The sequence below is a fragment of the Podarcis melisellensis genome, assembly GCF_964234715.1.
Source record: "Podarcis melisellensis genome assembly, chromosome: 3".
Classification (NCBI taxonomy): domain Eukaryota; kingdom Metazoa; phylum Chordata; class Lepidosauria; order Squamata; family Lacertidae; genus Podarcis; species Podarcis melisellensis.
In genome coordinates this window covers 35964616-36515264 of record NC_138530.1, presented here as the reverse complement: position 1 = coordinate 36515264, position 550649 = coordinate 35964616, and the positions used below count along the sequence as shown (strand labels likewise).

Below are 550649 nucleotides of genomic sequence, written 5' to 3'. Positions count from 1 at the left end.
AGGGTTTAATTATGAAGCTATTGGTTCTGTGATTTTACTGTAATTGGATTAAATTTGTAAATTACTCCAATATGTCAAAAAGGCACCTGGATTTTGGACCGTAAAAAACTCATAACCACTACAACTTTTGAGGTAGTTGACAGAATTTTGCATATCCCTTAATCAAATAATCCTACAAAAGTTTTGGGTCTCAGGAAGCGTATGATTACTAATGCAAGTAATGTCATTTATGCCATGCAAATGAAGACACTAGTTTCAAATTCTGGAAATAGGCACTGCTAATTAGAGTGGTGTTTGGTAGACCCATTCCACTTCCTATCTGAGTTTAGTAAGATAATGTGTGGTTGTTTATCTTTTCCTTGTAGTTGAATTTTGCAAATATTAAGCTTTATTACAGAGTTTAGCAGGGGAAAGGAATAGCAGTGTTTTGTCTGCATAAAGACTACTGTATATTGGCATCACATTTTAAAAAATCATTTAATTCTTATAACAAGCGGCCAATTTCAGCTGCTATATCTTTCTCAAACACAGAAGTGAAACATCTGCTGAGACTGACAACACTTTACTTGTCTTCCTTTTTATCTAAGAATGAATTTGCCTGAAGCATTGAACACTGAGTATTAGGCTCTGTTGAGTATTATTGCATCACTGGGTATTAAATCTTAGTACTCTCTTAGATTGCATTACTTATAAAAGTGGAATATGCACAGCAAGGAGGAAGAGGTTAAAGAAACATTTTTCTCCCTCTCATAACACTAGAACTCATGAACATCCCATGAAGCTGAATGTTGGGAGATTCAGGACAGATAAAAGAAAGCGCTTCTTCACAGAGTGCATAGTTACCGTATTTTTCGCTCTATAAGACGCACCAGACCATAAGATGCACCTAGTTTTTGGAGGAGGAAAATGAGAAAAAATATATTCTGAATCTCAGAAGCCAGAACAGCAAGAGGGATCACTGCGCAGCGAAAGCAGCAATCCCTCTTGTTGTTCTGGCTTCTGGGATAGCTGCGCAGCCTGCATCCGCTCTATAAGACGCACACGCATTTCCCCTTACTTTTTAGGAGTGGAAAAAGTGAGTCTTATAGAGCAAAAAAATGGTAATGATGGAACTTGGTTCCTACGGGAGATAGTGGTGGCCACCAACTTGAATGTCTTGTTTGGGGACTCCTAATGCTGGTCAGCAGGCATGTATCTCCTGGGCAGATTACAATAACAGTACTTTTTAATTGTTGGAGATTAAGTGGCTTTCATTCAGACAGGCTCTGCAATGTCTTTTGAAAATGCTGCAATAGCTTTTGTCGCTAGAACAATTTTCACAAAAGGTATTAGCAATGTACATTGGAACACTCTGCTTTCCAGGTTACAATCATTGGCAAAGTGTGTAGGTATTCTATTATTCTATAGGGATTTCTGGTTATTATCTGTGTGTCTGCACTACAACCTGTTATGGTGAGATGACCAATACTATAGTTTGTCAGTCTTTACATAGATTGCTTTCTGCCCAAAGCTTACCGAGAACTCAATATATTACAAAGTACGCTATTATCACAGTTCAAGGCTTTCAAGTACATTCTAAAGCAAGTGGCATTTCCTGGTTTTGCCAAGAACATTGTCCTAAAATAGAACAGAAAACCAATGGAAAACAACAAGCATCTTCAGCATGAACCAATAAACCCAGTGACCGGCAGTTTTTTTAGAAATATCTCTACTTTTTATTATATCCATGGAAGAGAAAGTTTAATCATATTTTGTTCAAAGCTGCAAATATATTTTTGTATGAATAAAACTGTGTAAACCTTAACTCAGCGGAGCCATTCATACTGTTTTATTGTATGTGATAATAAACTTTTGTGGAATTCAGCTCTTTGAGTGAAATTCAGTGGTCTATAATAGGAATTTGCCAAGACGTTGGATGCAGGTCCCATCTTAGAACTCTGCATTGGAAGTGAAATTGGAATTTGATATTACAAAAATCTGCTGTTTACATACGGATAGTGCTTATATTTCTTTACACTAGATCAGGGGTGAGGAACCCTTTCCAGCCCAATGGCTAGATTTTGAGGGCCACATCATGCCAGTGCTGAGCGGAGCCAGTGGGGAAAAGTGAGGGGAACAACAAATGTCAATGTACTGGAGGCTTGCTTGCTCAACTCTCACACATTTCTCTCTGTCCTCTATCTAGACAAGCAAGAGGCATTATAAAATACAAGGACACATTACAGTTAGGCAAAAACATTTGGGTGGAGCAGGGTTGCAGCCTGGTAAGGGGTTTGGAGGGCCAGACAGAGAGACGTGGAGGACCAAATTTGACCCCTAGACCTGCCTGAGGTTCCCTACCCCTGGGCTAGACCCATCCAACATCAGTGGTGTTTAATAATAATAATAATAATAATTTTTATTTATACCCCGCCCTCCCTGGCCAAAACCGGGCTCAGAGCGGCTAACATCAGATATATAACATATTACCATAAAATCAAGCAATCAATTAAAATACATCTTAAAATCAAATCAGAATCAAAGTGACTACACAATGGAAAGGGGCAGGGCCATTGCTCTTGAAGAGTTTGGATTTGGATTTGATATCCCGCTTTATCACTACCCTAAGGAGTCTCAAAGTGGCTAACAACCTCCTTTCCCTTCCTCCCCCACAACAAACACTCTGTGAGGTGAGTGAGGCTGAGAGACTTCAAAGTGTAACTAGTCCAAAGTCACCCAGCAGCTGCATGTGGAGGAGCGGAGAACCCAGTTCACCAGATTACGAGTCCACTGCTCTTAACCACTACACCACACTGGCTCTTGAAGGAGTGATGTGCTACTAAGATGTAGTCAGACACTGGTGCTTTTGTAGGGCTGCCATACATCCGGATTTCCCCAGACAATACCGGGATCTTAAAGGCCAAATTAACGTCCAGGAATTAATGTCCACTTTGTCCTGGATCTTAGGCAAGTCAATCAAAAAATCACATGTTGTGTGTGTGTGTGTGTGTGTGTGTGTGTGTGTGTGTGTGTTTGTAGGGAAAAAAAGCTCAACAAGTAGTGGAAGGAAATTATAGTTTAAATGGCACTCAGTATTTGAACATTTAAAAATGACATCTAGCCAACCCTGCACCCCAATATTAGTTATAACTTCATATTCAATGCACAAAAACATTGTCTGGAAAGGTCCTTTGACAGTTTCAGCATAGCTTGTTGCTAGTTCTTGGGAAGTTGTTATATTCCTCCCTGTCAATGAATAATGCATAGGGTAGACTTTGTTCCTTGTTTTTCTTTATTAAAGCATTGATTTCATAACAGTATGACATTCCAAGCAGCTCAGGTCTTGGGTACTGTTTAGCTTACAAAATAGGAAGAGTAACTCAATGTTCTGCCCATCCTTATTACATCAGCCGTAGGCCTTTAGTAATTCCCATCTCCCTAAAACACATGTCTTGGTACATTCAAAAGGTATTTATTTTTTCACCTACTGAAAAAGGAGAACGCCGTGGGTGTAACTCTCTGGAATACAGCATAAGGGCAAGGCTTGTGGTGTTGTGTTTCTACAGTAAGCAATGTGAGCCATTCTATGTACCTGTCTGCTGATATGGAAAGTTTTGGGATTAGCTGTGTAAATTGTCTTTGTGGGTTTTTCTGGAGTCCGAGTTTTTAAAATCCTTTGCAAGATCTTACATGTGAGGTTGTTAAAAATCTTACATGTGTTGTTGTGGAATTGCCTGTCAAGGATGGTCCACCTCATTCCAAATATCCAGTCTTTCCAGCACATTTTAAGACCTTCCTGGTTTTGAAAAAGCTTTTCAAATTTCTATCCTATGCACATTTATGTGGGAATAAGCCCCACTGTACACAATGGACTTCTGAGTAAACATAGGATTTGACAATTCCAGCTTTCTCCCTTCCTCATTTTTCCACTTTTAAATGTAAAGGTAAAGGTAAAGGACCCCTGACAGTTAAGTCCAGTCGCGAATGACTCTGGGGTTGCGGCGCTCATCTCGCTTTACTGGCCGAGGGAGCCGACGTTTGTCCGCATACAGTTTTTCCGGGTCATGTGGCCAGCATGACTAAGCTGCTTCTGGCGAAACCAGATCAGCGCACAGAAATGCCATTTACCTTCCTGCCGGAGTGGTACCTATTTATCTACTTGCACTTTGATGTGCTTTCGAACTGCTAGGTTGGCAGGAGCTGGGACTGAACAACGGGAACTCACCCTATCATGGGGATTCGAACCGCCGACTTTCTGATTGGCAAGCCCTAGGCTCCATGATTAGTTCACCACATTTCTGAAGTAATTTGCAGATTTTCTTTTTTAAAAATCCTCATGAAAATTCTTCAGCATATTTGTTCAAATTTCTCCTGATGAACACATTTTGCAAGCAATTTCTCTCAACATAATGCATTTTTGGATGTTATTTCTGTGGGAGGTTTTACAGTCAGACCTTACAATGCATGTCTATGCTAGTTAGTAAATGAGGCCTCAGAGCTGTAAATTGTTAGAGAAGGCTTAGCTAGGTCACACACCCTCAACTTTGGGGAGGATAAAGTAAGGCTAGTTTCCTCTCTCTCTCTCTCTCTCTCTCTCTCTCTCTCTCTCTCTCTCTCTCTCTCTCTCTCTCTCTCTCTCTCTTTTCATAAAAAATATAAAAAACACAAAACACATAATAAAATCAAGAGCCAGAACAAAACAAATAACGCCCCCCCGTAGCTGACCAGACACATGAGGCTGCAGCTCCCAAGCTCCAGACTCCATGTTTGAAACTAACTCTTGTATTTTTGTACTCAATAGTTTTTTACCTGTATTGACTTTGCTGTACCATTAAATGATGCATGAGTGAGAACTCTGATTATGGTAAGTAAAGCATTTAAACTTACTTAAATTTGTGGTCTATTCACTGTGAGAGGGATAAAGGAGGGAGAGCAGGGAGAGCACATTGTGAGTGCTTAATACTAGGATATTTAAAGGTCTAACAACCTATATTTCCTGCACTTTGAAGATGCCACATATATTTCAGCTTTAAACTTGCTGGGGACTCTTTTGGCTAGAGTGTGAGTTAAGCCCTTCATTTTTTGAATTCAGGCAGTTTACCAATTTTTCCTTGTGTCGTTTCCCACACATGTGGGACTTCTGGATTAATTGGTATCTCCCAGTTATTTCCCAACAATTTTCACTAACATATTCATTTTTATGCACACTTCCCCCTAATATTTTGTGAACATTCTTTGGTTAGAGAAATCTGGGTAAATGCAAACTTCAAAGGATGACTGTGTTTCAGTTTTCATATAGTTTTGGAAAGGGCTAATTTGATAAATTTGGCTTTAAATGTGAACTGGATCAAATTTCTCCCCCGTTCCTAATTATGACTATTTTATTTAGAAAGAAATTTAGGGCCTTCTGACCTGCTGTGCTCAAGCTATGCTATTATGCAGCTAGGTGTGATTGTGTATGTGGTTTTCTTGTTATTGCTGATTTTTTGCTTTGTTCCTTGATTTGATATTTTTTACAAGTATTTGAGACTTTTATTCTTCTTGGAGTGCTTTGGTAGAAAAGATGGGGTTCAAATAAACAAATAATAAGGGACGCCACTCATGGTACTTGAGAATAGGTTTCCAATGAGAAAAAAAAGAATGTCCAAAGAATCCCAAGAGAGGAAGTTACCTCTGCAATTACAACAAAGGCATTACTGATATTGCATTAATAATAATAACAAAAATGATCTTATGAGGATACTGAAATCACTGGTTAAGGAAACATTATACTAAGCATTCGATAAAGAAAGGTGTTCCTTTATTGGCTGATTCTACCTACTGTAGCCTGGGTCAAGTGTTGGCTTGACAGTGTGTCATCTTGACATAGCCAGGCATTGATTTTGACGTTCAGTGGCTAATCATCAGCTAGACTGCAGCTAGCACTTTAGTTAATATTTTTCTTTTGCATACAGCTCTATGGAACAAACCGAAGCAAGCCAATGAAGGAGCATGGGAGGGGACAGGGGGTTGGTCATTTACAGGAGGGTACAATAGGCAAAGAGTAGTGTCCTTGTAAAATTGATATATAACAGACAGCCCAAATTTTTGTAAGAGTTCCAAGGTTTCCTGGGGGATTCCTTTAGATAAGAATTTGAAGGGCGCTGGTCGTTTCTGAAGGTACATTCCCCTCTCAAGGTCCAGCGTACACAAGGAAACAAAACTCTTCAGACAAAAAGTACCAAACAAAATCAGCTGTTCCCCCCATGTGTTCAGCAGGACAGCTTGTTCACAATTTCACATGAAGGATAGAGAGAGTGAGATTATAGTCCTAGTGCTTTGAAGCATCCAAACTCAGGTTGCCCATGAAAGTTTTACAATGTACCGTATTTTTCGCTCTATGAGACGCACCAGACCACAAGACGCACCTAGTTTTTGGAGGAGGAAAACAAGAAAGAGAATATTCTGAATCCCAGAAGCCAGAACAGCAAGAGGAATCGCTGCGCAGTGAATGCAGCAATCCCTCTTGCTGTTCTGACTTCTGGGATAGCTGCGCAGCCTGCATTCGCTCCATAAGACGCACACACATTTCCCCTTACTTTTTAGGAGGGAAAAGGTGAGTCTTATAGAGCAAAAAAAAAACCAGTAGTTTTGAAAATGTCACTTGGACTTCAGATTACATTGAGAGAGAGAGTACTTGTACCTCAGCAAAGTATTGGTGCAAATACACTGATACTTCAGCACTGAAGCAAAAATAATAGATGAAATAGAGCTAAATCATGACTAAACAGGGCTATGAAAACACCACTGACCACGTAAACAGTTTTGCAGGTTGTATTAATGGACATCAGCTGCAGAATGAGGAAGTGCATTCTCAGAAATCGTATAGTCTACTATATTGTATCCAACAAGGAATGGACTGCCCTTAGAGAGTTTGACTGACCTTTGAAAGTGGTAGATGATTTAGGAAAATGTCAGGAAGCAATTGAATGCTGGCAAGGTGAGACCTGATGGATCTTCAAGAAGGACACAAGTGCAATCCTTTACATGTTTACTGAGAAGTAAGCCACATTGAGGTCAATGGGGTTTTCTTCCAGGTAAGTGAGTATAGGATTGCAGCCTAAAGAAGTGGTTTGATGAATAGCTGCCATCTTAAACTTGCAGTTAGTTGAATCAGGCCCTATATTTCTATAGAATATCATTTATTCTTAACTACTTTTCAGTTTCTATTCTACTTCTTATTAATTCTCTAGTGTGTTCACCTAACTTGTCTTTTTTTTAAAAAAAATCTTTGTCTAACTTTTGATTACTTTAAGTGCCATTTGTCCTCCACTTTTTATGTAGCAATAGAGATGTTTGCTGTCCACTCTGCTTACCCTTTCTCCCTTGAACTTGTTGTTTGCCCTCCATTGCCATTTCTTGTTCTTCAGAACCCCCAAAGTACACAAGTATAGCCTATGGGTTTTGAGGGAAACATACAGCTCTTTTTCACCGAAACCCAATATTTTCCTGCAAAGTATTGAATCTTCCCCATTTCCAACCAACCTCACTAACCACCCATTTTACAAACATAGGGAGTGTAGCATTTTTTAAAATGTTGCGCAGGTATGAGAAAAGATGTAATGGGGCATGGCAAACTGTAAATGATCAGGGCTCATTCCAGCAACTGGTAAATTTTTTGTTCTCAAGAGGCTAACCATGCCGGATCCAAACCCAGAGCCACCCACCCATATATATATATATATATATATATATATATATATATATATATATATATATATATATATATGCTTTCGTAGATTTTCACGGGTACAGGAATGCAGGTTTTGGTGTCCTCGGGTGTCTTCCCGTGTAAAAGTTGGGGTGTCTAGGCGACGTTTCGACGAGGTCTCACTCGTCATCTTCAGGCTGGTGCTTTCGGCTTCTTGTTACTGGAACAGAGCAGGATCTCAGTGTTTGAGTTCCTATAAATACTGTTGAGGGGGTGTGGTGTATAGCCTCCAATGTTCTGGGCAGAGAGGAAGTTCCCAGGCTAGTGTGCCTTTTCTTCTTTTGTTCCTTAATTACTTGAGGGATATCTTGAGTGATTTCTTGAGTGATATCCTGAGTACCACTTAGGTGGGTCATTAGGTGTGGATTAGTTGCTAAAGTCTTTGTGTCTTGACCTCTTGAACTTTGTGAAGAGTTTTTCTGAGAAGATGGCTGTACTGCACTTAGTTGTGCTCTGGCTTGGCTTCGTGTATAGGGGCGAGCTGTGGTTTTGTGGCCTGTGTCAGCCAGATCTGTGTAGGGATTGCAGGGGGGTGCAGCATCCGGAGGTGCCACCATGGTTTGGCTACTGGATGGTGTCTGTAATTTATCTGTGGAGAGGGTCTGGGTTTGGGTCTGGTGTGGTTGATTGGTGATGGCGTTCTGTGTGCCTCTGGATCTGGTGTCAGTTTTTGTGGGGAGGGCTAATTTCCAGATGTCTGGCAAGCGGGATGTGTCGTCACGCTTGTTCATGTTGTGAGGGTGTTTCTCTATCTCGATGGCTTCCATGATTATTCTCTTGTGGTGATGTTCCATGTTAAAGAGCAATTTGGAATCTGCAAAATTAATTTCGTGTCCTGTTTCTTTCATGTGTTGGAAAAGAGAGGAAGTTTTTTCTTCTTTTTTGACGGCATTCTTGTGTTCTGCGATACGTGCATTTATTCGTCTGTTTGTTTGTCCAATGTACGTGGCTGGGCAGAATCCATCTCTTCACACGTTCCAAACTCCTTCCAGTTCATAGAAACAATAAAGAAGCAAAACCTACATCCTAATGACCTACTTGTGAGCTTCGATGTTGTATCTCTCTTCACACAAGTGCCCATTAATGAAGCCTTGACAGCCATTCAAAACAAATACAATCCCCCCGAATACATCTTGGACCTGACCAACCACTGCCTAACCAACACGTACTTCATCCATAATGGACAAAGATACAAACAGATAGAAGGAGCACCTATGGGATCACCCCTCTCACCGGTCATCGCAAACCTGTACATGGAACACTTTGAAACCAATGCTTTAGACAAGTCAGAACACAAACCCAAACTTTGGCTCAGATATGTTGACGACACCTTTGTAATTTGGCCACACGGGAAGGAAAAACTGGATAGCTTCCTCACACATCTCAACAGCCTACACCCCAAAATACAATTCACTATGGAAATAGAAGCCAACAACCAACTTCCCTTCCTTGACGTCCTAATCTACAAAAAACCTGATGGCTCCCTAGGACACACTATCTACCGGAAAAAAACACACACCAACCGCTACTTACATGCACAATCACACCACCACCCTGCACAAATAAACTCCGTAGCCAAGACTCTCATCTCCAGAACCAAACGCCTGGCTGACAAAGACCACTTGACAACTGAGTTACAGAATCTCTCAAATGTGTTAATTGCCAATGGATACCAGCAAAACAGGGTTACGAAGCTAATCCAAAAAGAAACACCCCCCAAAAACCAAGACACAGAAGAAAACAATGGCATGGCCCTCCTTCCTTATATCAAGGGCACTACAGATAAAATTAGCAAAATCCTCCATAAACACAATATCAAAACAGCCTTTTGCACCAACCAAAAAATAGCCAATATCCTCAGAAACCCCAAGGATAAAATCCAGTTGGAAAACCAAGGGGTCTATGAAATACCCTGCAAAGTCTGCCCAGCCACGTACATTGGACAAACAAACAGACGAATAAATGCACGTATCGCAGAACACAAGAATGCCGTCAAAAAAGAAGAAAAAACTTCCTCTCTTTTCCAACACATGAAAGAAACAGGACACGAAATTAATTTTGCAGATTCCAAATTGCTCTTTAACATGGAACATCACCACAAGAGAATAATCATGGAAGCCATCGAGATAGAGAAACACCCTCACAACATGAACAAGCGTGACGACACATCCCGCTTGCCAGACATCTGGAAATTAGCCCTCCCCACAAAAACTGACACCAGATCCAGAGGCACACAGAACGCCATCACCAATCAACCACACCAGACCCAAACCCAGACCCTCTCCACAGATAAATTACAGACACCATCCAGTAGCCAAACCATGGTGGCACCTCCGGATGCTGCACCCCCCTGCAATCCCTACACAGATCTGGCTGACACAGGCCACAAAACCACAGCTCGCCCCTATACACGAAGCCAAGCCAGAGCACAACTAAGTGCAGTACAGCCATCTTCTCAGAAAAACTCTTCACAAAGTTCAAGAGGTCAAGACACAAAGACTTTAGCAACTAATCCACACCTAATGACCCACCTAAGTGGTACTCAGGATATCACTCAAGAAATCACTCAAGATATCCCTCAAGTAATTAAGGAACAAAAGAAGAAAAGGCACACTAGCCTGGGAACTTCCTCTCTGCCCAGAACATTGGAGGCTATACACCACACCCCCTCAACAGTATTTATAGGAACTCAAACACTGAGATCCTGCTCTGTTCCAGTAACAAGAAGCCGAAAGCACCAGCCTGAAGATGACGAGTGAGACCTCGTCGAAACGTCGCCTAGACACCCCAACTTTTACACGGGAAGACACCCGAGGACACCAAAACCTGCATTCCTGTACCCGTGAAAATCTACGAAAGCAAATATCTCACCTCTACGGGGAGGAAACCTTCCAGCTGACAAGAACCTACGAGAAACTAGAAGTCCGAAGAGCCACCATCTTATGTGATCTCTTGTTCCTACGCAACTGCCGAGACAACAACTTAATTCCCACATGCTTCCAACTTAAATTCCATTCTAAAACCCCAGCTACCGAAAGGATCCTGAAACGAACTGAACTATCCCTAATCAGAAACGAACTACACAAGAAAAGATACCTACTAAACCAAACCAACAAAGATCTGCTCACTCTTCACCTCAAACTCTGTAACAAAATCCACCCTGCACTCTGGGACAAATGCAAACAACTAGCCGTCTGGAGAGCTGAAACGGAGACCTCACATAAGACAGACACACACACCAACAAACTCCACAAACTAGAGAAACGCCAGAAGCCCAGCCACCCTCCACAACAACCCATGAAACAAACAGTACATAACATATCAGACAGGATCCTCACCACAACTGAAACCAAAGTACTCTCCAAAGGTTTCAACTTTGCAGTCGCCCCGAGACGCATCCCCACGGAAAACATCATATGCGGAGTCGAAGCTAGCCTAACCAAAATCAACCCAGATGAAGCCAATAAAATCAGACTTGAAGTCACCAACATCCTCTGCTCCAGCAAACCACCCAGAAGCAATTTACACAAAGAAGAACAGAAAGCACTCACCAACCTGAGGAAAGACAACAACATAATCATTCTCCCAGCAGACAAAGGTAATGCCACTGTGGTGATGAACACATCGGACTACCAAGCAAAACTATCAAATCTACTCCAAGATCCTACCTACCAACCTATAAAAACAGATCCCACCACCTATCTGGAAAAAACCACCAAATCCAAAATAAAAGCCTCTCCTATCAGTGAAGAAATCCAGCTAAGAATCATCCCCAGAGAAAAATCATCCAGATGCCCCAAACTCTACGGCCTCCCCAAGATACACAAAGAAGGAACACCACTCAGACCAATAGTCAGCTCCATAGGCTCACCTCTACAAAATCTCGCTAAATTTCTCGCCAAGCAACTTCAGCCCTATGCAGAATCCATCTCTTCACACGTTCCAAACTCCTTCCAGTTCATAGAAACAATAAAGAAGCAAAACCTACATCCTAATGACCTACTTGTGAGCTTCGATGTTGTATCTCTCTTCACACAAGTGCCCATTAATGAAGCCTTGACAGCCATTCAAAACAAATACAATCCCCCCGAATACATCTTGGACCTGACCAACCACTGCCTAACCAACACGTACTTCATCCACAATGGACAAAGATACAAACAGATAGAAGGAGCACCTATGGGATCACCCCTCTCACCGGTCATCGCAAACCTGTACATGGAACACTTTGAAACCAATGCTTTAGACAAGTCAGAACACAAACACAAACTTTGGCTCAGATATGTTGACGACACCTTTGTAATTTGGCCACACGGGAAGGAAAAACTGGATAGCTTCCTCACACATCTCAACAGCCTACACCCCAAAATACAATTCACTATGGAAATAGAAGCCAACAACCAACTTCCCTTCCTTGACGTCCTAATCTACAAAAAACCTGATGGCTCCCTAGGACACACTATCTACCGGAAAAAAACACACACCAACCGCTACTTACATGCACAATCACACCACCACCCTGCACAAATAAACTCCGTAGCCAAGACTCTCATCTCCAGAACCAAACGCCTGGCTGACAAAGACCACTTGACAACTGAGTTACAGAATCTCTCAAATGTGTTAATTGCCAATGGATACCAGCAAAACAGGGTTACGAAGCTAATCCAAAAAGAAACACCCCCCAAAAACCAAGACACAGAAGAAAACAATGGCATGGCCCTCCTTCCTTATATCAAGGGCACTACAGATAAAATTAGCAAAATCCTCCATAAACACAATATCAAAACAGCCTTTTGCACCAACCAAAAAATAGCCAATATCCTCAGAAACCCCAAGGATAAAATCCAGTTGGAAAACCAAGGGGTCTATGAAATACCCTGCAAAGTCTGCCCAGCCACGTACATTGGACAAACAAACAGACGAATAAATGCACGTATCGCAGAACACAAGAATGCCGTCAAAAAAGAAGAAAAAACTTCCTCTCTTTTCCAACACATGAAAGAAACAGGACACGAAATTAATTTTGCAGATTCCAAATTGCTCTTTAACATGGAACATCACCACAAGAGAATAATCATGGAAGCCATCGAGATAGAGAAACACCCTCACAACATGAACAAGCGTGACGACACATCCCGCTTGCCAGACATCTGGAAATTAGCCCTCCCCACAAAAACTGACACCAGATCCAGAGGCACACAGAACGCCATCACCAATCAACCACACCAGACCCAAACCCAGACCCTCTCCACAGATAAATTACAGACACCATCCAGTAGCCAAACCATGGTGGCACCTCCGGATGCTGCACCCCCCTGCAATCCCTACACAGATCTGGCTGACACAGGCCACAAAACCACAGCTCGCCCCTATACACGAAGCCAAGCCAGAGCACAACTAAGTGCAGTACAGCCATCTTCTCAGAAAAACTCTTCACAAAGTTCAAGAGGTCAAGACACAAAGACTTTAGCAACTAATCCACACCTAATGACCCACCTAAGTGGTACTCAGGATATCACTCAAGAAATCACTCAAGATATCCCTCAAGTAATTAAGGAACAAAAGAAGAAAAGGCACACTAGCCTGGGAACTTCCTCTCTGCCCAGAACATTGGAGGCTATACACCACACCCCCTCAACAGTATTTATAGGAACTCAAACACTGAGATCCTGCTCTGTTCCAGTAACAAGAAGCCGAAAGCACCAGCCTGAAGATGACGAGTGAGACCTCGTCGAAACGTCGCCTAGACACCCCAACTTTTACATGGGAAGACACCCGAGGACACCAAAACCTGCATTCCTGTACCCGTGAAAATCTACGAAAGCAAATATCTCACCTCTACGGGGAGGAAACCTTCCAGCTGACAAGAACCTACGAGAAACTAGAAGTCCGAAGAGCCACCATCTTATGTGATCTCTTGTTCCTACGCAACTGCCGAGACAACAACTTAATTCCCACATGCTTCCAACTTAAATTCCATTCTAAAACCCCAGCTACCGAAAGGATCCTGAAACGAACTGAACTATCCCTAATCAGAAACGAACTACACAAGAAAAGATACCTACTAAACCAAACCAACAAAGATCTGCTCACTCTTCACCTCAAACTCTGTAACAAAATCCACCCTGCACTCTGGGACAAATGCAAACAACTAGCCGTCTGGAGAGCTGAAACGGAGACCTCACATAAGACAGACACACACACCAACAAACTCCACAAACTAGAGAAACGCCAGAAGCCCAGCCACCCTCCACAACAACCCATGAAACAAACAGTACATAACATATCAGACAGGATCCTCACCACAACTGAAACCAAAGTACTCTCCAAAGGTTTCAACTTTGCAGTCGCCCCGAGACGCATCCCCACGGAAAACATCATATGCGGAGTCGAAGCTAGCCTAACCAAAATCAACCCAGATGAAGCCAATAAAATCAGACTTGAAGTCACCAACATCCTCTGCTCCAGCAAACCACCCAGAAGCAATTTACACAAAGAAGAACAGAAAGCACTCACCAACCTGAGGAAAGACAACAACATAATCATTCTCCCAGCAGACAAAGGTAATGCCACTGTGGTGATGAACACATCGGACTACCAAGCAAAACTATCAAATCTACTCCAAGATCCTACCTACCAACCTATAAAAACAGATCCCACCACCTATCTGGAAAAAACCACCAAATCCAAAATAAAAGCCTCTCCTATCAGTGAAGAAATCCAGCTAAGAATCATCCCCAGAGAAAAATCATCCAGATGCCCCAAACTCTACGGCCTCCCCAAGATACACAAAGAAGGAACACCACTCAGACCAATAGTCAGCTCCATAGGCTCACCTCTACAAAATCTCGCTAAATTTCTCGCCAAGCAACTTCAGCCCTATGCAGAATCCATCTCTTCACACGTTCCAAACTCCTTCCAGTTCATAGAAACAATAAAGAAGCAAAACCTACATCCTAATGACCTACTTGTGAGCTTCGATGTTGTATCTCTCTTCACACAAGTGCCCATTAATGAAGCCTTGACAGCCATTCAAAACAAATACAATCCCCCCGAATACATCTTGGACCTGACCAACCACTGCCTAACCAACACGTACTTCATCCACAATGGACAAAGATACAAACAGATAGAAGGAGCACCTATGGGATCACCCCTCTCACCGGTCATCGCAAACCTGTACATGGAACACTTTGAAACCAATGCTTTAGACAAGTCAGAACACAAACACAAACTTTGGCTCAGATATGTTGACGACACCTTTGTAATTTGGCCACACGGGAAGGAAAAACTGGATAGCTTCCTCACACATCTCAACAGCCTACACCCCAAAATACAATTCACTATGGAAATAGAAGCCAACAACCAACTTCCCTTCCTTGACGTCCTAATCTACAAAAAACCTGATGGCTCCCTAGGACACACTATCTACCGGAAAAAAACACACACCAACCGCTACTTACATGCACAATCACACCACCACCCTGCACAAATAAACTCCGTAGCCAAGACTCTCATCTCCAGAACCAAACGCCTGGCTGACAAAGACCACTTGACAACTGAGTTACAGAATCTCTCAAATGTGTTAATTGCCAATGGATACCAGCAAAACAGGGTTACGAAGCTAATCCAAAAAGAAACACCCCCCAAAAACCAAGACACAGAAGAAAACAATGGCATGGCCCTCCTTCCTTATATCAAGGGCACTACAGATAAAATTAGCAAAATCCTCCATAAACACAATATCAAAACAGCCTTTTGCACCAACCAAAAAATAGCCAATATCCTCAGAAACCCCAAGGATAAAATCCAGTTGGAAAACCAAGGGGTCTATGAAATACCCTGCAAAGTCTGCCCAGCCACGTACATTGGACAAACAAACAGACGAATAAATGCACGTATCGCAGAACACAAGAATGCCGTCAAAAAAGAAGAAAAAACTTCCTCTCTTTTCCAACACATGAAAGAAACAGGACACGAAATTAATTTTGCAGATTCCAAATTGCTCTTTAACATGGAACATCACCACAAGAGAATAATCATGGAAGCCATCGAGATAGAGAAACACCCTCACAACATGAACAAGCGTGACGACACATCCCGCTTGCCAGACATCTGGAAATTAGCCCTCCCCACAAAAACTGACACCAGATCCAGAGGCACACAGAACGCCATCACCAATCAACCACACCAGACCCAAACCCAGACCCTCTCCACAGATAAATTACAGACACCATCCAGTAGCCAAACCATGGTGGCACCTCCGGATGCTGCACCCCCCTGCAATCCCTACACAGATCTGGCTGACACAGGCCACAAAACCACAGCTCGCCCCTATACACGAAGCCAAGCCAGAGCACAACTAAGTGCAGTACAGCCATCTTCTCAGAAAAACTCTTCACAAAGTTCAAGAGGTCAAGACACAAAGACTTTAGCAACTAATCCACACCTAATGACCCACCTAAGTGGTACTCAGGATATCACTCAAGAAATCACTCAAGATATCCCTCAAGTAATTAAGGAACAAAAGAAGAAAAGGCACACTAGCCTGGGAACTTCCTCTCTGCCCAGAACATTGGAGGCTATACACCACACCCCCTCAACAGTATTTATAGGAACTCAAACACTGAGATCCTGCTCTGTTCCAGTAACAAGAAGCCGAAAGCACCAGCCTGAAGATGACGAGTGAGACCTCGTCGAAACGTCGCCTAGACACCCCAACTTTTACACGGGAAGACACCCGAGGACACCAAAACCTGCATTCCTGTACCCGTGAAAATCTACGAAAGCAAATATATATATATATATATATATATATATATATATATATATATATATATATATATATATATATATATATATATATATATATGGATCCCACCCTTGGATCCTTACAGCTTCCTGCATTTCTAATACCACCAAATATAATTACCACGTATGAGCATGTGAATATGGGTTGAGCAAACATATAGCAGGTGCATTGGGTGAAGAGGAACTTCTGCAAAATGATGGGTAAGGTGTGTTAGTGGAAGAAAACAATAGCGGCTGGGGGAAAACCCCTGCAAAAGCAATTCGGATTAGGGGAAGCATTAGTGGTAGAGCCAAGTTGTAGCTGCCTAGACTTGCTCAAAGGGAGATGGCTTCTATTCCACGTCCTTAGCTGTAATTGCCAAATTATTGTATAATGAATAATAAGGAATAATAACAGTAGTGGAACAGAGTCTTACATAATCAAGGAAACGAAAGACTTTGGTTTCCTCTTTGCAGTTCATGAGAGAAACTGATTTGGTGCACTGCATATTTTAAAGTATTTACTTGGGTGGGGGTGGAGTTCTGCTCATTGTCTCTTGTGTGGCATGTAAAATGCCATTGCAGCAGTGGCATGTGGGGTAATGTTCAGGTTTTCTGTTTTATTTTTTTTTAAAAGTTATTTATTCAGGTTTTCTGTTTTAAAAAGCCAAAGTGGTTTTATAAAAAGGTCAAACAGTATAATACAAAAAACACAAAATTCAATATAAGCAATACATTAAAATTACTGAAATAGCAGCACTTAAACATTTAAGAGTGGCATTCAGTAAAAATTTATAAAAACAACAGATCTCTGAATGCTTTTTGGGGGAGGAGAGAGGGACCTAAAAACAGAAGAGAGTGCAGAAGAACAGAAAAAGCTTGCAGAATAGGACCAAAACCCTATTTAATTTAACATCCTGTTTCCCAAAGTGCCCAACCTGGTACCTGTATGAAACTGGAAAGAAGGAAAGAAGGCCAGTAGCCATCTTCTGTGGGTTCAATGCAATTGCCAAAGCCATTTCCCCCAGTTGCCTGCTCTGTTTCTGCCCCCTTTTATTGTTTTATTGTTAAATTGCCAAGCCCATAAAGCTGAATTCGGACAAATTAAATGCATGCAAGTTGTGAGCTACCATATAGGATAGTCAAGGGGAATGACAGTGTGGGATCAACACCCAAAGCTCTGACAATTAGAGCACCTGCCCCTATCTTTGTTGTAGCTGTGGTTAGGATCGACCATGTGTATCGCCTGAAGTGCATTAAGTCAACAATTTGCACGTGGGCTGCATAATCAAAGCATCAAAGCCTTTGGAAAGAACTCTTCTTCAAGTTTTTTCTCATCAGCAACTGTGAGTCACGGCACTGGCATGGATTTTGCCTTTTTCAAAACTGTCACACAGCTGGCATTTTCACTGGGTTATCCACTACAACCCCAATATTTCTATACCACCCTTCATCCAAGGATTACAGGGTGGTTCACAATATAAAAACACATAAATACATAACTTAAAAACAAACAAAACAATAACACCCCACTCTCTCTCCTGGTCAATCTCTGCTAGCTCAGCCCCCATCAGTATGTATGTAAAGTTAGGGGGAGTTAGGCTCAAAGTCATCACTTTACATTTACAAGTCCTGTTCATGCATTTGTTTACACACACACAGCAAATCATCTTGTCCCCTGGAAAATCAGGGTTCTAAAATGCACAAGAAGCCTGCCCACCACCCTACAAAATTTGGCATCATCCACAAACTGCCTTCTTTTTCCTCTCCTCATTCCCTCCTCTAGCTCAACCTTGGTCCCATCCAGATGTTTGGGACTACAAAAAAACATAAGAAGGGGCTGCTGAATCAGGCCAACGGTTCACCTAGTTCAGCATCTTGCTATCACAGTGGCCAACCAGCTGCCTGTAGGAAACCAGCAAGTAAGAGTCGAGCATGAGAGCACTCTCCTCTCCTGTGGTTTCCAACAGCTGTTCTTCAGAAGCACTGTGGTCCAAAAAACCTGGAGGACACAAAGTTGGTGAAGGCTACTCTTGGTCACTTATGCTAGCTTTTGACAGGAAGACAATCCCATTGTTTTTTCCAGCATCTCCCAAAGAGCCCTGCCTCCATGTACAAGGGTCTGATTACCACATGCTGAGGGCAGTATTCATCTTGCTCCACTTGTGAAATTCCCTGGGGCATTTTGCTGGCCAGCACTGAAGAAACTGTAGGAGGCTAGATTGTTTGTCTGATCCACCTTGGGCTGTTCTTATGTTCTTAGGTGACACTCCCATATCTGCCCAATAATGGATACCATTTTAGATACGATAGCATAAACCTCTGCTTGTTCCACCATAGCTGAAAAAGATTTGTATCAAAATGCAATGCTTCCCACCCCCCCCAAAAAAGGTGGGGGAACTCACCATGAAGTTTGTTTGTTGTTTGCTTGCTTGCTTATTCATTGTGGGCCCAGTTGCAGTGCCACACACCCCTCCCCGGGCAGTGGCTAAATGTAAGATTAGATCTGGATTAGAAATGGCCACAACTGGATTAGATGACCTGGATTAGAAATGGCCACGACTTTATTGATTACAGATATAGGTGGATTTTTGGTTCAGGCATTGGGTGTACAGTGGTACCTTGGGTTAAGAACTTAATTCATTCTGGTGGCCCGTTCTTAACCTGAAACTGTTCTTAACCTGAAGCACCACTTTAGCTAATGGGGCCTCCTGCTGCTGCCGCGCTGCCGGAGCACGATTTCTGTTCTCATCCTGAAGCAAAGTTCTTAACCCGAGGTACTATTTCTGGGTTAGCGGAGTTTGTAACCTGAAGCGTATGTAACCTGAAGCGTCTGTACCCCGAGGTACCACTGTATATCTGTTCCAGCCCCCATCCCTGCCCCAAAAACAGTTACTTAATTTTAAAAAGGTAAGGGAACTCAGTTCCCCCAAGTTCCTTCTCCCCCTGAGTAAATGTATAGTAGTCTGCCCTCCCAATCTGGTTTAAAATGTTAATGTGCAAGGGAGATTGCAGAGAGTTTCAGTGTCTGTTGTTGGAAGAGCGATGAAGCATGACTCATCTAAAACAAAGGTTGATCATTATCTCCTGTGTACTTTGGAACAAAAGACATGCCCAGAAAATGAGGGGCTCCCAGGCAACCCTACCCAGCATTGGCATGTGACAGCTCCATTGTAGAAATGTGTTGCATGTAAAAAGGAAAGGAAGGATGGTGCATCTTGTTGATACTGCTGGAGGAATTTAAATTGCCTGGCTATTATTAACTGCCCAGTAATTGCCAACCATTAAGAGCCTGATCTTAAACACATTTCCTGGAAGCAAGTCCAAGTTTCAAGGAATTTTTTTGAGATGCCACGTATTTTTCATTTTTTAAAAAAGCAGCAACATTTCTCTTTTCTCGTGGAGCATCTAAGATGCTTTCTATGCATTATGCCAGGTGTATCTGAACTGATTTGTCCCACAGTGCTGATGTCATTTTGTTTTTGTTTTGTTTTTTGGTGGCCCGTACGGGGAGTGCTGATGTAATGTTAAGAAAAGCTTGGTATCGTGTGTACGGGAAATGACACAGAAGTTTGTCACCCAATTGTCGTTCCTCCAATCTTGACTGGGGAAAGATTTCATCCATTCATTCATTTGACAAGATTTATACACGGCTTAATCAAAACACTATAAGTGATTTATATAAAATGAAATTTTTTTTATTAAAAATAGTTCTAAGAACAGATTTTTTAAAAACATTGGATGTAATAAAGCTACCAAAATATAGATAAAATAAACATTTTTAAAAAATATTCATAGTAAAATTATATGTCTGGGTAGGCTTGTCAAGACAGACATCAGAAATGAAACAATGAAATAGGCAGGGATTTACAGAAAATAGGTGCCACTACTGTACACTGAAATATCAAATTCTTACAAATACAGAACCAAAATTACATGGCACTGAGATCCCATTCTTTACAACTTATTATTAAACACCAGTTTTATTTTGTGCATAAGCAAGCAACAATTTTTCCAGGTTCGATTTTTTATTTTCCAACACTTCAGAGGGAACAAAAATGATTGATATTCATTTTGAAAACATGGGGAGCTCTTGATTTCAATGGTACCACCTTTCACGTAGAACCTTGATAGTCCTTAACATGGAAAAACAGCTTGCTGCAGTTCTCTTCAACAGTCATCTCCTGTGTTAGTTTCCTGTGTTCACTCCTTTTCACTTCCTCCACAATCTGGATTGACTGGTTAAAGAACGCATCCTCAATGCCTTTCACCTGAATATAGTATTGACAGAGTGAGTCAGCCATTTATTAATAAGGGAAATTTAGGGTGCCCAGTTGGTTTCACTGTATTGCTTAACTAAACAGTACATAAGAGAACTGGATTCTGCCAGGGGCATGGGAATTTTGAAACCAGGTATACAACAGTATTGGAGAGGGGATGTGGTTCTGGATTCGTCACCCCCCAGAACAGGAGCAGCAGTGTCTTTGGCTAGAGCCCCAAGGTAATTAATGGACCCTCCTTGGCATACGTAGGCTCCAGCTCCTAGTGGCTGAGGCAGTTTCCCCCCCCTCCCCAATGTATTTTCTGATAGGGCTGCTCAGGGGGCATTCAGCTCTTCCCCCTGGCTCTTCATGACATTGCGTGTGTGACATCTAGATGTTGCCCCCTCAATCAGCTAGAGAAGATGGTGCCTCTGCTTCCAGATCTGGTAAGTGAATGAAATCTGGTAAGTGAATGATGAGGCTTTCAAGTTTGGACAGATTGTTGTTGTTGTTTAGTCGTTTAGTCGTGTCCGACTCTTCATGACCCCATGGACCACAGCACGCCATGCACTCCTGTCTTCCACTGCCTCCCGCAGTTTGGTCAAACTCATGTTAGCAGCTTCAAGAACACTGTCCAGCCATCTCGTTCTCTGTCATCCCCTTCTCCTTGTGCCCTCCATCTCTCCCAACATCAGGGTCTTTTCCAGGGAGTCTTCTCTTCTCATGAGGTGGCCCAAGTATTGGAGCCTCAGCTTCAGGATCTGTCCTTCCAGTGAGCACTCAGGGCTGATTTCCTTAAGAATAGATAGGTTTGATCTTCTTGCAGTCCATGGGACTCTCAAGAGTCTCCTCCAGCACCATAATTCAAAAGCATCAATTCTTCAGCGATCAGCCTTCTTTATGGTCCAGCTTTCACTTCCATACATCACTACTGGGAAAACAATAGTTTTTACTATATGGACCTTTGTTGGAAAGGTGATGTCTCTACTTTTTAGCACAGAGGAAATCAGAGACTGAGGGCTTACCCACTGTTATGAGGAAAAAAACCTGCTCCTTTTCCCTTATGGGGTACCCAAGAGCCCATATAGAGTCCTTTTGTAGGTTCTCTATCAGTAGGAGAAATAACAGAGGCCAACCAGAGAATACTGAGAAGCAAAACAGCTATTAAGCCTGATCTTTATTAAACTGTTGCAACAGAGTCCTCACTCACCACAAGCAGGAAAGAGGAGGAACCCAGAACAAAGGTGTGCCTGACATTTTATAGACTTTTGAAACCACCCTCAAACTCCAGACCACCCCCAGAAACATCATACATACATCACAGAAGGGGTGTAGCCCAGGACCACCTCCCCCAATACATCATACATACATCAGGGGGGGGGCTGTCTAAAACAGAATCCGGAGTGTGTTATCTCCTGTCTGGCAGGTTACCTGATTTCATTATCTGGGTTTTGGCCACTCTTTTGTTATTATAACTACTTAATTCCTGAATCCAGGTCACAGGTTCACCCTATTCACACCTTAAATGTGCCCTTAAGGCAGGATTTGTGAGCACAGAGACAATGGGGAGGTTTTTCCCCATTTCCTTCAACCCTGCAGAGAAATATTTGAGGTAATTTTGGGAAAGAGAAAATGGTTTCAGGACTTTTCTGTGGGTTTCAGACATGTGGTTTACACATTTGTATGTGTTTACTTGGTACATTGGGGGACACAGGTGGCGCTGTGGGTTAAAGCTTCAGCGCCTAGGACTTGCTGATTGAAAGGTCGGCGGTTCGAATCCCTGCTGCGGGGTGCGCTCCCGCTGCTCGGTCCCAGCGCCTGCCAACCTAGCAGTTCGAAAGCACCTCCAGGTGCAAGTAGATAAATAGGGACCGCTTACCAGCGGGAAGGTAAACGGCGTTTCCGTGTGCAGCTCTGGCTCGCCAGAGCAGCGATGTCACACTGGCCATGTGACCCGGAAGTGTCTCCGGACAGCGCTGGCCCCTGGCCTCTTAAGTGAGATGGGCGCACAACCCCAGAGTCTGTCAAGACTGGCCCGTACGGGCAGGGGTACCTTTACCTTTACCTTACTTGGTACATTTAGGGCAAACTGATTATGTGTAGCTGTCACACAGCTGTGCTGATTTTGATCATGCTGCCATTGCACCCAATTTTAATGGGGCGGGGGGGGGGGAACAGCCTTCGGCCCTCAAGAATCAAGTCTACCTCTCTTAGATGAGCATACTTATTCCAACTGATTTCAGTGAGAAGGGTTTGTGATAGAAACATGCTTATTTCCTTCATTGAAACCAATGTTTGGTTTTTATTTGTATGTTTGGGGCTTTGATGTGTAGTTAAGCCAGATTAAGGCCATATTTAAATATGGCTTCATACATGTATGGCAGGCATAGGCAAACTCGGCCCTTCAGAAGTTTTGGGACTACAACTCCCATCATCCCTGACCACTGTTCCTGTTAGCTAGGGATGATGGGAGTTGTAGTCCCAAAACATTAGGAGGGCTGAGTTGGCCTATGCCTGACGTATGATTTCAGACAGGACTAGAAGATGTTTCTCACACACACACACACACACACACACACACACACACACCATACTGGTTGAAACTGGCATCATCATTTGCATACAGAATGTACTGTTACAGATTTGTATTGCAACCCAGCCAAATGGTCAGGGTGGTATGACAACAACAACAACAACAACAACAACAACACATGTCCTGAGGGATAGCTCTGTTGGTAGAGCATGAGACTCTTCCTCTCAGGGCCACGGGTTTGAGCTCCGCATTGGGCCATTGGGCAAAATATTCCTGCGCTACACGCAGTTGGACTAGATGATCCTCATGATCCCTTCCAACTCTATGATTTTATGTGTCTAAATCTTCTGAGTGCTAAGAACTCCAAGGGTGTTTTCTTGCCATGTCTCCCTTGGAATCAGGTTAATTTCAGACTTGCAGGCATTTTGTGACATATGCTATATTTATGGGCGTACACAGGTTGAGCATGGGCAAAGGGACAATTTAACTTACACAGATGCCCCAACTTCATGACCCCGTCAGGTTTCTAAGGAAATATGAAGACGGAACAGTGCAGCTCAGCACTCTGTCCTCTCAGCCAATACCTAGAAAGGATGAGTCATCGTTCTGCCTTTCTTGTAAGTTCACAAAAGTTTCCTCTCACCTGAAAACTATCAGTTAACTGAGGATGAGATCCTGCAAAGAACTTGCCAGACCAGTCCCTTGCTAATCCTGGAATTTTCACAGTCGTCATCACTGGGTTAGAAGATACCCTGTGAGGTCATTCAGAACCATTCCCAAACCCATAAGAGTATGAACAGTAAGCCCACCATTTACGTGGGGGTTAAGTTCTGGGGATTGTGCCTAAAAGCCCTCTTAATGAATTGACAGCTTTGCAACAATAACCACTTGCCACAAAAAAGCAGGAAATCACAGGTTTGTTTATTTATTATTACACCTTTTCAGAGTGTTTGTTGTGGGGGAGGAAGGGAAAGGAGAATTTTAGCCGCTTTGAGACTCCTTAGGGTAGTGATAAAGCGGGATATCAAATCCAAACTACTACTACTACTACTACTACTACTACTACTACTCTTCTTCTTCTTCTTCTTCTTCTTCTTCTTCTTCTTCTTCTTCTTCTTCTTCTTCTTCTTTCATCACAACAAGCTTATGAGGTAGTCGTGAAGCTGGGGCTCCAATACTTGGGCCACCTCATGAGAAGAGAAGACTCCCTGGAAAAGACCCTGATGTTGGGAAAGATGGAGAAGGGGACGACAGAGGATGAGATGGTTAGACAGTGTTCTCGAAGCTACAAACATGAGTCTGACCAAACTGCGGGAGGCAGTGGAAGACAGGAGTGCCTGGCGTGCTCTGGTCCATGGGGTCACGAAGAGTCAGACACGACTAAACGACTAAACAACAACAAGGCTGAGAGGTGGTGATGGGGTTACCCACCCCACTAATCTGTAACATTCAGCTTCTAAGGTCAAACTAGACATATGATATAAGGGAGTTCCTGCAAGCCCATATCTTTCCAGGCAGGGCAAATAGCTTTGAGAAGGATTTTCAATGGAAATATGGCTTGGGGGAAAATATCCCTTCCCATGACTCACAGTTCTGATCTGGATTAAATCCTTCCTGCAGCTTTATCCCCTACCCAAAGAAGAAAGCATTGGCATTCCATTTGTGGCATTCTCAAGTCATAGCTAGTTTGTAGCTTGACAGGTTTATAGGGTTTTGACAGGATTTCACAAAGAGGAAAAATGCAAAGTCATAAGTTTATGGTTCAATTCTGTGCGGCAAAGACTAAAATGCTATGTAGGGGCATACTTTGAAACTGGATAAGCCTAACCTCTCACCTGAAATCTCTTTGCAAATATGAGCCTTTGATCATGCTTATCTAGTAACAGCATCTCCTGCTTTAGGGAAGGAACACAAAAGAAATGGCATTTAAGAAAAAGGTCAAACAAATTTGCAAAGAGGCTATAATTGCTAAATCTTCGCATGTGATGCAATATTTTATGCTTTGAACAAGAGTTCACACAGTTGTTGTTGTTTTTTAAAATCTTCAGTTTAACAGCTTCACTTCTTTTTTATCTGCCAGGATCACATGTCTTAGGAAAGGGGCTCTAATTCACGAAAGCTTTTACTGCAGCAAATGTGTGAGGAAGAAATGTGTTATGCTCCGAGTAGACTCACTGAAATCAGTGGTTAAATCCAATGGATCTACTCAGCGGATAATATAATTGGATATCTCACCATCTACGGTGCCACGGGACTGTTTTTTGCAACAGCAGACCAATGTTGTTATCCCCTGGAAGTAATTCTTCAATTATTCTACTGGTGATTTTAAAGAAAAGTTTCACCAGATGTATATGCATTTCACAATACAGTGGTACCTAGGGTTAAAGACGCTTCAGTTTACAGATGCTTCAGGTTACAGACTCCGCTAACCCAGAAATAGTACCTCGGGTTAAGAACTTTGCTTCAGGATGAGAACAGAAATCGTGTGGTAGCGGTACGGCAGCAGCGGGAGGCCCCATTAGCTAAAGTGGTGCCTCAGGTTAAGAACAGTTTCAGGTTAAGAGCAGACCTCCAGAATGAATTAAGTTCTTAACCCGAAGTACCACTGTACAACTCCATGGCATGAAGGGAAGGATTGCAGGTTAGGTACTTCCTCTCATAGTCTCTTTTGGAAATGCCCACATCGTCTAGAGAAATAAAGGTTTGAGAATGTGTTTATTTTGCTAGAGTAACATAAATGCAGATCTGGCATCAAACATGAAGTCAAGATGGATAATAGGCAAAATGGCAATACAGTACTCAACTGATATGTGAGAAGGTAAACAAAACAAAGGTATCTATAGTTACCTTAGTTCTGCAAGTCAGCAAAACCTTTTGCAGCTGCCTTGATACGTTGCAGTACTATTGTGTCCTTAAGCCTATCTGTCCTCAGATACCTGTTCAGGGTGTAACAGAGGTGCACTCGCATTTCTTGAGATTACGTGAAGAGGATAAAAAATAGCCTAAAGTGGCTTCAAGTAGAAGCTGGTTGATGATTCTTCCAGGTAATCTCACCATGGAGTAATTTTTCACAACTTAGCCTAAGAAGGTGATGGCAAAGCAGCTCTCGTGGGACAGTTCCCCCTTCCCATGGAACTGGTACATAATAAACTACATTCCTGAGTCTCAATATCAAAAGGGAACACAGCGGCTGATCTCTAAGCTGAAGTCCATGACTCATGCAATGCCTGGAATCTATCCAGGTGTGATTAACATGGATGGCAAACAGAACTCCAATTAGCCTTAAGTAGTTGTAATGGCTCAGAAGAGAATGTCCATGCAAATCACTTACTTTGTTGATTGCTAGGACTATCTACTGATTTCTTTATCTTTAAGAAAAAAAGAAAAAAAACTCTTGACAAAATAAACAATTCCCAGACAGTTCTGGCTTTAGATTCTAGGAGGGTAAGGGCTGGTTCAGGCAGGTTATGGCAATTTGTCTGTTGACATTCTTCTTGAGGCATTCAAAATGCCCATTAAAACAGGTTCTGTCTATCTTGCTTCAGTGGCTGCCTGCCAAGAGTGTGATCTCAGAGTCTGATGTAGAGGTTTGCATGTGCAGGACTTTAAATAGCAGAAATTCCGTCCTCCTAAAGAGATCTTAAGGAGAAAAATGGCTTATTACAACAACATCACAACAGAAGAGTGAGCTTGAGGAAGGGAAAGCCACTAGCACTCGCAGGGGAATTTGCTGCAAAGGGCACAGATGAGATCATCTCCTTGAGTGACAAATATTTATCAGAAAAGTATCACCATTGGTTTTAATGGGACATGTGTCTCAAATAGGCATGCTTCAGGGAAACATCTGGAGATAAACCGTGCAAAAAAAAAAAAAGCTATTGTGGGGAATTTAAATCAGGGTGAACAATCCTTTTTCTGTTAAGGACCATATTTCTCCCATGGCGATCTGTCAGAGACCACACAGTAATGATGGTGGAGCTTGAGTTAAAAGTGGGCAGTAGTTGGAGCCAAAAGCGGACGGGATCTGAGCCAAAAGGAAGTGAGTGGAGTTACCTCCTTCTCTCTCTCTCTTGCTGACACTGCTTTGTCATTGCCACCCCCTTTCCTCCTTGCCAAAATTTCCCTCCTAAAATTAGGCCAAGGTTGGCATGAACTTGGGGCTGAGAGTGTAGGCTGCCCACCTGTAATTTAGATGGCAGGCCATGTAGAATGAGACTGCTTCTTCTCTTTTCTAATGTTTGCTTGTTCTGAAAAGCAGCATTTGTCTTTGAAACAATTTCCTCACAAAGTGGTTCAGTGTTTGGGTTGAATTATTTACATGTGCTTTATCTTTTATTTTATTCTGTGAACAGCCCTGGGATCCCTTGATGAAAGGTGGTATAAAATTTTTAATAATAATAATAATAATAAATAATAATAATAATAATAATAATGCATCAAATAACAACCAAAAAAATACAAGGATAAAGCTATAAGACAATCTCAAAAACTGCTTGCTCCCCTGCCATTTTGCCATAGCAGTAAGGAATCCTATTTAAAGTTTACCATTGTTTATTAGTAGTAGACTAACAGGCGTTCAGCATGCCATCAGAATTCATAACATTCATACTTCAAAGACAGCAGGACTTTGACCAAGGACCAGTCCCTTCTTCATTAACTAATATCACTTCCACCAACTCTGTGCAATTTCTAATTTGAAGAAGGAGAAGGAGAAGGAGAAAAATGAAGAGCCACTAAGGAAAAAATGCAATGTGGTTGCCTTCTTCACTCCGTTCCCTGTGTGAAATGCGCTACCCATGGTGTACACAGCCTGTTTCCCCGTGACTGTTATGTGCGTAAGAGTGAGATCAGTGTAGGCCGATGAGTTGCTAATTATACGTTTCATCAAAATACGGGAACCAATTTTCCATCTGAGGGGTGATTGTTTTTGCTTGCCTGTTCTTAATTTGGCATATCTTACTTCAAGCATGGGTTTGTCCTTATTTTGCTAAATAAATAAAAATGTACTTGGAAGCAAGCCCATCTTTATGTCAAATTGACCTGTGATCCAAGAGACAGATCTTTTCCCAGCAGCAATGAATCTATTTAGAGGTAATATGAAATACCGACCCGCTTTGAAACAGATTTGCTTTCCTATACACACAGAAATGCAGAGAAAACACCAGGTCAGAGTATTTGCCTATCTAGTCCAAAGTAATATTCTGTGATCTAGTCCAAAGTAATATTCTCTGATAGGGCAGTGGCTCTTCAAGGCCTCAGAGGCAGAGGTCTTAGCCACCACCTGTTATGTACCTGATCCCAGGGACCTTCTGCATGCAGAGCACAGTCATAGCACTGAGCTATTAGAACAGGGCAGCCCTACTTTTCATACCAAGTGGGCTGCAAGAGTACTTCAACGTGGAACCCGCAGGCCACACACTGCCTTGTGGCAAAGAAGGCATCAGGTTTGTGAAGGAGGTATGAGGCTCTGGCAAGGTCCCAGAGATTTCCCCACCTCCTTCCCAAAGCTGAGAGAGTGCAAACTAGGCTTTGAGAAGGAGTAGCGAAGACTCCAGGACCCTGTCAAAGCCCAGCACTTTGCTTACCTGGCTTTGGGAAGGCAGTGATAGGGGCCGAGGGGGCATCAAATGTTGCAGAGGGCCACCCAAAAAGGCCTTGAGGGCCGCTTGCATATTGGACTGCTCCGTATTAGAGGGCTGTAATGCAAGAAGATTGCAAAATGTTTATTGACTATATGGGGGGGGGGATTGTGTACACTTGAAAACGTTGGCAGCATTAAGAGAATTTCAACAGTGTAAATAAGTTTTGATGGATGTAATAATGGAATACTGAATGGTTTAGTTTATGTAAAATATGCAGGGATTTATGCTATGCAAAATGAACCACGAAAAGAGAAGAAGGGAAGTCATTGATATTTTAAGGCTGTTTAAATGAGTATTCTAAATTGTAAAACAGAAAATTTAATAAAAATTATAGAAAGAAAGGAAGGAAGGAAGGAAGGAAGGAAGGAAGGAAGGAAGGAAGGAAGGAAGGAAGGAAATTCGTAAATAATAATTGTTAAACACTATTTAAACTCTGCAATGGGCAAAATGAAGTTTGTAAATACTGAGGCGTTCTGGAAATTTGTAGCAATGGAAGTGTAAAATTCTTTTCGCATGCAGCTGGGCTAAAACAAATAAGGAAAACTGTACTGTATCTGCTTTGATCCTGCTTGTGGACCTGACTCAGACTTCGCTCACTTAATTACTTGTGATCCTTTTTGCTCACTCCCACATACAATTTCCTTGTAACAGTAGCGCTGCTGTGAAAGATGATGTCTAAATTTCATTGTAACAGATGAAAAACCAGTAATTGTATGGATAAAACGGACCTAAATTAGAAGCAAAATTACTCTATGTATTCATAAATGATATACTTATTTCCATTCTTCCAACAAGGTTTTAGAGCTGCATAAATTAAGTCTACCATCTTTCTGGAACACAAAGACAATATTGTTGCACACCACCCCAATCTCCAAGCAGTGTGAAATCCTGGGAGTTCCAGGAGCTTACCCAAGATTCGGTTTCCTCAGAATGAGGAACAGCAGAGACTGTGGTGTCTTTAGGATATATGGCTTATTTACACATATATACAACCTGAGTCTACAGTGAAGGGGCTCACAGCATCAACACCCCAAGAAGATTTTGCTTCAACCATAGCTGAAGCCTTGAGTCCCTGCAGAAATCAGGCATGGCTCTGTCTCTCAGCTACCCAGCCTAATTCTAGCCTCCAACTCTCTCTCACACCTCAACTTTGGCTTTTGTCTTTCTAACTAACAGCTAGCTGAGGGAGGGAGCACCATCCATTTATTTTCTGGCACAGAGCCACTTCCTTTGTTACCTTAATGACCCATACTTGGGACCATTACCAAGAAGCTACTTCAACAATTGAATGATCAATTAGATTTTAACCCTTGCTGGACCCAAGAATTAGAAGGGACTCAGGCATACAGGCTAATCCCATCCCCAAATCACAACACTTTTATTGCTTTGAGGTCTTATGCAGAGGTGCAATTTAACTGTAGTTCTATTAAATCGTCTCCCTTGGGTATCTTTTTATGCTATTCTTTTCTAAACCAGCAAATGTATAGGTTAGCAGCCATCTGTCCTGGGAGACAATGGAGGACTGGGCCTTCAGGGAGTGTGCCTGTGAATTTGCTGGTTTAGAAAAGAAGAATAACATAAAAAGATACTCATAAATTCATAAATGCACTAGTAACGCCATCTGCAAAGTGGCACCTCCCATTCCATTTCTTCAAAGACTCTTTCCTTGTCAATGAATGACGTTGCAGTTAATGGGGAATTTTGTGAAATGCGGGGTGTGTGGTGAGTCGAGAGAATAAGCTGTTGTCCCACACAAGGGACATACAAGAATTTTGCGTAAATGTGGTTTTTCTAAGCAAACAAGTCACAATAAAGGACACAAAGTCACATGCAGTGCTAAATATGCATGAACTTCATCTTTGAGAGAAGTCAGGGTATTGTAAAAAAAAAAAATCAGTTGAAACCATACTCTCATTACCAAAAATAGACTCTGTCTAGCAGTGCCTTTAGGGTACAGCTATCTCATCACACTGACAAAAATAGTCATCACATGGATTCGCATGTAATGTTGGATGGAAAGTCCAGTCCTGTCTGCCCCCCGCTAATAGAACAATTGTATGCATTTTATTCAGATGAACCCTACTACTGGTATATACAGTGGAGACTACTCTTAGGTAAATGTTCATAGGACTGCAGCTTAAGACTGGAACTTGAGGAATCGTCTTCACACAATGCATGGCACAACCCTTAGCACTCCAGTGTCCTGATAGTTACAACAGGCTTCCTTTCAAATTCAGTATGAGTTGTAGATATTCTCTGGGGATGGTTCAGTAGTTTTGTGTATAATTTATACCCCACTTGCATGTACTTCAGGTGGCTTACAAGTTCCGTTTAAGAAGCAGTAATCAATAACGCAACATCAATAAAGAAAATGAAAGTATCAGTAGCTGTGGTGTGAGCCAGATGACGTAATCAAAAGCCTGTGCGCAGTTTTCAAGTATTTTAGCTATAGCAGTAAATGAGAAGAAGCCATTCCCAAGAGAGAGCTATCTGTTAACTGTATCTTAATGTACAGGAACATGACTCTTATTTTCAGATAACTGTTGCTGAGTGGTTTGACTTCATATTACCACCATGGCCATTAAAAAGTGAAATAGTTTTGTTGGCCTTCTTGAACCAGGTTTGAAGATGGAACACATTCTTGCACAGAACTTGGCTTTGAAAGTACACCTAATTATGTGGTCGGCTGACAAATTCACTCCTAGATCCAGACCTAAAACATTTAATTCAATAAGGGGGGGAAATGTTGTGCATGTGTAACACTTTGAGTTCCTAATCCCTTGATGTACCAGGTTGACCCTGGGAAAGTCTCTGTTGAACTAAAACTCAGATACCTATTTATTTTACAATGTGTACAAGTTAATAATCCTTTATTGTGTTTTTTGAAAAATGACATTCATTTTCTTGAATGCACCTCTATTCTGATTGGATGCTGATGAAAATAAAGAACTAGAGAGAGAATAATCAAGAAACAAATATTAAACCATTTTTCAGTGGATGTAGAAATGTGTTTCACTACTTCTAAGCAAGGATGCCAAGCACATATTATTTTTAAGTGGTACAGCTCATAAAACTACCTTTTGGCAGGTAACTGGTACCAGGGTCTAAAAAATCAGTAAATATCATAGACAGCCTGAAAGTTTTATTTATATATCTATATGTTTCTATTGTCCCCACCTCTGGACCCACCAGCCTGGACATGACCTGCCAGGTTTACTGATGTCAGCAACATTTCCAGTTATTTGGTGTGGTATGCAAATTAGTCCAGCTTGTAATATTTGGCTGTGAGATCAGTCACCCATTGTAATGTGGACTGGGGTCACACTGAGTAGGGCACAGTGGTGTATCTATATGCATCCACTAGCACTACATAGGTTTGGGATCAAGACACTGGAGCTCTCAGGCTCCAAACATGACAAATACACAATGCATGACACATGATGTCATTCAGCTGTACATCTCCCAGAAGCATGGAATGGTCAATACTCCATCACGACTCATAACTTCTAGTCCCACCCCAAAGGTACCCTGGTGAAGATAAACAGGTGATCTGGAAGTAGTGTCACCCTCTCCAACATCTTGCTTCTTAACCAGTTCAGTCACTGCCTTCAAATTTCACCTGCAGATGCAGATTCAATTACCCCATCTCCAAATGAATCCAATTAACTTCAGCTGCCCTGAGATCACCCCTGTGAACACTGCACAATTATAGACTCACAAAACCCCCTCTCTAGAGGGAGGCAACAACCAGCAGTGAGGCTGTAATTACTATGCACAGACCCAGACTCAGGCTGGCTAGCCGAGTATATGCTCAATAAAAGAATCTCTGTCAGAAGAAAGGAATGGAGACAGAGTGACTCCAAGGTCTTTACTTTGTAGAGACAGTTCCTTCTTTCAGACTTGTACTGAGTTCTGCAGCCCTCCTCCCCTGTAGACAGTTCTGTCAATGAACTGCAAGGTACTATAGAAACAAAAAGGCACTGATGAGAACAAACCCAACACACACTGTTTCAGTTCACTGAAACCTATGGAGCGCCATTGCACTTGATTACATGGCAAGCAGAGATTTTGGCAGTCCGTCACCATATGGATAACTTCTCTGCGTCCTTATATCTAATTGTAAGTGTAGCTTCACCTTAGCAGTCAGCAAAAGTGTCCAGCTGCTTTTAACTGTCTGCGAATATAATGAAATAATGGCTGGATTATGGGAGGGTGTGGGAGACAGAGGGTCCTTAATGAGATCCACCAGCCATACCTCTGACTTCCCCTAATTTTAGTTCTACTATGCCTTCGAAAAGCAAACAAATAACTAAGGATGCCTGGCACCCTCTGGACTCCCATAATTATAATACTGATAATGGCTGCCTCTGTTTATTGATGAGTTACTGTATACATTGAACTTATAATAAAAAAATATGGTACAGCACATCAAAGGTGCTCTATGTGTGCTGAATAAAGAGGACCAGTGAAAAACCGAAGGTATTCTAAATGTGCTCAGAGACTATAACTTGCAGCAAGAAACGCAGAGCCTCATAAAATCTGGATATATGTCTGTCTTAAAGGGACCTTCCTCACACTTTGGGAGTCATAGTTAAGTCACCTGTCTGTTAACAGCTAATGCAGATCAATTTTATTGGACCAACCAAAGAGAAATGTATGTTGTTGTCATTTCTGCCGTATTAATGGTGTTTTAAAGACAGATCTTGTCTTCATCATTCTTCCAACAAGAAACCAAACAATAATATTGATTTGCCTAAGAGTATCTGACAAAATCATGCTGGACAGGGATTTTGCTGCAAATTAGTCCAGTACTTTGATTATACTGTTGTCTGATTCAGACGAATCCCAGCCCCAGTGCAAGGACCTTGAGTTTGTTTTTCCCATCACATAGAAATAATGTTTGAGGCTGTTCACCCAGATGAATGAAAACAATAGAAATGTTTATAAAATGAACTTTTTTTAAAAAAAGAAAAGAAAAGAAAAGAAAAATTGAAATATTTTATCTCTATTTCACACACCATTTCAATTACAGCAGCTTTCTGGTTTGCCTCACCTCTGGGTCTGGGTGCTTAATGCTTAAAGCCATCATTTTTTTCATGATGTGTTGAGGGAAGGAGACCCTCTTGCTGTGTTAGAATTCCATTCCTAAAGGAACCCCATCCCTACAACAATTTAAAACACTGTTTAATATGCCACCATTATTGTTCTTTGGAAGCAGTGCACTTCCTCTGTCCAGTGCTGAAGCAAACATCTAGTCATCTTTTTTAGTAGGGAAAGGGAGAAGCAGTATCACAACCTTTCTTTTGCCAGCTGTTACTTGCAGACAGGAGACTGTGTTATCACCATTGAAAATGGATTTGTGTGAATATGATGGAAAGTCTTCTAAAGGGTGGATGGTCACGTTGTGGCTCATTGCATTGAAAGACCCAGAGGTTAGTATGGCAGACGCCACTGAAGTGAGTCAAAAAGAGTGTTCTTTACCTGAGGGACCACAGTTTACCTGACGCTGTTCTCTGATTAAGCCTGTATGGCTCAATCAGAATGACATCTCTTTTTTTTGTATGACTCACACTACTTATTGGAGGAAGAAGCTACATCTTAAGTTCACATGATTCTCATATGCTATGAATGTACGAGTAGATAATTAACCGTTGCTGGCTAATAAATGCTGGCAGAAGCAAAGATTCTGTTCAAAGGCTTTACAGACAGGAGTTCCATAGTTTGTGGCAGAGAAACTGACTCATAAACTTTAACTAGTAGGGGTGAATGTCAGATGATCTCCATCCCGCATATGTTTTGGAACATTTTTGTCATTAGAGTTGCAAGGAGCCAGACTTCAAGATGAGTTCCAGTGCAGGTTTGGAAGTTGGAACCACTGAACATTTGATAAACAAGGTTTTTGAAGTTTGCCTTAAGTGGCCCTGCATACAATAGCGAATTCTTTCATCCTAGTAGCTGGATGCCGCTATGTGGCGCCTGCCAAATATTTTATGCAATTGGTTGTCACCAGTTTGCAAAAGGAGACAATCTAGCGAAAGCACTTGACTATACAGGTTTATTTAGAAGTGTGTGAAACCAAGAGATCTGGGTTAGCTTTCTAGTAAAACAATATCTCAGAATGGCTTGCAGGAGGAAAAAACAGCTACCTAAAGAACAAACAATAATTAAAAGTGTTTTAAACAGAAGAGATCGATAAAACATTTAAAAATGAAATCAGAGCAGCAGAAAAGAGGGTTCACAGCATTAACAGCTATTGTAAGACACTAAAAGTCTTGGAAAACTGGAAGATCTTAACCTGCATTCTGAATGATGAAAGAATTTAGACCATTCTCAGCTACTGAGGGAGAAGAGTATTATACGAAAGGGTTGCCATAACTGAGAAGGCCTTCTCCATAGTCACCACATACTGGAAGTTCTTGGAGGAGGGTCTCCAAGGCAGCTCTTAAATTTCAGTCAGGTTCATACTTGAGAAGATGATCCTTTAAGAACCCAGAACCAAGCTATTAAGATTTCATGTGTCGTGACATGCTCACCATTCCTCTTACATTGTGGGCAAATTGGGGACCTCTTTTGGGGATCCCTTGTGTAGTTCCTCACCTGCGTAATAGCTTATCACTACGCATGCATTTTAAAGTAGCAGTATAATTGGGTATGATCCAGCCAAAGTGGTCTAAAATCCTGTTGATTCCAGTTGAAGAGTTAAGCATGAGGTTGAAATCGCTGTGAAAAGCACTTAGTGAATCATTCCTATTATCTAGGTTTTTCTTCCCACCCTAAGAATTCTGAACAAGTTCTATAACACTGATTAAAAGAAGTACAGTCATTATTAACGCAGTTTACAAAGAAAAGAAAATCACGAAGGACTTATAAATAGCTTGTATGGTGATGTCAAAGAGAGCAATGAAGAATTCACTTCAAAAAAGATGGCGTGAAAGAACTCCATTCATTTACTATTGCTTCTCTAAGAAAAGGCAGTATATTGAAGCAGACAGATTCCCCCTCCCAAGAAACAGAGATCACTTAGAATGTCTAACTTAGTTCTTCTTTAGTTTCTACGATCACTTCATTGATTACTTGATCAGAAACTGAATGGAAGACAACATCTGTTCCAGCTGCATCTCAGCTTTCCCTGAATCATAGTAGCACTTTTTCTTAAATAATACCAATCCTTATTTATTATTGTAGCCAGTGCTTTGAGAGGCTTGTGGGTGAGAGGTAATTATAGGACAAATTGTTTTTTCACCTGTAACACAGATTTCTCATTCTGCTACATGTTCATTTCCCTTATCCAACTGCCCCTTGCTTGAAGTACAGTCATCAAACCCTAACAACCAGTTTAACAGGAATTGTTTACCACGAATCAGTCCATGCTGGATTCAGGGGGAGGCTATTGTACGTCTAGCAGCTGTAGAAGCTAGTGACCTTAAACCACCTGCTGAGAAAACAATCAACATATTTTGTGTTTAGAGCCCCGTTGCATATTTACTAGAGTAGCATGTATCTACCAGTTATTATGATGTTAGTAATTCAGTTCAGACATGAATCATGGATCGTCTCGTAACTCGGACAAACAGAAAATATCAGGAATGTTTCACCTGCAACTGAATGAGTTGTCTTGCAGCTTACAAAGTCCATGCAGGTGCTGGCACAAACTGCATCAGCCTCCACATGGAGAAGAAGGAAGGGAAGAGATCCAGTCGGCTATTTTTAAAAGCCCATTGGAGAAGAAAGCAAGCCACTAAGTCACTAAGCACAGGGTGTGTGCGCGCATTAATAAATATACTTACTATGAATCACCATAGTATCTAGGATTTTTTACTGGCTCTTGTTGAGCTCCTTAAGGCATGGTGGGGGAGGCACATGAGGCAACCACCTTGTTGAAGCTGAGCAGGTCTGGGCAGGCAATGGATACGTGAGCACCTGGGAACCACCTTCAGTTCCATGATGGGTGGGATATAAATGTGAAACAGAAATAAAATACCCCCCCCCCCATTTAAAAGGCTAGATTGATATTTGGTAGGCATACTACAAAAGAGATGGTGTCAAGGACCAGTTGGATGCGGAGGAATGGTGGGAGGAGCCAGCTGGGAAACCCCTAAAGGAAGAAGGCTCAGAGCCAGGGGATTGGTGGTGGGACAATGATGAGTGGTCAAACGGAGAGGCCTGGGAGAAGGAGGTGTCAGAAGCTGAAGAGCTAACAGGGTTTAATGACCAGCAAGAGTCTGTGGCAGAAAGAAGTCCAGATTCAGAAGCCAAGGCAGGAGAGGAAGGAGACCAAGAGGCAGAGAGGAGTCTGACTGCAAAGAGGCATGAGTGTCTCTCCCTCCAGCTGTGACAAGCTCACTTCCCTGCAGTTTCCCAGAACCAGAGGAGGCATGAAACAGGAGGAGCAGGTACACAGGTGCAGTCTCAGACTGTTTGGGGAAAGCCCTGGGGAGGAGGGGACTTAGTTGTGGGAAGGTGGGGACCTTCAGTCTGCAACTGCTTCATGGGGTAATTCCTATCGAAGAAGAGTTGCTGTGCTCTTTACAGATGCTGTTTTTTCCTAATAAAGAGTTAACTCCACTTACCTTGTGCAATATACAGCTGCCCTGCTCCTGACAAATGGGTGTGTGTGTGAGGAAAATAAGCAAAGGTTAATACTATGGCCGCAGTATGTAGTATCTGTGTCTTTAAGGCAGGGATGACTAAACTGGTGTCTCCAGGTGTTGCTGGACTCCAGCTCCAGCCAACAAGGCCAATGGTGAGAAAAAGACTGTAAAATGCTTTGTGTGCATTGGCAGAAAGGTGACATATAAATATAGCAAACAAATTAATATTCACAAAACAATTTAAAGTACAAGCTGTTCACCCATAAAGTGTTTTTTATTTGACTACCATGGTCAATTAAGATAGCATCTCTTTGCCTATAGGTAGAAGTAAATGCTACAAGCTGACTATCGCTCAGGTTCATACAGAAGTGAACTTCAATAGGTGCATTAAATGAAAAAGGTCAGCAGAAATCATCCATCCCCATTTTGGAATTTCAATGATTTGATTACCAAGGATGAATCTGTTAATGGCTCCAAGTTATGCTGGCTATATACAACCTTCTGCTGGGAAGCAATGCAGGGAGATGTCTGTTGCCTTTGGACTTCTTAGGAACAGCTGATTAGTTAATATGGAAACAAGAAGCTGAATTAGATGGACCACTGGCCCATTCTAGTAGTGTTCTTCTTACAGTGGCTTGTTCTTCTTTTGTTTTCTCATTAAAGAAAATAGCAATGCTGGAGGTAGAAATAGATTTCAGCTACTTAAGATGGCATTGGGAAAAGCAAGAGAATATTGCAGAAGAGAACGTATAATACTGTCTAGCCTGAATTATATTTATATGTAGGTCTTTGATTACAGATCACTGAATAAAAGCCCTATCTCAATAACTGATTGCTCATGCATTTATCCCATTTCTGTTCTATACATATGCTGCAGCTTCCTTGAGTCTCATTCCTTTGTTATGGATTGAAGTAATGTAGCAATATATTCCTATATACAACATTGTGGCTCTAAGAGAGATGTCAAGACTGCCAAAACCACTTCAGAGACTGAAGATGCTGTGCCAAAAGAGTAGTGTCTGGCAACAACAGTTCAGCCTTGAGTTCTTCACTGATCCGCTTTACCTAACGTATTTTCCACCCAAAACCCAAATCATATTGTTCTCTTTTCAGAGCCAAGAAATTTTTCCATAAGTTCAAAGTCACCCTTTCGGATGCACTGCAATTACTCACATATTGAGCAACTTTTTAAATGAAGGCCAGCAGAAAATACTTCTGTGTTGCAACCAAATTAAAATCGACACATCCAGATCATTATTCATAATAGTTTCAGCATCCACATCCTTTGTGCCTTACTAGTCTTGTTTTAAGACTGCGCTGTAAAGAGTTTGCTTGAACTCTGTGTTGAGAACTGGTGACTTTTCACCCAAATCGAATTTTGCTAAGGAAGGGTGACAGAATTTACAACCCAGTCCTAACAAAATCTCATCAGCATCAGCCGAATTTACTACCAAATAAATATGCTTAGGTTTTAGTCATGCAGCACAATGCTTTATATGCCTACTCAGAAGTAATTCCCTTTGAGTTGAATGTGACTGTCTCCTAGGCTTAGGCTGCAGTCCTAACCCCACTTACCCAGGAGTAAGTCCACTGAATTCAATAGTTGGACTAGATGACCCCCAGGGTCCCTTCCAACTCTACACTTCTTCTTCTTCTTCTTCTTCTTCTTCTTCTTCTTCTTCTTCTTCTTCTTCTTCTTCTTCTTCTTCTTCTTCTTCTTCTTCTTCGAATCATAGAGTTGGAAGAGACCACAAGGGCCATCGAGTCCAACCGCCTGCCAAGCAGGAAACATCATCAGAGCACTCCTGACATATGGTTGTCAAGCCTCTGCTTAAAGACCTCCAAAGAAGGAGACTCCACCACACTCCTTGGCAGCAAATTCCACTGTCGAACAGCTCTTACTGTCAGGAAGTTCTTCCTAATGTTTAGGTGGAATCTTCTTTCTTGTAGTTTGGATCCATTGCTCCGTGTCTGCTTCTCTGGAGCAGCAGAAAACAACCTTTCTCCCTCCTCTATGTGACATCCTTTTATATATTTGAACATGGCTATCATATCACTCCTTAACCTCCTCTTCTCCAGGCTAAACATGCCCAGCTCCCTTAGCCATTCTTCCTCCTCCTCCTCCTCCTCCTCTTCTTCTTCTTCTTCATTCAAAAACAACATGTATGTGTCACATTTCTGGGTAGAGAGGTATATCTTCCACATATCACAAAACTAAGAAGGTGATTGAGCTGAATGTGTCAGTGGAAGCCAATGTCATCAATTTCATCAATGTCATCAATGTCATCAACCAGTTCTTTAAGCAAGTCTGCTGTCAGGGACTGGGCAGAGGAGGAATGGTGGAGACTGTCTCCCCAGCTTGACCTTTCCAGGGAGGAGGAAGAAGAAGACAGTTTAGATTTAGAACAGGGGTTTGAGGGAGGTCACAGCTCAGAGGCAGATGAGGGGGAAAGTTGGGAAATAATGGGAGAGGAGGAGAAGGAAGCACCAGGGGTGCAACAGCTGACAGACACAGTGTCTTTAGAAAGCATTCCAGGCGCTCCATCTCCAGAACCCAGTGAGCCTTGAAAGTAGGAGAACAAAGAGCTCTTAGACTGAGGGCATACAGCAGCACCTGTAGGAGAGACTATGAGAATGGCGGATGAGCAAGTGGGAGAGATGGGGGTGTGTGGAGATTCACTCAAGACAAGACCATTATCCAAGAGGCTGGGTTCTATGGCCTCTCTCTGTAAATACTGAATAAAAAGTGGAGGGTAAGAAACATTCCCTTGTCTTTGTACGTTCCTGGGCAACCAGCTGGGAGTCGCTGGCAGCAGCCTGACACCTGTGTAATCGTATCAGAGGGAACTGTTATATTTAGGTTACAAGTGCTATTGCCAGAAAAACTATGGCATTATTTCTAGAGATGGGCAAGTTCTCCAAAATTTTATCTCCACCTGCAGCAGAATGTGGTGGAAACATGGTGGCAAAGTCTCAAGATGGGAGAATGAACTGTACCATTTCCTGCTCCAAATGGCAGAATCACATTTTCATGGAATTCCCTATGTTGGGCAGGGGGCAGGATTCACCCCTCCACACATAGAAAATTTGCATGCAAGAAGCAGACTGAGCTTGCATATTGTTCCAGACCATTTCAAAACTTCTTTTTAATGCAAAGCTCCTCACCTGCTCACTAAAGAAGTTATGGTCCATCTTGCAATTTCAATCTGCTTCATGGGTAGAACAGGTCTGGATTCATTGCTGATTAGTTACAGGGGGACATCACAATAAGGAAGAAAACCAGATCACCTCAGTTCCAAATAGTAACAACAAGGAATGAGGAATGCTGTTTATTTGGTAGAACTGAAAAGAATGAAGATGACTTTATCCCGTTCCTGGAAGTAAGCCCAGTGTTAGATAACAAGGAAACTATGCTAATAATTTTCTACCTAAACAGGCAAGCATTTTCAGGACTAACATTCTGACTGGCGCCTTTTATATAGCCAAAGCTGTGCAGGTATCTTACCAGAGGCAGAAAGTTCACCATCCTTAAAACTTTTGGTGATTTTTAAAATTGTTCTGGGCAAGCAAGACGCTTACAGCATGAGCTTGTGCAGGTATATAGATGGTTTATGGATTATGGACTGTATTCAGCTTTATGGGTTCCACATTGTGCAGGCCTGCCTTCTAAGAGTTCAGAATCAGATTGTGCGGGTCTTTCAGAATTGTATCTTACAACAACAACAACTTTATTATTTATACCCCACCCATCTGGCTGGGTTTCCTCAGCCACTCTGGGCAGCTCACAGCATATATCAAAACATACTAAACCATCCAACATAAAAAACCTCCCAATACAGGATTGTCTTCAGATGTCTACTACGTAAAAGTCAGATAGTAGTTTATTTCCTTGACATCTGAAGGGTGGCTGTTCCACAGGCAAGGCACCACTTCTAAGAAGGCCCTCTGGTTCCCTGTAACCACACTTTTGCAGTGAGGGAACCGTCAGAAGGCCCTCGGCGTTGGACCTCAGTGTCCGGGCTGAACGATGAGGGAGGAGACACTCCTTCAGGTATACTGGGCCGAGGCCATTTAGGGCTTTAAAGGTCAGCACCAACACTTTGAATTGTGCTCAGAAATGCACTAGGATCCTAGAGTTGGAAGGGACCCAGAGGGTCATTTAGTCCAATCCGTTGTGATGCAGGAATCTCAACTAAAACATCCATGGCAGATGGCCATCCAACCTCTGCTTAAAAATCTCAAAGGAAGTTGAGTCCACCACCTTCTGAAGGAGTCTGTTCTACTGTCAAACAGCTCTTACCATCAGAAAGTTCTTTCTGATGTTTAGATGGAATCTCCTTCCATTGGTCCTAGTCTAAGAAGAAATGAGATTCATTTGACATGACTTTTTTGGGGGAGGGGGGAGAAATTCATGTTGGGTCTTACTAATCACAACATCCTTTTCTAAGTGCTCACAGACCAACAGTTTAATTTTTCTGTTCCCTGTATCAGTGTCAAGCTTCCTGGTTAGTAGTTATGTGGGTCTTCTCCCCCCGTCCCACTTTTGAAGATGGGGACAATATTTGCCCACCTCCAGTCTGCAGGGACCTCACCTGTTCTCCAAGAATTCTCAAAGGTTATAGACAGAGTCTCTGAGATTACATCCAGAAGCTTCTTTAGTACACTTGGGTGCAGCTCAGCAGGCTCTGGAGAGCTGAATTCATTTAAAGTAGCCAGGTGTTCCCTCACCACCTCCTTTCCTATCTTGGGCTACAGCTCCCTCCTTGCATCATTTATTTGGTTAGCCTCGTGAATTGTTATTAATTACATTATTACCTCACTCTTCCTCCAAAGGTGTTCAAGGTAGTGCACAGTCTCTTTCCTCATTGCATCCCCATTCCTCCTTTTGCTCATCCAAAAGAGTGCTTCATGCAGTGTGGTGTAGTGGTTAAGAGCGGTAGTCTCCTAATCTGGGGAACTGGGTTCGCGTCTCCGCTCCTCCACATGCAGCTGCTGGGTGACCTTGGGCCAGTCACACTTCTCTGAAGTCTCTCAGCCCCACTCACCTCACAGAGTGTTTGTTGTGGGGGAGGAAGGGAAAGGAGAATGTGAGCTGCTTTGAGACTCCTGAAGGGGAGTGAAAGGCGGGATATCAAATCCAAATCCAAACATAGAGCTCTCACATGCAATATCTAGAGCTGCCGACCTGGTGTATCAGAAATGCGCATGCACTGCCCAATACATTAGTGTTGTCAAAACCGGCAATGGCAGACAGCATGCACATATGCCTGCTGCTGATTTTAATACAGTGGCTATTGTGTTTTCATGCATACATGGGGCTCCCCCCATTGTAGATGGCACTCCACAATAAAAAAATATCCCGCACTGTGAGCAATAGGGAAGCCCTACTTGCACATGCAACATTGCCTCACATCCATGCAGTGAAAATAAATCACAGTCATAACAGAGTCAGAGTTTGCATTTCACAACTGACTTCACCTCAAATGCTACACGTGTCTTGCTGCAAGTCCCTGAGTGATTGATGTGCAAGGATGAATCAGTCCTTATCTGCATGGAATGAGCTCCAAGGCAATGTGCAATGTGGCGCTTTGTAGTAGGTCTAATGTTGGTTATACCTAAGGGCTTGACAAAAGCACTCCAGGGAATGGCAGCACTTCTGGCAATCTTTATTCCTGCAATCTACGTATGAGAGATATGGTGGGTTGCACAACTCATGTACCCGGCTTCTTGCTGATGTGCCCAAAGGAAAACTATGTTCCTCAGGATGCATCCCATGCTCCTATTTCCACACTGTCGTGTTAAACCAGAAAGTTTGGAGGAGCCCTTTAGGTATAGCTCGGTCTCTGTGCCAAGTCAAATATTATGCATATTTATGATTAATATTGAATGAAAAAAATGTATCTACATTGCAAACATGTAACAAGAATATAAATAGCTCTTTTATACACTAGGCATTCTTAGCAGCCAATAAAATGTAGCTATGAAAATACCCTCCAATTTTACATGCCTACACGTTTTTTTGTTATTTTCTTTCCCTGCTCTTGCAAATTGATCTGTTTGTGCCGGTGGAAGTGAGATAAATGGCACCTTTACATGAAAGTCATCCATGCACCCACGCCGAGTATCATAATGCACACTTGAAAACACAGGAAGTGTCTCTGGAAAGGACAGATAACCCCTTTCTTTAGCACTCTCCTATACCAGCCATGGGGAACCTTTGGCCCTCCAGATGTTGATAAACTGCAACTCCCATCATCTCTGACCATTGTTGATACTTGCTGGGGCTGATGAGAGTTGTAGTTCCAGGATCAAATCAGTAGCCAGGATGACTTCTCTAATTTCAGGAATGTCTCGTTAAAATAGGGGCAGTTGGGTAAATGACTTTTAGAAGGCTGCCTAGAAGGGAATGCAGCCCTGGGTCAAAAATGTTCTTCACCCCTGACATAGATGATTCCAGTTTGCAGGCAGCTTGAAGCGGACTCAAAATTGCCCATCAAAAGATAACATAATAGGTGCCTTGTCAGACATACCTGTAGGGGATACAGAATCTTTTCTCCCATAATGACACCTGCATAGTCATACTTTCTCTCCCAAGGTAAAAGCATAGGCCAGCTTTTCAACGTAGACCAGTCAACTCTCCCCTCAGGTCAGGCGATTTTAAGTCTTGGCAGGTCACCCTGCCCTCTGTGTAATTCAGTGGAAAGGGGAAGAGGAAGAAGAGATGTGTTAATTGAATGGGAGGCCAGGCAAAGGATCATGTAGTATGTGCTAAATACTGTTAATTAGCTCAAGTAGTGCCTCATTATAAGGAGACTGGCAAACCCATTAGCACTGTTGAGGGATTACATTCCACTTCATTATTTTTCAGTATAATTTCACATTTCTTTGTAGTGGGTTCCACAGCAAAAGGGTTCGGTGGAGAGAGAGGGGCATTATCTCAAGCACATAAACCCAATAGTCTGTGCTTTGCAAGCAGACACTGAGATGGCCTGTCAATTGTGGCCGCCTCACCCACTATTTATGAGCCCCTGGGGAAGTTCCAGATTTCCATCATTTATGATCTGTCCCCACTTCTCTGTGAAAATATCTTCAAATTGTATTGATCTAGAAATCACATACAGTAATATCTTGGATCCCGAAGGCCTTGGTACTCAGACGTTTTGGCTCCCGAACGCCACAAACCCAGAAGTGATTTTGGAACCCGAATGTCCCACAGGGCTTCTACAGCTTCTGATTGGCTGGAGCCATAACAGGGTGAAGGCATCTTCTTCTATTTGTCCCCATGTCAGTTTCAGTTTATTGGTTAATTTTTCTAGTAAGGCTGTTCCCCATACTATTTGGTACCATTGGTCCATGCTTACTCCTGACAGGTCTCTCCAGTGTCTGGTTATGATGTTTCTGGCTGCTGAGAGTAGGTGGTAGTTAGGGTATGTTGCATGCACACAGTAGGGCAACCATGATGGATCAAAATGGATGACACTATGCCACGTCTATGTCTCTGCTGCAGAGGCTGCTTACATCTTTGTTAATTTGCTTTGCTACTTGAGGACCTTAACCTTGTGGTAAGAGTCATAAGAAAAACAGCTGCAACACAAAAACAAAAGTGAACCCATAACAGCTTTTGGCAAACCAGCACTGGACTGTGTCAAAGTTCCCTGTGTAGGGAGCTGCTGACACAGCAGAGGTTCTAGTTGCTCATTTGCAGTGGGGGACAGTAGGCATGGCGCACGGCCCCTTCACAAGTCACTCAACTCACACAGGGTTTATTTGCATGGCCATTATGTCTGAACTGCTTGTCCCCTTCCAGTAGTGCAGGCATGTCCAAAGTCCATTTCAGGGGCCTAATCTGGCCCATTGGTCGGTTCAATCCAGCTCCTGTGTCAATTTATTTCCTGGGCAACAACTTTGGTTGGCCCTCATGGCCCTTCACTTCATCAGCTCTGGCCCTCTTTGAAAAAAGTTTGGACACCACTGCATGGGTCCCACAGGGTGTTGAGTGAGTGCTGCCAGATACAAAGGGAAATGGGGTGTTTAAAGAGAATGGATTATAAAGAAAGCACTGAGTTTAAATTGTGAGGGAAGTGTGCATTCTCTGGAGACATAATGGTGTGATCCATTTAAATGTAATAAAGCAAAAAAGGACAAACCTGTAGACCCCTCTTTGAATTAGTTCTGTGCCCAGGTGGGGCTCCAGTGCTCTGTGGTTCTCTGTTAGCTTGAGATGCTGGCAAAGTTCACCTAGGCCAGGCTTAGAGAAGAATTTTGGTGAGCTTCCTAAGCCCTCACATTCTTCTCCAGCTCAGATAAAAATAGTTAAAGAATTCCTGGCATCCTTCCCACGATCTCAGGTGGCCCTCCCCTCCCCCTTTCCTCCCAGACCCTCTGCACCAGCCGTTTCCACAAACACCCTCCCTTCTTCCCTGGCAAGCAGAGGTGGGACTAACAGTCACATGCAGGGAGCAGGAGTGTTCCTGCCTTGCTTTCCCCTTCATCTGAGTAGCAGCACATGGGGGTACAAGGCCCAGAGGCAATGCACTTCTCCCCAAATCTACTCTGGATTTACTTGGTGTAGAAAGAACATTGGAATTTTGTCTGCATGCTGAGCACACAGAGTCCTTTTCACTGCGTTCACAAGCCAGATGACTATTGTTTTAAAACATTACTCAGTCACATTTATTTATGAGCTCTGTAAGCAGAACAAGGCATTTTCCTTTGCTCCTTCAATATCGAGAGATGTCCTTGGTCTTGACACCTCCTTTTAAAGTCTTTTTTCCATCGGATATAAAACTGCATATAAAAAAAGAGGGGGGAGTATGAAAAGAAGATGTAACTTTCCACAATGATATATCTCAGAGTGGGGAACTGGATCTGGCCAATGGATGCAGATCTTTATGTCCTGGACACACTGCAGGTCAGATTGGACAGGTAGGTGGGGCTGCCCATCACCGGACTTAACAATGATGTCAGGAGACACATTCCTTTGAAACCTCAACATTCAGCTAACCTGTACTACAGATTAAGGAGGCCTCTTTCTTCATCTGACACATATGGGGAAGAAATAAAGTGATGATAAAAGTGATGATTAGAAACACCAAGAGAAGCTAAAGAAAAATGTTGAATGGACCTTGGTAAAGATGAGGTTTCCAAAGGTGAGGCTTTTGATCAGAGGAGCAGGACAGTCTCTGTCTAGCTTTCTAGCTTACAGTTCGAAGTGCCTTGCTTTGACCCTGTCCAGTTGGCTTGCTCTCAGAGCGACTCAGAAACCACTGTGATGTCAAAGATGGGAAGCCTGCTTTGATGGTGGAGAATTGCCATTATTGTGCACCCCGCATGTAATGGTTGTGCATTTTGGTGTTGAATTTGTTGATAATGGAATTCAGTAACTGGGAACGAAAACCCTTCTGGATGCTTTTCAAAGGCAGAGGTTACTTCTGATGTGGCTTTGCTCCACACCAGCCCCTGTTGTGTCATTATTCTGGGAATATGCTGCCAAGAGTAAAGCTATCCATGGTGGGAGAACCTCAGCGATGCAATTCAGGGGGGAAAGGTATACTGTTGTATATTTATAGATCTTTCTCGCCAACCAAGGAGTTTCAAAACAGGGACTCTGTTGGTAAAAGGTAAGGTTTGTTACAATCAAATAATACAATTATTGCATAATACAAATGGGCACTGAAACTACTGAGTTATGAGAATCGGTACTGAAAAGATGTAACACGAAAGATACAGTCTGAACTCTTCCAGACAACTTGATTATTCACTTTATTTTTCACAGATTCCACCTACCCAGTGCAGTCCCCCACTATGTCCCATGAAAAGCAGCTCCTGAGGTTTGGGGGACCTCCCTCAGAATGATTTGGAACAAATAGTGCAGAGGGTTGAAGTAGGTAGAGGGCTAAGGTGAAGAACTGGATCACCCATCTTGAGCAAGCATAAGCATTTGCTGCAAGTAGAAAGCCACTGAATGCAATCCTTCATCTCCACTTTGAATCCTGATGCAAATGTGCACAATATTTGATATACGTGTTTGCATGTAGTGCTATGCTGAGGGCATGTTCACCATAGCTTAGAAACCCTTCCTGTCAGATGTCAGTAAGTACGGCAACATTCTGGATCACAAGCATTGATGGAAGGTCAGTTTGTGAGGTAAAATACATTTGCAATCCTTGGGTCACTGTTTCGCGAATAGCATAGCTCTCAAGAGTGCCAAAAAAAAAAAAAAAAGGCAATTTCTGCATCAGGATGGAACAGGTTACATTTGTGCAGTTTCACTATCCTTGTTAGTTTTCTTTAGTTCTAAATAGAAACAAAACCCGTAGATGATGGCAGTTGTTGTTCAACCTTCAACCCCCTTGGGAAAGCACCATTTTGGCTACACTTGCACTAGGGAGTATCTTTTGTTAGACTCAGGATACCTGAGAAAGCACATTTAGGATTGCACTGGACTTATATAGTGTTACAATGTGCTCTATGTGGTAAATAGGAAATTTGGTTTTCCCAGCCCAGAATCAGCATCCTGGGGCAGTTGCCAAGACCCCAGCAGGGCCCATCAATGTCCCCAACAGTGGCAGTTGTAGGTGACTATTTTAATTTCCCTCAGTGCCCTGGACTCACACCACGTCAGGTGCTCAGGTAAGCTCATGTCAGGTAGGCCCATGTAGGAGCAGGCCCCACAGAGGCCACTGTGCTGAGAGACCTCTCAAACATGGAGCTGGCTTGGGATTTCCCGTCTAAAATTCCCTAGGCCTTAAAAAAACAAACATAGAGCTATCGCTCTCAGTCTGGCAAAGAGTGTTTGTCCATGAAGTGGTTAGTAGAGGATGACGGAAGATCAGCTGCCCATGAATCAGGCCAGACCCCCTCATTATCAAGGACCAAATAGGAAGAGGAATGACATCGCACCCATTTGTGGGTGAAACTAAATCCAGAGGCTCATTTGTAGTCCTGACAATGAAGAGCAACACGGAGATTTTGTGGAGTGTTGCGACGATTATCAACTGACGCAGCAGATTCTTGTTGGGAGAGAAGGACTTTAACTGTATTTTAAGGAAAAGATGAAAACACTTTCAAAACTCATTCCAACGTAAAGTCCGGAAGGCACAACTTTTGACCCTATGGTGGTTTTATAGAGGACAGACTGACATTTGTGTCAGTGTTTACATTAGGCAGGAGAACCAGCCCAAGACTGCCTGACCCCTTAAAAGGGTCACAAGACAGTTATTGAATAAGGAAGTAGATGGTTGTTTTTTAAAACCCTTTATATACAGATATCACATTCTAGAAGCAATGGGAGTGCTTTATTGAGGTTACAATCCTAAGGGGAGGAAGCGTTTAAAGATGGGCTGAAGCATGTCTAAATTTGCCCCTCACTTGGAGGTATGGAGGACTGTGAGGTCTTAATATCCTTTGGATCCCAGCCATGTCCCAGAACATTCATTTTCTGGCCTTGTTGATGTCAGAGCACTGGGATCAAGTTAGGCCATGGTAGAGTGTTAAAGCTGCTTTCCTTCCCTGCCACTGTCCTCATCTGAATTGCTTCCTCTCTCCACCTTCCCTGCTATGGCTGAAAAAAATTAGTGAAGAATGGGCAATAATACGATTAATGTCACATCTAGTTTATCCCTTGGTGAACTCCCTTGCTTGCAATATATCCTGGTGGAATCCACATGCATAGGATGCATATTTATAGCCTTTCTTTCATTTTAGATAAACTCTTCTTATACAGCCTCTCAGCATTCTGCAACTTTCTCAATAACCTTTCCACTTTTGTGGAGCTGTCTAATCCTTAGGTGGGCATTCAAGAGTAAGGAAAAATGCACACTGCATCCTTCTGTGTTACCTTACATGTGATCCCCATGTCAAACCATATTACAGAATGCCATATTAAGTATATTTTGTGTGTTCACAGACACTGACGGCTGTGAGTACGGAATGAGAATCAACTAAATATGCTCCATGGAATTTAGGAAAATTTATATGTTTTCATATGGAGAAATAACATGTGATTGCTTTGAGAACAGCAACAACCAAGAGCCTCATGGTGCCCCCTTAATAATGAATTTATTGTGCTGGAAACTTTGGTGGGCAGAGGTCCACTTCATCAGATGCTTGTGATCTGCAGTTTTAGATACACACATGGGGTGGACGCTACACCAGCCTTTGCCATCCTCCAGATGCCCTCCAGATGTTCTTGACTGCAACTCTAATTGGTTTCAGCCAGCGTGGCTGCAGGGTCTCCTTGCCTCTTTCCTTAAATCCCCTTCCCCATTTTTCAGGGGTATTGTTGGTGGGTAGCTCAGAGCCCCTGATTCTTCCATCATTTGCACTGGCCTTGGATATTCTGTCCCCCCCACCCCCCCTTTGAAAAAACAAACTAGTTTTTTATGCTTACAAGGCTTCTGGGTATGTTACAAAGTGCAGTGCCCAGTCAGTCACCACTTTCATTTGTTAAGCAGCTGGAGGAGGAGGAGAGGACCGAGGGTTAGATAGCTCTGTGAGTGGAGGCCATCCTTTTCCCATTCTCTGGACCCCTTGGGAAACTCAACAAACCTGCTGTACCTGGAACTGGGTGTGGAAAGTGCAGCTGATTGATAGGAAAGGTAAAGGTAAATGGCCCCTGGACGGTTAAGTCCAGTCAAAGGCGGCTCTGTGTTTGCGGCACTCATCTCGCTTTCAGTGTGAGGTAGTTGGCATTTGTCCATGCACAGCTTTCCAGGTCATGTGGCCAGCATGACTAAACCACTTCTGGTGCAATGGAACACCGTGATGGAAATCAGAGCGCACACAAACACCGTTTACCTTCCTGCTGCAGAGATACCTATTTATCTACTTGCACTGGCGTGCTTTCAAACTGCTAGGTTGGCAGGAGCTAGGACAGAGCAACAGGAGCTCCCCCCTTCTCAGGGATTCAAACTGCTGACCTTCAGATCGGCAAGGCCAAGAGGCTCCATGGTTTAGACCACAGCACCACCTGCACAGCTGTGGGCAGTCTCTTCTCATTGTAACACTATTGTGAGTGATCTGAGAGTTTGTTTGGACCCTGGGTGAGAACCCGAAAGCTGAGAGGGAGGGTGTGTTAGAAGGGAAATGAATTGATTTTTATTTATATATGTTGGTAACTTTGTATTAGGGATGCGGGTGGCACTGTGGGTTAAACCACAGAGCCTAGGACTTGCCAATCAGAATGTTGGCGGTTCGAATCCCCGTGATGGGGTGAGCTCCCGTTGCTCAGTCCCTGCTCCTGCCAACCTAGCAGTTCAAAAGCATGTCAAAGTGCAAGTAGATAAATAGGTACGACTCCTGCGGGAAGGTAAACGGCGTTTCCGTGCGCTGCTCTGGTTCGCCAGAAGTGGCTTAGTCATGCTGGCCACATGACCCGGAAGCTGTACGCCAGCTCCCTTGGCCAATAAAGCGAGATGAGTGCCGCAACCCCAGAGTCGGTCATGACTGGACCTAATGGTCAGGGGTCCCTTTACCTTTACTTAACTTTGTATTAATGTAACCAAGTTACATTACGAACAGTTTCAAGTGGCCAGCTAAACCAGGTGTGGGTAGCCGATGGGTCTCAAACCCTTGGTGAGTTAGAAACTGGAGGTATGTATTGCAATGACAGGCTCCGGCAGATCAAGTGGACGAGACCGATAGTGGGCCCCACAGAAGGCAGTTTCTGCATCCAGGAGAAGAAAATTGTGATCCTAAACCTCTGCTGCCTTGCGGGATATCTTCTGGAGAAGAAAATGCTAAGTTTTCAGTCCCTAAGATGGTTGCATGGTGCCTTGTACACCTCCTTCCAGCATCTCCTGCAGCCAAGTTGGTGCCAGAAGTATAGCTCTGCTTTATTTTGGACCACATTAGTGAGGCCGAGAGAGGGGACTTGTCATTTGGAAAGCCCAGGCTTACACCCTAGGGAGGTTACTTCAGTGCTGCTAATACAGCCATTTGACACCCCCCCCCGGCATACCCTATTGTCTCGTGAGTCAGATGGATGCCAGCAGCAACAATAAAAATAATGTTACATTTTTATATGTATCATCACCACCATCATCATCATAAACTTTATTGTGCTAGCCAAAGGCCATGGCATCATTCACAAAGGGAACAAAAAGAAAAAGCAACAATAACCATAAAAACCATAAAAACCTCAAGCACTGCAGATACAATAAACCACAATCACATCTCCTAAGAATTATTTGTTGCGTACAATAGGATAGTGATGGGTTCTCAGGTAGAATGTGCCAGCTTCAATGTCCGAATCAACTTTCCAATTGACCACTATTTTACTTACGTATTTTTCGCTCTATAGGACGCACCAGACCACAAGACGTACCTAGTTTTCAGAGGAGGAAAACAAGGGGAAAAAAATCTGAATCTCAGTGGTGGTTAAGATTTGAACTGATCTAACAAGCCCTATAGAACAGATAAAGGCGAAATACTCAGATGCCCAAAGCCTACTATGTGGGAACTTTAATGCCTGCATTGGCGATGGCCCAGAGGGAAGCCTAACATCACGTGGAATAGATCTGGATGACATTTTCCCCTTTACTCGTACTTCCATGGATAAGAAAGTTAACCCTCAAGGACTGAAACTCCTAGAATGGGTTTTTCTGCACAGTTTCTTGATATTAAATGGATGCCCAGCTGACACCTCCAAGGGCCAACTCACTTTCTTACATAGAGGGAGGAAGTGTCATTTGTTGTTGTTTAGTTATTTAGCCGTGTCCGACTTCATTACCCCATAGACCAGAGCACGCCAGGCACTCCTGTATTCCACTGCCTCCCGCAGTTTAGTCAAACTCATGCTGGTAGCTTCGAGAACACTGTCCAACCATCTCATACTTTGTCATCCCCTTCTCCTTGTGCCCTCCATCTTTCCCAACATCAGGGTCAGTTTCACCACCACTCTTCAGCCTGGTGAAAGTAGTAGACGTACTGGTAAGAACTGAAAGTGATCACTTCCTGCTTTTAGTTCCATTAGCTCCTTTCCTAGAATGTCAGCCTCCTGCAGAGTCAACGTGTACAGTTGGTGAATCTTTGGGCACATCAAGAGTGAAATGGTCTCTGATGGTGAATGACGAAATACATAAGATCCTGGCAAGTGACTTAATGAAGAACCTACAACATCACCTCACAAACATCTCAGCAAGCCCAGTTTCGGATTTTCTACAAATCAGCCCTTATCTAGCCAAGCCCAATACCACAAATAGCATTTTTATATGTAATTTTATATGTAATTGTGTATTTTTGTGATATTTTGTCTAAGTTGCCTGTTGTTGCTTCAGTTTCTTTTGTACACCACTTAGAGATATTTTAAATAATCAAATAATTAAATTAAGAGCTGAAAATTTCCATGTATCTACAAATACATAAATGAGAATTGGCTGGTTTTATGCAAAGTTGCATCACAGGCCTGTGCTTTGGATCTTTAAAGTACCTAGCAACATCTCTGCCATTCATGCTTTCTGCCTTCCCCATCCACAATCACTGATTTATCCATTATTATTTGATCAGACTATGTGCCGTACCAGTGATCATAGTATGCATTTATGAATGTGTATGTGTTCACCCATCCATGTGCATGAGAAGTTGCTGCAGATGCCATCCTTTAAAAAAAAAAGGAGTGAAGGATAAGCTAAGATTTATAGAGGCAATGAAGCAATACATACCTCCATTGACTTTCCACTTTCACAATCTAGTGACCTGTATTCTAGTTTTCTAGATAAGATGACTCCAGCTTTAACAGTCATTGCCAACCGATTTTGGCATAACCAGCTACAGATCAAGCATGACTGCCTAACTGGATGGACTTGTCCCACTTGTCTCATGCAACAGAATGCTGCGTCAGCAAAAGCTTTTCCATATATAAAAAAATCCAGTCTTCATACTGACACTCAACATGCTGTTTTTAGTCTAGAATAATTCTAGATCATTGGTTCCCAAACTACACCCCTCCCTGCGCCAGACCACTTGAAAATCGTTGAGATTCTTGGGAGACCACTTAAGGATTTTTCTGCTCGTTGGAGCAATTGTAACACATTGTGCTAGATGCTGATGATTTAAACTGTATTTTTACAGAAACATTGCAGACCACCTGAATGAAGTTTGCAGACCACCAGTGGCCCAAGGACTGCAGTTTGGGAGCCCTGGTTCTAGATCTTGCTGTCCACAAGAGTGAGTGTGGTTACTTGATACACATTTGAAAACCTTCCCCTTGATTAGGTTATCCATGTCTTTTCCTTCTTGCACATGTCCCAGGTGACTGAAGAAGGAAGTGGTGATTGTGATCTCGGTGTTATGTCCACCTACACTCTCCATTTCTGGGGTTGCCTACTTCTGTTTTCAAATGTGGACTACACAGCAAAAACAAGAGCTCAGTTTCCACTGATTCTAGAATAAAACATTGTATGTACACAGCCCTCACATGGGAAAACTGATCTCCTAAGTCATAGGTATTGCAACATCTCCTCTAGGGCAGATCATTTTTTTAAAAAATTGTAGAGTGCTCAGAAATCCTCAGAAATGCAACAGGCTGTACCTTAGCAAGAGCTGCACAATGTAGCTGGGCTTTTAAAAAGTTGTTTAGCTTCTACATCATCAATTAAATGGATAGAATCTTTTGAAATGAGTTCCACCCTCTCCTTAAATATTTGCTGTGTGCTAGAAGCAATGCCAACAGCTGATTGTGTTTTACGAGCGCTTCCCATCCTCTAAATGGTGTGGTGCTGATTGATGAATGGCTGTTTTGATTCCCATCTTTGCTTGGAACTTTGCGCAGAGAGTTTCACAGTGGAAGGATCTTAGGGTTAGTGAGCCACGCCATCAAAGGAGGACGTCAGAAGGAATCTTTTGAGGTTAGGCTTCTTTTATGTGGATTTGGTGGTTTTAGGCACTTGCTACATTTTAGAGTTAAAAGCTCATTTAATGATGCAATGAAATGTGAGAGTTGCAAGATAAGAGGAGACAGGCAGAGATCCAACACATGGATGTAAATGGGGTGATATCATATTCCACATATTAAAAATCATTACCTCCTTGTTAGCCCAAGCAACAGTCCAGATTTCTGTACATTTGGAAACACTCAGGCATAGCGGGAGAAATTCAAGTCACTGGAGCTACCGCAGGGATAAATTTAGCTTGTTGCTGAAAAGCCACTGTATGCCTCATGGAAAACACAATTTCACAATAACAATACTTGGCACTTATATAAGAAGTTAGATTTCAAAACATTGACTAAAACTCTCACAACAGTGGCAGCTAGTGAGATTCAAGGGTTGGGCACCCACAGCCCTCCTTTCCTGTTCTGTCCTTCCTCGATACCAGAGCCAGTGTCCACACGTGGGAACCTTGTGGTTCTGTCAGGATCTCAGTGCCTGGCAGTGCCCACCACCAAGGCCTTCCTTTCCCCCACACCACTTTACATTTTTTCCAGGCCCAGTACTCTGATCATCGTGGGAAAGCTGGGTTGAGCCACTACTTTAATTATCCGCAATGCCCTTGACATATTGTCATTCCAGGGCAATATGGGAAATCAAAATGGTGGCTAGGCCTGGCCATCTGCACTGCTTGGACTGTTGCTGTCTGCCATAGCCGGGTTAGCCCACTAGAGAAGAAGCCCAGCAGAGGTACCTCTCAAACCAACAGCCAGCACTCGGTTAAAGGTAAAGGTAAAGGGACTCCTGACCATTAGGTCCAGTCGTGACCGACTCTGGGGTTGCAGAGCTCATCTCACTTTATTGGCCGAGGGAGCCGGCGTACAGCTTCTGGGTCATGTGACCAGCATGACTAAGCTGCTTCTAACGAACCAGAGCAGCACACGGAAATGCCGTTTACCTTCCCTCCAGAGTGGTACCTATTTATCTACTTGCACTTTAACGTGCTTTCGAACAGCTAGGTTGGCAGGAGCAGGGACTGAACAACAGGAGCTCACCCCGTCACGGGGATTCAAACCGCCGACCTTCTGATTGGCAAGTCCTAGGCTCTGTGGTTTAGCCCACAGTGCCACCCACGTCCCAACACTCGGTTAGGTGCTTTATTAATCTGGGTCACTCACAAGAACTAATTGGAGATCCGCCTTAACATTAAGATCTATAAAGCACAATAAAGTACCTGTTAGTGATGGATGCAAAAAGTTAAACTGTAGAAATTCAGTTTTATATATTGTAATTCAGAATTTGACACCTGCTTCACCCAGACTCCCAACCTGCCTTCCCCATTCCTTTCTAAAAGGTAGAAGTACATCTTGCTAGCATTGTTTATCCCAAACTCAGTTCTGCCTGCCTTTCTATGGGACCAAACTGTCAGTCACTTGTTGCAATTGGTAGACCTTTGTTTCACCCCTGTTTTATAGGCTAAGTAGGTCCTGCCATTACATCAGCTGTCACGAGCAATTTCCTATCGATGTACCGCCCAGGCTTATGTTAAAATGTCTTCTATTGGAAGCCAGGAGAAGTTAAGGTCTTTTGATTCCATGTGTTTTGATAGGGGCAGATTTTAAATAACCATCTTTCACCCCAGGGCTGGCTCACCCATGAGACCGGGTGAGGAGCTTGCCTCAGGCGGCAGGGTTCCCAGTGGCAGCAGATCCCGATGTTGATCTTTCTTCCCATCACCTTGTTCCTGGATGTCAGTCTGCAATTACCCCTTCTTCCCTGGCAGTGAGAGGAGCACCTGATTTGGGGCTTTGTCTCTGGTGGCAAAATGTTTTGGGCTGACACTGCCTCACTCCCAGTGGCGTAGCGTGGGTTGTCAGCACCCGGGGCAAGGCAAGTAATTTGCGCCCCCTAACCCGTGGATTTGCGCCCCCTAACCCTACCCCCCAGATGTTGCGGCCGGTGCGGCCGGCTCCCCTGCACCCCCACGCTACGCCACTGCTCACCCCAAGTTAATACTTCGGCCTTTCCAACAAAGGTACTAAGAAAGAGAATCAGAACATTCAAAGGAAATGGTATCGGTAAGGACTGGGAACTGGCAGCGTTGTAACACGATAACCCAGTGAAATCTCTCCCACACAAGAATGCTCCTGCTCATTAATCCTGTGGGTGTGGTTCTGTTAATACTTTAGTATTTTAGAGTAGATCTAGTCCCAGTAATAAACCTGGACCAACTTAAACACCCCTCATTTAGCTTATCTAATGAACTTTTGGGAACGAAAAAACAGGGGCAAAGAATCCCAGAAACATCGCAGTACCTTTGAGCCTCTCTCCTGTACATGTATATTCAGAAGGAAGCTCCACAAAGTTCAGTATATACCTTACAATAGTTATGAGGATGCTTTCAGTATGGGTCACGCAGACACCCTTTTCTCTATCTCTTTTTCTCTATTTGAGCAAAAGGGGATTTGAGACTTTAACACGGATATCTATTTACGGTAAATGTTTATAAGCACTTGCCCATTTTTCTGGACAATTTTCCAATTCAGAAAACACATATCACTACTCAAATGTGAAGTAGATTTGCAGCCCTTCTTTGGGATTTCAATTTAATCTCTTTAACAAAACCACCTGCCTCGAATACATGTTTCCCTTAAATGTGTTGCTTACTCAAAGTATGTATGAGCACACTTTGAGGTAGATAACGGTATATATTATTGCTTCAGGTACCTCTCATTTTAAAGCAATGCATATTCCTATGGAAACATCTCAAGCAAACAAACCATCCCTGATCTTCGCTTCTGTCCTCTTCACCACTGCTGACTTTCATCTAAACAAACATACGCCTACCTAACTGATCCACACACCCAAGCCCAAATATGTCACAGCATGTGAAATATGATGATGAAATGATGATGCATTCTGACACCTGGCACAGGCGCCAACACACACGGCGGCATCACTAGCACCCTCTGCTGCTGAAACCAGGAAGCTGCTACTCCAAGAACTGTCTGGTTCATCCAGACCAGTGGCTCATGCAGTGTACCAGATGCACATTAACAATCACAATTTGACTGAGCTGCTGTGCTACAAACAATTCACAGCACGTTAAACTGTGTCAAGCAACCTCAGTAATATGAACGCTGCCAACGAGCAAGGACATCTGTTTCTGAGAGATCTTAAGTTCGTTTGAGTTAGTTAGCCATACAGGAACATGGTGATTCATGCACTGGTAACCTCACAGCTCAATTATTGCAATGCACGCTATACGAGGCTTTTCTTTGGCTTGGCTTGGAAGCTTCAGCTGGTGAAAATTGCTGTGGCTAGACTGTTGATGCGGACAGACTGCCACCAACACATAACTCTGGCACTCAAATGCTTGCAGTGGTTGCCCATATGCTACCAGGCCAGTCTTAAGCTTGTTGTTTTAATTTACCAGGGGTGGATCTAAACACAGAGGGGAAACCACTATAAATAAGTCAGAAATTGGATCATTTTAACAAGAAAAAATCTCTATAGAAATTGTGTTTTAAAAATTTCCTGCTCTCTGGCGCCATCTGGTGTTGCATGTTTAGAGTGCATTCAAATCAGTGTTTCTTTACTAATGCAGCTGACTCCCCAGTCCTTAACAGTTTGGGTCCAGGATACCTCAGGGATTGCCTGATCCCTTACATCCCTGCTAATCCCAGAGGTCTCTTTGTGGTCCCCCATGGTTTGTATTCATTTTTTTAATGTCACCTGCTTTCTTTCTTGCTTTCCTGATTAATAAACTACTTAACTTGGGTCTTCTTCCCATCCACTCATTGGCTTGGCTCCATGCATGGGAATTATTTATGATTTATTAATTGTATTAATAAGGCATGATAGAAATATGTTAAATTAATAAATAAGCATTTTCTTTAAAGAAGAAAAGCCAAACACTTCTCCAAGGATTTCAATATATCTCCATACCATTGCAGACATACTGCAATGTCATGATGAAGCTGCTTGGATATACCTTTACTTTGATAAATAAACCATTTAAAACATAATAGTTTATATCTGCAATTTCAATTAAGTACTACCTCTTGTGCCTGGCATACTCTGGTCCATGGGGTCACGAAGAGTCGGACACGAATAAATGACTAAACAACAACAACTAACTCTTGGGCTGCATGTTTGTTTGATCTTCATTTTTTTATGGTGCTTAATATGTAGCATTCTGTATTTTTGACAAATTTATTGAACAGATGCTTTTAAAAGACAATAGGAAATAAAACACAACTTCTTGCTTCTAACTTTTAAAGGTCTGCGTAATTCCACCTTCCCTCGTACTAAATGTAAATGTTGAGAGAGAGAGAGAGAGAGAGAGAGAGAGAGAGAGAGAGAGAGAGAGAATCTTCAGCTGAGAATAGAAAACTGAGATAGGTAGGTGTTAATTATTTTGGTAAGTGCCTAATTATAATTTTGGCCTCCATAGAGTTTGATCATTAGCTTGTGAAACCAGTCAGCTCTCCAGCTGACCCCTTGCATAGGAAATGGTAAGAAAACGTAAAACAAGTCTTTTGCTGCAAGTAAGCTGCAGGGGGTGTGCATGTGTGCCACACATAATGAGCATACTTTTATAATCTGTGCATTACTCTTCGTAGCTCAGCATACATAATGTTGAGCTTGGAGCAACAGTAACCAGAGTTTAAATCCCAAGTTCAAAATGGTTTGGGAGCAGCACCATGCAAGCTGACACACAACTGCGGAGTTCATGAGATGCTATCATTTGTGTGATGCCAAGACTCTGAGACAGCTTCCACCGTGTGGAAGACATTCTGAATTTCTGAACCAGACCCGCTTGCCCCACAGCTTGGCCCCTGTGCTCTCTCAATCTGATCCAGTGTTATAGTCTGCGTTCCGGCTCTGTGTTTTCAGAGCTCTGTGTAATAAAATGGTCGTCTGGATATGCCCTAGAGATTTACATTTACTCCAAGTGCCCAAGTTTGCTAGGCCCTAATTTGGGGGAAAAATCACTCTCCTTATTATGACTCTAATTTTGCCTTTTAGTGATGTCTTGTTATTGTCATTGTGAATTGCCTGATGCGTCATTCTTTGGGCCTCAGCTTCCTTCCCAGGCAGGGACGGAGGAAGGGGGTGCGGAGGGTGTGGACTGCCCCAGGTGTCACCATGGAGGGGGGTGACAAAATGCCAGGTGGCACTCACTGGGCACGTGCAGGCTCCGCGCTGCCCAAACGGGCTGCCCGCTGCCTCCCCCTCAGCTGTAGGGCGGCTGAGTGGGAGGAGGCAGGCAGACTCCAGAGGCCCCGCCCTCTCCCCGCCCCTATGGGCAACTCGCTCCGCCCCTGGGAGCGCCGCCGGAGAGGCTTCCTCTTCCTCTGCTGCTGTTCTCAGGGTCTCTTGAAGTGGAGAGAAGATTCACCATCTCTAGCACTCATCCATGCATGTGTAAGAACATCAAGGTGCCATGCACACAGCATGCTACTCCATGCCTAGCAGCTGCTGCAGTCTATAACTGTTGGTAGTCTAAGGGAGGGTTCAGACACTGCTCCATGCATGAAAGGGACTGTGGGGCCATGCAGGCTAGTCACATTCCCACCATGCACAACCCACCACACCATCCGGGCATTGGACTGGCATTCTACAGATGCACACCAGTATGCACTCAAAGCCCCTTTGCATGCCAGCCAAACTCATGGGCTCATGAACTCAAGTGTGGCCACGGCTTACACTGGAGGTGGAGCCAGCCTGCTCAACCCCTCACACATTCTTTCAATGTGTGTGGGGGTATTCTGCAGTATACTGAAAGGAAAGATAAGCAATGCATGGCCTTAGGAGTAAGGGTGGCCCTTGAAGTGTCAGCATTGCCCTTGAGCCAGTGCCACGAACTGGACTCATCCACTTCAGCCCCGACTGGGCTAGGCGAGCTGGGTAGCACTTCCAGAGATCACCTTCTGGACAGGAACAGGTCAAAGTGCTGTGGATTCACAGCTTAGAGTTGTGAGCACCGGATTCACTCCAACAAGAAGACAGTCGTTGCACAGCAGAGTATAGCAGAGTATAGCAGAGCATAAATGACTCGGAGAGTGGCTCTGTAGAATAACTACTTTTATTCTATCTACAACTATCATACAGAGCTAAATGAGGTCTAAGCATAAAGAATGCTACACTACACTGAGTGTCTGCAGCTGCTCTTAGCAGCAACCTTATCTATACACACGATCTCTAACACTCAGTCTCACTCTCTCCGACACACTGACTGACTGACTGATGTGGTGCTGGAGCAGAATAAGTAGAGAGCAGAACACTGCTCCTCCTCTCTGGAGAATCAGCAGACTTATCAGGAGATTCTTGGATATGCGAGGGGTGAAATCTCCTCATGAAGTAATACTTTGTATTGTGAGTACAAAAAGCATCGCCTTATATTTGTTTACAGAACTTTGGAGAGTATGGATTTCATTGCTCTGTTTGGCATTATTTAGCCCTTTCTCCCCCCCCCCCCCGCAGCATGTCTGGATGCACTTTGTTTTGCTGTCAGATAAACCTGCTGTTTATGGTCCCGTCAGCATTTTCATTGCAAGCTCCCAAGGCTAATAATAAATTGAGCTACAGTATTAGTTCATGGCGGGAAGCAGTAATCATGGCAGGTTGCAGAACTCCTGACTGTGAATTATATAACTGGGAGCTGTAGAGATAAACAGTGGGAACAACATGCAAATCCCTTTGCGTTAAATTGGCCTGATATGCAAATACAAAGTATACATTGGCTAGAATGGCTTTTGGTTTCAAAATGCCCCCACCCAGGCTATTCCCCATTAAAAATGTTCACATGTGGCATTTAAGCTAAATCATAACCACTTCTTCAGCCAAACTAGAGTTGACTGAAGGTGTGTGGCTCACAGTTAACAGAATGTTGGAAATTATGGTGAATCTCATAAAGATTTTGGTGCCCCACTTCATAGCTGCCTAACATTTTCTGGTGTAATAAAAGTACTTTAGTTTATGAAAAGTGAAAAGAGAGAGAGAATGTCAGTGGAGGGCAAGCATTTGAAAACCTGCAAAATAATTCACACAACTGAAAAGAGGTGTTGGAAGTGGGGTAGGAACTGGCAATCCCTTTAATCAAAGAGGTGAAAATGGTTAGGTCAAGAATCTCACCGCCATGAAATGCCACTCTCAGATTCTGCCACACAGGAAAGACAGGCATTTCATAGCTGCCTGTGAGTGAACCAGCCAGACCTTGATATCTACAGGCTTTCCTCCTTTTCTGTGTGATGTCATAAGACCACAAGGAGAGCCCTGCTGGATCAGTCCAAATGCCCTTTTCATCCAACATCCTGTTCTCACAATGAACAACCAGATTTCTAGGGGAAACCAAGAAGACCCTGAGTGCAACAGCGCTCTTCACGCTTGGGATTCTTAGCAACTGGTAATCTGAGGCATACTGCCTTTGACAGTGGAGGTAGAAGATAGCCTTGTCGTCCATAAGCTTGTCTTTCAAAACCATCCATGAACTGGGTGAACTAAGTATGAACTGGGAGAAAACGTGTTTTCTTCTGTCTGCCCTGTGTTTTACTATTTTAAAATTGTAAAGCACAACAGTGGTACATAAGTGCATATCTATCTATCTATCATCTATCTATCATCTATCTATCATCTATCTATCATCTATCTATCATCTATCTATCTATATCTATCTAATCTATCATCTATCATCATCTATCTATCTATCATCTATCTATCATCTATCTATCATCTTCCAACCTTCAGTTTTATTTGATGGCTGTGATTTCTAGCATTTAGAAAGTCCCTGTCCTGGGAAAGCAGTGAGCCAGCTGTGAAATTAGGATGGAAAAGGACCATAGGAAAATAGCAGTGTGGTGCCAATACCTCTTCACCACAAACAGACACACCAATAGTTGGCTGTGGCCATGTGTACTCAGCCTTGCTTCAAGAGGTTTTGTATTTTTTTCTATTTTTGGAGGGCTGTTCTCTTAGCAGCTCCACAATAATTTTTAGGACTGAATGCTTGAAGCAGAGCCCACTGCTTAAGCCACCTTAGCTGACAGACATTCATGCCTTGGAAAAATGTCAGGTGAGCTTAAATTGCCCTTTCTTTGGAGGCAGGCTGGGGGAACTAAGCTATTAATAATGTGTGGTACTAGCATTTGTAAATTATCTGGTTTTCTGTTGTAATGTTACCCCAAGAAGGAATCTTCCTCTTGGCACCGAACAGAGTAAATTGCCACAGTAGTACAAGTAAATATTTGTTGTGAAGAAGTTTGCAGTTTTGTCAGCCACCTCCCTATTAATACATTAATCTTCTATGGCACTGGGCAGGTTTTGCATCATGGGAATTGGGGGTGATTAAATATTGGTCAACCAGGAAAGCCATGCCATTGAGCGGTGTGAGGGGTGAGGGGGGGCACTAAGCCCTGTGGCTTGAGAGGAATGAGGAAGCCTCAAGTATTTTCCTTCAACATTTTGGATGTTGTTCAAGTTCCTGGTTCATGTTATGAATATGGGCTAATTGCTAACCCAGAAAGAGGTTCCTTCAGAGGAGATTAACTAATTCCATTTGCTTGAGTGAAAGGCCTTTCTTCCCAGCGTAGAATTGTAGAAAAATAGGCTCAGGCAACTAGATAAGAGCAACATGAATTACTTGTGATTTCTCAGTGGTATCACAATTGCTGTCCATTTATTGAAATTCACAACTGCCCCATGAGCAAAACACAAGTCCACTTCTCACATTGCTTCAATGTGAAATAAGCGGATGCACCTCTCAAGCTCTGTGTAAAAATAATTATAGAACTCTCATTCACAGTCATACATGTGTCTTGGGTAGAAAACACACTTCCATACTTTTCAGGTATTCATGCTGCATGTAAAAACATTACAGAAGCGAGGACGAGTGGGCTAAGCTCTGTCCTCCCTGCTGCTAGCCTGGTAGCCTTCCGTAAATTGGAGGGGAAACTTCAGAAGTGAGGCATCTCCATGAGTACAGGAATCTTCTTACTTCAGAGTTTGCTATGAGGGTAGCTACGATAGGTGGGCCTTAGCTTGCTCCTCTCTGCTCATGTATTACTATTACATGTCCTCCAACATGTTCAGGCCCAAAACTGGGCTGCACATCTTCTGGGCTGTGCTCCTGAGAGAGTAACAGGACCTGCGTGAGATCATGCCCCTCCAAAAACACCTTTGGGGAGGGGTTGAGATTGTAGCACCCCAAATGGCTGCTGTGCTCTCACATGAAGAAACAGGATGTCCTGGTTTTCCTGGGACAGTTGAGGGGTTTGTTATTTTTATTAATTTCATTCCATATCACTTAATATTTTTAAGGAAAAGAAATCTCAAAGCAGTTTGCAGCACATTCAAACATCAAATAAAACAATCCAGAATAAGTCATTGCTGAATAAAGTCAAGTATAAAATATACATTCAAACTTAATTAATAGGAAACCATTAAGCCAATAAAGGCTGAATGAATTAATGAAAATGAATAAAAGGAAATTAAAATATTATCTTAAACATTTCAAAAGAAAACATTACTAAAGGAAGTCAAAGATACCGTAAAATGCACATTTAAAACAGCATAACTGACAAAAGATAAAAATATTATTGTAAGCATAGAATATATCTGCTGCCTTTGCAGTCTAATCCTGCCAATGGTGGTTTGTGGCAGGTGAGGGCTGTGGAAGCTCAGTCTCAATGACCTGGGTCTGCACCAAGAGACAGCTACGATGGTCTCCAGCCTCAGCTTTTGTAGCTAGAGTCAATCAGCATCCCACCCTCCAACCCTAGGTGGAAAAAAAGGCCTGCAAGGCAGGGAGCCCATCTTCCAGGACTCACAGCCAAGATGCTGTTAGACACAAGGAGAATGCCTGAAGAGGGTTATAATCAGTACTTCTGACTTCCCTTTTTCTACATGATTGTTCTCAGTGCTTTTCCGGTACTGCGTACCCTTGTGTACCCCCTGAAAAAAAGCACTGATTGTTCTTGTCTCCAAGAACTCTCCTCAATTCCTGGAATCAGACTTCTCTCCCAAGAATCTCCATAAATCTTTAGACTTTAGATTAATGGAGGTGAAGGCTATCGTTGGCGACTAGCCATAATGGCTATGCTCTGCCTCAACAAACAGAGGCAATAATGCTTCTGAATACCAGTTGACCTGATCCAGAATGGCTTTTCTCATGTTCTTGCATCCAAGTGCATCTCAATTTCAAACCGGTTGTCTCCTTGAATTCTATCAGAAATGGAATTAGCCAAGAGAAGCAACGACAAAACTATAAAGTTATGTGAGATCAGATGGACATTGTGCTGTGCTGTCAATGATTAAAACTATTAACCTCAAAGAGAATTTTTATGAGGTCATGTGGAAAGCATGTGCAGGAAGTTGGAGAGCCATCCTGTAGCAAGTCTCGTATTGACTGATAACATTTCAGAGAAGTACTTTCCCCTTGAACTCACATGGCATGGCTCCTTTGCTTGTGAGGTCCTGTAAACAGGGTACAAGTTGCTTAGGATCTCCTTGGGAAAAACAGGTCCAAAGGAGAGCAAGTCCTCTTAGTTCTTGCAGAGGGGTAGTTTAAATAAGTAAACAAGGAGAGAGAGAGAGAGAGAGAGAGAGAGAGAGAGAGAGAGAGAGAGAGAGGTCTCTCTGCTTTATTTCACCTGTCACTTAAGGGCTGCTTTGTATGCTACATTTCCCTTGCAATGCAGTATTAAATGTTTCCCCACTTCCATGAGGGATTGGATGGTCCAGCACTGAGTTTCCCTTGGAGCAATGAGCCCTGGAGGCTTATAGTGTTCCCGTAGTATTTCCTTTATTTACATATTGGAAGGAATGAGGCACCCCTTCAGCAGGCAGAAAATCCCATTGGAGTTCCCATGATTGATTGACTGGATTTAATCCATTTCTATCCTACCTTTCTCCCAAGCTGGGATTCAAGGCAGCTTGCAACATTTCAAAACATCAGTTATAAAATATGAAATAATAAAGCAAACTAGTTATAAACAATAATTAAAATACACCACAACATATCTAAAAACAGCAATTAAAAATAAAGATGAAGTACCTCCAGCTAACACATCATTCTGAAAACCACATTTTGTCTCGTTCTTAGTGTATCCCAAAATGTCCTTCCACTGTTGTTGCACACCAACTCCCAGCAGCCTCAGCCATCATGGGCAATGGTCAGGAATGATGGGAGTTGTAGTCCAGCAAAAACTGGAGGGCCACACTCATATTATGGAATAGTAACTGCTTCTTTCCCTGGCTGGCCCTAGATGTTTGCCTGGCAAGAGACTATTATCAGGCTGCTTCTGTGTGAGCTTCTAATGTCTGGTCTGAGAGGAGGCCTAGAGTCTGCAGCTACAAGAATCTGCTGGTTTCTGCTATCTCTCCCAGTGCAACATGGGCAGTGGAGGTGCTGAGGCACCTGGATGGATGCCTTATGTGGGCCTACCGAGTTCCATAGCATCATCCTGCCATTCAACCATTTTTGTGCCTTGATCTGAGGCTTCCCTGGGTGGGTAAGGCGTAGGCACTGCTGGTGTGCAAATCAGTGTTGTAACTGGTGGGAGCGTTGACATGGAAGCTAGGGGAGTGACTGCCAGGGTTGTTTTGCTATCTCCTGTTTCTGCTGGTAATTGTCTTGCTCGAGGCAAAACAACTTTGCTGCTAGGAGGGGCCAGGATCATTGTGATGTGATGCCAGGGGCTAACACCAGCATTGCTTTGACTTGGGTGTGGGATTGCAGTGATTGACCTCTTATCTGCCGCTTCTTGGAACTGATCTGGAATGAGATGTACCCAAACGGTACTGCTGGGCTTAACTTATTTTTCAGATGTTTCTAATACTTAGGTAATATAGCCATTATGATTAGTAGCTCCTGATAACATTACCCTCCCTGAATTAATCTACTCCCCTTTGATATCTGCCTGCATTGGCAGCCACCGCTACATCTTGAAGGAGCCAATTCTGTAGCTTAGCTATGCCCTGTGCAAGGAAGTACCGTATTTTTCGCTCTATAAGACGCACCAGACCATAAGAAGCACCTAGTTTTTGGAGGAGGAAAACAAGAAAAAAAATATTTTGAATCCCAGAAGCCAGAACAGCAAGAGGGATCTCTGTGCAGTGAAAGCAATGGACCCCTCTTGCTGTTCTGGCTTCTGGGATAGCTGCACAGCCTACATTTGCTCCATAAGATGCACACACATTTCCCCTTACTTTTTAGGAGGGAAAAAGTGTGTCTTATAGAGTGAAAAATACAGTACTTCTTGCCTGACTCTTCCACTGTTCAGCTTCATTGGGACGACCCCTGGTTCTAGGATTATGAGAAGGGGAGAAAAATGCCTCCCTATCCAATTTCTCTGCACCTTGAATAATTTTATACACAAATAGTAATTCCAGCTTTTCATAGCCTCTGATCTGCTGCAATTATTCTTTCAGCCCAAACATACACAGGAAACCCTGCCACAACAAAGAGAAAAGCCACAAGAGGTAGATCATATTAGGAAATGTTTATTTATTTCCTCCCGTTCCTCCAAATCTCTTATAAAATGAAAGGAGGAAATGCAGTTAAATCCTATGAAAACATTCCCTGTCTATGAAGAACGTTATTTTCTGTCCATTTTTTTCTTAGAGTTCTAGCATCCCTGAAGTCAGTCCCAACAAAGACTGAGCTGAGTCAGATCCATGTTGTCGTGCAGAACCCAGTCTCGGAGCACTGAGAGACTTCAGGGACCCCTGCTGCTCTCCATTCCAAGTGTGGTGAAATATGCTCGGAGTCCTGTAGTGATTTCATGCTCTTTATTGCAGCTTGTAAAACAGTGATTGAATTGCCCCCAAACCTCAGGCTTTTATATATATTATTTACACAATGAGTCCCATCTAATTGGCTGATTCTGCTTCCCTCCTGGAGCCTGATTGGTCTTGTCCTGCAGGCCAATGAGTTGTTGCATTCTACAATCCTACCAGCCTAATAGACTGATTAACTTCTTCCTGGAGCCTGATTGGTCTTCTCCTGCAAGCCAATCAGTTGTTGCATTCTAGGATCCTACTTGCCTAGGATCCAAGGTTAGTACATAGCAGGTGGTCTCACCAGAAATTTGTATAACAGCATTATGATTCTGGCAGTTTTATTTTCAACCCCTTTCCTAATGATCCGTAGCATGGAATTCAGCTTTTTCACAGGTGCTCGGCTCTAGAATCTCCTGACTTTGCCTTTGTTATAGTTGTGGCCACTACTTGTTTCTGGAGGTACACAGGGGTATGCATACCCCTAAACATTTTGTGAATCTAAGTTTGGCCTCATTGAGGGACAGTATTTCAATATGAGTAGGAAAATGAGAGTACCACTAAGCATTTTTAAAAAAGCAAAAAAGCACTGGTTGTGTCAATTTTGTTTTCTCCTGCCCCCAGTGTGATTTGTGAAGAAGGCAGGTGCCACTTCCAGCAGTGGCCACAACTTGCTAGGGGCTGATGAAAGCTGTGGTCCAAAACATACGGAGAGGGCCAGAATACTGATCCAGACAAACAGCCCCAGTTAACTCATTTATACTGGAGGGGGAAATGGTTACAGTAATGTTTGATAACATCTCCCGCTTGGCGCTACTTCATTTTACAGCTATTTATAGTCAACATGGGTTTGAACCCTCCCCTGGTGATACCATCTCAAGAATGCAAGAAGCACTTTACCTTTAAGTATCCTCCTGAGGACAGAACTCCACGTTGCAAGGCAACAGAGATAACAGTTATCAGATGAATTTGATGTTGTCTCCAGATGCTGGAAGCATCGGATTGGTTTGAAAGATCTGGAAGATTTCCACATCAGTGGAAAACAAATGGAAAGAAGTTCCCAACTAGCCAGATTAAATGGAGTTAAAGAACATCTTTAAAAGGTTTTAAAATGTTAGAGCTATGCAGCCAGACTTGATGTTTCTATTTTGGGGAGAGGGAGGGGAAATGTTTTCCAAAACGGAATATTTGCAGAGTTCAAGAATTGGCTTTGAATGAAACCTGGGGGTGAAGTAATGGGTAATGCCAATGGTCATCTCATGGGGGGGGGACCTAGCATCTGAGGGTTTCATTCTCATGTTGAGCTTTGAAAATATCACTCAGGAGTAAAGAAATCACATTACAATCACAGGAATGGTGTGAAAAAAAGCTTTCCTTGCTCTATTTTGTTACTCAATTGAACCAAGATTTAAGTAAATGTTAAATAACAACATAATAAAATAAAAGAGGGTTGGATTCCAACACTGCTGGATTTTCCATGCAGGAAAACTATGAATGGTGATATTCCATTACCCTCATTTCTATTAAATGTTATGGTACTGAGCAAAAATGTAGCTATTTTTCTTCAAGAGTGTTGCATATGCTGTATGGCATTTGCCCTGTGTATCACAGCCTATCTAGATAGAGTTTAACTCCAAACCTTTATGTGATACTCCAAAACCAGCCAACAAGGAATGGGAGCCTTTGAGTTGCCCACTTCAACGAAATACCACCCAACTGGCAGAAACTAATGGAGGCTGCCACATTGGCAGTGATGAGCAGAGGATAACACCTGATTTAATTGACTGTGTGGGTTTTATTCTTTATTTATTACTAGATTTATATACCACCCTTCATCAAAAGATCTTAGGGCAGTTCACAAGATTATCATGCTAATAATACTCAGCAGCACTTTATAGTACTTAAAGAGAGGGTTTTAAAAATCAGTTTTGTGCAAGCATTGATTCAGGATTTCCTGCAGTATGTGATATAGGGAGGCATTATTAGCTAGTTTAAATGAGAGGGAAATGAACCACAGTTTAGTTTATTGTGTGTTTACATATTACTTCACACACCCAAAAGAAGTCCTGGAGCAATTTACAGGACAATAAAATACAGGATACGATATGTAAAAGGAAATTCATGGAGACAGTGCAAATACATAAATGTTGTTGTTGTTGTTTAGTCGTTTAGTCGTGTCTGACTCTTCGTGACCCCATGGACCAGAGCACGCCAGGCACTCCTGTCTTCCACTGCCTCCTGCAGTTTGGTCAGACTCATGTTTGTGGCTTCGAGAACACTGTCCAACCATCTCGTCCTCTGTCGTCCCCTTCTCCTTGTGCCCTCCATCTTTCCCAACATCAGGGTCTTTTCCAGGGAGTCTTCTCTTCTCATGAGGTGGCCAAAGTATTGGAGCCTCAGCTTCAGGGATCTGTCCTTCCAGTGAGCACTCAGGGCTGATTTCCTTAAGAATGGATGCGTTTGATCTTCTTGCAGTCCATGGGACTCTTAAGAGTCTCCTCCAGCACCATAATTCAAAAGCATCAATTTTTTGCCACTCTTTTGTTGACTATGAGGGCCACTCCATTTCTTTTACGGGATTCTTGCCCACAGTAGTAGATATGATGGTCATCCAAACTGAATCCGCCCATTCCCGTCCATTTTAGTTCACTGATGCCCAGGATGTCAATATTTATTCTTGCCATCTCATTTTTGACCACATCCAACTTACCAAGGTTCATGGTTCTTACATTCCAGGTTCCTATGCAATATTTTTCTTTACAGCATTGGACTTTCCTTTCGCTTCCAGGCATATCCGCAACTGAGAGTCCTTTCGGCTTTGGCCCAGCCGCTTCATCAGCTCTGAATCTACTTGTACTTGTCCTCTGCTCTTCTTCAGTAGCATGTTGGACGCCTTCCGACCTGAGGGGCTCATCTTCCAGCATCATGACTTTTATATGCATGTTGTCTTTGACCATGGAGTTTTCTTGGCAGGGATACTGGAGTGGCTTGCCAGCTCCTGCTCCAGGTCAAAACTCTCCACTATGACCTGTCCATCTTGGGTGGCCATGCACGGCATAGTTCATAACTTCTCTGAGTTATTCAAGCCCCTTCGCCACGGCAAGGCAGTGACCCATGAAGGGGACATAAATATTAAAATTGTTAAAAGTAAAGAGGGGGAGGGAAGTGTCACCACAGGCCTGAAAATTAGCGCCCTCCAAATGTGCAGGAGAATAAAAATATATTTGTCAATATAATAGCAAAGTTAGCAACAGGTAAGATTCCTTGGGGAGAGCGTTGCACCATCAAGCAGCTACCGCAGCAAAATTATAAAGCTACACTCAGGAATTGACTGACCAGGAACAAGACCTCAAGGTCGTAGCTCAGGGAGGGTGTCAACCCAGTGTGGTAGCTGTGGATGGAAAAATAAAACTTCTGACATATTGTCAGAAATCTAAGGTGCTGCCACATTTGGAATACTGTGCACAATTCTGACTACCTCCCCTTCCAAAATGATTTTGTAGGGTTGGAAAAGGTTCAGAGAAGAACGATCAAGAGAGTGGGGAAATTCCACTATGACACAAGGTTGCAGCATTCAGGACTTCTTCCAATAGGTGCTTCTTGCAGCAGGAAGTACAGGCTCGGAGGCCGGGGGGTGGGAGCCAATGATTCACTGTGTCTTTCAACAGTTGTGTGGCTAGCACAAATTAAACAGTGCAAGCCTTTTCTAGTATGGAAATGCACGCACCTGTTGAAACGATGTCTGCCAGACATCTTTTTAGCTGTGTGTGGCCCTGATGTATTTTTGAGCACCACAGCTTGTTACATGCTGTTAAAAAACGGCCACGGATGTTTGTTTTTTTAAATTCAAACCAAACTAGTCCCCTTTGGGGCACAATGAACTTGAACTGCAGCTAGTTCCTTTTTAAAATGAACTTTCCTAGCACTGGCTAGAGACCATGGGCTGCCAAGGCTTTTGTGGGCATATTTTGCCAAGTGTCATGGACACTGGCCCCTTCCCCTTTACCTACAGAAAGGAGCTATGCTGTGGTAGGGGGGAAATGTATGGATAAGTACGGTAAATGACAGGAGTAGTAAGGGGACCTTTATTTATTTAGTACATTTTATACTCCCCCCTTTTCATGCGACATGGAAACCAAGATTGTGTACATGTGGTTCCTAAGCATTCTACCATCATAGCACTAATCAGACCCAGATTTGCTTAATTTCAGAAAGGCAGTATCATGTATCCTCAGACCATGCCCTTGTTCTTCTCTGTGCACAGTATTATCATTGTATTTATGTGCCCTTTTAGTTGGCACTGCATTGTAGTGTGTGAACATTTATGATAAGCTGGTTTGAGTGCTGTTTCCAGAAAAGCAGCATATACATTTGCCAAGTATAAAGGTTCCCCCCACTTACGTGGGGGTTACATTCTGGGGTGCCACGTGCGTAAGTGAAAATCAGTTAAGTTGGAAGCACCCTCTAAAAAGCCTCTAAACATCTGTTTTTCTCCTGCTCTCCAGTTCTCTCCACACAACTCTCTCTTCCACCAGAGCTGAAGCACTGGGGTCGGCTGGAGGCCACGCAGGAAAGTTGCTGTTGCTGCACTACGCCATAGAGCAGCTGCTAGGCGGGGAGGCTGAGCAGTATAAACAAAACTCTGCTGTACCTCAGGTCTCTTCAGGACTTCCTCCACCCTCGCTGACATCCTCTTCAGGTTCCGGGGAGGGTCTCCTCATGAGCCACGAGGACTCTCCAGCTCTCTCCCACCATTTTCTGGTTTGAATCTCTTTTCCAGCACCAAGCCTATATATGCGGTCACATGCAAGTCGGTTGTGCATAAGCGGGATGACACCTGTATAAGAACAGCCTGCTGGATCAGGTCAATGGCCCATCTAGTCCAGTACTCGGTTCCCACAGTGGCAGACCAGATGCCTTTGTGAAACCTAGAAGTAAATGAATGAATGGAAGCCTTGAAAGACAAACATTTCCCCAGCCATGAAGCCTGGAAAGAAAGAGGAGATTCTTGGGAACACAGGTTCTGTATCAGATTCTGGATTTTGCACCCATGAAATTACTTTGGACAAATAGCTCTGTCTGAGGCTGTTTTGGAAATATGCTCTGGCATGAGAAGCATTAGGTGTCTTCCTTTGAAATCCTGGCTGATATTTTGCTGCTTTCCTTGGAAGTTTTCTTTTTGAACTCGAAACAATTATGTTTCTTACATTGGAATGAGTCTACCACCCATGACCAGTCTTGGGTCCTGAACAGTACACTTGCTGCTGCTTTATATATTTTCTTTCCTGGTTTCTAAACTTTTGAAAGCTGGCTGGTGTTTTCATGTCCTAATCTAAGGCTTATTGGTTTAAACTCACGTTTGGACAGCACTCTGTTTGTTCATTGGGGATCCTCTGAAGTTGTTAAAATATTCCAAATGGGACAAAGCAGTGGAAACATAAATTCAGTCACAAAAAATATACAGTGAGATGAACAGAAATGCTTTTTTTAATGTTTTAAAATAACAGTGATATTTAATGTTGAGCCCAGGGTTGTAACAGTATCTGAATTCCCTTTAATTAATGAAGCAAGGGGCAGTTCTGGAACATTTTGCAGATCCAAAAAAAGGGTTCCTGTGCTATTAATAGCTGTATAAGAAGCATCATGTTGTGACCAAATGTCTCAGTCTAATGAGCTCAAAAAATAGGAGTATCCTAAGGCCTGGTGTTTACAGAATGCAGGAGAAACTGGGGCTGTGGGAGAGAAATACACAAGTACTGTACCTAGCTCCTCCCCCCCTTTTTACTCCCACACTAAGTGTGCTCTGGGGAAGCAGGTGGCACTGTGGGTTAAACCACAGAGCCTAGGACTTGCTGATCAGAAGGTTGGTGGTTCGAATCCCCGCGACGGGGTGAGCTCCCGTTGCTTGGTCCCTGCTCCTGCCAACTAGCAGTTTGAAAGCACGTCAAAGTGCAAGTAGATAAATAGGTACCGCTCCAGCGGGAAGGTAAATGGCGTTTCCGTGCACTGCTCTGGTTCGCCAGAAGCGGCTAATGGTCAGGGGTCCCTTTACCTTTACCTTAAGTGTGCTCTGGGCTAAGAACAAACCTTGGCTACAGCCTACGGGTCATGTTTAGTGAGGGGTCAGATTAAACAAGAGCCTGGGTTCGGATGACATGTTAAGACAAACCTTCGCATAGCTCAGTGTTGTAAATGAACAAAAAGAATCAGAGAGGACCAAAGAGACTACAAGCTCCTCTCTCATGTGATCCTCCAAAGCTATAGTTTCTGTCTTACCATGTTGTGTGAACCAGGCCTACATCTTGAATGACATCATTTAGTCTGAAGGTGCAGGTGTATTGCTGAAACTATGCAGAGCTTGCCCTGTAGGCTAAAAGGAAGATTGTCTGGGAAATTATACACAAGCCATGCCGAGCCCTTCAGAGAAGGATAGCTGGGGTGTATGTAAATAATAGAGGCCTGTGGGGGGAAGAGGGGTGGGGCGAGCTGGAAAATAATCTTTATTGATTAGGATTCCACCACAATCACACACACACAAATAGTAAACTACATTAATTATAACTATGATTATAATTATAATCTTCATCAACTCACTCTTCATCCTAAACTCATACATTAGCACTAAGCCATAGTTTGGATCAACATGATGTACAAACCAGGCCAATATCTTGCCTACCACCATTGCACCCAAGCATAATGTTGATGCATGATAACTTTGTTCACTTTCAAGTGCTTGGGCAATCTAAAAAGCTGTTTAGAAACTGGGAAACAAGTGCTGGAATTTCCTTAAACTTTCTGGTCACTTGTTTTGAATGCTAATGTATGTTTTCACAGGGTGTGAACTATTTATTTGGTTGCGGAACTTTCAATAAGTATTGTATTTTTAAAAAAATTAATTACATGGTTGTTTAAGCAAAACCACATGCATGGCCTCAGAAGAAACCTTTTAAAGACCTTAAAGTATCTCCTGTAATTTTCCAATGGAGATTGTGGAAGAATCCCAGTCATCTGCAACAAGCAGCTGAGTGGGCATGTTTTTCTTTAGTCACCCTTGAACGAATAACCTTCCCGGTTTTGGCAGACAACTGTTCTGTGGGTGATTTTTCCACCCTTTATGATACAAATCTCCTTCTGCTAGGACTACCTCACCCCACTCCAAAGCCCTGGGAAACAGCAGAAACTTGCCGGAAGCAACAGAGAATCTGACGTGCTGACGGGATCTTTGCAGACAGATTAGGTGAGATGATCAAATTACAATGGGACAATGCCTAATGGTACAAAAGCTAGAGTTTGGGGGAAAGAAGCAAATGCTGTTTAGTTGCATCAAAATCACCAGCAGCCAAATATGGTGCAAGTGTGCAGATGGATGGGATGAGGGTGCCAGTGGAAGAGGTACATAAATTAAATGCAAGCGGGGGGGGGGGGGGGAGGGGAAGCATTCCAGAAAATGTTGTGATGGACACAAGCATGAATCACTTTAACATTGATTAGCCCAGAGAAGGGAAGCCTGTGGTTCTCCAGATAGGGATAGGAAGGAAGCCCCTTTGGTCTCTGCCAAAATGACCATGGTATATTCTAACACAGTTTTTTCTTTCATCCATCTTCTGGGTTTGCTTTCCATATGCTTTTCAATTTCTTGCCTCCTTGGAGTGCTCACTCATAGGTGTTTATTCCCAATGAAGGAAACTGGAATTAGCTGCTGCCTCCATGACAGGATTGCTATTGCTTCTATGCTGCTTTTATGTTGTATTGCAATTAAGTGTTTAAAATTTGCTGTTAGCTGCCCTGAGCCCAGGTTTCTGAACCGGGAAGGGCGGGGTATAAATAAAAAGTATTATTATTATTATTATTATTATTATTATTATTATTATTATTACTAGCGCCCTCTGCCATCTTTTTCTTCTTCCCCCTCCTCCCTGCCTTTATGGATATTGCGTCTGACTCTGGTGGTTTTAGTAAGGTAAGGGTGGCCCCCACCCAACTGAGCCCCAACAAAATGGCTATTGGCACGCAATATCTAAAAATGGCAAGCCTGATGCCACCACTTATGAGATGCTGGGTAGAAACAAACGGCTATCACATCCCCACTGGCAGACATGATAGTGAAATGATAGTACCAGACCAAATGAACCTTTGTCTGATTCAGCAGGCAAGTTCTTAAACCCTGTCGCCCGATATATTAAAAAGATACTTGCATATAGTGGGGGGGGGGGAAATGGTGAGCTCTCAATGACAAAAGTGGTGCCTGCTGTGCTTAAAGAAGTGACACTGTGACTGCTCCATCGTCCTGGGCTCTGGTGGTAGCGGCTGTGCTGCAGCAGGAGCTCCTAGAGGAAACAGACTATCTATCTGGGACTGAAGCAGTCCTGGTCACCCAGAGGGGGTGGGCCATTAACAGGAGAGGGACAGGGGAAGTGCAACCCTGTTATCTTGCTCACTCTCTCAGCAACTTTTGATACCGTTGACCTGGACCATCTTGGTGAGTTGAGAGTGGGGCACTTGGTGCTCCACTTCTATCTACGGCAGTGGTTCCCCAGATGTTGTTGGACTACAACTCCCATCATCCCTGAGCTCTGGCCTTGCTAGCTAGGGGGTGATGGGAGGTGTAGTCCAACAACATCTGGGGACCCACAGGTTGAGAAAGGCTGATCTATGGGTTGGTTCCAGAGAGTGGCACTGGTTGACTTTATCCTAGCCCCCTGGCAGTTACCTGTGATAAGTATATGCAACAGAACCTGCCATGCTTTGGAGTACAAATGCTCTTTATTAAAGGCAAGGACTGTGGCAGCATCTGCTCAGCCTTCTATTGGGCAAATAACCCTACAAAGTCAATAGGTTGCAATACCACATCAGCATTTTGAGCAGTGGTTAATAGGTGAGACAGTCACTTCACATTTTTCCTACACAGAAATAACCTTGATATAGGGGGGAAACCTCCCACACATTGCCATAATTGCACAGTGATGTTCATGGTTTTCCAACTCCCACGCTTGCAGTGATGTAAAAGCCCTTCAGCTAAGATGGCACAGGCCCTATTATTCCTCTGACACAGAGATTCATCTCCACGTAGAAAGGAAATCATATGTAAGGCAGTCCTTGAACAACTCAACGAGCAGACTTTGATTTCCACTCTGGTCCGAGTTGGATGATCTCACATAGCCACACTTCTGCCAGTGCCACAAAATGGTGCTCTGGTGATGGGCTGCCCAGCTGGATGTTTCCCTCCAGCAAAAGCCAAAATACTTTGGTGGAATAAAGCATATATGCCATTCAATTTGGCTCCGCAGGCTTAGTGTCCTTTGTGCTGCAGTTCTGCCCATCTTTAGATTCCAAAGTGACATTTGGGTTGCCACTTATTAACTCTTGCTCTGCGTCTCTGCTCCTTCTCTTGCAGCACCGGCAGAGGCCACTGGAGTTCTCTAGCAAGCTGATGCACAGATTGATGATCAGGGCTAGCCAAGCCATCCCAAAGAGAATCCACAGAGAGACCACATTCTTATACCAGGATGGGTAGGTACGCTCAGGGTTCATGCCTATGGAAAAACAACACTCAAGCTGTTTAGAGGTATGAAATGTCACTCCCTTGAGAGAGAAACATGAGTATTTTACAATGAACCAAATCAACCAGGATTGAGCCTAGAACACTCTGGTGATTGAGAAAAACGAAATCCTGCAGTGTCTGGAGCATCTAAGAGTAGATGGGACACCATCCAGGTCAGAGACCAACGCAAAGGACACACTGAACTATGATTTCATTACCCAGGAATGTATAGCATAAATGAACCAGGGAAATGTAGCTTAAGAAACATGATTCCTAATGGTTGAGTCAGTTGCCCATAACCACCAGCATAAAAAAGAAGAATACTCATTATGTGGAGGTAGAATTTGCATTTTGCACCTTGTTTTGATTCAAAGTCCACATTCCATTGGCAGGGCTCTTGATGGAGATGCATCCAAGACCTGCAACCTTAGGGCCTATTTTCATGCAAGTAGTAAGGAAAAAACAAAAGGCCCAGGCCATACCATAATGGAGATGGAGTTGCATCTTGGACTACTCAAAACTTATTTACAAAGGGAGATGAAATTAATTTACTCATTATATAATTTAATATGGCCTTTAAAAAGTATATACTGTATACACTGCTCTTTTCCACCTTCTTCTTCAAACAAATGCCCTCAAATCACTGCCTCACTGGGATTAATGCCATATTCTGTGCCATGCACCATCCGTTGATGGCTCTTTTCATCTGAGAGCTGCTTGTGGTTCATTAGGAAAGGGCTGCTTTCCTCTCTCTAGGGGGGTGTGTGTGTGTGTGTGTGTGTGTGCACATGCGTACTTACATGGGATTGTGTGAGAAACACCTCACACACGGATTGTTCTAAACCTGAGTGATTAATTCGGTGCTTGTTTTCCCAAAGAGTTAAGTGCTTCCCTCACTGAAAAGGGCACCACAGCAATGTGCCATGAGGTTGTTTGTGGAAGTGAAGCCAAAAATTGTTCTCTCACAAACTGTGTTTGTGTAATCAAGCACATAAGTGCTCCAGAGCAAAGGGCCCTTCACATTCAAGTAGGGCCGCTTCTTTCAGCTTATGCTGCAGAAGCAAATGTTGACACTTCAGCTTTCAGCTGAAGAAACAGGGTATTATTCCTTGTTGTTATTAGACTCAAACTTGAGAAGGCCACTTTTTTTGCCCATAACAGGAACTCACACATGGGAGCTTACTGAAAGGAAGAGAGAAAACCAAACTAAATAAACCTACTGGTTTATCTAAGTCTAAAAACATTCTGTATATAATAGGTCTGAACTACTTACCAATTACATAATCTCCAAAGCCTATTGTGCTAAGAGTAATGAAAGAATAATAGAACCCTTCTTCATAGGTCCAGCCTTCTATGGCAGTAAACAACAGAGGAGGTAGCAGAAGGAACAGCAGAAGGCCAGCAACCAGTGCACAGGTCCGCGTCAAGACAGCTGCCCCTTTCTAACAAGAAACAAAAATAATGCTTGAAGCAGACTGGTAGATGGGCATAGGCTCTTGTATCTCTTCCTGATCTCTTTAAGCCACAGTTCCACATTGCAGTGTGTCTGAAACAGGGAACTGGTTTGATGGCAGTGCAGCAACCATGCTTTGATTATGGTTTACCATCCTGGTTAGTGAACTGACATTAAATCACAGTTCCCCTTTTCAGTTGTAATGACCAGGATTAAAGTACCAAAGCCATGCAACGAGAGGAAGGAAAGGTCGAAACGTGATGACCAAACGTTCCTTCCTGGTTGAATTACACTACCGTTTATTAAGCCAGGGACATTACAACAAACCTGGCTCTAAGTATGCAGACAGAAGTATGGTCTCAAGAGTCAAGCCCTGAGAACAGTTAAGTCAGCCAGCGTGGTGCCCTCCAGATGGTCTACAGCTTCCATCCGTCGTAGTCAGCGTGGTTTAAAATATCTGGCAGTCACCAGGTTGACAAAAGGCTGACTCAAGGCATCACCAGCCTCAAGGCAAAGGCTGAATTAAGGCATTTTTGGTGCCTGCTAAAAACATTCTTGTTTAAGCAAGCCTACCCAGATGCCTAGAAATGCTGATGTGAATTTAAATCTGTTTTCGTTTGATTTGTTTGATTTTAATGTTTAATGATTAAACAATCAACCAGTGTACAATTTTTATGAAATAAATAATAAAGTCAGGGGTAGACAACATGAGGCTCTCCAGATACTGTTGGACTTTAACCCCCTAGCAAGCCTTGCCAATGGTGAGGAAAGACGAGAACTTGAGTCCAACGACATTTGGAGGGAACCACATTGGCTACATCAGTTAAGTGTTAGGTATGATCAAGAAGGTGTCTCTAATTCTGTGTGGCTGTGGATTGCACCGCAATCCTCAATGGCAGTGGCTTGTAATTGGGATGGTCTGCACATCATCTGATATTTTTCTCAATACCATAGAGGACCTCAATTCACATCCTTTATAAAACACACACACATTTCTAACCCTCATTAATGTGAAAACTTAAAATCATGGTGGCATGGTTCTTAAAATCATGGGAGCCTACGGAGGGCTCTGGATGGTTCTTCTAATGTCTAGGAGTTTGGAACTTTAAGTACATCTTTCCATCAGTCCCAGTAAATCTCAAGTTACTTGCTCTGTAAACACCTTGCTGCAGCAGACCTGACCTTTGTTTGTTGTGTACTGTGGCTTGGACTACCTAGGTTGGTTGGTTTGTGGAAGAAGACTGGTAGATGGATTGTCTGGCCTTGTGGCCACTTTTTGATCCCTTACAGTTCTGTGGGTTTGGCCCTGACTGGTCACGCTGTGACTCAGAGACCTCAAGTTACAGATGAGAAAACGAGTATTATTATTCCCACTAGTTTATGGCTTAGCTGAAACTTGAACTTGGATCTTCCAGGGAAATTCAATGCTACTCAAGGCAGATTTGAAAGATGCATGACTAATTGTCTCAATCTGCCACAAAAGTGGGTTGAAGGAAGGTTCTCACAGATTAAAAGGAGACAGCACTATCAATTCTAGGAAATACGTTTTTTATGCTCTCCAGCTTTCATTTACATTTGCTTCATAACATTTTATTTTATGTTTGTTTTTTTTATCTGGAGATGTGGGAATGGTAGACTGCTAATTTCCTTTCCTTTCTCCCCTCTTCATGTTAAATGGGCCTTTCTAGGATCTAGTATAAATATATAATTATATGGCCATATAATTATAATAACTATAACACAAGCATGGCTCTCAAAGATAAAATGGCAAAGTAAAAGTAAAATGCAATGTCATAAATTAACAATATTATAAAACTACAACTCGCAGTCTAAACATTTCCAGAAGAGAGAATAAAATCAGATGACTAAAAACATGTACATAGCAGATAAACAGTGGTTTAAAACAGCAATATCACATATGGGGTGGGGTAATGAGGGGTTAAGGCCAGAGGGAGCCCTCATTTGGCATGCCAATGACCAGGTGCCAGGCAAGGCTCTCTGGGGAAAATATTCCACAACTGGGACACCATCGCACATAAAAAGCTCTGATGGCCACCCAACTGACATCACCTGTGTTGGAGCACCTGAAACAGGGTCTCTGAAGGGAAGGCAAATGTTCAGATACCCTGGTACCCAACCACTTTGAATATTTTAAGACCAGTAATTTGAACAGGGCCTGGAAATAGACTAGCAGTTTATACAGGTCTGGTGTTTGAGCAAATTGCCCAGTCCCAGTTAATACTTATGTAGCCCTATTTTTTACCAACTGCAGTTTCCAGGCCATTTACAAAGGTTTCCCCACATACAACACATTGCAATAATCTGAATGGGAAGTTACCAGAGAGTGGGTCACTGTGGCTGGTCTATCTCCAGATATAGCCACAGCTGCTGCATCAGCTGAAGTTGATTAAAATGTTTGGAAACTTCTACTATTGCAAGTGGAAAAGTAAATGTCCCCAGCGAAAGCGTGCACATTTTTTTTCACTGGAATGACAATGTTTGCAATAAACACTTTTTTTTTTACATTGGTGGGTGTGAAATGTTTGGATCTTGACATGCGATGCAAGCAGTCATCAGAACAGAGTCAGATCTTCAACCTGTGCTGGGCCTGGGATTTGTCTGAAACAGCTGATGTGTTGCTGTATCCAGGAATTGCAAAGCATCTGAAAAAACTGCAGAGTTTTTCAGGAATACTATGCACAGCAGTTGATCCTAGCCTAGTTCAGGGACTGGGACAGGACTATGTACATGCGTCATGCTTTCTGGATACTTGGAGCCAGAGACGCTGGTAGATAACTTGAGGAATGCAAGTCCTGGCCAGACATAACGTGAAGGGGGAAAATGATGAGGAAGAGGCAGCAGGTAATAACCCAACCTTTGCATGAAGGAAGGCAATTTCTCTTTGATAACAACTTACCTAAGACAGGCATTAAAGCTGGGCACTCACATTACATTTTTGTGAGCTCTCTCTTTTGCCCCTGCTGACATATTTTACCGAAAAGTTCTGGTTTTTTTGAGTGGAAGTTATGACTCACACAAACTTTCTGTTGCTTTTCAGCACTGTCGTTACAGGATCAGGCCAAAATGTTCTCAAGTAGTCTGCGTGTGGAAGAGATTCTTTCCCCAGCTCCAAGTTCCCCAGCTGGTTGCATTTTTATATCTATGTATATATTTATATATTTTTAAAAATAAAAATTGCGCATTTCTGAATTCCACATCAGCAATATAACAAGTTGATGACAGATACCTGAGCCAAAGAGAAGAACATCTCCTTCTAGCTGAGTTGGTAAAGTATAGTAGGGTAGTGTTGAAAAGCAGTACAGGGGAGATTTATTGGAAAGCTTTTCTAGTGGGGAAGAGACACAACTACTACTTCCACGGATGCTAGGGGGAGGCAAGTTGTGAATGGTGTTGCCAGATGCAGAAGAGAATAGGGCTCCTGAACCTCTAATAGTTGTGTAAAAGAAGGGATCTCAGTAGGTATAACTTACTATTCAAGCTCCAATCTACAGAAACTACCCCTTCCAACATAACTATTAAAGGTCCAATGGTCCTGTCTTCTTTTGTATCTGGCTACCCTAATTATAGGGACGCGGGTGGCACTGTGGGTTAAACCACAGAGCCTAGGGCTTGCTGACCAGAAGGTTGGCAGTTCGAATCCCCACGATGGGGTGAGCTCCCGTTGCTCGGTCCCTGCTCCTGCCAATCTAGCAGTTCGAAAGCACGTCAAAGTGCAAGTAGATAAATAGGTACCACTCCGGCGGGAAGGTAAATGGCATTTCTGTGCACTGCTCTGGTTTGCCAGAAGCAGCTTAGTCATGCTGGCCACATGACCTGGAAGCTGTATGCCAGCTCCCTCGGCAATAAAGTGAGATGAGCACCGCAACCCCAGAGTTGGCCATGACTGGACCTAATGGTCAGGGGTCCCTTTACCTTTACCCTAATTATGAGATACAATACAGTGCTGGAGGGTTGCTATGGGAAATGACTGAGCAGACAGCCAGCCATGGGAAATGACTGACCATACAGCATTGATAAGTGGAGGTGAAATAACATTTCCCTCAGAACTTAGGTTTGGGCAGCATCTGCCATGTTTTCCTTTCTTTCTCCTCTCAAAGTGTTGCACTTGTGGGGCTTCTACTCCCTATTTTGCAAAAATTAAGTAGTTTAAGTTTGTGACAAGGCTTGGAATTGGTTTGGGTGCAGACAGAGACAAATTAAGGTAAAAGGCATGAAGCAGGAGACTTGCCCTTCACCAAATACTGCCTTTGTTTCCTAATTGTTTTCTCCAATCACACCTACTTGAAATCTTGTTAGATCCCTCAATACACAATACTGTCTTGTGTAACAGAAACCACACTAGTACAATGAACATAGTACAGAGTTCATGCAGGCCTAGTTGTGAAGTTCTCAGTTTTTAAGGATTATTTCTAAACAACCAAAACGCTCCACAATCCTGATCAGAGTGTCAAAACTTTTGCATTGTTTTGAAAGCATAACTAGATTTTGAGCCCAGAGCTGCCTTAGCAGAAAGTGCTGATGTGTCCTTCAAGTACTTACACAAAGTATCAGTACACAGAGAGTTAAGAAGAAAGTATATTAGTACTGATAGTACCAGTAATAATGACTATAATTTACAGGGCTGGTCCTACCATTAGGCAGGTGAAGCAACTGCCTCGGGCAGCATATGCTGGGAGATGTTAGTGTCCCTCAGCTCTTCATCCTGAGCTCCCTGATCGTATGCTTGTTGGAGAAGAGAGCTCTTGTGTCATGCACTTTGCCCTCTGCCTTTATAATTACCCTACTGATCTCCCTCAGGGGCAACCTTGTTGCTATTATTGATGTAGGAATTGCAATAAGAAATGATGCGGCAACAAACAAGTCTGTACTTTGGTCTCATAACTATTCCGTGTGCTGCCATTTTCAGCCACAAATCAAAAATGTTCCCAGGACTGCAGTCCTACATATACTTACCAGGGAGTAAGCCCCATTGAATTCAATAGGACTTACTTCTGAGTAAACATGCCTAGCATTGTTAGTTTTGCCCTCAGCTGGTCACTTAAACACAGAGAGAAGCAAGTGTTATGCATAGCCTCTGGAGACCATGTTGCAGGGTGTGGGGAACCTTTGGCCCTCCAGTGGTTCCTGAACTACATCATTGCCCATGTTTGCTGGGACTGATGGGAGTTGTAGTTCAACACCATCTGGAGGGCTGAAGGTTCCCCCCACCTACTGTATTGCAATGAGAAGAATCTGTACATCAGAATCACAAGCCATTCTGTGGGTTAAGACACCATTATCGGGCCAGCTGATTGGCCTGCTACAGATTTAAGTCAAAGACATGCCACTTTTATCTGCACCTAAACAACTCACCCATGCTGACAAAAATGAGCAGTAAAGCACCCTTGCTGTTTACCTGCCAGTGAAACTTCTCACCCAAGTGGAAGGCACACAGGTGAACACCAGAGAGCATCAGCTGTCCTATCCTGTTGAGGAGGACAAGGTTCAAAGGAATCCCAAAAAGAGCAAAGAAGATGCAGAAGACTTGTGCAGCCTCCGTGCTGGGACTCAGGTTACCATAGCCTGGAAGGAGAAAGTTGATAGTTAGTTTAAAAGAATGTGGCTGTAAAAACATAAATCTGTTTCAGTGTTATCTGACCAAAAGACGAGGGTCAGAGGTTAAGGATATGTGGCACGAGGCTCACAGCTTGTATGCAGTCCTGGAGGTACTTGTGTGGCCTTATCAGAAAGTCCCAGCTTCCATTAAGTGAAGCAAGGTTCTCACCCATCACCTCAGAGGTAAGCTAATACAGTGGTACGCTTCAGGTTACAGACTCCACTAACCCAGAAATAGTACCTCGGGTTAAGAACTTTGCTTCAGGATGAGAACAGAAATCGTGCTCTGGCGGCACGGCAGTCCCATTAGCTAAAGTGGTGCTTCAGGTTAAGAACAGTTTCAGGTTAAGTACGGACCTCCGAAACGAATTAAGTACTTAACCTGAGGTACCACTGTATATGTGAAGCCAACCTGTACAAAAAGCTAAAAGATCAAAAGGTTATTAGATGCCTGAAGTAACAGATATTGACGTGGATATTCTAATTCTTTTATTGCATGGATGTGGTGAGACAGAAGTCTCACATTTAGGGTAAACAATTTTGTATTTGTGTGTTCAGTACTGTGTATCTACCAGCCAAGGATATATCAGCTGTATTCAGGTAGATAAAATAACAATTTTACTAGGTTGCCATCATAACCAGTGCATGTTTAGAAGTAAAGGATCACTGGAATATTACTAGGACTCACTCCAGAGCAATTAGATTTAGGAATGTGGTCAAAATACTTACTCCCCCCCCCCTAAACATTTGTATGCTTACATCCAAGCTTCAGCAGTACATAACAAAAATACAAATGGGGAGTGGGGATGACTAAAAATCAACACCATAAAACCAAACAAAAATCAATGCCAATAAAAACAGCAGTTAAAAGCAGCAGCGATGAAACAAAACTCATGAGGTCAGTAAAACTCAAGTTTAATGTACATCATCTATAGCTCATGGCATCATGCCACACCTCCCAGCAGCTGCCAGGCAGGAATAGCCCAAGTCATTCTTCGACCTGATCATCAGATCCTTTCCTATATTTTCAAGAGCATTACTAACAATAGTAAAAAGTGTCGTATGATATGATTTCTAGCGACACTTTTTATTATTATTTCTAGTAGTATTTTTGTAAATAAACATGCAATATAAAACTACTTCCCATTCTTCTAACTCTAGTTCCATCTATGAAATAAATGCTGGACTCCCTCCATTCTCATCCCCCCAACTAACAAGGCATCTGTTGAGACACACTTTTTTGTTCACAAGCAAACCAACATTACAAACATCATCAGCGTTACAAGGGATAAGGCTGTATGGAGGCAGGTGCCAACAGCAAGCACTCTAGATTACAGAAGGGTCCTAAAATTAGGAAACGTTCCCACTTGAAGGCTTCAACAGACTCTACACTCCCCTGAAAGCCCACTTTAATTCTATAGATGTAACTCTCTGAAATCTATGTGATGTTTGCTTCTGGTTGGGGAGGTTAATTGGACTGAATAGCAAAACAAAACAACCAGAATACCATGCGCTTCCTGGTGGGAACAGCTTGCTCTTTCCTCCCCATGCCCCCCCCCCATGTACTCTTTAAATAGTGGGGAGAAAGCAGCAGGCTGCCTGCAAGGAAAAAGGAATAGCCAGGTACCATAAGCATTCAATATAAACCACAATGATTACTGAGAATAAAAGTCACCTGGCTTCATAGCACACTTACTTCTATTGGCTGTGAACGCTATTATGGCAGACACATTTATGGCGCTAAAGCAAAATTGAAGCATAAATAAGTGTTTAAACTGCATTCTGTGGGGCCTGGTTCTTGCAAGGAGCAGTTCTTGGAAGTTTGTTAGAGTTGTCCTCTATAACAACCATGTATTTCGCATCCTACAATAGATTGCACTGTTAACATGTTCCCCCGCTCCCATGTTGGATTTTACTAGTTGTTTGCTTTTATTTGCCCACCTTTTAAAAATCTGGATAGCAGTGAGATGGAAAAAGCAAATGGTTCAATTTCCCTGTGTCTCCACAATTTTAGAATGTCTGTGTGGGGCACATGATCAAACACTTCCCCATATAAAAAACTCACTGTCCATTCAAAACAACCACATTTTGATGCGCAGGAAAGTATTTCAAAGTAGGCGTGCGTTTAAAGATGCAACCTTGCATTCTGGGAAGAAGAAAAAAAAAGCCCAATAGATTTTAAAAAAACAAAACCCCACACAGTACTGTTCCAATTCCATTTTAGTATCCTGAAAGAATGTTAAAATGGGTTCCATGGAGCTTTCTAGAAGAGGGGAATTCTGAAGAACTGTGTGACTACACCGCAAGTATGGTTTTCTTTGATCAGCTGCGTTTATATTGGCGTACACATTTGTTAGCATAAGGAGTGATGATGGTAAGTACTGTACTAAAGACACAACAACCCACAATACACAAACAGAAGTAGTTCTAAAACAAGATTATGTGGGAAAACAGGAAAGTTCATATATATATATATATAGAGAGAGAGAGAGAGAGAGAGAAAGCTTTAAAAGCAACCTCAGGGTGCACAGAGATGACACACAGGAATGTCCATAAAATGCCACAGAACAGTTCAATTTAACCAAATGGCACTTCAACCTTATTGATCATTCAATCAAATCAGAGGTTACAGTGATAGTAAAGGGCAGATTTATTGATTTGTCTCCCATCCCTCCCACCATGGTTTCTGGCGAAACTCTGTCTTGGATCAGCAAAACACGAAAAAGGTTTGTTTAGGGCTGCTTGTTGGTTTACAGTACTACACGCAGGTCTGGCTGTTTGGATATCTGAATCTGTGGTGTGTATAGAGAGGTTTGTGTACTAATTCCTCATGTATGGATAAGTGAATTTCTGTATATCAAGCAGTTCAATAGTGGACCTACATGTATTTGGTTAAACTGTCCACTAGGCCCTCCCATCTAAATCATGCAGCAGAACTGTGGCGATGCCACAATATGTTCATAATGCCAGGGCACCAAGGTTTAAGTGCTGAACTCAATTTTACACATCAAACTGAATAGAGGGAATCAAAAGTTGGGGTTTTTTCAAGTAAGCCATTGTTTACTAATAACAGTGCAATAACTGGAAACATTTTAACTTCATTTCAAATTAACAATCAATGATTTTACATTTTCTAAAGCCTGTGGTTATGTTAGCTGTCTCAGTTAAAGATACTGACTTACATAAATATGATATAATGAATATACATATGCACGTGTGCGCGCACATGCATGTACTTGTCTTATAAATGTTAACTGGACTACTTGGTTCTGAAGGAAAATAATGTGATGTTATTTATCCACAGAACTGGAATCCACAATGGAACATGGTGGCCTGTAGGTAAATATATAATCAAGCTCCAGCCAGTTGGTTTCCCCCCTACTCTCCACTGAAAATGAACAAATACTTAATATGAGCCTAGGTGGGCACTTCCTTGTCCAGTGGAAGGTCAATGATCATGAAAATGGTGGTTGAGGGGTGGGGAGGCTGTTCCTAAAGTGCCTGTCAGGTTGTACTGAATTCTAGGGTTCTTCAACTTGCCCTCATCTATTTCTCACCATAGCTCTTTGACTTGAAGAAAGCAAAGTAGCTCCCACCCTGTCCCACACCCCCAAGTCTCTCCTGTCTCATCTGGATCCCCCAGTGAGCACCTGTTTCCAGTTGGGGGTGCTGCTTTTGTTAGCACATCTAACCCACTGGGTGGCCTATGGCAAGAAAAGCAGGATAAGAAAAAGTACTCAGAAGTGTTGAACGGCTGGGGTCTGGTGACCCTGTACTGAGACAGAGAACTAGGAATTTATAGAAATGGGGTTGAATATTTGTTGATATGATAATGTGATGGAGAACAACTTTATCTGAAGTTTTGAAAAGCCTGTTCCCAGGTGTAAGTAAATAAGGAAGTTATTGCATTTCACTTTTTGTACACTTTGTCCTAACATTCTGTACTTTTGCATTGTGTGCAACTTTGATAAGATCACCATAAGATGTACTTTTTGATAAAAGGGTATATATATATATATATTCATTTGCGACTGTCTCTCAGGCTCACATAATACTGACACTGTAACACTAGCCTTCCTTTCAGGGCTGCTTACCAAACTAAAGCACATAAGCTGCTTTGAACCACGTGGGCAAAAGCACCATATACTACCATCATACCAGTTATAGGCTCATGAAACATAGGAGCTGAGATTTAAGAAGGGCACGTACAGTGGTACCTTGGGTTACATACGCTTCAGGTTACATGTGCTTCAGGTTACATGTGCTTCAGGTTGCAGACTCTGCTAACCCAGAAATAGTGCTTCAGGTTAAGAACTTTGCTTCAGGGTGAGAACAGAAATTGTGCTCCGGCGGTGCTGCAGCAGCAGGAGGCCCCATTAGCTAAAGTGGTGCTTCAGGTTAAGAACAATTTCAGGTTAAGTTACGACCTCCGGAACGAATTAAGTACTTAACCCGAGGTACCGCTGTATAAGAAATGGAAGAAAGGTGAAATCACGAAGGAGCCAACAGTTGCAGGGAGAAGGTCAGACAGGGCAAAACTCAGAACGAGCTCAGGCTTGTAAGAGTGGTGAAAAATAATTTTAAAAAGGTTTCTTTGGCTATGTTTGAAACAAGGGGAAGGACAAGGAAGTAGTAAGCTCTCTGCGTGGAGAAGATGGAGAAATGATATTGGGTAACTGCTGGCTTGCCAGTAGTATGTGTGAAAAGGACCTGGGGGTCTTAGTAGACCACAAGTTGAACATGAGTCAGCAGTGTGTGGAAGGAGCAAAAAGAGAAAGGGAAAAAATGTAGTGCTATTGTAGGCTGCATCAACAGATGTAGAGTATCCAGATCAAGGGCAGTAATAGTACCACCTCTGGAATACTGTGGAATGGACGCCCTCACAAGGTTGTGGACTCTCTTTCCTTGGAGGTTTTTAAGCATCTGTTATGGATGCTTTAGTTGATCTAGATTGATAGCAGCAGATGAGGATAAACATGAATGATTATGGATTGAGAAAATCGATGTTTTCCTGCTGCAAATGGGGTAGTGTGTGTGTGTGCATCCCTAGTCCAAATTTAGATGAGCCGGTTTTGCTCATCTCTGTATCATTCTGGCAGATGCAGGTTCTAAGTCTCACTTACTACAGAAGGTGCTGCTAAGCAAAGGAGCAGCAGGTCAGGACCTTGTGAACAAGTCCAGTGTCCCCCACACTGCCCTTGACTGCAGTCCTTTTACCCTCTAATTTGTTAGCTCAAGATTTAATATATTGCTTTGCCTTGTGCTGTTTGTTAAGGAAGCCATTCAATAATTCATCCCCATCTGATTTGCTGGATGTAATAATGTGCTACGTGAATTGCCAAGAAATCACATCCAGGGAGCATCTCAATCTTCTAAACCCGGTAGGTGTATTAATATTAAAAATCAGTTACACTGCATAGAAAACAATAACTTGATATTTTGTTGAAATATATTGGAAAACTCTCGACCAAAATTGACTGCAACATTGATTTAGATGCGTAATCCATGGGTATTAGACTAATGCTTATCACCCTTATACCACTGTTTTCAAAAAGTTATGCTCACAGTGAGCAGGTCCTGGAAGACTGACTGCTTATTGTCAAATCCTTCCCACCAAGCTTGTACTGCCATCTAGTGGTTTGTTATAGTAACAAAGTGTGTCCAACAGATGAAGGGAGGGTTGATCAAATGCTGTGCTGTGGTCAAACCTTTTTAAAAATGCCATCCTTCCTTTTAAGTTTTTCTTCACTATAAATTAAATACATATATTCCTAAATACAGGAATATGTCCTGCAGGACATTTAGAAACTTTCTCAAAAGGGGCAAAGAGCAGGACATTTTTCTTCCCTCTTCTCCAATCCCCTACATTTTTCAACTCAGCCCAACTAAAGTCCAACTCACCCAACTTCCAAGATGAGAAACCACTGATGCAAAGCAGATGTGCAGCTGCTGTTGCCTGCACAGGGCTGTTTTCCATAGAATGAGCATGTACCTCCCAATCTGACTGGGGATGCCCATATGGATGCCACACAAAGCTTTGCATTGTGCACACAATTTCACATCGGATTTACACCCAGAAAGTAGCAAGTACTTAACTGAATGAAGGCATTCTGGCCCCATGAGGCTAGCCCTGGAGACAGCTGATACACAGCTCCTTTAAAATCAGGAGCTCAAGCAGGAGACCAGGAATGGTTTGGGAGGGAGACTTAAAGACACAGATCTCTGAAGGGGATTGGAGACCCACTGTGGTCTAGATCTCCCTTTCGCTCCTTCTCCAGCAGAATAAAGTAATCTGCCTTAAAGATCATGCATATATTATGGTACCCAGTCTGACCCCAGTCTGATCAATGAAATCCAATCACCACTCTGTTAGAAGGGGTGCAAGATGTTATACACTTACAGTGGGAGTGCTGGAGGGTACAAAGTTTTTTGTTTGATCTTTACAGCTCTCACAGTGGTAGCAATTCAGCTGAACATGCATAGCTGTCAACTTTCAGATTTGAAAATAAGGGATCAGCAGCCTCACCTGTCCCAGGGACAGTCTACGGGATATCTAACAATCCGGAATAGAAGCAGGAAGCAGTGGGAAACGGCATGGGAATAAGGGAATTTCCCGCAAAAAAAGGGAAGGTTGACAGCTATGTGAACATGGGGCCAGCTTTGTTCAGGGAGGCAATAAAGGATTGGCGCGTACCTTGTTCTCACAGAGAAATTGACACAACAATCTCAAATGGTGAATGGGAAACTTAGGAAGGATACCTTCATGGAAGAATGGCTTGAATTCCGTTTCCTTGTTAATTTCAGCAAGGAGAATAACTGATCTCCAATCTCTTAATGATTGCTATGGATTTTCTCTCCTAACTGCAGTATATCGTGCTAGGGGAATAGCGACTTTCTTCCCCTTCTGGCTGACTTTATAACTCAGTGATGAAAGGTTTACTTATACTCTTTTGTGTTGCTGTTGTTTGGATTGTTATACTCCTATATTAAAAAGCTTCCTGTCTGCTTTGAAATCAACACTAGTGAGAAGTAAGAAGTAAAAAATTTGCAGCATGCTAGACATAGCATGATGTAGTACTGCCATCTTGTGACTTGTAAGAAGGCAGAGGCAAGAGGACTGCTCCTTGTACAATTTCATGTGCAGAGCTGTATGCAGGTGGGTGTACTTTCCAGTGTGAGGACTGCTGCACAGTTTATATGCACATGTTGTAGAATGTAAAAATATTTTTTTTTAATTTTTAAAATTTTTTTGCACAAAAACAAAAGAAGCAGCTCAGGTTCACACTAGATTTGATGGCAGAACTGCTCCCATGTATAAACTAGGGGAGTGGGATCTCCTGTTTGCAACAATGTTTGCAACAAAAGGGCCATTCAAGTGGGGTGCTAAACTCTCTGCCCTGTATTATAGCTTCTCTCCAGGGTCATTTTCTGCCCAGCTTGGTTCCAGAGCAATGTTAAAAACTCCCCAGGCACCAGGCACATTATTCAACTGGTGTGGGTCCAATTGTAACCACATAATCTCTGGATGATGCCAGGTTGGCGACTGGCATCTCCATCTGGCTGCCCACCTTTCAGCTTTTTAGGCAAATAAGCAGAAGAGTTTACTTACTGCATTTATATCCCACCTTTTTCTCCAAGGAGTACGTGGTTCACCCATGTCCTCGGTTAATCTCTACGTCAACCCTGTGAGGTAGGTTAAGAGGTTGTGACCCAAGATCACCCAGTGAGCTTCATGACTGAGTGCGGAATTGAACCCTGACCTCCCAGGTCCTAGTCCAACACTCTAACCACTATACCCCACTGGCTTCCTAGAGTTCTTCTGATATGGGGCAGCTATATAAATTAAGAAGGTAAATAAGTATGGGGAAAGCAAAATGTCACTTAGAGAAGGATCTGAAATAGCTTCCTTGAAGCCTGAATTTGTTTTATTCTGGATTGTCTTATTTGATGTTTGAAAGTGTTGTAAACCCCTTTGAGATGTTGTCTTTAAAATACAAAGCATCAAAATAAAAATAAAAAATCCAAAATTGGTGGGGGAATGGTGCCTAGACATTCCATTGTGGCAACCACAATCTAAGTTCAAGGTGTCATTTGGTGATTAGCTTATATATCTGAGTTTCTGACACTGTTCCAGGAGGAAAGGCTACATGAAGCCAAGCACTAAGTGCAGGGAAGATTCAGTTTCTCTCACTCTATGAGCTCTTTTGCGCCATAAATAAATAAATAAATAAATATGCATTTGCAATTCCACTTTATATGTAACTGGGGGACCCACAAATGGAGCTGCTACTGCTGTCGTGCGTAGTTTGAGTCTCAGATACACAGAGCATTCATGGCCACATGCCCAGATTAAAAAAATGTGATCAGAGGCACCACATGAAGAAACAGAAGCAATCATGAGAGCATTGAAGAGTTTTCTATAGGCTGTTTCAGCATTTTTGACGTCAGCCCATTTACATCAGTGAGTCTAGGAGAAACAATGTCGGGTTTGTGGGGCATGTGCGTAAATGTATATCAAAAAAACACACTCCCAAACATCAAAGAGAACCAAGAAGGATGACACAAACATGGGAATATATTGTCACCCTCAGGCAATCCCTAAAATAAATGACTGACCCTTTTCAGCCCACATTAAGGCTATTCATGCAGTTTGTCAAAAGGGAAAGAATGCCAGAGAAGACAAGTTGAGAAGCACTTTACTTATAAATAGTTACAGCTGGTTTCTTTATGAAATTTACATGGCACTCTATGGCTCCTAAAGCAGCCCCCAGATAACAACTTGCAAAGACCATCAATAGAACAAAACCAATAAAATCATAATCTGTTAAACCAGAAGAACAAAGTAGTTTCTTGAAACCTCAGGACAACTTGGAAAACAAAGTAAAATCCACAAAAGATTTATATCAATCTCTTAAAAACCAATGGACTGGAAGTGTGAAGTCTCTTTGGAGAGAGACTCACCTAACACAGGAACCACGACTGAAAAGGCCCTGCCCCTTCCCTGAAGGTAGATGAGCCAGAAGAACAACTGGAAGCCATTGGTAAACCAGTGATAGAGAATATCAGATCTGAACTGATGTCAGTAAGCAGTTAAAAGATTAGTTTATGTTAGCTTAAGCCAGTGGTACTCAAAGGGTGTGGAGTGCCACACTGGTGTGGCAGGAGAGGATGGCCAGTGTTGCGAGAAGATTCAAGGACAATCAAAGAAACATTCAAATGTTTCAGTGTAATATAAAAAGGTAAAGGGACCCCTGACCGTTAGGTCTAGTCACAGACGACTCTGGGGCTGGGGCGCTCGTCTCGCTTTATTGGCCGAGGGAGCTGGCGTACAGCTTCTGGGTCATGTGGCCAGCATGACTAAGCCACTTCTGGCGAACCAGAGCAGTGCACGGAAACGCCATTTACCTTCCCGCTGGAGTGGTACCTATTTATCTACTTGAACTTTGACATGCTTTCGAACTGCTAGGTTGGCAGGAGCAGGGACCGAGCAACGGGAGCTCACCCTGTCATGGGGATTCGAACCACCGACCTTCTGATCGGCAAGCCTTAGCCTCTGTGATTTAACCTGCAGCGCCACCAGTGTCCCTCAGTGTAATATAGTATAGTATAATATTTCTTTTCTTAATCTGCAGAATACAGATTGATATCTTTTCAAAATGAGAGCAAGAACATCAAGAAATACTGAGACCAATCCTGGTTGTGATCCAAAATCACCATTCAGACAGAGCGCTTGAGAAGGCTCATTTGACTCCTGTAGCAACCCCAAGGAAACCTCCAAACAAGAAAGTCTGTCGACCATATGTGGATAGCTATCCAAGCCTCAGATTCACATGGACTGGAGATGAAAACTGGAGTTTGTTTGTCTCAAATTAGACCTAATATAAATGAGATTACCTGGGGAAAGCATTCTCATACCTGTCATTGAGTTTGTACACATACTTAAAGTACATTTGTAAGTGGTGTGTTTATATTTTGGGAATGATTTGTGCTCTTATGTGGCTGCATTGTTTTATACTTTCTGGATGTCCCATAATCATATTATAAATACTTGTGTTCTTTAAGCCATAAGTTTCCTCTGTTTTGCTATCTGCTTCTCCAAGGTGTACAACCAAGAATAGCTAAGTTTCTTTTTGTCTTCCAGTGTATTTCTTATCAATAAAATTTTTGGTGTGGTGGGAGCAAAATTTTATTACAGTCATACCTTGGGTTACAGATGCTTCAGGCTGAGTTACGGACCCGCCAAAACCCGGAAGTGCCGGAACAGGTTACTTCCAGGTTTGGGGTCGCGCATGCGCAGAAGCGCCAGATCACAACCCACGCGTGTGCAGACGTGCCACTGCGGGTTGCGAATGCTGCGGGTTGTGAACGTGCATCCCGCATGGATCACATTCATAACCTGAGCGTCCACTGTATTTATGTGTGGCCTAGAGAAAGAAGTTTGAGAACCACTGGTTTAAGCCATAAGTTTCCTTTGTCTTTGCTATCTGCTCCTCCAAGGTGTACAAATTTAGATTATCACAGCAAACACAGGGGAAGTATCAGGGAAACTTTATCACTCTTCCTTTTGCCCCTTCTACTCGGATCACAGTGGGATGATGAAACATTTGGGGATATAGTATAGATTAATAAAGGTAATTTGCTAGGAAGCACAGGGCATTCCATTCTTGGCTGATGAGAGAGAAGGTCAGCCTTCCTGAAATTTATTTTCTCCCCTCATACTTCACACCATTCCCTAGAAGCTTGTACCACAGTTTAAAAAAACGAAACAACAGGGATAATTGTGTGTTTCCATTCCATAACCCAGGGTTTACTGTCTCTGTGTGGAATTCAGATGCCTCACAGGAACATAAGACAAAGCAATACAGGAATCTGCCCATTTGTAGGCTAACCTTGCTTCCTGAAGGTGGCGCCTCTGGCAAGGAAGAAGGGGGAAAGGCTGTTTCTATAACTGGTTTTACGCAATTTTCTCAGAACATTTCCTACCGATGGTTGTTACTGCAGAAACAGAGAAGAAGAAGGAGCCAACAAAGTCCCATCTGCCCAGGCTCGTGTTTCCCTTAAGGTAAAGCCCACTCTTGTAGGCCTGGATGATGCCCTGCAAAGAGATAAGAAGGAATAAGAATGAGAGTTTCCGGCAACAAGGCAGCTAAGTCAGCCTAGAGACTGTCAGACCAAGGCAAGATTGGAACTTGCTTTTCTGGCATGGTACATATTTAAAACATTTAAGGCAGGCATAGGCAAACTCCGGCTCACCAGATGTTTGGGACTACAACTCCCACCATCCCTAGCTAACAGGACCAGTGGTCAGGGATGATGGGAGTTGTAGTCCCAAACATGTGGAGGGCCAGAGTTTGCCCATACCTGCTCTAAGGGGCTATCCATGGGGCTTTTTATGTACAGCAATTTTAAGGATAGGTTGTGTTTTCACCCTGATCTTTAAAATGCATTGGAACTGCTGCTGTTTTAGTGTTTTTAACTGCACTGAAGTCTGCCCTAGGATCATATGATAAAGGTCAGGTAAAAATACTCTTAATAAATAATGGGATGGGGCAGTTTTCAGCTTGAACATGCAGACCACAGTATATACTGAACATGGAAGTTACTTAGTAGTAGTCATATGGCATAATTACTCCACAGTAGTTACAACTGCCAGAGGTGTAGGGAGCACAGAAGCAGTGAGGAGATGCACTGTAAATGTGGCTAGTTACTGAAGAGTAAAGCCCCATCATGGTTGTTTACCACTGGGTGATATTGAGCTAAACTGTGCATACACAGTTAATGTGCATATGGGTCACACAGATCCTATCTATCTATCTATCTATCTATCTATATATATATATATATATATTCCCACATTTTTCCACATGCAAATAATGTCAGTTGAACTCTATCTCATTGCTTCCCATCCACGCTAGTGGGCAATGCTTGGATGTATGTGCACTGTGTATTGCCCCACTCCCCACAATTAGTACTTCCCACCTTCCCTGAAACCTGATGTGCATTGTGGGCATGTCTGGAAGCATTTGTTTAACTGTGCCAGCAGCCAATTTCTTACTTTGCTTTAATATCCAATATAACAGACATACACATAACAGCTAATTTAATAGGTTAATTTAAAGTGTGTTACAGTGTGTGTGACATACTCTGCCTTGCTAGTAGCCCACCCTTCCTGAATTCTGGAAACCACGGACATGCACACAGGTATTTGTTTCTCATGCACATGGCCATTATGATTACTATTTGTATACAAGTTTTTCCATATACAATATTTGCACAGAACAATCGGTTTTGTTTTTTTTATAAGTGTGTGTTAAATAAAAATATTATTTATTTGTGTATCTGAAGCCATTACAAAACTGAAATACCACAAAGGAACCCCACCAGCCCACTGAGGAGCACCTGCCAATGGAAGGTGGGGATGGAGTGACAGATGGCATCCAGCAAAATGTCACCATACATGTTTTAAAAAGTACCCAAGTAATGTGCATCCACTAATGCAATATCCACAAATCGGGAAAACCAAATCGGGCAGGGAAGTGCAGGCTACCACTTGAATAATGACAACGTTGTGCTGACAGTGTAAAAACCAAACGTGCACACATCCATTTTAAACTGGTGTGTGTGCGCACGCACGCACAAAGCCCTAATTGCTACCTTTTAGCTCATAGGGTAAGGTTACCAGACATCCCCGTTTCCTGGGGACAGTCCCCAGATTTACAAATCAGTCCCCTGACAAAATCCATCTATTTAGTAGGAAGTTGAAAAGTGCCCCCAGATTAATTTTAAAAAATCTGGTAGCCTCATCATAGGGTAGCTGTGACTACAGAGGGCAGGGGAGAATCACATAAACCACTCCATGGAAAGAAGATGGGATATAAATTTGAACAGATAGCTGCCTCTTTCACAGTGATCCTTTGACTAGGCAGAGAGAAGCCTTTGTTTATACTGTTTATACTTTCCCTATTCATGCATGAGGTGATACTTTGTTCCACCTGCTAAAGCTTAATTAAGATGTTGGGACATAACAGAGAAGGGAAATTAAGTTATTAGTTATATTTGCACTATTGATTTTTGATCCATGCTTGCTCTTGGTCCACCCTGCTTTATTAATATACAAGGAAATATATATTTTATAATAAAATGCTGAAATGAAGAGAACAGTCCCTGTTCTTAGTTGCCCTGGCAATACTTTATAGGGCCAGCCTGCTTGTGATAATGGCTTTAATTAGTTCTGTGGATTTGGAAGCTGGCAATATGCTGCCACCTTCCCAGGGAAAAGCTATAGCTCTGGTTGGATTCTTGGCCTCTGACAGGACGACGTATATCTCTCTGGCCTGCGACAACAGTCTGAGCTGTTAGGGGCATATGAGGCAAATGGACTGGGCAAAGACTTGGAATCCGATAGCTCTTGCAGAAATCCACCTCAGAGCTTGAATGGTAACTTTGTAGGGAGGATAAACTGGAGGGAAGGGTACTGCCATGACATGCCTGTGGGTTCCCCTCCTTCCTCCCAGCACCTCCCCTCTCCATGCCTCAGTTTCCCCCCTTCTCTGTTTTGCCAGAAATCTAAACACAGTTCAAAGAGTTAATTCCAACACATAAGCAGTCCTTTTATGGTTGGACTTTTCTGATATACCAAACAGAGGACTTGAAGAATTCTAGGTCCATTTTGGCATCTTAATTGCACCATGGATTTTATGGTGAGTTATGTCCTGTGATGACATTGCAGAGGAAACTGGTAACATGGATTGGTTACAACATTGCTGCCAGCCTTCTTGGTTCTGCAGGTCTAAAAATTGTTTTGTTATAAATGTTTATCAAACAACAGCAGGAACTTTTGCCAGTATGGAATCATGGATTTAAGAATGCGTGTTTTTAAAGAAGGGAGACCTACTTCAATTTTAAGGAATGCAATAGGTGCCCTATGTGACTCCCAAATAGTTGATGTAGGAACACATACACTAGAGATACACCAAATTGCTTCACCACATGACAAGCAAGATATGTTCTTAGCAACAATTTTTTATCCTCCCTTCTAACAAACAATGACCCTTAGTATAATAAAGCATCTTTATAGACCCCAATGAATGAGTAGATAAAATTTAAATTGCCTCAAAATGGGCCCATTATTACAAAAAATGAAGCCTTAAGCATTAAATAAACGACACTGATAGATGATAATGACCATCCAGGATCTGTTTCTTATGTCTTCTGGCAAGCATCATCACTTTATCTTACTGTAACTAATAGATCTAATGTTAGAATAGATTCAAAATCTGGACAGTAATCTTGGGATAATGAATCAGGAATGTCATAGCCTCCATTAAGCAGCACTTCTCATTTATTTAAAAGATACTGAGCATATTTTTTGTGGGAATATCAAGATGACTTAGCCCTTGTTCACACATCACATTAAGCCATAGTTGCAAGACCCTGTGGTTTAATATTGATGCGCAGTGTACCTGTGTGCACTGCTGAAACCATGGGTGTTGCAGTCTTCCTTTGCAGCTGGAAAGCAAACCATGGCCTGCCTTTGCATTACCTCCAATCCTGGGCTCATGGTTGGTTTCCTTCAAACAAACAAGTGCTAAGTCCAAAGCAAACTTTGGTTACTGAGAGGAACCAACCACAAATCCAGGTTCAGGTGCAACACTAAGTGAGACCACGGCTTGTTTCCCGGCGATGGGGGTGGAGTGAAGCACCCATGATTTCAGCAGTATGAACAAACATACTTTGTGTTCTCATTAAACCAAAGATAAAATAAACTATGGCTCAATGCGACATGTGAGCCAGGCATTATTGGGTGATAGTTTTCAGGGTCTTCTAAAAAGCCTTGGAGAGGATTACTTTATAAGCCATATCTGAAATCAAAGTTTCTTTGCTGGAGTACCTGCATCTGAGTGCCAGATTATCATGGTGTAGTGGTGATTAAGATTGTTTTGAAGTTAGATGGACCTTGCCCTTTCCAAATGAAAGTTATTATTTCTCCACATTATTAACACAGATAAGTAACAACAATATATTGGGGTGAATATTAATCTTAATGCGTCTTTTCAGGTACATAGGTGAAACATCATAAACCCTAACTGGCTCCTTATCTGAGAGTCTTTACTACAAGAAAGGTTCTCTCCCACACTGATAATGTGGAAGAAAATCAAACCAGTGAGACCATATACGCAAACAAGACACGTGTGGAAGCATCATTGGGCTCCCAATGATCCTTACGAAGGATTACCAAAACCTGCTCCTGCTCCCAAGGAGGCTATGAAACTTGGTATATAGATTGTGGTCCAAGAAGAGAGAGCTTAACCATGATCCTGCCTTTCTATGACATGCTAAGTCAAACCTTGGCTTAGCCACTGTTGCACCGTGCTATGCTAAAAGATCTGGAGGGAGGAAAGCAGGTGCTATAGCTTGGCTTACTGTGATGTGCAAACCAAGTCAGTGAATCATGCCCATCTCATGCACCTCCTGCAGTATAATTGGGGGCTAGTCATGTCTCAGTCTCCCTATTGTGGAAAAGGGAACACTAAAGAACAGTGGGATGAGATGAAACCAACCAAGCTCAAAATCAACTACTTCTCTCCCTCACCCAGAAATGTTCTCCCAAAGACTAAGCCACAAAATTCAAACCAGACTGTGTCAGAAGCAAGTGTAGAAGCCCAGAGGGTACACCAAATTGCCTACATATCAGTTGACTCAAAAGAGTGAGTCCAGCTTGTAATTGCTATGATCAAAAGAATCAGTAGCAAATCACAAGTGGAAAACAGTCTTCTTTGCTTTTTTTCAATTGATCTGCTTTCTCTAACCCTTATCCTTCCTCATCGATTAACTCTGCTGTTTGTTATTTTCACCTACCAAATCGTATCTAAAAACCCTTTTATACTGCAAGTGCCCTGCCTTTCTGTTTATCTTGTAAAGCCAGTTGAACACATTAGGTGGTGTATCAATAATAATAATAAAATAACGTTAAGCTTAGGAGAAGTGATGTGAAACACAACACATGACTTAACATCTCTATATGCTACTTCATTTTGGCCATGCTCTCCCATGAGTTCTTCAGGGACAGTCACATCCAAATATGGGAACAATGTCAACAGAAAATAGCACTGAGATATTTTTTTTTAAAAAAAACCCACGGTCATTTGTCTTGCTCATAGCAATAGCTATTTATATTTACATAGCAGTACTTCAAGTATATTTCTCAGGACATCTTATAATAGGGAAAGGAAGCCTGTGGCCCTCCAAAAGTCATTGGACTGCATCAGACCTAGCCAGCATGATTATTAGTCAGGGATGGTGGGAGTTCTAGTCCAGAAACATCAGTTGTTTTCCCTGCCATGTCTTATAACAACCCCATAGGGCAGCATTCTCATCTCCATATTGCAGAGGGTGAGCTGACCGGGGCCAGCTCAGAGGGTGAAGCAGCCTTGCTCAAGCAGCAGAATGTGAAGTACCAACAAAACAGCCTTCTTCAACTTGTTGCTTTCCATAACAATAAAAGGAGGCAAATGGTTAATTATTTTGTTTGTGGCTGGATTTGTAGTACCATGAGAAGATGGCACTATTTGGATTGACTGCATTAACGACACGGTGCTTCTGTCTGATAATGTGAAAATGAAGAAGCTCATGACTGAGGGAACATCTGAACTGAGGACTTCCTGCTCAGACTCTCAGATGTCCCAGCTCACATGCATTCAGCATCTCATGCCCCATGTGACATTCTTCCCTTTCAGCAGGATGGGAGAACCATTCCTCTCACCATCTCTTGACCTTTGGCCATGCCAGCTAGGGCTGATGGAACTTTCTTGCACAGTATCCCTATCTAGGGATGAGGAATGGAGACCCTTTGGTCCTCCAGATGCTTTTGGATTCCCAACTCCCATCAGCCCCAGCTGCAGTGCCAACGAACAAGGTGGATGCGAGTTGTAGCCCAACATCTGGAGGACCCCAGATTCCCCATGGCTGCCCGACTGTTTCAGGCAGGGCTTTTTTTTCAGGGAGAGCTCAGCTCCAGCACCTCTCCAGTGGGCGCCATTGCCATTCTAACATGGCAAGCTCCTGGACCTCTTTTTCTAAAAAATAGCACTGGTTTTAGGTATAATGTGGTCTTCCTCAAAGGCTTGCGTTTTTGGACAGGCGGCTTCCCTGGTTTCTACAGAAAACTCCTTATCGCAGAACCCTTTCTGCGGGGGCTCTCTTTGCCTTCCCATCCATCTGACGGTGGGACAACCATCTTCGTGGATGTGCAATGCTTCGCTGTGCCCTAGTATTTCCAGAAGGGCTGGCCTGTCCATGGACTTCTACTTTTCCTTTTTGCAAAAGTTCTCCCGGACAGACTTCCTCCCCACCCGCCAGGCACCTTCCTTGCCACATTCCCACGATTGTACAGTCCTCCATCAGCCAGTTCTCTCCCCGCTCCCAACCTTCTTTCGGGCCTTGGAGCACGTGGAGACGAGCGTGCCTCTGCCCGCGTGCAAAGCGCCCTCCCCTCAACCGTAAGAGCCCCACATTAAGTATCTACAAACAACAACGGCCTGAGGGGAGAGAGGAGCATGCGAGGACAAGTTTCGCACACAGCCGGCGCCTCCCTTCCCTCGTGGGATTGGGCCGAGCCCGGCCGTCGCCCTCCTGTCGTCCCCCTCACTGCCCCGGGGCTCAGGGGCGACGCTCTCCTGGGAGGCGGCGGGCCGGGCTCGCTCCCCACCCCGGTACCTTGGCGAGGTCCTCGAGGTCCTCCCTCTCGAGGCACGTGTAGTTCTCCAGCAGGTCCCACTTCTCACTCAGCAGCCGCCCCGCCATGTCTCTCTCGCGGGGCGACTCGAGCGCCCAGAACGCGGCGCTGCCCAGCAGCAGGTAGCTCAGGTAGGCGAGCAGCAAGAGCGGCGTGGCGGGAAGCCGGCGGCCCGAGGACGAGGCGGCTCCCGGCGTCGCCCGGCCGCACCTCCCGCCGCAGCCGCACATCGCCAGCTTCGTGCCTTCACCGGCCTGCGCGTGAGTTCAGTGGGCGGCAGCGGCGCTGGGCTACACTCGGCCACGCAGGGGAAGCGGCTCCGAGCTACCCTGGCGGCTTCCCCTAAGACGCCGGCGGCTCTCTGATGCTCTGGGAGGAGCCAAGGAAGCGCCTCGCGCTTTTCAAACCGGGCGAGTAGCTCCGCTTCCGTCAGTCGCAGCGCGCTCACTCGCGGAGTTCGGCTTCGTTTGGCCCGCTTGGGGCCCTCAAGGTTGGGGCCTGAGGAGGCGTTGAGTGCCCAAAACCCTCCAGAAGAGCCGCAGCATCGCCGCCCTCGTTTTAGGCCCTGCACCCCGCCAGCCCCTGGAAGTAAACGTTGAGAGGGGGAATGCTGGCCACAGAGTAGCTACTCAAAGGGTAACCCACATTTGGTGCATCTCAACAGGGGCCGAGAGACCTGCGGCAGCATTAGGTCGCCAGAGATGGACGGAGCAGTTCTAACCAGGTAGATGCACATAAACTGCATCCTAACTGCTTCTGGCCAGGAGGTCAGTGGTCAAAATCGGGGGAGGTCAGTGAAAATTTGGATTTTCTGGTCTTCCACGGACTCCTGTGGATTTAGTTACATCTGCATTTTGGGTGGTGCAAGTGGGTGGGGCCAGCTAATCAAGGGAGTTTGGGTGCAGCCCCCGCCACGCCCACCCCCTTTGGCATAATTTATGACAGCAAGGCTTTCCCTCACCCATAAATAGATCTGCCAGAAGTCAGCTCAGCCAGGGGGAGGCACACAGCATACTTACCTCTCCCAGTCAATGTATCTAGTGAACAGGAGTGCGCCGTTAAAATTTGTGCTCTACACACTATGGTGTTGGATCATGCTGCTACAGACTATGACTCCAGCTATAGGGATTAAAAGTGCTATTTCAGTTCAGGGATGATCCGGTTAATAATAAGTGTCTAGGATCATTCTGGACTAGACAAATGAGGGATGTTTTTAAGTGTAAAGGAAATAAACATTTTGGGGGGTAATGCAGGGCTACAAAATGACACTGAAGCATATCCATTTTCCTTAACATTCTCTTGCAAAATGGGCCATGCAGTATTTATTTTATTTCTTCACTTTCTATCCCACTCTTCATCAGCATACGATCCATGGGCAGGTTACATCATAAAACATATACAACAAATCCAAATACAACATAATACATTACATTGTGAAAGTAAAACACAACTGGAATTCTTACAAACCTAGAGACCTGCCACTACTTCACCAAGTTTACAACTGACCTCATAACATCAAGCCCTATCCCAAGGCCTGGGCAAAATGGCAAGTTGTTAGCTAGTACCAGAAGCCACACTGTGTCAATGTGAGCTGTACTTTGGAGTGGAGGGTCCCTGCTTTTCCTTATTTTGATTCCTTCTCTTTAAACTGGACTCGGACAGGACAGCACTACAAATAGGGGACTCTCCTCTATAAAGTAGGGCAGAAGGCTGCCTTAGGAAACAGGAAAATACCCATCATGCCTAGGGAATTTCAAAGGAGTCCAGCACAAGCATGTCAACTAACTTCCCTACTTTCAGTAGAAGACATTCATTTCCTTCCTGCCCTGTTTAAAATGAACGTAGAAGTGCTCTGCTGGATCAAACACCTATCGGGTCCAGCATCCAGTTCTCACAGTGGCCAACCAGATTCCTGGTAATCAGAGGCTTGCTGCCTTCCAGTAGTGTCAATAGAGCATAGCCATTGTGGCTAGTTTGCCACCGATAGCCTTATTCTCCATGAATTGATTGAATTCTATTTTAAAGCCAACTTGGTGGACACGAACTACATCTTGAAGGAATGAGTTCCATAGTTTAACTGTGTGCTGTGTGAACAAGTACTTTCTCTTTCTCTGTCTTAAATTTTCCAGCATTCAGCTTCATTTGCCTTGTAACCTTACCCGCCTTTTCTCCAAACTAAAAAGTCCCAGATGGTGACTCCATGTAGGGGAGTTGCTCCAACTCCTTGATTACTTTGCTTGCCCTTTTCTGAACTTTAGGAAGAGAAGCTTTGGATTACTGGCTGTGAAGAAAGATCCCTTCAAGAATATTACCATTCCCCGCAGCACCTTTTTTGATGAACGAATACAGGGGTAGCCAACCTATTATCCTCAGCATGTTTTGGACTTCAACTCCCATCAGCCCCAGCCAGCATGGCTAGTGCTGGGGGATCAGGGGAATTGTAGTTCTCAACATCTGGAGGGCACCGTATTGGTTAACCCTGAACTAATGTGACTCTGATAGGATCTTCTTTAATGCATCCTGCTTCACAAAGTGGGGGTACATGCCTGAAATTTTCCACCCACAACAGAAACTGAAGCCATGTAGAGAAGCAGGAGCTGCAGTTGTAATACAGAATAATGTGCTTTAGTGGCCAGCAACCAGACTGATAGTGCAAAGGAATTATCACTGATTGCTGGAACACTAGACCAACCCTGTTGCCTCTGAACAGCCCAGAAACAATGAAGTAGGACGTCCATGGGCCTTTCCAGTTCTGCTTTGCACCCTGTCCTGGATGATGGGAGAAACAGATGTGGTATATAAGCAAGACCACCTGGGTGAAAGGGGCAGCACAGCCCCCCAGTTCCTAACTACTGACATAGGCACATAAAAACATGATTGACGGATACAAGTGTCAGGACCCACAGAGTCTACAACCAGTAATGTTGGGATCTCTATGCAGCTTCCCCATGTGGTAAGCTGGTAAAACATCTTTAGAACAATAGGTTGGAACATCTTCCTGGCAGTGAAGATTCTCATTCAGCTGGGTTAGCTATTGTGTACTCCTAGTCAGGAAGGGCTATAAGAGAGTTACTGTCTAGAAAGAGGCCTTCCTTAGACAACAAGGTTTTCCTGGCTCTCGTATTCTTTGCTTTTTTCAATTGATCTGCTTTCTGTAACCCTTATCTTTTTTCATTGATTAACTCTGCACATTTACTGTACTGTTTTTGACTGCTGTTCATATTTCTAATTCTACTTGGAAATTCATTAGTTTATTGTATCTCTTTAAATAATTCCAAAAAAATCCCCACTCTTCCCATATCTTTCTCTCATCTTGGACTCTTATCTTCGCTGTCATAGTTGCAAGTTCCGCATATCCAATATATTGCCATTCTTCTTTTGTTGGAGTTTTTTGTCCTTCCATTTTTTAGCATATAATATCCTAACCACTGTAGTTGCATAGAGGAAGAGCCTAAATTTCCTTTTAGGGATATCTCCATTAGTTATGCTTAGTAGAAAAAAAGCCTCTTTTTTCTTTTTCTTTTTAGCATCTTTTTGAATTCTGTGTAGATCATTTCCCAATACCATCTAGCCGGTTTACAGGACCGCCACATATGCATGAAGGTCCCCTCTACCTCCTGGCATTTCCAACATAATTTGGATCCCTTTACTAGGAGTTAAATACCACCTATAAATCTTTTTCACCACCTTTAGGGCATAGCATGCCAAGAAGTTCAGTGTTGATTTCCATAGCCTCTCCTACACTTCCATTTCTATATTATGGCCAATGTCTATCACCCAATGTGTCATAGTCACCTTTATAATCTCATCCTTTGTCTCTCATTCTAGCAGTATTTTATAAATTTTTGAAATAAATTTTTCGTTGCTTCCAATTATCACTTATAGATCAGTAGCAGGTTAGAGAACAAGAAGCAGAGAGTGGGAAGGTGAGTTCTTTCATTAAACTTGTTTGTAAATGGTCTGGAGTGAGCAGTGAGGGAGCCAAGTTTGCAGATGACACCAAATTATTATGGATGACCTTTCTAAAGTCTTAACCCATGTATGGCATCATGTATTATCTATTATCAATTGCCATTTATCATTGTTGTTGTTGAATTTATGCCCCTTCTTTTCTTCTGACAGAGTCCAGGGCAGCAAACACATCCACAGTATCTACCTTATTTGATGTGGAAACCATGTATAGTTTATTGCTTCTCTTTTGTAAAATCCAAAAATAATAAAAAGTGTATTGGCTAGCCCCCACTCTCAAACAAGAGAGTTCAGATTTTGTGGTAAAGGTGAATCCATTTGCCAGTTTCAAGAAAGATTATGAATGGATTTTTCAAGGGGCTTGCCATGTCAAAGAGATAAAGAATTACCTGACGTTCAGAAGACATCTTAAGGCAGCCCTGTTTAGGGATGTTTTTAATATGTAATGCTGTATTGTTTTTAATACTGATTGGGAGCCGCCCAGAGTGGCTGGGGAAACTCAGCCAGATGGGCGGGGTATAAATAATAAATTATTATTATTATTATTATTCTCCACAAAGAAGTGATATATAACAAATGACCAGTTGGAGAGTAATATTCTACACACTGTTGAACCCTGCAACATGTAATATTCTGTGTGCTTAGAACATTATGATCCAGGAGATGGAAAAAAAAGTGTGTGGATTGCTATATTTTGTGTCAGACAAATGAAGCTGGTATGATACTGAATGGCTGATGTTGAGGCACAGAATTGGAGGTTATGTGAGCCTTATATCCTTAAACATCTTATCTTGAAATAGACAACTTTGAGGACAATTGTTATCTCCAAGAATAAAATCTGACACATGCAGTTCAATTTTACTGTTTGCTGATTATGGCTTAGCCTCTAGCGGTGTCCACACTTTTTTCAAAGAGGGCCAGATTTGATGAAGTGAAGGGCTGACCAAAGTTGTTATTGTTAACCTTTTTTTAGGATTGCAGTTGTTGAGCTTTTTAATGATTTTCTCCAAAGTTGATTAGGCCCCCAAAATGGACTTTGGACATGCCTGGAGGCTCAGTTTTGTGCAATTTTAATGGGGATACTTTTACTATCAGCATTTTTTATGGAAAAGGTCCTGAGGAAAGTGCAGGCATTCAGTTACAAACGGAACCTTTCCCCATCACCTTTCTATCAAAGCTTTATAAGGAAGGGAAGGCTGACTGACAGTCTAAGGAGTGATTGCCAGAGCTACATTTAAAAAAGGAATAGGGATCACCTAACAACTCTCAACAGTTGGTACCTGTTCTTGTTGAGAGGTGCTTGAAAACAGATGAAGGAATTCTACCCTGTTAGTTTTACTATATCTCTTAACTACATTTGGTGCATGAGGAAACAGTGGTTTAGGCTGATATTTGCAGAGCTCCTGACAGTCAGCTCAATCTGTCCAGAACATCCAGTGGGGTTGGTAATACACAGAAGATCATCTTCATTCAATAGCTTTCTTTGTCAGGGTTTTGTCTTGCTGATCAATGTGGACATGCATGCAGCCACTTGGCAGAAGTATGCAGAATGTAGCACACAGGTTATTCCCTCTTCCATCAGCAGAAGCAGGGACAGGAGGAAGCATGTCTTTCACATTTTATTTGCCCTCATGGTTCACTGCTGAATGTAGAAATCTATTTCCCACTCATTTGTTTTAGCCATTGGCATTTCTGTGTGCTAAGCAAAAGTTTAACCTTTCACACATTACTGCTATCCAGTAGTCATCTAGCTCAATCCACACTTACCAGAAGATCAGGGGGAAGGAAATCTATTGAATGCTGGCTGGCCTAGCATGACTTGACATCTAGAATCTTGATCTCTCTTCCCACTAGAGGAGAAGACGTCCATTGTAGGCTTAAGGAGTCCTAAATTGGTAGTATAGATTTCTGGGGATCATAGGACCTAAACCTACAAATACCCTCAAATTTGTAGCGATGGCAGTGGATAAAGTAAGTTGGTTTACCTTTCTCTTTCTCTGGTAATGGAAGAGAGGGAGGGAACAAATTCTGTTGGCAGTCTGGAAACCTGAGACCAGAACCTGTCCCAAACTTCCTTAACATGTGGAACTGGGAACATCTAAATCTTGTTCTATCCACAAAGATCAGAACCACTTGAGAGATTTCAGATTACAGTTTGCTTAAGGAAAACACAGAAGCAGATAGCAGTGACTCTCCCTTGTTTCTCTTGATATCCGTTTTGGAGGAAAAATGAATCTCTACAAAGGGTGTGTTGCAACCTTGGTAGTGGCAGCAGGTTTGCTCCTGCTGGAAACAGTGGTATCCATCAGCCCAAATGCTGAATTGAATTAAACAAGATGATGTGGTCTAATGGTAGACTGTATATTTGCGGAAGGAATAGATGGCGGCGCGCATAGACGCTGCGGCTCAGTGCTCTCCCTTTGTTTTTCAGCGTTTTTGTTTTGTTTTTATTATTTTACTTGTTCTGAGTATGTCTGGCCGGGCAAGAAAGATTTACAGCAGGCAGGAACTTCTGAAGGTCGGGTTACAGTGTGAACAAGCTGTAAGAGCTGATTATTTTCGCCCAGATAACGTTCCTGTGGGAGTAGCCAGGCCACCGGGCTCTCCATGGATTACTATGCCTCCAGGGAGGAGGCGAAGGCGGCGTAGAGACAGGAGGCAAAGGCGGGGTTGTCGGGCCGGCGTCCTGGTAAGATTGCAGAGGAGTCCATCTAAACCACCACTCCTTAGCATATTTCTTGCTAATGTGAGATCTCTTGCCAACAAGATGGATGAATTGAGGCTGCAGGCAGCAAAGAACAGCCTTGTAAAAGATTGCTGCGTTTTATTTGTCATTGAGACATGGCTTCAACCGTCCATACCAGACACAGCTATTCAGTTGGAAGGCTGTGCGGTACATCGTCATGACCGAGGCATGGACTTCGGAAAAACCAAAGGAGGGGGGCTGTGTGTATATGTGAACAAATGCTGGTCCAATAATTCTAAGACTGTGGGCAGTCACTGTTCACCGGATTTGGAATATGTGGCTGTTAAATGTAGACCAGCCTATCTCCCTAGGGAGTTCACAGCTGTTATGCTAACTGGTGTGTACGTGCCACCAGATGCCAATGCCAACTTGGCTTTGGGATGCCTGCAGAGCCTTATCAGCAGCCAGCAAGACAAGTATCCTGAAGCTGTGCACACCATTGCGGGAGACTTCAACCATGTTGAACTTAAAACAGTGCTCCCAACGCTCTATCAGCATGTGAAATGTCCCACAAGAGGGGACAAGACACTGGATAAAGTTTATTCGAATGTAAATCACGGCTATAGGGCTTTACAGCTGCCACATTTGGGCCAGTCCGACCATATGTCTCTGTTCCTGGTACCAGCATATATCCCACTCAGGAAACGGGCTCCCACAATATCAAGGACTGTTAAAATCTGGCCTGAAGGTGCTATTCACCAGCTGCAGGACTGTTTTGAGAGAACCAATTGGGATATTTTCGATCGTTCAGACCTGGAGGAGCACACGGCGGCAGTTCTGTGCTATATCAATCACTGCACAGACACTGTCACAGTAAATAAATCCATCCGGTTTTACCCCAATCAGAAACCCTGGATGAATAGAGAGGTCCAGTGCCTGTTGCGGGAAAGGAACAGGGCTTTCAGGTTGGGCGAGGTGCAGCTTTACAGTGTGGCAAGAGCAAACTTGAAGAGGGGTATTCGACGGGCAAAACTGGATTATAGGCAGAGGATTGAGGATAATTTAAGGAGCAACAACACAAGACAGATGTGGCAGGGGATTCAGCATATTACCAACTACAAACCTAACCTTGGTGCTGTCGACGGTGACCCTTTGCTGGCGGAGGAGCTTACCCTCTTCTTTGCTCGCTTCGAGAAGGAGCCACCTGAGACGCCGGTATTACAGCTACCAGCCCATAGGGGCCCCTCATTCACTGTAGAGGAGCATGAGGTGAGACAGGTATTGAGGATGGTGAATCCGAGGAAGGCTGCTGGACCTGATGGCATCACTGGAAAGGTGTTGAAGGGCTGTGCGGATCAGCTGGCGAGGGTCTTTACTAAGATCTTCAACAAGTCCTTACACCAGTCTATTGTCCCACCCTGCCTGAAGTCGTCAACTATTGTTCCTCTGCCAAAAAAATCCACAATCAGTAGCTTGAATGACTACAGACCAGTTGCACTGACTCCAATCATCATGAAGTGTTTTGAGAAACTGGTGCGCCGTCACATTATTTCCTGTCTTCCATCAACTTTTGACAACTACCAGTTTGCATACAGGGCAAATAGATCCACAGAAGACGCTATCACCACCACTCTCCATGCTGCTCTGTCCCATCTGGAGCTGCCGGGGAGTTATGTGAGGCTGCTGTTTGTGGATTTTAGCTCTGCTTTTAACACTATCCTCCCCCATAGACTGGTGTCCAAGCTAGAGGCGATTGGACTCTCCAACTCCACCTGTCTCTGGGTTTTGGATTTTTTGTCAGAACGTTCTCAGAGGGTTAGAGTAGGGTCACATATGTCCACAGCCCTTAGCCTTAACACCGGCTCACCACAGGGTTGTGTGTTGAGTCCCCTGCTCTATACTCTCTATACGTATGACTGTACAGCCATCTATTCCAGCAACAAAATCATCAAGTTTGCTGATGACACTACGGTGGTGGGGCTCATTTCAGGAGGGGATGAGTCCGCCTATCGGGACGAGGTGGAGCGGCTCTGTGTTTGGTGTGGAGAGAACAATCTGGCTCTTAATACGGCTAAGACCAAGGAATTGGTGGTGGATTACAGGAAAAAAAAGGCGGACATTCAGCCCTTGTATATCAACGGGGAACGGGTGGAGAGGGTGGCGGAATTCAGGTTTTTGGGAGTGACTATCGATCAGGGCATGACTTGGAGCGCAAATACCACTGCTCTGGTGAAGAAGGCCCAGCAGAGAATTTATTTCCTCAGACTTTTAAAGAAGAACAATCTGAGTGAGAGACTGCTGGTGTCCTTCTACCGAGGCTCCATAGAGAGCATTCTCACATACTGTATTTGTGCTTGGTTCTCCAGTTGTACAGCTAGGGAGAGGAAGGTGCTCCAGAAGGTCATAACCACAGCCCAAAGGATTATTGGTCATCCTCTCCCATCTTTGGAAGAACTGTACGGTTCCCGTTGTCTTAGGAAAGCAAACAACATCCTGCAGGATTCATCTCACCCGGGATACAGTCTGTTTGCACTACTGCCTTCTGGCAGGAGATATAGAAACATCAAGTCAAGGACAAATAGACTGAAAAATAGTTTCTATCCAAGAGCTGTGGCCTTTTTGAATGCTGTAACTCGATAGTGTGACCTGGGAGTTTGATGGGTGTGGGTGTGGGTGTGGCTGGAATGTGGTTTGTTTGGTTGTTGTTGTTGTTTTGCTTTTGTTGTTTTTAAGGGATGGCATCCAATTTCGTTGCACTTGTGCAATGTTGCACTTGTGTAATGACAATAAAGAATCTATCTATCTATCTATGTGTGGAAAACATGTGGCATTGACACTTTCAGTTCGTTTTCCTCCAAAGGCTTCATTTGGCTGTTTGTGGTACATATTGTCAAAGGGTGTCTTCTGTTTCAGAAAAATCTCCTTTCCCTTATGAAGTGACCCACTCATTATGTACAGTATTTGATGAAAGATGTCTTGCCCACAAACATCTCTTTGTAGGCATAAGGGAAAGGACAAGAGACTTGTTGGTTTTTTGTGTTGCTTATCCATTAGTCACTCTCAGCTAGGGATATGGACCCTGGGTTGATCAGGGTTATCCTCTAATTTGGTGACAGCTGTCTCTGCAGTGCCTGGGCCAGACTTCTGCCAATTAAGCTGTAGGAATTTCTCCATCAGGTCAGCTCCCAGATTAAAGATCAGAGCGAGCCAGACTAAGCCAAAAATAATCCAGATTGCTGCCAGGCTTCTGTACACTGATATATAATGCTTATTAGGATCTGTGCCTAGAAAGAAAGAAAAAACCAAGAAAACCCACAAGTAAGATTTGGTTTCTCTACGATTGGGAGGAATATATGCCAACACAATGAACACAATGCACACATAGACAACTCATATACACGTGTACAAAACCATGCAAGATTATTAACTGGCATTTCACCTGTGTGCATTTGCCCACAGATTAGAAGTGATGTGATATTTTCCTGGATACTCATTATGAGTTGCATGCCTAGGATTGGTTTGGTTTTTCTGCCTTTACAGTGTGGTCTGTCGGATTATGCCCATTCTTACTTTCCCTAGGTTTACAACTTTCCCAGGCTGTTACTCACCATCCCCAATGATGCCAACAGCTCTACTGTTAGCATGAACGAGATCTACATGAAACTATCCTTACCAGCCCTGTTTAGGGAAGCTTTTAATGTTTAATGTATCACAGTATTTTAATATTCTTTTGGAAGCCGCCCAGAGTGGCTGGGGCGGGGTATAAATAATATATTATTATTATTATTATTATTATTATTATTATTATTATTATTATTACTACTACTACTACTACTACTAGCATAGCCACCAGGTCATTGTCCCTGAACTTTGCTACTCTGATGACAGCAACATAGGAAAAATTTATAGCTAGCTAGCTATGTTAGTTGCTTGCAGCTAAAACAATTAGTCTTGCTGTGGCACTTTAAAGACTAACGCATTTAATAACGGCATAAGCTTTCATTGGCTCAAGCCCAGTTCATCAGCTGCATGAAAGTAAAATCATAGTTGGCAGCTATATAAAGGAGGACATTATACAATCGGAGTTCAGTGGCAATGGGATGCAAAAAGTTACAGCCAGAGATAAGTAGAGCTTGCCTGTAAATTAAGTAGGCAAACTTTTACCCTTAGTGATAAGTGCTGAAATCATTGCATTAACACCAATAGTGGTGCAAGTCAGAGAACATTCTGAACATTTCCAGAACACCCTGTAAATGACCTTAAGGTTGTCATTCTGGAACCAAGGAACTTCAACGGAAGAGTACAGCATGAAACAACCAAATTACAATTCATCAATAATTCCAGTGCTTTGTGGGTTAAAGTGTGATGAAGGATTTTTAAAGTCATGGTGCATATACTAATTAGTTTCTAATGTCAGAATGTCTGTGTTCATCTAGTCCATGGGTAGGCAAACTAAGGCCCGGGGGCTTGATCCGACCCAATCGCCTTCTAAATCCTGCCCACAAATGGTCTGGGAATCTGCGTGTTTTTACATGAGTAGAATGTGTCCTTTTAGTTAAAATGCATCTCTGGGTTATTTGTGGGGCATAGGAATTTAAAGACTATCTAAAGAAATATTCAAAAATTAGTGAATGTTAGATTGATGCTGGATGAGAAAATTAGGGGTTAAATAGCGATAATGGTTATGATAAAAGAAAATGAAGGTTAACAAAATTAAGTTGAAAGTAAGGGAAGGATTTGCTGATCAATTAATTAGACATGAGAATACAGAAAGGGGAGGCATGAGGAAGTCGGGAAAGTAAGTTATAAGAAATTAAGATTTGAAATTATACGTGTTGTATGTTTTATGTTTTATGTTTTGTTTGTTATGTTAAAAATTTGTGAAAACCTCAATAAAAATTTATTTTAAAAAAATTTGTGGGGCATAGGAATTCTTTCTCTTCCCCCTGCAAAAAAAATATATTCTGGCCCCCCCACAAGCTCTAAGGGACAGTGGACTGGCCCCCTGCTGAAAAAGTTTGCTGACCCCTGATCTAGTCCAACATTATCTGCTCCAATTGGCAATACAGTAGTTCTACAGAGTGTAAGGCAGAAAGGTGCTTTTCTTATCGTCTGCTACTTAATTCTTCTAACAGGAGTTTCTGGGATGGGGCATGGGGGAGGATTGAAACTGGGACCTTCTGCAAGCAAAGCCTATGTGCTACCACTGAGCTGTGTCCTCTCCCCTGACAGGCCAAGAGAAAACAATTTGGGATACACGTGACCTCAATGTAGTCCTGTAAGTTGATTTAGGAAAAGCACATGACTCTGCAAGAAAGTTTCACATGTTGCTGGCTCTGCATGAATGCAAACCAGCATGCAGGAAGTGGTACTTGGGGGGAAAAGAGGAACCAAAGAGTTAGGGTGAAATAAGCTTCCCTATGCATGGAGGGGGTTTTTTTGTGTGTGTCTATAAATAAAATAGAACACACTGCAGTTTCTTGCTGCACAAATCAATGACAATCTCAAGGAATCCTTTTCTTCCAAACCAAATACAATGAGGAACAAGGAACAAACATTTATGTCTGTTTCCAAAAAGAAGACCACGTAATGTTGTCAGCTCCTATAGCAGTCTATGAACACAGGTTTAAAAGTAAAACAAAACAAAACACCACCATAGGCATTTCCCATGTTATGAATAGTGTGTTAAGTCATCTTGACTGTGCCATTTTGCAGCACATGGTTTTTCGCAACATGTTTTTGTGTAGATTGGCACCAAACACACAATATTTTTCGGACCTGGAAGGAACAGCATTTCTTTTTTGGCATGATTTGTGAAGCCTGGCTGAGCACATTTCAGGCTCTATGTGTATATACAACCCCCCCAAAACCCCCCATCTATATATGCTTTGTGTAAATGTAGGGTTGTCACCATCGTGCTCAGCTTATAAGTTTCCCAGAAGTATCTGGCTGGTGAATGTTGAAGATGGAATGCTGGACCAGGTGGACCTGATTGGGCTGATCCAGCAAGACACTTCTAATTCCAGTTACTCCTTTCAGGATTGGAGGACATTAACATTGCATTGAGTGGGAGAAATAACAATAACAGAAGGGGAAAGAGAGCACTCTTCTGTCAGTCCTGTGCTGCTTAGTGTGGAACTGTTCCTATCACTATAAATGAGGAGACTCACTCATGGCCACAGTAAACAAGCAGGGCTGGCTCAAGACATTTTGCTGTCTGAGGCAAACAACAAGATAGGGCCCTTCCCCAGAGCACTTGTGTAGGGGATGCAGTCACATCCCTGGTCACTCCCCCTACCTCAGCATCTGCCACGTGAGGCAATTGCCTCACTCTGTCTCATTGTAGGGCCGGCCCTGATCACAAGCAAATGGCCATTGCTATTAGTTCACTTTGTCATTGGTGTGATGCTTACGTTGGTTGGACTGCATGTGATTTAAGCAAGAGCATGTTTTAAACAAATGTCTTTTCCTCCTTGAAAGTATAACTCCTTAGTTCTTAGTAGAGCTGGTTAAGCACTGTTTAGTGAATGAATGAATGAATGAATGAATGAATGAATGCATGAATGAATCAATTTTGGCACTTATTTGCAGCCTCAGCAAAGAAGTCATGAATAATCTAGATGTTACATGCACTGATTGCACTGTGATCACATTCCTGGATTTCATTAGAGTTCCTCCTAATCAAAGTTAATTGGGAGAGGAGGATGATCTCAGGGGCAGAATATGTCACCACCACCACCCTTTCTATTACCTACTACATAGTCTCCAAATCCAATGGTGCTGAGGGTGATGAAGGTGAAGTAGAAGCCTTCTCCATAACTCCAGCCTTCCACGTAACTGAAGATCATGGGTGGGAAAACCAGAAAAAGCAAAGTCCCAACCATCAGGAAGAATCCCATTGTCAGAGTCTGAACCACCTAAGAAACATGAGAAGGGAAATGACAGTTTAGAAGAACTATGCTTCTGCCTGGCATGACTTGGTCTGGTTGGTCTGAGTGCTTTCAGATAAGCTACCTAAAGGCTGTTTCATACAGTTTCATACCTGTTTCATACCGTTTTATAGCCCCCCAGTGGAGCTTCTAAAAACCTCTTCCATGGAGCAAAGATCCATGTAAATCAGAAGTGGGGAACCTTTTCTGGCTGGTAGGCCAGATCCTTATCCCATCTGTCAATCATCTGTTGTCACTATGATGTCAGGTGACCGTGTACAGTGGTACCTCGGGTTACAGACACTTCAGGTTACAGATGCTTCAGGTTACAGACTCCGCTAACCCAGAAATAATACCTCGGGTTAAGTACTTTGCTTCAGGATGAGAACAGAAATTGTGCTCCGGTGGTGTGGCAGCAGCAGGAGGCCCCATTAGCTAAAGTGGTACCTCAGGTTAAGAACAGTTTCAGGTTAAGAACGGACCTCCAGAACGAATTAAGTTCTTAACCCGAGGTACCACTGTACTTTGAAGCCTCTGTTTTCAGGACTTCAAAGTACAGTGCAGGTTGATTGAAAGGCCTTTTGCAAGCAGCCCCATACTGCTCTTTAAACTCCCTAAAACTGGAGGTTCAAATTGTAGCACAGGGCCACTTCCCAGTGGGCTTTCAAACAACCTAACACTGCTCTTTGAACCTCCATATTTCAGAAGTTCAAAGAGCAGTGTGAGGCTGTTTGAAAACCCTTTTGAGAGCAGCATAGGACTGTTTACAAAAGGGCTTTCAAACAGCCCCATACTGTTCACCGAGCCTCCATTTTTTTGGAAGTTCAAGGAACAACACTGAAGGGAAAGGTGGTTTTCAGTCAATTGAAGCCATTTTCCTCTCCTGGAATGCACTCCGTCTGGAGAACACCCTCCTCCAGCAGAGGAACAACTGGGAACTCACTTTAAGCTCCCAATTGTTCCTTTGAAACCCTGCCCTTACCTGCCCCACACCTGACATCATATATGTATGTCAGGTGCTGGGTGGGTGGTGTAGTTTGCCCAGAACCACTTCTCAGACCAAATGGGAAAACCTGGCAGGCCAAGTTTAGACCATGGGTCAGTGGCTCCCCTCCCCAGATGTAAATGATGGCGGTCCTTAGCCTCTTAACCACGTATTCCGGAGACTGACTTTTACACAGCAAAAAGACAAAAAGTAGGAAAAGACAGAAATTGTGTCCCTTTCCATGTCTAGACAGGAGTATCCCCCCTCCAAGCTCACAGGGGCTAGAAAAGTTTAATCAACTAGCATTAATTAATGCCTCATCCACAACTTACTCCTAGCATTCTATAAATCTTTATCAAACCATGACTTGGTCTGTTTTCTTCTTCCTGCTGTGCAGGCAGAAGTCCTTTAGCTAATGAGACGACTTTAATGGATGCAACCTATGATCAACCTTGTTCACATATTAAAACAACAGGGAATGGGCTTGTTAAAAAGAATAACAGATAGCAACTTGTTAAAAAAGAAAAAGAAGGCAAGGGGCTGGTAAGGTGAGGAGTGGGAGTCAAGAACAGATGAAGACAGATTCTTGGCAATAGACAATTGGTGGTGCAGAACAGGGATCTAAGACTGACCCCAGAAAACATTTTATGGAGTTAGGAAACAGTTAATTAGAAATGCAATGGACAGGACTGCTGATACAACTAGCCACAAGAACTTTCATATGCAATTTTTTTCTGCAAAAGAGGTAAAGTTTGTGGGCTAGGAGGCAACTAGAGCAGTTTAAAAATCTGCAGTTCCCCTGAATTATGTCAGGTAGGATTTTTGTTCCTTCTAAATAGGAAAGTAGTGGAAGAAAATCTGCTTTGAGAAAATGCCAAAAAATGTCCTTCCCTCTAAGATTGCATAGTCATATATAGAAAGCATACTAAACTGGGAAATAATATGAATAATCTGTCTGATATTTGTGTTTTGTGAAATTGCAGTCTTTCATCCTGCTTCCAGGATTTCAAAACTTGCTATGTCGTGAGAGATTAACAGTGTGATCCTATACATTTTTACTTGTGACTAAGTCCCTTTGAGTCCAGTGTGACAAACTGCCATGTAAGTGATTCTGGCCTAAGTACCAATGGCAGAGATTTGGGTTGGGTGTCTGCTATTTCTGGGAACAATGATTTATAAATGGCTTTTTTCCTGCATGTCTTTTTCCTTTGTCATGGAGTCATGGAACATGCTCATTTTTAAAACACATACCACATGAAATCTGTTTTTCTCAGGAGGGAAAAGGTTCCTTTGTGTGGTATGGGCCACACAGTTTAGAACGAGCACAAACAATTGTCTCCTGGAATATCCCTGTGAACAGTTGTAATTCAGAGGAGGCATCTACAAAGTTTGCCTGGCCCTAGAGGTTTAGCTGAATTTTCTGGTTGCTACAGCGCCTGATCCCAGTCTCTGACTCAAGGGTTGAGGTAAATTCTCATTTCTGGTTAGGTCCAAGGAACAAGCAAGAAGTCTTGTTTGCTTCTGGGTGTCTATGAAGTCCAGTGCAAGGTCAGGGACAACCCCTGCCCTTATTCCAGATCCAAGACTTGGGAGAAGAGAGGGTGAGCGTACACTGCACTGGAGATGATTTCTCCAAAGCCTAGAGTACGGTCATGAGGACCTGCCTGGTTCCCACTTTGTGTTGGATCAGACGTTCACTAGATCAGATATGGTTGCCCCTGCTGACAGCTACTCAAAATTTCCTCAGACCCTCTTAATTCACCCTGGAAATTGTTGTATAAGGAGAGAGGATATGTAGCAGTCAAATGAGTAGGTATGGATTGAGCAGAATGCGTCTGACAAACATTTCAGTGTCTTTCAGGTGCTGGACATGTATTCAGAGCAAGGTATTGTCCAGCATCCCAGAGCAAAAAAGATAATGGAAAGAGGATGGAGAAGGCCCCCTTGGTATGCACCCTGGAACCTTCTAGAACAAGGGTGGGGAATCTCAGGCCCCATAGGATGCTTTCCAGGCTATGCCACCTCCCCAGACCACACCCCTCACTGGCCCTGCCTCAGGTCCTCTTGAGTGCTTTTGCCTGGCTGTGATGTGTCCTTGAATTGTGACCATGCCTTTTGGTTGGTTGGTTGGATGGATGGAGGAACGTGTTGCTGTCTGCCTGGATAAATCTTGGGTTTCTGGTGCTTCCAGTGTGGCCTACTTTACCCAGGCAGGGGTCACCTTCATTTTTATGCAATTGATTTTTTTGGTTTGTTCCAAGAATTAACTGTGCAACTTAAGTTCTACTGACAGGAAACATTGATGGCTATCTCCATGGGGCAATATTGTCTTGAGGCACCAGTGTTCTCAGTAAAACAAAGGTTTCTCTTCAGCTTACCTTATACTTCCATAAGCAATTACACCTTCCTGCAATTTGTCTTCTCCACGAAAGACTGAGTGTCTCACTCAACTTGAACAGACCACTCATCCTGATGACCTTTCAATAGTTTACATTTACTGGGTGGTGAAGTTTGTTTGTTCCTTTTAAAATAAATTTCTACAAATTTTGAGGGGTAGGGTGGTTTCCACTTGTTAAAGATTTTTTTTTAATTAAAAAAATACTTTGTCATGTCTGTCATCTTCATTTGTCACTGTGTTCTGGCAAGCCTGTTTTTATACTACTTTCATTTTGCACATCACCACCATCCAACTCTGTTCCCATCTCCTTCCACGAAACCTTGCCTGCTTCCTCCAACATTTTCTCTTGGGGCCACAGACCATCTGGAATCATTTCTTATTATTCATATGAGGGATCCTTTACATTTATAGGACTGCCTGAACTGCATTTGCTGAAATGCCGTCTGACACATTCTTTCTATGGTGGTTTGCAGAAATGGGTTCTGGTAAATGAGAAAATGACACAGAACAGAGAACTGACTTGATAGCAGCCATGGGTGTTTGCAATCAAGCAAGTTGTATCTGTTCAATTTGAAGCTTTCTTCTTTTTTTGGAAATTCAAGTACATCCCTGTCCTGAAGTCCTGAGTCAGCCAATTACTGTCACAGAAGAGGAAGCAACATCTGTATGAGTTATAATGAGTCTAAGGCACCTCTGCCTGTCCTAAAATGATACATGAAAGTCACCTTTGAAAAGCAAGGAAAGGGTATCAATGTTGAACAAGCATCTGTACCTGAGCTCGGCCTGGCTTGTGGACCCATCTCTCCAAGTTGATCAGGTGAATGGTGAGCCCTTTCCCCAGCTGATTGAGAAATGCCAGATTAAGGGGCACTCCAAACAAGGCATAGAACACACAGAAGACCTGCCCTGGGACTGTGCTGGGGGCCAAATTCCCATAACCTGAAAGAAAAGCAAAAAGAATTGAAAATAGTCACACTCACTTAACAGGGCTCAACATTTGCTTTGACCACATCGGACGTGGAATAGTCATCTATATTGGGTGACTAATCCCAAGTTCCAGATGAAGTTACAGACTCCTTGGCCCCCATTTATTTGAAGCACATTTGTCACTATCTTGTTGGGAAAAAGTGGGCAGCCTATAGCTCAGAAGCACACTCTGTTGAATTCTATGGGACTTATTCCTTGGTGGGCAAGGGTAGAAATGCTACAGAGCATTGGCTGGTTCATGCTGTATATTTACAAAGCAGACACTTTCAGACTTCCATGAGTATGCAATAGTGGCAGCTAGTCCATTAGAGCCCCACCAATCTCACCCAAACCCCACCTGCCTGCCTTTTTACTGGGGATGATCCTTCTCACCAGTTCCTCTTCCTTAGTTTCAGTGTTGCCTTCAACAGGGAAGAGATTGGAGACAAAACTAGAATGAGTTGGCTATGTCTGTCATCTGTTTTGGCTCCACTTACTGTTGGGTCTCCATGGCTACTGCCCTACCAGTTCTGATTGGCACTAGTTACTACTGGAATGCATGTCATAGACTTCAACACATACAAAACTGACTACACACACACACACACACACACACACATACACACACACACACACACACACCATCCTACAGGACCAGAACATTAGTCATGGAAAACGTACGCATAAAAATAGGCGTTGGTTGAATATATGGCTTTTTAAATACATATTTCAATGTTCAAGACCCTTCTGACGCAGGTTTGCCAGGTTCGCTTTGTACCATCAGTCACAGATGATTCAGTACTTCACTGAAAATCTTGCAGAACTCCAACAAGGAAAGATTTATCATGGGGAACCTCCCGCAAAACACCCAGCTCACCTTACCTACGGTGGTGACCACCGTTCCAGCAAAGAAGAAGCTGTTGCTGAAGTCCCAGTTGCTGGGGTTGGTGGAGTTCCCTTCAGGGTTGACACCTTTCTCCCAGGCTTCCATAATGACCTGAAGTGGGATCATTTACAGGGGGAGGAATAGAAGAATGTTGTCACATCATGAACTGGGAGAGTCTCACCAGCCAGAGAGTAAAGCACATTTATGCGGCCACAGGTTCAGTCTGTCAACAGCTGCTTTTGTAGCAGGGCTGAAAAGGACAACGGTCAATGAGCCAAAGTAAGCAGCACTTCTTGATACACCAACATACTCACATAGCTTCATAAGATGGCTCTGTATATGCAAAAAAATCATAAAATGGTTTCCTGGCAAGGATTTCTTGGTTAACGCTGGAACTGTTTGGACTGTAGATATGCTTTTGCATTGCTCCTGCACTCTGTGATCAACACTGTGATCTGAGCGGGCTAATGGAAGGGGGATCTGCTCTGGGCCAAAGTGTATTAGGGAAAAGAAGGGGAGACACACCTGTTAAATACATAGTGCTAGCTGTGTTCTAACTACCTGGTTGCTGATGTCCCAGGCATTGTCCTTGACATGATTGCTCCCTGCTGTGCCTGTAGAGAGGAGCAACCTGTGACCTTCCAGCTGCTGCATTACAACTCCCATCCAACTTGAGCATTGGCCATGTTGGCTGAGGCTGGTGAGAGATAAAGTCTCATAGCAACTGGAGAACCACAGTTGGGGACAAGGAAATGCGTCAATTTTGGGTTCCCTCAATTTCTTACCCCACCCCAATTTAATCATGGCTGGGCTGTGGCCCTCCAGATGTTGTTGGACTCCCACCATCCCTCACCATGGGCCATGCTGGCAGAGGCTGATGGGAGTTGGAATCCAGCTACATCTGGAGGATCACAGGTTCCCTAGTCCTGTGTTGAAGGTCTTGCGCTACCATGGGCATAGCCAGGATTTATGTTGGTGGGGGCAGAAACACAAGTATTTTTTATTGAATTACTTGATTTGGGGGAAGCAGCTGCCCCCCTGCTCCCCTTTGGCTATGCCCATGTATGCTACTGTTTGTGATTAAACACTCCAATGCTGTGTCTGGGGTGAGCCAAATCTGCCATTGGCTGTGGCCCAAGAAAATGCCTAACCTTATGAAACCGCTTCATGTGCCACAGAAATCAGAAAAGAGTCAGCAGAGAAACCCAACAGATAGATACAGATGCTGAGAAGTTCATCCTTGTAGGCTCAAGGGTGCTGAGTGATGGTTTAGCATGAAGCCTCACATCAAAAGAGTGTGCTAAGATTACAATAGTATGAAGCCAAGGGTGGTGATAAGGATTCCTATTTACTGAATAAGGTCGTGGATGATTTATTTTGACGAGAGATACTGTATTTAAAAGCTGTTGTGTTGTAGCTGAAATGTTGGTGCCCTCTAGTGGTTTTGTTTGTATAGCAACCACTGCTGTAATCCTTGTGGCATACCTACATCAAAAAAGTTTCCTTTTAATGAAGGCACTTATGCACATGCCCTGGCTTTTCTGAACTTCTGCTTATATAACAGAGGAGAAAATGCTCAGCTCCTCGCTCCCCAAATGACCTGCATTGTTTGGCTTTGGACAGCAATGCGCAGGGGTCTTCTGTTTAAAACGTCATGCCAGAGAAAATGTTAAAATAAATAAGCAATTTGTGTATGTTATGAAGCACCCCTAAGCATATCCAGCTTTGCTGTGATAGCCTGCACCTCAGATGGAAGTGTTAATTATGGCATTACAGAAAGCCAGGCTCACATGTCCAAGCAGCTGAGTTGCAAAGAGCATCTGGTAAATATTTATTACTCCAAGGTTCCAGGGTGGGTGACAACATTAAATACATTTCATAGAATCATAGAACTGTCCAACCCCTTGCAATGCTGTAATAACAGCTAAAGAATCTCTGACAGATGACCAGCCAACCTCTGTTTAACAAAACCCAATCAATGGGAATCCATCACCCTCTGAAGTAGCCTAAGCTCTTGCTGTCAGAAATGTGTAAATTTAAAAGTAAAAGGACCTCAGACTCTTCCTGGAAGTACGGTTGATAACCAAGATAGTGTCCCCTACATGTCATTCCCTCTAGCCACCACCTGCTCTCCCACACAATTACTAATCAATAAGTTTTGATAGCCTGAGGATCTTGCCAGCAGAGCCCAGAACATATGTTACTCCTTTTCCTCATTTCATATAGACAGCAGAATAATATTTTTCCAGAAGGCTTTTTGCAATTCTTTAGACAAACTCTTCCCAGCTGGCACCATTCAAAAGCTTCTTAAACCTATTCACTGTCAGGAAGGCGGGATTTACAGTCTTTGTTTCTATGTTAATTTCTGGAGCCCAGCTGAAGCGAGGGAATGCTGTTCATAATAGTGGCTAGGAATCTCTGGCTGATCAAGAGGATTCGTTTGTGTACAAGAACATTTCTTGTGGACCCCTTCCCAACTCATTTTCTATCTTAGGCTTTCTTTCACTCCTGCACTGAAGAGACCTCCATCAACCCCTATGGACCCCCGACTCACAGAATAAGAATACGGCATTCAGCTCTCTCTTCTCAAGCCCATCAGCTGGCCAAAGCCCCCTCTCCTTCTACCTTCAGCTTTGAAGCCCCCTTTCTTGGGGAGAACTGCTCTCTTTTTTCTCCTTGCTGTGCTATTTCTTCCTTCTTAGTTATGTCACCCCAGAATCTCAGATTCCCCTATTTCCACTACTCTCAGCTATTGCCCCAAAGTCTCTCACTTTTCTTCTGGTTTTTTTTACCTAGAAATTTCCCCAAAGCCCCAATTCCCAGTCCTCCCTTATTATCCAGAAAACCTCCACTTCTCGTTGTACAATCAAGGAGCTCGGCTCAGCATCCTCTGGCATAACTTTCATCCCTTTAGCTCAGCCCCCCCTCCCCAATTTATCTAGTCCTACCAAACTCTGGAGTGCATCCAGGTTTCAGTGACACAAGAGCCCTAAAACTCAGTGTCAGGATTTCATGTGAGAATTGCAGGCATGCATGCAAACTGTTACTCTTCATAACCATTATTATGCCCAATGCAAAACCACTGGTTTCAAATGGGAGCACAGCTAAATGATAGAAAACTCATTTAAACATTTCAAGTAGTGAAATAAAAGCTTGTTTTCTCAGAAACAGGATCTCAAAATTCATGGCAGAATTGAGATTTTTAAATTAAACAAAGGATTAAATTTCCCATTATTCCTTAGCAACTGTATCTACATTTACTATTTCATACACAGCCCTTTAAATCTAGAGAACTATTCTGCCTGGTTTTGAGAACTCATTCAATATCTATCAGGAATGAACTGGAAAGCCGGGTGTCAGTGGATGTGCACTGCATGGTTTCCTCAACTCCATATATTTAACATCCTTAGTTTTATCTTAACAAAGGAAATGCATTTCTCATTAAATCTTCTTCCATGAACAGAAATGGGCAAATGATTTGGGGATATAGTTGCTCAAGTGTTTGTGGCAAAAAGCAACAATATAAGCAATAGTAATAGCAACAGCAACAAATAATTCAGATGATGAATGCAGAACCTATTTGGGTACACATTTATGTGCATTTGGGTCTGTTTACAAGTTCCATGTCCACAGAAAGTTTCAGAGGGAGGGACATCACACTTGTGGCCACACAGCCACACTCCACAGAGCAATCCACTCTGGGTGGGGCAGGGGGAGTGGGAAAGAGGAGAGAATAACATTTCCCTATTCAAAAAATACTGGAAAGTTAAGAAACAACTATATTCACCCACTGAAGGTGCAGCCTTGAAGGGAAGACATGCAGGAAACCAGAATGACATGTGCATTTAAAAACTCATTAAAACAGATTGTGGAAGGAAGCCTTTGGTCATATTAAAACACACATATACTCCACTGTAAAACCTTATTCATGGGATGAAAAGGGGAAACTGGAACAGTAGTATAATTTCAAACTCAATATTAGCTGCTTTGCTAAATTTTGAAAAGGGGTTAGGGATCAGAGAGAAAATTCAAGAAAATCAAAATGGCTGCTGCATACATGGGTGTTTCCACAGCACTGATTTCGCCTAGTCATATTATCTCTTCTGGGCATTCTCTGCTGGCTGTTGTTGCTCATTTTCAATTCCTACAGGCACAGATCCTCTTTGGAACCATAGTATCAGAAGTTGCGGAAGACCCAAATCCCAACCTCAAATCCTATGCCAGGATTTCCTGCACACCAGCCACCCACCCCGCCATTAAAGTTACATGATGCAAAGATGACCATAAAGTTGGGTTCTTTGGGATTGCTCTCCTTACCTGCACAAATTGCTCCAGGGCTTGTCGATCCAAGCAGGTGTAGTTCTGCAGGAACTTGAGTTTCTCCATTTGGAACTGGTCCCGAGTCTTGGCTTCTGCCTGCTTTTCCAGCAGCTGAAACACCAAGGCCCCCAGGAGGAGGTAGAAGAGGTACCCCAGCACCAGGGGCAGAGTCCAGCTGAGCTGCCGGTTGCACACTGTGAGGTAGGGCATGACTGTTGTTGGGAAGGCAGAGGCGACCTAGTTGAGTGGAGCACTCACTGGGTTAATGTTCCTGTTCCAAGAGGCACGGAAGAATCGCACGGCTGTATTCTCGGCTCACGCTGCTGAGATTCTGTTTAAACAGCTTTATGAGCATCAGGTCTGGATAACATGAGACTAATGCAAACAGATTTCACACACCCCTTTATCTTTCCTTCAGCTGGGAGCAGCACACTTACGGCTAAAGACCTACTGTAGCCATCTGTCCTATGAAGACGTTCACATAGTTTTAGGGAATAGTGAGTGTAAGTTGGCTCTGCTCTCGAAGTTGATATCTTAATTTCCTGGATGGGCCAATAGTGATAAAAAGTTAGTGATCAACTGTGGCTCATGTTGGTGGAACGGCCAGTGGGAAAGTGCAGGAGCTGTGATGCTCACAGCACTTTGCTGTAACCGCTAGACAACAGTACAAGGATATGTTACTTGAGGGAAAATGTCCTGAAGCAAAGGGAATACCTAACACCCCCAAAAGGCTGCTAACTGTGGCTTGTAATATAGGGAGAATGCCCAATTTGTCTGCCTTATTAATTGCAAACTAGACTCTCATCCTTGGCATAACAAGTTCGCCACCTAGCTTTTCAGCTGTATTCTGTGTTGCTGATGTTTGTACATGACTGAATCGCTCATCGTTGCTGCTTGCCATCTCTAGGTTGCCCTTTCAGTCTAAGGTGTGTGTGGGAAGCTGGCTAAAGGTTACTTTTTGTAGCTCAGATGGTCCCACAGATTTGCCTGGAAGGAAGCAATGGTTTTGTGAACAGAAAGCGGCAGAGAACCTCCAAGGTTAGTCAGAAATTGTCTTGGGTGCACATGGAAGATCCTCGACCAAAAAACCACTCCCTGGTTCCCTTTTTAATAAGCAATTCCCTATTTTGCTTTAAGGCGCATGGTTTTTGTTAACCAGAAGAGCACCACTTGCAAAGAAAGCATCACACTGATGATCTTGAGCTAGGGCTCCTATTTATTTGCTCACTTTGATATCTTGCTTTCCATTTGTCATTGAATCCAAGGTGATGCACATACAATCCCCAGGCGGTCACCCATCCAGCCATTGACAACATCCAGACTTCCTTGGCTTCAGATAAGTGGTGGGCTCACATGCCTTTGGACCACACTCTGCTGTGCTAGTGCACATCTTTTACATTCAGGTCTCATTCTCTCTGTTTTACCTCCAGCTGAAAGATCTCAGGTAGGTGAATGAAAAACCTCTACACTACCCAATGCCTGGGGAGAGGTAGTACGAAATTTAATAAATAAAAAAGTATTTTAGTTATTGATTTTACATTTTATTTAGTTTTAATTTGTCAATTGCCTAAAGGACATGGGTAACTGTGTGGTATATAATTGCCAAAAATAAATATGTAACCAAATGGAGGGTGGTGATTCAGAAGAATGGGTGGCAACAGCAATATCTTGTTTAGGAGAAAACCCGGTTTCTGGGATTTTGCTGGACTTTTGAAACAACTGGCTTTGGAAACTTCCCCTGAATTTAGCGCCGTGTTTGGATGCTGCAGTACTGGAGATTTTTATAGCTAAAACCAAAGACAGCTTGTTGATATGGAAACAAATCAATTTGTTAGGTGAAATGTAATGATTTCTAATGACTTTTGACATGATTATTGCCTCTAATGGCAGGAATCATGTTGAAAGCATGTTAAAATAGCAGGCACCACAGATCAATTAATGGAAAATAAAATGTACCGCACAGTGGTTGTTCTTTTAAACAAAGCTCCTGGATAAGATACATCCTGAGATGGGTTAATAATCAGGTTTCAGTAGAAAGAAGTATTTATTTTTGAAGAATCAATTGCCCATGCAAGACAGATGAGCATCCCAGCTGAATAGCCTGAAAGGAAAATGAAGTGGCTAACTCAAATTACATTTATTTAACAAAGACATTTTATTTTCTGAGATCTACAGATCAGTGACATTGACAGTGCATTCAAAAGCCTAATCTAATACAAGCCAGACACCATCATACCCTCCCAGAATGGAAAATGCTATAGGGCACAATCCTCCAGAATGTTTGCTTGTTTCTTTAAAAGACCAAACACTTTTATATTTATGTGTCCTTATTTACATAATTTAGGTCCCCCCCCCTCATGTGAACAAGAGTATGCAATGTGTTATATTTTCAGCCTTCACAGTAATGGTTAATTTTTAGTTTTGCTTTAGTCTGATAAACAACTGGGCTTCTTTGAAGGGAGTGTTATTTAAATGCTTGCTAAATATTGAGAATCATTCCTGGCTGCTGTGTGTATGCCCCCAGTGCCTAAATGAATCCTCAGTGATGTGCTCCTGGCTTCAATGGCATGCAAAACCTGGCCCTGGTGTGGTGGTGGATCCTTCTCAGTGACCAGAGGGACCTCAGGAGACCCATTCCTGGCCCTGCTGGCCAGATGCCAGTGGGTCATATTAAGCTTCATACACCATGAGAATCTGGGCTGCCTTCTCGGGAGTCCTGGCCACAGCCACCTCAGGGTGGTGGGGGTACCAGAAGAGAGTCACCAAATATCTCTAGCGCTTGTCTTCACTTGGCCAGTGGAAGAAAGCTCCGGAAGACTTGCCCACTGCATTGGCTTGAAACTTTATAACTTAATAAATCAGCTTCAGTGGTCTAGCAGTATGTAATTGTGCTCATTTACTACCCTTCTTTGGCTTCCCTTCGTGTGATAAAGAATCATAAGGCTGGAGGGGTGATTATTACTCCTGGTAATCTTTGCTCATCAGAGTCTTCTTCTCACCCAGGGATTCTCTGCAAACAAAGCAGGTGGAGTCAGAGTAATTTGCCCTGCCTGGAACCGATAAATAGTATTTACTATATTGGCAAGTTTACACAGCCATTGGTTTACTATCACCCTGGTTAGTATTCAGTGTGCATGAGATACTATTTACCAAAGAAAGCCTTTCCACTGGTGATTAAGTAGGCTGAAAGACAAATACAAACCTATATTCACAACTGTAGCTTCTGCTCTGCAAAGTCGTTTTCCCAAGGAGTGTGGAAATAATGTGTTTCTGTGTAGCACATTAGAACTACAATCCTATGCATATTTACCTGCAAGTAACCCTATTAAACACCTGCTGCACAACTGTGCTTACAATTCATGTTTATGGTCTCAGTCAGATTCCTTGTGCAAATTGGTCAGTGTTTATAACTCAGAACCACTTGTTCTTCAAGAGCTGGAAGGGAACGTAAACAACACCAGGGTGATGTGCTCCACAAACTGCACCCGTTTTGCATATTCCATTAAAACCCACCTAATTTAAGTTACCAAACTTGTGAGTGACAATCAAGAAGCTATAAGCAGGTTGCACTCCTGTCAAACTCTAGCTGACTTTTCTTCATTCCATGTCTGTGCCTATGTTTTTGGCCTGGAGATGAATTGCTGGTCTATTGCCTGCACATGACTGGCAGTGTAACTCATGTGCCTTCTGTGGGGATTGTAGCTGTGTGCTGTGGTCCCCAGACTTCACTTGAGGAGAGGCCCAAAGTGGTTTTCTGCTTTCCCCAAAAGCTATTCCTGGAGGCTGTGCTATGTATGGATTTTGGTTGCACTTAAGCAGGATTCTTGTTTTGAGGAGGAAAGGCGAAACCATTCAGCATCATGGAGATTTTGGTTATTTACTTCATTCTTATCAGAAGGGCACAGATCCTCATCCTAATTGCATTCTAAAGGTACCCAATCTGGCTGGACATGTCCGCAGTGCACTGCAGCTGCAAAAAAGGTGAATGTGATTTTAGGCTGCATTAAAATAACCATAGATACCAAGGATAATTTCTAGTTCTGAGCACCACAGACAAATGAGAGCAGGTTCAGAAGAGGGCAATGTGGATAGCTGCCAGTATGAAAGGCAGGTGCTATAAGGAAAAGTTCAAGGAACTAGATATATTTAGCCACTGAGGATGCTCTAGCTCTGGATTTCTTGCAATGAGAAGATGGGATGAAATGGCTCACATGGCTTCCTTTGACACAACCGTCATATGTTTGTTTCAAGGATTTCTCCTCTGGGAAACTGGTTCACTACACATTGTGTTATACTAGAGACAGGAAGGAAAGAAGGAAGGAAAGAAAGCAGCTTCATGAAGGAGAATTCAGAGCAGAGAAGCCATGATAAGAGAGGAACTGCTCAACCTTTTCGGTGCTCAAAGCATCTTCTCTTGATCCCACCATCTCAAGGGGCCAAGGAACTGGGAACTGGTAATTTGGAGTGGCAAAGATACAGACATGAAAAAGGTTAAATACCCCCCTTCCAGCACATACTGCTTCTGAGTGCCAATAGCCCATAGGTCATAAATGTTTTCTTAAAACATAAATAAATCTCAGGGCTCAGGGCCATTTGCAGAAAATGTGTAGTCAGCTTGAAAAATAAAGCATTCAATTGCATATGGCTGTTGTTCTCTCTCCCCATCTCTCTATTTCTCTGAGTGTGTCTTTATTTTGCTTTACTGAGCCCCCACAAATAAAATGCATGCAAATGTTAAATACATGCAAACACACTTCAAATGCCCACCATGACAAATTCTGTAAATCTCTGAGGTAAAGCTCCTTGTCTAGAAGTTTTAGAATGTGGATTTTACTGACATAAAGAGGGGAAATTCAGGATAAACACTACAATTTTCCTTTACACATTGATTAATTCTCAGCTTGTGTCAAGTGATTTTTTTTTGGTGGTCTTTCTGTATTTAGTAACATATTATTTTCTGATATATGGCAGTCATCGTTCAGCAAAGCCCTGAACAGAAACTGATTTTTGAGCACAAACGTTTCCAACAATAGTTGATGATAATACATTATCCAAAAATAGAGGGGAAGAGGGTCCACAAACATACAGTTTCTCAGCATCTCAAGGGCAATAATGGAAATCCGATATGCAAAAAATCAACAACAGATTTGGAAAAATAACCCAGCAGTTTAAAAACACAGAGCTCTCAACTTGACATACTAGGACTCCATGGACTACAGTTTAACTAACAACCTCATTCTTTTGCAAATACAGCTATGAAAATTTCCTTTTATAATAAAGATCGGATTTAGCAATCTAATTCATAATATCCAAATATATGAAAGTTGGCTTTTCACAACTTTTTAAAAAAAGTTTGTTGACATTAAATTAACAACTCTAAATGAAATTATAAGGGATAAAAATAATTGCTGTGTTTTGCACACTGCTACTGAGCCAAAGCAAACCAAATCCAAGAAAAACACCCAAACCCTAACATGATGTGTAAATCCAACCTGCGGAGAACTGGGCAACTCTTTCATAAGATTCCCAGGGATAATAAATAAATAAATATCCCAGGCAAAGAGTTCTTCTGCTTGTGCTAGGCATGGGAAAGTGTTCTTAGAATTTCTAAATAATCGAAACATTTACAAGCTACATAAAATGGCCATCCGATTCCTCATAGCATAAGCTAGGATATCCTCTCCGGTTGCTTACGTTTTGTCATGTTATTCCTTGGACAAAACCAATGTTTTTTGCCTCCTGTAAATTCAGCTGCAGCTCAAAGGTCCATTCATTTGGTGCTGCAGTAGCTCTGCACTGCTAGTTTTTATTTTGAAATGGCAGCTTGTTGTATGACAAAATTCATTTGTTTCCCAATCCTGAAAGGGAAAAGATAAAGGTGCCAGGCACAAATCATTAGGTTTAAACTTGTAATTATTAATCTAGGAATGTTAGGAAAAGCAAAGACCGGCCTTCTTCTTTACAGTTCTCAACCTCAAGAAATGTGATACCATGAATTGTTTCTGGGCTTTTTCAATGTATCAGCACAAGATCCATCTCCTGGGGCATGACCACCCTAGTGACCTCCAGCTGAAGGTGGGGAAACAGCACCAAAGGTCCTACAGCTCCAAATCAACTAAAACTGATCCCAAGGAGTTACATTGGAAGTTGTAGCTGACACCTCACAGGTGACTACAGTGAATGTGGCTGTGGCATCAAGACTGCTACAGAGGTGAGCAACTTTATCCTTGAAATACCTTTTAAACAATTCAGAATGGGCTTCCAAATGATCTAAAATGCCATTCCCTGGAGTAGATCTCAACAGACTTCAGACTGTTGAAAAAGGACAACTGTTTGAGGGTGTGATAGAGGCAGAGAAGTGGGCCCTCTTCACCACCCTCACCACCACACTGAAGCAAGCTTATGTTGTTTTACTCATGCTCAGTCAGCTTCACAGCACATTTTTCACTCTAGGCACCATATGGCCTTTCTCATCGCCCTAAGTTCACTGATTTACCAAAGTCTAGTACAGGCTCCACAATGCCAGAGAGGGCATTGGGCAACTAGCTTCCTAGAGCAGGAAGAAAAGAACCACCATTGCTCTGGTTTTCATTCAGTGTAAAGACAGCCATTGACTGAGAAAGATAGTCACTAGGAAAAGGAGCTGTAAATATGGGTGCTCAGATAGCATTCCCCCTAAACCACTATTGATTCAAAAATAAAATTCCAAAATCTTTCTAAAATGGTTGGTTATTTTCAGTACTTTCATAAACACCTGCTGTGATCCTGATCCTGAATTGCAGCCAGAAAAAATTGCTGCATAAAAAGGAGTATATATTATATATATTATATATTATTGGAAGCTGTGGCTTTGACTCTATCCCAGCAGATATGGGAGTACTGTACACCAGAAACTCTTTGAAAGGTACATTAACTGCAGTTGAAAGTTTCCTGACTGTAAAATATGGACCAGAGGGTTCCTGCATTCATGATGGGACCTGGAAATCAGTTATACATGGCTTTGCAGATCAATACAATCTGAAAAAAGTTCGAAGGTGAATAGGAGGTTCTAGCTAGATTGCAAGAGATCAGTGGTACAACCTTAGAAATGCTGGCCCCAACACTCAGCCTAAGCTAGAGTCTATCAGCCACAAGTCCTTTTAGCTAGAGCTGCTTCAAACTGGAACCCCCAGAGAGATAGCACCTCAAGCCAGATTGCAGGGAAAGGGAGGCCTTACCTGCCCCTCTGCTTGCAGTGAAAGCAGCACATAAGGCATGAGTGTGAGGCTCCAGACCTGAGGGTTACCCCTTTAAGGCACCGCACTCTTTAGCAAAGGGTGGAGCCTGAGAGAGATAGTCCAGTCCAAAAGGCATAAAGGGCCTCTATCTTCCTTGGAGCTAATAGCCTGCTTGAGCTATCCAAGGTCCTGAACTCCAGCCTAACAAAGAATCCATAGTTTCTGGTCTCTGATAACAAGACAGAACAGCACCCAGACACCACCCAGAATTTTCCTGTTGTAATATTAGTTAATCCCAAAATTCGTTAATTTAAGGAAGTTCACAGAAGGGAAGTTTCATGTGCCCACAGTCCACCTTTTCCCCATGAATAGATCTCCTGAACAATGTAGGATTTTATCCTGATTTTAACCTGATTCTAATTTTTAAGCTGTATTTTAATCAATTGTTTGATTGTGTTGATTGTGTTTTAATGTATTTGATATTTGATGCTAGCCACCCTGAGCCCAGTCTTGGCTGGGGAGGGCAGGGTATTAATAAAAAATTGCTTACTTACTTACTTACTTACTTATTAGGATGGGTAATAGATCCCACCATAACTTATTCAGATAACTCATCCTACATAATTACTAAAACTGATTTAGATATAGCCCCACTAGGTTTTTGTAAGGGCATGAGTACCCTTTGTTGTCTTATCTGCACTTTTTCTAGTTAGTTGGCCATGCTTTCTTGGTGTACTGAAATTGGGTGACAAACTCACCAGCTTTATTTCATCATGGTTTGTTGGGGAATACCTTACAATTCAGCATCATGATATATTTAGAAAGAGCCTGACAACAAGTTGAGACACATGACATCTCAAAGCCTAAGTGTCTAAATGTTTGCTCTGGATGGAAGGTGTTTACACCCAACAATTATTGCTGATAACCACAGAGATAGACTAAAGCTCTGTTATGGGATAATGCTAACACCATCTGGCAGGTGCTGATAGCTTGCTGAATAATGCTGTCGTCAGCAATTGCATGGTGATGGAAAGCTATTGCTTCACTAATCACAGCTGCTTTCATGTGTTCTGTATAATTTGCTCCCATCTCTACAGAACCGCTGCTACAAAGAATCTATCTCTTTTCTTTATAACGATTAATAGCTTCCTTGTTACCTTTGGGTGCCACTGTTGTCTATTTAATACTGAATGTCTTCTACCACTTGCCATTTTTAATTACCTTCCTAAGCAAGTGAAATGTAATACATTCATCATCTAAGGGCTGGTTTGCACACAGCCTGGGTATGTAGTGCATGTAAATGGAAAAGTTTGTGGATTGAGCCCAGGTTCAGATGTCCATCCTATTCTGCACAAAGAACCTTTAAAATGAAGAAGAGCAGGTAAGGCTCATTTACAAGATAAAAAGGACTACTTGTGTAGGCATTTACATTAGCAAAGCGAGGGATGATTGGCTTTTACCTTGTATGCTACCTAAAATTAATTTCCAGTTTTGCCAGTATATAAAAACCACAGTGTGTTCCTTTACTTCTGTTCTGTGGTTAACAAGAAGACTGGAAACACTTAAGGCTGGAAATAGATCCAAGTAACTGTTTGATTTTATATTCTCAAAAACAGGATATCAGTCATTGTGCATATTCCTTTGTGCCTGCGTAGCTCCTAGGAGAAGCTAATCCACCTACCTCTGCCATCTCTACACTCCATGCAAAGACTATGACTAAATAGCAGACCTGATTGCTTTATCAGCAAGCCAGATTACCCCTCACACCCTCTGCTTAACATCCAGCCTGACAAAGAGTTCTGAAGAACTCTAAAGCTTGCTCACTGTTTTGTGACATTTTGGTTGGTCTTAATAAAGATATTTTTCTTATTGGCCAACATGACTGCCTTTACCGTTTGTGTGCCTGCCATCCAGCCTCAAGCTCAGTGGCGTCCTGATCACTAGTATTAAGATGAGAACCAGGAATTTGAAACCAGCTCTCTGCTACTGGCCACGTACAATCTGTTTCAGTGTCCTAGCAATTGCTGGACTCCAGGGGTAATGACAATATACTTTTGATTACCAGTTACTAGAGAACAGCAGAAGGGGCAATCATTTTCAAGTCCCACTTGTGGGGTTCCCAAAGGAAACTGATTGGTTACTATAGAGAAAGGACACTGGCTTGGCCTGGCCATTGCTCTGGTTTAGGTTCTGGACTACTGAAGTGCAATTACTCAATTGGTAACCTTGTTTCCATGCTCAGTAAGCAGCAATAAAAGGGGCAGAACTAACAAGTAGGAAGCTTTTTATTAATTTTGCAAGGAATTTTTGATAAATGGCACTTTCTTCTGCATCAGGATTATGCAGCCCAAGGATCTTGGCAATGGGCATTTCTGGATAACACAGTGCCTCTTTAAGTCTCCCATTTAATACTGCTTCTTGGTGACTGCACAAAATCAATGTCTCAGCAGCACCATAGTAGTATGGAGACAGTCACAGAAAAAACATATGAGAGCAACCCTGTACCACAGGAAAGTTATTCAAACTTGCAATAATAGAAGCTCAGCTAGAATGTACATTGCAGTTAATGAAAAGTACCACCAAGACCAAGTGGATGCCAACATGCTTAATGAGCAGTGTCAAGGATGGCAGGGAGAAGAGAGAATAAGAGAAAAAGAACCACCAGGGCTCTTCTAATTTTCTCAAGAGCAATATAGGAAATTGTATCAAAACTGAAACGTACTAAGAAGAAATACTATGAAGCAGGTTTGTTATTACACACATAATATTACACACATATTATTAACATATTACACATATTACGCAGCCCTGTTTAGGGAAGTTTTTAATGACTGATGCTTTAATGTAATTTTAATATTTTGTTGGAAGCCTCCCAGAGTGGCATGAGAAACCCAGCCAGATGGGCGGGGAATAAATAATAAATTATTATTATTATTATTATTATTATTATTATTATTATTATTATTATTATTCCTTTAATTAATGATAAGTCTTTCAAACCTTTCAAGAGCATCCCAAATGGTGAGCATAACAGTGCATTTAAAAACAATGAGTAGGACTATGGTGAATACAGACATAACATGAATTAATGTGAAAATGTTCTATACTGGGACACATTTATGAAACATATGCTTTTGACTCTTTGCTATAAACCTGGATGAGATTGCATCATATCCCTAGATAATCAATGCTATAATATAGATCACAATGTGGTCCAGTAGTGCACTTAGCAAGGCTTACCTTTCTTTTGTATGAGATTCTGCCTGGCCCTAATGAAAGCTAGAATGTCAGCATCTGTTTGGTGGTCTCCTGTGAAGGAGCTAGATGAACTTTGTACCGGTGAAATCCTGCAATAACAAAGTTTATGTAAGCTTTCATCTGAGTTTTCTACTGCTTAGATTTTGTATTCCTTCTTGTATATTATTATTATTATTATTATTATTATTATTATTATTATTATTATTATTTTCTTCTTGCTCTTCACCCTAAGGTCCCAGGGTGGGTTAAAGCCTTAAAAACAATTTAAATAACTTGTGCTTTCTGTCTTCAGGATATAGGCCTAATCCACAAAGTGCTGCACAACCTCTGTTCATTTCTTTCAGCTAGGTTTATTCAGGACTCTTGGATGGAACAGGGGCTGGTGGATTATGTTCTGTTTAGGTAGCAATCAGCATAATTTGAGAGAGCATTGGATTTGCAAATTGCACACATCTATCTGTTTTACAATCAAGACGTACTCACATTACATTCTTAAAAATAAGGAGAAAATCAATTTCCCAGCTACTTGAATCTGAGTGTTGGGAAAACACCATTCTTTATTTAAAACATTTATATGCTGCCCTTCAGCAAAGCTTCCAGGGCATTCTATGGCTGCATGAACACAGAGGTTATCCAAACTGCTTGGAGCAAAGCAGCAACCGCTGCACATTACCTGCGCAAAAACCACCTGAATCAAACCCAACAGGATTCTTGAATGACTTTGGGTAACATCTATCTCTTTAGGGCTGTTGCAAGAATGAGATAAAAATGGCCAGGCTCAGTGCATGTTATATTCTCAAGCCACATACCATATTTTTCACTCTATAAGACGCACCAGACCACAAGACGCACCTAGCTTTTGGAGGAGGAGAACAAGAAAAAAAATATTCTGAATCTCAGAAGCCAGAACAGCAAGAGGGATCGCTGTGCAGCAATCCCTCTTGCTGTTCTGGCTTCTGTGATAGCTGCGCAGCCTGCATTCACTCCATAAGACGCACACACATTTCCCCTTACTTTTTAGGAGGGAAAAAATGCGGTAAGCTGCTTATGGGCAAGATTACCTTTTACTGCAATCTTGCTTATGGGCAAGATTACCTTTTACTGCAGTCTCACATACCAGCCACTTTAAGGGCCAAACCATTGATCACTTTAAAAACACTTCCCTTTTCAAGTAAAAAGAGCCGTGTGGGAGCCCCAATCCTGATCAGGAGTGTGGCAAGTGGGGAGGAAGGGTTTCATGTTCTGTATAGTTGGGTTTCCCCGAGTGAGCATGGAGGAGCCTAGTCATGTGTCCCTGAATGCACATAGGTTCCCCTTTCAGTTTTTCCACTCAGTGTGTGAAAGAGCAAAGGCAGCAGTGGATGTTACAGATGGGAACACTGGTGGCAGGACTAGAATGCACAGCAATACTCCATGTGTTCCTATTAAAATAATAATAATTCTGGAGGGCTTCAGTGTCTTTCCTGGGTTCTCAGCACCACATTTCCTTACTGCATACCTTGCTTTTGAGGGCGAGTTACTCAGTCTGCTCTCATTGCTCTTCACAGAATGCTCTTCATTGAAGCTGGCTCTGCTGTTATTTGGAACCCTGGGGGAAGAATTCATTTCAGACTGCCACAAATGATGCTGCATTTGACAAAGGATATGTTTAATTCATAGAAATCTATAGAAAGGAGTGAAATATTTGTCTAATTCGGTCATTCCCTAGAAAGAAAATGGTCAGCAATGGTTCTTTTAGGATTAAGCAAATGGGACTTCGAAGTCCATTCAGATGATAATCATTCCAGATAGCAGTACCCAGTTTCAATTTCATCCTCAGTATGGGCTACATTTTACTTTTCTATGCCGTTCCCATTTTCCATAGCTATCCCTTGTTTTCTTACCTACTCTACTCTTTTCGCTAGCTTACTGATTCTCTTCCCTTCCCTTCATTCTTTATTTCTCCACTTACCAAAATATGGTCATGGCACTACTCAAGAGGGCAGAACTTGCAGACCAGTGGATGAGAAGAATGTGATACGGCACTCCATAGCAAAGCAAAATGTTTGCATCACACTTAACTTCTTAACATTTGGACTGGCATATAATTTGCTGTGCCACTATTTCAAGCATTGACTTGAAATCTGAACATATCATTATGAGCCAAGATTTAACCACTAGATGGCAAGCTTGGGGTATTTTTTGCTTTTAAGAGTTTTGTGTTAACTTGGCTTCCAAACAGATACTTCTGGCAAAAAGAAAAAGAAAGAAATTTATGAAGAGGGAATGCAAAGCACTGCTTCTTAACAGTGTCACAAGACCCAAGAAAGCATATCTCCTTGGCTGGAAGACAAGGTCCCAGACTTTTGACTCCACCAAGGCAAAGGACTCCCTGCCCACCCATTTGAGAAAGCAGGAATAAACCAAATTCCCTTAATCCTGGAAATCCTGAAATTGCAGCACTGAAGAGCAAGTACAATCTCAGCCATGGCTCTGATTTTGTGAGTTCTTTTATTGTACCAAGAGATCCTTAGTCTTAAGCACTTCAGATATAGATTTGCCCCATTTATTTAAAAAACAACAACAAACAGCTGGGAATTGGAATGAGTTTTACTGAAAGCCATGCTTGCAAGAATAAGGTAGATCTCTTTGAAGAGAGGCAAATGCTCCTGCCAAAGTATAGCAAGAAGATACACGGTGAAGGTAATCATCCAAGTTAACCCTGTACATTGCCCTCTTGGTATCTATTTGTGAACTGAACGAAACAATGACCCATCTTTGTGTTTTCCATTACCTTTACCCTTCCTTGCAACTGAACCAGCCCTGATGATCAGATTAGCAGGCAAAGCCCCATCCACTATGTTCACCGGTTTGTTTGAATTGTTTTGCAGAATCCCTAATTTCTCTCTGTATTTTCTTAGACATTTTAAAAGGGAAAGCCTTTTCCTTTTCTTTTGGTGCAGTGGGGGGGGATGGCGGAACACAGCATCTGCTCCAGCTGTAGTTTCCCCCGACACTTTCTTACACCAAACTTTGAAAAGTAGTTTGGGGGCACCGGGGGGGGGGCACTCATTCAGCAAAGTATTCATTTCTCTGAATGTCTCATTGCTCAGTCGTAGGTTTGCGGAGTAAAATGCAGAGCTCAGAAAATCAGAAACAAAAAGAATCTGTCATCTTTCCTCTCTGTAGAATTCTTAATCATGATCATTACAACTAATTTAATTTGCTCTAATTGGATGAGAGTAACTGTTTCCAGCAAGGCAATTAGAAAGAGTATTCAGTCGTAGCATTTTTGGGAAAGGTCTTCAAGCTCATAGACTTCCTAACAATGCAGTGAGTGTTGGCGATGTTCACCAGCCTTACTTCACAGATGTCAGCTATCTTACTATAAAGTCTAACATTGTGTGCACTGAGCTTGCAATTATTTGAAATGTGATACATTCTTTTTCAATATTTCTCACCTTGTTTTAAATCTCATTGTTATGCACTGGGAGTCCTTTAACATATTCCTGTTTTTATAATATATTTAAGATGCTCACATTTTCTGTTTGCTTTTGAAGTCTGGTTTATTATGTACATTCAAATAATGGGAGTCAAGCTGGGAGGATTCATCTCTCAGTAACTTTCTGAAAGTATCTGCTATTTATTTTGCCTTGGGAGACAGTGGAGTGTGCCTCGGGGGGGGGGGAGGGTGAAGTCAATCCGCTGGAGAATCACAGTGCCTACTGTGGCTACAGAGAAAAGTAAATTGTAACAGCTTCCTCCCACATTGTTTTTGCTATGTTAGCAGTACCAAGGTGACCTCCCCAGGGCACAGGCCTGGGCAGTGTGTGTGTATGGAGGTCCTGGGCTGCCCAGACAAGATCCCCCTCTCAGCTTTGCTAATGTGGTTCAAGGGAAAGCAAAGCCATACAGCTTGCTTCAGGAGCTGCCAGAAGGAGGTGTACAAGGCACTATCTTCACGTCCTAGGACCCTCGTACCTATGTGACCGCCTCTCCTGGTATGCCCCATGGAGGACCTTAAGGTCCATAAATAGCAACACCCTAGAGGTCCCGGGCCCTAAGGAGGTTAGATTAGCCTCCAGTAGAGCCAGGGCCTTTTCAACACTGGCTCTGTCCTGGTGGAACGCTCTGTCTCATGAGACCAGGACCCTGCAGGATCTGATTTCTTTCTGCATGGCCTGTAAGACAGAGTTGTTCCATCTGGCCTTTGGCTTAGAATCAATTTGATTCCCTCCCCCTCTTTCTTTTCCCTTTCTCCTCCTGTAAAGAGGCTGCATCTTAATGTTTTAATGTTGTACTTTAATCTTGATTTTTAAGTTGTATTTTAATCAACTTATTTTTATTATTGGTTGTTAGCCACCCTGAGCCCGGTCTTGGCTGGGGAGGGTGGGGTAGAAACAAAATCATTATATTATTATTATCATTATCATTATCATTATCATCTTAGGGACTCGGCTCTGGATTTGTATAGAGTTTACACATTAGCCTTTTCTTCTTCTTGAGATGCCCCACAAGGCAGTGGGTATGGATTTTTCCTTGGGGTTTACTACCAAAGCCTTTATCACAAATGAGTATAACTGCAAATCATTGGAGGTATAGGATCAGAGTTCTCCTTCTCCTAGATGGACTACCTTCCTCGGTGGACAAGCCCCACCTGCCCCTTATTTCCTCCTACAGCATGTGCAGTAACCTCCTTCTTGACCACTGGACCTACCGTATTGGCCCGAATATAAGCCGCACCTGAATATAAGCCACACCTTTAAAATTGGAGGGGGGGAATAAAAAAGAGAAAAAAATACCCAAATATAAGCCACCCCCTTCCTCGCTGTTCCTGGCTGCATACTGGGGGGGGGGCACATTGTGTTGCCGGCAGCCTTTCCCCTTTCTCGCTCTCCCCCTTCCCGGCCTTGGGGGAGAGGACAGGGAACTACGTGCTCCTGACTGCAAACCATAAGGTTGCGAATATAAGCAGCACTTTAACTTTTCACAGTCAGAATTTGGGGGGAAAGTGCAGCTTATATTCAGGCCAATACGGTACTATTGGTCTCATCCACTCAACCCACCGAAGCCTGGCTTTGCATGCAGGGGGAGTCCTTAACTTACCCAAAGGATTGAGATCCACTGGCTACCCTCACCATTACTTTTCCTCTCACTCTCGACAGGTCCAGTTAATCAATTCACCAAGGGCTACATGGTATTTGACAGTGCAGGCACCAAACACAGCAGAGTCGTGTGCAGAACAATACTTCCAAGTTACAGTAAAATAAAAGTTGCACAAGCAGGTTGCTGGTAACTTTGTTGCACAATAGATTGTACAACTTGTTGCACAATGCATGCCTGTCTATACAACAGTTGTGTTGGATACCTCAGCTGCACAATATCAAAATCCCCCCATCTGCTACAGCAAGAGCCCTTACTCCAGTGGACAGAGAATGTTGGAGATAGACATATCAAATTAGTATGGCATGAGCTTTTGTGAGCTACAGTCCAGGAAAGCTTATGCCATAATAAATTTGTTAATCTTTAAAGTGCCACCAGAATCTTTGTAGTTATACTTTTCTGGTAACTATGTTAGTGATACATTCATACGATTCTGATATCAGGTCTCCTGAATTTTAGCGTTTACAGCCACTTATCCATCTGTTATCTAAATTTCCTCTTACAAATGACTTTCTAGCTACACCTGAACCCACATTCATTGTTATGTAGTATATAATTCATGTCAACTTTCACTACTCCTATTAGCTTGACTGATGGAAGATGACGGTTAGATCCCTTTCTGTGAGTAAATTACCAGTTGGCTTCTGGATGGATTTAACAAAGAGCTTTTTTGTGCTCCAAGGCCACAGAGTTGAGAGAAAATATAAAGTCAAAAGGTCTCATCCTATGCAATTGCGGGAATGAATCAGTTAGGTTACTGTGTCATTCAGGTTCAGTGGAATCCTTGGGAAGCAAGCATTTTGTTATTTTATATTCTTAAATGTAGGAAACTAAAAACTTTGCCTCCGAAATGTTAATGCCTCAAACAGGCTTCAAGGGGACAAGAATAAATTTTCAGCACAGTGGGATATAAAAATTTGCTGTTCCCTCTCACAGTGTCAAGAGCTCCATTACAAATTCTTCATGCATCACACTGAGAACATAGCTGCATAAAATGGGTTTAGCAGGCTTAACACACAATAACACTAAAGTGCCTTGAATAAGGTCCATGGAGAACTTAAAAGGGTCATTACGAGTGTAATGGCATGGATGATATTAGATATCTGCAAATAAAAATGGAGCTACACAGTCTCTTCCACATAGAATATCACATTTTATTCATGCTCTTGGCTTTTTATCGTCTACATGCCTTATAATCATAACCTCCAGGCTACCTGATAATCTGGCTGCCAAGAAAAAGAACCAAATCCAACAATAGTACACCCTAGTCACCTATCTATCCATTTGTCAGTTTTCAAAGACAAATGAAATTAGCAATCAGAGAATATAGCTAGCACTTAGACCTAACAGACATTTGGTGCATTTGTCATATCAGAAATAGTCATGTGAAACAGCCCCAAACTGAAATGAACTCCATGAGATATGCTAGTCTACATTTATAGCACTCATCCATGTTTGCTTTTGGTTCTTCTTAACAACTTAACCTAGGAAGAGGAAGAATTTCCATATTTACTTCAGAAGAGACAGCTTTGTACCAGGTGCTCCAGTGGAGATGGGAAGGGAGTGTTGGAAGCATCTGTGCGAGACCAGGTAGTTTCTAGTGAACATCTAGCCATAGGGAGAGATTCTTTTGGTGTTGTGGGTAAGCACCTGAGTGAAAGTCAGGGGTAGAAGTGGTTGAATGACCCATTTCAATTTGGGTTCAGACCTGGATATGGGACAGAAGCAACCTTGTTCACCCTGGATGACTTGTGTTGGATTTAGAAGCATTATTGCCCAGAGTATTTACTGTACTTTTCCGTCTATAAGACGGAACCCATGGATAAGATGCATCCTAATTTTGAGGACTCAATATTAAGAAAATGGGGGGAGAGAGAGATTGTCCAGAATGGGAGGAACGCTGAAAAAAACCTCACCCAAATTCCAAATGCTTGTGATCAAACGCAACGCAGAAGCCTCCTATCATATTTCTGATTGACACCAGCCGCCGCCAATCACACGACCAATTGCCGCACCAGAGCCCAATCACCAGCAGCCATTGCTGCAACGGCAACTAATCGCCAGCGGACATTCTCGCAGCAGTAGCCAATCGCAAGCAGACATTGCTGCAGCAACACCCAATCACAAGCGGACATTGCTGCAGCAGCCTATCACCCGCAATAACATCACTGACAATCTACTACTCAAGACAGAAATCATTTCCACTGTCCTCCCTCTGCACTACCCATCTATAAGACGACCCCCATTTTTAAGCATTGTTTTAAGGTAAAAAATCATCGTCTTATACATGGAAAAGTACGGTACATGGCTCCTGCTACAAGTAGTACTCCTTGCACTTCTTCCATCTGTTTTCCATCTCTACAATCTCATTGTTTGAACCCACAACATAGATTCACGGCATAGAATGGGACTCAACTCATTATTATATATTGGTGTGGCTATACAGTATCTCCAAAGTGCAGCTCCATTTCTCATAGACGTTCATATGTGTATAAATTCGACATGAGCTATTTAAAGTCCTAAGTGACCCTAAAATATCAGGGGACCATAAAAAAGACAATTATATGTTGTATATTTTCAAACAGATAACCATCTTACCTGGTACCGTATGAATGTGATTGGGCTTCAAGAAGCGAGGGAGGAATCTTTACTACACTGGTTGAATTTTGCAGAAGTGGCTTTTCGTCCTGGGACAAAAGAAACATTATACAGGTAGGATGCAAAAGTCAAATGTGGAAAACAGTGGGTTCCCCTCCTCCATTAAAATTAAACGCTGAATGCTTTTAAAAAACCCTACTCTACAATTCTAATCTTCCACACCAGTTGTCTACTTCTGTAGCATTGTTCCTTCCTTCTATCCACTCATCCATCCTAGCACTGAAGTCAGAAATTCCTGGTACCTTACAATAAAGTGTCAAAGGTCAGGTTTCAGGCTTTCAAAATGGATCAGTAGGCACTGGCTGATCTGAGTGACTTAAGGGACTTAGAATTTTACACAGGTTAAAATCTATGCAATTAAAGTCTCGTATTATATTAATCAGCGGCTGAATTTTGGGCTCTTCCTGCAAACATAACATGCATATATGTATAAGACTGGAGAAATACTGCCTTAAATACAGTCCCATTTAGATAATTTCAACCATGTTTTCCTCTAACAAGACAAAATTTAAATATTGAGGATACCTGCAAGTTTCTCGCCTCCTCAGACCACCAAATTTCAAAGTCTTTTTGCAACTTCACTTTGGCTTTTTCCATAAGTAGCTGCAAGTGCTCAATCTCTATCTTCATTCCTTTCAAGTGTGTAAACATTGTTTTGTAACTGCAGAAAATAAGTAAAATTCACTATAGAATAAAAATGCAGAAGCTTCTGGAAAGAAACACTCTTAATTATTGTGCAGGGCTGCACCAAATTCACTCCTCTCATTCCTCACCCCATCCCACAGATTGCAAGCTGGAGAGACCAACCTGTTGTTTGCCAGATGGTGGTGTGTGTGAGACCAAGTTCACCAATTTATAAGCAAAATTGATAATTGTTATTTTATTTACAGTTTTGAAAAATTGAAATATAACAATACAATAAAGGAACTTGTATTCCAAAACATTTGGTTCAGAATAGATGCAATCTTCCTGCATGCATCCAACCCTTTCCCATAAAACTGTGCCCCATTCAAATATTTTTCTGTCCTCTCAGAGCTCCTCCAGATGTCCAGACCACACTCAATGAATTTAAGACATAGATAAAAAGAGTGGAGTGAAAAACAGAAGGGAGGCATGGAAAAGGGGCCAAAAACTGCCCCAGATAATCAAATGTTCCACACATCCTCTCAATCCCCACAAAGGTCTTCTCTTTTCATATAAGCCACATTGTCATGGGCCACCAAGCGCCTTGCCAACAAAATAGGGGTGTGGTGATAAATGGAATTCCTTCGCTAAATGTTACTGGACCAGACTGGGGGAAGGAGGATTTTGTTAAGGCTCAGAGGACTGATTGATTAGTTAAGCAGCTGTATTTTATTTATTTATCTATTATATATTAAATTTGTATACCACTCTTCACATGGTGTTCACAAGGCTGCATCCATTCCCCACAGTTGAACAATACATAGTTAGTACCACTGTTGAACAATGGTTTATGTAGCTCGTGTGGGTGGGATGTTTTAATGTAGGGTATTTTTTTTTTAAAAAAAAAGAATTAGAATTGTGTTTCAGATATTTTTAATGTCTTTGAAAACACACATATGTAAGTAAAGGTTTTAAAAATGTGATAATCTAAAACAACCTTTTCTTCTCCCGTTCAATTTGTGTCCGAAGTGTCTCTTCTATTGGGTCAGGCTCATTCATTTGTCGAGGACTGACAACAGCTGCAAGATATAATGAGTGTTAACAGTTGTAAAATGTAGAGCTAAGAAAATGTTTATACGCTGGAATGATAATCACTTTATATGTCTGACAGAAAGAAGTATCATACACAACCTTTTTTACCCAGAGAGCCCGGTTTCTGTCAAAGGAATAGATTCCAATCTTGCTACAGCAGTTTATCTTTCATGAATTTAAACTGTTTTCTCCCCTCTGGATTTACCTCAGCGCAAGATTAGCATCTCACTTTTAGGTAAAAATATGCCTGATGGGGCCAAAACTACATGTTAAATTAAATTCACAATCACACTGAATGTATTGTTTCTTAAAAGAAAAATAGCAGTAGGCGGAGGGTCAGGATCGTGGCTACAGCATGAGGAGAGCTGCAGTCCTAACAGAAAAGGGTAGCCTCTCCTCCTTCCACACTATGATCCAAACCTTAATTCCACCCCTTCCATGCTTACAAACCAGAGACGTTGCACGTGATCATACATTTAATAGTTTGGTTCTTGGTATTGTAGGTCTTAGTGCAAGCTTTGAAGACACAGGACTCTGAGGGGCACCTATGACCTCCAGGATATTCTCAGAGCTGTCATTTCCCAGCCCTGCCTTCATTGTTTGAGGATTAGCTGGAATTAAAAACACCATCTTGGCAATGCTGCTTGTCCCAGAGAAGAGAAAGATGGGGGAAATCGCCAGGAACTGATATCTAGCAGTACCTTCCTACCTTCCCCCAACCAATCTGCTAGATAGTTGGGATCACTATATCTTCCAATGGGTTCCCCGATAGTTCCTCAGCTGAGACCGTTTCTAGGCTCTTGTATTTGCCCCATCTAGTCTGTCTTGTACTCTTCTTGCTTCCCAATTGTATGCTCGTCTGGAGTATCTTCAGACAGATGAACTCTGCCATTTGTTGATATTTGAAGGGCTGGCATAGCTTTGTGTTCTATTCACTGCTGTTGCACACAATCTCTGGAATTTCCCCTCTAAAGAGGATTTACTGAGCTCCCTGTTGCAGGTCTCTAGAAGGCAGATAAAGATCCTCCTTGGTTATATCTGCAGTTGGGTTGTGATGTGATTTGCGGTGCTTTGATACTGCTATTTTTAACTGTATGCTGTTGATATTATTGTACATTGTTTTGAGTGTTTTCACTTTACCCAATAAGAGAAACTCTTACATTTTAAAAATTTATTAAATTAATAGATATATTGTGTCTGAGAAGCGTGAGCCCTGCAACAAGGCTTTTATCACAAAAAATAAAAATAAAAGGGGGGTACTTAAAGCAACTAATCTCAACCATGTAATAAAATGATCAAAGAATCATAGAATTATAGAGTTGGAAAGGGACCCCAAGGGTCATCTAATCCAACCTCTTGCAGTGCAGGAATCTCAGATAAAGCATCCATGACAGATGGCCATCCAATCGCTGCTCAAAAAACCTCCAATGAAGGAGATTAAAAAATATATATATTCAAAAGTTACAATACAGTTACAATACATTTTCAATCAATATATTCCCTTCACAAACACCTCTGTGATATTGGTGGTATTAAGATTTCCAAGATAACATGTTTGGTATATTAAGCTAAAGGGAAAAGAAGAAAAATGATTTAGTTTGGCTTCCATCTCAATTACAGTGGTACCTTGGTTCTCAAACTTAATCTGTTCTGGAAGTCCGTTCCAAAACCAAAGCGTTCCAAAACCAAAGTGCACTTTCCCATAGAAAGTAATATAAATGGATTAATTCATTCCAGACTTTTAAAAACAACCCCTAAAACAGCAATTTAACACAAATTTTACCATCTAACAAGACCATTGATCCATAAAATGAAAGCAATAAACAATGTACTGCAGTCACACAATGAGTCAGTCAGTAGCTGAACTCGGTTCCACACAGTCACAAAAACAAAACAAAAAGAGCCGCAAAAACGCAAAATAAACAGCAAAAACCGACAGACCTCAGCGTAACACGCAAAACAGAAGTATGACACTCAAATCAGAAGTGTAACACTCAAAACGGAGCACATTTGGCTTCCGAAAGTTCACAAACAGGAACACTTACTTCCAGGTTTGCTCTGTTTGGATTCCAAGTTGTTTGAGTACCAAGGCGTTTGAGAACCAAGGTACCACTGTACTGGTTTAACAAGGAAGTAAATTATAAGTAAACCTGCTACTAGGCTAAAGGGGTGTACCTAGCTTCAGGGAAGGAAATTCTGGCTGGAACACCAAGGCAATAATGACCACTCTTGGCTTGTCAGTGTTGCAGCTAAAACCATTTATCTTTACTTACAAAAGTCAGCAGCTGAATCAAAAAAGAAATCAAATAATTTATAATAATTTCACTGAAAGGACTTTAGACCAAATGTTTAATACAGGCTAAAAGCCAAGAAGATGTCATGATCTACAGGGCTTCAAATCCACGTTTGCCAAATTATCAGTCGGACAGGACTAAAAACATCTAGAATGCCTTTTGGTACTATGAGGAACTTACATGAAAGAAGCAAACAGTGATACTATCAATAAGTAGGGGGGCGGAAGGGGGAAAAAATGTAAAGGACCCCTGACAGTTAAGTCCAGTCGCAGACGACCAGAGCAGCACATGGAAATGCCATTTACCTTCCTGTCGGAGTGGTACCTATTTATCTACTTGCACTTTTTTGGCGTGCTTTCGAACTGCTAAGTTGGCAGGAGCTGGTACTGAGTAATGGGAGCTCACCCCATCACGGGGATTCGAACTGCTGACTTTCTGATCGGCAAGCCCAAGAGGCTCAGTGGTTTAGACCACAGCGCCTCCCACGACCCCACTCAATAAGTAGTACATTTATATAAATCTGTACCTATTGAGTTTGGCCTGATAAATTCACAGCCAGAGGTGCAATATGCTTATAGGTAGGTAAAGGTAAATGTAAAGGTCTCATTCCCGTTTGTGATAATACTACAGAATTCTCAGCTTGTATGTTTTGTCTGCTGCTCTTTATTTTTTGTGTTGACTTTATTATTTTAATGTATTATTTAGTTTAACTTACTTTTACAAATTTGTCATTGTTTGCTTCCATGATTATTATTTTTTAAAGAAAAGTATATAACATTCTGACTGCATGACACAAACATCTTGTGTCTCTGTGTATGTCTCTGAAATGGTGATGGTTAGATAGCATCCACTTAAAATATAATGGAATGAAGATAACAACAGTGCTCTATACAGTTGGGAAGCACACCATAGTTAGTTGTTTAGGGCATCTTTTTAACCTTGCAACATCTCTCTGTGAGGTACATTAGCTGAAAGTTGAGGATGTGCTTAAGGCCACCCACTGAGCTTGATAGCTAAGAGATTGGAACCTGGGTTTTTTCACATCCAAAAGAGACACTCAAATCACTGCATAACAAAGAAACAATATAGTAGATAAGTCAAGCAGAACCAAGGGGGTCATATGTAGAGAACTACATACTTCCCCAGCTGATTTGATTGATGCCTATAATCTCCAGATTTTTTAAATCCCTTTGATCGATCCCCAAGAGTTGGTTAATGAGCCACAGGTGGACATTCTGAGTCAGTTTCTCTTAAAATGGGTGGTTTTGCAGCATCTTGAAATAATCTGTTACGTGGCATGATAGTAGCATTTCAGGCCAGCTGTTTACCTGGTGAGCAGGTGATACATCAAAAGAAACAGCTGCTTTAAAAGCATATTAACTATGAAAGAGGTTATAAACAAAAATTAGCAGAGATAAAATTTGCACCAGAGCTGGTTATAAGGGGAAATTTTATATCTTTTATATCTGATGAATTTATTTCTTTTTTTAGAGTTTGTATGGGTGGTTCTAGAGTTGATTGAAGTAGTTTTTTTTAGAGCTGGTGCTTCTATACTTTATTCTGTTTTTACAATGTACACCTCTTCAATGGCTTTATGTTGTGAAGCAGTCTAGACATTTTTTAAAACAGTATATCTGAGAAATGGTAGATATACATGCTATATCTACAGATCCTACACTTATGATCCTTCAAACTACTTATACATTTTCAAAATATATCACATATTTTAAAGCAGAATTTTTATTTTATAATATAGAAAATATTTATACAAATGCATTCGAAAAAGTGAAAGAATAAAAATCAAATTAAAAGAATCCGAGCAAAGAAGATAAGATGGAGTAAATGAATTCACAATGTGGAAAAATGTACATTCTTGAGTATGACATCACATATTAGAGATAAGTCATAGTCAGTGCTATTATTCTAGAAAAGGAGGTGCCAGAACTCACCATAAGCACCTCTCTTGTTCTCTTATAATGGCAATGGCGCTCACCTGAGAGGTGCTGGAACTGAGTTCTGGCAAGCTCTAGCTGGAAAAAAGGCCTGTTCAGTTATGAACATAGTTCTTCTATAAATTGGCAAACATTTCTCTTAGGTCGACTAGGTCTGTACTTGTCTGAATGTGGGTGGCCTCTTATCAGATAAGCACCATCTCCAGGTGAACACCTGGCAACTCTAGAAAGCACATTTGAAACCCACCCACCCCAGTGCATCGGTTATTGCTAGTGAGTTGCACACATTTGTAGAGTTCATGCAACTGACACTATATATTTCAGACAATTCAAATTGGAAAGGTTCAAGAGCCAAATACCCAATCTGGAGCAATAACCATGCATGTGGAGACAGAACATATCCAGGCACTGCCTGCCAAAAGTGAATTTGTAGTTGTCAGCTGCATTATATTAAATGGAGTCCCCCTTCAACCACACATAGGCAGCAAAGATGAAAGTGGTTCAATGGAACAGGAGGAATTAACAGACGGGCTGCTCTGGTACAAGTACTTGGATGTTCGGGTTGCTTAGTGCTGCTAGAATCCTAACATCCTTGATGAAAGGCAAAGGTTTTGAATTAAGCGATGCATTCTTTGCGACATTATTAGAACGAAGTTCAGTGACTTGCAGATGGTTTCCAGATACAAGAAGAATGGGAAAAGTGAGACAAATTTAGTAACAATATTAGCTGCAATAGAAGCTCTGCTGGAAGAGATCTGAACAAAGCACAGAGATGACAATTTTATAGTGCTGTTCCAAAAGGCATTAAAAACCGAAGACCTAGCCAAAGTGAATATGTGGAAACTTGTTGTTCCTAAACTCAAAATCGCATTGGGTTAACAAGACAATGCAAAACTAGGAACATGCTTGGCAAGTCAGCCTTCACTTTTGCTTCTCACAAGCTAATGCCAAACATGCACTTTGACAGGCTCAATCCTGAAAAATCCCACTTACTTACAGAAGTGCTGATAGTTGTTTCCCTAGATCTTTAATGCAGTACTTTCTGAAGGAGTTTCACTTCCACTGAAAGCAAAGCCCCCAACAATATAGGGTGTTTTTTTTGGGATCATAATAGCTGTCCCTGTTTCCAAGACACTTTTTAACTAGGTGAATTATTTCAAACAGCTGAGCTAGAAACCATCCAGCATGCTGGGTTCATGTAGGCAGCCATGGCTCAGTGCAATATCATAAACACAAAGGAATCTGAGTTCTTCTAGAGTTCAAAAGAGTGTAGTGTTCATGCTTCCACAGTGACACAGAAACTTCCCAGAAAGTGTGCTGCAGTTTGAATGTCTCCGCGAACAAGCAGGTGAACCTTCCCCAAGAGAAAGACGAGAGCTAATGGACTATGCAGAATATGATTTTGATAAGTAGCCAGAATGTTTCAAATCTGTACTTTGGAAGCCACGACGTTACTGTCCATTTTGTCCCAAGAAAGATGAGCAGTCACAAAATCACATCTGAACTTACACTGACCCACTTTGGAAAACCATCAAGGTTTCATAAACCCTTGTTTATGAAGCCTGGAGAAAGTGTCGTTGCTTTGGTGCAAAATCCTGGCATGCATCACACCAGAGTTCTTCACTGCATTTGAATCTGGGAACATTGGCTTAATGCCAGTTAACAAAGTAGGAAAATAAGCTAGGATGTAATCCTGCTTGCATCAGGGAGGAAATCAGAACAGTTTTCAAGCAAGGTGTCAGCAGAGTAAGCTAAATAACCCATTGTTCAGACAATGGACTGACTATAGGCTGCCTTGAAAGTATTTATATCCAGCAAGATTCCGAAAAGGCTATTGCTTGTCTTGGGGATACAGGCATAGCAAGTAGCATTGTCGCTATCTCTGCGTCTCTTTCTGGACTAAATCTGTTGCAGGAGTGAAGTAGCAGAACCTAAAACAGCTTGTCAATGATGAGAAAACAAACCACAAGGTTTGTTACTGGTTTCTCTGCAGGAGATAAACCATAAGTCTAGGTTCAGATGGAGTGCTAAGCCAAAACATGACTTAGCCTCCGGTAGTGAGAAGAATCAGGGGATGTGTGCACCAGCTATAATCTTTGTTCTGAGAACTTGCACATTTACTCATTTCTGCTACACCATGGCTTAGCTCAGAGTTGTGTTCAAACTGGGCCATTGTGATGCTGATAATTGCGAAGATTTTCATTGTTTCAAAATTTGATAGTAGCATTTATTGCTAGTTGCCCTGGAAGTCCCACAGGCGATGGAAGGTGTGCAATGCACATTCCTTTGTTAATTAATAAATAAAGCAAAAATGAATGACGCCACACTGTTTTCTGATTAACCTTTAACCAGTTTTGGAGATTTAATAAAAAGCTATATTTTGACATTCAAATTATTAATTTTGGATTTGGGCTTCTTCTTAAATAAATATTAGATTACATATATTTTAGGATGTTATAAATTTTAGTCTGTTGTTAAAAACGAGTGGCTATTCACTTTACAAGACAATGATCCAGAATAGCATTTTCAGCAGGAGAAAACCTGTATAAGGAAGGTAAGAAGTTGCCAGTTAAATGCTCCATTAAATGAAATTTCCCTGAACTTAAAAAACCAATGACTCAGCATAAAATCTCAACAATGCTTGAGTAAATATGAGATTAATTAGTATTGCTGATACATCATGAAGATTTGCATCCATGTTCTTATGCCTAAAAGGTAGGAAAATAAACCTTGCCCTCAAAATCTTTTTCTTTCCTTGTTCTGCTAAACTTCAAAATAAACATGAGACATAAAACTGCTTATAAAATGCTGAATTAATACCAGCTTTTATTTCAAAATGAAAAACAACAACCCAGAAAATAGAGCTCTAAAAAAAGATGTTGACATATTTATTCTAGAATTGCTTGGCATTATATACAACAGGCCCAATACAACAACTGCAGTCCAGAAAAGCTATAATGTCAACCTATGTAGACTGAATGCATATATACTGTACATGTTCATCACCTGGTAAAAATAACATTCTGTGTTGTCCTCAATTTGTGATCATAATAATCAAGTATGTTGATTTCATTTCTCTTGACTATCTCAAACACAATATTTTTTCAGTGCGCACACTTTGCCTATTCATCAGATACAAATCATGAAATATGAATCCATGAAATATGAATCCATGAAATCATGAATAGGTGGATTAGCCCTTGGGAACATACAGTTTATGGACTTAATATACAAGCATTAACAGCATGCATCCCAAGTCCAAGAGAAGAAAGATAATTTCTGTAATCAATGTATCCTAAGCTGTTTGAACAATTTACGAGAATGAAGTAAAAAAAAAAGCTAGTTTAAAGTGAACTCAAATGTCTCCAAATCTAAATGAATAGCAAGATGACACTATTTCTACCCCACTTGCAGGCTTAAGGAGAAAATCTTGACAAACCTGCCTGCAAGTTTATTAAATTGCAGTGCTGTCATCCTATTTTTAAAACTCTTACTAAAACTCAAAATATTTCATCCATGAATTTTTAGCATAACATCCCTTGAAAGGGGAATAATAAATTAAATGGGCATTCTTGAAAAAAATCTTAAAATCCCCAATCACAGAGAGTTGGATTTCGTTAATGCTTTATTATAAAAACCTGAAATATTAAGTAACAATAATATAATAAATGTTATTATTTCTTACTCTTCTATGCAGTGCTTTTCTAAGCATGTGTACTCAGAAATAAGTCATGGGATTAGACTTAATTCTGGGTAAACCTCTGGGCAAATATAGAAATACAGACTTATTTTTCATATTATATTGTCTCATTTTATTCTCATAATTCGTCATTTTTTTGGTAACTGAATTGTTTTTGTTTCTATTGTTTCTCTCTCTCTCACACACACACACACAAGACGTCTGTTTTTCTGTTAGCCATCCATTTTCTTGGTGCTCAGGCATTTAAATTGCCATATAATGGTTATCAAAATCACTCTTCCCTAGAGTCCTTCTGACAGCTTTTCATCTTTTCTTCAGAACGATTAATTTCTTATTAAAAATATTATTTAAACTCCCCTTCTTTCAAAAGTAACACCATGGATGCAACAAAAACATGCTTTCCCCCAAACCATCTCCTGTTTATGTGGAGACACTTTTAGGGCTATATTTGGGAAATCACAGTTTGGGAAGTGCCTCACTTTCTCTAGATTAGGGCTATTATGGATAGACCTAAGACCTCGAAGTCCAGAGTTGTAAGAGTCCTGAGCTGTTGCTTTTCTATTCTGGTTTTCATTTACGCCTGAATAAAAAAACCACAACATAGTTATTAGATTTTATCATAACTGTTTCTCAAGTGCTACAGCAGCAACATTCTTAGTACTTGGCCAGTCACCAAGTGTAAAGGATATTTACTTAGAGAATACTATGCCGATAAAGTGAAGTTTAGCTTCACTGAATTTTAACTTCAAAGATACTATAAAACTGACCTGCACAACATAAATTCTTCAGGTTGACTGTGGCCTCATTCCAGTCTCTTGCGATCCCATGAGAGAATTCCAAATACCTATTGTTCATGGCCTTTCCCCACATAATTACGTAAAGGCATGGCCAAGCCCATCAAAAATGGGGTATGAATGAGAGAATGCTCACATCACTATGTCTGAACTGGTCCTTCCGTCTTATGGAGGGAGCAGCATCAGTTTCTCCAGGTTACTTGCATCATTTATATTGCTTTTCATGTTAATGGGGATGGGATGCAGAAACAGATCATAAAGACCTTAGAAGAAGGAAAAGGGGTCACAGAGAGATGTAGTGGGGAAATAGAAAAAGAGGTAACATAGACGCAAAGAGAGACCTATGGGAGTGAAGAGGGGGAAGGAGTAATAACAGGGGGTCAACAGTGATCTATGGATGTTGTAGCAGAAAGAGAGCTGGTAACAGACCTAGCTCTCGCAAACAGCAGAAAACATGACAAACTACTGGGCAGTGCTACTTCAGACTGCAGGTGAGGGCTTGCATGGCTGAATGATTTTCCATGTTTTTAAAAAATCTCTGAATATAGAAAACTATATGTCAGAGGAAAGGGCCGTTGCCTATCCTTCTCCTTGACATGCGGATTTCTACATCTGTGACATTTCCTGTTCAATGAAACGTTTACCTTAAATGAAGCATTACCATTCAGACAAGGGTTTCCTGCTTTATATGCTGTTCACGAAAACCAGGTCTGAGAGAGGGCAGTGCAGAGGGAGAGAGAAACAGACAGACAGACAGACAGACAGATACACAGTGCATAGAGAAGTTGTCTTACAAGGCACAGAGAAAAGGGGAAGACCTATTAAAGAAAGGGGTCCAGATCAAAGACAATGAAGAGAGAGAGAGTGTGTGTGTTCCCTACTGGGTGTAGAGAGGAAAATACTTAACATGGAATGCAGAGAGACCTGTGGGTGAGGAAAGAAAAGGAGGGAGGAATCATTTGGGGGATAAGTGTGAAGATGTGTGGAGTGGGAGGTGAAGTGAAGACAAGGGAATGCAGAGGGGTCAATCAGAAATTGAAACTGGAAAAGGGGAGGTATGGGTGCATAGAGTAAAAGGTGATAACAGAAACAGGTCAAAGGAGATGCCTACAGCTAAGGAAACAGAAAAAGAGGGGGTATCAGTAAGAATACTGACTTATAGAAGTGAGGAGAAGAGCACAGAAGAGTAGACCACTATGTGTGGTGAAGAAGAGTTTGGATTTGATATCCCACTTTATCACTTTATTGGCTAACAATCTCCTTTCCCTTCCCCACAACAAACACTGTGAGGTGAGTGAGGCTGAGACTTCAGAGAACTGTGACTATTCCAAGGTCACCCAGCAGCTGCATATTCCACTCCATTCAGTTTCATTCATATTTATATTAGAACTAGTCCATTGTATATATATGAAACTGATTGGTCTATTAAAATATACATGGTTTCTTTAACCTTCAAAATGTATACAACCTAAAGATCAGCACTCCTTGAAATTATAGCTGTACTCATTCATTGAAAGACACTGTAGTATCACCAGCGAGTATAGCTAAGATTCTCAGTGTCTCCCAAGCTGAAAAATATCATACTCCTTAACATAATGTAAAATGTCATAACTACATTTGTTGGTATAAAATTTGTTCTAATAGTTGTTGATTAAAGCAATTAAAACACATAAAGTGAGAAAACAGAGTTTAGTAACCTGCTCTCAAATTTATTCATGTAAACAAAAATTATTTGATAGCATGCTTGCTATGACAAATTCTCAGTTATTTCCATGCCGCTTCTCTTGGACACATCAACTTATGGCATGATCATGAAGAAGTATTTTAGACTCAGGGTTGATACACTAGCAATAGTTTTAATGAACAAAATTTACTTTCTATGCCTATTTATTTTCCCTTATGTTGCTGTTTTTGCAGAATCCCTGCCAATAAATTCATTTGCCATGGCATTAAAGAAATGTGAACCCCAAAAGATTTAAATCTCTCAAAAGAAATTTAAATGGTCCCCTAGGCAAATATTCATGGAATGTTTTTGAGGTACTCATCCAGAGCTGGTACCAAAATCTTGTTCCAGGACTAATGGAAAATCTATGCTCTTAACAAACATCATCTGATCAAACACTTTTTAGTCTCAGAATTCCAAAAATAACCCTCAGGGCTAAGTGATGCCAATGCTGTTGTTCTGAACTCATGGAAACATTGGGGAAATGATTTTCTCTGTAACGATGGGCAGATAAAATGGCCTAAAATGCCACTAGATGTCACTCTAGGAAGCGAATCAAAAGCATTATACTAGATATACAGATGTGGGTTGTTTCAAATTTGAAACACAAATATTCAAAAAAGCCGAATATACCATAGCACTGAAACTAAATTAAATGTGTGAAATACTAAGAAAATGCAACTCTTGTTCAATTTTCATTCAAACCACAACTAGAACTGGTTTTGTTCCTTGACTGAAAACCTATTACGGTATATTCTGTTCTTTAGATGTCTTCATATATCCAACAAAAATCTGAAATCTTTGACCGCATTATCAGAACTGAAAGAGACTGACACTTTCATAAAGGTGTGTGAAATACAGTAATTTGCTATTGGATACCTCATCCTTTGCCTTGATGTCACTTAAGACAATGCAGAGTGTTTTCTTCTCTCACACCACAACTGATTCCTGCAAATTACCAAAGGGTGGAAGTGTAACCCGTAATTTGTGCAAATATGGAACACATTCACCAGAGATGCACCACAAAACAAAAAATGAGTATCCAACAAAATGTGACACCAATCTGGAACACACAAGGAGGCACAGCTGGGTTGTCACCTCAAATTCCAGAAGGAGGAGATCAGAGTACCACATGTTGCCAATGACGAACAGAAAGAGTCTGAAGTCCCATCGTTTCTTGTAGAAATTCAGTACATCCAGTAAATCATTGGTACTAAAGGAGCGTGCAGGTACTAAAGGATCTTGTGGGTGTAATCCAAAACGGAAGAAAAAGAAGACCCAGGTAACTACTGACCCATCAGCTTGACATCAATTCCAGGAAAGGTCCTAGAACAGATAATTAAAAGGCCAGTCTGTGGGCACTTAGAAAAGAATGCTGTGATTACTAAGACCCAGCAAATAAGTATTAAGCACAGGAGCCCCTCAGGGATGTGTGCTAAGTCCCTTTCTCTATTCCCTATACACATTTGATTGCACCCCACTGTATAAGTCCAACACAATCATCAAATTTGCGGATGATACAACAGTGGTGGGGCTCATTAGTGAGAACGATGAGACTGCTTATAGGAAAGAAGTACAGGGGTTAATTCAATGGTGTAAAGAAAACAATCTTATGCTTAACACCAAAAAAACCCAAAGAACTCATAATTGACTTTAGGAGAAAGAAAAGTGTATTTTTACCATTGCACATAAATGGCGAGGAGGTGGAGAGGGTTGGTAGTTTTAAATACCTGGGCATTTATATCTCTGAGGACCTCTCATGGACTGCAAATATTAATATGGTTGTGAGGAAGGTGCAGGGGAGGTTGTATTTTCTGAGAATGCTCAGGGGACTGAATCTATCTCAGCACCTACTTCTGTCCTATTATCACAGTACCATCGAGAGTGTCTTAACCTATAGTATATTATCGTGGTATGGGAGCAGCTCTGAAATGGATAAAAAAGCTTTACAGAGAATAATTAAAATTGCCCAGAATGTTATTGGGCTCCAACTACCAACCCTGGATGAGATCTTCACGTCTCGCAGCTTCAAGAAGTCACACAATATCCTGAGAGATCCCACCCATCCTGCTCACAACTTCTTTGAACTGTTGCCTTCGGGCAGAAGATATAGGACAATGAAAACACGAACCACACGCCTTCTGAATAGTTTCTATCCAAGAGCTCTGATTGCACTAAATAATGATCTCAGGGCCAGTTGCAAGAAATAGCAAGCAGGGAGTAGGAAGGAATGAGATAGGTTTTAGGTTATGTTATGCCTTTAATAGGTTATGTTATATTCTGGATTATGTTATGTTTTATAGATTATGTCTGAATAGGATGAGAGTGTTGGAGATACGTGCAAATGTGTATGTGAACCCGGTCTTTGGGTGTTTGATTTTCGTTGTTGTGTATACTGTGTATATACGGACAATGACAATAAATTTATCTTATCTTATCTTATCTATCTTATCTTATCTTATCTTATCTTATCTTATCTTATCTTATCTTATAAGTCATGCCAGACCAATTACATTTCTTCGTTAGATAGAGTTACAAGCTTGGTGGATCAGGGGAATGCTGTGGACATAGTGTATCTTGATTTCAATAAGGATTTTGACAAAGTCCCCCCATTATATTCCTGTGGAGAAGCTGGTAAAATGTGGCCTGGATGAGATAATTGTTGGGTAGGTATGTAGCTGGTTAACTGACCAAACCCCAAGTGGCCACTAATGGTTCCTTGTCATCTTGGTGAAAATGGGACAAATGTGGTACTGCAGAGTTCTATCTTGGGCCTGTTGTTCTTCAACAACTTTGCAAACAACTTAGACAAAAGAACTGAGGGGATGCTCCACAAATTTGCAGATGACACCAACCTGGGAGGGGTAGCTAATGCTGCAAGAGAATCAGGATTCAAGAGGACTGTGACATATTGCAGAACTGGGCCTGAAGTAACAACATTAATTTCAATAGGGACAAATGTCAGGTTCTGCACTTAGGTGGGAATTACTAGCTGCACAAATATAAGATGGGGGACACCCGGCTTGCCAGTAGAACATGTGGAAATGATCTCTGGGTCTTCGTAGACCACAAGCTTAACATGAGTCAACAGTGAGTTGCAGCAGAAAAACACACCACTAATGCTATTTGAAGCTGCAGCAACAGGCATACAATGGGAATTAATAGTACCACTCTATTCTGCCATAGTCAAACCACATATGGAGTATTGTGTCCAGGGGTGTACCTAGACATAGGTTAAAAATGCTATAAATAAGTCAGAAATTAAATAGTTCCATCTTCAAATATCTCAAGGGCTGTCACATGGAAGATGGAGCAAGCTTGTTTGCACCTGCTCCATACACAAACCAATGGATTCAAGTTACAATAAAGGAAATTTCTGATGGTAAGAGATGTTCTACAGCGGAATAGACTGCCTTGGAAGGGCAAGGAAAGACAATTAAGGAAATCTGTCTTAAAACTTTTTGTAAGGCTGAGTATGAAGGTTTCCTGAAATTAGAAATCCACATCCAAAGCATGTCCATCAGGGAAAAGAGATCATCATTACTCAAAATGGAAGTAAAGTATCTCCATAGAGAGGAAAGTTTTAAGTAAGAGAGGCAGCTGGAAAATGTTAACACCAAGATTTCAAATGGAAATTAGGTTTCCTTTTGTATTTGGATTTTTCCACATAGTCTTAAGTAGGTTTACTACCAAGCAGTTTTCATTCACGGATGTCTTGATGCCTTTATGGTGATCAAGGAAGCCCCTAGGAGAACCCACAGCTGTTTCTGTCAGACTGAACACACATATACAAGAGAGGCATGTAATGATCGCCAGTTTACACAGCAAACATCAGGCTATGGTATTACAATGAATGAAGAAAGAAAACATATAGAAGATATTCACTGTGGTTATCAAAACAATCTTGCATATGTTATAAATGTGATATATGAACATTTAAGGCCTGCCTTATGTATGAAGGACAATTATTAGAAACTGCAGTGCTCAAAATTTCAGCTGCCACCCAGCAGCTCTGTGCTGTCATCTTTATTTAAATCAAGTAACCCATTATTTGTTGAAGCATTCCCCACATCAGTTTCTGTGAAGAGTGAAGAGTAATTAAACATTTGCAAAGGCTCCACATGTTTCTGGAGATGTTTGGAAACATACAGAGTGCACATGTTTTTATATCTGCTCTCAAAGGCTGTGGTGTTACAGTTCAACCCAGGACAACATCTAAGCAAAACAAACCCAGGCATAAATCAATATGGCTCCATTGAAGCCAGGGGACGAGATCCTCAGCTTGTGGAGAAGTGTAGCCCCAGTGAGGTCAAAAGGCCTAATTCTTCAGCTGCTGTCACTAACCACAGTGATAAATTTGTTTGTGAGGAGAGAAGAGGCCATGAAAACATTGCCGCGTGACCATTGAACAACATGAGGAAAATGCCTTCAGTGTAGCATGAAATGCACAGGGGGCAAGAAGCCCCTAGCCAAGAACAGGAGGATTGCAGGCAACAAGTGACGGCACATTTGTGTGGGGGAGCAACCTTGTATGGAAAGAGCTAAGAATGGCTGCAACAAAACTCACCTTGAGCTGCTTTCTGCATGTGCCGCTGGGTTATCTCCTCTTTCAAATGATCTGTGTAAATGACAAAGTACATTTGCTCAATAAAGTAAATAAAATAACTTGACAATTTTCATGCTTTTTACGCTCCTGCAGAGCCAGTGCAGGCATATATTCCATTGTCATTAGCGATCTCCTGAACAGTCTTTCTTTATCTTGTCGATGCCAGTACCATTTAGAATTTATTTATTGCGTATCTCAAAGCACTGGCTTGGTCATTGGCTCTGAAAATTCAGTCCCAGGATGGCGGCACAGCCACTTTCATGGAACTGCAGTGTCCTGCAACTTTGTAAAGCCAAGCAGTGTGGAAGACAAATGGACTAACAGGAACTCATTCATAAAATTAGCAATGGAAAACTGTGATTAGTCATTCACTCAGTCTCATAACCAGCACTTAAGCAAGTTACGCTGAAATACTTGAATGTTCCAAGGGCAATTGTAAATGCCAGATGCAGTATATTTTCTAAAAGTTTCAGTGCTCGATATAGGAATGTACCAACTCCTTCTCAAGCAGAAAGAGTAGATGGAGCCTTCATCTTAGTGAATATCCTGTCACAAGCTGTGCCACCTTGATCAGGAGTCCATTTCCTGGAGACTTCACATTAAAGTCAGGGCTGGGTTACAGACATGGCTCTTGGACTGGCCTCATAAAAAGATGTTGTTTGTATGAATTGGTACTGTTCATATTGCCCAGCTGCCATGAGGTCCCAGGCAGCCTGCAATGCATCAATGTATGTTTTTCGCCTCTGTTTCAACTGATCCTAACCCCTGAGTATAAAGACCTCCTAGAACTGTAGGTTAATTTCCAGTCTGGGCGGGAACAGTTACCATCCAGGTATAGGGTGGTATATAAATTCAGTAATTAATAATAATAATCTTATTCCCTAATGGCCACTGAACAAGTTCAGCCCGTTTTCCTCATGCTCTCTCCCTGAACAAAACATGTAATATGAAACTGAGGTCTGTCATAAAGGGGCAAGGTCATTGAGTTGTCAAAGATATACAGTCAAACCCTTGTCAAACTGCAAGAAAAATGGAACTCATTTAGAGGGGAGCAAATCTAAATATTCAGTCAGTCTACAAGTCTTAAAAACCTTAGAATATATATCTCTTTCAAAGAACTCAGGGGTATGTTTTGGGGTGTCTTCACTCTAGTACTTTACATCAAATTGTTGCTGGATGAAATAGTCATAGCTTGATAGGAGTCAAAACCACATCTTAAGAATTCTATTTTAAATCATTTGTTGTTAGTGCTGGAAGACCCACACTAGTTTCAATTTTCCTGGGGGAAATCCATGATAAATGTGAGAGCACAAAAAATTCCAGGATAGGTTTTAACTACGACTGCCCTCCTGAAAAGAAATAGTTGGCTAGAATTTATTTTTATTCTATGTGTTACATGAGAATGAACATATTTTATAACAATGTACACAAGGGAATAATTTCATGAGAATCTATACATAAGCAAGGGTGGAGAAGACAGGAGGCCCAAATGAGGAGTGGTCTGAAAGACATGGGAACAAGGGATAGCCACAATATTTTCACAGCAGGATGTGAGAGGATGATTGAAACTGTATCAATGGGAAATAAATGTATTGGTAAGATATAAGTGAGCAAATAATGCCATTAGGGAGAAGGCAGCAGTTCTGATGATGAAGAGGTAGTTCTGAAGCATGAGAGTCATTCTGGACTCACAGTGGTCCATGCAGGTGCAGGCGCCGAGGGCAGCTGTCTACCAGCTCCATCTGGTACGCCGGCTGAGACCCTACCTGTCTGCACACTGTCTTGCCAGGGTGGTACATGTTCTGGTTACCTCCCACTTAGTCACTTGGGAAGACAGGTGAACTAATATCAGTGTACTGGATGAAGCAAAGATCAGCAGTGTTGAAGCAATGATTCTTCAACATCAACTTTGTTGGACTGGTCATGTTGTGCGGATGCCTGATTATCACCTTCCAAAGCAACTAAAAGGTAAAGGTAAAGGTACCCCTGCCCGTACGGGCCAGTCTTGACAGACTCTGGGGTTGTGCGCCCATCTCACTTAAGAGGCCAGGGGCCAGCGCTGTCCGGAGACACTTCCGGGTCACATGGCCAGTGTGACATCGCTGCTCTGGCGAGCCAGAGCTGCACACGGAAACGCCGTTTACCTTCCCGCTGGTAGCGGTCCCTATTTATCTACTTGCACCCGGAGGTGCTTTCGAACTGCTAGGTTGGCAGGCGCTGGGACCGAGCAGCGGGAGCGCACCCCGCAGCAGGGATTCGAACCGCCGACCTTTCGATCGGCAAGTCCTAGGCGCTGAGGCTTTAACCCACAGCGCCACCTGTGTCCAAAGCAACTACCCTATTCCAAATGTAAAAATGGAAAGCGTGATGCTGGTGGTCAACAAAAGAGGTTTAAAGACTGTCTCAAGGCAAATCTAAAAAAAATGTAGTATAAACACTGACAACTGGGAAACACTGGCCTGCGAGTGCTCCAGCTGGAGAACAGCCTTTACCAAAGGTGTCACGGACTTTGAAGACACTCAAACTCAGAACGCAAGGGAGGAACGTGCTAAGAGGAAGGCACGCTTGGCAAATCCACACCATGATCAATTCCCGCCTGGAACCAATGTCCCCACTGTGGAAGGACATGTGGGTCCAGAATTGGCCTCCATAGTCACTTACGGACTCATTGTTAAAACCTGTTTATGGAAGACAATCTTACTCGGTTACGAGTGATCGCCAAAGAGAAGAGAGAAGACTTAGACTACTGCATTGCACTATATGTGGGGCTACCTTTGAAGGTGACTTGGAAACTACAACTAATCCAGAATGTAGCAGCTAGACTGGTGATTGGGAGTGGCTGCCGAGACCATATAGAACCAGTCCTGAAAGACCTACATTGGCTTCCAATACATTTCCGCGCACAATTCAATGTGTTGGTGCTGACCTTTAAAGCCCTAAACTGCTTTGGCCCTGTATACCTGAAGGAGTGTCTTCACCCCCATTGTTCAGCCTGGACAGTGAGATCCAGCTCAGAAAAGTCTTCTAAAAGTCTTCAGGGCTGGCTCAGCAAATTACCAAAAATGCTGAAGCAGAGTACATAAGTTAGAATTATATTTAACTTTTGATTTTCTTTCGCCAAGTTGCTTGTTTGATGCTTTTGTGTCTCTGTGATTTACCAGGAAAAACATGTTTGGTTAAGTGCTCCAGACTGGTGAAACACCACATGCCCAGACACTTGTGTAACATCAATAGTCTGTAGAACAGTGGGAACTTGAGAAATTGGAAAGACTTCGTTTCAAGAGGATGTGGGCCACAGACCTGTCATTATAGTACACCCTCCTATGTTGTCTCTTTAAGCAGATCCCCCTAGTTTGGATGAAGAAATGTTTGTAGGGGGCTGGTGGTACCTACTTATAAAAGAGGATATTCAAATCTTGCTGGATGAGTAGTTTAAACAAAGCAGTCAGGAGGAAAAGGAAAGCATTGTACCTGAAGATAATAGCAGCTTTGATGGTTGGGCTGCAAGACATATATATATATATATATATGCAGGTTTTGGTGTCCTCGGGTGTCTTCCCGTGTAAAAGTTGGGGTGTCTAGGCGACGTTTCGACGAGGTCTCACTCGTCATCTTCAGGCTGGTGCTTTCGGCTTCTTGTTACTGGAACAGAGCAGGATCTCAGTGTTTGAGTTCCTATAAATACTGTTGAGGGGGTGTGGTGTATAGCCTCCAATGTTCTGGGCAGAGAGGAAGTTCCCAGGCTAGTGTGCCTTTTCTTCTTTTGTTCCTTAATTACTTGAGGGATATCTTGAGTGATTTCTTGAGTGATATCCTGAGTACCACTTAGGTGGGTCATTAGGTGTGGATTAGTTGCTAAAGTCTTTGTGTCTTGACCTCTTGAACTTTGTGAAGAGTTTTTCTGAGAAGATGGCTGTACTGCACTTAGTTGTGCTCTGGCTTGGCTTCGTGTATAGGGGCGAGCTGTGGTTTTGTGGCCTGTGTCAGCCAGATCTGTGTAGGGATTGCAGGGGGGTGCAGCATCCGGAGGTGCCACCATGGTTTGGCTACCAAACCATGGTTTGGCCACCAATCAACCACACCAGACCCAAACCCAGACCCTCTCCACAGATAAATTACAGACACCATCCAGTAGCCAAACCATGGTGGCACCTCCGGATGCTGCACCCCCCTGCAATCCCTACACAGATCTGGCTGACACAGGCCACAAAACCACAGCTCGCCCCTATACACGAAGCCAAGCCAGAGCACAACTAAGTGCAGTACAGCCATCTTCTCAGAAAAACTCTTCAGAAAGTTCAAGAGGTCAAGACACAAAGACTTTAGCAACTAATCCACACCTAATGACCCACCTAAGTGGTACTCAGGATATCACTCAAGAAATCACTCAAGATATCCCTCAAGTAATTAAGGAACAAAAGAAGAAAAGGCACACTAGCCTGGGAACTTCCTCTCTGCCCAGAACATTGGAGGCTATACACCACACCCCCTCAACAGTATTTATAGGAACTCAAACACTGAGATCCTGCTCTGTTCCAGTAACAAGAAGCCGAAAGCACCAGCCTGAAGATGACGAGTGAGACCTCGTCGAAACGTCGCCTAGACACCCCAACTTTTACACGGGAAGACACCCGAGGACACCAAAACCTGCATTCCTGTACCCGTGAAAATCTACGAAAGCATATATATATATATATATATATATATATATATATATATATATGAATGTCTCTTTCTCTGATATTCTTAATATTATGGTATTGCACAAACAGAAACAGATGTTTGACAGAAAGATGTTTGAAAACCCCAAATTCTGACTCATATGCTTTGCTATTTACAGTGCCTGCTCAATTAAGAAGAAGAGTCAGTTAAATTAAAGCTCAATCCGCATTTAGAACTTTGAAATGTTTAGAAAACAAGTGACTCGAGAACATTTTCCAAAAGAATAAACAGAGTTCTTTAAAAAACAACAACACCCCTGCTTATGTCTGCTTTCCAATGATTTGACATTTTGTTAACTAGTATGTTGCATGTAATAGCAACCTTATTTTATCCTGAACCATGCTCCCCCCAAAATATTCCTCATACTGTGATAACAGCATTATGAGCTAGCCACATCTATATACACTTATAATAAACATGTCATTTAAAATCAACCATAATTATTTGGTAACCTTGGAGGCTTTTTGGATAACAGTACATAATAGATTATGACTGAACTGTCTCTACAAGGACAGGCTATTTAAATTTGTTATTTATTAAAGGTTCAGCAAAACATTGCTTTGCTGACAATGAGAGCAAAGTAGGAAGTCATATGTCTTTTTTGATTGATGAGTTTAGTGTTATAATTACTTTGCAATTTGACTGTGCTGGAAACAGATCAGAGATTAAAAATTCTGGACAACATTTAAATGCCTATGAATAATAACAAGGCAGAATTGACTTAATGATTGCTTTGGGACAAACACCTCTCCTGTTCTTGGTTTGGCACTTAGCATCCAATGGGACAAAAATGGAAGGGCTCCCAGCAACCATTTGATGTGGCCCATCACACCCTCACTCTGGTCCTGTTTTTATCCCCTTCTGTCAAGCAAATTGACAAGTCTGTGTATATGCTATAATCAGTCTTGATTTTGTATGCAGAAATCAGCATCTGGAGAATATCAGCTTTTATTTTAACAAAGGGAGTATCTAGCACTTAGGGCTGCAAGAAATGATGGATTGTGTTATGTGGGCTGTGATGAAAAGTTTAACCTGCTTTCCTTATAGATTATGAAAAATGTAAGAATTTAATAAGAATGGGTGAAGTTTGTTAATGTTGAAATGGTCAACACTTTCAACTGGTTAACTGTCACAAAATTAGTTCAAGACTAATGGATTGAGAGTTTGACAGGGTAGCAGTGTGATAAGGCAAGGGGGATGTTTGGTATCTGTTTTATTCCATCGCTGTCCTTACACTGCTCTCTCTACTGTTGCTAAAGTCACTTTAATTCTCCCCCATAGACCATGAAGGAACTGCACCCAGAAGCAGTTGCAACCTGATGCAGTGAAGAAAATTCAAAGGTTTCTCAAAGCACAGCTAACTGTGAAATGAAGTTGGGCTGCCAGGGTGGGGAATTAGCCTGGAAAACAATGTGGCATTAACAGAAAGGGCCTGAAATCAATACAGATAAATGGAAACATAAGTATGCAGTAAATGTGTTTCTAAATGATTATTGCCAAAGGGGTGAATGCTAGCTGTGCCAAGTGGACTCTCAGCTGAGAGAACAGGGAAAGTCCTAGCCAATGGAAAACATTGTTGTTGCTTATTCCTCAAGCAGAATACTCTGTCTGTGATCAGTTGGCATTTGGTAAATTGCTGCATATGCCTTCTATAGCTTCCCAGCACATGCGACTGTCACCCATTATGAGTTACCTACCTGCACATGCTGTTTAGGTACATTTCTACATAGAAACATTCTCATTGTAGACATTTTGCAATATATAAGATGTCCCTAACATGCATAAATGGGACGCGGGTGGCGCTGTGGGTTAAACCACAGAGTCTAGGACTTGCCAATCAGAAGGTCAGCGGTTCAAATCCCCGCGATGGCTCCCTTGGCCAGTAAAGCGAGATGAGGGGTCCCTTTACCCTTTACCCCTAACATGCATAAAGCTTCTCAGTCCTTACGTATTTCTCTACTCCATTTGGCAGAGTTGTGTTGTAGGTTTATTTACAGAATGTTCATTCACTCTTCTTTTCTGCTTTATGTGATAGAAAGGAGCAAGTTTGTTCCCCCACTCTCTCCATCAGAGTCTCTGTTGGCTGCCCTAGTGCAAACAATTTTTCTTTATTCCTCTAACATGTTTTACAGTTGTGCTCTTGTGAAGCTCTATTAATTTCAATTATGCTTCTGCAGGTGATACTCCTGGTGGACTGTACTCAATATTTTCCCTTATAACAAGTGCTGACAGAAGCTGTCCATAGATCAGGTAGATTAATGATCTCTTTAAATATGATGTTGAGCCATTAGGTCAGACTAAAGGTTGCACCTCTGGTCAACTGTGCACATCAAGAATGTAACGAACACTTCTGCCCAACCACAGAGGCTAACCATCATATTTCCCAAGGGCCCAACACTGTTCCTCTATTACAAAGCTGCTAGGCATGCAACACAAATCCATGCAATTTTTTCTAGAGACTGAACAGCAAAATGTGCATCAAGACTATTTTTTAGATTGGTATATTTTGTAAAAGGCAGACAGCTATTTAATCAAGTTATACTATGACTGCAGGGCAATTATTTAGTCTGTATAGGCTGATGAATTTACATTTGCAAACATGATCACACATAGACTTACAGAACTGTAGAGTTGGGAAGGACCTCAAGAGTTGGTCATCTAGTTCAATCCCCTGAAATGCAGGAATCACAGCTAAAGAAGCCCTGACTGATGACGACTCAAGTTTATTTTTAAGAAAACCTGCAATGAGCACCTACTACTAGGTGAGGCAGGTACCTGAAATCTGGATCAGTGCATGAAGCTCTCATAATCCCAATCCCCTCAGAAATCAACTGGGAGACTATAGGAGACATGGTTTCTAACAGCACTGTCGTGCCTACTCACTTCTGAGTAAGTACTAATGAGCTGAATGTGGCTTAAGGTAAAGGGTAAAGGGACCCCTGACCATCAGGTCCAGTTGTGACCGACTCTGGGGTTGCGGTGCTCATCTCACTTTCTTGGCTGCGGGAGACGGCGTACAGCTTCCGGGTCATGTGGCCAGCATGACTAAGCCACTTCTGGCGAACCAGAGCAGCGCACAGAAACGCCATTTACCTTTCCGCAGGAGCGGTACCTATTTACCTACTTGCACTTTGACGTGCTTTCGAACTGCTAGGTTGGCAGGAGCTGGGACCGAGCAACAGGAGCTCACCCCATCATGGGGATTTGAACCGCTGACCTTCTGATCGGCAAATCCTAGGCTCTGTGGTTTAACCCACAGAGCCACCCGCGTCCCTGAATGTGGCTTATTCCTGGGCAAATTGATACAGAACTGCAGCCTAATATTACATTAGGCTTATAGTCAGATAATTCCAGCTCTTTTGCCTATGTGCGATGGGTATGGATCTCAAAGTGGACTGCAGGACATGCACCCAAATGCCACCCCCCATTCAATTCAATTCAAGTCAATACAATTTCTTTTCAATTTCAGTTTCAATTTCAATTCAAGTCAATACAATTTCTTTTCACCCACCCCCATTCAATTCAAGTCAATACAATTTCTTTTTCTATCGTCAAGTCAATACAAGTTCTTTTCTACTTCCTCAATTTTACCACAAATTTTCATTCTACTTCAGGAATTTTGAAAAATCAGGAATGTTTCCTTCCTGCTCCATGTAGTAGATGGTTGTCATATTTTGTCTGGATTACACTAAGGTTTCTCCATATTCTTTCTTCCTTCATGATTCTATTTGTACTCTACTCTTCCACAAAGAGAATCATGCTCAAAGTGGCTTACAACAAAGAAAACAGGAATATATCTCAAAATCAACCATCACAAGAACAATTTCATAACATTAAAGGTAAAGGTAAAGGTACCCCTGCCCGTACGGGCCAGTCGTGTCCGACTCTAGGGTTGCGTGCTCATCTCGCTCTAGAGGCCGTGAGCCGGCGCCGTCCGAAGACACTTCCGGGTCATGTGGCCAGCGTGATGAAGCTGCAGCTGGCGAGCCAGCACCAGCGCAGCACACGGAAGCGCCATTTACCTTCCCGCTATGAAGCGGTACCTATTTATCTACTTGCACTTAAGAGTACTTTCGAACTGCTAGGTGGGCAGGAGCTGGGACCGAACGACGGGAGCTCACCCCGCCGCGGGGATTCGAACCGCTGACCATACGATCAGCAAGTCCTAGGCACTGAGGTTTTACCCACAGCGCCACATTATAAAACAACATAATAGAACATATAACAAATATACAAAAAGCACATTTCAGTACTACAAATATTACAAGATTACATTAACATTACCCACCGAATTCTGCACCAGATAAGATTCTGAACCATCTTCAGAGGCAGCCCTACATATAACATGTTGAAGTAATCTAACCTACATGTTACCAGAACATAGACAACAGAGGTTAGCCTATCCCTGTCCAGAGAGGGGTGCAGCTGGGGCATCAGCCAAAGCTGATGGAAGGCACTCCGTGCCACTGAGGCCACTTGAGCCTCAAGCAACAGCAATGGATCCAGGAGTACCCCAAGCTACGTACCCTCTCCTTTAGAGGGAGTGTAATCCCATCAAGAGCAGGCAATCTCCCACTCATCTGGTCTAGGGAACCACCCACTAATAGTGCCTCAGTCTTATCTTGATTGAACTTCAGTTTGTTGGCTCTCATCGAGTCCATTACCGAGGCAAGGCAACAAACTCAAAGGCTTATTAGTAACAAAATAAGTAAATGATTCCAGCTCTGTTGTATGTACAGACTTTTTCCTACAAACAAGAGATGGGCTTTGGTGTGTTGTACTGCCAGTTCCATAACTTTCTGAAACACAAATATTTACTCAAGGAACAATGAAATACCATACATTCTTACAGAAATGTACCTTTTGATCCCAATAATGTGAACTGTAGACACATTATTTTGATCCCAATGATGTGAACTGTTTTGAGTGAACCCTGCCCAAAACTGACCTTAGCACTGTGCTAACATTTCTCTCCACAACTAATTATATTTTATGAAGCCTCACCAAACAAGCTGCTAAAAATATTCCCACAGTTGATACCAAATCATTTTTTCCAAAGGAGTCATTCTTCATTTGGAGATAACAGTACCAATAAAATGCTGAATGCTGAATCTCCACATGTTCTGGCAAAAAAAGTAGTTTTGGGGAATTGAGGAATTCACTCAGCATGCAGCTAGCTGTCATTAGGACTGTGATAAATCTGGTGGTTTTGGCCTCAGTTCCTGGATAAAAATACCATCCCAAGGTATGGAAAAGAGATGAAACTAACAAAATTAGTGTGCAGACTTCTGATGGAAGACACAAGATATGGAATTATTGTGAAGATAAAAATAAGGAGGGGGGATGAAGGAGAGCCTGGCCTGTTTCAGTATGAACTTTAGAAGGAAGATTAGCATGGACACTGATTTAAATTCATGGATCTCTTATGGACTTGCATGTCCCTGATTAAGGGCTCAGGGGTGGGGAGTGAGCTAACGGAGCCCTGTTAGCTCACTCCCCACCCCCAAGCTCTTCAACAGGGTGGCAGTGAGTGGGAGAGACTGGGGAGTACCCAAACGAGTGCTGGGCAGAGGCAAATAGACTGTGCACGCTGCTCACCAGCTCTGCTCCTTCTCCCCCCACCCCTACTGTCTCTCTGTTGCATGGTTTAAGGGGGGGGGGGTTGAGCCAATAAAGGGATATGGACTGTGTGCACATAAACATGCTTGCACACTCCCCAGCTCCTCTACCTCTCCCATCCACTGCAGCTCTCTTGCCAGGCATGGCAAGGGTTCAAGGCATGGCAGGGAAGGGAAGGGAAGGGAAGGGAAGGGGGCACCAGAGGTCTAATTGGTTCCGGGTAGGTCTAACTGATGTTCCCAAGTTGTCCATCTTTGGGCTCTCTGCATAGCCCAACCCTGTGGATGTTTACTTGAAGTAAATCCTATTAAACCAATGGACCCTGTTGGGTGGCCCCATATCAGTTTCTATGGATAGGAACATTACCGGGAATAACATTTTCTCTGCCATGCTTTTTGGGACTGCAGTGGGGACCACCACAGTGACAAAGCTTCCCCACTTGCCAGAAGAGATCAGCAGAGGGCAGTGGATGGGGATGACCGCCCAGTCCTAAAATCTTTGAGCAGCTCAGGGGGAGGGGGAGGATTGCAGCCTTCATGTGCATAGGATACAGCCTAAGACAATCAATCCACTCTCTTAGCCTCAGCCATGTCACCCAGCAATATGGGATGCACAATGTTACTCCTTAACCTTTTAAGATTGTTGCAAAGATTAAGCATGCAGTAACATATTGTGAAGTGCTTTGGAAACTCTAACATTCTATATCGATGTGTTTGTGGAATGCTCTCTCCAGGGTGGTTTGTCTGACATCTACTTTGAGGTCATTTCAGTGCCATGTGCAGATCTTTTTTATTTCCCCAGACTTTTAAATATTACATTTCATTCCTCCTGTATGTTTATTGTACGCCTAATTGTAAGCCACCCTGTACATACATATCTACATATACGTATCTTTTACTTTTAAAAAGCTTTTAAAATACAAAACCTCTGGCTTTGCATCACAACAGACATGAAGCAATGTCTCTGGTTTCCATTATCTCCTATGTTCAGGGAAAAAGGAGCTGTATTCAGCTAATGTTTACCCAGAGCCTATGTCTACTGAACTTACTGAACCTAAGTTAATCCTGATGTACTGCAAAATCCATTAAGACCAAAGGACAGTGGTGTCTTTGCACCCACAAAGGCATGGCCACCATGCTTAGAATGTCAATGGAAAGATAGTAAACCTTTTCCTTTCCAGAACCTTGCTCATCTGTGCACTGGTGAGGCCAGGTTGCACAAAAGACAGAAGGTTTCTTCTTCAGCCTATATAGCACCATTTCTTCTTCTTCAAACCCTGGCCTTGTCTTGGGAGGCAAGGCAGCACCACTATAGACTTCTCTTAGCAGTCAGCTAAACGAAAAGAGGAGCATGGCACACCAAATTGCAGAGTGACTTGCTGGGCCAAAAGAAGTTGGCAGCTATGCCAGCTCACTGTTAAAATGGACAAAGCATGGAGTAAAGGAAGAATGTAATGATAGAGTGGCTGATTCAAAATGTAAGGCTCAAGAGGGAGGCTGTCCACTTGTGCAGAGCACCAAATACTTCTATAATGAACAAAGGAAGATTTCTGTGTGTGCTGGGGGTAGGAATGCTGCACTACAGAGCCGTACGAAGGCCTGGAGGGTGGTGCTCTTTCTCACCCCACTTGGGAAGCAACTACCATGGCAGGGCCACACTGCACTCTGCTAATACTACAACACGTATTTATGGATACAATGCATTCAATCCTAATTCAGGGACCGATACACTTTCTACTTTCTTTTTAAAAAAATAATAGTCCATAGGCAACACACACACACACACACACACACACACACACACACGGTCATGTCTAAAGGTTTTTTACTTTTACTTCCCTGTGATAAGCCCAAGTTAGATGATGGCTCCTAAGCAGCTGTTATCTGCATTCCCTACCAGTTTTTCTAGCCAAGCTTCAGCACTGAGCTTTAGTTGGAGAAACATCACCAACTGAACTCCTTAAAGAACACAACTTGCCCAGCCCAGCAGAATCTATTATTGACTTTGGCATAGTGTATTTTGGTCCCTCCAGCACTGTGTGGAAAGGAATAGTATGGGCCAAATTACTAGCAACTTTTAGGTCCAACATTGATGCAGACAACAGATCCTTCAGTTTCTTTTCAGCTTTATATTTCTATGGTTCTGCATGGGCCCTAATAAATTAGAAGCATGTCAATATTTTTTTTCAAGTGAGAGAGACAGCATCTGGACATTGTCCCTTAGTTGTTTATCACATCTGTTTGTCCTTGAATTAAATATAGAATTGGCCCATTACCATAGTTTAAAAACAAAAAACAAAAACCACAATGCCATATGGCTAAGGGTTCACTGTCCTTTAAGTCAATTACATATTCATGCTGATGCTGCAGGCTAGTCTTAATGGCTCCAGATGAATCAAGATACAATTGATTTCTGTTTGCATTTTTATTATTTGATTATTTCTAAAGAATGGTAGAAAAAGAAAGGTGTTTACTCTACAACTCTGAGCACAAAAAATGCATTATATGCTGCAGAGTAGAGAGAAACTGTACTTCAATCCAGCACACCAGCTTAAAGTCTACTCTCCACACAGTTGCGTAAGCATGCACCTAAAAATGTAATGTATGTTGGCAGAGCCAATGTGCTTTTAATCACATTGTGTGTCTATACATACACTTAGCAGAGAGCTAGGATTAGTTGTATCTATTCTGTGTATGTGATGAACCTGGGTTTGCTTCTATCTGCAAGGACAGAAACCAGAATGAAGGTCTCTTGTCTCCTCTCATACTCAACAGTATCTCTGATGGATAATTTTATGGACCACAATGAAACACCTAAAGTGATTATGATGTTACATTTTTGTCTATCTGAACTTTCCCTCTTTTTCTGTATACTTAAATCTTTGTCAAGTATAATGGTTACTTATATTAAGTGGTATTTTTTGGATGAAAGTTGCTATTTCAAATATTGGGCCATATCCACTCTACTTTGGGTGTTCTAATGAGAAGTGTTCAACATGAGGAATCCCTTCCCCGCAAAACAAAACACCACAAAGCAGTCTTTGAATTATTTTAAGATGTTCTCTGAAATATATGAAATGGCAACTGCTTCTCATCGTGTACATTCATGCGTCTTGTCCCTTTCCATCAGGACCAATGGACGTTTATTTGTGATGTAGGGGTGATCCCCCCCCCCCAGGAGTAAATGATTAAACCTCCCCTCCTCACATGCTGTAGTCTGAACCTGGATCAGATGCCCTTTCACTTGGTTTAAACTCTTTTTAAAATGGTTATTCTATACCAAAGAAATACCACTCCTAAGATTTAATCACTCCAATGAACTCTAAAAATGAGGCCCTTCTAAAGTAGTTACATTCCATGGGAAGTCCTAGAATAAGTATTGGTGATGTTTCAAAGCCAGCTGACTATGTATGTGGATTTAAAGCCATTTCATAACTTCTGGTAGAGAAGGAAAATACGATTTAAAAAACCAGCTCAGCTCAATCTTAGCTACAGTTCAGTAATGACGGCCTTGTAATACAGGAATTTATTATGCTGTAGACTGTTTTCCTACCATCATATCCAGAAACAGCTGCGCCGACAGTGCTAATTCCACATGATTTAAGGTTTAATCAACTTGGAAAACACCAGCCATTGTATTTTATTGCAGCAATTTTGTGAATTCTGCCATGACTGTTCTTATGCAGGTCACACATACAAAATATATTCCGGATATGTTGCTGTGTTTTTTAAGGATTTGGACCTATTCACAGTGGCATTTCCATTAAAGCCCAGGGTCTGATTCCTCATGCTGCTTCATGAGAGTGGAAAGAAGAGTGCTATAATAATAAGATTTACATCTGCACTTTCATGGGCACTATGAAATATGCTGACCTTACAAAGAACATACTTTTGCAAAAGAAGCAAATGCTAATATGAAATTATCCCCGATGATTTCAGAGTGCTAATATATCAGGGTGGAGATACTGCCCATTCTTGTGGAAGGTTAGATCACTACATAACATGTACACTGGAGTTTCTTGATAAGAGTAACTGATCATCTTGATCCATTGCCTGTCCAGCACCTCTAAAAAAATATGTACTTCAGAACACAGAAACAGAAATACACATCTCTGTGTCCATGAAGGACTTCCTCATGTTGAGGACTGTCCAAGTGGAGTGTATAAAAAGAGTAGGCCTCTGGCCTCTAAAATGAAAATGAAGTGATACCAGATGCTGAAGGACTCTTTGCGTTCAGAAAATAGATTACAGGCAAAATGTTTCTATTCTTTTTCTTCCCATTTTCTCATTTATTTTACTGCTAACCTATGGCTAAGCTGCCAGTTACATGAGACTAGGAACATAATTCATAGAATTGAATAACCTTACTGTTCTATAAGTATTAATATATTAATTACATCCAGCCTTAGGGTTCCAAGTTTTGAAACATGATTACTTGCCAGTTATTTTGAAAGGAAGACTGAATTCCAAGTAAAATTTGCAACACGATGAGAGATATACAAAACTTGATTAAAAATTAGGAAAAGCATAATAATTAAATACAAGTTATTAAGGATGGAATCCAGTACTGTACGAACATACAGTTACATGGGAATTATCTGTGTGATGCTCAAGCAATTTTTCCCATCCAGTTCCAGCTGGCTGCCCCCAAATCCCACAGAGCAAGGGGAACTATGATCTGAGTGTAACTCTGAAACTGTGCACCTAGTTATTTCTGCTGATTTTCACTGTGGTCAACAGACTTAAGGGCATAATCCTGAAGCAGGAGTGGTCATGGTATATAGGCTGCAAATGATCTGTGAGAAAGTGGGTGTACAATCTCATTTAGCCAAGAAAATGGTCTGAAGGCACAAGGCACCATTCTACTGCTGTTGCAGTTTATCCATTTATATCCTGCTGCCCAGGAGTGGTTTAGAAAAGTCTTAAAACAAGAATAAAAAATGGAATATGCAGCAAAACCTCAAGTGCTACTCTTCATGGTGTCAGCCAACCCTTCCCTTCCCCAGGATAATTAATTCTATTTATTCTCCTATTTTGATTCTCCGTTATTCCTCCCACCCCACAAACAGAACAGATTTTCTCGGTAGGTACCCATATAAATAGAGGTGGTATGATGATGATGATGATGATGATGATGATGAGTAGTAGCAGAATTACGTAGCCCCTGTGCAAGGGAACTGCCCGCACAACCCTAAAATTGGTGCTGGTTGAAGTCACTCACTACTACTAAGTCTCTTCTTCTGCATTCCTCCTTGGTTTTTATTCATTTCAAGATCTCCCTGAGCCTTTTAACTAGGGGAGCAATAGCATTTTTCCAGTATTGAATTACTCTTGCAGCCTAGTATCACCATCTACAGTAATTCTGTGGAGGAGTCCACGCCTTTCAGGATTTCTAGCTTGCTGGACTCAATGCCTTTTCTGATGTACAGAATGATGCTACTTCCAGTAAATCCTTTCCTGTCCTTTCTATAGAGTTTATATAGAGAGATATAGCCCTGTGGACCTGTCCTATGGGAGGGCACATGCCTGCTTTAAGCTCATGCACAAATAATCTAAACTATATAATCCTTCTGACATAGCAATTCTTGCAATACTGCTATCACCTTTCTTGGGGTACTCAGTTCTGAATAATGAGCTCTTGCTTGAAAAGGTGTGTCATTCATTTTGCCAAAATATGAGAGAGATAGTACAAAAGACCTTTTCCAACTTGTCAACAAGTTGCTTTCAAATGTTACTTTGCTGGCTTCAGCCAGATAAAGTCAAATGGTCTTCATTTGCTTTTAACAATATAACTGCATACGTAATAGGCATAGTATAGCTGACCTAGTAGCACGAAGTGTAACCCTTCAATTGCCTTTGAGGATTCCATGGCTGCATCCAGCAGGGATAAAACAGGCCATGTTTCATTATGCTGGACAAGGCTCCTGTTTATTTCTATATGATCAGAATTTGAGATGGATTAACAATTTGGGAATGTTCATTTCCATAAATATTCCCTTCCCCAAATGCCCCTGTACAATTTCCCAACATTTACACCCTTTCTTCTGTGCTCCCTAATCCATTCCATCTTTCTATCCATCCTCTTATTTACCAGGACAGCTGCGTTTTATTTTCATGATCCTGACTTTCTTATTTTCCTTCATTTCAAACAATGCTTCCACTTGAGTTCACTACAGTTATTCCACAGAGACAATATTACTAACCACAGATTTTAATAAAAATTACTTCTGATGTCTCACATGCCAGATGGATAAAAAGGACTAGAGGCCTGCAAACCCATACAGGATATTAATAGCAGGTGAAGACACCTGTGATTAATACTTTGTGATTTCTTTCTTGTGACCCAAACACTCTCTCCCCAGTGCATATGTAGGAGAACAAAAACAAAGTTAGAAGTGGATCACGGAAGACTGAAGAAAACGAGTTTTCTCATAGCAGCACAACCAAAATGGAGAATACAGGTGGTGAAGGAGGATACATAGTTGAAAGATCCTGAAATATCATATGAACTGGCAAGTGGTGAGGAACCAGCGTTGAGACAAAGAGGAAGGGAAGAGCCAGGGAGGGCTAGGAGAAAACACACTCTGAAACTTTGGAGAACTGCTAATGGTCAGTATATAGAATACTGAGCTAGATGGACCAATATTTTGACTCAACAGAAGGCAGCTCCTGAATTTCTAAGAAGAACTACCCTCCTCCTTTAATTCCTTTATTGGTTTCTTAATATTTATGGCAAGACAAGCAATCTGTTTATTGCAACATCTATATACAAAATGCATTGAGATTATCTTGACTAGGTTTAAAGTAACCCTGCTGAACATTTCTAGACAGTGAAGTACCCACATTCTTTTTCTCTGTTGCTATTAATACAGTGTGACATGACAGTGGGGAATGATGTGTACAATTGTTTTACAATACCTCGTAGTAGTGGTAGATTTTTGATCCTGCATGAATCACCACAGCAATGAAAGAATGTGTCATTCTCATTGACTAGCCAAGATGCATTATTTCTGGAAGGTCTATTTGAACTGAAAGGCTGCTACTCCCACAAAAGTTTGTCTTTCCTCTCTCACTCAGCTTCAATTATAGCATTAAGTGATCTTTGAGCAGAATAAAAGAAACAGCTGCTTTCCTTTGGGCTTTCAAATACCATTTGTGCTCATTTTTTCCTCTTGGAAAGGTTATACCAATTAGTGGAGTAAACATCACATTTAAAGCAATGTGCTGGAAATCTTTACTAAAATCTTACATTCATCAAGTGTGTCTGCCTACTGTTCTATGCTTTGTGTGATCAGCTCATTTGATCACTAACTCAGCAATAACAGAAGAGCTTAGCTGACTTATTTTTAAAGCTCTTTTTCGGAACTTTTGGCCAAGTTCTGTCCTCGTCTTGATTTCATTGAGATCTCAACAACACTGGCCTCCGTTCTAAGTACTATGACATGCTTTTAAAGTAATCAGTTCTTTGCTAACCTCTGGTGGAGGATTCTGCTTCAGAAAAATTTTCAAGGGGAGGGAATGCACTATTGTGAGCCAACCACCTAGAAAGGCTTTTTAAGTTCTCATCCTTACTTTATGGAATATGGGTAGGATAATCAACTCTATGTTGTCAAAATATCTTAAAGAACGTCCATACAGGTGAGGGTAAAATTGTTTGGGTTATCCAAGCCTTCTAGGATTCTGAATTGTGTGGCTGGAAGAATACAGAAAACTATGAAAAACTGGTACAATGCTCTCCTGCTTAGAGATGTAAAAGTGTATCTATGCGCATATCAAGCCCCCCTCCCCCGCCCTGTCCCCAAGATTCTGCTCCTTTTTAGTCACAACAATCTACACTAGCAGGAGCTTCTGAACAATCTTTGGGGGAAGTCCAAACAGAATATTTTAAGAAGTTACTGCAGTAACACAAAGCCAAAGCCTTTGCAAACCTCCTCCTACTTCCCTTTTAAGTATCTATTCTTGCTACAATCTTAAAGAGAATAGGAGACTCACAAAGGTTTTTGCAAGCCTCCTCCCTTACCTTTAAGACTGCAACTCACATGTTTTTCCTGTCAGCAGCAAGTGGGGGACGCGTCTTCCCCACCCTCACCTCTGCTGCCACCTGCCTGCTCAAGTGTGCAAGCTGCTTGTGAGAAGTGCTTTAAGGCAGCTCCCAAGGTCCCATTTTAGCTGAACATGACGCCATGAGCTTTCCTTAAGCCCTTCTCAAAGCAGTTTTTGAAGCACCCTCTTTCATTTAAAGGAGAAGGGTGGCAGATGCCTCAAACAGCGCTTCTGAGAAATGCTTTAAAGCACACCCCACAGTCCCATTTTGACTGACACAGGATGGGGCGCTGTCTTAAAATGTTTCTCAAAAATGCTGCTTCTCGCCCACTCCACTGCAGCCTTTCACCTGCTTGCAGGAGGAGCACATGAGCTGTGCTTCTGAGAAGGTTTTTAACTCCATTCATGAGCTGATGAATGAAGATTAAATGCTGCTGACTTGGCTGCGAAATCCTGTTCCCTGCTGGCAATAGGGTACACAACCAATGCAGGGTTAAACCCTGTCCTCCTGCACATCAGCAGTGATGCCTGTCACCAGTGACATCAACTGATGGCTGGGTGGGCATGGTTGAGGAGGAATGGCCTTGTGGGCCAAATTGGACCCCTTGGCATGCCAAGCCTGCAGGCCAGAGGTTTCCCAATCCTCCTATAGTCTCTTCTTTTAGATTCAAAATAGGAGCATTGTTATTAGTACATTTACATGATATTCTCCAATCTGAGGATAAATATTAAAGGAATCTTTTGAAGCAGTAATTAGTTTTCAGGACTGCAACAGATCTTCACTTTCAGTGCCTGTGAATCTGTTTGTCAAGTTAGGAAAACAATAATATGTCCCAGTATGTTTCCGAGCACAATTCAAAGTGTTGGTGCTGACCTTTAAAGCCCTAAACGGCCTCGGTCCAGTATACCTGAAGGAGCGTCTCCACCCCCATCATTCTGCCCGGACGCTGAGGTCCAGCTTCGAGGGCCTTCTGGCGGTTCCCTCATTGCGAGAAGCGAAGCTACAGGGAACCAGGCAGAGGGCCTTCTCGGTAGTGGCGCCCACCCTGTGGAACGCCCTTCCAGCAGATGTCAAAGCGATAAACAACTACCTGACATTCAGAAGACATCTTAAGGCAGCCCTGTTCAGGGAAGTTTTTAACATGTGATATTTTACTGTATTTTTGGTTTTTATGGAAGCCGCCCAGAGTGGCTGGGGAGGCCCAGCCAGATGGGCGGGGTATAAATAATAATTATTATTATTATTATTATTATTATTATTATTATTATTATTATTATTACTATTATTATTAATGACAACAGAGAACTCGTTTCTAATATCTTAGTTTCATTCCAAATGCCACTATATCAGCTGGGACACTGATTAAGTAGCTGCAATGTTTTGTATACCTCTGTTGCAAAATAGTAGTATTTGTTTTCTTTAAAAAAGGGAAAATGATGAGGTATGCATGACAGAAGTTCAAGCTACAGCCAACTGCTGTCTGTCACTATCACAGCAAATCATCAAGACTGGTAAAATGGATTCTACATTGCATCAAGTGGCTTACCAAAAGGTCCTCCTATGACCTTTGTGGTAGAGAATTTTTTATTATTAAGTGTTGGCTGGAAAAATAGAAACTGATACTTATGTGATCTGGCCTTAATTGTGCACACTGGGGCAGCCAGGAAAGCTTTAAGGAAACCAAAACAACAATAAAAGTAAATTAAATATATAGCTGTAGGCCACAGATGGCTACAATTCCTTCAGTCTGGTTTTCCAGTATAATTCTGGCAGATTAGGAACCATGCATGGCGTAATGAATGATACTCTGCATATGCATTCTACATACAAGTCACATTTAGTTAAGTAATGGTCCTATTGTCCACACAATCTACCTTCAGAATCGGTGGGTGGGGAGGGGTGGACTCTTTTGCTAATAGAGATTTATACATTGGTTGTATAGTGCTAGGTTTAATAGAACAAACTTGAGACAACAAGTTAGGTCTTGGGGACATTAGTGAGGTGGCGGGAGGGGGGGACACAGACAACAATGGCTGCATTCCTGTGGCTACTTACAATTGCATTTACTATGTACTAAAGATAAGATCCACCCAAAGATAAGCGTGTAAGTTCTGTTTACGTTAATGGGAAAATTGAGAATGTGCTTAACACTCTCCATCAAAACCAACAGGGGTTTAAATGAGCTTATCATTGAGTGAATTGTACCAACGGGGTTTTCTTGCCTCTGCAGCTGGTTCAGAATTGCTTTAGTACTGTGTAAGAGCTTTGCGATTCTAGCGTGCATTTCACTTTCACTTTCTTGCATTGGATTTTGGGAAGCTATTGAAGGTCCTCATCCTGCTCATCTACAAGCAAACATAGGGGATTCTAGAGTGTGCTGCTGCAGTCCACACAATGCAAAGTGTGAAGCTAGTGCAAGAAATCACATATCCCACTGCCTGTGATTACTTATAACCCTCTTGTGGCACATTAAATTAAAAAAAAAGAACATATTATTATTATTATTATTATTATTATTATTATTATTATTATTATTATTATTATTAATTAAATTTATATACTGTCCTTCATCCATAGATCCCAGGGCAGATCACAATATGTTGCTACCCATGTAAATATACCCTGTTGTGGGAGAAGCAAATCAATTCCATTGATAGTTAATACAGCACAACATGAAAAATGCAACAAGGAAAGAGAACCCAGGAAGTAGGAGACACAGAAAGAAATGCCGGCATAACATATAAGCAGGAAGTCCCGTATCAAATTCCTGCAGTGTGTAGCATATACATTACTCAAGGATTGGCCCTGAGAAATTCCACTATATAAATTGACCACTTTCTGAGAACACACACTGAGCAAAATTCTTATTGCTAGAGGAAATTAGTTTGTTATTAGTAATGCAGGTTGAAGACAGATGTAACATCCAAAATATGATAGAAATGTACACACATTTGCTACATTCTGAGGCATATCTCTTCAGGGCAGGGGATGTGTGTTTAAACCACTTCCACCATACTCGTCTGTTTTTACCTCCAAGTTAAATGAGTAATCATTATGCAAATGATACAATCTTTCATCCTCAAAGACCAAGAATTCTGCAACTAGAACACACATTATGGTGTCTAGACAATTTCCGTGATTATTACCGAGATACTGAAAAATGACTGCATATTTTGGAAATTTGGGAGAATCCTAACCATTTCCCTACCTTAATCATTCTGGACTAAGAATAATTTGTGATTTCATTATTACTATTAAGGTTTGTATCTTGTCCTTCCACCAAGGAGTTAAGAACAGCATCTTATCTGCACAAAAATCAGATGAAGTAGATCAGGCTAAGCAAGCTGTGAGTCTCACAAATAAGCATGGCACACAGCTGGACTAGACAATCCCTAGTGTCCCTTCCAACTCTACAATTCTATGATTCTATAGATGAATCTGGACTGCCAGCATTGCAACCCAGTATGCTAAGCACTGAACTGGACATGGTTCAGTGTCAAAGATGTGTGTGTCTCCCTTCTCCCCAATGTCCTACCCCCAGAAAAAAAACCCTAGGGAGCCACCAAGATTTTTCAGAAGATAGGTAAGGAAAAGAACAAGATTTGTGATGTCTGCCACAATGTATGCTTGTCACCAGGCCCAATGTTTGAGATAGCAGTGGCTATTGGGCATCTTGATTTTAGCATTCCTGGTTAAAGGTGAGCTTTGGCTGAGAATGTTTATACCTTTGATGGGTCATAGTTATATAGGATCTATTTTGCAACTTGTAAAGGTATTATTTTACCAGTACTCTTGTCATCTTACTCAGGACCTTACTGTATCTTCAATACACTGCTTCACAAAGCCCTTGCTGGCTTCCTTTGCAAAACAAAAAACAAAAACCCTTTGACAGTAGAGACTTAAGAGGTGAGTATATGGAAAGATCAGCAGAAGTCATAGCTGGTGGTAACATCCAGCACAGGATAAGCAGCTGACTTTCTCTGATAACAGCTGATCTTAAAAAACATTTAAAATGGCTTAGCTGATATGTTTGATATGCTGACATTGTAACAGAATATGGAAGATTCATGGATTACTTACTGATTTTGTTTCTTATTTCATTTACTTTTTCTCCCAAAGATTTTGCTTCAGCAAACCTAGTAAACAAAACAGTGTAGTTTAGTTAGATTACTGTAAAACAGAATTGGTGGCATATAGTCAACAGATCAACCACCAAACAGAATTGGTGGCATATGGTCAACAGATCAACACTTTTTTCTACTTGTGGAATATGAGCTCTTTCCTTTTCCTTTTAATCTGAGTTCATTCTTGAACAATATTCCAATTGAGATAGTTGCAAGTTGCTCTTTATATTTGCAATTTGCATTTTTAAAAAATTCCATGACCAAATAATGCAAAACAAAATGTTACAATCAACATGCATTGTTCATAGACAGTAATGATGAAGAGGTAAGACTTGTGAAATGTCCTTCATTTACTTGTTCTATTATCTTGGTGTTTTTTTTAAAGCGGGAATCAATGCTCCTCTGTTTGTTTTCCCTCAAAATGCCCATCCAATTTCAGGATCATGGTAGTGAAACATACTTTTCACTTTTTATGTTTTGTATCCTTTTCACTGCACATTCTGAAATAACACTTTTTTGATACATGTTTCAGGATTCCCACATCCCTTTACTGGTTGTTGTTGTTGTTTTTAAAGCCCAAGTCCTTATTTGTAACTTGCATTTCTCCGCTTTTAGAATTGTCCTAGCAAATTTCACAATACCTGTGTAATTATTTTAATGTAAAAAACAACACTTACAAAAAATTGGGGTGGGAAGTGCAACAACAAACCAATATTAACAATCAACCAAACTAGCTTGGGCAATTTTTGGACATGGTAATTTTATTTAGAAACAAAGAACAAATAAATAGACATTTCTTTCATAGCATGTTTCTAACCTAAACACTGCTTTTTTCCAGAATCACCTTTAAAAAGCATCTAACGCACATCTCCTCATTAGGCTTCAGCAAAAAGAAAGTTTGCATGCATACTATTTCGGCTTACTTCAACACATGACTGATTCAAGTGATGGAAAACTGAGGGGAAAACATGCAGGCAGGCTGCAGGAAATGGCACCAGTGACTTGGTAGGCTGCAATATTTTCCTCTATGCTTGTACTCACCTAATTAACCCTCATACTGGTCAGAAGTGCTGAAAAGGCAAACCATGAAAAAAAGATCCAATGACGTGTTTTGCATGGTTATGAGTGTTAACCCCAGTGGTCTGGCAAAACGTGTGCTGGAATTGTGTTCTAACGGCAAAACTACTGTTCTTTATGTGCTGAACTAACAGGCACTAATACTTCCATAGTTTATTAAATGTTCCTTCTTCCATTCTGGTAGATGACTATATTACAACTCTGCAGGTAGGAATTAAATTTGTGTGATGGCTTTTATTAGCAAGACTTCATATCCTAGCTGCTTCCTGGACAACAAGGATCATACTTTGATAATGTCGCAGATTTAAATTTACCATATATTCTACACAGAGCTACCACTGAAGATAGTTTCCAAGCTGTAGCTGGGGCAGAATAGAGTGACATTTTTTCTGCTACAGGCAGCGTATTACACCGGCGCTTGCTTGCTTGGGTGGAACAGCTTCTAGACCCAATTAAACTTACAAAACTCCGAAGAGCTTGGGCCTGCACATTTCAGGAAACACCTTTTCCCTACACAGTATACATTAGTTCAGGTTTTGCCAATATGGCACTTTCCAGATGTTTTGGTTTACAACTCCTATCACTCTCAGTGTGCTGGATGGGGTTGATGGCAGCTGCAATCCAAAACATCTGGAGGCTGCTAGATTGGTGGAGACTGTTCTAACTACTCAACATCTGTCAGAGCAGGGTCTCCTTGTCTGTGGCACTAAACTCCCCACTGCTAAAGTTCAGCATTATGTAGCTTCAGGAGTCACATGGAAGGCCCACTGGGATGCCTGGGAAGTATTCATTTGCACTTTGCTGGCAATGAATGCTCCTGGCCTGTGCTGTCACTAGTAGCCCTTCCTGCCACTGTTTTTCTTGAAAGTGCAATTCTGCTTTAGAAGGAATATTGGTAGCAGGGAGGGCTAACGAGGATACCATGGATCTGGTCTTTCAAAGTTTTCCTACAGAACTGCCACAAAGAGGCCCAGATTTATGACAGAGTTATCCAAGAAAGTTCAGGAAAATCAAACAAATTATGAGATGAAATGAGGGAGGGAGGGAAGAGCACAACCTTCACTAGTTATTAATATTGTCTTCATGAAATATTTGATCCTTTTGCAGTTCTCAAGACATTTCTTCTGGGAGGCAATTGCCACAGAATTCAATGTGCAGATATTATCCCACCAAGATATGAAGTTGATTGACCATTCCCTTCCTGGCTGATGCTGACATATTCCACTGAAAAGGAACGGTTGTTTTCAGACTGCTGCTTAGACTCTCAGAGTTTCCCACCCTTGCCCAAGAAAGGCTCCCAGCATCAGCTGCTGCTCCCCTAACCACTTAACTGTGGCACTAGGTGTTCTAGAGGAGACGCCAGGGACTCCTCCTGGCCATGTTCATGTGCGTTGTTGCAGAAGACAGAACTCGTTCACTGACATTTGTGTTCAACATATGGCATCTTTCACATGTGACAATGTTTGGGCATTAGCCAGAGGAATGCTGTTATTGATGGGTGATACAGAGTTGCAGAGGTAGTTAGCTTTTGGCCATCTAGATGTTGCTGGACTACAACTACCAATGTCCATAACTATAGGCCTGTTGGCTGGAGCTGATGGGAGTTGGAGGTCAACAGCATCTGGAGGGGAACAGGTTAGCCACCCCTGTGCTAGGTTCTCAGATGAAATGGTCTTGCCTTTCCCCCCCACTGGTATTACTGTGTTTCTGATGTTACTGATTGGAACACATAGGGCCTAATTAGTTACACTTGGAACACATAGGGCCTAATTAGTTACACTAAGCTTAAGCTCCAGTGTAGTGGTGACTATGTTAGTTGCACTATAAGACTGTACTTAAGGGTTCAGGCTTGCAGTAAAGACAAGTTGCATTCTTCCCTGAAGTTAGTGTAAGTTACTAGTTTCCCAACCTTCAAATTTTAGCCTACTTCTCCAAAAGTTAAATTTCAAAGGCATCCTGAAATCTCCTCAGAATGCAATAGATAACAAAGTGCCAGTGACTTACCAAAGACTGGCAACGAAAATGTTGATTAATGGTCAGGGTTGATGCTGTGCAGTCTAAAGCAACATTTCCCAAACTGTGGGTTGTGATCTGCAAGTGGATTGTAAAGCCTGTCCAAGTGGGTTGTGGGCTTTGTAAGTAAACTCAAAATAATTATTGCAAATGTGGTGACAGTTTGCCAGGTCCTCATAACAAGGAGTTACAGCTTGCCTCTGATGTGGAAACATTGGAGGCAGCACCTGAACATCAGAGGAAAGCTGCGAAAGTCACTTAAAACAAATCCCTGTACCTTGTGGTGAACCATCACCAGATCTGCTGCCAGGTTTAGTTAAGTGAAGTTTGCTTAGTCAAAATAAGATATGATATCTTTACCCTGTGTATGATCTGAGATTATGTCTGACAACCATCAAACCCCACATTGACCTACTGCAAGCTCCACCACCCAGATGATTCTTGCCAAAACAATCTTTATCATGAATAAAACTATTAAAATATTCATGGCTTGTTTCATATTGCTTGTGTAACCATGTGCTTTTAGAATAATTTTTTATAGTTTATGAAGCAATATCCTGAAATCAGATGGCTCATAAACAAAACTTTGAATAACTTTGTAAGTACTATAAATATTTCAACAAATTCCACATAAATAGGGTCATTAAGTAAATTTTAGCTTGGATGCCTCAAGGAATGGTTACAAAATAGGCAAATTTGGAGTTAAAATGCACAAAACTGATGGCTGCTGAAGACCAGAGGTCCTATATTCATGTGACAATAAAACGATGGGTCACCATACCAAGTAAATTTGAACTAGTGGGTTGCATCCTCAAGAAGTGGGGAAACTATTGATGTAAAACATATGGGAAGCATCAGGTTGCAGAAAGGTGCACTACTGGGTTGACAGATCTGATTCTCTCTGAGACCGTGCAGGTAAGGAACCGACAATGTGAGCCTCCCAATTTCTAATTCTTCAGTTTGCAGAGGTATTTAAGTCAAGTCTCTAACATTTAGCCTACTTTAACTTTTATTTTAATGTTATCTACACTTAGCTTATACAGATAAACAATCACATAAAAAGGAGGGATTAAAATATGTATTTAAAGATAATTCCCTTGAAATAAATCAAAGATACCTGTGGGATGACTCATTCTGTTCGGGGTTTTGTGGCCAGGACAGTCATGAAATTTTGAATGGTTACTCAGATGTGTATAATCATCATTGTACAGATTGAAGACATAACTATAGCATTTAACTGTTAGCAGAGCCTTGGGTTTAAGTGATTATCTGGGCAAGAGTTGGTCTAGCAGAAGCTATTGGCAAAACCCGCAAGTTCCATTTTTGTCTAACAAAACGAGCAGTGGAACAAAGCTAAGAAATAGCACTTTTCCACATGAGAGGCACAGCTGGGCAACTGTCTCCTCTCAATTAGTCACTTTTTCTTTCAAATTGTAAGCAGCTAGTATCTTAGGACTCCATACCCTTATTTGAGGGATCATTTCTATAGTGAGTAACCAGAGAGGTGTACTCGAAAGTGATTGCTTTAAGAGCCGAACCTAACATGGATAACTGGGCGATGCTGTAGTGGTTTCTCAACACACTGCTTCTGATGTAAACAGGAAAGAAGTTATGGAAATGATTTGTCCTGGGTTTTGTTTTAAGCACTTGCTGTAATATAAGGGATAGCTTGCAAGCTGTGAAAAAGAGACATTTCCTCAACCTGGATTTACAGAGGGGTTGCCTTGATGAGTTACATGACCTAATAAGTTATTTACCAGCCTGTCACAGTTTCCTTGTCTTCCTAGAGGAAAGGACCTAACCCTTTCCAGCAGTCTACCTCTTATTCTTGCCTCTCCAGTCTCCCATGCTCTTTTGAGCAGGGACTTCCTGATGGACATCATCTGGCATCAGTGGAGACAGGGGCAGCTGGAGGTGCAGTCTGCAGGTGTGCTGCTGCTGAATGATACTCCAGATGTTGTTAGATTATGACTGCCATCACCCCAACCATTAGCTATGCTGGTTGGGGCTGATGAGAGTTGGAGAACCACAGGTTGGTCAACCACATTCTACGGGTGCATACACAGGTTAGATCTAGTTGGCCTTTCAGCAGCAGCATATTTGGACAACATAGCTCCAACTATCCCCATCTCTACTGCCACCATACAATATCTAATTGAAAAGGTTGTGGAGACCCTCTTCCTGGTCATCTAGCATTCAGCAGCCGTGGCCCATTATTATTATTATTATTATTATTATTATTATTATTATTATTATTATTATTATTTACATTTGTTAATCACTTTTTAAAAGTCTCAAAGCAATTTAACATGATAAAATATGACAGTTAAAAATTAAACCAATGTATAATACAAAAGACATTGCATTCTGTATTACACAAAATGCCCATCCAATAACATAATAACGAGGACGAGTACTAATCATTACTATCCTCTGCAGCCACCACTGACCCATATATCTATATATATTTTCCTATTTTTTAAAAAAAATGTGCATCTGTTGAAATGGGCTCTAGAGTACCAAATCTTAGGCCATAATAAATCTGTTATCCATGACACACTTGGTTGTGGCTAACATACCCACCTCTCTGGAGTTAGTTAAGCAGTTTGGAAATACAAAATATAACAGACAAAATTTCAAGTTACGGATGTTGTTTTGGTATGCACTTTCCTACTTCATCAGATTCAAGAAGGAACGATGGGTTCCTTTAGCCACCTTCTGCAGAGAATATACATTCTACTTGTGGTGCACTGTGGCCTGGATCATGCACACTGATTGGGGGAGGTGTTGGCAGATAGACAAAATGTTGATGGCAGAGGGTTGGCTTGAATGTCTTTCTGATCTTTTCCAATGCTGTGATTTTACAATTAAGGTTACTGACAAGTTGGAAGCAATTGGGAAGCAAACTAGAAGGAAGATAAGGTGCCTGAAGAGGTAATGCTAGTGTGGTCAGGATTGGTGGGCAATGCCACTCCACCACAGAGGAGCAGAAGAAAATCTATAAAAAGCAGCCATGCAGATATCTCCAAGTGCCACATAACATAAATTGCTCCAGTGGTCTATGGAGGTATCCACCCAAATTTTTTAAAAGGAAACGGGGGAAGAAGCCAAAGAAAGAAAATACAGTGGAACAAAAATAATTGTGAACCCAAAGTCAAGCAGGGAATGAGAAACATGACAATCCTACTGCATATAGTAATACTGGCATAAAAGAGGTTTACATTTAGAAGAAAGTTATGTTAGCTTTGAAATGTGTTGTATATATAATCCTTACTTAGAAATTTGAACAGTGGCTGGGTCAGTGAGTTTCTGTACAAGTGGCGGTTCGGCAGCTATGTTCCAAATTACAGAGTAGATCTGAGAGGAGTTTGTTTTGAACAAGTGTGATGTATTTGGAGTTCCAAACCTCTTTTACTAATGCGTTCTGCAAGCAGCACAAGACTTCCTTGCTCTGTTTGTATGGCATCTACGGCAATTTTAATGAGCATTGCAATGAACTATGCCAATATTAGAAGTGCAGTGTTATTCTACGCTTGTTTCCTCAGAAAAAGTCCCACTCTGTTCAATAGGGTTTGCTTAAATGTTAGGATTACAAACTAAATATGATTTGATTCTAGGGTTGGGCTTGAATCCTTCTACTTATTTTGACATGAAATTCATCTCAAATACAGGGGTACCTCAGGTTAAGTACTTAATTCATTCTGGAGGTCCGTTCTTAACCTGAAACTGTTCTTAACCTCAAGCACCACTTTAGCTAAAGGGGCCTCCGGCTGCTGCCGCACCACCAGAGCATGGTTTCTGTTCTCATCCTGAAGCAAAGTTCTTAACCCAAGGTACTATTTCTGGGTTAGCGGAGTCTGTAACCTGAAGCATCTGTAACCTGAAGTGTATGCAACCACTGTAGAATTACCATCTGTAATACCTTAAAAAAACACCTCAGAAATAAGAGAAGAAATGATAGTCTTTTAGAAAAACCATAGGAATTATATGGCTATATTTCATGCATGATTATTTACATGATTATTAACAGGGCCACACAATGCATTGTGATAGATATATAAGGCTTGTCCGTACCAGTGTTCAATGCGTGCAGGTGACATTTCTCCCCCTGCCCCTAAGTGCCATGATGAGGTGTCTCAGATAGGTGTTGGTGGAGCTGTTCACAACACACACACACACACACACAATTTCTCAAAAATGAAAGCTCCGTAAAAGTTATGGAGAGTGAGGAAGCACTAATTGAGAGGGGAGAGAAACAACACATAGTCCCAATGCATTCCAGCAACCACTGCCCACTAGTGTGACTGGGGAAACATCTACACAGATTTGGAAGCATAGAAAACTGAAGGCCCTCATGGACCAAAGTATACACACATACACATGGACATAGTGACTCACATGCATATTAATGCCTTCGTTTTGACACAACACTGTCAAACCGGTAGTTGCATAAATTCAACTAACATGCAGTATCCGCCATGTTACTCGTTCCATGTCTCTGATACACAAAATATGAGTATGCATGGCTGACGAAGCCTGGCAGGGTGAAACAAGGTATTATTCCGGGAATCCTTGTCACGTTTTAAGTTCTTTCGTCTGACACCGGCATACAGCAGCTGAATACAACAACCACACTTTGCAAAGGCAAATGTGGAGCATTACAAAGAAAAGATCATCTTTTGCAAGTACTGCTCCTTAAAGTTGTTACGTTTGACACTTGTATTTGCTAAGACATACATGGACCACAGAAAGCTTCTATTTGGACATTACGTTTTAAAAAACGGATTCATTTGTACATACGTGGAACACAAAAGCTTCTATTTGGATATTACATATATAAGAATTGATCTATTTGTATTTCCTGTTCTAAATGTTGGTCTCTAATTGCTTCTACTCAATTAGATAATGTGAAAAGAGTTATGTTTATATGATGTATAAAGAATTTATATAGTTAAACACAGCCAGTTAAGTTGTGGGTATATTTGTTCATTTTGACATAGCCATAGCCTCTGCAAAATCACAGATTTTGAAAAAGTACAATGGCCATGATCTCAGGATTTGCAGATAATGGTGCATAACAGAAGATTGCCTCATGTCTCAGCCCTGATAGGTAGAGACACGTGACTTGTTTGCTCTCTGTTATATCCATAGTAAGCAACAATATACCTCCTTATCATTCTGAGAGAAAACTTTCAAAGCACAGTTTCTAAAAGTATATGGGCATCTATCACTCTAGTTGAAGAAAATGATTGATCAGATATGTGATGGTTCTGAACACAATGTCCATGGTGGAGTGAAAGATAGTTATCAGAATAAAGAATATAATAAAAGAAGGCACAACCAAAGGAATAAAAATCAAAAGCAGATGTCTGGGAAGGATAAAGGAGTATAAAGTGTGAGAGGACTATGAAAAGAGATGCAAGACATCTGTCTAAGTACCTATGTTTATCTCCAGAATTCCCAGGCTTCTTCTTGTGTTCAGTGAGTCCTGGAGATGCGCCACATATAAGTGCCAAATGTAGAAATGGAAAATTATGAATCACTGGACAGGCAACCTTGTTTGGAGTTGTGATGGAATTTCCTGGATAGTCACCATGCTCCTGTGGTCTGAATGTTAATTAACTCTCCTATTCTAATACTCAGGCCTTTTTGTCAGCCAGAACCCACCAGAACTCAGTTCCAACACCTCTCAAGTGGGCGCCCTTTTCATTGTAAGAGAACAAAGGTGAGTTCCAGCACCTCTTTTTCTATAAAAATAGCACTGCTAATATATTTTATCAAAAACCCTCAAAATGTTTGACCTAATGTACTAGATGACAAAGTATTGTTACTTCTACAGAAAAAGGAAATTTGGAAACGGATGAAGAAAGAGGTCAAAATGATTCCATGAATATAATATCACAAAGGACTCCTAGGGCCTAGATGAGGAAACTGTTGTTCTTTGAGTGGCGTCTTACGTATCCATTATTTATTAATTAATTTTTTTATATTGCTTTTTGGTCCTTCAATACAGTATATAGAAGAAGAAGAAGAGTTTGGATTTGATATCCTGCCTTTCACTCCCTTTAAGGAGTCTCAAAGCGGCTAACATTCTCCTTTCCCTTCCTCCCCACAACAAACACTCTGTGAGGTGAGTGGGGCTGAGAGACTTCAGAGAAGTGTGACTAGCCCAAGGTCACCCAGCAGCTGCATGTGGAGGATCGGAGACGCGAACCCGGGTCCCCAGATTACGAGACTACCGCTCTTAACCACTACACCACACTGGCTCCCTGTGTTCTACTTACACACATAGAACTGTACCAGTAAAAATCACAATTTGGAAACTGCACATATGGTGTTTGGTAAACATACTTATTATAACCCTCCTTTTTATATGTATTATGCTTTTTTTAACCTTGTCAGGAGCACCTACTGACCAATAAATTCTCCAGAAACAGGCATTTCTGTTGCTCTGAACTTGTATTTGCCATTTGATACATGATATAAGAGCTAATCACACTGCCTCACAAAAACAATGAAGACAAAACTTAAAGCCAATTTTTTGCAGCTGCTTCTAAGACTATAAACATATTTCTTACACAGAACCTTAAAAATATTTTGTATAGGCTCTATTGCACTTTTAAAAGTGCTATGTGAATAATAAATAATTCTATGTATGCATGTGTATGTATTCAGTCATTTAGCCTGCCCAGTTCTGAAGGGTCAAGGAATGAGAAATATTTAAAAATACACAATGGAATAAAACATTAACTTCAAAATTAATTTAAAAAAAGAGCTTGATAATAATACCAGTTACTGTAAGTCGGTCATATAAAGTCCTTCATCACTTTTGAAAGATGTCCAGGCTCAGGAGTAGGAATTTCATTGATAGAAAAATCCCTGCTTCTTGGTACACAGAGATGACAATGCAGTGACCGAGAAGAATGCAATGTGGACATATAGATGCCAATGTGGTCTGTGTCAGTACCCATTCATATCAATATGCTGTATAGTTGACATGCAGGTATGTGTATCTGTCCTCTATTGGAGTGCTTTGGATTATAAAGGTAAAGGTAAAGGGACCCCTGACCGTTAGGTCCAGTCGCGGACGACTCTGCTGTTGTGGCGCTCATCTCATTTTATTGACCGAGGGAGCCGGTGTACAGGTCATGTGGCCAGCATGACTAAGCCACTTCTGGTGAACCAGAGCAGCGCACAGAAACGCTGTTTACCTTCCTGCCAGAGTGATACCTATTTATCTACTTGCATTTTGATGTGCTTTCAAACTGCTAGGTTGGCAGGAGCTGGGACCAGGGAACGGGAGCTCACACCGTCGCGGGAATTTGAACCATCGACCTTCTGATCGGCAAGCCCTAGGCTCTGTGGTTTAACCCACAGCGTCACCCGTATCTCTTTTGCTTTGGATTATAGTAATGGGTATTTTTTTGAATATCTGCTTATCATAAGTGGTTATAACATTCCTGGTCCTCTTGACACAGATACAAAAACATGGATACGAACGACGATCCTGCCCTGCTACTCTCCCACTTCATCCACATTCTTATGAAAGACTTTGAACAGAGGAGTTGCCACCTTCCTGACCTGCCATTCCGATCCCCCAAATGTTTCTACTTCTTGCCTTGCGCAATGGCACACAACACAATCAGGTCATTTGTTTGCTTAAACCTGAACATCAACTTGTAACTGATTTCTGTATCCCAACCATGTATTTCTGCCCAAATAATGTGTTCTCAGTTTTATAGCTCGGTATACAGTGGTACCTCAGGTTAAGAACTTAATTCGTTCTGGAGGTCTGTTCTTAACCTGAAACTGTTCTTAACCTGAGGTACCACTTTAGCTAAGGGGCCTCCTGCTTCTGCCGCACAGACGGAGCACGATTTCTGTTCTCATCCTGAAGCAAAGTTCTTAACCCGAGGTAATATTTCAGGGTTAGCGGAGTCTGTAACCTGAAGCTTCTGTAACCTGACGCGTATGTAACCCGAGGTACCACTGTAAATCTTACCTTTGCTTAAGGAGCTGCTTATTATCTTCAATGGTTATGCTATCAGCATAATCTCTCTTGAAAATTTCAAAGGCTTCCTTACGTCCCAGTGACATTTCTCCTCTCACTCCTGTTCAGAAAATAAATCAAGAGTGGGATCATTTGCAGAAGTAATGGGATTTAATTTTTTCCTATCTTCTAGAGACATTCCACAAAGACAAGATCAACAAGTCCTCTTATGCACAGTGAAAAGTGCTTAAAGTAAGGCTACACAGAGGAACACAGGATCATAGCAAGCTGCCATATACTGAGCCAGACCATTGGTACATCTTAATCAGCAGTCTCTACTCAGGCTGGAAGCAGCTTTGCAAGATTTCAGACAGAGGCTGTCCCAGCCCCGCCTGGAGATTTAATCTGGGATGTTCCACATGGAAGGCAGATGAACTACCACTGAGCAACTACCCTTCTAAGAAACTCAAAACCCAGCTAATTTACTAACGCAAATGACCAGTAAATACATCTGCTGAACTATTCTGGATCCTGCTGGTCTTTTTTTCAAAACAACATGGCAACCACTCTTATAAAAATTAATCCTATTCCATATTCTGTGGAAACCAAAAATGCCTGTTATAGACCAAGTGGTATAGTTAAAATGACAGATTCAGTTTTGTTTCATGTCACTTGAACATCCGTAAGTCTGAATTCCTTGCATGTTTATTTTTCTGAAGAAGCTATTAATATCTCCTTAATTAAAACCAGAGTGTCAAAAATCAAAGCAGTGGAAATATTTACAAAACCATTGGAATTTTCATGGAAGAAAAGTGCATATTTTCTCCGTATCTTCGCCATTTGTGGTTTTTACATGCCATACCACGCAATATATTAATCAAATTAATATATACAGGAAGTTACCTCAGGCCAAAAAGATTACTTATTCATTATTTTCAGTTCACAGAATCCATGTGCTTTACTACTCCCCTAATGAAACACTCTCAGGTGTGCTAAGTATACCTTATTGGCATCCCACACATCACAAACCAGGCCCCCAGAATGTTTTACAATGCACAGAGGTTTCATTGCAGGTATTCCTCAGCACACAAACCAATGTCAAAAGGGTTATCTGAAAAAGGAAGCTTGAAAACCACTGTTGTCAACTTTTCCTCTAAACCGAAAACCAGTAATGTGACCATTTAAAGTAAAACTGAACTAATTTTTACAGAATACCATGATACTGAAACCAGCCAGCTTTATATGTATGTATACAAGCACCAATTCCCATGAACAGCTCCACTGATTGTAGTAAGATTAACTACAGACTAAAGTTAATTTCTCCCCACACCTTTTATATATATATATAATTCATTTGCACCCCAGGGAAATGGGAGAATGCAAGAAACAAACTTTCACTGAAAACATATTTTATAATATTACGCTTCATTTTACGTGAACAGCACAAGCATATATGAAACCAATAACATGAACTAGAGGGACCCACACGGGATGACTGAAAGGCATAAAGCATGCAGTAGCACTCCACCCATTTTAAAAAAGCAAAAAACCTATAACGATTTCACATCTGTATAGGCCAAATGAGCTGGAGGGAAAGGGCAGAGATATTGTGTTTGATGCTAACTTAAAAATGGAATGTTCTCGTTCCATGTAGCAGCCCAAAATAAAAACATAGTTTTATGTGTGGACTTGCTGAGCTTTCTCTTCCCATCATGAAAAGCCTTAACCCAGTGGTGGCCAAATTTGGCCCTCCAGCTGTTTTGGGACTACAATCCCCATCATCCCAGACCACTGGTCTTGTTAGCTTAACCTGAAACCTCAACTGGCCAGCGGATTCCCCCCCACCCCTTGCTTAACTTCAGCAGACTTCAATTTGGTGTATCCAAGTCAGTCACAATTTGACTTTAGTCCCTCTAGCTGCAACCTCAGTGTGATCATCTTTGCCCTCAGAAAGGTGCTGCTATCATCATCATCATCTTATACCCCACCCATCTGACTGGGCTGCCCCAGCCATTCTGGGTGGCTTCCAACAGAATATAAAAACACAGCAAAACATAAGACATTAAAAATTCCCAAAATAATAATAATTATTTCTACAAAGTGCTGCATATTCAGGAGCACACATTAGGGCAAGTCTGCGGTTAGAGAAGCTGAAGCTACCTGGTTGTACATTTCTCAAAAAACTCAAGGCGTTTCCATAACACACAATTGTTGGACATCTGTTAAAGTGTCTGGAAATTTCACTAATGAACTCCCTGGTCTGGAATAGGGTAACTGTGCCCCTGAAGGGCCAGGTCCGCAGTCTGGGAGTCATTTTGGACTCACAGCTGTCCATGGAGTCAGGTTAATTCTGTCTACCAGCTCCATCTGGTACAACGGCTGAGACCCTACCTGCCCACAGACTGTCTCAACAGAGTGGTACATGATCTGGTTATCTCCCACTTGGATTACTGCAATGCGCTCTACGTGGGGCTACCTTTGAAGGTGACTCAGAAACTACAACTAATCCAAAACGCAGCAGCCAGACTGGCGACTGGGAGTGGCTGCCGAGACCGTATAACCTAAAAGGCCTCGGCCCAGTATACCTGAAGGAGCATGTCCACCTCCACCATTCAGCCCAGACACTGAGGTCCACTTGTGAGGGTCTTCTGGCAGTTCCCTCACTGCGAAAAGTAAAGTTACAGGGAACCAGGCAGAGGGCCTTCTCGGCAGTGGCACCCTCCCTGTGGAACGTCCTCCCATCAGATGTCATGGATATAAAGAATTACACAACTTTTAGAAAACATCTGAAGGCAGTCCTGTTCAGGGAAGATTTTAACGTCTGACATTTTATTATTATTATTTTATATTTTGCTGAAAGCCACCCAGAGTAGCTGAGAAAACCCAGCCAGATGGACAGGGTATAAACAAGAAAATTACTACTTCTATTACTACTATTACTAAAGTTACATTTCATTTTAATTTCTATATACAACATTTATGTTCCTTTTCCATCAAAAAGCCTACTTCAAAAAAGGTTTATTTCTTTGCCCCAGGACACATGGTAACAGATTCAATTCAATTCAGATTCAAAAGAAAAACCATGAAAGAGGGCTGGTGAGAGTTTACTTTCCCATTCCTCCTGCCCTTAGAAAAGCCATTTTCAGTGGTTGGGGACCCCTACTGATTGGGGTGAGAACTGAGAGGGAAGATCTGTATCCAAATCAGGCAGAGATAGCTTGTGTAAGTAGGAGTTACATTTGCAGAAGCACCTCTGATTTGGGTGGGATCCTCCCTTCTGCTCAACCCTCTTGCACCACATTCCATCTCTTTCACCAAGCCCGCCCCTGCAACCCCAAGGGCAGGATTATCCTAGCCAGATTCATGAGTGTGAAAAAACCACACAGTATGATTTGAAGTGTCACAACTGTGGCAGTCAGCGACTGCAAATTCTGGTCTAACAGTTCTTAAAAATAATTGTCAAAGAACTATTTAAAGGACAGTGCCTAGTTAGGAGCACAACACATGCTAATCAATATAACCAAACCTGCAATCCAAATTACATTTATGAGGGCATCAAATCCTAACAAATCTGGTGGGACTTACTTCGGTATAAACATCCTCAGGATTTGTTTGTTTATTTGCAAGGTGTACACACACCTTCAATACCAATCAGCACCAGGGTTTTGCTGCCAAGTATTTTCTTCAAAGGTTGGATCCATTTTGAAGAATGGCTCTTGATTTGCTACTTTCTCTTCCAGTAGCAATCATTACTCAAAGACAATTTAATACTCAAAGACAATTTTAGAAGACAGCATGGTACTAAAGTTTAGCACCACACCAGTAGAAGCTGGGTAGCAACCCCCAACCCAAGTCATCCGCTAATTTTAAACAAGAACGTTAAGGAAAAGCACAGTTTATACAGTTATCTATAGCACATCAGATTAATTTGCTTGGACGGGGGGGATTCTTTTTGAGTTAGTCATTTTTTAAATGCATCTGAAAACAGTTGCATTCTGAAAACGGCATGCTAGGAGAACGATGGGGAGATGGGAGATGGACATCAAATCTCAGAGAGACGAATCAGGAGTATAGGAAATAAGTGTCTAGACAGACTGTGAGTGCAAGACAGTTTGTAGAAGAATTCTATATACACTGGATAGTGATGGAGAGACTGGGAGAAACACAGAGCAGAGTCAGCACAACACAAGGAAATGCCAAGAAATGTGGGAAACTTGATGAGCTGGTAGAAAGAGATGATTCCCTTGCTGATGAACTTTGTTTTAGTTAATAATGAAGATTTATACAACTTTCAGATGGATTCCTCCCACACATTATGTTGTGCCTTCTTTTCTGCTACCCGCAGCCTGGAAAATCCTCCCATCTCAATTAGTAGCCTCTTTCTCTTTTCTTCCTAAATATCAGCAAAAGTGAGCAAACCCTTGCATTCCAGGGCAAATATTTATTCATCAGCCTACAAGTTCTGTCACCTGTCCCTTGAAAAGAGTGACCTACACTTACTGCTGGAAGTCTGTATACAGGAATGTGCACCAGAACTACACCTGGTGGTGGTACTAATAGAAATAAGGAAGAAAAACGGAGGTTTTCCTATTAAGTTGCCAGATGATGTTAAATTGCATCCCAGCTGCCAACCATTACACTGTAGCGACCATAAATACTGTTAATAATTTTCAAGGCCCTAAAGGGAGCTAAAATACAGTGTTTCCAGTTACAGCAGAGTTGCATGGGGTGTTGAAACGTTCTTTCCACTGTCTTTTATGTTTATGAAATCAACTACCTTGCTATCAAACATGAATCACATTAGGGGAGAATTGGGTGTAGGAATCATTGTAGAAGGTAGCTGTTATTTCACCAACCTATTTGTAGAGGGGAACAACCCTGCCTGGGAGATTTGTGGCCTGATCAATCTTAAGTGTGACTTCTGAAATCAAATGGATGGAAATATTAATACCACCATGATTCAGGAAGAAAGGCTTTGTCCTGTAAAATAAAGAATTGTTTTACAAGGTTTAAGTGATGGCAGAAAGACAGCAGAATTGTCTCTTGATGGGACAGCTGAAGATCTCCTATATTACCGGAGTTTCACAACCATACCACTTCTTCTAAGAACAAATGCTGTATGGAAATCCAGTAGCAAGGTAGCCTAGTTCTCTATGAGGCCCAACATGGCTAATGATAAAACCTGGAAGTTAGAGGAAGTGGCATAGCTCAGAGATAGTGTATCTGCTTTGAATGCCGAAAAGTACCAGGTTCAATTCCCAGGGTCACTAAGTAAGGACGTGGAAGAGTCTTTGTCTGAAACCCTGGAAAGCAGCTACCAGTCAGTGTAGACAATACTGAGCTAAATGAATTTGTTGGTCTGACTTTGTATACAGCAGCTTTCTTTGTCCCAAAGTCAGCAAACTAGAAGGGCTTTTGCCTAGGGTCCTGCCTTGCCATTGATGTGAAACTCTGCTTTTGTTTTCTACTTAATAGTCATCTGATCATCTGCTAATTTAGCAGTCAAAATGTTTGTAAATTTGATCTCATAAGTTAGCTCTTGATTTAGTTATTGGAAAATCTATACACAGCGTAATAATCTGCTAGAGTGGACAAGAAGAGAAAGAAGAAGAAGAAGAGTTTGGATTTGATATCCCGCCTTTCACTCCCTTTAAGGAGTCTCAAAGTGGCTAACATTCTCCTTTCCCTTCCTCCCCACAACAAACACTCTGTAAGGTGAGTGGGGCTGAGAGACTTCAGAGAAGTGTGACTAGCCCAAGGTCACCCAGCAGCTGCATGTGGAGGAGCGGAGACGCAAACCTGGTTCCCCAGATTACGAGACTACCGCTCTTAACCACTACACCACACTGAAAGTGAGAGAGTTAGCAGGGGGCTAGGTATATCTGGTGGCTAGAGGAAATTCGAAGAAATCCATCAATGTTGTCTCCACAAGATTTAACAGCAATGTTCAGCGTCCTAGGGGTATTATTAACAGCAAGGTAACTGCTTCAATGTAAATGCCTTGTATGCAAATAGCCATTATCTACAATGGGAAGCATATATGGTGCTAGGTCTTCTGTTAGCTATGCACACAGAAATCCAGTCAATAGGATTGCTCTGGAGTAGGAAGACTCTGGATTGCTGTTGAAGTCCATCAATAACTGTTATTAAATTACTGCAGCAACAACACTGTGCACACTTAAGATGGAAGTAGTCCCATTGAACTCAGTGGGACTCAAGTAAATATGCATAGGACTGTACTGCTCACTTCCATAAACTTTTCCACTTTCAATCAAATAAAAACAAAACAAAAAACCATAGGCAGACACTTTTCAAGCCAAGCCGAAGACGATTTATTTGAAGTTGCTTTGTAGTAAAACAAAAAGTACTAGAAATGTTTGCATGTAGCCATAATTCACTGGTTCTCCGCAAGGATTTTGCTGATATTATCATCCCCATCTGCTCAGAATAGAAAATAGTAAATTTTCAGAGCTGAAGAACAATGAACCAAGAAAAATCAAGACGTTAAAAGGGGGAGAACCCAGCAGTAATACTCCCCTGCTGTAAGCTTCATCGAGCTTCTTTGCAAAGAGCATGTGTAATACATCTGGATACCTTCACTGGGCTCTACTTCAAAAATGGAAAATGCATAAAACAAGGCAGTTCATTGTACCCCTGCAGTTATACTGAAGAACATGGAGCCTTTGAGAAAAACACAAACCCTCAAAGGAAAAGGTGGGTGCCCAGATTAAATGAGCTGAATGAATCTTTGGCACTATAATGTCACTTTTAACACCATTAGATTTAAACTGTTCACATGTGATTATAATTTTAGAGGGAGGCAGTAAGGAACTTTTAAAACAAGCTAACCACATTTTATGAGGCTAACTTCCAAAACACTTCACAATGAAACTAAATGCAAAGGGCAAGGCACAAGGCCTAAGCGCTACTTAAATCCCATGTTAAGTCCTTAGCATAGGCTTTGGTGGTATTTTAAACAGAGAACAGGCTTTGCACTAGCCTTCTTATTGTGCCCATTTCACCCAATAAGAGCTAAGCTTAATTATATACACATGTAGGAATCATTTCACAAACATCCACAGAATGATTTCATGCAATTAATGCGCTCTCTCTCTCTCACACACACACAAGCATTATGACGTAAGAGTTTTATTATTTTAACATAATCACAAGCACAACTAATCACTGAGATGCATTGGGTCACATGAAGAGATGAATTAGGCAGCTTTTATGCAATCACCGTTCTAATGTAGTTCATAACCACAGAATGACCCTTTAACATCACTATTGTTACGAAAGCACCCCCAGAATTTTTAGTCAAACCAGCTGAATGTAACATCCAGCCTTTCTGGATTAAACCAAGTTCCATCAGTTTAGCATTCTGTTTCCATCATGGTCAGACTCTTTGTCAAGACTACAAGGGTGACATCAGGTAATAGCCATCCCCCATTGCTTTCATGCTTCGTAACTAATAGCAATTATCTAATCTGGGAATAGCCAACAACATGCCTTCTACATATTCTTGGATTAGAACTTCCATCAACCCTGATCACTGGCTAGGGATCAGAGGTAGAACACAAACCCTGTCCCCCAGTGTCTTCACAATCATCTCATGCTCCTTAGTTTCCATGCTTGTGGATAAGGTCTTCAGCAGGATTCTGCTTGCATTTGCTTGAATAAAATCAGACTCCTCTGTGTTATTAGCGCCTCTGCTTCCTCAGAGTCTTTGATCAGATAAAGGTTCAAGTGAATATAAGTAGAAACCCCCTGCATACTTTCCCCATGCAACAGATAGATGGTCAGGGACTGTGGAGAGGGGCACAAGGCGTTGGGGGTGGGGCTTGTGTGTATAGCCCTGTCCCATTAACACATAAAGCAAAGCATACTCAAGCCTCCTATTACTGTGCTCAGGCCTTTTAAGTCATAACATACTGAGTCTGAACTTGTTTTAACCGCAGCTCTTGATTGCTGGTTTTTATTGTGATATTGTCGTATTCTGATTTATTGTACCAACTTCATTTGCTTTTTTGTATTTTGTTTGTAATTTGCCCTGGAAACCACTTGAGCTGAAGGGCAGTATAGAAATTTTCCAATTAAATTAAATTAAAGGAATGCTAAAACACGTGCCAAAGAAAACACACCCTAGTCCAAAATACAATAAACTGGAATTAAATCCCACTCAGCGAAATGGAATTTACTTCTAGGTAAGTGTGGTTAGAACTACAATTCTTTGGAGATACCTGAACTAAGCATCATCACGATGTAGGAAGGACTTGGCTAGTTCACATTTATAAATTTATTTAATTGCATTTTTATCCTGCTTTTCAGAAAATTCTTGTCTCTCAGTTTGGCTCACATTGGTGATAAAGTTATACATGGCATGGAGAAAGTAAACTGAGAAAAGTTTGTCTCCCTCTCTCGTAACACTAGAACTCATGGACATCCAATGAACTGAATGTTGGAAGATTCAGGACAGATAAAGAAAGTACTTGTTATGTACTTAAACTATGGAACCCACAGGAGGCAGTGATGGCCACCCACTTGGATTGCTTTAAAAGAGGATTACACAAATTCATCATCTGTCAATGGCTATTAGCCACAATGGCTATGCTCTTTGCTCCAAAGTTGGAGGCAGCCCTTCTGAATATCAACTGCTGGAAACCACAGGAGGGCTGAGTGATCTTGCGCTCAAATCCTGCTTGCTGGTTTCCCACAGGCATCTGGTTGGCCACTGTGAGAACAGGATGCTGGACTAGATGGGCCCTTGGTCTGAGCCAGCCGACTGGCCTTACGAAAGGGAGAGCGGGGCTTCATCATCCAGTTTACAAATTAAAAACGCAAGACACACAAGGATGTTATTCCTGGGGGGATGCTATGTAGCTACTCAATGGTCCAAGTTCTCCAGGCTAATGGCAAAATCCAGATATGGATCCCTCCTGCTCTCCAGTCCCAGCCCACTGCACACTTTCCTAGGAGGAAACCCCAGTAAACATACAGGGACTTAATTCTGCGTAAACATGCACAAAAATGAACTGCCGGACCACTTGACAGTTTCCAGCTGTGACTTCATTAAATGCATACACATACTAACAGAAAGCCCTTAAATTAGTAGGTACAGGGAGAAAAATGGAGCTGGACAGAAGCATGGCAGGTTTGGCAGAGGCAAATGGGAGTGGATACCAAGTAAAATCTGTAGTCAAAGCCACAAGAACTTTTGAGCCCCACCCATTGGTGCCACCACATCTAAATAAATAAGAAGTATTCTTTTTCCCTGTGTCAGAAATCACGCTTTTTCTAGAACTCACAAACTGGATATATCTATTACTGCTCAGTTTACAATAAAGATTGCTCATTAAAAGTAAGTTTTCTCTTTCCTCTCTTGAAACTTATTTTAAGTTATGCTACTTTGCTCTAGAACATACATTTCAGAAGAAAAGTTATTTTACTTGGTACAAGCAAAAAGACTGAATCAATTTTTTAATAGTTTAAGCATTCTGAAGCAGCCATCTGCTTCCTCAGATGCACCCCTGAAGGAATTTAACTGTGCTGGCAGAGGAGCAATTCCTATTGCCTCACCTTTGTTCCCCCAGTAAATTATAGTTCAGCACTACGACCTTCTCTTTTCTATATCTTTTTGGGTCCATGGCTCCCTTAACCAACTACCTTCTTTCTGTGGTACCCCTGTGGGGCTCAGGAGCCCAGTTATGTCACCCCTTGCCTGCCGAGCTGCCAGCCTCTCATCCTTTTTCCAACACCCTCCCTTGTAGAGTGTTCCCTCAACCTCCTCTCTCCTCCCCTCTCCTTGGGAGTCTTCTGGGCAGTCGCTGCTGCCACCCCTCATCATTGGAGACTGTCATCTGGAAGCGAGTCTTTGGCTATTGGCTGTCCAGCTGGCATAGGCTTCCCGACCATTACCTCTTTCAGTGCCTCTGGCGGGATGACTTTATTAATCCATGGGTAGGGAAAATCCATGCCAAACTTCTGAGCATCAGAATTTCCCCAGCAGATTCCTTAAAGATGAACCTACGCTCAGCCAAAAGCCTTATCGAGCAAAGATTAGCAGACATTGAATATCAACACAACCTCTCCAGGGGTGGGGGTGTCTGCTCCCCCAGGTATCACGGAATAACCCCACCACTTGGCCTTCCATCATACATGTCATCTCTTTCATCTGTACCACACCGACTTGCATTTATTCGTGCAAGGTTCAATGTTTTTCCATCGAACCTGCTGAGCCACAGATTTTCCAAGGGTTTGGTGTCTCCGCTATGTGAGTGTGACGGGAAAACAGTTGAATCTCTTCCACATATAATGTTCAACTGTCCCCTACATAGCATAGCCAGGACTAAATTCCTGGGTCCTGCTTTACTGCGCTTGGTTGGCAGGCCTGTTGAGTCACATGCCGCACTGCTTTTGCAGGACACAGATCCTTCTGTAACTCTGCAGGTGGCGAGATTCCTGAATGCGGTTATCTCACACACAAAAACCACCAAAAAACAACAACAACAAAAACTAATCGGACAGTTATGATGAGAGTGCATGACGGATCTCGTCTCCAGTTTTCCTTTTCTGTGAACCGTCCTTTGGATCTTTCTGGGCCCCAAGCTGTTATTTGTCACTGCTCAATGACCCACCCTTGCATCGTGGTGTTTACCTTCTGTTGTTAGATATATTGGTCTTTATGCTTCTGTGCTTTTATGTTCGTACATACTTTATGGGCTAATAGCCGTATAAATAAAGAATTGAACCACCCCTCATCTCTCCCCCCCCCTGCCCCAAAGAGAGGTGCCTCCTCCCACTGCCCCACAGGGGCCTGGGAAGCACCCCCTGGCCAGCCCCAGAGGCACCATCCACCTGGGGAGTTTGTAGCAAGGCCTGCTGCAACAAATAGCTGTGCAAGCCTTTGGAAGGCAGAGGCGTGGTAAGGCATCAGAGGGAGGGAAGATAGGAAAGAGGGACAGAAGCCAGTGTTGCCCGCAGTACCCCTGGCTATCATTCAAGGCACCCAGGGTGCTATGGCATACTGGTTGAAAACCAATGAAGTAGGCTAATGCTTTTACAAACCAATGACATTTCCAAGTCTTTAAAGTATTGTAACTGAGAAAGTATTGCTCTGAGAAATGTTGTGGTTGCAGCTGAGCAGACAGCAAATGTATCAATGCCCCTGCATACCAGAAACCTGTAGAACTGGAATCAGTGCAGAAGTACAGTGGTGCCTCGCTAGAAGAAAAGAATCCGTTCCGTGATTCTCTTCGTCTAGCGTTTTTTTCGTCTTACGAAGCAAGCCCACTGACAGCTTAGCGGATTAGCGCTACAGCGGTCTAGCGGCTTTCAGCGATCAGCTGTTAAGCGGCTTATCAGCGGAACAGCTGATAAGCAGCTTAGCGGCTTAGGAAGAGGGCGGAAAAAGCGGAAAAAACCCGCGGGGGGACGCAATATTTTTTCGTTTTGCGAAGCAACCCCATAGGGAAATTTGTTTTGCGAAGCGCCTCCAAAACGGAAAACCCTTTCGTCTTGCGGGGCACCACTGTAATTCAAAATATTGTTATGTAATTAACACAGAATACTTTGCACAAGTCCCCCAGTGTATTTTTGTCTTCTGTCTCTCTCTATGCAGTATTCCCTTTATTGAGTCTTCCTGGTCTGATCTAACCTAAAAGCTCTTCACGGGCAACAGGTGACATTCTGTCGGAATGTATGAGAAATACGATTAACATAATTAATCCTAAGATTATTACTAATGGCAATACTACACAATAATAATAACCTGCAGGGGTGGGGGACCTATTAAGATGGTCTGATCCTGGAGACTCATGAGAACCAATGGATTCCTGAATACTCTGGGAGATTTTCCAGTAGCCAATGCTGGCAATTCTTCTGAGTTCCTAGTCCCACTATGGAATGGTGAGGTGCAGTGGGCCATTAAGAAATTGTACCCAAGTGTCCTTTCTAGCACCGTGGAGCTCAATTAGCCCCATGATTTACTGGGGAGCACCACATAAGTAAATAGATCTGGAGACAGCTGGAGGACAAGTGGTGCAAGGGCAACCAAACAGAGATAAGGGCATGACATGAAAAAGAACTTTGACTGCCATGTTTAATGCTGAACATCGTGGCATACAGCAGAAAGGAACAAAGAAGACAGACACAAAATAGTTCTTCTAAGGTGTCCATTCCTCAAACAATGATCTGGAAGTCTGCATTTCATACACTTGAAACCTACTCTTACTAACCACCAGCTAACAGGAACAATTCTCTATTTTTGCCAATAGCACATTAGAGTGTCTACCCCCACTGCCTCTAGCTTTGAGTCTAGCAAGTCTTGCTTCATCTATAAATATACTTCTCCGCTGAGATAAGATTAATGTAAGACACCTTTTCCACATCATCACTGTTTATTCTGAACTATATGAGTTCTCATCTTCCAGCCATTTTTTAAAATCCACCTGGACCAGTTCTGTTAATATGATGGATTCATATTTTGTGTGGAATGATCAATCATAGGCCTTCTGTCTTTACTTCTCAGGGCTATGTGTAATAAATTTGAATATATTTATCTTAATACAGTGGTGTTTTATGCTCTATTACAGCCCTTCCTGGCAATCTCAGCAGCCTAAAGGACTGGAAATTTAGAATTAGTGCCAGTGCAAGGAAATGTATAAGTGGGATGCTAGAGACGATAAAGCCATGACAGCTGTTGGTGGAACACCCTGCCAGTGGGGCTGTTTCACTGGTAAAGATACACTAGTGGGATGGTTAAATGGGATGAAGTAGAAAGCAAGACATAGGCAAGGCAGGGGAAAGAGCACACTCATACCATATTTTATACTCCTTCGGACTAAGGTGACACTCCAGACTTGCTGTAATACCCCACCCACCCACCCATAAAATTCCATCCTGCCCACATCACCATGATAAAAGAGCACATGATGTGGTGTAATTCAGCACCCAATCACAGCACACCAGACCAGTATATAGTGCCCCACAAGGAAATTGTCCAGGCTATTATTGGATGAAGAGCTTGAACTCAAGAGTATGGATTCTGCCATAATCTTTATGTTGCTTTCTGTTTATGCCACTGTGCAGTGCTTGGAGTCACAAGACTCTGTTTTGCATTTCAGAGATTCCCGACTGTTGGAAGTCTCATGGAAGACAGGAGACGGATGTGATGTTACTGGTTTCCTGGTCCTTTGTTTTCCAGTTGCTCTGTTTTCCCAGAGAGAACATGTATATTTCTTTTCTGTCTGCGTAGTTAGAAATGAAACCTAGCAATGTAGCTCAAACATCTTGTCTCTTCTGCTGCTTTGATACTTTGCTGAATGGGGAACGTGCCTGGAGCCTTATCAAAGGCTCAGGTCGTTAATCATCGTTGGAGGAGATTCTGAAGGCTCGACCAGAGGAGTAGCTCAGTCGTAGCGGAGATTCCAACACTTTAATGCTCAGACTGGTAGGCAAGGTAAGATTCAAAGCCACAAGACGTTTGGCCATGCCTGCCCTACTGGTACTGCCATGGTTTATATTGGTCTTCCTGAAGGAACACCTTGCATTTAATCTCTATCTCAGTGATTAAGATATAAAGAAATATAAAGAACTATTCCAAAAGGCTGTTTCATGGAAACAGGAGAAAGAAGGGCAGGAAATATTTTGCATAAGGGGTCAAAGCAGTCTTCAGGAAGCTACAACTCAAAATGAACCTCAAGGCTTAGAAGCCATCTGAAATGTTCTTTTGGGGATCATGTTGTCTACGGGCTATAATGCATGAAGCAGTGGTGTAACTCTTTAGCTGCTTTTTCTTCCAGTCTCAAATGCTTTCAATTCATTTCTTTAAAAGTTTCCTTTGACTAGCTTTAATTTGTTTTGATGAGGAGTCATCTTTTCCCTTGGAGGAACGAAATATGAAGTCTTTGGTGAACTGTCCAAGGTAAATGGATTCCAAATGCTATAGACAATTTTTTTATGTCCTAGATTCACACTGTTGCAAACAACCCATCCTTAAACAGCTATGAAATGCTCTCACCCATGTATAATTATCATGATTCATTGTGCCTACAGAATCTGGCATAGGACTGATGAGCTTGAAGCAAAAGGTTAGCTTTCATCTGGTTACAACATTATATGAGCATCCCTTTATAAGATAGCAACATTTGCAGAGAAATAAGAAAACACGCCTTCTAAAAGAAGTTTTTTTTAAGAGTCCATAGTAATATACAATATATATTCAGTGCAAATGCAATGAACTTGAGTTCACACATTCCTTTCACATTATCACAGGTTTCCAAACATTCTCCCAACACTGATGCTTGTGTTGGAGAGAATATGTAAGTTAAGAAAGGCTGGGAAAGTATCTCTGTTTCTATTATACTATATGCACCATGACTTCTGTTAGAAAATAATGCACTTCATGGCTACAAAAGCTAGCTGAAAATGTCTTCGTAATGATTCACAAAACCATATTTGGTATTGCAGAAACACTATGAGTTGACTTTTTATGCTCTTCTTGTGCAGGGAAAACAGTCGTGCGGTTGCTTCACCGTAGAATGAGTTTACAATCCAGCAAGTCCTAAAAAGGCTTCAAAAACTTGGCTTAACCACAATGTCATATCTGGCAATTTCTGTATCTTTGAATACTCCAAACCACTTCACTTTAGCAAAACTGTAGGGCACAGTCAATTCGTGGTAGCTTTGTCATGTTACAAATGGCCATGAGAACTGGCAAGTACAACATATCCAGAAAATTACCGATGTGCTATAATGGTGCAAACTGGCATTTTCATCATACAAGCTTGGAGAAAAGATGTTAAAATCAAGAGAGTATTTTGAAAAATGGACTGTGTTCATAATATATTAATGCAACTAGGAAATATTCTCCCACATGCATTATTAGGAACTCTGTAAAATTTATTTCTGGATGTATCTAACATTAGACACCTCGGAAAAACTTTTTGGTTTATAGCATTCATATAATATATTTTTTTTCCATTTGCAATTTATTTCATTCACTTTGAATGCCAATATGTTTTCATTTCAGATACATGTCAACACACACATACACAGTTTTCTGTTATTATTATTTTCATGTTTGCATTTGTTTCTTAAATAATAAAAATATTAATAAAGAAAGGGGGTATATTTTCCTGTAAATTTATGTCCAAAGCTGAGGTAGTGTGTCACTACATTAAAATGAACTCCTGCAATAAGACTCTGATGTTTTGTGGAGTGTTTGAAAATGACAGTATCCAATACTAACAACATCAATTTCCTCTAAAAATTCATTGGTGGATAGACATTTTATGAGGCTTTCTTTAAGGAGTGAATTTCACTCTGTAAATCACACAACATAGGAAAAAGCTCACCACACGAGCAGGAAGATTTCTTACTAATCTTTACCACAGGAAAAATATGCACTTAACATTATTTACACAGACAGGTGGGTCGAAATATAAAAGAAATGTTTTCTGAAATTCTATTAATCTTCCACAAACATTCATGGTATTTCATTAACCATGCCTGATTATTCGCCTTAGGTACAAATGCCTATTACAGAAAACACAAGACTATATGGGAATGACGCAACTAAAGCGGATTGTAGCAATTAATCTAGATTTAAAAGCAACATTTCAAATCCTCTAAGGCTTAAAATGGGAGCTTTAATCTAATTTAGAAATCTTAATGTTCCCAAGAAGCAATGACACTTAATGAGTTTGGAAATGCGATCTTGATTAAATTTCAATGACACTTCACTAATTTTCTTCATTACATTTATTTCAAGAAAAGAAAAGAAATTTTAAGTGTGCTGATGGAGAACAGCAAATAAAGATGGACTGTTATTTATATAAATGCTGTTTCAGTTTACCTTTTATAATTTGTTGTGCAATTCCAAACTGTTTCTTCAGAATTTACATCAGAAACTGACAGCTTAACACTATGATCCTTAGATCACTGTGCTAAAATGTAAGTGTTGAGGGTAGTATGTCTCAATAATTTAGTGATGTGGTTCTCAAAACAAAAATATGTACAAAAAGTGTATATAAGGGGAAAGTGCATTGTTTTAGGGAAATGGCACTATAAAATGCAAAGAAGTACATTATATGAGGGGGAAGTGATTCCAAAAACATTAGACATAACTGTGAAAAAAAATTATATATTAGATGACATAGTAAGTCATGAGAATTTTTTTTATAAAAAAACCCCGCAAACTGATGTGGAAATTGGGAGAACTAAATTTAAGATTCAAAACATGAGAAACTGAGAGAAAGTAAAATTGAGAGAAAGCTAGCTTGCAACCTCTTTTTATAGCACTTGCGTCTCTAGAAGAAAAAGAAAACCCTGAGAGCCATAGAACTCTCTAAGTGGTGTAGGTTGTGACACGGGAATGAAGGGCCTGCACAGGGAGGACTAAGGTAAAGGTAAAGGGACCCCTGAGCGTTAGGTCCAGTCGTGGCCAATTCTGGGGTTGCGGTGCTCATCTCGCTTTATTGGCCGAGGGAGCCAGCGTACAGCTTCCGGGTCATTTGGCCAGCATGACTAAGCCGCTTCTGGTGAACCAGAGCAGCGCACGGAAATGCCGTTTACCTTCCCGCCAGAGTGGTACCTATTTATCTACTTGCACTTTGATGTGCTTTCGAACTGCTAGGTTGGCAGGAGCAGGGACCAAGCAATGGGAGCTCACCCCGTCGCGGGGATTCGAACTGCTAACCTTCTGATCGCCAAGTCCTATGCTCTATGGTTTAACCCACAGCGCCACCCGCGTCCCTACAGGGAGGACTACAACAGTGTAAATTCAAGTTTTTCCTTGCACAAACAAAAGTGTCTTCTACTCAAGCTATTGCCCATGTCCATTGTTAATGTATGCAGATAAGGTTTCCAAACAAAAGCTATTAAGGTATTACAGCTCTTAAAATGAATTGCAGATTTTCTGTGGACTTAGAATATTAAGTGGCTTGTATCTACAGTCCCTAAAGTTACAATTTTTCAAGACTGAATAACATTCTCCCCCCACACACATATACTAATTTTCAGACAATTAGACCCATGTTGCATATTACTGTTTCCAAGGGATCGTTCTCATAATCATTCTTAAAAAAATATTTATGGGGCATTAGGGCAAAAAAATTATGGGGCATTAGGACTGTGCACCTTTCACTGTACACCCTAACATGTGGTCATTAAGATCCATCTACATATATCTGATATCTACCATATTTTTCTGTCTATAAGATGCCCCCATGTATAAGGCAGCCCCTATTTTGGGGGACTCAGATTTAAGAAAATGGTGGGGGAGACACTATCTGTGCATAAGACGCCCCCTTATTTTTGACATTATTTTTTAGGAAAAGGACCTAGTCTTATACACAGAAAAAGACGGTATGTTCCTCTTCACCTATTTGAGGTGAAGAACGACAGAAAACACACACATATGTAAATATGGACGTACATATTTATGCCATGAGTCATATGTGCAGTTTGCCTGATGTTACAGTCTTGGCAAACACAAATCTCTAGCTCACTAATGTCTGAACTATCCCTAAGATAAAGATTTACATTAATGCTGGAAAAAAGCATGTGTGAATGACTGCTTTGGTGCCTAAGTTACCCTGCATCTGCAAGGAAGAAGTACTAAATAAAGCTGCTCCCGAGGCTCTTTTGGCAACCTGCTTGGACAAGCATCCACTTTGAAGACACCTTTATACATCTCTTCCTACAAGAAAAAAGCATACAAACTGCCATATTTTTTTGCTAGAAGTCCTAAAGCCTTGCTAATAAAATGTGGCAATTATATTCAAGCACCTGCATAGTTGTCTGATACTTTTAAGTCACCAATTTCTACTAAGATAAAAAGTTATGATACATTATGGAAACTACTAGTCATACTATCCTATTTCAACATGCAGCCTGCTGCGATAGATCCTACAGCTGTAAACAATTCTGCACCAGAATCTAGTTAATTAAATAAACCTGCTTAAACAGAATGGGATGTCTGCATAGAAAACCCCAACCCCGACATCCCTTTTCAGTATTTCCACATTCAAAGAAACATTTATATTCCCAACAGAAACCTTGGACATTCCACTTCTGGTTTTAAAATCTAGTCTGTAATGACAGTTAAGTTTTGCTTCCAGCTTCTTTTCCATCATACCACTTTTATTGTTTTATTGTTGTTTCCTAGTAGCAAGGAATTGTGGGGCTTTTAATATCCCACTTCAAAACTCTGCTTTAAAATTCTGTTCATGAGGGCAATCTTAGTTAGGGAGGGTAATATTCACCAAGGAGAGGGGAGGAGAGACCATGATGGTGCAGGAAAACCATGATCAGAAGTTTGGGAATATTCTATCTGCAGTCAGCCTTAATGAGGGAAGCCTCTGCAAAACAGGAGATATGCACACACAACTCTATAAACTCATTCCCAATAATTTTTAGTCTAAAGAACATCTATTAAAAACAAAGGAATGCTAAAATCTTCACACAAAAAAGAATTCCAAATGAAACATAAGAATTAACTAAACAACTTGCCTCAAAAAGATAAAGTCCTTCAATATAGCCTTAAAGTTCATTTCATGAAACAGCTCTAGAGTTTTATGTTCAATCTTTGTTCATATCTGAGAATTCTAGACAGTAATGACATGTTTATTAAAACCTCAATTATTTTCTTCTGCAAAAGAAACAGCGTATCATAATGATTAGGTCCAGTCGCAGACGACTCGGGTTGCGGCGCTCATCTCGCTTTATTGGCTGAGGCAGCCGGCATACAGCTTCCGGGTCATGCGGCCAGAATGACTAAGCCACTTCTGGCAAACCAGAGCAGCGCACAGAAATTATAATTACCGGTAGTAGGTTGTTTTTAAATAGCCTTTGGATGATTTTTTTTAATTAACTGGGGGTTTGCCACTGATTTCAACAGGTTCCTTTTACTATGCAGCAGAACTTTTAAATCAGCCAATACCAAAAAACGCTCTTAAATCAGTACAAACATCTAATAAAGATCTAGGACAAGCCCTCCCCCTCTCAGGATTGAGGAGATCATTTCAGGACATGATGCTCACTGTAAAAGCAACACAGCACAGAGAAGAGGAACTACTTAGTAATCAATGAAATCAGTAGTAATCTTTTTCTTTAGGCATGCCTATACTATTAAGGTCCATAGGTTTTGTACTAGTTGTCTACCTCAACGTTGGGTCCCCAGATGTTGAAGGACTCCCACTCCCATCATCCCTAACCATCGGATAAGCTGGATAGGGATGATGCAGGTTGTAGACCAATGTCTTGGGGCCCAAGGTTTAAGAATTCTGCTTTATGGAACCCATTTGTGAAGTTTCTAATAAATCATAAGTCTTTGTTCAGCTATGGAGTTCACTGGGTGTTGAACAAGTCATTCTTTCTCTCACACACAGTGTAACATTTCTCAAAATGAATCCACACCTTGTCAAAAACATATGGGTGAACGGTAAGAAAAATGTAGACAACAAGCAACCATCAGCCATGTCTTACATAAGGAAACTTCTACAATGGAAACGTGGGAGACTCTGACAGATTAAGTAAATCAACCTTTAACCACCTTGCATCTTTCAGATCTTTTGGACTACAACTGCAATCAGCCCCATCATTTGGAATCAAGGCTGGTTCCAGGTTTCTGTGGATTCAGGGCAATAGACTCCAGGTAGGGCCCCCTATTCACATTCACAACAACAACAACAAAATTTTATTATTTATACCCCACCCATCTGGCTGGGTTTCCCCAGCCACTCCGGACGGCTCCCAGAGGAATAGTAAAAACAGTAACACACACACACACACACTGAACTTGCTAGTTCAATTTGAGGCTTGCTCATGCTTTCCCCAGAGCTGCGACTGTTGGGCAGCAATCCTTTTCCTCCTTGTTGCTATGTCTAGGCGGGCTCTGAAGCAATAGCCTAACATTGGGCATTGGCTTCCAACAAGAAAGCCAAGAAGCAGCAGTCTTTCTCTAGCTCAGCTAAGTCCTAGTCAGAGATCAGTTTGGGGAATGTGGTCTCCAGCAGGACCAGCAGATGCTGATTGTGTTTATTTGACATCATTGGAATTAATCTATAAAAATGGTATAATAATGGATTGTTTTGAGAACTGTTGAAATGAACACCAGCTGCATATCTTTAACAACTTTTTTATTTTCACACTATTGGCATCTGTGTCTTTATTTGTGATATTGTGCCAATTAAAAATGTGTGATTTCTGATAAAAAGGAATCCACTCAAGTTAGATCATTAACCACACTGCCTTTCTTCATCCTTTACATTTCTGCCAGCTAAATTCTTGCTGTGTGGAGTTTTAAGTTGTGGCTTTTCTTCTACTATTGAGCTAATATCAAAATTTACCATGAGTTCAACTGCAGCAAATGCCACTAACATATTCTGCAAGAAGGAAGGATCAAATCTAGCTCATAAAGCATCATCCAGGTATCTGTTGCTGCTAAAAGGACATCTTGAGATTGAGAGAGAGAAAATCTCAAGCCACAAAACAAGAGAGCACATTTGTTCCCTAGTTCAGATGATCTGTTCATAAAAAATAGTGACCATTACACACACACACACAACCATTAACAGAGAAGTGAAATTAAGAGAGTAAAACTATTTTTTTTAATAAAAAAACAAGGCAGATAATAACATTCAGTGGCCAAAGTCAACAGATGATGAAGTTAGGTGGTCTAGTGTTTTATGGATGTTGGAAAGGTTGCTATTGGCTGCTTTGTCCGACCTCCTCTGTGTATTTATTTCTGATCAAGATGTGTAGTCAGATCTTACTGAATGTGTTCTAAGATTTGAAGGTCATGTTTTTCCAGCCTTCTTGTTGGATTCCAGAATAACACATTCAACTCATCTGGATAAGGCTGTCTCCAGTGTTTTTAATTCTTTGTTCCAGGAGGTTTTTGCCATCAAATGGAGTCTGTGAGTTAATTCTACTTTTCCTGCTTCAGCCAGACTCTCTTTTTATAAGTCAATTGGAAATAGATAAGAAAGATAATGAAGAGAATTAACTAAGTGGAAAAGAGAACACTACAAATTAAATCTGCAACAGATCTTTCTTTTATTTGCCCAAGAAAGAATTGATTAGAACACAAAGGACTTCTCTTCATTCCAGTCAGACCAGTCAGCTTTCACTTGCTTGACAGGTATACATTATAAAGGCATTTAAAATTTTATATTTCTACAAGTTTATATTTCTTACGATCTGTGAGTTTCATATATGTTGCCAGAAGCTTGCCAGACAGACTAGACAGAAGATGGCAAGCATATGCTTTTATCTCTAAATAAAAATAAGATATTGAAGTTGTCCACTTTTTACAAAATTAAGTAATCCATCTTCCTATGCAGTTCAGCAGTCTCTGGGTTCTGCGTGTCCATCTACTGTTGATGTTGGGTTTGCAAGACAAGACTGGACTGCTGATTCCTTTCCAAGTTCAATTCAAGGTGCTGATCATCAGCCCTAAATAGCTACTTGAAAACCCATCTCCTCCTCTGAGAATCTGTCTGTCCTTTAAGCTCAAGTGATGTCATCCTCTTGCACATGCAACTGACTTCTGAGGTACAGTTGGTGGCAATACACAATAGAGCTTTCTCTATGGCAGCGATAGAGAGCCTTTTTGCACTCTGGAGGCTGCATTGCATTGTGGGAAACCTTCTGGAGACTGCAAGCCAGAGGCAAAAGTGGACAGTGCAATGGATGTGACTCTTACCTTTGTACAGCAGGCTACATTCCAGCCATACAGGCATCAACACACACATCACCAGTCTCTATCCAGACAAGCAAGGAGACATGATCACAATTCAAGGACACATTGCAGTAGCAAAAGGACCCAGGGAGGTTTTGGGCCTGGGGAGAGGCGAGGAGGCAAAAAATTGGGAGAGTATTGAGGACTAGACAGGCTTGAAGGGGCCCATTTGGCCCATGGGTCTGAGCTGCCCCAAACCTGCTCTGTGGCTCTTGTATGGGGAACACCCTGCTCTTGGAAGTTAAATCTAACTTGAAGACTTTCTTTTTTTTAAAAAAAAAGCCTTTGATTCAGTTGCTGTTTAATCTTATTGTTACCACAAAAATATGTCCCATTTTTAAATGTTTGTTTTAGTCTTGAATTGTGTTGAAGCTATTTTAACTAATATTGTCCATTTTATTTTTATACTTTGTTTTTTTATACATTTTCATACTTTGTTTACCTCCTTTGATTATCTCCTTTGACTGTATAAAGAACAGTTATTAAACCTACTCTTTCCTAGGCCATTCCATCCAAATGATCCTGAACAACTCTTACAGAATTCTTACATGGCTCTAAGTTGCAGGTTCTTCACAATGGTTTATATCACTAATCTGAAAGCCGTAATTATGAAAAAAGCACCTTCTGGCAATTAAATTTCACACTACCTAAAACAAATGAAAATATTGCATGCCACAAAATGAAAAGAAATGACATAGCAGTTTAATAACATATAGGAAATCTCTTCTTGATTATAAACTGGAATCATAAAGTAAGTGAAATGTGGAAAATATTTATATGGGGAAAAACACCCTTGCTTTAATATCATACGTCTACTTGTGAGTTCTATACCACTGGCTCAGACTCAAGCTACTCATTTTATCAAACCCAAGACATCTACTGATAATGGAACATGAGAGGATTCCAAGGCAGACCAGCCCTGAGAAGCAAGATTTAACATAGCACAATAGAGTCGTTAGAACAGATATTTTTTTTCTTTCTTCAGATATTCAATTTTCAAATGTTAACAGAGCACTCCTGTACTTGTTTAGTCAAATGTAATTCCTACTACATGTAATGAGGTTCACTTCTTAGTGTTTAGGAATTTTGTAGCTTTAGTCTCATGACCCTAACTCAAGTAGTATCAAAATGAACTTAAATTTGGTTCTTGCATTTTAAACTCAGTCTCGTTGTTGTTGTTGTTGTTGTCAATAATAATAATAATAATAATAATAATAATAATAATAATTTATTTATACCCTGCCCATCTGGCTGGGTTTTCACAGCCACTTTGGGGGGGCTTCCAACAAAATATTAAAAATACAATAAAACATCAGACATTAAAAGCTTCCCTAAACAGGGCTGCCTTCAGATGTCTTCTAAAAGCCAGGTAGTTGTTTGTTTCCTCAACATCTGATGGGAGGGTGTTCCACAGGGTGGATGCCACCACCAAGAAGGCCCTCTGTCTGGTTCCCTGTAACCTCACTTCTTGGAAGGAGGGAACCACCAAAGGCCCTCGAAGCTGGACCTCAGTGTCCGGGCTGAACAATGGGGGTGGAGACACTCCTTCAAGTATACTGGGCCGTGGTCATTTATGGCTTTAAAGCTCAGCACCAACACTTTGAATTGTGCTTGTTTGAATTGTGTTGTTTGCAGAGAGGAGATTGCAGTAGCTTTTCTTTTCCCTGGCCATTTTGCTGCTGTGCTGAGCTAAGCTATGGTTTGGTTTCGCATGCTATCTGTGTCTGAGATAATCATTTAGCTCTCCCAGACAAACCATGAGCTCTAACCCATAGAACAAACTCAAATCCAGATGACACCCATGACTTAGTTTAGTGCAGTGCAACAGCAAATTGGCCAGGGAGGAGCAGCCACAATCTCCTCTCTCGGAACCCACATGCTTGCTCATTTGCATTAAGCCATGCTTTAATCTTTCATCAGAACTGGATCTTCCCAGTTTCCTGCAATGACAAGAGGTTGAATTAAGTGACCTTTGGGACACCTTCCATTATACTAAATGAAAAAAGTTCCTCATTGCTCAATCCTCCCTGAAATATTCTGGGACCCATCTGTGTGGGTTGCAACCCACACTTTCAGAAGGTTTAGCTTTATGTAGCACACTGACTTTATTCACGTATCTAAAGCATTGTTACCCCACTCTTTAGCTGTCTTGCATCTCCTACTGGTAAGGCTGTGGGTGTTCTCTCGCCCTCCCGTTGCCACTCAGTATTAGTAGGCTCTTCCGTTCTGTTGCTCTACCTCTCAAACTGTCATTGCATATTAAATGTTAATCCTTTTTGAGATTACTTATTAACCACTTTTCCTAATGTTAGTAAAAATAAATAAATCAAGATCAAGTTTCATCATTTAAATTGTCTCCGTTTCTATTTTTCTTCTTCACAGTACATTTTTTTTGTCATTCTGCTTAGAACTGACTACAACTTCTGAAATTGTAATGTCAAAGGTACGACTCTTCCATTTGTCTTAGGAGCCCTATGGACCCAACTCTCTTTATTCTTGATCAGCTGTTTATTCCTCATCTAATACTTGATAGTGGTTTTATAAAACCCGAAGAGTTATTGATGGTGGGAAGCTGTTTGAATGAAAACCTCTATCTCAGATGCCTTTCAGCACTCATGGTTTGCTTTTGTTTGTTTTTTTGGAATCTCAAATGGTTAAAAGGATGGAGTGAGTCATGCGGGGACTTCTAGAGCACTGAATAGTTCCAGGTGACTATTTAGAACACATGTTCAAACAACATAAACACACTGAGACCACTGCTATTTTAAAAAGAACAATATGGTCTTCTTTTTCAGTACTGACATTTAGTATTCAAGCTTTCCTTCACTTCAATATAACAAAGGAAGGATTTAGTTCCTGCCCTCCTCCCCAAAATTTAACTGGCCTATCAGACTGCTTAAATGCTTGTATTGTAAGAAAGGTCTGTAGTAAACCATTCATATCATCAGATTTCATTTCACTTAACACAAAATTTGTTCAATGAAATCATGACATTTAACTAAGAGAAAGGATGTTTTATACCTTTTTTAATTAAATAGTAGTATTTCTACCTTGATGATGTTCACATTTCTTCTACAGGGAATTAAATCTCTTATCTACCCCTGACATCATGTAGGATTTCAGGTGTTAGGTGAGTGGGCACAGCTTCCCCAAAATGGCCTTGCAGGCCAAATGAGGAGGCTACATTTGGCCAGCAGATTGGCAGTTCCCCACTCTTACCATAGATAATGTAAGCCATACAGTGAACAGCCTCCCTAAGTATAATTTGCTTTATTAAAGCTCACAGTAAGACTGACTGATTTCAGAATTTCTAAACCAACTACATCCAGAAAACGGCAGAGTGGTGCACATAAATAGCATATAAAACATAATGCAGATAATCAAGCAGCACTAAAACATAATAAACAAGAAATAAAAACTACAGAGATAAAAAAGACAAAGTTTTCAACAAATGACAAAAAACATAACACTGGGGTTTGCTTCACTTCTAGGTGAAGGGAATTCCACAGAATGGATGCCACAATGTTAAAAGCATATGGTCAAATCTCTGCTTGATTCACCACAGGCACTTGTGGCATCATCAATGGATCTACATCCAGAGATCCAAGTCAACAGGTTGGAATGTATAAGGAGAGCTGGCTTTCCAGGTACCCCAGTCTTTATACACCAGGAGTGAAACCTTGAATCTAATTCAGCAACTAATTTGCAGTCTGTGGGACAGAGGTGTCACATGTTGTCAATTGCTTGCCCCAGAGAGCAAACTGTGCAGTAGTGTTTTACACTAGCTGCGTGTTTCTGTCAAAATTCAAAGGCAGCCCCAATTAAATAACAGTACAGCAATCAAGTCTAGAGGTTACCAATGCATGAACTACTGTTCCAAAGCTATCCCTGTTGGGGAATGGTTGTAGCTGGCTTACCGGCCAGAGCTGGTAAAAAGTACTCCTAGAAGCTGAGGACACTTAAGCTTCCAGTGACAATGCTGGATCAATGAGTACCCACAAGCTACATACCTGTTCCTTCAGAGGGACTGCAACCCCATCCAGAACAGGCAACTGACCAATTTCCCAGACTCAGAAACAGCTCAAACACAGGGCATCTGCCTGTTTCAGTTTATTGGCTCTCCAGACTATTAATTAATCCAGGCACTGTTCCAGGACTTGATAGCCATTTCTTAATCACATTTTCCACCGAGTAAAAGCTACTTATGACACCTAATTGGCTGGACAAACAAACCTTTCTGCATATATGAAGTAGAAGCAAAAGAGTAGAGACATGATGCAGAAATACTATAGTCAGCCTTTATTATATTCTACATGTAAGTACAGCACCTCAAGGGATGGCACATAGTAATTAAACACTGGAGAATAGTCTGAAGCCACTAACCTGTGTTCCTGTGAAGTAAACTGCATCTACTTTCCAAAGTGACAGAAAACATCTCACTTTCTGAGGTTGCGATCTCCTTGGGAGAAGCACTGAGTTGGAGAAGAGCATCTTGCGCTTTCTTTTTTTCCTTCTTTAACATATTTACTAAAATATCTAAAGTTCATTTTAAGGAAAATTTCTGAAGCAAATTTGAGACAACCATAAACACTCTTCTTAGAATAAGAGGTCTGTTGATTCTATATTAAAAGCAAAAAGCATTATTTATTTTATCTTTTACTTTTATTTATTTCAACATATACCCTGCTCACCTTTCAAAGAGCACACAGAGCTTTACATATGGTTCCCGGATGGAATCCCACCCAGGCAGCTTACAGAGCTACACCAGAATCATACCTAAGTCCCCAACAGGCTAGCCATGTCCAGGGTATATATGCTAAACATATTCCAAGTTGTATAGCATGCACAAAATATACCATCATACAGAAGTTCAAATATTCAAGAGAAGTGTTAAGCCACTAACAAAGTGACTCATATATACCAAAAAGCACAGAAACTGCAAGCCAAAGCACCAGGCATAATCTCTGCATCAAATAGCCAGCAAATAAATTCTATAGACTCACACAAATTGCATTCGGATGTTATGTGAAAGCACAGTTTAGTGTGGCATGAATTAGCCTAGGCAAGCCTTGAGTCTGTGTACTTCTCTCTCCCTTCTCCCCCTCCTATAGAGAAGTTTTCACTTCTACATAACTGCAGTCTGAAGTGACAAACTGGTTAACATTAACTATGGTTGGTTTGACACAAACCACAGTTGAACAGTGTTGGAACCAGCTGCCCAGAACCCTGCAAACCCTCCAAACACAGATAGATAAAGGCCTTAACACACTTGCAAATCCTCACAAATCCCACGCTTATGCACAAAACACTTCTCCACCTTACTTGGCAGCCACAACTTCCTTCTCAGGCTTCTGACAGTCGTTGTTGTTGAAGGAAGTGGCTTAGACTGACCATGCATTGCAACATGACTTGTCCTTACTTAAATTGTTTGCTTAATAGGGGAACTTAACTTATTTACCATGGCTGATCTGAACTTTCAACCAACAGAATGTTTTATGTGGGGGGGGGGGGTTGGGGGGAGGTGGAGCCCCACTGCATCATTTCCAGGACATTCTTCTGGCTGTGTTAAGAAGTGTATGGCAGGAACACTTCCTAGCCTCTCAGAGGCTTTACCTTTAAAGTACTTTAAAAATAAGAAACTTGTTAAAAAGCCCCCAGACTACCTTAAATCAATTTAAATTGACTAAGCCCCCCTCCAAAAGTCAAATAAGTTTCACTCACTACCACCAGTCCCAATCTTCATTGGAAAGTAAGGTGCAACTAGGATACCTTTTACCTTTCCATTGTTTTCTTCTTCAGCCAATTTTCTCTGCACTTCAGCCTAATAGACTCATGGAGCAGCTTACATAGTATCACTAACAAACAAGACAGTCCATGTCTACACACTTACAATCTAAAAGATTGTACAGAAAAGGAAAAGTGGGATGGGGAAGTAAGGGGACCATGAAAACTGAAATGCCAGTTCAAGTTATGAAGCTTGTAAAATGATGAGCTTGAATAGAAACAACGAAGGGAGAGGAGCAGTCATAGAGTCATAGAGCTAGAAAGGACCACAAGCATTATCTAGTCCAACCTATCTTTTGCCCAACATGGGACTCAAACCAACAACCCTTAGATTCAGAGACTCATGTTCTACGAAATCCATGAAGCTGGTCTCTCAGCAGAGCTGAGAGAATAGCCCTATGGTACCATCATTGCTTCTGCTATTGGCCGGCAGCCAGGTGGAAAGCTGATTTAAAAGAAAAAATCTCCATAAAGACAAAATAGATTTTAGCCAGAACAGGAAGAGTGTTAAAAGAGGTCAAGAAAAAACTTGGTGATATAAAATGTGGTTCATGTTATATAAATGGACTTTTAAATCAGACCTGATTTTAACCCGAAATAAAGGTTTTTTTGCCCCAATTCAAAAATAAAATGCTGTTATCTGCCTGCAGTTCTTTCAAATAACAAAAAACTAGAATACAGTAATTATATTTTCTATACCTTACTAAAACTACAGCTATGTATATATTTTCTATGAATTTATAGAATGCACAGAACTATTTCAAAAGCTAAATTTTATATATATTGAATCTTAGGTTTAATAAAAATTTACATTTACTCTAAATCCACAGTTCAGCAACATTTCATTTGACTAAAAATAACAATTACAGGAAATTCAACTTTTTGAATGGCAATAAATAGTGCTTTATATAGCATTGCTATTTTCCATTATTATTATTTTTAAGAAAGTGCTTCACATAAGGTTCCCAGAAACCTGGATCTAGGTCAGGACTAAGCAACACACTAAATATTTTACATCCAGGAGATTAAACTATCCTGCTTCAGAGCAGGAAATAAGAGTAAACCTTGGAGTATGGTAAAAAAGGTGTAGCAAACATTTGTTGCAGAATTTAGTGGAAGAACTCACTTAGACAATGAAAATACAAACATTATGTCTAACCCAGCTAAAATACCAATGTGTCTCCTTTCAGAAAGAGGCTCCCCTGACTGTGTGTGTGGGAGTTTATGGGACAGGATCAAATACCTGTCAGTCTCTCCCAGCTTCTGCCCCATTCTGGTGAGGACTTGCATACTCTTGTGGTTCTGGGAGTCCCCTGCCACCGTGAGAGTAAAGGTGGAGTGGAAATAGTGGCTAGATTGCCACTCAGCCAACTGAAGGCAGCAGCAGGAGGAGGAGGAGGTGGTGAGTGGGGAATGGTACAGGCTAACATCTGGCCCTCTGCCCCCTTGTAGAAGCAGCTGTCTCTAAGAGGCTGTTGCTCTGAGAGGCATTCAACATCAGGACTAGGCCCCACTGAGGATGTAGACCATCTGCCTGAGTGGCTGCAGATGCTCAGGAGACTCCCCAAACCAGCCTGCTTTGAATTGGTGCTGGGGAGGGAAGCTATAAACCATCCTGCTGGGGTCAGTGAGTGGCACTGCCCACATGTATTACCCCCAACAGGTGGTACCAAATGGATTCTCCTCTTTGAGCCATATTATACGGCAGCAGCGGAGGAAGCTGCTCGGGCACCTGGGGTGGCGCGCCCAGGGGTGGGGCAAGCTGCCCATAGGGGCGGGGCGCATCGCAGGGCCTCCAGAGTCCCACTCAGCCGCCCCACAGCTGGGGGTAGGCAGAGGGTGGACCGTTTGGGCAGCATGGAGCCTGCGGGAGAGATACGTGGCTTGGGTCTGCTGCAGGCCCCGCAGTGAGTGTCGCCCAGCATTTTGTCACCCCCCCCCCTCAGTGGTGATACCTGGGACAACCTGCACCCACCGCACCCCCCTTCCTCTGCCCCTGTTATATGGGTGCAATGAGGGCTCACTGCCTTTAAATACCGCAGTTTCATTGGGCATGGTTTTACATGTGGCCCTATTTGTCTCTTTTTCTAGGCCTAAGGCAGGGTTCTTCAACCTTGGGCCCCCAGATGATGTTGAACTGCAATTCTCACCATTCCTGACCATTAGCTAAGCTGGTGGGGGTTGTAGTCAGATGACCTTTTCTGGGGTCAGAAATCATTCGTATTTGCCTCTGAAGGTGTAAAATGGATCAGTGGGGTAGGAGAGAGGAGGGGACATTGCCCTCTGAGATTGTTGTGTAGTTATGCAATCATACAACTTTAACTGGAAGGCAAATTATTGATTCATGAAAAATAAGGTCCATGCATATTTAGGTGGGAAATAACTTAGTTAACTCATCATATCTGGAGCTGGTTATTACAGTAGCTAGAATATACAGAACGTTATGTTTGTTCTCAAGCACATGTATAGGATGGTCTGAGATGATCCCTAGAAGGGTATGACAAAGGACTATAGAAATCATCCGCAAACAAGGTGCCTGCAAGAAAAATGAACAAGGACAATAGCAATAATATAAGGTGGATAGGTGGACTGTCACTGAGATAGCCAAGCATAGTTATGGAGAATGCTCACCTCTTACAGGGATTGGGATTTATCTCTGTTCCCAAGCATATTACCTATACCTGCAAAACACACCTCTGGTCAGAGGAAGAGTCAGGCAGAGCTGCCTCATCTCTGTGGCAGGTGGAATGGTGGTGATGGTGGGGAGATGAAGTTCTATCTTGAATTAAGGGAGGTGATCGTCCAGTGCTGCTTGACATGGAAACATTGGGCAACTTCAGGGGAACCTGTATCAGCCTTTTTCCCTAGCTAGGATGCTTAGGTATGAGTAGTTCACTATGGAAAGCCAGGTCAATACATCAGCTTAGATAGAACACACACACACACACACACACATTTTAGTCACATTAAATTTTTGAATTGACATGTAAAATTAGTGGCCATTTTACTTGAAGACTGGTGACTATCTCCTTTTCGTTGACAAGGATACTGATTTCATTGTCTCGTTGCTGCAGAAGATCCTTCAACTTCTTCAACTCTTCATATCCAACTGAATTATTAGTGTCTGATGCAAGTAGATGGTTGTTAGGTAACTTTGCATTATTAACCAATCTCTATTAAATGGAACAAAAGCAATTGTCAGTTCTTTAGTTTTGACATTCTGTTGACCTATCTCCATCAGAAGCAAATTGCACCAACTTATTTAGCCTAGGTAAAAGACAAATCCTACTGCTGCTGACCACTGCAACTGCCCTCTTGCCTGTCTTCTCATTCCACTTCAATCAATTTTGAATGCAACTGTTACTTTCATCACTTTTATCTGATGTCACCCTTCTCCAGCCTTCTGCTATCTCTGTTGCTTTCCTCTAAAAAATGCCATTTCTCATCCTTACATTTAAACCTCTTTCTAGTAGCATCTCTTTTCTCATCTCAGTTTATTTCCTGCATTGCATTTATACACAATTTCTTTTGCCACTGACCCCATTTCTCTACATACATCTTAATGTCTTGTCCTAAATCAGCAATCTGGTGTATTTACATTTTGTAAAAATTAGCAATAAAGTGATGCTCAGCAGTTCTTAGGGAATATTAATTAAGCAACTGTGAATATTTCAGTAATGAAAGTTTGGCTAACCCATAGGTAAATATAGATAAATATGGATATATAGTTCCCAGCTGAATAAAATATGGCTTGCTTGTCTGTTTATGTAAGATATATAGGTGGGCTTCACACAGTGTATAAAAATATTAAAACAATAATTATCCACTTTTTTGCAGTAAATGAAGATGAACTACTGTTTATGTAAAAATTGCAGTTTCTGCTTCTTATCACTGCCCTAAGTGCAAGTTGATTCACCAGAAGCTCTTGTAGTGGTAGCTGGAGCCACTTCTCCCCAACCACTGGCTTTGACACTTGAATAATAGTTTTTTTTAAAAAACCACATTTTAAACCATGGTTTCAGATCCTCATTAGCAAACAGACATTGAACCACAGTACTCCCACCTTGGAAACTCTGGTTTGAAGAATGCATGACCAAAACTGATGCTTGAGAAAAAGGAGTGCATGAGCATAGTTCTCATTCCAAGCTTACTAATTAATCTAGGAACATTACATTCAAACCAGACAACTCAGATTCTCTCGATTACAATATGCATACCAAAAGCAATTTATTTTCTCCTGTGAGAAATGAACAATGTATTTAGTGCTTCAGTTGTATCGTTTTATGGAGTTCTGATTTGGGGCTTTTATTTCCTTCTCCCTTTCTCCCTGGAATGTCTAGTAAATGAAAACACATGGAGTGTTATTATTGTGTTGAAGGCTTCCTCACCCCTGAAAATGGCAGCCAATGAAGCATACCTTTAAATGGTTGAAAGAGTGTTTGATCTTCCGCATATCAGCTCCCAACTCCAATGTGCTCTCAGGATCCATATCTTCCAAAAAACTTTTAATCTGTTCGTCTACCCTAAATTCAGGAGGAAATACGACCTTTCAAAAAATATACTTAATCTTCAGAAGATAAAAGCAAATAGGCATACCAGACTGAGAGCAAGCTTGTTTCCAATATACCACAAGTGGTGTTTCCCAATATACAGTATCACAAACGGATATATTGTTTTAAAATAATGTTTAAAATAATGTTTTTGATTTTATTTTTTTAAAAAGGTTTTGGCTACAGTAAGTTTTTTGTTTTGTTTTAAATGTCACCTCAACTAGTCCACTAATTTTTTTTTGGAAGCAGACCTATTAAAATTCATGGACCTAACGTAGTCACTTTCATTAATTTCAAAGGGTTGACATCAAGTAAAAGATGGATGAGTATCACCCAATCACCAAAAACTGAACTACAACCCTCTGGAAGAATAGTGGGGGAAATATCTTCATAACCTTATCGTTTCAAATTTTGACTTGCTTCTGGAAGCCAAGGATTAGCAAGTTAACACAGTCACTATATTTAGGTGAAAATCCTGTATGCCACCACTGAGCCCATTATTTTCAGAACAATTATTTCTTGAAAAATGAAGTGATTGCATTTAGCAACTATATATAGTTAGCAATATTGAAATTAATGCTTTAACACTTAAAAGAAAAAAAGAATCATTGTTGCACTCTGGCAACCCAATTATGCCCAGAGAGGCCCCAGAGAAAAGGAAGCCCTCCACCCAGCCAGCTCTAGTGACCCTCAAGAATGGTATTTGTACATGACTTAATTGCACCAGAGCAGGAATGGGGATCTGTATTTGAATGTTTGTTCCATTGAAAGCAATGTGACTGTTGTCTCTCTCACTACACAGAATCATTTGCAGCTGGATGCAAATGTGAATGTGAAACTTCACTTCCATTCTGTTTCAACTTATCATGCACAAACAGAATCCGAGAGCAAATCTTTCCCTTCCATACCGAGACACTGATATTCACAGTACCACATGTCCTTCCCTATGCAGGGGTCTTTCATCCCATCAAAGAGAATAGGTCCTGGTATATGAAGGGCACAGTCCAGTAGAAGTATCCAATCAAATGTGAATTTTGCAGCTTTTTTCTTATGCACCAACATGTTGTTGTTGCTGCTGTTTTTTTTAAAAAGAATGTCATTGACTTTAAAGGTGGAATCAACACACATATTAAAAAACACTGTTAATATGTTTTTTAAAAAAATGTTTTGAAAAATATATTGAATTTGCCATAGCTATCACTATCTAGTTTCACATTTGTATACTGCACTTTACAATACACTTAAAATGACTTATTTGCAGCTGTATAGCTGAGTCCAAAGTTTATGTGTTCAGAACTGATGGAAATGTTTACCAACATGACAGGAAATTAAACTTTCCCTAGTGTGGGAAAGTCCATGCCAGGCAAGGGCCAAATTTGGCTTTTGCACATGACTTAGAAAACATTGAGAATACTGTAGTAATTTAACATTGAAACAGAATCATTTCCTCAGTTGTACACACTAAAGTACACCATTGGACTGTGATTAAAAAAACACTAACAGCCATAAATTAGCAATTGCTTACAAATAATGTCAACTCCAGAATATTATTAGGATTAAGAATAGCATACATGAACAGCAAAGCATGACTAGGTAGTCTAGTATTCTGAATTCCATTTTAACCCTCTTAAGCATTTGCAATGAATACCCCTGTCAAGAGATATTTAAAAATATGTAGAAATTTTCCCTCTAACCTGTAGCACTTCATATACTATACTTCTGGGATAAATACTTCTGCACCAAAGCAGTCAAATAGCTTTTATTAGTGAAAAATCAAGCAGCAGGACATTGGACTCTGCAACTCTGAGTGGTAGAAAATGAAGTGCTAAATTTGCAGACATTAACAATCTAATGACCCAACATGGATAAAATTCTAATTTTACAACATTAAAGCTTGAGATAATGAGGTGTTAGAAAGCAAAACGATACTGAATGTTTAATTTTTTTAATTTAAAATTGTGTGCTAGAACTGTATTCAACAATCCTTTTTAACATTCCTTATTTTTATAGTGCATTGAAAACAAATAACAATTTTTTAAAACTATCAACTTAAGTGACGTCCAACGTTAAATTAGTAATTGCTTTCTAAAAGTGCAGGAAGATTATGTTCCGAATAATATGTAGGATCACATGGCTATGAGACACAAGAGAAGAGACCAGTGCACAGAGGAATTTTGGAAGCCCTCTCTTTGACCTTATTTGTAAACTATGGTTCATTTATAGCTGCTTTTGTCTTTTACAACAGACCCTGGAATATTATATCACGTGCAGAAGTGAAGATCACTTAAAGAACAATTAATCCCCTAGGATCAGCCATGGTCTTCAAACAAAAATTCCTAAAACTGGAGTTAAATGGCAAGGGAGTGTAAAAGTACTGTATGTGATAATTCAAGTATATGTATGCAATGAGCCTTCACAACAGGAATAATTTAGTGATAGCACAACCGGCTTATCATTGCAGAATAAAGGGTAAAGGGACCCCTGACCATTAGGTCCAGTCGCGGACGACTCTGGGGTTGCGGCGCTCATCTCACTTTATTGGCCAAGGGAGCCAGCGTACAGCTTCTGGGTCATGTGGCCAGCATGACTAAGCAGCTTCTGGCGAACCAGAGCAGCACACGGAAATGCCATTTACCTTCCCGCCGGAGCGGTACCTATTTATCTACTTGCACTTTGATGTGCTTTGAGGAGCAGGGACCAAGCAAAGGGAGCTAACCCCGTCACGGGATTCGAACCGCTGACCTTCTGATCGACAAGCCCTAGGCTCTGTGGTTTAACCTGTATAAGCGACTTCTACAGTTGAGAAGTGAAATGTATGCAGAATGAACACAGTGAGCCTTCACAGCAGCACTGATTTGATTAATGCCTTAGCATTCTACAAGCAAAACAACAATCAATGCAGCAAGGAGGACTAATGGGGAATATTGTTATAAGAGGGGACTGACAGATGTGTCCAAAATACAAAACTCTATTGATGGACCCTATTTATGAAAAAGATGCTGTATTAATTTAAGCAAGTTATATTTCTAGGTAACCACTTCAATAAAGTGCATCACTGAGTCTCTGGCGTTTAAAAGTTGTACAGATGCTAATCATTATGTGGTATAAACATTTTTAAAAACAGAGGCCAATGGATGCTTTTTAGCCACATGAGATAATTGTATAATGCCCCAGGTCCTGATTTCCTCCCTCACTGAGTCCCAAATTTTCAAATAACAAAAGCTGCATATCCTTTTTCTTAATACATGTTCAAATTACTTCCAAGCAAATGCCTGCATATAAACCACTGTGTACTGAAGTGGGGGGAAATGATTGTTATTATTACTCCCATTAGCCCCAGCCAGCATGGCAAATGGAAGTCAACATTCAAGTATTCTACAGCAAGACTGTTGGTACAGATAGCTGCTGGAACATAACTCTGATGCTTAAAAGCTTCCATTGGCTACCCTTATACTACTAAGCCAAGTTTAAGGTTCTTGTATTAACAATGCCCTAAACAGCTTGAATCCAGGATATTTTAAGTACCACCTGATAGTGGGAATCCGTTGTTTGTGGTCTCCCACAGTTCAGATGCATGGCTTTTATCCTCCACCAGTGAGCACCCAATTCTGTGGAATTACATGCTGGCTGAGATCAGATACTGGTGCCTTAGTAAATATATTTTTTTCTAATTTCAGAAGGCATTTGGAGTGTTTCTAATCTTACAGTTAAAAGCTAAAGGTACCCCTGACAGTTAGGTCCAGTCGTGAACGACTCTGGGTTGAACGCTCATCTTGCTCTACAGGCCAAGGGAGCCGACATTTGTCCGTAGACAGCTTCCAGGTCACGTGGCCAGCATGACTAAGCTGCTTCTGGTGAACCAGAGCAGCGCACGGAAATGCCGTTTACCTTCCCACTGGAGCGGTACCTATTTATCAACTTGCTCTTTTTGGCATGCTTTTGAACTGCTAGGTGGGCAGCAGCTGGGACTGAAGAATGGGAGCTCACCCCGTCGCGGGGATTTGAACCGCCAACCTTCTGATCGGCAAGCCCTAGGCTCTATGGTTTAGACCACAGTGCCACCATAATAATAAAGCCCTAGGCTCTATGGTTTAGACCACAGTGCCCCATAATACAGTTAATTGTAACTAATTTTATGATGTATGCTGCATTTCTATTGCACCCTGCTTAGAAATCATGGTATTAAGCAGTATATACATTATTTAAATGAATGACTGAATGAACAAACAAACAAAATGTACTGTAACATTTAGTGCAATAATAAATTGTTAAAGACTGGAATGTATACAGGTGTCAATCTTAGTGATGAGGCTGAACATCCTATTTTCAGTCAACGACCAACAGATGCTGTTCATCTTTTCTTTAACATGTCCACGAAAAATGATTTCATACAGTGTACAAAGGATACAATTTCCATTCGAAGAAAACCTTCTGTGGAAGCACACAATGAAGCTAGTTTCAAAAGTTGGGATATATATATGCTTTCGTAGATTTTCACGGGTACAGGAATGCAGGTTTTGGTGTCCTCGGGTGTCTTCCCGTGTAAAAGTTGGGGTGTCTAGGCGACGTTTCGACGAGGTCTCACTCGTCATCTTCAGGCTGGTGCTTTCGGCTTCTTGTTACTGGAACAGAGCACGTACTTCATCCACAATGGACAAAGATACAAACAGATAGAAGGAGCACCTATGGGATCACCCCTCTCACCGGTCATCGCAAACCTGTACATGGAACACTTTGAAACCAATGCTTTAGACAAGTCAGAACACAAACCCAAACTTTGGCTCAGATATGTTGACGACACCTTTGTAATTTGGCCACACGGGAAGGAAAAACTGGATAGCTTCCTCACACATCTCAACAGCCTACACCCCAAAATACAATTCACTATGGAAATAGAAGCCAACAACCAACTTCCCTTCCTTGACGTCCTAATCTACAAAAAACCTGATGGCTCCCTAGGACACACTATCTACCGGAAAAAAACACACACCAACCGCTACTTACATGCACAATCACACCACCACCCTGCACAAATAAACTCCGTAGCCAAGACTCTCATCTCCAGAACCAAACGCCTGGCTGACAAAGACCACTTGACAACTGAGTTACAGAATCTCTCAAATGTGTTAATTGCCAATGGATACCAGCAAAACAGGGTTACGAAGCTAATCCAAAAAGAAACACCCCCAAAAAACCAAGACACAGAAGAAAACAATGGCATGGCCCTCCTTCCTTATATCAAGGGCACTACAGATAAAATTAGCAAAATCCTCCATAAACACAATATCAAAACAGCCTTTTGCACCAACCAAAAAATAGCCAATATCCTCAGAAACCCCAAGGATAAAATCCAGTTGGAAAACCAAGGGGTCTATGAAATACCCTGCAAAGTCTGCCCAGCCACGTACATTGGACAAACAAACAGACGAATAAATGCACGTATCGCAGAACACAAGAATGCCGTCAAAAAAGAAGAAAAAACTTCCTCTCTTTTCCAACACATGAAAGAAACAGGACACGAAATTAATTTTGCAGATTCCAAATTGCTCTTTAACATGGAACATCACCACAAGAGAATAATCATGGAAGCCATCGAGATAGAGAAACACCCTCACAACATGAACAAGCGTGACGACACATCCCGCTTGCCAGACCTCTGGAAATTAGCCCTCCCCACAAAAACTGACACCAGATCCAGAGGCACACAGAACGCCATCACCAATCAACCACACCAGACCCAAACCCAGACCCTCTCCACAAATAAATTACAGACACCATCCAGTAGCCAAACCATGGTGGCACCTCCGGATGCTGCACCCCCCTGCAATCCCTACACAGATCTGGCTGACACAGGCCACAAAACCACAGCTCGCCCCTATACACGAAGCCAAGCCAGAGCACAACTAAGTGCAGTACAGCCATCTTCTCAGAAAAACTCTTCACAAAGTTCAAGAGGTCAAGACACAAAGACTTTAGCAACTAATCCACACCTAATGACCCACCTAAGTGGTACTCAGGATATCACTCAAGAAATCACTCAAGATATCCCTCAAGTAATTAAGGAACAAAAGAAGAAAAGGCACACTAGCCTGGGAACTTCCTCTCTGCCCAGAACATTGGAGGCTATACACCACACCCCCTCAACAGTATTTATAGGAACTCAAACACTGAGATCCTGCTCTGTTCCAGTAACAAGAAGCCGAAAGCACCAGCCTGAAGATGACGAGTGAGACCTCGTCGAAACGTCGCCTAGACACCCCAACTTTTACACGGGAAGACACCCGAGGACACCAAAACCTGCATATATATATATAGGTATATATGAATGAAAAATGGTTCCACTATTTCATTACACATAGTATTTTTCAGTTCATTTGAGTTGTGCTAATATATATTAGTGGCAAGATTTGATACCAAATACTCTCTTGTCATGAATCAGAAAATTAATTTATTCTGTTATCTTGTAACTGAAAATGTAGTTTATTTCAATGTTTATTTATAGTATATATTTACTTAGCTATAAAAATATTTATATTACACTATTCTATCATATCTCAATAAAGCAGTAAAAGCAGGTCAGAATATACCTATACAGTGAGCAACTACCAAAGAACAGAACCAGATAAAACTATCTGTGTTTTAATTGGTCATTATTCTGCAAGACCTCTGCTGAGCGTTCTACAAAAGAGATAGACCTTTGTAATGTGGCAGAAGCCAAGCAGATCTTTCTCGGAAAGGTGTGTTCAACAAGTGTGGTGCCATAACTGATGAGACCATGAGTGCTGAAGTATTCTTTTCCTGCAATTAGTTGGAGGTGGAATTAAAACTAAGGTTCCATTAAAATATAGCGCTATATTAAGTAACACTCCCTTTCCCCTTCCTATCCTTTTAGAATTTCTATTTTCAGTGAAAGTTCCATTCAGCAAAGATCTCTGGCACTTCAAATAAATGTTACTGTATGCAAGTTCAGTTGTTTTATTGCTTCCTACTGATTCCAGCTGTGGAATTAGTGAATAATTTCTCCTTAAATAGACACTCTTGGAATTGCCGCATGTCAGCTATTTTCCCTATGTGGCGGGTGGAAGAATCATTCATTCATCTTTTAATTATTACGATCTAGAGTAGCAAACAGTATTATAAATCAGGCTATCTTAAAAATAAAAGGAACAAAACAAGAGGAAAGCAGTAAGTAAACACTTCCTCCCTATTACAGGAAAGAAAAAAACACCATGGCACAGGGTGCTTTCCAGAAAGGCCTATTCAGTCACATCCCAGCTGCTATCAACATGAAGCAATAAAACTGGCTGAACCTGCAAAGAGGAAGTGTTCCATTTAAAGGTATGGGAGAGGTGCAGAAAAGCTTGGGATTGACAGTTTAGAAAGAACTGCATAGAATTATAGAAGTATAGAGTTGGAAGGGATCATGAGGATCATCTAGTCCAAACCCCTGCAAAGCAGGAATCTGGATGACTTCTATAAAATGAGTACCCAAAAGATGTCCATTCCATAGAAAAAGCAAGGTGTGGGAAATGTAGAGAAGGGCCTATAATTTGTATTCCTACTGTGGTCCTGGGATGGGTGGAGAGGCTTAACCCATAGGACAGCGATCAAAGAATTCATATAGGTATAAACAGATTGTGAGAGTCATTGAAATATCCTAATTGGAGACTATTTAGGACCTTATTGGTCAAAAAGCACCCCATGAATTGGGATAGAAATGAACTGGTAAGAAGTGAATCATAGAACTATAGAGCTGGATTACCCTGAAGGTCATCTAGTCTAACTCCCTGCAATAATCTAGCTTAGTGGTTAGAGTGCTGGACCAGATCCAGGTTCAAATCCCCATTCAGGCATAAATCTCACTGGGTGACTTGCTGCCAGTCATTCTCTCTCAGTCTCATCTCTCTCAGGGTAAAATCTAGAAGGGGAAAAATCCTATATGCTGTCTTGAGCTCCTTGCAGGAAAAAAGGGTAAGATGTAAATTTGATACATAAAAGAAAGATAATGTTTAAATCAGCCTGTTATGTACCCTCCTAATCATATTTTCAGATACCATATTACCTACCAGGTTTACAGTCCAATGCTTGAAGCAGATGCATTGCTGTATGAATTTGTAGGACTATTTCTATTCTGTTTGACAATATAAAGGTAGTAAGGTAAAGATATTAATAAACTAAAGTGCTAAGCCAGCACTTGTAATCTGTGCCTTAAAGAGTTCCAACTGGCATGGATTCTGGAAGCGTGGGTGCTATGGAACACAGCAGTTTTGATTTGAAATCCTGACTTTCTGGGCAAAGTTAAGTTGCTAGTGAGCTCATCTGGCGGAAGAACTTATACCAACATTGTCCAAACAAAAAAAGGCCTCTCCCTTTACTTCTGGCATGCTCCTCATAAAATATAAAAAGGAGAAAGATTCCATTTAAATCCAGCGTTAAAAACCCTATAATACAGAAGCCTCTAAGTATACAGTACTATCTCCTTTAGAGAGGATGCATGTTGCTATTTAATCTACATTTTTTTTAAATGTGCGCAGATGCTGGCAACTATTACTAAACAAGAAACACCAGTTTAAATGAACATTTATAGATCAGTTTCATATTAAGAAAGCCTGACAACAGCATCCAAAGGCAGTAATTCAAAATCTGAAAGTTGTTGTTTAAACTCAATACAATAGATTTTCAAAATAAACAGCAGTATTTTTGAAGTACACAAACTATATACCCAAGGTTGTAAGTATCTATATTTTCTTTAAACTTACTTTAAAGTAAATCCCATTGAAAACTGGGACTTATTTACTAGGAAATATGCACAAGACTTAGCTGCAAAACTTAATACACTTAGCAGTCTATCCCACTATTTCAGCGTGGTGCACATAATAATCAAAGCAGAAACTAAGGTTAGATTTTTTCCAAAGAAGTTGCTACTTTATTTACAAGACTGCTTATTTATGTTTTGTGCGGGAATCAATTCACTAAAAACAATCTGAACATTTGGTATTCATTTCATTGCAAATGTCATGAAAAAAATAATAAAACAGCTGGGCTTACTTGAACGGACATTGCCAGGGATAGGCAGGGTCTGAAGGGTGGGCAGAGGAGGTGGGGGTATGGGAGGATAATCTGGGGAAGGGGTCATTGATTTGTGGGGATCTGTACCACCCATGATGCAGGAAGAAGAGGAAGAGGCTGGGCAGTCAGACAGGAGAAGAGGAGGTAGGGGAAGAGTTGCAGGAAGGCGCAAAGGTGGAAAAGACAGTCCCAGATACAGTCACTACCGTCCCCTCCTCCAGGGACAAGGAAGGACTTAAAGCAACAGGAGCAGCTGGAGATGCTGCGCAGGACAAGTCGCTGGTTGCTTGCACACACTATATCAGAAGAAGGGGTTAAAATGCACTGAAGGAAGCATGATGTGCTGTTGCTCCAAATGTCTACCCAAGAAGGCTCACTGGTGCCATCATTATATAACTTTAGGTACCAAGCAAAAGCTTTCCTCTATAACCAGACTAAGCATTCAGCCTGCTAGGCAGAATGAACCCCACTCTCTTCCTCCTGCGTATTGTTCTGTGTGTTCTTCCAACTCCCCAGTCATTTGCAGGGGGGCATGGGGGGGAGTCCCACTGCAGAAGTGGAAGTCCTTGCATAGGGCTTTCGCTGATAGGACTCATTAGATTAAGGTTACCAGATTTTTTTCAATGAATCCAGGGACACTTTTCAACTTCAATGGATTTTGTATGGGGACTGGTTTGTAAATCCGGGGACTGTCCCCGGGAAACTGGGACGTCTGGTAACCTTACATTAGATGAACCCTGCCCTTTATATCTCATTCTTTCTCAGGATGATATACACTGTGCTTATTCTATTCTATCTAGTCTTGTGCTGAGGGTTAGGCTTTGCAGTAGTGGCTGGCTTCATGTATGACCATCTAACAACTTCCACTGTTGACAAGGAAATGAACAGAGACCTCTTCAGTCTGGCTATTCATCTGGGCCGCTTACTATTCAAAACAAATTGTTCCCCTGGAAGCAATTATTGCTAGGCTCATTATTGTTTTAAATATATGCCTCTGATGTTTTGTGTGCACATCTGAAGCGTGAATCCAGCAATGTTTGCACACACAAGTACACTGGCTAATGTGGAAAACTGACTAAGTGCACATTCATGGATTTGTTTCTCTGTAAGATGTGATGTGATCCCTAGGTATCCTTAATAAATAGGAACCATGCAAATTGCTATTACCCTGTATACAATGTATCAGTTCTACATTATGCAATAAACATTTTCTTTTCTTGTAAAATTATATAGTCATCTGAATTAATTCAACATTAAAAAGATGAAAATCTGTTGTATGTCATTTTGCTGTCACCAATTATAAGTAAGCAATTGAACAAAGCGAAACTATAGCTCTGTGGCTTTTCTGTGGGTTCCAGGTAAGTGCTTCTGATTCAGCTTCTCCTATCTGCTTGATTTGTTCCTATTTTTCTTGGCTGTCTTCCACAGAGACTACCTGACCTCAACTCCTGCCTCATTGTTGCTGGTTTTCCAGATCAGCTTGTGCTTCCTTATTCAGCACTAAATTTCCAGCAACAGACTCAACTTGGCTCCTTGACCAGTAGACTGTTTGTACATGTCAGCCCCTAACAAGTTCCTGTTCTCCTGGATCATGTTTTGAGTATATTTAGATCTAAATTTAATTTAGCTCCTCAGTCTGAGACAAAAATGTGATGCGGTTGCAATTTAGCAAATGACGTTTGCATGAATAACACCAGTGTATGCAGTACCAAGGAAATAATTCTGCTGCTCTATTTACCACAGGTTAACATACCATATCTAGCTCAGATCACCACATAATAAACAGGATAACAGTAAGTTAGAATAATTCAGAGGAGACCAAGAATATAAAACTGCATAGGAACTATGAACAATTGAGAAAGATAAGGGGCTTTCTCATACATCAGATTTAGATTGCCTTTGAACCTCTCTCACTCAGTTTATGATAACATCTGTTGTTTCTACATCAGAGGAGAACCACTGCCAGTCAATGCCCAAAAAGTGAATCATTTGAACCCATGGTTCAAGGTATCTTCCTATGTTCCTAGGAGGAATGAAAGAGGCATTCGTAATGCAAATAAGCATTCTTGCCAACGTAGGCTTTATAGTCACATCACAAACTCAACTGAAACAACAGTTCCTTTATGACTCCTATATGATAATGCCCTAAGGGTACAAATACAGAGCTACAAATACCTAAAAGGATGACGAAAAGGTATGAAGCATTAAGAAATTTTTCCTAACTGCTGGTCAGTGGAAGAGATAAAAGACAGTGTAGTGTTCATCGGCCCTGTGCAGATATAATGCTCTGAATTCCTATGTTGTGGGATCACACACAGACAATAGGTTTTATCCTGACATTTCTTCAGTGGGATCTGGAATCTGATATAAGTATATCAAGTATATCAAGGCCAACCATGTTTCCCTCAGTCCCAACTGGGTAATGTATAACATGGTTTCTTTGAATCCACTTGTGTGGTGGCTGGTATCTGAAGTGCTGGAACACATACTGAATGATCCAGATGTCTTGCCTATGTCACAAGCGCATGAAACAAATTTGCCCGAAACTTTTATACTTCTATTTTTATATATAGATGCAAATTTAGTCTGCCTTTCAGAGGGGAGAAAACAAATTATGGCTCTTGCTTGTACGGCATGCTAACAGGATTTTCTGGACCCAGTGCACTGTAAGTGGATTGAGTCCTCCACTCCACCCCCCAGTCAGTTGACAAGAACTGCATCATATGTATGGATTGCAACTAAAGCAACTCCTGTACAACATGACACTCCTCCTTTCCCCCCACCTCTCTCACCACCACCCCTTCACCACCCTATCCAGCTGTTCTAGCTTAGGCAGTGGTTCCGGCCAACGACAAGGTTCTAGTGGTGTATGTGTGCTAAGCACAGAGTCCAGAGACACCATATGACCTTATGCTAGTATCAATTAAGAATCCAGGAAGCAAAGTCAGATCAAGAAAAGTCAAGTGCCATCAAGGCATGGTCAGACAAGGAAGAGAGTAGGTTCCAATAAGTGAGATCAAGCAAAGCAGAGGTTAAGATCTAAAGGAAAACAAGCAAGGTGGGTAGCACTCTGGATAGCTCCAAACAGTGCTTAGGCTGGAAGTCATACAAAGTAGACTTGAATACTGCTCCAACAACCAGCAAACCCACACTGAGTCTCAAATAGGACTACAGCTTCCTCTGAAGAGCTAATCCCACCCATGATTAGTGAAGTACCTTATTCTTAAATGGCCCAGCCTGTTGTAGAAGCTACTGACTCCAACAGTTTGGTGGAGGCTGGGCTTCCACCAAGATTTCTGAGCTGGAGTCCTCAGAGTCTGAAGAAGGCAATATGAGAGACATTGGTATCAAGGGGCCTTTTGGTGCTAAGACCTCTGAGGAAGCAATGATATCAAAGGCTGGTTCAGAGGGCAAATCTTCCTCCCAGTCCAAGTGGTCCTCTGAATCTCCAGCAACTTCCCTCAACGATAGGGACTCAGAGCCCTGGGTTATGATACCAGCAATTATCTGGGCAAATTAAGATGGGGGGTATCTGTTGTGGGTCTCATCGACACTATGCTTTGCAATGTGTTCAGCCACCCTTTAAGCACAGAGTTGTTTTAAAAAGAGGGGAGAGACAGGAGATCCAGGAACTGGTTTGCCACCCCCTAACAGCAGCCCTGCTGATTCCCCTGTAAGGACTAAGCCAGCTGTTTGCTTAAGAAAACCTTTGCAGCCTGCTATCGTGGATCTACAGTTTTAGGTTTACTAATTCACGTGTTTCACAAACACAGCCAAGCACATTCTGCTTATATAAAGTAGAACCACAATACTAAACATCTGGGCATAGCATAATTTATACATTCAAGCTGACTTTGGGCCACAAGAAATTAGCTCTGTAGCACTTCTCAACACAAAGAGCATTTCTTGAATGCTTGTTAAGATTTGAGCATTACAATACTAAATTACTCCTAAACCCCAACAGGAATCTCACACCACCATCCACGGAAGAACTAAACTGCAGGAATTCACAGTTACCATTATTCACCCCTTTCCTTCCTCCTTGCAGAGAAAGGAGTACAGCTGTGTACCTTGCAAGATCATCCTTATCTCATCCCCTTTGCTTTGCTTGCTCCTCTTCCCACCAGTCCAAGAGATGTGCATGCTAGGCATCCACTAGCTCTCCTTCCCCTGGCAACTAGATATCAAACCTGCAACCACCCAGAATTCCAGATGTGTGTCATGGAGGCTCTCAGGTGAGTTTACTTTAGGGTACCCCCTAACGATTCGCCATAAGCAGTACAACATCCCTAATCTTCACATTCCCATAACTGCTTTCCATGACAAGCAATCTAATCTGACACTTTCTGTTGATTATAACCCTAATTTGAAATATATTACTTGGAAATTAGGTCTATGGAAATCTGTGGGATATATTAGCATTTAAAATCAATGTACTAAGAATTGAACTGATTCTTATTATGCCACTTACTAAAACATTTCAAAGTAAGAGGAGAAAAAAGAAGCAAGACCAAAATATTACTGTTGTAGCTCTTCCTCTGTCAGTTCTTCTTGCCTTTCTTCCCCAGTCACCATGGCCAGTTCATTTCTTAGGTCCTGAACTTCCTTCTTTAGTCGTGCTATCATCTGCAACAATGAAACAGGTGCCTCTTATTGGCTGAATTTAAAGTTATGATTAAGAACTTTGTTGGGAATCCTCTCTCATCTTGTACACTTTTTCATGCTTTTATTTTGTCAAACATGAAGTAGATGACAGACTGAAGCTTTCAAAACTGAACTGATTTCTTAAATTAATTTGAATTCCTGAAAAATGCTAGGTATAAATAACAACCAAAATTCCTTACCAGCCTGGGGTCAATTTCTTCATTTAGAATGGCTTCATTCTTAATAAGGGCAACTCGCTGAGCAAATCTACAAGTTGATATTGATTCCTAAATGTAAAAAAAAATATCTTCTTAACATGCAATTATGGACAAGTAAGTGTGCTATATAATTAATAAACTAAATCAGCAATCTTTAAAACCAGGCTTCCTCAAACTCGGCCCTCCGGATGTTTTTGGCCTTCAACTCCCTTGATCCCTAGCTAGCAGGACCAGTGGTCAGGGGTGATGGGAAATGTAGTCTCAAAACATCTGGAGAGTCAAGGTTGAGGAAACCTGTTTAAAACAGACAACAGTCTTCAAATTCAATGTTCACAGAATAGCAGCAAAATAAACACTTGAAGTTCTCCAGTCTATGAAATCCAAACTGAAGATGGAACTAGATAGTGTCAAACAGATTTGGAACAATGCAGCAAATGAAACCAATACAAGTGTTTAAGTTGCAAATGATTTAATAAAATAATAAGAAAATTATTATTAACAATATAGGGCCTGATCTGCCCCTCCTCTGTGCATGTGAGTAGGTGAACCCAGCCCTCCTACAAGCATATCTCTGCAGTAAGAGCAGTGCACGGGAGGTGTTGAAGGACACTTCATTATCCAAACAGACAGTTCAATAAACATTAATAGTCAAAAATGAAAATTGTCATTTTAATTACATTTGGGCACATTTCCTGAACTAAGGCTGCAGTTCTAGGTATACCTACTCCAGTTTTCACTGGAGTAAGAAATACCATGAGTCCAAGTTTGGATGATAAAATAAGGAAAACACAGCTTAGCTCACAGCACAGCAGCATCAGATGAGAAGTAAAGCAGCTGCAATGTCCTCTCTGAGAGCCTGAAGGTTGCCCTAAGCCAGGGGTCGGCAAGGATTACCTCACCTGGGCCAGTTCACTCCAGCAGAGATCCCTCTGTGGGCCAGATTGCGCGCGTGCCGCGATTTCCGGTATCTGTGTTTGCACAGACGCGATTTCCGGTGCTGCAGAAGTGAGTCGCTGCGACGCACTACGCCAGTTTAGCCCAGCGTGTGGGGACTCGCCAAACGGGTGGCTCAATTCAGGGGTGGCTCGGGGGCCGGTTAAATGTGACCCCCACGGGCTGCTTGTGGCCCATGGACCTTAGATTGCCTACCCCTGCCCTAAGCCATTGTATGGCTTAGTGTTGCGTGAGAAGCAGCTTAATATAGGGTTCAAAATATAGGGTTTACCAACTACTCTGGCAGTGCCGCATCACTTCGCAAACTAGGGTTTAGGGTAGAATTAAATCCGTCAGCTTATAAAACATATTTGAATGAAACTAAATGGATAAATTTTAAATACTAACTCTTGGACAGCAAATTATAATAAAAACTGAGAGGACATACATCTATGTTCCTTTTGTCTATTGAGAGTGTGGCAATCATTGTGGTCATACAGTTCCCTCCTAGGCTGTCTCTTAGCACCGAGGTCATCATAGAATTCCTGTAGGGAATATGAGACCTATTCTTCTCCGACAGAGCAATGATTACCTGCAATAAGAACAGAAATGGAAACTCTTAGAGCTCTGGTTTTGCTCTTGACTATTTGGACAAGTCACTCTAATACTGGAAACGCATACTTTAAAACTGAGAATTTTACCGACTATAACAGTGGCATACATTAGCAAATGTCAGACACTTTGGCTCATCAAAACTCACTCCGGTAGTGGATCAGCATAGACAATATTGCAGTGGTACCAACTGTGACACTATTAATTTATTAGTTTTTTTACCCTTCATTTTGGCACCAAAGGAGCAGCCCAGGCTGCTAAACAATAGCATTAGTATACCAGCCAAAGAAAAACCTTGAACTTTCCTGCACTGACTCTCTGTAAAGTCACAGAAATGGCACAGGATAGACCAGGAGTTGCCAGTGTGGTGCCTTCCATATGTTGCTGGCTTTCTATTCCAATAATTCCTGGCCATTGGTCACACTTGCTGGGGCTAATGGAAGATGAAGTCCAACAATATCTGGCTATCCCTTGGCTAGATCATGGAACTGCTAGAGCTTTGAAGCACTGCCCATTTCTTCCTTGCTTCGGCCAACACTTTTTGTTTCAATTGCCTCAGTGAATGAGCGGGATGAGTTCCCTCTGAATGGTGCATGAACCGATTTCTACTTTTTCCCCTTTGTAGCCTCTGTGTAGTCCTACAGAAAGGACATGGTGCTGTTACCCAACAGTAGAATCTCCAGGACTGGGAAATACTTTGCACTACTGCTTTGCTCATATCAGATCTTTCCCCCATAACATGCACTGTATAATGTTTGACAAAGGTTAGTAGAGAGGACTACATAGAAGCTGGTGGGCATCTGGCATTAAGACCCTTTCATCTAATGCTACTGAAGATGCCTGAGCACATGAAATTGTAGAAAACACTTGCATTAGCAAATGACGTTGTCACCTCATTGCTGGGTAACAGAAACAGACTGTAGTTATGATCCACCAAGAAACTGTCCAAGAAGAAGCAGGGAGTCCTTGTTTTCCACTGCAAAGCAGTATTTAATTAAGAGGTGTATTGTAAACAAAAATTAAGAGCGCTTTTAATATTCAATAAGCACAAAATATGCTGTTTCAAGTTTATACTTAATGATTTCAAAGTTCAGTTTTAAACAGGTTATAGCATTTATCTTCAAATCACTGTTAAGTGCCAAATCTTAACTCATCAATCAAAGGAGGTACTTAAAATGCGCTATAAACTGCAACCATCAACATCAGTTTTTTATCTGATTTGATCTTCAGTTTCTTTGCCTTCACCTCGGTCCATCACACACTCCAGACACTACACTTATGTTGCAGCTGTCTAAAAATGAGATATGCTGGTAGAATCATTAGGGTTGGGGATGTTTATTCAACATGTGGTTAGTCCAAAAGCAACAATTTGGCTACAGAAGGCAAAGTAAACTTTTTGCAAAGATTTCTCAGTTATAGTAAATCTAAATGTTCTACTTTAAATTCCCATATGCTGGGGGGGGGGGGGAAGGTGTTAGGCACATAGTTAAACAAAGCACATTGTCCATTTCTTTCAGTTCAGACATCTTTTCTCCTTGAATGTCTGACATATACTCAGTTTCTGTGGCTTACAAATATGTTAAAGAAACTTTCAGGGAGAGAACACTGTGTTTATGAGCACTCCAAAATCAACAAAAGCATTCCATTGTTATTAGTATTCGCAAGGCTATGAAACAATACTCCATAGTGAAATCTGTAAAAAAACAAAAAACTGTAGTTTGGCAGGTGTGATGCTTTTCTCTTTTAGCAGAACACTAAGGCTAATGGATAATGTTTTTCAAACTATTTTAATACAGTAGCAATAAAGTCACAGTAGTAATAATTTATCCACAGGTTATTAATACAACACTCATGTGCTTCTAGGTAGAGATCCTAGAGTTGAAGACCAAAGAAAAAGTGTAAAGAGTATCATAATGGGGAAAGATTAGTACAGTGGTACCTTGGTTTGCAAATGTAATCCGTTCTGGAAGTCTGTTCTTAAACCAAGGCGTTCTTAAACCAAGGTGTGCTTTCCCATAGCAGTGGGGGATTCAATTTACAAATAGAACACACTCAACATGTTCTGCTTCCAAGGCAAAATTCACAAACCAAAACACCTACTTCCAGGTTTGCAGTGTTCTTAATCCAAGTTATTCATAAACTAAGCTGTTCTTAAACCAAGGTACCACTGTACTAAACACGTGAAATGCTAAGGCAGAAAAGTGTATATATTGGCTGTATAATTCAATAGCTGAGATAAAATCCACGATGGCTTTGTTAGGCTTTCCATGAAATACACCTACCTTTCTTTGGTCACGGAACACAAAACATTACTACATACTGCATTTCAACAGCTGCCATTGAAATTGTGTTTAAGAAGGAAGTTCTATTAAAAGGTACAGTGCAGTAAAATGGTATAAGGAAAATTATGTTCTCCATGCTATTACCTCAAATAAATTACGCTGGGAGACATTATACTCCTTCTCTGAATCAAATGATTAGCCATAATGCCAAGTGAAATGGAACATGAACATTCTAAAAGCAAACTACTACAACAAACTAATAGCAAAATGAAGAACTGACGTCAACCATACCTGTTCCAAGTAATGTAATGACAGATTGATATATTTGGCTTCTGTCAGCAACTGGCCTCCAACTCCAGTCTTTGCAACACGCTCTGAACCAGCCAGATCCACTAAATGTAGTTTGGAGCGTCGAATGGTTGCAGAACCTGGCTCTTTGCTTGAGATGTGAATGGTGAAAATACAATGTGAACGAGTGGAGGCTTGATTCATCGGAGTCTGTGAGACAAAGAATTTAATAAAACTCAGCTGCAGCCAACTGAAATGCTTACAAAGTAAGGGGAAGAGATATCTCCTGATCATATATAAAATATAAATGTGACTAAGTTAAAAATGCAGGTCAAGAAGACACATTCAAACACATTATGAACATAGAAATCGGTTGGATCAGACCCAGGTTCCATCAAATCTAGCTTTCCCACAGTGACTAGCTAGAGGTTCCCAAGAGACAAGATGGGCATGAATGCAATAACTCCCCCCAATGCTCTTGTCCCCAGCACCTAGAATTCAGTCCATACTGTCTTTGTATATGGTGGTGAGGAGTCTGTTTATCTATCATGTTTAATACCTCTCTCTTGATAAAACCTGTCTTCCATGAATTTGCCTAATTCCCTTCTAAAACTGTATATGCTAGCAGCCATAGATCCAGTCTAAGTCCCACTCCCTTCTGTTAATGCTTAGTTTAGCCCACAAAAAATGTCTCTGCAGCACTTCTCAGAACTCCCTTCTGTTCTGCCCCCACTCCATAATGCTCCTTTTTCAGGACTTAGTAGAGCAGTTTAAAATGCCCAGGGTTAGCTCAGCCAGCTGGGTCACACTGAGACAGAATGGGGGGAGATATGACAGCATAGCCCGACTGAACCAGGAACCAAAGGCGGAGGAAGGGGTGAGTGATGAGGGCGGTCCACCCCAGGTATCACCACTGAGGGGGTGACAAAATGCCTGGCGACACTCATCGCAAGACCTGCAGCATGCCTGAGCCATGTGTCTCTCCTGGGAGTGACACAGTGGTTAGGCGCCTGCAAGCTCCATGCTGCCCAAAATGGTCCGCCCACCACCTCCCCCTCAGCTGTAGGGCGGCTGAGTGGGAGGAGGCAGGCAGACTCCTCGGAGGCACCACGGAGCGTCCTGCCCCAGCTCGCCCCGCCCTGCTCCACCACTGCCAGGAACCTCTTGACTCAGGCAGAGATCCACTGGATCCTTACCCCACTCATCCCAGCAGATCTTGCTACAGGGGAAATTTGCCTGTCTTCAGCCTTGTACAGCTTTGACACAATCTCATTGTGGGTGCATGATATGTGCAAATAAATGCAATCATGCAGATATTATTTATTTATTTATTTATTAAATTTCTATGCTGCCCTTCTTCCGAAGATCACAAGGTGGTTTACAGCATTAAAAAATGAAGACTGAAAATACATACCAAGAACAACAAAAAAACCAATAACCCTCTCCCACAAACACATTTAAAAGGCCACAGATAATTTAATCAGCCAAAGCCTGGTTATAAACAGACATATAAATGTCTATAAACAAACATTTTTGCCTGGCGCCTGGTAAGTTATGGTGTTATAGATCTCTCAAACTAATACTGGCCAGTGGTAAATGAGTATTGCACACATTTCATGAGTGAAGTATTCTGACTTAGAGAATTTTTATTCCTAGTAGAAGTACTTATGTCAGAAAGACTAGAATTCTAGAACTCAGCTTCCTAAAATGCCTAGGCCACAAGTAGTTTTTCCTATCACCACACCCTTTCTACTATATGCCATAGAAATCACTGTGAGAAAGCGAGTTGGTTTTAAAAAAATTAACAATCCTTAAATTATATTAACAAGATTTAACTTGATGCTTTGCCTTATCATTTACTGTCTATTCCATGTGGCAGTTCCAGTAGACAGATTTCCTCAAAAGAGAAAATTTCAAAATCGTATGTAAGCCAATAACATCATAAACTATTAATCAGATGCAATGATGGAACATTAACGTAACTGTAATGTAGTTCTACACCTTCGGCTTTTTTTACTAAAGCACACACATAGATGACTTGGAACAAAGTAACAGAAAGAGAAAATCATTTATCAAAATTGCCACTAAAGCAAGATTACTGTCCCATTTGTGCATATGCACTATTCAGACAACTTGAAATTAAAAAGAAAGACAATATTTAATAAGGAGTTAAGAGTCCACTACAAAGATTTTGCTGGTGATTTCAGAACTCTTTTGGTCTTGTTAAAAACATCCCAGACATATGTGTCTGAAGTCATGAAGATGAAAGGGGATTACAGAATGGGTCAATTTCAGAACAGATGGTTTCTATTGCAAATCTATATCTAGAAAAAATATATGGATTCCAGTGACTTGCAAATAACTTTTTCTATAACGGGATTCCATGACATCATAAGCTACAATGCTTCAATAGTTCTTGGCATCATGAGAGGAGCACAAAGGGCACATTTTATTCAATTCAAACAGTTCCTGTGACAAACCCAGAGTTTATGGTGGCTGCTTTAAGTTTCTGCTTGGCTACAATTGTACTGTACTCCCTTCCCCCAAGTTGAGAGAGCAGCAGCAACAACTGCATAGCTCTCAGCTATTACATGGCAAAATAGGCTCATCTCTATCACATGCCATCTCAAAATACCCAATGCGGTTCATGCTAGGTCAACCCTTGTTGTTCACTAGTGGTATTTTAATGTCTGGATATAATATGGTGCATCGGTTTGAACAATATTCAATACGTCAGATTTTGGTTAGAAAACTGCTGAACAGCTATTTCACATTTTTATTCCCTTATATTTCTAGTATTGTGGTATTGTGAAATTGTGCAGCTTTGCCAAAATTAAAACAAAGAGAGATACCAAATTCAAACATTTATGACGGCAGCTAATAAATTTCAGTAATGACACATTTACCACTGTGGTCACATGAAAGATTACCATCCACAGCTTTGTGAATCACCAGCAACGTAAAATCTTGAGGAATTGGATGGCTTACTGCTCATGTTATTAAATCCATTTGGAGAAACATGGGTCACGTGAACTGAAGAGGCAAATTATTTGCAACATAGAAGATTTCTGCTAATGCAATGGAACTTTCCCTTCCTCTCCTCCTTTCCTGCAGCTCCCCAAAATCTGATTTGGAGTGTTCACCAGAAAAGATTTCGGGGTGAGAACAGTAAGACAAAGTCCTACTTTGCATGGAAGTCTGCTTGTACACTGAAATAATCAGATATCACTCACCATCAAATTTAATACACAAAGTTCAAATTACCCCTGCACATCTTAGAAAATACTTACATGGGCATTTTTAATTTTTATTTTTTTTAGATGAATGGGTGCACTGATTCCAACCTTTCCTTATCAACAAACCACAGCATGTTCCAAACTCAATCTAAGCTAGCTCCATATTCATGGGATTACACAAACGTTATGGTTTCCTGTGGTCTAGCCCCAGCAGTGCCCATTAGTATGACACCTTCTTTATATATGAACAAAGTAGGATATACTGTACATGTAAAAATCATTCAAAAAAATTCAAGCCGATTCTGTCTTTTTCTGGCAGCAACAATAAACTGTCAGCATTTTACTAGTGAAAATAGCAATTAATGAGATTTTTGAGAAAGAAAAGTCTCTTGACAATTTGGAATGGATGCAGAAAATGGATTATAAACCATCCCCACCCCCCAAAAAAGTTCCAGTTTGTCTCTAAGGAAGTCTCTTCTTTATTTTCAACTCAAAATGCTTCAAAACACTAGAATGGTCCTTTAAAATGTGCAAGATTTAGAAGAATAAACTAACAGATAATGATAATAATAGGAACTAAAAGAGAGGTAACTCCAATATGAAGGTCAGGAATAAGTGTCCATGGTCATCTTCAGATATTTAAAATCCTTACTTTTGATTGAAACATATGTGAACACTGCCAAAACTCTTTGCTCTAGGCCCTCCCAAACACAACTGATAGACAAAATACTGCACGTGTACTGCATCCCAAATTGATGCAATAGTAGAACAGAGCAATAAATCGTACAGCAATAAAATCCTGTACTGAAACATTTCCATTCTCATTAAAATAGGCTACGTTTGTATTAAGGAAAACTGAATACCAAGCTGGAGACTAAATTGCATGCCTTCTTTGATCTAGCTTCCTAACAAAACAAGATTTGAGATTTCTGAAGCATCTGCATGCTATGAGTCATTATTTCAACTTTTTCTGTTGAATGATAAATAAAATCCTGCAAAGAACTACTCACACCGTAAAGCCTTTTTCAACTTGAAAGGCCTACGTTATTTTGAAAGTTCTGTAAATAGAAACTGCACTCTTTAGTTTAGATCCATTTCATTTGTGTTGGCTGAATGGCATAAAGAAAGTGAAATCCACTTGGAAATCCACCATTGGCCATTTCCCGGTCTCAAGGGATTGCCAAGTCTGAAGCAATAGCAGGAAGACATGCTACAGTCCTTCAGGGCAGCCTCAATTCTGTGAGCCAGAAGACTTAGCACAACTCCTTTCCTGATTAGAAGTTGCAGCTTCATTATGTCTTGATATTGTGGTAGCTTTGTTGAAATAGAATCACAGATTTGGAAGGTACACCAGAGGTCATCTATAATCAACCTTCTGACAATGCAGGAAATCCACTGCTGTAGCATCCCTGATAGGTGACCATCCAGCCTCTGTTTAAAAAAAAACAACCCAATGCAACCTCTGTTGTGTTTAAAAAGAAAAAGAAAACCAATGCAAGGGAGCCCATCACCTACCAAGGCAATCCATGCCATTGTCATTCCATTTTCCCAATGTGAAACTGTTAGTTTGCATTCTACGATCCGGAGCAAGAGAAAACTAATTTATTCTGCCATTTATGTAGCAGGCAGCCTTTCAAATATTTGACTATGGCTACTATCTCTTCTCCAAGCTAAACACACCCAACTCCTTCAACTGTTCTTCATAGGGCATGATCTTCAGACCCCTCACCATCTTTGTCACCCTTCTTGCGACATGTTCCAGTTTGTTAGTCTCTTTCTTTAACTGCAGTGCCCAGACCTTGATACAGTACTCCAGGAGAGGTCTAACCAAACCAGAACAGACTGGTGCCATTTTTTATTATGATCTGGATATTATTTCTTGTGATTCTGTTGAACTGCATTCACGTTTCACTTGTGGTCGTCCTGTACTGTTGTCAAGTTTTGTGCCACCCATTCTATGTTTGTGCATCTTATTTTGCCTAGCTAGGTGCAAAACTTTACATTAAACTCTGGTTAGAGTGTGCTGATGATAATACCAAGGTCGTAAGTTTGATCCCCGTATGGAAAGCTGCATATTCCTGCATTGCAGGGGTTTGGACTAGATGATCCTCAGGGTCCATTCCAACTCTATAATTCTATTATTCTAATATCATTTTGCAAATCACTACAAATTAATTTGGGCCCGCCTGACCCATTCTAGTGATTTTTAGCTGCCTCGATTCAATCTGTGTTTGGCACAAATAGTTACCAGTCAGCCTAATTCAGTTCATGATTTGGACAAATGTGTTGCACAATACATGCATTTCCATGAAAAAAGATTTAGTAAAGGGTAATTTTACACATATACTCAAAACCCTAAAATTATGAACAAATCAGGTTCTTTTACCTAGAATTACAAGCTCAGAAGAATTAACTAATGTGCAATTCTTATTTAATAACTTTACGAAACCTCTAAAGCTGGCTGAAGTTTTGAGATTGCTTCTAGTGTTCCGATTTTAAAAGCATGTAACTTTCTTAATAACTTTTCCTGCAAATGTTGGCTTTGCTGTAAGGACATGAAAACGAGCCGTAAGAACTTGACTATGTACTTCAGGCCTAGAGACTATGTTTTGCAGATGTTTTCTGGTTGCCATAGCAGCTTCTGAATTTGTCTCTTTCAATATGAAGTTGGTAACCTCGTTTTAAAAAATGACAAGAGTCAATCTTGTAGTATGCTGCTTCATCAGAAAAAATACTGACCAGTTAAAAATAAAAAAACTATTTTTATTTCTCTTTTGGATGATAACATAACCAGATATCCAGTGTTAGTATTAACATATACATAATCTTAAAAAGCCAGACCATGACATTTTACACAAGCCAAAATGAGTGCTTCAAATGTGCCAAAAATTCTTGCTTTCCAGGTGCCAGAAAACAAAAGTCTTTTTGCCTTGTGTTTGAAAATTTCCCACTGATTTTTTTTTTTTTTTGCTGCTCTGAAGTTGTCTTATAGATTTAAGCAAAAGAGCTCTTTTCACTAGTGAACTGAAAGGTTTCATACCCTTGTTAATAATGCCCATTGTTGCCTTTAGAAGCCTTTTTTTGAGTCTTTGTGGATATATACATCATGCCATGAAGATCTATCATAGTCATACTCATATACCATATGTGTGAACTTGATGTGGACGTGTTATCTCATTCCTTTTCCCTCACTTCCTGGCTTCACTCACAGCTCTTCGCATAACACAATGTAGTCTACTATCACCATATGGTAATGACTGTATCGAAATGGATTGAATGAAGAAGTCTAGCGTCTGCTCAGATCTCCTCAAGCCTCAAAATCATGCTTGCCCAATTCACATTGGTCTATGATCCAAGCATGCACTCAGTTTTCCATACAACAGAGTTTGCATGGATCTCATGCAATATACCATCAATTCAGATTTATTATCATGTTGAGCTGGCTTCATGCACCAGGCCCATTGGCAGACCAACTCTGTGTTACAAAGATGTCTGGATCAACCCCACTGTGTGGGAATCCTTTGCAGATGACCACAGTGCCTAGAGACAGACAGACATGTCATGCATCCATAGCAGTGACCAGAAGAGGAATGAACACTAGGAGGATCACAGAGAGAAGAAATGCCATCTGCAGCAGCATAACCAGACACTGACATCTGCCCCAGCTGCAACAAAACATGTCTCTCCCATATCAGTCTCTACAGCCACAGCAGGCACAGCAACTTTCCAACAGTTTGGCTTCACCCCCAAAGGAACACGCCTCCATTGCTGACCACATAACACTAGTAATAACACAATTACACTGTCTGCCAATACATTCCGAGGCCCAATATAAGCTGCAGGTTTTAACATATAAACCCTTATGCGGCTTAGAGCCACCAAAAAATGACTGACTGCCTTTCCCAACAAGAATACATCCAGACTATGTTCATCCAGACCTTACAAATGTCTTCTGGGGCCCTTCCCCATGAAGCACTGCCCCTGAGAGATGCTCAAGAGAAAGTGCCTTTTTGGTTGTGGCTGTCTGCCTATGGAATGTTTTCCCAAGTGAGGCTCACCTGGTGCAGCATCTTATTGGCACCAGATGAAGATTTCCCTCTTCACCTGGGCATTTGATGGAATTTGAAAAGTTTCTAAAGTTGATTGTAAATTACTTGAAGTCTTGTGTTAAATGAATTACAAAAGAGAAGAAATAAATATATTAAGTCTTTTGAGTTCAACAAGAGGATAATCAAACTGTTTACAGCCAAAGATTCTCACCTCTGCAATCATCCTGTTAGTGTCTCCTAAGAAAAGAAGGTTCAGTGCTTCCTCCTCATTGGTTGCTTGCTGCAAAGAGAGATGTTTCAGATGAATGTTCTGATCAGGATCTTCCATTATTGTCACCTTTCTAGAAGAAGAAGAAGAGGAGGAGGAGGAGGAGTTTGGATTTGATATCCCGCTTTATCATTACTCTAAGGAGCCTCAAAGCGGCTAACAATCTCCTTTCCCTTCCTCCCCCACAACAAGCACTCTGTGAGGTGAGTGAGGCAGAGAGACTCCACTGCTCTTAAACACTACACCACACTGGCTCTACAATACAAAAAAATGAAAATAAAAACAAGATTTAAGTAAAGCTTAATGCCAGCATTTTGAGCACAAAATATATTGCAGCCATTTTAAAGAATCCATAATGTATTTTGTGAATAAGTAAATGCACAGATATCCTGGATTTCCGCCCCCGAACATAGAATCATAGAATCTTAGAGCTGGAAGGGACACAAGGGTCATTGAGTCCTGCAATGCAGGACTCTCAGTTAAAGCAACCCTCAGGTTGTGTCTCTCAGCGAAAAGAAATTTCCCAGGTGTTCATATCAGAACTACCAAAAAAACCTGTGCAAACTGCAGTTAATATTTGCACCTTGAGACAGGCCCATGAAACATTTCATAGGCAATGTGGCGATGGTTTCCCCCATCCTCAGAATACATCCTTTCATTTCCCCCTTTATCTTTGATTTTATTTCCTTTCTTCCACTTAAAGACTGGCCCTAATTCAAGAATGACAGTCTACAGCATAAAACATGAACTAATAAGGATCATGACAAAATTATAATATACAAGCGAAAAAATTATTGGGACAGTTCTAATAATGCAGTAGGCAATATCCTATTAGTAACTGGCCTTGCTACATCACTGCCCCCCTGCAAAAAAATAAAAAATGCTGATCAAAGAGCCATGCCTTCAGCTAACACCTAAAGCTAAACATTGTGGTCTGCACCTCAAAAGTGAGTTTGTACCTCAGTCAGAAGAGAGGGCAGTCCAATAATGGGATGCCACCACTGAGAAGGCTCTATCCCATTTTACTTGACCAGGGGGAAAAGAAGGGCCTCCACCCCACAGATGTTCCTTTCAGCATTTGGGCCCCAAGATGCTTAGGGTTTTATGTCAACTTAACAAAGAGAAAATTTGATGGTTGTGGAACTTGTAGACCTCATCTAGACCTGAGATTGTGCATGACTGTGTGTGTGCCTTACCAAAACAAGTCCTCATATGTTAGGTTTTCTTACTAGCTTGGCTGATGCAACCAAAGAATTTGTACAGTACAACTTGGCTAATTCTGTTTTATGCATATTCCACCCAGCTTTAAAGAAGTCTACAAATTCCATCTACTTAGCCAAATGAAAACATTCTTTGTTTATAGAAAAAACAAAAATCCTGCTTCTGCCTCCTCTCCATCATTATGGATAAGTTAGCAGTACTTTTCCATATCAAGGTCCAAGTTAGGACTAATTATTATGGATTTTAGACATTTCTACCTGTACTGGAGGACTGGAGACAACTTTATATAGATATAAAGCTAGTAGCAGCAGCTTGAATTATGAGAAACAATATACTGAACAGTATTAATAGTTTCCTCTATCACTTTTTTTTTTGAGAGGGTCAGTTTGACACTGGAAACCATCGACATAACACTATCTAATCAAACTCATATATTTTTCTGCCACTATGGAAAAAGTTGTACCTATTGGTAAAAAAAAAAAAAAAGCCAGAAAGACAGGGTGCAAAAATCCAAGTGTCCAGTAGGAATGTTTGTCAGGTCTAATTTTCTTAACTGCCAATGGTGACCAGAAATCTCTATTTTTGCAGCCCTTTTCAAATCACAGATATTCTTTGTTTTAGATGTATCTGTGAAAAAATGACATCTCTGTAAATCCAGAACTCTTTTCAGAATCCACAGCAACCCCCATTAAATACACATTTTAACTCAATTGTTCCCACTAAATGAATGTGATCCAACATAATGCTAAACTGACACATTTACTTTCTAAAAGGTATGGGGAAGGAAATACATTAAGAATAACCACACCTAAATCTGAAAGCACTTGTGGGTTTTTAAAAATAAAAATGTAATTGTGCATCTAATGAAGGCTGGATTTTTTGGGGGGGGGGATGAAAAGATTTGTGATTTTTAAAAATGTTTCACTCACGGCAAATCTTCTAGTTTGGAGGCTTCATGTCGCGGGTCCAGCAGATCATAACCACACTCATTATAAATTTCTAAATAGGAAATATGTGTTGTGTATACTTTGCTGCTATCCTGAATTGGAAGAAAAATAAAAAGATGGGATCAATAGTTATCTAAAAACCTAGGATACACTGACAGTACATATTTTGTGTTTTTTACCTTCTTACACTATGTCCTTCTTTGAAAGGTTTACACACATTATTAGAAGGTGGTTTTTTCCCCATTTTTAATTATAATGTTCCATTATAAGCATTTTGGCATACTGAGAAAGACAGTAGTAAAATTAAGAATAAAACATGGTAAGACTATAATAAAACAGCAACACCAGTACAACTGGTTACTTATTAACCTTCCTCAATATATTTATTTAATGGTTCCATACTTGTACAAATATATATGTGCCATGTCTCTGTGAGCAGATCTGTCTGCCTTCTCCTCTTGAATTGCTTTGTTGGCTCAGACAATCTGAAAACTGATGGGGAGCAGAAAATAATAGTCTGCTGAGAACCTACAATCTTTCATTTGGGAGAGAACCCAAGAAAGGCATCTACCCCTTTGGACCCACATGGGGAACAGCATCACTTCTCACTGCTTTAGGTAGGTATCGGTATCGGTGGGACATCAGCCCCCAGCCCCCTAATCTCCATGTGCATCTCTGAACCTTCAGACTAAAGAAATGGCACAGAATTGCCATCATTAATAGGTCTGAAAGCAAAGGGTCAAGAATTAATGTGAGCTCATAGAGATCAGCAACAAGCAGCACAGCATTACCAATGATGGACAAGGATCAATGAAAGACAGCTTGCTGTCCATTACCAATGCTTTTTTGCAATGTGCAGCCTCAAGAGAATACCAGTTGTGTTCTAAGTTGTGCCCATCAGTTCATGTAGGACAGTGGAGAGCCCAATAGGCCTGGCAGTGCCTCACAGACACTAATATACATCCTAGACTGCACCATACTTATTTGCAATTTGTAGAGGTTCCCTGGCAGAATGTCAATGTGGAAAGGGTTCTCTGAATGTACAAAGCCTGAAAACAACTCATATTGCCCCTTTGTTTGGGTATGGAATATGCTCCTATCAACCAAGGATGGCTTACTGAGGTGGTGAGTTATTTTCTATTTTACTAGGCTGCCCGTTTTAGGAAGACACAGAAGGCTATGGATATTACAAATATTTGGGCAGGACAACTCACTGTTACTTTTCCCCCTTCGCCGAGGCCCACCATGGATTACGAATTACAAGGGGCAACACCTATCCAAAGCTACACATTTTCCACTCCTACCATGCCACCAATATGCCATGGTTGGTGCTTCCGCAAACATTATTCAAACCATACACCAAAAACTGGGCTTGGCGGTGTAAGAGAGAAATGTGTATCCATCTCAGTGATTCCTTGAGTGTCTTTAGACTGAGCTTTGAATTCTGAGTACCTTGGATTTAACATACAGTTCCTTCAAGATAATCCACATTTCAGTAAATTTACAGTAATAAGCTTTCCACTAGCTGTTTCTAACACAGCAAGGTAAAAGGGAGGAGCGGATGGCGCTATGATCTAAACCACTGAGGCTCTTGGGCTTGCCGGTCAGAAGGTCAGCGGTTCGAATCCCCGCGATGGGGTGAACTCCTGTTGCTCTGTCCCAGCTTCTGCCAACCTAGCAGTTTGAAAGCACACCAGTGCACATAAATAAACAGGTACTGCTGCGGTGTGAAGGTAAACGGCATTTCTGTGCGCTCTGGTTTTTGTCACGCTGTTCCATTGTGCCAGTAGTGGTTTAGTCATGTGGGCCACATGACCCAGAAAGCTGTCTGCGGACAAATGCCGGCTCCCTTGGCCTGAAAGCGAGATGAGCGCCACAAACCCAGAGTCACCTTTGACTGGAATTAACCATCCAGGGGTCCTTTACCCTTTACCTTTACCTAACACAGCAGTTAGAAGAAACCTGAGCTGGAAGTTGCATGCAGCTCTAAGGGTATGCACATATGCTAGGACCTCCAACCAGGAAGAGATGGGAGAGTGCCAGCTCCCTGCCTAATGTGCAAGAATATACTGAATCTAGCTTTGCCTAGCTAGAGATCCCATATGTGGGACCACAGACCACAAAGACCCATTCCAGTACTAAACTGAGGCAATCCAGTAAGTGAATTTTTCCCTGTTTTAAAATTTGAACTTTTTAAGCCCAGTTATGTATATTCAGACTAGTTTTATGCCACCTTTCTGCCAAACAGAGATACTGGTCAAGGCTTATAAACCAAAAGCTCTTAACTCAGTTGCAACTTGGATGAACAAGCAGTGATAGTAAATAATATCTGAGAGTTTCAACTCAGAAGGACATAAATGTTCCACTTTGGCTTTGCCCCTATTGGTTAATGAGGTGATACAACTGATATTTCAACATATAAACAAAATTTCATTTTCTCTTTTGTGGAATATGGCAAAATACCAAGGTCCTTTCATTTCCTGTTGCAGAAGAATCATTCTCAGACTGTCACATCCTATTTGACAAGAATACTAACCTCTTCATTAACTTATCAGTTCTCAATCAGTTTAATAAAGTTTCCACAGTGCTTTGTTCCCTAGATCCGATTAACAAAATCCTTTACTTCAAGTTTCATCATGTTTGAGGGAGTATAACACTAAGCTCAAACCTGTATTCCAACTATTACTAAGAAAAAATACTAAATGCAAAGCAGATTGCTACTCAGAATGATAGGGCCAGTGCAAACATCCTCTCAGCCATGGTTAAGAGAGAATGAGGAAGCCTCATAATTACATGCTCCTTTTAGCAATTTTAGGGGGGGGGGACAGTAACTGAATTAGTCAAAGGATGCAGAAATATCTAAAATATACAAGGAATCCAACGGAACAGGTGCAATAAACTAAAGTAAAATTGGGCATTTCACAGTAACTAACCTTCTAATCCTAAATATATTCATATGGAAGTAAGGTCACATTAATAATAACAGGATTTACTTCCATTTTAGAGGATTTAGGAACACAGAACACTGTATCTCATAATTCAGCCATGTCTGTAACCAGCATAGCAATGAACATTCACCAGCAGCGCCACCTGTGGAGCAGCTGTAAGCTGTGTCCTATGAATGGCATTCACCCTTCAAGGTCTTTGATGGGATCTTGTTAACTAGTCCTTTTGGTCCAGATACCATTTTTAACAGATCTAAAAAGGTTAAATTCAAAACAGATGGGAAAGAGTCTCTTGAGAAAAATACATTTCTGCACAAAATATTTTAATTGCATTTTTACTGTTCACAGATTTACCTGGTTCATGTGGTCTGCAGGTGCAGTTACACAAAGAAAGTTGCCTAATGCCTACTCTTTCTTTGCTCAGACAGAATCAATGAATCAACCTCTTGCATATCATTCATAAGTATTTCAAATCTTTATTGAACAATAAAAAAGGCCCACAAAAATCAGAGAGAATTTTGGACATTTCTGTCTCTGAATACTTAACAGTTCAGCAATAATGTTTTAATACATTTTTAAGTCAGACTGCGTATCTGGTTCTGAATCAGTCTTCTACAGAATCTAAATCAGTTTATCGTGAATGGTTTGAAAATATATCTCCAAGGACTGATATCTCAGCCTTATTGAGGTTTTAATGACTAAATGAACCCTGGCAGAAAAACCAAGAAGTTAAAAATGAAATGAAAACATATTTAACATCTTAAAACTAATTAAAGGTATCTAAAAATTAAGAACATCTAAAAACTTTTAATAACAATTGCATAACATCCCCACACAGATAATAATTTCAAAGCAACCAGATATCATGATAAAATCAGTATTTCTTTCCTCAGCTGTATCATTATATTAGTAAATGAAATGTTTTAAAGAAAAATGATCAGAGAGAATGGTCTGTACCTTCTGCAACTGCTGAAATATGTAAGATAGTATCCGTGGAATTATGCCCCTATCACTGTAACGTTCTGCTCCTCCTGTTATGGTAAAGGTCTTGCCGCTGCCCGTCTGTCCATAAGCAAATATGGTGCCATTATAGCCAGCTAGAGCACTGAAAGTGGAGGAATAAATATGTTATCTATGGAATATAAACATTGGTTTATAAACCTTCACTCTCTGATTAGGGTAGCCATGGAAATCTTTGCTGGTATGACTGGATATTCCTTACATCTTTTAAAATGAAAAATAATGTCAACCATTTTCAAGCAATATCCCTTAATTTAACACATTTTTGAATGCTTTCGTGAATATATGCATTTTTATACACACTTACCCCAATGAATGCAATTTTGTACGCGTTACTTGGCTGGAGAACTGCACAGCAAAATTCAATGAAGTGCAAATTTTGAAGGCGGGCTGTGCTTCGATTCTCATATTGTCCTGAAAAGCGTGAATTTGGTAGCTTCACTTTTAAATGTGAACTGAAGCAAATCCCCCCCCTCAATCCCCACTGGTGATTTTTAGCAGTAGCAAACTGTATAGGGGGAAAAAGATGGCTGCCCCCATCTTCTTGAAGCCATTTTTACATTTAAACAGGTTTTTAAAAGAAGAATGGAATAAGAAACTCCTTAGAGCACCTTGCAATTGATTCCTCCCTCTTAGGTAAAAAAACCCAACAACCTTATTGCTACCTGGCAAACATCACTGATTAACCCTCTTCCAACTGTCAACGGGGAAATTTCCAAAGAAGGAGAGGGATCCCTTTTCACAGTCTGAATTTTATACTAGCTTTTGAGTACACTGTTTTAGAAGAAACTAATCACCATTTCCGATTTCACAAAAATTAAGTTTGAAATGCAGAAGACAGAGCTCAGTGCAAAATGTAGCCCTAGGTTGCAAAAAGGTATCCTACATACCTTCTTCCATATATAAAGATTTTTCTAGAAATGTACATACAGAGTCTTTGTTTTCAAGTCACATTCAAAGTGAGACATTACTGTTGTAAGCAATATGTGGCTGGGGGAAAGAGAAGTGGGAAGAGAGAGGGAAGATAGTAAAGTTTCATTATTTTACATAGTACAGTGGTACCTCAGGTTAAGTACTTAATTCATTCCGGAGGTCCGTTCTTAACCTGAAACTGTACTTAACCGGAAGCACCACTTTAGCTAATGGGGCCTCCTGCTGCTGCCACACTGCTGGAGCACGATTTCTGTTCTCATCCTGAAGCAAAGTTCTTAACCCGAGGTACTATTTCTGGGTTAGCAGAGTCTGTAACCTGAAGCATATGTAACCTGAGGTACCACTGTATATGAAGGAAGCTTTTATGTCAGCATCACATGAATCGCTACTTTTTGTTGGCAATGTGAGAGACCAGAGGCCCAGGGAGTGGTTTGCAGTGTGTGTTGTTTGGTGGGGCAAGGGTGTTGCTGGATGAGATAAACCAGGCATCCCAACCTGCAGCCCTCCAGATGTTTTGGCCTACAACTCCCATGATCCCTAGCTAACAGGACCAGTGGTCAGGCATGATGGGAATTGTAGTCCAAAACATCTGGAAGGCCGAAGGTTGGGGATGCCTGAGATAAACCACATCAACTGTATGCTGTCTGGGGGCGGGAATTGATCCCTGTCTTGTTGACTTGCATATGTAATGATGAATTATGGCTTCTCCCATAATTATATCATATTCCTGACATCATATCAATGGAAACATTTCAGGTTGATGAAGTAATCATTCTCTTGATAAGACTTAATAGTTTTCAAAAGAAGATTGTATTTGGTTTGTTCAGCTCAAATACTCAACATATGTTATGTAAAAGAAGAGGGGGAAAATATTTTTGTGCACTCTGTTTATGAGTAAAGTTATAAATAAGCCATGCTAAAAAAAAAAAGGAGCAAAACCTTCCTTTTCTTCCCTAGGAGGATGGGGCCATGTGTAGGTCAACAGTGAGTCTGGTGCCATGAGAGAGGCAAAAGGCCTCCAACTCATTTATCTGGAAGCCTAAGCATTTGCCAGATGGCTCAGCGTAATCTACAATAGCAAAATGTCAAAGAAAAGAACACAATAAGATGCCAAAGAAAGCCAGTATCTGCTGAAAACAAAAATACCAGAATTGTCAGAAGTATTTGTTTTCTGCCTGGTTATTAGGCATATATTCCACCTTTGTTTCAAAAAGAAGTCATGGGGGGGTGTTCTATGTTATATCATGTTGTCAGAGTGAAACAGTTGTTTGTCCACTTTAGGATTAGCAGAATATTTTCGAACTTCGTAGCATTGCACTGAAACGGGGAAATTCTTGGGTGATCAGTTTCTTGGGCTTGGTCCTCACAATCTCACAACTTCTTACTCTATCTTGCTGTAATTCAATACTTCCGCAGTTTACTAAGCCAGATTTTGTTTGTTTGTTTGTTACGTCTAAAGTGCAAAACAATATTTACCGTATTTTTCGCCCTATAGGACGCACCGTCCCATAAGACGCACCTAGTTTTTTGGGGAGGAAATAAAGGGAAAAAAATTATTTCCCCCCCCCAGGCGCGGGGCTGGGGCGGGGGAGGCCCACCGGAGCTTCCCCTGACCCCAGCCCCCAAACAGGCAGCTCTCTGCAAGCCGTGGGAGCCCAGGGCTGGCTCCCGCCGCTTGCAGAGAGGTCCGCGAAGCCTGGACGTGCTGAGCTCAGTGCGCCCAGGCTTCCGCATGCAGGCACCTCTCCGCAAGCGGTGGGAGTGCTCCCCCCGCTTGCGGAGAGGTGCGTGAAGCTTGGACGCACTGAGCTCAGCGCGCCCAGGCTTCCGCATGCAGGCACCTCTCCGCAAGCAGCGGGAGCGCTCCCCCCGCTTGCGGAGAGGTGCGCGAAGCTTGGACGCGCTGATCTCAGCGCGCCCAGGCTTCCGCATGCAGGCACCTCTCCGCAAGCGGCGGGAGCGCTCCCCCCGCTTGCGGAGAGGTCCGCGAAGCTTGGACGCACTGAGCTCAGCGCGCCCAGGCTTCCGCATGCAGGCACCTCTCCGCAAGCGGCGGGAGCGCTCCCCCCGCTTGCGGAGAGGTGCGCGAAGCTTGGACGCGCTGAGCTCAGCGTGCCCAGGCTTCCGCATGCAGGCACCTCTCCGCAAGCGGCGGGAGTGCTCCCCCCGCTTGCAGAGAGGTCCGCGAAGCCTGGAGAGCGAGAGGGGTCTGTGCGCACCAACCCCTCTCGCTCTCCAGGCTTCAGCGAAAGCCTGCATTCGCCCCATAGGACGCACACACATTTCCCCTTCATTTTTTGAGGGGAAAAAGTGCGTCCTATAGGGCGAAAAATACGGTAATCTCAGTTTACAAAATGTGATATGAAAGCTGGCTCCGCTTAAACTAGGATACAACTCTGTAGCCACATTTTGAACTGCCAGAGTTTCTGGACTATCTTCGAAGTTCGCTCCAAGATGAACTACAGTCATTCAAGATGGAACTGAGATTGAGGATAGGTACATATTCTCTAGGGAAGAGCACATGTGGCATACTAGTTGAAGCACTACTAGTTGGGCACTACCACTACCTGAGTATCCAAGAGCTGGGATAGATCCAGGAATACTCCCATACTGTACATCGACTGAGTCAATGAATGTGTAACCCTGCACAGAACAGGTTGCACATCTATTCCAATGTCAGGTTTAAATGTGCCTGGATGCAGCTTCAGTTTATTCACCCTCATCCCGTCCAAACTGCCCCAAATGAAAGTCACTCCCACATGGTATGGAACAATACCACGAAGCTTTTCAGAGACTGGAGGGGGAAGAGTTTCTGTTTTGTAAAAAATGATATTTGTCTAGTTAAGCTGGGTGGGGAATAATGGTGGTGGTGGTGATGCCAGCAAAACTTAAAAATCCAGCCAATTGCCATCACAAGAAGATATGGATTAGGACAGTGATGGCCAAACTTGGTTCTCCAGCTGTTTTGGGACTACAACTCCCATCATCCCTAGCTAACAGGACCAGTGGTCAGGGATGATGGGAATTGTAGTCCCAAAACATCTGGAGGGCCACCACTGAATTAAGAGAAGAAAGAGTTGAGGAGCTAGCAAAAGGAGAGTTGGGTAGAGAAAGAATGCTAGGCAACCACTTGCAGAGTACTGTACCACTTGTTCTGCAGATGCCCTTCTTGGAAGTTACAATGTGACTAGAGACTAGGTAGTTGAGCTTTAAAATGGTTACAGAATTGCTTTATTAAGTTAATTCTATCTGTATCTCAAACAGAAACACATCAAAGACATAATCTTAAAAAAGTAACCACGCTAAAATAGACTGTAGCAAGTTTTTGTCATGCTACAGTTTCATAGTAAGGCATTCATGAATTTGTGACAGGGTAGAATGTTGTACAGGTATATAAAAGATTGTTACATTTCTCTCCCTAGATTCAGGAGAGGCATGTTACTTTGGCAATATAAACATAACTGAGTAATCCTTCATGTACCAAATCTGATTTCAACAGACTTAAAAGAAATGAGGGAATTCTGATTGGGGAACACATAGACTTTGAAGTACTGAGTTAAAATAATCAAGTTAAAAATACAGTGGTACCTCGGGTTACATACGCTTCAGGTTATATATGCTTCAGGTTACAGACTCCGCTAACCCAGAAATAGTGCTTCAGGTTAAGAACTTTGCTTCAGGATGAGAACAGAAATTGGGCTCCGGCAGCACGGCAGCATGAGAAGGACCCAATGGCTAAAGTGCTGCTTCAGGTTAAGAACAGTTTCAGATTAAGTATGGACCTCTGGAACGAATTAAGTACTTAACCTGAGGTACCACTGTAAATGGTAAAAATTGCCACTTTATAAGAGAGACCTTGAATGGGTAAATGGGACCTTTGGACCAAAAGAATCTTAACTGCTCCTGCATTATATACAGTCCTGCATTAGCCATTAAATGAGGTGGTCCTTCAATAACTATGGAACGAGGTGAAACAGAGGAAAAGCACAAAGGTAGATACTGTGGAACCTTGGTTCTCAAACTTAATGAGTTCCGGGAGTCCATTTGACTCCCAAAATGGTTCGCAAACCAAGGCACGGCTTCCAATTGACTGCAGGAGCTTCCAGTAGTCAAGTGGAACCCTCATCAGACGTTTGGCTTCTGAAAAATTTTCACAAACCAGAACACGAACTTTTGGGTTTACAGCATTCAGGAGCCAAAACGTGCAAGTACCAAGGCATTCGAGAACCAAGGTACAACTGTACATACAAACTTTATTTTTCACTCAAGAACTAATCAAGTCTTGAATTATTTCAAGCTTTTATTCAGGGAGCTTTTTTATTTTTGGCTAAAAATAAACTCGAGATCAAAGTATGTAAAATACATGCTGATGAAAGTTGTCAACTATTAATATTTCAGTCACACCCCTTCTCTAAACTATTTTTCTGGCATCTTTGTACTTCCATTCTATCCATCATAGACACCCTTTAGAACTAGAGTGAAACATGGCACAGTACTGACTAATTCAACTTTCAAGTAGTAATGCTTATGAGAAACATAAAGTTTACCCTCATTTTAAAGTTTTGAGACAGATGTTTTCAAGGAGATACATTTAAATATCTTTCCTCGTTTGGAGATAAAAGTTATTTTCATTAAAATAAACAAAATATCTCATTATTACATCTTTTGTCTCCCTGCCAAATCTGTAGCATAAACCCTATTTAGCAATGCTCTTCATTTCATGGATATGTGCAGTTCTTTATATATACACTTAGCAGAATGGATTTTTTTCAGTGCAAATACATACTGCATACATTTTTTCCACAAAAGCTGTCAGAAATTGGCCTGAAAAAGATGTGCAATTAGTTTGAATGCTTGGGCAATCTGGATTTTGTGTCAAAATAAATCTTAAAAGATACTATGCCTTATAATAGCAGTTTGAGGGAAAACATAGTAATCCTTGATACAATTTCAGATCTGTGGCTCCATAACTGAGTGTCTTTCTTTAAAAAAAAAAACCCACTTTAATCTTTATAGTTCTGACACTTCATTTTTCAGTGAGATTTAAAAAGGAGGAAAGAAAACAAACCCAAAACATGCTAAATAAAAACCCTATAATCATGTCAAAGTGGTATTCAAAAAGGGCATTATTTTCTTCCCCCACCATGCTGCAAATAGACTCTACCGACCTCGATGTCAAGCCACCTACACGAATAAGAAGGAGGATGTGATGCATGTTTGTCTATTGTATGGCTTCACCACTGCTTACTAAGGGATATCAAAAGATGGCAATGCCTCCCAGTATATCATTAGTTCTCAACTGCTAAGCCATTGGCTGGAACTAACTATGGACCATCCTGCTAGTTCCAAAGTGGGTGGGTTTTTTACTTATTTACCAGCCCTAAGTACCTAGTCCAGTTCTTCTTTCTCCCATATTTCATAGAGATAGAGAGGTTTTTAGGACTCACTCAATTCCCTTGACTTTAAATTACAGAATCATGGAATTGTAGAGTTGGGAGGGACCACAAGGGTCATCTACTTGAACGCCCTGCATTGCAGGAATTTTTGCCCAACATGGGGCTCAAACCCACAACCCTGAGATTAAGAATCTTGTGCTCTAATAATAATAATAATACCTTTATTGTCAATGTACAGCCTGTGTACAATGAAATTAACTGAGCCTCCCCCCCCCCGCAAACACTCAATCTCATTGCACTGTGTGTGCTTGTTGCACAACACAACACACCGAAAGTCAGTTGCACTATACTATTTTCCGTTCAGCAGCCTAACAGCCCACAGACAGAAACTTTTTAACCTGTTGATACGGCTGATTATACTTCTATATCTCCTGCCCGAGGGTAGAAGATTAAAGAGGTGCTGGCCGGGGTGTGAATCGTCCCTGAGAATTTTTCTCACTCTCCTAAGGCATTGATTCCTTGCAATGTCATCTAGCAGGCTCAGGGGACAGCCCGTGATATCATGTGCTGTGTTCACCACCCTCTGGAAAGACTTTCTGTCCGTGGCTGTCAAGCCAACGTACCACACTCTGATACAATATGAGAGGACACTTTCTGTTGTGGACTGGTAGAAGGAGGTCATCAATTGTTGTTTAACATTGTTCTTTCGCAAGACCCTGAGGAAATGGAGGCTCTGTTGGCACTGGCAGAGGAAGAGGGGGGCAGGGGGAGCATGATCCCGGTGGGGTTCCATCATGGCTGCCCCCCGCCAGCGCGGGGCACCCCCGCAGGCAGTGCGCCCCACCCCAGAACATGCGCCCCGCCCCCAGGATGCGTGCCAGCCCCGCCCCGCCTGCTCTCTGCCTCCTGTGCCAGAGCATAAAGCTCCGCCACTGTCTGTTGGGCCAGAGCTATTTGGTTGAGTTGTGGTTGTTGATGTGAAATGAAGTCCTTCAGAATATGACTGCACACACCCACACCCTGAAAGAGGTAGGGTACTTTTCACTAGTGAAATCACAAAGCAACCAGTTTGAAGACACCCCCTGCTCCCCTTTCTGTTTAGCCAGCCACTGAATCATGGAGTTGTTAGACAAGCAAGAGAGGTACATGTCAATGGCAATAACTAGGAAATGTAACAGTGGACCTGCAGAATCTCTCAGCACAAATATCAGAGCGCTACGATTCATCCCAGAGTATTTCCTCCGTATGCAGTACTGTTATCAGAAGCTTTATTTCCTCTGACCACAGGCATTTTATAGTGAACTATTATTTGTTAATGTTTAATATTTCAGATTTCATGCTGCAGTGTTCAGAGTCCAATGAAAATGACATCTTAAGATTAGAATATTTAGATATAAGAGTTTTAGTCTGAAATCCTCAACATTTTGGAGAACAAACAAGGAAAGAAAAAGCTTCTAGCCAAAAGATCAGGGCCAATTCTGTGGTCAAATGCCAGTTGGCAAGAAAAGTGCAGAAGCAACTGGAGGCTGTGGTACTAGGACTTGCTGACTTGCCCACCAATCTCCACCCTCTCCTCAAAGTGGTTCTCCCATAAAATTAGTTGTTGTACAGGATTCTAGGCAAACTTGTGTAATGTTTTTAAGGTACTGATCCCAGGACTCAAGTTAAGCAATATATCACTTAGATCTACATACACAAAAAAGATGTTTGGCACTTGCAGTTTTAAGTTGCAATTTCAAAAGAAGACAAACTTGTGTTACAACAAGTTACTGTGGTTATGCATTCTTTAAAGTAAGCTACAATAACACAAAACTCTGCAAACTCCAGTAATAAATATTCTGGTCAGAATATACGAGACAGAGTGCACTTAGCCAGGTTAGGAACGTGCTGTTCCAGATGCTGTGTAAATATAAAACTAAATGACAACTCTTGTTCCAAAGAATTTATAGTCAAAAATACCAGAACCAATAAATGATCTATAACTGGAAAACTGACAATATCTTTCTTTTCAGTATTTGGGTAGCATAAGTAAGTTTTAAAAACCTTTTATTCATGTAGCCACTGTGTTGGAAACTATTCTGTCTGCCAGTTAAATCGCCCAGCAACCTACTGTACCAGCAAAAATCACCTACATGTCCAGAATCAACATGCTACAGCTGCATTCAATCGAGCCACAAAACAAGTTCAAGAGGACGGAAAATGTGATATGCTACACCACAGCTGAATGGCTGGGACAATGAACAAAGAATAATGGGCAATAGCTGTTCTTTGTGGGAGAAGGCAATGAAGAGTGACACATACTCTCCTACACTACATGCAAAATAAAAGCCACCCTCTCCTTCATAGTTTGTTTTATGTGTGAATTAGCATTAGGAATGGTAAACAAGGGCTGCCATCATAAAACCAAAAAGTGGGTTTTCATCACTCATTGTCCTAGTCAGTGCTAATGCTCATGTAAAACCTGATTGGCATTAAAGAAAGCCATGGAAGGGAGGGTAGAATTCACATGCAGAGAAGAGGATGGCGCACACACAAGCCCACAGCACACTCCCAGTCTTCCTATTTAGGAAACTGTGAACTTCTGCTGCATTCAGTCATAAAAGAGCCTTTCTTAATTTTGAGTTCTTTTCATTTTAATACAACATCCATTTAATATAATAGCTATAATATAATATAGTAATATAATATAATATAATATAATATAATATAATATAATATAATATAATAATATAATAATATAATATAATATAATATAATATAATATAATATAATATATAATAATAGCTCTAACATAGCTGAGAGAACAGGTTGACTAGCCAAAAATACCTGTGTAATAAATTCAAGACTGGGTCCTCATCCCCACAACTGGGTGTGCTGGTTAAATTCCATGACCCTCCGACTTCCTGGTAATTCTATGGTCACCAGTCCTAATCAACATATGGGCATCTGACCATATGAGACAGACAATTTTGCCATTTGAATCTCACAGTATCATCTCGTCTGAGCATTCTTTAAGGTTCAGTAACTTACTAGCTAGTTAGCGGACATGGCTTCTGCTGTTGTGGGGAATTTTTTAAATATTTAAAGTAAGTCAAATAAGTTAAAGAACCATTAAATGGTTAAATTTCTTCCATCGTTGCATGACTTAAGCGTCACAAGATCAGTTGTTCTATATTCATAACGAGTTCAAAGTGCTAGAAACCAACACTGCAAACCATCATTTTTATTCTGATTTCCACACAAGGACTATTAAGTTGCACTTAAACCAGTCCTGCTTTGGATGTCGTGGGAAACTGATTCACCAACCCAGGTAGTCTATCTCAAGTAAAGGAGGAGAAGAGAAGGGAAAGAGGAAATGCTGAAACTGGTAGCTTGTTCCTGCTCCATTAAACCATTGTTTGTTGGAGCAGCAATGTTACCTATGAACCAGGCCAGAAAGCAATATTATATGTTAGGGGAAATGTTTAGAACAATGGTGGACAATGGGTAGGTTATCGGACACGTTCACTTCCTGAGGCAATTTAATCTGGCCCCTAACAAAGCTATTAAACGTTACTCAAGGCAACAAAATTGTCCACAGTTTCGCTTATAAAAGAAAAAAATGTTTTAAGTTGTAAATAAATATTCAGGATCCTGGCAAGTCATGAGAAGTTCAGTTAATATGAGTAAATACAGTTCTGACCCTCTGACTACTATTTGGGGAATACAGGGATGTCAGAGAATACAGAAACTGCTTATCACTTGTTTAAAATGTCTACTCTAGCAAAAGACTAGAGAACCAAGAAATGTATCAGACACATCACTGAAACAAGAAAAACAATGCAGTGACTTAACATTACCCAACCTGGTGCCTTTCAGATGTTTTGAGCTATAACGTCCATCAGACCCAAGCTGAAAGGAGTTGTAGCCTAAAACATCAGGTGGACAACTAGTTGGGACAGGCTGCCTTAAGTAAAATAGCATTTCAAATGAACCTAAAGAAGTCCATGTAATCCAGAGCTTTCCAAACTATGTGTCATGACACATTAGTATGTCGGCTGCAGCGTGTAGGTGTGTCACGCAAACACTCCCTACGCTTCTCCCAGGGCTGAAAAGGGGTTAGTTTAACCTCTGGTTTGCTAGTAAAACTGAATTACTATGTCATGAAAAGATGCATGTCTAAAAAGTGTATCACCAACATGAAAAGTCTGGAAAGCTCTGATGTAATCTAAGCAAATCAGAAGATTAAAAATCCAACCTCACAATGGGGCTTGTTGTCAAGTAGCCGTGAATGGAAGTGCAGTCTGAAACAGTTAAACAAATGGAATACTGCAACAAGGGGGGAAGTTCAAAGAAAGACAAAAATAGGAAAAAAATGATTCAACTCTTCATCCTGCCAACAAGACACTGAAAACCTCTAATTAGCACCATGCATGTCCTCTCCTTTTATCATATTTTGACATTGTTCTGGATTTATTCTGTTGTAATACTGAATTTAACCTCCCCGTGATCATATGACAAACAGCCTTGGAATGCTACTGAAGAACTTCATTGATAGTTCTGTTGTGTTACTTTCCTAGAAACACATCAGCAGAGCTGTTCCCTGACTTACTGGTATACTTTCATCTTCATAAACATGTTGGTCTGAGCCTCTAGAAAATGGATCTGACAAGCTGGGATACCAAACTTGTGTGCATATGTTTTTTTAAAGATAATAAAACCAATGTTCATTATGAAGAACCACACAATAGCAAAATAGCAACATTTAATCTAATTGTAACAACCTGTAAGGAAATTTTGGCACACTCAATTATAGAATGAACAGCAACTGTAACACCACGCAGTGAAGAACACCCTAGAATATGAAAACATCTGTAAAGATATACTTCAAAAATAACATTGTGCATAACAGAATGTTTTTTTAACTGTGTTTAGAAAGCCCAGATCAAATAATGAGCTATGTTCCAATAAAACTGCAATTACCAGCAAGTGATAACATCCTGCACTTTTATAAACCAAAACAGAACAAGTGTTACTCAACTATGGAAACAAACAGTTTAACAATGGGCTAAATTACAACATAGTTTAAAAAGAACACAAACATTGCAAGAAAATATTTTTCTGTCTGTTGACTGACAGTTTTAATTCACATATTTGTTATTTCTCCAAAAAGTATTTGAAGCCATATTTGGGGGGAAAACAGATGATATACAATCCTTCAATTCCAAAATAAGAACAAAGATTTTAAAAAAACTAAACAAAAACATGTCAAGGAGTGTCAGTTAAAAATTAAGGCGGGTTCAGCTTTTAATTATTACATGAGACTTTACCCATTCATAGGGCTCATTTGCATACACCATAAAGACAAGGCACATAGAGCTGGTGCTCTGCCACCTCTTTCTCCCATGTGGTCGGTAATTCAACCAAGTTTACATTCCATTTCAAAGGATCTTCGCTTAGCGTTACATGCAACCAGGACTCATAGCTTACAACAAGCAACAGGCATTTGCTAAACAAGCCACCTTCAAAACATGGATAAACCATGATGAAACATAGTCACATAGTCATTGCAGGAAGTGATGGACTGGGAGGCAGGAGGCAGCCTCACACTGGTGCAAGTTCTCCTACACCTACTTAGTATGGGAGCAGCCTCTTTGTTTCCTCTCACACAAATTAAAATGTAGCTTTTAATAATGGTGACAGTAACCCACTTGCTCAAGTTAAGAGAAGGACTGAAGGATTGTGCTACTGGACACTTTAATCAAAATGCCCATTTACAACAATTAGCTCCCTAGGCTGTCCTTGATGGATTTAAGATCTAACTACTTATGATCCTATTCGTAATTGTTAAAGCAATTATTCCAATTCTTATAAAAAGTAACCAAATTTTATGTTGATTATTTTGCCCATTATGAATTTAAGTAAGAAAGTCTAGCTTAGAAACAGCAGCCAAGCAGTGAAAGAAGTTAGTTTTTAACACCTGCCTTGGAAATGTGGACTCCAGTGGAACCTGGCATAATATCATATGCCAGTAAACATGAGGTTAGGGAGGAGTAAAATTCAGATATAAGTCACTTCACTAAGGCCACATAATTAGACCTAGTCCACACAAAAAGCAAAGAAGGGGACAGAATTCTGAGATAATAAAATGGAGTGTTTCACTTCCAGGTATAGGTGACAATGTACCATTTTGGACACCTCTCCAAATAAATAATAAATGCATTACTTTGCACTGACGCCCCTTGAAGAACCACATTGGCCTATTGTTTTCAAATTATTTTTGGGAACAGCTAAAAACCATTCACAGAAGGCATAACCTCTAGGTGGTTATTAGATGATGATTTAATTAATTAAAGAAATTACACAGATTTTTTTTTAAATAATCAAACTTACCATTCTGCAACTGGCTTGGCAATGGCTTCAAAAATTTCATCCTGTTTTGATTCCTGATCAAAAACTTTCTGAAATCTGCAAATTATGTACAATTGGTCATGCAAATCTTAAAACACTACTTCTCTTTTTATTTAAAAAAATATGTTTGTAACTAAGTCAATGTTTACATCACTGAACTTACATAACCCAGTACAATGTTTTCCCTGTAGTCTTTACTACACTATGCTGTTGTGCTATTGTATCCACAAAAGACTGTAAACACTGCTGCTTTGACAAACACTCTACAATAAAATCCTCTGATAAAATTATACTGCTTAGAAAAAAGCAAACTGTATTTTACTACTGTCAAGGGGATCAGTGCTTCCAAATGGCCTCACACAGGACTTGTATAATTAACCCTAGAATCAAACAGATCATATAAACAGTACAAATTATTTTCAGTATTCTTCTATAGAAGAAGAAAGGGAAGTCATTAAGGAAGTTATTTTAGTCAAAGATCCAACCCTTCAAAGGAATTGTTCCCAATTTCCAACACTTAATACAAATCTTTTAGCTTCTTAATATAGCATCATATTTACAACAGGTTTTTTTCAAAATGTGACAACAGCAGCCTCTGCATAAGAATAGGAGAACCCTGCTCTGTGGAACATTTCTGTCAAATATGTGTTTCACCTACTTCTTTAATAGAAACTATTCTGAACTACTCCATTTCTTTCTACTAGAAATGTTTTGGAAGCCTTCAGGTTTCTGGTTCTCATGTCCATTCACTTCAGTGTAAAGCAGAGAGAAGTTAATGTTATGTAATGACTTTGAAATCTAAAACAAAACAAAAGCTACTACTTCATCACTAAGCCTTAATACAGTGGTGCTTCAGGTTACATACTCTTCAGGTTATGGACTCTGCTAACCCAGAAATAGTGCTTCAGGTTAAGAAATTTGCTTCAGGATGAGAACAGAAATTGTGCTCCGGCGGCGCGGCAGCAGGAGGCCCCATTACTAAAGTGGTGCTTCAGGTTAAGAACAGTTTCAGGTTAAGTACGGACCTGCGGAACAAATTAAGTACTTAACCTGAGGTACCACTGTACTTAATTTCAAAGTAGTTAGCAAATTCATTCTTCCTAGTTCTAGGCTGTTTTAGATTGCTTTCAGCATAATTACAGCATACTTCAACAATATCAATAACCATCATTCATTCCCAAGCAAGGAAATGGAAACAGACAGAAATGGTACTTTACACTGCAATCTCAGACTTGTTTTCCCAGAAATAATTTCAACTGAATTCAATGGGATTTAGGTTTGGTGGGCCTAATCAGGCCTATGGGATGGAGGTTCCTCACCACTACCCTAGAACAGCAGTCCTTTTAATTCCATGCACATTTATTTGGGTGTAATCCCATTTTTTCGAAATAAAGATGCATGCAATCAGGCAGTAAAGGTATCACTTCTAAGACTTTTCTATCCCTACAATACACAACAGAGTTGCCTTATGATCACATGGTATAATAGAACTAATACAAAACAACAAGCAAGGATAACCTATGAAATTGCCACCCTATAACATTCTCTGTGAACACCTGCCCCTCCCTGCCTTTTAGCACAGGGTTCAGTGGGCAGGGGAAAGGATTACAAATTATAAAATAACATGATGGAACATTATCAGATGGATTTTTTGTGTTTTGCCATTGTGCCATTGACAATGTTCAAACATACAACATTCCTAAAATTAACTATGTACCAAGGAGACAAATTAACTTACTTAAATTTGTAGCTTTCTCGTTTGTTATTGACAAATCCATCTGCCAAATCACGTGGCACAATAATCTCCAAACTGAATGCTGACGCCTCATCTTCTTCAACTGAATATATCTACAAAATAAATATGAAGTCTTTTAATATCATATTTGTATTGGTGAAATTCCAATTTATTTATTTTTTCAGAATACAGCATAAATTACCCTTAGACCTAAAACTGTAGACTTTATGGACAACTTCCAATAGGCTTTTTAAAAAGGGGAATATATCTAATAGTAATACCAATAATGAAACCAGTAATATCAAGAAGGGATTATATTCACATCAGTTAGCAAATTATATACAAATAAGGAAAATATATTTGTATGAAAAACATTCAAATCTTACACATACAATGTATAGAGGAATATGGCAGGATAATAAACCAGATCTTCACCACCTATTAAATACAGAACTGTGTGTGTCACAACAAATGTAAATCCCAGTGCTATTTTTCTAGAAAAAGAGTTGTTGGAATTCATCATGAACACCTCCCTTGTTCTCTTAGAATGGCAATGGTGCCCACCCGAGAGGTGCCGAAACAGCTCTGGTGAGCTCCAGCTGAAAAAAGACCTGTTAAGCCTTACTCCAACTTCCAAACAAGTCTTGCAGGTAGATTACCAGGAACTATGATAGCCATAGTGAGCCAATTGGGACAGGGGCTTCATGGTGCAGATAGATACCAGAGGTTGTTATTTTTTCTGGCAAGTTCTTCGCATTTTTTTTTAAAAAACCTGCATAACAGCAGGTAAACCTTTTCCTATTAATCATAGTTGGCAGAAGGATTCAAGGAAAGAGTTTCAGTTGCAGAGTTGTCTGCCATTCAACAGTTAAAGATATGCAAATACATAATTTCACTGACTTGCTTTTAGTTCTACAGAACGTAATGTCATTTATTTATTTACTGTTCTGTATTTACAATTAATATATGGGGGAATGATCATTAAGAGCTGTCCAACAGTGGAATGGACTATGTCTGAAGGTGGTGGACTCTATGTGGAAGGTTTTTAAGCTAAGGTTGACAAGCCATCTGTGATGTATGATCTGGTTGAGATTCCAGCATTGCAGGGGGTTGGACGAGATGACCCTGGGGATCCCTTCCAACATTACAGTTCTAGGATTCTACCATCATCATTATCATCATTATAACTTTGCCAAAGCATTCAGAGTGTCACAATCAAAATCCCAACTCCCAGGTATCCAACAACCCATTCTAATGGTGATAGTATATATTGGTATGCATCAATTTATATTCCGTTTAGGGCCAAAACAAGCTGCTATGACGAATATGGGTTAAATTCCCATGAAAACTTACAACCACAGGAGCCAAATCCTAGAGGCCAAGGGGGTCTTCGGCCAACCCTCAACAAAATGTTTGATTGGGCCAGCCCCCCCCCAAAAAAAAGATGATGGCCGTTGCTGTTCACAGTTTGCATGCACCACATCATGTGGTCAATTATGTGGGGGGGGGGCTCACCTGCCCACCCCCTCCCCAAAATATTTCATTGTTGGCACCCCAGTTTACAACTTCTACTTGTGTAGGATACAAAAAAAGAAAGGGAACCCCCCCCCCAAGCTGGAAAAGAGTTCCTTGATGAGTGATTCAACGGACCAGAACTTTATGGTGATTCTACTAATCACGTGAACAGCAAGCTCGTCTGGATTCGCTCTCGATGCGCCTGCGACTGCCTAAGGCGGCGCATTCGCTTCTCAGGCATCAGCCACACCAAGCCACAACTTCCTCAGCGGGCCGCCCTCCTCGCCTTCCTCTTCCAGCTCGTCTCCACAGCAGGGTCCCCTCCATTCCTTCCCTGCCAAAGGGCACCCCTCACACGCAGCAGAAGCAGCAGCAGCCACTCCCCCCCCCCCGGTGACGTGCTGTATATTTATTTATTTATATATTCGTTGGTTCCGTCCCTCGGACGCAGCTGGTTCTTCCCCCGCGCCACCTACCCCCGGCGGCTGCCTCCTGCCGAGGGGCTTGACCCGGGCATAGATCTGGATCGTTTGCTTCACCATCTCCGCAAATCAAAGCTTTGTCGGGGCGAGAGAGCGGCGAGGGGGCGCTAGGCCCTCCATAGCAACGGTAACCGGGCAACGCTACCCAGCGTGCCTTGCGCCGCAAGCGACGGGAGGTGGGGTGGGAGGGAGAAGCCTCGCATCGCACCGCGCATGCGGAAAATGAGAGCGCGTTGTTCGCTCTGTCATAGCCTGTTATTGCCTTAAGTTGTATTACACTGTATATGTATTATTTATTGACTGATACTGATAGACCCTCATGGGCGGGACTTCAAACCCAGGGAAAACAATAACACAGTGGGTTGCCTCCAACGTTAGAACAGACTTGACTGCAATGACATGGCAGGATTGACTTAGGTCCATTGTTTTTAATGGGTCTGTTCTGGTTAAAATGTTTCTGGATATACAACAGCCCAATAATAGCGGCATCTGTCACACGCGCACACTGCCTCCTTTGTGCTTCGTCACTCTCGGGTGGGGATTTGCCCTTCTTGACAAGCAGGCAAAGTTTCCCAGGCGCCTGCTCCTTTCTGAAATTAAATCACAGCCGCCATGACGCAGCGTGCACGGAGCATGTGAGTTATGAATGTGCCGCTTGTGATGCACCGGTGTCGGTGCCAGACTATGTTGCGCCCTAGGATACTGCAACGCCACGCCCCCCCCCAAATTGCCAACTTCAGTTTTCAAAAACAGATGTCTTGTAGCAAAACAGAAAAGCACAAAAACTTGAAGCTGCTAAATTTAAATGGCAAGAATAAGTAACACAACAATATTTGATTGTCTTTCTCAAATGCAAAAGAAAATGTTTTAGCACACAAATCATTTTGAATAAACTTGTGAATTGAGTCTCTTAAACGTTCCGATTTCAGGCACATCAAAATATCACCTTAGGTGCCTTTTTCTTTGCCCACTTTGTCACCGATTCCTTCAGTTCAGGTGCTGATGGTAGGAAATCTCCAAAGTGATATATACTTGCCAAGCCAGCTATTCCCTTTTGCAACATTGTTGAGCATAGGTACATTTTATAAGTCTGAGCTTTGAGAAACTGCATTCAAAATATAAAATAAAAGTAAAATATTATCAGAAATTTATAAGATGTAACAAAAACTACTCTGTATCAAACCATGCCCCTCAAACGTCAGTACTCTGATGTCTAGCCCAATGATAGCACTGGCCCTGACCCCACCCACTTCCCAGGTGATATATTGAAAGGATAGGAGAGATCATAAATAGAGAAAATTAGTGGCAATACTGTATGGGACAGGCAGGAAACTGATATACTGTATAGAACTGCCTTAGCTGTGGTTGTGATAGACATTATTGCTCAAAATCAGGCACACCAGTAGTTTGTGTGCAATAATTACCCACAGGTGTGGTGTGATAATGCAATTGATTGCTGAGAAATGCTACATAAGGGATTTAGTGAGCCTCAGCCATAGCTGGTTTGTAAAGATTAAAGCCAGCATCAGGGATCAGACATATGGTATATGTATTTGTAGCTGTGTTCAGAAATTAAAAATAAAGGGCAGATGGTATGAGAAAAATTCCTCAGGTAAGGGGGGAAATTTTTTTTTTACATTCTCTTTACATTCCTACAGCTGTTTTGTTAGAGCAGGGCTCACCAAATTTATGCAAATTGTAGAAAGTGCCCTAACATTTAAATGCAGCGGCAAATAGAATGTATGATTAAAATAATGCAACATTCATGTGTATGAATAAAGTGTTATTACCTGCTGTTCAAGCTATTATAAGGGTTATAAGGCTTATTTCAAACCAGAATTTGCTTCAAAGTGGTTCTTTTTTCTTGGTGTTGTGAGTGGATTGGACATGTGTGGTTTATTACTGAAGCAGGCAGCATCTTTTTCGGCCCATAAAAATAATGCTTACCATACATCCACAGAAGACCTAGAGCACAGGTCGGCAAACTAAGGCCCAGGGGCTGGATCCGGCCCAATTGCCTTCTGGATCCGGCCCGCAGATGTTCCGGGAATCACCATGTGGATCTGCGTCAATCTGATTCTGATTGTTCAGGCTGTGCCATCCCCCCCCCCACACACACCACGGCTGCTACCCTTCTCCCTCCCTCTTCCTGGCTTCTCCCTGCCCTGAGGAGGAAAGGAGCCGGGATTTGATTGGTGCCAACAGCAGCAGTGTGATCACTCGAGCAGCCGTCATTTAAAGGAGCCCCTCTGCGGAGCCCTTTCGTGCACCGCTCATCATCCCTCCACTGCCACCGTCCAGTCCCCCACAAGGTCTGAGGGATAGTGGACCGGCACCCTGCTGAAAAATTTTGCTGACCCCTAACATAGAGGAATATTGGCACCATAGACACAAAGTTAAGAATTGCTCTTGAAAACTGCTTAACAATGGAAAGGTTTTTTTTTAAAGTAACACCACACAGCTTGATGTGTCAAATAAATTACATTTTTTTTAAAGCAACAACTCCTTCCAACAACTCCCCATCCCAATGACTGGACACCAAGCTTTGTTACATTTCAGCTTCTGATTTTTATTTTTATTTTGCTTAGAATCAAAAAAGACATTGAGATGCCAGGGTTGCTAATCCTGCACAGATACACAGGCATAACAGCTTTCATTGGGCATTCAAAACTGAGGTTTCTCTGGTTGAATCCAGACTATTGGGAGCTATGCAGGAGATGCTTATTTCATAAGGTATGGTGATCTGAAGCTCGGGGGGGGGGGAGCAGTTTCACCTCCAGATTTCTAGATGGGCAGAGGTAGCCACTTGGAACCCCATCTAAAAATCCACCCACAAATTATCCTCTTCTAAAATTAATCCCACTGTTGCATGTTTGAATATAAGGATCCCATTCATATTTTTTACCATAACTAGCAGCCACCAATAGATTTATGTACTATAAATTTGTCTGTCTCAACCCTTTTTTAAAGTGACCTTTTGACAGAAGCTATCCCTTGTACCTGTTGCTACTCCATGTGACAAGTCTGATTGTGTTGAGGGAAATTAATGTCTCTCGTTTCAGTCTCAGTTTTCAGTTTCCACGATTCCTTTTTTAAATGCTTTTATTGTCTGACTAAAAGCTTATTTCAAAACGGAAATGATCCAGCCTCTGATCATTTTAGCTGCCCTTTTATATATGTTCCCCTGTATCACAGTATCAGTTTTGAGAAGGGGACCAGAACTGTAAAGAGTAATCTGAATGTGGTCACACCATAGATTTATGTGACTTTATATAATACTCCTGTTAACATCCATAAGTCTCCACGTGGCATATATTACACCATAATTCTTTCTCCAATGGATATAAAACTACTTAATGAAGACTGGCTTGAAGGCTTATTGTCTTTGTGTCCAATTCCCAATCCTACTTAACTTGCCTTTTCCTGGGCTTATTGCCATATCCCCCTTTCCCTATCCTGATGTTATATGGAGTTGAAACATCTACAGTTCATAAATGAATCAAATAAACTGTTGTGTTCACTTGTTATTAATGGGCAGTAAATGCAAGCATGAGCGAGTAAGCAGCAAAGGAATAAACACATCCAAGCCAGGAAAAAATTCCCAGGGAAATAATTTAGAGTTTTGTCAAACAACCTTTTCTTTGCAAAAGAATGATGATTTCCTAAAGCGGCATTGTATATTCTGGCACAGCAAGCTTTTTATATAATAGTTTTAAGTTTTAGTAACTTGTATCTAATGATCTGAAAGTGATATGGCAAAGATAAGAAAATCAAGCTTAGAGCACCCCTATGAGGTCAAGAAACTGGATGAAACAATCTGTTTCCATTAGTGGGTCCTAGGTTTGTTTCTCCCATCCTAGTAGCATCCAACAACACTTTTGTAAGCACTAAGAAGTAACAAATCTGGTAGAACAAGCCGTCTGCAAACGAGGACAAATTGAGACAGCCCCAGTTATGTTTTCTTCTTTCGTAACCTGCCTGTGTGGAGCAGCAGGATTATTGGATCACCTGGAAAGAAGCAAAACACATTTACTTCTAGTCTCCAATACTTGGAGCATTCATTCTTTTCCTATTTGTTGGCAAATGTTTAGGAACTACTGATAGCAAGTAATCAATTATTTGATAGACTTCCCTACCAGTATAAAAAAAAAAGCTGGTACAGTATTTCTATTAATGGGTTGGGTAACCTCATACTTACAAAAGGATTACTTCCTTGCAGGTAAAATTAGGGTTGTTATAGTTCTTCTTTTTATCAGAAAAAAATATCTCATTGAGAATGGGATGTTGAACAAAACTGTGTCGTCAGTCACGCTGACCATAATTTTGCATGACATAAAAAATCTGCAGAGAGCTTTGGACTATATACTTCTGCCACTCACCTCTGCTTCTCTAGGGCAGCTTGATTTAAAACAAACCATATTTAACGTTAACCACAGCCCATAATTTCAAACAACACAGCAAACTGTAGTAAAGAAAAAAGAAAAAGCTGATGAACTCCTTGCAGCCATGCTGGGAGAGGAGTTCTCAAGCTCACCAATAATCTTGTCCACAAGTTGCTGTTTCTGGTTCTAAGAAAGTTTATTGCATTTGTATTTTGATGTAACTGATTGTTCACCATCCCAAAATCCCCCGAAGAGCCGCACACATGCTCCACGCTGCTCTTTAAAGGGAGTGTTGAGCTGATCAGCCAGAAGGACATTGATGGATAATGCAGTTCTATGTAAGTGCTCTGTGGACTATGTAAGTGCTCTGTGGACCCGCCTGCATTCGCTCCATAAGACGCACACACATTTCCCCTTACTTTTTAGGAGGGGGAAAGTGCATCTTATAGAGCAAAAAATACGGTAAATAAAGGAACAAAATAGAGTTGACAGTTCTGTTGACACATAGTGACACGCTAGATAAGCACTAAAATCTATTTCACCCCAAAAATAGAGTTCCACTGTCATTATTGACACTGCAATAGTTCTTAATTCTGATTTGCAGATCTGTGTACATCACCCAACAGCCTCATAATTCGGTTACTTGATATGCAGTAGCTTCCAACTGAGTTTGTACACTGGATCCACTGAGAAATAATGTAAGCTAGGTAATGTCCTATGATATAAAGTCTGTATTTGAGCTGATGTTTTGCACATTCAAGCCCACACTGGATGTTGTGGTCATGTGATGGATAATCATGTGTGAACTTGCATCTTGATGTTTCAGAGATGTCTAGTACATCAACTGGGTAATAACAATTCATCCATGAGTAGGATGGCAGATTACATACATCTCCTGAAAACAAACTTTTATGGAAAACATACCAAATGTCACTAGTGCATGACCTCTCCATGTGCCTTGGTCAGGTGAAATCCATCATCTTAGAGGGCTAAATATTATTTTAGTGCCTTCCATGCTGCGCTCTGTAGCACTGTTGAGGCATTATGTAAAGAGGTTCCACAGAGCACTTACATAGTACTGCATTATCCATCAATGTCCTTCGGGCTGATCAGCATCCTTCAATTATCTTTATCCAGAAGCAAGTCCTAGTCAGCAGTGGTCTTCCCTTCTGACATTGATCAAAAGCTTCCTGTTGCAAGTTCTGTCCCTTTCATCCCCGCTTTTAAGTGTTCCCTGAGAATTACTGATGTATAACTTGTTAATTGTCCCTTGAACAGCCTCTGTTGATTTCTACTTAGTGTCAGTTCCTATTTGATTTAATTACATGTTCCTATTTAATTTAGTTACAGGCTTTAATTACATGTTTCCCTTCATTTTCTGCTTTTAAAATTTATTCAATAGAATTGTTTTCTTTTGTTATATAAAAATGAGAGGAAATAAGTAATTAACCCCTTACCCCATGAACTGCGCAAACATTGATGGACAGTTAAGAAAAGTGATTCTGCTAACAATTAATATATTATTCCTCTGTTATCTCACTGCCATGCTCAACAGGAAGCAATAAAAGAGGTAGAACCAGTGAACAGGAAGCTTTTAATTAAAGACACATGCACCCTGAAGTTTCAATAGTGTTGTCCATATTGAACTTCCTCACTAGCTTCCTTTCACATTCCACATCTGCTTCAAGCTTCAGATCCTCAATTTCTAATGTTCCACTCATTATCCAGCAGCAAACTCAGATTTGCCACTCACTGTGGTTTCATTTAGAGAGCTGCAGTCAGTCCCAACTTCTAGACAGGTTTAGTACATAAAGAAGAGAGCACTTTAAAGCTATCCATTCCATTGACTTTCTGCTAGTCCTCCCTTTTAACACTTCTACATTTTTCTCTCCCTTTGCCCTCTGAAAGCTCATCTACTACTTCATTTTCTCATTCCTATTTCTTTGACATTGCACCCTCCATATGGAAGGTATCTAGCCTCCCACTTTCCTCCAACTGTTTCACTCTCCTCCATAAGATGCAGTGTTTTAGGAAATAATTCTCCAAACCACCATGCATGCTTCTTCACAGCTATCTTGTTCTTTTCCACCTTAGTCCAAGAAATAATTTATCAGTCCCTGATTACTTCTTCCTCCTATCCATCTGTCCAGCATACATTGTGGCCCTCCCTGCAAGGGAGTATTTAATAAATGCTAAATAACGGTAGTATCCTCAGTACCCAAGCACAAAATGAAATGTTATTATAGGCTCCATAAACCTCCTGTTTGGTTTTTCAGATATTTGGGCTTTGAGACAGTTTCTGAATTAGATTATATACATCAGTAATTTATGCAGGTATTCTAGACAGACCAAGAATTCCGGCATTTGAGGCTTTATATTTATGGTAGAAATTGACTAGCCAAGTGGATGAAGAAGGCGTTTTTCCCTACCCACCATCACACTCCATTTGTGAATGTTCCATCAAAAACTTGCCAGGTGCTTCATGTTTTCTGTTCTGTTTGCTTTGAATCACTGAGTATTTAACTACTGCTGGAGGCAGCATACCAGAGAAGGGATATCTACAATGGTATGACTGTAGGTTTTGAGGTTTCATTTCCTTTTTAGGAAGTGAAGGTAAGACAATAGATTCTTATGGTAGTTCCATCAGGACACACTTTCAACCTGCAAAACTCCCCACTTACAAAGTCTGTAAGACTCCTGGTTTACATAGCCAGCTCCAACAGTTTCAAGGCATTTTTTAATCTTAGTCGAAAGGGTGGTTTCCCCCCAATTAATGTATTGTTTTAAATGTTAATGTAGATGGGAGCTACCTTGCTTATTTAGTGGACAGATCATTCAATATTTACACGTGGAACAAGGAACTTGTGAGTCAAACTGTCTTTGTTCTTTGGTTATTGGATCCAGACTTTAAAGAAAGCCATGTTTTAGGTTTCATGCAATGAAGTATAAACTTGAGTCAAATTCAGAAGCTTTCTGTAGCATGTTTGCCTTCTCAGAGGCAGAGAGCTTTGGTGCGAAGGCCACGTGTGAAGCAGCACCAGTGTGATTTAGCTAATTTTAACTATGCCACCGAAATAACCTTAAAATGCATGTTCCCTAGTGAAGACAGACTTGACCCCAGTTACATGGAGTGGTTGGGTGCTTCTACAAAGTGACGCTCAGGATTTTTAGCACCAAAACTATCTTCCTCCTCTGTAGCACCAAGGTCATAAATTTAACTTGTGGATCAAGTCTTAATAGCCACACAGCTAGCCAAATAATGTTAGTTTCACACACAGCCTAGTATTCTGTGCACCTTCAGGCAATTATATAGCTATTAATGGAGTACTAACTAAGGAGCTTCTCAGACTGCAGTTCCTCCGGTAGTCAAAGTTTGCCCTAAAACAGCACAATGGCTGTGTGGATTCATTGACCCTTATTGCGAAAAAAATAGATAACCCAACAGGCAGCAGCTACTTTGTCAAAGTAACTTCGAAATAAGGAAGCAAAGTTTGTAAGCAAGGCCTGTGCAAAAATTGGTCACACAGATTAGTGCGTTCATTCCTTGTGATTCGACAGTTTCACCCCTCCTCCAGCTCCTAGGGACTGGGAACGGCATGTTTTACAAATTAATCTGAGGGAATTATGCATGAGTCATTGTGGACATTTCTCTTGTTTCCAGCTTTAAACAATGCTCTTTATTGTTTGTGTACTTATATTGAATATATGAGGAGCTGGTTCAAAAGGTAATATAAATAATTGCTCTGTTACCTAGCCATGCATGGATGTTCTCCTGAAGACAACATCTGAGATTTGTAGTCAGATCCATAGTTCTTTACATATAATCTGTGCATATCCTATTGGATTATCAGCAGACAACCTTTGGTGTGTCATACAAGCGTTTTGAAGCAGTGATCAACTTCTGATCTCCAAAGACAAAACTAGAGATGACAAACTGGGGTACAAAATAGAATTGAAGCCCCAAGGAATTCACTCATATGGTAAAACTGCAAAATGTATAGTTATTTATAGCAAGCAGCTCTCTTAGCTGGAATTTGTAAGATAGTGCTTGTTTGTTTCCTTGAATATCTCTAAGGGGAACGGCCTTGGCAAAAGTTCCTTGTTGTAGAACCAGCTTGTAGATTCCATGTGCTCACTTGGCTTAACAACGTTTGAGAATTTTTCCATTCAGTGCTGCTGTCTTGAATGAAGAAAAGCCTCATTCAGAATATCAGTCTTTTGGGTACCACTGCAATGTTTTACTTTTATTATATTTATATCCTGCCTATATTCCATGATGGAACTCAGGGTACCCACATGATCCACCATACACTGACAACTCAGACCCAGTTATCCTTAGATTCGGCAAAGTTTCTGTATGATGAATCAAGGTTGCTACTCTCAGACCATACCCTTACTGACAACAAAGGTTTTTACAGTCATTCCAGGAGACTTGCCCAGGACACAAGAGGAATTTACTATGACAACCTCCATTGTTTTAGTGTCTGATTCATATGTCAACAGGGTTGTGTAAGGTATTTTCACAAGGTCTGCTTTGCACTGATAATTTCTGTCAAGAGGAACCAGGTATGTAGTGCAAATTAGGTGGGTCCTTCCTTCATCAATGTCACTGGGTGCCAAGAGCTCTGAGAAACACCCATACAATTTGTCCGATCTATGTGTGGCACGGGATCAAATCATGCAAAATTATCTCCACTGGAACTGTTCTATATGAGTCAGGCTTGATAAATGTGTTGGAAGTTGAAACAGGTCTTCTAAGATATGCTAATTGACTTCTACAGTTCCATCCCTAATGGAACTCTGATAAAAGTGTATAAAAACATAGTCAAAGTATTTGTGGCCTGGGGATAGTGGATAAAGAAAGGTTTTCCTCCCTCTCATATAAACTAGAACTTGTGGACATCCAGTTAAGCTGAATGTTTAAGGTTTCAGGACAGACAAAAGAATACTTTTCCACACAGACATAGTTAAACTATGGCATTCGCTCCCCAAGGAGGCAGTGATGGCCACCAGCTTCAATGGCTTTAAAAGAGAATTAGGCAAATTCATGGAGGATGTGGCTGTCATTGACTACTAGCCTCAAAGGATATGCTCTGCCACCACAGTCAGGCAGCATGCTTCTGAATACCAGTTGCTGGAAACCAAAGGAGGGGAGAGTGTGCTTGTTCTTGGCTTCTGCTTGGGGGCTTCCCATAGGCATCTGGTTGGCCACTGTGAGAACAGGATAATGGACTAGTTGGGCAATTGGCCACCCAGCAGGGTTCTTCTTGCGTTCCTAACCTTCAAGGCAATAAGCAACAATAATAAAGTAAGTACCAGTGAACCATACAAACAATAAAGGCATAGACCAAATAAACAAGAGCAGCAATACTAAATCTATGGAGAGTCATCACATCCCCAGAGAGTACTCTGTTGAAATGTTGGTCTGAACAATATTGTTTTTGTTTGGGCTCCCTCGGATGGTGGTGGACTCTCCTTCCTTGGAGGCTTGTAAGTAGAGGTTGGATGGCCATCTGTTATGGATGCTTTAGTTGAAATTCCTGCATTTCAGGGCGTTGGATTAGATGACTCTTGGTGTCCTTTCCAAATCTACAATTCTGTGATTCAAGATACTTTTTTAAGGTGAAGTATGGCGCTGCTAGGAGGTAAGGGTTTAGGGTCAGATTACACTTGACATTTTTCTTACCTTCCTCCAGTACAAAAGTTCTTTTTAAAAACATGAAACTTTTGAGACATGGTAGGAATATTCCAAATGTGTAATCTGGCAACACATTAACACACATATGCACACTTTCAGGCCAGGGATAGTTGTTGTTCCATCTCGCAAATGCCAGAGTTCTGCTTTGTATCCAAAGACAGGTTTGCAACCAGCCAGCCAAAAATAAGTATTTACATTTATAACTATATTTTAAGTGTACAGTTTAGTACTGTTTGCTTTTTATAGGATTTTTCCCCCTGGTACCGAAAGCAGCAAAAAACCTGGAGACCTTCCTGTTATTAAGCAGAGACAATTTATTGAGTTACCGAAACTCAGGAAGCATCCAGTTCAAAACTATATAACTTGTGCAGTGATGGCTATTTGGAAATATAGATTAGCTTAAGTTACAAATTGGTGCTATCAGGGGGCTGATCCTAATCCAAGGAACAGAAAGCATGGAGGAAGCAGAAGTCTGGCTGTGCATGATGAGTTCAAGCCGAGGGGCCAATCTATTCATTCTTACTTAAGTCTTATCAGATGTTTGGAGCAGTTCTGGGGTGTTCTAGCAGCACACGGTGTGGGGTGTGCTAAAGAGACCCTCTTTTGCCAAAACCAGCAGACCTAACAGGAACATTGGTTGCATGTGGTGGAGGCACTTTACATGCGCCCTCTGGAAGAAGTGGCTTTTGTTGCAATCTGAAACACCCATGCTTACTGCGTTGCCCCAGCCTCACTCCCTGTACAAAGACAGCAATCCCCTAGGGAAGGGGCATGGCTCAGTGACAGAGGATCTGCTCTGCAGACAGAAGGTCCCAGGTTCAATCCCTGGTTCCTCCAATTGGTCTGGAAATGGCTCCTGGAGACTAGCTGCCAGTCAGTGTGGAAAATACTAAGCTAGATAGTCCAAGGCACTGACTGTACAAGGCAGCTTTCTGTATTGCTATATTGCATTTGAAAAAACCTTCTCACATGAAAGCACGAAAGACGAAGATTCCCAAGGAGCTGCAATCCAAGCTTTTACCTAGTGAAACTTTAGCCCTTTTAAGCCATAAATATCTTGTAGAGGCTTCCTGACGTCACAGGCTCTTGCAGAGGGAGGCTGGTCTGAAAGTGAAAACGGCAGCAGTTCCACTCGGAGGACAGCATAGGCAGTGAAAGGAAAGCAGGGCGAGCAGTGCTCAGTGTGTGGACTTACAGGACTGCAGGAAAAGGAGGAATGACACAGAGACAAGGGGGTTGCATCTTAAGAGTGGCTGGTGCAGCAGCTCTTCTGGTCCCTGGCTGGGAGGAAAAAGAGAGAGGGTAAGCTCTGTTTTCTTTTCTGAAGCAATCAAAGAGCAATCAGAGGATTTAGGTTTGGAACATAGGTTATTAGTTTCTCTGAAATGCTACACACACACAAGCCGACAGCAAGTGGGTGCATGTTTGGGAGATTTGTGTGTGTATAAAACTAAAGCACAGATGCATGGATTGTATGCTTATCTTGAGTCCTCATCCAGTCTTGGGTGCAAGAGGGGGAAAAGATTATGGCAGTGTTGCTTGTTCTTTCTCTACAGCATGTGAACCATTACAAAATCCCTAAAGATTTGATTTGGCAAGTGCAGCCACATTCCTGAGTGCACAACTAGTAGCCCAATTGGATCCAAATTCTACAGATTTCTGAGCTATGTGTGCTTTATTTTTAAATCCCTTCATCTGACACCTCCTCCAAGTGAAACTGTGGTGGCATAGCAGTGCTGTTAGAAAGTTTCTTTTTGTCCTATCATGTGTATTAGGCTCAAAAGGGAGAGGGCTGTGCTAAAGGGCTTGTTGGAGAAAAGGGTCCACAACCTTCACTGTCATTCTCAACCCTTGTCGTGTTGTTGGTTCTCTGGAAGGACTGAGAATTACACAAGAGGAAGACACTCAGAACTGCTTTTGGGTCTTAAGAGTTGGATGCTTAGCAGGACTTGCGGAAGGGAGGCAAGCCAGTAAGAATAGTCAGGATGTTTGTTTGCATTGTTGTTTGGTTTTTTGGTTTTTTTAAGTGTGCACATCACTTGCAATAATGTAGAAGGGGACTAAGGATTTTCAACTCAGAAGGGCAAGATCAGCTCAATGAAGTAACATTTTCTGCTTCTGAAAATAAAATAATAAAGTATTTAACATCAAGGGCAGCCTTCGTCAACCTGATCCCCCCCAGCGCAGATGTTTTGAACTATGGCTCTTGTCATCCTTGACTGCTGGCCATGTTGGCTGGGGCTGAAGAGTGTTGGGAGTCCCAACAACATCTGGAGGGCACCAGGTTGGTGGGAACTCATCTCAGGCTCCACAGATGAATTACTTCATTTCAACCTTATTTCCATCTTGGTCACGAGCCAGAACAGGAATGCAATAATAGCAGAACCTGTCTCCTTGCAGATGGCTACAATGGGCAAGAAGCAGGTCATCCAAAATTAGTTGTCTTGCAACAAGCAAAGCAGCAGAACACAGTTTAATGAAGAGGGATGCAATAGCAGCACATGATTAAAAGGACTTTCAGTGTCAGAAATAATAAAATGACATTAAAGATGGTTAAGAATGGAAGCAGGATCCTGCTGTTTGTCACGTCTCCCTCGCACAGCAGGGGCCACTTAGTTTCGTCATAACCCTTTAAATTGGATTAATCTTGTCATTCATGTCACAAATCAGATTAAAAGGGAAACAATAGTGGAGGCACCGTTGTTAATTCCTTGGGAAAGGAAAAAAAAAACAATTTGGCCATTAATTTTTCGCCGTAGCATGACTGAGAAACAATAAGAAGACATGCACATTTCACATGGGAGGCTATGAATAACTCTTCTGAAGAGCAGGTCTGAAGTAGCTCTGTTTTATTATCTCCTTTCTTTTGGTTTACAGGCAGGGCTTCTGATCTCCTGCTCCCTCCGCGCTCCCCTCCTTCCCTTTTTCTCTCTGCATCTGAAAGCAATGCTTTTCTCTTTTCTTTTTTTGGCATGCTTCATGATCTTGGATTGCCTTAGCTGGCTAGGTTTTTATTTATTTATTTGAAAAGCCTGTGTAAAATCTAAGGCAGTTTGGACACTACATCTGCTCCAGAAAAGCCAACACAGCTTAATGAGTGGGCATAAAGGACAACTGAGCTGGAACAGGGATGAAGAGCAGGGGTGAGCTGCTGGTCATAGTGCTTCATGCACTAGCAACCCCGAAAGAGGTATTTTCAAGGCTGTGTTTCTGCTTTTATAATTCCACAAGGCTGCAGATATCGTGTGTGTGTATATAAGCTGTTGACAAGGGAGAAAAGAATTGGATGGAAGCAGAGTGATGTTATATTGAAATAACTGATTAAGAACTTAATCATGTAGACGAATGTAAGTTATTTATAGCTCTTGGAATCTCCTTCTGTATTGATGTGTGTAGTGTAATGTCCTCGCTGGCTGATGAAGCTGGCTAATGCTTTAATGGACAGATGTTCAACGGCTAATCTAAGACGACTTGCAATGCAAGCTTACATTGCTGAAGGAAAATAAGTTGCTGAAAAGGAGTGTGTGTGTGTGTGTGCGCGCGCGCGCACGCATGTGTGATTACCCTTGTGCACTTTGGTCCAAAAGTTTTGCCTGGCACTGCTATAATTGCATCTGGATTTGCAAAAGAGTAACACAGCAGTTATTATTCAGGGCCTCTTTCTCAGTGGGGTTTATTTCCAGTAAGTAGGCAGCAGCTTTTCCTAGAAGCACTGCTTCATAATAGACTAATTGAACAGGGCTGGCTAGTACCTCAAAGAGAAACATATTGTTAGGTACCAACCATATTTTCCATAATAAGAGGCTGAAATGCTAGATTATGTTTATTTAGTGCATTGTTTTTGCCCCACATTTTGGTGCCCTCAAGGTGTTTGGCATCATTACTGGAGCTCGGTAGGAGAATTTCAACTAAGCCATGATGTGGGAGGAAGCAGCCTGGCACCATATTGGTCTTAGATCCCATTCACACCATGCTTTTAAAGCAGTACCCCACCACTTTAAACAGTCATGGTTTTCCCCAAGAATCCCAGGAACTGTTGTTTGTTAAGGATGCTGAGAGTTTTTAGGAAGAAGAAGAGTTTGGATTTGATATCCCACTTTATCCCTACCCTAAGGAGTCTCAAAGCGGCTAACAATCTCCTTTCCCTTCCTCCCCCACAACAAACACACTGTGAGGTGAGTGGGGCTGAGAGACTTCAAAGAAGTGTGACTAGCCCAAGGTTACCCAGCAGCTGCATGTGGAGGAGCGGGGAATCAAACCTACTTCATCAGATTACGAGTCACCGGTCTTAACCACTACACCACACTGGCTCCATTCCCCGTTCAGAGCTACTATCCCCAGAGTTCCTTGGGAGATGAGATTGACTCTCTGGGAAGCTTCTTATGAATTTTTAAAATCAATAAAGCAATTCCATATGATGTGCAAAGGGAGCATGATGTGAGTGATCATGCATTTGAAGACTGAATCCTGAAACCTCTGGCCTGAGCCTTGGGAATAAGCCAGGTTCCAGAGGTGGAGCTGGATTCAAATTAATGCATGAAGGATGTCAGGTGCAAGAATAATATTTTTTCAGTTGAATTTCAGCACTCTCATAACTTCACCAGATCTGTTGCTACTGCTATTTGCCAAATTTCTAAAATGAGCCCATTGAAAGGAGAAAGGAGCTGACAGCAAATACAATGCACAGGGACATTGTTTTGGCTCTTGCTAACTTCACTGACTTCACTTTGTTCATTATAAAATGAAAAATGGGCCAAAGTTGGCAAAGTGGCTGTGCTGGCTGCAGTAGAAAGGTGTGTTGCTCTTGCTAGAAGCTTTCAGTACACAGTACATACACAGTCACTCCAACCCTGGTTTTTTAGGTTGGGGTGTGTGTTGCTTTTTAAAAGTGCTAGGCATTGTAGCTCTTTGCAGAGTAAACTACAGTTCCCAGGGTTCTTTGGAGGAAGCCATCTGCTTTAAATGTATGGGGTGTACGCGGGCACAGTGGGGAACTGCAAGCTGGCTGGTAACACACCTATGACAATGTGACAGCTGTAATCATGAGGCAAGTCCCATTGTTACTGTGCCCCCAGGTTTTAGTTGTTTATGTGTGGGGTGGTAGTGCTAACTGTGTTCATTGCATGGTAGAAGTTTCTTTTATCAGGAATCTTGCAATTTGGGGCTTTAAACCTACCCCTTTACCCCACCCCATTGTTAAAAGGGGGGTGGTAGGAATGAGAGGTGGAAGATCTATTTATGGACAAGTGCATGAGTAATTTGGATATGTTCCTGGTGAAAAAGAGAGAGATGTTAGTCTGATATTTACCTGCCCAAAATGGGTATGTGCTTTGGTTATAATCCCATGATTCCCTCCAGGATCGAAACTCTGCCAAGAAGTAGCCAACCAGTGCTTATTTTCCTTCTGACATTGATCTTAAAGTGGAAAGAGAAAAGTTGGGTTATATTATCTGCTGACAGTGTGGCATTGGTTGGGTTGGAGGGACAGTCTGTCCTTAAAGATGTGGTGTCAATCTTGGAGTTTTAAAATAGCACACTTGTATCTCACTTGTGAGCCAGTGTTGGGCTAGAACATGGGAGGCCAGAGTTCAAATCCCAACTCAAGCAAGTTCACTGGGTGACCTTGAGTCATATACTGTATCTCACGGGGTACTTGTAAAGGTAAAGGCACTGTGTTCTAAACCACTGAGCCTCTTGGGCTTCCCAATCAGAAGGTCAGCAGTTTGAATCCCTGCGATGGAGTGAGCTCCCATTGCTCTCTCTCAGCTCCTGCCAACCTAGCAGTTTGAAAGCACACCAGAGCAAGTAGATAAATAGGTACTGCTGTGGCAGGAAGGTAAATGGCATTTCCACGCCCTCTCGTTTCCATCACGATGCTCCATTGCACCAGAAGTGGTTTAGTCATGCTGGCCACATAACTCAGAAAGCTGTCTGTGGACAAACACCGGCTCCCTTGGCCTGAAAGCGAAATGAGTGCTGCACATCATAGTCTCCTTTGACTGGACTTAACTGTCCAGGGGTCCTTTTTTCATCTGTACAGTAAGGATAAAATAGGAAGGGGAAGAACCATATCCACCACCTTGAGCAGCTTGAAGGAAAAGTAGAGTGTAAAGATAATAAGAAGTAAATAATAAAGCCAGTTAAATCACTGAACACATTTGTATCGCTTATGCTTACTGGTATCACAACCACAGGATCTTTAAATCATGAGTAGATATACCCCCTTGGAAGTAGGGGTCAAATATAACCCCCCCCCCATCTCAGCTGATCAATACCAGGGGACAATAATTGCATTTGTAGTAGATTTCTCTTTACTCTACTTTTTATTGTTTAAGACAGTGAGATACCACTAGATTTGCACAGCCACACATAGACATCTTCCAGATGTGTCATGACTCTGCTGCTCTGATGACCAGGATTGCTGGATAACTTCCAGGGAGTTCCAGAAGAATATAAAGTTATTTCAGGGCAATTACAGATTGTTGAGAAATCGGAGGTTTCCATTTCCTGACACAAGGAACGAGAGGTTGAGTTGGAACTGTCGTTCCCAAACCTTACATAAATGCGAGTTCTCAAACCCTGGGTCAGAAGTATTAGGACATGACCCATCTGGACTAGAACAAAATGTCCCCAATCCCAGTAAATAAAAAAGCCATGAAGCCTCTCTATCAAATGAAATAGTTTGCATGAACGCAAGAACATAAGAGGGACCTGCTAGATCAGGACAGCAACCCATCTAGTTGAGCATCTTGCTCACACTGTGGCCAACCAGATGCAATAGGGAAACCCACTAACGGGACCTGCACTCAAGAGCTCGCTCTCCTCTTGTGGTTTCCATCAGCTGGTATTCAGCTTGAGAGGGGAGGTTACTCTTGGATTTGAAATGGGCACCAGAAGCCCAGGCGGCTTCAGTGGTTTGGAATGCCTTTCCCAGCTGCAGCTAGTTAGCCAGCTGTTTCTGCTCCTTTGAATGAGATAGCTTGGCCATTCTCATTCATATCCTGGTAACCTCAGGTGTGGACTATTGCAATGCAATCTATGTAGGGTAAACCCTGAAGACTGTCCAGAAGCTGCACCCAGTGCAGACTCTGGCAGTCAGATTGCTGTACAGGGAAATAACATGACTCCTGCACAGGCTGCCTATATGCAACTGGGCCCAATTTTAAGGTTTCAACATTAGAATATCAAGCCTTAAACCGCTCGGGACACAGATACTTGTTGGTGGTCCTGCCTATGATGAAGATACATTTGGGATAAGGCCCTTTTCCAGTTTGATGGGCAGTTCGATCCTCCCCTCCCCCATTGGTGACCTTTTGACATTAATTCATTCATACTTGGGGGGGGGGGCGTAATAAGGTGAACCATACTGGGCATCGGAATGATGTGGGGTTAGGATTTTGCTTGCTGTTTATATTGTGTTAATTTTAGATTTTGTTGTTGTTGACTAAAGTAGTATTTTATGAAAAGCTGTATTTGATTGATTTGTATTGTAATCTTCCCTGTGAACTGTTCTACAAAAGGCAGGGTAGAAACGAAAATAGATAAAGTATGTGAGGTTATCTTCTTTTCATCCTCACAACAACTTTGTTTGGGTGAGAGAGAATGACTGGCCTAATGTCATGCAGATACATTTATGGCTGTGCAGACCTTTGAAATTAGGTCCACAGTGAATACCCAATTAATTATGGCACACTACTTACCTCCATTGTGACACCGCTGACTGATGCTGGGTTACATCTGGTTTTCAGTTTCTTTAACTTTGGAATGAATGAAAATGAATTGCGTGCTTCAAATATTATTGTGCCATGTTCTTAAGAACATAGGAAAAGTCTTGCTGGGTCAGACCAAAGGCTTATTTAGTCCAGAATCTGTTTTCCACAGTGGCTAGCCAAATATCTCTGGGAAGCCCAAAAGGATATGAGGCAATAGCCCTCGCCTGCTTTTGTTCTCCAGCTACTGGTACTCACAGACATAGTGCCTCTGAACCCAGAAATAAGGTTCCATCATAAGCAGTAGCCAGCGATAACTTTGTTTTCCATTTGTTTGCCTAATTTCCTTATAAAGGACTCTAAATTAGTAGCCATCACCAAGTCTTGTGGCAGCAAATTCCCAAAAAAATCTTGTGACAGGAAATTTCATAAATTTACTCTGCATGTACTGTTAATTTCCTTGCAGTCCACCAGCTGAGTTGTCACTCTGTCATCTCCAGTTTTGAAAAATGGCACAAGAAACAGGGGCTCATAAAACCCTAACCACCTATAGGGTTCCTTTCCCAAAATACATGGAACTTACTGTAGGTTTACGGAAGCAGAATTTCCTCTGTCCCAGAACTTAAGGTTGGTTTTTTAACAGTGCCCTGCAGCTTAGTTTTCCAAGTTGGGAAAACACATAATGGCTGCTGTACCAGTGTGGTATCATGACTGTACTGTAAGCTGGCACTGCATGGCATTATGAACTGCCCAAGATATCTTGACGATGCCTCAGTGTGAGTCAGCATACATCAATAACTGGCTTCCTTGCCAGATGTAGCATAGTGGTACTAGCAGACAATGAAGAATGAAGCAGAGAAAGGGTGAGACAGGGCAGTGATTCACTTACAAAACTTCTTAATAGATCATCCAGGTGCCCTCAGCCAGCCATTTAAGTGTTCATGCACTAATACCCAGCACAAAAGCTCTTACAATGCGAGTTCTACCAACAGGCAGCATAGAAGGCTGCACATGCCCATTGGCCAGGCCCTGGATGGAAGGCAAATTGCATTCTTAAAGTTACTCATATCTGCATCCTTTGGGTATAAGGCAAATATCTTATTGTGATACTTCTTTGGTATTTACTATGATGTATTGTCATTAAGATGTGTATGTGTAAGATCAGTGTTGTGTGATCTCATAGCTGACTTCCTATAGCAAGCATAAGGTTGTTTCTCTATATTTTGTTTTATGCCACGTTCTCCATGATAGCCATTTTGTAGTATACCCCACGACAGCCATATTGTGACTGGCACCCCTAGCCTTCTCCCCAAATTTGAAATGTGCCCTCTGGTCCCAAAAGGTAATGCCTGACATAGAGGAATGTGTCACCACCAGTGCTTTGTTTTCAGGGGGGGTATTCAAGGGTACACAGTACTGGCACCTCTTTTAGTTGTTGTTAAAATGTGTGGCACTTACTGTAACAACTTCATGGTGAGTACTAGCACCTATTTTTCAAGAAAAAAAGCACTGGTCACTACAAATCGATAGGTCCCTGTAATTCTTCTGGATTGTCTTGTTCTGATAAATTTACTTCCATATCATGAAATGGAGTTATAACCATGTCAAGTATTAAAAGTGCTGCATCCATGGTGATATAATGAGAGTGACTATTTATAAATACAGGCAAAAGATACATGACTATATGACTGTCTAATCCCATTGTGGCACTTATTAAGACTACTTTCCATCCAGTCATTCCCTACAGAATCATAACATGCCTAGTGCTACACCACCTCAGGAGCTGATAAACAATTGGCACACACACCCTCACATAGTGAAGTCTAGTGCTCATAAATCACAGCAAACTGTTGAAAACTAACTTTTTGCCCCATGTTGATAAATGCCATCTCTCCTCACTTGCATGCATACAAACAAAATATTCACTGTGCAAAACTGGCATGGGAAAATGGATCACAGTAGTAGAGGACTTTGGGCTCTCACATACCTGTGTGACACTAAAATTTGTACCCTCTGCCTCCCATGCTCTGTTCTACATTGTTATTGTGATGTCCTCTGTGGTGCCAGCACCCAGTGTGCCTAAACCAGTTGCAGTACCCTAAAGCTGCCTCTCACCACAGAGTAGTTTTGCCACAATGAAAAGTCACACAAGAATAAGGCCTTAATGCTGGAGGTCCCTACCGACCCCTTCAGCTTAATAGTTAGAGACAAGGCACTCAGTGAACTTCCAATTCTGTGTTGGAGAGGGGGGTTTCATAAAAGCACTTAGAAGCCCAGTAGTCCCCCCCTCCAAAAAAACCCCCTCTGAAACTTTTTAGGGATAAAAAGGAGGACCTAAAGGGACTTTCCCCCAGATGACAGGAATGATCAAAGAGAAGGCATGACAGGGTTACAAAGGAGGAGGGAAGTGGGTGTAAACACCGAATCAATATCTGGGGGTCTGTCACATAGTAGCATCAAAGAAGGAATCTTTGCTTACTTCCTTACTTTCCAAATTTGGAAACCTTAAAGCAATAACCCTGCCTCTAAGCCAACATTTCTGTTCATAGACTTTGAAGCTGACATTTGTTTTTGTTCAAGTTCTTTTTCTTTTTTCTTCACTGTGTCCCAAGATGACTCAAAGGCAGAAGACATATTCCTTAGTCACTGAAGCCTTTCCAAGACCATTTGAATCAGGTGTTGGTCACATTTTGAGCACCACTGTTTCCTATATTATTTAACGGCCTTTTGTGGATTTTCTTTTCTTTCAATAGTAAACTCTTTCCCCTCAGATATCATGCCTGTATCTCCTATTCCACCCCCCCCTTTCCTTTTGCTTGGAAAGAAGGAAAAAAATGCTTTTAGTTGTGTGATGACTGCTTTTATAGCCCTTAAGCTCCTGACAGGGTAAAATTTACACAAAACCTAAGGAGGGAAGCTATTAGCCTCTTTGAGGCCCATCATCAGACTTGGGCTGAGGGCACATCCCCAACACATGTAATCAATTAAACAGATACACACACTTGCTGTTCCCTTCACAGGCAATCTGCAGAAACAGAAGTGGGGCAGCAACCAAAGGTCTATATGAAGTATAAACAAAGAGGCAAGACTTAAATATTTAAGATACAGAGCAGCAGGCGGAGGCCTGAGGCCCAAATTCATACCTCCTAAGAAAAACCGACGGTCATGCTCCAACGGTTGCCCTCAGGGGCAAGGTTCCCAGTAGGCATAAGCTTCTCACCAAAGGACTCGCCAGGCTTGCTGGTGCAATGCAGTACACACAAGCCAAGCTCAAGCACAGGGAATCAGTCTAGGGCTAAATACGATCCAGACGCAATATGAGGAAACAGTCCGAGGTCGGCATCATAGGGAGTTCAGCAAACTACAGCACAGCCAGGAAGAGAAACCGAACAAGAAGGCAGAAACTTGTGCTGTTGCCAGCAACCAGGAGGCTCATGAGGGAGATTTTATATAGGCCGGCCTCCTGGACCACACACTGACCATAGATCTTGGTTGTAAATGGGATTCAGGGATTGTTTACTTGCAAGCAGACTCTTTGCTCCCAAATGGACTTTGTCATGAGTAGCACAACAACCCCTGGATCTGTACACACAGGCTATGCAGCCACTCTGCAGGTCTCCTTCATTGGAGGTTTTGAAGTCCAAAGAGGTTTTTAAGGTGGGATAGACACCTGTCATGGCTACTTTAGCTGAGATACCTGCATTGCAGGGGTTTGGACTAGATGACCCAACTCTATGAGTCTATGTGAGGTGGGGAATTCTGCCTGCTTGTTTGGTTGAAAATTGCTTTGGGTTGCCCTGGGCACAGCTGAAAAAGATTGCTGACCCCTGGGTTAAGGACATAAGAATAGCGCAAGGATTCACTTAGTCTGGTGTTCTTTCTGCACAGTGGTCAGCCCGAGGCCTATGGGAAGCTCAGAAGCCATGAGTGCAATAACACAGCCCACTGAAACCAATGAGCTATACAAGGACACAAAGTCAATATGTTGTCCCTTTAAACTCCTAAATAAGTATAAAGCTTTTGGACATCCAGGAAAAGGCTTGGAAGGTGTTTCGGGTTTTTGTTTGTTTTGTCCACCCTGAACTACTTCTGTAGAAATGAAAGCAATAAGAAAATGTTATTACCTGACCCTCCCAAAGGCATTTGGTTCCAGTTCAGGCTGAATTTTGCACTGTGCCTCTCATCTGTTTTTAGTTTATTCAAGCACCTTCCTCCATCTCAAAAAAGTTGTCCGTAACCGTTTGTGTCAACTTCTCTGTGGCCAAACACAGAGTGTGCAGGCCCTGTCCTTTAAAATCCTTGGAATTTACATAACCCTCAATTGTAGCAATGTGAAATGTGGCTCTGGTTACAATAACAAGGGTTTAGGGAATGCGGAGAGAGATTTTTTAACTGCAAAAGCACAAAAGCAAAACAAAACAAAACCCCGCATACTGTTTTCATTTTCAATAGCCACGTGAGGACCGTCCTCTGGTCTTCGGCTATAAATAAACCACTGCTGTCATAGGAAGATGGAAAACAATTCACATTACTCTTTATCCCATTTTTCTTAAAGGTTACTTTCGCCCCCCGCTTTCCTTCATAAAGTAAAAGTGAGAGCTCATAAAGCAAATGGTGCCCATGCAGAAAAGGGCAAGGAAATAATTGTGACATTGGTTATTCCTTCTCCAGACAAATGCTGTTAAGTGCAGTGTTTGTGGTGTACAAACAATGCATTTCTAGATTTTGTGTTAGAACAAGGAAGGAAAGCAGCTTCTAAAGTTTGGCTAATAAAGCAAATGTTTGCAGTACTTTGCTATAATTCTCTGCTCCTCCCCAGTTTACAGTTGATCCACTTTCTCCAACCTAGTGCCTCCCAGAGGTTTTAGAGTGCAATTGCCTTTAGCCCCAGCCACCTAGGCCAATGATGATGGGAATTTGAGTCCTAAACACCTGGAGGGCACCAGGTTGAGGAAGGATGCAGTGGAGCATCTAATCCAGGAGCAGGCAGATGTCAGGCTTGCAGGATCTACTTTCTGTTTAAGTAAAACCCCTGATCCGCTGGCCACAGACTGATGCAAAAGATATTAATTTAGTATTAAAGAATTCTAAGCCCATCAATACCAGTACTGAATGGAGTTTGTTGTCCTTCCACAGAAAAATCCACTCCTGGTTATCCCAAAACATTCTTCACTTCAGTGGTATAATTTAGGGAAGACAGAGCTCATTGTGCTGTTTCTGCTGTTGAACAATTGGGAGTCATAAATCCTTGCCCATCAATGGCAAAACACTCTGGCCTCTGTCATAAGGGTTTATGCATCCCTTTTTAAAGGCCCATTACAAAGTTTCAATATGGCCTCCTTCCCTCAAAGATACCGCAGTCGCATCCCATACATAGAATCTCAAGAGTCACGAAAAAACGGTATCCATTTAAATTCTGAAATTACATTTTCTGCATGTCTGAAAAGAGATTGTGGCCAACATCCTTCTCCCTTTTGCTATTTTTGTTTAATATATCACCCAGCCTGAAGAACAACCCCATAAACCTAGCTAACTGTTTGGTAACTTTTCAGCTGGTTCTAATAAAGGTTTTATCCTGTCAGGATTTTGACAAGATAATAAAAAATGGGGCTATTTTAAAAACTCAAAATTATTGGTTCTTGTTTGTTATGTTTCATACAAGCAAATTGCTCTCATAATCTTTTTTTAAATCCGTCCCCCATGACCATAAAGAAAACAATAACAATCTTTATATATATAAAATCTTTTGAGTGTTGTTGTTGTTCTTGTTCTAATGGATCAACATGACTTCAAACATTTTATAAATAGACCAGTTCATTTTAAAGCTTTGCGTTTTTATGGTGTTTCTCATTGCAAATTCAGAAATTGTTTCCCCGAAGCCAGTTTTTCTTTCAGGGTCACAATCAGCAAAATAGCTAGATAGTATAAGCATTCTTTGCTCTCTAGCAAAATGCATGCAGTTTTTGATGACTGTGGGCTGTAAATCCTACTAGCAGCACTACTGGCTCTCACTGTCCCTGAGATCAATGACCCTGATTGTTATGGTAACGTAGCCCCTCCTCCCAGCTGGCCTTCTTTTCTGTCCATGCATTTGGAACACTGGGACTGATAGGTCTTGAGAGAACCTGTCACATAAGGCTGCTGGATTAGATGGGCCTTTGACCTGATCCAGCAGACACTTATTATATTCTTATCTCTGTCCTCCGCCATTCCCCCCCTCCATTCCACTTTTTCATTTTTAAAGTTCTTATAGAATCAGAGAATTGTAGAGTTGGAAGCTTTTTGTAAGCCCAATGGCAACCTCCCCGCCTCCCTCTCTATTGATGTGAGCCACGTTGAGAGAAAATCATTGAGCTAAAATATGGTAAGCAAATCTTTCCTGGAGCTGCGGCGTAGAACATTTGCATTACACGCAGAAGGTCCCAGATTCAATCTCTGACAGACCACGGGAGACTGGAAAATCACACTGCCAATCTGTGTGGACAGTATGGAGCTTGATGTCCAATGGTCTGACTCAGTATAAGGCAGCTTTACTGTGTCGTTACCCCTTCATTCTGTACCCTCATTCTGTTGAATGGCTCTAGACTAACTCAGTCAAAGGACGGTTGTTCTTAAAGAGTAATGTGAAGCCAATTGCTTTAAAAGGAATTACTCAGTCTATTCGAGTCTGAAAAGAAAAAAAGGAGGAGGACGAATGTGTAGGATGCAGTTCAGTTTTATTTAAAAGTATAAAAACCTTTTACAACAGTGTGCGGGTTAATAGCAAGTGTATTAAGGGCTATCCCAACTAACATTATGTTTGAGATGACCACAATGCTTGTAAGTGGACAAACTTGTCTGAGTTATGCAGATCATCACGGCTACATGTTAAAGTTCTTCCAGAGAACAATGCCTTGTCTTAGATGCTATTTAGTTTTGTTTGTCTTTTCATTCTGTTCACTTTACAAAGCTAACTGCTATGGGGAAAAAATACCACTGGAAAGAGTTACCACACATGTGCAGAGGGGATGATAAAGAGACTAATGCTGTTTTACATCCGTGGTTAAAAAAGAGAAGAAAACAGAGGGTTAGCTTATTCAGATGTTCAAGTGCTACTATCATCAGATGGCATAAAGGAATAGGGTTGGATTCTGATATCGCAACAAACACCAAGAAGGGTCTGTGGAAATCAGTAGCTTTCCTTTAGAACCTAATAACATTGTATTATATTACATGCATATCCCACCTTTCTCTAAGGAGCTGAAGGTGGATGTATGGTTGTCTTGCCTCTCCACATTTGTCCTCTGGGGTATATTGTTCTAAGAGGCAGAGACTGGCCCAAGGACACCCATTGAGCTTCAGGGCTCCATGGTGATAATGAACCCTGTTCTCCCAGCTCCTAGTCCAACATTCTAAGTAGTATTCACACACTCAGGTCATTTTCCAGGTATGTCTATGTAGGATTTCCTACAGCCACCAGCGAGACTTCTTCCAAGCAATGGTAGAACACATGTCACTCATTTTATAAAGCAGAAGAGAGAAGAATCAAATTCTATTGAGCAAAATTTTAAACAGAGCCCATGTATGAACAATACTAGATATACGGAAAAACGGTGTTTACTAGATGATTTGGTAAATGCTTTTGCAAACATGATGCTTATTTTAGTACTTAAAGGGAAGTTGAACTATTGCGAAACACCAGCCTTTTGTTTTATGATAGCTTCATGAACATTTGATTAATTATGGAATATGTGAAGAAATGCACATGGGAACGGATTCCTATTGACTTTTCCCATGGTGAACTGAAAAGTCCTGGACCCAAGGAGGAGGTCACCGTGGGGAGTTTATTTCATGACAGCAATCCAGTTGGGGAATGTCTCCCAGCAGAGTTGTTTGGGTTTCTTTTCAAAATAGAAATAGTTCATTAGAAGTAAATGATTTGTAGCAGTGATTCTGGAGGAACAGACGTTACACAATCTGTCCAAAATTTTACTGTGGTTAATTGCAAGGACAGAACCATAAAGCAAAGAGCATTGCCAGTTGGTGTTTGGGAAGTGGTCAACAAGAGTATTTGCAGAACCGGATCTGAAGGAGTAGCTAGATAAGACTTGGATAAGGAAGATGGCGGCTGGATTTTACTTTAAGCCAAGCAGTGGGACTGTGTCCTCCAACTCCCACTATAGCATAGTTATAGAGGGTGGGCAGGCAAGACCATGCGTCATACACAACTCTAACCTCCAACAGAAAGGTGTGGCAAGGAGGCTCAGGAGAAATTCCTTTGGTGGGGGATGTCATCGTTGCCCCTCCAGCAACTGCTGTCAGAGACAATTGCCTCACTCTGCCCAATAATAGAGGAGGTAACCACTAACCATGATGTCCATGCTTTGTCAGAGGCAGTATGTCTCTGAATACAAATTGCTGGGAATCACAGGTGGGTAGAATTCTGCTGCGCTCTGGTCCTGCTTTTAGGATTCCCACAGGCATCTGATCGGCCACTTTGAGAAGAGTATTCTGCACTGGATGAGACATTGACCTGATCCAGCAGGCTCATCTCATATTCTTAAGTTCTTGTAAGTTGCAAAACATATCAAACGCCAAACAGTTGTCTTAATTGGGGGCCTCATTTGAGCTTGAGGCCAAGGACAAATGCCCCTTGATTCTTCATATCCACAAGCACACTGCATGAAAATATATGAACAACCTTTGCACTGCTGTATACCATGTGTGTCAATTTCTCCAACAGATCATCTCAAGTGTCATAAAAGCTTCAGTCACTCGCTGATGGGCATTGCCCACCATCACGCCTTCGATATCTGAATGCATAAGGACCTAACCAGAGGGAGAGAAGAGAAGGAAACAAGGTCTCTTCCCATCATACAGGTTAGTACTGAGAAGGATCATGCAGACCTCAGTTGGGGAGCCTGTGGCCCTCCAGATATTGTTGGACTTTGTCTCTACCATTGGCACTACTGGCTGAGACTCATGGGAGTAGGGGGGCCACACAGATTTCCCATCCATTTTTGTAGGCTTTAATGGTGATGGCAAGTTGTGTGAATACTTTTTAAAGTATTTATTCTGTTAAAACTGTTGTGATTTTATCTGGGCTGGAGACCTCCTGACTCACCACATAAGGAAAAATCATTACTGGTAGGCTTGACTCTGGATTTACAACATTAAAAAAAAAAAAAAAAAAAAGCAACCATACAGGATAAAGACAAGGTGTCAGAAATATGAGTCAATGTTATTTCCTTACCTCTTTGCACACTGCTGGGGATATGGGCTAAAAATAGATGGATATATAGTAATATCATAATTTCTTGCAAAAGGGGAAGGGACGACACCCAACCTGAGATGAATACAGAAATAAGCTGTGTCCAGGGAAGCAACATGTTACATGTTCACATTCAGTGAACATTTCAATCTGGGGAAAAGATTAGGAAGACGAGATATGGAGGAAATTACGGGTTTATGAGAATTTCCACATATCATATGATGTGTTAATGACTATATACAGCAAATGGAGAAGCTGACGTCCTCCAGGTGCTTTGGACTACAACTCCCATCATCCCTGGTCATGCTGGCTGGGGCTGATGGGAGTTGGAGCCCAACAACATTGGGAGCACTGCAGGGTCCTCACAGGACCACAGTAAGCTGCCTTGCACTCAGACCACTGGTCCATCTAACTTGGTATGGTCTACACTGACTGGCTCTCCAGGGTTTCAGGTAGGAGTCTCGCCCAACCCTACCTGGAGATGCCAGAGATTGCACCTGGGACCTTCTGCATGCAAGGCAGATGCTCTTGAGTTACAGCCCTTTCCTCATCCCTGTTATATATATTCCAAGAAAGAAATGTATAAAGAGAGTTGCTCCCTTTACGCAAAGGCTGTGTACTCTCATGCAATGGCCATTGATTTCAGTGGGGAGTTTTCTGGATGGGTGAGCTCATGTTTAAGAACACCACCAGCCTCTTGCTCAGATCTGTGCTGCTTATATACTGTACTATTAAATGTTTAGGGGAGGGCAGGGGGAAGCAACCACTACCCCTCCTGCTTTGTCTTCCCACCTGTCCTGATGCACATTATCCTTCTTGGGAAGAGTCCAGTGGAGGATGGGGAAAGCACTTGTAGGTGCTGCCTTCTGTCTCAGTGCCACAGATGCTGTTAAGTTAAAGGCAGTCCTTCTTAGCTTCATAATAAAAATATAATAATAATTTATTATTTATACCCTGCCCATCTGGCTGGGTTTCCCCAGCCACTCTGGGCAGCTACCAATTCTTCTTTTTTCATCTATTATGGACATCTATTATGGACAGGGTCTTGAACAATAGGGACAGCAAGAAGGGGAGAATATTCCCACAGTACTTTGGATGTTATAATCTACTAGTAGGACCCGCAACAACAATAACAACAACAATGTTATTATTTATATGCTGCCCCAGCCACTCTGAGCAGCTCCCAACAGAATATTAAAAACACAACAAAACATCAAACATTAAAAACTTCCCTAAACAGGGCTGCCTTCAGATTTTTTTTCTAAAAGTCAGGTAGTTGTTTATTTCCTTGACATCTGATGGGAAGGCCTTCCACAGGGCGGGCACCACTACCAAGAAGGCCCTCTGCCTTGTTCCTTGTAAACTCACTTCTCACAGTGAGGGAACTGCCAGAAGGCCCCAGGCGCTGGACCTCAGTGTCTGAGCTGAATGATGAAGGTAGAGATGCTTCTTTAGGTATAATGGGCCAAGGCCGTTTAACTGATGTTCCTTTTTTCATATGTCAATGATGCTTTCAAACTGTCACAATTTTGGAGGGGGTGCGCACGCACACAATTCAATAACATACCAGTAAATTCAGGTTGTGCAATTATAGTTGACTGGGGGACCACCAGTAACCAAAAGATCAGACCTTTTGCTATAAGGAAATTGATGGGAACATGCACAGGAAAGTGTTGGATCACACTTCTTTCGACATAGTGCCACCTAACTTTTCAGCAAAGGAATCATAAAAATACTCGTGGAGTCTTAGTTTTTTCTCTGTTGATGCTGGTTTTACTGTCTGTGTTATTTATTGCTGGTTGTAAGTTGCAACTAATAAGTTTGATAAATAAAAAATAAATAAATCAGGATGTGTGCTCATTAAATAGCCAGCATCATCTAATCTCCCTGCAAATAAATCAAGATGAATACAGGTCATTTGGCACTGCCCTAAGTTTATTTCATATGAGTTTAGGAAGCATATATGGTAAAGGATCTAGAAACCAAGCCTTATGAGGAGTACTTGAAGGAGGGGCTGGACTAGATGACTCACTCAACCCAGAATTCTGAAATTTTGATCTATGAAAGGCAGAACTATATATCATCTTAGTTGCCCATACACACACACACACACACACACGCACATATATATATACACACATACATATATATATACACACACACACATATACACACACACACATATATATATACATACAGTACATACATACATACATATATATATATATACACACATATACTGTATTCATATATATATATGAATGATAACTAACTAACTAACAAGTAATAAACATATTTTCTAAACATGTCTGCAGTTAACATTAACCACACAGGGAGTGTTTGTAGGGGAAACTGACAAGTATGTGTTTGGGGGTGTGTGTTGGTGGTATTATTTCTTCCGGTGCTAGCTAATTGTTCCCTGAAAATGTTTCCCTGAACTGTTTTTCCTAACACCAGCTTCTTCTAAAGGAGAAAAATTGTTTTAAAAAAGAAAAAGAAAAACAGAAGGAAGGAAGGCAAATAAGTGGGAGAAGCCCCCTTACGAGCCTGCCTATTTCCCCTTTGAAATGTTCTCAGTACTTTCAGAGGGGAGTCACAGAAACTCACATTTCCCTACTAACAGGTAGTTCTGCTCTCCCCGCCCCGCCCCCCCCCAGCATTCCATGTTTTAAAAGCAGGCAAACATGTTTTCTTTAGACCTCTGTCAACTCCCTGGAAATCTTAACTGTAGAGGAATTCCTGTAAGTAAAGCCACATTGTGTGCCACACGCTAGCTAGGACCGTTTTCTCTACAATAGGGTGGCAGGTATTTTCCGGGAAAACCGGAGTGGGATACAAATGGTTTTGGAGCCAAAACAAAACAATGGTCTGTGAAGTACAAGGCATGAATCAGGGTTTGCAGCCCACAATCTGCTATATAAAGACTTTGGGTAACAAGATAATTTATAAGTAAAGGTAGCAGTGTTGGCCTACAGGGGGTGGGAAATGTTTCTTTTCCCATTCATGCCTTGTTCCATTTTGGAACTTTCATGGCACCTATCCAAAGCACATTTGAATGTCTGATACCTTCTCCCTCTCTTCGTCTCAAAAGTCAGTGTGGAAGAGAGAGAGAGAGAGAGCGCCAGCATGGTGCAGTGATTTTAGTATTGGATTAAGACCAGAGTGTTGGTATTGGATACCAGAGTTCAAATCACCACTCAGCCATGAAGCTCACTGGGTGACCCTGGACCAGTCCCTGCTTCTTAGCCTAACCTACCTCACAGGGTTAAATTGGGGCGGGGGGAGAAGCGTGCATGCCACCTCAAGCTTCTTGCAGGGTCTTTGCTCCCGCCCTCTTTTCTACGGCTTTGTTTGCCACCTAGCCTGATGAAGACTTCTGCAGAACATGAAAGCTTGCACACTATGAGAAGACCCTTGTTGGATCAGGTCAATGGCCCACTTAGCCGAACATCCTGTTCTCACAGTGGTCACTCAGACACTTATGGGAAACCTGCAAGAGGGACCTGACGGTGGTCACAATCTCCCCATTTGTGATTTCCGGCAATTGGCAATCACAGGATACCTGCCTTTGAGAGCTGAGGTGTCGAACACTGTTATTGACCTAATAATGGTATTATTTGGAGGGAAGATTAAATCTCCCTCCCTCCTGGTTTCCACATTTAGGGTTTCACTCTCCTCCACACCTCCTCTTCCACTGGGCCTGTATAAATGCTTTTTATAGTGGGAAAAAATAATTTTAAAAAGAATCACGTAATTTATTTGCCTACATTACCGGGTGCCGAAGATGACACACAAAGCGTATGTATGGCCCCAAAGGACAACGGTTCCTCCATCCTCATCAGCTCGTACTTTTGAGATGGTTCCTTTCAGTCTTACTTCGGTTTCCACTGTCAACTTCAGAAATGTGGAGAGTTGAGAGAAGAAACTCGCTAAATGAAAACAGATCTACTGGAAATGAGCACAAACTGATTGGGAAAGAGGAAGCAGGACTGAGCCAGGATTGGAAGTGGAATTGCTCGCTGAATCCAGATTCCAGCAACATTGTGCAGTGATATTTTTTCTTCTTCTGTAATGTTCTGTGGTGTTGGGGAGAATTCTAGAATATGAAACATCCTTTGAAACAAAATGGAGGGGGGAGGCGGATGTCTGGTGTTTCTAAGTGGAGAACAAAGAAAGCAAAGAAACTGATCAGGTGTGATCAAGAGGGGGGGGAGCAAGCTAAGCACTTTAGAAAAGGGACATGATGTGCCTCCACATAGGATTTATGCCTCCTCCCCCCCATTTGTAGTGGTAGGGTTGGGTTTGAATGTGATTCAGATCTCTGCTCAGCCATGAAGCTCGCTGGGTGGCCCTGGCAAATTGCAACCCTGCAGCCAGTGTGGTGTAGTGGTTAAGAGCGGTAGTCTCCTAATCTGGGGAACCGGGTTCGTGTCTCCGCTCCTCCACATGCAGCTGCTGGGTGACCTTGGGCCAGTCACACTTCTGTGAAGTCTCTCAGCCCCACTCACCTCACAGAGTGTTTGTTGTGGGGGAGGAAGGGAAAGGAGAATGTTAGCCGCTTTGAGACTCCTTAAAGGGAGTGAAAGGCGGGATATCAAATCCAAACTCTTCTTCACTATTATGAGGATAAGATGTGAGTTACTGTAAGCTGCTCTGAGCACTTGCTGGTAACACTGGCTATCAGCTGATCCCAGAAATCTGAGCACAAAGATTGGCTCCAGATTCTCTAAGTGCCTAACATCCCATACAGTCAGTTCAAGTCCACCATCTTTGAAACAGTTTGCTCTTTGGATTGAAATTTGCAGGTGCAGCTCATAACTGGGCATTGTAATGGAGTTTTCCCTCAGGAAAAAAACACATTTTATTTTGAAACGGATTGCTCTAATTAATTATGCCTACTTTGGTGCTATCCGGTCTGATTTTTTAAACAGAGATTTTAAAAGACATAATAGTATATTTTCAGCTCTTGATGAAGCATTTCTCTCTTTTTTAAAAAAAGATATTTATTAACTTTTCAAAGAATATACAGAAAAAATAAACACAACAAAAAAATACATATCAAAAATAAAAAAATACAAAACTAAAAACAGTTTAAAAACAGGTAAAGTTTCATTCCCTTATTTTCATGTAACTTACTTCCCAGACCTCCTCATACCTCCCCTTTTTGTATTCCAATTTCTAATTATTAATTCAGCAAATCCTCTCCCTTAGTTTTCATTTAATTTTCAACCTTTCTTTTCTTTTTACTTAATCATTACAGCTGAAAACCACTTAATTTCTAAACCAACATCACTCTAACATTCATTAATTTTACAATATTTCCCAAGATAGTCTTTAAGTTTCTTCCAATCTTCTTCCGCCGTCTCTCTTCCCTGGTCTCGGATTCTGCCAGTCATTTCTGCCAGTCCCATATAGTCTATCACCTTCATCTGCCATTCTTCCAAGGTGGGTAGATCTTGTGTCTTCCAATACTTTGCGATGAGTATTCTTGCTGCTGTTGTAGCATACAAAAAGAATGTTCTATCCTTCTTTGGCTTGATGAAGCATTTCTCAGTCATCCTGCCAGCACCTCCCGGACAATAGGGGATTATTGTCCCCATTTTGCAGATGAGGAAACTGAGACGAACAATAGTGACTCAACAGATTCACCAGGTGAACCAACGGCTGATGTGGGACGTGATCCCAGGCCCCACAGTGAACATGCTGTGTACCAGCTGACAGTGTTTGCCAGGCGTAGCTCTCAAGTCAAATTTCTTTGACATCAGAAGTCACCCCATCACTTCAGAGCAGGGATGCAGCCGCAGTGTGTCAGATGTAAGAGACACTTATGCCTTGTAATAACAATGTGTTGGCTATTGCTCACAGTTCAGTTCCCCCATCCACACAACATGGTGCTTAAGCCCTTTGTCAGAGGGAGCAGGCAGCATGCCACAGAAACTCCATCTACAATAGTTACCTTTGTCCTCAGTTTAACAATACTCAGATTCCTTTGTTTTGACAACTGATCTAACAAACGATTTAGACCAAAGGCTGATACAGAAGCTTTTGCAGAACACTTGGTGCAGAAAACAATTCCCTTTTATGGCATAATCTCGCTTTTGGAAATGTCCTGCTCTTGGGTTTTTGCACCCCTATTCTTCAAGCCAGATACCAGTACATTTATCCATCAGGTACTTTGTGTGACCATTGCACTTCAAGGCACGCACGCAAGAGGGGATTGTTTCACTTCAAAGCATGAGTGAATATTTCTCTTTCTGAATCATGAAACCTGGCTTCCAAAGGAATCTTTGTAATGTTTTAAAAACTTGGTATTCTTTTGGACTGCAAAGGAACAGAACTATTACTAAATTATCTAAGAGACTATCATAGACTGCACATTTTCTTATCTTCAAGCTACACGTACAGTACAATGTAGGAAGTACATTGTGGGTTGTTGTTATTTTTAAATAAAAGATCATTCCTTAATTCTCTTAATTCGCCCAGTGCTTTAGATATACGCAAGTGCTTATTTCCACATACTGTCCTGAAACACAGAGTACAGTTAAGTATTTCCAAATCTGGACTTTGATAACTGTGGCTTTTTTCTCTGTAGCTAAGGTCACAGCCACACCACACATTTAAGACATCCCTCAAAGAATCCTGGGAGCTGTAGTTTAGTCCTCAGAGAACTATACTTCCCAGAACTGTGAACAAACTTCCCTGATTCTTTGTTGGGGAAGCCATGTGCTTTAAATGTATGGCATGGATGTGATCCAAGTTTCTACATGTACCCAATATTGTCCTGATCAACCTTCAAGGGACCGAGCGTCAATCAAAGTCCTACTCTTCCCATTCCAAATGGCAGCTGCCAAGCTCTATTGCCACAGAAGCCTTCCTCCCCATCTCTCTTCTAACAAATGTTGTGTCAAATGTTTTATTTATTTATTTTTGTAAAACTGTTTAGAGGGTCTATTTACAAGCAAGGGGCATATCCATTTTGTATAACTAAAATCATTGTAGACATGTCCTGGGAGCACCAGAATCAACGCCAAGCTACCATGGTTGTTCAGAAGACTAGCAGAGTAGAGAAAACAGTGCTGTATTGTGATTGGCCAGCATTGCCACTTATTTGGCCAATATGTACCTTTTCTGTGGTTAGTTGGGCATCTATTTTAGACCAGTGCCAGTCTGCCATCTGTTTCCTTTTGGTCTAGGGAGGCAATTTCTGCTGTTGGATGGGAAACTCTTTTTTGTGCAAGAGTCAACAGAATATTGCCTGGTGGGTAGCAAGTAGATATTTTCTCTTGTTTCTTCAGGGTGAGAGAGACTCTGAGAATGGCATCTTCCCCACAGCAGGAAGAGCAGGATTCCCACCTTTGCAGCCATTTCCCTGTTGGTGTTGCAGAAAGTGAGAAGGAAATTCTTTGGTCTCCTCTAGACTGTCAGTATTTTGCAAAAAGGATTCAATCACATGCCGGAAATTAAATCGCTCTGTAGAAACAAATCCACTTAAAAACAAAGCAAGGTTGCTGGTTGGTTTTCATTTTGTTTATTTGCAGCTAGGAAAGTGATGGGGAAATGCACTAAAAAGTGGAGAATAGATGATTGATTGATGGGGAGATGTGTAAACTCTGTGGAAGCAAATTGGGATGAATGCTCACTGTCATATTACCTCCCTACAAGCCAATCAGGATGCACCCAATACCTTTAAAGCACTTTCTTTTTCTCAAGGAATTGTGGGCACTGTAGTTTGTTCCTCACAGAGTTACAATTCCTAGCAACCCTCAGCAAACTATAATGCCCAGAATTCTTTGAGGGAAACAATGTGCTTCGAATGTGCTTTAAAGGTACAGGGTGTACACAGCCATATTCGAACCCCTGTGTAAGCACTGTGCAAGGAAATCAGGATGAATGCTCAACAAACAGAGGCTTTCAATCTTTAACTGGGCTCAGCTTCCAGGGTGGAGGCATGCATCCATGTGTTGTTGAGTGGTTGTGGAGAATGAGCATTGAGGCCTTTCCCCTCCTCAGTGGCGTAGCGTGGGTTGTCAGCACCCAGGGCAAGGCAAGTAATTTGGAGCCCCTAACCCGTGGATTTGCGCCCCCTAATCCTAACCCCCAGATGTTGCGCCCGGTGCGGCCGGCCCCCCCTGCACCCCCCACACTACGCCACTGCCCCTCCTGCAATGGCACAGAGAATAGTTGTGAGCTGAAGAGCAGGGAAGTATGGAATCTTCCTCTTTGGGCTTCTGGTTGTGTGAGAACCTTCTGGAATGAATTGTTTCCATAGGATGGGAGAAGCAGAATCACACCATCATAGAGTTCAAAGGGCTCCCAAGGGACATTTAGTCCAACCTCCTGCAATGCAAGAATCACAGCTAAAGAATCCCTGACCATCCAACCTCTGTTTTAAAAACTTCCAATGAAGGAGAGTCCACCACCTTCTGAGGGAGACTGTTCCACTGTCAAACAGCTCTGTCAGAAAGTTCTTCCTAATGTTTAGGCCGAATCTCCTTTCCTGCAATTTGATAAAAATTATTATTCATCAGACACTTTTTTCCAAAAATGAAACTCGAAGAAACTTACACAAATGAACATCAGAAACAAATATAAAAAGAGGCTAGAACATCCTCAAATGCACAAATAATAGAAAAACAGATCTACACCACTAAAATTAAGATCCAAAGACGTGGGTGAATAAGAATGTTCTTGCCTAAAAATGCTACTGATGGTGCCAGGCATGTCTCCCTGGAGAGAGCTTATCATAAAGTTGAAGAAGCTGTCATGCACTAATTCAGACTGCTGGTCCATCTGTGCTGGGGGTGGCTAATCTGTGGTTCTCCAGATGTTGGATTCCAGCTCCTACCAGCCTCAGTCAGGAGGGCCAATAGCCAGGAATGATGGATGCTGTTGTTGAGCAACATCCAGACAAGTTCCCCATCCCTGATCTACAGAGACTGCTAGTGGCTTTCCAGAGTTTCTGGCAGGAAGCTTTCCCAGCACTACCTGGAGATACTGGGGACTGAGCCTGGGAATCTTTTGCAGGGAAAGCATGCCTGTACCACTGAGCTCTGGCCCTGCCCACTCTACCATTGTCACATATTTGGGAAGCAAATTCCATACCTGAGCTGTGCTCTCTGAGACAAAGCATTTCTGTTTGTCTTGCCCTTAATCTCCATTTAGGGAGGGGGAGAAACGGCAAACTTGAGGATCACTTGATTGACAAGGGGGCTATAAATCTGAAAGCTAGTAAGCCAAGCAAATAAATATAATATGAAGTAGGGTTGGAGCAGGGCATAGTCTTCTGATTCTTTGCTGTGCTAATGAATTAGCAGCTGCACTGAGACAATCCTCAAAGCTCCATGGCTACCTCTACCAACATGACTCTAATACAGGGCATACAGAATATTGTCAGTGGTCCATTGAGAGATCACAAACGTGCAATTTGCAATAGATTTTTTTATAAGAAGCAATAAAAATAAAATAAAATAAAATAAAATAAATCCAATGCTAAAGGCTCTTGCAGATGACCTGCTTATTGGACATTAATCTTGATTTGTTTGCACAAAGTTTATGGCAGGTGAGAGAGAGAGAGACCGAACCTCTGGCTTGTGGGTCTCACTAGGCCTCACCATTTTGGCCCACAAGGTGCTTTCAGTCAAATCATGTCCACCTGCCCACACTTGATGTCATCTATGATGTCAGCTGTGGGGCAGTTAAAGGTGCCTGCTATGTCCCTTCCCCAGTGCTTCCTAAACCTATCAATTGACCTATTGGTCTTTGGATACTTTATATAACATTCTGAACGGCTGCGCAAAGTTTGTGGGGAGTTCATTCAACGCTATTTATCAAACAATCATTCGGATTTGTTTTCTTGGGTCAGAGCCATTGATCTCCCACACTACCCAGTGCCTTTCTGCATCACTTTCCTAACTGCGAAAAGATCTCCCCACACACTCCCGACGTAGCTCTGTGGCACAAAAGTGCCCAGTCCGTTTTGAGTGCCCGACCTGCGCTGACCTCTGCATCCCACCAGCAGAATAGCAGCAGATTGGGAGGGCGTCCCTCAGATTAAGCACGCGCCGCCGCGTGAAGACAGGGCTCCCTTCCCGCGACAGCGCCCGGGCGCTTCTTTCCCTGCGCGCCCCGTCGGGGCTATGGCTCCTTTAAGAGCGCGTAGCGCAGGAGCGCCTAGCTGAGCTTGCGGCGCTCGTAAAGCGGCCGCTGGCTGGACGAGGAAGCGGCGCCTGCTCTTTAGGCGAAGGCGAAGACGCCGCTGCAGCGCCAGCAGCAGCAGCAGCAGCAGCCCGCAGGCTCCGCCGCCCCTTTCCCTTGCCTGGTGCACTTGGGCGTCCAGGGGGCTTGGCTGGCGGACACGGGATGGCCGCGCAGGAGCCCTGAGCTCAGCCGTTTGCGGTGAAAGCCAAGTCCGGAGATGAAAAAAAGCGCTGCTTGAGCTTCTGGGTAAGTCCAACCCAAGTGATCGTAGCTTTTTAGGGCGCTCTTTATTTTTTAAAAAAACATTCTCCGCAGGCTACATTTATGGTCTCTCCCGAGCAGAGCAGCTGCAAAAACACAAGGGAGAGAGCCGAGATGGGAAAGGAGAGCCTCTCGAGCGTTTGCAGCCCTTTTCTAAAATCAAAATCCGCTTTCCCACGTTAGCTCTTGGGGCGAAGGCAAGCCTGCCAGCCTGCTGGCAAAAAGCGGTGGATTAGAGGACAGGCAGAAGTCGGTGAGAAGAAGCCTTTTTGTTTCTATTTTTGCACGGAATAGGGAGATTATTAACAGTGCAATGCTGTGCATGTCTATTCTGAACTCATTGGGTACATGCAATATGACTTTCTTCCACGGGGTTTTCTTAAGGAGACTTGTCATTTATATTTTAGTGCAGAATTGCACGTCGAGCATTTTTTTCTTTCTGGAGGCGGCCGGAAATTGTATTGGGGAGAGGTCAATTTCTAAAATGAAAGCGGGGGGGGGGGGTGTTGTTTTCAAGTGCCTGCAGATTTCTGAGTCGCAATCGTCGCCTGTAATTGAAATGGGCAGAAGCGAAGGCGCTGGGCAGCGTCCCTGGGTACAGTTCCCGCGTGGGTCGGGTAGAGGGCGCTGCTGCGACGCCTGGCGATAATCCGCCGTAAAACATCCAGGGAAGTTGGTAAAACTCAGTTAAGTGAATAATTCAGTGGTGATAAGCTGGTAGAAAGGGAGTGGTGATTCATCAGGGCAGCGAGCACCGCAGTGCAGCATCGGGGAAGCAAACCCATTCATGATTTTGAGTAGACGAGTAGAGTTAGTCACGTGACGTGTTTTAAGAATGAAGCTTTGGCCAATCGGAATTAAGAACATAGTATTAGGAATTCTTGACACACCTTCCTGAAGGTTCATCCCTTTGATGTCCATAGGTACTACGGAGGGATATGCTGAGCAGCTTAAAACTTTGTGTTCTGTTTTGTAGTTGGCAGTGCAGGGAGGCATCTGGCTGGATCCTGGTTATGGAACAAATTTGTGGATCTTCCCAAATAAACATACATTGAAAGTAGCTATGCTAATTTATTTGGGTGGGGGATCCAAAAATAACACGAAGTTAATAGTCATATTTTTATTAGGACCAGCTAAATGTCTTAAAGTTATGAGTAATCTGTCAGGTCCCCCAAACAAAATGGGGAGGAGGGGAGAGACACCCCCCCAAATAATGGTACTTTTTTGGCCTGTTTTTGGGGTGGGTGTGTTAGCATCCAACCTTAAGAAGAGCTCAGAGGCAATTAAAAACACTTGCTCATTACTTTGTGACATTTTACTTCTAGTAAAGGGATTGTCCTCCTGTTACTTTTGGACATTGGGATGGTTCAATAAATGTTTCCTCAAAGGGTGTTGAGCTATGTATTCTGAACATGAAGAGAAGCATGACAGGATGTGGTGTTGTCAGACATATGGTCCATTTCCACTGGCTTTGTCAAACTTGACAGCAGCGGCTCTTGAGCTGATTTCTAATGCAGTTGTGTGAGATTTCTTAACACACGGACCTGTGTTCTTGCCCCGTAACTGTGTACCAACTATGGTCAAGTGCAGATGACAGTGAACTTGAAGGGAAAGAAACCTCACATTCATGTTCTTTGCTTTTTTGCTCATGTTGTAATGTTCACGGCCCTTGCTTTTCTCGCTTTTGCATTACGTATGGTCATGCTCATTATTTTGACCCTAGCTCCTAAAGATGTACTTACATGTGCATCCCATTGAAGACTCAGACAAAATGAACCTTTGAGATCTGTTTCTGTGGTGTTGATACTGTTGTTTTGCTGGCGGGACAGAAGGACAGCCTGAGTGACAGATTTTTTTTAAAAAAATACAAGGTCATCAGCAGTTGATTGTATCTTTAGGATATATCTGAGACTGGCTGAGCTAGGCCATTATAAATGTATCCCCCCCCCTTTTGAACTAAACCCTGTAAATTTAAAGTTGCAAAGCTGGGAGACAATTTACTGATTTACTGCTGACAACATGAGCTGGTTGCGTCTAATTCTTGGAAAAGCTGATGAAAACATGTTATGAAATCTGCTCATTCAGATCCTTGACATTTACAATTCATTGAGATTCCCCACCCCCACCCTCAGCTCGTGCTTATGGGTGCTGACTGGTTTATTTATGTACATAAGATTTGTGCGTGGGAAATTTAAGAAGATGCATGTGTTTTCAGACATACCCAGTCTTCTCAGAGGTATATCAGGGTCATGTTTTTTCTTCATCTTTATTTCATACTTGTGTCTTAAAGACAGAGGAGGGAAAGTGTTGTTGAAAACTGAGAAAGCAGTTTTGGAATCCTAAGAAGCTGATTAGTCTTGTAGGGGAGAGAAGCTGTACTCTCACTTCTGTCAGGTTTTGCAACTGATCCATAATAACACTTTCCTCAAGCTGGGATTCTTCTTGTATAAATTGCTTATTTTTACTCTGGTATGGAAGCATCCTTTTTTGGGTTCAAACTTTGTCATGGGGACCTGTAAAGGAAAAAAATGTGCAGAGAGTTTTAGGTTCTAGGAGGGTATAACTAGTGTGGCAAAGGAAGTGACAATACTATCCCTTCCTTTCTGATGGTCACCAAGTGTTCCTTCCAGGAATGAAGACAGCTTGGGCAGCTTTCAGTTGCTTGGCAAATGTAGTTTGTATCACAGGGCATAACAGTACTTCACCAAATAACTGATTGACTGGGGTGTGAAGCAAGACCTTTTCTGTAGTGGCACCCTGGTGATGGAATTCCCTTTCCCAAGGGGCCCAATCGACCCCTTTGCTATTTAGACAGGCTGTTAAGACATTTAACCCCCCCCATTGTTTCTGTCCTATTTTGCAAAGTATTGTTTTAGCTCTCACTTTATTTTATGTTTGAGCGTACATTACCAATGGTTTTAGTTTATGTAGTGAGCCACAGAAAAAGGTTGGATAAAAATATTGTGAAGTCAATAAAATAGGGGTTGAATATTCCCCAGATATCCGCTCCCCCACCCTCTTCTGCTGCATGGCAGGGTGGATGGGAGAAATGAGCACCTATCAAATCCTGGCTAGGGAGAAGGCTTGTATCTCCGTTAACAGGCAATTCCGTTTTGGAGATCTATGGCTTTTATTGACTACACCAGACTTTTCCAACCTGATGCACTTCTGATATTTGGAACTGCAGTTCCCAACAGAAACTGTTGGGACTGGGTGGGGCTGCTGGGAGCTGTAGTGCGGAACACTTGGTGAGCCTTAAGTTGGCAAAGGCCAGGCTACAACAACCTCCTTTCAGGGCCAACTGAAGATGGCATCAAAAAGGGGGGGGGGTACTTGTTTAGCGTATTCACTAATATTAAAAAAATAATCAATGAATGAGCAAGTGCTGGAAAACCTTGCTTGAACTGTTTAGTACAAACATGACACTGCTTTCTGTCTTGGATTGATTTTTTTTTTTAAAAAAATATTGGCTTCTGACATTTCCCCCCCCCCCGGGTGGTGCACTGCATTTCTGTGGACACATGACCCCCAAAGTCTCCAAAGCCTTTGAGTGAATTTGCCTCCTGCTGACCGTGGTCTTAGCAACCTGACTGCCCCTCCGCTGCAGGGTATCCACAACAACTTGTTTCTTGACAGGATGCCCTGCTAAAATGACCTACTTTTTGCACCCTGCCACCTGTTTTCTGCACTCGCATGCTGCTCATTCTGGTATGTGTGCATAATTGCAATCTGGTCCTTTTAAATGCTGTTTTATGCTTAGCAAGTGCAGTGACTGAAATCTTCTGTTCGTGGAATGGCTGCGTTCCGGGCAGAGCAATAGAGAGGGAAGGGCAATTGCTTAGTGACAGAGCATCAGTGTTGCATGCAGAAGGTCCCAGGTTCAAACCTCAGCTTTTCCAGGTAGGGGTGGGAGAGAACCTGACCTGGAAATCATGGAGAGCTGCTGCCAATCAGTGTAGAGAATACTGTGCTAGATGGATCAATGGTCTGACTCTGTATAAGGCAGCTTTCTCTGTTCCTATTCCAGCTCTTTTGTATTAGATTATAGGATCCTGTATCTCCCCACCTTTCTTTTTTGCAATTTGCCTGTTGATACTACAGTAACAAATACTTTAGTGCTTATTACTGTAGTAACAAATGCTATCCAGCTAGTACCCAGTAGTCTGTAAGGGCAGAGCAATAGAAATTTCCTGCTGGATACTCCTGGTAAGTACTTCTGAAGTACCATTTTAACAGGCAATTTTATATGCCACCCTACAGTACCATGACTCCCAGGGCAGCATATAATTTTAAAAACAGAGACGTTAAAATCATAAAAGCAAGACACCAGAAGAGTCACGGAAGCAAAACCACTAAAACCCAGCATGTCTAAAACCAGCTATAAAGCACATTTGAATGTCTGGTCACATTTCTTTGCCTGGTGCTGTGAAAGGACATATTTGAGGTGCTGGGACTGGAAAGGCCCTCATTTCTCATGGTCACCACTTGCCTCATTTTGGAGGGTGGAGGGACGTGGCTTTGAATTTACTGAGTTTATTTAAACCACTTTTACCCTGCTCCTTCAGTCAAAAGATTTCCCAGGGTGACTTAAATAAGATCAATACATGGTTGGTGTGTGTGTGTGTGTGTTGGAATTCCTGTCTGCAGGTTTATAATCTATATGGTCCAATGCAAAAGGCGGGGGAAGGAATGAGGAGAGAAGAGGAAAACAAGCCGACTTGGGTATTAGGTCTTAAAGTCACATAGTACGTCTAACAGGGATGGGGAACATTTTTCAGCCAGAGGACACCTTCCAAAGGCTACATACAAGTAGTGGGCAGTGACAGAGGTGCCAGGAGGGTGGAAGATGTGACTCTTAACCTTCGTTCTGTAGGCTACAGCCTCTTGTGGGAGAATTCTGTCTGTTTTGCTTTGCTGGCATTTGACACTGGCGTTCTCAAAAATGCTCCCTTCATGCTTGTACATCTCTTGTGACCACAGCTGAACTCCTTTAATAATACTTCATTTTCATAGGATGGTTTAGACAATGCTCGGAAGTTGGGCACTACTGGGAAGACAACCCTCTTCCTTGAAGTGTGTGTCTGCTGTTCAGTTAAAGCCAAAATGGCACATTTAGCGGTATAATAATGTGCTCTGGGACTTTAGATTGTATGTGAGGGATTACATCTTTAAACTAGCTCTGGGGCTTCTTTCACCCAAGGGTGAAACAGCCTTCTGGGGCTCTCTGTGAGTGGTGTTTGTATCCATGGGCAAAAGAGGGTGGAGCAATGGATGTGACTGCATCTTTGTACAGTAAGGCTACAAAGGCAGACAGCCGCCCACACCTACACTTGCCCTTGCATTCAGTCACAGTTCAAGAAGAAATTCCAGCCAGGATATGGAGGAGGGATAGTGAGGAGTATGCTGAAGTGAGAGGGGTGTGGCCTGAGGGAGTCCCAAGGACCAGATAAAGAAGCTTTGAGAGCCACATTTTACTTCTGGGCCTTGGTTTCTCAGTCCTGCTGTAAATACTCCCCAAAAGCCAAAATCCCTTGCTCATGGAAAGCGGACAAGTCAGTGAGAAGTGTTCGGCAGAGATCATACTAGGACGGAGAAGATCAGCATCCATATTCTAGCATGCCACTTTGCTGTCTGGAAGAAGAAGAAGAGGAGGAGGAGTTTGGATTTGATATCCTGCTCAAAGCGGCCAACAATCTCCTTTCCCTTCCTCCCCCACAACAAACACTCTGTGAGGTGAGTGGGGCTGAGAGACTTCAAAGAAGTGTGACTAGCCCAAGGTCACCCAGCAGCTGCATGTGGAGGAGTGGGGAAGTGAACCCGGTTCACCAGATTACGAGTCTACTGCTCTTAACCACTACACCACACTGGCTCTAGTGTCTAGACACTAGCTCAGGACCTAGAAGTATGTTTTGTTCCCTAGCTGGTTTCAGCAACCCCCAATCAGTTGCTGGTGAGTTCTCTTAATTTCTTAAATATCTGTTTCTTCTTCAGGCTTCCTCCTTACTTCTTGGAACCGACTGTGTTAAGATCCTTGAGCCAGATGGTTGTTTCTAAAATAGCTTGGCATAGTCTTGAAACAGGTTTTATTTGCTGTGTCTGTTTTTATAGGATTGGCTCAACAGCCTTAATCTTTTGCTCAAAGAATATTTTAAGAATGCAAATGGGAGTTTGCGTTGCCAGGGTTTTTAACTGTTTCCTTTTTTAAAAAAACAACAACCCCACACTCCAAACACAACAAAGTGTTACAAATGTCCATAATTTATTTATTTAGTTCTGCTGACGAAAAGATTGAAATGATGGTCTACTTCTTTTACAAACCACATTTAGCTAACAAACCATCTTAGTGATAAATGTGAAGGTTGGTGTTGTATCTCCTGCAGTTCTACAATCCAGCATCCACCTCCGTTCTCACGGTATATCTCAATATCTTCCCAAGTCCCCAAATGAATGAGACTTGCAGCATGCAAGACATTTTTAAAAGCCATATATTTGTATGGTGGTAGTGCAGCTGCTGTGAACTGGTAATGGGTTCCAAGCCACTCATTGAAGGCCAGTGATCTGACTGACCCTGAGGATGGCGTTCATATCCTGAGCGTGGCCCAATTAAAAACAACAACAACAAACTTGTTCTTGACAAGTGCAGGCCATGTCTGTTCCCAGAGGAAGTGTGAGATTCCCCCACCACTGTCGTCTTACCCAACTCTACTCATCCTTCTAGGATTCTGGTACTCCATCGAGAGCAGCTCCATTCATGAACTTCAAAAAGATCTGAACTTCTTTGGCCGCTCATTAGGAGGAGCGGTTTTGATATTTTTTTTTAGCTCAGACATACCTTCCTGTCTTGATGGCCTGCATATTATTATTTAAGGTGGCTCTAGCAGAACTGCTGACTTGTAAAGAGGAGCTTATAGGAAATGAAATGGATGCCAGAGCCATTCTTCTTGAACACATCGTTTCCCCACTTCCTGGCCTTTCCCTCCGGGGTCTCGTATTTGGTCTTTGGCAGGTTTGAGATGTGTAGGTGGTTGAAAGGTTGTCCAATCGCAGGATGATCTTGCTTGCTATAATTGCTGGTGCCTAATGCAATATCCATGCAGAGGAAGGTGGGCTGAGGACAGGCTGGAAGAAACCACCTCTGGCTTTTATGGTTTGGTCTCATTGGTGTCGTTTGCATGGCTCAAACGTGGCATTTTGTGGCTTCACAAATATACAATGTGGGTGCCATGTAGCAAAATTTGGCGGGGTGTGTTGAAGACGTCTGCAGCTCTGTGGCCAGTAATGTTACCTAGATTTGGCTACTATGCAGTGCGATTGTATGGCTGTGTTTATTTTGAAATCTGCTGAAATAACTGTAACTTCAGCTCTTGGAGCAGAATTTTTCCAGCAGTTGATGAAGCTGGAGGGCTCCCCAAATGGAAATGCTCTTGTGTTATCATTTTCAGTTAATTAAGAAAATAAACGGCTGAATCCTGATAGAGGTAGTTTTACAAATTCTGTGTATATTGCTTCAACTCTGTGCTGGCTGCCCTTTCCTTTGAGAGAATCGGTTGCCAGAGTCCTGAAGCAGAACTGAGGGAGAGAGAGAGAGAAAGAAAGAAAGAGAAATACTGTAACTCATTTCTCTTCTAGGTTTATTAAGCGTGTGTTTGACTAAAGCTTTAAAAAGTGCCCAGAGAGCATGAACTGGAAACTCTTAGCCTCTGAGTGAGTTTTTGATGGAAACATTTTAAAGGATCAATTTTATCTGCTGGTACGGAAGCAAAACATTTTTGTAGCAACCCGATAATGCCAGTAAAATGACTTTGGATTGAATTGGCTGTGCCAAATTTTTGTAACAAGTAGAAAATGATACAGTTCCCTCTGTAAAGGAAAGGCAAATAAGAAATGGGATCAGGGCATTTTTCTTGGTACTCAAACGTCACATCCATTTAAAAAAATCTATCTTTTGTGCTCAGTTTATCTGAAGCTGCCATCACCTTAAAAGGTTTAAGATGCATAATTGCTAATGAATTAAAATCCTAACTTGTTCCTGTTAGTATGTATTGGAAAGGTGGGAAAAATCTCTTGCCACTGATTATTCTGATTTGAAGTGGTGCTGTTCCTTATCTACATTGATCTTAAGGCAGCCCTGTTCAGGGAAGTTTTTAATATGTAATGCTGTACTGTTTTTAACACTGATTGGGAGCCGCCCAGAGTGGCTGGGGAAACTCAGCCAGATGGGCGGGGTATAAATAATAAATTATTATTATTATTATTATTATTATTATTATTATTATTACATTGAACATACTCTGTCTCCAACTAACTGAACATACTTTTTAGTATGATGTTCTTTTAGGGAAGCTTCCCAGCTTCCCAGGTGTGCTTAAGATGTGTGCCAGCACTGGATTTTTGGTCCTAATATATCCTATCACGTGGATGCCAGCCAATGCATAATTTCAAGCCAGCAAATATCTCCATGATTGTGTTTGTATTTCCTCCAGTGGCCGCAAATTCAGAGGTGTCTGCCAGGTTGCTGCGACCTATGACATGGTTTACACTGATCTTTATCCGTAAGATACCATGCCCTTCTGCCCTGGCCATTTGGAGCACTTACCATTGCAAAAGGCAGACAAAAATGGTGATAGAACCTTCTTTTCCTCTTAAATCTCTACATTTCTGCACCTGTTTCATTTATAAAAAGAGTTGTGAGACTCAGCAAATGGTCTTATCACTCCCATAATACAGTTTGATGCTGGCTGGACAAATAAGGCTGTGGCTAAAAATATGTTTGTGCAGTATTGGAGAGAAATTTGAAGCAGTGTCCAGGTGATCCTTTGTTTCAGCACAAGCATCTCTGCTTGCCTGATCAAACAATATCCCCACTCCTCCCCCTATACTCTTCTGGGGTTCTCCTGACTCTCCCCAATGAGAGCCAATGAGGGTGGGGAATGGAAGGGACACAAAGGGGAGGAGATAGGGTAAAAGCCACCATGCACTAGCAGAACCACATGTGCAGCTGAATAGCTGTTGATCTGACCCTTGGCATTGACACATAGGGATGTGATGGTGCATGGAACAGTGTTTTTTAGGACCATGGATAAATGATACATGTGGAAATTGACTGTACAGACGTGGTTCACTGACCATATTCATGGGGGGGGGGTGTTTAAAAAAATTGTCCAGTAGCACCTTAGAGACCAACTAAGTTTGTTCTCGGTATAAACTTTCGTGTGCATGCACACTTCTTCAGATACCATAAGCCTATACCCAGAATAAACTTAGGTGCTACTGGACAGTTTTTAATTTTTTTATTTATTTCGACTGCGACAGACCAACACGGCTGCCTACCTGAATCCATATTCATGGAAGACAATCTTGCTCGGTTACAAGAGATTGCCAAGGAGAAAAAACTGAGTCCTTATCTGAGAATTGTGATTTGTTGTGCTGCAGCGTGATCTGGGGTAGATCTGCAGGTCAGTGTCGCTGGCTCTCTCAATCCCTTGCTGATTGTTGTGGAGATGTTGTGTGATGTGGTACAGATCACAATCATGTGTTTGAGATCAGGGTGGACATGGGACTTAAATATTATGCACCGTATACAGTTTTGTGTTTTCATGTGTGTATGTTTAAAAGATAGCAACACATATTCTACTCCCCTCATTGTGTTTGATTCATTTCAACACACTGGGATTTCTCTGAACCATGCTTTATTTATTTATCAATTTAGATACTGCTTAATGCCGGAACAGGCCTCTGAGCAGTTTACAAGTGTAAAAACCAATTACACAGACATTAAAATCGAAGCATCCACCATTAGAATATGCAATAAAACAATCTCAATAAAATAACGCAATAATGACCGTATGAAACAGCTGTGTCCTCAGAAGCCTCCAGAATGCCAATACTGATGGAGGTCTCTCATATTTCCGCGGGGAGTACGTTTCGTAACATGGGCACCACCAATGAAAAGGTCTGTGTCAGTGTTGCCATAAGCCGATAAAATGGTACCTCGGGTTACAAACGCTTCGGGTTACAAACACTTTGGGTTACAAACTCCGCTAACTCGGAAGTAGTTCCTCAGGTTGATAACTTTGCCCCAGGATGAGAAAGGAAATCGCACGCTGGCAGCGTGGCAGCAGCAGGAGGCCCCATTAGCGAAAGTGCGCCTCAGGGTTAAGAATGGTTTCGGGTTAAGAATTGACCTCCGGAACAAATTAAGTTCATAACCCAAGGTACTACTGTACTCAGTAAGCCACAGCACAATTAACTGGATTCCGTTTCTTAATCTGAATGCCTTTACAGAATTGCATAGTTTAAAAATTCCCAGAAGTGTGTTGGTAGGCGAGCGCTTCTAATAATTCTTCAGGGGGTAATGTAAAACTTTTTGGAGGCTCATAGATCTATGTTTGATGTTTTTCTAGTGATTTTTCCCGTAACACCAAGAAAGAACTTGCAGTCGAACCTAAGTAAGGAACCCTTTGCAATTTTAATTTCTTGAGTGGGAATGTGTCTAGCGAGGGTCTGAAAGAATGACATCTCAATTGATTTCTTTTTGTGGACAGGAGTTACTCAGCAGTCTACCGACTGCCTTGTTTCTCTCAGCAGGCAGAGAAAAGCTTTGCCCAGAGTACTGCCAAGAATAGAAGTGCCTTCATTTAAAAGTGAATATGGCTGCCATGGGGGAAGAAAATTGCACAGTTTCTTTTCTTGGAGCTTGGGAAATATGTAACTCTTTACAGTTTGTTTCTGTCTCATTGAGAGCTGATCAGATACGACACTTTTTCACCCTCTCCAAAGGCAAGAAAGTGAAGACAGATTCCTAGAGGATGAGGCTTATTGATGGCTACTAACCACAGTGGCTTAATAAGCCTCTTACTACCACTTGCTGAGAACCAGAAGTGGGGAAAGCACTGTTGCACTCATGCCCTGCTTGCAGGCTTTCTATAGGCATCTGGTGGGTCATCCTTGTGACAGCAGGATGTTGGACTAGAGGGGTCTTTAGCCTGATCCAATGTGGTTCTTCTTACATTCTTATAAGGGGATTAGAAGAAATGTCTCTGCTTGAAGTTGGGAAGGGAAAGGTATGTCAAGCCGATTGAGCTGTGAGTTTCATGCCAAGAGGCCAGGGGTGACTTCCCAGTTCTGCTGCTAGATATTCATCTGGGGGAACTTACTTGTTTTCTGCTGGCATCTGTTCTGCCAAGTGCTATAAGTTTTAGAGAAAAGATGGTAACAGTTTGTTATGCTTGGAGGTTGTGTACAGTATATATCTTTGTGCTATATCCTCCACCAGTGAGATCGCGAAAGATGCAAGGGATGCTCATCGGATGAATGGTTCTGACTCCTTTTTGGAGTTTTCCCTTTGGCCCTGCAGTCTCAGTTGTGCTGTCTCAGTGTCAAAAGCTGTCTATGGAGGGAATGTAGGATTTCGTACAAGGGTCAGGATCCAGGCAAATCAAATCATGGCTTTTCTGGTATCTAGCATCCTAACTGCCAGTAAGGGCTGTAATATATCAAATATGACTGGAGCAAATTATGCTCCCTGCCCAATATTTTATATTTCTCATTGAGCTTTAGAAATAATAATAATAATAAATTTTATTTATATCCCGCCCTCCCCAGCCGAAGCTGAGCTCAGGGTGGCTAACAACAATCAAAATAGTCCAACATTCTAAAAACATTCATTATAAAATTAATTAAAATCTAATTAAGATCAAATTAATGGCAACCATCAAGCAAAATTCTGTGCAGATTGCCAGAGGAGGAGGTCAGGCTGCCCCCTGACCAAAGGCCTGGTGGAACAGCTCTGTCTTGCAGGCCCTGCGGAAAGATGTCAGGTCCCGCAGGGCCCTAGTCTCTTGTGACAGAGCGTTCCACCAGATTGGAGCTGCGGCCGAGAAAGCCCTGGCTCTAGTTGAGGCCAGCCTAACTTCTCTGTGGCCTGGGATCTTTAGGATGTTTTTATTTGCAGACCGTAAATTTCTCTGTGGGGCATACCAGGAGAGGCGGTACCGTAGGTACGAGGGTCCTAGGCCGTATAGGGCTGTGTGTCCTCTTGATGAATAGGCAATAAATGTATTTCAGGTACGCGGATGAATTTACCTCAGGTAAATCCCATGCAAAGCTTTCAAATGCACTAGAAATCTCCGATAACACAAACCATTCAGGAGAAGGAAGGGAATAGCCTGTTAAACTAGTCAGAGGCGGATGAACTTCTGTGCATTCTCCTTCCTCTGTTTAATTTATATCTTTATTCCCATGTAGCTTTTGGCCTTTTGCCCTCTTAAGGCTCAGGGCTTTCTGTGCTTCATGCTCTGAAACTTAAGGAGTAGGGTAAACTTGAACGCCAAGAAATTTAGTGAAGCTTTTCCCACCCCCAGCCCCGCTCCACCCTTTAAGCCTGACTTTGCCTGTTATGATCCCTCCTTTCATTAAATTATCTGCTCACTCAGATCTGACTCTGCCAGAAGTAAAACAAAATGTCTTAATAGGATTCCAGGCAAGTGGAAACCTTTTGCCCCATAATTTCTGTCCCATTGGGTAATACAGCATACAACAAAAGCTTGTAGGAGGAAGTTCTGTTTCTCAGTGAATTTGGATGAAGCTCAGCAAGTCTCACACTGAATCAAGCAGGGGTTAGCTCAGCTCTAGAGCCCAGAGTTTGCAAACATGCTCCAAAATCTGAAAACATGTTGAAGGAATGGCAGTGACATCTTGCATCAAATACAAATTTATTTTGCCCTTCAGAGCAGCTACCAGCTAGGTATGTTCTTATGATGTGAACATAGTCATGGACAAATACAGTGGTACCTCGGGTTATAAATGCTTCGGGTTACAAACACTTCGGGTTACAAACTCCGTTAACCCAGAAGTAGTACCTCGGGTTGCGAACTTTGCCCCAGGATGAGAACGGAAATCGCTTGGCGTGGTGGCAGCAGGAGGCCCCATTAGCAAAAGTGCAGCTCAGGTTAAGAATGGTTTCAGGTTAAGAATGGACCTCTGGAACAAATTAAGTTCGTAACCCGAGGTACCACTGTATGTCAATTTCAGTTACTCCACGTTTCTCATTTTTCCAGTCTTAATCTCTGTTCTTCACATTTCTACATCAGCTTGCATTAAAAAAAAGGTTCTCAAATTCATTTGCTTTAGTGAGGATTTCTCCTAACATGCATATTTTAGTGTGCAATTTTGCCCAATGTATGCATATTTGCAAACATTTTCCCCTTTTATAACATGCATTTTTATGTATACTTTCCCTAATATGTGCATTTTAGTATTCATTTCTGGGTTGGTGAACTGCATTGGAAAATTAGGAGAAGGGTGAATTTTGAAGGATAGTATTGTTTTGGTTCACATGTTACTGGGAAATGTGTTAGAATGGTAGGCTTATATTAAAATGTGAACCAAACAGATTTCCTCAATCCCTAGTTATGGCCAACTGTGAGATCTGCATCTCAGTGGAAGAGATGCAAGGTTTTTCTTCTTTTTTAGCCACGTCCTGAGGTTTAACACACACTTCTTTCTTTCTTATATTGCGTTAATTCTGTGATTCAGACCATTATTCTCTCCCAAAGTGTGTAAAATCATGATAAATAAATAAATAAATAAATAAATAAATAAATAAATAAATAGAAACAGGCTTTGCATCAAGCTTATGCAGACAAGCTAAGAAGACACAGCACATGAGGAAAGGAAGAGTGGAGGCAAAGGGTTGAGGGAGTTCAGTTCTTCATGGCCACAACGAAGCGGCGTACACAGTCTACAAGCATTTATATTTAGTCCAGGCCATGTTGACTTTCTCTTGCTGATGGCCTTTCTTGAAGAGTACTTGGTGACTCTTGTTCCTTTGGCCAATGGTTGGGGCTAGCATGTCCTTTCATTTAGTCTGGCAGTCACAGGGCTCAATTCTACCAACATCAAATGTTCCAGCCTATGTTTTCTTTGCCCATCTTCTCTCCTCCGCCATCACCCCATCTCCCAAAGCATCCCATTCCTCTTATTTGAGCTGAGCGCAAGCCCATCTGTTCTTAACCACACTGCTGCTTTCAGCTGGGAGGGGGTTAGTTGTTCTGTCTAGACGTGATGATGGAAAAAAGCAGAGCTGATTTTCATTAGCATATTGATGTTTTCAAAATGTGTTGAAGGATACAGGATAATGATTCCCCGGGCTTCCGCTGTATGAAAAGTTTTTGAGCGGCAAAACATAATTTGCAGCCTTGCATTCTGTCGACACTCAGTAGGGAGTTGGGACTTGCTTGTGGATTGATGAGGCCAATGCTCGTCTGTGTAATGAAAGCCTTTAAAAAAACTGGAGGACTCATTAGGAAGAAGCAACAGCAGCAGCAGCAGCAGCAACAACAACAACAGAGAACTACATGCTCAGAATCGCTTACCGTCCCTTCAGTTCTCCAAACTTTTACATTATTGCACCATTCGCCCTCCAGGCAACATTATGCACAAACTTGATTTAATGGGGCAGTCCCGTGATCTTATGTCAGGAAGCTTCTATGACGTGGTCACACTGGCAAAATGGTTTCAGTTGCGTGCAGACTCCCATTTAAGCATTCCCAGCAATCGATAGGGGTTCACACAGAACTGTAAGCATGGTTGTGGGGTGTGTGTATATAAAAAAATTATTAAAGAGCTAGAAGAATTCTTAGCGGTTTCCCAAAATCCAACTCCTAGGAAGTCATGAAATTTGGTAGTACAAATATGTATTGACCAATATAAATATTAGAACAAGAATTGGGGAAGGGCTGTTGCTCTGTGGTAGAGTATCAGCTTTGAATGCAAAAGGCCCCAAATTCAATACAACAGGAGTTGAGTGGCTGGGGAAACCCAGCCAGATGGGCAGGGTATAAATATTATTATTATTATTATTATTATTATTATTATTATTATTGACAAGGACCTACCCTGCCCCACACAAATAGAACCTCTTGGCTTTCAAACTTTAATCTCCATTTCTAAGTAAAACATGTGAAGATTGTTGCAGATATAACCACATAGAAAACTGCCATCCATCTGGGCATCTTGATGTTCATATCAGTGCCACTGGCAGTCAGATATTGTGGCCTTTGTTTTCTGGTCCAGTTAGGGTTATTTTGGGAGCTCTCTGGCCACTCGCTGAATCCTGTTCATCACTGTGGGTCTTATTTATTATTGGTATCTCCCCCTCCCCCACCCCCAGTTTTATGTATAATTTCTCATGGGCCAGCTCTTTAAAGTGGTATAAACCCCCAGAGTTTTTCAGCCTGTTATTTTGCGTGACGAGGTCCTTCAAAACCCCTACCCCAATAACTCACACATGACACGTGATTTTTGTTTAAGGTTTTTGGCATAATTTTGGCCACAACTTTATTATCATACAAATTGTGAATGGTTGCTTAGGCATTGGTTATGACTAGCTGTCCCCTCCCGCCTTGGGGGACAGCACTGACTCCTTAGCCAGTTCGGAGGAACAAGATCAGGGCCAGCCAGAGCTGTGAATCAGACCCTCAGCTACACCCCGCATGCTCCTTGAAGCTTACACGGCCCGCACCCTGCCGTCAGGGTTTGGACGAAGGGGATGGTAAGCTTCAGAATTCCTTTAACGGAATACCCGTGCAGCAGCAGCATTGGAGGGGCAGGCCCAGCCTATCCATACCCCTCCACCAAGCAATTTTAACCAATGCCTAACCGCCAACCTTACAAGTTGTGACGATTTGCTAAGCAGTAGGCAAAACCCAAAAGGCACACACTAATCAGCCAATTGGTAAATTCCTACTGGGCCCCCGCACCAAGGCGGACGACCCCATGACAGGCAAAGCAAGGTCAAGCGCAAGCCCAACAAGGGAGGGCGGGCGGGAGATCCGATGTTCACAGCAAAAGAGAAAGAGAAAGCTGTGAACCTTACTTAAATAGCCACTAATCCCACCCCTAAATTGGCAACATCAATTTATCCTCAGCAACACCAATATCCAAACTGCTCCAAGCCCCTCCTATCTAATCATGCTTGGCAACCTGGGTTTTGCCTGGCCCCATCCGCAACACGTGCTCTCTTTTAGGGAGAACACGCTTTGCGTGACGAGGTCCTTCAAAACCCCTACCCCAATAACTCACACATGACACGTGATTTTTGTTTAAGGTTTTTGGCATAATTTTGGCCACAACTTTATTATCATACAAATTGTGAATGGTTGCTTAGGCATTGGTTATGACTAGCTGTCCCCTCCCGCCTTGGGGGACAGCACTGACTCCTTAGCCAGTTCGGAGGAACAAGATCAGGGCCAGCCAGAGCTGTGAATCAGACCCTCAGCTACACCCCGCATGCTCCTTGAAGCTTACACGGCCCGCACCCTGCCGTCAGGGTTTGGACGAAGGGGATGGTAAGCTTCAGAATTCCTTTAACGGAATACCCGTGCAGCAGCAGCATTGGAGGGGCAGGCCCAGCCTATCCATACCCCTCCACCAAGCAATTTTAACCAATGCCTAACCGCCACTCGAGCCCTACGCTCGCCGCCAACCACTCACAAAGCAAACCAGACCCTCAACTTGGACACCACTGAATCCAACCACAAATCATTCCCCACTGAAGAGAGATGAACCCCGTCATCTCTGTATAGTTCAGCAGCCTTGAATGAAATAAGAGGGTGAGGTATCACCAATCCGCCCAGGCCCACCACCAACTTGCTTGCTGCGGAATTAACCCGCTTCCTAACCCGTTCAGTGGCTGCTGGGCAGGGACTACCACGCCACGTGCGGCGTTGAAGCAACTGTGACCAAATCAGTGTAGTAAAAGGCACCATGGCCGCCAATTCCCCCAAGTCCTGTAAAATGGCAGCACGCAGCCCAAAGCAGGAAGAAGATACGATATCGTTCTCCCCGAGCTGCACCACAATCGCTGAAGGAGGACCATCCTGGAAAACGCGCCTTCGCATGAGTGGTAAGAATTCACTCCACAGCATCCCCCGTCTGGAGATCCAGGAAACCTGAACGTGTTGTGGGAAGCATAGGCCCTCGCCCAGTCCAGACTGACGAGCTCTGACGGCAGCCCAATGTACAATACTGTGGCCTACTATCCAAATACGGATAGGAGCCCAACCTAGGGTTAAACACAAAAAATGTAAGTACATATCCATATCATGTGCGCACATATACTTTGAATGCCCCCGATTTCCAACGACCCAAATCTTTAATCCCATGCACCGACAAACCCCAATGGGCAGCCGTCGTTGCAGCACCAATCCGAAAGGAATGAGGTGCAAACTCCGATGCCACCTGGCCGCAAGCTGCAAGAGCTTTACGCAACACTCTGGCGAACTGATGCCTCCCCAGAGGGCGCCCGTTCTCATGAATAAACAGGGGTCCTTCACCTGCTGGACGCAAGGCCAAATATTTTGTGAGGTCTTTTACAGGGCAAGGGCCACGTTCCCCCGACGCCGGGAGCCGAATAATGGCACCCCTGCCCAATTGGTCTGTCTTCGAATTTCTGACGTTAACCTGAAGCTCAGACGGAGACAAACTCACGTCCTGTAGCAATAATCCCCTGGAACCACCATCCCGCTTAGGCTCCAGTACCACCTCACCTACCCTCAGAGCCCCAAAAAAGGCTAATGAAAAGGCTGCGGAAAATAGCCGCGCCTCAAAAGACGACCAACAGATGCTGCGCAATTTACAGCGCATTTTTGCCAAAAGTTCAAAAGTGATGGGTCGTCGGGGGGGAAGCCCGGAGGGGAGCAATCGCCCCCATCCTTCCAAAGCCTTGCGCACCACAAACTTCCCACACGGGTCTTTGTTGAAGAATGCCTTACTAAAAAAGGAGATCGCTGCTGAGTGAAGGCGCAGCGTCCTGACTGCCCTGCGCTTCTGGAATAAATGTGCTAAATACCTGAGCACCTGGGATGTAGAATGGGGGGCAAGAACCTCCCCAGCTACTGACTGTCCATTAAATAGCAAAAAATCGGCCCATGCTTTCTCATAGGACCTCAAAGTAGAGGGGGCGACAGAAGCAGCTACTCCCTGAAAAACTAAGTGCTGCCAAGGTTCCAGAGATGATCCGGGAAAATTTCCGGACGGTCTCGAGCCAGTGGCGCCAGGGACCTGAACCGCTCCATCTGAAAACGGGACAGAGCATCAGCAATCTCATTAGATATGCCCGGAATAAAGCGGGCAGAAAACACTATGTTAAAGCGTAAACAGTGTAATACAAACGCCCGCAGCAAAGCTGATACTCGCGGAGATCGTGAAGACTGCTTAGCCAGTACCTTCACCACCGCCTGGTTATCAGACCAAAAGCAAACCCGGTGGTCTCTGAAATGCTCCACCCACAAGTGCACGGCCACCACAATGGGGAAGAACTCAAGGAACGTTAAATCTCGAGTTATTGCTTCTCCACGCCAATCCGGAGGCCAGTGTTCCGCGCACCACCTACCATCCCAGTAGAGACCAAACCCCAATGACCCCGCCGCATCAGAGTGCACCTGAAAATCATTATGGAGGTTCAAAATGTCCTGCCACAAGGAAACACCATTGAATTCCTCTAGGAATTCCAACCACATGTTAAGGTCAGCCCTCACTTGTTGAGGAAGGCGCACTCTGTGCTGCGGGGCCCGCAGCCCCGATGTCAGTCTGGCCAAACGTGAGCAGAATGGCCTCCCCGGAGCGACCACCCTGCAAGCGAAATTCAAGTGACCCAGCAGCGACTGGAGTTGCCGCAACGTCACCTTCTTTAAGGGAAGGAGTTCACTGATGACCCTCTTTAAAGTGGTAATCTTCTCAGGCGGCAAACTGGAAGTTTGGGCCACCGTATCCAGCAAGATACCTAAATAAGTCAGCTGCGTAGAAGGGCCCTCGGTCTTCTCCGCCGCCAACGGAACGCCCAGGTACTCCGCCAGGGAGGCAAAGGCACGCAAAAGCACCTCACAATTACCCGTATTTTTTGCCGAAGTCATCAAAAAATCATCCAGGTAATGCGTAACCCCGCCCAAACCGGTTTTTTCACGCAAAGCCCATTCCAAAAATGAACTAAAACACTCAAAGGCCGCACAGGCCACCGAGCAGCCCATGGGCATAGCTTTGTCAAAATAATAACCCCCTTCAAATTGGAAACCTAGCAGCCAAAAGTCATCGGGATGAATAGGAAGCAGCCGAAACGCCGACTCAATGTCGCATTTGGCTAGCAGGGCACCCCGCCCGAACTTCCTGATGATCTTGATCGCGTGATCAAGAGACGCATACTTCACCGAACAAAGCTCCGGGGGAATTACGTCATTTACTGACGTGCCTCTAGGACTAGATAAATTGTGGATTAGGCGGAATTCCCCCGGAGCCTTTTTGGGAACGATGCCCAAGGGTGAAATATGCAAGTTAGGAAAAGGGGGGGTGGCAAAAGGCCCAGCCATACGCTGCAACGCCAATTCTTTCCCGATTTTCTTGCGTGCCACCTCTGGCATATCCTTAACCGATTTTTGATTAACAGGGTTCCCAGCTACAGGGGTGGAGGCGACTGGGATCCTGAAACCAAAAGAAAAACCATCACGCAAATAAGATGCCGATGCACTGTCAGGGTATAGAGCTAACAATGATAGCAATGGCTGTAACCGCACAGGGGTATGTGCCAAGGAGAACAGGGTACTACTTCCCTGTTCCAGTGGCAGGAGCTTGGGAAGCTGCTTTAGGAGGCTGCTGTGAGCCTCCCCCTTTCCGAAATGGCCGCCGGCTGCCGGCACATGTGGAGGCTGCGTGGTTACCTGAGCACTTGTCACACACATGCAAATATTTGCAGGATTGCCGCGGACAAGTACCTTTATTGAAGTCCCAACAGACCAGCTTACGGCCAGGTCTCGCTGGGGCCGACTTAAACTTCTGTGTATCAGGGGCTTTCTTATCAATTCTAGGGGCCACATAAGTGGTCCAGACATCCAAGTCTTTTCGATCCCAGCGGGCAGTAGGGATCTTGGCCGCTCTACGTCTAAAATTCTGATCGTAGGACAGAGCGGCAGCTTCCCCGGCCATAGTAAAGGCCGAGCGGACTATGGACTGATAAACCCACAAGTGCAAAGACCTCCTGGGATAAGCCGCGGAAACCACTCCAGCAAAAACCTGGAAACTATCCAACCAACGCTCAAAATTCCTGTCCGCTTTTGCTAAGATCGAACGTTTATTAGCTGGAGGCAAGCCCTTATCCAGGGGCTCCTGGCCCTCGAGAGGGGGGGCCAAGCTAAAAATATCCACATAACGCCCATTCAAGATCCTGGACCGTAATGTGGCGGACAGATGTGACCCTGGGATAAGATCCCTGGCTGAATTGGTGGATACCCTTACCTCAGGTACCAACACTCCATCCAAACACTCTTGTACTGCCCCGTACCTGGCCCTGTGGGAGTTCGCCCTCCTCTCCCAAACCCACTTTGGGAGCCCCGAGGCCTCTCCAAAACCCCAATAAAGTTTCAAGGACGCCTCCTCATCGCTACTAGAAGTCTGAGAAGATGTACCTGAAGAAGACGACGAGGTGTCCCTTCGTCTCCGCTTGGCACGCTTCTTGGACCTCTTCTTGCGGCGGCGATGCCCTCCAGAAGAGGTCTTTGGAGGTGGGGGGAGGCTGTCCTCTACTGAAGACTCAGACACATCGCCCTGCTGCCCAGCGCCTGGAGATGACTGGAAAGAGACAACTTGTGAATGCCCCGGCACTGCCCTACTTGCTACTGGAGGCTGCGCGGGGGAAACCCGCGCCGCACGTCCCCGGGTTGATTCCCTTCTCCTGGTCCCGGCCCTGGACCGGCCACGACCCCTAGCCACAGAGACCTGCGGGGCAGGTAAAACCAGCGACCGAGCCAACTGCGTATTTGGAAGAACACCCCCGGCAAATGATGCCTCTCTCTCGTCTTCACTGGATGACAACACTGGGGACGCGGTACCCGCAGGAGGAACCAGCCTTGCTGATGAAGTCGAAGGGGTGGAGGCGCGGTGTAGCAGGCCATCCATCTCGGCCTCCACCCTTGCCAATGCCACTGGGTCGCCGGCCAAACTGGAGACCATGGTTTGAATGCGCTGCAACGACTGACCAGGCGCAGGAGAGCGAAGAGCTTGAGACGGGCCCCTTATGGGCCGTTTCGCAGAGAGGGGCGGACCAGACTTCTTTGTAGCCTTTTTTGGAGCCATTCCTACTACTGGCGTAAAATAAAACAAAATTAAAATTATTCAAAGAAACAATAAAATTGAACTAAGCAAATCAATACAAATAAAATTAATATTCAGCAATTAATTGACCAGTAGGTAAGTAACGACCCAATTTAGACCAAGGCTTTGACCTCAAAATGTAAGCAGCTTAATCAGCTGAAAAGCAAATCCACAGATAGCAAGGGTAGTAACAAATTACACTGCAATGCAAGAGGTAGCCACTAGAGGGCTCCACTCAGGTTGGGCCAGCACTAGCTCTCAGCCGGCTGCAGTTACGGAGCTGGCCCACTAGATGGCGCTGCAGGCCTGAACACAACAAAATGGCGCTCCCGCCAAATTACCTGAAAAATGGAGGATCACCACCAGTCCCCAACCCGGCGCCCCCCCAAAACCACAGGGGCGGAGATGGTGGGAAGGGGGAGGAAGGGGCTCAAGAGCGGCCGGGAGCCCCCAGATCGCCTAAAGGCCTGCAGGGCTCAAGCGCACGAAACCCCGGCCCGCGATCGCGGAAGGAGCGCGCCGCCAACACCGACGCCAGGCAAGTCGTTACCTGCCCCAGCGGCTCCCGCCTGGAGCCCGCTCCTAAACGGGGGGGGCGGCCGTGGAAGGAAGGCCCGGCAGGGCAGGCCCCGCTAGGCCGCGCCAACCGATCCCAGCACCCGGCGCCTAGCGGAGGTGGGCGGGGCCGGGCCGCACAGGCCGCTGCCGGTCCCCGGGCCAACGCAGGCCCGACAGGGCCGAGTAGGCCCGAGGAGGCCCCTGGCGCTCACAGGCCCCAGTCGCGGGAAGGGGGTGGGGTGGGAGGAAGCGGCGCGGGCCCAGCCGGGCCGAGTGAGCCGCGGAGAAGCCTGGGCAGCCGCAACGGAGGAGGCCCGACCGGGCCGAAGCCAGCCGCGTCAGGCTCCAGCGCACGCAGCTGCGGATGCAGGTTGGGGGGGGTGGGGAGGTTAAAATATGAAACAACAGCCTGCAAGGGGCCAAACTCCCGTCCAGGGTCTAGTGGCTCGGCCGAGAACCGGGCCGTAAGCCCCCCCCGGGACCGTGAGGCTCCCCCCCCCAATGAGAGTCCCAAATCAACAATTAGAAAATAAGAGGAGGTGAATTAAATAGAAGGGTGAATTAGCAGGGAGGATAAGTAAATAAGAAATAGATAGAAACGAAGGAAGAGGAAGAAAAGGAACAAGGGTTTATACAACCAACTCTTTTGCCGATCCACTCCGGTGTTGAAGATCCGATGTTCACAGCAAAAGAGAAAGAGAAAGCTGTGAACCTTACTTAAATAGCCACTAATCCCACCCCTAAATTGGCAACATCAATTTATCCTCAGCAACACCAATATCCAAACTGCTCCAAGCCCCTCCTATCTAATCATGCTTGGCAACCTGGGTTTTGCCTGGCCCCATCCGCAACACGTGCTCTCTTTTAGGGAGAACACGCTTTCCCTTAATTCCTACAGCGCCGACTATTAATCAGAACAACTTATGACAGTCGCTGTTACATCAGAAGGCGAGCTAACATGGAATATGAGACTCTGTGGTCTTCATAAATTGAAAGAGGCAATTATCCACCCGTGTGGCTTTCCCCCAGACTAGTCCAGCATTTTCTATCTGCTGTAGAAAAGTTAACAGGACTGATGGGAAAAGCTGAGCTCAAAAATAGCACTGCCTGTATAGTTCATTTTCCCCCTCCTTCCCCTTCTGCTCTCACACATTGCCCACATTCTTCACAGTCCTTGGGGTTCACAGTAATTGGAGAGCTGATTCTCCTATTGGAGCCTATATGAAAATTCAGCAAAGGGCTGCCTACTCAAGAGATGACCTGGAAGATATGAGTGTTTCTGCTTTTGTTGTTATGTATTTATATCCCACTCTTCTGCCCTTAGAGCACTCAGAGCAGATTACAATTTAACATGCAGTGCAATGAATACAATATAGTTCCTGAAACATTTTATAGCCATATAATAATGACCATAAGCACCATAAGAACTACAAATAATTAGTCTAGGAATCAATATCAGAGCAACAAGGAGTTAAACATTATAATGCCTGTTCAGTTTCTGTCTAAACAGGGCTGATTCTCTTTACAGGGGGGTAGTATTTTTGAGCCATGGCAACATCACTGAGAAGGTCTTGCCTCTCGTAATCACTTTTCCAGTGATGTGAGGTGAAGGCATAGAAATAAACTTCTATAAAACCACACACAAGGGTAATGATGGCGATTGGCTCTACCTCTGGTGAGTGAGTGAGGTGATAATAAGGTTTTCAAGTCCTACTGAAAGTGTTTTTTCCTCAGCGCAATGGATTAAATACCAATGTTGAAACGGAAATGAGAGAGGGTGAAGAAAAGAAGCAGAGGCATGATGCTTTGCATATCTTGTTTGTTTGGTGAGGATGATTAATAGTATTTGATGAGGGTGACTTGGTTTTGTTGTTCTGTAGTTTGATATGTGAAGAGGGGTATTCAACTAAGTCCTTGCATGTGGAACAGCTTCTGTTTGTACAAAGGGATCTTGCCCACCCCCTGTCATCTCCGCCACCAGTCTTAGATAATTAAGATCAGTATTTTCCTGCCCCAAAATCTACGTTCCGAGTTTCGTACCATGAAGAACAACAACAATTTAAATGTTATTTATGCCTGTGTGTGAAAATATTTTCTTTTAACGGCTCCCCATTGTATCTGCTGAGACTGTCAGTATTGAGCTCTTTTAATGCATTTGCTGTTTTATTGTAGCTATTTAAAAGAAAGCTATACTACATGCCATTAGAAATAAATCTTGAGGTGCTTTACTTGATGACCCGGTTACTTGGTGGTCGGTAAGAACTAGAGTGATGGCACACTTATTTCTTGCTGAATGTAGAAGAGAGACTGCTTGACTGGTATCAAGAGATACTTCCTTTGATTGTGATCTGGAGAGAGTTAGGATCCAGGACTGAAAGCCGAAGGATAACCCAGAGAACAAGAGAAGAATTGGGGCCAAGGAGCAAGGCACACTAGATTTCAGGTAAACCCTGCTATTCGAGAATGGTTTAGATGGAAAAGAAAGTCCTTTACACTCTTTCAATGGCCAGTGGAGGAAGATGGAGTGAAGCTAGATGAGTGAAGCCAGATCTGGTTCATATCTGAGAGACTGCCATTTTATATGACTCATCAGATGGGGCAGTAGTCAGCAGTCCTTGACAGTTTGAAACAAGGCATTCCCATTGTTATCACTTACTGTCTTAAGTCTGTGACTTGTGGTGCTGAATGTCTTCTGAATTAGAGAGGGGAATAGCAATCTCATTTTCAGAGAAGTGTGTTGATGGCTGGTGATGAAGGCACTGCCCATCTCATTTCAAATTTATTTCAAGATGATTGATAGGAAGTGGGCCTTTAACGAGCAGAGGCTTTGTGGCTGTGGAGTTTCCAACTCTTGATTTTAATAGATGGCCTCAATTTTATTAGAAGGACTCCAAGATATAATTTATGCCAGTGCAGAAAGGAAGGAGTTATCACCAGGGGTAAGGGAGGCTGGTTTTGCTTCCAACCTAGGCAGCCAGTAGCTTAAGAACACAGGGGAGCTATCCAAGACCCACAGCGTTGCTTCAAAGCTCCATTTAATACTGTCATATACGATGAAATGTGCATAATCCCCTTCTGTTTTTATCAGAAAATGACTGGCTTGCATTATGAATTTCAAAAGTCCCAGGTTATTAATGCAGCAGAGGCAAACTGGATGAAAGCCTGCCAAAGGCAGTCTTCTTCCACAGTTAACAAATGACCTCATTGTGGTTTTGATCTGTTGGAGTTCACGAGACCACCGATTTCCAAGATTTCTCTTGGAGGATGTTCACCCCACGATTAGGCATTTATATTCCTCTCCGTGTGCCTGGCTTTTATGGTATAAGCATATTTTGGTGCCTTTCCATTGAAGAAAGTGAATCAAGAGCTGTGTTCTGGAATGGGCTACAAATGCATGCCTGTGCAATGTGCCAATATTTGTGTGAAATGGAAGTAGCTGAAGGGAGGAAATGGCTTGCAGAACTCTGGAGCTGTTGGTCCTTGATGGGCTACTGAGCCTCCCTAGATCTCGTTGCACCAGGTCCTCCCCTCTGTTGCTGGTGTTGGTTGTCAGCATCCTAGTCTTGACTGCTGTGGTTTCTTAAGATACTCTGTGTGTGTGTGTGTGTGTGTGTGTGAATATGGATGGAAAATGTTTTGTAACTTGTAGCCTTTGTTGCTGGTAAATTCATAGGTTGAACCTGAGATTCTAGAACTGTGTGTGTGGATTGGCCCTTCACATTTAGCCCAGTGTGGACATGATGCTAAAAGCCATAGTCTGCACTATGTGACTGAAACTGGGCAAGCCTGTTGCTCACGTGTTCCCTCACACCTCTTCTGCTTCCATGTTTAAACAAGACTTGGTTTGTTGTCAATGTCTGACAAGGGCAAGCTGTGTGCATGCACATGAAAGCTCATACAGTACCAAGAACTAACTTAGTTGGTCTTTAAGGTGCTACTGGAAGGATTTTGTTTTGTTTTGACTATGGCAGACCAACACGGCTACCTATCTGTAAGGGCAAGCTGTGATTAGTTTAAACAATGGTTTATTGAAACAAACCAAATTCAAATCACAATTTCTGATTCTGGCTTGTTTCATTATCCCATCATTTAAACTAACCACTGTGCCTGGTTTGAATGTAGTGATGGATTGTCTTTTTTATTTTTAAACCAGGAAGTGGATACTTCCAATCTCCTCCTCTTTAGCTGTGCTGGAAGCAGCCATGGTGGCCAGGCATTATGCTTTCAAATACTGACAAATATTTTGTTGTGCCCAGAAACATTTTGGGATGCAGAGGTTGCACACTTGTGCAGCAGATTTAATATGCAGAGGCGCTCCTTTTCTGACTGGGGATTTATGAACTCATGGCAAACACAGACGTGCCTGTCATGTCGCAGCAGATCTAATGTGTTAAGTGTTAGAAAATACTCTGATTATATGTTTCTTCTCCCTCTCGCTCCACTCTCCCACATCACATTGAATCAGCCATTCCAATCTATTTTGAAATTTAGCGGTGCAGTGGTGTCCTGGCTTAGATGTGTCAGTGTTCCCTTCAAAGCCGCCTTGAGATCTGGCTTTGCTTTGGATGCATACTGTACATGGCATCAGTGTGAACTGGGGATGCAGAACAGAGTCTCCAGGAACTACATTCTTTCTTTTGGGCCATGTGGGGTAGCTGAGGTTTTTTGTTTCTCTGTCTGTCGGTTTTGGTTTCTTTAATACAGATAAGATGCTGTTAGCTCTGGTTCTTAAAAACATTGATTAGTGGGTTCTTCTGCATCAGAGGAGCAATCCAGGAGTTCTGATCCTGTGTGCTGGAGAACGTTCGGCCCGTGTGATGCAGAAATATCTGTGTGTGCAGATCATTTGGGGCTTTGGATCACAACCCAGAAGTCCATATCTGTGATCACTGAGCTCTTAAATTGGAGTGTTTCAGCAGGCCTGATCTAAACTTCTTGTGGCTTCTAGATAATGGACGCTTAATTCTCTCCTACTTTATTTTATGGGAAATGAAATCTAGGGGCCTTAGCCACTTACACTGGAGCTAAAGGATCTTCCATCCGGTTTAACCTTTGAGTGCTGAGTAATTAACTGTTTTTTATTCCCCTCAGTTTCTTGAGATGATTCTGTTCCATAATCCTGTCTCCCTAAGTGTCTCTTTTCCTCCTTAAGTGCTGTGGATGTAGCAATTGTAATACTACTACAATGCCCATCATCCCCCAGCTAACATGCCCGGTGGGCAGTGATGATGAGAGTTGAAGTCCTGTAACATTTGGGGGGACATAGGTTTGCCACCTTGGCCATAAAGTCACTAATGCACAAAGAGAAAGAGGGTATGTGTCCCTCCTTTGGAATTATCAGTAGCTGAATGTGAACAAACCCCCAGCTCCCCCCAAAACTATGTTAAACTTGAAATAAGTCTGTTTAATCATTATCTATTAAACTTGCTCCTATTTAGCCAGGATCTTGGAGAAATCACCTGGAAATCAAGCCATCAAATTATCTGTGGTACCTGCTATTTTCCTTTTCTGTTTTGTTGTTGCATCTGGCTGATGGGCTGTGCCTAAGATGGCCAACCAGCATTAATCCTCCCTCTCTCCATTTTCCACCTGCCACATCTCAGATGTCACTGAGATATTTGGCTCAGCGTTCATCTCAGATGCCACCTGGGGGAAATCCTTAATACAGGGATGGGGAGCCCCACCCCTGGGGACCAAATGTGGTGCTGCTGGCCTCTCTATCAGGCCCTTGGGACTCTTCCTAGGCTACATCCGTTGCTGACTCTATTGCCACCTCGATATGTTTTTGCTTGGCTGGAATGGGTCCTTGTACTTTGAAAATGTTACTTGCTTTCCGGGGTAGAGGGCAGAGAATGTGCGTAGGAATTAGCTTGCTGTGCAAAAGTAAAATTTGCATGTGTTGCTCTGTTCACTATTGCCACTGGCATTTGTCCCTAGGAAGATTTCCCAGAAGGGAATTTGGCCCTCAGGCTGAAGCTTCCCCCCCCCTGCCTTAATGCATAGGCAGGTTGGTAAGGGAACAGGTCCTTCTTTTGGCTTGGAGAAGTGAATGCCCAAGACCCAACTTGGAATCTTTGAACAGGCGTCTTAAATGGAGTGAGGTGTATGGAGACACATATACATGCTCCTCAGGTGTGTACTCCACACACAGAAAGGAGAAGGCATGCAGGTGGTATACCAGAATATGCTGTGCTCCCATCCTGCTGCCTTGCTGGTTCCAACTGCTCAAGCCCACAACCACACATTCTGAACTGGAGGCTCCAGTGTGATCCATACGTTCCAAAAAATGTGGTGGTAGAATCTGAGTAGACTGTACCAATTCATGTTGCTGGTTTTGGGATGCTCTCCAATGTACAAAAAATCCTGCGAGTTAAAAAATAGCACCCTGGAGAGAGAAGGATCATGCTCAGCCTGCTCCCTGCTGTGCTACTTAGCAGGGATTTTTCCTTCCTATGCTATGTTTGTTTTCCTGTGCTTGAGGGCATTAAATGTTCCAAGATGGCAAAATATAGTCTCCCAACCACATCCTGAAGCCATACAAATCCATTTTACTTCCTCTGGACTTCACTAAGTGTGTAGACCAGGCTTCTGCCCTATTGACATGAAATATATGAGAGACGGTTACAGAATCTAAGCACTGTGGGGAAAATCACCCTGTAGGTGCTCAGATGCAAGTCTACTCGACTGCCTCATATGCCATGGAATTTGACCTAGATTTCTAAGATGGTACCCTGGCTCCCATGTAGCTTTGTTCTTTAGTGCCACATACACATAATTAAGGTGTGTCTTTTATCCTGTTGAGACCAAGCAGGTCAGAACGGAAGGGTGGGGAGGACAGAGGTCACTTAAGCCCGTTGGATGCTTTAAGGATGATGGGAGAAGGATCCTTAAGAAGCAAAATGCTTCTGAAGATACGGGCTGATCCAGTAGAATCCTAGTAGTTTGATGAAATCTACTGATTCCTTTTTATGAGGCCCGAATATGTGCTTAGATAAAAGCATGTCCCTCTCCCAGCAACTGGTGTGGCCACTCCAGGGAGCCCAGCTCTAAACTTTGAGGACATCGCCTAGAGGTTTATTGGTCCTAGCCAACAGCTCAGATTCCTAAGTAGTTCTGTCATTCTTTTTTAAATAGTGGCTTAAGGGGGGAAATGTTATTTTGCTTGCTTAAATGTCTACATTTCAGTCTGTCTGATTACTGTGAAATGTATTATTTTCTCTTGAGTCTTACGCTGTGGTTAGCACCTACATACAAGGTTGTTGCTTGGATGCCAGAGTCAAAGGTGAACCTCCAAAAGCAGTGACCAGTCCTTCTCTGCTTCTACATTTCCTTTTGCTCCCTATGTCATGTGAAAGGCTAAATAAATAAAAATCACATGCTAAACATACACTGCATTGCATTAGTTTTCCAAAAGTGACTTTTACATCATGTGAAAGCTGAAATACAACGCAGAAATTAATGGGTAGGGAAACATTGGGGGGAATAGAGTAAACTGCCATGTGAATGCAGCCTACGTCCCATAACATGAAAATTAGCTGAGAAATGCACCCCATCTCTGAGCAGCAAAAGACTCTGGGGTTTCTGCATTTACCCAGGGCTAAGTTTCCTTTGAGTGGAGGTCAGCAGAGTCACTGGTGTCTTTAGGATATATGGTGTTATTTACACATATGTGCAACTTGAGCATAGGATGGAGGGACTCACAGCACTGGCATTTCCATACATTTTGCTTTTCCTCGGGTTTCCAGGGGAGCCCCCAAAGTCCAGCACAGAACAAAACCTGTCTCTGTGTTTCCAGTTTCCAGCCTGCTTTCATCTCACTCACACATAACTCCAGCTAGCACTCTTCCCCCCATGAAAGGCCCACCCATTGATTTCTATGTCAACCTCTTTGGACTCATAAATCGTGGTACTTAACTAGCCAGCCAAAGCCATTACCTTGACAAAGGAATTGGTTTGGCAAGCTTTCCCTTGTTGTACTTTCTACCCTCACAGATACGGGATCACAGGTTCTGGAAGGGGACTCCATCCATACTGACACTCTCCCCCAAGCACATAACCATATTTTCAGCAGATTGTTGCTTTCTCATATTGTTTGTGCTATTTCTATAAACCCCTTCACATGTTATTTTTTTAGATATGTCCCTCAGATGAAGACTGCTTGTTGTTCAATGGAGACTTGTGGCACACCTGGTCTCTGTGTGATAATGTGAAACAGTGTTGTTTTACACACTATGCTGGGCAGAATTAGAGCTGGGTCTGATGCTATACAGCCGTTGCTTAAAATGTCAAACATTAGAAACTTTCCTAAACAGGGCTTCCCTAAACAATAGGTTTACATAGATCTGTGGATGGGGAGAGGGCAAAGCTGTTGCCTGCACATTCAAAACCATGAAGCTTTCGTTGTGACAATAATTTGATGCTCCAAACCAGAGTAGTGGGAGCTGTTGTGTTTGTGTTGTTGTATCAGTTATATATGCTTTCTTCTTTAGTCAGTTTTTATAAAGTGAAGTCATGCAAATGCATATATTTAAATGCCTGGCTGGATGAACAATTCAGTTTGACTTTATATGGTTACAAAGAACAGAGTTTGCCTTGCGTTTAATAATGGAGAAACTGTAAGCTCCCCATTCTCTAGCAGTGCCCTGTTTTCCTCATTGAGCAGCTTTATTACTCTGGGTAATCCAGAACATTTCTTGCGAGGCTGCATTTCCTTGTTATTTGTACCGCCAAGTACAGTGTTCTTACCTGTGGTTTCTTTAACCCCTCTCTGTTTTCCATTTGTATTTTCCTTCATTTCTTTCTGTGGTTAGACCTGGCATTGCTGCATGTCTGGGGGCAATTGAAACAGAGATCCTTGCAAAGCCAGTACCAGAGAGAGGAGCCAAGCTACAGAGGTATAGCTTGAGTAACGCAGGCACTGCCAGAGCCAGGAAAGGGCCAGTGGCTCCTTTTATCTCTTCAAAGAGCCCAGTACCAGAAATATTCTTTTATTTACCCAAGATAATACTGCTATCATACATAGGCTGCTTCTTAGCAGGCGTATATTGTGGGACCAGTGCACCTCATAAATGCCCTCCCTGATAGATCACATGCATTGTGTGCTGTGAGCTGCCTGCACGGGTGGAATATTTTCCAGTTATGGTGACCTTCTTGTAAACAGATGCTCTCCTGCCTCATTAACTTCTCCCAATTCACTTGTTCTTTCATACTGCAACTGCAAGTAGCACCATGGTATTGTCGTGGATATATGTTGGGGTTTCTACGACTGTGAGAAATGTATTTGTTTTAGGTTTAGATGCATAGAATTGTAGTCTTGGAAGGGGACTTTGAGGGTCAAATCCCCTGCAATTATCTCAACTAGATCATACATGACAGATGGCCATCCAACCTCTGCTAAAAAAAACAACCCAAGGAAGGAGAGTCCACCACTTCTCGTGGAAGTCTGGTTAGATGCTCCACTGTTGCAGCTGAAGTTACTGGGCTTTGCATCCACCTCCTTCTATTATTGGGGAGTTCCTTCAATAAGTCAACTTCTTCTTCTGGCTTGCTGATGCTGCAGCCTTGAGCTAGTAGTTCATGTGTTACTGAGGCAACCTGAAAGCACAGAAGCTTCTCTGTGGCTTTGTTTCATATAGTCATCGCGGGAAGCTTCAATCACTTTAAGCAGCCCTAATGATTTCCCAGTTTCCTAGGCCAAAGAAAAGGGCAAGACATTCAGTCATCAAGACTGCAGAAGCTGACATGGGAAGCAGTGAGCGTAGCTTCCGAACTAAACTGCATCAATGTGGAAATGGACACTGTGTGACATACAGGGTTCACCTTTGAGAATAGTTCATGTGATTGCAGCACAGAGCTGATTTAAAAATTAGCATTGTGAGGAAATCCTCCTTAAAAATTTCCTTGTGGGAACCTTGTTGTTAAATAATGCATAAATAGGAAGTCTTCATTTTTCTTTCTTAACTGTTCTAATGCAAATACCCAGTTCTTAGGAGAAGGGAAGTGGCTCACAAGAGCACACACTCTTGTCTTTTAGGAACTAGTTTCAGCGGTAAATAGATATACCACATTTTCCTGAAGCTGGATGCCTTCCACTCCTTGTGTTTCAGAGCCAGATTCCTGGAGATGAGGGTTTCATTTGGTGTGAGTTGTGACCATGTTATTTTTAATGCTAATATTGCAACATACCACCATAGTGGTTGTGAACTTTTTTGGCTACTAATCTGCTCCTAGCCAACATGGATTTGCTTGCCTGTGTGTGTGTGTGTGTGTCTGGAACAAGTGGAATATGGCATCACCTTGGGTGGGTCATGTTTGGGGTGTTGCAGAAAAGTGTTGCTATGGTAATGTGATCACAATGGGCGAGGTTGGGTTCAAAGGCAAATTAATCCTTCAGAGCCAAGCAACTGCTGTAACTGAGCCCCACAGAGAGAGTACAAGAGAGTATATTTAGGGTCAATGTACATCTGATATGCTGTCCGAGCTTCGTTTCTCAGTAAGAGAAGAATGTGGTTGTGCAGAGGCACTTTTATTGTTGGTTATCAGGCTCTGACTAGTAGGGTGATTATTGGGATACAAAGGACAATCCAGTTCCTGCTGCCGGGCAAACCTTTGACAAGCATGTTCAATGGGGTGACCAATGGCTAGCCCACAGGCAGACTTTTCCACATATGGACAACTCCCAGCTCTGTCCCCAGCTATTAGGCATTCCTGTAAGCTGCAGAAGCCAAACTCAAACGAAGCACGAATAGCATCAAACTGGAATGTGCAACTGCCCATGGTATGGCATGCAGAGATGAGAATGGCTTCAGCCGTGGCAATGTGTCACTGTGCTTTGCAATGATGAGGCTCATGGTTTAGTGTTGATGTTTTGTTGCTTAAAAATCTATCTCTCTGTTTGTTAGGGAGGATTTGATATGTAGCAGTGACTCAAGGCAAAAATACTTTGGATTAGAGTAAATAGTTCAAAATGTTGCTAATTGTGTGGTGTGTGCGTGTGAGTGCACGCGTGCACACAAACCCTTCCATGTCTTGAAAAAATGTGTGGAGGGGGCTGCATGGGATGCTCTGCCTACTGCTGTTGTTATTCATTGCTGTCGTGGTCTCCTGACACATGCCTGGCCAATCAGCGGCCTTCCTTGTGTGTGCAGATATTTCTTTCTAATGAGTGCCCAGCAGGTATTTGGAGGAGCATGGTGGGCAGGTCTAGCCCACATGCCCTGTAACTCCCCAACCTTTCAGATATACAGTGGTACCTCAGGTTAAGTACTTAATTCATTCCACAGGTCCGTTCTTAATCTGAAACTGTTCTTAACCTGAAGCACCATTTTAGCTAATGGGGCCTGCTGCTGCTGCTGCGCCGCCAGAGCACGATTTCTGTTCTCATCCTGAAGCAAAGTTCTTAACCTGAAGCACTATTTCTGGGTTAGTGGAGTCTGTAACCTGAAGTGTATGTAATCCGAAGCATATGTAACCCAAGGTACCACTGTACCTTCAAAAGAAAGATTCTTCTTGAGGCCCAGTCCCTTGGACATACCCTTTGCCTACCTTCTGACACTGTGTGTATCTCACAACAGACCTATATCCTATTTGTAATTTTAATGGCGTTCATTTAACTGTGATTATACTTCAGACTTCCTTCTTATCTGATTTTCTGTTAGGAGATTTCAATGAGAAGTAATGAAAATGACCAGAAGCAGAAAAGGGTTAAGTGCATCATTTTCAAGAGCCATTGGGGTTTCATCACACACCCTTGGTATGTAAAGTGTGGCTTGGGCTGCTAGTAGTGAGGTCTGCAGACAATGAGCAATTCAGTTCATGGCTTGGAAAGATTTCACCTGAGAACCAGGATCTTTAGTTTTGGAACCAATATTAACAAGTGGACACATGAATAGGTTGCTCCTCTATCTTGGCATTCAGCATTTTGCCCAAAGGCAAAATTATTCCCAGTTTCATTCCTCCTGTGTTTCTACAACATGCTGATTTGTGGCAATCAAATAGTGGCTGTTTCACCGGAATTGGTGACACTAGACTACTTTACGACTGCAGCTCTTCCAGAACAAGGCGACATAAATGAGAAAAGCACCCTGTATTTGCTTGTGTTTAGCCATCACCTGTGCAAGAGCCATATTAATCCTGCTGTTAACCTGGGATTCTGCTGGTGATTTTCCTCTGCAGTTTATTCCACAGTAAAACAAAAGAAAGAATGCTAACAACAGATGCCTATTTAGACAGCTGTGAGGCTTGCTTCTGTTCTGCACATGAGGATAAACCAGGGCTCTTCCAGAACTTGCTGAGACAAAATCCATGTGCTCTGTATAGACAGTGAAGAATTACATTATGGCTTGTGTCTTCCTGACCAAAGGGGAATCTGAGGGCAGAATTTACGTCTCTGATTCATGTTGTTTTGCCTTAAATGTTATGTTTCAATCCCAGTGGATTTATCTGTAAGAACATCCAAACTTAGTACAATAGACATTTTGAAAAGCTATTCTGCCACCATCACTCATAGATAGCTTTAATTGCCCAGGTCAGAAATTGAAAGCTGTTTGAACAGCACAGAGGGTGGCTATTTGTCCTACTTTACAGAAGAAAGCCATCTAATTGAAGGGCTGCCCAGTCCAAGATCTCTCCAAGATCTCTGGACTCCCTTCTTATAGTTTTTAAAGTTGCCTGTTGACAGTGAGCACCTGGGCAGCAGATCTGAGCAGGCTGAGTGGATTTGTTGATGTCTCTGATAGGAAGACGTGTATTGGTACATATGCCAAGCCTTTCTGGCAATGGTTGGTGTGTGTATCTAAAGCCCTGACATTTCTGAGGTAGAATTGCTTGGTTGTGCTCTCATGGGCTGTACAGGGCCTGTGTGCAGAGAAATTGCACATTTTCTCCAAATGAGCCTGCTGCCCCACCCACCTCTGGAGGCCTTGCATCATGATGACCTTTCCTGCTCTCTTTCTTGTAGAGTGGCACAAACAAAGCTAATGATTATTATTTTCGGTTATTACCCAGGCTCCGTTTGCAAAAGCCGAGCCCTGTGCCCCATGAAAGAATGTTCCATCCCAAAATCTGTTTCGACTCTTAAATGGCAGACTGCTGCAAGCCAAATTTAAATGCAGATTGCTTTAATTATGGCAACTCCCAGGAGTTGGGAGGAAGCTCTGAGGTTACCAGTTCCAATTCTTCTTCACTCTGGCAGGAATAATTAAATGTAGAAAAATACATTTATCTACATTTTCATCTCCTTCCTCGGAACAAAGGCTTCTGAGGGGGTCCTGGGAGTTCTCAAGACCACCAGCAGCTGGTGTCACGGCCATCTCCACTGTGCATGAGCCAGCAATGAGGTGATTTAGAAGGTGGAGGAGACTTTCCATGAAGATGTTGATGGTTTCCCTCAGTGCTGCACTATAATATTTGTTTATCTGTGGATGTGTTCTCAGAGGTCCTTCACCAATTATGGAAACTGTGAGGCTACCAGGAAGCTACGCCCACTTTCCCAACTTGACCCTGTATCTCCGAGGTCCAAACTAGAGGTTAAGAAGATCCTTGCTGCATGAAACCAAAGCCTCACCTAACTCAACATCCTGTTGTCACAACCAGATGTCACTTAGAAGCCCACAAAGTGAACCTGAATGCAACAACCCACTCCCCACTTTAGATCCCCAGCAGCTGGTATTCACTGCTTCTGGCAGTGGAGGTGGAGCTTATATTATCTTGTTGTCTGTGGGAGGATTGGTGGGAAAGAGGGAAAGGTGCTTAACTTGTCTTCCACCCATAAATTCTCTGCAAATGCCTGTCCCATGGCACACTGCCCCCAACCTGGGCTGGCTTCTGAGACTGAGGTCTGTCTGGGGGTAGGGCTTGGGGCAGCATCTGCAACCTTACAAAGAAAACCAGCCATTAGAGTAAGAGGCAAGTGTCTCCTACCACTAACCGATCCTTCCTGAAGTCCCCATTTTTCCGTGACATGGAAGACATGGGCTTGGATGCCACCTTTTCTTAAGTGGTGTGTGCCACAATTATGTGGTCCAAGGAAATGCACCGTGCCTAATTGTCACACTTTGAGTGTGTTGTCCAAGCTTGGGGCTTGGACTAGTTTTCCCACCACCATGCTTATTTCATGGACTAGCCTTCAACACCCTCCCCTCAACATCTCAGTCGTAGCTTCTGGATGTGTGTTATCTTTCGGTTCTGTTTATGAAAATACCTCCTAATCCGGGAAGGTCAAACATTTTAACATGATTTTTTATGCAGCCTTCTGCATAACAAAAGTCACAAGAAAAGTTATTCAAGTCTTGTTATTTCAACCTCATCTTATTAGGAACCTTCATCAATGTTTTTCTCCTTTGACAGCACAGAATCCTTCCCTGGCATTTGCTCCGGGCAGCTGGAATATGTTTGCTATTGTAGTATCTCCAAAGTTCTTGGCATGTGGGGACAAGGGATCCGCTGCAATGTCTTTTCTCCAGGTGTTCCAGAAAGCAGGCTGGTGTGTGTTTTGAGGTCTCAGTGCTGTGCATCTGCTGGATGAGTTTAGGCCCAGCTCTCTTCCCCACCCCAAGCTTCCATTAGGCAAGCTAGATGAAAACCAGAAGCCATAGGGTAAATAGGAAAAATGTGTAGCAGAGGAAACTCTTTGTGATTAGGGAGCCGTTAACCAGTTATTTCACGTCCGGTTTGCTGTGTATTTTTTAAAAATTGTGCTCTTTAGTTGCATGAATTACTATAAATGGTGTCTCCGCTTGCAGTTTTTCCACATAAAGATTCCCCCACCTTCATTTTGTGTGTGTTTAATTTGGGCCTTGTTATAGTGATTCATAGGAAATAATTTTGTGTTTGTAAAAATCAAGTGGTAGGCCAGATGGGGTCTGTCTGGAGATTAGACAAGCCAATTTCCTAGATGACACCTTTTTCTGATTGGGGAAACCTGTGGCCCTCCAGGTGTTGCTGAACTACCAATCCCATTCTCCCTGACCATTGACTATTTTGGCTAGGGCTGATGTGTGTTAGAGTCTGGGAATGTCTATCCCCTGAAATACATTTACAGAATCCCTGCTGTAAACCTGATGATTGAAGTTTTAACCTATATACTGACTTGCATGTCATGGTTTCTTCATGGGAATATTTTGTATTAGTAGATTGTTCAGATGGCCAAGGATTTCCAACAGAATTCTCAGCCTGTCCCCTAGCTACATATCCTCGGGATTCCCTGGGTGGAAGGCATGAGTTTTAAGCATAGAGGAGAGGTTACCCTCATTTTATATTTTCGTTCTCTTCATGGCCATTCTTGTTAAAGCATCTGACAGATGCTGATTACTACCAGCTGTCGAGCGAATCACTGTAAGGATTGTGAGACCTGAAATGCAACATACATGCTTTGCATTAATCACAAACATCTGTGGCATGACAGCAGGCACTTATAAAGCATCCTTCTAGATACTGAAGTGTTGCACATGGTTTAGGTCAAGTGTAAGTGACATTTTCCCATAGACAGAGAACGTTTGCATTGCAGTATCTTTTTTACTCTGAACACAGCACGTGCTGTTTAAATGACAGAAATCCCAGCCCCTGGCAACACGGCAGAAATTCCTCTGTTGCCATTCACTGCAAACACTTGGGCCCCAGCTACACAATACATTTAAAACAGTATCATATCACTGTAGGCAGCCGTGGCTTCTCCAAAAGACTTCGGGGAACTGTAGTTTAAGGGTCCTGAAAGGAGAACCTGCATCCTCCTCACAGAGCCACAAGTTGTTGGCTTTTCCCCCTTTTGTGTGTGCAGATCATGCAATGTTATATATTTAAATGGATTTTATTTGTAGTCTGCCAGTTCCTGAAACCTCAGGTTGGGTAATGAAATATTTTAGCCAAAAGCCTCATTATAGCTGTTGCAAAACCAGAGCTTTATACCTGAATTCTTCAGAAAGGTCATGTCATCCTAAGATCACTGGAGATATAAACCCTCTTTTTAGTCAGCATTTAAAGGTAAAGGTAAAGGGGACCCCTGACCATTAGGTCCAGTCATGGCCGACTCTGGGGTTGTGGCGCTCATCTCGCTTTATTGGCCGAGGGAGCCGGCATACAGCTTCCGGGTCATGTGGCCAGCATGACTAAGCCGCTTCTGGCGAACCAGACCAGCGCATGGAAACGCCCTAACCCTATTTATCTACTTGCACTTTGACGTGCTTTTGAACTGCTAGGTGGGCAGGAGCAGGGACCGAGCAACGGGAGCTCACCCTGTCGCGGGGATTCAAACCGCCGACCTTCTCATCGGCAAGTCCTAGGCTCTGTGGTTTAACTCACAGCACCCACCTGCACATTTAGTTAGCTCTATATCTCCAGTTTCATCATAAGAACAATGAGATTTTCTGAAATTGTGTCTCCTCCTACATGTTTCCATTTCTTGCTTTTCTTGCTAGTATGACATCCCCCCAAATCCTAGTAGTACAGTACACTAAGAGAGCAAAAAGCTTTGCAGTTTTGCCAAAATGGATCCTGGTGACATGATGCTGGCAGGGATGCAGCGCGAGGAATGAAAGTACTCTAGGCCGTGCTTTTCTACAAACTCCCTCCACATTTTACATATGGATTGAGGGCAATATTGAGGAAAGCCTGACTTTTTCGGGTTCAACTGGAGAAAGTATAATGAAAACAGATTTGGGTTGCTATCCCCTGAACATATTTACTAGGGAGTAAGTTCCATTGAACACAGTGGGACTTACTTAAGTGAATAGGAGAGTGCTGTGGGTATCTCTGGGTTGACCAGGGAGAAGTGATTGATATAGTAAGGGCCAGAAGCTTCACAACTGGCCCTCAGTACGAGTGAATTTACTGGCACATAGCTTGGGTTGATTAAACCAGTTAAACTTGCTGCTTTCAAAAATTAAACATCACTAGCCCTTTGTCAAATATTCTTAATTTGTGGGTGTTGCAGGTGATGCATGGAAGGAGAGAAGAATCGGAAGGCTCTGTTTCTGAATTCCTTACTTTGATGGTTTATTTATGCACAGAGCCAGTCCGTGCAAATTATGTGCTCTTAGGTGCTCTCCATGCAAAATATAGAATACCACTTGGCATATGCAAAGCTTGTGTACACCTGATGTACACCTGGTGTACACACAGAGAGAGAAACCGTATGCACAAAGGAATGATCAGTCTATGGAGGGTTGGGGGTTTGTGATCCTACCCTCCCCCCAACAATGTTGATTATAGTAGCCCCATTAAACATAGCTGAATAGGGTAACTGTTAGCATCCAATGGCTATTTAGTCTTAAAAATTTAGTCTACTCATCACCTTTGTGTTACACACACACACTTATATGCTACAGTGGTACCTCGGGTTAAGAACTTAATTTGTTCTGGAGCTCCATCCTTAACCTGAAACTGTTCTTACCTGAGGTACCACTTTAGCTAAAGGGGTCTCCTGCTGCCGTTGTGCCGCTGCCACACGATTTCTGTTCTCATCCTGAAGCAAAGTTCTTAACCTGAGGTACTATTTGTGGGTTAGAGGAGTCTGTAACCTGAAGCGCCTGTAACCCGAGTTACCACTGTATTTTAAATTGGGTGATTCCTTCTGTTCCAGTGCAGAAACATGAAAACGTTTATGGCGATATGGAGAAAATAATCTCTACCGCGCAGTAAACTACATGTGTGTGGCATACCTTGTGATAAAACCTACCACTTGGAACAGTTTTAATTATGTTGCTGCACGGAAATTCTGACATACAGACTAGCCTATTTATTTTTCCATTACAAAGTATCCTCTAGGTTTTCATAGATACGGCTGATCCCGAAAGGCAGAAATCGGTAAAATTGCAAACCCCAAAGCAAAGAATTCAACTCATTGCGAGGGGAAAGGGTGATTGTGCACAGCCAAGGGTTTTTTTTTCACACTTGGAACTGGGACAACAAAACAGGAACATTAACCATTTTCTTCACGCAGAGTTTAAGCACAGGGTTATTGATCAAACTCTATTAAAGGGGTTGTAGAAGTGAAAATGTAAAGCAGAGGAGAGTAGGAAGGCAAAAAAATAAATAAGAGTTTGTTCAGTATTTTAGTCCTGCTGATGGAATATCCTGACTTCATAGTGTTTATTTCCACCATACCTCCAAAATATAAACAGGACATCTTTGGGATGCTAATTTTGAAACACAGGAAATAGTTAGGAATTCTGAACATTTGTACTGTTGGTGAGACACGAGATGTTAGGCTTAAAGAGGGCTGGCGACAGAGCCTGCTACACAGGTGTCAGAATATCTCTGAAGCGGAATATAGGAAGTCCTGCTCAGAACCATTGTGATCTAATGAACACTCGGCTACCAGCCTGGTTATGAGTACAGTGGAAAGGCTCTGAGTACGACATCAGACACCAATATTGTACAGTGAATATATATTTAAATGCTCTGCACAGACTGGAATGCTCTGCCTTGAATTCCCCAAATTACTTTTGAACAGACAGTAGCTACTCAGTGGTGAGGGGGGGGGGGGAAGCATCTTGCAAATGCTTGGATCAAATGCATTATTTTGATTGGTCTTCTGTTCCAGGGGGAAAAGTACCGGCACTGAAAATATCTTCTAGGGCTGAACCCTCCAAAGCCCTAGTTCAAGTTAAGCTCTGCTATTTTAACTTGGTTATTAAACCAGAACAACATGGAAGTGGAAAGTGTGTGTTTAATCTGTCATTCGACTCCTCTAAAAAGACCCATAATAGTCTTCCTCTGGTCTGGATCGGAGCAGAATTTGCTTTGCAGTGGTGGTTGTAGACAGTCTTTAGGAGACAGCTTTAGCTTCTTCCATTGTATAATGTAGAAAAGAGGAAGACACGAAAGCAGGGGAAGTGGCTCACTGGATCTTTGCAGCTTCTTTTCACATACCGTTTCTGTTGAATCAATCTGCCTTGTTAATACAAACTGTTAAATATTTGGGGAGGTAAGTGCCACTTAAGTGGAAAATCATTTCTATCCCTTGTCTTCAATTCAGCAGGCTCATTAAGGGCTCTGCCAAATGTACTGTTCTTGGACATCGCAGCTGCGAAGGGTGGTACCCTCTTTGCTGCAGTCATTGGGTGTTCCACATCAGCGCTGGACACATCTGGTTTCCAAGTTCTGGACCTGAAAAAGTGTTCTGAGGTCACAGATTGGGAGACACATTATCAGCTTTTTTGAGGCATTCCAATGTCCCTTTCTTGTTTAGCTATTTTATACGGGGATGACTGAATTGAGGTGGGCCTGGAATAGATTTTGGGAAAACTGGAAATGGGCCTTATTTTGAAATTGGCTGTTATCTGTGATGCTCTACTAATTTCTTAGCAATGTGGAGTTCTTGGCTGCCTAGATGTGGAAAAGCCCTATGTGACTAAAAAAAGAAAAGAAAATCATAAATGTTTTGCCATCTCTGTTAAACTGCAGCCAATACCAGCTGTGTAGACACTTCTAAGTGATTCATTGGATTGCCATATGCAATGTCCATCACAACACTACTACTTTCCATTTTCTTTGTCAGTTACGTTTCCTAAATATGCCTAGTTAAAATGCACAAAAAGTAGTACCCACATATATTAGTAAGAAAGAAGGGTGATGATTTTTCTGACCATCTCTTTTAATGGGCAGAAATAATTTGCCAAGGTCAGATTCTGAATGTTGATGTTTAGCATATTAAAGTCACCAAGAGCATCCTTATATCATCATCATCACCACCACCACCACAACCATCATCATCATCATCATCATGTGGCCCACCTTTTTTGAGAGTTCATCTCTATTTGGTGATATTTGGTGTATTTGTTACATTCTAGTGGCAATACTACTGTATTATCATTATTTTTAATAACATACACACAACTTGTGTAAGAAAATATTCAGAAGAGCAAATATTCAACACCAGAACATTTTCCTTAAAAAATAGTTAGGCTCTAAAATCTGTTGAAAGAAATGGAAGTGACTTTCATGTGTGACCATCAGGAATTTTCATTGCAGTAAGTCTGGGGCTTCAAGAATACTGTACTGGGTTTGCCTCCCCATGACCAAGGTCAATAGCTGCTCTTGCAGCAACATAGGGAATATAGGAAGCTGCCTTCTACTGAGTCAGACCAGCAGATTACCAGTTGATCCATCTATCACAGAATCATAGAACTGTAGAGTTGGAAGAGACCCAAGTGGTCATCTGGTTCAACTCCCTGTAATGCAGCTAAAAATCTTTGACAGGCAGACATCCAACCTCTGTTTAAAAAACTTCCAGCGAAGGAGAGTCCACCACCTTCCAAGGTAGTCCACTCGACAGCTGTACAGTTCTTCCTAATGTTTAGTCAGATTATTCTTTCTTGTAATTTGAATCCTGGTTTGGGTCCTACCTTCTGAAGCAGTAGAAAACAGGCCTTTTCCATCTTCCACATGACAGCCCTTCAGATATTTGAAGGTGACTACTGTATCACCTCTCTGTCGTTTCTTCTCCAGGCTGAACATAATTCTATAGCTTTCTCGCCCTAACCGGAGAAGCTGGGGATCAAACAATGGACCTCCTGTATTGCAAAACAGATGCTCCATTGCTGTGCTACAACCCTTCCCAACAACACCTTGTGCTTTGTAGGGATTGGTGTCTCCCTCTGTACCACTCATGGGCATGTGCTAACTAGGTTGAGCAACCAGAAGGCTTTTGCAAGGCTACTGCTTGCATCATGTTCTGCCTCCCCATCCTCTAGTGCTCCCCTTCTCTGTTACGTGGTTGCGTGAGCTCCTGTTCAAAACTAAGAGCTCCAGGCAGCTAGGACACAAAATATTTAGGTTCCAATAACCATTCCCCATTCTGCATGCTTATGCCCTACACGTGAGTAATAGGTGATTAGGACTTGTGACAGCAACACAAGCTATGGAGTATTTTTAATGCTGGTGGAAATGCCAGCACCATTGTGATAGCTGTTTGTGCTATTTTACTACTATTCACTAGGCCTGGGCAATATATCAATATATCGCCCAGGACCAGTATGAGGAGCAGACTGCTATGTTGGTTTAACTCAGCAGTATATCGCTGGTGAAACCACCACCACGCCTGAGTGGTGGTATATTGTGTGGCTATTCCCTCCCCCCCACAGGTGGAATAAATGAAGACAACGGACACAGAGTTTTTAGGTTAATGGGCGAAAATGGCCACAACTTTATTGATTACAGGAAAGAAGGGTATTGGCTTTAGGCATTGGCCCTAACCGACTATCCGGTCTGACCGGGAAGGGTTAAACACCAACAGGGGGAGCCACCCGAGATGCATATCCCTAGGCGCTCCCCGAGGGGTTACTGCTCGGGGGCGCGCTTTAGGCCCTAGCCTCCGTAGGTTTCGGACGAGGCGTCGCCCCTCGGAGTCCTTTAACGAACTACCCTTCAAGCATTGGGGGAGGTGATGGCGTTCCTCCCCCCCAACCTCATCTGCATGATAATACCCCGGCCAATGCCTACCGCCAAAACCGAGGGAGTTGTGACGATTTGCTACGAGGTAGGCGAAAAAACCAAGTGGCTCACCAAACCAGCCAATTAGCCAAATGGAAAAACTCCTACCAGGCCCCTTGCGGCGACCAGCCGAAGCCCATAGCAAGGTCAGTGGCAAAACCTAAAGGGCGGGTGGGTGGGAAACCGCGTCGTCTCCAGGGAAGAAAGGGGGCGAGCCAGGGGCTGCCCTGACCTTAAGTGGCCCTACGAAGCCCCGCCCCTGCCGCCAGCCGATTGGCTGGCGCCACAGGGTATGCTAATTGAGGGAATCCCTGTCTCCCGCGAGGCTGACGCCAGCCTCGCGAGAGCGAGTGTGGGCGGGGTCGTGATCCCACAACCCCCCCTCCTCCTGAAGGTCGGAAGGGGCATTGCCAAACTGTGATGTTTGGCTGGCGATACACCGCGATGTTGAAAAGCTGATATCACCCAGCCCTACTATTCACCTCCAAAGGGCACAGGAGTATAAACAATTTGCTGTAGACTTTCCAAGCCTCTTTGACATAAAGCTTGGTTGCTATTAAGGAAAACCAGCAGCAGAAAGAGCTATATGTGTGGGGTATATGTGTGTGTACACACACATTACATTCTATCTGTGAACCCTAGAGATTTAGGGGGAAAATGTTTCCTCACTCAGCATTAATCTAAAGTTCTTTTGTTTACTGATAAGAAAATGGAGAGCATTCCCAGTGCGACCTCCTTAGCCTAAATATTTGAAGATCTGATTGCAAAGGCATGAGATCATTTCCTGATTTGTACTACAGGGTAGCTGACCCATTGGCTTTCCTTCCACACCAGGGAGGGACAACAAGAAGCCTGGCTGTAATATCCCCACAGAGCCCAGCAGTTCAGAAAACCGATCTTCCCTCATTGCCCTCTGCTCCAGTCCCCCATGATTAATGGTTTTGCTGTTCAAACAATTTAGTAAGTTGAGCTCAACCTCATTCCTTTGAGACACTTGTCCTGATTTGGACAAATTGTTTGCTTTGGGCAGGAGCAATCATTTTAAAGCTTTGGAGAGATGTCATTGCCAAGTGTCGCCAAGGTTGGCTTCCCTGATATTAAATGGAAATGTCAGGGCTCCTTGACTAGGAAGGCTTTGCAGCAGCCCTAGGGCTCCTTTGTCCTGTTAATCATTTGCTCTGCCCCACATCCCTTTAACAAAACAGCTTCTTAGATTTAGAATGGGACTTCATATTCTGGCAAAACTCATAAAGGATCACACTCAAAAGCAAGTGTTCAGGAAATGCTTTGGGTTTTATTAAGTGGATATTGGATTGGAAACTGGTTAGATGATTTGGGCAGCGTACACACTATACATTTGAGGACATTTGAAACACATCCTCCCCTCAAAGCATTCTGGGCACGGCAATTTGTTGTTATATTATTATAGATTTACTTATAGTCTGCCTTTTTCCCTGATGGGACTCAAGGCATTTTACAGATAAAGTTTGTTAGGGGTTGCTGGGAATTATAACCCTGAGGGGTAAACTATAGTGCCCAAAATTCTTTGTGAGAAAGAATGTGCTTTGAATATGCTTTAAAGGTCTAGTGTCTATGCAGCCTTGCATATTCTGTATTATAGTCATAGAAGCTGAGAGAGCCAGCAGAAGCCTTTGCTGTCAAAAGCAGACATTATGGAAGCTGCCTCATTAGTTAGTGGCCTTTTAGCTTGTTGCAGGCTATTCAACTATACAATAATGATTCCTTCAAAAAATAAGAATTAATGGGAACTTTCCATGCTAAACTGTTTATAAACAGTGAGTTCAAGGCTGTGTATTTCAGCACAGGTAAAATACTGTGGAAAAAACCCCATACCTGATTGAAAATAATCCCTTGAAGATTATCATGGATTAAAACTACACAGAAAAAGCTGTGGAAACCAATTTGTGTGGTAAAGAACTTCAGTTCAGGAAGAATGAATTGGCAGTTTCTTTTTGGAACCTCAGGGAGGAATTGTTGATCTAAGGTACCATTACAGATTAGATATTAGAGAGCAAATCAGCAAAACCTGATGGAAGAGGGCAGAAGCCAAGGAGGGTACTTTATGGGGATACTGTAAATATAGCCTGTTGTACCAGCAAGTCCTTTGCTAATCCACAAGGGTGGAGGGCCAAAACCCTTATCTACATTTTCAGTCCAGTCTGGTAGACACACGGGAGCAAATTGAAGGATGCCAGTTGGCCTTAGAAAAAAGAGCTATGCAGTCTAATCCTGCACATGTTTACTTGGAAATGAGTCCACCAAATTCAATAGGGCTCACTCCCAAGTGAATGTGCTTGCAGCCATAATTTGCTGCCCAGCAAACTGACTTGCTCAGCAAAATCAGGCATTTTTGTTGGACGCTTCTTAAAAATATACACACAAAGCAAGCCGAAATTTATCAGGCGGGACTCCTGCCAGCCAGCAATTCTTCACTGACTATTTAGGTTAAAAGTTCAATGGTTACACCAAGTTTCTGGCTTAAAGTCCAAACTTGCTTGCGTAATATTGAGGTTTTAGGGTCACTGACCCCAGATTCTCCCTTGTCCAAAATGCTGAATGAAAACAAAAACAGTGCAATGAAATACTGTGTTTAACCTTTTGTTAATAGTTTAATTTGCAACGGGAATGCAGAATTGGGCCCAGAGAGTTTGGCAGTTCTGGAAGCTGCCAAGTTTCCTAGTTTTAAAGAGTATATTTGTGCATGAATGTTTGGCATGTTGCTTTGCCCTTGATATAAACACCATACCTTTCACTAGAGTTCACAGGATTTTTGGGGGGGAGGAGAATGTCATTTAAATGTATGGTGTGTACCCAGTCATACAGAAACAACATCTGGTATTTTCTTGAGGAAATACCTCTAGATTGGCCACGACATTTAATCCTTGGTGTTTCTGCCTAAATCACTACAAACAAGTTTTTAAGCAGTACCCTTCATGGTGAAGAGTTTTGTAGATTCACTTTCAAATGGCTATTAGAAATGGCTGAGCTATAATAATAATAATAATAATAATAATAATAATAATAATAATAATAATTTATTACAGTCGGAGACCAGCTTGTGAAACACAAGTGGGACTACTATCCCAAAAGCAAAACCAACACCAACATTTAAAACAATATACACCAATGGATTTAAAGTTTAAAAATGCAATAGGTGTATAAACCCATAAAAACTTTAAGATAAACTACCATAGAGAAATGACTCAGAGTCACCCGTGGATCCGAGTTTGGGAATTTTCTTAACAAACAAGTTTGAATCGAGGGATGGTCTGTGCCTACAGATCTGTGTGCAGAATCTGGTGACTGTCCAGGTTGTTTTGTGACCTTTGCCTAACAGGAGAAGATCGAAGTTTTGCTTTTCTGGGAGGTCAGCAAGCCTCACCAGCAGGGGGTCAATGGTATCTCTACATGCCTCATCGTAAAAGGGACATCTAAAAAATATGTGTTCGGCGCTTCCTATATCCCCCAATGGGCAGGTGCAAAGTCTCTGGGCGTATGGGACTTTTTAAAAGGATCCTTCCATGACTGGCGAGGGCAGAGCCGAGCTTCTGGCAAGTGTAAAAGCCCTTCTTGCATTTTTGGATACGAGAAAAAAGAGATATGCTCCCAGTGCAGCTATCTCCCTCTCGATTTCTACAGTTTTGTAGTCGGGGCACCTTAAGCAGTCCTCTTGTCTCTCAGTGTCTATAATTCTTTGCCCTAACCATAGCTTTTGCTTGGCCCAAGCCCAGACTTAGAAGAGCTTGAGGGGCAAAACCCAGTTTCTGAAGAGTGTTCAGAACTGCTGTCTTCCAGCCTGACTGGAACTGGTCGCAAAGGATCAGTGGGGCTATACCATGGGGGAGCAGTTTCAGTGCCAGCCATTTATAGACTGATGTTAGGCTGATATGAGCCTCCACTCTCATCATCCCCGTTTCTAGTCTGACCCATGCGTTTGATATGCATCTGGGGACTTGTATGAGGGCTCTAAGGAGTTTGGATTGAACTCTCTCGAGTGGGGAGAAAGCAGAGGGTGGCAGCCCTGGAAGGGATCCATAAAGGAGCTGCGCCAATGTTTTGGCCTTGTATAATTTTAGGACCGCGGGGATGAAAAAGCCCCCTTGGGTTCTAAAAAATTTGAGGATACAATTTGCTGTTTTTCCCCCAGAGCTCCCGATGGAATTTATGTGTAGTTTGTTGGATCCTGAGGCCTGGACCACCATTCCTAAATACTTATAGTTTGAGACTTGTTCTAGTTTATGGCCTTGGAGTTCCCAGCTTCTAAGCTTTGGTTTTCCCCGAGAATCTTGGTCTAAATGTCTGAGCTATGCTGCAGCTTGCCTGTGTAAGCGAGGGAGTGTAAGGACACAAATGCTTTTTTTCCACCCAAACCCTGTAAGATATTAGTTGTCCCAAAATAGTATGTTCTCAGAAGGGAAGGATAAACAAACAGAACCCATCCTTTGCTTTAAGTATTGGCTTGATTTTGTTGGTAACTACTGAAGTGAGTGGGACTGAGATCAGGAATTTTCTGGTCGCTGGTGGTGTGCCACTCCCAAATGCAGAACTGAGGGGGTCGGAAGAGTGTCTCCAACATGGCCACATCCCTAGGCAGCCTGTTTGGCTTCCCAGTGATGTAGCCTGTCTAGAAATACTTCCAGATTACACCCGACTCCTCTCTTAGACAACTGCTAAGGGGACAAGCTGCCTAGAAAAGGCCCACCCTGCCACAGTCTGTATCTGCAGTCTTGTTTTAGAAAAAAATTTGAAGCCTCATTTAGGAAGCTGTTCAGAGAGATTATTTTGCTATTGTACTTGTTGTCTTAACCTTGGAACTTAATCTGCTTGGTAACCTTGCTTATTATGCAACCAAGATATTTATTCTTTTTTTGGATTATTTGTTTTAGGCTGCAATCCTATAAACCCGCCTTCCTCACCCTGGTGCTCTTCAGTCAGCAAGCAATGATGGGAATTGTAGCTTACACTATCTGTAATGCACCAAGTTGGGGAAGGGCTGCTAAGAACCTGGGATCACCTTTTCTGTGAGTAAGTCTCACTGAAGTTGGTGAGACTTTACTTCTGAGTAGACATGTGTAGGGTTGCACTGTTCGTGTTAAGATCATGCTCAAATCTTTAAATCAGGGATGGGGCACTTAATGGCCATCCCATACGTTCTTGGGCTACAACTCCCATCAACTTTGGGATGATTGGAATTGCCGTACAAAACATCAGGAGGACTGCAGCTCACTCTCTCTTCTTTTTCCAGTGGTGAGGGATGCGCAAGTCTCACAGATAAATGTTTTTCTGATCTAATGGTGGGCAGCTGGGATGCAACTTTAAGATGTGTTGGTAGTTGGTGATGGTGTCTTATCTTTATCCCTTTAGAATAGTGGTTCCCAACCATTTTGGTATGGTGACTCTCAAGTCCAAATTTACCTGTTATAGTGACCTGTTGATTTATTGTCACATACCGTATTTTTCCGTCTATAAGACACCCCATGTATAAGACGCCCCTGTTTTGGGAGACTCAGATTTAAGAAAATGGCCTCGGCACTATCCGTGTATAAGATGCCCCCTACTTTTTTACATAATTTATTAGGAAAAAGCCCTAGTCTTATACACAGAAAAATATGGTATATTTTGGACCATTGGCCTTTGGAAGTTGCTGGCTTCATGGATTTTAACTGCAAGTTTGCTTATTCTATGCAACATCCAAGCAAAAAATTACTTAATGACTCTATCAATATGGAATTTGTGAAATATTTATAGTACTCATGAAGTTATTTACAGCTTTGTTTATGGTGTGGATGCTTCTTTGGGAACACTTATCAATCAAGGAGAGCAATTTAAAAAATATCAGCCCCTTCTCTAATAAAGTCAGTAAGATGAGAGGCAAATATTTTATTCTGCTCAACAGTTTTGCCCAGTGGTGTTTTACCCCTTTTATCTAATCCCAGTTATTCAGGGGCTAAATATTATTCAACAAAAGCAAGAGCAATGAAGCTGCACATGCTCAAAAACACTCTTTGTACACATTTCTAAGACTTGCCTTCTACTTAAGAAAAGAAGCTCAGGGCCTGAACCTTAGCTCAGATTAAGCCCTGATTTTAAGTACATGTTGGTGAGACTTTGGCTAGCAGTCCGCTTTCTCAATTGCCCTTCTGCTTAGAACTGGAATGATGGAATGATCATACGGATTTCATGTGATGGTTACTAGGAACTGTAAAATAAGACCATGCCTTGAATCTGCCAGTTCATTTTCCAACATCCAGCTTGCCAAAAGTAGCTAATGTGGTTTGGTTCATTCACATCATAACTCCCGAGGCAGAAAAGGTTTTGTTCTATTTTGTCCTGCTTTGTCTGAGTGTGTGTTTTTGTTTTTATATTTTGCTGGTAAGAGCTGATCTCTGTGCTCTGGAAGACAACTTCCTGGCAAAAGCTCTGTTTGCTATTCACATCACTGGTTCCAATGAGAAAGAGGGCTATACCCTGTGCCCACCTTACATGCTATCAGAGAAAAATGAAGAGAAGGCCTTTGCTCTTGCCATGCCGTGCTGTTTAAGACTGTGATAATCTGAGCCAGCAACTCATTGCAAGTAATAACAACGAGGAATGGACCAAGTGGTGGTGATTTATAGAAGAGCATTCAACCACCAGAACAGTTGCTCTGTTTGGATTCCCATACAGCAAGTTACACTGAATAAATGAGGAGTGATTTAATCCTTGGGAAATGCTGAAATGGTGCAGTTCACAAATCAGTTGTGCATAGGATTGCAGCCTTACAGCATAGTTCTATATATGTGTTCACTTAGAAAGAGTAACTCTCACTGTTTTCAATGGGATATATTCCTTAATAGGGCTGGAATCACAACCCCACTGGGAGTAAACCTTATGGGATTCAGTAGGGCCTATTTCTGAGCAGACATGGCTAGGGCTGCATTTTGGATGTGTTAGGTGTTTTTAGGGTGGCAGTTTTACTGTGCAACCCTACACCAATGTCTACTCAGCGGTAAGTTCCATTGGGTTCAGTTGGAGACACTTGCAGGTAAGTGTATATAGGACCGCAGCACTAATAGACTGCAGTCTTAAACTGGATTATCATCACTTCCCCAAAGCCCCTGGCCCCTTTTCCTTCCTTCTCCATCTCTCCCATGCCAGCCCCTAGAAAGCTTTCTCTGCTTTTCTTTCCCAGAGCTGCTCTGGCAAGGAAAGAAAGGGGACATGAGACATGGCTGCCCTGCTGAGTTGTACTATCTTCTCCAGTTGGGTGTAAACACTTTAACTAATAATGTATAGTGGATAATGGAGCTATGGTTGCTTTTTGTGCCCATGCGTGTAAGATCTGTAGTGGTTTGTGTCTGTTTGCCTCCAGATCGCTTGCCCTGAGTCAAATGTTGTATATCTCTCTGGAGAGTGTCTGCAGTGACACGACTTCTCAAAGAGACTTGGGTTGGATTGGCCATTGGGCAGCATTCATAGGATCTGCGGAGGTAGTGGTGGTCCTCTCCCTTGTTTGTTTTTTCCGTCCTTGGTGCTCCCTCAATCATAGAGGCCCCTGCAGGGAGAACAGCATCCACGCGCAACAGGTGCCTGCTCTCCAAATTAATGGCTCTGCGTATGTGGCCATGAGAACCCTCACATAAATTCCTTTCCTTCACAAAGCATAAAACTATCCATTTCCAGCCATTATGTAAACTGACTTTACATTGAACTTGCGGAGGATGCAGTTAATCTGTGCCTCTCACAATCACGTCATTGTATGGGTGTGAGCCCCAATGGCCTGGCTGAGTTTCAGTCTGGGTGATGGTATTTGGATAACCTACTGTTGTGTAGTAGTGTTGGTGATGATGCAACATTAGGACTCTGCATGGCATTGTGGTCTAACTCTGAAAGCTACAAAAATATAGCAGAGATCCCTTATTTGATTGGCTTGTGACTTGAAAGCTTATATACATTGAATGTGCATGTGTATTTGTTTAAAACGGTCAACCGAGATGATTTCAAACCATTTATTCCTCTTTTCTCCACCTTTGTATGACAAACACACACACACACACACACACACCCGCCAACTGAGCATCAGGCTTCATACACCTTTGCCCTAGCCTTTGCCCCTGTATCTATTTGGACCCACTCTAGATGCAATTGTAACTTTTTACAATACTGCATTTTATATTGCTGCCCCAGGATCTTCTGGTGAAGGCCGAGGAGTAGTAGTAGAAATAATATTAATAGTAACAGCAATAATCTGAAGCCACAAAACCTTATGCTACAACGAATGGTTGTGTCAGTTTGTAAGGTGGCAAAGCCCTCCTTGCTGCTGTTTTACAGGCTATGATGCTGTCTTCACAAACAGACTCCATTAATGGGTGGGATTTAAGAATTATTTCTAAAAGGAAAGGAAGCAGTAGTCTTACAAGTGGCTTAAGATGCTAGTCCTAGGAATGGATGCAGAGAACTTTTCTGAGTAATTTAGCTTGTCTTTTCAAAATGATTTCTGCCTTCAGTTTCTTGGATGTTGCTCCCAAGCAATAACCTCCTGCTGGGCTAGTCCAACTAGGTACTGAGCAGCTCTTTAGGATTTTCAAAAAAATGACTATAAGTTGTAGAAAGAAGAGTTCATTGGGTGCATGCTGTGCATTGATTAAAAAAAAACTTCTTAAAGAATGGGATCTCCATTCCCTTCCCCTCTGTGTATTTCTCACATGAGCAGTCAGGTTGATTTCAAAAGGGATAAACTTGGATTTTCCAGAAACTGAATGAAAAGGTTACATTGGTAACATTATCAGTATAAAAACGGTCACCTTCTGTTTTCTTCATAGTGAGTGACAAATGTGCTTGACCCAAAACACTTTGTAATGTCACTTGAAATCATCTGAATGTTTGACTTTGGAAAGGTTCCAGTCCCTGGTTCTTTCTTTAACAATCAGCTAAATGTTCTTTTTGCGATCTGGACTGGACCTGAATGTATTTCTCAGTGTTCTAAGAGTTCATTTCTGTTTTGATAGTAAAGACCACTGCAGAATGAATGTAGCTTTTTTTAGAGGATTAAGAGGGTGATTTAAGCATCATCTTTCAAAAGTAGCATCTTACAATCTTTCTACAGCTCTTCCTCACTTGTGAGCCAGCATTAGGATGCATTACGAGGGTGATTTCAGTTATGCTGTTTGTTTCCGTGAAGAAAGGATTTTAGAAGGTTTTGTAGGAACTTAGGATGGTGGAATTATCTTTTTTCCACAGCCAAGTCTTCTAGCACTCTGTGGTGTTTTTCCACCTTAAGAAGAGAAACTCCTATCTAGGCACTGATTCTGGAGAATAATGGTCAAATAAAGTACATTTGTGGTCTTATCTTTTGTAGTGCAATGCTTTCCTCCAGAGAATCCTGGTAATGGTATCTTGGTGACATGCCATGCTGATAATTATCTATAAAAGAGACATAGTACTTTCCCTTTTAAAATGAATTTCCCCAAGATTTCCTGCGGAAATGGAATGGATGCAAAGCCAGTCTTAAGTTGAGTTGAACATGTCAAAACTTCATTTCTCAACCTTTTGGTGGGCAGTTGTGAAACTAACCTCTCTGAAAGATGGGGCGATTGCTGTGGGGTGGTTGTTCTTTTGGGGGGGAGAGGGATGTTTCTCCTTATCTTATTTACCCTTATGAGGTAGCTAAGGACTTTCCTCCCCCCCCCCACTTTCCTGTTTAAACTACATTGCTGAGGGTGGTACAAGGCTGTTCCACAACTTTCACCAGCTGCCCTTTGTGGAATGCCACTGGAGTGATGATGCCACATTACATTCTAGGGTGCTCAAAGCATTCCAGGAAGCGTGATCATTAGGAAATAGTACAGGTCTTTCTCCACAGCTTCCCAATTGCCACAATTCCTGGAATGCCTTGGGAACTATGCTGTGTGATGTAACGTGGTGTGGCATTGATCTCAAGACACTCCCAGAGGTGTCTGGTCACTGCAGAAAGAAGGATGCTGGACTAGATGAATCCTTCAGGTGATCCAACAGGACTTTTCTCATGTCTTTCAGTGAGCTCTTGAATTCCAACCTTGCCACTCTTCTCTATGTCACAATCAATGTCAATGGCTCTTCCATCTTGTTATTTAATGAGGGAAAGGAAGCTGAAGCTCCATATAAATTTTGATATTGAGGGATATAGTAAAGAGAGTGTGGGGCTAGGGAAGGGTGTACATTTTTTTTTTTATTAAATCTGTTACGAAACTGTGGATTAGGACTTGATCATATCTATAGTGCTGGGCTTTTTCTGAATTTATGTATAATTCCTTTCTAGTCTAAAATCTGGGATTCTAACTGGTTGTAGTTAAAAGGTTTCCTGTTGGCCAACATCCACAAGGCTTTGCATTCATCAGTTGGTGTTTGCTGTTTGGTTTAGCCCTTTTGTGACCCCTTTTCTGACTGCTTATGCTGCTGATTTCTTCTAGTGTCTGCCTTAGTTGCCTGTTAAGTCTTTGCAACCTCTGACTCTGCTTTCCAGCTGAAAACAGGTAGCTTCCTAGAGTGTTATACCTGCAACTCATTTTCTGCTCCTTATTACTGAGACCTGTGGCCTTCAAGCATATGATGCATTATCCATTTATGAAATGTGGGAAACACATTATTCTGACTGTTCACTCAGCCTTTCCATTTTTTCCAATTCATATCCTCTTGGAGCAGCTTTGCAACATAAAAACAAGGAGTAAAGTGCATATTTAAAATGCAACGATCTGTCATTAAGTTAATTGGCAAATAAAATCAATCTGAAGGGCATACAGGGTGTATCAGAGAATGGTCCCAAAAGGGAGCTTGTGAGGTTGAACTGTATTATTCATGTTATTATGCCATGCTCCCAACTTGTAAGGTGAGACACACTGAGAGAGATGCCTAAAATCACCTACTTGTTAAGTGGAAGTCTGCACCCCAATTTTCAGCACCAAAAAACTTGGCTTCAAGCCCATGTGTTGTATGGAACTACACAGCAAAGATTCTGGGGAAAAAACACCCTAAAGGTTCAGTGTTTGATGCTCATCATATTCAGTTAAAGGAAAAAAGGTAGCAGTGGTTTCTGAATGAAACCCTAGTTGGAGCCTGTGAAGCCTGGTCCATTAGGGTAAGAGGAGCACCAATGTCATTCTGCCCTCAACCAGTCTCTACCTGCCCTACTTCCAGTCTAGCGGCTGATACTGGGCAACAGCTTATTCCTCCTTTGTCTTAGTGTTGTCTTTGCAGAACTCAACAGGAAGGTGGGTGGGGGAAAAACTGGACTCTCCTTGACTCTGGTTCTCCTTACTGTTGACCCCTATCACTTATGCTGTACTACTCCAGTGAGCACCAGCCACCACTGGAATAGACAACGCTTTGATAGATGAACAAATAGTCTGACCTCATATGAGGCAACTTCCTATGTTTCCAAGACTTGAGCTGTGATATTCACCACGGGACTGATACGGTTGCAGCTAGCCTTGTTCCAGGGACACTATCTTCTTTATATAAAATATTCCCTGATTGTTCGTTCATGTTCATTTGTCAAAAGCTGTGCCATTCATCCCTTCATTTTATCGGCAAGCCACTTTTCCATACACAACACACACACACACTGCTCAAAGTGACTTGCAACAAAGAAACAGGGATGCATTTCAAGCAAACAATATAAAAACAATTCCATAAAAACACAGCAAAACAAAAATATAACGACCGCTCCCCACATCAAATGGGGGGCGCCTTTTACGTGGTCGTGCACAGCCCCCCGGATCCCATGCGGCTTCTGGTAGTATGGGCTGGCTTCGCCCTCCCCAGGCTGGATACTTGGAGGTCTCTGCCTACTTCAGCCAATCGCCCAATCCCACCTGGGGAGGCGTTGCCAGGGGATCGGCCAGGTAAGGGGAGGGACCGCCCTGCCCAGATAACAGATGGTGAATCGTACCTGGAAAGCGTCAGTTGGCTCCAGAGCTTCTCCCACCCTGCCCTCCCTCAGTTAAGCCTTCTTTTGCAAGTTAACCTTTTCTCCACAGGTATGTGGGTGCTACTACGTTAAGGCCGCTGTTGAAAGGCCAGAAAGGAATTTTCCTGTATTGGCAGGTTTTGCCTTCCCTGTAGCAAAATGTCACAACTTTGGCGGTTTCAGGCCTTGGGCAGAATCATTTAGTCTATCTTCCATAAATTGGGGGGGGGGGTGTGATCTCAGGGTTCCCCGTTAAAGGGGTCTTGAGGGGAAGCATTGGCCATTCGCTGAAAGGTTGTCATAACTCTCCCCTGTGACGGCGATAAAACAGGGGGCGGGCTCTCTGCTTGAACATATGTTCTTCAGAGCCAACCCAATCCCCACACATTCTGGATAACCTTGATGTCCCACAGATCCCTGGCTGTGGACTGGGAAGGATGAATGCCCAATGCCTGAGCCAAGGTCTCCCTACATCTGAAACTTAATAAAGTTGTGGCCAATTTTAATCCCATAGCACGTTGTCTTGAGTCATTATTCCACTCGGGAGTAACCTGGGGTTGGAAGGGACTCCTCCTGTCCACACAATAACATAACAAACACATTTCAATGCTATAAATATAACAAGATTACATGTGGCATAGCAAAAATAGTAAGGGAGCTACACAGTTTCACCTTAGTCCTAGAAACAACCTTCTCATGATGTTGCTCAATGTTCCTCTCATGCAGCAGCAGCAGCTTATAAGGCTTCCAAGGGCAAAGGATGGGGTATCTGGGAACACCCCTCCCATGATGTTACTCATTTCAATTAAGGGAGACACTTTGCATGTGCAAAGGAACACATATAAAAAGCTGCCGTGACATTGACCTCATTGCTTTTATTTATTTTTTGGAAAAAAGATATCCTGGAAATATATTTGGACAGCCGCTAAAACAACCAAATTACACTACCCTGCTGCGTGTGTTTCTCCCCCCAGCCCCATGTGGATATCTGAGACAGGGAAGCCTACTCGCATGGACCTTTACTGGTCCTGGAACCCTGCATGTAGAGGCCCAGGTGTGCAGGCTTCCCTGCCCTAGACATCCGCTCTAAGGTAGGAAGTAGAGCTGGGGTGAGCCACACATCATCTGAGGTTCTGCGCTATGTCTGAAGGAACATGGTATGTTTATCATGGAGGGACTATGATGAGCATTATTTGCAGAAAATCTCTTATAGTAGCTCACATGTTATGAATTGTTGGAACCTCTAGTTCAGGACCTCTAGTTCAGGGCTAGCTAACATGCTAGCTTCCCACGTTGTTGGAATACAACTCCCATCAGCCCCTGCTAGCTTGGCACTGATGCTGAACTTAGTGCGGACTCCCGATCGGCATAGCCCACAGTACGCTCTAATTAATTGGAGTCGTACTTTGATGCCTGTGTCTGGCCTCCCTTTCTTGGGGATAAAGTGTCCATTCAAGGAAGAATTGGGGAATTTTCTTTGATTTACGGTATCTAACAGCACATGGTCAAGAATGATGGACATTGTTATCTAAAAGATTTGTAGAGTACCGTGTTGACAGCCTGTGCATCAGTGTGTGGAATGGGAATTCTGAGAAATGAGTCCCCCCCCCCCCCCGGTTCAGCTTTCCTACCCTAGCCAATGAAACAGAGGATGAAGACAGTGTGAGGGGAGGGGAGTTGCTCCATTCTTATGAGCATTTGGAGTAGATCTCCAGATATGTAGCTAAAGCATCTGATAACAGTCAGGGAAACTGCATTAAGCTAATTGTGTTTGGTCACTGGGCCAAGTGGATTAGAAATGAACACGTACTCCCTGTCAGAGGAAGAGGACATTGTTATAATTAGATCTCCCGGCAGAGATCCAGGCCTCCATGCCTGAGCTGGTCCAGCCCATAGCCCTGGCTGAGTGGGAAATATCAGACTAAGGAAGGGTGGAAACGCTGGTTCAAGTGGCAGGGAACTGCTGTGTTGTTTGTAGAAAACACCAAGAATCCAGAGCCAAGAACAGCTCAAAAGAAGAACAGCGTATAAACAGACATCTCTAGAGGGAATTCCCATTGATTATCTTTGTACACAACTTCTAAGAAGTACAAAGTCTTCGGTGCTTTATGACCATATTGCTCCCGTGTCTCTGAATAAGTTTCTAAAATTATGCCTGGCATGGAGAAAGTGAATACAGAATTGTTTTTCTCCGTCTCTCATAATTCTAGAAATTGGGAGCATCCAATAAAGTTGAATGTTGGAAGATAAAAGGAAATACTTGCTCGTGCAGTGCAGAGTGAAACTACAGAATGGAGTGGTGGCCACCAGCTTAGATCACTTTAAAAGAGAATTAGACAGATTCATGGAGGGGAGGGCTGTTGAAGGCTACTAGCCATGATGGCTGTGCTCTGCCACCACAGCTGAGTGCAGCGTTGCTTCTGCATAACAGTTGCTGGAAACCACAGGAGGGAAGAGTTCCCACAGGTCTCTGATTGGCCATTGTGAGAATAGGATGCTGGACTAATTACAACCCTGGTAGATGAAGGGAACATAGTGGATGTAGCCTACCTTGATTTCAGCAAGGCATTTGACAAGGTGCCCCATGATATTCTTGTAAAGAAGCTGGTAAAATATGGTCTTGACTATGCTACCACTCAGTGGATTTCTAACTGGCTGACTGACCGAACCCAAAGGGTGCTCATCAATGGTTCCTCTTCATCCTGGAGAAGAGTGACTAGTGGGGTGCCACAGGGTTCTGTCTTGGGCCCGGTCTTATTCAACATCTTTATCAATGACTTGGATGATGGACTCAAGGGCATCCTGATCAAATTTGCAGATGACACCAAACTGGGAGGGGTGGCTAACACCCCAGAGGACAGGATCACACTTCAAAACGACCTTGACAGATTAGAGAACTGGGCCAAAACAAACAAGATGAATTTTAACAGGGAGAAATGAAAAGTATTGCACTTGGGCAAAAAAAATGAGAGGCACAAATACAAGATGGGTGACACCTGGCTTGAGAGCAGTACATGTGAAAAGGATCTAGGAGTCTTGGTTGACCACAAACTTGACATGAGCCAACAGTGTGACGCGGCAGCTAAAAAAGCCAATGCAATTCTGGGCTGCATCAATAGGAGTATAGCATCTAGATCAAGTGAAGTAATAATGCCACTGTATTCTGCTCAGGTCAGACCTCACCTGGAGTACTGTGTCCAGTTCTGGGCACCACAGTTCAAGAAGGACACTGACAAACTGGAATGTGTCCAGAGGAGGGCAACCAAAATGGTCAAAGGCCTGGAAACGATGCCTTATGAGGAACGGCTAAGGGAGCTGGGCATGTTTAGCCTGGAGAAGAGGAGGTTAAGGGGTGATATGATAGCCATGTTCAAATATATAAAAGAATGTCACATAGAGGAGGGAGAAAGGTTGTTTTCTGCTGCTCCAGAGAAGTGGACACGGAGCAATGGATCCAAACTACAAGAAAGAAGATTCCACCTAAACATTAGGAAGAACTTCCTGAAAGGAAGAGCTGTTCGACAGTGGAATTTGCTGCCAGGGAGTGTGGTGGAGTCTCCTTCTTTGGAGGTCTTTAAGCAGAGGCTTGACAACCATATGTCAGGAGTGCTCTGATGGTTTTTCCTGCTTGGCAGGGGGTTGGACTCGATGGCCCTTGTGGTCTCTTCCAACTCTATGATTCTCTGATTCTATGAGTAGATGGGCCATTGGCCTGATCTAGAAGGCTCTTTTTAAGTTACTATGAATACAAGTTTACTATCCTATCCTAACAGACAACTATAAACAGTAGGGTTTGGTGGGGGTGGGAATGCTGCCAGACTTTTAATTTGCTGGAATTATTATTCTCCCCACCCTAAAAAATTGCTTGCTTTATATTATCGTAATATAAGAAATTTAAAATACTTCACATAACCAAATGCAGCAGCGTTTTGGTTCCAATCTTATCATGTCCTGAAATTTGTGCAAGTAGCCCACAGAAATCATAAGACTCGAGTTGCCAACCTTTGGGGGCCAGTAAGCACATTTGGAATTTTGAGCCAGCGCTGTGGGTGTACCATTCCTAAAATGGCTGCCATGTGGGGCATAACATAAAATGGCTGCCATATCTGAAAGAGTGGTTTGACAAAACAGGTTCACAAAATGGTGCAGGTAATGACCCCCACCAGCCACTTCATCAAAGGGAGGGAAAAGGCACCTATATCAGTCACTGCTGCACTTCCTCACAAAAAGAAGCTCATTTCAGAACGTACATTTAGTTATTTTCTCTCTCTTTAATTGCTATCTCTGTTTTGTGTGTGGGTGCATACATGCGTGTATGTGTGCAGTGCTTTTTTCCTGGGGTGACGCAGGGGTACACATACCCCTAAATAGTTCGTGAATCTAAGTTTGGCCTCATTGAGGGGCAGTATTTCAATACGAGTAGGAAAATGAGAGTACCTCTAAAGATTTCTTTTAAGAAAAAAAACACACTGTGTGTATATACACATGTTGATGCTTTCATTCCCCACCCCCCGCAACTTCTCAAACTTTTATTTCTTTTTTTGGAACTGTGTATTATAAGCTCTGCAGCCCTACACAATCTGTCTCAGTTTATAAATTTCCAGTAATGCACTCCACCCTGTGATTCCTCCAGTGGTCTGTGTTTTTAAAACCTCCAGACACTCTTATGTGCCTACGCTTTACAACAGTCAAGAGGTTACAGTTTTCCCTTCATAGCGAGTGCTGACTCCAAGTGTGGTGGTGGGCTGGGTGCTGGAAAATGTTAGTGCTTCTAAATATAGATTATGTAACAGAGAAGGATGCTGTAAAGCTTTTACTACCTTGCTTTTGGGGTAACTGTGCTACTTGTGTGAGCTCTATAATTCTCTCCCCCCCCCATCAGCCAGCCATGAAAACACAGAAGCTAAGCTAGATAGCTGCCTGATGTCTCTTTATTGGGTTTCCCACTGGGTTCCATGCACATGTTCTTCTATGTTTAGGCATGGCGTCTACCAAGAAGCCCTGTATTGGGGAGCTTTGTGGAATATTCTGTAGCAATAGGGTCTAGAATAGTGAAGGCTGGCTCATTAAGGTCTACCAGCTTTCATCTGCCCTCAGCCAGCACTCACCTGTCTGTCTTTTCACTTGAGATACCATCTTGTCAGGAGGTCCGATCCACACATTGTATGAATCAGGCCTTTAGTGTTGTGGCACCTACTCTTTGAATATTAGATGGGTGCCATCTCTGTTGCCTTTTCAGCACCTACTGAGGGCCTTCCTCTTTCAACAAGCCTTTGAAGTTGAAATCTTTATTGATTTACTACTTGTTGTTTGTCTCCCTGGGCTCCTTTGGGAGGAAGAGTGGGATGCTAATGTAAAAAATTAATATAATAATAAATACAACCATTCCAAGGCATTGGCTTTCACCCTTCTCCTCTTTAGTCTCAGTGTTGCCCTTGTAGAGCTCAGCATGGAGGATGATGGAGACAAAACTAGAAGGAGTTTGCTCTGCCTCTCATTGGCTGTGGCTCTGCTTACTGTTGAGCTTCCTGCCTTCTGCCCCACCAGCCACCACTGGTCTATAGTTGTTAAGTCAAGGCCTGATCACTGACCCACCTTGAGCCATAAAGCATTGAATGGAATTGAGATCCCGGGACAGGCAGGTTATCCAGGCTGGAGCTGCCTTGACCTCACCACTACCAGGTGGCCAAAAGGGAACCAGGCAGACATAGCTTCACTTTGGGGTGTTTTGAGTCAGTCAATGTTCCTGTGGCCCAAATGAAGCTTTGGAACTCAACCAATCAGCAGAACCCTTGTATCATTTTTCATAGCTCAGGAAGCTGGACAGATAGCAGTTTGATCACATCAACCAATGCACAGAACCAATCTGTACTTTCATTTAAGTTGTGCTGAACATATGATCCAGAAACTATACAGCTTGCTAATTCAGGGGAGGACCAGTTCATCTCTTCAACAAATCTGAAACCGTACATTGTTATTTGCTGCCTACAATGCGTATGAGTATATGATAGAATGTATGCTGCTCACCTGGGGTACTGACCATGGTACTGCTTGAACATTTGATTCGCCAGAGTAGAATAGAAAGGAGGGTATCAGCTTTAAAAATGTTTCAACCTGCTTTCTTTCTATTAGTCATCTAAGTATATTAGAGCTTTGAAGCAAGTGCAAAGATATTTGATACGTTATATGTCATCGGTGGGTGTAATTGCTGTGACCGCAGTAGAGCAGAGTCTTATTTACTTTGCGGTAGAGCAGCCTTCCCCAACCTGATGCCCCCCAGATGTTGTTGAACTACAATTCCCCATCCTCCCTGGTCATTGGCAATGCTGGCTGGGGCTGGTGGGAGTTGTGATCCAAAACATCTGGAGGGTGGCCAGCTGGGGAAGGCTTCAGCAGACAGCTTGAACACAATTAGCGGGTGTTTGTCTTGAAGATAACCGTAATAATGTAAAAGAGTAACAAATGCAGTTTGGTGGGGGAAAGCCCCCTGAAGCTAGTTTTGGGTTCTCTTTTCAAGAAGGTCCACTGGCAACCTAGAAGGACACAAAGCTAGCTACCGGTTCTGGTCTGAAAGAAACAATATTCTCTTTTGCTACTTGTTCTCCCAGCCGCACACGTACAGCATTGCATAATAATAACAGAGGCATTATGGCTTACTTCTGCGTGGGTGGCTTGGAGACGCCTGATCCCACACTAAACTGGCTTTTGACTTTTTGCACTGCAATTCCTACATTTGTAAGAATGTGCCTTGGAAGCCAGTGCTAAGGCTCTGAACGCCAGTCCTGCCTTGATGCTAGTATCCAGGAAAGCTGGGCTTCCTTTAGTTTGGGCTGCTTTCCTGCCATCTGCTAAATGGATTGGCAGATCATCATGGAGGAGTAAAGAAAGCACAAAACACATTCAGTCTTAAGTTATGTAGTGAAGGGTCCTGAGGAGTTGAGACAAATGAGGACATGGTATGTTAGTTTTGCTGCTACCACTGCGAAGTTAATTTTTCAGCCCGTGTGCTTGGCCTCTGCAAGAGGACAAGGCAGCCTTGTTCAGGCAAATAAATAAGACAGTGTGTCCCGGGGCAGGTTAGGGTGAACCAATAGCGGCACCCTGCCTGACAAAACTCAGCTGTGTTGCTGTTGCTGTGAGTGACTCTGCTCACCTGCCATCTCCTGCCTTTCCTCCCTCGCGCCCAGAGGAGCCAGACTCTTGAAGGAGCACTTTTAATTATTTACTCTCAAAATAATGGTTTATTCTGCAGATTAAGTGAAAAGGATAGAGCTCTTTGGTGGTGGAGGAAATAACACAAGCCTCCAAGCTGTCAAACAACAAGGCCCTTAAAAGGGAAAAATATGCAGCTTTGTGTAGACTGCACAGATCCTTCCTTTCAAACTCCTGGCAGGAGACTTCCTGTTTGGATGTACAACTCACAGTTGACATTGTATGCTGAGATCCAAGGACTTCCTTCTCTTTGCCCCTCCTCGTCTCTGACAGCAACCCAAACTCTTCATGCCCAGGTTCTTTCATGCATAGACCTTCCTCTAAAATGTAAATCAGAAACCATGTGTTTGAAGTGACGACGGTCTCCGTCCAGCCTTCAAGGGATGTCCCTTTGGCTTGCTTAATGGCCTCTCAAATTTTTGTGTGCATTCAGCAGTGCTGAAGAAACTCTTTTTGCTTGGAGGCCATCTGCTCAAATGTAGCTTGAGGAGAACCTTGCTTGGTGTCCTGTGTCTCTGAGGTTGCAGTTAGAGGCCCAGGATTACCTGTTGTTGGCTGTGATGACAGCATGGTCAGTCTGCAGGATGAAGTGGGAAGTGCAGTATGATGCATGTCCCCCAGAATAGCATGAACTGAGGTGTGTTTCAAGTTTTATGGAAGTGTGGAGGCCACAAGATTTTCAACCACAAGCACTGGAATGCATGGAAGGGTAGGGAAAGTATTCTCATTTACCACTGTGATTGATGGCGACTGCAACATGGTGGATAAAGGGGCTGTGTCCACATAGTAGAGTTCAAAATCAATGTCATCTTAGATAATGCTTATGCAGAAGTTAACCCCATTTAATTCCATGAGGCTTCCATGAGGTGTGTATAAAATTGCATCCTCACCAAAGAGTGGGTGCCATTTGTGTGAGTAAGCCTCCACAAGATTGAATTGCCCAAGTCTAATGTAGTGGGTATCTTGGCTAATATATTAGTTACATGCTTTTAAATGAATAAATGAAACGCCTGTGACTTTCTACTTCTACTGGTTTAATATTAATACGATACTTTAATCGCCTGCTCCGTCTTAACTTTTTTCCACCTTGGGAGCACTTTTAATAAGTATGAAATGCAGTTGATCACCATATTTCACTTAAAGATCTCTTCCGAAAGATCCAGGACTATTACTTTTTTCCAGCTGCGATACTTATTCCTTCTCTCTCTCTCTCTCTCTCTCTCTCTCTCTCTCTCTCTCTCACACACACACACACACACACACACACACATACCACCTCAAAAACATTTCCAAGAAGGAAAATACTACACCGCAGTTGATCTTGAATGTGCATAAGTGTGTTATATAATCTTTATCTTAGCTGTGCTTTTTTCCGTCAAATATGTATGTTAGCTATTGTCAGTATACAATAGCTGAGTGATTTGTGCAAGATCATATTGTGCTGTGATATGAAATCTTTGTCTGAGTCGAGTGTTGGAATCCACCCATTGGCTCTAGTGAGTGGTCACAGATGTCAAGCATGACCAGGAATATTAAGGACAATTGTCAAATGCATAAGCCTCATTCCGATGTAATGAAGACGGAGAAGGGCTGTGGTTCAGTGTTAGAGAATCCGCTTTGCATGTAGAAGGTCTCAAGTTCAATCCGCAGCATCTCTAGGTAGCAGTGGGAATGTCCCTTGCCAGAAACCTCAAAAGCCATGGCCAATTAGTGGAGACAGTCCTGAGCTAGATGGACCAGTAGTCTGACTCTGTATAAGACAGCATCAGCTAGGATGGGGTGTTGAGATTAGGACAATTTAGAACTGGGATTCAGCAATGTATTTCCATTTGTTTTTAACCAGATTCTCTCTTCAGGACTATCTTGGTTGCCCTCTTCAATTTCTGGACCAGTTTTTAGACAAAAACATATGCAACAGAAAGGGAATATCATTAGTTAAAAATATCATTTCCCAATGAGCTGTTATCCTTCAGCTTGTTACATAGCGATCCAGGGAGTTGCCCCACCACGTATCGGTTAAATCTTAAGAAGTCGTACTCACTCTTCTGTAGTTGGAGTTCAAGCTCAACTGGTTTATTTCTCATTCTCCATGCATTATTGTTAGGACTGGGTGGAACTTTTGGACCAGCCGTGTTTTGGGGGCTTCTGGGGTAAGGGGCCCAGGGAGGGGGAAATGCTTAGAAAGACTGGGGAAGGTGACTGGTTAGCTGTTGGGGAGCATTTCATAGGACTAACACACTATGGCTAAGGATTGATTTCCTCCTTCTGTCTGTTTTTTTTTAAAATAAAAAACCAAACCTGGTTCATGCTGCTCCAAGTGGCAGCAATGTGTTATGCACTGTCCCACTAGACCCATGGCTATTTCTGCCTTTCAAAACACACTTCAGCAGCAGCAGCAGCAGCAGCTGGAAGGGCCAGGTGTGCTTATCCACTATTTGGAAAGAAGGGGAAAATAAACACCCTCACCCAAAATATTTTAGAATTTTGCTCTACTCCCAGAAGCCCATGATATCCCCCTATCAGGAAACCTTCACCCAACAGCAATAGGTGTATAGGAGTGGTAGGGAACCTTGGGCCTAGGGGCCAAACACAGCCATCGAGACTTCTCAGTTTGTCCCTTGAAACTCTCTCTAGGCTACCTTCATTCCCCTTTTCCCTCATTGGCCCTGGTCTACACCTTCCTCAAGCGCTTTTGCCTGGTTGAGATGCGTCCAAATCATAGGAGCCAACTCCTAGGGGCTGAGGTCCCTTAGGCCCCCTAAGTAAAATATTTGAGGGAGTGTTCCCCAAAGTTGATAGGCATTGTCTTAAAAATGGTGTGCATGTGACACATTTTGTGATCGATTACCTGCCCGCCACCTTATTTTATTTAAGTTGGCACCCTGGTCCAAATGCTCCTTGCTTGCCTAGATGGAAAATGGAGAGTTGCCTGTCTAGAAACCTCTGGCTTTTGCATGGGTGGAATTTAAATAATTTTGGTGTACAAAAATCACAACCATTGCTCCTTCCACTTTTGCCTCTGGCCCCGTCCATCACAGGCATGTGACACCCCACGCCAGAAATTTGACCATGGGTTGAAAATGGTCTCTGGCTCCTAGTGAATGAGACATTGAAATCCTTTGATATTCTGGTCCAGTGTCTCTCTGCTGTTTTAGTTTGAAGTTTGCTAAGCTCTCCTGTAGGACCCAAGTTCTTGTATTTAAGACTTACCTATATGTCGTGGGCCTTTGGTGTATGTAGTGTTTCCATTTCCTCCAGCTGGGATTTAGTTTAAAACCTCTTATGATTGCAAAATGTCTTTAAAACCAACAAGATTACCCAGACATTCTAAGAGCTTTGTAGTGTCCTGCCATTCTTACAGGTAAAGTATGGGAATCCACTTTTTTTGTTTTTTGGTTCGCTTGTTTTACTAAAACAATTTATTGAAGAAGAGATTATGCTCATTAACTAGAAGATCGATTTATTGAAAGATGGCCCCTTTTAATTAATTTCTGGAATGGAAAAATTGAAGAAAACACTCATCCATATGATTCATTCTGACATATTTAATCTATCATACTCCCAGATCAATGTGAGAAACTTTCAGGTTGTGGAAAATATTTAATTTGGAGGTGTGTGCATAAGCATTTATTCTTGATTTTTGCTCAGTTCTTGTATGTAAAGAAGGGGAAATTTCTCCTAGGATAAAAGTTAGTGGGGAAAAGGCTAATAGCTATGTGAAGGACTCCTGTCAATATCATTTTGCCCCTTATCTCTATATTTACTATTTTGTTATTGTCTTTATATAATATATTTTTATCTCTGTATTTTCATTTTTATTTAAGAATAGAGTTTTGAGGTATTTATACTTCCAAATATATTTACACAAAGTAGTGTGTGGGGGTGTGTGTGTGGGGGTATTCAATAAAGAAACTCAGCCATTTGGCATTCAGTCTACCTCAAAATCATCCCCATTTCTTTTCAAAAGCTTGCTTATTAATTATCACAGAAGAAGCTAAGAAGGTTTGGGGTTCTTGGTTATATTTCTTTTCTTGCTTTCTCCGCAGATCATGATTGTTAGATAGCACCTCACATCACGATGACCATGGCTCCCCGAAAAAGGAATCGTCATGCCTTGGGGTTCCTTTGCTGCTTTGGGGGCAGCGACTTGCCTGAGATCAACCTCAAGGACAACAACCCTCTGCAATTCTTGGAGTTCTCTGTGCCAATCCCACCAGCGGAGGAGCTCAATGCAAGGTTCTCTGAGCTTGTGGTAAGTGTCACCCGCACCAGCCACCAGTTGTGTGTTTGCAATGATTTTTGACAACGCACGGTTTACAATTCTAAAAAACCCAATAACCAATTAAAAAACCCACCCTATAAATCAGGGCGGTCCAACAGGTCGATCGTGATCTACTGGTTGATCACGGGGCGTTCCTGGTCGATTCTGGTTAATCGCATGATCCTGAATGATCATCCTGGAGAAAAGCAGCAGGACAAGTAGAAGTGGTGATGAGCCCCTAGTCGTGTGCCTTAGTTTGGGCTGGTGTACTCTGAGTAAAGCTTAGGCAAATACTACCCTGACCCACATAGCTCAGGCTAATCCACCAGCACTTACTGTATTTTTCCATGTATAACACACACCCCTCCCCCGTGTATAAGTCACCTCCTATTTTGGGGGGTTGAACTTAAGAAAATGGGGGGAGATTGCCCAGAGTTGTTGAAAATGGGGGGTGGATTGGCACGCCACAAAAGCTGTTCCCTTGCTGGCAGAAGCCACCAATCACCCGCCCAATTGCTGCAGCGATAGCAAATCAACACCAGCCCTTCTTGCAGCCACCAATAACACACACAAGGCTAGCGGAAGCAATCAATCCCACATCACCAATATGCAATGATCTTGTGTAAGACGACCCCCCCCCCCCATTTTTTAATATAATTTTTAAAGGGAAAACCCTTGTCTAATACACGAAAAAGTATGGTATCCACCATATTTTGTGCTTCTCTAAACCTTATTACACAGTTCCTAATATTTTAAGTGACCAAGATACAAATTTAAATAATAATTTGAAAGGGAATACATACCCATGTAAATACACATTCAAATGCATATTTTGAGAGTTGTTGGGTTTTTTTTAAATGTGGAAATGGAACAGAACTGTGGGTAAAAACATCAAATGTTACCCGATGGAGAGTAGACAGATTGATCCAACCCTAGTTTAATATCAGATGTGGTATGAATGTGACAATTGGCCATTCTGTCAGGCTGTGTACATACCATGCATTTAAAACATACAGTCATACGTCGGGTTAAAGTCATTTCAGGTTGAGTGTTTTCAGGTTGTGTTCTGCGACGACCCGGAGGTAACGGAATGGGTTACTTCTGGGTTTCACCGCTCGCGCATGTGCAGACGCTCAAAATGATGTCACGCGCATGCGCGGAAGTGGTGAATCGCGACCCACGCAGGTGCAGACGCCGGTTGCATTCTGCTCAGGATGCGAACGGGGCTCCGGAATGGATCCTGTTCGCATCCAGAGGTATCACTGTATTGGTTTCTGCCTGGGAGCTGTAGTTTACACCTTCCAGTTCCCTTTAGAAACTTCATTTCACATGACTCTTGTATGGGGGGGTACACTTTAAATGTATGGTGTGTACACAGACTCAGATCCACACACCCCACTGTATAGGGTTAGGGTGCTCCAGGAAGGGTGTTTAATGTGGGATTGACAACTCCTTATGGCATGCAAGTCTTTTGCAGTATCCACAGGACATCGCTGGCATCAAAATGCCAGCCAGTATTCCCACTCCCCACTCTTTTATCCGGATTTACTGCTAAGTAATAAACAAAACCTTGTTGCCAGCAACCAGTTACCGATATCTCAGCGTCTCATTTGGAAATGAAGTCTGTGCCTGGAAGGACCCACACTTTCGGACCCACACGTTTGTGGAAAAATACAATACTTTGGCCTCAGTTCTCAAGGGATGCTGTGCTTCTGGGGTTTTTTTCTACAGTGATATTATCTTTCTATTGGGGGGAAAAAAGCCATGTGTGAAGCACTCCCTGGATTGTATTGAAATCTGGATTCTGTCCAAGCTGGGGGGCAGGGAGCTATGAGTGTTTATGGCAGTGTTAGTTTGGAATGGAAACTAGGCTTGTAGGTTGCAGAATTTGCCTCCTGGGTCTCGCTTTGCCTGTAGCTGTGGCCTCTGCTCTGTATGCATTAAAGAAAGGCAGGCTGCATTTGTATTGATTGGCCGGGCTGAGGTTTTAATTGAATTAGAAAGGCTCGGTCTGTAAGGGGGCCAGTGTAAATCAACGACCTGGAAATGTTTGAAAAAGCTGTGTGTTGTATACTATTGTGCGAGTGCACATTACTAAATCATTATATATAGAGGAGCCTTTTCAGATGCAGACGGAGAATCTCTAGCAAGCCAAATATTTCTCTGGGCCCCTTGAAGTATGCCCAAAGGCTACAGTTTGGCCTTTGATATTTGCCATCTGCTTTGTAAAAAAAGTACAATAAAATGCTGCTGCATTTGACTGCATTTATATTTATAAAAGCCATGAGCGTATCATTGCGTTAAGCTTTAAAATGTGAGTCAGTGGCCGTACCTTTCTTAAAAATATATATATGACGGCAGCAAAATCCAATCTTAACTGTACAAGGACAGGCAGATGTTCTTCTGATCAGCCCAGTAAATATTCATTACCCTTGGATGTTTTACCTGTGTTCCTGGAAAAAAACTGCTGTGGGCCAATTGAATATATTTCTTTCTCTCTCTGTTGATTTTATCATTTTAATTCTCTCCAAATTTCTGGCACGGGCTTTGAAAGCTCCACTGCATGCGAAGGAAGAGGGGAACATTGAGAGAGTTGTTCTTTTTCTGGGACCTGGAAAAAACCTAGCCTTTCTTTATTATATTCTCATACAGCAACAACGATGCCCTCCCTCTATTTAATTAAAGCACCAGGCTGACCTCCCACAGGAGAACTTACTATCTTCAGATGGGCGTCCTTTTCATCACAAGATGTACACTCTGACCTTCTGTACAACTGCTCATTTCTTTAGCCTTGTTATGCTCCCATCCCAAAACACAACGACGCTGGCTCTTACTTGGGAGTAAGGAAGACATTTTTATTCTGGCTATAAATGGTACAGAGATAGCAGCAAGCACAGGATCTGAAAGTCATGATTCCAATGTATACGAGCAAGGCAAGAGATGCAGAACTGAACAGGAGCAACAAAGATGTCACAACACTTGTTAGCACCCTCCCGCCAAGCTTTTAAAGACAATGCAGGGTGAGCTCAATCGATTGCAAAACTGATGTGCCTTATGAGACAGCCGTATATGCAAATATGTGTTCTATCAGAGCTGGTGTATCTGATCCCACCTACAAAGTTGGCACCTGGTTCTTGGTGCCAACACTGTGTCCTACCCCTTTGACTCCACCTCCATCACCACTATCTTCTCCTGCTCAGCCCCTCCCACTGGCTGGCTGAAGTCCTCCCTCCCCAGTGAGGCCCTGCACTCCACAGGAGGGGCACTGGGGTGGGCCGGGAGTTCTGCTGCCCCCTCTCCAACATCTTGAGTTACAAGGGGAGAGCCACCAATCCTGGGTACCAGCCTTTAAGCTCATCTTCTCCTTCCTCCTCCTCTTCTGTCTGGGTTGCCGAGCCATGCCAGATCCTGATGGACCCAAGGGGCCTGTGACAAACCTTCTTTTAGATTAGAGAAAGATACCCTGTATTTTCATCACACGTCTACTTCTTACTGACATTTCAGAGGTAGAAAATCTTGTGTGTGCTGGCATGTCAGAAATTAAGTAACCAGGGTGTGCTTAGCTGATTATTGACCTCTGTCTTGGTCTCTCTTGTTCTTTGTCATCTTGTTCTTTGGTTTACTCATTTCTCCCGCTATGCTAGGTTTCAACTCTCTTCCTGTGGACATTTTGCTTGAAGTGCCGTAATAACAGATGAACTATAGCATTTCCCTCACATGCCTGCCATGGTGGGCTCCTAACTCCCATCAACTCCAGCTGGTATGGCCAGGGGTCAGGGAGCATGGCAACTAGTCAAGCAACACCTGAAATGCATTGGATTGGGGAAGCCTTGGCTAAAATATATCCTGCTCCCCAGCACTGTCAAACATCTTTGCCTCACTTCTGACATCTCCATTTATGCCTAGCAAGATACTTTTTGTCTATTGTGCATATTGAGTTCTGGGGTTTATGTTCTGAGCACCTTGCCTGAATCTGACCTCCTAACTTTTGCCACGAGCTGTGTGTGTGTCCTGTTCTCCACAAGTTTAAGTCTTTGTCAAAGGATATCGATAAAAAATGAGAACTTTGAGAATCTCTGAATGCTCTGTAATCTAATGCTCTATCTCGGAAACCAGGCATAGCCTCTATTTCTGGACAAACTCTCAGATGGAAATGACTTTTTTGAGTTATTGTTTATCTCTTTTCCCTGCTCCTCCCACCCACCTCTGCCCTAACTCTGTGGAGCAAAGCATGAAGGCCTCCCTGTACTTCAGAGGATGCTGGTATGGCAGGTCTGCACCCCATCAGTGGTGAAGTTGGCCCAACGCCACCACTTCAGTCTGCCTTGGCTGGCTCCCTGTTTTTCTCTTCCCATCTGGCACCCTGCACACAGCTCATAATGAAGTGCTGCTGTAGTTGGTGGTCTACGCAACATGTGCCAAGCTGGTTGTGTGCCTGCTGGCAAAGGGGCTATTGTAAGAGCATATGTTTTTCTTTGTGCAGATTTATTGACTGAACAGGAAACAGAGGAGGATCTGGAAGAACTTTTTTATTTTATTTTTACATTAGCCACAAAACAGGGAGAATTGCTCTCCAAATCCCCAGCCCCTTTCCTCAAACGTTAAAGGTGCCTTAAGATGCTATACCTGGATTGGGTCTTGGTGTTTTCTCTCCTGATATATGTTTGTGGCAACCCTGTGCCTTTTGACATTCACAGTTTTATAAACTGAGTTGATTATTACCAGGGATGGAAGTGTAAAAGTTGCCTACAAATTGCGCAGATTTGAGCTGTTAAAGGGCTCACAGCATCAGCCAGTAGGCAACCTGGAAACGCAAGAGGAGGCTGCTGTGGAGCAGGGTACTTGGAGTGGGGGTATCAGGAGAGTAGCAGTTTTAAGCATTAGAATTAGTAGGGATTAAGAATTTTGTACACTGGGGGGCTTTTGGTGTTATAGCTCTCCTGTTCACACCTTCTGATCTTCCTTTTCATTTTTTGCACATCTCTGACCTTGCCACAACATTGCTGCAGCCCCCAAGGTGAGCGGCAGCAATGCCAGGGGTGGGAGAGTGCCTCTGTGACTCTACCCCACTGCTGTTGCTTATGGATATGCATGCTGGTTCCTGTTGCATGTATATGCCTAGTGGTGGACCTAGGCCGTGAAACTTGAACCAGAAACAAAGTCTACACAGCCACTGTTATATTCTTCAATGGGGTTGTTTACAGCAACATTTACAACATCTGTGCTACTGACTCCCAAAATGTGGGATTGTTGAAATATGTACAACAACAAAATGAATCAAATTGGGACTACTAGACCCTTTTTTTAAAAAAGAATGTGGACTGATATCACTTCTGGAGCCCCTCTGGGATTAGGGGCCCTGAAGCTTAAGCTTCATTAGTTTCATAGTAAGGTAAAAAGTAAAGGCAAAGGACTCTTGAATGGTTAAATCCAGTCTAAGGTGATTATGGGGTGTGGCTCTCATCTCGCTATTCAGGCTGAGGGAGCCGGCGTTTGACCATAGACAGCTTTCCAGGTCATGTGGCCAGCATGACTAAATCACTACTGGCATATGGAGGACCGTGATGAGTGCCGGAGCTCACGGAAATACCGTTTACCTTCCCACCACAGCTATTTATCTACTCAGCTCTTTATCTACTCACGTTGAACTGCTTAGTTGGCAGAAGCTGGAACAGAGCAAGGGGAGCTCGCCCTGTCGTGCAGATTTGAACTGCTGGCCTTCCGATCAGCAAGCCCAAGAGACTCAGTGGTTTAAGCCACAGTGCCACCCTGCATGTGGCACTTAAGTTGTAAATTCTGGAAGGCTGCAGTTGATAACTACAGAATTTGTGGGATTGTGACTGCCCAAGCCAGGTTTGTGAAAGCAGCATAAAAATGAAGCCAGTCTGCATTCTGACTTGTCTGCTCACCAAATTCCTTGCTGAGTTGCTCCCATAATCTTTGTGCTATTTAAGGGGGCACACCCCCCCCCCGTGTTGTGAGTGCCATGGAAATGCCTAAACACTAAAAAGAAAATGACATTAAAGGCACTAAATCTTAGAACACCAGTATTGCTTCACTCTCTTCAGATTTCCTCTGCTACTTCCATTCTCTGTGCTAATGCATTCCCTTGATTTACATAAGAAAGACAACAAACTTGAATCCTTTGGGGGGTTGTCCCTGGGAAGTATTTTCTGTTAACCATGTATTAAATTAATTTGCACTTAACAATTACAGAACATTATACCTTATACATTATACCTTCTGTCCCCATGCCCAGTTCTCAGTCAAAACTTCATCCCTGCTTGCTATACCTATAAGTAGACATGATTAGGATTGCAGGTTAAAGCAGCAAATGAAGTTAAAAGGGTTTAAAGAAGAGATGCCTGCATATTTACCCCGAGTCAAGTCTTGAAAAATAACTTGGATCACTCCTCAAAGCCTTCATCCAAAGAAAGGCAAGCTTCATTGACCTTCCAGTTTCTGCCTATTGAATGTAACACGGAATGCCTCTCTGTTTGTGGAGTTTGTGGTACCTTGCTCTCACTGTATCTCACTGTTAAGTCCAGTCAAAGGCGATTATGGAGTTGTGGTGCTCATCTCGCTTTCAGGCCGAGGGAGCCGGCATTTATCCACAGACAGCTTTCTGGGTCATGTGGCCAGCATGACTGAACCACTTCTGGTGCAATGGAACACCGTGACGGAAACCAGAGCACACAGAAAGGCCATTTACCGTCCATATAAATGTTTTTTTTTGGGGGGGGAATTATGAAGTGAGTCCCCGGTCATATGTGTGAGCCAAAAATGGGTCCTTGGTTTGAAAAGACTGAAGGTTTAAACCTTTCATATCTCTGGACCTTCTTCTACTTAGGCTGTTAGCCAGAAACCTCTAGCAGATAAGTTTTGTACAGTAATAGGCTTGGGGAGGGAGGACAGGCAGGGAAAGATGCTGTCCAGGACGTTGTTGTGCATAGATAGTCCTATGAAGACGGAGATCAGCCAAACTGATCTGGAATTCAGTACTGCAGAAGAAAAACAGCAGCTCCCTAGTCTTTCCATTTAGATTGTAGATGGGTGTTTTCAAAACTTGTCTATCTCCTCCTGTCTTCCTCGTATCCCATCTAGTGGCTTTCACATGTGGGGGATTTATTTCACACTTTTGTAGCTCTTTTGCTAGAATATATGCAGTAGTAATGAGGTGTGTTTAATGACATGCAGAGAGCTTTCCCTTCCCCACTGAGTAAACAACACCGCCTTCCCCTCAAATGCAATGTTGAGAACAGAGAATCATAGGAAGCTGCTTTGTACCAAGTCCAACCATTGGTCCATCTAGCTCAGTATTGTCTTACACTGACTGGCAGCAGCTTTTCGGAGTTTCATGTGGGGGCTATTTACAGCCCTACCTGGGGATTGAACCTGGGACCTTCTGCATGCAAAGCAGATGCTCTGTCACTGAGCTATGTCCCTTCCCCAATGGTATAATAGAATCAAACCTTTGCACCATTGTTTTGTTTTTTTTAAGGAAAGAAACACCATAAAGGCTCAGTGTGACTTTTTCCTTTCCTATTTTGAATCACATTGCTTCTGTATAGAATAAGATTAGCTGAAGCCTCTGAGAACGCAGCAGGAGCTGAATGCTGTGGAATGGCTATTAATAGTGTTTAGTGTGCTAAATTGTACTCCAGGCAGGTCAGCTTAACTTAGGCTGAAGAAGGAGGTGGTATGTGAATGCACACTCAGTTCTTTCTTTCCGTTTGCCTCTTGTTGTGTGTATATATATGCGGTTCCACCTCCCTGTCCCCAAACTCACATTAGGAAATACTTCAGCAAAATGTTTGGCCGTAGGAGTGTCTGTCAGTGCATAAAACAAGTGGAATGAAATTGTGTTCTTCGAGAGAGGCATTGTCAAGATAATGCTTACAAAATGATGTACTTTTATAATACCTTTAAACTATTATAAGAATATAAGAAGAGCCCTATTGGATCAGGAATGCCTGCTATATATGGAACCAAGAGACCGATTTATAAAACCCCTGCTTACAAATGGAAAGCACTTGAACAGGGTGGAAAGGGTGAAATGGCTGCTGAGTGCTACTGTTGACTTCGTAACTTATAAAGTAGCACTATATGCGTTGGCAGCTAAGAAGATCAGGAGAAAAGAACTAGATAAAGTAGCGGTCAATTGCAAAGGTGATTCAGACATTGAACCTGGCACATTTTACTTGAGAACCCCCTGCTATTCTATCATATGCAACAAATAATTTCTGGGAGACGTGATCATGGTTTACTGTATCTGCAGTACCTGATGTTTTTTATGGTTATTATTGCTTTTCTTTTTGTTCCCTTTGTGAATGATGCCATGACCTTTGGCTAGTGCAATAAAGTTGATGATGATGGATCAGGCCAATGGCCCATCTGAGCCCAGCATCATCTAACCACAGTGGCCAACCAGATGCCTGTGGGAAACCCGCAAGCAGGATCTGATCACAAGAGCCCTCTCCCCTCCTGTGATTTCCATCAGCTGGTATTCAGAGGCATAATGCCTTAGGCAGTGGAGGTAGAAAATAGCCATCATGCCTAGTAGCCATCGATAGCCTTCTTTCCCATGAATTTGTTCACTCATCTTTTAAAGCCATCTAAGTTGGCCAGCGCTGCCTTCTGTGGAAGGGAGTTCTATAGTTTTTATTCTATGAATGTTCTAGCATGCAACTTCATTGGAACTCCTGTCATGTCACCACCGATTCTCTAAACTGTTGTTGTTGTTGTTTAGTCACTTAGTCGTGTCCGACTCTGCGTGACCCCATGGACCAGAGCACACCAGGCATTCCTGTCTTCCACTGCCTCCCGCAGTTTGGTCAAATTCATGCTAGTAGCTTCAAGAACACTGTCCAACCTTCTCATCCTCTGTCGTCCCCTTCTCCTTGTTTTCTCTAAACTAAGAAGTCCCAATTGCTACAACCTTTCTTCATAGGGGAGTCAATTGACCCACTTGATTCCCTTTTGGTTACCCTTGCCTGAACATCGATTGTGAAGAGATGTCCTTTCCTCACAAGTGGGAGCAACAGAAAGGGATCTGACACCTGTGAGAAAACACAAGGGGGGAGCACAGCAGTAGCAGGCTGTGCATGAAAGTAGTGCACTTTTCAATGCATAAGACATCCCCTATTTTGGGGGACTAATAATTAAGAAAATGGGGGGAAATTGCCCGGAGTTGTTGAGCTTTTTCACTCACCCACCTGGCCAACGCTAACACTCGTGCGCTTCGCAACAGCCTCCTAATGTCTGTCCCATTGCCGGCAAAAGCAGCCTATTGCCCGCCCAATTGTTGCAGCAACAACCAATCAGCACCACCCCTTGCTGCAGACACCAATAACACACTGCAGACCATCTCCGGCTCACGGCATCAACCAATCCCACGTCCCCACTAGGTACTACCCATGTATAAGACGACCTGCAATTTTAAACATCAATTTCTGTAAAAACAAAAACAAAAAATCTAGTCTTATACACGGAAAAGTATGGTAGCTTAATTCCCAAAGCCTTAATATGGTAAGAATCTGAGAAATAAGAATGGATCTATGAAGCAGTTTTCCAGAGAGAGAGAGAGATCAGTTTAGCACTTATTGCGAATGAAATATACACTTTTGTCTACACTAGGGTTGGGGAAACCCAGGTCTGGGAGCCAATGTGGCCCTTTAGGTCTTTAGCCATCCCTGCTTTGTACACACTTTGAATGCCTTTCTTTGCCTGACTGGAATGTGCTCTTCAGCTAGGATGGTTACTCTTGCTTACCTGGATAGTGAAATTAGCATTTGAATGTGCAGAAACTTCTGGCTTTGTATATGGTTGGAATGTGATCTACTGTGCAAGTTAGAAATTGCAGCTGTTCCTCCACCCACTTTTGCTTCGTGCTCTGCCCATCGCCTGCATGTGGCCGCCAGAAGGACCCAGCCCTTGGGTTGAAAAAGGTTCCCCTCCCTGGTCTACACAGATAGCACCGATGTTCTTTTGCATGTACATTCCCCACTCATTTCAATGCACATGTTTTTGAAGCACAGGATCTAATTGCATAATGAAGGGTGAGAAGGTGAATTTATCAGTAGCAGGATAGAAGCGATCACGCTATTATGAATGGCACTACAAGGGGGTTTCCATGACCAGCTGTATTTAATTTATCACTGAAAATTAAATTACTGGGGCCTGTGATCTTCTTTTCGAATGTGGTGTTTATTGATTAGAGTACCATGGATACGATTCCCTTAATACTGTTGTACGGAGGCTGTTCAACATTACATAACAGTTAACTAACAATAAGCCTCTCAGACTAAAATTGCCAAGGGATTTTTGCGTAGTCGGGGAAGAGCAATCTAATTTGGAGTTTAGCCAGTGGATTTTCCTGAGTCATAAAGTGCCAATGGGATTTAGCGGCTAATGGCTAGGTGTTGTGACTGCTTGAGAATTGCCCTGTGCACCAAGTGCAACTGCTGAATGAGCCTGCTGGTCCACAGAGAATTCTTGACCCATTTATTTAAGCAGGCTAGTGAGTGGAAGGAACTCAAATCACCATTGCAGATTACTGTAATGATTCATTGTTCATTATTGTAATATAAAACAGTTTGCTATTTCACATGTGATAAAAGCTTCACTGCTGGAAGACCTCACACAGAGATCTTGTCTTGCCACATGTGCAATATTTTTCTATGACAGTGGTTCGAACATTCAGCTGCGAATTGCCAAGTAATGAGTTCTCAGCAGATGAGATTTTGAATATTCATGTGCGAATCAGCTTTTATTGATCAGCTCTGTATTTCAAGTGCTTAATAAATACTGCATACAGCATACCATGGCTTCCCCCCAAAAATTCACGGGAACCGTAGTTTTAAGGGTGCTGAGAATTGTAGCTCTGTGAAGGGTGAACTACGTCTCCCATGATTCTTTGGGGGAAGCTAGGTGCTTTAAAGGTATGGTGTGTATGCAGAAAAAGTCGCAAAGGATATTTCACATTTATTGAATTGATTGTAAATATTCATTGTATACAAAAAAAGGTGGATCCAACCTGAGCCCTTCCCCCTTGATGGCTCATATTTTTACACCATTAAAACATTTCTTGACTTATGCTGCAAAACCTGATGATCCATACGCCAGAATATTTAGAACAATAAATGCATGAATGAAGCCGCAAATGCTGTATTTTATCCTTGGATGTTAAATGAAATTTTCAGTGTGTTGTGGCATCATCTTTATTGCAGCAGTGTATAGATGCTTCCTTGTGGAGTGGCCCCTTTAATCTAATGAAAAATAAACATAAATATGGGCCAGAATCCAAATCTGAAAAGGAAACAAACACTGGCCTGGTTATCATAGGCCCTCTAAAAGTACTACCATTTACGGTAACCTATTGTCAGTTCCTTCAGCCAACATATTATTGCATTAGGTATTGCAACAGAGGCACCCAAATTCTTTATCAGTTCTTACCATAACCCAGAATCCAGTGATATTCTCCCTCTAAACAGGAAGAATTAGGCATTTAATTAACTGAAAAATATTCTTTCCCGTGAAAAAAGTGTTTTGTGAATAGTTGATGGGAGGGGGCGGAGATAATGGTGTTTTTGTTAGTTATCTCCATTTAATCAATTAATCACCCACGTTTGCTGCTGAACAATGAGCCTACTTCCTCTAATTGTTGAGCAAATTGTAATGTGAAAAGTACACAAATCTGTCATGGAGCCAGCAATTCACTACCGAAAGCAGAGCACACAGTCATTGAAGAGCGTGAATTACTGTACCACCCAGTTGCATAGCTGCTCTGTGGTTATCTCCAGGCAACACTTTGTAAACGATTCCAGTGATGGGTGGATTTTGTGTGTGTGTGTGATGGCTAAAAGTGTACTTGAATGTCTGATTCTTGCTTGTCTGGGGTGCTACACTGGAAGCACTTTTCAACAAGTGATTCCTGCAGAGCCCAGGACTATATCTGAATGACTTGATCATATAAATGGTGTTGATTGCATGGATCTTTTCCATGGAATGGAGGGTGTAAAACCCCATAGGCTCAATCTAGCCAGTTTACTTGCATCATTTCCATGAATCTCTGTTCACTGCGGCTGCACTAATATCTGTAGGACATTTTGCTTTGCGTTAAATGGCTCCACTTGAAGTCTTAAAACATCGTAAACGGCGTTTTGTTTATAGGACTACCTGCTCTGACTTCTTTGCCCTGTCAGCTAGGAACTGAAGATAAATCACAGAGTTGCCCCAGCAGTCTATCCTTCTGTTGCCTGGTGATCTCTCACTTTGACAAGTTCACTGATAATTTTGAGCCAGTGCTGAGTCAGTAGGTACAACTTTGGTTTGCACCTCTTTGCCTTACAGGTGAAAAGGGTGGGCTTGTATGTTTCAATGCTTTTCCATTTTGGAAAGTTCTCTGAATGTTGGAAGCAAACACGTGTGTATGCATGAGGTCTAAGCTGTATATACTAATTTACTACATGCATCTAGCATATGCTCCAACATTTCCTGAGAGGAATTTGGGACATCTCCTGCCCACTCTCCACCTTGGCTGGTGCTCTCTCTCTCTTTCCCCACTGCCAGCTGTGGCCACAGGTGGAGGTCATGACATGGCAAAGGTGGCAGAGGCCGGGGCATGCCAGAAGTGCATTGTTGGTGCACATTTGAAAAAGTCAACAATCTCTGCCTGGACTGCACTACCACCTGCGTGCTGGGCCGTCCCGCTGCTGTCCCGCTGCTGTCGCCTGCAGACATTGCCTGCTGTGCAGCAGAGGCTATGACACAGCCGAGGAGGCTGCAGCAGAGTTTGGATTTTGGATTTGATATCCCGCTTTATCACTACCCTAAGAGTCTCAAAGCGGCTAACATTCTCCTTTCCCTTCCTCCCCCACAACTGCATGCTGCATGTGGAGGAGTGGGGAAGCGAACCCGGTTCACCAGATTACGAGTCCATTGCTCTTAACCACTACAGAAGAGCATTGTTGGCATGCTTCCAGAAAAGCCTGTTCTGCGCCACTGCCTGCGTCCTTGAGGAAAGAGAATAGAGGGCAGAGAGGATGACAAAGGAGGAGTGGCAGTGCTAGTTCAAAGTAGGCCAGTTGGAGCTGAACTGGGGCCACTTTGGTTTTTCAGGCAGGGGTGCTCACCGTTTTTGAATACCCTTGCTTTGAGCCATTTCTGGGGACTGGGAGCCAAATAATTTGAATGAGTTTATGCAGTGGTGATTAATGAGCAGCAACTAATTAAATGGTAAACTGAATTTCCTCATCTCACTGGCTTTGGCAAGCTCCTGCAGTGTTTTGCATGCAAAAAGGAGCTGAAAGGAGTGGAACAGCAAGGTAGCTTTCAGTATACTTCTAACCACATTCAATCAGAAATAAATCCTGTTGAATTTCAGTGAGTCTTAGCATTCCAGTCTATGATGCTTAGGAGGGTGGCACCCCTTAAACATTGCAGAAACACCATGAGAGGGTCAAGGATATTTATATCCTATTTTTATTAAAGGTTTTAAGGCAATTTCTCTCCCTCTTTCTCTCTCAAGTGACTTCTGTGAAAGTATAGCACTACATGAGAGAAACAAATTCTGAGCAAAAAAACCTGAGGATCTGGTATCAGGATTCCATGCTGACATTGGAGCAAAGTGTAGGTTGACACTGTCTCAGCTCCCTTTGAATGATTCTCATTACTAGGCCTCTCGCTCTTCCTCCGGCGCTTTTACATAACACTGTTAGAGAATTAAAGGTTAGCCAAGGCTGTGTCCTGCGGCCAGTGTTTTGCTCAACAAAGTCATTTGGTAAATAGGATGCCTGCGAGGAGATGGAGTTGCAGAGGAAGCCAGAGGGTGACACCAACGCCCTGCCCTGGAAATGCAGCCTGCTTTTGGCACAGGGCTCTTGCTCGGGTGCAGCGATTGTCTCCCCACACCCTCCCTGAGCCTTTCCTGGACCACGTTCAGTGCCATGAGCCAGCAGACTTTTGTTTGAGCAGGAAACGATCAGAGAGGTGTGTGCCTGTGTGCTTTGGCTTGGGCTGAAGTGCAAATTGCCGGAGTCTTTTCTGAACTCATTAGTGTTAAGAGAGCTGAAGCAGAGGGAGGGGAGCGGGGACCATTGAAAAGGAAAGGGTATGGGCGGGGAAGCCGGAAAAGTAGCAGCTATTTCCTAATAACCTTTCCCACACCTAAGCTTCCCTGTCAGGGGCTCATCTGAAGGGCCCTGGCATCAGAAAACAGACAGAGGAGAGGAGGAGGAAAGGAGGGGAGGTGAAGAGGCGAGAAATGGGAAGTGAAGTTAGGGGATGGGGGATTTCTGCTGAACTAGCAGTTGCTGAGGTGATGTTCTGTTAGATATATTATTGCCCAGAGGTTTATATAGGGTCATTCTAGGTATTCTGCGTTCCTCAGATGCAGTGGCAGATTCAACTGTGGTGAGATGCTGAGTAGTACGCAGAAGGCAAGAAATGTTCTGTTGCTGTACATGTTGGGAAAATGATGTTGTGGCCCTGAGGCCTTGAATAGAGTGTGGCCTTGCAATAATTGGCAGTGATTCATGGTCATTAAAGTCAGAGTCTGCACATGTTTATTCTTGAACTTCTCTTAGTGAAATCGGACAAACCTTGAAGTTTCGTGTGTCTGCAAGGGATGGAGGCTGAAAAGATTTGGCTGTGGGAGTTACGCAGACATTTTTCTAGAGGGTCTGGATTTTGTTGAGCTCAGGGCTGGTTTGTATACTTTGGAGGTTGCTGCAGGGCTAGTCGATCCCCACAAGCTGCTCCCCATGCATTCTTGTAAGCAGAGGATTAGAAGGTGCCATGTGTCTCTCCAATGTTCTCTCACTCCAAAGGAAGTGGTTCCTGCAAATTTTATTATTTCTGTTTTTGGTTTTTTTAGTTTGCAATTCAGCCAAAAAGCTCTCCCTCGCCAGCAATGCAGATAAGGCTTTTGATGGCTGCTAGTCATAATGGTTGCATCTTCACCACTACTTTCTTTTGTATGCTGCTTTTCCACAAAAAGAATTATGTGGCTTAACACAGTGGGGACAACAATAGCTCACAAAAGCAACAATCTTGAGAACAATTTCACAACAACGGCAATAATAAAACGTCAACATATAGCAAATGCAACAGCAGATTAGGTTGAACAAGTGAGCGAGGAGGCAGGGAGTGGGAGGAGAGCCTATAGATCGTTACATGTTGTGTAATCTAAAATCAATACATAAATCTTTTTTTTTTTAATGCAACTGCGTATACAGATCAAGATTTCAGCTCTATAAATGTAACAACATTTCACCTCCTGGTGGCAGCAAAAATAATAAAGGATTTTGAACAGTTTCACCTTAGTCCTAGATGATGACTACGTTGATTCTCATAATCATCATTATGATAATCCTTGTTATTGCAATTCATTTATTAATTGCCTTCTAAACCACTGTGTCAAGGCAATTTGCGCATAGAATAATTATAAACAGTTAAACACACAAAGACAACTGATACATTTAAAACAAAACTAAAGCCCTAACAAATGGACATTCACGCAAAAGACCCATTTATTCAGCTAGAGAAACCAGTTCTAGTACTTCTGTATCCCCTAGAAATTAGTGAAGAACCAAGTCAGCATGATCAAATGTCTATGTTACTTCTAGTTTCAGCAACAGCTTCTGAGTACCAGTGGTTTGAGATCAACAATGTGTGGGCTATTCCCTTCATGTCCTGATTGTGGGAAACAGGATGCTAGACTAAATAGGCCTTTGGCCTCTCCTTATGTTTTTCTTTTGATCCAGCTCCTCAGTTTACAGGTGCCCCCCTTGCCAGCTTTTTGAGCAGGGTGCAGAGGATGTTCCCTGGCCCAAGCTGCAGGGATGAGAGGAGAGATGGCCAGGAGATAGAATATGGCCATGAAGCAAATTAGCTGGGAAGAATCTGCACACACACACATCCCTGGATGCCAGTTGGCGGTCTCTGATCAGTAACACTTAAGAGAGAGGGAAATCAATACACAGGCAATAAAATTAGCCCATAGTCGAAACAAAATAAAAAAATCCCTTCCGGTAGCGCCTTAGAGTGCTAAGTTTGTTGTTGGTATGAGCTTTCGTGTGCATGCACACTTCTTCAGATACACTGAAACAGAATTCACCAGACCCTTACATATAGTGAGAGGGTGGGGAGGGGTATTACTCAGAAGGGTGGTGGGAATGGGTGATTGGCAGATAGGTGTGGTAAACCTGTTGACGACTGTTAATGACTGCACTTGGTCTTACATGAAAAACCATGTAAGGTGAGATGGCTAAAAACAGCTATATCATGTATAATGAGATAAGAATCCAATGTCGCTATTCAGACCAGGTCTCTCCATGGTTTTAAGTTTGGTAGTAAGTTGCAATTCAGCAACTACAACAGGTTTACCACACCTATCAGCCAATCACCCATTCCCACCACCTTTCTGAGTAATACCTCTCCCCATCCTCTCACTATATATAAGGGTCTGGTGACTGCTGTTTCAGTGTATCTGAAGAAGTGTGCATGCACACGAAAGCTCATACCAATAACAAACTTAGTTGGTCTCTAAGGTGCTACTGGAAGGAAATTTATTATTTTGTTTTGACTACGGCAGACCAACACGGCTAACTACCTGTAATTAAGCCCATAGTTTGTGTGGAGACCTGAGAAGCAAATGCTCAGATGGAATCCGCTCCTTTACTCTCAGAGCATTCGCTCACAGGATCACGGCTTCTCTCGAGTTGGTTTATGGCATGAGGCACATCCCAAAACTATGATTTCCTTTGCTGTGCATGGAGGAATGTGCCTGCCCAAGCACCGTCACTATGATGGCTATGTGAGTTAATGCACAGTCAGGTCACTTTCTGTATATGGGATAAGTATATGGAATCTGAAGGCGAAGACAGACAGGCGTTCTAAGTGTGGGGAAAGTGGTTTTGGTCACACGCTTGCTGTTTTTTTGTTGCAGGCATTTGTTTTCAGGGCAGAGAATATACACTCACTCAACCACTTCCACCGCACTTAGAATGCCTGTCTGTCTTCACCCATAGCTTTGCTGCAGTGAGGTATTCTCTTGGGTGCTGTTCCAGAGTGAACTCGTTGCTTCTAAGTGTGAAGTGTTTAAAACAAAAAACTACCCTCCTAAACTTTGTGTTTCAGGTCAGTCTTAGCCACAGGGCCAATTCCATCATTTATTGAGCAAGCATCTTGTACAATTCTTCCTCCCTCTCCTTCTTCCATTCTGTGTAGATAGACATGGCGCTGGTGTGTGCATTTTTTTTAAAAAAAACCCTACAGTTTTTTGTTAAGTTGTGGGTTGACATAGTAGCCGGCACAGCGATTTCTTCAAGTAGCTCTTTATTTTGTAAGCTGGAATAGAACTGACTGCAAACAGCTCAGCCGGCCTGCTTTTATAGGCAGCCGGCTGTCAACATTGTAACAACAACAGCCCAGAGTTCCCGCCTAAAATAACTGCCGCGGACCTGAGTGAAAACTATCTACAGACCTGAGTGCAAACTATATACAGTATCCCCCTGTTGGCCCAGGGTGAAACTACACTACATAACATTTTTAATCTAGTGCTAATTCGAAATGACAATAGTCATTTCAAAGCCCTTTCACTCTCATTGAAATAGGTTGTTTAAATTCATTTATCCCCGCTCCGTGACAAAATGATCAAACACTTTCTTTTCTTTAAATCCTCTTACTTTCTCTAAACCTCTTTTTCTGCTCTTATATATTCTCATTATTATTATTTTTTTAAAAAAATATCTACAAAGGTTCTGGTCTAATTTCCATTGCTGTCCTGAGTACTTCTGAGAGTGCTCAACTTTCTTGATTGACGAGATTGATCCAGACTATAGGAAACCAGCGTAATTAACAACAGAGTAAATTAGGCCATTGTAATTTACCCCTATTCCAAACACTGTTAAGGAGCAGGGCTACCACTGGTGGAGTTGGCCTGAGTCTGTCAGAGGGAAAACAAACCTTTAAAGTAGACTTTGACTTATTCCATCCTTTTCCCAGTGTAACTTCCACTGGGTTGTTAGGGGATGTGACTGGGTTAAATGGAGTTCGGACTAGGGGTTTGTTTTCTCCTGCCCCATCCCACTCTGCCCTGCCCCCCCCCACTCTCCTGAAACACCCCCTTTTCAGGATTTGCCCAGCTTCAGCTTGGCTGGCTTCACCTGAGCCCTGGCTAAGCCCTGGTTGCACCAGAATGGAATACAGTGGTACCTTGGGTTACATATGCTTCAGGTTACAGACTCCGCTAACCCAGAAATAGTACCTCGGGTTAAGAACTTTGCTTCAGGATGAGAACAGAAATTGTGCTCCAGCGGCACGGCAGCAGCAGGAGGCCCCATTAGCTAAAGTGGTGCTTCAGGTTAAGAACAGTTTCAGGTTAAGAATGGACCTCCGGAACGAATTAAGTACTTAACCCGAGGTACCACTGTACTTATGCCAGTGTTCCTCTGGCTGAACTAGGATAAGGGACTTAAGCTGGCTGAGCTCAGAGTCAGCTGGAGACCCACTTGTTCCAAACTCGGCTCATCCTGGCAGATCTGGAATTTGGATTGCTCCCTAAATGGTCCTGTGCCTTGCTCACTTATACCAGATTTGCTGTGTCCTCTGCCACAGAATATAAACTCTCCAATCCACCCCTTGTAGACAGGGCTGGAATGGAGTATAAAGCACATTTTAAAAAAGTATTCCTTGGACTGTTACCAATTCAAGAATGCGTCTGCGAGGCAAAATAAATCCTTTGTTTGCCATGTGGTCCTACTCAGTTCGCTTGTTAACACCGTAACAGCTATGCTGGATTAGATCCTAGTTTGGAAAGGACCACAGATTGATAGTACTCCTTTAGACTATTCCCCGCTTTCTGTCCTTTCCCCAAACCCCAAGATGTCAGAGCTTGTTCAGCATACATTCAGTAACTCTACAGCTGCCCATAAATGACAAAGCTGAGACCTTGTTCAAGTTTCCCTGAGCCTTTCCCTCACCTCATAGTGGTGACAGAGTGAAAGGCTCTATGGGGGAAGCACACCTCTGCCTTGGAAACTGCAGCTACACCTGTGGAAAGCTCAGCAGGCCTAGATCCAATCCTGGCAGTCTGCCCTGAGGTAGGGCAGAGGCAGACTTGGATCTGCTCAATCCAAAACTCCTCCATTATCTTGAGGGGCTCAGGATTACACCTCTTGGTTACGGAGTTGGAACAGTTAATTCCATCCCTAGAAATGGGGATTGAAAGAAAGAAAGAAAGAAAGAGGGAGGGAGGGTGTGGGAGAGACACCAATCTCCACCTGCTGCCTGGCAGGCATGAATCATCCACATTTTGGAAGTGACATATTGTCTGCCACTTCACTGTTCCACTTCTCCCCTTCTGTTAGGATTGCTTGGCCCAACCTGTAACAACTAGGTCAGAGCATTAGCTCATCTAGCCAAACACTGAGTGATCCTTATCCGCATACCCGGTAAATATGTTCAAAGAGCAGGGCACTTGTGAAATTATCCATGCATTTAACTGTGGTTCACTCCCAGGAGAAAGGTTATATGTGCTTATTTCATTGTAAAGTGTACAAAGGAACAGTGTCTGAATAAAAGGTAAATTAACGCTTGTTTGCAATGAAGGTGGAGTGGAGACAGTCATATAAATGGGGGGGGGAATGTCCTTATGCAAAGAAATATTTAACCCTCTGTATACTTGACCAACATATCAGGTACCTGGTGCTCTTTCCTGCTCTTACAGCCTGGTGCTGTGCAGATGTTTTGGACTATAAAACAGCTTGATGGGAATTGTAGTCCAAGCGTATAGAATGAAATACATGAGCAGAATGACTTCCATTTGCACAGTGGAACTTTCACACACACACCCTCTCCTGCCCCTGTGCACTTGCACCCGTCCCTCAATAGATTTAGTGGAGAGAAGAAGGGAGAGGGGAAAAGGTAAAGTTCTGTTGTGCAAGTGGGAGTTGTTCTCCTTATGCAAAGCACTACTTAGTGCTACATTGAATAAAAGCATCTAGAGGAGCCAAATCATGTCAAGCCAAACCACGGCTTAGCTCCAAGTAGCAGAGCAGCAGAAGACCAGGAGGAAGAGCAAACTGGTATGATTTTTCCTGTATACCGACAGTGCTTGCACATTAATGCTTTGGCTTAGCTCAGGGGTGGGGAACCTCAGTCTTAGGCCCCAAATATGACCCTCTCTGTCTGGCCCTTGGTACTGTCCCCAGTCTGCACCCCCTTCTTTCCCCAGATCACACCCCTCAGTTAGCCATGCTTCTTGATCATCGTTGCCTAAGTATCCTTGAATTGTGGTAATGAGTCTTGTTTGTCTGAATGGAGGCTAGGGAGGTGTGTATCACTGTGAAGAAACTAGCCTATTGTACAAATGTAAAAAGTACATTCATTTTCACTTCTGGCCCCACCCACTACTGACATGTGGCCCCAGGAAGGTTACCTGGAAGAAAATTTGGCCTCAGGCTCAAAACATTTCCCATTCGTGATGTAGTCTTGTGTGCAAACTGGGCCAGTCAGTCACCCTCTGTGGGCTGATACGTATGTTTCTTCCTGGAGTGGCAAAATCATGGTCATTTTTTGCAGTGAATAAGAAGTCGTTTTGTTTGAATACTCTTGCTTGGTGAAAGCTTGCGTTTGCCATGACGGAATCCCTTGGAGGGTGGAGGAGACCCAAATGTAACAAAAAATGACACATTTCAGTGGAGCCTTCCCAGGACTGAAGAGCATTTTCCATCACAGACTAAATGGCAACGGTGGCCATGGTGAGAATCTTCTGGTTTTGAGGAAAACCATGGAGACGTGCAAGCTGAAACCAGTTGAGTCTGAAACAAACTATAAAAGTTCGGATGTTGGTACAGAAACTCCTGTGCAAAGCACCACCTAGGCTCCACTAAATGACCATGCAATTATAAAAACCATTCATTAAAAGTGGAATGACTGGTCCTGTGAGAAGCTTCTTATAGCAAGGGTTCCGTCAAAACCACCTATAAATAGTAAGAGCTAGGCTCAAGCAGGAACACCAGATTGACATAAATGCAACATGAGTTACTATTCCCAAAATGAAATGAAAACATTCCTGTGAGAAACACGTCCTCCAAACCCACCCCCCTCGAGTTTTTAGGGGTTTGAAAAAGAATTGTAACGATGGATGATGGGGGTGGGGGAAGGAATCCAAGAATCACAAAAATGTGGCTAAAATTAGAGTATTGGGTGTGTTGAGATTCTGAACAAAGATTGTAGCATCATACTTGGAAGCAGCAGGGGGTAAAAATATATGAAGTGCAATCCACACTGGAGGGTTTCCCCCCCCCCCTTGTTTTGACTTAATAAAAAGCCACAGGCTATTCCCAATGAGAGAAGAATGGATATACAAAAACTTTTGGAATATGCAGAAATGGCGTATTAAAAAAAGAATATAGAATTAAGATAAATAAATAAAAGCATAAGTTAATTTAGAATATGCAGGAAATGATAAAATAAATTTAAAGAACCACAGAAAGAGGAGGCAGGAAGTCAAATTGTTTGAAATGTTATAATTTCTGTAAAAGTATTGCAATGTATGCAAATGAAAACTATAAATAAAATTATATTTTTTTAAAGCCACAGGCTACAAGCCAGTGGGTAATTCTCCTGCAAAAAAAAAAATCATTTGAAAGGAATGGGAATGAACTGCTCAAGAACCCTACTCCTCAGCCGGGATGGGGAAGAAATTTTGTTCAGTTTGCATTTAAAGCCAGGTTTATTGAATTTGGACTCTAAAACAATATGGGAACTGAATTTCAGCCATCCTTCAAAATCTGCATTTATCCAAATTTTGTGATGCTCTTCTCCAGCCAAATATTTTCAGAAATGCATATATTGGGGGGGGGGATGTGCCTAAAAATGAATATATTAGTAAAAACAGCATACAAAAATGCCTTATGATCAGGAAAAACTGTTAGCAAAAATGCGTGCATTAGTGAAAAAAATTGCATACAAAAAAGGGTTATCAGGAGAAATTTGCACTAAAATGCTTAAGAATTTTCACGAGGATTCTTTTTTAATAATAATAATAATTGTTGTTTAATTGTCTTAGTCGTGTTCGACTCTCCGTGACCCCATGAACCAGAGCATGCCTTGGAAACTCTCACTTTCTTCTCAAAGCTTCTCCTTTTTATGTCCATGGAGTTTTCTTGGCAAAACACTGGAGTGGTTTGCGAGTTCCTTCTCCAGGTGCATCACATTTAGTCTAAACTCTCGGCTATGAACTGTCCATCTTGGGTGGCCCTGCACGGCGTAGCTCATACCTTTTTGGCAGGGGCGTCTTTGTTGTTGATAAGCAGTGTCCAGTGCACAGCGGAATGATGAGAAGTATGAGCCAACATGCTCTATACTACTTTATTTACAGTTCAAAGCTGGTAAGTTACAGAAAAACATTTTCCCTCTGCCGGAGCAGAGAGAGCGTCATCTCTCCTCTAAAGCACGGAGAGAATCACAAACTGAAACTGCAAAGAGCAGTGAAAAACAGGAAACCAGTGTACGTCATATCCAGTCTCCCGTTCCCGTGGGAAAACCTCCAACAGTACAGACTCTGTGGAATGTAAACAACCTGTCTCGTGACAAGCACTTCGCTGCACAGAGAAGAAAGCAGAAACCAACATCCTCCCCCTTTCTGTGAACATCTCTGGGCAGCGTGTTCGTACAATATCAGTACAAACCCAACTTCTGCACATAGGTACAGTGTTGATCCCTTGATACAATCTTGGACAATACATCAGCAGGAATTTCATTACCTGGCATATAGGACACCGTTACGAGTCCCTTCTGAATACGTTCCCTAGCATGTTGCAACTTCAATTGCAAGTGCTTCGTGCTTTGCTTACAACCTTCAGAATTTAGCAAAGCCAAACATGCTTTGTTGTCCTGGTAAACCTGGATTGGACATTTGACAGGAATTTTCATGTCTTTGCACAATTGTAACAACCATTCACAATCTTTAAGTGAATACGACAGTGCATTCAGTTCAGCTTCACAAGTACTTAAGCTAACTGTTGTTTGCTTCTTGCATGACCAATCAAATAGACCCTGATTGTACTTATAGCAAACTCCAGACGTACTTTTCCTGTCTGTAGTGTCACTTCCAAAACTTGCATCTGCAAATATCTCAAGACCACCAGACTTCTGATTGTTAAATCTCAGTCTGTAATGCATAGTGCCTTTCAAATACCGCGCTATGCGTTTCAGAGCTTTCCAATCCTTAACAGTAGGATTGTTGACTTGTCTGCTTAGCAAATTACAGCTAACAGCAATGTCTGGTCTTGAACATCTGGCAATGAAGTTTAGCTTGCCTAGCACACTTCTGTACAGTGTAGTGTCAGAAAATGCTTCTTCAGTGTCATCTACCTGATAACCTGTTGTCATCGGAGTGTCTACAGGGTTAGCATCCATCAGGTTTAGCTTGCTTAACACATCAGCAATTTTCCGTGACTGGTGTACTAGAATGTTACCATCTTGATCTCTCTCTATTTCCAGAGATAGGTAGTTGTTTACCTCACCAAGATCTTTCATGTCAAAGTGCTCTTTCAGTTGAGCTAGGGCGTTATTGTACATTGTGACATCTTTCCAAAAGAATAAAAGATCATCAACATAAAACAAACAATACAGTTTCTCTTGCCCCTCCTCTTTGACAAATACACATGGATCAGCTTTCCCTTGCTGAAAACCTAGAGAAAACAATACTTCAGTGAGTTTTGTGTGCCAACACCGTGCACTTTGTTTGAGACCATAAAGGGATTTTTTTCAGAGCACAAACAAATCCCTGTTTTACCTGTACGCCATCAGGTGGAAGCATATGAAGTGATTCATTTAGAGATCCGTACAGAAAAGCTGTATTCACATCATGGTGACTAATGTGTAGATTTTCCTCTGCAGCTAGCTTGAGCATAAGCCTAATGCTCTCATACCTCACTGTGGGTGAGTAGGTCTCGTGATAGTCTTCACCTGGTACCTGTGCAAATCCTCTGGCTACCAATCTGGCTTTGTGTCTGACTATCTTGCCATTTTGATCAGTCTTCGCTTTGAAGACCCATTTGCTTCCAAGCAGTTTCATTCCTGGAACTACTGGAACAAGTTCCCATGTTTTGTTCCTTTCCAAGGAATCAAGCTCAGCCTTCATGGCATTTAACCATGGCTCAGCTTCCTTTGAATCCAAATCCTGGATTTCTTGGAAACTTGAAGGTTCAAAAACCTTCTTGGAGCTTTTAACAGCTGTTACTGCAATCTTAGCAAACTCATCAGCAAATCTCTTTGGAGGTCTACCTTTTGTGGCTCTCTGTGACCTACGAATTAGCCTTAAGTCTTCAACACTCTCCTCTTCCTTCTTAGGAGAAAAATGACCTATTGTGAACAATGGTTCCTCCAATTCTTGATCAGAGCTTTCAGAGGGTCGCATAGAGGCTTTCGCACTCTTGAAATCCTCTGAATCATCTGATTCAGTTTCAGACTCAGAATCAGAACCTTCATCAGTGGGTGTGGGTTGTTGCGGTTGCTTTTGACTATCCTCAGTCTCATCACTGTCATCAGGATAACATTGGAAAATTCCCACATTCTCCCCCCACTTGGCATTGTACTCAACACTTCTTGTGAGCTTAATTTCCTTAGAGTCAGTCATCATTATTCTGTAAGACCCTTTCTGATAACCTAGAAAGATACCATGCAAACCACGCTTGTCTAACTTGGAGCTTTGTGGTGAGTGAACCCACATGTCCGAACCAAAAATTTTCATATGTTTGATGTATGGCTTCTTGCCAAACATCTTCTCATAGGGGGTACAACCAATCGCTGAAGATAACCTGCGATTATAACTGTAAGTGAAACATGAGAGAGCTTCGGCCCAATAACTCTCTGGAAGATTTGCATCATGCAGCAAGGTTTTTAACCCTTGAAGCAATGTTTGATTTGCTCGTTCCGCAAGCCCATTCTGCCATGGCGAGCGAGGACTAGACAAATCATGTTGAATTCCTTTCTCAGCCAGAAAAGCTTCAAACTGCTGAGAAGTGAACTCTCCCCCCCGGTCAGTGAAAAGAATCCTTATCTTCTTACCATGCACATTTCCCAACCAAGCACAGAATTCCTTGAACCTAGGAAAAGCCTCTGATTTCTGCTTGAGATTGTACACAAAAATATACCTGGAAAATGCATCAATAAGAACCATGAAGTACCTATTTTCACCCAAAGAGGGCGCTAGTGGTCCAACCAAATCAGCATGAATAATTTGGTATGGCTCTGTAGCTTGCCTACTAGACACCTTACCTTTCGCAGCCATTTTCACCTTGTTTGCTGCGCATGCCTTGCACTTCATGTGGTACCTGCAGGGTTTAATAGTCATACCTTCAACCAAGGCAGGCATTTTAGATACTGCCTCAAAATGCAAATGAGCAAATTTCCTGTGAAAATCATGAATACAATCTGCATGCAAACTTTTGTTAGAACCTGCAATGCAACAAGTGTCATCCTGCACAACATCATCATAATACAAAACAAACAAACGATCAACAAATTCAGCATACAATTGATAATCATTTTTCTTGGTGATGATGCATCTATTGTTCTTAAAGGAAACGTCTATTTTCCGCTCCATCAGCTGTCCAACGCTAAGCAGATTATGTTTCGTGTCCGGCACATAAAGAACATCCTGTATCGATAAGTCCAAACTGTGAAGAACAACAGTTCCGTAGCCTTTACTGGGGATAGTGTGGTCATCCGCCTGGTGAATCGCACCTTCCTGCGGTGTAAAAGACACGAACAGTCGCTTATCGTTGCACATGTGGTGCGTTGCAGCTGAATCAACAACGAAGAAAGATCTAGACGTCTTTTGGACCTCTGCAACCTCTGCAACCTCTGCAACCTTTGGAGCGTAGCGTGAGACCATTGCCTTGTGCTGCGTTGTCCTGGACACCGGACCTTTGCCTTTGCTCTGGCCTTTTCCACGCGATGAGCTTCCACTGCGCTGCTCTGTCTTGGCCCTGGGATATTTGCAATCCCTCTTCATATGGCCTAGACGTCCACATGAGTAGCATTTCACTGCCTTCAAAGCTTTGGCGCCATCTGGTGGTTCCACTGCACTATGGGATGACGTCTGTGAAGACTCCCCATTTCCCATGCAGCCAGCACCCCGCCGATCTGCTCCATTCTGAATCATGGCAGTTTCACAGGCTACTGTGAGTTGAGCATTTGGCTGATCAGTGGTATCAAATCCCCCACTTGCTTTATCCAGCCTTCTGCAGCTAGCTATCATGACTCTGGCATTTGCCTCTTGCGTCATCTATGCTGCTTTAAATCAAGCTGCTGTATACATGCTGCTTTAATCCAAAGGCAATTTCAAAACAGCCTCTGTCTTTGAGCCTCTTTGCTTATCTGCAGCTGCTTCAAACTGCATTCCCAAAGCAAGTTCAAAAGCGAAAGTCCCCAAGTGCTTTCTCTTTGTTGCCCTTTAATTCTTGCTGCGTCATGTCTGCAGCTGCTTGAAACTGCAGCATTTGTAAAAGTTACTTTCACTTTCCCAGCCATCCAAGCCACTACGCTTGTGCCGTGGAAAACGGCTTTAAAAGTTCAAAGTCCAGCCATAAAGCCATTAATTAGAAGCTGGCAGGCTGCCCGGAGCAGTAGCACATACCTTCATCAATCATCTTGACGCGCAGAGCAGATACCTTGCGTTCCGTCTCTCTGCTGCTTTTCCGATACTTTGCCGGCACTTTGTCTCCTTGCTCCTTTGTTCCTCTGCCAGGAGCCCGACTTCTGAAGTCCATCCTCAAAACACTGCATTTTTCTGGGCCCGAAACCAAAAGTTGTTGATAAGCAGTGTCCAGTGCACAGCGGAATGATGAGAAGTATGAGCCAACATGCTCTATACTACTTTATTTACAGTTCAAAGCTGGTAAGTTACAGAAAAACATTTTCCCTCTGCCGGAGCAGAGAGAGCGTCATCTCTCCTCTAAAGCACGGAGAGAATCACAAACTGAAACTGCAAAGAGCAGTGAAAAACAGGAAACCAGTGTACGTCATATCCAGTCTCCCGTTCCCGTGGGAAAACCTCCAACAGTACAGACTCTGTGGAATGTAAACAACCTGTCTCGTGACAAGCACTTCGCTGCACAGAGAAGAAAGCAGAAACCAACATCCTTACCCATAGAGGCTAGTGGCGTGTGGCACCAGGGCGCCAAGTTCTGGAGGGCACCAGGGAAGTGGTGGAGGCTGGTCGTGGTGCCTCCTGGCATCAGTTCACTGCCCTCGCCTGCCTCTGCCATACCGAAGCAGCATCGTGCCTGGAGCCTCTGTTTGCCATGGCCACCACAGCACGAAGCAGCCAGCTAAGCCGGGAGGCGAGGCAGCGTGTCTAGTCTCCACCTCTTCCCCGCCGAAGGAGCCGCCCTCCAGCCGCTGCCCGCCTCCTACAGCCCCACCGGTTGACAACTCTGGGAAAACGGGGTGGGGGGCGCCGCCGGAGGGAGCTTTGCACCACGGCACTGGATATGCTTAAGACAGCCCTGCTTCTTGAAGTTATTCAAGCCACTTCACCACAACAAGGCAGTGATTCACGAAGCGGAACAACAACAATAATCACCAATTGCTGCAGAAATGTAAAATAGTGCGTTTTGGATAGGCAAAGTGGGAAACGGAAAGAACCAAAATGGGCAGATTCTTCGATCCCTGCTCCAGAGTTCCCCTTAAGTGCAAGGAGGCTTGCGTAGGAGGTTCAAGAACCTCAGGCCATGGGCACCAAGTGCAGCCTAGCATTCCTCTCTGTCTGACTCTCCAGAATCTCCCCAGGTCTCATCCTGACCGTACCTTCTCCACACCTTGCTTTATTCCTTTTTCTGGCTGGAATGTGTCATTGAAGTGTGATAATGCCACTTGCTTGGATGGAGAGATGTGCGTATGTATGTATAGAAACCTTTTATGTTTGAGTGGCTGGAATGTAGCCTATTATACAAACCTAAGAGTCCCACCCATTGCCACACCCGCTTTTTTGCCTTTGGCCACACCCACTACTGGCATGTAGCTGTTGGAAATTTGTCTATATGGGAATGCAGCCCTTGAGCTGGAAATGTTTTTCCACCCCTAGAGTATCAAATCTATCTTTTATGCTTAACGTCCCACGGAGCTGAAGGGCATAACACAACAAACCCTCTTAGGTTTCCTCTTCCTCACTCTGTTTCTTCCTTCCATTTTCATGAGTTTTTCAGTCATTTCAGATCTGGGCCATCTTCCCCTTCTGTTTCAGGAATCTGGTTTGGAAACGTTTTCTGCTTTGAGTCCAACTCCCAAACATTTCATGTGTTTTATCATTGAAATTCTGTCTTGGCCATATTAAAAGTGAAATTAACTGACCATATCCTCCCCTCTGTAAATAACAAAAAATAAGGAAATTGAAAATGGAACAGATTGTTAAAATATTCATTGGACCGTTCTTTTTAAACTTCTCCCTGAGGCCGTCGTGGCACATGTCTTCTTAATCATCACTTTACTGTCGTATCTGCAGTCTTGGAAGTGCTAACTTGAGAGCCAAGTCACTGATTCCAGTGCGCAGGAGGCTGAGCATTGGCAATTTGGCACAAAACTTTGGACTGAAGTCTTCTATCCAAGAAGTGGAAAAAGAGATAATGCATTCTTGGAAAACAGATGGAACAGTGGCTGTGCTTTTTTTTAAGGGTGTGTGTGTTGTTTGAATAACAATTTTATTTTGAAACATTGAAAGGGCTGTTCTTGTTGGGCAGTCACATTTGCAGCATCTTGTTTGTCTTCAGCCATCTTCAGAGCTCTCAATGATGACTGACTGTTCAATTCATTCACCCTTAGCATCTCACTTGGATGCATCTTGCCCCATTTGAAGCATCTCAAACATAATCATATTGTGCACAGTATTACAAAATATCTTCTACCCCTTCCAGGATTTAATAGTATAAAAAGCAAGGTATGTTAACTCTTTCTGTAGGAATCATATACTGGGAGATGCAAGTGGTCTTCTAGGTCTAACTGTGTTTGAGTGCTTAGCCTTAAAAGAGAGAGAGAGGGAGGGAGGGAGGGAGAATGAGCTTACTGTTGCCTTGTTAGAGGTACAGTGATGTTCTGCAGTGGAATAAGATGGCACAGTGAGCTGCATTGGAATGCGCTCTGCCCACAACTTAGGACAGGAGTGGAGAACCTGTGGCTGATGAAAGCTGGAGTCCAACTGTTGTTGGGCTCCAACTGTTGTTGGGCTCCAGCTTTCCTCAGCCCCAGCAACATGGCCAATGGACATGGATGATACCAGTTGGAGTCCAGCGACATCTGGAGGGTTACAAGACTTCTGATTTATGGCTATGGACAATGGAAATGTTATACAGTGTTACCTCAGGTTACAAACACCTCAGGTTACAAACACTTCGGGTTACAGACTCTGCTAACCCAGAAGTAGTACCTCGGGTTAAGAACTTTACCTCAGGATGAGAACAGAAATCGCGTGCCGGTGGCAGCTGGAGGCCCCATTAGCTAAAGTGGTACCTCAGGTTAAGAATGGTTTCGGGCCAAGAACGGACCTCTGGAACGAATTAAGTTTGTAACCAGAGATACCACTTTACGCCTTCACCATTACTTGCCTGAAGGAGCAAAGTGTGTTGAAAGAACCTGTGGAATTGTACCTTTAGCTCTAACCCTATGGTATGTGGTTCCTCCTCCCCCCTCTATTCATGCTACTGCATAGATGTCAGAGGTGTGGCCATTCACTTCCATGATCATCTGCTTGCATTTCTGCATTAGCAGTTTATCTGGTGTTTTGCCAGCAGAGCAGGTCTTCCACTGAACCCAGATCTCAGGTATAGCACTATACCCTAAATAAATGTGATGGGACAGAGACTGTGTTCTTTGTTGAGGTTCTCCCCAGCTTTATAGCCTGTTCTTTATCAGGGATTACCAACCACTCAGAAAAACAGCACCAACTGAATACCAAGTCCCTTTATACTTGAGGCAATTGGCCTCCTGTTTACCCAGGCATAGAAGAGTTTACTTTTTGGCTGCTTAGTGGAAATTACTGTCATTAATTATACTGATGTGAGGTGGAGGGCAATGGTGAAAGAGTGATTACTTGGTTTCATCTGGAAATTGTATTAGGTAAACCTTCAACAACCTGGTGTTCTGCAGGTGTTTCAGACAGCACGTGTTTGGTGAAAGCCAGGTTGGCAAAAGCCATATGGGGTGTTATGCCCATTATTTTAGAAACATTGTCCATTGTGTAGTGGACCAGACCATATTTTTCTTACTTAAAAACAAACAAACACTGGAAAGGAGGGAAAATGGAGATGCTTGCCCATGCACCTTTTTAAAGTTTTGGTGTCCAGCCAAATGATCTCCTTGCTTTTGCAGGAAACTCATTATTGTGCCTTCTAAATCTGCCGTATAATTACATGACCAAATGCTATTTTCCTTCAGAGGAATGAGCAAACTGAAATTCATAGGCAACATCCGCTGAAGTCTTGGAAGCTGCTGGATGAATTTACAGTGTTAGCCTTCAGGTTTTATTCAGCCAGTGAAAATGGTTAAGCAGCTTCTTAAATTTTGGGGTTGCTTTTTTTGGCGTGGGAGTGGGGGCTAGATGTTCTGTCATTCAGATTCCTTCCCTCTACATCCTGCAAAGGGCTGGACATTTGTAAAATCTCCCAGCTTGCTGTTTTGACAGTTGAACTGACAAAAGTTCTTGTTTAAGTAGCAGCCCACCAGTTTCTTAGATGTGTTTCTATGATGTACGGAACAGAATCGTGTTAGTGTCTTGACTTTTGCCAAGTAAGCAATAAACTGGCATTTCCCTTGAGTGGCAGAGCTTTTGTGAAGGATTTTGCTGAGTTGAACCAGTTAATTGCTTATGTGAGCTCATGTAGGGCTTCTCTTTCTCTATTTGGCCATACGTAATATTGACAACATCAGAAGTATAAATGGCCTGACATCCTTTCCACAAACTTGCAGTGTTCTCTCTGTCCTTAAGACGTGACACGCAGTTTCTGCCTCTCTTTCTCCCCCTCTCCTCTTTCCATCCCTCTAAGAATGTGCTCCTGGCCCAAGTTAATTTTTGTATAGCAAGGAGGATAAAACTTGCCTTGCCTTGCTTGGCTGCCCTCTTGTTTGGAAACTCGCTCTAAACATTTCCACATGGCTTGCACTCTTCACGCAAAGTTATATACATTTTGAAAAACCCTTTCCCTCCCACTCCCCTGGCTTCTCCTACCTTGGGCTGTTGGCAATGACCTAGCCTTGTTACTGTTTGTGTTTCTTTTGTACCTTTCTGTGGCTGAAATCTCTGTGGGCCTTTAAATCTGTCAGCAGCCGCTACCAGGCTCAGTATGCAATTTTAGCTCACTGTTTTCACAAGTTTCTGGATCCAGAAAGTTTTCCAAATGAGCCATTGTGGAGCTGTCTTAAAGAGGTATTGTTCCTGCTTTAGGATACAGCTTTATTTTTAATGGCTCAGAAGTCCTCACAATGTCACCTGTGGAAGGTGTCACATTGGGTAACCCCTGGTATGTATGTATGTATGTATGCATGCATGCATGCATGCATGTATTTATGTATTAATAATAATGCTGCTGATGATAATGACAATAATGAAATGTATATACCACCCTATACCCACAGGTATATGGATGCAGCTATATATAAAAGGATTAGATGAGAAGTTTGGTAAAACTCTTTACTGAGGTATATGCCACTTTTTCTGTAGGTTCAGACAACCTTTTCCCCAACCAACAATTACTGTATTCCTGAAGCTGGATCATTGGAATCCAGGGAAACTGGGTTATCAGAAAAGGCCCAGTGTTCCCAGAATTTAGCTTATAGCAGCAGAATCCATTGTGCATGGGACTCTTTGGAAAAACCTAGTTTCCCTAACTGAAAAATTCTTTACTTGTTTGAAAGCAGAATGTGCTTGTCTGAATCCTGTCCTGGTTTGAGATTGCCTGAGTTGCTCACTACTGAGTAAAGTTGAATGTGAATCTATGTAATTATGTGCATAGTTTTACCTTTGTAAATACTAGATTTACCTTGGTAACTTAGTGGCAGAACAGGATCAAGAAATATAATCAGAAATCATAGACACACCTGCTCACACCTATGCATAGGACTATAAGCCATCTAGTTTGGAGAGTATATTATCTGTTGAATTTTGTAATTTAGGATCCATAATGGTGTGTTATATATCATGCTCTCTGGCAGGGCTCTTAATAGGGACCTGCTGCAAGGTTCTTCCTAGGCCAAGGAAAGGGAGGAAAGTCCTTGTGTGCTTAAGAGTTCAGTGCATAGTTCCCAAAGACAACACTGAAGATGAGTTATATATCTGGAAAGAGTCAACTTTTAAGTTTTAATTTTAAAGTTTCTTCAGCTGAAGGTAAGGAGATAAAGGTGGCCTTGGAAATCCTCTGCAAAAATATATTATTTATATGTTTCTTTTTTGTCCTCTCCAGGATGAATTGGATCTCACTGATAAGAACAGAGAGGCAATGTTTGCACTCCCACCAGAGAAGAAATGGCAGATTTACTGCAGCAAGAAGAAGGTACTAACTTTAGTAAACTCTGCATGTGTGGGTGATTTGAACCATATGATTATGTGCATTTATCAGGGTTGGTCCATGACAATCTTTGCCTGAGGTGGATCAGCTAATGACACTCTCTGCAACATACCCAAGGCTGGCCAGGTTACTTTGGCACCTGAGGCAAAATGTCCCTCTTTGAGGCAGTAAAAATGCAGCAATAATAAATAGCCAAAACTTTTCTACCTTTTCATGAAACTGCAGACCAGCTGTTTCAGGCAATTGTCCCACTCTGCCTAGTGGCAAACCTGACCCTAGCATTTACCATTGCCCATCTCCATCATGATAAATCATTTTTTAATTGAGAGCATGCCTCTGCACCTTTCATATGCCCTGCCCACATGGCTAAAACAAGCCGCAGTATTTCTGACTTGGTAAGACCCAATTTCTACTTTGAGCACTATCCATGGGATTCTTGCTGGTCTTCCTATTAATTCATAGGTCCTGTGGAAGGAAGGAAGTTGCATTTATTTCACTAGAGCTGCTGGTGGCCTTTTCTGGGCCTAGTAATGCTGTTTGTATTTAGCCCTCCCCTGAGGGGTGCAGTCCCTGGGGGCACAACAGCTTCTCTGATCACTCCCCCCTCCCCTGGAATAGGTTCACCTGCACAACCTTCTCTGTGGCCGTTTTCTAGGCAGGCTAAGTGAGCCAGTGGCGAAGGATCTGTTTATTAGCCATCTTGCAGAACGGTGCATTCCATCCATCGGCCAGCCAGGTTTGACGGGAAGCAGCAGCCTTTAGCGTTATTTAATATGTCTCTTAGATTTACTGTATTGCTTCCCCTCCCCGTTTTAAGAGGAGGAGAAGCAAACTGGAGTCCTTTTATCTGAAGAGGGCAATGGACTGAAAATGCTCTTGAATTGCAGGCCTGCTAGTTGAATGAATTAATGAATCAAACCCGCTAGTTTAGGCATGGGAGTCCTCCTGCCCACCTGCAAGCAAATACCTGATCCTTCAAGGTGAGGAGGGAACTAAGGGTCAGATGCAATGCTTGCTGTATTATGAAATTGGCTGTGGACAGCACCCAGTCCTAACTGAACTGGCTCACCTAGTTTAGTTCCATTTCTTGCTTAGTGTGAACAATCTTTTGAAGGATTCCACTAAGTATTTAAACCTCAGCTGGTACTGTACAACTTTCCAGGCAATTTAGCTGGTCTTGTACAACTTTCCCCAGGAAATTCAGGTCATTGGAATTCACATCTCTCTCCCTATGTGCATATTATTAGTAGTAAGTCACAGAAGAGGCTGTGCGGGTAGGGATAGTAATATGACGGTATTATTATTGTGTGGTTATTAGTCATAGTAGTGGTTGCAATAATAGTGATATTGTATTACAGTTTATTCAATGACAAAGACTGCTAGGAACTTAACATCATTCTTGAGGTTCTTGTTTTGTTGGTATGAAGATTGCTATGTTTTTAACTCTGTATTTTTATTCTGTTTCTAAGTTGCTTAGAGACTTCCTTGTATTAAGTGACAAATACTGCTTTGGAGGCCTGTGGGCCAAAAAGTGGTGTATAAATAAAGCATAACATAGCATTAATCAAATTAATAATAAATGAATAAATAAACAGCAATACTAATAATATAATTGACTTCGGCTGGGTCAATCTACATTGACTCTCATGTGTGGGACTAGACTCATCAGATTGCTTACTGAAGCATGTACAATTTTGTGTAAAATGACTTTTTTTAAAGCACAAACAGAAGCTCAGGAAGCTATCTTTGCAATGCTCTATTAAAAAAAACCCATCCATGCTGAGATTGGTAGATACTCTTAGGCCCCGACAACCACATTAGGGCATGACTCTCACATTTACACAAGTCAATACAGATGGATTAAAATATGCCTGGAGATGGGCACCACCATCAAAGGTATAAAAATTATTTCTATGTTTGAGCATTACTCTCTGTGATGCTGCATATAGGAAGGTATCATGGCTATCTAGTTTGGCATTCTGTTCTCACAGTGGCCAACTGGATGCCCATGGGAAGCTCACACAGCCCCCCCCCCCAGCGCTGGCTCTGATACTGGAGGCAGGAGCGGCTGGCACAGTGGGATTGTGCCACAGTGCTGCCCTACTGGGAGAAGTGTTCTGATGCTTACCTGGACAAGGCAGGGCAGTGACAAGTTTAGGACTTCATTGGAGCACAGGGGAGCCAGTCCAGTGTCACCACTAATACACCTGCACCACCCTGATCTCTCCATTATCCTGGCCCCAACCCTGCCCTGTTCAGGTCAGCAGCAGCAGCAGCACTGCCAGGGAGGCAGCTCCTGGGCACCACCATGCCATCTGGCAGCTGCTTTTGCTTTGAGTGAATATCTAGCTGTAGCATTTAACAGGCTTCATCTCCATGAATTTGTTGTTTCAAACAGTGCAGATCGGTGGCCGGATCTACATCTTGCATGATAGCAAATTCCATAACTTTATTCTGTGCGAAGTGCCCCTCTCTGTCCACTATTCAGCTTTCTTAATAGGGATGTTGCTGCAGTTGCTTGCTGATTTTGGTTGTCCTTTCTGCACTTTCCCCAGATCTACAATATCCTTTTTCCGGTACAGAGATCATAACTGTATACAGTATTCCAGGTGCGGTTGTTCCGTAGGTTCACAGAAAGGTGTTGTGATATTGACAGTCTTCTTTTCAGTCCCTTTCCTAATGATCCCTAAGATGGAATTTGCCTTTTTCACAGCTGTTACACACGCTGGATTGTCGTTTTCATTTCAGGATTGTGGCCCATCTATATTAAGCCTTGAGACCACCCTTTTCCGTAGAGGTTGATTAGTGTGTCCCAGTTTCTGGCAAGATACAAAGGCAGTTGGGGTGGGCTTTGTATATTGTGTCAAAAATCTGATTACACGAGAGGGCTTGTGGCTACATAGTGGTGATATCTCGCTCGGATCTTTCTTTGCCTTGCTAACGCTGGTACTATTTCTGGGACTCAAAAGTTGGGACCTTTGTTGATTTTGGTGCTTTAGGTATTAGCAATAGCTACATAACAGTTTCTACCAGGAGTAACCCAACACCCAGTGTTCACTCTCGTCAAATCCCTTCTTAAAACACCTCCCCTATGGAGATTTCCAAAGAAAACCTTCCATGAATGTTCATCTGGTCTCATTTAAAGACATAATGCACCAAATGAAGGTCACGTCATCTTTTCTCTCAGCATGTGTGTGGGGAAGTGGGGGGTGGATGGAAACTCCTGAATGTGTTTTCTGTTTTGCATTGTGTGTGCTCTTTGTGGTGGGAACCATGTTCACACAGTGTCAAGCAAAATGTGGATATACAATAAATTAGGACAGTGTCGGAGTTAGGGATGTCGGAGAATTCCAATAGAAGCAGAAACGGATGAAGAAATTGCCACTGTTTGCACATTTGCTCAGTGCCAGGACCGGATTAACTTCATGCAAATAAAGATGACAATTGTTGAGACTGAATTTCAAAGCTGTGAATATCTATCACTGTTCACAGTTATTTGGTTGTAGCCCCTGACTCTTAAAAAAGTTCTTTCACTGCACATGAAACAGTTTTTCTCTGCGACACATTTGGGCTACATGTTCACAGCTAACTTGTTGAGGGATCACTATGTCCTGCTGGTGTTTGCTTCATAATCTATATTCTTATTCAATACTTTATTGGCTACTTTTGTTTTTGTAAATTTCTGCTGTATTTATGGGGATCTGTCTTGGTATGTGTTGTTGCTGAATGCCACAAAATGCAATGGCCAGCCTGATGTTGCTGAAATACAATACAGTATTCACCCATCAGCAAAGGTTTTCAGAGATGATTATGGTGGAGACACATCTCCAAAGATGGTGCTTTACAAAGAACAAGTTTAACAGGTCCTTACCTCAAGGGATTTTAAGGAAGGGCATCACAATGAGAAAGTTGAGTCAATTATTTATTACAACTAACATTTTACAGGCAAGGTACAAAATTTAAAAATAACAACAGAGTTCTTGTCTAGGAAACCAGAAATGGAAGTTCCTTGAGAACCATGTTGGCAATTCCAAGTCTACTGTTTTGTAAATGACACGTGTAATTATTAAACTTATGCACATGTCCTCTGATTGGTAAGCAACAACATCAACAAAGTTCTGTTCTCCTGGCCACTTATAGTACCTGAAAGGTGACAGATATTTTCTGGTAAAGCTTTCATTCGTGTTTCACTCTATACTTGCTGACATCAAGGAAAAAGCAATTTGAACTCTTTCTCAGGAATCCATCTATGTGCTGACATTCCACTGAAGAATATCCACTCCTAGATAAAACTCTGAAAATGTCAGCCGTATTCTGGGGAACAGCAGAAGGGATGAGAGTTCTGTTTTTTCTCTTGCGCTCTCTAACTTTCTCAGCTTAACTCACAGTTTCCGTTATGCAATGCTGGCTCATTTGTTTATCTTAAGAATGGAGGTCGCTGAGGGTCAAGCCCTTGAAAATTATATATTTATTTTTTAAACCTGAAGAATTTCTTTTCTTTTACCATGGGAAAGGCAGAGAAGATTTGCAGCTTCTCCACTTCTCTCCCCCCCCCCAATTTTTAAAAAGCTTACAGATGTCTGAAAATCTGAGGTCCAGAATAACTTCTCTTAGAAATTTAGAACAGGCCTTCAAAAGACCAGGCTCAAACTGCGGGTGTAGCTAGTCAGAATGTTCCACACAACTGGTTATTTCAGCCAAGCTAATGGCATTTTTGATATTATCAGAAGTTGCTTCTCCCATACCACTCTTGGTAATATTTGAAGGATGTGAGCCATGTAAGTAGGGCTGGAAAAAATGTTTACCTTCTGCATCCCATGGGGTGACTTTGGCATGGGAAATAGCCATATTCTTGTCCCACTTCCCATGTTTCTGTTACTTCAAATACTCTTGAGAGCAGTCATCCCTAGGCTGTCTCCCTTTGGAACAACTGCTAATATATAAATGGGCTCTAAGGTCCAAGTTACACAATCTTTTGAGGTTTTCAAGGATAAAATTTTCAGTGTTTCATATTACCAAGGTGTCACTTGACAAATGTAGTTATCTCGGCCAGGTGGTGATGTTTAAAATCCTTAGATTTTAGGTATAAAGAACCTTCTTGCTTAACCTAAGGGTGCTGACCACAGATGTCACAGGAGGCAAGTGAGGGGAAACCTCCACTGCGACCTCCTGCTTACTCCTCCAGAATGGCTGAGAGATGGCTTTGGCTGGTTCCTAGAGCCTGATGCATCAAACTGATTGCCTGGTGCAAATGTATGGAAGAAGCTGGTATTTCGGTTTTCATCATTGAAATTACATGATATCAGTGTACAAACCCGCATTTTGACAACAGATGTGGAAAAGGAAAAGTACATGTTCCCAGGGGTATTGATGGGCTGTAAGCTCCACCGTAGGATTGAGTGATCAGTTGAACAATAATGTTAATAGCAAGAGACAGCAGAGAAGGGACAGGAAAAATTAGACACTGGTTTTGGATGCGATGAATTTGAGGTGTTGGCAAATCATCCAGAATGAAATGTTGGAGAGGCAAGTGGAGATGTGGGATTTGATTGAGGGGGAAATTTTGATGTCACTGGAGTAGAGGTTGCACTGTCAGAGGAGAGAGAATTGGCAAAGGCCAGGCAAAGAGCCTTGAGGGGTTTTGGCAGAAAAGGGGATTAAAAGGAAAGAGGGTCTACCGCTTTCAGAGATGGAGAATAAAACAGAGCTTCGGTATGTATGAAATGTATAATTGTGGACTGCATTGGGCACCATCCAGACACATCCAGGCACTTTCAGTACTGAAACACATGATCAGCAAATGCAAACACATGATCAGCAAACTCAAAGTGTATTTGTGGTTAGACTTTACAAAGTGTGTGATCAAATGGTTTATTAATCCTTCATAATGAGTTTTTAGAACAGTGGGGAGAAGGGTTTTAGGCTAGCCGCCTTAGCGTGCTAGAAAGTAAACCTAGACTTCTATTATTCTCCACTATGCAAGTAGAGGTGGAAATAGTCTTTGCCAAAATTACAGCAATGTAAGTTTCACATAAGAAAGGAATAAAAAAATTGATAGTAGTAGAAAATAAGTTGTAAAAATGAGAAGGATTATTATTAATTGCATTTCCAGCTAGTCTTTGCCCTCATGTTAAGGAAGAATTTCTAACTCTTGAAATACTATAAAATGGGTTAAAAGGGCAGGTTTTAAAAATGTGTGTGCTTAAATAAAGTTTTATAACCTTTGCAGAAAACATGTGAAGTCTTCCTTTGTCAGATCTCCAAAGGGTCATTTTGTATTAAGGAGCTACCAGTATCTTCACAATTCTAACTTAATGGGTGAAGGGGACTGGTTAGCAGGGAATCCATAGTGGAGGAGGCAGTCTTTATAGGTGGTTCTGTAGAACCCCTCATGACTGTTGCTCTATGGTGCTGGTTCTTGGAGCAAGCACATCAACTATTAATAACATACCCACGTATTTAAACAGATGTATACCTATATCTGGTAGCTATGAATGGAACAGGGTTCTCAAAAGCATGTGTGCAGTTGATGAGAGCCCTGCTGAATAAGACCAAATGCCTTTCTAGCCATCTGTGTGTCATCCACAAACAACCTATTTGGGGCAGAAAACAGCAATGTAATGTTTGTGTACCATGCTGTCTTACAGCCACTGCAGGCACTGTCACCTTCCAACATTTTGACTTCACCCCCAAAGGCACACTTCTTCATTGTTTCCTGATACAGACGGATGCCAGCATATGCTGTCCTTTAAGCTATTCTTGCATTTGGATTGAGGGGATGGGTATCTACCTTTTTCTCTCAAATAAGGGAGTTTTTATTTAAAAAAAAAACATGTAAGCTAGTCGCACAGCAGTTTGGAGTTTCCTAAAATGGTATTTTCCTCCAAAAACACCCATGGAAGGGTCTGTACCAGATACAGTTATTGTAAAGTTTAAGCCTGTTTTAAACATTGCAATTACACAGTTTATTTAAATCAGAGTCTGAGGTCTCTTGAAATGCTTGGGTTTTAAAAAAAATAAACCCCAGTCTTCAGATTTCACATAATGCACCCAGACATTAGCTCCATCCAGGTCTGGAATGCTGGACCATTTCGAATGCCTTGCTGACTGCTGGGTAGCCCTGGTTGAAAAACAAAACAAAGGTTTCGGATTCTCTTCTTGTATACGTAAGCTAGTTAGGACCAATTCATTTGAAACAGAAATAATTATTATTGTTTAAGTGAAGCATGAATTGAATTCTCTCTCTGTGTGTGTGTGTGTGTGTGTGTGTGAGAGAGAGAGAGAGAGAGAGAGAGAGAGAGAGCATGAGCATGTATGTGTATAATGTTAAAAGAATGCATAAACCTTTTATCCCACATGTTCTGGAAAATGTGACAAGAAAAAGTTTGAGGAGCAATTGAGATAACTGTGGGTTACATTTAATATATTGCCACTGTATTTTGGAGTCAGAGGATCTCCTACTCAGTCTCTCAATCACTGTGCTGTCGGAAGGCTCCTTAACAGGGAAACACATAGTGTATTATATATATTATATTATATATATTATATTATACATTATATATATGTATTATATATACATACATACATATATATATATATATATATATATATATATATATATATATATGCAGGTTTTGGTGTTCTCGGGTGTCTTCCCGTGTAAAAGTTGGGGTGTCTAGGCGACGTTTCGACGAGGTCTCACTCGTCATCTTCAGGCTGGTGCTTTCGGCTTCTTGTTACTGGAACAGAGCAGGATCTCAGTGTTTGAGTTCCTATAAATACTGTTGAGGGGGTGTGGTGTATAGCCTCCAATGTTCTGGGCAGAGAGGAAGTTCCCAGGCTAGTGTGCCTTTTCTTCTTTTGTTCCTTAATTACTTGAGGGATATCTTGAGTGATTTCTTGAGTGATATCCTGAGTACCACTTAGGTGGGTCATTAGGTGTGGATTAGTTGCTAAAGTCTTTGTGTCTTGACCTCTTGAACTTTCTGAAGAGTTTTTCTGAGAAGATGGCTGTACTGCACTTAGTTGTGCTCTGGCTTGGCTTCGTGTATAGGGGCGAGCTGTGGTTTTGTGGCCTGTGTCAGCCAGATCTGTGTAGGGATTGCAGGGGGGTGCAGCATCCGGAGGTGCCACCATGGTTTGGCTACTGGATGGTGTCTGTAATTTATCTGTGGAGAGGGTCTGGGTTTGGGTCTGGTGTGGTTGATTGGTGATAGCGTTCTGTGTGCCTCTGGATCTGGTGTCAGTTTTTGTGGGGAGGGCTAATTTCCAGATGTCTGGCAAGCGGGATGTGTCGTCACGCTTGTTCATGTTGTGAGGGTGTTTCTCTATCTCGATGGCTTCCATGATTATTCTCTTGTGGTGATGTTCCATGTTAAAGAGCAATTTGGAATCTGCAAAATTAATTTCGTGTCCTGTTTCTTTCATGTGTTGGAAAAGAGAGGAAGTTTTTTCTTCTTTTTTGACGGCATTCTTGTGTTCTGCGATACGTGCATTTATTCGTCTGTTTGTTTGTCCAATGTACGTGGCTGGGCAGACTTTGCAGGGTATTTCATAGACCCCTTGGTTTTCCAACTGGATTTTATCCTTGGGGTTTCTGAGGATATTGGCTATTTTTTGGTTGGTGCAGAAGGCTGTTTTGATATTGTGTTTATGGAGGATTTTGCTAATTTTATCTGTAGTGCCCTTGATATAAGGAAGGAGGGCCATGCCATTGTTTTCTTCTGTGTCTTGGTTTTTGGGGGGTGTTTCTTTTTGGATTAGCTTCGTAACCCTGTTTTGCTGGTATCCATTGGCAATTAACACATTTGAGAGGTTCTGTAACTCAGTTGTCAAGTGGTCTTTGTCAGCCAGGCGTTTGGTTCTGGAGATGAGAGTCTTGGCTACGGAGTTTATTTGTGCAGGGTGGTGGTGTGATTGTGCATGTAAGTAGCGGTTGGTGTGTGTTTTTTTCCGGTAGATAGTGTGTCCTAGGGAGCCATCAGGTTTTTTGTAGATTAGGACGTCAAGGAAGGGAAGTTGGTTGTTGGCTTCTATTTCCATAGTGAATTGTATTTTGGGGTGTAGGCTGTTGAGATGTGTGAGGAAGCTATCCAGTTTTTCCTTCCCGTGTGGCCAAATTACAAAGGTGTCGTCAACATATCTGAGCCAAAGTTTGGGTTTGTGTTCTGACTTGTCTAAAGCATTGGTTTCAAAGTGTTCCATGTACAGGTTTGCGATGACCGGTGAGAGGGGTGATCCCATAGGTGCTCCTTCTATCTGTTTGTATCTTTGTCCATTGTGGATGAAGTACGTGTTGGTTAGGCAGTGGTTGGTCAGGTCCAAGATGTATTCGGGGGGATTGTATTTGTTTTGAATGGCTGTCAAGGCTTCATTAATGGGCACTTGTGTGAAGAGAGATACAACATCGAAGCTCACAAGTAGGTCATTAGGATGTAGGTTTTGCTTCTTTATTGTTTCTATGAACTGGAAGGAGTTTGGAACGTGTGAAGAGATGGATTCTGCATAGGGCTGAAGTTGCTTGGCGAGAAATTTAGCGAGATTTTGTAGAGGTGAGCCTATGGAGCTGACTATTGGTCTGAGTGGTGTTCCTTCTTTGTGTATCTTGGGGAGGCCGTAGAGTTTGGGGCATCTGGATGATTTTTCTCTGGGGATGATTCTTAGCTGGATTTCTTCACTGATAGGAGAGGCTTTTATTTTGGATTTGGTGGTTTTTTCCAGATAGGTGGTGGGATCTGTTTTTATAGGTTGGTAGGTAGGATCTTGGAGTAGTCTGCAAAGTCTGCCCAGCCACGTACATTGGACAAACAAACAGACGAATAAATGCACGTATCGCAGAACACAAGAATGCCGTCAAAAAAGAAGAAAAAACTTCCTCTCTTTTCCAACACATGAAAGAAACAGGACACGAAATTAATTTTGCAGATTCCAAATTGCTCTTTAACATGGAACATCACCACAAGAGAATAATCATGGAAGCCATCGAGATAGAGAAACACCCTCACAACATGAACAAGCGTGACGACACATCCCGCTTGCCAGACATCTGGAAATTAGCCCTCCCCACAAAAACTGACACCAGATCCAGAGGCACACAGAACGCTATCACCAATCAACCACACCAGACCCAAACCCAGACCCTCTCCACAGATAAATTACAGACACCATCCAGTAGCCAAACCATGGTGGCACCTCCGGATGCTGCACCCCCCTGCAATCCCTACACAGATCTGGCTGACACAGGCCACAAAACCACAGCTCGCCCCTATACACGAAGCCAAGCCAGAGCACAACTAAGTGCAGTACAGCCATCTTCTCAGAAAAACTCTTCAGAAAGTTCAAGAGGTCAAGACACAAAGACTTTAGCAACTAATCCACACCTAATGACCCACCTAAGTGGTACTCAGGATATCACTCAAGAAATCACTCAAGATATCCCTCAAGTAATTAAGGAACAAAAGAAGAAAAGGCACACTAGCCTGGGAACTTCCTCTCTGCCCAGAACATTGGAGGCTATACACCACACCCCCTCAACAGTATTTATAGGAACTCAAACACTGAGATCCTGCTCTGTTCCAGTAACAAGAAGCCGAAAGCACCAGCCTGAAGATGACGAGTGAGACCTCGTCGAAACGTCGCCTAGACACCCCAACTTTTACACGGGAAGACACCCGAGAACACCAAAACCTGCATTCCTGTACCCGTGAAAATCTACGAAAGCATATATATATATATATATATATACACACAGTGGTGCCCCGCAAGACGAACGCCTCGCAAGACGGAAAACCCGCTAGACGAAAGGGTTTTCCATTTTGGAGGCGCTTCGCAAAACGAATTTCCCTATGGGGTTGCTTCGCAAGATGAAAATGTCTTGCGAGTTCCTGCAGGTTTTCCCCCTCCCCCCTTTTCCTAAGCCGCTAAGCCGCTTATCAGCTGATCGCTAAAAGCCGCTAAACCGCTAATAGCGCTAATCCGCTAAGCTGTCAATGGGCTTGCTTCGCAAGACGAAAAAACCGCTATACGAAGAGCCTCACGGAACAGATTAATGCGAGGCACCACTGTATTCTCTTCTCCTCCTTTGCTCCACTTTTTGCATTAAGAAATACTAATAGAATTATATAATTGTATAGTCAAATGGTTACAACATGAGGCTGGTGCTCAGTTGAGATAGGCTCATTGTCACCTCGCTTTCTGGCCCACAGCCACCCTGTGACAATAGATGCTTGACTCCAGTAGAACCCACTTCTCATGTGGATCTTCACTATTGCACTGTGAGTCTCTAATCCTGATTCTCTGTGTTCCCATTTACTTCTGTGAGGGGCATGGAGACTTGGATGGAAGATAAGGCTATCAGTTTCTACTTGCCGTGATGGCTATGCTCTGCTTCCACACCCGGAAGACAGTTATGCTTCTGAATTCCAGTTGCTGGAAACCACAGAGAAGAGTGCTCTCGTGCTCAGGTTCTGCTTGCAGGTTTCCCGCAGACATCTGGTTGGCTACTGTGAGAACAGGTCTAGATGGACCATGAGCCTGATCCATCAGGCCCTTCTGATGTTCTCCTGAGACTCTCAGTTGGATAAGCCATAGTGCAGAGGAGTTAGCACTTGGCTGTGTTAATGCTGGCCTTGATAGCCTTCCTGTTGTGGCTGTAACGTGTGCTCTGACCTTAGTATATACTCACTTATTTGGGCAGGGGTGAGGGGTACCAAATCTGTAACCACAGTAATAGGGAGATGAGCTATTATGCTAATATAAAAAAATGCAAAATTGAGCATCACAGACATGTTTTGAGTTTTGAAAGATTAAATCACTGCTTCGAGCGGCTGCAATTTTGCAGCTCCGGCTTACTTTGAGCAATTCAATCTCTACTTCACGTCACAAGATGCCGGTTTTTCTATCGACGCTATTAAATGCACATATGAAAACTCTTGCATTCTGGCACAATCTGGTTAGCTAAAAAGCAGTTTATTCAAGCCTCCTTCTCCTTCCTGTTCAAATATATACATATGGAAAAGTGAGCCAGAAAAGGTTGACCACATTCTAGAGAGGCCTGATTCTCCCTTCTGTCAACAAAGAAGAGCAAGCTATGCAATTCAACTGTTAACTTTTGTTGCTAGGCCTTACTGCTGACTATTAGAAATCAGTTATGCACACCTGTTCTTCACACTGGAGAGGTCTATTTTTCATAGTCATTAAGCTGCTGTTTATCGATGAATATTCACAGTTTGCTTCGCAGAAACTGAAAGGAAAGTTTGCACACATCTCTTGCCCATTTCTGGAAGGGACAATTATTTCCTTTTGCCTTCAGAACCCTTGGGGGAGATGTATCAGTAAGTGTCTAACAATGCTTTGTAAGTGCTTAATTGTACCTTTTGGGAAAGAGTGCCTTGCAATTGCTTCTTCCCACTGATTAACTTGGACCATTTGTCCAATTTGGTCTGTCCTGCTTCAAAACTGAAGGCTTTTGTGACTTGCCTGCCTTAGGAGTTGTATATACTGTATGTGTGTGAGAGAAAAAGAGTAAGAAAGAAGTCTGGAAAATCTTGAATTTGTTTCAAGCTTCAGTTATAAATGTATGTTGTGTCCTATAGCTTAGGGGGAAGAGGCTGTACATATTTTGCACATTAATCAGAGAACGCCAGCCAGTAGAAGTATAATTGATCACAGCCCAATGAGGCGAGCATCCCTTAGTTTGAAGAATGTTCCATATTTCATAGATTTGAGGGGGTGGGGAGAGAGAAACTAAATCAGACCTTGCAGAACTGGGCCAAGCAATGCAGCAGCTGATTAAAAGTTGTTTTCGTTGTTGAATTCAGCCTAAAGAAATCTGGTTTTCAAACAAACACTAGCCTCAAATCCGTCATCTGCCTCCCTCCCCCAAAGAATAAAACAAAGCATGGTCTGGTCTGGTCAAATCTAACTAAAGCATCCATGACAGATGGCCATCCAACCTCTGCTTAAAAACCTCCAAGGAAGGAGAGTCTACCATTCTCAAACAGCTCTTACTGCCAGAAAGTTCTTCCTGGTTTTTAGATGGACTTAACGGAGAATCCATAAATACCCACTGAATAGACCGACTTCTGTTTGTTTGGTTTCTTGTTTCCAGTGCTATTTTATTTTTGTAAAAATAAAAATGGGATGCTGGTACTCATATCTTGATAAAAGTTCTGTGGGTGCCACCACAACATGTTTGCCATGTGCAACAAAAAAGAGGTGATAGGACTCCATGCCAGTGAGTACCATCACAAATACAAAACCCCCCACTGCCTGCTTCTAAACACTCACTGAAGACTGTTGAATCTCCCAGGTCCCATGTTGGAAGGGGGGCTATTGAAGACAGTTAGCTTCTGTACTTAAAATATATGTTGACTGCATTGCAGTCATCTGGAATTGGAAGATGGTTCTCATATTGACTATAGTGTTGTTGCATTGGGAAGAATGAGACAGCTGCTTATGAAATACTGCAGATTGCCATCTGTTTTTAAATTTAATATTTACACTATTCAGTGGGAGTTTAAAGTAGGCTTTCCTATAATATATTCCATTCATGCCCTGCTCCTGTAGTTGGGTAATTGTTTCCATATATTCTAGGGTTGCCATACCGGCATTTTAAAAAGTAAAAACCAGGACACCCCAAAAGTTGTTGAGCTTTAGAGAGTAGGGCCAATGTGTTCCTTCTGCATCTCCTGGTGCACGAAAGCTCTCCTCCCCACCACTCATACTAAGTTGTCTTGCAGTCATCTGACACAAGAGTTTCCTTGCTGAGCCAGGTTCCGAAATACTCAGTTTTGTGTTTTGTGTTTAAATGGAAACAGTGCCATTCCCCCAGAGAGCAGTAATTTGTGGGCCTCTCCAGACAAATTCTGATTCTTATAAATGTTCACCCAGCAGCTGGCTAAGAGGAGAGGTGAGATGAGCCATTATCTAACGGTATGAATAATTGAATCTCGAATACATCCCAAACTCTTGTGTCTGCAAGAATGGCTTTGGTGGACGTAAAAAGGAGTTTCCTGTATTTGCTGTAGATAGAAGAGCTTATTTGAATAGTAGCTGGTCAATATTGTCTTAACCCATTTCTCTCACACTTCGTAAGCTTACTAGAATAAAGGTTGAAGTAGTAAAATGTTTTGACACTTAGAACAAAATCACCCTTGTGATTATTTCAGCTCCTTGTATTCAGTAAAAACTAAAATCTGGAAGTGGATACAGGGAAATGGGTGTGTGAAATATCTGCATCCAATTTGTATTCAGGACTGATATTGAGTAAAGTAAGTTTTAATAATAATAATAATAATAATAATAATAATAATAATAATAATAATTCTCAGAGGAAGAAGGAAGACACAAATCTGCCTAAAACTTACATTTGATATGTATAGATTTGATTGCATTTGATATGCATAGATGCAAATTTACAAATAGTAATTATCTCTAGGACTCAACACATTACACCATAGTGGGGAAGACAGCAGGTGAAGTCTGCAGGCCAGACACTGCTAACTATGGATGGGCAACTTCAAGGTTCCCGCTCCCCCTTTGCGTTATTCCTTATCTTTAAATCATACTTTGCCTCTAAAATAGAGAACTGTCCTTTGACAGCCCTTCCACGTAGAGGACTGTAAAGTAGGACACAAGACCAACCTAGCTCCCCCTCCCCTGAAAACAGGGATAAAAATCAGTGGCAAATCCTTAGACGAGACTCACAATATGATTGATAGTTAATACATGAAAATTGGTGGGGGGAAAAAGAGAGGACAAATTTAAAAGCTTTCTCTACCTCAATCATTTATAAATGAGATTCCATATAAGCATAGCCCTCTTTGGAATGACCTTTATTTAAGTAGGCATAGATTAGCTCTCTGTGTCTATTCTTGTATTCGAGTCATGATACGATTACAGTATTATCTAAAAGTAATGCACTGGTTATCAACTTTGTATTGTGTGTTTTTTCTATGAACTGAAGATAGATATACCTGATATGCACAAACAGCAGTTTTCTGTAGTTATTCTTCCTAATGTGAGCCCCATTACATAAGTTTGCCTCTGTAGGGTGGCATCACGTGGGAGGAAGCACCCCAGTGACTGGAAATATTGAAGCTCCATGAAGCAGACACAAACTGCTCATCTAACCCTCTCCTCCCTTTAAGCAAAGAAAGGGCTGCCATTTACTCATGGCACTATGGTACCTTATTGTTACTTGCTAGTGGAAACAAGGAAACTGAAAGAGCTGTGTTTAGCCATTTGCTTGAACTTGCAATGTTTAAAAGTGGGGACAGGATCAGGAACATGCTTACAAGCCCTGCATCTCAGTGGGCATCAGCCCCAACCTTCCTGTCTTAAATGGGGGAGGAGTGCAGGGTGCTTCTACTCAGGTTCACTTGAACACAAGTAAAACCCTGGATACAAGTTGCAAATAATATTCATAAGGGAGAAGCAAACTACAGTATCTAGCTCAGCATAACATCTGACTTGGAGATCATGGTTTGTTAGCATTAAAACAGCAAATGCAATTCAGTGTAAACAAGTGTAAAGTGATGCAAATTTTGCGTAAAAAATCCTAACATATGCTCTTACAGTGGTACCTCGGGTTAGGAACTTAATTCGTTCTGGAGGTCCGTTCTTAACCTGAAACTGTTCTTAACCTGAAGCACCACTTTAGCTAATGGGGCCTCCTGCTGCCGCTGCGCTGCCGGAGCACGATTTCTGTTCTCATCCTGAAGCAAAGTTCTTAACCCGAGGTACTATTTCTGGGTTAGCGGAGTCTGTAACCTGAAGTGTCTGTAACCCAAGGTACCACTGTATAGGGTTTGAACTGCTGGCAGTGATGATGACCAGGAAACATATCTCAGATGAAGTCATGATAGATACCTCAGTGAAAATGACAACCCAGTGTGTGGCAGCTCTGAGAAAGGCAAAATCCATGTCAGAAATCTTTAGGAAAGGGATTGAAAATAAAATTGCTGGTATCATAATGTCATTACACAAATCTGTGGTTGAGAACATTGTGTACAGTTCTGGTTACCACAGCTTGAAAGGGATGCTGTATAGCTCTGAAAAGTTCAGCAAAGTGCAACCAAAATTTTAAACAAGTTGTAGCAAATCACCCTGTGAGGAAAAAGGACAATGGTTGGGATAAGTAAGTTTAGCAGATGACATGACAGAGGTGTGTAAAATTAATTATGGTGCAGAAAGAAAATAGCTTGAATGATAATGATGATTGTGGCAATATCTTATATATCTCATATAATTTTGATTTTCTCTTTTCAGGAGCAAGAAGACCCTAATAAGCTTGCTACAAGTTGGCCGGACTATTACATTGACCGCATCAACTCCATGGCTGCAGTAAGTACCTTGCGGCATACTGTCAAAAAGTTGCTTTCTCTGAGAATATTGTTGCCTTGACCATTCTGACATAGTGGGTTAGAGGCACTGTCATATCAGTTTTCCCCACTCCCAGATTGTGGTAGGGTCTGACTTCTCAGAGATATTCTAGACCCCTTTCCTGAATTTTTCAGCCTTTGTGAACAGTAGAGTATGTCTCTATTTTCTTTAATTAATTTATGTGTTTAATTTACAATAATGGTAACATTCAACTAACTATTAGAGTAGATCCATTACAATATGACTAAGTTAGGTCCATTCGTTTCAGTAGGTCTACTCTGAGTCAATACCACCCTGAACCACCATAAACATTAAACCACTTGTGGAAATCAGGGCTTTTTTCAGCAGGAACTCACTGAAACTCAGTTCTGGCACTTCTCAGGTGGGCACCAGAGAACAAGGGAGGAATTCATAGTGAGTTCTGGCACATCTTTTTCTAGAAAAATAGCATGGTGGAGATAAGAAGGAAAAGTGTGCAGGCAATATTCTACCCAGTAGTTTACTAAGAAGTAAACTTGTTTCCACCTTGCAGTGTTCTTGCCAATGAGTGGCTAGCCAATGGAAAAACAATATTAGGCCTCCTTCTAAAAATATATCTTTGATTGGAATGTAGGCAGCTGCCTTACACAAAGTCAGAGCATTGGTTCATTTAGCTCAGTACTGCCTCCACTGATTGGCAGGGACTCTCCAGCATTTAATGCAGGAGTCTCTTCCAGTCCTACCTGAAGATGCTGGAGACTGAATCTGGGACCTTTTGCATGCAGCACACATACTCTACCACCCAGCTTATAGCCCTTCTGGCTGTTCTGGTATTATTCCCTCCTTGCCCTCTCACTGCAACATGGAGCCATGGTTGAAGTGGGCCCAGTCAACATGTGCCATCCACATGGTAATCCACTGGAATGGATCTTGGCACCAATGGGTGCTTATATGGAAATGGCTGCCCTTTGCTTCCCTCATTTCTTTCCCTCTCTCCCAACATCATGAGCACGTGAACGCTTAGACATTCTGCTTTCTGTCTTCAATCGTCTAAGCTTAGCAACCCAAATAAACCCATTCCCTGCTTTCCTGTGGAACAGAAAAGTTACCTTTACACCCCCATGTTGCTTTTGGAAGCTTGTCAATATCGGCACTCCTATATATATATAGTTTGCAAATGAATGATAGCTTCAGAAGTAGCTCTTTAGAGCCACAGCTATCCTGAGCACATGACGTTTAAAAGAGGGTGTGTGTGTGTCAGAGGTCATCAATACAGCTGTTACACATTTATTTTTCATGGTTTGGAAATGATTTGCTTGCAGCACAAGAGCTTTATAGAGCAGAAAAGAAAATACGTCTTTCAGCACATCTCAGAGATGGACGCTAAATCTACTCAGGTCATTTTCATTTGCTTCTCTCTGCCCCACTATTAATGATAGGGAACGGGGGCGGGGGGAGAGAGAGAGAGAGAGACAGAACAGTGTAATCCTATGTGTGGCTGCTCAGAAGCAAGTCTCATTGAGTTCAGTGAGGTTTACTCTCAGGTGAGGGTGTATAGAATTGCAGTTCAAATTAAGGTGCAGGCAGATTAAAAGGAATGAGGACATAGCAGGTCCAGATGGTGATGTGTTCTGAGATGTAGATGGGGTTGCACTCCCTCTGATGGGGCAGATATGTATCTTGGGGGTACTTCTAGATCCCTCACTGTCATTTGAGGCTGAAGTGGGCTCAGCGATGTGGAGTGTCTTCCATCAGCTTTGACTGATATGCCAACCTCCCCTGTCTGGACAGGGTTGAGACACCTCCTAAAGACCCATCTTTTTAAGCAGGCATTCCCTGACTCGTAAGATCATGGATATTTAACTGCATGTTTTAGAGATGGCTTCTCTGTTTTTACAGATGCATTTCTTTCCATTGTGGGTTTCAAATGTCGTATATGCATCTCCTTTTCCAGTCTTACTGTGTTTTATGTAAATTGCTTAGGGATTTTGCATATTAAGCCGTATATAAATATTATTGGTTATGACCATGGTGCTGCTCCAGCCCACTAGTGCTAGCTGCAGAGGTTGTGTAGGCCACCTCCCTACCACACTCCGTCTTTGATAGGGTCATTTAGGTAATCCCCATCAAAGTGGTGTCAGGTAAGCACCACCCCTAGAAAGCGAAGGTGACAAAGTCACTATGTGAGGGTTTTATTCTTTTTTAGTTAAAGTAAGGTAAAGGAACCCCTGACCATTAGGTCCAATCGTGACTGACTCTGGGGTTGTGGTGCTCATCACACTTTACTGGCCGAGGGAGCCGGCGTACAGCTTCCGGGTCAGGTGGCCAGCATGACTTAGCCGCTTCTGGCGAACCAGAGCAGCGCACGGAAACGCTGTTTACCTTCCCACCAGAATGGTACCTATTTATCTACTTGCACTTTGATGTGCTTTAAAACTTCTAGGTTAGCAGGAGCAGGGACCGAGCAATGGGAGCTCACCCCGTCACGGGGATTTGAACCGCCGACCTTCTGATCAGCAAGTCCTAGGCTCTGTGGTTTAGCCCACAGCACCACCCATGTCCCTTTCTTTTTTAGTTATTTGCATATAAATTGCCATGAAGTCATTTTGTTGTGTGGTCACATGACAGAGCAGTCATGTGACCACACAATGAAATGACTTCATGGTAATGAAGTGAAACAATTGTGGAGGCCAAGACTGTGTAGAATTGAGGAGAACTTTTTGCTGGCAGCAGCTTCTAATTGTCTATAATTATCCCAGAATGCTGGGATTATTTGGCTCTGTTTCGTTTTGGATTCAGGAATCCTTCAATTTCAGCCAAGCTCTAGTTGTATACTCATGGCAGCCTAAATCATAGGGATAATAAAATTCAGTATATGAGTGTTTCAAAATTGGGCACTGGTGGGTCTACCCCCTTCCCCGGCGCTGCAGAAAAAAGAGAGGGTGCTGATAAGCCACTGCAGAAAGGAATACAAGTTTAGCTCCAGATCACATTCTGAGGAACCTGTCATTGAGATTGCATCTTCCCACCTCTACCCTGCCCCCCAAATAAGCATGATTCTCTAGGACAGGAATAGGGAACCTGTGGCCCACAGATCTTGCTGGATTCCAATGCCCATCAGCCCAGACACCATGGCTGTTGGACAAGGATGTTGGAAGCTGGAGGGCCACAGGTCATGTGACATGCTAGAGTTCTTCAGTTTTGTTTTGTTTCTGGCTTTGTGGAAGGGATGCCGGCACAAACATTCTTTCCTTGTTTTCTATCAGTTGCTCTCCCTGAGAAGAGGAGGAGGCTTGCCCCGTTTAACTGAGCGAATTTGACTTTAGCGTGAATCAGTGTATGTATCTCCCTGGAGTTAAATCCAGTTCCCTGTGCCAGCTGCAGAGTGTATAAGAATCACATTGCTTCATCAACTGACCACCCTGAAGATTTGACATGTGTTGGCATGGCATGAATTGCAAACACAAAGTGACACAGAAGGGCTTGTGGAGAAGCGGGGAGTGGGGCAAAGAGGCTCTCCAAGGAAAGTGAGATTTTATCTGATTTGTGCTGAACACTGCATGAAAGACTTCGCTGTTTGTAAGATGTTATTATAAGTGCCTTGGAAGGATGGAGCATGGCTGTTTCTTCAAGCTCGCCTTAGCTTTCATCACAGTATATTCATTCAAAATGGACCCAAAGTGAAAAACAAGATGTGCTAAGCAAATTTACTCAGAAATGAGTTGCATTGAATTCAACAGGGCTTCCATTCCTTTGTGATTTTCTTTTAACCTAATACAGTGGTACCTCGCAAGACGAATGCCTCGTAAGACAAAAAACTCGCAAGACAAAAGAGTTTTTCATTTTTTGAGTTGCTTCGCAAGACGAATTTCCCTATGGGCTTGCTTCGCAAGACAAAAACGTCTTGCAAGTTGATTTCCTTTTGATTTTCAATGCATTCCTATGGGAATCCGTGCTTCGCAAGACGAAAAATTTGCAAGATGAAAAAACTCACAGAACGAATTAATTTCGTCTTGCGAGGTACCACTGTACAGTAACCACTCTTAGGATTGCAGCTTTAGTTAGGGCCAAACCAAATGATGCTTTAGCTCTGTATCTGTGCTCCTAAGCACGTGGTTCTCCTTGTTGTTGTTTTAAAAAGTCAGCTTACCCTAAATGGTCAGGGGGTGATGCTGCCTGGCCCTGTCCCCTTCACAATCCAGCTCTTAGCATTGGTGCTGGGGTGAAAGGCCTGGCCAGCATGGCTTGGCCTGTGGAGTCGAACACTAGCCAAGACTCCAAATTGGCCAATCGCAGGCAGGCTACTGTGCAGGCCCTCCCCAGGGGCGGAGCCAACTGCGCCTGTGGGCAACACTTGGGTCCACGCTTGGGGAATAAATTGAGGTCTGCCCAGGCCTCCTCACTAAATTCATCACCAGATCTCCTTCCCTCAGATATTGACTGTTTGTGCATGCATGACCTTGCTATAGACTTCATTGGCGGCCCTATTCTGAGCCGGGCAGTAATTTTCCCACTTGGCAAATTGGCTCTGGCCTTGTGATTTTTGCCTACCTCATTGCAAGCTAGGTTCCCGATCCAGTTTGGGATCCTAGTTATCCTAGGCGGTTAGGGGATTTTCCCTACTGTGGTCCTAATCTGTGTTGGGGGTCCCATACTGGTGTTTGCAAAGGGGTGAAAGCTCCCAAGTAAAGTGCATGGGAGTCTCCCCCTTATCTAAATTGCTTATTCTGGAGGCACAAACTGAATCAGGACCTTGGGTGGTGGGGTAGAAGGATATTAAAATTCCCACACTGGAATTCTGATCCATATCAGCCACAGTGTCCATTTGGTTAAAAGCAAGAACTTTGCACTTAAAGACACAGACTTCTTTGGTCCTTAGGCAGAAGCTCATTTTTACCCAGCTTTGTTGCTGGAGAAGACTTTGCTTTCTTGGTGAGCTTCCCAGCAGCATCTCCAGTTTAGTTTGGCAAAAAGCTGTCGTGGATGAATCCTGAGTTGCTCAGTAGCCTCAGATTTCTCTGAACTTTCGTCCAGTGCTGGATTTGTCACTGTTTCTTTGCCTCGTCCAAACAGATGCAGACCTTGTATGCATTTGATGAAGAAGAAACGGAAATGAGGAATAAAATAGTTGAAGACTTGAAGACAGCTCTGAGGACTCAGCCCATGAGGTAATTATCCATCCTCTCTCCCCACACCACACACTTCTTGGGCCATGAGCTGAGATCAGCTAACATGGAGAAGTATAGTGTTTTGACTGTTCTCTTAATTTGGTTCTCTAAAATCACAGAGGGAGTGTAGTTGTCATGACTGTGGAGAAAAGTTCTTTTCTCTCTGAGGTTAACCAGTATGGAACTGTTGAAGGGATGGGGGAAGCTCAGGGAATCTGCAGGGCTGCATTCAATCCTGCCAACTTTCCTCTGGATCTAAAATATGGCAGTGATTCTTAAACCACATGTCATCATCATAAACTTCTTCCTTTTTGAACCTGCTAGATCTTCCATGTCAACCTTCCCTCTGAACCATCGGATGTGCAGTTTGTGGCCCAAGGTCCACATGTGGGTGTGTCCACCGGTCTAGTTTCAAGGGGGTAGCAAGGAGGGACAAAATGAGGCGAAAGGTAGGGAAGAGAGAGAGAACATGAAAAAAGATGTGCCCCATGTACATTTGGTTCTGGCTGTGCCCATTTCTGGATCCAGCTGCACCCCTCCCAGCACCTGACAGATTGCCCCCAGGACAATATGATGCACAGCAGAAGAAGTGTTTCCTGCCTCACTCAACCATATTAACTTTATCCACCTGGGTCCTACACTATACTGCAACTCTTTCCTCACCTGTCCATTTGTGCATGGAATTTTCTGAAAATCTTGAGGTTGAGCTTATCACGCGGAAGGATTTTCCAGTTCCCGTCTTACTCCTTGATCTCGGCAGAAAGGAGTTCCACTAAAAAAGGAGTTCCACTAAAAAATGCAAGCAATTATTGCATATTATATACATTATTCCAGTATAATATTATACACATGTTTCCATGTTTCCGGAAGACACCAGCACAGGAACAGATACATAAACAATGCACATGACTGTGTCAAAATACTTCGGTGTTTATACTCACAAAACGATGATAGACCTAATGAAATGAATTAACTCATGCTACTTGTGGCTAGTAACTTCAGTGGGTCTGAGCATGACAAACATTGGATGCAGCCTTTTATATACATTTTTTGGTGTATAATTTTGCATCTTATTAACTGGGATTGTTTTTTTAACCCAACAAATGCACGAGGGGCTTGGGTATAAATCAGCACTTGATGCAAGAGGCATTCTGATGTGAGCAAAACTTGATAATGTGGCAACTACCAAATTCCTTATATATGAAAATGGTTTATTCCTCCATTCTACTCCTTCGGATAACCTGCTATACCTCTTCTCCCCTTACTTCATACATATTCCTTTTCTTCGTATTGCTTAATCTCCAATTCAAGGCACCTGGGCCAACGGACTAAGTTTCTCCCTGTCAATATTCTAGTAGTTTGCAAATCACACTTTGTGAAACTCTGTGCCTAGAATTACCAGCAAAACATTATATTCTTTTGTATGTATATTTGCAATTCATATTGCATTCTTGGCAGTTATTCTAAATGGTGAACATGCTCCCTTTTTTGGCGATTAACAGGTGGGCTCCCTGTCTTCCCTGATCAAGTGCAGACTTAATTCATATTTGATAGGATTGTAAAGTGATAAAGGAACAGGCTAATCCAGAAGTTTACTAAATTAATGGGCGTAAAATATAATACAATCTGTTTGCAATCTTGTTAGGCTGCAGTAACTAATGAAGTGCTGTTAAAATCAGCTTAGCAACAACCTGGAAGCTATCCCAATTGTCTGGTATAATAAAGGAAAAAATGGTAATTAGGGGTATAACTATGTTTGCTGAGATGGAAGGAGCATAATATTATTTATGTAAGGAAAACAGTTGTAAAAAAAAGTGGACAGGCAGAATCTACATCACAGGATAACAACAACAAAAACAACAACAACAATTTACTTATACCCTGCCCATCTGACTGGGTTTCCCTAGCCACTCTGGGCAGCTCCCAACAGAAAATTAAAAGCACAATAAAACGTCAAACATTAAAAACTTCCCTAAACAGGGCTGCCTTCAAATATCTTTTAAAAGTAAGATAGTTGTTTATTTCCTTGACATCTGATGGGAGGGCATTCCACAGGGCGGGTGCCACTACCGAGAAGGCCCTCTGCCTGGTTCCCTGTAACATCACTTCTCGCAAGGAGGGAGCATAGAAAGAAGCCATTGGTCTATCTAGCTCAGTATTCTCTCCCCTGATTGGCTGCAGCTCTCCAAGGTTCCAAACAGGAGACAATTCCAGCCCTGCCTGAAGATGGTGGAGATTGATTTTGGGACCTTCTGTATATAAAGCGATGCTACAGCACTACCCTTGTTGCTTGTTATTATTTAATATTAATAAGATTTTTCATTTGTAACTAATGGCGCCTAATGGCCATTAGTCAGCTGCTGCTTTTCGAATGATGCTCAAAAGAGAAGAAAAATGTTCCCACTTGGTTGTTATAGTAAGCATGGGGTCATATCACCTCCACAGCCTCCATTCACCATGCTATTCTATCACTCCCGGAAAGTCTATTTTTTTTTTAGAGACAGGCTTTTCTTTGTGAAATCTGTGGGAGTGGGGTATGGGAATTCTCCACTGAAGGACAGCTCCCCCCCCCCAAGCATTACATTGGCTGGCTACTCCCGACAGCAGGCATTTATTTCCTCTGTTTATAACAGCCCTAATGAGTGTCAGCACCAGCACCCACAAACTGTCACATAAAGTCTTTGCTCTTAAATCGCTGGCTACAACCCGAAGTACTTCTCCCCCCGCTTCTCCTTCGTAGCTATAGCCAAGCTAAATTTTGAGTTAAGTCCCCACGTCTCAACTAATTTCCAGTGACTCAATGTGTAAGTTGCCAAGTGGGCTGTGTGCCAGTGACTGATGAGTGAGCCAGTTCCCTCTTTAATGGGAAGGCTGCAATGGAGGGACCCGTGGCTGCATCAGATCCCATTCGTGAGCCGCTTTGTGCAGAGGCCATCAAAATACTAGGCTTGGAATTGAAGAAGAAAGCTTGCTGTTTGGGGTCCCTTCAGCACTTCCTCGATAGTAGCACTGTATACTTAGAAGCTGCAAAGTGACCCAGCTGATGGAATCTGGGGTACCAACAGCAGTGTCTAGATCAGGGTGGGGGGAGACTTGGGATCTTCCAGACATTGTCATCAGCCCCAGACAGCAATGGCTATTGGTCAGGAGTGATGGAAGCTGAGGCATCTGAAAGATCACAGGTTTCCTATCCCTGATCCTGATACTCATTTTCTAATCATGCCTGTTTCATTGGTGCCTAAGCTTTGCACATCATGTTCATCTCTAAATCCTTGCAATAAATTGTCAACTTTGGGTAGAGTTTATATGATTAGAATTTGGATTGTGCAGCTTCTGCCAAAGAAAGCCAACCTTTGTACTGAGGAAATCTGAATTGTGTGCTTGGAATAATTGCAGCAAATCAAGCACATCTGCAGAATCTATTTTGCTTCCAAGATCTTTTGGGATTGTGGGAGCAAAAGTTAAGATGACTGGAAAGAGCATGGGATGTGTGCATCAGTGGACGGGTTGAGGTTCAAAGCCCTGGAGAAATTGTGGGGGGTGATGGGAACCCTGTGGAGTTTAGTATTTCATACAGGATGCTAAAACCCTTAAGCAGTTGCTCTTCTCTGCATTTTGAGTTTTCACCCAATGTTCCCAAACTGTTCTCTACATCCAGCTGATTCTTGATTTTGTTTTGAGTGGCTTCATAAAGGGCTGTTTTCTGGAGGGAAATCTCTAATTGAGATGAATCTTGGCTACACACATGGCTGAGGCTTAGTGACAAAGGAATGAATGGACCAGGCTGCATCATATTTATTTGATGGGGGTGTTCCCTCCCCACCTACTGAATCCCTATATTCTTTTTAAGAAACAGACCTGGCAGTTAAAGAGATGCCATGTCCATGGTACATGGTACAGCCTGGTTCCGTTTGTTACTTTTTCTTTATGCTGAGAACCATAGTTCCATTCTGGACTAAGATTTTTCTCTGGATGGTGAACAGGCCCTTTGGGATGTAAGTGTCATAACAGAACCAACTTTTGAGAGCAGCAACTGAATGCATCCCTCAATTAGGAAAAAAACCCTATCGTACAACATAAGACACTATGTGTGCTTCAGCTTTAAGGCACAGTAACAGATTGGCCCAATTACCACATTGCTTAGGGACAAACCCACAATAAAATGAAGGAAACGATTGGAAGGAAGTGAAATTTTCCCTGTGAGTTGCCGCCATGAACAATGGGGGTTATAAAAAAATATCAGGCTAGAAGCATATGGGAAAGCTGTACTGTTGCTCCTGTTAGTCATCAATAGATCTTGGAGAGGCAGAGTAAAGCGAAAAAGAAAATTTAAAAAAGCTCTGGTTGGGAACAGGCAGGACCTTGAGGGATTGCAACAGAGCTTTCGTAAAGAAAATGGAAAGGTGTCAAGAAAGCGAGCTTCCCCACCTGTTGCCAAGAAATATTTCCACCCTCTTTTTATTTTTAAGGACAAAGGAGTGCATCCTTTATTTTGGCTGAGTTTTGCCTTGTCACACTTCTGATAACCTCTGCTCTATTTGGTAGATTAAGCCTATTCTGTTGCCAAATTCAGGAAGGGCAGAGATCCAGGATTTATTAGTGGTGTTCTTGCCTTCTCATGTAAAGGATCTTTGCTTCAGCTAGATTGGGAAACTTTACTTTGCCTGTGGGTAGGATGGGAATATCCTGCCTTCCACACAGCCTCATCCTTTACTAGCAGTGGTACTTCTCACATGGAGGCTGTGACAGGCTTTATGTACCACTTCTGCCAACTAGTTTTGCAGTATGTACAGGGAAGTGGTAGCCTGTCTTTCCCCCAGAACATGTCAGATTTAAAACAATTCACCCTAGTGCAGCTTTAAGGAGCAAATTAACTAGTAAACCCTGCTTCTAGGTGGGATCTCTTGTAACTGAATACTCCTTCATACAAAACATTTCCATGTTCTGTGCATGTAGAAAGCCAGGATATTAGGGAGAAGGTAGGTCTAGAACTCCTTTTTATGGATTTCTAGTTTTTTTATGTGTGGAGTTTAATGTTTCTATTATTGAGGAACATTCAATTATGGAAGTCCCACCCACACTCTGAAGAGGTATAACCACCAAACCCTTTTATACCACCAATCCTATAGCAATATACAGTATGTGAGAGCTAGGCTTAAGTCTACTATGCTGTGGACCAGGTGGCAGAGCAAAACTGGAGTGTCTTCTTAAAAATAAATTTATTTATTTGGTTTTTCAGATTAAAATTTTACAGTCACATATCCAACATACAACATCAAAACAAAATTCCAAAGAATCTCCTGGACTTCCCTCCTCCCCTTTTTGGGCCCGATTGTTAATCATTTCCTCCTGCATCTATTATAATAATGCAAGTCTTTTACCTCTCCATTGTGTCCAAACTTCACCATTAAACTACAAGTATTATTCCAGTCCTATTAATGATTTTAACTGTTTGCAATGGTTTTTTTTAGGATAAATTATAATTTCCCCCTATTCCTTATTTAAATTTTGGTATTATTGATTTCTGATTCTTCCGGTCATTTTAGCCATTTCAACAAAATCCATCAACTTGATCTGCTATTCTTCTCTGCAAAACTGGAATGTCAGGCAGATGTATTGGCTTTGCTTTACACTAGTCTTCAGCAGCCTGATACCCTCCAGATATTTTTAATGACAAAACTCCTCTCATCCTCCAGCCAACACGGCCCAGAGGTCAGGAATTACAGGAGTTATAGTCCAAAATATCTGGAGGTTGGAAAAGGCTGCTCTGTGCCACAGTAAGGTCCATGGCCCATCTCTTCTTGCTCAGGCATGCTATAAACTCCTTGTGACATCCATACCACAAATTGGACATACCCTGTTTAGGTAATAGAGAATAGTTACAACATGTAGAAAGGTTCATGCCACACACTGCATATATTGAACCTTAAAAACCATGACAGAAGCACAAATTTATTTAGAGACCCAAGTGATTACCAGCATTACAGTGCAAATGCGAAGATGCTCTTTAAATGAATGAACTGCGTATCGTACACCAAACAACTTCTGCCTTTTCTGGAGAAGAGAAATGCAAGGCTAGAAATGTTCCGCTCATTGCTTAAATCAGCTGAGGCTGGAAGTGAGTCCTGTTATTCTCAACAGATGATCACATCACTGCCATTTAACACATTTCTGTGAAACTATTTGTGGTATTTGTGTTTACTCTCAAGGCTTGCCTGCATGGACCAATTTTTAAAGGTCAGGCTTAAAGAGGCACCAGACCTCATACTGAACGTATTTTGGTTTTGCCTGGTTTCTGGACGAAGCCAACTGGATGAAGTTACTAAATGGGTAGATCATAAGACAGTCAGCCAATCTGGCCCAAGTTCTACACAGACTCTCAAATGTCCTTGTTGGAGCAAAGAGAGCATACCCCAGATCCCATATTACTGGTGTATATTTTGTTTATATATATTATGGGAGCAAAAGCAAAGCTTATAAATAGTGTATATGTAATATTGTTAAGGAGGCAATCCAAAACAATAGGATGTTTTGGAGTTGTGTGATCTGCTGCTGCCAAGTCTCAAAACTGCAAATATGTGAATTAGATACAGTGCAACCCTATACAAGATGCAACCACTGTGCCAGAAGCACTGAAAATGTGTCGGCTCCATCCTTGGCTTGAATGGCTTCATACTGCTGATTTCCATTTCAAAGGCACTTATGAGTTATAATCATTTCTCTCTCTCTCTCTCTCTCTCTCTCTCTCTCTCTCTCTCTCTCCCTCCCTCTCTCTCTCTCTCTCTCTCTCTCTGTCTCAAAATTGAGCTATTTGTTTTATTCATTACACGGCTAAAGCTACAAAGCAGGGATTGGGAACCTGTGGTTTTCCAGATGTTGTTGGATGTAGCCAGCATGGCCAGTGGTTGGGGTTGATGGGAATTGTACTCCAACCACATCTGGACATCTAGAGATTCTCTGTTGCTTATCAAAAAACGTCCACCTCCTCACTTGTTGCCAAGCACAAAGTGGTTCTTAAACCATTCAAACCTAACCATGGACATTTTGCTTGATTGCAATGTTTGTAGTAATGAATAACACATACATCTTGGAATCCTCTGCAGCAAGCCTAGAATTAGGCTATGCAAACAGCATGTGGTAAAATTCTTCCTGGACTGCACATCACCTCAAACTGGAGATGGGAAAATGCTTTCCCAGATAAAACAATGTGCATAGAAATTAGATGGGAAGGAAAATATTCTAGCTTAATTATTCTTCTCTGAGTTTTTCCACAAGTAGCTCCCTTCCCCCCCCTGCATTCAGGGGAATGTCCAGATACAGGACTTCTCTCACCTGCTATCAAAACCCTAACATGGTGCGGTAAAGAGGCAATTTTACTATTTGATCAGATGCTGATGTGACCTGGCCCTAATGTACAAACACTTTATTTCATTCTTTATACTGCTGATGAAAAGGTTGCGAGGATCCTCAGGTTACACTTGTATATATGTGTTTTTTTCAGAGTAACGTGATAAATTAGTTGTTCAGTTCTCTATTCCTACACACAGGGCCTTGATATTACTTCCCTCTTGTTGCCTCCGTTCAGGTTTGTGACGAGATTTATTGAGTTGGATGGCCTGACCTGCTTGCTGAACTTCCTGAAGAGCATGGACTATGAGACGTCCGAGAGCCGCATACACACATCCGTTATAGGGTGCATCAAGGCTCTGATGAACAACTCCCAGGGACGGGCACATGTCCTGGCCCATCCAGAAAGCATCAATATAATCTCTCAGAGTTTACGGACTGAGAACATCAAAACCAAGATTGCTGTGCTGGAGATCCTCGGGGCAGTTTGCTTAGTACCTGGAGGTCACAAGAAGGTTCTTCAGGCCATGCTTCACTACCAGGTTTATGCAGCAGAGAGGACAAGATTCCAGGTAAATCTAACATTTGGGGCAAACCATTGCAGATGCTATGTTACGTTTAGAGTGGGCTCTTGATTATTTTAATGTTTATAAAGCAGAATCAGACAGAATCGGAAGACAGAAAGCTCCACTGGGATCTTCCCCACCACAACCTCACTAATTGAAACAGATACCAAAGTACTTTTGCTGTACTCATGGCCCTTCTCTGTGTACTATGCTCTTGATATATATTTTTTCACCTAGGATTAATGTTTTAAAATCCCACAGCGTGGCTACAAGCCACACAATGAGTATAACATATAGTTAAGCACTGAAAAAGGAAGTGCCAACATGGTTGCATTCATTGATTCAGGCTGCTAGTCACGATGGCTATGCCCAGATGGGTTTTAACATAGATCCCTATCTATGCGATGTGCATCAGCTGTTTTGCACATTTGGATTGTCCCTGAAGATTCTTCTCCAAGTGAGCCATGCAGGCAAGACTACAGCTTGACTCCTGACCTGACCATTGCAAAGATTTACTGGAACTTCAGTTCTATCACAGTGTGGAATCATGAAGCTAAATCAAGTTAAGGAACATGCTTCATCTCCTTCCCTCTCCCTATTCTATGTAAACAGGGATGCTTATGTAGCAAATATACTGCAGTATTGCTATGTAAATAGATGTAGAAACAGGGGTGCAGTTTAGTCTAGTGATTGCTCTTTGTTTTTATAAATATATTTACCTGTGCACGCACACTTGGAATACCCCATGAATAATAGAGTTTGGTTTTGGCTATGGTTTTTAAGCAGTACTCAAAACTTGTTTTAAGGATTGCTGTTTTGTAAGTTGGGCATTAGAAGCTCAGTGGCTCAATGCCTGTGATGTTTGGAAGGCAGTTGTCTCTCTGTGTGTATTTGTGTGTGTGTGTGTGTGTGTGTGTGTGTGAGAGAGAGAGAGAGAGAGAGAGAGAGAGAGAGAATATAATTTACTGCCTGATAACTAATCAGAGGAAGCCTTTCTGTAACTTGTCTCTGTTTACATTGGAGGTGGCTCAGGCTGACCTTGTGTGCTTGACAGGGATTTTTGGTCGTGCATGGCCCTGACAACATTCAATCAGAGTTTAATCCTTTGTCCCAACTTGACCGGGTTGCTATGCCAAATAAACCCATATGCTCTTGTGAGCCTAACCTCACTCACATCTCTTCTCTCTCTGTGTTGTTGTATTTTTAAAGAGACTAAAACCATCTGAAAGTAATGGGGAAGGAAAGCCATTTCTTACCCAGTAGAGAGTAGCATGACTCTCTGTACAGAGTACAGCTGGTCCTTTGATAAGTTGATGTTAATAGCTTGCAGAAGTTTTTATGAGCCTCCAGAGAGCCAACTCACTATCTCATCCATGAATGTGTGGAATGCACAAATAATTACCCGTCAAATATTTTTGGATGGGGAAAAGAAATTAAAGATGAATGTTCTCCTCTTTGTTTTCTTAAGAGCAATGAGGACGTGCTCCTGTTTGTGTGGTTTTTTTTCTTCCTCTAATGCTTGCATCATGCCCAAATGGTCTTTTCTGCAATGTTCCTTCCTAGAGGCCAAAGTTAAACTCATGCAAGGTAACTTTGAATGCCTTCAACTCATCTTTCTCCCTTTGAATATTGGCATCAGAAGTGATGGTGTCAGCTATAATAGATGCAATAATTCAAATCTTGAATATTCAGTCAAGGGATGAATTCTATCATTTTGGACTGTTTCTATCATTTTGAATGCTCATGTAGGTCTAAAGCAAGGGTGGTGAACCTGTGGCTCCCCAGTTGTTGTTGGTCTACAGCTCCCATTATCCCTGACCATTGGCCAGTGCTGACTGGTGCTGATGGGAGCTGGAGACCTACTTCATCTAGAGAGCCACTGGTTCCCCATCCCTGGTCTAAAGTCTAACTGTTGTAGCAAAGGGAATCTTTTATTACAAGCACAATGAGGGGATAATGTTATGTCCTCCTCTGCTCAGAATGTTTTTGAGGTAAGGATTCATCTGCTGTCCATGGTGTCATTCTGTTTCCTGCTGACCATATCTGTTGACTCCGTGTGATCTTGATGCTCATATTAAAAGAAGTCAAGAACAGGAGATTGTTATGCAGCTTCATAGCATCTTAGGTTTGATACTTTTACTGTTGTTGCTATTCAAAAGTATCTGCTTCCCTGCTCCTGGTGCTGGGTGCAATAAACCAAAAGCCTCAGCTTGTCCTGTTTTCTAAACTTCAGCAGGTGATTCATTTCTCTCCAAAAAAAACAACCCAACAACAACACCCCAGGTTTGGACAATATAACAAGGCAAGGCTTGTGGTTAGTTGCTTCCAGCACAGCATAGCTAGGAGAAGAGAAGGAATGAAGCAGGAACCCTGCTCACTTGTGTTAAACCACAGCCCATGTTTAACTATGGTTTAACATGACATGCGAATGCAGCCTGTGAGTAGAACATCACTAAAACAAGTTAAAGCATTTTAAACAGAAATGAAAAGAGCAAAGGGACCAACCAGAGCAATTAAAACATCAGTTGGGGCTGTGGGTTAAACCACAGAGCCTAGGACTTGCCGATCAGAAGGTCGGCAGTTCGAATCCCCGTGATGGGGTGAGCTCCCGTTGCTCGGTCCCTGCTCCTGCCAACCTAGCAGTTCGAAAGCATGTCAAAGTGCAAGTAGATAAATAGGTACCTCTCCAGCGGGAAGGTAAACGATGTTTCCATGTGCTGCTCTGGTTCACCAGAAGCGGCTTAGTCATGCTGGCCACATGACCCAGAAGCTGTACACTGGCTCCCTCGGCCAATAAAGCGAGATGAGCGCCGCAACCCCAGAGTCGGCGACGACTGGACCTAATGGTCAGGGGTCCCTTTACCTTTACCTAACATAATTGAACATGGTTAAAGGCCAGAAAAATTAATGATTTTTTTTTTACATTTTTAAAAGCCTAAAATGTGTAGGATGGGCCTAATTCAACTTCTTTTGGGAAGGAATTCCACAACTTGGAATATTAGTTAAGTCTCGGCCCTATGATTGTTTTTGCTCTCTACTTTTCCTGTCTCTCTGTGATTCTGCAAGCATTCACATTATGTTTGTTCAGAAGTTATTTTCATATTCCCACTTGTTCCTTCTGCCTTCATCTTTTTAAAAAAATAAAATAAAGAGAGCACCTGTGTTTCTGTTAATGTTGTAGTGATGAGTTAATTTAAGGCCTCATCTGTCTAAAAGGAGAGAAAAAAACTCAAGTCCTTCCGATAATGTCAGAGGTGCAAGAGAGAAGCTCTGAGCTCTCCTCTCCTCACTCACATAATTTCAGAGTGGCAGATGTCGTTTGCGTTTGCATATGCTGAAAACTTCTGCTGAGTCCAAAGGAATAGGATTGACAATCTCTCCCACCCCCTGCCCACCCCTGTCTGTTTCTGCAGCTTGCTGAATTGGTTGCTTTTATTTGACTTGCAGTGTTTGAAGTGCTTACTCCTTTTAAAATAAAATAAAAAAGAATGATGACAACTTGAAGAAATGGTCCTGGCAAATGGGAAAATATTGAATTTGGTTGGAGACCAAAATAGCTTAGGTCAGAGACAGGTTCAGATGGCGGGGAACACAAAGCTGAGTCTTGTTCTCAATTTGCCCACCAAGGAATAGAGAAGTAACATTCACAGTTTGTAGAACAGGCTTAGAGATGAAAACCTAGAGCAGGGTGGAGGTGAAATGGACTGTGTTTCAGCTGAAGCTAGCGCATTAGTGTCCCAGAACAACTCAGAGCTGTTTAATAATATTAAGTCTTAAAAGACACCAGTCCAGACCTAAATTATCTTTCCCCACTGGCTTCATATGGGGGCATCATCTATCATTCATGTCTTCCAGTAGCCACTCTTAGGGATACTTCTGAAATCCACTGTCTCCAGGTTTCTGCTTGGTTTTTTTTTTTTTTGAATTCTAAATAGGGATTTGGGTGATGGTAGCATAATTAGTTTGGCTCACATTTTATTGCAGTCCCGCCTAATTATCACTTCCCAGACCAATGTGTGAATTGAAATGCAGATATCCTTCAAAATTCACGCTTCTCCAAATTTTGCAATTGCAGGGCACCAACATTTGCAAAATATCTATATAAGGGGAAATTCTGTGCAAAAGTGTGTGTGTTAGTAAAGATATGCAGACAAATACTTTGCATATCTTTGCTAACCGTGCCCCCCCCCCCCCACGGAAAAATATGTGTGTAGAAGCAGATTGCTAGATAGAGTCTCCAGAGGTAAAACATGCTCCTTTGAGGATCCCATTATGGAAGTATGTGAACTCAAATTTATTGTCGGCCCCTGGCTTTCTGCTGCCCCCTCCCCCATGTGCTCTCATAACCATTGGCTGCCTTGTCCCAACTTCCAAGTTTCATGCGTGACAGAAAAGCAACTATGGATCAGTGTCAATCCTGTCCAGTAGCAAGGGGTGAAGAAACTTATTAAGCAGGAAGGAAAAATCCTTACTCAGCATATCTGGTCTTTGTCGTCAAATTAGCTGACTCTATGCTAAAAGCAATTTGATTTAGTGCTTCTGCACAGCCGGTTGATCTTTGAAGGGTGCGCACTGTGAATCTATAACAGTCTTCTGAAAGTAATGAAGGGTGAAAGTGCATGTAGAGAGGAACGGGGCTGTACTTTAAGCATCTCCATGCATACACACCCAGCCACGTGTGAGAAGGACTTGCCCAGTGCACCAGTTCCAGCGTGTGTCTATAGGGAATCCATGTGATTGGGACACTCACACAATCAAGTTTCCTGGTCAAATGGAGGCTCCTACTCATGGGTAAGAGGTCATGTGTTGGGATTTCTTCTCATACAACTATGCATACGATGCAGGGGTGTGTGTGTGGGTGGGTGGGTGTGAGAGAGAGATGTGATATTCTGCTGAGTTACAGCCCATATCCTATCAAACACCCTGCTTTAAAAAATATTGGATTCTGTATCATTAATTACACATTAGCTATGAAGAACAACTCTGGAAAATGGTCAAGCAGACAAATCTATAATGTCAGTGACAAGACGTCTGCAATAGTTGCTGCATAGCCTCTTGGTCTCAGCTGTTCACTGTTTACTAAGCTACTCCAGTGAGGAGGAGGAGAAATTGGCCTTAAGAATAGCACCCGCATAAACCAACACTAATCCACTAGAAAGCAGTGATTTCTGTAGGTATGGTACTCCACCACTAGGAGCAACAATAAAAAACAGATAACTTTCACAATGCAAAATTTCACAGCACTTAAGACCTTATTTTCTTTGGTAGTTTTGCCTCATGTTTCTGTCTTTCTTGAAGTGAGGCATGAAGATCATGTACTGAAGACTGCTCCAGTGTAATGCACTGTATAAATATTAGTGCAATTAATGAACTGAATAATTTTAGTTGGTTTTATCTTTCTTGGCATTGATTTATAATTTGTATAGTAAGCCTAAGAGAGATCCATGGCAGCTTTTCTTGCTGATCTCTATTTAGCTTTTTTATTTTCCCACCCATTCAACAGTTGGAAAAACCACTATGGCCCCATGTGTACTGTGCATTTAAAAAAGTATCATACCACTTCAAACAATCATGGTTTCCTTCAAAGACTCATGGGACCTCTATTTCATCAAGTGTACTGAGGAGATAATTCCCAGAGTTCCTTGGGAAAAGGACCTAACTGTTAAACCACTTTGAAAATTTTAGCTCTTTGAAGGGAATGGGGCATTGTGTCCTTGATCTGTTACATTTAAATGTAGTTCTATATTATCGATAATTTTGTAAATAAAAAGTTGCCACATTGTTAGAAGGGACCTGTGCCAGGTCCAATTTGTCCCACAGGCCAGGCGTTCCCCATCCCTTTTTTAAATTGTGGTGTTTCAAAGTTCTTGTGTTCATGTTTTGTTTTAATTTGGTTTATTGTTTTATAAGCCATCATGGGAATCCAACTGAAGGATTTAATATTCCAACCTTCAACAAGCAAATAATGTGAAGCAGAAAATATGTTTTTGAACCATTTTAGGTTATCAAGCAGAAATGTTTGTCTTACATTCACAAGCTTCTCTCATAGCCTCTCTTTGCTCTCTTCTAAGCATTTGAACAATAACTTGCGCTCTGTGTGTTTCTGGGCAAGAGCTATAATGAAATTCAGCGTTACAGTGGTAGAGAGTGCATTACTTTCTCCCTGTTCTTCATTTGCAGTCATTACTCAATGAGCTTGACCGGAGCCTGGGGCGATATCGAGATGAAGTGAATCTCAAAACTGCCATCATGTCCTTTATTAATGCTGTTTTGAATGCAGGTACTGGTGAGGTGAGTCTTTAACAGAGTTCGTTGCATTATGTGGGTTTGGCTTTATTATATGTATATTTTATTATTTGTAAGCCACTTTGAGAATAGGGTATCTATCCCGTAGCTCGGTGGTGAAGCATGGTGGGATAGCTGATAGGAACAACAGGAACTGATGAATAGTAATTATTGGAATCAGCCTCATCCCCTCCCCCTCTTTCCTTTTACTTCTGTGATGGAACCCCTATTTGGGGACTTCCCTGGCTTTTTTTCCTGGCCCACGTAGGACCAGTCTGGATAGTTGGCCTTGGTGAAGATTTGACGTTTTTCTCCTCCCAGTTTTGATTCTGGGCCTCCATTGAAATGAGGCTGCATTTTAAGTTGTATTTTAAACCTGTTTTTAAGTTGTATTTTAATCAATTGTTTACATACCTGGTGTTAGCCGCCCTGAGCCCAGTCCTGGCCAGGGAGGGCAGAGTATAAATAAATTATTATTATTATTATTATTATTATTATTATTATTATTATTATTATTATTGCCACCTGATATAATATGCAATGAAAAGGACCTGTAGGGCATTGACAGAGCATCTGCTTTGCATGCAGATTGTCCTAGCTTCAATTTCTGGCATCTCTAGGCAGGCCTAGAAATGTTCCATGTCTGAACCCTGGAGAGCTGAGCTAGAAGGACCCAATGTTCTGGTGATGTTCAGAATATATAAATAAAGTTAGTGCTGGTTTTCCTTCCTTCCTTCCTTTTGATGCTGGAAATTGCTAGCCGAAACCCAAATGTAATGAATTGTGCTATGGTTTAATTATATTGTGCCAAAGCAGGGGCAGGCAACCCTTTTCAGCCAAAAGACCACATTCCCACATGGGCAACCTACACATGGGTGGATGTGGCAAAAGTGGGCGTGGCCAGATACACCCCACTCCATCCTGCATCCAGGTATGCAAGTGTTAAGGACACATTCCAGAGAGGTAAAGGCACTACAGCAGGGGTATTGAGGGGTGTGGACTGGTCAGAGTTTGAAGGGCCAGACAGAGAGGCCTGGAGGGCCTTATTCAGCCCTCAGAAGTGAGGTTCCCCACCCTGCCCTAAAACATTCTAAATTCTCCTGTCCCCTCACCAGAATGGCATGAAAGTTATACCATTTATACCAGCAATATAAATTGTATCAATATCATAAGCTACCTACTAGCACGGTATAGCCCCACCCCTAGTCCTGCTTACCTGTATTTCTGCCAGCTGGAGATGCTAGGAAGTGAACCTTAGTGCATGCTTTGCCTCTGAGCTATAGCCTCTGCTTCATCTTATCTGAAGTGATCTAAAGCCCTTGATATCTGATGGCTTGATCTATTTTTTTCCTTTCCTTTAGGACAATTTGGAATTTCGATTGCACCTACGATATGAGTTTTTAATGCTGGGCATTCAACCTGTTATTGACAAGCTCAGAGGACATGAAAATGCAACGCTGGATAGGTGAGCCATATATGCTGGGAAGATATGAGGCTGTTGTGTACTCAATATCCAGCGATGGACAAATTCATCTTGGCTTGATTTGGGAAGAGGTTAACAATTCACACATACACACACTGAGCAAATGTATTCAGGTAGATAGCTATGTTGGTCTGACACAGTCAAAATAAATAAAAAATTGTCCAGTTGACGCTTAGAGACCAACTAAGTTTGTTCTGGGTATAAGCTTTAATGTGCATGCGCACTTCTTCAGATACTGAGCAAATGTATATTCCAGGATAGGTAATTTCTGGAGTTTGGGCAACATTACTATTGATAGCAACCTCTTGGATCACACAAGCAGCAGAGTCCACTCTGAGAGGTTGTATCCATATGTCATACTGATGGGAGGGTCAATTAACATGGATTGAAGGCCCACAGATTCTGTAGTTCAAAGCCTGGAGTCTTAAGTGACTGGATGTGATCCCAATAAACAGATGTCCCATGCACATCTACTGTAAACTCTCTGTGCACATTCTCTTTTAAATTATCTGTATGCACACCTTAGTTCATTTCAGGGATGTTGTTTCACTGTAAATGTTGTCTGACTACAATTCCCATCATCCCAACTTGCCATGCTGGCTGAAGCTGATGGGAGTTGTCTGCTCTAACAGCTTCTCAGTAGGTCCCACTCCCAATTCTTATTATGTATTTATCATTTATTTTTTATTTAAAGTTCAACAAGCATTGAAATACTTTATTCTGCCGGAAGCATAACATTGTGAAAGTCAAAACTTAATATAAGCTCATCAGACCAACTTGAATTAAGGAAAAGGTAGCACCTTACCCTTTTTATCCTTTCTTTAAGTGGAAAACAGTCTTTCCCCATTCACCCAGCTTGCACTATTGCAAGCAAGAGATGGGTTGTATGACTTTATTTCATTCTGTCTTCTAGGCACTTAGATTTCTTTGAGATGGTAAGAAATGAAGATGACTTGGAACTTGCAAAGAGGTTTGAAGTGGTGAGTGCTTCTCTGGAAAGGCTTTTTTATTTTATTTTTAAAAAAGACAAAATACCTTTCCCGTTTGCTTCGGCTGTTTAGTATAAATTTATATGATTTTTCCATGTGGTGAGGATCTGATTTTCTCACAACTAAAGAGATATGGGTTGCTCTGTTTCTTATTTACAGTTCAGACAAAAAAAAAAAAAACAGCCAACAATGTTGACTGGTGGCACTGGATGAATTTAGATGATGTCAGGATTCTGTCTCTCAACTTCATGGCACCAAATGCTTAAAGCGCCTCTGCCTAGTTGTTGTTTACCTGTTTGTAATGTGGTTGCCTGTTCCAAGTATTCAGCAAATGTATTGGAGAGCCATAACAGGCTTGGACTTGGATGTTATGGAAGCTACTGGCTTGGCTCATCAGATTGGTTGTTGCCTCATCTGTTGCTGTTGCTTTTTTCCTGTCTTTTGGACCTATAGTCTGCCTACATTCTGGAGTCTTGTTTTCTAGATTACCTTGGACTTTACTCACTTAGAGCTGGAAGATGCTCCTTTGTGGGATAAACTGAATGTTCCTACAAGCTAGATGTTTGGAGTGACACTGCTCCAGTCTCATACTCTCTTGACTCTATGATGTAAACTTCTGTTATTTAACCATACATGGAGCTTCTAAATTCAGCACCATCAATTATAGAGTCCCAGTGGACAGCTCCCTGCTCTTTGAGCCAAGCACCTGCCCCAGATTAGCTCTTGAGTTTCCAGTGAGGCTCTTTTTTTTCTTTTTACAAGCAACAAATAGCACACCATGTGTATAGGGAATGGTGCTTTCATGATTTCAGTCAGCACTGTAGCTATGAAATCATGCTGCTTTTATTGCTTGTCCCTTAGGTTTGGGGTGGGGCTTTTTTAATTGCAGAAGCAATATAATTTTTTGATGCCTTTCCTGTTGTCAGCTATAAAGCATTTATTCCATATAGAAAAAGACTGGTTGTTGTAGAACCACACAGGGCAGTTCTCATAGGGTGTAGCAGGATTTGTGTCCTCCCCCCATCCTTCCAAAATTTATCTGCCGGGTAGGAGTAGCACCACTAAAAGTCAGGTTCCTCCTCTCTCAGGCAAGTGGAGTAGCATGGCATATTGCAGTGAGGAACTAGCTCCTTCAGTACTATGGACTGAGCTGAATTGACCTTCAAAATCTCAGTGTTCAGTGATACAAAAATGCTACCTCTTGTGTTCAGCAATGCAGCTCATTCTCATACACTGACCACTTGGTGCTGCTGATAGCAAGGTGTTATTATGTGCACCTGTACCATCCCCATGTACATGAGATGGTTGGGCAGTGTTATAGAAGCGACCAACATGAGTTTGACAAAACTCTGGTAGGCAGTGGAAGACAGGAGTGCCTGGCGTGCTCTGGTCCATGGGGTCATGAAGAGTCGGACACAACTAATCGACTAAACAACAACAACCATCTCCATGTCTTGCCTTGTAAACCATATTCTGTCCCTAATTGCCTTAGACTTAATTTGTCATCAAAGTAACCCATCACTGCCAAGCCTCCTTCCCCCTCTTTTTCAGTTTGAAGCATATCTTCACAAATGGTGGTGTGCATTTCAGTCCTTCTGAGATTTTAAGACTAGATGCCTCATAGGATTTCAAAACTAGGAGATTTCTCTTGTTTTACTCTTCCCATGTTTCATTTTGCTATAGGCACATATTGACACAAAGAGCGCCTCGCAGATGTTTGAGATGATCAAGAAGAGGTTGAAGCACACAGATGCTTATCCATATTTACTTTCTGTACTCCAGCACTGCCTGCAAATGCCTTGTGAGTATATTTCTTCTCCTTGTGCTTACTGCAGAATTCTCTGATTGGGAAGATTTTCTGAATGACAGAAGTATGGCTTGTTGAATCCTTACCTTTCTGGAGCTTTAGAGAATTGGGCTCCCTATAGTGAAACTCTACTCAATCCACTCTTTTTTCCTGAGCCCTACATTCCATTGTGTTTAGTGATAAAACTATCCAAGTCCATTCATATGAAAGTCTCTAATATAACCATTGAAAATATTATTGAAAGTATTTGAGGATTGGCTGGTGAAAGAAGCCAAATAAGTTACTCAGTATGAGTAGGCGCTTAGTATACAGCAAGGGTGAGGAATCTCAAGCCTAGGATCTGAATAAGGCCCCCCAGGCCTCTCTATCCAGTCCTTGGGACTTTCCTAAAGCCACACCCCTCACTAGACTTGCACTGCACTCTCTTTGAGTGCTTTTGTTTGACTGGAGCATGTCCTTGTGATAATGCCTCTTGCATGCTTGCACGAGGGATTTCTCATATTTCTTCTTATTCTTCTTTGTTTCCACTTAAGGTCTCCAAACATGAAGCAGCCACTTCTTTAAAAAGTAGTAGATGGATGCTGTCCAACTGGAAAACAAATCCTTCTTGATTAAATTATTGTTTATTAAGAAAGGCAAGAAAGGACATTTGTGCTCAGGGTCTGAGAAACAGGTGCCACCTTTAATTGACACAGAATGAAGTTGTTTTTTTAAAAAAGAGAGAAAACTTGTTGCTATTAAGTGGGAATTTCATAGAAAAGGCTTGGTTTTTGCTTGGCACCGCATGGGAATGGATAAGTAGAAACTTCCCATGCCTTAATTAGAAAATCAAATTAGTAATTTCTCTTTGAGGCATATGATATAAATATGGGGATTGAAAGCCATCTGATTGAATGGCCTAGTAACGGCAGATTAGTTGCTTCCAATCAGTACAGTTAGGCAAAGGCTTGCTGTAGGATCAGTATCTGCCAGGAATATTTGGTCATTTCCACTGAAGTATAAATTTGGTTTCAGTAGCAAATATGAGATTCCTAATCCATTATACAGTAGCTGGTTTCAGAAATTAGGTTTGAACACAAGATAAAGGAACTGGTGCACATCTTCACAAAGTTCTCTTTCAAAGTGAATTCATTGAAGCCCCAATGAACTAGATAGTACTGATTTTTGTGAAGATATGGTTAGGATTGCACTGTCGCTTGATGATCACATCCAATGTGGCTCTAAAGGGAACTCACTAAAATAATGAATGGTGAACATACAAAGGTCAGAATGGCTGAAGTAACCACAGTAGGAACCAAGTCATCAAGAAGGGCTCAGTCTTAGCATTCAATTAAAATTTGCAGGGATTTTCATCAAAGCCACTTATCTAGATGCATATCATCACTGGCATTTGTCGTTGCAGATAAACGAAATGGGGGGACGTTTCAGCAATGGCAGCTGTTAGACAGGATACTGCAGCAAATTGTTCTTCAGGATGAGCGAGGGGATGATCCTGATATAGCTCCTTTGGAGAACTTCAATGTCAAGAACATCATTAAAATGTAAGAAGCATGCTAACTGCCAATATCCAAATATTATGCAGCATGTTAAGGACAAGGCCTGCTTTTATATGACATTTCATCAGCATGGAGATAACCATTCTTTGTGGATAAATGTCATCTTTTCATCTGGTACAATTTGTATTCACATTGAGAATCTTAATTTTACCTTAGTAGGTTAGAAATAGTATTGAGAATGAATCCCACCAGAAATTAGCTGGTTTTTCCCATTCTCCTAGGAATATTTGTATTTAATTACTTGGGTATATATCTAAGCTGATCTGGCTTTATCTCCATTCAGGTTGGTAAATGAGAATGAAGTGAAACAGTGGAGAGATCAGGCAGAGAAATTCCGAAAAGGTATGTGGCCATCTTATACTCTAGATAATAGAGAGGGAATCTGATTGAACCACAGATCTCCAGGCAGTGGAGGGAATGTTAGGGTTCTAGGGATTCATGATTGTGTAGGCCACTATTCGTCCCGTTTTATAGATGTGAATTGTGGCTAAAGGATAGGTGACTTAACCCAGTTGCCTACTGGGTGAGCTAGCATTTGAATGCAAATCTGATTCCGACATTTTGATAAAGCTTCCAGTTTTTGGGATGCCTCCTCATTAGACAACACCTGCTGATTCTCATCAAGAACTGTACCTGCATCTATATCATAGTGGGTAACCTGTGGCCATCCAGATATTGTTCGACTCCAGCTCCCGTCAACCCCAGGCAAAGTAGCCAGTGGTCAGGGATGAGACAAACTGTGATCCAACACCTGGAGAGCTACAGGTTACCTTCTAGTTTTAATGCAACTCCTCAAACCAAGCCGTTTAGAATCATAGAATCATAGATTTGTAATGTTGGAAGGAACCCTTAGGATCATCTAATCCATGGGTAGGCAAACTAAGGACCGGGGGCCAAATCTGGCCCAATCGCCTTCTCAATCCAGCCCACAGATGGTCCTGGGATCAGAGTGTTTTTACATGAGTAGAATTTGTCCTTTTATTTAAAATGCATTTCCGGGTTATTTGTGGGACCTGCCTGGTGTTTTTACATGAGTAGAATGTGTGCTTTTATTTCAAATGCATCTCTGGGTTATTTTGGGGGGCATAGGAATCCGTACATTTCCCCCCCTTCAAAATATAGTCCAGCCCCCCACAAGGTCTGAGGGACAGTGGACCGGCCCCCTGCTGAAAAAGTTTCCTGTAATCCAACCACCTGCAATTCAGGAATACACAACTGTCCCATACAAGAATGAAACCTTGGTGTTATCAGCACCACACTCTAACCAACTGAGCTATCAAGAATCAGCTTTTAGAATGTCTGGAAGCTTACAATTATGTTTCTTACCCGTTGTTCCCTTTATTCATGGCTTTTGACTGAGTAGCTTGTCTGAAATCATTCATCGCACTTTGGTCTTCTTTCCACTGCAGAGCATGCTGAGCTGATGAGTAGGCTAGAGAAGAAAGAAAGGGAATGTGAGATAAAGACCCAGGAGAAAGATGAAATGATGAAGACGCTGAATAAAATGAAGGACAAACTGCAAAAGGAATCTCTGGAGCTACGTCAAACCCGGGACCAAATGACCGACCTTGTAACTCAACTCAATGAGTTCTCGGTAGGATACAGAGATTTTTCTTCTTCTTCCATAGCATGCACAAACAGAAATGACCGCTCCCCACATCAAATGGGGGGTGACCTTTGCGTGGACGCGCACAGCCCCTGGATCTGGAGCGGCTCCATCAGCATAGGCTTGGCTTTGCCTTCCCTCAGGTGGGATACCTGGAGGTCTCCGCCTACCCCAGTCAGTTGTCCATTCCCACCTGGGAGAAGCGTTGCCAAGGAGATCAGGCCAGGTAGGGGAGGGATTACCTGCCCACACAATAGAGGGAGGATCTTACCTGGGAATCCTCACTTGGCTCCAGAGCTTCTCCCACCCTACCCACCCTCAGTTAATGCATTATTTTGCAGGTTAACTTTTCTTCACAACACTAATCAGAATGTTCTCTTCTTATTTCCAGCAAGGGGGCAGCATTTCCTTCCCTCCCCCTCCTCAGCTACCTCCTGGTGGCCCGTTTGCCTCTTCTCTACAAGCTCCTGAGGTTTTGCCGCCGCCTCCACCACCACTTCCATTCTCCAGCTGCCCCCCTCCGCCCGCTCCACCTCCTCCCCCAGGAGGACCTCCTCCACCTCCCGGAGCACCGCCTTTCTTCAACATGGGCATGCCTCCCCTTTCCTCCGCCACCACCTTCAGCGGCACTGGGCCCAGTCTGAAGAAGAAATCAACCCCACAGCCATCTCATCCGCTGAAGTCCTTCAACTGGGCCAAGCTGAGTGAGGTAAGGGGAAGGAGAGCCATTCTGTGTAGATCTTGTGACTGTTGGTTAGGTTTACCGTATATTGTCTAGTTATTGCTACTAAATCGGTTGCCTGAGAAGGAATTTCTAGCTGGATAACCTTCAGGCGCAAAATGTTGTGGGTGAGCGTACAGGTGCTCACTGAAAGCCCTTGGCAATTGTATTAATTTTATATTTGGCATCTTTGGATTGCTCTACATTTTAAAAGAGGTCCTGATGGATTTTGGATTGAGTGACATTTGGACTCGACCTACACACACACACACACACACACACACACACAAGCCAGCCAGTCTGGAAGTAGTAGTTCCATTATAAGTGCAGTCTCACATTCCAGCCTAGCTCATAATGGGCTTTGCTCCTGGCTCCACCCTTCCTTCTGGCAAGCATACCCCTTCTGAAGGTGAGAGCATATTACTTAAAGCCTGGATGCATTTGAGCATGCCCAGGAACATCATTTCCTGACCAAGAGTTGATGAGATTTGAAGTTCTGCAAATCTCCCAATCAAATTCATTACATTTGGTGGTTCTAGAAACTTAATCTTTCATACCCCTGAGAAGAAAGAGAATATGCTCAAGTGCCCCAGGGTTTTAAAGATAAAGTGTAAAATGCTTCTCCTTCCTTCCTCATTATTCATGCCCCCTCTTTGAAAGGACCAGGTTCATTCAGGTGTGTGTGTGTGTGTGTGTGTGTGTGTGAAATGCTGAATAGTTGCAGGGATGATTTCTAAGAAAAATGCAATATTGATGACAGCTTATGCATTATGTAATCATGCTTGAATACAATTGCCCTATTCTCTCCCAACCCTAGTAAAACTCTTCATAGCACATCCTTCTGGAGGAGTCTCCAGACTGATTTTTGCATGGCACATTCATTCTGTCCAAGATCTGCAACCTCTCCCACCCCTATATTCCCTCCTACCCCTGTTTCTCTCTTGGCATTGTTGTTTTCTTTTTTTTTTAAAAAAAAAGGGAAAAAACACAGATTGAACAGCGTCTGTGTTGAATTTGGGTGACTGCCTAGAAATCCACACTCTTTTTTAGACTCCAAGTCACTCAGGACTCAACTCAGGCATTTGGAATGAGTGTCCTGGGACCTCTGGAATGCCACAAGAATTCTCTCTCTCCCTCTCCCCCCCCCCCCGCCATTTCTTTTAAAATAAGATGAAGTGAAGTATTTGCTGCTCCGCCTGTGCTTGTCTGTCAGAGCCACGTGGGGCTGTGGGAGAGAATGTAAGACAGGGATTTATTTTCATTTTCAGAACACAGGACTTGGTGCTTCGAAGGAAAGATGTAACAACTACACAAACACACACACTAGTGGGAGGGGAAAATAAAGTAGAGAGGGACACACAGGTGTTTCTCTTTAGCATGCAGCCACCACAGACTTATCCTCCCCTCTGGTTAAGAGTGGAGGCAGCTGTGCTAATAAATGTGGGCTTCAGAGGTGAATGCAAATGCTATTTTGGGGCCTGCAAGAATAGTATTGGGAGGATATGATAAGCGTTTGCCATGATTAATATTTCTGGTTAGTGAATGCTTTGCTGTTTCCAGAGGTGGTGGTTCTTTAGCTTTAACTAGAAAGCTATCACATTCTATTCTTTGTGTTGTATTTTGTACAGGCCATATGCTGTGGGGTGCTTATTTTTAATGTTGTGGGAGGGAATTTATTTCAACCCCTCACTGTCCCATCTGAAGTGGGACAGGGCTACAGTATCACTCTTCAACTCTTCAACTCGCACAGCTTGTTTTTCTCTTTGAAGTGGGAGGTTGATTTTAGTTTCAAAACTTCAGGTTGTTTGATTGCTCTCTAGTCATGTTCTTAGTCATGTGGTGATGGTGGGGTCTCTGCCTTGAGACCCCACCATCACCACAGAGCAAAGAATGCCATGTGAAAAATTCATAATCAATTGCTTTTTTTTCCCTCCTTGTACCCCTTTCCCTCACCTAAATTGGAACATTCATAACACCCAGAGCTGTTGCTTTCCTGAGGAGGAAGGACAATACTGTTGTTTTTCCCATGAGGGGCAGTTTGGGGGGGGGGCAAATTAGATGGAGGAGAGAGTACTGAAGAAGGGGATAAGTAACCCTTCTCCTAGATCCGGGTTTCCCAAATGTGGGTCTCCAGCTGTTTTTACCATCCCTATCATCCCTGACCGCTAGTTGTAGTCCAAAAACAGCTGGAGACCCAAGTTTGGGAAACCTTTTCTTAGATCTTCACCTATGAGCAATGTAGGGAGGGTTTTTTTCCCCTGCAGCTGCATTTCAGTCAAAGCAAAAATGTAGGAAGATCCAATCATAGGGTTGTATTCTGTGTAGCACTATGGTGATCATTATATTAGCATAAGAGTTGCTCCTTGCACAACAGAGCATTCTCCCCTTCTCCTGCTCCTCACCCTGAACATCCCGTAAATCTGGGCTTCCCACCAACTCTTCAGAACAGATTTAGGGATGGCGATAGGCGAGAGGAGAGGGTAGGAAATCCTATGGTGCCATTGCTCACCCTTGCTCTAATGCAACTATTTAGTTGCATGCTGCCCACAGATCTGAAGCACAGCATGTAGTTTGGCCCTCACAAATATTAACTTAAACTCTGGTTCAGCCTTTGGTCCACCAGCCCATCTTCTATGACCAGTAAAAATAAGAGAGTAGTGTCACACCATCTGGCAGATGTCTATTCCAGTTCCTACTGGCTATTCCAAGGAATTAATTGAGATTGTACAGCCTAACAGGAACAATGATAACTGATGAAGAAATCTGGATTTCGCAGTGGGAGGCCTAACTTTTTACAATGTAGGGTTGCAGGACTTTATTAGGGTCACTGTTTAACAAAGGAGGAAAATACAGCTGTATTGTTTATCTTAAAGATGTGGAAATGTTTTCCAGTTCTTGTTGTCAAGCTGTTCAATTTACATCACTCTTGGGCCGCAAGAGGAAGACTTCAAAAAGAGCTGGGGTGAAGGATGCTTTTGTTTCCAGGGAGAAAACTGCAACAACTCACTAATTTCCCTTGACACCCTTACTTTTGTTACATTAACTCAGTCAGAAAAATTTGATACTGAACACATGGAAGCATTGCACTAACTTGCCTGTGGTTAACACCTTCTATGAAATGACTCTTTAGAAACCTTAATACCAGGAGCAGCCAACATGGAGCCTTGCAGTCATTACTGAACACCAACTCACATCAGCCCCAGCCAACGTGACTGATGGTCAAGAATGAGGGGAATTTTGCGGCAACCCCATGTGGAAGGCACCACATTGGCTACTCGGCCGATTAAGAAATAGAACTGAAATGCTTCGGCATTCTGGAATAAATGTTTTGCTTGCTTCCCAGAAGAAAATGTAAGGCGTACATTTCAGCTCATAGACTCTAAAATGACAAATAAAATCCCTAGGGTGTCCAAACTTTTTCCAAAGAGGGCCAGATTTGATGAAGTGAACATGCGTGAGGGCCAACCTAAGTTGTTGAGCTTTTCTTAGGATTGAAGTTGAGCTTTTTTTTACAATTTTACCCCAGGACATATACTGCTACAGGGGCCTGATTAAATTGACCAACAGGCTGCATTAGGCCCCTGAAATGGACTTTTGACATGCCTTCCCTAGATGGATGAAATTTTGGAGACAAAGACACTTGAAACGAAGGGCCACGATGAAGAACAAGGAAATAACAAAATAAAGCAATGCTTGTAGATAGCTTTGGGGACTTTGTGCATAATGAATGTACCTGACGAATTCAGAGTTTCCAAGGATGAGGAAGTGAACAATTCATGCTGAAACTTGTACTGCCTTTCCAGTGAAATAAGGACGTCCCATTTCCTAACAAGAACTCCCTTCAGAAGTTCACAGTAACCTGGAATGTGGCATTTGCTTGGGTACAAGGGTATTCTGTTGAGGGAGGGGTCTCTGGCAGAGATGGTGAACCCTCCAGATGCCATTGGACTCTAGTTCCCATCAACCGCAGTCAGCATGGCCAGTGCTCGGAAATGATGGGAAGAGTAGCCTCAACAACATCTGGAGAGCCACAGATTCCCCATTCCTTGTCTATGGTTTCGGCCAGGGAAATAGCCAGTTGCACTATAAAAAAGTAAAGACTTGGCAATGTGTCTCTTCTGCTGTCTATAGCCAGGCCAAAAATGAATGATAAATCACAGTCCTCAGCATGTTCTTTTGATCATGAACAGGTCTTGCATCCCCATGTTCAAAATTCATTCCATTTTCCTTGATTCTCTTTTCATGGCAAAACAGAGATTAGTGCATTTGGGGCAGTTGACTGCATGCTTGGGTTTGGGTTTATGATGCAGTTTGCTAACAAGAGGGCATAGAAACGAACCATTTTGTAGGGAGGGATCCTGCTATGACCATTCTCTGTGCTTCGCTTATCTCTAGTTTCTCTCCCAGCGGACTGTACTTTATTTCAAGTATGTCAGTGCACAGTGACATGAGGCAATGGGATTGTACAATGCATTTGAGAAACAAATCCTCTCTACAGGGCCAGTTCCTTATAAAGATGTACTCTGGTGAATTGCGTGTGCTCCAAATACTTTTTGCTTTATGTCTTAGGCAATCTCTGGGGAGTCCTGGGAAATTCTGTTCACAGGTCTGATTTCTCATAATGGACTAAAACTTTTTGCATAGCAGAGAAGCCAGATAACTAATTCTCCAAGGTTCACATGGAATAAAAATATCTCATTAAGCGGGGAAATGGAATGATGCACAGATGAAGTAACTTTTTTAAAAAAGAACAAAAAGAACAAGAATTTGTTGTATTTTTATATTGCTGATTAGCGACCATAACTATGTTTCTGGAGCTAAGGGAATAATTTGTCATTAGGTGAATCTTTTGTTTCACTCGCAATACTCAGTCATTTTGACTGATGAAAAGCAGCTATAAATTTCTTAATCCATAACTGAGCAATGAGAATGCAGTGTAAGGAAGTTTTCTGTCCCAGGTGTCCATTTTCCCATGAGTAAAAAGGGTCAGCACAGAAATGGGAGGCTTCCCTCCACCAGGAAGTTTTACACAGGAAGGTCAAGCTAGGCAATAATATAAATTTAGCCAATGATATCTGTTTATTTTTTCATTTGTACTACTCAAATGGTGAAAATAGTGGGGGTTTTTTCCCCCTAAAATTGCTTCCCCAAAACATGTTTAACTTGTTGCCTTACTAAAGTAAGGCATAATTCGGTTTAGAATAATTTGGTCTGAGGCCTTGTCATTCAGTGACATGCTATTCTACCCAGTATTGAAAATAGGCTGGGCCAATTCTGGAAGGTTAAAGAGCTATTTAGTGGAGACAGCCAGAGAAAAAAATGAAGTTTTGGTGACAGCAGTAGCCGTAGCAAAAGGATGGTTTGGTTTGTCTTCCTTAACTCTCATGGTGGAGCCTGTGCTGTCTCATGAATACAAGCATTGCTCCCATGGAAAATTTAGTTTTCCAAAGTTCAGCTTTTGAACTTCTCACTCCATGAAGAAAATATTTAGGATTCTCCCAGAAAAAACTGATGCACTTCTAAGTAGCTCCAGTAATCTAGTGGCACACAGTCAACTATGGTCATCTCAGCTCCACACTTCGGATAAGGACCAACACTTTTCATGAGTGCGAGCACTCATATCTTGATAAGTGTTGTGGGTACCAGCATAAAATGACTGCCATGGGTTGCAAAAAAAGAGGTTATGGTATTTCATACCAGCTAAAAAAGCACTGATAAGCGAGTACAGCTTTGCAGACCAACCAGCCACCTCAAGACAGTGCAAATGCACATAGCTGTGCTTTTTTTTAAACTTCTGTATTTCTTCAAAAAACCCTTTTCCTTCCTTTAATCATCTTATTTCTTAAAAGGCTCTGCTTTTTTTTGCTCTGACCATCAACTTGTTTCCTGTGTTTCCTTTCTAGCATAACACATATCTCTTGCTCTTTTTAATGACTGTGAGTGGGAAATGGAGGCTGTTCCTAATTAGTTCAATAATGAAGTGTTAATGCACTTTGTTGAGTGAGTGCACTTCAGGAACTTTCAGGCCTGGAGCCTTTGAGAGGTCTCTTTGGAAATCTTTACTTTGGGACCATAAGACACCACATGCTGTGAAAATCATCATTGTTGCCAATGTGATTTCCTTGAGCCCCCCCCCCCACATTTCTGTGTTCTTTTTAAAGTCTCCAGTTCTTTAGCATAAAATTAACAATTTTACATTAACAGTGCCTTTGTTCATTGATGTTGGGGACACTTCACAGTTAAACAAAAAAACTGCAATGAAATTCTTTTGCAAGCAGATTTTAGAATGCAGACCAAGAAGCAAGGCTCAGTGGCTTCCAAACAAGCGTGGATTCATAAGGCACCTTTCAAAACATGGCTTCCATATCCTGTCTTGTTTTGAAGCCATTAACCATAGTATCTGGCTTCACAATGGGTGGGATTCAACGTTGCACTATTGCAGATGTCCCGTCTGTGCAAGAATGTCAGCTTCCTAGACAGAACATACCAGTCTCCTCCCCTTGTGCTGTTCTGGGGGGATCTTCCGGCATGGGGGGGGGACACAGGTGTGGGGGGAAGCCCCATGGTGCAAGTTGGAAGCACAGGGATTCAGTAGGTGAATCCCACCCAGTGCAATGGGAATCTATGGTTAAATGATGGATCCAGCTTATTTTGCCACTTACAGGATATAGCTGTGTGCAGATGAAGAGAGCTTGAGCATTAAGCCACTATTTCTGGTTTAGTGTTACATGTTACAGTGTTAACTGTAATTAAACGGATTGGAAGAAGACTACATAATGATACACTCTGATCTGATTCTTCTGTAGTGCACAATTTCCCTCTGCCTTTTCCCTGCTGACCTTAACTGGGGCTTGACCATAATAATTCTCTCTCTCTCTCTCTCTCTCTCTCTCTCTCTCTCTCTCTCTCTCTCACACACACACACACACACACACACACACACTGCTTCAAGCCTTCATTGTTATTTGTTCCCTGAATGTTTCTGTGTCTCTTTGGACTGTAGGAGAAGATACATGGCACAATCTGGCATGAAATTGATGATTTAAGGGCTTTCAAGATGCTGGATTTGGAGGATTTTGAAAAAATGTTCTCAGCTTATCAGAGACACCAGGTAAGGCGTTTTCCTTTCATTTCCTGTCACTCTAAACCCTGAACTTCCTGGGCTTCTTTGCAGAAATAGTTTCCAGGACTGGGTGCATCAATGGAGAGGGGCAAGCAGTGGGGACTGTTTTCTCATGGATTTCAAAGTAAGCAAGGCCAGCTGCAGGTAGGAAGGGGGCAGGACTGAGCAAAGTTCCCTCCAGTTGGCTCCATCCTTCATCAGTGAGTTCTGTTGAGCACACCTAGTGGGGCACTTGGGAATCATGAGACATGGGCCTTCAACCAAGCCATCTGGTTTTGCTTGGAGCAGCAGGCTGAGAAATAATCTAAAGCACGGCCCAGAGGTGACATTGGCAGTGGTCTACCTGACAGTGGCTCAGCAGCTTCCCAGGGATGCCAGATGTTGACCTCAGCCCTGAAGCTAAAAACAGGAGCACAATAAAGCAGCTGTGTTAACATTATCTTGAATTAAAGCAGGATGTAGAACCTGTGGCCTTTCAGATGTTGCTCAACTGCAACTACTGTCATTCCTGACCATTGGCTGGGGCTGATAGGAGTTGGAGTCAAACAACATCTGGAGAGATCCAAGTTGACTGCACCTGCTTTAAACTCTGCAGCTGCATCTAACCTTAGTGCGAAATAAAGGAATAAACAAGCAAGGAGTTATTTGAACCTGTAGCTTGCTTGGGGTTCTTCTTCTTCTCTCATACTTGATCTTTGTATCCAGTGCTACTGATTTTGTGTTTTCCTTTTTTCTGTTATGCCTTAGCTCTTGCAACCCTACTCCTCTTGAATAAAACTTTCTGAGCAATTAGAGCTTTCAGTAGTGAAATTGGATTAGTTTGGCTTGGGGGGGGGTCACTTCACTTATTTCCCCCTTTTTCTTTCCAACAAATGAGTTATAGATTATAACATTAGCAACATTATTTTAACAGCAGCTGTTTATTAGCATTTCTGTCTCCTTTTCTTGGAAAGCAAGTCACCTGCATTCTGTCTGCCTCTGATGAATGAAATTCAGCTAGAACAGTACCATGGAGTTTTGCCCTCCACCCATCCTGCCTGCTTCCCAAATTCTTTCCTAACTATTGGAATGTATTCCAAAAACATGGTCTCTTCCAGTTGTCTTGAAACAGCCTGCTGTTGTTAAAATGACAGCCCAGAGGTGCTTTGTAACCTAAATAATTCCTATCCAATAATATAAAGTGGTGGACCCTATTATATGTATTTTCCTCCTTTTAGTGTGGTATCACAAACAAAATACAAAAAGAGCTATTTCTAATTTTAAATCCTCTGACATTTTCTCCTGTTCCAGTTATTATGACATGGAACCAATGAAAGCTGTTAGTGAATAAATCCATAAACCTCCCTGACTACAACACCTCTTAGTTCCCCCTGGATTTGGGCCATTTTATTTGTGTGAATCTCTGCAAAATGCACTTTTTGGAGGACAAGAAAGTTGTGAAGATTTGGCTGGCCATTTCTGAATTAATGTGGAAACTTCATTTTCCATTCTGCCTTGGGCTTCCCTGTTTTCTAACTGGCACAGCTCCTGCCAGTCAGTACAACTTGCCACCGACAGCACACAGTCTGCTCTGTCTCTAGGCGCCACTTGAGATTAATCTCTAGCCCCCTTGGCCAGGAGTTCATGAGTGTCTTGCTGCTCAGTTCAGAAGGGGCCAGGCCTTTGTAAGCGTTCCAACTGGATGTGTGCAAAGGCTCAAATTTTTTGCAGGTACTGGGTTTGAAAGTTCACAAAAAAGCTCAAAGGATTCTCGCAAATGTGCCCTTCATTATCTCACCTTTTCCTGCCCAGAAACCTACCTTTGGGCAGGATAGGGCAAGGCTGTATAGGCAGTTGGGTGATCCCCAGGCCCTGGCAGGACATCTCATCTCACTGGGAGCTGGGGCTATAAGTCCCAGAATCCTTAACAGAAATGTTGTGCAGACTTGTGGTTCCAATTACAGGCCTCTGTTGGGACCTGGAGAACATCTACTACCACCTCCTTTCCATACCCTAAGATAGTTTTCTGGGCCTTTGGTAAAGGAAAGACAGCAGAAGCGTGCAAATGATTGCAGGTCTTAAGACTGCTGCTTAAGATCCTGGCTTGTTCCAAACCTGGAAACTTCCTGCTTGAATGTAATGGGGTGGCTGGTTATGTGAAGACATCCTAGTTTATCATGGTGCACCAGGAAGGGGCATTGCAGGGGTGAAAAGCTTGTGGATATCTCTGCTTATAAAACTTACTTAGACACGAATTTGTGACTTTTAAACTTTAAACAAATGCATCCAAATTCAAACGTCAAAGCAAATCCTAGTTCTTTTGTTCTTGAGAGAGAGCATGAATGAAGCATTTCTTTCTTCAGTGCAATTAATATGGTATTAATATGTCTCTTCCCGCTTTCCTTTATATCAAACTGCTCCTTCATTCTTTGAAAAGACAAAGGGTCTGTTCTCCCCTCCCTAGAAATGTATCTGCTGTTAGTTATAAAAGGATGAGACACTATTACTCAAAAATGCTTAGTTTTGAGTAGAATTTACTTTGAACTCCCTGACTAATCCTTGTTAGGCTATTCAGTGCATTCATTTCTTGCTTTAAAATATTGGTTATATGGCTGTTGCAGAAAGGAGTTCAGAGGCTTAGACTGCAGTTCTTCAACTCAATAGGACCAGCTGTTCTGAGCAGATGTGCAAAGGATTGCACTGATAATTACTGTCTGCAGTATTTTTGCACAAAATATGCAAGCTCACTGCTTATTTACGTGTCGAGAGAAGAACAGACCTGGGTGTATTTCCTCTTTGGTTCTTTTCATAAAAAATAAGTCATTTTGCTGGCATAGCGTTTTAATCACTTAGGAAACCCAAATGCTGTTGCTTTGGTAAACTCTGTGCCTTTTATTGCTGTGGCTAACTGTTGGCATGTTTCCTTCTCTGTTCTCTTCGAATCCTGCCTGAGTAGGACCTGCTAACTAACCCTCCTTCTTCCTGTAAGCAGGTGAGTACTGTCTGTCCTCTGTCTGACTTTTAGAGTTCTATTCCCCTGTTTACATTAGGAGACTTAGCAGAAGCAGATGCACGACCGACACTGTTTACTGCATGAGAAACCCTTCACTTTTATTTGCACTTTAGCAGGTGGAGAGGAGATAATAAGGATTTCCTTGCATGAATTTCAAGGGAGGGCGGGAGCATGGAAAACCACTGTCCTTTTCATCTGACTTGCTCCATTTCAAAGAACCTGCCCAGTGTTTTCCTCTTTGGGCAGAAGCGGAGAGACTTTATTCAATGTTCACTATTTATTTGTAATCCACAACTGGTACCTGATTTAGCATTGCTTGGTTTTTTGGGGACACATTGTGTTTCTTGGGGTGCCAGGGCACGCATGGCACCATAATGCATGTGGTTTCTTCCTTAGTTCTTTTTTTTATAAAAAAATATTGTGGTATAAAATTAATTGTGCTAGAAAACTTTAATTCAACCTGCACATGCAATCCTGTTTACAGTGCTGGGAAAGAGAGGAGAAACAGACCTACTTTATACATCTAGCCATATGCACACACACAAGGCACACATAATCCTCAGTGTTTGTAAATGTACCATTATCTGCAAGTAAATGTTTCTGGTTCAGCTGGTGAACTAGGACAAAGAAATCTACCCTAGGCTTCCTTAATCTTCCCTTTCATTACAATCCTGCATCTCAGATGGATTTCCACACAAGTTCAACTCTTTGGGCTTGGAGCACTGGCTAGCTAGTGGCACTTCTGCACTGGCAGAAGAAGAAAAAAGGAGGAGGAGGAAAAATATATGGCACTGATTTTCATGGTTTTTTAAAAACTATTTATAGAAGGAAATGGGATCAACCGAAGATTTGTACCTGTCCACCCGAAAGGTCAAAGAGCTTTCTGTGATTGATGGCCGGAGAGCACAGAACTGTGTCATCCTCCTTTCCAAGTAAGTTTGCTTGAACCTGAACTTATTTGGGATTTGCTTTCTGATTAGATAAGATGGCATCATTTTTCATTTCACCTTATATTTGTCACATGCATTGCTGTTTCTGTTCCACTGCAGTTCATTTATGCAAAAATAAGTAAATTACATATTTGTCTTATTTTCCACCGTGGTGAAATTACGTAAGTTACGTTTTCAGTACATTATTCCACCCCATTGATTTAAGTACAAAGGAAACAGTCTGCAAATGACAGGAACACAATCAATTGCATCTCATTTGCAGACTGAAAGCAGCAGCAATAATATTTGCTGGATTGATTTCTATTCTGGACATGGGACAAACAAGTGAACACTGGTAATTTCTACTACCATTTTAATTTTCAGTGGAATTCTTTGACATCACTATTTCTGATTAAATTGTAAAGATGCAAATCATGAAATGATGCAAATCATGTTTTTAAAATGATTTTACTGTTTACTTGATTTTGTATCATAAGATTGCCAAGAATATATTTGAAGGACAGGATATAAATTTCTATAATGACATAAACAAATAGGATTTTTGGCTCGTTAATTAGTTTATGCATTGCGGTCTAGCAGATTTCTTATTTTTATTTGACTTCCAGTGCTCATATTCCTCATTGCTGTATACCCCAAGATACTATAAGCTGCTTGCATTAAATCCCTTTTAAGCAAATGCTTCCAGTCTAAAGTGTCATAGTCATAAAAAAAAGGAGACGAAATGACAGTTTGGTATATTAAGTACAATAGTTTCTCAGTCATTTTTTCATGTCTTTATAAATAAGTGCTTCAACTGTTAACACTATTTTTAGCCCTTATTATTTTTGCAATATAATCACCTTTGCAAGTATAATAATATGCAAATGCTTTATTTGCACATGAGCTAGTGTGCAAACAGATGGTGCATTGGCATTTTTGGCATGTGTTTATAAGTAGCTGTCCCCTTGTGCTTGGCAGCAGCAGGGAAGCCAAGGACTGAATTGTTTAGTTGTGGAGATGAGACTGCCATTTCTATTTTTAGGAAGTTTCAGACTAATTAGTAGATATGTCATGACTGCATGGGAACCTAGGTAGCTGCCTTTCGCTGGAGTCACGACTTTTGCCACATCTAGCCTTGTATTGTCAACACTGACTGGCAGCAGCAATCAGGCAGAGAATCTTTCTCAGCCCTACCTGGAGATTCTAAGGATTGATCCTGGGGCCTTTTGCAGGCACTGAGCTCCAGCCCTTGCATCTGAAGCAAAGCAAAATCATCGGTGCAAAAAATAACAAATGTATCTAACTTTAAGGGTTGCACCTGACTAAGTTGCACTCAGAGTTAGACCTTGTGAAATCATAGGTAACTTAACTTACCCCTGACTACCTTAACTCTCCAGGGAAGTTCGCCTGGCATCTTCATTATACACCTTTAGGCGCCAGGCAAAACAAATGCAAAACAAAACAAAACAAAACACACCAGCAGCCCTACCGAGAGGCTGGGACTCCTACTTCTCTGAATCGTTGCGTGCTCAGCATGTTAATAAGGATCATTTGGCTGCCATTAACAACTGCATAGGTGCTTCAAAGATTACAAGAAGAGCACTTGGTCTCACAATATGAGACCTCTTGAAAGACCTACATTGACTCCCAGTACGTTTCCAAGCACAATTCACCAACAACAATGTTGGTGCTGACCTTTAAATGGCCTTGGTCCAGTATATCTGAAGGAGCATCTCCACTCCCATCGTTCTACCCGGACACTGAGGTCCGGCACCGAGGGCCTTCTGGCGGTTCCCTCGCTGCGAGAAACCAAGTTACAGGGAACCAGGCAGAGGGCCTTCTCAGTAGTGGCACCCGCCCTGTGGAACGCCCTCCCACTAGATGTCAAAGAGAAAAACAACTACAAGATTTTTATAAGACATCTGAAGGCAGCCCTGTTTAGGGAAGCTTTTAATGTTTAATATACTATTGTATTTTAATATTTTGTTGGAAGCCGCCCAGAGTGGCTGCAGAAACCCAGCCAGATGGGTGGGGTATAAATAATAAATTATTGTTGTTGTTGTTGTTGTTGTTGTTAAATTCTGACAGAGGGGATACAACAGAGATTGTTAGATGGAATGGTGGCAAACTGGAAAAGAATGTTTCTGATTTCGGATTAGGAGAGGTGTTTTTAGGAGGGCTTTGGAGGAAGAAAAAGTTTTCATCCAACATATCTTCAGGGAGGTATTTGTCTTAGAGTGCAACTGTGTTGACTTTTAAATCCCCTCTCCTGAAGGCACTTGTTCCACATTATCATTTAATCCCCCTGGCAGAAGGCAGCTACACTGTTACTTGCAAGTTATTACTCAGAATCCAAATAATCACATTTGTTGAGCCTGTAGCATAACTGGAAGATATCTTGGTAAATCCTTCGACACTTGAACACAACTGATCCATAAACCATTATCTGGATTCATCTGGATTGTCATTTAATCTGAATTGGGAGCTTGTTTTTGGCAGCGGGCATCTCTCGCGCCGCTCCCTTAACCTCAGCATCTTGTTCCATGTTTCAGCTAAGGCCTGATTAAATATGTTTTAAAATGGGATGCAGGCAACAATGTAAAGGGATTTTGTCACTCAATCTCTTGGTTCTTGGGCAAAAAAAATGAGAGGCACAAATACAAGATGGGTGATACCTGGCTTGAGAGCAGTACATGTGAAAAGGATCTAGGAGTCTTGGTTGACCACAAACTTGACATGAGCCAACAGTGTGACGCGGCAGCTAAAAAAGCCAATGCAATTATGGGCTGCATCAATAGGAGTATAGCATCTAGATCAAGGGAAGAAATAGTGCCACTGTATTCTGCTCTGGTCAGACTGCACCTAGAGTACTATGTCCATTTCTGGGCACCACAGTTCAAGAAGGACACTGACCAACTGGAAAGTGTCCAGAAGAGGGCAACCAAAATGGTCAAAGGCCTGGAAACGATGCCTTATGAGGAACGGCTAAGGGAGCTGGGCATGTTTAGCCTGGAGAAGAGGAGGTTAAGGGGTGATATGATAGCCATGTTCAAATATATAAAAGGATGTCACATAGAGGAGGGAGAAAGGTTGTTTTCTGCTGCTCCAGAGAAGCGGACACGGAGCAATGGTTCCAAACTACAAGAAAGAAGATTCCACCTAAACATTAGGAAGAACTTCCTGACAGTAAGAGCTGTTCAACAGTGGAATTTGCTGCCAAGGAGTGTGGTGGAGTCTCCTTCTTTGGAGGTCTGTAAGCAGAGGTTTGACATCCATTTGTCAGGAGTACTCTGCTGGTGTTTCTTGCTTGGCAGGGGGTTGGACTCGATGGCCCTTGTGGTCTCTTCCAACTCTATGATTCTATGGTTCTTCTGGCTTCTTCCTTGTCTCCTTCTGTGGACTAGTAAGGCTTCAGAACGAGAGCCTGGCGGGAGGACAGTGTCCCTACCTGCCGTTCCCCCAGGCCTCCCATGGAGTGCTTGGCAGGACTGCACTTTTGAACACTGTGAAAATGCAAATGTGTAAATTGAGAGCACCACATTACATCCCGAGCACCATCCCCTGCTTTCAGGTGCCCCCTCTCTCTTTCAACAGCTGCTTTCAGTTGGCTGTAAACGTTGCATATATCTTTGCAGTTTATTCCCCTTCTGTTTACACGGTGCTGTCATGCCCTTTAAAGTGAAATGGCTGCACAGAGGGTTCCCCTGCGCGCACACACTACTTGAAATGTTTTCTTTTCACTAACACTGTCTTCGAAAGGGTCAGGCGGGGCTCGTGTTTCATAGGACCTAAGAAAGCGAAAGCTGGCCGGTGTGGGAAATAATCATGTCTCCTTTGTCCCCACCTTCCCTTTTAACAAGACTGGGGAAGAAGGTATCAATCAGAGCAGATGAAAATTGGATTCTTTGCTGGCCTGTGTCGGTGCAGAGTGGAATTTGTAGCTTTCTTTCAGAGTCACTTTGCTCCTTCTCAACACTTTGCCTTTTCCAGTACAGTGGTACCTAAGGTTACAGATGCTTCAGGTTACAGACTCCGCTAACCCAGAGATAGTATCTTGGGTTAAGAACCTTTCTTCTGGATGAGAACAGAAATCGCGTGGCGGCAACGGGAGGCCCCATTAGCTAAAGTGGTGCTTCGGGTTAAGAACAGTTTCAGGTTAAGAACGGACCTCCAGAACGAATTAAGTTCTTAACCCGAGGTACCACTGTAGTTGAAAAGTAATTCAGCACTGCATGTCATGTATTTTGCTCTTAAATGTGTGTTTCTCTCATGCATATAGTGAAATTCTCTTTCATGGGTACATATGCAATATTCAATAGACCTTTGCGTATGATGTTCCTGTGCCAATTAATATAAAGATTGGGGGCTGTATCCAATCATATTTCTCTGCTGGCAAAAGCTTCCTTGACCCCGCAGGCTTCCTTTTCATTGATCATCTTCCCTTTGTAACCTTGTGTGCCCCTTCGCCAGATCTGCTACAGAGGAGAAGCGGTCCTTTTGGAACCCAGGCCTGAGGTTCTCCTGAGCTAGAAGGATTGGTGACATGAATCAGTATAAGGCAGCTTTCTATGTCTGTGGGCATGGGAGAACTAGGGGAATGATAGATGAGATAAGCATTTGCAGTTCCATGGGAGCAATAAGAGGTATACCAGCAGACAATGAGACTGGTGGTGCAGTCTTTAGGTTTGAAATGCAATGGACCTGGAATCTATTCAGCTTTATAGAATGGAGTCCTTGGTGACTGAGAAAGACTAGACCTCCTTAAATCTGGAGCAAGCCAAATTTCAGCCCTTTTCAGGAGACATTTGTTGCCTTGCCTTTGGAGACAACGCCCCCTCCCCCATCTTCGTTTTCTGTATCAGAATTTAGGCTATCATGCAAACCCCTCTTCCCGAGGGGAAGTGTAAAGGAAGATCGGCATTGCATGTACGGTGCACACTGCTTGTAAGGCTCAAAGCCATGAACCTCTCAGAAGGTTTTTCTTTCCTTCATTTTTTTTTAAAGCTAACTTATTTGATGGATGACCTTACCTCCATTTCAGTGCATAGTAAGCTCTCTAGTTAAATCAAGCAAGCCATGTGAAGCTATCCTGTCTTAAATCTCTATCAGCAGGCTATGTGCTCAGCTTAGCTCTCCATATATCACAAAGCCTTGTGTGGACTCATGTTTTCCCCACCCCCACCCCTTTCCCCTGTATTTTAAAATATTGTCCAAAGCCAGCCTTAACCCAACCTGATGCCTTTCAGATGTTTTGGACTCCCGGTTCCCATCATCTCCATCCAAGTATGGCCAGAGTTTGCAGTCCAAAACATCTGGAGGGCACCAGGTTGGGGAAGTCTGATCAAAGCTGTGCAACCTGAGGCTTAAAATGCACTTTAGCATCTCCCACGCTATTTGTATCGATGTCAGTGGCAATGCAGGAAATAAAGCAGATAAGAAGTATTTGTAATACAAATGAGCCTTCTGGCCAGTGTAAGATTGATACTCACATTACAATCCCACTTGATGGAAGTACTTCTTTAAACTATAGGTCTGAAAAGCACCTTGCCTCCCCGGTGCTGAAGTATACAGATCCTCTGTATCATCCCTGACCACTGGTCCTGCTAGCTAGAGATCATGGGAATTGTAGGCCAAAAACATCTGGAGAGCCACGGTTGAGGAAGCCTGCTCAATGGCATATTGTCCTTTTTCTGAAACCTTGTATTCTTGTCTCTCTGACCCTCTGCTTAGTCATCATTAAGTGGTCTGAAACAAGGACGTGTTTAACAGAAGGCGATAGTGAAGGTTTTTTTTGTTGAATAGCTATGATATGATTCATATAATACTTGCCCCGTGGACACTTCGGTCCCCTTTCTGCAATCTGTCAGGTTCTGGCTACGAGCCTGCTGTTTTCTGTAAGATGAGCTGAGCTATATCAAATTGGGAACTTTAAGAATGCGCTAAGCTGGCGGCTTGTTTCTTTACCCAGCTTTCCTTTGCAGTGTTGAGGGGTCCATCAGAATGGATGGAGATGGTGCTTGCTGCTCAATCCCTGCAGCGAGCGAACTGGCATTTGTCACATTGTCGTACTTTGCATGACAAAGTACAAAGTACATTGCAAACAAAGAAACCTGACTGCAGGTGTGACATGCAGGTGTGTAACAAGGTGAATAAAAATGATGGGAGAAGAATTAAGTTGCCTTTCCCCTTTGAAAATTCCCTTGTTTTTATCTACGTATTTCTTTTCACCTACTTCTGCCTTCTATATGAGCTAGTATTCAACAAAGTTTACTCAGATTGAAAATTAATCTGAGTAACTGAAATCAAACAGTACTCATTTGGGTCCATGCATTTCAATGAGTCTACTCTGAGTAAAATGTAGTTGAATGCTACCTCATGTTCTTTACTGTTCAGCACTAGGTTATCCCCTTCTCCTACCTGTATAAAGAAAGAGGTGATCAGTGAGCAAGGTGGACCAGGTCATTACTGGTTTTGCCTATGTTTTGACCAGATTTTAAGGGCTGGTTCTTAGTTCTACTTGGATGTAGATACCTGATAACAAAATGCCCATCAAACCTGAAGGTCATGTGCATGTAAAATCCAGGGTGTGCTCTTTAAAATACTTGAAACTGGGACTCCTAGCCCTTCCCCCAGAAAAATAGTATGCCAAGAAGGAGTCTAACCTTTTCCCTGAGAAGCTGGTGTGTGTGTTGACATGCAGGGATGTTTCTGTAACTTGGAGCATTCAAATTTATCAATCCCACCCCACAATGAAGTAGTACAGACCCAGCAAAGTTGTACCAACTGATTTTCTTTGCATATTCAGATCAGCTCCACTACCGTTTCCTTTAAGAGAGGGAGTTGTTGGACTTCAACTCCCATCAGCCCCAGCTGTATGGCCAGTGGTCAGAGATTTGTTGGAATTTTAAGTCTGACATAATATGGAAGGCCACTCGTTGCTCATCCCTCTTTTAAGATGGGCTTCCATGGGCTCATGAAGGTGTCTTGTTGATAGTTATCACAGAGGGGAAAGGCTGAGTACATCGTGAAGATTTAAGTAGCCTTTCTCCCATCCTGGAAGTTATGGCCATGCAGCTTCACACATGTGGCTGCTCACAGACAGCTGTTGTGCCGATAGAGCCTCCCCATTTCTCTCCTCTGCAAAACAGGGAATTCTCTTGTGTCCCTATAAGTAGGAAATGCACATGCAGAAAAATAATCTTGTGGGGCGGGAAAGGAAGCCTGTTAATATGCAACAAATGCCTTGCTCTCACCTAAAAGCTTTCTGACCCCTCCATTTGCTACGTGAAGTCTTGGTGAGCAACATTCAAGGAAGGCTGTGTGCATTGGTGCTTTGCATGGCTTCATTATTATCTATCTTGATTGTATGGTTTATACTGATAAGGCAAATGAATTGATTTTTAAAGGAGAAAATGTCCTCTTTTCTCCCAAATATGAGCATAAGCGTAACCTGGTGGTTTTGAGGACAGGCATGGCTCTAGAATAAATGGCCTTGTCTGCGTTTGTGGCAGCGCATCTTCTGTCAAAGTGAGCACAGCTTAAAGATGGAGCGGCAGCATAGCACTGCGCTCCTTCTCTCTGAGGAGAGATGGCTGATGAATGTGGAGTGTTTTCTGCGTGAGAGTTTTGGCAGTTAGCTTAAACCCAACCAGTGACCATCTTGAAGGAGAAAAATGAGACAGCCACATCTGTGAAGTGTGCTGTGATGCAAAAAAATAAAAGGCAAATCCAGCATGACTCCCAGGCATATTTGGAATAAGTCACTGTCTCTTTCCTCCCCTCTCCCCCTTCTCTGTGCAAGATGGCCAAACAATAAGCCACTTCATGTCTACTGACATTAAATCAGCTGAGGTGTCCTGAGGAGCTTAGTGATGAATGAGGCTGTAGAGTCAATAGGGGTCATTCATGTGTCCTAAGGGGATCAAGGCAGGGACCGGCTAAGTATCATTTTAGGAGCATTTTGATAATAGTGCAGCTTCAGCCCGACTTGGAGATTACTCAGACATCTGGGTCTCGCCAGCTCTGCGTGACTTAATGTGGTGGGAAAGAGAAATAAGCAGTGTTTTATTTCCCCCGTAATCTTCAGAAACCTACCTGGCCAAGGTTAGAAGTCAGGAAAGTGGTGAATATAATTAGCAGTTTTAACTGTAAAAGCCCAATATAGGGTCTCAGCAAGCAGAAGAAAAAGGAGTCGTAGGTGCTGGAAAAAGGAGTCGTAGGTGCAGGCTCAGACAGATCTTGCAGGACAGCAAAGGAAGGTAGCAGACGCTGTCAATGCAGAACTTCTCACAATCTTACTCACACTTTCTTCCTCTGTCAGTGAGTCACATACACACCACTGGTCCCCCTTTTACCAACTTACTGGCTTCAGCAGCTGCAAGCTTCTTCCTTAGTCTGTGCACACACCATTAAAGCACATTGCTTCCCCCAAAGAATCCTAGGAACTGTAGTTTATCCCTTGCAGAGGTACATTTCCAAGCACCCTGAACAGACTGCAGTTCCCAGGATTCTTTGAGGGAAGTTGTGTGCTTTAAAGGTACGGCGTGTACACAGCCTTACTCTGGCAGCAGCCATCTTTCTTTTAGGATGAGTCCATCTTGCACTGAGACCTTGTTGCAGCAGGACTTGCTCTTGACTTAAATGAGAATTTTAATGAAACCTCATGAAGGTTTTTGATGATGAAACCTCGTGAAGGTTTTTAACTAAATCTAGAAGGGTTACATCCCTGCAATTTTTCTTGGATTTTTGAGAGTGTTAAGCTCGGCAAAAGTCAAATAAGTAAATGTATGTTATGGTTGTGCATAGACTAATTCAAGGGTTTGTTTGTTTTCCAATTAGAGCAGAAATATTAAGGTGCTGTATCTCAGCCATTTCTTGGTGGAATTTTTTGCTTTTAATGGACAGTTTATAAGTGTTCACCATGTAATCTTGTTATGATCTGGACAAGTCACCCAGATTTTACACCGATTACAGGATGTAGGCCTCAGTATGCTAGAACATTCTCTGATGCCTCTGCCTTCCCTATGCAAATTCTCCTCTTCCAACTTTCTAAACAGTATACACGGATTAAAATATAATACACCCCCTGCCCACAGACTCATAACCTAATAAGATACAATAAAAGGAAAATGGTTTGGGAGGGAAGAGGTAAGCAAGCAAGTTTGGGTACCAGTTCTTGGAAATCATATAATTTCAGCAGTATCATTTGATTGGGACAGATGGGGTGTTTCTTCTTCAAAAGTACCTTAGGGTTTTAAGAGCTTCTTTTTTTTTACCTTGCCCAAACCCCCCTGTATTTTTCACTTTAAAAATTCAAAGGTGCTGTTCAGTGTAGCCCATTCTGCTGCTTTTATGCGCCAGCAACCGCTTAACTTGGTTGTGATTCCATAGCCTTTGTTTTTTGGTAAACAAATAAGAAGCAGAGATGATGGTGCTTCAATTATGCATATAGTCTGGGTTTTGTCAGTTGTTATGCCAGTGGGAGAAATCTATATTTGGCTCCTATAAAACCAGTAGGAAAATCACTGCTGATACATATCCAACAATGAGATATGACTTATTTAGTGTTTCTCCTCTGGCCGTAATCACACTTTAATGTGGTGTCTCCATTACTACCAGCACCCCCTCTTCCCCCAAGTAGTCATCTTCGCTCAACCCTGAGTGGAAAGATTCTAGGGATCTGCTTTAGGTTTTTGTTCAAACCAGTTCACCTGTTTTTGCTTAAAAAGCAACACATCTGCTTTATGTTACTGTTGGCTATTTTAAGATCCATTGCGTGGTTAGTCAGAAGTTTTGAAAAAAACAACAACAATAATAATGAGAATACGTGATTAACAGCCCTTTGGCCCAATTGCTCATCCATTTCTAGGTGTGAGAGAGAGTAGCGCATTTGTGGCTGCGTGAGTTGCAGCTGTGTGCTGGCTTAGTATAGTCTGAGAGCCAAACTAGACAATAAGTTATATAAATATGTGTCTCCCTAACTGTAGAACTTCTTTTTCTTTTTACAGGGCCCCTGATTTGAATTGAGACTCTAGGGTGGGGCATATGCCCTTTTTTAACCCTTTCCCCTCAGTTTGGGTTCCCCATGCCAGCAATTTGCATAGAGAAATAAAGTTCTCTTTGAGACAAATGAATAATTTGTCAGTGCAAATTGCATGGACAGGCCCCCAAATCTAGATCTGGATTAAGCCCTCTAATCTCCACACTAGGGTACTGATACAGATCATCTACTATCTTGGCAACTGGTATATGCATATATCCAACAATCGTACACTTATACTAGCTCCATATCTCAGCTTAAGTGATGTATTTGGCCCTGAGATTAATAGACTCTGCAGTGATCTTTGAGGCACACCTTAAGCTCCATGTATTCACCTGCAGACTTTCAGTGAGTCTTGTTGAATTGCATCTTAGAATGGGACCATGTAATTCTCTGTGATAGGAGGACAGGTTGCCTGAACCAAACATTTCCTTGTTAGTTGCTTAGTACAGTTGCACAAGCGTTTCGGTTTCTTAGATTTCACTGCTCGTCCTTTAAGCATTTTAAAACTTGAGATAACTGAGCACCTTGGGAAGGCATCAAACTGTCGGTTTGGAAACTGAAAACATGGTGAAGCCACAGTACCTATGACCATAGGCAGGAGCAGCACAGATTTCTCTGGAGTATCTTGCTTAATGGTTCTGAAATTTGAGTTGGAGGGGAACTTCTCTTGGGGATGTAGGAGGGTAATTCATTCTCCATGGCCTCTTCGGTTTTTGGCTTCCCTGCTGAAACCGATGCCAAGTGGAAGGATGAGTGTTATGATTTTCCATACACAAAGAGGACCCATTATCCATTCAATATGAATTGTGTGTATATATATTTAGATGAAGGGAAATGACAAAATAAGAGTAATAGTGGAGTCTCTCTGACAGCCTGTTCTATGCTTCAGTGCATAGTTGCTGTAGAGCATAGTTTCCAGTTGCAGCTTCCCAGCTCAGATATAGGGATATGCCTTGTCTTCTGGGTCTACGCTATGCATTGGCTGAAGGGCATAAGTTTGGCCTTACATTTTTGAATAGCTAGAAAGAGCACAGCTCAAATTTTAAAGGTTTTTATTTTTAACATAACCTTCCATGTTTTAATTACTAGCTGCTGATTATATTGGGCAGTGTTAAAATGTGTTAAATATCTCAGGCTTAGTACTGTTTCCTGTCTGGGAAGCTTTGACATTTGTTTATTCACTATTCCAAGACTATGAAGGCAACAAAAAGTGTGGAATTTTTCAGTGTTTCTTTTTTTATTTTTCTGCAAGGTACTATAAATTAGACTTTGAAGGCTCCCGTCATGTGTATCTCCACTGATGTTTTCCTTATGCATGGAGGTTCTTCCACCAACTCCATTGGGAAGTTGGCCCTGTGTGAATAGTCCCCTCCCCCAATATATTGAGAGTGCTTAAAGTTAATTCCTATGGTAGCCATTGCCAATCACTCAAGAATGGAGGGGGGAAATGTTTGCAAGGTTTAACTTTCGCTCACTCCAATAGATCTAAGGGAAGTTTTTACGACAGAATATTGGCTGAACTTTCAGATTGATCAAAATTAGCCATGCAAGCAATAATAAAAAAAAAATATTATTATTAATAAAAATAATGGGGCAATATTGATGTTGTTAAAGGTTGAAGCTATCCAATGAGGAAATCCGACAAGCAATCTTGAAAATGGATGAAGAAGAAGATCTTGCTAAAGATATGCTGGAACAGGTAATATGCTTTGTAAGGGCTACTAAACATGTTGATTTTAATGGGAATATTTCTCATCCTCTTTTCACTCATGTCATGCTACTCATTGTCTAGAGCAAGGGTCAGCAACCTGTGGCTTCCAGATGTTGTTGGACTGCAACACCCATTATTCCTGACCATTGTCCATACTTCATGGTGCCACATAAGAGTTTGATTCCCAACAGCCTCTGGAAGACCACAGGTTGCCCCACAGTGGGCCACACTACAACATGAAGGCAGCCTTTACTTCTTGGAATAACTAAATTTGAAATGTAAAAAAAAAAAATCATCTCTCCAGCCTAACATTCACATCATGTTAATATGTCAATTTTCTTCAGAGTTCCTTCATAGCTGTTGGTCTACTAAACTAATAATAATAATTTCTGATGAACCAGTATTAATTTACTATTGTGAGGGAGGGCAGTGCTGGTCCTAAGACTTAAGAAAGAAAGAAAAACGGAAGGAAGAAAGGGTAGTAAAAAAAAAATATTTAGAATTGGGGGTGAGTCGGGTAATCAATGTATCTTTTAAAAATGGTGTGCTGAGCTAGCGTAGGGTAATGTATGAGAGTGTGGTAGCCTCACCTGATATTTAACCTCAGCCACAAACTTACTAATTGCCCTTAGAGAAGCCACTATATTTTATTTCAGTTGCAGGTGATGCTTTGGTATGGATCTCATCTGTGCCATTATTTTTGCTATGGTAGTTTTAGTCCCTTAAACCGCCAGGTCTGCAATCCTATATACCAGGCATCTCCAGCCTTCGGCCCTCCAGATGTTTTGGACTACAATCCCCATCATCCCTGACCACTGGTCCTAGGGATCAAGCTAGGGATCATGGGAGTTGTAGACCAAAACATCTGGAGGGTCGCAGGTTGGGGATGCCTGCTATATACACTTAACTGGGGAGTGAGTCCCATTGAAGGCCGTAAGTCTTCCTTCTGAGTAGATAGGCACTATGAGTTCTTTTAGATGCTAAAATGAGATTACTATCTCCCTTTGGAAGGTCCTTTGACTTTCTGTTGAGCAAACCTGGGCATTATAAGTATGATCAAAGAGTGGAATATAAATCTGCTTAAATGAATAGATATTCCAAAAGCTCTTGGTTTGTACATTAGCTTGGTGTTGAGAGTATCCACAAAGAACATTGCATTCCAGTTTTCAGTGTTCTTTGGCTATTATAGCTTCCTGCATTACCATTATCACAGCTATGGATTGCTGGCATTTAAACTGCTCCTTAGTATAGAGGAGGGAATGATAAAAAGCAGAACCATTGTCTGATGTTTCTTGCAGGCTGTTTGTTTTAGTAACTAGGGAGCTTTTGTGCGTGTGTGCGCGTGCATGCGCAGGAGCACACACACAAACATACACACGCTTCGCCAGGCCAAAACATTACTCCCACTAGATATGTAAAAAATCTGTCAACGTATGAGCTTTTAAGTTCAACACATGAATAGAAGCCTCTATTGAGCATCTGCCCAGTCACACTGATATTGTTCATTGTCTCCCCAGGGCAAAACCATTTTTAAAAGTTGTGGGGAGAGGGAATAGTCAAAGCTTTGTGTCAACTGGAGGATGAGTGGGCTCAACACTTTTAGGGCCAGATTGTACTTCATTTACACTCAGCCATTAAGGGAGTTCTTTATTGGACATACACTGCCTATAGCTGTTAGATATAGGAAATCCTATATGGAATTTGAAAGTATCTAATGAGGGTCACAGAGGGGAGAATCCAAGTCAGAGAATCCATCCAGATGTTTCAGAAAGGTCACTTATATGACCACAACTGCCTTGCTTAGAAATTACAGTCACATGGGGAATTCCAAGCAGCATTTTCTTACTGTAGGCAACCCTATTAGTTCACTCTCCTGCTGTCTGCCCCTTGCCCTGGTTAGTTCTCTCATGCTGTCTTTTTTTCTCCTTCCCCACCTGTGGTTTCAGCTACTGAAGTTTGTCCCAGAGAAGAGTGATATTGATCTGCTGGAGGAACACAAGCATGAAATTGACCGCATGGCTCGGGCAGACCGTTTTCTATATGAAATGAGCAGGTGTATATATACTACATATAAATGTCTCTGTCCCTCTGTGTGGTGTATCTGTAGGCATGGCAGGAAGAGGGAATAAGAGCAGGGATGTTATTCAGAGTCTCCTGTTTGCTTTTTCAAGCAATTGTACTTGTCAGCTAAAATTGATCACAAGCCACTAATAGAAATCCCTTTATCAAGATATTGCTGGCCCAGCACTGCATAAAATGTTGCAGTTTGCAACAGAGTCTGATGCCAAAGACTCATGTTGGTTTTGCCTGTGAGTGCCCTTGATTGAAGGAAATATTGGAAGCCTGTTGGACTGAATAAATATATTTCTATGCATCTGGATTGTTTCTCTCTCTCTCTCTCTTTCCTTCCTTCCTTCCTTCCTTCCTTCCTTCCTTCCTTCCTTCCTTCCTTCCTTCCTTCCTTCCTTCCTTCCTTTTCACCATTTCAAGTGAAATAATGACTGCTAATGATGCTTTTGAATTATGGTGCTGGAGGAGACTCTTGAGAGTCCCATGGACTGCAAGAAGATCAAACCTATCTATTCTTAAGGAAATCAGCCCTGAGTGCTCACTGGAAGGACAGATCCTGAAGCTGAGGCTCCAATACTTTGGCCACCTCATGAGAAGAGAAGACTCCCTGGAAAAGACCCTGATGTTGGGAAAGATGGAGGGCACAAGGAGAAGGGGACAACAGAGGACGAGATGGTTGGATAGTGTTCTCGAAGCTACCAGCATGAGTTTGACCAAACTGCGGGAGGCAGTGGAAGACAAAAGTGCCTGGCGTGCCCTGGTCCATGGGGTCACGAAGAGTCGGACACGACTATACGACTAAACAACAACAACAACAATGATGGCCATTAGCACTCTGCTGTACTATACAGTATCTTAGTGCCCAAAGCCAAATGGCAGATGATGTTTCTTAAACTCTGCCAGCCACCTTATTTATTCCACTCACCGAAACTTTAAAGCATCCTCTAGTTCAGGGGTGGGGAATTTGTGGCCCTCCACCATCATTTCTGACCCTTGGCCATGCTGGCTGAGGCTGATGGGAGTTGGCATCCAACAACATCTGTTGGGCCACAGCTTCCTCATCCATACCCGTGTCATTTTAGGTTTTGTATAAATACGAACTGCGCTCATAGTGGCTTTGTTTTCTGGGGCTCCCTTGAAATATAACCCATACCTTTCACTACTTTAGGATCGACCACTACCAGCAGCGGCTTCAAGCATTATTCTTTAAGAAGAAGTTCCCAGAGAGGCTTGCAGAAGCGAAACCCAAAGTAGAAGGTAAAGCGAAAGTTTTCAGAGACCATTGCAGAACTTGCAAAAAGATGCTGGGCTGTAGGGAACTGAGTCGTACTCAGAGTAAACCTGTTGAAATGAATGAACCTAAGTTAGTGGCGTTCATGAACTTCAATGGGTCTACACTGAATAGGAATAGCATTGGCTGTCTTCCACTGGGTAGTGTCGCGGTCAGTGCAAGGCAACCACCATGTCGTAGGTCCAGTCACAATTCTGACAGTGTAGTTTATATTGCCTGGCTCCTCTCAGTCTCTTTCGTTAGCTAGACCAGCATCCTATGTGAGACCCACTATGTGTGGGTACCTCTGCCTCACTTGACAGTAAATACCAAAAAAAAATCCGCTTGGTGCAGCTTCTGGTTTTCACTTTGAATGGAAACCAGAAGTTGCTGTATATGCTCTTCACTGTAATGAAAAAGCTCTTTAGTGACATTCTTATACATTTTTTATTCTCCAGGGAAAATGACTGGGGCAGGGGCTGTTTGCCTTGGGACTTGGGATTTGGAAGAAGGATGATTGCCTCACATTTGCTGATTGAAATGGCACCACTCTGTTAACTTAAGGGAATTTCTTATCTCTCTCTTTCAGCTCTTCTCCTGGCTTCCAAGGAGCTCACACGTAGTAAGCGGCTGAAGCAGCTCCTGGAAGTCGTTTTAGCCTTTGGCAACTACATGAACAAGGGCCAAAGAGGAAACGCCTATGGCTTTAAGGTCTCCAGCCTCAATAAAATAGCAGACACCAAATCTAGCATAGATAAGTAGGTTTATTTGCTTACTTGCTTGTTTATTCCTTATAAATATTTTTATGTTGTTCTTCATTAAACATTCTCTGTAGGATGGGTGGGTCCAAGTGAAATATTTTTTGTTGCTATTATAAAGAGATATGTTTGCTTTTTGTTTACATGGCTTTTATTAAAGAAACATAAATGCTGATGCTTATCTAACCCTGAACTGGTGAGCCTGACTTCATGCCAGACATCTTGCATGGCATGTCAGTTATTCCAGATATCCTGGTTTTTTGCCTCATTCATATCTGTTTTTCTTAGGAACATTACGCTGTTACACTACCTGATTATGATATTTGAAAAGAACTACTTAGATATTCTAGACATGCAGTCTGAACTACAGCATCTTCCAGAAGCAGCAAAAGTCAAGTAAGTTTGGGGCTGGGGCTGACATTAAAAATTCAACAAAGGATGGGTACTAGATCATTGTCTTGACATTTGCTCATTCGGCAACCTGACTAGAGGCGACATATAATAATGTGTTGTAAAATAGGCTGTTAACCTGCAGTGAAAAATGGAATATGATCTGTACAGCATTAGTGGCTAGATGTTGTAGATTCACATGATGCTGCAGCAATAAATCTGCTAGCACATTTGCAAAGCTAAGCAGGGCCCAGATTGGTTTCAAATTGGATGGGAGACCATGTGTTGAGATCCTGCATTGCAGGAATTTAGGCTGCATGACCCTTGGGGCCCCCATCCAATTCTACAATTCTACGTTTCTGCCACTTTTTATAGCCCAGTATACTATTGCATGAAAAGCCAACAGTTATCCCTCAACATTAGTAGTTTTCCATGGATCTTTATGGTCACTTTTTATTCAACTAATCAAAAGGGGTTATTTTACTCATGCCACAATGTACAATTCTTGCCTGGGAATAAGTCCCATTAAACTCAGTTTCATTTCATTTTCACTTTTTTATTACATTTTAATCTCACCTTTCCTCCAAAGACTTGAAGGTGATGAACATGCTTCTCTGTCTCTACCCATTTTCTCCTTACAACAACCCTGTCAGGTAGTTTAGGTTGAGAGGCAATGACTGGCCCAAGGTCACCCTGGGAGCTTTGTGGTCTCCCAGGTCCTAGTCTAACACTCTTAATCACTACACCATGCTGGCATACTTCAGAGTGGATGTGCATTGTATTCTGCTGTCAGTTTTTGGGAGGAGGGCATAATAATGTCGGTGGGAAGGAAGAAGCTGATCCTCTTTAGATGATTATTCTGGTGCTGGGTTCCTGCCTGTGCGTTAAGCAGGTAATAGTTATTCAATGGAATTCCTGTCCTGACTTTCTGCACTAGGTGCCCAAGGTGACTTAAGAACAGAAAATGATTAAATTTCTTAAAAGTTACATACTAAAAGAGAAGGTAAGAACATAAGTCAAGATGTCAGGGACTGGGCAGAGGAGAAATGGTGGAGACTGCTTCTCCAGCCTGACCCTTCCAGAGAAGGAGGAGACAGTTAAGAATTACAACAGGGGTTTGAGGAAGGTTACAGCTCAGAGGCAGATGAGCGGAAAAACTGGGAAACGGGAGAGGAGGAGGAGGAGGAGGAGGAAGAAGAAGAAGCATCAGGGGATAGACAGCTGAATGACTCAGTGTCTTTAGAAAGCATTCCAGACCCCCCCTTCCAGAACCCGGTGTGCATTGAAAGTAGGAGAGCAGAGACCTCAAAGGCGAAAGGCTCTTTCCAGCACCCATAGCGATGACTCATGAGGAAGTGGGAGAGACGGAGGGGGTGGGGTTTCACTTGGAGCAACACCATTACTAAAAGAGGCTGCATTTCTAAGCCTATCTCTGTGAATATTGAATAAATAGCATTGGTAAGAACTTTCCTTGTTTTATCCATTCCTGGCAACCTACCGTGGGTGGTTGGATCCTCTGACACCTGACACAAGCAGAATGAAAAACTAGTCAATAGCAAACAAATAACCAGTCCATTCATCCCCCAAAGGCCTCTGTTGGAAGAAGAGAAGCAGAAGCTCTCTGCTTGATTTAAAGCTGGCCATGTCATGTCAAAATGTTGGGTGCTTCAGCCTGCCTCCCCCATTTCATTTATCCAGAGGCTGAAAGGCTTATTCTCTTCTGAATAGTGTGGGATCTTGTGTGTGAGTGCAAGCAGCCCGGGGTCTGAACCCTCCTATTAAAAGCTCATGCAACACAGAATGGACCTCTTCCTGCCACCTATAAAGCATCTGGTGTAGGGCTGGGGCCAGAGGCAGAATACCAGACTGGATGGACCAGCGATCTTTACTGCCTCACCAGTTCCTGTATTCCCATGTAACACTGCCCTTTTTGTTTTCAACTGCTGTATGTCTCTCTGTGTCTCCTTGCAGCCTGGTGGAGCTGGAGAAGGAAGTGAACAACATAAAGACTGGATTGAAAGCTGTTGAAGCTGTAAGTATTTCGTGGTTTCCAAATACTCACTCGGGAACTCGGGCACTGTGTTTTTGGTGAGAGAAGAACGAGCTTTTCTTCTTTTGTCAAGCACCGCCTGTTTCCCTAAAACCGTCTCCCGTAGGGCTGGGCTGATGATATTACCAGATGTACCCCTTAAGAAACTTGTTTGATCTGCTACTGAGAGCTGGGGGGATGGGAGTTTGACAAATGACATGCCCTAAAAATGTTGGAGCACTTGCTTTTGCTTCTTTCAGAGAGGTTTGGTCTCTGAGCAGGTGTTTGGCGTGGCCTCTGTGGACAGGTCTGAACGGGTGGGGTGTAGCCTATGTATCAAATCATTTAGTAGCAGCCAAAACTTCTCCAAGGAGGGAGAAAGGCAGGGAAGCAAGCAGGTATGGAAGTGGTGGTCACACAGCTCTACGGTGCTGCAATACAACCAAGGATGGGGGAAAACACTGATTCAGTTCGTACTTGGCAAACCTACCTGATTCACTTTTTCAATACTTGAACAGCCACCAATGGGGCCCAAGATCCTTCAAGTAGCAGAGGACAGGTGGAGCATTGTCTCTCACACCAAACATGGCTGTATCTGAAGAAGTGTGCATGCACACGAAAGCTCATACCAAGAACTAACTTAGTTGGTCTTTAAGGTGCTACTGGAAGGAATTTTTGTTTTTGTTTTGACCAAACATGGCTGTCTGTTTCTTTTCCCTTTTGCCCACCCCCTGCACCACAGGGTACAGCCTGGCATGTAGCTGCTTTACACCAGCTTATTCTGTCCATCAAACTCAATATTGTCTACTACTCTTGTCATGTCCAGGGATCTTTCCCATCCTATTCTGTATGCAAAACCCTTGCTTTACCTGTGAGCTGTGGCTCCTGCCCTGACTCCCCTAGCACATTTCTAGTTCAGTGGATCATGCATCCATAATGGAGCAGAGAAGGCACCTTGTAGTTGGTTGTTCAAAACAACCACAGAGAGAATTGCCTGCCTACTTTCTAGGGAGTGGCTCAGTCCTTTCATTTTCTACTCGATGTTATATACTTGGGGGTAATCACTGTAGAGCTCTGTTACTACAAGCCCTGTGAATAGAATCACACTGGACAAACAAGGAATGGAGCCAACGGGCTTTTGCAAAACAGAAAGACTCAGTCATACTGGGCCTTCTCTAGGGGATTGTGGTCTGGTGAACTGAATGTAGGACCTAGAGCCAAGAACACCTACTTTCTCCTCTTGGCTGTCCACTGGCTTTTCTGTGTGGCCTTCATAAAGTCATGCTACTTCTGCCTCCCACCTGTGATTTGGGATGACTCTTTATCATCATCGCTGTTGCAGCAAAAATACGTCAAGCAGCAAGAACCAAACATCATTGCAAGGCTAAATTATTACATTGTAAAGTTTATCATCCAGTTCATTTTATCTTATTAAAAAGGTAAAGGGACCCCTGACCATTAGGTCCAGTCATTGCCGACTCTGGGGTTGCGGCGCTCATCTCGCTTTATTGGCCGAGGGAGCCGGCGTACAGCTTCCGGGTCATGTGGCCAGCATGACTAAGCTGCTTCTGGCGAAAACCAGAGCTGCACACGGAAACGCCGTTTACCTTCCCGCCGGAGCGGTACCTATTTATCTACTTGCACTTTGATGTGCTTTCACACTGAATTATTTGCAAACACTGGGGCTGCTTTGAATAATCTCCCCAACTGAAGATTCATTTATGTAGGGTACTTTGGAGAGGAAACAGTGTGATATTAATGCCAAAGTTTAATGTATGGATCTACTTCAGATGTTACAGATATAGTTGTAGTAACGTACTCAGCATGGGTCTGTGATTGTTGTTGTTTAGTCGTTTAGTCGTGTCCGACTCTTCGTGACCCCATGAACCAGAGCACGCCAGGCACTCCTGTCTTCCACTGCCTCCCGCAGTTTGGTCAAACTCATGCTGGTAGCTTCGAGAACACTGTCTAACCATCTCATCCTCTGTCGTCCCCTTCTCCTTGTGCCCTCCATCTTTCCCAGCATCAGGGTCTTTTCCAGGGATTCTTCTCTTCTCATGAGGTGGCCAAAGTATTGGAGCCTGAGCTTCACAATCTGTCCTTCCAGTGAGCACTCAGGGCTGATTTCCTTAAGAATGGGTCTGTGATATATACCCGCTAATCCTGCAGTGTGTGAAGCGACCCTTAGTGGTATTAGTTATGTGAGTGCAGCACTGGGTATGGACCAAACACAAAATTTTACATTCATTCTCCCTGTACCGGAGAACATTATTGCTCCTGCATAAATTGCTGGTGACATCAATAGTATCTCAATATGCTAGATAGCCAGGGAGTTAAGGTGCCCTCTCATTCTCACTCCTGACCACGGGGAGTAGAGTGGTGGCACCAAGTATCCCCTGAATACCCCCCCCCCATTTACACTGTAAATGACTTCTCTCAGTTTGACTTCTCTCAGTCTGCAGGTTCAAGATCGCTGTCAGTTGACTCAAAACACAATGTTCATGGGTTTTTAAATAAAATGCTAGTGGAGCTGGCCTTTTTAGTTACAGTCCTAACATAACATGATCTTGTAGTAACTTCTGGAGCATGTGATGCAAGGACTACAATGATAGAGTTAGAAGGCATCTTGTCAGTCACCTGGTCCAACCTCCTGCGGATGCAGGAAACCTACTATTTCAGCATCCCCGAGAAGTGGCCATCCAGCCTCTGATTAAAGTCCTCTAATGAAGGAGTCCACCACCTTCTTGATACAGTTTGTTCCACTGTATTCATCCTTTTTCTTGTAGTTGGTGTAGTTGGACACTGAGGTCCAGTGCCCGAGGGCCTTCTGGCGGTTCCCTCATTGCGAGAAGTAAGGTTACAGCGAACCAGACAGAGGGCGTTCTCGGTAGTGGCGCCTGCCCTGTGGAACACCCTCCCATCAGATGTCAAGGCAATAAACAACTATTTTACTTTTAAAAGACAACTGAAGGCAGCCCTCTTTAGGGAAGTTTTTAATGTCTGATGCTATACTGTTTTTAATATTCAGTTGGAAGCCACCCAGAATGGCTGGGGAAACCCAGCCAGATGGGCGGGGTATAAATTATTATTATTATTATTATTATTATTATTTGAACCCATTGACTTGGTTCCATCGCTTCAGTGCATTAAGCCAACAGTTGGCTTTGGAAATGCTGCTCAGTGCTCGCTTCCACGGAATGAAATGCTATTCAGTGTGCATTTTCAAATCTCAAGTTTCATGTGGATTCACAGCAGTTGTGGCAGAGCCAGTTTGCATGATAAATATTGAGAAGGTCGCTCTCAAGTTCTGACTTTGTTCCTTGACAAGCTCGCCCCACCCCTCTCCAGCAGGCACATTTCCCCTTGCATGCTAAGAAAGCTCTGTGTGCCCAGAGCTCCTCTGTGTTGGCTGTTTCAGGCATCCAAGAAATTACAGGATAGTTGCAGCTGTTGAGTGATAAACCATAGATTCGGTTTGGTTTCAAGCTTGTGAGTTGTTTGCCCAGTGTCCTTGCAGTACCTTCTCCTTCCCTTTCTTGGGCAACATCTTTTTCCCATTCATACACCCGTCCCCCTCCCTCCCACCTCTGTTTAGCCTTGGCAGCCAGCACCTCCCCGTCTTGCTCATTCATTTCACTGCTCCCCCCACCCACTTTTGGCATGTAAAAATGCAGCACTATAGCAACAATGGAAGGTCCTTGTTGGGAGTGGACTTGATGGAGGGGGGGGAGGGAAGGTGCAACTCTTGACTGCGTTCCAGCGTGTTCTCGCCACAGTCCTGGCTCTGACAGTTGAGAGGGCTCTTCAAAGCCCCTTATTACAAACACAGGGCTAAAAATAGGTTCACAGTCAGCTGCTCTACAGAGGCACTTTGTAATCCTTCACTTCCCAGGGCTGGCAGCACCATTTTAAAAAATGAGACTTGAGTCTAGCTCTGAAAAACTTCACAGAGTGAAGCAGGCAATGTAAAGTATATCAAAATGCAAATTCATAAACACTCTCCATTCTCTGTGAGCCCTGCCAGGGCATCCATCTGCCTTCTTGCCAAATGCGTTTGTAGCTTTTACGGCGAGTACTTGTTTTTTTGTTTTTAAACCTGCACTAACTCTGATAGTGTAGATTTTTGAGCACAGTGTCCTAACTTTCACTTCTGAATTTTCCAACTCCTGGTGAGAGCTGTTGTTCAGCAACCCCTGGAGAGCCAGAGTCTCCCCCCCAAAACACACACACACACACACAACAACAACACCAAACCCTGTTCCATCTTAAAGAGAATATCTAATGCCCCAAACAATCCCAGCACAAGATAAAACTGGCGGTATTAGTAAGCCATTATTGTAGCCAGCATCTTTCTTACAGAAGGAAAAGATTCCCTTCCCTGAGGATCTTGCAGTCTAAATGCTGATAGGAAGAGACTGGAGAAAGAGAGAGGGTTGCATGGGTAGCTAGCTAACCCTGACAAAGCACAATTAAAGGTTTTCAGGGCTCCCAGCTCTAAATGTGAACAACCCCATAATATTTGCATGTATAGTTGTCTTTCGTTTCTTCCTTCTGCATCCCACCAGATTCCAAGGAACTGAAGGTGACATAAATGGAGGTTACCTCTCTCCATCCTCTAGGGATGGGCAGATCACGTCATTTCTGGCCCTAGTCAGTTTTGCAGATGTTAACTCATACACCCATTCCATTCCATTTCTGTATTAATTTTGTGATTTATTTATTTTTTTAAAAAAAATATGACAATTTGAATACATGTTAAAATACATCCTTGAACATGTATTTTATCACAACTTGTGTATTTAAGTATGCAGTTGTCCTAATGGGAATCTAAGAAACTTCTCTTTGATCCTCTTATCTTCACAACAACCTTGCGAGGCCGATTAGACTAAGAGTGTGTTGATGGGCCCAAGGCTTGCCATTGAGCTGCATGACGAAAAGGTGTTTCAGCCCAGGTCACCCTGTTTCACAATCTCAAGCAGCTTAAGGTGTTCAAAAGTCAGTCTGTGCTCGCTCAGTTGTGAGATCCAGTTCTCAAGGCGCTCGCTGCTGTTCCAGGCAAATAAGTCCATTTGGCAGATAACCTGAATATGGAAGTTCAAGGCAGCACCAAACTGCACATGCTCAGAACTGCAATCTCAAAAAAAGAAGAAAAAGAAAGTGGAAGATAAACCACTATCTGATTAACGATTAGTTTCATTTGGTTTGGAGGAAATCCAGCGTGCTATAATGGTTGCACAACGGCAACAGAACACCCAGAGGTTAGAGCTTATGCCGTGCCCATTATCAAGCCTTGTGGTGAATGGAGTTGCTTTGAAAGGAAGAGTAAGGAGCACTTGATACTGTCCTTGACTGACCTCCTGAGGTCATTCAAAGCACTGACAAGCTTGTTAAGAAAGAAACATGTCTTCCAAGTCACATTGGTGTAGGGTCTTTCACTTTTGTTGCAATGTGAAATAAAAGTGAAAGTTGGGTACTTTAGACTCTGAATGTCCTTCGTTGTTTTGATGTTCTGGGAAATACCCTGTGTGTGTTACCCTTAGCTCTTGCCAAGTGATTCAGGAATGTGCTGTTGTGGTTGCTGTTTTAAAAAAGATCTTGTTTAATGGAAGGGAAAAGGATCTTTTCCTTGATAATGGTTAAATTTATGCTGTCTCATATTGTCTTATGTTAAGCTTTACTTTGTCTGCAGTGTTTTTGTTTCCTGTCTACTTTATGTTCCTCTTTGTTTCAGTCTATTCCCAGGCCTTCCATTTCTTGCCCCCCCCCTTTCATCATCACCACTCTGATTTCACTGTGTACCACTGGTAGCCAAGATGGCACCCTCCAGTTGTTGTTGGACTCCAACTCCCATCAGCCCCAGGCATTATGGCCAATGGCTAGGGATTATGGGAGCGCGCACACACAATCAGGGAACAGCTATGAGACAGCCAGGCCTTCCCAGACTCTCCTATGGCAATGAATCACAGAGTTGGAAGGGACCACGAGAATCATCTAATACAACTGCCTGTAGTGCAGGAAAATTTTGCCCAACACAGGGCTGACACCCACAACCCTAATGGACCCTGAATATGCTAGGTGCTGAGCACACGGGCATAATATTTCTTGCATGTTTGCCTGTATATCTCTGTAAATAAAGAGACTAGAAACTTTATTTCAAAAACAAAAGAAAATAAACAATTCCTGAAGATTAAGGTCCAGAGCCAGGAGGACAGGTAAGCCACCACAGGGTCTCAGCCTGTGAACATAGGAATGGTAGAAATTTGATTTGAATTGCTATGTGCTCTGCCACCAGGAATGTTTTAGAAGTGCCTTGTTTTGTATGTCTCAAGCCTTGCTGCTTCCAAAGCTGCCCAGCAGACACATGGTTGCTTGGTCTTAGCAGTTTGGCTGCACCGGTTTTAATAATTTCACCAGTCAGTTGCTCTGATCTCCCTCTTTTCTTAGGAGCTGGACTACCAGAAGAGACGTATGCGGGAAGCTGGCGATAGATTTGTCCCTGTCATGGGCGACTTTATCACTGTAGCCAGTTTTAGCTTCTCAGAGCTGGAAGACCTTCTGAACGATGCAAAGGATAAGGTAGGAAAATGCTTTTAAAATGTTTGTTCTTTGATACGTTCCTCCAACCCAAAACACATACGAGGCATGTAACTTTGTTTTCATTTTTAATGGGCTGTTGCACAGAGCACATATATCTGTTCTTCATTGAGAAAGGAACCTTGTCTGCAGAAATGAAGGCTGCTTCTTTTCCATGGGACAATGGGTGGCTCTTTAATAAAGGTCTGTAATTATTGTTTGAAAGGCACGTTTGATTAGACAAAGGTTATTAAACAGAAATGCTGTCATAATGCAACTTACCTGCAACTTCCAAATCTAAATACATCCTCCAGTTACAATTGGATAGACTATTTTTTCATCTCCAGAACTAAGGTCCCTTCCAAATATCTAGCAGTGACCCTCTTTGCCAAGATGAGTTCAGTAGACCCAAATGTACCATTCATAGGTTACTTCTGGAAAGACAGGAAAGCACTGAAGAACTAAAACTGTGATAGCTAGCAAGGGTGCATATATTGGAAACTGGGGCTTGTATTAGCTCCCCAACGTATCACCTGGAGCAAAACAGACACTTCTTTTTCCACCTGATAACATTTGTGTTCAGAGAAAAGCATGTACAGCGTGTCCCAAGAGGCAAATTGTAAAGCAGCAGGAGAGTAGACCTTCAATTTATTTGCTCCTGACTAGAAGTTGGCACTAAGCCTTCAGTATCTAGGGTGGGGAAGAAACATAAGAAAACGTTATAAAGGCACAAGAATGTTTAAAGGAGAACAAGTCACAATGTAAACAAGGTGTAACAATGGCAAACGTGTCCTGCTTTGCTAGTGTGATAAAGGCAGCTAATAGCACCAAGTAAGTCTGTTACACCTTGGCCCATTTTTCTCTCTTTTATGTAAGGAGCTTGAGAAAACACAGGCCCTTTTGGTGTTGTGGTGGAACCTTGCCTGAGTGGCGAGGTTTCCTGATTTTCAGCCACTTCACATTACAGCTGAAGTTGGCGCTTTCTATTTTAAGTTGATCACATCACACCCCTGGATGCTTTGGGCAGTTATTGTCTCTGCAGCATGTGAAATGCCCCTTCTTTCATAGGCTACATCATGTAGGAATTCATATTTTGGGGAGCCACTGTTCTCTAACTCATCCTTGTAGGACCGACTGTGTTTTGTACTAGAACCCTGATATCTACCTACTGGAGTTTGGTGCAAAAAAATAAAAGAATTCTGAGCCCAGGAGTTTGTTTTAAATAACAGATATGCATTGAGCTTACACACTTCTTCCATACAAAAGCCCCCTCCTGAGGGGGGTCGTTTTGTTGTTGCCTTTCTTAAACAACTGAGCTGATCTACTTCAGATCACCCAGAGACCCACCAGCAGATCCCAGGCTACCTTCTGCTCATCCCTGCTCTAACCCAGATGCTTTATATGAGCCCTTTAGCCTTGTGCTCTCATCCATGGCTGCTAGTGCCATTGTAGAGATGGGGAGGGCAGGATTCGGTTCAGTTCACATTGTAATGTGAATTTACCAGACGTGAACTTCCTGAAACAATATGTGGACCAAACAGCAGTTATCTTTTGAAATTCAAACTGCTCCAAATTTTGTGGCGGAGTTAGCCAGCCAAGTAATGTGTACCAAAATGGATATGTTTAGGCAAAGTATGCATAAAAATCTTAGTGAAAATAACATGCAAAAATACACATATTAGGGGAAATTGCTTGCAAAAAAAGTGCATTAAAATGTTGGATTTTCATGAAGACTTAAAATCACAAACTGATGCAGAAATGTGGAGAAGGAAATTTAAGACTGAAAAAATGAGAAACAGAGAGAGAGAAAGAGACTGAAATTGACAGATTCTGCCATGAGGGGAAAGTCAAGCTGTTCTGATCTGCAGGGCAGCGCCACCCAGTGGTGCTCTCAGGTAATGGCGCTGCTGCCTGGGCCCCAGCTTGACCTTCCAAGTGCAGCGTGTTTAGCCAGCTGTTTAATCCAGCCCTGCTATCTTGTATCATGACACATGACAGGGCCTCACTCTCTACGTTATGTTGTTTCAAAATGTGCCACAGCCCAGCTCTGACCTTTTAAAGTTATAACTGTCTCTCTCCTCTATGAGTGTGTCTGTTTTTCATGGCTAAGATGAGTTGCCTTGCAGCGTAAAAAACAAATGCAAAAGGGGGGAGGTTTTAATTTTAAAAAATGGGAAATGGAAATGTTATAAAAATGAAATACACAGAGTGTTTTATCTGGCTTTCCTCAAAATTAATGTCCTTTATCTTAAAACAACAAGCCTGTTATTTCAAGCTGTCAGCTGTCTGTCTTTGAGCCCCAGGTTAATATAGGATTGGTTTGGATACTGTTCGCATATAGCACTTTGCTTCCCAGACCCTTCACTTTTTGTTTGGTTTCTCTTCATTAACAGGACCTTTGTTCCTGGGTTGTTTTCTTGCTTCTATTTCTGTCTGGATCCAGTGGCCTGAGGGAATAAAATATATAATGAGCAAGCAAAAGGGAAGAATGAAGGAAAGTTAGCCAAAATTTACATTTCCTTGAAAAGGCCTGGTGTTAAGTGGGGATGTTAACCGAGCTCAGTTTCTAGGGTTACTTACGAGGGAAAGCGCATCTTATCCCTCATACAGAAATCTCCTTAGCCAGGGCAGAAATTCAGTGGTGGATGTTTTGCATGTAGAAGAACTCAGGTTCAATTCCTGGCATCTCCAGGCAGGACAGAGAGAGACTGCTGCCAGAAACCATTGAGAGCCACTGCCAGTGTAGACAGTACTGAGCTAGACAGACTAATTGTTTGACTTGGTATATCACAGCTTTCTGTGTTTGTATGTTCGGATTCTAAGAGCCTTGGGGTCAACCCGTGGCCTAAGGCCTTTCTCTTCCTAGCACATCATTGGTAAAACAGACTCTCTTTTAATCACAGCTGAAATCTTCATTGGTACAGTGTGGATGTTCGGCTCCTCATGCCTGATAGGGTCCTGCCATTTAATACTTTTCCATACTTGAGGACACAGCTGCTGCTGCTGCTGCTGCTGCTGCTGCTGCTGCTGTTGTTGTTGTTGTTGTTGTGAATTAATGTGGGGAAGGTTCCAAGATGGCGACGGCTTAACAAGCAGGCTTCGGAGCTCTGCAGATAACAGGACTGTAATTAGCATTGATTGCCACCCAGGGAAGTATTTTTTCCTTTTTTTACTTCTCTGCTTTTAAACTTACCAACCTACTGAGATTCTAACAGCACCTCCTCCTCCTCCTCCTTCTCCATCTCCATCTCCTTCTTCTTCTTCTTGTGAGAAAGGGCCAGACTACGGTTTGTGCTTCTCTCATAGTGTGTAGACATTTCTTTTGTTTTTATTAATTCTATTACAGGAACACAGGTATATGGGGGTGCCTTTCCTACCATAATAATATACCCTCCTCCAGTCTTCAGAAACTAGGGGCATTCTATTTTTACATCAGTAGAATGTCCTTAATTTCTGTGACATGTGAGGAATTTTGAGGATTTTGTTTTTGTTGTTGCTGCTGCTGCTGTGGACTGCCCTGAGATCTACAGATGAAGGCTGGCATGCAAATTTAAATAATGAATAATGTTAAATGTGGGGCATAGTGAGGGGAGGATTACCTCTTTCTTTCCCTAGCCCCAATCAGAACAGAAACCATCCAGCTTTGGGCTTTAGGTGTCCTGTTTCTAGGAACACCAGTATCACCGGCTTGTGGCGTATTCACAGGGAGGGCCAAAGAGCAAAGTTAGGTCATATTTCAAGGGCCAAGTCTAGGAGAACAAGGGGGAAAGTCTGTACAGTGGTGCCTCCTCGCAAGACGAAATTAATTCGTTCTGCGAGTTGTTTCGTATTGCGATTCTTTCGTCTTGCGGAGCACGGATTCCCTGGGTATTAACGGCTTTAAGAAAAAGGAAGCAAACTCGCAAGATGTTTTCATCTTGCGAAGCAAGCCCATAGGGAAAATCGTCTTGCGAAGCAACTCAAAAAATGAAAAACCCTTTCGTCTTGCGAGGCATTCGTCTTGTGAGGTACCACTGTATTGGTGATTTCTGCTTAGATCGGAGCTGGGAGAGGAGAAGTAAGACTTTCCTTACTGCGTGCTATGTTTGCAGTAGGAAATGCACAAATCCCATGTGTGCACCAGTAATTAAACCAATTAAAATAAACTAAGTAGTTATGCAGTATAATGCGTAGCATGACTTCCAAAGACTACCTCTGAGTTGTGAGCTTTGGAGAATCATAACATAGCCTAGTGAAGAAAAACAGATCCTGCAAAACAATAGTCCCTCAACACAGTGGGGAATGCCCATATCACGCCCCGTGGCATGTGCTTTACAATGCCCGAGAACCTGAGCTGCAGGTTACCCTGCATAATGCTTAATCCAGCTCAGCAAATGAGAGCTTTCCATCTATTTGTATTAGCTATGTCAGTATCTTCCAGTCATGTATCCTTTCCATCACTTGGTGCAATTTGTTTCTGGTGTTCCAAGGATTAAGAATCCAGGGTTTATTTTCATCCCAAACCAGATTTAATCATACTGGGGAAGGAGAATCAGGTTCCTGGTTCTGCTAAGCTAATTGAAGTGTCTCCCCACAGCAAAGCCAATCATGTCTGGAAGTGGTTGCATGCACATTTGCCAACATAATGTTCTCAACGAGAGATGCTTAATTCTAATTGCTATAACATGCCCCATCAATCTGTCACTCCGTACAATCATGTGCGCAGCTACTATTCTTGAACCAAGTTCCTTTTCAGCTTCTACTGGAGGAGCTCACAGCTTTCACTCCTCATCAAGCCCTGAGCTGCCTTTGGAGCCAGGAAGGGAATATTCTGTCCTTAACAAAACTGGAGCTATTTCTCATGCTCACTTTACTTTCTTTCTTTCTTTCCCCACCCCCTGCTTTTAAAATAAAAATAAAAATTATATGTGTGTGTGTGTGTGTATTTACCCAGATGTGCTTCCCAGGACCTGAAATTGCTCCATTCTCAATGGTCTCTCTGTGTTTGTTGAATCAGGAGTGCTGCCTCCACCATGGAAACTTCTTGCAACTGGCCAGTACGGAGGCCAGAAGACTCAGAAATTCCACGATACTGTTCCTTTTAGCAAGAAAACACTCATGAATGTGATTTTTATCAAAACTGAAATGGGTCTTGCTTTAAAAGCTTTGGCCATTAAGCCGAAGAACAGTGACAGTCATTGGGATTAAACACCTTTCTGTATATGGATCTAGGTTAATGAGCACAGAGATCTGAATGGGAAGGAGCACAACATCTCACCCATTATGATGTAGAAATGCACTGCCTCATCCTTGTTCCCAATGATCTTCCCCCAACCTGCAGGTGAAGGACCCCTGGTCCCCTCTTCCAACTGAAGAGGAATGCAGATAATGTGATTCCCCCATCATTATCTGATTATCTCCCTCTGTCTCTCTCCAGTGGGTGTTGGGAGCTACTGCTTTCCTGGCGCACCATAAACAGGAAGCAACAACCGAACTACATTTACTTTGTGTATTACAAAGCAAAAAAGCAGTTCCATGTTTCTGTGCTCATAGACTGAGGGTGTAATGGCAGAATCAGGCTTTCTCCTGATTCATGGTGGGTTCTGGAGTCAAGGAACTGGGCAGGTGGGTATGCATAGTATCAGCAAGGAGCATTTACAGGATAGGGACAAAAAGCCATGAGTACAGAGAGCATTTGTTGCCAAGTGTTGAAACACGTCTGGGAAGCATTTCACAGGCAGCTGGGATCAACAGGATCCAATGAACAAGGAAGGGGGACCAGAATTCAGCAGGTTTTCTGAGCCAAGGCAGTACCAATACAAACCAGTAAGTCTTTATCAACCAGGGTTGCCTATACTGTACAGCCTTAGAGTCAGACACAGGTCAAATTTCAAAATGCTTTTAAGATGTCCAGGTCTAATTTCTGTGTTATCTAGAGCAACCACTCATTTCTTAGTCCCCTTCCCAAAATCAAACTGCTGAATATGCAAGTTACTGTGGAAGTAAATGGTGCCTAGGTTGAGGTTTCATTAAATGATGTTTGAATGGCCAGATTTATAATAGTCACGAACCTCAGGCTTCCCTAAGAAAATATTAGAAATCCTAACCACCAAATACCTTTCCTCAACCTACTTTAGCCATTCAGTATGGGTAAAGTAGTCTATTTTTAGCCTGTCACTTAAAATCTTATAGGCATTAGTGAAAGATATATTAATAGAATTGACTGACGTGTGCAGGAAAGCAGAACAAGACTGAGCAATGAAAGCCGTAGTCTCAGAATGGTGCTGTAGACCAGCGATCTGGCTGTGAAACAGACTGCAGTCTGCTCGCAAGGAGAAGAATGTGCCCCTAGCAGAGAGGCGCTTGAACACACAAAGTTGTTGGTCAGTCAGAACATCTACACTGGGTGGCAGATAGTTTGGTTGTTATTTATAAATTTAGCAAATAAATTTAGCAAATGAAACTAAATATGGGAGTCAGTACAGTGGTACCTCGGGTTACATACGCTTCAGGTTACATACGCTTCAGGTTACAGACTCCGCTAACCCAGAAATATTACCTCGGGTTAAGAACTTTGCTTCAGGATGAGAACAGAAATCGTGCTCCAGCGGCGCAGCGGCGGCGGCAGGAGGCCCCATTAGTTAAAGTGGTGCTTCAAGTTAAGAACAGTTTCAGGTTAAGAACAGACCTCCAGAATGAATTAAGTACTTAACCCGAGGTACCACTGTACCTAAAAGGGGAGGATAAACATCCCCTAACATATTGAAATGGCTCAGATATTGGTAGAGTAAAGGTAAAGGTGTTGCGGTGCTCATCTCGCTTTATTGGCCGAGGAAGCCGGTGTATAACTTTGGGGTCATGTGGCCAGCATGACCAAGCCGCTTCTGGCGAACCAGAGCAGCGCACAGAAATGCCGTTTACCTTCCGGCTGGAGCGGTACCTATTTATCTACTTGTACTTTGAACTGCTAGGTTGGCAGGAGCAGGGACCGAGCAACGGGAGCTCACCCCGTCACGGGGATTCAAACCGCCCACCTTCTGATCGGCAAGTCCTAGGCTCTGTGGTTTAACCCACAGCACCACCCGCATATTGGTAGGGTAGGGGAAGGCAAGTATACAGCTGTTCTTCTGAATGACAGCCTTGCATTTGTCACCATATCTAGTTTGGCCTAATAGAAGAAGGATCTGTGGAGGGAAGATGAAAGCAAGCAAGTTCAGAGTTTGGGTTTATTTGCTTTCAAAAATAATGGCGCAGCCAGTTTCGAGATGGAAAGGGAGCTGAGTGGCAAACAGTTCTTCTCAGGGTACACAGAGAGTGCCTTGCTGTGTTCCCTTTTGCATTTTGAGCATTTAACCATTTGCAGAAACAATCATGCCCAGTCTTGATGGCATCTCACGGAAGAGAAATGCCCCGTGTTATCCTTGACCATGGCTTCTGCCATATGAAACTCTGCATTGCTCCCTTATATAAAAGGAAGCATAAGCCCACAGGCATTGTTCCAGCTTCAGTAGCACTGCAGCATAATGTCAGTGTTTTGGGGATGAGTGATTGACAGGATACAAGAAACTAAGCAAAGCTGTCTGCAGTGGTAAATAATAATAATAATAATAAATATTATTTATATCCCGCCCTCCCCAGCCGAAGCCAGGCTCAGGGCGGCTAACAACACTAAAACAGTGCAACATTATAAAAACATTATAAAAATTAATTAAAATCAAAATTGATGGCAACCATAAACTAAAGTTTTGTAAAGATTGCCAAAGGAGGGAGTCAGGCTGCGCCCTGACCAAAGGCCTGGTGGAACAGCTCTGTCTTGCACGCCCTGCGGAAAGATGTCAAGTCCTGCAGGGCCCTTGTCTCTTGTGACAGAGCGTTCCACCAGGTTGGAGCCGCAGCCGAAAAAGCCCTGGCTCTAGTTGAGGCCAGCCTAACCTCTCTGTAGCCTGGGACCTTCAAGATGTTTTTATTTGAAGACCGTAAGTTCCTCTGTGGGACATACCAGGAGAGGCTGTCCCGCAGGTTTTGACACTCCAGGGAGATCACTATTTGTGATCTCAGATGAGATTATTGTGTCATTTCTTGTAAGTCAGGCAGTTTCTGGAAAGAAACTGTGGCAAGCTGGGGAGTAGACAAGCAAGCTAAGTTTGTAATGCACACAGGGTTGCAGGGTTAAGGGCCTGTTGTCAGGAGGATGCACTGGAAAGGGAGGTTGTACATTTTGTGTCCAACAGAGAGGCTTATTGAGGTGGTGAAAGTCATGTGTCATGAATAAGCTTGCTCATTTCTTCAGCTGCTGTGAGGACAAAACTATTGTGTATCTCATGATGTCCATATCCATGGGGGTGTGGAGGAGAACCAGAATGGCAGGGTCCATGGAGTGCATTAAAAAATGGAATATTTAGCAGACCTAACAAAAACAAAAACAAATGTAGGGGGGAAGGACTGGTGAGAAAAAATTCAGTGGTTGCTGTGATTTCAACAAATCTAAATCATGGCTGCCTTGTGACAGATGCCATTATCAGTTGGCAGCTACCAAATGCTTCTTTTAGTGTCTGCATTCGCCTTATAAAAGAATGAGAGTAATGTCTCCATGCTGCCCATTCTTATTTACTACCCTCTCTCCCCCACTCATCAACCACATGGTCTAGCCACTGTTTCATTTCTCCTAGGAAACAACCTTTAATATTAGGTGTGAGGTATCTTAAAGTAATTGCCCAACAAAATCTCTGTATCAAAATGCTGTGTTGTTCCTGTGAGAGCCTCTTAATTCTGGCTTTGCAGATAATCAGGAAGGAAAGAAGTTGGGCAGAACCTGGGTGCTGTTTAACTCTTGTCACCGTCGCCACCAGCATTTCTGCACTGGGGTTCAGAGTTGAATTTATACCTAAGGTGTTGACGTACCTGACCTGCTTTGTTGTCGTCGTATGAGTGTGTGTGTGTGTGTGTGTGTGTGTGAGAGAGAGTGCGCACAAACCATTGCTCAAGCCTCACAACTGACAGCCTCAGTATCAAATTCTTACATTCAAGTCAAAGCTTATGCCAAACTCCTTCTGGCACCCGTTTGCTTGTTCTAGGAGAAATGTTGCCACCAGTTCTGGCTCGCTCACTCATTACACCAAATAAGCAATGAAGCATGGTGCCTGGCAAATGCCGGCAGCCACTTTATTGTGTCTCAAGATGGCCTCATGATGAAGGAGAGCTGAAGCCTTAGCTGCTTCATGCTTACTGTGTGACCTGCCCTAGACTTTGCTAGCCCGGCTCTCCACACTGGTGAAGCAAAGGGACCATTAAAATGACCAACCCTATCCCTTGGTCTGCTGGGCATAGATGGGAATTTTCACTAGCAATAAAAAGGGCAAAAAACTAATTTCACTTCATAACACACTTGTGCCTTTTCTTTCCCGTTCTAATTGCAGTGTGTCTGTTTGTGGTTTTTTGTTTTTTGTTAATCTTTCTCCCTTTCCCTGACAGTACGCCAAGGCGCTGAAGCACTTTGGAGAGCATGAGGGTAGGATGCAGCCAGATGAGTTTTTTGGCATCTTTGACACCTTCCTGCAGTCCTTCACAGAAGCCAAACAAGATCTGGAGAATATGAGGAAGAAGAAAGAGGAGGAGGAGCGGAGGGCACGCATGGAAGCCATGGTGAGGAGGACTCGCGTGTGTTGGAGCAAAAAGAGAGCTTTCTTCTGGGAAGCATCTTGGGAAGTCTAAGGACAGCGTGTGCTGAGGGACATGTCTTCCCTCTCTGCACTCCCACACACAGGGCGGCCAGCTGTCCTGCACCATTGACCCATCTGAGCTCATACCCTGCCTGCCTGTTGGCCTCTCATTCACGCTCTTTGCCACAAACCTTCCTTGTCCCACATGCTCTGTGTGGTAAGAATCTGTCCCTCTCGCCCACCTTTCAGTACCACAATGTCTACATGCTAATAAGAGACAATGCACACTGTGCCATACAGACAAGAATGAAAATACAGTGGTACCTTGAGTTACAAACGCCTCAGGTTACAAATGCTTCAGGTTACAAACTCTGCTAACCTGGAGTTACCTTGAGTTGAGAACTTTGCCCCAGGATGAGAACAGAAATCGTGTGCTGGCGGTGCTGCAGCAGCAAGAGGCCCCATTAGCGAAAGCATGCCTCTAGTTAAGAACAGTTTCAGGTTAAGAACGGACCTCTGGAACGAATTAAGTTCGTAACTAAACGTACCACTGTATTGGCTGTTTCCAGTGAGAAATAGAGATAAGTACCAAGGGAAGGTTCCACTGTTTGCCATAGGAAGCATGGAGAGTGCAAACAGAACAATTCATGATTTCCATTGAATTAGATTTTAATAATAGATTAATAACAAAATTATTATTATTATGATTATAGATGATGAAAGGTACTACATTCCATTATTTGCATTTAATGGCATGACATCCCCTTTGACCTTTCCTGAGTCCAGTGCTTCAGCCCTTGACACCAGAAATAGAATCTGGCACAACACCAGCCCTGTGGTTCTAGCTCTCAACCACTCCCTCCCATTTCTGCTGGACAAAATGTAAAAATATGGGAAGTCTAAATACATCCGTATCTCCATGCATACAGCTGGGGCAGACTGTTGTCTGTTACCTTATGCAAGAAGACACCTGTCATGCAATTGATTTCTTACTTGCTGTCTTCCAAGAGCTATTGCAAGCTGCCTTTTGGTTTTTGTAGAGCCGATTCCTTCAGCTGTGTAATGCACCAATTCATTCCCTTTGCTGATTCTGCCTCTAGAGCGCTAATGTTTGGATCCCCGGGGGTTCATGTGAACTGACCTCCCTCTCCTAACCTTACGGCTTTCCCAAGCCTGAGAACAGTTCCTCAGCATTCTTCTGCCTTGTTTCGTGTTGCCAGCACTTTAACCCTAGCAGTGATGGTCACTCCAGCCTTGCTAAGAATGAGGACTGCTTTTCCGAGTCCCCTGTGAAAACACCCTTGTTTTCTCCAGCTTAAAATGAGCTGTGGGGTGATGTGGGGATGTAGGTCTATTTTGAAGAAACTCTTTCCCAGTGAATTAGTATGCAGCTGTGCGTGGTTTAAAATGTCATGAGCCCATAAGTGTGAAACAACAATAAGGAACAGTTTTAGAAGTGTTGAAAGGCAGACTGTCCAACACACAACTGGAATGGGAGGAGAGGGCAGACCCCTGGTTTTCAGGAATGAGAGGCACTGGCAGGTCCTCTGTACTGGAATTTAGGAGGGGAACGGGGGGGGGGGACAGAAGGACTGTGTGTGGCCAGGGAAAAAAGAAGCCCTGGGGTTTCTGGGTCACAACTTGGGATATATTCCTGACTCCAGTGAAATCAGTGGGGTGTTATCTACTGAGTTCAAGTATAGTCAGGGTCACATTTTGACACCCACTTCCTGTGTGGGTGGGAGGAGGAATGCATTTCTCTCTGTCTCTTCCTCCCAAACATTTAAGCACACAGGGACGGCCTGCATTTGAGGCAAAAGGTCCTGCTTCACTGTTTATGTTTTCATCAGCCAGAGTCACATGACCCCCCAAAGCGACTTTCACAATCACTGCTCCTTTATTCACGAGTTGTCACACTGGCTTTTATAAAACTGACTCATAAGTGGATTGGGGCTTCCAGCCAGAACATTCTCTTTCAAAGGGGTTCCATGCTCACTTTCATTTTAGATTTGGCCTTAAAGGAATGCCCCCTTGCTTTCTGAACTCATGGGGAAGATATCCTGGGCTGCCACTTCATTTTTTTTAAAAAAAATATATTTACTGAAGAATTTCTGCACCTTCAGTTTTGTAAAAGCTGCCAGAGTGACCAATCAAGCAAAATAGTAGAGATTACGTTTTAAAAATCAGTTACGCAAAATCGTAAACATGGTTCATGGCAGTAGAATCCCTAAACCAATATATAGTCTTCGTTACTAGTAGGCACTGATACCTTTATCTTCCCAGAATTCCTCTACAGCTATCCCCCCTTTAAAGCTAAGTTGATGTCTATTAGTACGTCTAGTAGGAGTGAGTGCTATTGTCTAACTGTGCTTCTGTGTGAAGAAGTACTTCCTCTTGTCTGTCCTTCACCTTCCCACGTCCAGCTTTTGGATGAGCGTGGTTTCTAGGGTTGTGAGAGAGTGGGAGGAGAACCTCTCCATCTCCAGTTTCTCTTACTAGCATAAATAATGATATACCCCTCTATGATGTGCTTCCTTACCCACCTCCCGCCACAAAAAAGCCACAGACTTTTGAAGTTTGTTTTTTTCAATTTAACAGCATTTATAAACCACTTAATATCCTAAAATCTCCTAAATTGATATAGAAAACTGCAGCATAAGAACATGAAAAACAGATACAAAATAAAAACCAGTAGGATGCCCATAAAATCTGTAATGGCTATTATATTACATTTGCATGTACATTATGTTGCTTGTTATGTTATAAACCACCTTCTGATTTGATAAGGGGCAGCATATAGGTTTCCTAACTAAAACAGTATCATTAAAAGCAAGAATGAAAGAGTCCAGGTTAATGGCAATGCCTAGCCGTGTGTGTGTGTGTGTGTGTGTGTGTGTGTGTGTGTGTGTAGTTTGGGGTTCAAGTTTGTGGTTCAAGAAACAACTAAGTCTATAGATCTTTTATACAAGGTGTAAATATCTCTTTAGTGACTTCGGCAGTACATTTTTTTTTATACATCCCCTGCCAAGTTTAAATCCATGTCTGTTTCTCCCTCAACAGCTAAAGGAACAGAGAGAGAAGGAGCGGCGGCAGAAGAAAGCCAAGGCTGGCAGCATCTCTGAGGAGGGAGGGGGAGAGTTTGATGATCTCGTGTCTGCTTTGAGGTCCGGCGAGGTCTTTGACAAGGACTTATCAAAGCTCAAGCGCAACCGCAAGCGTTCAGGGAACCAAAGCTTGGAGACGAGCCGGGAACGGGCAGTGACAAAGCTCAATTATTAGAGGAGGAGGAAGCACAAAGGAAAGGAAAGGACAAAACAAAGACTTATTGCCGCAACAAAGAGTCAAACAAGATGGCGGAGGCTGGCCAATATTCTTCCCCGGGAGACTTGTCTATCTGGTGGCTTTGTTTACTGTTTCCAGGATGTACGGGCCTTCCCATCTTGCTCTCTTCCATAGCCATATAATCTGGAATGGTTATAAAAGTGCCTCTCTACAGCCCAAGGGATTTGTCACCAAAACGTTGCTGTTTGGTAGACGAGTTTGCTTCTTGACATTTCCCCTCACAAGTTCAGCCTGGTCCCAGTGGCGGAACACAAACCATTGGGCCTTCTGTGCCGATTAGTTATGTGGGGAGAGACTATGGTTTACTCTGTGCCAAAGTGTACACTTAAAAAAGAAGAAGTTCTCCATCTATCTGAGAAAATTAACAAGACATTTTCAGTTTGGTTTGCTGAACCCTCCTGCCCCATCCTTCACGCATCTGTTGTGGAGTGGTTCTACAGCGCTGCAGCTCCGCTCTTCCCCTGGATTTACAAAAGGCCATTGGTCGAAGCCTGAATGATGTTTTTCGATCTGGAGAAATGTTACTTAGTGGCCTATATCATATAAAGCAAAGCAAGTGATGCTTCGTCAGCGGAAGTAGATGGGACCGCTCAGCCGAAGAAGACAGACAGACTGTTTGCGACACTCCTTGGTTTTTTCCCAGGAATCATGGATATTGAGTCTTCAGGGATGTGCCCATCCATGAGAAAGAATGAGGGAAGGATGAACCACACTCGGAAGAGCGACCGCAATGGGTTTCGAGCCAGTTCAGTTGTCATTGCTGAGCAATGTGGTAGGGAAAGGGTGGCAAATAAGAATGTTCACAGGTGTAAATCTACATCATTTTGTTAGCACAATAAAAATGGTTATTGGGACTGGCAGAGGTAGGATATTTTTTTTCTTTTTTAAACCCAGACAAATGGAGTTTGTCTGGCGGTTGGAAATGGGAATCCTTTTTTGTGTCGGCAGCCATAACTCTACTGGGATGAACTGGAGCTTACACTTTAACAGGCTGGCCTTCTTGGAAGCCCCAGGTCTCCCGGAAAGGGCTGCACGATTTTAATAGTAGTAGTAATAATAATAACACGCTGCATTGCTAAGATAGCTGGGGTGTTCAAGGACTTTTCCATCTGGAAGGGAGTGATGGTAGACTCAAAGGTGGCTTACCCCAGTGGACTTTGATAAGAGCTCCAGAGAGCACATGTAATTAATCCAAAAATAATTAGTTGTTCCACAGTGGAAACTATCTAACACACAGCCGGAACAGCGAGAGGGAGCATACCAATATCTTCCTGTTTCATTGTACCTATATGGCTATATGGCAATAGAAGCATATAGTGTTAGAGTCCTTATTTATCATAAAGCGGTGAACAGACTGTCGCCTTCCTTCAAGTGAGCATAGGAAAAAGAGGCGAGAAAGATCTGGGTGCTAAGCATAGCGACAGATGGTCATGCCCATTTCTGGAAATGAACGTGTCATCTGTGAGTGAGAAGTCCTTGGGACTCTGAGGAATCCCAAAGAGGCTCAAATTGTCACTTTACAGAGCAATCCTATGACCTCTTTGTGAGTGGGAGAAGCTGTGGCAGAACCGCCACATCTGGCACTCTGCAGGCTCACTGCAGCCAGGGTAGAAAGTGTGGGGCAGCTTTTCTCCCTGCCTTTTGACCTTCCCCAATTCCAAACTGCAACCTCTCCCATAATGCCCTGCTCTTGTCGCCACTACCAGTGGGGAGCCATTATGCAATTTCTGTGGCCACACAGTAGACCTCTGTCTCTGCCAACCCGTGGGCCTCAGCCACCCTCCCAAGCAGCATAGGATTGCCGCCCCCCCCTTATCATCTGCTTTTTGTTTGTATCAAAGTGTTATTTAATTTCAAGCTTAACCTTGAGTTTGTAGAGCAGACAGCGTCTGCATCTTGAGCACTGCCTGATCAGTATTCTATGCAAACCACGTTAGAAAATTGTAGAGGGAGGTTGTTGGTCAGAACATCAGGAACACTAAATCAGGTATCTAGGAACATGCAGAAAAGAGAGCGAGAGAGAAGACAGAAGCTGCCTTATTTTAATGTAGTGGAGTCTGAGCCTCCCATTTCTGAATTTCTCTGTTCATGACATTCCAGAATCCAGCACTTCTGCTTTGACACAGACAGTGAAGGGCCGGTTACAAGGGCTGGCTGCAATGTGCTCTCTCCTTTACTCCTCTTCCCTGTTTTGAAGGGCCTCTTTTTTTGAAACGAAACCCACTGCATATAGACCCAAGCACTTTTTTTAAAAAAAGTTCTTTCTAAAAACTTTTCTTGTGGGGTGGGGGAATTTTACAAACTCATACTTTTTTTGGGGGGGGGGTTATTCTCCCCACCTCCAAAGATGATGAACTAGACACTTTTAAAAAAAAAATGTAATTGCTATCTCAATCTTCTTGCTGAGCTCTGTAGTGGAGATGTAGTACTGTGATAATATGTATTGTGGACATAAGGTGAGACTGAAGCAATATGTGCCATAAAGGTAAAGCTACCCCTGACCGTTAGGTCCAGTCACGGACGACTCTGGGGTTGTGCGCTCATCTCACTCTATAGGCCGAGGGAGCCGCCATTTACCCGCAGACAGAAATGCCGTTTATGTGCCATAGGGGGAGACAAATGAGTTTAGTATGCAGAAAAGCCCGAGATAACATTTCCCCTCCAGAATATAAACATTTGTTTTCTTTCAGCACAGTCTTTCCCCTCTTGCTTAGTTTCTAAAAACTTAAGGCCTGCAGAGAGATTAATTAGAAAGGATAGATCCCAATTCACCAGCTTAGATTCATCTGTGACCCTCTTCCTGAATGTGAAAAAAGAGAATAATCTGATCTATGTTTCTGTTAATGTGGTTTAGTCTTATGCTGATGCCATTACCATAACCCCCATTCTTTCTGGTTATGAATCGGAGGAGGGCCAGGCTGGAGCCTGCAGGTGGCTCTCTCTGTCAGTGTCCCATTTCAGAGGGGCACCCCCTCCATTTTGGGTGGCAAGGAAGCTTACTTGGTGACAAGCAGCAGCAGGTGGCATGCAGCAATCACTTAAAAATGAATAAAATAAAAGCAAATGCATTAGACCTGAATCAGCTTAAATCCAAAGCATTTTTCCCTCTGAAAAATAAGTTGCAAGTTCTTTAGTCGGGCTGCAGGATCAGTGCTAAGGGATGATGGGAGTTGTAGTCCAACAGCACCTGGAGACTATAACTCCCTTTAGACTATATTTCCCAACAGCTACAGCCAGTGCTGGCTGGGTCTCCTGCGCGTTGTAATATAAAACAATGGGGAGGCACCAGTTTGGGAAAGTCTGATCAAGAGAATGTTTGAAAACACAAAATCCTGGAGTGCTTTAATGACTGCAGCTGGACTTTGTATCTTCTCAAATCTAGCTCTTCAACTTTTCCTAATACTTATGCATCATCACTATTGTTTGTGGTTGACAACAAATAGAAAATCTACAACAACATACCTTCTTCTGTGGACTTTGGTTGCAAAGTGTGTCAATGATGTTAGGACTGGGCTATGTGTTCCTAACCCAGGTGGGCGTGCTAATCCAAATGCACTGCCAGTTAACAGCGATGGAAATACAGTAACAGTTCAGGTTTAGAAGTCTCCTCTGTTGGTTAGATCCAAATGGTTCATCTCCTTCCAGCCAATGGAGCATTTCCCAGGGAAAAGCATTCCAAGTTTTGCAAGGGGTAATAAAAACCAAAGTTTGAGTCTGCTCATCCCAGAATCTGGGTGGGGGGAAATGGCAAGGGCTTAATGAGATATTTCTCATTTGGAAGATAATGTTTGCAGGTCTTTTAGAAGTATTATGTTTATGTTTAATGAAGTAAAGGAGAGCAAAGCACTTATCTTACAGAAGAGCTGTGCTTCTCCATGCCCACCACAACTTCGTTGGGCAGACCTTTTTCTTTCTGCCACCCCCCACCCAAGTTATAGCCCAATAGCCAATAGGTTTATATCTTATAGGTTTCCATGAAGAGAAAGGAGATCAGTTGTACAGTTCTGTTATGTACATGATGTATGCAGTTCTGTTTTTTTAATGTTCTAATAATTAAAAAAAATACAATTTTAGGAATGTTTTTAGGGGAACCCTGTAAATGCCACACCTCTATTTATTTCGCCTTTAGTTTGCTATTTTTGTGTATACACCGCATTGCAGCCATGACTATTGAGACTGCACCAGTATATTCGGAGCAAGCAGAGTTCCATAGTTGGCACTACTCAGGCAGGATAGATGAGTGGCCCGGGCTTCCATTGAAGGAAATATTTAATGCTCAGGAAGCCCTCCCTGCACCACACACCACACACACACATTAATGTCTTGCAGAAGGATGAGGAACATGTGACCTTCCAGCCTTAGCCAGCATGGCCAGTGGTCAGGGACAAAGGGACTTGTGGTCCAATAACAGCTGGAGGGCCACAGGTTCCCCATCCCAACAACAAACAACCTTTTTGGGCAACCATAACACAAATCAAGTCCAAAATATATGCCATTGCTGGCCCAGCACACACAGACAGTTTCTCAGTGCCCTTGTGTGTTTTTTCATCACAAAGCTGAGCTGTAGAATGGGCAGCAGTGTTAAACAAGAGAAGCAGGTGCCTCCAGGTATATCTGCAAAGTCTTTGCATCTGGTCCCCCCTCCCCAGTAGAATGAAGATGTGCACCTTCTGTTTTCCTTATCTTCTATGCAACAGTGTCACTGGCTCAAGGGCTAGTTCCATGAACACAGCCAGCTACATCAAGGGCAAGGGAGCTGTGACCATCCAGATGTTGTTAGACTACAATTACCATTATCCTTGACCCCTGGGCCATGCTGGCTAGGGCTTATGGAAGTCCAACATCATCTGGAGGGCTACATGTTCCCCACTACTGAAATATGTTATTCCGGCTTGACTAATCAAAACCAGTAATATAGGTTAGGTTGCCACCACTATTCTAGCTCAGAATTTTCATTTATAAAGGGAGGAATTCTACCATTTTAAGAGGTAACTAATCTGCCTTACACCATCTTGTATATGAACCTGGCAAGTGTCCCTGCCCAAGAACTGCTAAGAAAACCTGTGCGTGTGCGTGTGCTTGCATGTTTTCATCTTGCTCCTCTAATGCTTTGGTGTCTCCTCATTTGTTGGTCAATTTAAGATTATAAATGAAATTAAATGTACAAAACCTGTAGCATCCTTTTTATCTGCACCTTTTTATAAGAATATAATGTCATACTAAAAAAAAATTAAAGATATATTGCCCCTATTTTATTCCACTGAGTTATTTTGTTCGGTGAGCCAAACAAATTTAAGCAATAAACTCTATTAATGTTCACTAAAACAAGCATTATTTTATTCTTCATTTCACAGCAACACCTTAAGGTTGGATTGATTCAGTCTCTACCTGTGCTAAAGTCTACATCATCAATGCAGCAAGTAGGATAGTGCTATAATAATAATAATAATAATAATAATAATAATAATAATAATAATAATAATAATTGTACACATCTCATCTGGCTGGGCGGCTTGTGTAAAAACATAATAAAATATTAAACACCTCACACCAAAAGAATTACATATGAAAAACTATGACACTAACCATCGAAGAATGCTGTTTCGCAACTTCAACACTAATTGTATCATCACCATCATCATTAATTTCTATTTCACATTTTACAATACAGCTTACAAAACTGAATGCCATGCCTGTTGATTTCGACTCACAGAGTGGAACACCCCCTTGCTTTCCTCCTTTAAGTTCTCCAACTTGCTCTGAGGAATTCCCAATCTTGCAGAGCAGATTCTGGGGGCATGTGAAGGACGTAAGGAATGAGGGGAAAATCAGAGGCCCATGGTGTCCATTATGTTGTTAGATCAGTAATAAATCAGCAAATCTTGCTGATTTATTACTGATTTCACCCAAAAGCTATAAAAACCAAATGAATTCAAAGCACCACACAAACCAGCCCCACCACAAATCCACCTGGAAAATCATGTCAACACAACTTTGTTGTTTAGTCATGTCCGACTCTTCGTGACCCCATGGACCAGAGTCAACACAACTACATCACAACTAATCATAAAAGGCTTGCTCTGTTTTCCATAGATTGAAGAGTTTCTCCTCCTGCCTCCTGTGCTTCATATGTCTTGTACAGCCACATTTATACACAAAGCAAGTAAGACCACTGCAGTTAATGACCATGTCCACGGGCAAGTAGAACATCTTTATTCTAAAGCACTTCCCAACCAACAAGCTGCTGGGCATAGCCAACAGCTGCCAATGTAGAAAAGAGTTTTCTTGATGGTAAAAAAAGGATGTAGGTAGGTATTTGTTCAAAATGCAATGGCTGGCTGCTGCTTGATGACAGTTGAGGGAGGAGCCTTAGGTCTCAGGTTCTTTCAGACAACCTATGAACATCCGACCATTTCTCACTGCCCTCACCCATTCTGCTCTCTTCACTATTGCCATGTTCTACAATACCATAACTGGCTCTGGAAACCACTCAGAAAGTTCACAAAATGGCTACTCAAAGAATGTCCCTAGCAAGCTGGAACAGCATCTAATTCCTTATGGATTTTCCAGCTCCTTAACAATCATATCATGAGTCTGGAGCAACATATCCTGGTCTCGTTCCTGCCCTTCAGCAGAAACAAAAATGAAACTTCTCAATAAGCACCAGCTCACCACAAGTACTGCTCTCCAAATGGAGCAGTCTGGGGTTTCAACCACAGCTGACTGCATTCCCCTTGGCAAGTCCAATCATTTATTGCCAACTGCCAAGTCTGGGTAGTGGGAGTCAGACAAAGCACGTCCCAGCATTGCTATGGGGTGAAAAGGAGAAACTCCAAACCGGCAATCTTAATCTCATTCATAAACAAGCTTCTTTCTGGGTGTGGATGCTGCCAACTCCTATCTGTTCTCCATTAATCTCCCCCCATCCCGCAAGAGAAAAGGAATGGGAGTATAGCAGGAGAAGCTGGGGAATTGATTCTGGCACAGAAACCATTTGAGCTGTCTAGGTTTTATCCCAAACCAGAAACACCTAGATCCAAATTGTGCAAAGGGAAGGGAGGCAATCAAACAAGCTTCATAGTGTAAAAGTGAAATGGGCCAGGGTTTTCTCATGGGAGAAAAGGCAGACGAAACATACATATGGTGAACATTCATTCCAGCCCTGTTAGAACCCCAGGAGGAGAGATTATCTAAAAATAATAGTGTCTGAATCACAGATTGATAGACCTGAAAGGAATTTGTCAGTGATCTCATCCAAACCTCTACTGTTCATAACCAAATTTGTTTATTACATTCACATTCCATCTTTCTTCCATCATGGAATCCAAAGTACCCCAGAGGTCTCCTATCCAGTGCAATCCCTGCTTAGCTTCTGGAAGATGGTGGCCTTGGATGTCTGCAGACAACACCCTTTTCCTTCCACAGTAGCCAAAGGCTGGGGGAACCTGTGCCCACCAGTTGTTATTGGACTTCAGCTCCCATCAGACCTAACCATTGACCATAGCTGGTTGGGGCTGATGGGATGTGAAGCCCAGAAACATCTGGACAACTACAGGTTCCTCATTCCTGGACTAGTCCATCATCATACAGACTATGCTACATCAGAAGGAATGAGGCAGATCAAACCAGATGTTCCGTCAAGACAAATGAGAGGTTCTGAAGAAAACTTAAGTTTGCTTCTCAACGAAAATTCACTCTTCCGACTGGAAGATTTCTTTATAAGCCCCTTGCATTTCAGACAAGCAAAATTCCCGAAACACCTTTTGAAAACACATATATTACAGTACTCCAATGGAAAGGTGAGTATAGCTTGCATGTGTCAGTGCGACTGGTTCCTTGTTCTCCTGTGTACAGCATGTAAGACCACAGGTGGGTACAGGAATGCCCCCAAGTAGTGCTTTTTTCTGGGGGGATGCAGGGATACGCATACCCATAAACATTTTGTGAATCTAAGTTTGGCCTCATTGAGGGGCAGTATTTCAATATGAGTAGGAAAATGAGAGTACCCCTAAACGTTTTTTTAGAAAAAACCACTGCCCCCAAGTAACAACCTTTGACTTCTTCTGAGGTGTATTGTACCAACATGTCCATTATATCTGCGTTGAGCTTCAGTTTGACAGCATTTATCCAACCAATCACAGATTTCAGACAACCACTCATGTCTCTTCAGTGAAGTCCCTGAATGAGCTTCATTACAATATAGATGGCACCTATCTCCCAAATGGTGAATGATCTCTCTCACCATCATTTGTAAAAGGACATTTTAGGCTATCATTTCCTTCAAGGAAGCCGTGGGGTAACAGGGTAGTTCTACCCCTCCCCATTATCCCCACAACAAACCTGTGGGGTAAATTAAGCAGGGATATAGCAACCTTCAGCCAGTCATTCAAGGAGCTTCAGGTCTGACTGGAATTTGAACTTGGGGTCCTAGTCTGCCGCTACCCACTCCACCACAGTGTCTCTCATACAGATGTTAAACAGCATTTCTCATCTGCCACACTAAAATACGGCAACCAGAATCAATTGCGCAAATAAAGCAGATCCCCCAAATTTGCATTATGAGCTCCATGCACGGGATTTGAGCTTCTGTCATACAGAATTTGGATCTTCATTCTATTCTGTGGCCAAGAGAGTGATTTGGCAAAACATTTCATCTGGGAGAGAGGAGAGAGGAAGCTTGCAGTCATTAGGATGCTGTTTTTATTTTGCAGCAGTGATAAATCTGCCATCATCTGAGAGATGCTAATCAGGTCTTTGTTTATTGAGAAGGGGAGATGGGAGGGAAGGGCCACGGCTCAGTGGCAAAGCATATGTTTTGCATCTGCAAGTCCCAGGCTTTAAATACCTGGCAACTTTGGATTTTAAAAAAACTGATCTCAAGTAGAAGGATCACACCCTAAAGTACTGCAAGGATAGCTTTCTACAGTACAACAGACTGTACCAAGACGAGTCCTTGAAATTCTAGGGTTATGCAAAGGGCAAGAGATGATTCTACCAAATTTGGAGCAGGGAAATTATCCAGAAGCAATGGTGGGGGTTTTTGTGTTTTTTTGCCAATGCTTGTTCTCTTCACCAAAGGGATCTCTCCCCACCCCCTCCCTACCTTCCACACTTCTGCCAGCTGCATTTAATTTTAGCCATCTCACTATCTTGGAGCATCTTCTTCCATGGAATGCAAGTTCTAAAGTAAACAAATAACAGTTTATTGATGTAAAACCGTTGCCCAGAACCACAAGGCAATGAATACAGCAGCCAGTTAGGTCCTGGTTCGATCCACATGGAACTACTTTACACCGCTGACACAGCAGCGATGCAATGCTGCCGCCTCCTTCCATTCCTACTTTCTGGCTCCACTTTTGCCAGAGGCTCCAGGAAAAGAAACACAATAATGAGGCACTACAATCTATGCCTTTCCCCTTTAGCTGGTTTTCCAGTACAGTGGTACCTCGGGTTAAGTACTTAATTCATTCCAGAGGTCCGTACTTAACCTGAAGCACCACTTTAGCTAATGGGGCCTCCTGCTGCTGCTGCGCCACTGGAACACGATTTCTGTTCTCAACCTGAAGCAAAGTTCTTAACCTGAAGCACTATTTCTGGGTTAGCAGAGTCTGTAACCTGAAGCGTATGTAACCTGAAACGTATGTAACCTGAGGTACCACTGTACTACTCTTATTGGCTAGGTGCAATTAATGTTTCTATTTGCTTTGCACTGGCAATAATTATGGCACTGTTACTTTCGCTGCTCAGTTGAAACATCTCTTGCGTTTTTGTACGTCGCATCGAGTCTTTCTGAGAAAGGAGTCTTAAGAATTTTAATTTTAAAAAGCCAAGGGTGGAAGAAGCAATGGCTCTCCAGTTGTTGTTAGGCTCCAACTCCCATCAGCCCTACTCCTGCACAGCCAATGGTCAGAGCTGATGGCAGATCTAGTCCAAAAAAAAACCATGTGGAAGGCCACAGATTCCTTAGCCTTGTTCTAGAAGGATGAACTCTAGAGGCACTGCCAGGACCACCCTGGGAGATTTTGGATGTTATTGTAAGCCTGTAGTAAAGCAATTGCCAACACTCCTCTTCCCCACTATATTGGGAATGGGCCAAATCACAAACAAAGCATAAAAGTTCATAGTGGAAGGGTGACAGAATCTTGCCCCCCCCCCCTACTTACCTGGCCTAGTGCTTAGACCAGCTTCAACCACTGCATCTAGAACAACAGGTAAGGAATGGCAGGAAGACAATATATTCAATAAAGGCTCTTCGTCTCCTCTCTCAGCAGAACTCAACTCCTAATTTTATTTGAAATAGTCCTCTCACGTAGCCCCACATTGGTAACATCACAACCCACCCACTGAAGACCAACGGTTGGTTACCTCAGAGGCTACACAATTACAGCTCCACGGGCAATAAAATGTGCCCCTTATCCAAACCCAAAGCCAACATTCTCACCACCAACACAAGGTATTTGTGTAGTCCTTCATGTCTTTTACTCATTGCTGTGGGGTGGTTCTTCGTGTATCCCATTACTGTGCAAGTACGATACTTTTGGCTGCGTGTCAAGAACATTTCTGAACCACTGGAAGGTTTGTCCAGGCACTTGCCTTCTGTGCCAGCAGGACTCTTACAGCTTTGCCTGAATTCTCTGTGAACTCAAAAGTACAGAGGCTCTGGCAGCATTCTGCCTTTTCCATTGACCACAACTGGGAGTAGACTTGGGCAGAACGGAGTCTCTCAAATTGCCAGCCAGAATAGGAGACACGAGACTTTGTGGGTAGCAAGAGTTATCACCTCTCCACAGTCATGTTCATTCGGTGAAATTCTGCGGACACCCTCCCCTTTCCCCTCCCCGAGTCGATCTGTGCCAACAACCAATGCCACACACAGTTACAACTTCTAATATTTCTGTTGAGTACCATGACTTGGCTGCAGAGCCACAGATTATTGAAGCTTAAATCTTGAGGGAAAGCGGGCTTGTTTGCTTTCCTGAAGTAAAAGGACATTGGCCTGGAGGTCTGTAAAAGGAAACCAGGGCACTCTGTCCAAAACATTAGCAAAAACAGCACATACTTTCAGGATAAAAATGTGCCATTCGTGTAAAATACTTAAGGAATAATCTGGCCATTTACCTAAGTCTGGTTTTACTCAGCCGCACTACCAGAGAGCTCAGAAAAACACAACAGCTATCTTGTTAATTAATCAACAATGCTAAAATTAATCTGTAATTTTTGTTTACCTCATGGTGTCAGCAGCTGCCCTTGGAACCTTGACACCCTTAATCCAACCGTCCTTAACCCCTGAAAAAGGAGGAGAAGGCTACTTCAGAATCAAACAAGAATAACGGTCATAGATACTGGAACATTAGTATATAGATCATTTCACCCCTTTTGTGTCTTGCTCTATTCCTCTTGCTACAATTAGCAAAACACAAATATTACCAGCCCTTTTCTTATTCCCTAGAACTAGTAACACATTGCTTAGAGAAGTGTGCAGAAATCTGAGGCATAAGCACTTTTCAAATTACATTTTCTGCCCTCACCATCTCTTCTTAACCCTGTTATGCTCTTCCTTGTGCTTTTCTATGCATCCCATAAATTTAATTACTGGTATCTTATCAAATCCCAAGTCTTTGAAGTCAACTATCCAAGCCCACCCATTTGAAAACCTATTGTTAATTAACCCTCCCCTTACGTCATCAATCCCCCTTTCATGTTTATTTTGCCTGGTTTTAGACATCAAGCCTAATGGACAAGAAGATAGTTCTGGCTTATTGTTGACATGGTGTAAAACATTTTGAAACAATGAAATTAGGCATGGTGTGAAGAAAGCACATAGAGAGAAGTTTCCCACCCTTTCTCATAATCCTAGGATCCAATGATGCTGAATGGTGGGAGATTCAGGCCAGACAAAAAGGAAGTACTTCTTCACACAGCATATAGCTCAGATATGGAGTTTGACATCACAAGATGTAGTGAGCACCACCAACAATGAATAGAATATTAATAGCTAGCAGTCATGATGGCTATATGTTACCTTCTGTAACAGAGGCAGCATGTTTCTGAACACCAGTTGCTTGGAAGTAACAGAAGAACGCCATTGCTCACAGTACGCTTGTGGGCTTCCCCCAGGCACATTTGGCTGGCCACTGGACTTTCGGTTGAATCCAACAGAGCTGTTTGCATAAAAAAGTGGTTGTAAGTTTAAACTTTCTTGTTTCTATGGAAGTTCCCATTCATTCCTAATGACTCCCCCCCCCAATGTTCAACATTTTATCTGTAAAGAAGTAGACAGATATCTGAATAATGAAGACCACATACTCTCATTGTTTGCAATTGTTATTTATTAAAAGTGCAGTAGAGCAATAAAATAAAATGTCAGTGCTTCAGTAAATCTGTGCGTAAATTATTATATCCCAAGTACACCATTATCTAGAAAACATACCAAACTTGTAGATAGATCCAAGAATCATATAGTGCTTGATTATGGCACACCAGAAAATGTGCTTAACAACTCACTTTAAATTTAAAATGACCTCCTTTAAAAATGGATCAAAAGGCCATTTTTGCCAAACCCGTAAGCATGAAGCCCCAGCTTTTCCCCTGCAGACAAACTTCAGGGGCAACTGTAACAAAACCACATCTGGGTACCCTGTTTTCAATTATTGGACAGTTTTTCAGAAAGTAACACAAATGTATTCAGGACCACCATTTGTAGCAAGTTTTCCGTTTGTGAGATAAAGTTAATTTCCAAGCCCTTTTAAAAGAAATCACGCCTATGCGTTTACAACTGGAAAGCGAAAACCCCCAAATGTACACTTCATATAGTTCAATTTTTAAAAAGAAAGGAAGAAAGGAACTCATTCACATTTGTTAGGTGGGAGCTGTATTATTGTCTCCATGTTGAGTGTACAACTCAGTTTACTGTGTTATCTACATTAGCTTGCATGCCAAATATTGCTGAAGGTGCAAAAGTCACGGAAACACTCACATGGGAAACTTCTTTTGTTATCGACTTTAACTAGACTGGAGCAGTTTCCTAACATCCCTAGGCCAATGCCTTCCTGCAATGCCTGGTATATCAGAAGATCCATTGGAAAACATCTTCTTTTACACAAGTCACAGCTGTACTCCTGTGCCTCTTATTCTTTTCATGAGGATATGTATAGGAGGCATTTACGGTGGACATGGCGGATTTTTGATGTTGTAAAACCCCATCCAAGGAAGGCGTTTATTTTATGGTGTGGCACTCTTAGGTCAAAGAACGCAATTTAAAATTTCGAATGAGATTCCTGACACAATCTGAAAACGAAAAGCAGGTAAATTGCAGCACTGAAACAAATGTTCATATATCCTCAGAACAACCATGAAAGAAAGAAAGACCAGCAGAAGTATTAAAAATGCAAAGTCAACCTTTTAATCTGTAAGTTTTAAAAATGTCACTTCTGAAGTTTAATTGTCAAGGAGTTCGCAAAAAAATAATAAAAATAAACAGGATGATCGTTGCTTTCCAAATGTGCACACACTGCTCTGCACACATGAGAGGGGGGCATGTGGTGAGGTTGGGGGGTCAGTATGTGTAAGAAGGATGCATTTAAACATTAAGTCCTGCTGATAAAATTTTATGGCCAACAATACTCAGAATGAGCTTTCCCAATTCCAGACACTTGGGTTTGCCTTAAAATCCTTCCATCCTAACACCATCAGTAACTGTATGTGGGGGAATTGGAAGACACTGTTTCCCTATATTGGTTGCCATTTTAGTGTGCTACTCACAGAGGATTCCATCATCTTGAACGCTACCTTGAAGAGCCTGGGGGATTTGGTGATCCAGCAGGTTCTATAGAAACAGGATGGAAATGTTTTGGAGTGGTGACAGAAATGTAGCCCAGTGACTGGATTTGGCACAAAGGAGTGTGTATCCCGAAACTGTTGTCACGGCAAAAATGGCCGCTGTTTCTTTAATGCTTAAACAAGCTGGGTCAGCATGAATCAGCGGCCTGCACTGGGTTGTATATAGAGAGTGAGAAATGATGGTTGGGTTGGCTGTGCTGTGTTGGGGTTGGTGAAAGCCGGTAGTGGTGTTGTTGTGTGTCAGTCGCTTTTGCACAAAGACTTTTAAGAATAAAACTCTGCAAGGATACTTTTCTAGTGGACTCTTTTATGCTGACAAGGGTCTGAGGACCAGGCTGAGGCAACAAAGGGAGGTCAGAACCCTTTCCTTTTTTTGCTTTTTACAAACACTGACAACTGTATTCCTTCCAGTATCTTGCAAAAAAGAAACAAGCCTATAGCTTTAAAAAATGATAATTTTGATTAAGGGAGACCTATTTCCAGAACATTTAATGACTGGAAGATAAATGGTAGCCGTGTTCAGCACAATTCTGTTGTGAGAATTAAAATGCCCCATTAACATTCAACACTACTGGAAGCAAGTGTCTCACAGCATTACTGGGACTAATTTGAGTATTTAGCATCAGTTTTCTCAGTTGACAAACACCTGTTTTCCATTTTCAAGGATGAAATGTAGCCTATTCTCACCGTACCGAAGTGTTATTTGGCCGAAGTGGTAAAAAATAGTATATATTTTCCAGTGTTAGGCCCAAGTATTAAAAATCATTGTTCACTTGCTTGAAAATTCTAATCACTTTTTTGGGGGGTGTCTCTGCCTGAATTCCTAGTTCTGGATCATATTACTCTATATCAGTGGAAATCTTATTATGCACACGTTTTTAGTGCAGGTGCTAAAAGATGGACAGCCATGAATAGTGGGGACTGTAGCCTTGTACACTGAGAACAGTGCACTCAGTACAGCTACACTTCAGGAAGCCAAAGAAACCCTAGGAAGATGAGAACTTCAACACTACTGCCAAGGAGCCCATTTACTACATAGGCAGGCAAATGAGATGGATGATGTCTGTTTCATACAGGAAAGTCAAGTCATTTAAAACAGCTGCCAAGATGATTGATAACTCAAGTTGTGCTTTGTAATTCCCAGCAGCTAGATCTCCACTTCCTAGTATGTGATGGTGCTGCCTTTGATGACTGGCAAGTGATGCCTTGCTTCGGAAACTTTAGACCTATGTTAGCCTCTCTGGAAGTCTCCTCTTTGCCCTCCTTTCTTGCTGAGCAGTTTCACCTCCTCAATGACCATGTCGTGAGTAACTGCTTTGCACATATCATAGACGGTCAAGGCAGCTAGGCTGGCAGCGGTCAAGGCTTCCATTTCCACACCAGTTTTCCCATAGGTGCGGCACAGAGCCTGAATCACCACTGAATGCCTCCTCTCATCTAGACTCAGGGAGACGTCTACCAGACTCAGTGGGACGTTGTGGCACAGTGGAATCAACTGGCTGGTCAGCTTGGCTCCCTGAATCCCGGCTATCTGGGCAACTGCTAGCACATCCCCCTTTTTCATTTGGTTCTGTTGCACCAAGGCAAATGCCTTCTCGCCCAGATGGACCACAGCACTGGCCACTGCAGTCCGTTCAGAATCCAGCTTCCTGCCCACATCCACCATGGAGGCACGGCCCTCCTGGTCAATGTGGGTTAGACGATCTGAGGCACTAAGAAATTGGCCGCTGGGAAGAGGTCCCTGGTTCTTCTCCTCTGCTTCGCTCCTCGTCACCCCAGTGTGAATGCCTCTAATCATGTGAAAAGCCTGCTGAGGGATAGAAGTTCCTGTCCTAAGGCACTTTGCTGCCAAAGTTGAGCTCAAGTTCTTTTGGCAAATGCAATGGCTGTGGAGCTGAGCTTGCAGAATTCCTGCTGCAAGCTGTCCTGTTGAACAAGTTCCTGGCAAAGCATGGTGTCCTATAAAGACATTTTTCTGGAATGTCTTCCCCATCTGTTTGGATAAACTTGCTCTTGGAGTCAGCCAGTGGCCAGTTCTGTGGCTCCCGTCATTTAAACAAGCTCGGTCCTGCAGGGCATCTTGGAGCAGTGGGAACGACCATGATGCTGCCTCTAGGGAAATAAAAAACACAGGGTTGTTAACTTTGTTGGATGAGAGAAGCTACTAGGAATTTTACACAGAGTTCTATAACCCCCCACAAACCAAAGAGCGAGAGAGAAGAAAAAAATAAATTCATATCCTTCTAGATAATGCAATTTACTTAATTTGCCAGGCCAGTTATCAGTTATTAAAAAGCAGCTGCTTTCAGGTGTATGGAACTGAGTAGGTGTGTGCCGGCTTGCAGGCCAAGCTGAGGCTCAAATCGAAGAAATCCACCAATCCAGAAAGCCAAATTCTATCACAGAGCAGAATCGTACTCCATGATTGCTCTGCTCCAACATGGTATCATTGTGCAGAAACCTGTTGGATTTCTCAGAAGTTTTCTTCGCCCAAAATGGGCTTCCATTTTAATGCCTCGTTTGATGGCTGCTTTAGAGTTGTGAGTGCAGGGTTGAGCAGACTTTATTGTTGTGAGGTGGCTGAAGGAGCTGTGTTTTTCTTTCCACTACTCCAGCACCCTGCAGTCTCCCTGGCTGCCAGCACTTCCTAATCTGAAAAAGCTCCATGGTAGAAGTGACCTCCTTGGGTTTTTGCTGAAGTGCAGGCAGCTGGACAGGCTGGTGTTTGCTGCTTCTGAAAAGCTACTAGTTTATTCCATATTCTAGAATCATCTAACTGAACACAAGACGTGTGGAAAGAAATGCTGACTCATAGAATACTAGTGAGAATCTGCAGTGCAGGAATGAACAGGAACTAAATGGGTCTGTGGAGAAGGATGGAGAATGCAGAATAACATGCTCCCGTTTCTGTCTCTAAAAAGCTCCACATATATCAACTCTCAAGCAGATAATGGTGCCATTTTAAAACAATTTTCTTCATGGTCAAAAGGGCTATCAACATATTTAAAAAAGAATAAGTATGAGGATCCATGAGGAATCTAAAGGATGCACTGGACTGTGAATAAGAGGCCAGCTTCTAATTTGTGCATGAACTCATGCACAAAACTAAGACTCCACTACTAAGCTTCAGCACACTGCAACTGAAAGGCACAGAGCACCTTTCCTTGTACCCAGCCATTTGAATGTACCCAAAGATGCTTTTGACTTTGTCTGAATAGCAATTGCAGCCCTCGAGAAACAAACAGGAGGGCAACCAGATGGCAAGAGGTCTAGAACATAGATGCCAACGTTTCCCTTTTTTAAAAGGGAAATTCCCTTATTCTGAATAGGATTCCTTGCAAGAAAAGGGAAAAGTTGACAGCTATGGTCTAGAAACCAAGGCTCATGAGGAATGATTGAAATAGCTGGGCATGTTTAGTCTGGAGGAGAGAAGGCTAACAGGAAACATGATAGCATGCACTCAAATGTCCAGAGGACTTGCCACTTAAAAGACGGAGCAGACTTGTTCTCTATTTCACACATCCAGAGGGAAATTTGAACTAGCAGATGAAAATTGCAGGGAAGGGATCTCCTTCTAAACATTAGGGGATGCTTCCCAATGGCAAGAACCTAGAGAGGTGATGGGCTCCCCGCTGGACATACTCCAGCAGAGGCTCTGTGTCTGGCAGAGATTCTGTAGCTGCAAGATTCCTGCCCTGAGCAAGGGGGCTTCACCCAATAACTTCAAATATCCCTTCTAAAATTGTTTGAGAATCAGCTTGCTTGATGGCTAGAAGGCTGGTGGCCTGGGGTGGGAAAGCTATCTGTGTAGCCCTTTATACTGTAGCTCACATAAATATATTCACCTACAAGATCACTCATGAGGCTGCTGGCTTTGTGGTCATGCATATATTTAGGAACATAGGAAGCTGCCTCATGTCCACTCAATCGGTCCATCAAGTTCAATACTTTCTACACTGAGTTGCAGCAGCTATCCAGGTTTTCGGGCAGAGGACATTAGCAGCTGTACCTGGAGATGCTAGGGAACCAGAGATCTTCTGCAAGCAAAGCTGATATCTATCCCAGAGCTACAGCCCTTCCCCCAAACACACCCTTGGGGATTCAGAAAGTGAGATGCCATGCTGTCAAGCTTGAAGCAGTGTCTCATTAAACTGAGCTAAGAGTAAGTGATGTATGGATTTTCCCAGTAGTGATGTATGGAAGTGAAAGCTGGACCATAAAAGAAGGCTGATCACCAAAGAATTGATGCTTTTGAATTATGGTGCTGGAGAGACACTTGAGAGTCCCATGGACTGCAAGAAGATCAAACCTATCCATTCTTAAGGAAATCAGCCCTGAGTGCTCACTGGAAGGACAGATCATCAAGCTGAGGCTCCAATACTTTGGCCACCTCACGAGAAGAGAAGACTCCCTGGAAAAGACCCTGATGTTGGGAAAGATGGAGGGCACAAGGAAAGGGGATGACAGAGGATGAGATGGTTGGATAGTGTTCTCGAAGCTACCAGCCTGAGTTTGACCAAACTGCGGGAGGCAGTGGAAGACAGAAGTGCCTGGCGTGCTATGGTCCATGGGGTCACGAAGAGTCAGACATGACTAAACGTCTAAACAACAACAACAAAAGAGTAAGTACGATGAATTGTGGTGCCGTCATAGGCTTTTTTACAGTACGCTACTCCTGATGCAAAGCCGTTGCCTGCTCCTTCTTCCAAGTCCCGAGAATGGGAAAGGAAGCTGCAACGTAGACTTACTCCTTTTGGAGCAGTAGCCCAAACTTCAAGCGACTACAATAAAAAGCAGTCACTTGCTGTTGCCAGCTCTCGCTGTGTTAACAACAGTCACGTCATGTTTGGAGCTTTGCTGCGGCAAGCTCAGATTCCCTCGCTGACACGCGTTACCTTTGCTCTGGCTGGGAGCTTTGCCAGGTTCAGTTCCAAGTCCACTGGGAACCAGCCCTCTCTGCCCTTCTCATTAATCCCTTGGCTGTGGCAATTCCAGTGTCCAGTGCCAAGGACCAAGTCAAAAGGAGCCTGTTAAACATAATGGCAGCAATTCTCTTTATGAGCAAGGGAGGGAGAAGGGGGGGGGATGTAAAGCAGTAGCCAAAGCTCTTTTTAATGATGTGTACCTTTAAGAAGTCTCAGCACACGCTTTTTTCCTGCTTCCCTGGGAAGCTTCTGTTCCCCCAGCAGTCCTGTTTCATTTCCAGCAGCAGAGAGATGAGGGAAGGCTTGGTGCAGTTCAGCTCACAGACCAGCTATGTCTTTAAGATGAATCCTAACAAAGGATTCAAGGTCTTTTCATATAAGAGAATGTGTCCCTTCTTTTAGAAATGCTGGAGCACTCAGAGGCTCTAATTTTGGGGTGCAAAAACACTCTCTCAATATCAAAAGAGCACTCTTTCCACCAGGAAAGCTCGTATCGCAAGGAATGCACCACTGTTTAACATGTTTGGTCCAACAGCACAGGGCTTGACCAGGAGTATAAAAAGGTAAAGGGACCCCTGACCATTAGGTCCAGTCATGACCGACTCTGGGGTTGCGGCGCTCATCTCGCTTTATTGGCTGAGGGAGCCGGTGTACAGCTTCCGGGTCATGTGGCCAACATGACTAAGCTGCTTCTGGTGAACCAGAGCAGCGCACGGAAACGCCGTTTACCTTCCCGCTGGAGCGGTACCTATTTATCTACTTGCACTTTGATATGCTTTCGAACTGCTAGGTTGGCAGGAGCAGGGACCGAGCAACGGGAGCTCACCCCATTGCGGGGATTCGAACCACCGACCTTCTGATCAGCAAGTCCTAGGCTCTGTGGTTTAACCCACAGCTTCAAAAAGATTGGAGAAGTGTACTTAGCAAGCACCATTTTCCTCACCGTGGATTTACAGCCAGTTGCCCCACAAATAAATAACGATGGATGTATTCATAGCTGGTTCCCTTGGACTGCAAATTCTCCACAAGATTCTGAATATCACTTCCTCCTCTCCCAACACAGACAAAGTAATTCAGAAGAAGTGGTTCCAAATACATTTTGGAATGTTGCCAGCCAAAGAGGTTGAGGGTTAAAATTCCATCATGTTTGCCAGGGACCAAGAATGCTGAAAAAGTGATGGAAGATGCCGGCCACTTGCTCAAATGATCTGTGGGAATTTCCTATAGGTGACGTGAGTAGGCAGTGCAATGGGAGGGGGGAAGTGGTTTTCAGCCAAGGGCTGCATCCCTTCATCCCGCTGGGGAGGGCATGCCAGGGGGCGGGGGAGGTGCAGAGGCAAAAGGTGGGTGGAGCTATGGATGTAATGCTTGCTTTTCTACAGTAGGCTACATTCTGGCCATGAAGAGCCAGAGGTCGGTCGGTCTCGGTCTCTCTCTCTCTCTCTCTCTCTCTCTCTCTCTCTCTCTCTCTCTCTCTCACACACACACACACACACACACACACACCTCCATCCAGATAAATAAGAGGCATCCTCACATTAAAGGAGATTGCAGGGCAGGGACCATGAGTGGGGAATGGCTTGAGGAGTGTCTCAAGGGCCAGACAAAGAGATCTGGGGTCCACACCTCTGCAGTCCAGGATGCTCATTAACAAGCAGGGGGGAAATGGGGAAATATTACTTAGGTGCCACCTGCAACCAAACACCAGATGAAATTTGAAAGGGGAAAGCCTGCCCTTCTCCATAGGTCTGGGATTAAATGTGAGGTTAAGCAAGCAACAGAGCCGGGCCTCCAACTAAACTGAACTCTCTCCTGTTCACTTGCCAGCAAACCTATGCTATATGTGCACCAATGTTCTGCTTTTTTTACAGATGGCCTCTTTAAATTTCAGACAGCTTGAAATATAGCAGCTAGCTTTCCATTTTTTGTGACGGGAGAGGAGCTAGCCACAATGGCCATCCTAGCAGTGGAAGGGGGGAAAGAATTGCCCTAGTACTTTGCAAGGGATAAGGCACAGTGAATATACATTCTATCATGCACTGGGGAGTGTGCTTCCAGGTCAGCCTGGTTACAACTGCATATACATGCAGGAAGAGGAAGGAGCACAACATACAGATTAGGGAAATGAGGGGCTTAAAAAGACAGTGTCTATGCTCTAGAATCCAGTGCTGCCAACTCCCAGTTCTCATTAATGTCTAGGCTATATAGATCTTATACTTCACTTTTTGCAATTCCCCCCCCCCCCGCGCTCCCCGCCGACACTCTCCTGCCAATGAGCCTATGTGAAGCAAGATGTCAAAGGGAAACAATGAGATCACTTTAAAAAAAAACCCAGTTAAAGCAGTGAAGGGAAGCGTGGAAATATGCTAAGGCAGCAGAGCAGCACAACTAATTCTTTGCACAGCACTCAGTGGCAGTGGAGGCTACATTCCCTCAACACCTCCTTAGTGTGTTCTCCAACCGCTTCCTTCTGCCTGTTTACATGCTAGCTGACTTTGGGGGAACCATGCGATCAGCCTGAAGTCCAAATTAGGAGGCCCTTCTAGTCATTCTCCATATGCCTCGGCTAGCCTGCGTGTCATGACAAAGCTGGCTCAACTCTGGTCACAGAAACCAGACTGTTTGTGCAGAGAATGCCAGTGGTTAGTTTTCCCGAGATGCTGAATGCACGCTTGTCAGACTCAATCCAGCTCTTAGCAGCCTAAACAGACTGTAGGCAGTCTGCCTGCCATTCCAAAGCCAGCTAGAGGGGTCCCATCTTTGCATCAAACTTCCTTCGCTCTCCCCAAAACGTCTTGTTGAATTACAGGCAAATCCCTAAACCTATCTCAATAGAGCGCCAGTGGGATGAGTACTGGCTCACCACATGGTTCTCCCATGCTGTGGAAGTGCTAGTAGCTAATTGTTCCTGTTCCCAGGTTATCCGAATCCCAACTATGTAATTCTGGCAATGAGCCCAATTGTAAAGCAGCTGAGAAGAACACAGAGAGAATGAGATACCCCTTCACTATAAACTGCTTACCTACAGGCTATGGAGAGAAAAAGCCTGGCAGCTCATAAACCCCCATGAGAATGAATAAACAAGTTGTACACTCAGCAAAAGGTGGAAGTGAATGGCCAAAGAGATCACAAGAGTTTTTGCCAAGTAACATGCAATTTCTCCTTGTGAGCTCTTTTTAAAAGCTGTTTGTACACCTCTTTAAAAATTCAAACACACTTAGCCTAGGAAAAGACTGACTCTTTCCCGAAGGGGCAAATGTAAATACAGCATTGTGATGTGTTTTATTACGTACTGATTGGTCACCCACCAATGAGGATCATTGGTCTGTTCTTCATCTGGGAAATGTTGAACATGCCTGGGAATAAATAAAGGATAGACAGACAAGAATTAGAGGATGCTGAGGATTTAAAGTCATATAGGCTTTGTATTCTAAATGGAAACAATACTTTAAAAGTGGAAGGAATAGCATAGATGTTAGCATTCAAGACGTCTAGTTAGTCGGTCCAGATAAGGAATAAGTATTCAGAAGCACAGAGATGAAGAATTTATCCCAACAAATGGGCTTCTTTAACACCCTCCTCAAGCAAAAAAGGAAACAGTTTGAACCTCCAGGTTCCTGTAGCAAACAAGTGGAGAAGGATTGAGTCAGAAGGTAGAATGGCACAACAGGACCTGAAATGGCAGGGCTCTAGCAAAGCCAGACATGTGCCTCAAAGTTATCAATGTTTCCCTACAGAGGTTCACCTTTGACCTCAGAAACAACTATAATAAGGTTTGGGTCTTCTGGTGGCAGAATTCTGGATGATTCCAAAGGCTCTGGTGTCATCTCATTGACAATAAGGCTAATTATAAAAGGCACAAAGGTGTAAAAACCTTTGCTAAGAAAGGAACCTATTCCTGGTTAAATAGAGGCCACATATTGTTTCTTTTGACTCTGCCTGTCTACCACTCCAGACTTCCAGATCCCTGGGTCAACAGTAGCTTTTATTTGCCACCTACTAGGCAAATCGGTAAAGGTAAAGGTAAAGGTACCCCTGCCCGTATGGGCCAGTCTTGACAGACTCTAGGGTTGTACGCTCATCTCACTCTAGAGGCCGGGAGCCAGTGCTGTCCGCAGACACTTCCGGGTCACGTGGCTAGCGTGACAAGCTGCATCTGGCGAGCCAGCGCAGCACACGGAATGCTTTTACCTTCCCGCTGGTAAGCGGTCCCTATTTATCTACTTGCACCCAGGGGTGCTTTCGAACTGCTAGGTTGGCAGGCGCTGGGACCGAATGACTGGAGCGCATCCCGCCGCGGGGATTCGAACCACCGACCATGCGATCGGCAGGTCCTAGGCGCTGAGGTTTTACCCACAGCGCCACCCACGTCCAAATCGAGCAACTACTAAAACACAGGAAAATTTATGAATACAAATTTGCAACAACTGAAACTTTCACACTGTCACAATGTAACCAGCTGTATTTGTGTTGCTATGTGGGACTAAAAATTAGGTGAAAAATGTGTGACCAGCAGCCGCTTAAGTTGCACTTAACACTTTCAGCATAAAACAGGATCCTCTCGTGCTAAAAAAATAAATAAATAAATAGTAGGACTGCAGGACAGACAGAAATAGATGGAGAGAGAGATAAAAGTCCTATGGTCATATATTTTATTAGGCACTATGGCAATGCAATTACTCTTAAATGAAGTGCACAATGCAGCCTATACAACTTGGAATCGTAAAACAAAATACCTGCATGTTGTTTCTTTTTCCTGCCAACAGCTGCCCCAATGATTTGAACCAATTCTTCTTCTGAGGCATTAGATCGTAAGTGATCTCGCAAGGACACTTCTGCATTTCCAAAAAGGCACACCTGTAAAAAAAAGGATGAGAGGAGAGAGAATCATATAACCCTGCTTGCCTGGATGCTTCAACTCTGATGGCATGAAAACACCCTCAAAAGCTTTTTATCTCCAGATCCGTCTTTAATTATACTCTGCCCAAAAGTGAATCAGCTGTCCATTCCACCACTAAAACCCATGTGGGGATTGGTAGTCAAAGGGCCATTTGAAGGCAATAGCCATCACTTTCTCAACTGCAGAAAAATTTGGAGGGCGGAGATCAAGAAGCAAGGCTGTCACTGCTGGGTGGGAAGTGCCAATATTTAATTGAAAGCTAATTTTAAAAACACAACATGGAAACATAACGTGGCAGGAAGCGTTCTTCCTCCTAGCCCCACCCCCACCCTGGCCCCCAATTCAGCCTGTGCAACATATGTCTGATTTGACAGATCAGGCAGAGTTCTGCAATGAAAGTGGATACTGGCAAAGAAGAAAACCCACACCCTCACAGTCACATTACCGAGAGTAGCATTCCTGCTGCCAATTTAAGAGGATTTAACATAAAAAAGCTACACAATGTGTTTATCTTCAGAGACTTCTCACCAATTAGTTTAACAGCTCAAATATGCTGCATTATGAAAACAAGGCAGTTTCTGCAACACTGAGAGCCAAGGAAAAAGACACAGTTGTTCTTTCCAACAGCAAAACAAAAATCTACAGTAGGATCCAACAGGGACTGTTATTTGATTTACCACTTGAGTCTAACTAGGCAGCAATCATCCAATGACTTCTGGCCCATTTTGGATGCAACGACAACTTTGTGCGCACTTGATGCAGGTTATATAATCATGTAAGCACTCTAACGGCCCAGAAGAAGCTGGCGAATAACATCGTGCTCCTACCTTCAAGTTTCCATCAGCTGTGATCCTCAGTCGATTACAGGATCCACAGAAGTGTTCAGACATTGAGGTGATGAAGCTGACTTGTCCCTGAAAATGCGGCACCTTATATGCCTGTTGTGACCCAGGCATGGATTGAGAAAGAGAAAACAGAGAGAAAAGGTGAAGCACATCTTCGTTAATATCTTACTTGACTGGCTTCAGCATCGTCCTATTCCAGTTAACGAAAACTGGAGTAAGAGACACAGCGGCGCAGCTAGCCACTCGGGTGCCGGGTGCGAGTCTTGCATTTGGGGGTGGGGTGCAATGCATGGATCCTCTCCTCCGCCTCCCCCTCAGCTGCAGGGCAGATGAGGAAGAAGTGTAGGGCAGACGCAAGTCCCACACTGCCATTTTAGGCAGCGTGGAGCCTGCAGGCGCCAAGCTACCATGTCACTCCCAGGAGAGACGCGTGGCTTGGGCATGCTGCAGGCCCCGCAGTAAGTGCCAGGCCCTGTGGTGTGGTGCCCAGTGCCAGCTGTGTTTCGTTATGATTGTTGACTGAACTAAAAAGTTTTGTGAGCCCATTTTTTAAAAAACCTCTCATTTTTGTCATTTTCTCACCCCCCCCGCCCGAGTGATGACACCCAGGGTGGCCTGCAACCCCCGCATTCCCCTTCCTCCATCACTGAAGAGATGAAGATACTGCACAGGCTAAATCCAAGGTAAGGTGCCAGAAGGAAATCTAACTACGAACTGAAAAATTGTTCAGTACATATGTGTGAAACCAATGCTGAAAAATGAACAGTTCACTCTTCATGGATGTATCACTCTTTTACTATGTATGGCCACATCTGATTAAGAGTAGCTGCCAGAATTATGGCGCTTCTTATCTTCATACCAAAATTTTCCTGCAAAATCTGGTTGTACGAGTTTTGCCTCAATATGTATGCAAACGGAAGATTCCACAACAGATCGCTGGCAGCATTTCAGCAAAAGGTGACGAGATGATGTTTACTTTAAAACTTGTTCAAAGGGACAAAGTTTGGTGTGGAAAGTAACCATCTGTAGATCATGTATAACAACTGGGCTTGGTCAAGTGTATAAATTCTGAAAAATCACAGTTGGTCATGGATTCCATAATCTATACACATGTAAAGGCAACAAAATACATGCATAAAACTCTCAATGTGTAACAGACATCAACAAGAAAATGTTTTTTTTCCCAGCAAACCTACAAAGATTCCTATGTGAAATCCCTTCCTGGAAATCCTTGAGGTTCATACTTTACGAATTGCAGCCTATGAAGCACTATTGCTATTAATAATTCTGATAGGATTTCTATTTTCTCCATGCTTGATTTCCACTTCTTAAAAAGCATTTCACTTTTCTTCACTGCTATCTGGTTTTTCTTTTTCTTTGTAAATATTTTTAATGAATTTTTCATTAATAATATTCCAGTTAACAACAAATCCAATCATACCAAATCATAATTCAAATAATAAATCCAATTATACATTTCAAATTAAAAGCCAATTAAACATTCCAAATCATATAATTTAAATGTGAGGTTTAGCAAGCAATAGAGCCAGGCCTCCAACCAAAGTGGACTCTCTCCTGTTTACTTGCTAGCAAACCTATGCTATAGGTGCACCAATGTTCTGTTTTTTTTTTCCAGATGGCCTCTTTAAATTTCAGACAGCTTGAAATATAGTGGCTAGCTTTCCATTTTATGTGACAGGAGAGGAGTTAGCCACAATGGCTATCCTAGAAGTGGAAGGGAGGAAAGCATTGCTACCTGGTTTTAAGTATTTGGAAAAATGGAAGCTAGTAACAAACCCCAAATACATTAAAAATATGAAGACATAAACAGAATATGAGCATATGCAATTATCACAGTATGATCTAAAAACAAATTACAAGTAATTTCCTTCATTGAAGTCATTGCCCTGGAAGATGTTTGTTGCACATGAAGCAATCTTGAGGACTGCTTCACACATGGCGTTCCCAAACTGTTTCAAAATATGAGTTACACGTGGCAAGAATAAGCTCTTGCTATAGGTACACCATATGAACATGGTAGACTCACATGTATGAAGCTGCATCTATTCCTACAACTTTTACAACTTTACAGGAAAAACATCATATTCATATTTATATATCCAAAGGAAAGAGTTAAGTCATTATCTATCCTCCCGCAGTCAGTTTCATTTTAGCGGGCAGACTCTCTCCTATATCATAATCCTTTAATCATGACTGTCACAACTGTTGAAAGTATGTGGGCAGGCGTCTACCAGGACCATCACAGCCATTTCAATTTTCCCTTCAAGAGCTAATTGCATTGGTGTTGACATAGCAGGCTTATAAGCAAGCCCTGAACTTTGCAAAACTTCTGGGCTCCCTTTGATCCTACTGCATTAATCACCTTAGCAGTGCTAGAGGCTTCTTCACAAGGCACTTTTTCCAGCTCTGGCCATCTCTGCTTGATTGTATCCAGCATCTCTTTATAGCTCACCATTTTCCTGAAGTTCCACTTGTTGCCTAGAATGAGAGGAGAACCAATATCGCTGAGCAAAGTGTGAGGCAGTGAGAGTGCAATAGAAGGCTTATTTTGTGACGTATTATTTTCTGTCTGGGATCACACAGAAAGATATAAAATAAAGCATTCCCCAGAATTTCATTTGTCTCCTTTCCAAACAAGAAAGCTCTCAAGGCCACAGAAGCTGTAGACCCGTCCTTGGTCGACATCCCATCACCAACTTCTGGAGAAATGGGAATTCCTCACTTCAGCATCATCCATTTTCTCAGCTAAAGTACAACCAGGGGTGCTGAAATGCTCACCATCAAAAGGCATGTATTCTATGAAGCGCACATCCAGGGGCTGCTTCTCGGTCAGAGCCACGAAATCTACCAGCTCATCTTCATTAAGACCTCTCATAACTACACAGTTCACCTAGGAGGAAGGAAAAGCCAGCTGACTAAATTGAATATGTCTTTGGCAACATCATGCACATCACATAATAAGTGGCGATCAAGGTAAAAGCTCAGAAGGATTATCACTGCAAAAGAACCATTTTTCCATTACTTGTTTCCTTAAAGAAAACCCTAAAGTTGGGTATTAATAATTTATTTCAGAGCTCTGGATGGATCCTCTACACTCAGTTGTGTTTACCATTTTTTATTCAGCAACAGTGATACCAGCAACAAACATGTATCAAGAAGATAATAATTCTCACCTTAACAGGATCATACCCAAGTTCAAGGGCTTTTTGGATCCCTTCCATTACCTTATGGAAACCTAAAATATAAACAAAAATCAGCTCTAACCCAGGACAGATAAAAATATTTTTTTTTTTCTAAATCTAAACACACATGCAATGCACACATTCATATATTTATGCGTACACTATACACATAAGATACACTCTCACAGACATATATACGGGGTTCTTTCTTAAAATATAAAATGAATTCAATAAAAAATCAGTTAAACACATAACGACTGTCTTCTGACATTAAAAACCCAATACTGGGAAACTATATGACTTTGATGTCAAGTGTAACATAAAACTTCCCAACAGTTCACAATTTGTATTTTTGTGGCAGATTATGATTGTTATCCAACAGAAGAATCAGTTACTTTCCATCTCATAGGGAAAGGCTGCTTTGCTCAGGTAATTAGCAGCCATCACTTCTGGCAAGTCTGGACACTGACCACACAAGTTATTTATGTTTGTTGAACAGATGCCCCTACTCACCCGGACATTTCCCAAACTGCTTTTGAAACTTTCCCCAGTTTTAAAAGCAGTTGTCACATGGCATGGATCTTTCCTCCCCTGAGCTCCTTTGGGAGGAAAGCTGGGATAAATACATGGGCTGCTATTTGAAAATATAAGCTAAGCCCACACTGAGACCACAAAACATTTATCCCAGGGCTGGGCAGGGGGGCTGAGAGATGCTGTTCTCCCAAGAGATGAGAGCAATAGCACAGTGAAATGGCGAAGAAGCCTGGCAAAAGGTATAATAGCCGTTGCCAACCTGGTGCCCTCCAGATATTTTGGACTACAACTCGCATCAGGATATCTGATAGGAATTGTAGTCCAAAAACATATGGAGGGCACCAGGTTGGCAAAGACTGAGGTATAAGGTTCAAATAAACAAACTGGAATATCACATCAGTTGCCTGATGCCAAAACTGGTTTGTTGCTTCTGCTTCCTGTGACTAAGAAAACCTATGACATCGAATGCAAGGTTTATTTTGATAAAATAAGACTGCAAAAATAACATGGCGCCTGAGAGTATAACATATGGTGATAAACACTGAGGAGCTACTCTCAGGAACAGCTTACGGAAAGGCTTAGAAAAAGGTCAGGAAAGAAAGGGGCCATTTGTATGACTTTAGGAAAGTCGTAAGACAATTCAGAACCAAGTAATCGGAACACAAGCAATCAAGCGTTAAGACAATCACAAACTAACATCTAGGCAATTCATACCAGCTCACTTGTTTTCCTAATGGGCATGTCAGGGATGATCTGCAAAGAGATAGTCTGACATCTGGACAGATCATTCCTCTGCAGAGAATAAGCTCAGTCAAGCTTGAATCTTCCTTCCCAGACATTCCACTGAGAGTGAGACGAAAGACCTAAGAGCAGTCCATCTGATCAGACCAGAGACCCATCAAGCCAAGCATCTTGTTCCTCCCAGGAATCAAAACCTGATGCCTTTTGGGAAGCCCACAGGCAGGGCATGGGGGAAGTAGCCCTCTCCTGCTGATGTCCCCCCAGTGATTGGTATGTAGAGGCAAACCGATTCTGATCCTGGAAGTAGCATATATCAGCCATAAAGAGACTTTTCTGTTTCAACTGAATGTGTTTAAAGCCTCTTTCAGAGTTTGTGGCCATCACAACATCTTGTTCATTTACAAAATGCTTGGATGAGGTTTGTCTCTGAGCTCTGCAGCCCCCATCATCTTAATGCCTTGCATGTTCACAGAAGGCATCAGCGCTGACCAAATCCGGTTACGTGACCAAACTATGAATCTCTGTCCAAAGCGTTGGTTAAGTCAAAACTGCCCTGGCCATTACACCAAATAGGATGCACTGCACTGGATATGCAGATTTCCATGTTGGTTTTAGCAGACCTACACGACTGCGCAATACGATTTCTATAATTTGATACGTTATCGCTCACATCTCTGCAGAGATTCCCAAACATAGCACAATCCATATTTTGAAACGAAAAGGAAATGTACTAACATCTTGAACCTATTAAAGACACTTTTTATTGGATTTTTTTTTAAGTGTACGTTTGATTAAAATGATATCGGGGCACCATCTAGTGGCTATGGAACCACATTTCATCTCTAAAGAACAGGCTGAAAACTGGAACAAGCTTGCCATTCAAAGTCTGGCTTCAGAGTTGTTGTGCATGTGACAGGCTCTGTTGAAGCAATATTATTCCTGTTTCCTGCTACTACTGCCAAATGGCTCAAATTGCCATTTGCTTCTTAGCCCCCCCCCCAAGTTAAACCTTCCAAACTTATATCTGAAAAATCTGCTGTAATCACCCCACAGGAAAATATGCGAACATTACTTCTAGGCTTCTATCCCAATTTTGCAGGACCATTTAAGCTTCACAAAAAGGAGCACATTCTTGGCACCTTTGGGGGGCAGGCGGGGGAATGCATTCATTTTCATTCAGTGCTGAGGCCCTACCATTATAATATGGGGGGGCAGAGGGTTTCTCACTTTTGTGAAGCAGCCCTAGAAAATAAGCCAACTGTATGATTTCTTGGCAAGGGTATTTTTGGGCCACGTGTGTGTTAGATTCTAGAATAGCTGTCACCAAGTTGGGATTTATAACCAGCTAAAGTATTTTTGTCCAGAATGATTTAGTTTTATCGGCTAATAATAAAACAGCCTGATATTCAACAATGGCATTTTATTATTTTATCAATGATGGCCTTGAACATCCAATTGATTGATTTAGGTTTGAGCAGAGAACAGCTGTTGAGATTTCAACAAGTAGCTCCCCCCCCCATTAGCGGTATTATAATGAGCTTTTTAATTTAAGATACTGCATCTGCATTGAGGAAGCAATGGAAGGCATTCCGCACTCCATGTTCTGTGGACCCATTATGAAAATGTGCAGAATATGTTCCTTGGTGCTTTATTCCTACAAGCATGAACCCTGGTCAGTTTCAGCAAAAGCACCTGAATTACGGCTAAGGCTGCTTCAAGATGCCAAGAAACGTATTAAATGCATATGTAGTTGAATGTAAATTGGATATTTGACATGTCATTAATTGATACCCCATACTAATGGGACTTGATTTTAATATTGGTTTTGGTTTCAGCTGCTATACTGTTACGAACTACAGATGAAGCAACTGAACTGAACATCCTTATCTCAGTCTAGAATGCTCTTGTTTACAATCTGTCAGGGAGCTGCCACTGGGACAGAGGAGAGAGCCATGGGAATACAGAGAGCCGCCCACGCTCATGAGAAGCAGCTCCTCGTCCAAAGATGGGGAAAGCCACACCTCCAGTGGAGCAGAGACGGAATGGGAAAGCCAAGCGAGGGGAGGGCTCAAAGATGCTACTGAGAGCCCAAGTGCCTCACCTAGCCCAGCCGGCCAGGAAACAGGCATGCCGTTTCCATCGCCCAGTTTACGCAGAGGAGTGAAACGCAAGGAGGGAAGGCAGAGATTTGGGGTGGAGGGGAAACCGGAAGGGGCCACTCCCGGAATCTGCAAGTGACTGAGACGGACATGAACTTTCTGGTCCTGCGCTGTAAATAGTTTGCACTAATAAAAACCTGCTAAAGACAGAGTCCTGCCTGGTTCCTCGTGAGCAACCACCACACTGCCTGACACAAACCATCCCTTTTTCACCTCTTACTAAGACAACACACCTTGCCTTAGGTCTCTATATGTGCTCTCTTGACTTTCCACATCAATTCCATGTTTTCTGCTCTTGCCATTTAAGGCAACCTTCTCCAACCGAATGCCCTCCAGATGTTTTGGACTAAAAGGGCTGATGGGATCTGTAGCACAAAAAACCTGGATGGCACTGAATTTGCAAAGTCATTTATGGTTCTCATTGTTCTCTGCTCTTTGTGGGACTCTGCTTTACTGTGAGCTCCTTGGGGTCTTCTTTGCCATTCCTTCTTTTAGATGGAACTATTTGTCAAACTTTAGCCAACTCTTTATCAAGCTACCTGCCATAACTCCCCCCCCCTTTTCTTAAAATAAAAACCAGCAGAGTCTTTCTGAAACCACCAGTGTTCCACATTAAGCAATGCCAATTAACTACTTTTTACTATTCTTTTATAAACCTCTTTCCTTTTTCCTTTTATCTCAATTTGCCCTGTCTAATGTAGATTACAAGCCTTCTCAGTTGTAGCATGCTGTCTCTGCTAAATAAGTAAAGTATGAGTCACACAAACAGCAAGCAATCTGATTATTAATTCCTGAATATTCATCTCTATACAGTGGGCTGCAATAAAAAGGGAGTTCTGACTGTGAAAGAGATGGCAGAGATGGTCAGCCTTCATTCCCCATTTGACATCATCTTGTAACCAGACAGAAACTATGCAGGATATAACAATGGAAATGCTAAAAAAACATTATGGTGGAAATCACAGCAAGCTTCCAGTTATACCTTTTCGACGGACAATGAATTCGAATTTTGCTGGGACCAAGGTGTCCAAACTGATGTTAATGGCATTCAGGCCAGCCTCCTTTAACCGGGGCAACAATCTGGCCAAGTTAATACCATTGGTCGTTACAGCAATGGTTTGCAACCCTTCTAGTTTGCGCATCTGAGCTGGGAAAACATAGTAAAGAAAAAGAATATTAACAAAAATAAGTAAGAATAAATAACAAACAGGTGAACGGGTATAAGACAAAACAAGGAACCCAGGGAGGGGGTGAAAACAACTGTCAAATGCTTGCATCATATATTTACTATTATGGTTATTATATTTACTTTTATATTTATATTCATATTTTTATATTTATACCCCACCCCACTCTGTGTGTCTTGCAAATGTAGCACTTGCAAAAAATAAATACAATAAGACTTTCAGACATTGGTTCTTATAATGCACTACACTGTTAAATAAATATTTGGAAGTCAATTTTTGTACCCTAGTCTTCATGGAAAGACAGCAACAATTTACCACCTACATCCTGCTTATCACCCATGATCTTGGATGACACATAGGAAACCCTGTATTCCACATCAGATTATTACTCCCAAACTGCCCACCCTGACCAGCTGCAGCCCTCTAGGGCCAAACCTGGCCCTCCAGGTGTTTTGGGACTACAATTCCCATCATCCCTGACCACTGGTCCTGTTAGCTAGGGATGATGGGAGTTGTAGTCCAAAAACAGCTGGAGGGCCAAGTATGGCCACCACTGCTCTAGGGTCACAGGCAGCCTGCTCTCTGGTCCTTTAAACTGGAGATACTGGAAGGACTTAACCTGGGGCCTTCTGCATGCAAAGCTCAACCAGTTTAGCCCCATTAGCCAAGGACATTTTAACTGTGGAGGAAAAGCACACATAAAATAACACACAAACTGTGATGTAGGCTTTCAGTGCCTGTAATTACATTGGTGGGACAACCACTGCACTGCAGAAAGTGGCTTGCACTTGACACTGCCATTGTACACACTTTTCCTATGCAGAAGTTATATCTATTGAGGATTAATATAACATGCAAAGTAAAACTAACAAGGGGTAAAATGGAGCAAGATGCTGTTTTCTTAGGAAGCAGGAGACCTATTCTTGCATACTCAGGTATTTCATAATAGTCATACATTGCTAACTTTCAGAAATGTCTGAAGGTGAGAAAAAGAAATCCACTGAGATACAAAAGAAGAGGACAAAGCTGACAGAATGGCAGTCATTCCATCCTTTTGTGTACAGCGAAGCTCCTACAGATCTGCCTGAATTCTCCAAGCACTGTGGGTAGCATCTTCCACACTGTTCTAAACCATGCTTTGTAAACGAGAGGATCCCATGAACATCGCATAACAAAACTATACCAGGAGCCTACCTATGATGTCAATCACATCAGGCCGAATGAGAGGCTCTCCTCCAGTCAATCGGATCTTGTCCACACCTTCCTTCACAAAGAGCCTAGCGAGGGTGATTATCTCCTGGGTGCTCAGCAGTTCAGATTTTGGAGTGAGCTGAACTCCCTCCTCTGGCATACAGTACTGACCTGAAACATGCAGCAAATGAACAAAAAGGAAAAGGAAAAAAAGACAGACAAATGTAACTATTGCTAAATAAACAGGAAGAATAAAATAGAACTGAAAGGAAGAAAAGTGTTTTGTGAAGCAATGCCTCGCAGGAGATCCCTATTCCCAGTTACATGTATTAACTGCCGCAAAATAATAGTCAGCAAAATTGAAAGCAACATGATAGCCAGAAACAATTACAGTATAGAAAACTTTATGGAATAATGCAGAACATCAAAACTATCAAACTAAATTCTCTGAAAGTCCTTGAATAAGTCACGGTGCCAGATTTTACCCGGTGGAGATCAGGCTTGTAAAGCTTTGTATAATCGGCAAATGTCCAATTCTGATGTCCAACTCTGAACTCTGCTGAACAGTGTTTCCGGATAGCAACTACTGTTCCGTTCCGTTCTTCATCAGCCAATTACTTCAACAAAAACTCGTAAGTAGAAAGATGTGTAATTTCTTCATTAACCAATCTTTTTTCGAATTGATATAATAACCATGAGAATGAAAAATACTCTGGAACAGTGCTCATGCGATTGTGTAGTCACTGTTGGACAGTAACTACATAATCACATGAGATTATAGAGAGACTTTATAGAGACTTTAGTTTGCTAGTTTTGATGTTTTGCATTATTCCATAAAGTTTTCTATACTGTAATTGTTTCTGGCCATTGTGTTGCTTTCGATTTTGCTGAGTCATGTTTTGCAACACAGGGGTTTGTTTATGCAAAATAATAGTCAACAACACTAAAGCGGTTCTGGGGTGGCAACCCTGCTGCTATAAGTAATGTATGTAAGAAGAGTCCAACTGTGCTGAAGACATGCCCGGTACAACCACCTCATGAAAACACATCTTTAGGCTTCACGAACATGATCCTATTCCAGGGAAGGGGAACCTGCAGCTTTCCAGAACTTGCTGGAATACAACTCCCATCATGCCTGAGCAGAAGCCGTGCTGGCTGGGGTTGATGGGAGCTGGAGTCAAACAATATTGCCCCACTCGCATCCTATTCAAACTTAAGGGACTTACACCTGAGGTTGCATTTCTCAGTCAAGGAGATCCTTAAGTAGTTATGCTGGCGACCAAAGCCATCAGTCAAGAATGCAGAGAATGGGGCAGCGTGTTCAGCTAGGAATCCTTTTCTTCTTGCACTTGTGATTTCCTGAGTAACAAACAAAATTACTTTCACAATTAATATAGATACGTTCAGGAAAACAACAAATTGACAATTCTGACTCTTAGGGGTGAGAGAGTCAAGTCAGGTACTTCTCAGTCCAGACTGCTTAAGGTAGCTGCATTTTAAGATTCAGGCTGTCTATGTGATTGTACACACCAAAGATAAAAGATCTAAACAAGATGCAGGTGATAATATAGCAAACTGTGCAGCCAGAGGAGATTGTTCTTGCTTTGAAAGGAACAATATATGCCCTCAATCTTTTCAAAATGACTGTGTTCAGCCAACAATATATTGAACATGCCTGTACTTGAAAAAGCAAACTGAATTCAAGGTGCAAACAGTCCCCAAAACCAACTAAGGGACAATGAAAGAATGTGAGCGTGTCTTAGGCTGTAATAAATATTACGCACACATACCCACGAGTAAGCCTTACTGACACAGTTAAGGGGAAAACCCTAAAGACATCCTATACGGCCTAGGACCCTCGTACCTACGGGACAGCCTCTCCTGGTATGTCCCACAGAGGAACTTACGGTCTTCAAACAAAAACATCCTGAAGGTCCCAAGCCACAGAGAGGTTAGACTGGCCTCAACCAGAGCCAGGGCTTTTTCGGCTGTGGCTCCGATCTGGTGGAACACTCTGTCACAAGAGACTAGGGTCCTGCGGGACTTGGCATCTTTCCACAGGGCCTGCAAGACAGGGCTGTTCTGCCAGGCCTTTGGTCAGGGTTCAGTCTGACTCCCTCTCCCCTTCCATAAGAACTTGCATGAAAGTGGCCTCCCAATTTTTCTCACAGGCCCATATAAGTTCAGCACAAACAGTTGGGCCTGGTGAGCATTTAAGTTCCCCAACCCTAATCTGCGGGTTGCCATCTGATTTTATTTTATTCCGATCCTGATCTGATTTGAGGATGTATTTTAATTGATTGTCTGATTTTATGTTAATGTGTTATACATTTGATGTTAGCCGCTCTGAGCCCGGCTTCGGCTGGGGAGGGCGGGATATAAATAAAATTTATTATTATTATTATGAAGAAGAACTTGGCATGCTCAGTATCTCCAGAATGCTGAATTTCTTGATTTGGGGGGAGAAGAACTGACAGAAAACAAAGGGCAAAGAAGAAGAAGAAGAAGAAGAAGAGTTTGGATTTGATATCCCGCCTTTCACTCCCCTTCAGGAGTCTCAAAGCGGCTAACATTCTCCTTTCCCTTCCTCCCCCACAACAAACACTCTGTGAGGCGAGTGGGGCTGAGAGACTTCACAGAAGTGTGACTGGCCCAAGGTCACCCAGCAGCTGCATGTGGAGGAGCGGAGACGCGAACCCGGTTCCCCAGATTATGAGTCTATCACTCCTAACCACTACACCACACTGGCTCTCAGGTTGGATGGCCACCTGTCATTTATGCTTTAGTTGAGATTCCTGCATTGCAGGTGATTTGACTAGATGACCCTCGGGGTTCCTTCTAACTCTACGATTTTATGACCAACTGGAATGCTTAACAAGAATACTGAACATGTCCCACATGCTACGCTGGGTACCAATCACCACCACCCATCCTTTCCATGTTAGACAAGATCATAACATTGCTGGACTTATAAATACTTAAAATATTTTCGCTTATCTAGATAAAGGCAGAAGAAACCAGGAATATAAAACCCTCTATGCTCTTCATAGCAAGGAACAGTTATCCTCTGTTCAAAGTGTATCTGTATTCAGAAAGGAAACATTTCAGCTCTGACAGCATGAGAAGCAAGAGGGGACAGCAAGGAATTAATTAATTAATGTGGCCATTTTGATTTACTGGCAGCTGTTAGGTTTACTACAACATGCTTAGCAAAGCAATTAAAAACAACCCAAAATTAATTGTTATATAATCTCCCACTCGGCTATTGGGCAATCAGCTTTAGCTTTTTAACTAGCATAGGTTATTAAAGACAAACATCTTCCAGAGAACAGCAGACTGAAAAGAGAGGCTGTTTTAAATGAGGCAAACGTTTTGGAAACCTAGCAACCGACTAAAAATCCTAGGTACATACACAACTATTTGGGTTAGTCCAAGTGTGTTTGTTCGAATTTCCAAATACATCTGTGTCTGAATTTATTTTTTTAAAATCTTCTATAAATGCATGTTTTAAAACCTCCAATGCTACAGAACTGAAAAAGAGATAAATGAATAAAAATGTTTATGTCATTATTATTAAATTATATTAGTATGTAACCTACATTCATTACTTGTAGCCCAAGCTCTCTGTTCATATACTACTCAACCAGCTTCCAACCATCCAGTCATTATACTTTCCATGTTTCCTTAACCTTATCGTCAACGTAGCAATTGCCTCAATGCCCCCATATATTTTTTTCCTTTCAACTGCTATATTCCAAATAATGGGAGTCATTCCACCAAGTCTCAGCTAGACCTACAAGTTGGAATGATCTTCCTCTACTAACAGTTCATCTCATGGAATCCCCAGACCCTGCACATTAGTGCTAAATGTTCCTCCCAAAGGAATTCAGCATGGCAATTGTTCTGTCAGAATAAGCTTTTCAACTTCCCAGACAGAACGATGCCTCCTTTCCTCCGAGCACTATTTTGGGGGTTTTCCTGACAACTCCAAGCCAATTTTAAGGGGCATGCAGGGAAAGGAGAAGAAGTCCATTGCACAAGTGTAAGTCCTTACACGGGTTTCACTAGCTGAATCTTGTACAATGAGACCACATCAACACGTAACCTGTGAACTGTACCCTAGGAAATGTTAAATATTCAAACTCCATCTCATTTAGGAACTGCAGAGCATTATGCTCTTCAAATTGAAATTATAGAAGCATTTTTAAATAATAGGCTAGTACCAGAAAACATGTTAGCCCTTGAACTGCAAAATGCTGTGTTTTCTCGGCATTGTCCCTTTGAAAAGTTCCTCTGAGTTCTAAAACCTTTATCCCAAGTCAAATAAGTGTTTTCATGTTACCAATTGATATTTGTGAAGGAGGTAATTACAAGCTCAATTTGTCTCCCATTAATGCAGTATTCTGGACTGGCATTTAATAGCATCCTACAATTAAAACCCTCATTTATTGCCACATGCTCTGCAAATAATTTCTTGCTTTGAACTGAAACCTATTCAGGAAAGATGGCACACTACTTTTCCATACCTCTCCCTCCACTAACACACCTCAGTGGCGAGAAAAAAAACCTTCTTATTTCTCAGCTGTCATTCAGCGAATCAGTATTACTTTTCTTTAGAATATCTACAGTTACGCCTGATTTTCAGTGACAGGTATTACGTTCCGATCCATCAAACACTTTTCTTTCCGAAATCTTGAATTATTGTCCTCAAACTGCCAATTCTACAATGAAGATGGCTGCTAACCTTGGCCAAGGAGTGATTAAGTGATTGCAAGAGTGTGAGTGTGTGTGTTTGTGTGTTCCCATGGGACACATCATGTTACAGATTACACAATATGGAGAACACAATGTCAAAGGTCTGAATGAATGGCCACAGTGACCTCTTGAATCATTTATTAACGATGTTTCTCAGGCTGTTGCTTTTTAGATGGAAATTGGATGTAGCACAAGGAAAATGGCAAACTACACAGGACAGGCTTCAGAACAGAGGGCTGCTTCTCCAGTTTCAGTTTAAATAAACAAAGAGCAAGTCTGTAAATCTACGTTTTATTCAATTTCATGGCATCCCCCTTCTAAATGTTAAACAGTACTCCTGTTTCATCCCAATCATCTAGACATTCCTCTTTCAACAAGACTTCCAGAACCTTTATGCCAGTTGTTATCTGATTTGGGGTTTTAGTAGATTTTATGAATATGTCATTGTTTTAAACAGTATATATATATATATATATATATATATATATATATATATATATATATATATATATATATATACATACACACTGTCTTATATGTTTTAGTAGATTGGAAAGTGTTTCAGCATGCTTCATGGGAAGTGATTCGGAAATGAAGTAAATAATAATAAAAATAAACAGTTGCTAGGTTTTTTGACAGCCAAGAAGCAAATGAGGATGGATTGCTGCCATTGCGCCAGAAGTGGTTCAGTCATGCTGGCCACATGACCCGGAAAGCTGTCTGTGGACAAACGCCGGCTCCCTTGGCCTGAAAGTGAGATGAGCACCGCAACCCCATAGTTGCCTTTGACTGGACTTAACTGTCCAAGGTTTACCTTTTTTACAGTGTGGGGTCTAATGTCAGATAAGCATACCTTTGCTCACAAAATGAATTTCCACTACAACACCATGCTCCTGCAGACCCCTCCAGAGCAGATTTTTTTTGGGGGGGATGATAATGGGAGGAAAGCGAAGTCCACTGTATCAGCAGAGGCCTGTTAATTCAGTTCAACTCAGTTCATTCAGGCACAGAAAAGAAAGTCAGCTAGATCACCAGTACCCCAAAAGGAAGGGGCTGTGTATCCACACAAACCCCTGATGAAGGTGGAACCCCCTCCACCTACCACACAGGGGATCCTCTTTATCATCCAGTCATCTGCATTTTTGGGGCGGGGTACAGATTTATCACAATACAAGGGAAGACACCCTGGTATGTGACATTTACCCCAGAGATTCTGAAATAAGAGGGGCAAGACTGAATCACATTCATCTGCAAAGCTCTTTCTCCTGGCAATTCCCCTACAACACCCTCTTGCCTTTCTGTGGTGTTATGACTGTCCCAGAGGCAGTGATAGTGACAGAATGCCTAATGGATACTATATAATATGGTCACATCCACACACTACCTTTAAAGCATTATTATACCGCTCCAACAATAATGAAGAATCCCAGCAGATTGTTATGGGCGTTTGGAACTGTAGCTCTGTGAGGTCAGCACCCTTAAACTACAATTCCCAGAATTCTCTATGAATTCGGTTAAATCAGAATTACAGTACTTTAAATGCATAGTGTAGATGTGACAAGTTATTATACTTTGATTTCGCTAGACAAAGTATACAGCTGCAATGAAATTAACAGTCTGCTTCCACAATCCTCCCAGCAGAATAGCCTGGGAGACAGGTACATTCTGTATGTTTATCAGATTATTTTATTTCTCTTAACACCCATGCCGGTTGGAAAACCTTGCTTTGAGGATTTACTATCTCAGTGATTCTGTTACTGAGTAATACTAAATAAAGGAATATGCTATTCCCTGTTGCTCTCTCCCATTGTCTGTCATATTTTGTTTGCCTGAAAGCTGAGGGTCATGCCCGCAAAAGCTTAAGCCCGCATACAAGAAACCTGAAAATCTACCTTAAAATACTGCCTACCTTCAAAGAACCTCAGGCAAGAGCATTTTAAAAAAGTGAACCAGCCACTCTAAAGCAGCTTATCTGTAGAAGGTTCACATGGATATACTATTTCAGCTTTAAGCTCTGGTGGTTCTTCACTTGACTGTGTGACAGCTTGCCAGATTCTAGTAAATCTTGTTAACTTGAGCACCGACAGCCCTAAACTGAATAACAGAATCACAGAATTGTAGAGGTGGAAGGGATCCTGAGGCTCATCTAGTCCAACCCCCTGCAATGCAGGGACGTACAGCTGTCATTCTTGACTCCACCCTCCAAATAATATAATGATTATTTATTTATCATTCCATCAAAAAGTGCAACAACAAAAAACACATGTAGGCAGAACCTCAAAGGGGGTAATTAAATCAATAGGCCATGCTGTTCAAATCATAACACGTGTAATGGATTTATACTGCGGGATGATAGACTTTGATATTAAAAGAACATGGGTCGAATGAGAAGTTTGGTTTCCTGCTTGAGCTTTGGATTTACATGCTCCCCCCACCTCTGGCCTCACAGAAGAAACAAGGTTTTGCTGATACGTCAGAATTAAGGAAACTGGTTTAGTATCAGTTTCTTATAACAAGCAGGGATCATACCCCAGATTCAAACACAGTACTGCACTGAACTGAAACCACCATTTAAGAAAACCACAGTTCTTCAAGTTCAGATGTAATGGGAAACTGTGGTTTGTTCGAGCTGAAATAAAAGCTTGCAGCCACACAAGATAATTAACCTGTAACAGAAATAAAGATGTTTGCTGATTAAGATATTTTGTTGTCAGGAAAGTGATGTCTATGTGCCAGAAATCCATAACCTATCACAAGCCTGGTTGACTTATAATTCCCAGTTTCAGGAGGAGGGGGGGGGGTTAAGATGTCTCATGTGACAGGATGAATTCAATAATTTTGTGCCAGTTCTGAATATTCTCAACACTTTCTATTTTTACAGCTATGAAGAAGTGCTAACTCTATTCTTCAGCAGAGGCCATGAGGAGCTAGAATTCAGTTTTAAGCAGTTACAAGCCAGCTACTCTGCAACTCCGAACACAGAAGCTTTTTGATCAATAAGACAACACTGCCTCGCTAATCAATTGGCTCATTTAAAGAAATCTCAACATTTACAGATTACCAAACTTTAAAGACTACCGAACCATTAAAAAAGTAACATCACATATTCTTAGATACAGAGCTAAGTTCTCTGGTTTTTTAAAAAAAGTTTACACCCACAAAGCTAAAGTGTGAATATGACAAAGAGATGTTGGAAAATACTTGGTAACAAATCCTGGTTTGTTGCTGTAGCGTGTGTGAATCAGAGCCAAAGCAAATTATTAGGATCAGTAAACGCAGCTGTTATATAAGGGACATGAATTCCACAATACCATGTGGAACTCTTTTGAGGTTTCCAGGCCATTAAGATTTCACAACTCTTAACACTTTACTTACATTGACAGTAATAAGAAATAGGGAAGTTTAAATATACTCTTGCTTTATATATGTGTGAATATGTACTTGTCTCTCTCTTTTGACACACCTGTATCACTGCAACCTTTCTTTTCATAACCATGTTTTCCAAAAATAATGTGTTTCTCTCTCCCTCCCTCTCTGGCATCCTGAAGACACTAAATGTTTTCAGTTGGGGAAAAATCCCCAGATAGATAACATTGTGAGTAGGAGGAAGGAAGAATGTGTCTGTATCCTGGAGGCAGGCATAAAAGCACAAATGGACAGGTCACACTTGTGACTTTGATATTTTTAATGCCCTGAAACTCTTTAAGGATATTTAGAGAGGCACACGTCTCGTTAACAATTCAAGGATACTGAACCTGAGGCTAAAACAAACACTTCTACCTAAGCTAAAAACTCCGGTATTATCAAGGTGCCCAGACACAGAGAACAGATGTTGTTTGACACTAGGCTCCAGTGTGTGCATGTGCGCACACACACCATTTCATGGTAAGTAGAACATTATATTCCAAGTTGCGTATAATTCTGAGAGTTAGCACGCTAAACCACTAAAGAGTGTTAAGTGGAAAGACTCCAGTTCACCTCATCCATAAACTATGGTTTGGTACAGATGCAACTCTGCCATGGTTAAGGAACTGGATGCATCCCATGAGTTTGTGTGTTCCTCCCATTATGCCTCCATTTCTGTTTTAGGCATTACACCTGCAGTAACATTTTTGTTAATTATAGTAAGAAGCAGATTTGCAGTCTGGCCTTGGGCTCAATATGGCTAGCAAAAACACCAGGGCAGATGTAACACCCACAAAATTAAGTTTCAAACTTGAAGGCATAGTGACTTATGGGGGAAAGTGCTCCCTCAAATACCTTATTTACAATCTTGAATCCACTGTGTTAATGTCACCTTAGACTATTGAGCAACCTATCACATGAATGGAAGGGATACCCCAGACACACAGAGAAAGACAGGATGTTTACTTCTCATTACTTTGTGATGTATAGACATTCTGCCACTGTAACATTATGTCATCTCTTTCTTAGCCTGAGGCTCTTTGCTTTTAAACTAGTTTCAATGTGATTTTCAAGTTGATCGTGAAAAACAGGTATGAGGCCCATCGGAAACAATACAGCAGTTTCTGCAGAAATAGCAAAATGCCCGCCATTGCTACTGGCAGAGAAAGGTACTGCATAACACACAGTCTGATGGTCCATCTACTACTTTTTAGCTTCTTACCAAGGCCAACATTTTTGGTCACCACTGATCCTGCCACTCTCCTAATTCAGAGGAGAGGTGAGATCTTGTTTGGAAGCAAGGATTATTGAAAGGGCAAGAACCCACTCATATCTCATCCAAACAAAAGATGTGCTTACCACTGAGAAGTGCACATGTGGAGTCCTAGAAGGGTTCCCTATAGAAGTCAGTGAGGAGGGCAGTGGGACTCTGTATAATCTGTCTCTACTGTAGAGGTGGAACTACCCAGAGCAAGGGCTGGGTTTGGCTCCCTAACCTTAAAAACATTCCTGAGGTTAGGGAGCCAAACCTGGCACTTAAATGTGCAGAACCAAATGTGATCCTGCTGACTGGAGGCAAATCCTGCCTCCCACCCTAAGTGTCCTCAGTTGGATGGGTGGGGAAGGGCATATTTTCCATCCTACAACAGTTTACATTGCTGTATTTTGTTTTACTTTGACCCACACAGGTAGTGGCGACAACTTAAAACGAATTCTGATCCTCGCAGAATAGCTCTGCTCCTTCATGTAAAAAGGCTTTATTTTAGTTTTCTGATAATACCAACATGTGAAAGAAGTCTGGAAACTGTCATTCATGTGTGCATGCATTAAAGTATGGGAATAAGAATTAAATTATCTCCTTTATTTTCCTACATATTTAAAACTACTGTATGTTGGTTAGAACTATCAACACGCGTCCCATTCCTTCTGGACATGTGAAATGAAACCATACATAAGCTTTATGTATAAATAATAAGCTACTAGAGAAAGTCAGTTTCTGAGAACAACCTACTCAGCTTTCTGAGGGAGATAAATTTAGTGCCAGGAGATATCTCAGAAGCTTCATGCGTGTGTTTATTACAGACAGTGCATAGGAATGATTGCTGTAGTGGCATTTCTTGGAAGGATTAGAAGTTGTCAAAGTTGTCAAAAACCAAACAAAAAGTTGCTCTGTATGAATTAAAGTTATCTAAACAATTATTAAAGTTAACAAAAATTACACATAGCATATATTCAAAGTGACAAAATTTAGCTGAGTTATCTCTCTGCCTGATTTTCTGAATTGCTGTTTGGTAACTTTCAGCAGTAAGTTTTTTTCATGCCACAAAGTGGATGGCTCCAATAGCTAATCATTATACACGATATCCCAATGTGAAAAAATATTCATAGAGGCTGCACATATATACCACTCCCTCATACACACACACACACACACACACACACACACACACACAGAGTTTTATGGTGCATATTGTTGAAAAGACTACCTAATGGCTTTTAGCATGACAGTCAATATAGACCCTGGCATTTTTAATAACATATAGCTTTGTCTATTTTAGTTATTATTAAGTGGATCTATGATTTTTTAATATGTAGAGCCAATATACAACGGATAGAACAACGTCTACTCAAAAATAAGTCCCAGGTTCATGGGAAAGTAGAGCCTCTATTTCTGATATACAGTAGTCCCATATACAATCAATACATACGTTTTATTGCAGGAACGTTTTGATCCTATTATAAGACCATTATCACTATGTTTACATTGATTAATGTTTAACTCATTTATAGATAGGTCATTTATATGTTATGATAACCTATTGTAATAGCTAATTAAACTTAACATTTTCAGTACTGAAAAAGAGAAGAAAAAAGTTACTCTAAATCTAATGCAGCTCACTTCCAGGTAAGTGGAAGTTCCATTGAAGATGCTGTGGGTGATGTACAGTAAAAGATTGTCTTGCCTTGACTATTAGGAGTATATAAATAACCAAACATTTTTCTGCATTAACTTGTTTTTCTTTTCTGCACTTCAACCTAGACAACTCTGAGCTAGAAATGTGTGCTTTGCACTTTTTATAGAACATTTGGTTAAGTGCTGACAAAGTAAAAGATAATATAGTATAACATGTAACCACCTGCTTTTAATAATCCCCAAATTCTTTCTTCTTATCTGTACTGTACATGCAATCCAGATTACCAGTGCTAACCTGTTGGAGTTAATTTTGTTCTGTCTCCAAACCTATTCCGAAAGGCAAAACTTTACTTTTAAGGTATAACAGTGGAATGGTGTCCCTCAGAAGGTGGTGGTCTACCCTTATTGGATATTTTTAAGCAGAGGTTGGATTGCCAACAGTCCCGAATGTTTTAGCTGAGATTCATGCATTGCAGGGGGTTGGACTAGATGACCCTTGAGGTCCCTTCCACCTCTACAATTCTGTGATTAATTGTTAGCAATAAACAAGTAAAAGTAGCAAGGAGATGGGGTTTTAAAAAACTGGCATGAGGGTGACAGATATTGAGTGTGGAATAGGAGAAGAAATTACAGGAGATGAGTAGAATTTACTTGGAGATGTATGGGTGGGAGATGGGAGATGTATGTATCCAGCCTCTGGATGAGCATACTCTGCCTTCAAAGAGGAGGCTGTCAGTACTTCCAGAGCAAGTATCTGTACTTTGAGGAAAGCTGAGCTATGGAACTCCTTGCTGCAAGGAAAATGTTGTGGCAGAGAATTTTGCAGTTCCCAAAGATGGATTAGATATCAGTAGAAAGTGATGTCACTAATTATCAGTAGATTGTGACAAACTACAGTGGTAGCTCTGCTAACCCAGAAATAGTACCTCGGGTTAAGAACTTTGCTTCAGGATGAGAACAGAAATCGTGCTCCGGCGGCGCGGCAGCAGCAGGAGGCTCCATTAGCTAAAGCGGTGCTTCAGGTTAAGTACAGTTTCAGGTTAAGAACGGACCTCCGGAACGAATTAAGTACTTAACCCAATGTACCACTGTATTTCCTTCTGTCACCGTTTTGTGACTGGTGGGTAATTTTCATCCATTTCCAGAGGGCCTGGGGAGGGTGTGTGTGTGAAGTTTAAGGACCCTTGTTCCAGAATACTCACGCAATATTTCACTGTGCCATAAATTATACACAGAAATCATCCAGGGGCTTTTTAACTGCACACTTCCCTTATCCAGCATACACTGGTGGAATTACAGTTGGAAGGGACCTCAAAGTTTGTCTAGTCCAATCCCCCCAAAAGGCAGGAAATGTTCTGTTACAGAATTGCTGATAGGACGCCATCTGGCCTCTGATTAAAAATGAGGAATTTCATCCTAGGAACGGGTTTATTGCATTTGGAACCTGCTGTTTCGGGTCTGACCCCTTTGCTGCCCCCCTCCCCGAAAGACAACATTTATTCCTTGCCTCTGTGTTCTCATGCTGCATCTTAACCCTGTCCTCTCCAGGCTCAGCAACTCCTTCACCCTTTCATTCAAAAAATCACTTCCCACACGCCATCCATACACGCTTGGCTGGAACTGGGCGCTTGCAAGACAACTTGCTTCAGTTGAACCGTCATCGCGCCGCTCCACCCTGCCTTTCCCTTTCTATTTATTGCAACAGTAACAAAAAAAAAAAGTCCTATCCGTGGGGCTTGCTGCCAGCAGACCTCTCCAATACCGACTTGAAATTGCGCAACTTGAAATTGCGCGTGCCTGGCTCCCACTTGCCCGCAGCCTGGAAGCGCCATGGTGAGGAAAACCCCACACAGGGACACCGACTGAAGGGGAAAGAAACTCCCCTCGACCTACTCCCGAGTAAACACGCTTAGCGCCGCAGTCGCCCCCCACTTACCTGGGAGGAAGCGAGGCCCGCAATGAATGCAGCAGGGCTTATTTCTGAAGGAGACCCTGCTAGGGCTGAGCTATGCATAGCCCCTTCCACCCACCCACCTGCCCCGGCCCCCTCCGCTCTCCTCACCTCCGCAGAGGCTGAAGGCACCGCGAGCGCCTGCTGCTGCTGCTGCTGCTGCCGCGCCGGCACCCCAGAGCGGCAGCCTCGGCCAAGCGGAGCTCGGAAGGCCCCGGGCAGCTGCAGCAGCAGACTCCGGCGCGCCAGCTGAGCCCTGGCGACGCCTAAGGCAGCTGCCATGGCTCCTGCCAAGCCGAACTCGCAGCAGCAGCCGCTGTTTCCCCTGCTCGCTCCGGCACCAAACTCAGAAAGATACACACACACACACAGCTGCGCCGGCCGGCCCGGGCACAGAGAGGAACGGGACGTCGGAGCCCGCAGCCAATAGCGACCCAGGACGCCTCGATAGGCATGCTGGGATTTGTAGTTGGTTCGATGCGTGCTGCCTCATAAACTCTCCCCAGTTGACGCGGAAGTGGTGAGCCCGGCTGAGAGTCTAAAAGTAGCAAGAGACGCTGTAACGGACTGCTGGTTTCTGAGAGGGAGAGAAAGGGGCCTTCGTGAACTTACCTGATTTGTGTCTGGTTTTTTTAAGTGCTCTCCGTATGTTTATTCGAGGGTGGGGGGGGGGCGTCAGAGGCATAAATCCAGGGCTCTGCTGAACAGAATGAGCAAGGAATAATAATATTGTTGCACGCCATCCCTGTCTCTGAGCGGTGTGAGATTCCAGGGTTGAGAGTCCAGGCCCTTGCCCAGGGTTCGTGTTAAACGAGGCCCAACGGAGACACAGTGGTGTCTTTGTAATATTCCTGAGCCTCTGATGGAGGGGTTTCCATCATTACACCCAAAGAGGCTCCTTAGATTCGAACTGCCAGCCCCCCCCCCCTTCTCCAACTTGCAAACTGCTTGGAAATACAACTATTTTTTTCCTTCTTGCTTACATCAGGTGAATTGCAATACAGTGGTACCTCTGGTTAAGTACTTAATTCGTTCCGGAGGTCTGTTCTTAACCTGAAACTGTTCTTAACCTGAAGCACCACTTTAGCTAATCGGGCCTCCTGCCGCCGCCGCGCCACCAGAGCACGATTTCTGTTCTCAGCCTGA

At 42.4% G+C, this 550649-nt stretch overlaps 5 protein-coding genes and 2 long non-coding RNA genes across 16 annotated transcripts; 3 read left to right on the top strand and 4 right to left on the bottom strand.

Annotated features, from left to right (window-relative positions):
- Nucleotides 1–74337: 74337 nt before the first annotated feature.
- LOC309366004 lies at nucleotides 74338–78217 on the top strand. Of its 2 annotated transcripts, none has more exons than XR_014166384.1 (3): nucleotides 74338–74432; nucleotides 76590–76705; nucleotides 78078–78217. It is a non-coding gene; the product is annotated as an uncharacterized lncRNA (long non-coding RNA). The 2 variants fall into 2 exon arrangements; XR_014166385.1 differs by lacking the exon at nucleotides 78078–78217 and adding an exon at nucleotides 77129–77998.
- On the bottom strand, nucleotides 75940–101969 carry KCNK17 (potassium two pore domain channel subfamily K member 17). Its single transcript, XM_081904343.1, has 5 exons — nucleotides 101521–101969; nucleotides 94789–94900; nucleotides 83606–83772; nucleotides 78010–78178; nucleotides 75940–76728 (listed from the first exon to the last, which is right to left on the bottom strand). The coding sequence occupies exons 1-5, from the start codon at nucleotides 101767–101769 to the stop codon at nucleotides 76466–76468; spliced, it is 960 nt and encodes a 319-aa protein (XP_081760469.1). The 5' UTR covers nucleotides 101770–101969; the 3' UTR covers nucleotides 75940–76465.
- On the top strand, nucleotides 86105–93772 carry LOC309366060. Of its 2 annotated transcripts, XR_014166453.1 has the most exons (6): nucleotides 86106–86179; nucleotides 87110–87144; nucleotides 88905–88961; nucleotides 89081–89186; nucleotides 90829–90961; nucleotides 93438–93772. It is a non-coding gene; the product is annotated as an uncharacterized lncRNA (long non-coding RNA). The 2 variants fall into 2 exon arrangements; XR_014166452.1 differs by lacking the exon at nucleotides 87110–87144 and having other exon boundaries at nucleotides 86105–86179.
- Nucleotides 101970–111009: 9040 nt separating the features above from the next.
- Nucleotides 111010–130426, bottom strand: KCNK16 (potassium two pore domain channel subfamily K member 16). Its single transcript, XM_081904384.1, has 6 exons — nucleotides 130373–130426; nucleotides 124676–125009; nucleotides 120355–120469; nucleotides 119279–119445; nucleotides 114946–115111; nucleotides 111010–111478 (listed from the first exon to the last, which is right to left on the bottom strand). The coding sequence occupies exons 2-6, from the start codon at nucleotides 124886–124888 to the stop codon at nucleotides 111255–111257; spliced, it is 885 nt and encodes a 294-aa protein (XP_081760510.1). The 5' UTR covers nucleotides 124889–125009; nucleotides 130373–130426; the 3' UTR covers nucleotides 111010–111254.
- On the bottom strand, nucleotides 126815–273725 carry KIF6 (kinesin family member 6). Its single transcript, XM_081903946.1, has 22 exons — nucleotides 273580–273725; nucleotides 271592–271701; nucleotides 269836–269910; nucleotides 257072–257219; nucleotides 253152–253261; nucleotides 250945–251074; nucleotides 243452–243658; nucleotides 240715–240858; nucleotides 239316–239402; nucleotides 238994–239097; nucleotides 225270–225375; nucleotides 223902–224025; nucleotides 219452–219604; nucleotides 193339–193447; nucleotides 182203–182258; nucleotides 159700–159750; nucleotides 144575–144656; nucleotides 143479–143614; nucleotides 142894–142982; nucleotides 136652–136741; nucleotides 135136–135242; nucleotides 126815–130536 (listed from the first exon to the last, which is right to left on the bottom strand). Exons 1-22 carry the CDS (start codon nucleotides 273643–273645, stop codon nucleotides 130520–130522), a joined length of 2301 nt encoding a protein of 766 aa, XP_081760072.1. The 5' UTR covers nucleotides 273646–273725; the 3' UTR covers nucleotides 126815–130519.
- Nucleotides 273726–284788: 11063 nt separating this feature from the next.
- DAAM2 (dishevelled associated activator of morphogenesis 2) lies at nucleotides 284789–503814 on the top strand. Of its 7 annotated transcripts, none has more exons than XM_081903772.1 (27): nucleotides 284789–284967; nucleotides 300097–300233; nucleotides 377413–377618; nucleotides 410093–410182; nucleotides 426467–426541; nucleotides 431633–431727; nucleotides 439313–439646; nucleotides 445821–445931; nucleotides 447287–447390; nucleotides 448322–448388; nucleotides 450081–450198; nucleotides 451607–451745; nucleotides 452044–452102; nucleotides 453170–453354; nucleotides 453758–454075; nucleotides 461091–461198; nucleotides 464146–464181; nucleotides 465028–465134; nucleotides 476788–476872; nucleotides 478831–478937; nucleotides 480123–480211; nucleotides 480814–480982; nucleotides 481271–481378; nucleotides 483344–483404; nucleotides 489846–489977; nucleotides 499425–499595; nucleotides 502673–503814. In XM_081903772.1, the coding sequence occupies exons 3-27, from the start codon at nucleotides 377445–377447 to the stop codon at nucleotides 502889–502891; spliced, it is 3261 nt and encodes a 1086-aa protein (XP_081759898.1). In that variant the 5' UTR covers nucleotides 284789–284967; nucleotides 300097–300233; nucleotides 377413–377444; the 3' UTR covers nucleotides 502892–503814. The 7 variants fall into 7 exon arrangements, with proteins under 7 accessions (XP_081759898.1, XP_081759902.1, XP_081759903.1 ...); XM_081903776.1 differs by having other exon boundaries at nucleotides 284789–284976; nucleotides 300108–300233; XM_081903774.1 differs by lacking the exon at nucleotides 284789–284967 and adding an exon at nucleotides 286362–286496.
- Nucleotides 503815–517599: 13785 nt separating this feature from the next.
- MOCS1 (molybdenum cofactor synthesis 1) lies at nucleotides 517600–549899 on the bottom strand. Of its 2 annotated transcripts, none has more exons than XM_081904001.1 (11): nucleotides 549615–549899; nucleotides 537705–537837; nucleotides 536482–536649; nucleotides 535083–535247; nucleotides 530658–530719; nucleotides 530263–530374; nucleotides 529847–529962; nucleotides 527446–527556; nucleotides 526455–526575; nucleotides 525027–525074; nucleotides 517600–518905 (listed from the first exon to the last, which is right to left on the bottom strand). In XM_081904001.1, exons 1-11 carry the CDS (start codon nucleotides 549783–549785, stop codon nucleotides 518025–518027), a joined length of 2088 nt encoding a protein of 695 aa, XP_081760127.1. In that variant the 5' UTR covers nucleotides 549786–549899; the 3' UTR covers nucleotides 517600–518024. The 2 variants fall into 2 exon arrangements, with proteins under 2 accessions (XP_081760127.1, XP_081760128.1); XM_081904002.1 differs by having other exon boundaries at nucleotides 518768–518905; nucleotides 525012–525074.
- Nucleotides 549900–550649: the final 750 nt, after the last annotated feature.

Excerpts from the sequence above, each read along its gene's own strand:
- KIF6 (XM_081903946.1), bottom strand. The coding sequence starts at position 273,645 with ATGGTGAAGCAAACGATCCAGATCTATGCCCGGGTCAAGCCCCTCGGC. Across the intron at positions 257,220-269,835 it reads GCCAAGCCAGTTGCAGAATG|TGCTCTAGCTGGCTATAATG; the intron begins GTAAGTTTGATT and ends CTCCACTTTCAG. Across the intron at positions 240,859-243,451 it reads CATTACATTACTTGGAACAG|GTAATCATTGCTCTGTCGGA; the intron begins GTATGGTTGACG and ends TTCTTATTGCAG.
- KCNK17 (XM_081904343.1), bottom strand. The coding sequence starts at position 101,769 with ATGTGCGGCTGCGGCGGGAGGTGCGGCCGGGCGACGCCGGGAGCCGCC. Across the intron at positions 83,773-94,788 it reads TTCTGCAGTAACAACCATCG|GCTATGGTAACCTGAGTCCC; the intron begins GTAGGAAATGTT and ends TTCTCCTTCCAG. Across the intron at positions 76,729-78,009 it reads CTTTGGAGATTATGTAATTG|GCATGAACCCTGAGCGTACC; the intron begins GTAAGTAGTTCA and ends GTTTTTCCATAG.
- MOCS1 (XM_081904001.1), bottom strand. The coding sequence starts at position 549,785 with ATGGCAGCTGCCTTAGGCGTCGCCAGGGCTCAGCTGGCGCGCCGGAGT. Across the intron at positions 527,557-529,846 it reads AAGCCTCTAGCACTGCTAAG|GCATATAAGGTGCCGCATTT; the intron begins GTGATTAATGCA and ends GGGTCACAACAG. Across the intron at positions 526,576-527,445 it reads CAGCTGATGGAAACTTGAAG|GTGTGCCTTTTTGGAAATGC; the intron begins GTAGGAGCACGA and ends TTTTTTTTACAG.
- DAAM2 (XM_081903777.1), top strand. The coding sequence starts at position 377,445 with ATGACCATGGCTCCCCGAAAAAGGAATCGTCATGCCTTGGGGTTCCTT. Across the intron at positions 464,182-465,027 it reads CTCCTTCTTCCTGTAAGCAG|AAGGAAATGGGATCAACCGA; the intron begins GTGAGTACTGTC and ends AACTATTTATAG. Across the intron at positions 481,379-483,343 it reads CCAGAAGCAGCAAAAGTCAA|CCTGGTGGAGCTGGAGAAGG; the intron begins GTAAGTTTGGGG and ends GTCTCCTTGCAG.
- KCNK16 (XM_081904384.1), bottom strand. The coding sequence starts at position 124,888 with ATGCCCTACCTCACAGTGTGCAACCGGCAGCTCAGCTGGACTCTGCCC. Across the intron at positions 119,446-120,354 it reads AACGGTGGTCACCACCGTAG|GTTATGGGAATTTGGCCCCC; the intron begins GTAAGGTGAGCT and ends CTTTTCTTTCAG. Across the intron at positions 111,479-114,945 it reads ATTTGGAGACTATGTAGTAG|GCACAGATCCTAATAAGCAT; the intron begins GTAATAGAAAGG and ends CTTTCTTTCTAG.